The sequence below is a fragment of the Homo sapiens genome, chromosome 3 (assembly GCF_000001405.40).
Source record: "Homo sapiens chromosome 3, GRCh38.p14 Primary Assembly".
In the NCBI taxonomy this organism is placed as follows: domain Eukaryota; kingdom Metazoa; phylum Chordata; class Mammalia; order Primates; family Hominidae; genus Homo; species Homo sapiens.
In genome coordinates this window covers 186,629,774-187,162,243 of record NC_000003.12, presented here as the reverse complement: position 1 = coordinate 187,162,243, position 532,470 = coordinate 186,629,774, and the positions used below count along the sequence as shown (strand labels likewise).

Below are 532,470 nucleotides of genomic sequence, written 5' to 3'. Positions count from 1 at the left end.
AGCTTCATAAACCCACAAGCCCAAAAGAAGGAGGTAGCAGCTACAGGACTTCACTGTTTTTTTGGCTAGGGTGGCTGGAGGAGATGGCAGATCACAGCAGGGGAGAAAGTAAGAAAGGAAAACGGGGAGAGGAAAGTGGATGGAGAGGAAGGAAGAAAATATAATAGTGATAAATGGGCAAAAGGGAAGACGGAAGGAAGGAGGAAAGGAGGGTCAAAAAAAGGAGCACAAATAAGAGGGAATCTTTAGAAAAAATAAAGCAGAGACTCAGAGGGAGAAACAGAGGGAGAAAGAGTAATAAAAAGAAGAAGAGAAGCCAAGGAACAGTCAGAAACAAGAACAATAGGAAGAAATAAAGGGGAGAGAGAGCAAAAAAAAAAAAGAAAGGACAGAACTTCACTGTCCTTCTTGGCCAGGGTGGAAAGAGCAAGGAACAGAAGAGCAAGAAGAAAGCCACTAGGGGAAGCAGAGGTAGGAAGGGCAGGAATGGAGAAAGAAGAAAGCAAGAGACAGAGTCAGAAAGACTGAGAGACAAAGAGAGACTTGGGGAAGGGGGAGGGAGAGTCCTTGAGATAAGTGAGATAGAGTGGAATGAAGAAAGGAGAGAAGAAAAAAGACAGTCTAAGAATACCAGAAAGAACCAAAGGGAGAAAGGAAGAGAAAAGAAAGAGAGAAAAGGGCAGAGAGCATGAAATAGGAGGAGAGAATTCAGAATGTGGAGACAAAAGGCCAGGGAGAAACAGGAAGCTAGAGAAACAGAAGCACAGAGGGAGAATTTGAAAGGGAAAATTTCTTCCCTTAACTCTCTACCTACACACCTGGACATTATCCCCTCCCAAGGGACCTCTTAGGAGTCAGTTGCCTTGATGAACTAAAGGGGCTTGAAAAAGTGTAGATAACAGGAGTGGGTGTTAAGGAGAAGAAGGAAGCGGAATGGGAATAACAAACAGAAAAAAGAGAAGAGCAAATGAGAAAGGGTTGGGTTAGAAACAAGATGCAGGGGCTTTGTCCACCCGCTGTCTAATTGCGACCCTGTCTGAGCCTCACTTTTCTCATCCATTAAATGAAATGCTTACTTTACTAATTTTTTAGGACAATTAAACTCAAGAATGTACATAAAGCACCTGAAATGCCACACTCTCTTAATGATTCTTTTTATTTTGTGGGTTGTAGTTCTGATGCCAACAATGAACTAGGTTACAGGAAAACAGGATCTCATCTTACTCACCTTTATATACCCATCACCTAATACACACCCTGTTACATAGATACAGCTAATGTGTGTCAAATGAATTGAAAAAAGACAGAGAAGGGAAGATACAGAACTCTTAGAAACAAAGAAGAAAAGAGAAATGGAGATAAGGGAGACAAAGAAGAAAAGAAATTTTTTTTTTTAATGGAGGAAGAGGAATAATGTAGAAGAAAGAGAAAAAAGAAGCAAGGAACTTTGCTTTGGTGACAACCAGGCAGCTCAGTACAGAGCTCCCACTCACAGTGAAATCTGTAGTTCTATGGATCTCACCCTGATATAAAGCTGCCAGACTGACAGCAAAGCCACCTTTGCAAAATTATGACTGAGACAGTGAAAGAGATCTAACTTAACTGATTCGACTCCATCTTGCTTCTAACCTCCAAGCTGTCCTTGTTCATTCTTGGCTGTAGGCTGAACTAACTTTGAGAGAAACTTCGTTTATAATTTGTAGTTTAAAACAAAAATGATAACAGCTCTTTCCCAAAGCAGATCTCCTTCTTGCCTGGGGACCAGACTGCCTTTGTAGGACTAACATTAATCACAAGATTAGAAATTATGGTTTGGGAGTCATGCAGCTGGAGGCTACAAGATTCTGACCCTCCCTAAAGTGCTCCTAAGGTCAGTGCTTGAGATATTTTGCAGACCCTGCACGTGGTGGATCAGCTGGCCCCACCCTGATCAATAAACTGGCTCATCCAATCTTGTGGCCCCCATCAAGGAACTGACTCAGTGCAAGAAGACAGTTTCGACTGCCTATTATTTCATCCCTGACCAATCAGCTCTCCTGGCTCACTGGCTTCCCCTTACCTCCCAAGTTGTCCTTAAAAACTCTCCTCCCTGAATGTTCTAGGAGACTGATTTGAGTAATAATAAAAATCCAGTCTCCCACACAGCTGGCTCTGTGTGAATTACTCTTTCTCTATGGCAATTCCGCTGTCTTGAGAAATTGGCTCTGTCTAGGCAGCAGGCAAAGTGAACCCCTTGGGTAGTTACAACATGTCTGCCTGAGACCTGGATCTGCCGTAAGTGCCAAGGCAGGAGGCAACCCTGAGGAGGGTCACAGGGATGTGTGGAGGATTGAAGAGTAGCTCACAACCGTCTGTCACCTTTTGGGATGAAATTAAAACAAAACCCTCTGCCTAGCCTGACTTCTTCAAGCTCCATCTCATTTGAGCACCTATTCCCAGGCAGTAAGCTCTGTTTGTCAGAGCCACGCCATCATCCTGCTGAGCACTAGAGAGCTCAGCCCATGGCCACCTTTAGCAGAAGGTGAAGTTACGAAGTTAGTGAGGGCTCAGGAACCATCCCACCAAACAGAGAAGTTTGCCCCAAACTACAGAAGAACTAGACGGGATTGATTAATGAATGAATCAGCCAAACACTCCCCTTAACTCTTTGCCTACACACCTGGACATTATCCTCTCCCAGGTGACCTCTAAGGAGTCAGTTGCCTTGATGAACTAAAAATGGGGGCCTGGTATCAGAATCTATACCTTATGTTAGTAGATCTCTGGGTAAATAGTGAATTGGCTAAACGAGCTCATTAAAAGCAGTGAGCATGAAAAACGGGAGAAGTTTGGGCAGAAGAACTTGATAACCCAGTGACATCAGATGGGAAGGGGCCATTCTGAGTATAACATGCTGTTTGTCATGTGTCCTGGGAACAGGGTTGGGATGGAAACTAGAATGAAAATTAAAGAACGATTTTGCTAGATACCATGTGGAACACTGAGGCACAATATCATGGTCATGGTGCCCAGTGGCCAAATACAACACCCAAAAGAGAGGGATGTTCTCTCCCATAGAATGCCAAGGAGTTCTGTCATATGACAGCCCCACTGCATCATGGTCACCAATCCCAGTGGGAGTTGTGGCACCCAGGAGACCAGCAGCAATGCCCAGTGAGGCAAGGCGCTATCCAATGGGAAATGGTAGTTCCTGAGAACTACCATCAACAGCCAAAAAAGAATTTTGCAAAGGAGCAATCTCTTCAGGACAGGCAGATTGCAAGGCTTTGCTTCCAATATCACCATGTAAAGTGTCTCTGTGTGGTTTCATTTCAGGCATTCCTAGAAGGTAGGAAACATTGAAGTCCACTGTTGGGCAAAGACTCAGCGTACATCAAGTGTGTTTCTGATAACAGGGAATTTTTAGGTGGCTCACAAATGAGATGGGATCTAGTGAGACAATAAAAGATGTGATAATATGCATCACACAGGGAACAGGGAACCCAGGAAAAAGACATCCTTTACCTAGGCTATGAGATAATACCACTTATCTGACTAGAAGTGCTCACTGCTAGGACAAAGGCCAGAGAAGAGTCACCATACTAGATATTCAACAGGAAATGTGCAGTAAGATAAATATCTACTGCTATAGCTTATATGTTTTTGTCCCCCACTCGCCCCCAAAGTTATGCTGAAACCTAATCCTCACTGTAAGGATACGAGATGGGGCTTTTAGGAGGTGATTAGGTCATGAGGGTAGAGTCCTTATAAATGGGATTAGTGCTCTTATAAAAGAGAGTCCAGAGAGCTCATTTGCCCCTCCACCATGTGAGGATGTAGCAAGAAGATGCCATCTATGAACAAGGAAGTGAGCCCTTTCCAGACACCAGATTTGCTGGGGCCTTGACCTTGGACTTTCAGCCTGCAGAACTGTGGGGAATAAATTTTTATTTTTTATAAGCCTGTCTGTATTAGTCTGTTGTTGCACTGATATTAGGAACTACCTGAGACTGAGTTACTGATGAAGAAAAGAGGTTTAATTGACTCATAGTTCCATGGGCTGTACAGGAAGCATGGCTGGGGAAGCCTCAGGAAACTTACAATCATGGCAGAAGGTGAAGGGAAAACAGGCACAACTTCACATGGCAGAGCAGGAGAGAGAGAAAATGAAGGAGGAAGTGCTACATGCTTTGAAACAACCAGATCTTGTGAGAACTCGCTATCTCAAGAACAGCAAGGGGGAAGTCTGCCCCATGATCCAATCACCTCCTATGAGGCTCTTCCTCCAACACTGAGGATTACAATTCAACATGAGATTTGAGTGGGGACACAGACCCAAGCCATATCATTCCACCCCTGACCCTTCCCATAGCTCATGTCCTTTTCACATTTCAAAACAAAATCATGCCTTCCCAACAGTCCCCCAGAATCTTAACTCATTCCAGCATTAACTCAAAGGTCCAAGTCCAAAGTCTCATCTGAGACAAGGCAAGTCCCTTCCGCCTATAAGCCTGTAAAATCGAAAACAGTTGCAGTTCTTTTTGGCGACCCTATTTTTGAATGAGGTGAGGTTTTCCTGCATCAGATATTTATGGGAGTTTCATATTGAAGATGAGCCAGGCCTTAGTTTTAGGCAAGCAAAAATACTCCTTAGATTCTGAGTTTTAAGTATTAATTTTTACAGTGTAAAAAACAGTTGCAGTTCTTTTTGGCGACCCCATTTTTGAATGAGGTGAGGTTTTCCTGCATCAGACATTTATACTGTATATAAGAGACTCTTAAAACAAAGGGGTCGAAAACTTTGAAAGTAAAATGGTGGGCAAACATATATGTACTAGATAAGTGGAGGAAAAAAAGTGAAGAGAGGGATCATTCTCTTATATCAGATAAGATAAATTTAAGGAAAACAGTATCAAATGGGATGTCTCAAGAAGTGCTTTTATAGGCTGGGCACAGTGACTCACACCTGTAATCCCAGCACTTTGGGAGGCCGAGGCGGGCGGATCACCTGAGGTCAGGAGTTTGAGACCAGCCTGACCAAGATAGTGAAACCCCGTCTCTACTAAAAATACAAAATTAGATGTGCATGGTGGCACATGCCTGCAATCCCAGCTACTTGGTAGGCTGAGGCAGGAGAATTGCTTGAACCTGGGAGGCGGAGGTTGCAGTGAGCCGAGATCACGCTACTACACTCCAGCCTGGGTGGCAGAGTGAAAAAAAAAGTGCTTTAGAGTGTTAAAGTATACAAATAACAATTAAAAATGGTAATTATGAATATTTATGCATCAATATCAATATTCATAAACAAAAATTGCAAGAGTTATAAGAAAAAACAGATTAAAAATATTTTAGTAGAAAGAGGCTTCATCACTCTTAGTCCAAGAAATTCCAAGTAAACAAAAATGAATAAAGAAGGATACAGAGGACCTAAATAACATAATAACTTGTTGATGCATTTTATACCAAATTACACACCTTGAGGGGGAAAACTCACCTTTCTTCTAGGAAACCACGGAAGGGAACAGTCATGAAACTTGATCACTGCCAGACACAGTTGACCAAGCCTATAATCCCAGCACTTTGGGAGGCCAGCACGGATGGATCACTTAAGGCCAGGAGTTCAAGACCAGCCTGGCCAACATGGTGAAACCCCGTCCCTACTAAAAATACAAAAATTAGCCAGGAGTGGTGGTGCATGCATGTAGTCCCAGCTACTTGGGAGACTGAGGCAGGAGAATAACTTGAACCCGGAAGGCGGAGGTTGTAGTGAGTCGAGATCGTACCACTGCACTCCAGCCTGGACAGCAGAGTGAGACTCCCTCACACACACAAAAAAAGCTGATTACCTATTAGGCCACAAGAAAGCATCAATAATTTTTTAAGCAGAGAAATACTATTAATAGACAACTTTCTCTAATAATAAATATGAAAACTAGCAATATAAAGTTTTTAAAACAAAATTCTACCACCTGGAATTTTTTTTCCCATAAGTTATGGGGGTACAGGTGGTATTTGGTTGCATAAGTTCTTTAGTGGTGATTTGTGAGATTTTGATGCACCCATCTTCCGAGCTGTATACACTGCAGCATATTTGTAGTCTTTTATCCTTCGTCCCTCTTCCACTCTTCCCCTCAAGTCCCCAAAGTTCATTGTATCATTCTTACGCCTTTGCATCCTCATAGCTTAGCTCCCACATATCAGTGAGAACATACGATGTTTGGTTTTCCATTCCTGAGTTACTTCACTTAGAATAATAGTCCCCAATCTCATCTAGGTCACTGCAAATGCTGTTAATTCATTCCTTTTTATGGCTGCATAGTATTCCATCATATATATATATATATACCACAGTTTCTTTATCCACTCTTTGATTGATAGGCATTTGAGTTGGTTCCATGATTTTGCAATTGCGAATTGTGCTTCTATAAACATGAGTGTGCAAGTATCTTTTTCGAATAATGACTTCTTTTCCTCTGGATAGACACCCAGTAGTGGGATTGCTGGATCAAACTGTAGTTCCACTTTTAGTTCTTTAAGGAATCTCCACACTGTTTTCCATAGTGGCTCTACTAGTTTACATTCCCACTAGCAGTGTAGAAGTGTTCCCTGTTCACTGCATCCACGCCAACATCTACTGTTTTTTGATTTTTTGATTATGGCCATTCTTGCAGGAGTAAGATGGTATCACATTGTGATTTTGATTTGCATTTCCCTGATCATTAGTGATGTTGAGCATTTTTTCATATGTTTGTTGGACATTTGTACATCTTCTTTTGAGAATTGACTATTCATGTCCTTAGCCCACTTTTTTGGTGGGATTGTTTGTTTTTTTCTTACTGATTTGTTTGAGTTCATTGCAGATTCTTGTTATTAGTCTTTTGTCAGATGTATAGATTGTGAAGATTTTCTCCCACTCTGTGGGTTGTCTGTTTACTTTGCTGACTGTTCCTTTTGCCATGCAAAAGCTCTTTAGTTTAATTGGGTCCCAGCTATTTATCTTTGTTTTTATTGCATTTGCTTTTGGGTTCTTGGTCAGGAAATCCTTGCCTAAGCCAATGTCTAGAAGGGTTTTTCCAATGTTATCGTCTAGAATTTTTACACTTTCAGGTCTTAGGTTTAAGTCCTTAATCCATCTTGAGTTGATTTTTGTATAAGGTGAGAGATGAGGATCCAGTTTCATTCTCCTACATGCAGCTAGCCAATTATCCCAGCATCATTTGTTGAAAAGGAAGTCCTTTCCCCACTTTACATTTTTGTTTGCTTTGTCGAAGATCAGTTGGTTGGCTGTAAGTATTTGGGTTTATTTCTGGGTTCTCTATTCTGCTTCATTGGTCTATGTGCCTATTTTTATACCAGTACCATGCTATTTTGGTGACTATGGCCTTATAGTATAGTATGAAATCAGGTAATGTGATGCCTCCAGATTTCCTCTTTTTGCTTAGTCTTGCTTTGGCTATGCGGGCTCTTTTTTGGTTCCATATGGATTTTAGAACTGTTTTTTCTAATTCTGTGAAGAATGATGGTATTTTGATGATGAGTGCATTGAATTTGTAGATTGCTTTTGGCAGTATGGTCATTTTCACAATATTCATTCTACCCATCCATGAGCATGGGATATGTTTCCATTTGTTTGTGTCCTCTGTGATTTCTTTCAGCAGTGTTTCATAGTTTTCCTTGCAGAGGTCTTTCAATTCTTTTGTTAGGTATATTCCTAAGTATTTTGTTTAATAGCTATTGTAAAAGTGGTTGAGTTCTTGATTTGATTCTCTGCTTGGTCGCTGTTGATATGTAGAAGAGCTACTGATTTGTGTACATTAATCTTGTATCTGGAAACTTTGCTCAATTCATTTATCAGTTCTAGGAGCTTTCTGGAGGAGTCCTTAGGGTTCTCAAGGTAAACCATCATATCATCAGAAAACAATGACAGTTTGACTGCCTCTTTATCAATTTGGATGCCTTTTATTTCTTTCTCTTGTCTGATTGCTCTGGCTAGCACTTCCAGTACTATGCTGAAGAGGAGTGGTGAGAGTGGACATCCTTGTCTTGTTCCAGTTCTCAGAGGGAATGCTTTGAACTTTTCCCCATTCAGTATTATGTTTTCTGTGGTTTTGTCATAGATGGCTTTTATTACGTTAAGGTATGTCCTTTGTATGTCGATTTTGCTGAGAGTTTTAATCATAAAGGATGCTGGATTTTGTCAAATACTTTTTCTACATCTATTGAGATAATCACGTGATTTTTGTTTTTAATTCTGTTTATGTCATGTATCACATTTATTGACTTGCATACATTAAACCATCCCTGCATCCCTGGTGTGAAATCCACTTGATCATGGTGGATTATCTTTTTGATATGTTGTTTGCTTTGCTTAGCTAGTATTTTGTTAAGGATTTTAGCATCTATGTTCATCAAGGATATTGGTCTGTAGTTTCCTTTTTTGGTTATATTCTTTCCTGGTTTTGTTATTAGGGGTGATGCTGGATTCAGAGAATGAATAGGGAGGGTTCCTTCTTTCTCTCTCTCCTGGAACAGTTCAAAAGGATTGGTATCAATTCTTTGAATGTCTGGTAGAATTCTACTGTGAATCCATCTGGTTCTAACTTTTTTTGTTGGTAATATTGAAGTTACCATTTCAATCTCGCTGCTTGTTACTGGTCTGTTCTAGGTATCTAATTCTTCCTGATTTAAGCTAGGAGGGTTGTATTTTTCTAGAATTTATCTATCTATTCTAGGTTTTCTAGTTTATGTGCATAAAGGTGTTCATAGTAGCCTTGAATGATCTTTTGTATTTCAGTAGTGTCAGTTGTAATATCTTCTGTTTCATTTCTTAATAAGGTTATTTGGATTTTCTCTCTTCTTTTCTTGGTTAGCCTTGCTAACAGTCTATCAATTTTATTTATGTTTTCAAAGAACCGGCTTTTTGTTTCATTTATCTTTTGTATTTTCTTTTGTTCCAATTTCATTTAGTTCTGCTCTGATCTGGGTTATTTTCTTTCTTCTGCTGGGTTTGGGTTTGGTTTGTTCTTGTTTCTCTAGTTCCTTGAGGTGTGACCTTAGATTGCCTGTTTGTGCTCTTTCAGACTTTTTGATGTAGGCATTTAGGGCTATGAACTTTCCTCTTAACACCTCCTTTGCTGTAGCTTAGAGGTTTTGATAGGTTGTGTCATTATTGTCATTCAGATCAAATAATTTTTTAATTTCCATCTTGATTTCATTTCTGACCCAATGCTCATTCAGGAGCAGGTTATTTACTTTCCATGTATTTGCATGTTTTTGAAGGTTCCTTTTGGAGTTGATTTCAAGTTTTATTCCACTGTGGTGTGAGAGAGTGCTTGATATAATTTCAATTTTCTTACATTTATTGAGGCTCATTTTATGGCCTATCATATTCTCTATCTTGGAGAAAGTTCCATGCACTGTTGAATAGAATGTGTATTCTGTGGTTGTTCCGTATATATCTGTTAAGTCCATTTATTCCAAGGTATAGTTTAAATCCATGGTTTCTTTGTTGACTTTCTTGATGACCTGTCTAGTGCTGTCAGTGGAGTATTGAAGTCCCCCACTATTATTGTGTTGCTGTCTATCTCATTTCTTAGGTCTGCTAGTAATCATTTTATAAATTTGGGAGATCCAACGTTTGTTAGGTGCATATACATTTAGGATTGTGATATTTTCCTGTTGGACAAAGCCTTTTATCATTATGTAATTGTCCCTCTCTGTCTCTTTTAATCACTGTTGCTTTAAAATTTATTTCATCTGATATAAGAATAGCTACCTCTGCTCACTTTTGGTGTCCATGTGCATGAAATGCCTTCTTCCACCCCTTTACTTTAAGTTTATGTGAGTCCTTATGTGTTAGGTGAGTCTCCTGAAGGCAGCAGATAGTTTGTTGGTGAGTTCTTATCCACTCTGTGTTTCTGTATCTTTCAAGTGGAGCATTTAGGCCATTTACATTAAATGTTAGTATTGAAATGTGAGGTACCATTGCTTTCAACGTGCCCTTTGTTGCTGGTGTACTTTGGGGTTTTTCGGTTTTTGTTTTTGCTTTTTCACTTGTATTTTTGTCTTACAGGTCCTGTGTGATTTATGCTTTAACGAGGTTCTGTTTTGATGTGTTTCCAGGATTTGTTTCAAGATTTAGAGCTCCTCTTAGCAGTTCTTATAATGGTGGCTTGGTAATGGCAAATTCTCTCAGCATTTGTTTGTCTGAAAATGACTGTATCTTTCCTTCATATGTGATGCTTAGTTTCACCGAATACAAAATTCTTGGCTGATAATTATTATGTTTGAGGAGGCTGAAGATAGGTCCCCCATCCCTTCTAGCTTGTAGGGTTTCTGCAAAGAAATCTGCTGTTAATCTGATAGGTTTGCCTTTATAGGTTACCTGCATCTTCTGTCTCACAGCTCTTAAGATTCTTTCCTTCATCTTAACTTTGGATAACCTGATAACAATGTGCCTAGGCAAAGATCTTTTGCGATGAATTTACCAGGTGTTCTTTGTGCTTTTTGTATTTAGATGTCTAGGTCTGTCGCAAGGCCGGGGAAGTTTTCCTCAATTATTCCCCCCAATATGTTTTCCAGGCTTTTAGAATTCTCTTCTTCCTCAGGAGCACTGATTATTCTTAGGTTTCATCATTTAACATAACCCCAGACTTCTTGGAGGCTTTGTTCATATTTTCTTATTTTTTTTCTTTGTTGGATTGGGTTAATTTGAAGACTTTGTCCTCAGGCTCTGAATTTCTTTCTTCTGTTTGTTCAATTCTATTGCGGAGACTTTCCAGAGCATTTTGCATTTCTAAAAGTGTGACTAAAGTTTCCTGAATTTTTTTATTGTTTTTTCTTTAAGCTATCTATTTCCTTGAATATTTCTCCCTTCATTTCTTGTATCATTTTTTGGATTTCCTTGCATTGGGCTTCGCCTTTCTCTGATCCTTCCCTGATTAGCTTAATAACTAACCACCTGAATTGTTTTTCAGGTAAATCAGGGATTTCTTCTTGGTTTGGATCCATTGTTGATGAAGTAGTATGATTTTAGTGGGGGGTGTTGAAGGGCCTTGTTTTATCATATTACCTGGGTTGGTTTTCTGGTTCCTTCTCATTTGGATAGGCTCTTTCAGAGGGAAGGTCTAGGGCTGAAGCCTTTTGTTCAGTTTCTTTTGTCCCACAGGGTGTTCCCTTGACTCTCCCCTTTTTCCTATAGATGTGGCTTCCTGTGAGACAAACTGCAGTGATATTTGTCTGGGTCTAGCCACCCAGCGAGTCTACCCAGCTCTGGGCTGATGCAGGGGGTTGTCTGCACAGAGTCCTGTGATTTGAACTGTCTATGGTTCTCTCAGCCATGGATACAAGCTCCTGTTCCAGTGGAGGTGGCCGATGGTGCAATGGACTCCATGAGGGTCTTTAGCTTTGGTGGTTTAATGCTCTATTTTTGTGCTGGTTGGCCTCCTGCCAGGAGGTGGCGCTTTTCAGAAAGCATTAGCTGTAGCAGTGTGGAGAGAGACTGGCAGTGGGTGCAGCCCTAGAACACTCAAGGTTATATGCCCTTTGTCTTCTGCTGCCTGGGTGGGTAGGGAAGGACCATCAGGTGGGGGTGGGCCTAGGCATGTCTGAGTTCAGACTCTCCTTGGGTGGGTCTTGCTGAAGCTGCTGTGGGGAATTGAGGTGAGATTCCCAGGTCATTGGAGTTGTGTACCTAGGAGGATTATGGCTGCCTCTGCTAAGTCACACAGGTTGTCTGGGAAGTGGAGGAAAGCTGGTAGCCACAGGCCTCACCAGGCTCCCATGCAAACCAAAGGGCCAGTCTCACTCCTGCCGTGCTCCCCTCAACAGCTCTAAGTCTGTTTCCAGGTGGAGGACGAGATATGCTTGAAAACTTGCCCGAGGCTATCCGTCTCCCAGCTGCGAAAGAAAAGGGCTTCAGTTCTTCCCCTACCTGTGAAGTCTGCGCTCCAGATTCCCGCCCTCCCCTGAGTTCTGGCCAGGAGGCTTCTCACCCTGTTCAAGTTGTTACAAAATTCAGCTAGAGAATTCCTTCTTCCTGTGGAGTTTTATTCACTGGTCCTCTGGCCACCCTCCCTATGGTTCCCTGTGGTGCCAGGCAGGAATGGGCTGCTTGGGGACCCAGCAAGCTCCTGGGACCTTTCTGCTGCTTCCTCTACCCCTGTATTTTTGCTTGGCTCTCTAACTTGACTCAGCTCCAGGTAAAGTTGGAAACTTCTGCAAACAGATCTTCAGCTTCTCCAGTGGGGGTGTGTGTTCGGGAGAAGAGGGTCTCCCTTTCCCTCTTCTGCGGTACAGTATTTGGGGTGTCTCCCAGGTCCTACAGGAGCAGTTCGCTTTCTTCCGAGGGTCTGTAGGTCCTCTCGGGATTGCTGTTTCTTTCTTGCAGTTGATCTGGAGCTAAAATTCACAATGCAAGCCTCTGCATGCTGCTCTGTCCAGAACTTCAATCTAGTCCTGCCTCCCGTCCGCCATGATCCCCTCTACCTCCCACCTGGAAATTTTGATTTCACAATTTTTAAATAATTCTTGGATAAAATGGAAATTTATCAGAACCTGTGGGATATAACTATGGAAGTGTTCAGAGGAAATTCTATGGCCTAAATTCTTACATTAATAAACAAAACTAAAATAATTGAAGTAAGTATCCAATGTTAGAATTTAGAAAAAGAGCAATAAAAATAAATAGAAGGAAAGTAGAGGGATGGTATTAATAAAGAAAAAGGCAGATATTGAATAAATCCAAAATTTTTTTAAAAGTCAGAATTTTTTTTTTTTTTTTTTTTTTGAGACAGAGTCTTACTCTGTTGCCTAGGCTGGAGTCCGGTGGTACGATCTTGGCTCACTGAAACCTCTGCCTCCCAGCTTCAAGTGATTCTCCTGCTTCAGCCTCCGAGTAGCTGAGCTTACAGGCACCTGTCACTATGCCCAGCTAATTTTTGTATTTTTAGTAGCGATGGGGTTTCACCCTCTTGGTCAGTCTGTTCTCAAACTCCTGACCTCAGGCGATCCACCCACCTTGGCCTCCCAAAGTGCTGGGATTACAGGTGTGAGCCACCACACTCGGCCAAATGTCAGAATATTTTTAAAGGGTCCAAAAGTTGGTTCTTTGCTGGGCAGTGTTCAAAGCAATAAACTTGCTGTTTTTCTAATTTTTTTTTTTTTTTTTTTTGGTCAGAGTCTCGCTCTGTCACCCAGGCTGGAGTGCAGTGGCATGATCTTGGCTCACTGCAAGCTCTGCCTCCCAGTTTCACACCATTCTCCTACCTCAGGCCTGCCGAGTAGCTGGGACTACAGGCGCCCACGACCACACCCAGCTAGTTTTTTTCTTTGTATTTTTTAGTAGAGATGGGGTTTCACCCTGTTAGCCAGGATGGTCTCCATCTCCTGACCTTGTGATCCGCCTGCCTCGGCCTCCCAAAGTGCTGGGAGTACAGGCGTAAGCCACTGCGCCCGGCCTGTTTTTCTAATTTTTAAAGAAAAAATTTAATTATATAAATGAGATATAATAAACGAAACAATTACAGGTAGAGATTAACTTAACAAAACAATAAAATAATACTTTACTAAACCCTGTGCTACTAAATTTGAAAACCTGGATATAATATATAATGTTCTAATAAAACAATTTTATTAAAATATAACTTCCCAAAATTGGTCTAAATAGCTCAGTTACTATAAACTTACTTAAAACTTTTTAAAGACTTGTCTTCCCCAAAAGACTATGTCAAGACAGTTTCACATGGGACTCTTTTTCCTTTTTTGAGACAGGGTCTCAGTATGTTACCCAGGCTGGAGTGCAGGGGCATGGCATCCCTGCTCACTGCAGCCTCTGACCTCCCAGGCTCAGGTGATCCTCCCACCTCAGCCTCCCGAGTAGCTGTGTGTGCCACCACACCTGGCTAATTTTTGTGTTTTTTATAGAGATGAAGTTTTGCCATGTTGCCTAGACTGGTCTCAAACTCCTGGGCTCAAGCGATCCATCTGCCTGGGCCTCCCAATGTGCTGGGATTACAGTCATGAGCCACCATGCCCAGCTGGGACTATTTCTAAGCCTATAAAAAACAGATAATCTCAGCGGAGCACTGTAGCTCACTGTAATCCCAGCACTTTGGGAGACCCAGGCAGGCAGATCACTTGAGTTCGAGACCAGCCTGGCCAACATGGCAAAACTCTGTCTCTACTAAAAATAAAAAAATTAGCCAGGCGTGGTGGGCATGCCTGTGGTGCCAGCTACTCTGGAGGCTGAGGGAGGAGAATTGCTTAAACCTGGAGGTGGAGGTTGCAGTGAGCCGACATGGCGCCACTGTACCTCAGCCTGGGTGACAGAGCAACACTCTGTCTCAAAAACAAAAAACAAACAAACAAAAAAGACAGGTAGTCCCAATGCTATTTGGACTGTTCAAGAGCAGGTATCACAAATCCCCAGGCCACCAACCGGTACCCATCAGGGCCTGTTAGGAACTGGGCTGCACAGCAGGAGGTGAGCGGTGGGTGAGCAAGCAGTAAGGCCAGAGATCTGCCTGCTCTCAGATCAGTGGCAGCATTAGATTCTCGTAGGAGCACAAACCCTAGTGTGAACTGTGCACGTGAGGGATCAATGTTGCCCGCTCCTTATGGTAATCTAATGCCTGGTGATCTGAGGTGGAACAGTTTCATCCTGAAACCCTCCCCCCGCCCCCCAGCCTGTCTCCAGTCTGTAGAAAATTTGTCTTCCATGAAACCAGTTCATGGTGCCAAAAACGTTGGGGACTGCTGCTTTAGAACATAAAAAACAGAGTTTCCATTTTGGAACTACTTCTCCCAATAAAAGATTCTATAGAGAGAAACATATACAGGAAATAGTTATAAAATTCTGAAGAAAATATTAGCAAAGAATTATATTCAAAATCAATACTACATGACCAAACATGGTTTATTCTAGGAATAAAAGACTGGTTCAATATCAGGAAATCTGTTCGTATAAATTACTATATTAGATACTGATAGATAAGTATCATCTTAATTATCATTTCCTTAGATACTAAAAAGCCATTAGATAAAATTCAATACTTGTTCTGGATAAAAACCTTGAACTATAAAATATATATAATATATTTTAACTGTAAAATGATATATGCTTAATATGATAAAATATTTTTTCTCAATCCTCAAACTAGCATTTATATTAAATAAGGGTAGATTAGAAGCATCCTCATTAAAGTCAAAACTAAGACACAAATGTGTCTGTCATAGTACTAGATAACATTTCATCTTACAAGCGCACAAAAGCATATCAGGGTAACAATGGAAAAAATATAAGTTAAATATCTTATTCTATGCATAATTATGTTTTTAAAAGAACCAATGACAGAGTAAAATGTGTCCAAAAATAAACTGCAATCAAACTAACTTTCATTACTATGCATGAAAGCATCCTGTATGATAATACATGATAATGAAACTTTGCTGTTCACCTGTTTAAGGTTTTAAGGGATTAAAAGATGTTAGAAGTCTAATTGGTGCTGGAGCAATTGCATATCTGCAGGTGATATGATTTGGCTCCGTGTCCCCACCCAAATCTCATCTTGAATTGTAATCCTCATGTGTCAAGCAAGGGACCTGGTGGGAGGTGATTGGATCATGGGCAGTTTCCCCCATGCTGTTCTTGTGGCAGTGAGAGAGTTCTCTCAAGATCTGGTTGATAAGTGTGTGGCAATTTCCCCTGCACTCGCTCTCTCTCTCTCTCGTTCTCTCTCTCTCTCACTGTCTCTCACCTGCTGCCATGTAAGACAAGCCTTGCTTCCCCTTCACCTTCCACCATGATTGTAAGTGTCCTGAGGTCCCCCCAGCCATGCAGAATTGTGAGTCAATTAAATCTCCTTTCTTTATAAATTACCTAGTCTCAGGTAGTACTTTTACAGCAGTGTGAGAAAGAACTAATACAGAGAACTGGTACTGGGAGTGGGGCACTGCTATAAAAATAACCTGAAAATATGGAAGCAGCTTTGGAACTGGGTAACAGGCAGAGGTTAGAATAGTTTGGAGGCCTCAGAAGAAGACAGGGAAATAAGGGAAAGTTTGGAACTTCCTAGAGACTTGTTGAATGGTTTTGACCAAAATGCTGATAGTGAAATGGACAATGAATTCCAGGCTGAAGTGGTCTCAGATGGAGATGAGGAACTTGTTGGGAACTGGAGCAAATGTTACTGTTGCTATGCTTTAGCAAAGAGACTGGTGACATTTTGCTCCTGTCCTAGATCTGTGGAACTTTGAACTTGAAAGAGATGATTTAGGGTATCTGACAGAGGAAATTTCTAAGCAGCAAAGCATTCAAGAGTTGATCTGTCTTTTCCTGAAAGCATACAGTTATATGTGTTCACAAAGAGATGATTTGAATGGAACTTATATTTAAAAGGGAAGCAGAGCATAAAAGTTTGGAAAATTTGCAGCCTGACCATGAGGTAGAAAAGAAAAAGCCATTTTGTGGGGAGAAATTCAAGCCAGCTGCAGAAATTTGCATAAGTCACCAGGATCTGAATGTTCATAGCCAAGACAGTGGAGCAAATGTCTCCATTTCCATGTCACAGATCTTCAAGGCAGCCCCTCCCATCACAAGCCCAGAGGCCTAGGAGGGAAAAATTGTTTTGTGGGCCAAGCTCAGGACCCTGCTGCTCTGTGCAGCCTTACAACTTAGTGTCCTGTGTCCCAGCTGCTCCAGCTCCAGCTGGGACTAAAAGGGAGCAAGGTACAGTTTGGGCCATGTTTCAGAGGGTGCAGGCCCCAAGCCTTGCCAGCTTCCATGTGGTGTTGGGCTTGCGGGTGCACAGAAGACAAGAGTTGAGGCTGCCAAGTTGAAATCTTGGCAGCCTCTGCCTAGATTTCAGAGGATGTATGGAAACACCTGCATGTCCAGGCAGAAGCCTGCTTCAGGGGTGGAGCCCTCATGGAGAACCTCTACTAGGGCAATGCAGAGGGGAAATGTGGGGTTGGAGCCCCCACACAGAGTCCCCACTGGTGCACTGCCTAGTGCAGCTGTGAGAAGAGGGCCACCTCAGACCCCAGAATGATAGAGCCATCCACAGCTTGCACCTTGTGCCCGGAATAGCTGCAGACACTTAACACCAGCCCGTGAAAGCAGCCATGGGGGCTGTATCCTGCAGTGTCACAGAGGTGGAGCTGCCAAAGGCCTCGGGAGCCTATATTTTGCATCAGCATGACCTGGATGGGAAATATGGAGTTAAAGGAGATCATCATGAAGCTTTAAGATTTAATGACTGCCCTGTTTGGATTTTGGACTTGCATGGGGCCTGTAGCCCCTTTGTTTTGGACGATTTCTCCCATTTGGAATGGGAACATTTATCAAATACCTGTACCCCCATGTACCTTGGAAGTACTAACTTGCTTTTGATTTTACAGGCTTATTGGTGGAAGGGAGTTGCCTTGTCTCAGATGAGAGTTTGGACTTGGACTTTTGAGTTAATGATTGAATGAGTTAAGAATTTGGGGAACTGTTGGGAAGGCATGACTGGTTTTGAAATATGAAAAGAACATGAAATTTGGGAGGGGCCAGGGTGGAATGATATGGTCTGGGTCTGTGTCCCCACCCAAATCTCATCTTGAATTGTAATCCCCACACGTTGAGGGAGGGACCTGGTGGGAGGTGATTGGATCATGGGGGCAGTTTCCTCTACGCTGTTCTCATGATAGTGAGTGATTTCTCATGGGGGTGGTTTCTCCAATGCTGTTCTCATGATAGTAAGTGTTTTTACCTGAGATCTGGTTGTTTGATAAGTCTGGCAATTTCCCTGAGCTCTCTCTCTCTTGCCTGTCTTCACCTTGTGAAGAAGGTACTTGCTTTCCCTTTGCCCTCTGCTATGATTGTAAGTTTCCTGAGGCCTCCTCAGCCATGTGGAACTGTGAGTCAGTTAAACCTCCTTTCTTTATAAATTACCCAGTCTCAGGTAGTATCTTTATAGCAGTGTGAGAATAGACTAATAAAGCAGGCAAAAAAGTACTCATACCTTATATAACAATTAACTAAAAATGGATCACAGACTTAAATGTAAAATATCAAACTATAATACTTTTAGGAAAAAAAGAGAAAATCTTTAAGAGCTAGAGCTAGACAAAGAGTCTTAACACTAAAAACATCACTCGTAAGAGAAAAGTTGATAAATGTAACTTCACCCGTTAAAAACTTTTGCTCTGTGACAGACCCTGTTAAGAGAATGAAAAGACAAGCTACAGAATGGGAGAAAATATCTGTAAAACACATATCTGACAAAGGCCTAGCATTTTGAATATATAAAGAGCTCTCAAAATTCAATAGTAAAAGGAAACAAACATGGTAATGAAAAGAGATTTTACTGAAGAGGATACACAAGATTGCAAATTGGCAAATGAAAAAAGATGTTCTATATCATTAGCCATTAGGGAAATGCAAATTAAAACTACAATGATATATTGATATATACCTAGCAAGATTACTAAAACAAAGAAGTGACAACATCAAATTCTGGTGAGGATGCAAAGAATCACTCATAGTTTACTAGTGGGAAAAAAATGATATGGCCATTCTGGAAATCAGTTTGTCAGATTCTGAAAAATTAAGCATGCAACTACCATATGGCTTAGGAATTACACTTCTGGGCATTTGTCTCAAAGAAATAAAGACTCATGTTCACACAAAAACCTAGACACAAATTTTATAGCAACTTTATTCATAATTAGCCCAGATGTTCTTCAACTGATAATGGTTAAATACACTGTGGATATTATGGAATATTATTCAGCAATAAAAAGACACAAACTACTGATACAGGCAATAAACTGGATGAATCTCCAGAGAATTATGCTGAGCAAAAAAAAATGCCAATCCCAAAAGGTTACATGCTATAGTTCTCCTTTATATTGCGATCTTGAAAGGACAAGTTTATAAAAATGGAGAACTAATGGCATATGGGAGGAGTGGAAGCAGGTGGAAAGTTGCTGTGCCTATTAAAGAGCACCATGAGGGATTCTTATGGTGATGGAAGAGTTCTGTATCTTGACTGTAACAATGCCAATATCCTGATAGTAATATTATTGTAGAGTTTTGCAAGATTTTACCTTTTGGAGAAACTGGGCAAAGGGCACAAAGAATCTCTGAACTATTTCTCTTTCTTTCTTTTTTTAGAGACAGGGTCTCACTCTGCCAACCAAGCTGGAGTGCAGTGATGTGATTGTAGCTCACTGCTGCCTCAAATTCCTGGACTCAAGCCACCCTCCCGCCTCAGCCTCCCAAGTAGCTGGATTACAGATGCACACCACCATGCCTGGTTAACTTTCAATTTTTTGTAGATCAGGGTCTTGCTGTATGACCCAGACTGTCTTAAACTCCTGGGCTCAAGAGATCCTCCCACCTTGGCCCCCCAAAGCACTGGGTTTATAAGCATAAGCCACCACACTCAGCCCCTATACTACTTCTTACAACTGCAGGTAAATCTGCAATTATCTCAAAATGAAAAGGGTAAGTTTTAAAAGGCTGATTGCTATACTTTGGACGTTCGTCCCCCAAACTGCATATTGAAATTTGATCCCTAATGTTAGAGGTGGGGCCTGATGGGAAATATTTGGGTCCTGAGGTTTAAGGTGGATCCCTCGTGAATATATTAATGCCCTCTCTGGGGGATGGTGACTTCGCACTCTTAGTGCTTTCGTGATATGGTTTGGCTGTGCCCAACTCAAATCTCATCGTGAATTGTAGTTCCCATAATCCCCATGTTGTGGGAGGGACCCAGTGGGAGATAATTTAATCATGGGGCAGTTAACCCTCATGCTGTTCTTGTTATAGCGATTGAGTTCTCATGAGGTCTGATAGTTTTATATGGGGTTTTTCCCCCTTTTGCTCAGCACTTCTCCTTGCTGCTGCCATGTGAAGAAGAACATGTTTGCTCCCTCTTCCACCATGATTGTAAATTTTGTGTGGCCTCCCCAGCCATGGAGAACTGTGAGTCAACTAAACTGCTTTCCTTTACAAATTACCCAGTCTCCAGTATGTCTCTATTAGCAGTGTAAAAATGGACTAATACACCTTGAGAGCTGATATTTAAAAAGAGCCTCCCTCTCTACTCTCTCTTGCGTCTTTTGCCATGTGATCTCTGCACAAGTTGCTCCCCTTTCCCTTGCACCATGAGTGAAAGCAGTTTGAGGCTCTCACTAGATGTAGATGTGGGCACCATGCTTCTTATACAGCCTGTGGAACATGAGCCAGATAAATCTTTCTTCATAAATTATCCATCCTCAAGTGTTCGTTTATAGCAATGCAAATAGGCCAAAACAGTGATATAAAGATAAGGAGGTTTTTTGTTGTTGTTGTCTTCAAAGTTACTGACAAGGAATACAATGGGGTGTTAAGATTTGACACACACATTATTTCAGGAAAATAAATTTTAAAATCATATCCCAATGTCATTATTTGAGCATCAGCTGTAGTTGGGTAGTAAAGTGTAATATCAGGCTTTTGGCAACTAGTTGCATTGTTCATCAACAACATTAAGTCACCAAGCTTAAAACATCACAACAATGAATTTAATCAATGAACAATGAAATGTTATCAAGACCATTCACAAAATTAAAAGCAGGCCTGGCGTAGTGGCTCACCCCGTAATCCCAACACTTTGGGAGGCTGAGGCAGGTGGATGACCAAAGGTCAGGAGTTCGAGACGAGCCTGGCCAACATGGTGAATCCCTGTATCTACTAAAAATACAAAAATTAGCCAGGCATGTTGGCATGCACCTGTAATCCCAGCTACTTGGGAAGCTAAAGCATGAGAATTACTTGAACCTGGGAGGCGGAGGTTGCAGTGAGATTGTGCCACTGCACTCCAGTATGGGCGATAGAGACTCCTCAAAGAAAAAAAAAACAACTATATGAATTAAAGCTTACATTAACAACAAATAAGAGTTTGAATGTGTTATCCTGCATATGGAAATCAGATAGGTCTTTGAAGAAAAACTGCAACCTCCGCCTCCCAGGTTCAAGCGCTTCTCCTGCCTCAGCTTTCTGAGTAGCTAGGACTACAGGCACGTACCACCACGTTTGACTAATTTTTGTATTTTTAGTAGAAACAGGGTTTCATCATGTTGGCCAGGATAGTCTCGATCTCCTGACCTGGTGATCCACCCGCTTCGGCCTCCCAAAGTGCTGGGATTACAGGCGTGAGCCACTGCATCCGGCCAGAAAAACATTTTAAAATACTTTGTACACTATTTGAAATGACTATGGAATGCTTGTTTCAATCAATAAAAAAAAGAAATATGAAATGTGAAATGCTTGTTTCAATCAATAAAAAAAAGAAATGTGAAATGTAAAATTTAATAAAATTTAAATTTTAGATACATTTAAAATGTCAAAGTCCTCCTTAAGCTTCAAGAAAATAAAATCAATCTCCTTAAAATGAACAAATTATGATGAATTCGTCAAAAATATTTATATTGTGTTAACCTCATTTACCAAGACATTTCAAATTTACATCTTTGTGTCTGTTAAAGACAGATTTAGAAATACACTAATTTTATTCAAATACAGTTTTTAGTTATGATGATTAGATTTAAAGATATGTGTGATCGGTCAGTTTATGATTATGTAGAATAACATGTCAATATTTACAGGATAATGCAGGTAGGTAAGACACCTGTTCTACTATTGCATGATTTCATGATTTAACTGGTGTAATTAGGAAAGGTTTTAGATCTAATTCGAACTGTCATATCCACTTTTTTTTTTTTTTTTTTTTTTTTTTTTTTTTTTTTTTGAGATGCAGTCTCACTCTGTTGCCCAGGCTGGAGTACAGCTCATTGCAACCTCTGCCTCCAGGGTTCAACCGATTCTCGTGCCTCAGCCTCCTGAGCAGCTGGGATTACAGGCACCCGCCACCACGCCTGGCTAGTTTTTGTATTTTTGTAGAGACAGGGTTTCATCATGTTGGCCAGGCTGGTCTCGAACTCCTGACCTGAAGTAAACCACCCACCTTGGCCTCCCGAAATGCTGGGAAGATATACTTCTAATAACAGCATTTCCAACTACATTACTTGGTTGAAACAGTTGAAACTGCCATTGCAGTTGCAGTAAAGGTAACAAGAGGTAAACTTCTAATATGTAACAGGAGATTTGACTTTTCTCATATGTAACAGGAGATTTGACTTTTCATCTAGAATTAGAACCAAAATCGTTAAATTTGTATAGATATTTGCATTAGCAGAAATCCCATTTTGTTCATGTTGTTTTTAAATAAAGTGACTCGTTTAAAATTTAGTTGCATTTTAAAAATCTGTGTTATGGGAGTGGTAATACTGACTCCAGGCAGGGAAATGAGACAATTGTTAGAGACGCAGGGATGGAGCTGAGAGGTCCTCCTGGTCTCCAATGGCCCGGCGGTGGCTCGATGGGAGGGAGAGCGCCCCCTGGAGGCATTGGCGGTTCCTGGCTCGTGTGCTCGCGGGAACCCAAGCTGTGAGCCTCTGGCCCCGCCAGGGCGTACGAATCCTTTCCTCGTTTATCCAGTATTAAGTCACGCTGTGTGCTAAGTACCGTGGCCAGGCAGCAGCTAGACAACGCGCTGAGGTAAAATAGAGAACTAAGGAAGAATGGGGGACCCCAAAGTCAACTTGGTGACACATCACACGCAGGAGTCGGACCCACGGCTCCCCGAGCCACAGCTCAGTGGGGCGGGACCGCCCGGGCCTGGGCGGGGCCGGGGCGGGGCCTGTCACGGGGGAAATCACCGCCCTAGCATCCGGGGAAATCGCGGTCTTAGCATCCGGCGCGCGGCGGTTGAATTGCTGCGCCCAGCGAGGCAACCGCCTCCGAACGCCAGGTGGGGGCGAGGCGTCTCGGAGTCTCAGAGACACCAAGGCCCCTGCGACAAGGTGGCTGCAGCTAGGCCGGGGGCGTCAGGACGACGGAGCGGGTTCGGGTCGGTGACACGCAGACCTGAGGGAGCTGGGCCCGCCTTTTCCGCCCGCGCCCCAGGCCCTTGCAGATCGAGATTTGCGTCCTAGAGTGGGAAAAAAGCAGAGGCCAGGGCGCCGGTAAGTAAAGGTTCCTCCTCACCCGCCGCCAGGGCCCGGTCCGCCCAACGAGCAGGGCGGCGTGAGGGTCACGGGCTGGAAACAACAATGCCACAGCTCAAGCCGACTCCAACAGTAGTAGCGTTTTTGTTTGTTTGTTTGTTTGTTTGTTTTTTGAGACAGGGTCTCCCTCCGTCGCCCAGGCTGGAGTGCAGTGGTGTGATCTCGGCTCACTGCAACCTCCGCCTCCGGATTCAAGCGATTCTCCCGCCTTAGCCTCCTGAGTAGCTGGGGTTACAGGCGCGCGCCACCACACTCGGCTAATTTTTGTATTTTTAGTAAAGACGGGTTTCACCATATTGGTCACACCAGTCTCGAACTCCCGACCTCAGGTGATCCGCCCGCCTCGGCCTCCCAAAGTGCTGGGATTACAGGCGTGAGGCACTGCTCCTGGCCTACAGTAGTGGCTTCTGGAGGCCACTCAGGCACCCCCTGTTTCTAGCTTAGAGAAGGAGGAAATCGACAATAAAGTAGCCTTAAAGGGATCCATGTTCCGCCCTGCCACCTCTTCAGATGTCAGCGTTGTCCAACTAGTGTCCCTAGAATTACCCAGGATGTGAGTGGCACTGATTCATCAGTGGTTTAATCAGCAAAACCAAGTGTCTTACCTATCTGCCTCATCTGCTCACTGCCTCTTTCCAAGGCGTTCTCACAGGCGCAAACACTTTCTTTTCCTCCATTAATTCCAGTAGGTAAGATTTTGCAGTCTCCTTTAAGGTCCCCGTTTCTCAAAGATAGCCCAAGGAATCTCGCCACTTCCTTGCCTTTTACACATCTGGATTCATCCAGAGACATAAACCCTGACCAGGACTAGCTTCAAAAGGGTCCCACCCGTGCAGTCACATAGGGCTCAGAAGGGCCCTGTACTTACTTTCTTGCTCTGCTATGGCAATCTTGAAATTCTTAATTTTTAAACCAGCACCCGCCTCCCCTCCCCGCCACCTCCACAACATTTTCATTTTGCACTGGGCCTGGCCTTAATTCTCAATTTTCTCAAAGGCTGTCATGTAACTATATAAAAATATAGTTAAAAGAGTTTCTTCTCTAGACATGTCTTTAGTCACTAGGACATCAAGAGACAGGACGGATGCTTCTATTAACTGAGAGTTGTTGGAATCATAAAGGCTTTGTAATCCAATAGTCACCCTCCACGCCTTCTCAATTTCAGAACCTAAGAGAGTTTGCTTAGAGAAAGAACCTGAGAGGTTGTAAAGCTGAGCTGACCAAAGCTCATTGAATCACATGTAGCTATTCAGCACTTGAAATGTGGCTGGTCTGAAAAAAGATGTGCTACAAATGTTAAAACGCACACCAGCTTTTAAAGTCTCTTTTTTTCCTTTTTTTTTTTTTTTGAGACGGAGTATCCTTCTGTCGCTGGAGTGCAGTGGCGCAATCCTGGCTCACTGCAACTTCTGCTGCCTGGGTTCAAGTGATTCTCCCGTCTCAGCCTCCCGAGTAGCTGGGATTGTGGTAGCTGTGCCTGCCACCACACCCGGCTAATTTTTGTATTTTTAGTAAAGACGGGGTTTCACCATGTTGGCCATGGTTGGCCAGGCTGGTCTCGAATTCCTGACCTCAGATGATCTGCCCGCATCAGCCTCCCAAAGTGCTGGGATTGCAGGCGTGAGCCACCGCACCCGGCCAATTTTTCTTTTTCTTTTTTGAAGACGGAGTCTTACTCTGTTGCCCAGGCTGGAGTGCAGTGGTGCAACCTCGGCTCACTGCAGCCTCCGCCTCCCGGGTTCAGGTGATCCTCCTGCCTCACCTCCCCAAGTAGCTGGGACTACAGGCATGTGCCACCACGCTGTCTAATTATTTTGTATTTTTAGTAGAGACGGGGTTTCACCATGTTGGCCAGGCTGGTCTGGAACTCCTGACCTCAGGTGATCCTGAGCATTTTGGCCTCCCAAAATGCTGGGATTACAGGTGTGAGCCACTGCACCTGACACTTTTTTTTTTTTTTTTTTTTTTTTTTGAGGAAGAGTGTTGTTCTGTTGCCCAAGCTGGAGTGCATTGACTCAATCATGACTCACTACAACCTCATCTCCTCGGCTCAAGCCATCCTCTTGCTGCCTCAGCCTCCCGATCACAGGCATGCACCACCATGCCCAGCTAATTTTTAAATTTTTTTGTAGAGATGAGGTCTCACTATGAGAAACATACTCGGGCTGATCTCAAACTCCTGAGTTGAAGCAATCCTCTCGCCTCCCAAAATGTTAGGATTACAAGTGTGAGCCACTGCACTCAGCCTAAAGTCTCCTTTTTAATTTAAAATATTTTATCCACCTTTATATTAATTACATGCTTAAATGGTATTTTAAATAAATCAGATTAAATAAAATATATTCAAATTAATTTTACCTGTTCCTATTTATTTTTTAACATGACTCAGAAAATTTTAAATTGTAACTATATGTGGGGCTCACATTATATTTCTTTGGGAAAACACTATTACAAAAGTTTTGAGATATTGGAAACTTCTTATAATGTTCAGAAAAACTGCCTTCCCCACCACCCACCCCACCCAAAAAACTACTCACATTGACTCTTATCTCCCAGAAAATACCACTACCTACTCTTATCCTATGCGATCCATATCAAACAACCTTACTAACCCAGCTTAACTCAAAGGCCTTGGCAGTTAAAGAACCACAGCCTAATTACAGATGGTCTAGGGCTGCAGAGAAAGGCTCAAACTTCCCTCAGCTGTTGCATTAGAACCAACTCAGTTGCTGGCAGACCTATCTCTACTGCTTTGGCTGTTTGATTGTCCAGTTTTGCATAAGTGAACTGTAAAACTATAGAGAAAGGAAGAAAGATGTCATCAGGGAGGGTGGTCACCTCACCAACCTTCACTCCTAATTATATTGTTACAAACTCTGGCACTGCAGCATCCTTGGGCTGACTTCTTTTTGTCAGTCACACCACTTTAAAAAGTAATTAGCTTTAGTGAAGAAATTGCCGATGCTCTAGTCTGAAGTGTAGATAGGGACAGAAAATTACCTGTAAATTTAAGCTTTCACTTGAGCAGTCTCCATTAGTTATGGAATATAAAATGGGCAGACTCCAATATCTCGATCTTTAGTGTTTTGAATGGCTCTCAAAAGCAGTGTGATGAGGGAAGATGTTAGCTTTACATCAGTGTGTACTGGATGCAGTCCTAATCCAGTCCTCCTAGAGCCTCTAGTTCCATGGAAAGAGTTCTTAGTCTGTTAGTTCACATGAGTGCCAATTGTTCAAAAGAACCTGGCATCTCTCTTGCTCTGTCTCTCGCCATGCGGCATGCCTGCTCCTCCTACACCTTCTACCAAGAGTTAAAGCATCAGATGCCTAGCAGATGCTGGTGCCATGCTTGTACCACCTGCAAAACCATAAGCCAAATAAAACTCGTTATAAGTTGCCCAGCCTCAGGTATTCCTTTATAGCAAGGCAAAATGGATCAACACACTTGGTTTATGTCTTCCTTTGGAAAGATAAGGCTGTTTGTGAGCTACCTCACCCACGAGTGTGTTTTGCCTATTCACTGCTTACCCGTCTGTATTAGTCTTTCATGCTGCTGATAAAGACATACCCGAGACTGGGCAATTTACAAAAGAAGGAGGTTTATTGCGCTTACGGTACCACATGGCTGGGGAGGCCTCACAATTATGGCAGAAAGCAAGGAGGAGCAAGTCACATCTTACATGGATGACAGCAGGCAAACAGAGAGCTTGTGCAGGGAGACTTCCATTTTTAAAGCCATCAGAGCTCATGAGACTTATTCACTATCACAAGAACAGCACGGGAAAGACCCGCCCTCATGATTCAATCACCTCCCACTGGGTTCCTCCCACGACACGTGGGAGTTGTGGAAGTTACAATTCAAGATGAGATTTGGGTGGGGACACAGCCAAACGATATTACCGTCCCATCATGAGGCTCAGTCTCAGCTATGCTTCTGAACTGCTTTGCCTCAGGAGCCACAGTATTTGACAAAGCCTTAGAAGCTGGATCTCCACCCCAGTAGACACCTGCAGGTGACTGAAATGAGATTGCCCCATCAGGGTGGGAGGATCTACCATCACACAGCCATGTAATTTCTTAAGAATTTAAGAAAGCTTTAAGCGAAAAAGCCTTGGCAAGTTGAGTTGGGAAAGAATGTCTACCACTGGCTCAAATTACTGCCTTTCTGAGGCTTCCCTTTCACCCAACATGCAAAGGTCACTCTTACGTGCAACAGCACCTTTCAACTGATCAGGTCAGCACTGTGAGATAGAATTGAGGTGTGAACACCACAGAATGCAAAATATTTGGGAATCCCTGGAAGCATAACAGAGGTGGGAACTGGGAGTTGAAGCTCAAGCATTCCTCCTGGCACTGAGAAAGGCTTGGTCTTGTCCTGATCTCTGGCTTTTGGTAGTGAAGCCATTTGGGCCTGTAGTTTTGTTACAAGATTTTTAACTACACAATTCAACATTTTTAATAGACATAGAACTACTTAGGTTATGCACTTACATGAGCTTTGGTGGTACCCATCTCATAAGGAATCGGTCCATTTCCTTACAAGACTTCGATGACTAAGTTGACTTTATGGGCATACAATAATTTGTGATATTATTCTATCCATTTAATGTCCTGAGACCTGTAGCATTGTCCCCTTTTTCATTGCAGATGTTGGTAATTTGTGTCTTCTTTTTTTTTTTTTTTTTTTATCAGTCAGGCTAAAGTAGTTTGGGCACTACTGACATTTTGGGCTGGATAATTCTTTGTCGTATGAGGCTCACCTGTACGTTATAGGATGTTCAGCAGCATCCCTGGCCTCCACCCTCTAGATCTAGCAGCACTCCTCCAGTGGTGACAACCAAAAATATCTCCAGATACTGCCAAATGTCTCCAGAAAGGCAGAATTGCCCCTAGTTGTATACCACTGCTTTAGACTACTTTATCTCTGTTACTATGTTTTCTGTTTCAAGCATATTCATTTAATGTAAACATTTTTTTTCTCTGCTGAAATTCCCCTCTGGTCATTCATGTTGCTGTCTATTTTTTTCCACTAGAACCTTCAATATATATGATTAATATATTAATCAAATATATTTTAAGTTCCATCTCTCTTAGTTCTAACACTTAGGTTATCTGAGAGTGTGGTTCTGTTGATTACTTTCCCTCTTCACAATGAGTTGTTTTTTTCTTTTTCATGCTCATAATATTTTATCAAATGCCAAGCATCTTGTGTAGGACAGTAGGGGTTGAGATAATCTATGCCCCAAAATAAGCATGCTTTTTCTGCTAGGTCAGTAATGTGGGGTCTTGAATCAGCTTACTCAGTAGTTAAGCTGGGTTTGGGTTTTATTGGTCCATCTTCAGTACACTACCAGGTTCGATTTCCTCTAATATTACCTTTTGCTTAGGGTAGCGTGCTAGAGGGATTTTCTCAATATCCTATTTCATTCTCAGCTTGCAGCCTTCCCAATGAGCCTATACCACACAGGAGTCTCTCTCCATGCTTTTGCCTTTCACCCTGCTTGTTACTTGGTGCTTGCTATCTTGGTAGAGGACGCCAGAAGACTTGGTCATCCTGGTCCAACCTCAGTCTTGGGTAAGGAAAGGTCTGGGCAGATTTTTTGCCTTTTCCACAGTAAGAGCTTACTTCCCTGTATTAGTCTGTTTTCACACTGCTATAAAGAGCTACCCAAGACTGGGTAATGTATAAATTACCAGTTCCACATGGCTGGGGAGGCCTCAGGATACTTACAATCTGGCAGAAGGCAAAGGGGAAGCAAAGCACGTCTTAGATGGTGGCAGGAAAGAGAGTGAAGGGGGAAGTGCCACTTTTAAACCATCAGATCTCATGAGAACTCCCTCACTGTCACAAGAACAGCACGGGGGAAACCACCCACATGATCCAATCACCTCCTACCAGGTCCCTCCCTCAACAGGTGGGGATTACAATTTGAGATGAGATTTGGGTGGGGACACAAAGCCAAACCATATCTTCCCCTAATAGATCTTCACCACCGAGGAGGCTCTCTCTAGTCTCCTGCCTTGTCCCAAGTCTTTTCCATCAGTACCCAGTAGAGATCATGGAAGAGAGACTGAAAGTGGAAGCAAACTGTCTTTATGTCTGAGGCTCCCAGGGGTTTTATACTCTTATGCTGGTCCACACTTGACCTTTAGCAGTTCATTAACAATTTTAGCTGAATTCTTATCAGTGTATGAGGTACTTGATGTCTCTTCTTCAGTGCTCATGTCCCTTTGCTCCTTTGCCAGGTCAGTCTTTCCTTGGATTTCAAGCTACTTTATTGGTCTGTGACCTTAGGTGGGGTGACCAGTTGTTCCAGTTTGCCTGGATCTGAGGAATTTCCCAGGATATGGGACTTTTAGTTCTCATACTGGGAAAGTCCAGTTGGTCTTCCTAACCTCAGTCCTCTGAGTTTCAGGAAAAATTATTTCGTAGTTCTTCTGGTTGTTGGCATAGGAGCGATGCTCTTTCTAGGTTTCTACATCCTAGGCAGAAGACAAATTACTGAAATATTTATGCATGTTGAATATGGACAAAAGTGGCTCTTGAGATAGTGAGAAACCATAAACCATACGGGGGGAAACATCTGTTTCTTACTAAAGCAGGGAAGTTCTTGTGAAATATTCCCGAAAATAGAGAATAAGGAAAATCATTTCAGCATCTGCCATTCTTTTGTCTGTCAGCATCAGATTTACCTGATTACCTAAATGAACTCTCATTGAAGAGGTGGGTCCGCACCTATTCCTTCTACACCTGTAGTCAGCATTCAACCAGCACCAGACTTATACTTTACCCCCAGAAACTGAGCATCTTTCATAGATTTTTGAGCAAAACTTTTTTCAAAAAAAATCTGTATTCTCTCTTGTCAAAGGAAGATGGCTGAGTGTAGCAGTAATCTTTGAACATTAATATTGACCATCTCTGGGTGAATAAGCCTGTGTGTGACACATGCATGTATAATCTTGCTATCAGCTGCCTGGGGGCATATTTGGTTTATGTTACCATGGGCAATACCTCTGGTATTGTGTTATTTTATTTCAGATATTGTGGGAACCAGGAGTGTTTGTGACCCCTGCAACCATAACTAATGGTTATGTGGTAGGCAGCCTCAAGGAAATGCTCTGTATCTGGTGTGACGACGAAAGCGTTATCATGTGCTCAATTACTCTTCTGAGCATCCTTGAGTATCCAAGAAAAATATAACCTCTTGAGGAGCTTATAGTCTGTGTATGTGATATCTTCCTATTAAATAGTCAAGATAGTGACATTAGTACAGCAGAATCAACACAGAAATCTTAAAACTGGGAACATTTATAATTTCAACAACTGTAGGCTTTATACAGCTGTAGATATAAAAATAACAGCTAAGACCTGTATTGTGTTTGTTATGTGCCAAGCATTGTCCTAAATATTTTACACTCATTACTATGCTAAATCCTCACCTACATAAGCTTTATAACAACCTTATGATGTTAGATATTATTATCCACATATTACAGATTAGAAAAAAGGAACAACATGGCTAAGAAATGTGTTCAAGGTCACACTAACAGCTAGTGGTGGCAGTGAGACTTGAGCCTGTGCAGTTTGTTTCCACAGTTCTTTTGTTGTTGTTGTTGTTTTGTTTTGTTTTAAATGAGAAGGAGTCTCTCTCTGTCTCCCAGGCTGGAGTGCAGTGGCGTGATTTGGCTCACTGCAACCTCCGTCTCCTGAGTTCAAGCAATTCTTCTGCCTCAGCCTCCCAAGTAGCTGGGATTACAGGCACCAGGCACCATGCCTGGCTAATTTTTGTATTTTTAGTAGAGACAGGGTTTTACCATGTTGGTCAGGCTGGTCTTGAACTCCTGACCTGCCTCGGCCTCCCAAAATCAGGCAGGTGATGTGCCTGCCTCAGCCTCCCAAAATGCAGGCAGGTGATGTGCCTGCCTCAGCCTCCCAAAATGCTGGGATTAGAGGCATAAGCCACTGTGCCCGGCCCTCCAGAGTTCTTTTAACCACTGTGACAGTGGTCGCAAATACAGAAGAGATAAAATATTTCAACTTGCAGGATGATGTAGAGAAAGTGAGAGTTGTATATGTGAAAAAAGCCTTTTAAATACCACTTTGATTTTAGGTCATGTGCCAACCAAGGATGTAGAGAAAGCTGAAAGAGGACATGCTAAGGAAAGTAAGTTAGCAAGTGGTATAGTGATGCCCTGGGCTCATAAGTCAACAAACAGCATGAAATACAGAGACAGTTGTGCCCATCTGATACAAATGTCATGTGATGCAGATGACTCAGTAACAGCGGAAGTGCTACAAAAAGAAAAAAACTTGTAAGAACAGCCCTACCTCTGCATATAAAATACTTGAGTACTTTCAGTTTCAAAATTAAAGATTGCTCAGAAACCACCTGCCATACAGAAGATATTTAGGATGAAAATTTTTGTCAAATGATTGAGAATGTGTTAGGCCATTCTTACATTGCTGTAAGGAAATATCTGAGACTGGGTAATTTATAAAGAAGAGGTTTAATTGGCTTATGTTTCTACAGACTGTACAGGAAGCATAGCACTAGCATCTGCTCTGCTTCTGAGGAGGCCTCAGGGAGCTTTTACTCATGGCAGAAGGTGAAGTGGGAGCAGGCACGTCACATGGCAAAAGCAAGAGTGAGAGAGAGAGTTGGGGAAAGGGAAGTACCACACACTTTTAAATGACCAGACTCACAAGAACTCACTGTCACGACGGCAGCACCAAGCCACAAAGGATCCATTCCTACGACCCAAACACCTCCCACTAGGCCCCACCTCCAGCATTGGGGATTACAATTCAACATGAGATTTGGGTGGGGACAAATATCCAAACTATTAGATTGGTGCAAAAGTAATTGTGATTTAATACGTCAGAGAATAAAACCAATGAATGGAAAGTACAAAGAACTTTGCTTTGAAGGTGACATCGTGGATGTTATCAACTCATGTGAAGCAAAGTAGATTCACAAATGACTAGAATATCTCACAAATCCCAAGACTGGTTCTTGTAAGAGGATACATAGGAAAGACAGGACAGTCAACAAGAATATTCAAAGCATTTGGCAAGGGCTGTCTTGAAGGAGTAGGATGCTTTGAGAGTTCTATGATGGGTTTTTTAAGCCAACTGATTATTATAACAAAGTATATTAAAACTATGTATGAGATGAAGTATTTTAGCCTAGCCCAAGGGAAATCACTAATGTCCTCTCTATACCTACTGGGTGACCTAGATGATACAATACAGCTCTTATTAAGTGGCACTTATTTATATGTGAGCCTGATATTCTCACAAAGGCAAAAAAGAAAAAAAAAAAAAAAGGGTGGAGGGGAGGGTATAGTGGTGACCTGGGAGTAGGGAGGAAAACTCAGATTGTGTTGAAAAATATAATGCAGCAATTTTATAGATTGGTTTCTTAAGGTTAACTTTATAGTCCAAAAGGTATAGAGGGTTCATAATCCAGTACAATTTGTAGACATTAATGAAAAGGTACTACATATTTTGTGCTTTACTGTAGCATATTTTATCCTTAAGACCAGGTAAACACCATTTAATATAACAAGCTCAGCTAAGTCTTGGATAATTTAGAATTTTCTACTCAAAAGAACTGAGTGAGGATGTCCTTTTGTAGAACGAATTATGTGCTTAAGGTATTGTTGTCAATGAGGAGGAGGAGGAGCACTGCTCTCCTAAGATCAGCTCTATTCCGAGGCCATGTTTATGCTTTTGTTTAAAAAAGTGATTATTACTTTCTAAATCGAAGTGATCCCAGAGAAGACTGGGTTTGAGGCTTGGTGAAGGTTACATTATGAGTAAAGGACACAGAGGACATTGGATTGGCAGTGTTCAGTGTGTGTGGCTTTTCACGTCTCCCCAAATCCGCCTAGGAGATGTATTTAGACTACTAAAACCCGTTGTTCTACCTGCTCAGGAAGCGAGCTTATCAAACCTCTTTTATCCTGAGCTATATTATCTTGAAATTGCAGTGTATTAACTCACATGGTGCAAAAACTGCCTTTCACTTGTCTGACCATCTGGATCTAACATTCAATATTCAGAAACAATCCTTGCTAAGCTATCATCACTGTCTTGCCACATAGCCTGTAGTTGATATGATAATGATTAGGCATCATAACATATGGTCATTTTGCAACAGTGGAAGGAGAGGACGTTGTAAGGGATGGGTGCATACAGCTCTCTGCAAGCAAGAGGTACAATAGTGCTGAGCAAAGCAAGAGGTATAATAGGGTCTGGCTAGGTGTTACCACATAAATGGACGTTGGACGTATCATGATGTTTATAGGCATAACGAAACCCAACTGCATATGTTTTTGCCATAGCCTCAGTCAATAGCTTGCCACAGGGAAGCATTACACACAGACCTTGCCGTGGGGACTATTTGGTTGTTCAGATACCTGTCTGGTACATCACAAGGCATAGACAGCTACTGCCTAGCTGCCAGAATCAGTAACTATAATAACTGTTACAGGCCAGGCATGCTGGGACATAACCTGTAGTCCCAGCTATTCAGGAGACTGAGGCAGGAGGATTACTCGAGGCCAGGCATTTGAGGCTGCAGTGAACTAGGATCATGCTACTCTGCTCCAGCATGGACAACAGAATGAGACCCTGTCTCAAAAAAGAGAGAAAGAAATGTATATTAAAAAACTGTTATAATGGTTTCCTCACAGAGGAAAGGTGAGGAGGGCTTGTATAATAACTATGTTGATACCATGAATCAAAAAAATGGCAAATATTACTGTTTTTTGAAGTTTTTGGAAGAATCTAATCCCCCCAAAGAGCTTATTTTTCATAAACACAAGAAACAGGTGTACACATCCCACATTTTATTAATGTTGTTTGAGGATTTGTGAGTGGGAATTCAAAAGCAAGCACAGGCTGCACTGATCAGTTTAATATTACGTGTTTCAATTTTGTTGTCATTGCCTCTCTTTCTGCAAAAAGACTTCCCATATTTTCTCTTAAGGTTTTCACAAATTTCAGGCCAATTGATGAACATTATTTTCACCCACAGGTAAGGTTTAACTGAAAATAGTAGGATCTTACTGTTACCATTACACACTGGATATTTTCTTTTCAGATTTTATTTGGAGAGAAGCAAGCATCTTTGCCTCTTTGGAGTAGGAAATTCAGACTTGAAAAAGGTAGGATTTTCTTCCTCTTTCTTTCAACTTGTGAAAAAAAAGTGTAATTTTTAAAATTGGACACTTTGTTAAAAATTTAAGATAGTTTCTTTTTAGTTTTGTAGATATTTTTAAATTAGGGATGAAGGCTGTAGATAGTATATCTGAATTTTAAACAAGTGTTTTAAATATGGTTTTCAGAAACTTAGACTAAACTTTTCTCATCTTAATTTTCAAAGCTATTTAATTTTGTGAAAAATTACATTGCAAACTAAAGTGAAAGGAGTTATGTCTTGGAACTTCACAAACTTTTACATTTTATACTTTAGGCACTGATTATAAATGAAGGTGGTGGGATGATGGTAGACAGGATTTACGCCATGGCATTTGAACTGTATGATTGAATGGGAAAGGGAAACCAGTTATCTCACTATGCATTAAAATAGGCACTAAAGTGTAAATGTGTAGTTTAATAATGACACCTGTGTAATAACTACCCAGGCTAAGAAATAGAAAATTACCAGCGTTCTAGGAAATATACGCATATTGCTTCTAAGTAACAGCCCTTCTCCACACAGGTGACCACTATCTTTACCTGTATACTAAAATTCCTTTTTTCATACTAGTGGTTCTCAAAGTGTGGTGTGGCATCAGTATCATCTGGGAATTTGTTAGAAATGCAAATTCTTGGGTCCATTCTCTGATGTATTACATTTATATATTTTTTATGGGATGTATATTTATATGATAAAAATGTAAAGCAATGATTCTCAAACTTTAACATGCTTCAGAATGACCTGGATGGGCTTTTAAAACACAGATGCTGGGTCCTACCTAGAGTTTCTAATGATCTCTTTCTATTGTCTGTTTTAATCATTGATTCCAATTTTCTTATATGCTGGTTATGTTTGACCCTCTGCTAGTCATTGCACTTGAAATGTCATTTTGTGGAAATAATTGTCTGGCCTGTAATTAAGATACTTGGTCCCAAAGATCACACATATTTGCTTTTGTTGGGTACCTGCAGGTACCACAAGTTTGGGCCCACCTGTTCAAAGTTTGATATTTCCTGGACAACTCAGAGGAGTCTCAGCGCATTCACATTATTACAATTCTTGTTCACCTTCACTCTGAGATTTTGGATCCCAGATTGTTGTAGGAGAAGGTCTCCTGACAGACTCCCCAACTTATATGAACCCAGGGTTTTGTTTTCAATCTCCCCTGTACTCTGAAATGCTGTCAAAATGGAGGTCCTAATGTTCTGGGATTAGCAGTGCTTTCCATGAAAAAGTGGCTTCAGGCTTGTTTACTTCTCTTGATTCTTTGCTTCTCTTAACTTTTGGCCTGATAATTCCTTACTATTTTGTAATCTCTTTGAGGCTTTTTAAAATATTATTTGAAATATATTTTACCCAGTTTTTTAGTTGGTTTGTTTTCAGCTGGCAGACTGACCTAAATAACCTGGGCCACCATTACTAGAAATGGAAAATAAATTAATAAAGCACAGTATTTTTCAAAATACTGTGGTTTTTCAAAACATTAAAAAGCAATAGATGGGCCGGGCGTGGTGGCTCAAGCCTGTAATCCCAGCACTTTGGGAGGCCGAGGCGGGCAGATCGCCTGAGGTCAGGAGTTCAAGACCAGCCTGGCCAACATGGTGAAACCCCATCTCTACAAAAAATATAAAAAAATTAGCCGGGTGTAGTGGCAGGCGCCTGTAATCCCAGATACTCGGGAGGCTGAGGCAGGAGAATTGCTTGAACCCGGGAGGCAGAGGTTGCAGTGAGCTGAGATGGCGCCATTGCACTCCAGCCTGGGCAAAAAGAGTGAAACTCCATCTCAAAAAAAAAAAAAAGAAACCAATAGATGTTTATATTTTTGGGAACAGAAAGTTCTTATTTTTAGTCTACAAGTTTAATCAGACATGGGACACACAAGATGGTTTGGATACAAAAACTTTTTTGTTAAAAGATTCCCGGAGTTCCATATTTAAAAATATTTTATGACCTTTAACCTTATGACCTTAAATAGTAATATAACCTTTAACCACTCCGGAGTGCTCTGATATTTACTCAGTGGGTTCCAAGAAATGCTTCCCACAACTTCAGAAAGCCTCACAAAGTGCAGAGGTGTGCCTAATACAGATCCACTTCACGATTTGTGATAGTGATATCAAAACACTAGGGGCTCAGTCTAGGTCCCATTGCTTACCGCACAAAAAGAAGCAAGTATTGCCAGGGAAGACTTATTATTTTACAGTTGATGTCAACCAGAGAGACCAGAGCCAAACCTCAAATCCATCTCCTCGCTCCAGCCAAAGTTAGGGGTTTATATAGTGGGGAAGGAAGACAGGAGAGGCAAGGAAGAGGAGTTGATCAACAGGCAGCAGGTGGTCGAATGGGGGATCTAGTATCTCACTGTAACCACATGTGGAAAGACAGTGATTAGGGATGGGTAAGGAAGAGGTAGTGGTCAACAGGCAGCAGGTGCTTCTTCTTGTCTGAGTGCAGCGATTCAGAAAGCCACAAGATGCAGGAACTCTCCAGTTCTGAGCTACAAATAACAAAGGGTGCTTTTCACATCACATAGAGGCTTTCCAGCCATGACACTTCTTAAGTTACAAGGCAAGTTATGGCCAACCTCCAACCAACCCTTAGTTGATAACTTTTGTTTAAAACAACACATTGACCTTTAAACCAATATGATGCCACCATTATTTTCACACAACTTATCACTTAAAAATCAAAATATTGCTCTCACAAGTATAAAATTTCTTAGTATAAATTTCCATTTCTTATTATAAAATCCTACTTTATGAAAAGGTATGGAGAGCCAGGACCACCATGAAGCCCACTCAGTTTAACCACTTCCTTATAGACATATCGTATTGCATCCCATGTGTTTTGTTGTCTGGGATGTAGGTATTTGCCTTATTTAGTAGCACATGCTCCTCCTCCCTTCCCAGCTAGAATATGATCTAAAGACATGTGGTTTTAGACCACATTTATTATGGCTACCATTTCTTTGGCATTACTTTTACATAGCTGGTCATATATAATAGCTGTATCACTGATTGCTGAGGTTGCTCAGTCAACTGAACTTTGGAAATTATATAACAAATTCTGTTTCTGAGCCTAATAAGAATTTTGAGGAACCATTTAATGGCCCCAGTGGTCTAATTTAATGGCCTAATTTAAGTGGTCTAACCATTTAATAGCCCCAGTTATGCCCAAATAGCTGCCACTACTGTATTCCTCAGGCAGCCATTGGTGTGCACATGACCTCTATATCCAGTAAGTAGAAGAATGAGGAGTGGGCCTATACTTTTTGCCAAAATCCAGAGTCCAATTTTTGATATTCAGCATAGATGTTAAAGAATGGGACCCTTATGAGCACCTTGATTTTACAAGCACTAGTGCCTTGAACTCTCAGAATCATCTAGATATGGTTGAAGATTATGCTTAGGACAGCAAGGGGCAGGAAATGTATGTCTCGGGGTTTAGGGATATATCATCTTTCTTGAAGCGCCAGTTAAATGGCCAAGTATGATTGCATCTGATAGAGATTTAATAAATCTCATGAGCCTCCATCTCCACATGTGCTTTCTTTCAACTGCAGCAGGCCTTCCATTTATGATCACTTAATAAACTTCGCCTTTGCATAGGCTATCCAGTTTCTAGAATTTGCCCAGTTTTTTTACTTGGTACCATGATTTCCCATCTCTCAATTTTCTGGAATGAAGTGTGTATCTCCAGTACTTAGGATCTATATTATACTGTATTTGCAGCCTCTAGACTAATTAGATAACTTAGCATATAGCCAGAGGTATGTAATTCAATATTTTCTTGAGAAAATTGAACTCCTTGAGGTCCTCTGAATCACCTGAGATGTGTGGGGCAATTCCTAAGTGTAATCATTCCTTTTAAGGTAAAACTGCCCTCATAACCATTACTATTGTACTAGAATGAGGACTACTGACTTACTGGCTATAAGCTTATTTCAGTTGGCATTATAGCCAGTTCTTTCAGTTCTTTCACTGTCTCCAATGCAGATAGCAGATATCTCTTTGAGTTTCTTTTTAAAAGTTTCCATGAGAGTTAGTTCTAGCTAAGAGCTGTATGTCACTGGCATTGAGCTTTCAGGAAATACCTGGTCAGAGCTTCTAGCCCAAAGTGTCTCCAGAGGTGAGCACACTATCATCCTCTTCATTGGAAATGAATACTTGGAATAGTACAGTAAACTATTTGTCCTACTGTAGTTCTTTATCTTACTACAGTAGATTTTTCTTACAGAAGACTTTCAAACAAGATTGGCTTCAAGAACCCTAACCAGTACAACCAGGGTTCCCAAGGGAGAGGGTGTTAAGACTCTGGGTTTGTTGGCAACCCAGTCTAGTTCTTTCCCTGTATTCTTGAAGACTTTTTTTCTGAAGTGGTTGGAGCCAAATAGTCACTGATAGATTGTATAGAGGGAATTAATATACAAAGGGTAGAACAGGGTCTGCTAGATAGCTAGCTAAAGTCAGCATGTGGTCAATTTAAGATGAACTGTGATTGGTAGCTAAAAGTTCTTTGCTGCTAATGTATGGGAAGAAAATAAAAGGATTGGGCAGAAATAGTAGTGTACTTTCCCTATCTTTATCACCCATTTGGCATTTTCAGGCCTATTTGTTATTCTCGTAACCTGTAGACTCCTACAAGGATACTTGCGGCTTAGTTTTCAATGTTTTATATTTCATGAAACATTTGTATCTCAACCACACCCCACACTATACCCCAACTTAGTTGCCTACTCATCTGTTACTTGCACATAAAGTCTCCTGCTCCTGAAAGTTCCCAGTGGGAAGATGTACAAATCTGGGGACACTGGCCTCCCCACTAGGGCAGTTGTCTCAGAAGTGTCTGAAGTTTGGATATTAGGGTTGAAAGGCAGACAGTATAATTAGCACTCTTATTTCTTCTGGTATTTCCTTACCATGATATTTATGGGTTGCCCATCAATTTGGACTTTTTTTCCACCCCATTTTTCAATACCTAGACTAATAGGTATTTCTATTGAGAACTTCCTTTTTCTCTTTTTTAAATTTTCCTCTATTTTCTTTTGGTTATTTTGAGAGCTGAAATTCACAGAAGTATCCTAAATTATCTTTTCCAAAATTGTTATAGCAAAGACTGCTAGTTATCTACTCTGCTATTCATTCTTCTTCCTTTTTCTTTAGCAGAACCTGATTTGTGTGGGGTTAGGGGCATCATGTGCTCAGCTAAAAAACTATAGTGCCCATCCTTCATTACTGCTAAGGATGGCAGTGGAACACAGTTCTTGCCAATAAGGTGTAATCAAAGGTATTGAGAGAGATACCTAGTAAAGCTCCTTAAAAGCCGGTAGCCTCACAGCATGTACTCTTTTGCCTTTCTTTCTTTCTTTCTCTTCTTCCTGCCTGCATGTTAGGGGAGATGCCAGACATAGAATAAACATCTCACAACAGTGAGCCATAAGACAGAAACCAAGATAATAGCTTGGGTCACATCTGAAGAGACTGGGTTAGACACTGTGTGTGAACTCAGACAGTCAGAAACAGTCATACTTTTTGCACACTACCACTATCCCCATTATCTTAGAGTTAAAAAAAAATGCCTTTGTCATGACAGATCCATACTGTTTGTATATCTCCAACACTGTTTGCAGTAAGACTTTACTGCCATCATGTAATTACTCTCACAATCTGAGATGTAGACATTATTTTGCATCTGAATCATTAAAAATAACTACTGTGTCTCTGGCCCCAGGTTGATGTTCGTTAATTATGGAGGACCCAAGATCTTTAAATGGAGTGGTAGCATGCAATTCAGTAGATGGCAATGTGGTCAATTTTGATAATTAGATAAAAATATTAGTATGCACAGCCAGTGGCTTTTAAAATAGTAGTAACATGAAAGTACCGTGAGATAGTTTTACAGCAAATCGCATGTTTTAAATGTATACATTCATATTTTAAGTGTTGTGGGGATGAATTACTTGTTTTATAGGTTTCTATTTTCAACCATGTTTTCCTGTTCTGTACTATTTGCCATAGCAGGACACTGGAAAAGATTTAAGACCTCCAAATGTAAAGGGTTATTGAGAAAGAGTTGCCAAAAAAGGGTCACATATTAGTTAGATAAGTTGTAGTTACAAAATAATATCTACAATATCTCAATTTATAGAAAGACAATATTCTGCATGTACATCTGTCTTAACTGGAAGGCTCTTATAATATCAAGTTGTTAATATTGGGGCTTTTTCTAGCTAGATGGGATAATAGTTTTTTTTAGTGTTCTATTGCTTTAATTTTTCTGTAATGAACTGGTATTACCTGTTCGTAACTTTTTTAAAGTTGAAAATAATTCCTCTTGATGGACATTTAACAAGAGAAGCAGAAGTATGTTGCTGAGAAATGAGTAGCATCAAGTCAGGAACAGTAGGAACAAAGGGACTCCTGCCTTTGCTGCTGATCCACCAGAACAGCCATCAGACTCCTCAGACCGCTGCTGGCTCCTGAGCTGCTCCTGAGCTGCCTGTGGGATCCTGAGTGGCAATGAGCCCTCGCTGTGGCACTAAAGATCCTCTTTCTTGTCTTGTTATTTCTTCATGTTACCTTATCCTATCCTATGGTAATATTGTCTCTGTCTCTCTCTCCCTTTCTCCGCCATAGTGGTGTGTGGTTGACTCTGTTTCTCGCCATGTCTTCTCACAAGACTTTCACCATTAAGCGATTCCTGGCCAAGAAACAAAAGCAAAATCGTCCCATCCCCCAGTGGATTCAGATGAAACCTGGTAGTAAAATCAGGTACAACTCCAAAAGGAGGCATTGGAGAAGAACCAAGCTGGGTCTATAAGGAATTGCACATGAGATGGCACACATATTTATGCTGTATCAAGTTCACGATCATCTTACGATATCAAGCTGAAAATGTCACCACTACCTGGACAGTTGCACATGTTTTACTGGGAATATTTTTTTCTGTTTTTCTGTATGCTCTGTGCTAGTAGGGTGGATTCAGTAATAAATATGTGAAAGCTTTTGTTTCAAAAATGTCTCTGTCATCTTTAAAAACTGTCCCTTCATTTATTCGGTAAACATCAGGATCTGTGCTGTATGCCAAACCCCTGGGTAATGCTGAGGATAAATGCTGAGCCAAATAGACCTTCAGCCTGTGGTGAGAGGGATAGATGCTGCTCAGATCATGCAGATGTATAAATGGGACAAAATGAGATCAGGACTACAGAGGAAAATAAGATACAGAGAAGGTAGAGTTCCTGGGCAAGTGGGGAGACCCACTTTATGCCTTCAGTATGTGTTCAGAACTCAATATAAGTTAAGACCTATAGGAGGCACGAGTCAAGTAAGTGAAGATTGTCATAGGGAGAACAAGTATTTTAGGCAGAGGAAACAGCATGTTTGAAGGCCTTGAGCAGCAATGAGCACATTATGTCCTTAGGGAAGTGAAAGGAGCATAGAAAGGAGCTGGCTAGAGCGTAGAAAGCAGAGGGAATGACTCTAGGTGAGTTTGCAGAGCTAAGTAAAGGCCAAACCACAGAGGGCTTTATAAATCATTAGAACTTTGTGCCTTTTTCTCCTAAGCAATCAGCAACCATTGAAAGGTTTTGAACTGAAACCATACTTCAATCAGGTCAGTTTTCACACTGGCTGTATTATGGAAAATGGATTTGAAAAAGAGACAAGAATGGTATTGGATGGAACAGGAGGCCATTGATAAAGTGCAAATATCAGTGACCAGTAAAGGGCCAGTCACAGATTTTGTCATTTATATTGCTACTCTATTTAAATAGGACATTATGCAGAAGCAGTAGTAGGCCATGGTCTAGAATTTGTAACATTTCTAGCTAGCAGTCTCTGCCTGTCTTCTTCACTCTTCTCTACATGTGGGTTCTTGTGTTTGCCATAAACTTCTGGACAGCGGTCATGTCTGAGAGTTATGAACTAAGAGTTATGAGATAATCTTTTTGCTCTTCCCAAAGTATTGCAGCCACAGCTATTAAGAGAATTGAACAAGTAATGAGTGCTTATGATGTGCCAGGCACTATAGTGGGCACTGGCATATGGAGTGAGTAAAGACAGAGTCCCTACTTTCATGGAACTCATTAAACTGGGAGCAGATATTAAATCTTGCAAATAAGTAATTACAAACTGTGAAGTGACTGTGTCTACTTGCCTTGTCAGTTACTAAAAAAAATCTTAAGGAAATAATCTTCATGGATCCCAGTCCCACGGCTACCTTGTATGATCATGCAGTTTGGCTGTTAGACAAAGATGGCTGGCCAAGGGAGTTAATCAGGACTACAACTCTGCTAGAATTCCACTTGCCAAGCCGCACCATTGTGCAAAGCTACATCCGCCCAGAGGGAAGGATACATTTTTCTTTGTGCTAAGGTGTCATGTAGGTCAGCTTCATCTCTCCCTCTGATATCAGGAGTGAATTCCCTATTCTCAAAATTGAATGGGAGGCTTTGCCTCATAAATACGTAGCTGCCCTGAGCACAGAAGTGTATAGGAGGTGAAGGTCTAGGAATGAGTGTAATTTTATGCTTATAAAAAAATGGAGTACACTCAATTCTCCATATTCATGGTCCCGCATCTGCAAATTCAACCCACCACAGATTAAAAATGTCCAAAAATTATAATACAGTAATAAAAAATAATACACATAAAAATACAGTATAACAATGATTTATATACCATTTATATTTTATTAGGTCTTATAAGTAATCTAGAAATGATTTTAAATATACAGAAGAAGTGAATAGGTTATATGCAAATAAGTATGGCCATTTCATATAAAGGACTTGAGCATCTGTGGTTTTAGTATCTGTAGAAGTCCTAGAACCAATCCCTGGCAAATAACAAGTGATGACTGTACAAAGAAGGCCTCGGACATAGATACATTTTTAGTACATAGATAATTTTTTTAAGTGGGCCCTTCATCTTCAGGGATTAGATCAATGTTGTATAGACCTAAGACAACGTGTCCCAGTGGTGGAACAGTGGAGGAAAAATCTGGTCTGTGCATCACGAGATGGTTGTACTAGGGTTAAGAAAATTAAGGGAATCATACTGGGAAAGCTATGATGGAAGAGGAAGGAGGAGCCCATATATAAAATCGAGTATTGGTTTCTATTCTTTTCTTTTTTTTTTTTTTTTTGAGACAGTCTTGCTCTGTCGCCCAGGTTGGAGTGCAGTGATGTGATCCTAGCTCACTGCAGCCTTGAACTTCTGGGCTCAAATGATTCTCCCACCTCATCCTCCTGAGTAGCTAGGATAACAGGTGTGCACCACCATGCCCAGCTAATTTTTTACTTTTTATAGAGACAGGGCCTCACTGTGTTGCCCAGGCTGGTCTCCAACTCCTAGCCTCAAGCAGTCCTTCCACCTTGGCCTCTCAAAGTGCTGGAATTCCAGCCATGAGCCACCACACCCATCTTGGTTTCTGTATCTTGAGTCTAGTTAATTGAACAAGGCTTTACTCCCATAATCTTAAGATTCCTGACTCAATTTTGAAATAATGGAATCCCTGCTTGTGGGAGTGATCCTGTTTCTGGGAAGAATTCTTCCACAATAGAAACAAAAAGCAAAGGACTAGGATTCGGGTAGCTTGAAGTTATGGCTCTTCCCATCAGTTTTATGATGTTGGACAACTGGTAGAGAACCTCTCTGGGCCTTAATTATTGTATTTCACCTGGATATATCAGACAGCCGACTTCCTCACTGAGTTACAAGGCTTGAATGAGATTGAAAACAGCTTCATAAACTGAGGCAATAAAACAAGGTTTTCATAAAATGCTACTTTAGAGTGTCAGAGGTCTGACTCTGAGCTGAGTTGAGCTGGGTGGGTTGGCTGAACCTCTCTACCTTGGTATGGTCTGTTTCTGAGTGGGGGTTTGGGCTCATCTGTCTTTAGGCTGCACCAAGGGCTGTGACTACACGCTAGCATTGATGATTGAAAACATTTTAATAATTTGCCATAAATATCCAAGACAATAGGTAGTTTTCTGATTCTAATAGATTATGTTCTGAGCATAGGCCATCTGTCACCTAATGAAATCTGAGGTCAATTATAGAGAATTTTTCCTCCATTTGATGGGACCCATAAAATTTAGGTCACTCTCAAGCACCAGCACCAACCTTAACAGAGAGCACATATCAAAAGATACAGATGTCTTTTGTTTGCCACATATCATATGAGAAAATATACTTGAAATTGTAGGATGATGTAAATGGGTATGTTCAGTATAGGTCTACATTTGATCCAGCAATCCCACTACGGGGTATCTACCCAGAGGAAAAAAAGTCATTATACGAAAAAGATACCTGCACACACATGTTTATAGCAGCACATTTCGTAATTGCAAAAATGTGGAACCAACCCAAATGCCCATCAATCAATGAGTGGATGAAGAAACTGTTTTTTATAGATAGATAGATAGATAGATAGATAGATAGATAGATAGATAGATAGATGATAGATGGATGATGGAATACTACTCAGCCATAAAAAGGAATTAATTAATGGCATTCGCAGAAACCTGGATGAGATTGGAGACTATTATTCTAAGTGAAGTAACTCAGGAATGGAAAATCAAATATTGTATGTTCTCACTCATAAGTGGGAGCTAAGTATGAGGATGCAAAGGCATAAGAATGACACAATGGACTTTGGGACTCAGGGGGAAAGGGTGGGAAGGGAGTGAGGAATAAAAGACTACAAACTGGGTGCAGTGTATACTGCTTGGGTGATGGGTGAACCGAAAATCTCACAAATTACCACTAAAGAACTTAACTTATGTAACCAAACACCACCTGTTCCCCAATAACCTGTGGAATTAGAAAATTTTTAAAAAATGTATTAAATCCACTCTTTGGAACTCAGATAACATCTCCAGAACACCCCAGTGCTTTGTTCCCAACATCCTTTCTAAGTCTGCACCAAACAGCACAGGCACTCTCTTCTCCTCACGTATCTTCCTTGATCATCACTGAAACTCATGTAGAAGGATGAACTGGAGAGCCGAGTGCTGAAAACCCCTCACAGCTGTCTTCTCTTCTCACAGCCTTTCATCAGAATGGCATCACACTATCTAATTTTCCCCATCTGGTAGGTGAGAAACGGTATCTCAGTATAGTCTTAATTTGCATTCATTTGTTTGAGTGAGGTTGAACACCTTTTCATATGTGTAAGGGCCATTTTTATATCGTGTTTGTGTGTGTGTGGTCTGTTCATGTTTTAAGCCCATTTTCATGTCATATTTTTGGACTTTTTCCTCTCCATTTTTAAGAGTTCTTTATATATTAGGGATATTAGCCCTTTCTGATGTATGTTGCAAATTTTTTCTTCAAATTTCTCCGTTGTATTTTTACTTTGTTTATGGTATTTTCCCACACAAAAGGTTTTTTATGCAACAAAATTTATCAAATTGTTTTTACTATATCGAGATTCTGAGTCATAATTAGAAATCCTTTCTCTATACCCATTTTTTAAATGAATTTGCCTCACCTTTTCTTCCAGTATTTGTTTCTATGCATTAATGAAATTATTGTCTAGATATAAAAACCCCAAATATTCTATAAAATAGATCCTAGAACCAACAGGTGAGGTTAGCAAGTCACAATATATATGGCTAATATTCAAAACACAATTGAATTTCAGTATTATAAAAATAAATGATTGGAAATTAAAAATTTTAAAATACTACCATAGTACCATTTACAATACATCAAAAAACAAAATACTTAAGAATAAATCTAACAAAAATATGCAAAGGATTGTATGCTGAAAACTGCAAAACACTGCTGAAAGAAAGCAAAGCCTTAAATAAATGGAGAGATATACTGTATTCATAGATTGGAGAACTCAGTAGTGGTAAAATGTCATTTTTCTTCAAATTGACCTATAGATTTAACACAATTCCAATCAGAAACATAATAGGCTTTCCTGTAGAAATAAGTTGATTCTAAAATTTATGTGGAAATGCAAAGAATGTAGAATACCCGAAATAATTTTGAAAAAAGCAACAAATTTGGAGGGTTCATACTAACTGATTTTAGTTTTTTTAATTTTTAAAATTTTTTGTAGAGATGAGGTCTCCCTATGTTGCCCAGGTGGATCTCAAACTCCTGGGCTCAAGTGATCCTTCTGCCTTGGCCTCCCAAAATGCTAGAATTACAGACATGAGCCACCACACTGGGCCCTAACTGATTTTAACACTTATGGTAAAGCTATAGTAATTGAGCTAATGTAGGCTTGGTGAAGTAAGATAGACAAGTAGAATGAAGAAACAAGACAGGAAATTTAAAAAATAGATCGATGCATAGAGGATCAATGAACTTTTGACAAAGGTGCAAAGGCAATTCAGTGGACAAAGGATAGTCTTTACAACAAATTATGCACATCTACATGTTAAAAAAAAAACCCACCTTGATCCATATCTTGTACCATATACAAAAATAAACTCTAATGGGATCATAGACCTAAATGTAAAATCTAATGGTATAAAGCTTCTAGAAGACAGCATAAAAGAAATATTCTTAAGTTTGGGTGAGGCAGAGGTGTCTTAAATATGACAACAAAAACACAATTCATAAAATTAAAAACTTGATAAGTTGGACTTTATTAAATTTAAAATCATTTCTCTTTAAGACATTAAGAGAATGAAAAGTAACATCAGAAGCAGAATATTTGCTCTCTCTAGATATCTCTGTATACTACATATATCAAATAAGAGCCTTATATCCAGATTATAAAAAGAACTATCAAAGTTCAATAATAAGGAAACAACAATTTATAAAACAGGCAAAGAATTTGAACAGACGCTTCATCATAGATGATATGTAGTTGGCAAATAAGCACATTAAAAGAGGTTCATAGTGATATGCAATTAACATCATTTTTAGGATATACAAAATAAAGCTACAGTAAAATACCACTATTGACCTATAAGAATGAATAAACAAAAAAAAAAGCAAAAGAATACAGTTGACAATAGCAAGTGCTGTCAAGGATGCAAAGCAACTGAAATTCTCATACATTGCTGGTGGGAATAAAAAATAGGGAATAGTTTGGGCATTTTTAAAGTTAAACCTGTATTTACTCCTGGAAAGCTTTCTTCTTCTATTACAGTTCTGTTTTTGTTTTTTTAGGGACAGGGTCTCACCCTGTCACCCAGTTCAACAGTTCAATTATAGTTTTAAATGATAGTTACATTGTTTGCTATTTCTTCTTCATGTACTCCAGTTATACCAGTGTTGCTTTGGACTGTCTTCCCTGTCAATCACTTTCTTCCTGACCCATTTCACTTCTTTATTTCATTTCATTTTCTTGCTTGTTTGCCTTTGTTCAGTGCCCATATTAAATTTCCATCTGAGTACATTCTCCTTTGGGTGCTATAGCGAGGTGATGATGACCACGCCCACCCCCACACCCCAAAAATGTCTACTCAGAACCTGGGAATATGATCTTATTTGGAAAAAGGGTCTTTGCAGGTGTAATTAAGTATCTCAAGATAAAATCATCCTAGGTTTTCTGGTTGAGCCCTAATTCCAATTCCAAGTATCCTTAGAATAGAAGGAGAGAAGACACATAGAAACGATGGTAATGTGGGAAGGAAGGTGGAGATTAGAGTGACGCATCTATAAACCAAAGAACAACAAGGATTGCTGGCAGCCCCCAGAAGCTATGAAGGAGAGATAGAGCAGACCCTTCCCTCAGAGCCTCGGGAAGAAACAAGCCCTGCCAGCCCCTTGATTTGAGACCTCTGGCCTCCAGAACTGTGGGAAAATAAATTCCTATTGTTTCAAGCTCTCAGTTTATAGTAATCTGTTAAGATAGCCCTAGGAAACCAATATAAGTACCCTCTTAAAATTTATGTTTCAATCCTAAGATTATTTTTCTTTTTCTTTTATTTTCTTTCTGAGTTCAATCAACACACTGTTCATTACTTCCCATTTTTTTCTAAATCCATTTATATTTTAATTTCTGATTAAAGATAGTTTTTCAGGCCAGGCGCAGTGGCTCATGCCTGTAATCCCAGCACTCTGGGAGGCCAAGACAGGTGGATCACTTGAGGTTAGGAGTTTGAGACCAGTCTGGACAACATGGTGAAACCCCGTCTCTACTAAAAATACAAAAATTCCCTGGGTGTGATGGCGCCCACCTGTAATCCCAGCTACTTGGGAGGCTAAGGCAGGAGAATCTCTTGAACCTGGGAGGTTCAAAAAATAAATATAGTTCTAAAATTTATGTTTGAACCTGGGAGGTTCAAATATATACATATATACACACATATATACATATATATACATATATACACATATATGTATATATATGTATAGCTTTTCACATGTCTATACTTGTTTGAGGTTATTTGAGTCTGGAGTGTAGCATTGCAGTTTTCCTCTGCTTCATGGTCATTTTTGTATTTACCTCCCTTGGAGTGGTGGAAAATTTTTATCACTTGAGGTGTGTTGAGTCTCTTTCTTTAAGAAGCTTTGCATAGATTTATTCCATTTTTTGTAATTCTTTTTGTGGATGTGGGCTAATTTACAAGATTCTTCATTTAATGGTGCCCTCTTCTGTCAATGTGGTGAAGTACAGCTTCTTTAATGATTGTGTTTTGGTACTTGGGGGAGGAATAGTGTGTCTTCCAGGAGATATCCAAGCCTGTTATGCACACCAAAAAATATAAAGCTCTATCTTAAAGGCTTTACCTTTCAAATCCAGTATAGTTGAAATTTATTGTCTCTGAAGGAAGAACCTCCAAGAGCACACAACACGGTGTCCTTGCATTACTGTCAGGTGATAACTTCACATTTCCTTATATGGCATGTTTCCTCTGAGCCATCCATTCCCACCTTCACCCTGCTGCCTCCTCCCATGTGCCCTCTCTCTCTAAAAACCACGTTCTGGTATGTCCCACAAAAGCAAGGAGATGTAAACTAAGAAAGAAGCAGTGTGAGGGAAAAAGGAACAAGATTCACAGAGGAGCAAAGGAAATTCCTAAGATGATGATGAAATGAAGTTCTAGGAGAACACTTGTTTAATGTAGGGTTAGAGATCACCAGTTCAGGAGAGACAGCGCCCCCAGAGACTCCCCTCCAAAATGAAGCTTATAGGCCAGGCGTGGTGGCTCATGCCTGTAATCCCAGCACTTTGGGAGGCCAAAGCGGGCGGATCGCTTGAGGTCAGGAGTTCAAGACCAGCCCGGCCAATGTGACAAAACCCTGTCTCTACTGAAAATACAAAAATTAGCCAGGTGTGGTGGCACACACCTGTAGTCCCAGCGACTTAGGAGGCGGAGGTGGGAGAATTGCTTGAGGTAGGGAGGCAGAGGTTACAGTGAGCCAAGACCATGCCACTGCACTCCAGCCTGTGCGACAGAGTGAGATTCTGTCTCGAAAGAAAGAGAGAGAGAGAGAGGAAGGAAGGAAGGAAGGAAGGAAGGAAGGAAGGAAGAAGAAAAGAGAAGAGAAAAGAGAAAGAGAAAGGAAGGAAGGATTAAAAAGAAGCTTATAGAATATTTAATATTTATAAATAATTGTACCAACAAAAGTTTGACAGCTGTGTCAGAATTTGGGGATAAACTGGTGATATTACAAAAGAATACTAAGCAAACAAAAAAATGTAATCATTAACTCCAGGGTAGGGGGGTGGTTAAAGAAAAGGAAAGAGGCCAGGTGCAATAGCTCACACCTGTAATCCTAGCACTTTGGGAGGCTGAGGCAGGTGGATCATCTGAGGTCAGGAGTTCGAAACCAGCCTGACCAACATGGAGAAACCCTGTCTCTACTAAAAATACAAAATTAGCTGGGCATGGTGGCACATGCCTGTAATCCCAGCTACTCGGGAGGCTGAGGCAGGAGAATCGCTTGAACCACAGAGGCGGAGGTTGTGTTGAGCTGAGATCACGTCATTGCACTCCAGCCTGGGCAACAAGAGGGAAACTCTCTCTCAAAAAAAAAAAAAAAATGCAGGGGGCGGGGAAAGAAAATGTAACCATGAAACCCATACATAACTCAGCTGTAAATAACATTTACATAGTCAAAACATATAATCTTTGAATATTGACTTAACCAAATATGATGCTATTATAACTACATTAGGAGTGGGGTATAGAAGAATTGTGTGTGGATGAGGTGTGAATTGTAAGATGGCTAAATCTTTATCATCTATTGTAGTAAATAATATTTAAAGTCAAAAAACAAAAACATGGCAGTATAATCATATCCTTTAGGAAAATGAAAGTGAATACTATAATAAATGGCGAAGATTTGAAAGTGGTTCCCTCTGGGAACAGGAATGTATAGGTGAATGGGAGAGAAGAAATGGAGAATGGGTGCTTTCATTGTGATACTCAGGTGATGGTCTGAGGATCATGCAGAAGAAGTATTAATGTAGCATTCTCCTGACTTCCATATCAAATACAGGCACTCCTTGACTTAAGGTGGGATTAAGTCTGAACAAACTGATATTTTCAACTTATAATTGGTTTATCCTGATGTAGCCCCATTGTAAATTGAGAAGCATACTGAATGCTTATAACTTTTGCACCATCCTAACGTCAAAACCTCTGAAGTTGAACCATAGTAAATCGGGGACCATCTGCGTCTCCACTCACGCACACTACAGCTCCTTTGTAGGCCAATTCCCCTACACCGTCTCTACATCTTATATTCTAAGACTCAAATCAGGTCCCGTATTCTCCTGAATGTCTTCCCTGTTTGCTTGAACAAAACTGGTCTCTGAGCACTCATATTCATAATCTATTATACTTCTTTGGGCAGCTCATCAAATTCTCTTTCATAGTATTAGGTAAGAGTGATTTGGAACTTGCAGCAAATGCTAAGCCCTCAGAGGAGGCAGGGAAGTCATAAATGCTTGTTCAATTAAAGCAAACACATCCTGAGAGAGGATGCGGTGTCTTCAGAGCCCTTACTGGTGACCAGCACCCAATACATAGAAGAGAGGAAGGGATGGGAAGGAAAGAGTGGGGAATGGGATGGGGAGCAGGGAAATTAGGTAATGATGGTCAGCACTCACCCCTCCAGAAGACATTTCTTAGAGGAGGACTTGAAACAAATATGCAGGAGAGATTAGTGAGAAAGGGTAGATAGTTAGGATGTTTGTGTTTTTGTTCTATATTTTTTCTCCAGCCTAGGAAGCGTGCTAAGGAAAGTGTCAAAGAATCTCAACAGCAAGTACTGTGGTGATCAAATCCTGTTCCTCACACCCTTTTATGTTCTAGCCACTATTGACAACCCCACTAAACGTTAACTGCGATGCCGTTGGTAATAATTGGAGTCAACGTCCACTGACTCTAGATTAATCTACCTCAAGTCTGACCTCCAGGAAGCCTTCTTTGACCACTCCATCTCACACAGGATTGCTTGATTCCCTAAACTCAGCACGTTTCTTCCTGTATCACTTTGGAGTAGGCATAAGAGTGCCCTGGCCAGATCCCCTGAGATCCCTCTTCCCAGTTCTGTGCCTCCATCCTCTAGCTTCTACATGATCTGCAGCAGCAGTCAACATCTGTGACCTTCAGAGATCTTCTCCCAGGCACTAGGGCTGCCTGCCCCAGCTGAGAGCAGGAGGTGCCTGGGTGCTCTGTATCTAATTCTACCCCCTCTCCCCAGCTCCTTTGCTGTGAAACTAAATGAGGAGTCAATCATTACTCTCTACAAATTTGGGTTGAAACTGAGACTTCACCAAAAGTTGATGTCTTGTTTAGTCTCTTTTCCTCTCCTCTGCTGCTTCTCCCACTTCCTTACTGGTTTTTCCCTTAATAAATCACTAGCACCTGAATCCTTGACTCGGGATCTGACTCCAGGAGAGCCTATTTTAAGACAGTTGGCCCCAAAAGTGGTCTTAGGATGCACACTTTATGGATGAGATTCTGACCAGATGAAAATGACTTCATGTCTTGTGTTAATAGGCCCTGGCAGGCCATAGCAATGCCATTCCTAGAACTTTCACCTGTGGTTAACTAAGACAGGAAACAGAAGGGAATGCTCTGATTTGTTCAATATCTTCAGCGATTGAGAGATACAAAGGAAATCATTTATAGCTACTGCAGAACAATTTGACTATTGCTGAGTGTCCTCGATACACTGAAGGGAGAAAGGCCATGCCGTTCAAAGCATAAAATTATATACCATATGAAAAGCAGCTCCTGGCTAGGTAGGTATTAAGCTCCCATAGAGACAGAGCATCTCATCAAGTGACTCTAGGATCCGAGCTGCTTATCTTGAGCTGAGAACTTTCAGAACTACCAAGTCATAACGTTGGGCAGGCTCAGCAGCAATCTATCATGTGATAGAAGTGGTAGGTTCTAGATGCAGCTGCAGCAGATCCAGAGGGCACAGTAATCTGCATGAACAGGTGGCCCGAATCCCCATCACTCATCACCAATACAATGATACTTCTCCTTTGCTAACCCTTTGGCCTCGTGTGGGAGTTTCCTTTGACCAGCTATCAGAGGAGGAAAATTACCAGGTCTGATTCATGGATACCTTATTGAATATCTTGGTATGAACCAAAAATGGACTATTACTGAACTGTATCCCCCCTCCTGGGTGGCCCTAAAAGACAATGGTGAGAGAAGTTCTCTAAGTGGACAAAGTTTGGACGTTGCATCTGGTCACCTATGTTGTGTACAGTGGGAAGTGCTATATGGTAATGATATGTGTACAGGAGGCTCTCTATATCCACTGGTTCTACTCTGAAGATTCAACCAACTGCTAATATCAGAAATATTTGGAAAAAATGCAACAATAAATAAAACAAATTTTTTTTTTTTTTTTTTTTTTTTTTTGAGACGGAGTCTCGCTCTGTCGCCCAGGCTGGAGTGCAGTGGCGCAATCTCGGCTCACTGCAAGCTCCGCCTCTCGGGTTCACGCCATTCTCCTGCCTCAGCCTCCCGAGTAGCTGGGACTACAGGCGCCCGCCACTACGCCCGGCTAATTTTTTGTATTTTTAGTAGAGACGGGGTTTCACCGTGTTAGCCAGGATGGTCTCGATCTCCTGACCTCGTGATCCGCCCGCCTCGGCCTCCCAAAGTGCTGGGATTACAGGCGTGAGCCACCGCGCCCGGCCAACAAATTTTAAAAAATATATAGTATAAGAACATTTACATAGCATTTACATTGTGTTGAGTATTATAAGCAATCTAGAGATGATTTACTGTATACGGGATTGTGTGCGTAGGTTATATGTAAATACCATGTCATTTTATATAAGGGACTTGAACATCCACAGATTTTGGTATCCAAGGGGAATCCTGGCAACAATCCCCAGTGGATACCAAGGAATGACTGTATATAGCCTCATGGATAGTAGTGGCTGATTAACCAGGGGCCTAGAGGAAGAAAAATTGGAAAATCAGGAATAAATAGTCTGGAGATGAACATGTGGATTAACCTATGGAAGTGGTCTCAAAGTGTGAGCATCTTTATAGCACATATTTAAGGCCCACAAGTAAGCGTCTACCCAGAAGAGACATTAACCAGCTGAACAGAGTAGCTCTTCCAATGGATATGAGCTCACCTTGGTTCTTGGCCATCCCAATTTTTGTGCAATAGGCCCACGAACAGAGAAGCCAGGATACCAGAAACAAAGACACTATGTACAGACCCATGGGCTCCCTCTTAGCAAGGCAGATCTAACTACTGGCATTGCTGAATGTCTCAGCTGTCAGAAACAGAAGCTTACACTGGAGCCCAAATATGGTACTAACCCTCAAGTAAAACAACCAGTCACTTGGCAGCAAGTTGATTACATTGGACTCCATTCACTCTGGAAAGCCAAACATTTTCTTCCCATTGGGATTGTCACGTATTCCAGGAATGGGCTTGCCTTTCCTGCCCACGGGCCTCAAACAACATCACTATCTGATGAAGGGTTAAAGAGCATCTGATTAACCAGCAGGGCATACTATGTGACAATGCCTTGGATGTCTGGCCATGGGCACAAGACTGTGGAATCCACTCGTCCTACCACGTACTATATCATCCAGAGGCTGCTGGCCTAACAGTGTTAGGCAGAGTTGAGGTGCCAGCTTGGAGATGATAATCCTCTGAAGGTGGGGTCCTATGTTGTCAATAGATAGAATAATTGATTCCAGAATTCAAGTGGTGAGAGTAGAAAGTGGACCTACTTACCATCACTCCCACTTGGGGAATTTGTACTTCTTGTCTCCCCAAACTCAGCCACTGTGGGTCTCAGGTCCTGTTTCACAGATGAGGTGTACTTCCACCAGGGGACACATTAAGAATTTCATTTAAAAAGCTATGACTGATAACTGGTTGCTGCCACTATACCAGAAATAAAAGTCACCATACTAGCAGGAGAGTTGACCCTGACATCATGAGGACGTAGAATTGCGCTACCTAATGAAGGTGTGGAGGAATATGTTCAGAATTCAGGTGGTTCTCTGGGACATTTCTTGATATTCCCACGGCCAGCATTAAGTGGGAATGGGTAGTTACAGCAACCATGGCCTGATAAAAGCATGGTAGCCAGGGGCTCAGGCCTTTAAGGGTTGAAGGTCAGGGTCATGTCACCAAGAAAGCCACCTAAACTAGCAGAAGTGGTATCCAAGGGCAAGGGAAATCTAGAAAGGGTGGTAGAAGAAGAAAAGGACAAATAGATGGTACAATCTCAAGACAAACTGCAGTAGTGAGCACTCAGCTTATTCCATTAACCTATTTCTTAGAAGTTTCCCCCAGGATCTTTAACCAACCAGAATTTGGAAGATACTGTGATGAGATGGAGTGAGCTTAAGGATGGAGTGAGAGAAGCAAGCTCATCTGTGAAATACAAGAGGTGAACTATAGCAGTTATGTTGATACTCACCCTCCAGATCCTCTCAGACCTCTTCTATCAATTCCATGTACCCCAGCTTCTGCATGCTTTGTTGCAAATGGCTTAAACCCAAGATAATAAAAGGACTGATCTTGGGCATTGGAGCTGCCTACCCTAGTCCACCATTTCCACCACTTGACTGACATACCTAATAGGCATGGGATTTTTACATGTTTCCCAACCACAGGGAGACTCATGAGCCAATTATTGATGGGGGGAGCATTCAAATGCTCAGTTCCCTTGCTTCTAGGCAGGTAATCTCTATTAGTCAGGGTTCTCTAGAGGGACAGAACTAATAGGATAGATGTATATATAAGGGTAGTTTATTAAGGAGTATTAACTCACACAATCACAAGGTCCCACAATAGGCCATCTGCAAGCTAAGGAGCAAGGAAGCCTGTCCAAGTCCCAAAGCTGAAGAACTTGAAGTCCAATGTTCAAAGGCAGGAAGCATCTAGCATGGGAGAAAGATGTAGGCTGTGAGGCTAAGCAAGTCTAATCTCTCCATGTTCTTCTGCCTGGTTTTATTCTGGCCAAGCTGGCAGCTGATTAGATTGTGCCCACCCAGATTGAGGATGGGTCTGCCTTTCCCAGTCCACTGACTCAAATGTTAATCTCCTTTGACAACACCCTCACAGACAAACCCAGGAACAATATTTTTCATCCTTAAATCCAATCAAGTTGACACTCAGTATTAACCATCACAACATGCAAGGTATAATTTATACTCCAATATTCTCCATGGAATCGGGCTGAAGCTAGACCTTCCCCTGAAAGTACCCTTGTGCTGGCTTCTTCCTCTTTCCTATCTTGTATCCATTCCTTACTGATTCCTCTAGAGAGCAATTTCCTAATCAATCATGACCACCCAAATCCTTAACTCAGTGTCTGCTTTTGGGAGAACCTGATGTAAGACACACTCCCTTGTACTGTATGAAACTATCCTATGCCATTAATTTTGCAAGCTTGTATTGATACTTAGAACCAACAATGTTAACTTCACTCTTTTATGCACATATAATTTGACTTCTTACTACTCTGTAAACTCCTTTGAAAGCAAAGACCATGTCTCATTAATCTTAGTTTCCTCATCTGCACATGGTAATAATAGTATCGTCTCATAGTTCAACAGCTAACAACTTCTCCATAGTTGTTACAAGGATTAACAGTTAATATGTTAAGAGCATAGAAGTGTTCCTGGCAAGTGGCAAGTGATATATGAGAGTCTGTCACTAATGTTGTCATTGTTATTTTTGTAACTCCCTCACATGGCACCAAGACTAGGCACAGTGTATTTATGCTAGTATCTCTCAGTTGAATGAACAAGTGAATGGGTGGATGGACGGATGGCAGAACAAACGTATTAATTTTTAAAAGTTCTAAAAGAGGAGGGTGCAAAGAGATAGCTGCAAGATTGGGGCACTATATTCAAATACTTTAAAATGTACTTTATGTCTAGACTAGAGAATCTGTTATAACTGAAAGTTGCTGAATTAGGCAATAGTATAAAAAACTTCAATGTAAGGACAAATTTGGAAAGTGTTACACTTCATAAATTCCACAAAAAAGTGTGTTTCAAACTTGCTGAATCAAAACACAGGTTCCACTGTGTTATATAAAATAGCACATAACAAAGCATTTTCACTGATAGCTTGTTTCTAGTTTTTAGGGCTGGATATTCATATGTTAATACAAGGGCTCAATAGACTTGGAAATGTCACTGCTTAGATTCTACAAAAAGTGCGTTTGGGACCTGTTTCCTTAAAACGCAGGTTCAATTCTGTCCACTCTTGAGTAGTGGGCTGGTGTTGGTGTCCTTCCCGCTGGTAAACGTGAAGCACTGCTATGAGGCTTCTAGTGGCATTTACCGTGGTCTGGTGAGAAATAACTCACACAAGTGAAAGTGATGGAAAAAGAGGTGGAGATTACTAGCTGCTGGACAAGCGCAGCAGACAGTGAAGTCAGCTTCGTTACCGCAGGCCAAACCACTAACCCTTTCCTCTTCGTGAATACTGCCTGGGACATTATAATCTACCACAGTTGTATTATGTGATTGAAAAAGCAGCTACTCAGGGTTTCTCTGTATTTTGGCTTGCTCCTAGAATTCTCAGTGGAATACTACTTTATAACTCAGTGCTTCCCAGGGCCACACACTTTCCCTGTGCAGTATGTTCCAAGAATGGGATGTTCCACATTTGGAAAAGAAATACTCATATAAAGTCCTCACAGACATTTCTCTTTTGATTTCCTTCTACCATGATTTATGAAGCGGTCACAGCATTTGTCTCAACCTGAGCCGCAGAGTTGAACAGATTTTCAGCATTTTCAGAGGAGTATGCCTGTGCCTACCGACCAATCCTTTTCCATTCATGTAACCGGGTCTCTAGATATGCCTTTGCCAAGCGGTTTTCCGAGCTTCCTGATGAAGAACTTTATGGAACTTCTCCCCACCTGTTTTAAGGCTCCTTCAATCTCTCTTTGGCAAAATGGTAAAACAAACATCTGAGGAAGCACCAGTGAGTGCTTGGATCATGCCCGGCCCTGAGCCTTCAGTCCTGGCCCCTGTTTATTCAGCTGGGCAGGCTCACCCGTAGGCTTCCGCAGAGCAGAGATGTGGCCAGCAGTGACAAACATAAGACCTCATCACCACAGAAAGACAGGTCAGATCTCATGTCCGGGGGGAAAAAAAGTCACTTTTGTCACTAATGACTTTAAAAATTCACTTATTCAAGCAAGCACACTACACTGCAGCTCCCACTATCATCCTGACTGGCCTGTGTATGTGCGTGCACAAGGACTTCCCGGTCACAGGCCATTTTTGCTTCCCGAGGCATTGCTTTGACCTAGATCCTTCAGTTGGGGATCTAGCCCCCTGAAATGCCTACCCGAAAAGGACAGAGAGGGCCGGGTGCAGTGGCTCACACCTGTAATCCTAGCACTTTGGGAGGCCAAGGAGGGCAGATCATGAGGTCAGGAGATCGAGACCAGCCTGGCTAACACGGTGAAACCCCGTCTCTACTAAAAATACAAAAAATTAGCCAGGTGCGGTGGCGGACGCCTGTAGTCCCAGCTACTCGGGAGGCTGAGGCAGGAGAATGGCATGAACCCAGGAGGCAGAGCTTGAGTGAGCCGAGATCGCGCCACTGCACTCCAGCCTGGGCTACAGAGCGAGACTCTGTCTCAAAAAAAAAAGAAAAAGAAAAAGAAAAGGACAGAAAGGCACTGAACCTTTCATTATAACAGCCATCACTTTCCTCCTTTTCTGTCTTTCTTCTATGAGCACTAATGCCAGACACCAACCATTCTTGTGGCCTCTTCCTACTACCACGATGCTGCCACTGAAGCTGCAGACTTCTCATTGCCACACTGAGGTTTCAATATTTCATAGGTATTGCAGATAATCTGAACTCATGGGGTCTTCTCATATTTTCACTGTAGTCCTCTCTTCCTAGCCCACAAGACAGGGCCATAGAACAATCAGTGTTCCTATTCCCTTCTATTGTGGCCCCTTGAACTTAGGCCTCTGGTTCACCTAAGCTCTGCCCCCTCCCCTATGGACGATCAGGGAGCTCCTTACCAGTGGGGCCTGGGGCATGGAAGGCTGGAGGCAGTGAGGGATACAAGACTACATATTTGGTACAGTGTACACTGCTCAGGTGGCGGGTGGGGCACGGGGAGGCCCGTAGCGTCCCTATTTCCAGTCTCTGAGAGAGAGCCACATGTTTGAATGAACCCAGATTCTGCTGAAGTAAAACTCCTGTAACATATTTATTTCAAGTTTTAATGAAGAGATATTTCAATTTCTGGCCAAGATGGAGTAAAAGAGACTGGATTTACCCTCTTACATGAAACAAATAAAGAACATGAAAAAAATAACAATATTTAAAACATTGGAAATCAGGTAATAACGAATAGTGGATTCCTGAGGAACAGGAAGCAAACAAGTGGTATCCAAAGGGAACAAATTATTGCCAGGAAACTTAATTGCATCCCAGAACAAAGCTCAAGATATTGATAAAAATACAAAAATATCTAGCACCCCAAAAGAAAATACTTGCAATGTCTGGCATCCAATAAAAGATGACCAGTCATGCAAAGAAGCAGGAAAACGTTATCCATAGTTAGGAGTAAAATCAGCTAGAACTGACCCATAGATGATATACTTGATATAATTACTAGACAAAGACATAAAAATAGTTGTTAAAACTGTATTTTACATATTCAAGAAGCCAAAGGAAAGATCAAAACTATAATATCTCGGATAAAAACACTCTGGATGGGATTAATGGCAGACTTGATATTGCAGAGGAAAATATAAGTGAACTTGAAGACATGGCACTAGACACTACCCAAAATAAAATAGAAGAAAGAATAATTTAAACAATTTAGAAAGGACCAATGAGCTATGGAACAGCCTTAAGCAACCTAACATTCATGTTATTTGGTTCTCCAAAGGAGGGTGGGCATGGGGGTCCATACCTATAATCCCAGCACATTGGGAGGCTGAGGCAGGGGGATCACTTGAGGCCAGAGATTTGAGACCAGCCTGAGCAATAAAATAAAAATTTTCTTTGACGAGACAGGGTCTTCTATGTTGAGGGAGCCAGGCATGGTAGCATGCACCTGTGGTCCCAGCTACTCAGGAGGCTGAGGTTGGAGGATTGCTTGAGCCCAGCAGACTGAAGCTGCAGTGAGCTATGATCACACCACTGCACTCCAGCCTGGGTAACAGGAGAAGACTCTGTCTCAGAAAAAAAAAAAAAACAGATTTTTCAAATCTGATTAAAACTGTAAACATAGTTCCAAACAGCTCAAATAACCCTAAGCAGAAAAAAAAAAAACCCACAAAGAAAACTACAAGAAGGCATATCATACTCCCATTACTTAAAACTACTGATAAAGATTAAAAAATCTTAAAAGCAGTAAAAAAAAGACATTGAGAATGACATCAGCAAGAAGACAGAATAGGAATTTTCCAGCTCCATTTCTCCTCCCCCACCACACATACATACACAAATCCACTGGCAACTACTCACAGACAAAAACACCCTTGTGAATATTCCAGAACTTGAGAGTGAAGCTAAGACACCCCCTTATACCGCAGAACTGAGAACAGCCGCATGCCAAGAATAAGAGGAGTAGTTTCACTTTGGCCACATTGCTCCTCCCCCAAGCTGGCAACGTGCCACACATAGAGGATTCTCTGGGACCCATGGTTGTTACACAGGGAGGAGAGAGTTGGAGGTGAACATTCAGCTTTGCCACCATTCTGGGACCCTTCAGAGGAAGTGTTCTCTTGTCTCATCACACAGGAAGCACTGGGAGTATCAGCAGAGCTAGACATCTGAGATCACTTGGAGATAAAGAACAGATGTGGGGCTCACATCAACTAGTGCAGGAATCTTGGCAGCTGTCCTGCATTCAGGCCAGTGGAGGTGCACCACCAGAGAAGCTAGCCAACAGCGCTGCTCTGGACTAAGCACAGTCAACTGGTCTCTCAAATTCAGGTACCTGGCCAGCTTCCACAGCCAGTCCTGTTACCCTCCTTGAAATTTACCCAGGCTGGGAGATAGGGGCAGGGCAGTGATTATCTGTAAAGGGAGTATCTGGCCCCACCCAGCTCCATCAGCCAAAGAGCTAAAACACCAAGCCTCAGTGCTCTGCTTAAGGTTATCCTGGGATGAGAAGCAAGCTCAAGTTCACGCATATCTGTGAAGCATCGCCTCTGGCCCCGTCCACCCAGAGTAGTTAAGTAGTGATCCGAGAAGCCTTGCTCAGCCTCAGAGCCCAGCATGCAGTCCTGCCAAACTACAGATTCAAAACTGCAGTACTGGCCAACCAGAGAAGACAGCCTACAACACGGCCTGTCAAGGAGCAATCAAACAGCTCAGCCTTACTGCAGAGTCCAGCCACTGGTCTCATCAGACTGCGGAGCACAGCCAGCATTTCAGGTTTGTTTGTTTTTTTTAAAGGAGAACATTTTATTAATACTAGCTATTTCCAATAAATTCTCTGAATAATTGTAATGTTGTCTTTCTCTGTACTTCATGCCCTTAATATTACACTCATTTCTTTTATATATATGGTAAATTTAATTTCTCCTTTCTTAAAATTATTACTTTATTTCAGTAGCTTTTGGGGGTACAAGTGGTTTTTGGTTACATGGATGAATTCCACAGTGGTGAAGTCTGAGATTTTAGTGCACCTGTCACCCGAGCTGTGTACACAGTATCAAATATGTAGTCTTTTATCCCTCACTGCCCCGAACCTTCCCTGCCCCATGTCTCCAAAGTCCATTATATCACACTGTATATCTTTGTATCCTCATAGCTTAGCTACCACTTGTAAGTGAGAACATATGGTATTTGATTTTCCATTCCTGAGTAATTTCACTTAGAATAATGGCCTCTGGCCCCATCCAAGTTGCTTCAAAAGATATTATTTCATTCCTTTTTATGGCTGGGTAGTATTCCATATACCACATTTTCTTTATCTACTCATTGGTTGATGGGCACTTAGGCTGGTTCCATATCTTCACAATTGTGAATCGTGCTGCTATAAATATGTGTGTGTGTGTGTCCGTTTCATATAATGGCTTCTTTTCCTTTGTGTAGACACCCAGTAGTGGGATTGCTGGATTGAATGGTGAATCTGCTTTCAGTTTTTTTAAGGGCTCGCCATAGACGTTGTGCTAATTTACATTCCCACCAGCAGTGTAAAAGTGTTCCCTTTTCATCATATCCTCGTGAACATCCGTTTTTTTTTTATTTATTTTTTATTTTTTAATTATGGCCATTCTTGCCGGCGTAAGGTTGTATCTCATTGTGGTTTTAATTTGCATTTCCCTGATGATTAATGATGATGAGCATTTTTCATATGTTTGTATACTTCTTTTGAGAATTATCTACTCCTGCCCTTTTCCCACTTTTTGAAGGGATTATTTGGTCTTTTACTTGTGGATTTGTTTGAATTCCTTGTAGATTCTGGATACTAGTTCTTCATTGAATGTGTAGTTTGAAATATTTTCTCCCACTCTGTGGGTTGTCTGTTTGCTGATTATTTATTTTGCTGTGCAAAAGCTTTTTAGTTTAATCAGTTCCCATTTATTTATTTTTGTTTTTGTTGCATTTGCTTTTGGGGTCTGAGTCATGAATCCTTTGTGTATGCCAATGTCCAGAAGAGTTTGTCTAATGTTATTTTCTAGAATTGTTATGGTTTCAGGTCTTAGATTTAGGCCTTTGATCCATCTTGAGTTGGTTTTTGTATAAGGTGAGAGATGCAGATGGTTTCATTCTTCCACAGGTGGCTTGCCAGTTTTCCTAGCACCATTTATTGAATAGGATTTCCTTTCCCAAATTTGTGTTTTTGTATGCTTTGTTTAAGATCAGCTGGCTATAAATATGTGGTTTATTTCTGGGTTATCTGTCCTGTTCTATTGGTCTACCTGCCTATTTTTATACTAGTACCATGCTGTTTTGGTAAGTATAGCCTTGTAGTATAATTTCAAGTTGGAATATGATGCCTCCAGATTTTTTTTTTCTTAGTATTGCTTTGGCTATGTGGGCTCTTTTTTGGTTCCATGTGAATTTTAGTATTGCTTTTTTCTAGTTCTGTGAAAAGTGATTATGGCATTTTGATGGGAATTCCATTGAATCTGTAGTTTGCTTTGGGCAGTGTGGTCATTTTCACATTATTAATTCTTTCCATCCATAAACTTGAGGCATGTTCTCATTTGTTCGTGCCATCTGTGATTTCTTTCAGCAGGGTTTTGTAGTTTTCCTTGTAGAGATCTTTCACCTCCTTGGTTAACTATATTTCTAGGTATTTTACTTTTTTTTTGCAGCTTTGTAAAAGGGATTGAGTTCTTGATTTGATTCTCAGTTTGGTCGTTGTTGGTGTATAGCAGTGGTACTGATTTGTGTACAATGATTTTGTAACCTGAGGCTTTACTGCATTTGTTGATCAGATCTAGGAGGCTTTTGGATGAGTCATTAGGGTTTTGTATGTATACCATCATATCATCAGCAAACAGTGATAGTTTAACTTCCTCTTTTCCAAATTGGATGACTTTATTTCTTTCTCTTGCCTGATTGCTCTGGCTAGGACTTCCAGTACTATGTTGAACAGAAGTGGTTAAAGTGGGCATCCCTGTCTTGCTCCAGTACTCAGGGGGAATGCTTTCAACTTTCTCCCATTCAGTATGATGTTGGCTGTGGCTTTGTCATAGACGGTTTTTATTATTTTGAGGTAAGTCTCTTCTATGCCTAGTGTGTAGAGGGTTTTTATCATAAAATGATGCTGGATTTTATCAAATGCTTTTTCTGCATCTATTGAGATGATCATATAGCATTTGCTTTTAATTCTGTTTATGTGATTTATCACATTTATTGATTTGTGTATGTTAAACCATCCCTGCATCCTTGGGATGAAACTCACTTGATCGTGATATACTATCTGTCTGATGTGCTGTTGGATTCAGTTGGCTAGTATTTTGTTGAGGATTTGTGCATCTTTGTTCATCAGGGATATTTGTCTGTAGTTTTCTTTATTATGTCCTTTTCTAGTCTGGGTATTAGGGCGATACTGGCTTGATAGAATGATTTGGGGAGGATTCCCTCTTTCCCTATCTTTTGGAATAGTTTCAGTAGGATTGGTACCAATTCTTTGAATGTCTGGTAGAATTCAGCTGTGAAACTCTGTGGTCCTGGACCTTTTTTGTGTCAGCAATTTTTTTTATTACGGATTCAGTCCACTGCTTGTTATTGGTCTGTTCAGGATTTCTATTTCCTCCTGATTTAATCTAGGAAGGTTATATGTTTCCAGGAATTTATCCATTTCCTCTAGATTTTCTAGTTTGTGCACATAAAGCTGTTCATAGTTGTCTTGAATGATCTTTTGTATTTCTGTGGTATTCTGTGTAATGTCTCCAGTTTCATTTCTATTTGAGCTTACTTGGATCTTCTCTCTTCTTTTATTGGTTAATCACACTAACAGTCTACCAACTTTGTTTATCTTTTCAAAGAACCAGCTTTTTGTTTGATTTGTCTTTTGTATTTTTTATTGTTGTTGTTGTTGTTTCAATTTTGTTTAGTTCCACTTTGATCTTTATTTCTTTTCTTCTCCTGGCTTTGGGTTTAGTTTGATCCTGTTTCTCTTGTTCCCTGAGGTGTAAAATTTGGTTGTCAATTTGTGTTCTTTCAGACTTTTTGATGTAGGCGTTTAATGCTATGAACTTTCCTCTTAGCACTGCTTTTGCTGTATCCCAGAGGTTTTGATAACTTGTGTCGGTTATTATCATTCATTTCAAATAATTTTTAAATTTTCATCTTGATTTCATTATTAACACCAAAATCATTCAAGAGCAGATGATTTAATTTCCATGTATTTTATAGTTTTGAAGGTTCCTTTTGGAGTTGATTTCCAGTTTTATTCTACTGTGGTCTGAGAAGATACTTGACATGATTTCGATTTTCTTATATTTATTGAGACTTGTTTTGTGGCTTATGATACAGTCTATCTTGGAGAATGTTCCATGTTCTGATAAGAAGAATGTATATTCTCCAGTAGTTGAGTAGAATGTTCTGTAAATATCTGTTAAGTCCATTTGTTCTAGCATATAGTTGAAGTCCACTGCTTCTTTGTTAACTTTCTGTCTCAGTGATCTTTCTAGTGCTGTCAGTGGAGTATGGAAATTTCCCACTATTACTGTGTTGCTGTCTATCTCATTTCTTTGATTTAGTAGTGATTGTTTCATAAATCTTGGAACTCTGGTGTTAGGTGCATATAAATTTATGGTTGTAATATCTTCTTGTTGGACTGATCCTTTTATCATTATATAATGTTATTCTTTGTATTTTGTTTGCTTGTGTTTGGCTGTTGTTGCTTTAAAATCTGTTTTGTCTGATATAACAATAGCTACTCTGGCTTACTTTTGGTTTCCATTTGTGTGGAATATCTTTTTCCACTCCTTTACCCTGAGTTTACATGAATTTTTATGTGTTAGGTGAGTCTCTTGAAGACAGAAGATATCTAGTTTATGTTTTTTTTTAATCCATTCTGCCATTCTGTACCTTTTAAGTGGAGCATTTAGGCCATTTACATTCATACATTCATTACATTTTATAGGCCTTATAGTTTTATGCTTTCAGGAAGTTCTATTTTGGTGCATATCAAGCTTTTCTTTCACAATTTAAAACACCTTTTAGCATTTCTTGTAGTGCTGGTTTGGTAGTGGCAAATAACCCCAGCATTTGTTTGTCTGAAAAAGACTTTATTTTGCTCTAATTTATGAAGCTTAGTTTTGCTGGATACGAAACTCTTGACTGACAATTATTGTGTTTAAGGGGTCTAAAGATAGGACACCCAATCTCTTCTAGCTTGTAAGGTTTCTGCTGAGAAGTCTGTTATTAGCCTGATATGTTTTCCTTTATAGGTTACCTGATGCTTTTGTCTCACAGCTCTTAGAATTCTTTCCTTCATATTAACTTTAGATAGCCTGATCACTTTTTGCCTTGGTGATGATCTTTTTGCAATTAATTTCTCAGATGTTCTAGGAGCTTCCTGTACTTGGATATCTAAATCTCTAGCGAGGCCAGGAAACTTTTTCTCAATTATTACTTCAAATACGTTTTCCAAACTTTTATCCTTCTCTGTTCCCTCAGGAACAACAACTCTTCTTAGGTTTGGCCATTTTACGTAGTCCCATATTTCTTGGAGACTTTGTTCTTTTGATTCTTTATCTTTATCTGATTGGGCTAATTCAAAAGCCTTGTCTTCAAGCTCTGAAATTCTTTCTTCTATTGTTCTAGTTCATTGTTGAAACTTTCCACTGTATTTTTATTTCCCTAAGTGTGTCTTTCATTTCCAGATATTCTGATTAGTTTTTCCTTATATCTATCTCTCTGGAAAATTTCTCATCCACATCCTGTATTGATTTTTAAATTTCTTTATGTTGGTTTTCACCTTTCTCCAGTATCTCCTTGAGCAGCTTAATAATAAACCTTCTGAATTCCTTATCTGGTATTTCAAAGATTTCATCTTGCTTTGGATCCAGAGATGGGGAGCTAGTATGATCTTTTCAGGGCATTATAGAACCCCATTTTGTCATATTACCAGAATCTCTTTTCTGGTTCCTTCTCATTTGGGTAGACTATTTCTTGTAATTGTTCTTGAATTTATTTTTGGTTTCATTTTTTTTAATTTCTTTTTTTTTCTCTTAAGGATGTGACTTCAATATTTATAGTTTATTACAGCTGAATTTGGTTCTTGGTGCTTTTATGAGTGAAGATTCTGTAAGAATTCCTTGCTTATAGAGAGTCTTTGTGTGATGGCTGTCTCAGATGCTACTTGTAGTATGTATGTACTTGGTATAGGCAAGTTCATTGTCTCCTGTGGGATTGGAATGGTAGGGGTCTTTTGAAGCTTATCTCATTTCCCTGTGTTGTGCACTCATATTTATTTATTTTTTCTCCATTATTTTATTTACTGAGTTAATGGCTCAAGCTTCAGGACAGTAGGGGTGGAATTGTATCCCTGGGTAGGAACCGGTTGTAGCTAAAGCAAGTGGGTAAATGCAATACCCAATGGTGGGCAGAGATCCCAGCCTTGATTAAGGTTGCTTGGGGAGCTCCCAAATAGATGCACTGAGGTCTTATCAGAGTGAAGGTTGGGAGCTATCTCAGCTCCCCTGCCAGGCCAGCAGAAAAGCTATCCACCTCCCAGCCTCACACCTGTCCCAGTGTTCCAGCTATTCAGATTATACAGGCACTTCTTTTTGTCTGTAGGAATATTGGTGTTTCAAGTAGAGAGAAATTGTGAGTCTGCTTCTTGTGCAAGCCCAAACCTGGGGAATGCTCCTTCTGTGGGGATGCAGTTGCCCTGAAGTGTTCCAGGAAGGCTGTCTGTAGGTGAATCCACACAGAGTTCCCGTGAGAGAAGCCCCAGCTGTGTCTGCAGTGGTGGACAAGTGGGGAAAGAGGACCCTTTCTCTAAGACCTTTCATGAGCACCAAGCCTGTCTGACTGTTGGATAGAGACACAGATGTCCCCTGCTGAGTCCAGTACTGCAATTGTGTCTCTGCTGAAAGAAACTTTCCCACAGGAATGATCTGGGACTCAAGGCCTGTCACCCAGATTATTTTGTCCCACACGGTGTTCCCGTGATGTGGTACTCTCCCCCTTTTCCTAAGAGGAAGACCTCCTGAGAGTCAGACTATAGTGATTGCTATTACAGCCAGAAGTTTTGCTTGACGCCAGAACACAGTTAACAGCCCAGCCCAACTAGAGAACATGCAAGGTCTACCTGTCACCACCTACTGGCCCAACTAGAATCCTAGGCTATACTAAATAGTGAAGATCTGCACAGCCAAAGAATACCAGCAAAGACTGGAAAGTGTTTCTTCAAATGTGTAGGTACCAATGCAAAGACACAAGGATTACAAAAATGAGGGAAGTCTGGGCGCAGTGGCTCATGCCTGTAATCCCAGCACTTTGGGAGGCCAAGGCAGGTGGATTACCTGAGGTCAGGAGTTCAAGACCAGCCTGGCCAACATGGTGAAACTCCATCTCTACTAAAAATACAAAAATTAGCCGGGCATGGTGGTGCGTGCCTGTAATCCCAGCTACTTGGGAGGCTGAGGCAGGAGAATTGCTTGAACCTGGGAGGCAGAGGTAGCAGTGAGCTGAGATCATGCCACCGCACTCCAGCCTGGGCGACAGAGTGAGACTCCATCTAAAAAAAAAAAAAAAAAAAAAAAAATGAGGGAAATGCAACTAATAAAGTTCTAATAGTGGACTCTGAAGAAGTGGAGATTTATGACATGACTGATAAAGAATTCAGAAGTTCAGAGAACCACAAGAAAATACAGATGAAAAATTGAATGAAATTCTGGGAAACAATTCATGTACTAAATGTGAAGTTTGACAAAAATATAAACAATAAAAAACCCAAATAGAAATTATAAAGCTAAAGAATACAATAACTAAATTTCTGAAATTAATAGAAAGTGTCAATAGCAGGTCTTGACCAGCAGAAGAAGAATCAGTGAACCTGAATACAGGACATTTAAATTAGTCAGAGGAATGAAAAGAAAAAAAAGAAAGAAAAACAATGGAAAAGGCCTATGGTAATTATGGGACATTATCAAGAAAACAGATCTACGCATAATAGGAGTTCCCTAGGGAAAAGAAAAAGAAAAAGAACCAGAAAATTTATTTAAGATAATAATGGCTGAAAATTTCCCAAATCTAGGAAAAGATGACAATATCCAGGTACAGGAAGCTTAGAGATCACTTTTCAAATTTAACTCAAAGACAAGTTCACCAAGACACATCACATTCAAATTATCAAAAATTAAAGACAAAGAAAGAATACTGAAAGCAGCAAGAAATAAGAGGCATATCATACTGAACAGAGTCTCAATATAGCTATCAGTGAATTTCTAAGTAGAAACCTTGTAGTCTAGGAGACAGTGGGATGATACATTCAAAGTGCTGAAGGATAATAGACAACTGCCAATCAAGAATACTTTACCCAGCAAAGCTGTCCTTCAGAATAAGGGAGAAATAAAATTTTCCAAATGAAAGCTAAGGGAGTTTACCATCACCACTAGGCCCACTCTACAGGGATTGCTAAAGGGAGTTCTTTTTTTTTTTTTTTTTTTTTTTTTTTCTGAGACAGAGTCTTGCTCCATCACCCGGGCTGGAGTGCAGTGGCACAATCTCAGCTGACTGCAACCTCTGCCTCTAAAGGGAGTTCTTTAAGTGGAAACAAAAGACTACTAACTAATAATACACAACATATAAAATAAAAAACTTAATGGTAGAAGAAATACGTAGTCATATTCAGAATACACCAAAAATGTAAATAAAGGTTATGTGTAAAGCAATTTTATCTCTACTATGAGGGCTAAAATAAAACTACTAAAAATTGTAGCTACAATAGATTGTTAAGGGATACAAATTATAAGAAAAGGAAAATTTTGACATCAAAAGCACAAAAGGTAGGGAGAAGGAGTAAAGTGTAGAGCTTTTGCTTGCAATTATAATTGTTATCAGTTTAAAATAGCCTGTTTTAAGTTTAAGATGTTTTATATAAGTTTTATGGTAACCATAAAGCAAAAAACTATAATAGATGCATAAAATATAAAAATAAAGAATTAAAAACAGACCACCACTGAAAACCTTTAAACCACAAAAGGAGACAGCAAGAGAGGAAGAAAGAAACAGAGAATCTATAAAACAACCAGAAAACAAATTACAAAATGGCAGTAGCAAGTCCTTTACCTGTCACTAATTACTTTGAATGTAAATAAATTTAATTTTCCAATCAAAAGACATTGAGTGGCTGAATGCATAAAAACAATATTCAGGCCAGGCATGGTGGCTCATGTCTATAATCTCAACACTTTGGGAGGCCAAGGCAGGAGGATCACTTGAGCCCAAGGGTTCAAGACCAGCCTGGGCAACATGGTGAGATCTCATTTCTACAAAAAATAAACAAAATTAGCTAGACATGGTGGTGAATGCCTGTAGTCCCAGCTACTTGGAAGGCTGAGGTGGGAGGATTGCTTGAGCCCAGGAGGTCAAGGCTGCAGTGAGCTGAGATTGCACTACTTTACTCCAGCCTGGGCAACAGAGCAAAACTCTGTCTCAAATCAAACAAACAAACAAAATACCAATATTCAATCATATGCTGTCTACAGGAGACTCACCTCACTAGGACACACATAGACTGTACATGAAGGGACTGAAAAAGATATTCCATGCATATGGAAACCAAAAGAGAGCAGGGTTAGCTATACTTATATAAGGAAAAATAGACTGTAATTCAAAACCTATCAAAAGAGATCAAAAAGGCCATTATATAATGATAAAGGAGTCAATTCATCAAGAGGACATAACAATTGTAAATATATTCATCCAACATCAAAGCACCTAAATACATAAAGCAATTATTAAGTGATTTCAAAGAGGAGGTAGACTGCAATGCAATAATAGTACGGGTATTCATTTTTTATAACAGACCATCTAGTTAGAAAATCAACGAGGAAACACTGGACTTGAATTACACTTTAGAACAAATGTACCTAACAGACATATGCAGAACATTGCATCCAACAGAAACAGAATACACTTTCTTCTCAATGGAACATTCTCCAGGACCACGTTAGGCCACAAAACAAATCTTATCAAATTTAAGGCGATTCAAATCATAGCAAGTATCTTTTCCAATCACAATGCCATGAAACTGGAAATCAATAACAAGAGAAATCTCGGGAAATATTGGAAAATTCACAAATGTGGAAATTAGTATGTGGAAATTTTGTGGAATTTTTATGATTTTTATGTGTTTATAAGATTATGTCATCAGTGAAGAGAGAAAATTTCACTTCTTCCTTACCTATTCGATGCCTTTTATTTCTCTCCCTTGCCTGATTACAAGACCAGAGTCACAAAAGAAATAAAAAAGGAACGAAAAATGTACCTTGAGACAAAAATGAAAATATATCATATCAAAACTTACAGCATGCAGCAGAAGCAGTCCTAAGATGAAATTTTATAGCAATAAATACTTATATCAGAAAAAGAAAGATCTCAAATAAACAACCTAATATTACACCTCAAGGAACTAGAAAAAGAACAACGTTAGCAGAAAGAGAGAAATAACAAGAGCAGAAAGAGAAAAAAATAAATGAAATAGAGACTAGCAAAGTAATAGAAAAAATAGATAAAACTAAGTATTTGTTTTTTGAAAAGATAGATAAAAATGATAAACCCTTACTTAGATTAAGTGAAAAAATAGAGTGACTCAAATAAAATTAGAAATGAAAGTGGAGGCAATTGATAACACAGAAATACAAAAGATCGCGACAAATTACTTGGAATAATTATATGCCAAAAAAATTGGACAATCTAGATAAACAGATAAGTTCCTAGACACATTCTACCTACTAAAACTGAATCATGAAGAAATAGAAAATCTGAAGAGACCAGTAAAAAATAAGGAGATAAAATAAGCAAGAAATCAAAGAAAGGCTCAGAACCTAATAGCTTCACAGCTGAATCCTACCAATAACTGAAGAATAACTAATACCAAATTTTCTCAAACTATTCCACAAAATCAAGGAAGAGGGAATACTTCCAAACTGATTTTATGAGACAAGCATTTCCTTGATACCCAAATCAGACAAGAACACTACAAAAGAAAAATTTACAGGCCAATATTCCTGATGAACATATATACAAGAATCTTTAGCAAAATATTAGCAAAACAAATTCAACAATGCATTGAAGGAATCATTTGCCATGATTAAATGGGATTTATCCCTGAGATGCAAGGTGGTTAAAATATGAAAATCAATCAATGTGACTCATTACACTAACAAAATAAAGAATAAAAACCATATGGTCATCTCAACAGAGGCAGAAAAAGAATTTCACAAAATTCAACACCCTTTTGTAATAAAAACTCTCAACAGAATAGTTATAAAGAGAATGTACCTCAACATAATAAAAGCAATGTATGACAGACACATAGCTAACATACTCAGCAGTAAAAAGCTGAGAGCGTTTCCTCCAAGAACTGGAAAACAAGTATTCTCATTCTCACGACTTCTATTCAACATAGTATTGGAAGTCCTAGCTAGAGCAATTAGGCAAGAGAAAGAAACAAGGTCGGGTGCGGTGACTCCCCCCTGTAATCCCAGCACTTTGGGAGGCTGAGGTGGGCAGATCACGAGGTCAGGAGATCAAGACCATCCTGGTTAACACGGTGAAACCCCATCTCTACTAAAAGTACAAAAAATTAGCCGGGCATGGTGGCGGGCGCCTGTAGTCCCAGCTACTCGGGAGGCTGAGGCAGGAGAATGGTGTGAACCCGGGAGGCGGAGGTTGCAGTGAGCCGAGATTGCACCACTGCACTCCAGTCTGGGCAACACAGCAAGACTCCGTCTCAAAAAAAAATAAAATAAAATAAAATAAAATAAAAGGCATCCTAATAGGAAAGGAAGAAGTGAAACTGTCTCTCCTCATTGATGACATAATCTTATACATAGAAAATCCACCCAAAAAAATTCACAAAAAAACTGTTAGAACTGATCAACAAATTCAGCAAAGTTGCGGTATACAAATCCAACATACAAACATCAGTAATTTTTTATACACCAATAATGCATTACCTGGAAAGAATTAACGAGAGGAGCCACAGCAATACCCGGGTATAAATTTAACTAAGGAGGTAAAAGACTTGTATACTAAAAACTATAAAACACTGATGAAAGAAATTGAGGAAAACACCAATAAGTGGAAAGATATCTCATGTTCATAGATTAGAAGAATTAATATTGTTAAAATGTCCACACCACTCAAAGAAATCTATATCTTCAATAAAATCCCTATTAAAATTCTAATGCCATTTGTCACAAAAATAGAAAAGATAATTCTTAAATGTGTATGGAACTACAAAAGACCATGAGAAGCTGAAACAATCCTGAGTAAAAAGAATGAAGCTGGAGGCATCATAGTACCACACTTCAAAATATACTATAAGGCAATTGTGGTCAAAACAGCATGGTTCTGGCATGAAAACAGACTCATCAACCAATGGAACAGGTAGAAAGCCCAGAAATAAACCCACCTATTTATGGTCAATTGATTTTTGGAAAAGGTGCCAGGCACACAATGAGGAAAGGAAAGTCTATTCAATAAATGGCATTGGGAAATCTGGTTATCCACATGCAGAAGAATGAAATTAGACCTTTACCTTACACCAAGCACAAAAATCAACTCAAAATGCACTGAAGGCTCAAATGTAAGATCTGAAACTATAAAACTACTAGAACAAAACACAGGGAAAAACTCCTTAACATTGGTCTGGGCAAAGATTTTTTTTTATATGACCCTGAAAGCTCAGGCAACAAAACCAAAAATAGACAAATGAGATTGCATCAAACTTAAAAGCTTCTGCACAGCCAAAGAAACAATCTGCCAAGTTTAGAAGAGACAGCCCACACAGAATGAGAAAAAGTATTTGGAAACCGTACATTTGATAAGGGGTTAATACTCAAAATATATAATGAACTCAAACAACTCAATAGCAGGAAAACAAATAATCCATGGGCAAAAGACTTCAGCAGATACTTCTCAAAAAAAGGCATACAGATGGCCAGCAGGTTTACAAGAAAATACTCAGCATTACCACTCATCAGGAAAATGCAAATTAAAACCACAAGGAGATATCACCACACACCTGTTAGAATGGCTTTTATCAAAAAGATGAAACAAGCATTGGTGAAAATGTGGAGAAAAGAGAACATTTGTACACTGCTGATGTAAATGTAAGTTGGTACAGCCATTATGGAAAAAAGTATGGAAGTTCCTCAAAAAACTAAAAATAAAACTGCCATATAATCCAGCAATCCCACTTCTGGGAATATGTCCAAAGGAATTGAAATCAGTAGTCAAAGGGATATCTGCATTCCCATGTTTATTACAGAATTATTTACAATACCCAAGAGAGGAAATCAATCTAAGTGTCCATCAATAGATGAATGGATAAAGAAAATGCATATATACACAATAGAATGATGCTATTCAGCCTTTAAAAAGAATGGAATTTTGTCATTTGGGACAACGTGGATGCATCTAAAGAACATTATGCTAAGTGAAATAAGCCAAGCACAGAAAGATAAATACCACATGATCTCACTTATATGTGAAATCTTAAGAATGCTGAATTCACAAAAGTAGAAAATAGAAGGATGGTTACCAGATACTGGAGTCAGGGGAGTGAGAGAATGGGGAGTTACTACTGGTCAAAGGGTATGAAGTTTCAGCTAGACGGCAGGAACAAGATTTGAGATCTATTGGACACCAGGCTGGCTATATTCAATAATATGTTGTATATTTCAAAATAACTAAGAAAGTAAATTTCAAATGTATTGCCACAAAAAATGTCAAATAATTGAGGTGGTGAATATGTTAATTAGCTTGACTTAATCACTCCACATGTATGTGTATGTGTATACATCATATTGTATTCCATACATGTAATACAATTATGATTTGTCAATTAAAAATAATATAAGTAAAAGTAAATTTTTAAAAAGACACATTACGGTAGCCGCACGTGGTGGCGGGTGCCTGTGGTCCCAGCTACTCGGGAGGCTGAGGCAGGAGAATCACCTGAACCCGGGAGGCGGAGGTTGCAGTGAGGTGAGATCGTGCCACTGCACTCCAGCCTGGCGAAAGAGCGAGACTCCGTCTCAAAAAAAAAAAAAAAAAAAGACACATTACATACAGAGGAACAAAGAAAAGGATGGCAGCAGATTTTTCACCAGAAACAATGCAAGAAGAAACTGTCTTTTTTTGCAGATGAAATGACTACCTATTTAAAAAAAAAAAAGAAAAAACCAAAGAATTTACAAAAAAAGCCCCTAGAACTAAATTTAGCAAGATCACTAAACACAAAATCAAGATACAAAAGTCAACTGTATGTCTATATACTAGCTACAAACATTCAGACATTGAAATTAAAAACAAACATTTACAGCAGCATCAAAAATATGAAATACTTAGGGGGATAAATCTGACAAAAGATGTGCAAGACTCATAAACTAGAATCTACAAAGCATTTCTGAGAGAAATTAAAGAAAACCTAAATAAGTGCAGAAATATACTGCACTCACGAACTAGAAGACTTACTATTGTTAAGATGTCAATTTTTCCTGAATTGATCCATAGATTTAATGCAATCTCAGTCAAAATCTAGCAGGCTTTTTTTTGTAGATGCTGGCAAGCTATTTCTAAAACTTACGTGGAAATGTAAAAGGACCAAAGATACCCTCACCCTCCCAATTTTTGTTGTTGTTGTTGTTCTTTGATACAGGGTTTTGCTATGTTGCTCAAGATATCCTTGAACTTCCTGGGCTCAAGTGATCCTCCTGCCTCAGCCTCCCAAGTACCTGGAGCTACAGGCATGTACTACCGTGCCCGGCTATACCCCCCACCAAAAAAAATTTAAAGAAATTTAAAGCTACAATAATCATAACAGTGTGTAACTAGCATCCAGATAGGCAAATAGACCAATGGAACAGAGCAAAGTCCAGAAGTAAATCCACACATATACGGTCAATTGATTTTTTTTTTTTTTTTTTTTTTTTTTACAAAAGTGCAAAAGCTATTCAGTGGAGGCAGCATATTCTTTTCAACATGTTGTACTGGAACAATTGAATATCCATGTGCAAAAACCCCAACTTTCTTCCATACATTGCACCAATACAAAAAAAATTAGGATCATAGACCTAAATGTAACTAAAACTGTAACACTTTTAAAAGAAATCTTTATAACCTTGGGGTTAGGCCAAAACATCTTAGTTATGACACCAAAAACATGATCAATAGAAGATAAATTGGACTTCATCAAAATTTAAAATTTGTTTTTTAGAGGCATTTTTAAGAGAATGAAAAAAACAGACCACAGATTGAGAGAAAATGTTTACAAATCACAAGTCCTGATAAAAGACTTGTATCTAGAATATATAAATATAATATATAAATAATTTATATAAATTTATACATAAATATATAAATTCTTAAAAACTCAATAATATAACAATAAACAATCATTGTCCATTAAGAGATGGACAAATTATTTGAAAAGATTCTTCATCAAAGAAAATGGATAGGAAATAAGCACATGAAAAGATGATGAACATTATATGCCATTAGGGAAATGCAAATTAAAACCAAAATAAGATAACACACCGATTATGATGTCTAAAATTAAAAAGACTTAAACTAAGGTTAGCCATAATGTGGCAGAATTAAAATTTTTATGCACTGCCGGTGGAAATTTAAAATAGTACAACCACTTTAGGAAACAATATGGCAGTTTCTTTAAAAATTAACTAAATGCCTATAATATGACTCAACCATTTCACTCCTACAAGTCACCCAGCAGAAATAAAAGACTTGTATACAAATGGTCATAGCAACTTTATTTATAATATCCCCAAACTAGAAAACAATCCAAATGTTCAACAACAAAGATAACTGTTATACAAATATGGTATATCCACAAAGTGGAATACTACTCAGCAATAAGAGGAATAAGCTATTAATATACACTACAGTATGGATGAATCTCAAAACATTATGCTGAGTAAAAGAAGCTGGACAAAAAAAAAAAAAAAGAGTATGTGGGCCGGCACAATGGCTCATGCCTGAAATCCTAGCACTTTGAGAGGCCGAGGCAGGTGGATTGCTTCAGCTCAGGAGTTCAGGACCAGCCTGGGCAACATAATGAGACCCTTGTCTCTACAAAAAATACAAAAAGTATCCGGGCATAGTGGTGTGCACCTGTCATCCAGCCTGGGCAACATAATGAGACCCTTGTCTCTACAAAAAATACAAAAAGTATCCGGGCAGAGTGGTGTGCACCTGTCATCCCAGCTACTCAGGAGGCTGAGGTGGGAGGATTTCTTGAGCCCAGGAGGTGGAGGTTGCAGCGAACTGAGATTGCACCACTGCACTCCATCCTGAGCAACAGAGCCGGATCCTGTCTGAAAAAAAAAAAAAAAAAAAGTCTGTGATTTAAGTGATGGATTTGTAATGTTGTACTTGGCCAGTCTAAACTGTCCAAGAATTCTACTTCCTGTATGTTTCCTATCAGAGTTAGCAACAAGGGACTTTAGACGGTGGGAAAAAGGCAGCAGCTACTTTGAAGCAGCATCTGGGCCTACAGTTGCTCTACTACCTACCCTTGGATTCACCAGTTTTTCTGACTTTGGGACCATGTATGTGTTTAGTTCTGTGACAAAGCGCCCTGGCTTCTGCAGGATACCCTCATCACCAACATCAGAGGCAACAAGAATGGACAAGAGTTTCAGCCTGTCCTTGTGAGGCTCCAGCTCATGCTTCCCCATGCCAGCCCACTTGTGATCGTCTTGACTTTTTGCCCAGTAGACTTCCAGCTCTAGCATCAGACATGGAAACAGCCTTAAAGAGACTCCTTGACCAGCTGCCACAGTTGCATAAAGCCAATTTCCTGTAGCAGATTGATACATATATTTTACCCCCACCCTACTCTCTTTTGTTGAACCCTGACTGACATAGATACAGGGTCCATACTGTATGGTTGCATTTATATACAATTCTGAAAAATGCAAACTAATCTGTAGTGCAGAAAACAGAAAGTTCCTGGGAATAGGGAGGAGCAGGGAGGGATGGAAGGAAGGGGTTACAGGGGAATGAAGAAACAACCTTAATGGGTGATATGTTTACATTTTGATTGTGGTGATGGTTTCACAGTTGTATACATAAGCCAAAATTTATCAAATTGTGCAGTTTATTTTGTGCCAATCATACACACTGTTAAAATTTTTTTTTAGTGCAGAAAAGAATTGGCACACCCCCGACACTAATTTCCTAGTTTAAGCTGCCTGGAAATGAAATTCTAGGAATGTTTCGGGCTTTGTTGTGCCACCTCCACTATGCAGAGGAAGTTGTAAAAGATAAATAAATGACAGGAAGCTCTTTTAATTCACTCTTAAGAGAGACATAGCAAATTTTGGTCTAGAAAGAAATGTAACAAAGTGTGTTTTTATTTTCCTTTTATCTATACTACTATGTTTTCCCACAATAAACATGAAGTAATTTTGTAATTAAAATAAAAGGAAAATATGGCACATCCTCCGGATGTATTTTTCTTTCTCACTGAAAGTCCCTTTTATACGTTTAAAGAAATATGCTGGGTGTGGTGCCTCAAGCCTGTAATCCCAGCACTTTAGGAAGCTGAAGCGGGTGGATCATCTGAGCTCAGGAATTCAAGACCAGCCTGGGAAACATAGCAAAAATGTATTTTCTCTATCAAAAATACAAAAAAGTAGCCGGGCATGGTGGTGCATATCTGTAATATCAGCTACTTGAGAGGCTGAGGTGGGAGGATGGCTTGAGCCCAGGAGGTGGAGGTTGCAGTGAACCGAGTTTGCACCACTGCATTGCAGCCTGGGTGACAGAGTGAAACCCTGTCTCAAAAAAAAAACAAAAAAACAAAAAAATACAAAAAAAAAAGGAAATAAATAAGAGAAAATAGAATTTCACAGGATAAGCTTCCTAGAGTAAATGACTATTGTCTGTGACACAAGAATCTACAAAGGGTCTGTGAAGCTATGATATTATAACAGAAATGTGGAATACTCTCTGACCACTAAGACCCCATCAGTAAGGATTTGGTTATTTAATTATTTTATTAAACTTACCATTATTTTATTCCTCTGGAAGGCTGAGGTGATGTGTTCTGAGAAAGCAAGAGCATTTGCTTTAGAAACAAAGTGGGTTTATTGATGCATATTACCTTGGGCTTCTCACCGGCCCGCTTAGCACAGGACATGAAACACCTAGGGATGAAATGTTCTCTGTTGATTTTTTCTTTTCAATGTGAAATGTACAGTTTTTGAAGTCACAACGTTGGCACAATTAAGAAGTTTATCTGACAATAACAGAACCCAAGGAAATTGGTTAGTATTGTGTTTCTAGAATACTGTATCTTCCTGTTAGTTTAACAAACTTTCAACCAATCAATCATCAACATCTTTTTTTTTTTTTTTTTTTAGACAGAGTCTTGCTATATCACCCAGGCTGCAGTGAGTGGTGCCATCATAGCTCACTGCAGCCTCGACATCTCAGGCTCAAGTAATCCTCCCACCTCAGCCTCCTAAGTATCGGGACCACAGGAGGGCATCACCACACCCAACCCTTTTTTTATTTTTTGTAGAGACAGGGTTTCCCAATGTTGCCCAGGCTAGTCTTGAACTCCCGGCCTCAAGCCATCCTCCCTCCTTGGCATTACAGGCATGAGTCACCGCACCCGGCCCATCTTCATCTTCCAAAGACACTAAAGACAAATCAGACCAAAGCCCTGTCCCAAGGAGGCTCAACACATTACTTTACTGTAATGCAACGTATGCGGAGACAACCACAGAATGGAAAAGGGAAGCACAGGGGCACCTACCAAAGCTTTATTAGCGGGGAGGGGCTGCAGAATCAGGGAAAGCTTCTCAGAACACATGGTGCTCAATCTTAGTTGACTTTGCTTGGTGGTCCTTTCAAGCAGACAGACTTCTTCCAAGGCCTGGGCCTTTGGGACCAATCTACATAACTACATAGAATAATTTATGTTTTGCCTAACAAGAATCCAATTTCAAACTTTTGCTTTGCTAGCAGATGTTTGGCCTTCTCTGCTTCAGAGAAAGGGGAACTTCAGTCAAAGGCAAAAATAGAAGATCATCCTAGGCTTTTGAGTTTCCAAGGGCCCAGCCCTGGTATGATGGACATTTTAAGGAATTAAATTCAGAGTGATTTTAACTTCTATGCATGATTTTTGCCTTCTATGCTAATTTTTTAACCTTGCAACTGAATCAGAATGATTCCACTGTACAGTGTTTTAAAAGAAAAAAATGTTACCTCTAGAATTTTACACCCAGGCAATTCAACATTCATGTATTAAAAAGAGACATTCTCAGATATGCAAGGATTCATGTATCCTTGAAAAAATTATTTGAAGATGTACTACAACAGAGCGATAAATGAAGCAAATAAAGGGCATTAAGAATGGAGCTGTCAGTCAGGCGTGGTGGCTCATGCCTATAATCCCAGCACTTTGGGAGGCCAAGGCAGGTTGATCGTGAGGTCAGGAGTTCGAGACCAGCCTGGCCTACATGATGAAACCCCATCTCTACTAAAAATACAAAAAATTAGCCGGGTATGGTGGCGTGCACCTGTAGTCCCAGCTACTCAGGAGGCTGAGGCAGGAGAATCGCTTGACCCCGGGAGGCGGGAGCTGCAGTGAGCTGATATCACGCCACTGCACTCCAGCCTGGGTGACAGAGTGAGACTCTGTCTCAAAAAGAAAGAAAGAAAAAGAACGGAGCTTGGTAATCCCAGCTACTTGGGAGGCTGAGATAGAAGAATCACTTAAATCTGGGAGGTGGAGGTTGCAGTGAGCAAAGATAACACCACTGCACTCCAGCTTGGGCCACAGAGCAAGACCCTGTCTCAAAAAGAATGGAGCTGTCATGTATAAAAGGGTAAATGCTGAGTAATTAACCAATTTAAAATAGAAATGTGCCTTAAAAATACATTGTAATTTTGATTATAAAGCCGAATGATATTACCAAAAATTATTTTCCAAAGAACAATGATATTCTGAATCCAAAATTCTAATGTTAATAAAAACTAAGGATGGGTGATTAAAAAATAAAAGTGTGTCAAACTTCTTATCTTATAAAAATACAAGATACTGTTTCATTCCTGACTCTGATAAGAGAGGAAATATAGGTTAAAGTATATTGTAAAACATAAGGCAACAGAAAACTTGGTAGTTTGAAAGGCAGAATGAAATATAGGGTATAGGCTGGGTGCGGTGTCTCATGCATGCAATCCCAGCACTTTGGAAGGCCAAGGCAGGCGGATCACAATGTCAGGAGATCAAGACCATCCTGGCCAACATGGTGAAACTCCGTCTCTACTAAAAATACAAAACTTAGCTGGGCATGGTGGTGCGTGCCTGTAATCCCAGCTACTCAGGAGGCGAGGCAGGAGAATCGCTTGAACCAGGGAGTCGGAGGTTGCAGTGAACACAGATCGCGACAAGGACGCACTCCAGCCTGGTGACAGAGCGAGACTGTCTCAAAAAAAAAAAAAAAAAAGAAAAAAAAGAAAAAAGAAAAGAATGAAATATAGGATATATACTATACTAAGTTCTGATGATAATGAAGCCCTAGCTGCCATCTTGGCTGCAATCTTTGAGACCCCAAGCCAGAAGTAGCTAGCTAAATGACTCGTAAATTTCTGACTCATAGTAACTGTGTGAGAAAATAATGTTTATTGCTTGTTATGAGCTCAATTGTGTCCCGTCAGAATTCATATGCTGAAGTCCTAATCCGCAATCCTCAGCATGTGACTGTATTTGGAGGGATGGCCTTTAAAGAGGTGATTAATTTAAAATGAGGTCGTTAGGGTGGGTCCTAACGCAATTTGACTGGTCTCCTTCTAAGAGGAGGTTTGGACACAGAGACAACCAGGGATCATGTGTACAGAGGAGAAGCCGTATGAGGACACAGGAAGCGGGTGGCCATCTGCAAACCAACAAGAGAGGCCTCGGGAGAAACCAATCCTGATGACGATTTGACTTTGGACTTCCAGCCTCCAGATCTGCGAGAAAACAAATTTCTGTTGCTTAAGCCACACGGTCGGTGGCATTTTGTAATGGCAGCTTTAGCAAACTAATATACTTTTGTTTTAAGCTACTAAATTTTGAAGTCATTTGTTAGCCATATATAACGAATACAGATCTTCATATTGGAGGTCCTTATGACTAATTTGTATGGAGAAACAACACCAAAAAATAGCAAAATAATTAACCAGAGAAAGTAACAGAGTTCCCAGCAATCCTATAATGCTGCCTTCGGTTTCACCCCTGGTCTGTCTGTTTCTAATTCTGTAAGACTGTTCCAGAAGTTCCCCCAATATGATTCGGAGTCTCCCAGCCACAATTCCTGAGGGGAAAATAGTACCCAGCCCACCCCATGAACCCACTTTTCACCTCAGGATACAATCAGAGATGAGAACATGTGCTTATATATTTGGTATTTTGGAGAAAACAAATGTAAATAAACTGCATGCTCAACTCTAGGAACAAGTTGTGTGTAAACTGTAACCCATCCTTATGATAGAATATCATTCAACCATTACAAAGCCTGTTTTCAAAAAGTCCTTAATGATCCACAGGCATTTTTATAATGTATTTTTTAAATAAAAAGATGGGTTTTTATTTGTATAAAAATATTGTTTTTAAAGTAGGATTGGAAACTGCTGGTAGAGGTTACCTTTGGATCATGGATGTGGAAGATGATTCTTTTTCTCTTTTTAAAATTTTCTGTTCTTTTGACACTGAATATGTATTACTTTCATAATCAGAAGTTGCATTTTACTTAAAGAAAAAAGAATCTTGCCCATCCTCAAGACTCCCCAAATCTCCCCGTTAAAATGACTATCTCCTCTATAACACCATTATTTTACTTTACCTTGTATTATCACGTCTTCATATTTGGCATTTGCATACTATTTTTCTTCTAAGTAGTTATGGATGTGTGCCTAACAATAGCAGTGTTATCCAGGTTTAGCTTTCCAGAAAATAACACCACTAATCTCACATTAGTATGATAATACCTATCCACAGGCAGGGCAGGCCCATTCCTGTGGCCCTCCATTTCCTTGGGAGGCAGGTGCTGTGGGTTTTCATCCTGTTCCCAGTGCCAGGCACATGATGGCTGTTTAATGTGTATTCACTGGGTCAAAGAGAATTCCTCTTCCCATTATAAACTTGTTTTCTGATTAATCCTGAGAACACCTGGATGGGGACATCAATGCTTTGGGTGGTGGGATTTCAGGGGTACTGAGAAGGCCTTTTCCTCTCTCCTGAGCTGATGCCATTATCCCATCCCATAGCATGAGATTCCTGAGCGAGTGTTCCTGGCCTAAGTGAGAGTGGAAAGCGGTGTTAGAGCCACTTTCTGTCACATTACAACACATCCCAGAGGGCTGCGCCGGGGGTCATGAAGGAAGTGGAAACCAAGGACATCCAGAGGACAAGGACCTGGGACTAGAAAGGAGGTGGCAGTCTCTGAGTCCTGTGTGTCCTTTCTCCCCATCTTGCTCATGGCTCTAGAGGCCAGGCACTGGTATGGGTTCAGCACACTGCCAGGCCATGAAGCACTTTCTAAGAACAGTATCTAAGACACTGAAAGTCGGGCTTTGTCAGTGAGAACCCTACTAGTCGGGTGGGAGTGGAGGTTGCAGGTGCTTGGTATCTCTGTGGGCTCAGCCTTCATGGTATTCTCCCTGTGTGCATGCCTGTCTCCAAATTTCCACATTTCAAAAGGACACAAGTCATATTGGAGTAGGGGCCCAACCTATTCCAATATGACCTCATCATCGTCACTAATTACATCTGCAATGACCCTATTTCCAAATAAGGTCATAATCTGAGGTACTGGGGGTTAGGACTTCAGACATCCAAATCTTGGGGGGACACAATTCAACCTGTAACAAGGGGGTGGGCAGTTCACAGGAGAAAGGAATTATCCTCTCTCCCCTAACTCATGCTCCTTCTCAAGATTTGTGTCCAAACATTTTAAATCCTTTTAAGACATCATTCATTTAAGGATTTTAGAGTTTTGGAAACCGAGGGAAGGATCTTCCTTATGTTCTGCTTTCTGCCCGACTCCATCTCTTCTTTGATGCAACAGGTTAGTTATGTGAATCCAGGCAAGAACAAAAAATAAAAATAAAAAAATCAGTAAACCAGTGAATATTTCAAAGAGGTGATCCTTCCAGTAAAGTTCACATTTCTTTTCCTGGAGTACTGAGGAGTAAGTCTAAGGCTAGAGGAGCCAGTGGGTAAGGACTGGGGGGTTCAGGATCTCAGTTGTGTCCTCTTTGGAGATAAAAGTTGGCAATCAGCAGTTGTTCATTTAGCAAATAAGAAGAGAGAAGCAGCTTAAAGAAACACACACACATTTATTTTAAAATTTGACATAATCCTTGGGTAATTATTAGCATTTTTCAGAAGTTTCCGAGACTGATATCTCAACTCCAAACCAATAGCAATAGCTTATTTGATTGGTGGAAGGATTAGAGAGGGTCCCATGATCCAGATGAATAGATGGCTATCAAAGAAGACAGAACCCCATAGACACAGGCAGCATTAACTCATAATTTTTAAATTAACTGTCACAAATATGAAACATCTCACCAGACCAATGATAACGTCCATATCATAATTTGCATTTTACCAAAGTGTCCACATAGACAGCACAGAACTAAAAGTTCTGTAGACTTCAGAATCATATTTAAATTAATTTGATCCTTTATATTAATAATAATTAAAAACTAGATTCTACCCAGTGTCGTCCCAGTCTTCACACCAACATGTATGTCCTGCTGTCGGAATGCCACCTCCTCTGCACTCAGTGTCATGATTCGAAGATTAAAATCAGTGTGTCAAATCAGAACATAAACCAAGCCAGGAATTCATGGGCCCAGAGAGGGGTAAGGGGCTTGTCCTATACAGCAGTTAAGCAGCCCACGTGCTCCGCCCATTCCCAAGCAGAATCAGATTGGAGCTGCAGGCAGCGAGGAGGAGGGCGTGTTCTGTGTTGTCCACTGCTTTGCATGGTTTCTTGGGTGTTCCAAGGAGGACAGTTGTTGTCTCCCAATAAGACAGTTAATTCCCTGAGGACAGGACCTCTTCCACACTAGCCTCCGTCACAGCAGGGTGCATGCAGCCGAGGTGTGAGCACAGAGCAGGTCCCTACTAAAGGCAGGAAGGAAACCAGCATGAACTGAGCACCTACTACGTGCCAGGTACAGAGCCAGGACAGGTGCTTTCCTGTAATCCTCACAAAAGCAGTGAGATAGGATCATCATCCCCACTTTACAGGTGTGGAAACAGGCTCAAGGAAGAGCATTTGCCCAGAGTGGCACAGCTAGTCAGTAGGGGAGCATCAATTTGAAAATCCAGGCTTTCTCACTCCAGGGCCCTTTCTAGCTACATAAGCTGAGGGTTTGGCAGTAAATGAGGAGCCCAGCTCCGAGATGGTTAGTTTGGAGCCCAAACATTAGATCCCCTTGAGCACATGGGGCCAGCCTTGAGAGTGCAGAGCCCTGGGTCTAGGAATCCTGGCTCTACAGCATGACTTGGTGATCCTGTGCAAGTCTTTTAACCTCTCCACACCAGGGCTGCGCTGGTCCAGCAGGATTCCCTATCAGGGAGAGGGGACTTAGTAAAACCATCTGGAGAGCATGTCTGCAAACTACAGTGGGCCAGCCTCTGCCCAGAGAGCCTGAAGTTGCTCACTTGCAAGGAAGAGGTGCAGAGCATTGCAATCTGCTACCACACCTCTCACACCTGGTGAGAATCAGTTCTGATCTCCAAGGTTCTGACCTCTGAGAGTGACGTTAAGTCCAGAGAGCCACACCACTACACCCTGAGAGACCTTCAGCAAAAGGCCCGTGAGCTCAAAGAAATTGGGGTCAGGATGCTTTTAAAGCAAAAAATGCTTTAAAAAAAAAAAACAGATGGTGGTTAGGAGAAGATTTGGGGGTAGGTATTGAAAAGGAAGAATGGGACTGGTATGTAAACCCAGCTGACAGGACAGGGTCAGGCCAGGCAGAGCCTGGAGGAATCACGTTTTGTGGCTCTGGATTGCCTGGTATCTGTCGTGAGGCTGCACTTGCTACCTCAGACATGGGTAGGAGGTTTCCTAAAAAAATATCTTGAGTCTCTAAGTTCAGGTAGATCTTAGAAAATAAACATGGGAAGAAAGAAAAACACAATTCAAACGGCTCAGATGTAATCTGCTTGCCATGTTTCTTCTCTTCCTCTAAGACTCATCTGAATGCCCCCTGTGCTATAAAGCCTTCTCTGATCCACAAACACAGTTTTAAGTGCGTGGCCCTCCTGGGTGCACAGAGAGAGCAAGCCCATCTCTCTCCAAATCCCCAGTGCACTGAGCACACTGAATCCTACCTGCCTGTTCAGATGTCTGCCTCTCTCACTGAACCGTAGCAACTTGAGGATAGACACTGTATCCTTCTCTACCTTCCATCTCCACATGGAGAGGGAAAGTGGGCTAACCAAGACCCTTTAATCATAAGCACCCAGTCTAAGGACCAGCCCAACCAGCCAGAGTGATAGGAACACGTTCCAGGGGCATGGACCTCGGGAGCAACTTTTCTCTGGAGGCGCGGAGCATGTTTCCAATCCCCTGTACCACCTACTTGCCCCCCAGAGCCACCCTGCATTGGGCACAATTGTAATTTAAGAGAATTTCTTTAAAACGTGAAATCAATATTTAGATGCAGACTTCAAGCAATATAGAGCATTGGTTTGTGAGAATGGCATCATTCTGCTGGGAAAAACAAAGCCCAGCTTTGGCAGCCCTGATGGGAGAGATAGACCTTGCATCTACCAAGGTGGAAGGCGGGGAGGATGCTGTCTGGAAAGAATGCTAGATATGTGTGCATGTGTGTGGCAGGAGGCTCTGGGCTCATAAACTGTCTGGCTACAGGGAAGGCTGGACCTGATTTCCTGACCACAGGCTCTTGAAGTCCCCATGGTCTTGCTGACAGAGGCCCCTAGAGTAAAAGGAGCAGGCTGGAATTGTTCAGGAAAATGTTCTTCCCAGGCTGGGGTGGCCAAGAGACCATTCATTTAATGCCTGATGGAGAAGAGTGAGGAGCCTGTGCTTAGCAGTGAATGGTCCGGAAGCCAGGCAGTGTGGCTTTTCCAAGCAGGTAGATGTCCTCATCTGTGCCCTGGTTGAGATGCTTCACCAAATTCTTCTCATAGAGCAGCGGGTGGTAGGCACCCATCGTGCAGGCACTATCGAAGAACTTCTGGTAGTAGTAGCACACGTCAGTCTTGCGCTTGGATGGGAGGAACTCATAAATATCCACCTGGTCACACAGCGTCATCATGATGATGATACCTGGAGAGGGGAGCAGAGGTGAGTCATGCCTGACAACCCACCCCAGCACCCCAGAGCTCTGCCCAGTGGGTTCAGCAGCTCATGACCCCAAATTTGGAGAGCTTTCCCTCTGGAGTTTCTATTTATGACTGTGATTCCCAATCTAAGTTTCAGCAAGCCAAGCCCAGCAGTGTTCCTTAGGATGCAGGGCTGTGTGAGGGTTATACACCTTTGAATCCCCAGCACCTAGGCCAGGGCCTGGTGAATAATAGATCCTCCCTAAATGCTAGTAGATTAAATGACTCCATCAATCAGCCAATGAATGTATCCATGGAATAATTTATTTGGAGAAAGAGGACAAGATTACTGAGCTGATTGAGGAGACAGTGGCATCATGTGTAGTTAGCACTTTCTAGCACTGTGACATCCTGCAGAACCTCTTGGATGGTGCTATTTGGGAGCAGATTTTTCCTTATAGCATTTGCATGAAACAGTGTTGGGGAGGGAAGACTTTTCTTCCCTTAGCTGGGCAAAGGGACAGCTGGAACAGGAGCACTCCACAGTCTGAATGATGAGATGTAGAGAAAATCCAAGAAGGGGGCCCCTGGCCAGCATTGTTCCAATAAACTCTGCACAGCACTGTTACTGATCCTATCTTTATTTAAATACTTGATATTTCACTCATCATAATTTTTACATTAATTGTGTTTTCTGAAGATACTGTAGTGAAATATTATTTATCTTGATGACTGAGTTTTTAAGGGGTACGCCCTTAAATTGTACACCTGAGAAAAGTGCCTTGCTCCCCTCGTCTGAGGTGCAGCCCCGCTCCTCATTTTCCCACCTCCCTCCCCTGTTCATAGCTTCCCTTCCCTCCATCTTCCTCTGCCAAATTCTCCCCTCTCCAAAGCCTACCGAACACTACTTCCTCCATGAGGCTATAAGCAACTGTCCAGCTAGAAGGTGTCCTCTCTCCTATGACACCAGGTTGTCTCTCCCTTCTGGCACAAATTGAATATTGCCTCAGACATCTGATTGACCTCCCCAATAGATGCCCTCAGGAAAAAGGATTCTATCTGATTTCCCTCTGTATTTTAGATAGAACTTGGCATGGTCTACAAGCAGAGCAGAATCCTAGCAATTGTTTAGTGAACAAATGAACAAACGAATGACTGAATGAGACCCCAGAAAAAAAGCTCATCTCTTCTAGAAACAAACATGCAAGGTCTTTTCCCCGACATGAACTCACCAAGCATCCCAGAGGATGGGGGGTTTGGCTGAATCTCTTCTGGGGAGATTTCTTGAAGAATGTCCCATAGCTCCCAAGGCATCTGGGGCTTGAGGATGTAAAAGGGCTGATTGGGGTGCAGCTTACGATAAGTCTTGTAGTTGTTAAAGAAATTATAATCCGGATTCTGGTACCACTGAAAAAGAAAGAAGTGGTCCTCTCAAGGGAGAAATGGGCCAGTGAGCTGCTCCCCCCAGGAGTCATCTTCATCAGTGGACATGGGGAGGGGAAAGGATCAACAAGTGTTGCTCCTGAGGCACAGCCCTTTTCTTGCAGCAGACTACAGGTTTCTCTTCCAGCCGCAGGTTTCACTGGATAGCAGGGTGGGGCCTAGCCTATAGCCTGTGCTTTGGGGGAGAGTTGAGCTTGGCGACCCAAGATCAGCTTCAGGCTTCAGGATCAGAGTCCGGGAACACTCTCAGAGCTGAAAAGAGCCCCACGTACCATCTGGCCCCATCTCTCATTTTTAAAGGGGAGAAAACTAGAGCATAGGACATCTATGGGTTCAGAGTCCTTGTCCTGACCTAGGCAAATTTGAGTTCTAAGTGAGATCAGTGCAAAACTGTTGAAAGTCAGATAGTGAGGGTGCCAGGGGTCGCCAGAGCCTGTCAGGCATTGGTAGATCCAACTTAAGAGTTAAGTGTCCCAAGATTAGTGCTCTCTGCCCTTCTCAGGCCATGCTCCTGAGGCCACAGCAGCCTGCATCAGGGAGAGGTCAACTGACATGCATTAACAGTGAGAGGACTATTCCAGAGAGGTTAGAATCCAGCAGGCCTGCCACTCATGTCTCCTTCCCCGGAAAGAGCTGCTGTTGCAGATCTGCGCCTTCTGCTTAGTAAATCAAGTCCTGGAATGGGGGACTTTCATTCTCCACATTTCAATTTCCCCATCTGTAAAATGGGAACAACCACACTTCCATCTATCTCCTTAAATTGTTATGAGAGTGAAATGGGAAGAATTCTGGATATTGGAAGTGTGAAATAAAAGTGTGCTAATATTATTTACAGGAGTAACGGCAACTACTCTCGAGTTCTGCTGATGCTCATCACGAATAATTGCATTAATGAACAATCTACCCCAGATGCTGGGAACTCCAGCCACTATCCCAGTAAATACTATAACTGGGAGACAATACCTGGCAGTGCTGGCACGGCAAAGAGAGTAGCTGGTATAGGACAGGAATACTTCTGAATCTGCTAGTCCAGATGAAATGGGGTACCCTAAAACTCAAATACCCAGCCTTTAGGAATAGCCAATGTCAGCCATGACTTTAAAAACCTAGGAAATCAGGAAAATCTGTAGACAGACAGGAAACTCAACCCCTATTTCCCACGGACACCCACTTACCTTTGGGATATCTGAGTGGTATACAGATGGGTCCCATACAATTAGGATTCCTTCATTGTACAAACTGTCTTTGAGGAAGCGCTTCTCTGTGGTAACCAACTGCAGGAAGAAAGAGATAAGCTGTCGCTTGAACATTCATATGCAAATGTTTGACATGAAGTAATAGCTGACATAGCACAAGGTACAGCCTGAGGCCCCAGAGCCCCATGAGGCTTCTAAGTTCTGGTGCAGCACTTAACTTCGGTGAAAGAAAGGTAAAGATACCAGCCTGCACTGTGTTGACCTGAAAGGACATTTATCACAAGCCACTAGCCATAGAATAGAAAGGGTTCCATCCAGTCAGGCTTTGAGATTACGGGGGCAAGGGTACAGTGAAAATAGCACGGCATCCCAGCCTCCTGGAGTCACAGCTTGTGTGGTGGTCACAAGAGTGGAGTCTGAAGTCAGGGACTCATATAATCAAAATTATCTCTGGAATCCTTTCAATCACCTAGAGAGTCCAGTACACTACATACACATCCTGATGGAGACTGACATAGGCTCTCTCACGAAGTCCAACACAGCCAACACAGTCCAACACAGCCAACACAGTCCAACACATCTGTTCCAACACGGAACAGATGGCTGTGCTTGTGGTTGAGCACCAGATGAAATATTCAGTTTGTGTGCAGAGGCCAGAGTGCATGCAAAAATGCACACCTCCCAACAGGAGACCCTCACCGGGCTGGTGAGAAGCTCATGTGTGCCTCTGCTGGCTGAGGGAACCAGCAATGGCTGGTTATGGCCTCTCCCCACCACACTGGCTCCTGGGCTGGCCTGCACATGGGTAGTTATACCTGCCTTAAACATGAGTGTGACAACCTTGCTTGAAGAATTCTGCAAAATGTATTAAGAGCATTTTTTTTAAAGCACATTTATACTCTTTGACTCAATACTTCCATGTTTAGGAATCTATCCTAAGAAAAAATTCAAATTCTGGGGGAAAATAATGCATGTAAATGTTAATTATTTATCAAAATAAAGAAAAGTATTTGCAAAAGATACTGGTCTTGGATACAAAAGGATCCAGGATCAACTCTTGGCTTTGCCACTAACTTTCCTATGATCTTGAGCAAATAAGAGTAATCTTACTAGGCCCTCATTTTCTTTTTCTTTTTTTTTTTTTTTTTTTGAGGCGGAGTCTCAAAAAAAGGCGACACAGCCTGTGTCGCCCAGGCTGGAGTGCAGTGGCGTGATCTCGGCTCACTGCAGGCTCCGCCTCCCGGGTTCACGCCATTCTCCTGCCTCAGCCTCCAAGCAGTTGGGACTACAGACGCCCGCCACCACGCCCGGCTAATTTTTTGGGGGTTTTTTTGTATTTTTAGTAGAGACGGGGTTTCACCTTGTTAGCCAGGATGGTCTCGATCTCCTGACCTCGTGATCCGCCCACCTCAGCCTCCCAAAGTGCTGGGATTACAGGCATGAGCCACCGCGCCCGGCCGGCCCTCATTTTCTGATCGGTGAAATGGGAATAACACATTTGCTCTGCTCTCTCAAATATGAGCTGTCTTGCGGATCAAATGGAGATCATGAGTGAATGAGAAAGAAAAGTAGCCCCAAAGGCTTAAGAATGAAGGGAGCCATGTCCCTCTTAAGAAAGCCAGAATTAATATATGAAATCAGCTGTCAACATTCACCTTAAAAAGCAGGCGGGAGATGATGTTGCCCAGGTAAAAATTGAGAGGAATAAATGGCAGAAATCAAATCAAGAACTGACTGAAACGAAAGCAAGAATCATGACAATAATCCCTCTCCACCTCAGTCTACATCGCCAAGGCTGAGACCTAATCAATGTCACTGCAGTATCTGGAAAAAACTATGGCAAGAGAGACGGCCTGTGTGCAACCCAAAGAATAGCAAGCAATCTGCCACGAGCCTCTACAATCACTGAGCTATCCCCATGCCCATACCTTCCTACAGATGTAAGGAAGTTCCTGGAAGCCTGAAGAATATACTCTCATTTCCTCAATATATCTTTGAGACAAGAAATATTGGTGGTCGGTCTACCTTGGCTGGAGATTGTGCAGCTATACTGGGTGCTAAGGAGCCAAAGGAAAGACACAGTCCCTGCCCTCCAGGAGGTCACAGGGTAGTGGGAAAGGTGGACAATTGAACAATGGTTAACACGCTGTGATGGTGCAACAACAGAGGTAGTATGAGGATGGCCATAAAGTGAGCGAGTGTTGGGCCGGGTGCGGTGGCTCACACCTGTAATCCCAGCACTTTGGGAGGCCGAGGCGGGTGGATCACAAGGTCAAGAGATTGAGACCATCCTGGCCAACATGGTGAAACCCCGTCTCTACTGAAAATACAAACATTAGCCGGGCATGGTGGCGGGTGCCTGTAGTCCCAGCTACTCGGGAGGCTGAGGCAGGAGAATCACTTGAACCCAGGAGGCGGAGGTTGCCGTGAGCCAAGATTGCACCACTGCACTCCAGCCTGGCAACAGTGAGACTCCATCTCGAAAAAAAAAAAAAAAAAAAAGAGCAAGTGTTAGGGGGCAAAAAAGAAGATGCCAAGCAGAGACTGTAAGCATGAGAGAGGGGGTGTCTGAGACACGGGGAACCACGTGCAAACCCCTGAATGTGTGAGTGTGTGGCAGAGACTGCCAGATGTTACCCAGCATCCATTCGCTATTTCTTCCTTGACCACCAACACCTCTGGTTTTTACTTTTGCACATGGCAACCTAAAATAGACTCCCTGAAATAAAAAAATTTCATAGCCTCTCTTATAGATAAATATGGCTGGGTGACTAATTCTGGCCAATGGAATGTAAGCAAGTGTGGCTTCCAGGAACTATCCTTAGAGGCAAGGTTATGCCTTTCCTTGTTCCTTCTTCCTCCTGGCTGAAATGTGGATGTGATGGCTGGAGCTTGAGCAGTCATTTTGGACCATAAAGTGGAAGTCATATGCTGAGAACGGCAAACCCACAAAGTAGAAAGAACTTGGATTCTGACACTGGAACACCATATTAAGTTTGGAATGTCTACTTTTGGACTTCTTTTGCATGAGAGAGAAATGCATTTTTTGTTTTGTTAAGCTAGTGTGGGGGGATGTGTGTTCCTGTCTCTTGCAGGAACAACTAGTACAGTGTGTACCCTGTTTGGGAATTGCAAGTAGTTCAGTATGGCTAGGATACAGAGAAAGAGCTGGAAGAGATCAGAGAAATGTAGACAGAGGCCAAGCCAGGGAGCTTAGGATTTCTTCAGTAGGTTATGGGGACCAGGAAAGGGTTTTAAGTAAGGAAGATCTAAACATGCTAGAGTTCTGAATTAGTGTTTTTAGAAAAAAGAAGACCACAAAGAAGCTCCTGTTGTCACCTAAGAAATAATGGAGTAAAGAAAAGAAGTTACAATTGTCGGCTGTAGATGTGAAGACTAATTGAATGTTGAGAGTGAGGGAAAAAGGGGACCAAGGGGACTCCTGGACCTCAGGCCATTTCCTGCATAAGAACAGAGAAAAAGGAACAACTGGTATATGCCTGTGGGAGTAAGGTGGGGTGGAAATTTGAAGTTCAAGGATGAGGGCTGGGCTCACTTGAGGTCAGGAGTTCAAGACCAGCCTGGCCAACATGGCGAAACCCTGTCTCTACCAAAAATACAAAAATTAGCCAGGCGTGGTGGCAAGCACCTGTAATCCCAGCTACTTGGAAGGCTGAGGCAGGCGAATAGCTTGAACTCAGGAGGCAGAGGTTGCAGTGAGCCAAGATCGTGCCACTGCACTCTAGCCTGGCGACAGAGCGAGACTCCGTCTTGAGAAAAAAAAAAAAAAAGAAGAAGTTCAAGGATGAGACTACTGGCCAGGAGTTCCCTGGCTGACAGGCCATAAGAACTAAGAACAGAACCCACATCTTGTAACTTTTAAGTACTGTCCTCCTTCCACTGGGAACGTTGTAACTTAACAACAGCCCTTCAGGTCTATAGTCCAAGGGCAGAGCAGGCTTCCTGCTAGATGGGGATTTGTAAGATAGACGTGACTGAGCTGGTGACAGGGAGGCCTGAGGACAGAGGGCCAGTACTCCCTATCCTCATCCACCCTATTCCCCTGAAAACAGCTGTTATATTAAAAGCAAAGTGTCTTTTCTTTAGCTATGCTTCTTTCTATGCAGAGTACTGATGCCAGGTGATATATACATACTCATGAGGAATAGCAATAACTGGGATTTTTAAAAAATGTCTCCCCCTGCTATAGCCCCTTTCCAGCAATTTTGAGTATGCAAAGCAGGAGGCCAGCAACTCCTGGCTCCCTGAGACTTTCCCAGCTGTGGCTTCACCGTCCTCAGAAATTCCAAGAGATGCACGAAGCTTTCTTCTTTACAATATGTGAAAACAACAGACACCATTTAATGATGCTTACTACATGCTAGGTACTGTCATACCTCAACTCAGTTTATCTTCACAACAGCCCTAGGAAGTAAGTGTTAATATGTTCATTTTATGATTAAAGAAATAGAGATGCTAAATGCTAAGTAACTTGTCCAAATTACACAGTCAGTAAGTAAGAGAGTCTGAATTGGATTCTTAGGTCTAGCTCCAGAGACCACACTTCTTTTTTTTTTTTTTTTTTGAGATGGAGTCTCGCTCTGTTGCCCAGGCTGGAGTGCAGTGGCACGATCTTGGCTCACTGCAACCTCCGCCACCCAGGTTCAAGTGATTCTCCTGCCTCAGCCTCCCAAGTAGCTGGTACGACAGACATGTGCCACCACACCCAGCTAATTTTTTGTATTTTTAGTAGAGATGGGGTTTCACTGTGTTAGCCAGGATGGTCTTGATCTCCTGACCTCGTGATCCACCTGCCTCGGCCTCCCAAAGTGTTGGGATTACAGGCATGAGCCACCACACCCGGCCCAGAGACCACACTTCTAACCTATGTGCTATAATGCCTCACATAATGTGGGCAGGGTAGGGTACCACAGCTCTTGGGGAAGGACGTCAGAGAACACTGGATAGGAGTATGGAGTGTCAGGAGAATTTGCTTCTTGCCTGAGTTGTAGTATGTCACAGCTGGATGATACTCAAGGTATTAAATTCAGACCCATCATTTTCCAGATGGGTAAACTGAGGCCCAGAGAGACAAGAGAATTGTCTAAGGCTACGATGAGTTTGTGGCACAGTTAGAACCAGAGCCCAGAGGCAGGCTCCTAACAGATATTCTTTCTGCTCCAGCAGGACTACACCCATAAAACCATCAGACATTCAAATAAGCAAGCACACCATGAGGGTCAGGTCACCCTCAGTCTTCCTGTATCCAATGGAAAAACAGCCATTCACTTGAGCTACTTGAGATGAATGAGACAGTAATCCATGAAAATAGAAACAGGTGAAGATGAATGATAGTTTTATCCAGAGAAGAGAAACAGAAAGTGGCTGGGGCTGGGATCTGGTTGAGGGATAAGGGAGAAGCCAGCAAGCACTCCCCTCCTGGAACTTTACACATGGCTCTGAACTCACCCACATTAACACCATCTATATGAAGTTCAAAGATTTTCTACCAAAAAAAAAAAAAAAAAAAAAGGTTGCCTTGCCAGGTGCAGTGGCTCACACCTGTAATCCCAGCACTTTGGGAAGCTGAGGTGGGCAGATCACTTGAGGTCAGGAGTTCGAGATCACCCTGGCCAACATAGTAAAACCTCGTCTCTACTAAAAATACAAAAATTAGCCAGGCGTGGTGGCGGGCACCTGAAATCTCAGCTACTCAGAAGGCTGAGGCAGGAGAATCGCTTGAACCCCGGAGGCAGAGGTTGCAGTGAGCCAAGATCGCACCACTGCACTCCAGCCTGGGTGACAGAGACTCTGTCTCCAAAAAAAAAAAAAAAAAAAAAAAAAAGAAAGAAAGAAAGAAAAGAAGATTGCCTTAAAACTGGATGGGGAATTGGAAGCATGGGTTCCAGTCCTGCTCTGTGTCTAACTCACTCCATGGTATTAGATGGACCATGTCACATCTCCTGGCCTCAGGTGCCTTATTTAGACATAACCACCTTGTAAGGCCCTGCTGAGGGGACCAGCTGTTCCTGGAAGAATAAAGCTGTTCTCAAACGCCTGTACTTACCTGCAGGGGGAGTGTGACCTGGGTTTGGAGATCCTCTTAGGGGGCAGGGGAGGAGTTCATGCTGAGAATAAGTCATTGGCAGAGCAGCAGAGCCCTGGGGAACATCTGCCAGGAAAAGGCTACACCAGGGCATGGAGTGCTGCTGCTCAAGACACTGTTTAAAGTAACCTTCTCAGTTAGAAAGTAACAAATACTCACTGGGGACAGTTAGAAAATGCAAGAATAGAAACACACACACACACACACACACACACACACGCACGCACGCACATCTTCAGATATTACCACTGTGCATATTTTGGACTTTTTTCTTCTCAAATCTGTTTTCCCTCTGTTATAGACTGAATTGTGTGCCCCCAGAATTCCTATGTTGAAGCCCTAATCCCTAATGTGACTAATACCCTGTTTGGAAATAGGGCTGTGAGGGAGGTAATTAGGATTAAATGTGTCATGTGGTGGGGCCCTAATCCAATGGGGCCAGTGTCCTTACAACAAGAAGAGACCCGCAGAGCTCTCTCTTTCCACCACGCACAGAGGAAAAGCCATGTGAAGACACAGCCTGAAGGCATCCTTTCTCTGATTCGGAGAACTAGTGACTGAGACTGTGTCTGCTGGCCCAAATCAAGAAGCCCCAGAACTCATGATTGCCATCATGATTAAATTTTAGCTCCAATTATGATATTAATAGACTGTATGGCAGGGGTTCCATCAAAATCACCCAGCTCACCATCGCTGGTTTTAGACCCGTTGTTGATGGAAATCTCGCCCACCTCCCACCCGCCCTGCCAACCCATCCAGATACCTGTCTTTCAGTATCTTGAGAAGAAAAGTTGGAGCTTCCAGAAAGCTTTGGTGATTTAAAGTGCTGGTGGCAAACACCTAGAACCAAATCCCACCTCTGTCGCTTACTTTCTGGGCTCCTGTGAGCAACTTAAACTCTGGGAGCCTGAGTTCTGAGGTAAAATGGTGGTTGGTGGTCATACCTCACAGGGTTTGCCATGAAGATCAAATGAGAGAAGGCATGTAAGACCCTTAGATGGTATATATAATATATTTAACAAATGGCATCAACTATTATTTCAAGATAAGCCCCACTGAGTAATCTGGAAATGTCCTGGTTGCAGTCCAGTCAGTGTGGACTGTTGCTAGGCATATAGGAAGTAGGTCTTCTCTCTCCAGCTAGCACAAAAGCTTCCAAGGAAGCCACTGGGTCTTCTTGTCCCATTGTCTCCTCTCTCAGGCCCACAGGGTACAGGAGGTACTGAGTTGAGTCTCACAGAAACCTTCTTACTCTTATAGTCAAAACTGCATTTATTTAAAGACCTGTCCATTTACATATATCATTTTTCCTGTTGACTCTCATAGCCACACCTGGCACAGAAGTGTCACATGCCTGACTAGGTCTGCTGGCCTGAAACCTAACAGTATGACACCATTCTCTATAAAAAGCCACCTTCTCAATAAGAAAAGTGCCTTTTTTGTTTTGCATGCCTTCATCATGGCCAAGGGAGGGGAGCTGAACAAATGTGGGTCCAGATGGCTTTAGAAGAGAGCTGCTAAAGCCAGGCGCAGTGGCTCATGCCTGTAATCCCAGCACTTTGGGAGGCTGAGGCAGGTGGATCACCTGAGGTCAGGAGTTTGAGACTAGTCTGGCAAACATGGCAAAACCCTGTCTCTACTAAAAATACAAAAAATTAGCTGGGCATGGTGGTGCATGCCTGTAATCTCAGCTACTTGGGAGACCGAGGCAGGGGAATCACTTGAACCCAGGAGGCAGAGCAGGGAGCCGAGAGTGCACCACTGCACTCCAGCCTGAGCGCAAGAGCAAAACTCTGTCTCAAAAAAAAAAAAAAAGAAAAAGAAGAGAGCTGCTGTCAGGAGACCTCTCCGTCTGGGAAAAGAACAAGCCACTCAGAGGCAGAATTCTACCAAAGCAACAGCTATTCTCTCAGTGACTTCTGGGTGCCAGATGTTCTCCTTGTGGAGTGGGGGTGGGGACCCCGTTTACTAATCCACAGAAACAGACACAAAATAGTTAGGATAACTGACCAGGACAAAAGATAGAGAAGACAGACCACCAGCTTTTTAGGATATCAAGGTAAGAAAGGGCAATGATAGAAAGTGTCCATCACAGTTCAGTACCACCACAAGTGCTGTCATGGAGCGGCCAGGACTCGAGTACGAAAGGAACAGCCAGATACTTAGTGTTGCTTACAGGAGGTGAGAAAAGAGAGCTGACTTGCCTAAGAAGCAGCAGGAAAGGCTCTCTTGAGGGTGGGTAGTGTATCCCGGGAAGTGGGCCACCTTCCTCGCAGCCCTGGCACAATGGTGCACAGAGATCTAGAAGTGTAATGGGAAAAAAATCTGCTTCAGTAGAAAGCCATGCATTTTCTGAGCACACTCTTCCTCCCTGTCAGATTCTGATTCCACGGGAGCTATTTCGCAACCCTTTGTGAATTGTAGGCAACTAATACATGTGCCTACTGGGCAGGATGCTGCCCAGGAGAGTTTCAATTGATTTCTCCCCTCCCCCTGCCTTATCTCACAGAAAAACTAGTTCAACTCCTTTACTCCAAATTTGTGTTGCTTTGACTTTTCCTTTGAACCAGTTGTAATATCTGCCTGGTTCCATCATACGAGTAAAATAAAATCTTCATGATGAATTCATTTTTAATATCTGTATGAGAGTCATCATCTTACCTTTTTTTCCCTAAAAATTATCCTTTAACAGAAGTTTTGCCTCCCTTCTGCTAGATGCCTCTCAAGTGGTCTCAAGCTGACTCACCTTCCCTGTTGGGATTTGGGAAGGTGGAGTCATTCGCAAACAGGCAGAGGCAGACATTCAGGTTTCAGTAGTGCCCATCGCTACTATTTACAAAGCACTTGCTGCATACCAGCCTCTGGGTGACATGCTCCACACATAGTAACTCCTTTGATCCTAAAAAAAAACCCTGGATAGTAACTATTCATATTTCTGTGTTACAAGTAAGGGAAATGAGGCTCAGAAAGGTAAAGTAAAGCAACTTGCTGAAGTCACTCACACAGGAAGTGTTGGGGGAGGGATCTGATCAAAGCCTGCCTGACTCCAGTACTCTTAATTCCCAGGCAACCTTACTTTGGCCTTAAATACAGTTTCAAATCTTTGCAGGACTGGGGTTTCGTTCTTCACAGTGAGGAAGACTGAATCATCACGAAGAAGTGCTCAGAGAGTAGGTAGCCTCCGCAGTCCAAGAGAGTGCTCAGGGAGGGCTCCTCCCCTCTCCCCTCTCCTCTTTGCTGCTGCCTGCTCACCTCCAGATCCTACCATCCATGTATCAAACAGAGATTGGTTTCTCTCTAAATTCATTCTCTTCAACCTCAAAGTAGCCCAGCATGGCCTGGAAATCCTACTCCATTCATCAGGTTTACTGACGGTCCCACTCACCTCAATGACAATTATAAATCTCTTTGTTCAAACCTTCTCTACTAAAACCTCTTTCCCCCTCAGCCTCCTTCTGACTTGGCCTTGCATGCCACTTTGCAGAGAAAATAGAAGCCCTCTCATCCTTCTAATACTGACTGCCTCCAGCTACACCACTCGCACCTTCTTCCCTCTGACTCCCGCCTGCTGGGGTTCATCCTCCACTACGCTTTGGCTCCACCACCATCATGTTGTGGGTAACTAATCATTTTCTCCTCTTTTTAGTATATTCACTTTCTCCCTCTATCAACTGGTTTCTCCCTGTTGATTTAAAAGAAAGCTTTTAAAATATACATAACATAAAATTGACCATTTTAGCAACTTTAAGTATTCAGCTTAGTACATTCCTATTGTTGTGTAACTATCACCACCATCTCCAGAACTTTTTCAGCTTCCCAAAATGAATCACAGTATTCATTAAACAACAATTCCACATTCCTTTCTCCTCCTAGCCCTTGGCAAACATCATTCTACTTTGTTTCTACTCCAGGTGTTCCATATAAAGTGGAATCATACAGTGTTTGTACTTCTGTGACTGTCTCCCCTACTGACATTTTTTCCAATTTAAAAATTGTATTAAAATACATATAACATAACATTGACTATCTTAACCATTTTTAAGTGTACAGTTCAGTGATATTAAGTACATTTGTATTGTTGTGCAACTATCACCACAAACCATCTCCAAAACTTTTTCAGTCTTGCAAAATTGAAACTCTATACTCATTAAACAGTAACTCCCCATTCCCCCTCCCACCTCACATTCCCTGGCAACCACATTCATATAGTATTTTGTGTGTGTGTGTGTGTGTGTGTGTGTGTGTGACTGGCTTATTTCACTTGGCATAATGTCTTCAGGGTTCATCCATGTTGTAGCCAATCTCGGTATTTTCTTCCTTTTTTAGAATAATATTTTATTGTATGTATAAACCAGCTTTTGTGTATCCATTCAACATCAACAGACACTTGGGTTCCTTCTGCAGTCCAGCTATTGTGAATAAGAGTAGTCTGAATATGGGGGTATGAATATCTCTTCAAGACCCTTCTTTCAATTTCTGTACATATACGCCAATAAATAAGATTATTAGATTACACGGTAATTCCATTTTTAAGTTTTTGAGGCACTGCCGTACTGTTTTCCACAGTGGCTGACCATTTTCCATTCCCATCAACAGTGCCCACGGATTCCGATTTCTGATCATAGAAGCCACCCTAATGGGGGTGAGGTGGTGCTGTGTTGTATTCTTGGGTTGCATTTCCCTAGCAAAAAAGAGTTGAGTCTCTTTTCATGTGCTTACTAACCATTTGTATATCTTGGAGAAACGTCCATTCAAGTCCTTTGCCTATTTTTAAATTGGGTAATTTGATTTTTTTTATTGTTGTTTGAAGAGTGTTCTATATATTCTGTACATTAATCCCTTATCAGATAGATGACTTGCAAATATTTTCTCCTATTATGTGTGGTGTCTTTTTACTCTGTTGAGAGTATCTTTTGATATACAATTATTTTTAATTTTCATAAAGTCCAACTTGTATATTTTTTCCTTTGTTACGTATGTATGCCTTTGGTGTAATAATGACGAAATCATTGCCAAATCTGATGTCATAAAGTTTTTGCCCTATGTTGTCTTCTAAGAGTTTTATAGTTTTTGGTCTACATTTAGGTCATAGATCCATTTTGAGTTAATTTTTATTTTTGGTGTTAGGTAAGGGTCCAACTTTATTCTTTTGCATGTGGATAGCCAGTTTTCCCAGTATCATTTCTTAAAAAGACTGTCTTTTCCTCATTGAACGATCCTGACACACTCATCAAAAATCATTTACACATATATACAAGACTTTATTTCTGGACTTTTATTCTATTCCAATGGTTTATATGTTTGTCTTTGTACCTCACTCTCTCGATTATTGTAACATATGTATTTTTTGAAATCAAGAAGTGAGAGAACTCCAGCTTTATTCTTATTTTTCAGGATTGTTTGGTTAATCGGGGTCCCTTGAGGTTTCATATAAATTTTAGGATAGCTTTTTCTATTTCTGCAAAAAAAGAAATATCTTTTGGATTTTCACAACGATTGCATTAAATCTGCATATCATATTCGGTATTATTGACATCTTAACAATACTTTTTTCAATCTGTGAACATGGGATGTCTTCCAGGTTTTTGTGTCTCCTTTAATTTCTTTCAGAACTATTTTGTAGTTTTCATTGTATAAGTCTTTCAACTCCTTGGTTAAATTCATTCCTAAGTATTTTATGCTTTTTTATGCTATTCTATTGTAAATGGAATTGTTTTTTAAATTTCCTTTCTAGATCATTCATTGTTATTGCACATAATAGAAAAAATGAATATTTTTTGGGTGTTGACTTCGGATCCTGCTACTTTATTGAATTTGCTTATTTATTCAATATTTTATTGTACTGTACCCATCCTTCTTCCTGTGATGAGGAAGGGACAAAGTAAGATGTGTAAGATTTCATCCCACTACTCAGAACAACGTGTCATTTAAAACTTCTGAATTGCTTATTTCTGGAATTTTTCATTTAGTATTTCCAGCCTGCAGCTGACCACAAATAAATGAAACTGCAGAGAGTGAAACCATGGATAAGGGGCTGACTTCTAATTTCAACTTCTAGCTGCCAAGTTACACAAGAAAGAAACTGAGCTGCACCTTTGGCCCCTCTCCCTTTACTTCTCACATCTAATGCGACATTAAAACCTGTTGACTGCAAATCGCAAGCAGCCCTTAAATACATTCTTTTCTCACATTCACCTTCACCCCTACTCTTGTGCAAGCTATCAGCGTATCTAACCCAGACTACTTGTAAGACCTTCCTAACTATGTGTCTTCATCTACTGCAGCCCCTCTGCTCAGATGAAAGCCAGTGATGGTTACAAAATGCAAATCTGATCATGCCATAAAGAAGATGTCTCACCCTGCTGGGTGAGGTGGCTCACGCCTGTAATCCCAGCACTTTGGGAGGCTGAGGCAGGTGGATCACCTGAGGTCAGGAGTTTGAGACTAACCTGGCCAACACAGTGAAACCTCGTCTCTGCTAAAAATACAAAAATTAGTCGGGCATGGTTGTGGGCGCCTGTAATCCCAGCTACTCGGGAGGCTGAGGCAGGGGAATCGCTTGAACCCAGGAGGTGGTGTTTGCAGTGAGCTGAGATCGCGCCACTGCACTCCAGCCCGGGTGACAGGCCAACCCCCCTACCCCCACTGAAAAAAGAAGATGCCTCGGTGCAGCACCATGGCTTGACTCCTTCTTGCTTTCAGCCTTGTCTCTCACCACATAGTCCCACATATACTCACCTCTTCCTGAGTCCTTCCAGTCCCCCATTTCCTTCCACACAAAACTGTACCCATGCTGTTGCCTCTTCCTGAAAAGCTCTTATCCCACCCTTTTCAACATCCACACATTCCTTCTACACAGCCAAGTACCACCTACTTAGGGATTCTGACCTCCTTGAATAGCTCAAATCTCCCCTTTCAGGGCTCTCCTAGTACCTTGACCACTCTCTTCTCTAGTTCTTTTTTGCAAATTTATTTATTTGTAAAACTATTTGATTGCATCATAAGAACAGAGGCTGAGCCTGTTTTGCTCACAATTGTACCCTCCCCTACCAATGTCTGCAAATATCAATAGTAAGTGCAGTTAACGTTTATTGATACATGTGCCAGGTATTGTTCTAAGTGCTTTGCACAGATTTTTCTTATTTACACCTCACAACAACCCTGTAAGGGAATTATTCTCCCTTTTTTAGAGAGAAGTAACTTGATGATCCTTCAGCTAGTAAGAGACAGAGCTGGATTTCAACCCCAAGCAGGCTAACTATAGAGTTTATGTACTGACTGCCACAGTCTACTCAATACTGAATACATTTGTTGAATGAATGAATTAATTAAGAGTAAATGAACATCTCTCCTGGATATTTAGGTAGCATCTTATATAGAAGTGGAGATGAGGTTTTAGTGCTCCCTAAAGTGCTCTCCAGCTCCAGGGTTCCTGACTAGGCATGAGAAGGGAAAGGGACAAAGCTGGTCCTAACCCTCTGTCTGAATTTCCACACTTGCCAGAGCACAAGCAGCCATGAAGGTCCAGCCTCATCTCTCTCTACGGGGCAAGGCCAGCCAATTCTTCTACACCTCCACCTCCAACTTAGCCAGGGGTATCTGAATGTCTCCCTCATTTCCTATGATCACGCCACTGCACTCCAGCCTGATCACTAATAGGGGAGTGATCATTACACTACTCTTGGAGTGGTGTAACGCCTCCCTCATTTCCTGTTCTCCTCTGTCTTGCCAATTCCACTTTCTGGAGTGCCCGGCTATTGCTATTTCCCCAAGTCCTGCCCATCTTTCAAAGTCTAGCTCAACTGTCATTTGCCCCAGAGAGCTTCTTGCTAGCCAGTCCATTCCTTTCAATCCTATCTCTTCTAGTAACAATAAAAGTAGGCCAGGCACGATGGCTCACGCCTGTAATACTAACACTTCAGGAGGCCAAGGTGGGTGGTTACTTGAGGTCAGGAGTTCAAGACCAGTTGGGCCAACATGGTGAAACCCCATCTCTACTAAAGATACAAAAATTAGCTGGGTATGGTGGTGCATGCCTGTAATCCCAGCTACTCAGGAGGCTGAGGCAAGAGGATCGCTTGAACCCAGGAAAAGGAGGTTGCAGTAAGCCAAGATCACACCACTGCACTCCAGCCTGGGTGACAGAGCGAAACTCCATCTCAAATAATAATAATAATAATAATAATAAAAGTAATACCAAAAGCCAAAATATAAATTTGAACAACAAACAGGCATTGGAAGCACCTAGAGGTGACTAGAAGATGTGACGGTGATAGAAAGTGATTTTCTTAAAAAAAAATTAAAAGGTATTAGAGGAAGAACAAAAAAACAAGATGGTGACCACTTACAAATAAGTTAAGTTCCTCAATTTCTATCCCGTTATAAAAATATTCTTATGATGGTCAAATAGGAACAGCTCTGGTCTGCAGCTCCCAGCGCGATCGACAAACAAGACGGGTGATTTCTGCTTTTCCAACTGACGTACCTGGTTCATATCATTGGGACTGGTTGGACAGTGGGTGCAACCCATGGAGGACGAGCCAAAGCAGGGTGGGGCATCACCTCACCCAGGAAGCGCAAGGGGTCAGGGGACTTCCCTTTCCTAGCCAAGGGAAGTCGTGACAGACGGTACCTGAAAAAATGGGACACTCCCGCCCAAACACTGCGCTTTTCCAACTGTCTTAAAAAATGGCACACCAGGAGATTATATCCTGTGCCTGGCTCAGCGGGTCCCAGGACCACGGAGCCTTGCTCACTGCTAGTGCAGCAGTCTGAGATCGACCTGCAAGACAGCAGCCTGGCGGGGGAGGGGCGTCTGCCATTGCTGAGGCTTGAGTAGGTAAACAAAGCAGCCCTGGAAGCTCGAAGTAGGTGGAGCCCACTGCAGGTCAGCCAGGCCTGCTGCCTCTGTAGACTCCACCTCTGGGGGCAGGGCATAGCTGAATAAAAGGCAGCAGAAACTTCTGCAGACTTAAACGTCCCTGTCTGACAGCTCTGAAGAGAGCAGTGGTTCTCCCAGCACGGTGTTTGAACTCGGAGAACGGACAGATTGCCTCTTCAAGTGGGTCCCTGAGCCCCGTGTAGCCTAACTGGGAGGCACCTCCCAGTAGGGGCCGACTGACACCTCATACAGGCAGTTGCCCCACTGGGACAAAGCTTCCAGAGGAAGAATGAGGCAGCAATATTTGCTGTTCTGCAGCCTCTGCTGGTGATACCCAGGCAAACAGGGTCTGGAGTGGACCTCCAGCAAACTCCAACAGACCTGCAGCTGAGGGACCTGACTGTTAGAAGGAAAACTAACAAACAGAAAGGAATAGCATCAACATCACCAGAAAGGACATCCACACCAAAACCATCATCAAAAACCAAAGGTAGATAAAACTACAAAGATGGGGAGAAACCAGAGCAGAAAAGCTGAAAATTCTAAAAACCAGAGTGCCTCTTTGCCTCCAAAGGATCGCAGCTCCTCGCCAGCAACAGAACAAAGCTGGACGGAGAATGACTTTCACGAGCTGACAGAAGTAGGCTTCAGAAGGTCAGTAATAACAAACTTCTCCAAGCTAAAGGAGGATGTTCAAACCCATGGCAAGGAAGCTAAATACCTTGAAAAAAGATTAGATGAATGGCTAACTAGAATAAACAGTATAGAGAAGACCTTAAATGACCTGATGGAGCTGAAAACCATGGCTTAAGAACTACGAGATGCATGCACAAGCTTCAATAGCCAATGCGATCAAGTGGAAGAAAGGGTATCAGTGATTGAAGATCAAATCAATGAAATAAAACAAAAAGAGAAGTTTAGAGAAAAAAGAGTAAAAAGAAACAAACAAAGCCTCCAAGAAATATGGGACTATGTGAAAAGACCAAATCTACGTTTCACTGGTGTACCTGAAAGTGACAGGGAAAATGGATCCAAGTTGGAAAACACTCTTCAGGATATTACCCAGGAGAACTTCCCCAACCTAGTAAGGCAGGCCAACATTCAAATTCAGGAAATACAGAGAACACCACAAAGATACTCCTCGAGAAGAGCAACCCCAAGACACATAATTGTCAGATTCACCAAGGTTGAAATGAAGGAAAAAATATTAAGGGCAGCCAGAGAGAAACATCAGGTTACCCACAAAGGGAAGCCCATCAGACTAACAGCAGATCTCTCAGCAGAAACTCTACAAGCCAGAAGAGAGTAGGGGCCAAGATTCAACTTTCTTAAAGAAAAGAATTTTCAACCCAGAATTTCATGTCCAGCCAAACTAACCTTCATATGTGAAGGAGAAATAAAATCCTTTACAGACAAGCAAATGCTGAGAGATTTTGTCACCACCAGGCCTGCCTTACAAGAGCTCCTGAAGGAAGCACTAAACATGGAAAGGAATAACTGGTACCAGCCACTGCAAAAACATGCTACATTGTAAAAACCATCAATGCTAGGAATAAACTACATCAGCTAATGGGCAAAATAACCAGCTAACATCATAATGACAGGATCAAATGCACACATAATATTAACCTTAAATGTAAATGGGCTAAATGCCCCAGTTGAAAGATACAGGCTGGCAAATTGGATAGAGTCAAGACCCATCAGTGTGCTGTATTCAGGAGACCCATCTCACATGCAGAGACACACATAGGCTCAAAATAAAGGGATGGAGGAAGATCTACCAAGCAAATGGAAAGCAAAAAAAAGCAGGGGTTGCAATCCTAGTCTCTGATAAAACAGACTTTAAACCAACAAAGATCAAAAGAGATAAAGAAGGCCATTACATAATGGTAAAGGGATCGATTGAACAAGAAGAGCTAACTATCCTAAATAAATATGCACCCAATACAGGAGCATCCAGATTCATAAAGCAAGTCCTCAGAGACCTACAAAGAGACTTAGACTCCCACACAATAATAATAGGAGACTTCAACACCCCACTGTCAATATTAGACGGATCAACGAGACAGAAACTTAACAAGGATATCCAGGACTTGAACTCAGCTCTGCACCAAGCAGACCTAATAGACATCTACAGAACTCTCCACCCCAAATCAACAGAATATACATTTGTCTCAGCACCACATCGCACTTATTGTAAAACTGACCACATAGTTGGAAGTAAAGCACTCCTCAGCAAACATAAAAGAAGAGAAATCATAACAAACTGTCTCTCAGACCACAGCGCAATCAAATTAGAACTCGGGATTAAGAAACTCACTCAAAACTGCACAACTACATGGAAACTGAACAACCTGCTCCTGAATGACTACTGGGGACATAACGAAATGAAGGCAGAAATAAAGATGTTCTTTGAAACCAATGAGAACAAAGACACAACATACCAGAATGTCTGGGACACATTTAAAGCCATGTGTAGAGGGAAATTTATAGCACTAAATGCCCACAAGAGAAAGCAGAAAAGATCTAAAATCAACACCCTAACATCACAATTAAAAGAACTAGAGAAGCAAGAGTAAACAAATTCAAAAGCTAGCAGAAGGCAAGAAATAACTAAGATCAGAGCAGAACTGAAGGAGATAGAGACACAAAAAACTCTTCAAAAAAATCAATGAATCCAGGAGCTGTTTTTTTTTTTTTGAAAAGATCAACAAAATTGATAAACCGCTAGCAAGACTAATAAAGAAGAAAAGAGAGAAGAATCAAATAGACGCAATAAAAAACGATAAATTGGGATATCACCACTGATCCCACAGAAATACAAACTACCATCAGAGAATACTATAAACACCTCTATGCAAATAAACTAGAAAATCTAGAAGAAATGGATAAATTCCTGGACACATACACCCTCCCAAGACTAAACCAGGAAGAAGTTGAATCTCTGAATAGACCAATAACAGGCTCTGAAATTGAGGCAATAACTAATAGCCTAACCAACCAAAAAAAGTCCAGGACCAGACGGATTCACAGCCAAATTCTAGCAGAGGTACAAACCTCTTTGTATCAATCCTTCTGAAACTATTCCAATCAATACAAAAAGAGGGAATCCTCCCTAATTCATTTTATGAGGCAAGTATCATCCTGATACCAAAGTCTAGCAGAGACAAAACAAAAAAAGAGAATTTTAGGCCAATATCCCTGATGAACATCGATGCAAAAATCCTCAATAAAATACTGGCAAACCAAATCCAGCAGTGCATCAAAAAGCTTATCCACCACGATTAAGTCAGCTTCATCCCTGGAATGCAAGGCTGGTTCAACATATGCAAATCAGTAAACATAATCCATCACATAAACAGAACAATGACAAAAACCACATGATTATCTCAATAGATGCAGAAAAGACCTTCAACAAAATACAACAGCCCTTCATGCTAAAAACTCTCAATGAACTAGGTATTGATGGAATGTATCTCAAAATAATAAAAGCTATTTATGACAAACCCACAGCCAATATCATACTGAATGGGCAAAAACTGAAGCATTCCCTTTGAAAACTAGCACAAGACAGGGATGCCCTCTCTTACCACTCCTATTCAACATAGTGTTGGAAGTTCTGGCCAGGGCAATCAGGCAAGAGAAAGAAATAAAGGGTATTCAATTAGGAAAAGAGGAAGTCGAACTGTCCCTGTTTGCAGATGACATGATTGTATATTTAGAAAAACCCATCATCTCAGCTCAAAATCTCCTCAAGCTGATAAGCAACTTCAGCAAAGTCTCAGGATACAAAATCAATGTGCAAACATCACAAGCATTCCTATACACCAATAACAGACAAACAGAGAGCCAAATCATGAGTGAACTCTCATTCACAATTGCTACAAAGAGAATAAAATACCTAGGCATCCAACTTACAAGGGATGTGAAGGTCCTCTTCAACAAGAACTACAAACCACTGCTCAACAAAATAAAAGAGGACACAAACAAATGGAAGAACATTCCATGCTCATGGTTAGGAAGAATCAATACTGTGGAAAGGGCCATACTGCCCAAGGTAATTTATAGATTCAATGCCATCCCCATCAAGCTACCAATGACATTCTTCACAGAATTGGAAAAAACTACTTTAAAGTTCATATGCAACCAAAAAAGAGCCTGCATTGCCAAGACAATCCTAATCCAAAAGAACAAAGCTGGAGGCATCATGCTACTTGACTTCAAACTATACTATAAGGCTACAGTAACCGAAACAGCATGGTACTGGTACCAAAACAGATATATAGACGAATAGAACAGAACAGAGGCCTCAGAAATAATACCACACATCTACAACCATCTGATCTTTGACAAACCTGACAAAAACAAGAAATGGGGAAAGGATTCCCTATTTAATAAATGGTGCTGGGAAAACTGGCTAGCCATATGTAGAAAGCTGAAACTGGATCCCTTCCTTACACCTTACACAAAAATTAATTCAAGGTGGATTAAAGACTTAAATGTTAGACCTAAAACCATAAAAACCCTGGAAGAAAACCTAAACAATACCATTCAGGACATAGGCATGGGCAAGGACTTCATGACTAAAACACCAAAAGCAATGGCAACAAAAGCCAAAATAGACAAATGGGATCTAATTAAACTAAAGAGCTTCTGCACAGCAAAAGAAACGACCATCAGAGTGAACAGCCAACCTAAAGAATGGGAGAAAATTTTTGTAACCTATCCATCTGACAAAGGGCTAATATCCAGAATCCACAAAGAATGTAAACAAATTTACAAGAAAAAAACAAACAACCCCATCAAAAAGTGGGCAAAAGATATAAACAAACACTTCTCAAAAGAAGACATTTATGCAGCCAACAGGCACATGAAAAAATGCTCATCATCACTGGTCATCAGAGAAATGCAAATCAAAACCATAATGAGATACCATCTCACACCAGTTAGAATGGCGATCATTAAAAAGTCAGGAAACAACAGATGCTGGAGAGGATGTGGAGAAACAGGAATGCTTTTACACTGTGGGTGGGAGTGTAAACTAGTTCAACCATTGTGGAAGACAGTATGGCAATTCCTCAAGGATCTAGAACTAGAAATACCATTTGACTCAGCCATCCCATTACTGGGTATATACCCAAAGGATTATAAATCATGCTGCTATAAAGACACATGCACACGTATGCTTATTGTGGCAGTATTCACAATAGCAAAGACTTGGAACCAACCCAAAGGTCCATCAATGATAGACTGGATTAAGAAAATGTGGCATGTATACACCATGGAATACTATGCAGCCATAAAAAAGGATGAGTTCATGTCCTTTGTGGGGACATGGATGAAGCTGGAAACCATCATGCTGAGCAAACTATCACAAGGACAGAAAACCAAACACCGCATGTTCTCACTCACAGGTGGGAGTTGAACAATGAGAACACTTGGATACAGGGCAGGGAACATCACACCCTGGGGCCTGTTGTGGGGTTGGGGGCAAGGGGAGGGATAGCATTAGGAGAAATACCTAATGTAAATGACGAGTTGATGGGTGCAGCAAACCAACATGGCACATGTATATCTATGTAACAAATCTGCACATTGTGCACATGTACCCTAGAACTTAAAGTATAATTTTAAAAAAAAGTTTCTTAAGGTTGTGGGCTTCAAATAGAAAGTGGGCTATGCAGGAAGCAGCTTCTGCCTAGCTGGTGAGTTCCTGAAAGTAAGGAAGTGAAGAGACAGATATAGGGAAGTGGAGCCCTAGTAGAGAAGGAAAGAAACACACATTCCACAGACACTGCTGAAAAGGCATTTCTGATCTGTTCCAGGATCCACCCCATGCCCAGGACTCCTAGGGAAGTATGCAGACTAAATACTGACATAAAAACCCCCAGAGCACATATGTTTATTCAGAAAAAGGCAAATGTTGGTGGTTGTGAGATGGGCAGGTTGCAGCCCTATTGTGCAATTTTTGATATTTTCATATATATGTGTAATACAGTTTTTCCCACTAATAAAATATACTAACAGAACCCTGTGGCAAGAATATTTCTCAAGTCTCCCTTAGTATTGAGAAATCGGCATGTGCTACCTGAAAATACTCCGGGAACCTAATTATCCAGGGGAATTTATGAAATAGTACATGAATTCTAGTGCCATATTACACATAATTACATGGTGACACTGTCTTATAGTAGTTGTATAGCATTTTACGGTTCATAAAGTGCTCTCCTGTGTATTGTTTCATTCACTTTTCACAACACTCCCCACTCTCCCCTGGATGTTCTGCGCTCTGCTGTCCCTCATGTAAACCTCCAGGTATGACCTTGCAGCAGCAAGGACAGCTCAACTCTACTTTCCTGGGTACCAGACACCTCCATTAGCAGACACTAATACTAAAGGGTTTTTCTTTAAATAAACACATCATCAGGTTGGGTCATGGAATCATTGTCTTCTTCTCCAGTGAGGAATCAGGAACTCAGGAAGATCAAGAGACTTAATTGGCAGCCTAGATATGCTCCCAGTAGATACATTCCACATTAGAGCCCACACTGTGGTCCTTCTCTTACTCCATAGCTGCACAGAAGAAATTTTACCTGAGAGTTCATCAGGCGAATGGTAGTTTTTGTGCCCACATCTTGTTGGAAGTTGGCTGTGGGTGCCCCATTAAACCTCAGGACTGCGTCATGATCATCTATAAACCACAAAGAAACAGAAAAGAGGTGATGAGCACTGGCAATATGCAGAAAAAGAGAAAGACGAGAGGCGGGGGAGGGGGCAAGGGAATAATGCTTCCCCATCTTTACCCCATCATGATCCACAGGGCGAAATGGCAGTATTTGTGTGGTGCTCAGGTAAAGCTCCTAGGCAGAGATGACCACCTGTCTGCCAGCCACTGTAAGGGCTGAAGGGGGCCATACTGTGGCATTCCTGAAACCCATTCAAAGACATTCGCTTGTGCCTGGGCACACAGAAAAGTGAACAAAGCCAGTGTGCTACTTACAGTGGAGTAGCTACTCCAGTTATCAAAGCAGCAAACCAGATATTCTCTTGGTATCACCAGTAGATTATATTTCTATCTCTGTCAGAAAAATGAAAACACTACCATATGTTCAGTGTATCCCACAAGTGCAAAGGACCCCATTGCACTTTGAAAAGCATGCAGTGCTCAGCAAATGGACAGGATTTAACTATGGCATCCAAGACAACCCCCAGGCGTTCCATTTAGGAACCTGAGGCCCAGGGAAGAGTCACAGAACTGGTGTGGCAGAAATGGAAGAGGAGGTCAGAGAGCTAAACTAACTTCCTTCCTCTCTCTCTTTTCCTTCCTTCCTTCCTTCTTTTCCTTCCTTCCTTCCCTCCCTCCTTCCTTCCCTCCCTCCCTCTCTCTCTCTCTCTCTCTCTCTCTTTCTTTGTAAGCCATTGTCAGAAACAATGTACTAAATCCAGTCAAAATCAAACAGGCCATCTTGAAAAACCTAAAAGCTTCCTGGGCTAGCTCCTTGTCTTTGCAACTGTTTAAGCAGTGTTTGGAAGACTTGGAAAAGTTTCTCTACCCCACGTTGACCTATCTGATGAAGGAGGGAACTGAAGACTTTAAGGAGCCATCCAAATCCTGTGATCCTATGAGAACTTCTTTCAATCTTACTCGGTCAAGCAAGTTTGGGGCTCACCACTGAAATCTACACGGGATCTGGGGGTCAGCTGAATCCTCTATTGTCCTATTCAGGTTTGTTTTGGATCATTCTTTATCCACACAGGATTTGGGGAAGTGAGGGCATTTGACTGAACACAAGATGATTTAGAAAGAGGATATCCACAGAATTAAGGATGAAAGCCTCTCTCTTTATTTCAGTTCCAATGTATGTACTAAACCTCAGGAACACAGAAACATCATTCATGAAAACAACACAACCCTATCCTCAATCCTAGGGCAAAATTTCATCAAAATGGTTTGAAAATTATCTGAGAAGGGCACAGTCCAAACTGTTATCATCTTACAGGGCAGGTACACTGAAGTGCACATAGGGCAGGAGGTATATCTTTACACAACTCAGAATTACAACACATTTTGTCAGAATCAGTCACTGGTTCGAAAGGGATTAGTAGTAATTGCATGAGAAACACAGATCCATCAGAAACTTCAGTTAGTCAACTTTTCCATTTCACAGATGAATAAATTATTGGTGAGAATCCCAGTAGAAAAGAGATGAGAAGCTCCAATGGAGTAATTGAGAGATTCATAAAAGGACTACTTACCAAGTTGGGGTAGAGTTTAAAGAAATCAACACGGAATAGGCTAAAGCCCCAGGGTTGATGACTGCAGGGTGTCATTACCACCCCAGGTCTACTGTGGCCTGATGAGCGGAGACCCTGAGCTGAGGAGGGACACCTGTCGGGAGCTGTTGCCTTTAGGAGAGGAACACAGCTATTGCCAACCTCCGGGCAAGAAGGAGCCTGAGGGAGTCAATATCCCAACCTGGTTCTGCCCCTTCCCTTGGATCTCATAGAACTGAAGGGAAAAGGGACAGAGCAGGACCAAGACTGGGACGGCCTCCTGGCAGGATCTGAGACCTTCAGTCAAGAGAAAGATACAGCTTGAGTTTACTCTGCAAGGCGAAACATGGCGGAATAGGTGCCCTGACCTTAGTCTTCTTCTCAGCTTTAATGCCACTGCTTCTCCTGGCCAGTCCCAGAGAAAATCCAGAGAGTGAGAAATGCCAATTAACGCAGTTCAAAATTTTAATTTCTCAGCTGGGCGCAGTAGCTCACGCCTGTAATCCCAGTACTTTGGGAGGCCGAGGCGGGTGGATCACCTGAAGTCAGGAGTTCGACATCAGCCTGACCAACATGGTGAAACCCCATCTCTACTAAATATACAAAAATTAGCTGGGCGTGGTGGCACGCACCTGTAATCCTAGCTACTCTGGAGGCTGAGGCAGGAGAATCGCTTGAACCCAGGAGGCGGGGGTTAGCGTGAGCCGAGATTGTGCCACTGCACTCCAGCCTGGGCAACAGAACAAGACTCATTCTCAAAAAAAAAAAAAAAAAAAAAAAAAAAATTCAATTTCTCAGGGACAGAGCCAGATGGAAAAGGGTGAGAGTGGGATTTGGAGGTGCCACTGGAGAACATCCAGCACAGAAGGCTTAGGTTAGAACAGATGCTTGATGTTGACCATAAGAAAGGAGAATTGTTTTGTTCAGTCAACAAATACTGATTGAGCACCTACTCTATGCCAGGCACAGTTTTAGACACGGGAGACGACGCCTGTGAGCAACAAAGACAAGGTCCATGCCCTCAGAGATATTACATTCTACTGCACGGACATAGACAGTAAAGACGGACAACAACCTACATATAAGATAATTTCGGATTGTGACAAACACTGTGACACTAACAAGCTGAGCTGTGTGCCAGAGACACTGAGGGAATTTCCTTCATAGAGTGATGATTCAGGGAATGCCTTGGAGCTGAGACCCAAAGGATGGCCAGCCTTGGGAAGGGTTCAGAGAAGTCCACCAGTCAGAGGATGCAGCAAGTGTCAGGACCACAATGAGGGCAGGGACTTGACTGTAGACAAGGAGTGAGGGGAAGAAAAATCAAAGATACAGTTACAGAGGTTGGCAGGAACCAGATCATACACGGACATGGGGGCCCAGGTATGAAGTTTGGACGTGATTCTAAGAAAAAAGCCAATCAGGCTGGGCACGGTGGCTCACACCTGTAATCCCAGCACTTTGGGAGGCCAAGGTGGGCAGATCACGAGGTCAGGAGATCGAGACCATCCTGGCTAACACAGTGAAACCTCGTCTCTACTAAAAATACAAAAAAATTAGCCGAGTATGGTGGCAGGCGCCTGTAATCCCAGCTACTCGGGAGGCTGAGGTAGGAGAATGGTGTGAACCCAGGAGGTGGAGCTTGCAGTGAGCCAAGATCACGCCACTGCACTCCAGCCTGGGCAACAGAGCAAGACTCTGTCTCAAAAAAAAAAAAAAGAAAGGAAAAGAAAAAAGCCAATCAAAGGAGAAAACTTTTTTGAGGAGATGGATATTCTAATTACCCAATCTGATCATTGCGCATTGTATGCATGTACCAAAATATCACATGTACCCCATAAATATGTACAATTATTATATATCAAATTTTTAAAAAGAAAACTTTAAACTGACTTGGGTACTTAAAGAGAAAAAAATCCTGTTTGTCAAACCTCCCTGCTAATTGAAAGTTGAACTTTCAAACTCAAATAGGCCTCTAAGAAATCACCAAGAGAAATCCACAACTACTGAGATCCCAGCAAACAAGCCTAGCGAGGGGGAAAGGCTGCAGAAAAAAGAAACTACCACCTCTCTGTAACTTAGAATTAGAGCTCAGAAAAAGAGGCAAATTAGGAGAAGAAAAAATAAATGCATCACTGTATTCAGATTATACAATCACACGCTTAGAAAATTCAACAGAATCAGCTCAAGTTAGTAAATTCATAAATACATCAAAATCCACTGCCTCTAGGTGTAGTTAACTCTAAATAGCTAGAAATTATTATGAAAGAAATTTTATCACAATTTATCACCAAACGCTTTTATATTTTCAAGTTAGCCTAATACATCCTACAACCATTTATGGAAAATTACATTCTGAGTCCGGTTGAAGAAAACAGACATACTATAGATCAGAGTTAAAAAAAAAAAAAACTATGACTTGGCCGGGCGCGGTGGCTCACACCTGTAATCCCAGCACTTTGGGAGGCCGAGGTGGGCGGATCATGAGATCAGGAGATCGAGACCATCCTGGCTAACACGGTGAAACCCTGTCTCTACTAAAAATACAAAAAATTAGCCAGGCGTGGTGGCAGGCACCTGTAGTCCCAGCTACTCGGGAGGCTGAGGCAGGAGAATGGCATGAACCTGGGAGGCGGAGCTTGCAGTGAGCCGAGATCATGCCACTGCACTCCAGCCTGGGCAACAGAGCAAGACTCCGTCAAAAACAAAACAAAACACTATGACTTGAAGGACAAATCTGGTGCATCCCTCATTTTGTAAATAAAGTTTTGTTGGAACATAGCCAGGCCTGTTCATTTACTACTATCTATTGTTACTTCTGCAGTACAACAGCAGAGTTGAGTAGTTGTGACAGACATCATGGCCCTCAAAGCCAAAACTATTTACTATCCGGCCTTTTAAGAAAAGCTTGCTGACCCCTGATATAACTGATCATGTTCTCCAAGCTACTCAGTTCACAGGTGTCTTCTCAGTCCTTATTCTGCCCAAGAATATGTCCCACCTCTGCAGACTTTGATACCAACAGCCAACATCCCTCAAACTCCATCCCCCTTTGCCTTCCATTGTATGGTGCACACCTAGTTCTCCTCTAGCCGGTCTCTGACCCTTCTGACTTTTCCCTGTTCTTTTCTTTGTCCTTTAAATGTAAATCTTTTTCTAGATTTTCTAATTGGTCTTCTTCCCTGGATTATAACCATTATCTCACCTTGATACAAATGACTTGTAAATCTATCTCGATATCTGATCCTTCTCTAGAATTAAGTACTCAACAGCATAGATATCTACCCAGGGAAATCCACACACACTTCAGTCTCAGAACATCCAAAGTGGAATCTGCGTTCCTCTGGAAGCATGCTCCCCTTGGTAAGATACAGCCTGCTCCCAGGCTAGACATCCTGGCTCCTGCCTCTCACTCAAGATCATTTCCAGCTAGATAGTAAGTTCTGCCTCTTACTTCATGAGCCCTCTCAGGTAAGGTCCTTTCTCTTCATCACTGCTACCACAGCCTGGGCAGGCCTGGCACTTCTGACCTGGTTGTGGCAATAGTCCCTAATAATGGAGACATTATAGAGTACAAAACAGGGACTCATAGAGAAGTGAGAAGTCTCCCTTGTTCAAAAACCTCCTAGGGCTCTCCATGGCTTAAAGAATGAAACCTAAAGTCCTTATTGTGACTATCAACGTTCTCTAAGAGCTAATGCCTAGCTACCTTTCTGGCCTCGTTCCTCACCCATCTTCACCCACAAGGACCCACATGCCGTCCAAACAGGATTATTTGTGATGCCCAAACACACTTTTCCCCGTGCAGCCTTTGCTTCTTGCCTTTGCCTTAACTCAGAATACCCTTCTCTTTCTCTCTAGGACAGCTAATAGACAAGAATAGAAGAAAATTTTTAACATAATAAAAGAATAATCACACCGAATTTTATTATGAAGCTACAATTATTATGAGGCACAACAGCAGAGGTGCCAAGAGTGGGGTCTTTGAAGCAAGCACTCTGCTTTCAAACCTCAGTCTGCTATTAGCCAGTTGTGTGACCACTTGAGCCTCCGCATTTAGCTCTCCAGCAAAATGAGACCAATAATCTTATCAACCTCACAGGACTTCTGGGAGGATGAAAAGAGCAAGGCATGTTAGGAACTCAGCAGATGCATAATAAGCATCACTTGTATTGATGATAGTGTTTTAAAATTATGCTACTGTTTGACATGAAAATTCCAGCAAATCTAGGATACTTAACATGTATGAGTAAACTATCAAAAATAATTGAAAATGACTGAGCCCACCATTGGCTGGTTTGTGAGACTGCTGGAGGCAGAGTATGTTATTACACTCTCTCTGATAGAAAATCTTGCTATGGACAAAAAAAAAAAAGTCATAAAATGTCTCTTACTCGTGTCTTCTAGCCTCACTTCTGAGGATATTTCCCTGTTGAATGTCAATAGTGGTTACCTAAGTTATCTGCACAAAAACCTTGTCAGCAATGTTATTTGTAAAAGAAAACCATTTGAAATAATCTGATCCATCCAGTAGTTGGGAAGAGACTCAACAAATTCCAGATGCAGGAGGAAGTGTATGGGCCTGGCACGCTGCCTGCAACTCGGGCTTCAACAAAGGGCCTTTCCCTTCCCTTTCCCCTTTGTATTGTTGATGAATCCATGAATAAATAAAAGAATATATGAATGTCTTAAAATATTTGTTAGACAAAATGCCAAGAGGATATATACCCCATAACAGCAGAACATTCGAAGTCTAACATGCAATTTTGATTACATCTCAGGATCAAAGTCCTTCTGTGGAAATCCTTATTTTGAAGTTGAAACTGCAATCTATAGAAAAATATTATTTGTATTAATGTTTACTTAAATCACCCCAAATCTTTAAGGAGTGCATAAAATTAAAGCTGTAGTTCTAATTAACAGAGCTATCAGGCCCTGTCTCAAACTTCAGTACAATTTCAGCCAGGCACGCAATATTAACTTGACATGAAGAAGAAGGATCAGCTAATACCTAGGATATCCCAAACATTTGCTACATAAGCAGCAAAAATGGAGAAGAAAGAAACTTAGCTCCATTATGGATGAACAAAAACCAATCACATTTAGTTTCTTGAAAACAAAGTCCAAGAAAAACCAAAAATACAAAAGCAGAAGTTGAGGTGGGGCCGGCCAGCGGGGCAGCTGCCTATTTGGGGAGGTAGAAACTGTGATCTCACCATTTCTTTCTGCTCTAGAGAATCCAGTTTGGGCCTACTTTTCTTTGAGAGCCTGTGCTGGGTTTCAGACCATTTTTCCTGGCAGTCAAATGAAGGAAATAAAAAAGGAGACGTATGACCTCACCTGCTCCAGTACCTCCAGGCTGACAGAGGAGCAAAGCTTCCTGTGCTTTGCTTTCTTTAGCTGATTCATTTCAAATAATGGAAAACACATTCAGCATAAGAGAAATAAGGCTCTCTGTTACACAGGTTTACAAATATAGACAGACTTTCTATCTTGATTCACTACAAAGGGTTTCAAGAAAAGCAAATTAATATGTTGTGACCAGTGACTCTGAAACTTTTTTGGGTCACAGATCCCTTAGAGAATAAACTGCAGTCTACAAACTCCCTTCCTGGAAAAATGCACGGACACACTTATACGCATACACATACATTCTACACACCTAATCCACAGACAGTTTTGCACGCAATTGCAGGGATTCATGACCCTCTGAAGTTGGTCCATAGCCCCCAGTTAAGAATTACTGACCCAATTAAATCTTTTCAAAGAGAAAAGCTGAAAATTACCCAGGTTGTTGAGGCCAATAGAGTCCTCCACTAATCAGGAAAAACAACAGAATTTCAGAACCTGGAAATGATGTGCAGATCTATGCTTCAAGTCTTTTCAAAGGTCAATTGTAGGCTTTTGATTATTGGTAGCAGCGGAACTCTCTTTTTCAAATGAAATCTTCTACACAATTCCAATATTTAAAACAGATGAAAATAAAACTATTCTGTTCCCAACACAAAGAAACAATAAATGTTCAAGGTGATAGATATTCTAATTACCCTGATTGGATCATTACACATTGAATACACGTATCAAAATATCCCCATAAATATATCTAATTATTATATATCAACTAAAAATATTAGGAAACAATAATGAAGCTCTTCTAATTGATAAAAGATGCGGGGGCCTAGAGCGCCATCTGTTCAACTCCCTCTGTGTCACTTGTGACTCTGAAAAAAACACTGCCCTGGGCCCACTCCACTGGTCCGCTGAGCCACACTTGGGCCACTTGTCTCCCATACCATCAATATGCCCAGCCAGTCCCAATAAGCACTGCCATTCACAGAACAACCCCAGAACATACCGATTTCTCTGCCTAGTTGGGAGGACTTCAGAGATCCCGCTGACGACACAACAGCACACCTGCCCCAAGGCCCAGCCTTGGTCCTAATGCTCTCCTTGGGCAGATAACCCTCCCATTCAGAGGTATTGAAGGGAAAATCTGTGACCTCTACCATGGATACATTCACATGGTCCCGGAGGTGGCAGCGCAGGGCCTCTGCACTGAACTTGATGCCTGGTCCTGGCCCCTTGTAGGACACTTTGTACTTGTTCATGCTTAGGTAATTCTTCCAGATCTTTTGCAGCCTAGGGATAAGGTTTTTGGAAGAGCTGTCCTTGTTCCACACCTGGAAGGAGGCCTCTGGTTTGGCCTTGGCTAGGCCTCTGAGACTGCCGAGGGTCTGGCGGCCCCTGTGGGGGTCCTGGGTGCTGCTTGAGGATACAGACTGGGAATCAGACCCCATGGCCAATTTCCCCAGACTCTTTAACACCTGGAATTCCTTGGTTTGCAATTTAAAGGAATCATAGTAACTCCCTTTCTTCTTTTCCTTCCACACACAGATGACTGCAAACAGAAGAAAGACCAGGACGCAGCAGCTGAACTTTTTCTTCAGGTTGGTGTGAATCATAATGAAGATGTGTTCAGGGAAGTCACTTTGTTCTGAGCAGGAAAACAAGCCTAAAAAAAGTGAGACAAGGAAAAACAAATGATGTAAAGAAAAACCCAATGTGGCATGAGGCGGAGCGATGGACTGAGCAATAGATTTGAAATGAGGTGACTTGAATTCCAGCCCTGGTCTACCTCCTGGCCACCTCTGCAGCCTGTTAAGCAATTCTCGACAAAAGTCAGACTCAATTTGGGCTTTGAACGTGGACAGCAGTCCCTCTTCCTCTTCCACTCTTCCACTCCCTTCTTCCTCTTGAGCCATGAACACTTTATATGTCCTCCCATCATTACTTTTTCTATGCTGAATATTAGTTTCTGGTTGCCTTGGTCTACCTCTCTGACTGCACTCTGAGTTTCTTGAAGTCAGAAACCACATCTTGCAAATCACTCAGTTCCTAGGGCCTTGTAACATTTGTTAAATGAAGCCATGCATGCTTGAAAAAAAAATAGAATAAAAAAAAGCAGGCTGACTGTTTTACATCACCAGACCTAAACTTCCTAAAATAGTAAGTGGCCCAACACCCCTTCAAAATGGCCAGAAAAAGACTTCTCGTTATAGATGATGCCATAGATTTCTGATGTATCTCTCTAAGGGCTGCGATGCTGGACTCCTGCATGAGAAGATCGAGGGTTATCTCCACCACAGTTTTGTGCAGTGCCCTGCAAGAAGAGCACTGCTGAGACAGGAAGCTGACTCACCTCATGATAGAGGCTAGGAATTCTGGGTAAGATAGCAGACATGTAGCCAACTAAGGAAATGGAAACAAAAATTCATTAAGCACGCTAGATGTTATTTCACTTAACTTCACCATAACCAGGGCCACCATGAGACACAACTCTGGGGGCACCACGCATAGCATAGTCTAATACGAAGGGCATCTCCTAACCTGTACAGGGTTCACTTCAAAGGTGTTATAATCTCCATTTTATGGATTAGCAACCTGAGGCTCTAAGAAGTCAAGGGAAGTGCCCAAGCTCACAGAGCTGAGGAAATGGTTGCACTGAGGTTCAAATCGAAGTGGATTTGATTCCATAACCCATGTCCTTTCCAGTACAACATGCACAGAACTGCAAGAAGCTCTGGAAAATAGATTTCACTGAGCAAATAGAGACTGAATAGTCTCTTTATTTCTGAGTAAACACCTACTTTGTTTTCTCAGAATTTATTGTGTAACTGAATGGAAACTGGAAGCACTTTGAACTCAAATAATGTCTGTATCTTTTGGAAAACATTACATTCTTTCCCCAATCACTGGGTTTATTTACAATAATAAATCAAAGCAATCACCTCCGGGGTTTTGCTAACCCACTAGGGGTCTGAGGTCCCTTCCCATGGATCCCGCTCCTAAGGATATCAGGAAAAGGTAGTAGGAGTACTGGACTGGGTGTTCACAAAACCTGGGTTCTTATCCCCATTCTTGGTGACCTTGGGCAGGTCACTTAATATTTCTGCCCCTGAGTTTTTCAGAATAATTATCTCTGCCCTATGTGATTTGCAGAGTGTTGGGAGGGCAAAACAAGAGCATGGTATTCATTGGATTTGAACTAGATAAGCAAAAAGGCACAGAAGGTATTCTGAACAGAGACAGGAGAGCAGCAGCTCAGCCTGGGGGCCATGTGGAGGTGATACGGGTAGTGAAGACAGCAGTGTGAAGCCACAGCCATGACTCAGCAGCCCTGAGCTCCAGGCTCTTCCCTGGGAATTCTCCATGAACTGACATCCAGCTCATTCCTGGAATCCATTGGCAGTACCAACCAAAGCAGTGCTTCCACCATCCCAGACCTCAGGAACCAGTGACTCTGGGAACGATGGGCTCCTATCTTGGGCTGCTGAAGTTGTGGAAATGATTAAATGTACACAGTGGAAGAAGAATTCAGATAGAAGATCATGAAGTGAAGGGTGGAAGCTTGTTGTATTACCAGAAACTAAGGAATTCAATTTCCGCAGACACCCAACACAGGTAATCACATGACCATATGACAACTGAAGAAGAACTAGAGAAAAGAAGGAAAGTAGCATTTAAGGAGGGCCTACTACGTGGTAGTCACTTTCCTTGCAATATCTCATTGAACCTTTACTACAACACTATGATAGAGATATTGACAATCCTATTTTAGGAAATGGAAAAAACTGAGACTTAGCAAGGTTATAGGGTTTCTCCAATGTCAACAGCAAGTCAGTTCTAGAACCAGAATTCCAGCCCAGGTCTGTCTGACTCTAAAAGTTCATCATCTTTCCACCCAAGGACATGCATCTGTGATAAGGGACAGTGAGAAGTCAGTGTGATCAAGTCGGACTCAAGGTCACTAGAGAGGCAACTTCGTCTGTCAGACAGTCGCAGACAAGCCACCTTCACCATCAGTGCTGCACCTGCCATCCCTGCTGTGCACTGAGTGGTAACACTCAGGTACTTTCCGTATTGGTAAGGTTTTACAGACCTATTATACTCCCGTGAGATAAGCACAGCAGATTTTATGAGCTCCATTTATAGCTGAGTATAGTGAGGTTTGGAAATACAAATAATTTTCAAAGTTGCATGAGTGATTTGGAAATAGTGGACTTAGAACCTGACTTTCACATGTCTGAATGAAACAAGATGGCAGGAAGGGCCTGATTCACTGTCACAGGAGTGGAGGCTCAGGCAGCAGCTGCCCAGTACCTACTCTCCAAGGTGTGGTTTCCCAGGAAAGAAGAGTTCCTCCAAACAGCTGGGTCTAGCGACAGTCTTGCAACCATCAGACAGCCTCAGCCTTCACAGCCTGTGCTCTGTCATGGCCTCAGGGCACTCATCTGAAATCTCACATAAGGGCTCATGTGGTCCCTTGACACCACCCTTGGTTGAGGCTCCAAGTCCACCAGGTGGCTGGAGTTTCTGGTCACAGGCACTTATAACTGCAAGACCCTTTCTCATCTCTCAAATTGTCTGAAGAAGGCAGAGGCTGAAGAAACTTTCTCTAAATGGCGCAACCGAGGGAAAAGAGTAGCAAACTTTTCTCTACAAATGTTTTGGAAAAACACACTAAGCTTTGAATTTTCCAATTACACCAGACTGTGTTAAGCCTCCAGGTGTCTGCACTGCTGCACTCTTTCTCCTTGTCCATGTGCCTGCCAGCTCTGACAGCATCACCTTTCTGCTTCTGAAGGTCAGTGGAGGCCACCTCCCCTTCCGCACTATCCCTGCTCCCCTTTGCTGCCAGCCAGTGCTTTGTAATGCTTGCTTTTCATGCCTGACTTTGCTGCTCAAGGAAAACTCCTCCTGGTATCCTTTCTGAAACCCTAGTACCCAGCACAGTGCCTGGACCAGAGCGGATACTCAATGAAAGATTATTGAACTGATGCAATTGTATCAGAGAATCTTTACAATCATCACGAGGCTTCTAGAGGAAGAACACAGCGACTTGCATCATCACCTTCAAAGAACTGGCCAACACTGAACCGGCAGAAATCAATGCTCAAAGCAAGGAAATCCTGTCCCGACCCACCCGTCATGACATACTCAGTACCAGTTGCATTCGTGGCAGGTAGTAGGTACTCAGAATGGTTGACTGAAATACAGAATAACTTAAATCTTATATAGTTAATAGAAATGGACAAGCCATTTCTCTACACCCCCCAATGAAACCCACATTGAATCAGCAGTTAAAGAGGACTAAAAAATACATACAAAAAGAAAACAGCAAAGCTGGAGCCAGATACTGAGATCCTGAGATTCCCTGCCAGGACATCTGCCACACCAGCTTTTACTCAGGAATGTACCCCTTTGCTAGCCCATGCCTCTGTGTGTTCCTTACCTGCTTCTGGCTAATCCCCCAGGGGCGGCAGGCCCTTCAGGTCCTCAGGAATTAGCACTATTATCCATGGGAGGGAAGGTTTATTGGGTCTGCAGGCCAAGGCCCATTTTTCTCAGGATGATCAAAACTCATCTGCAAAGGCAAAAAATAAGAGACAGAAAGAGAGGAGGTGAGAGCTGTTTTCCAGCAGAGGCAGTGTTAAACATTAACAAGATGGAAAGGTGCTTATGCAGACCTAGGCTAGGTCTCAATCCAGGAAGCCTCCAGGGCTCAGGAAAAAGAGAGAGAGAAAAGCCTATTAAAGGTGCAATGCTCTGGATCTGTGAACAGCACAGATAGCCTAGAAATAGACTTGACACTAGCCGGGTGTGGTGGCTCACACCTGTAATCCCAGCACTTTGGGAGGCCGAGGCAGGCGGATCAGGATCATGAGGACAGGAGATCAAGACCATCTTGGCTAACACGGTGAAACTCCATCTCTACTAAAATACAAAAAAAAAATTAGCCAGGCATGATGGCGCACACCGGTAGTCCCAGCTACAAGGGAGGCTGAGGCAGGAGAATTGCTTGAACCCGGGAGGCGGAGGTTGCAGTGAGCCGAGATCACGCCACTGCACTCCAGCCTGGGCAACAGAGAGAGACTCTGTCTCAAAAGAAAAAAAAAAAAAAAAAAAAAGAAATAGACTTGACACCAGATAAGAATGGGCTAGAAAGCTAAAGCGGCCACCATGGACCAACCTGGGAAGAACAGGTTGTTTAATTGCTGGCTTGGAGGTAAACAGGGAGTAATTAGGTCCATCCTGAAATAAACTTCATACAGATTTTCAAAAAATTATTTATTTTCAAAGAATATTTAATAATATGTGAAAGTTCAATCAGTATAATTGTAACTGAAAAAATACGTTATAAAACGGTAAACACTATCCAAATTCAGAAAAAAAATACATTTAAAAAAACGTGAAAAAGTACTAGGAAAAAGTACTAGAAAAAAGTACACCCAGAATGGTAATAATAGATGTTTTCATCTTTTATAATTTTACATATATTCCAAAATTTCTAAAATGTACATCCATTATTCTTTGACTTTGAAAAAATGTACAAAAGTATAAAAATGTAATTTTAAAAAGCTAAAAATAAGCCAGGCGTGCATGCCTGTAGTCCCAGTTACTCAGGAGGTTGAGGAGGGAGGATCATTTGAGCCCAGGAGTTAGAGGCTGCAGTGAGCTATGAGCGCCACTGCACTCCAGCCTAGGTGACAGAGTGAACCTGTCTCTAAACAAACCAACAAAAAACAGCTAAAAATATAAATATATACCTGTCAGCTCTTTCTTCTTTTGATGCGATGTAGGAAAATAGCAAAGGAAAAGTTTAATACATTCAGTTGCAAGAAAATTTCAACATCTATACAATGAAAAATACTGTAACTACAATAAAAAGGAAAAGTCAAAATATAAAAAGGGTTAATATAATAAAAGTCTCCCAAAATAAAGAGGTAATCAACATGAACAGACTAATCACAAAATAAAAAGCACAATTAACAAGCATATAAAGTTATGGTTAATCATGAGAGAAACCCAAGAGGGGCAACTAGAATACTGAGAAACTAGTTTATAGAATTTACATTCGTCCGCAGTTTTCTACATGATAATACTCATTGCTGGACAGATTATAATTAAATCGATATATATTCAAAGGATCATATAAATTAATGTAACCTTTCTAGAATGTATTCAGGCCATAGAATTAAGAGCTTCTGACCATGGACCAGGCTACTGTACTTCTAGGAAATAAGAGTGAATAAATAAATAATTCATAAATAATTCAAAAGATTACATACTCCAGTTTCCCCACATGTAAAATGATTCTCTACATTACATAGTTCTGATGACAAATGAAAGAGGATTAATGAGATAAAGAATATGAGTTCTATAAAGCAATACGCACACAAAGAAGAAAAGGGTTTTTTTAAAAAATAATTTTAATTTATATGTTAGATTCAGGGGGTATGTATGCAGGCTTGTTACCTGGTATATTGCACAATGCTGAGGCTTGGGGTATGATTGATCCTGCCATGCAGGTACTGAATAATTCATTTTTTAGCTCTTTCCCCAGCCTTCCCCGTCTTGTAGTCCCCAGTGTTTATTATTGCCATCTTTATGTCTATCAGCATTCATTGTTTAGTTCCCACTTATAAGTGACAACATATGGCATTTGGTTTTCTGTTCCTGCATTATTAATTTGCTTAGGATAATGGCTTCCAGCTGCATCCATGTTGCTGCAAAGGGCATGGCTTTGTTCTTTTTCATGGCTGTGTACTATTCCACAGTGTATATGTACCATATTTTCTTTATCCAGTCCACCACTGATGGGCACCTAGGCTGATTCCATTCTTTGCTATTGTGAATAGTGCTGCAATAAACACACAAGTGCATGTCTCTTTTTGGTAGAAACATTTATTTCCTTTTGGATATATACCCAGTAATGTGATTGCTGAGTTGAATAGTAGTTCTGTTTTCAAGTTTTCTGAGAAATCTCCAAATTGCTTTTCATGGTGGCTGAACTAATTAACATTCTCAACAACAGTGTGTAGGTGTTCCCTTTTCCCTGCAGCCTCCCTAGCATCTGGTGTTTTTTGACTTAATAATAGCCATTCTGACTGACGTGAGGGGGTATCTCACTGTGCTTTTGTTTGCTTTTCTCTAATAATTAGTGATACTGAGCATTTTTCATGTTTGTTGGCAGCTTATATGCATCTTTTGAGAATTGTCTGTTCATATCTTTTGCTCACATTTTAATGTTGTTATTTGTTTTTTGCTTGTTCAATTGTTTAAGTTTCTTATAGATTCTGGATATTAGATCTTTGTCAGATGCATAGCTTGCAAATATTTTCTTCCATTCTGTAGGTTGTCTGTTTATTCTGTTGATAGTTTCTTTTGCTGCACAAAAGCTCTTTAGTTTAATTAGATCCCACTTGTCAATTTTTGTTTCTGTTGCAGTTGCTTTTAAGTACTTTGTCATAAATCCTTTCCCAAGGTTGATGTCCAGAATGGTGTTTCCTAGGTTTTCTTCCAGGATTCTTATAGTTTGAGGTCTCACATTTAAATCTTTAATTGATCTTGAGTTAATTTTTGTATATGGTATAAGGAAGGGATCTAGTTTCATTCTTCTGCATATGGCTAGCCAGTTATTCCAGCATCATTTATTGAATAGGGAGTTCTTTCCCCCGTTGCTTATTTTTGTTGACTGTGTTAAAGATCAGATGATTATAGGTATGTGGCTTTATTTCTGGGTTCACTATTCTGCTCCATTAGTCTATGTGTCTGTTTTGGTACCAGTACCATGCTGTTTTGGTTACTGTAGCCTTACAGTGCAGTTCTAAGTCAGGTACTGGAATGCCTCTGAGTTTGTTCTTTTTGCTTAGGATTGCTTTAGTTATTTGTACTCTTTTTTGGTTACACATGAATTTTAGGATAGGTTTTTTCTAGTTCTGTGAAAAATGACATTGGTAGTTTGATAGGAACAGTGTTGAATCTACAGATTGCTTTGGGCAGTGTGGCTGTTTTAATGATATTGATTCTTTTAATCCATGAACACGAAATGTTTTTCCATTAGTTTGTGTCATCCATGACTTCTTTCAGCAAAGTTTTGTAGTTCTCCTTGGAGAGATATTTCACTTATTTGATTAGATGTATTCCTAGGTATTTAAAATTTTGTTGCGACTATTATAAATGAGATTGTGTTGTTGATTTGACTCTCAGCTTGAAAATTACTGGTTATGGAAATGCCATGAATTTTTATACACTGGTTTTGTATCCTGAAACTTTGCTGAAGTTGTTTATTAGTTCCAGAAGCCTTTTGGCAGTGTCTTTATAGTTTTCTAGGTATAGAATCATATTGTCAGCAAAGAGAGACAGTTTGACTTCTTTTCCTATTTGGATGCCTTTTATTTCTTTTTCTTGTTTGATTGCTCTGGACAGCACTTCCAATACTATGTTGAATAGAAGTGGTGAGAGTGGGCATCCTTGTCTTGTTTCAGTTCTCAAGGAGAATGCTTCCAGTTTTTACCCATTCAGTATGATATTGGCTGTGGATTTGTTATAGATGATTCTTATTATTTTGAGGTATGTGCCTTTGATGCCTAGTTTCTTGAAGGCTTTTTTGATGAAAGGATTTTGGATTTTATCAAAATCTTTTTCTGCATCTATTGAGATGATCATATGGCTTTTGTTTTTAATTCTGTTTATGAGGTGAATCACATTTATTAATGTGTCTGTGTAGAACCAACCTTCCATCCCAGGAATGAAGCCTACTTGATCACAGTGAAATAATTTTTGATGTGCTGCTGGATTCGGTATGCTAGTGTTTTGTTGAGGATTTTTGCATTTATTTTCATCAGGGATATTGGCCTGCGGTTTTCTTTTTTTACTGTGTCTTTGCCAGGTTTTGGTATCAGGGTAATGCTGGCTTCATAGAATGAGTTAGAGAGGGATCTGTCTGCCTCACTTTTTTGGAATAATTTCAGTAGGACTGGTACCAGCTCTTTTTTGTATGTCTGATAGAATTTGGCTGTGAATTTATCTGGTCCAGGGCTTTTTTTGGTGGTAAGTTTTTTATTACTGACTCAATTTCAGAACTTGATATTGGTCTGTTCAGGTTTCAATTTCTTCCTGATTCAATCTTGAAAGATTGTGAGTTTCCAGGAATTTGTCCATTTCTTCTAGATTTTCTACTTTGTGTGAACAGAGGTATTAATAGTCTCCAAAGATCTTTCATATTTCTGTGGGATTAGTTGTAATGTCATATTTGTCATTTCTGGTTGTGATTATTTGTATCTTCTCTCTTTTCTTCTTTGTTAATCTAGCTAATGGTTTACCAAACTTGTTTATCCTTTCAAAGAACCAACTTTTGGTTCTGTTGATTCTTTGTATGGATTTTTGAGTCTCAATTTTGTTCAGTTTTGCTCTGGATTTTAGTTATTTTTTTCTTTTTCTGCCAGCTTTGGGGTAAATTTTTTTTCTAGTTCCTCTGGGTGCAATATTAGGTTGTTAATTTGAGATCTTTCTAACTTTTTGAAGTAGATGTTAAGCACTACAAACTTTCCTAATAACACTGCCAAAAATAAAAATTTTTAATGTCGAGCTTATTTATCAAGGTGAAAATCTGTTAACAACTAAGCATCCAGCAATAAGGAAATAAGAAAAGCATGGTATAGCCACCTGAAATAATTTATATAATTGTGTATGAATTTATATAGTAATAGGGGAGAAAATACTTAAAATCTTAAAATGAAAAAAGCAAAACAGAAAATGTTACCTGTATACTCAGATGGTGACTTAAAAGATATGTATATCCAACTGTCTAGAAAAAATGTAAATGGTTGAGACTTGAATACCATTGACGGATAAACTGATGAAAGATTAATTCTTATCAGTTTGAATTCCTTTATTATTTTATTCTTTGTTTTTGAGATGGTGTCTCTCTCTGTCGGCCCAGGCAGAAGTGGTGCAATCTTGGCTCACTGCAAGCTCCACCCCCGAGGTTCATGAGATTCTCCTGCCTCAGCCTCCCCAGTAGCTGGGTAATATAGGCACCGGCCACCACGCCCAGCTAATACTTGTTTTTAGTAGAGATGGGGTTTCACCATGTTGGCCAGGCTGGTCTTCAACTCCTGACCTCAGGTGATCTACCCACTTCGGCCTCCCAAAGTGCTAGGATTACAGGCGTGAGCCCCCACGCCTAGCCAACTTCCTTTATTATTTTTATTATGTTACTTGAATAATTAAGGCAAAACTCTTGGGGGCAATACTAAAAAATACACTTCAACCTTGTGTATCAACTTGGTGCACAATATTAACCTGGCTGCAAGGCCTGTCCTAGGAGATCTAGCATTAACAGAACTAAGAGGAAGCCATATGGACATACTTGACTTCACCCCATGAACCAAGAGAAAATCCTCTGTTGAAGGCTAGGAATTCAGGTTGGGAGAACCCCAGCTCTTCATGACCAGGAGGAAGGCAGGCAGGCAAACCCTAGGTATGACTACCAGGGAAAAAGTGAGAGGTGCCACTCTGCCCTGTGTCAAAACATTTGGGGCTCTCCTCATCAGCTCAAAGAAGGACGGTTTTCTGGGCAGCATCCTTGGAAGAGTCAGAAAATTTCTCTGATAGTTATCCCTCTGACATTTTCACAGCATGAATTTCCCTTGTGGCATGAGTGTTTGTAATTATGCAGGCATTCATTTAGTATTTGATTAGTCTGTCTCCTTCCACTAAAAATATAAGCTTCATAAATAGGAATCTTGTCAACCTTCTTCTCTATTATTTCCAGGGAGTATCTCTAGACACTAGATGAATGTCTAGCACTTAATAAGCTCTCAGTATGCATTTGTTGAATGAATAAATGGGTGACGGGTTCACAGCTCTTACTCCTGGCATCACTCATGGAAGAGGCTCTTTCTTAGCCCCCTGTAGAAAACACTGTGGGCAGTCACCAGACTTTTGGATGATACCTCTTGCCTGTGAATGCTGGTTTGCTGCCATCCTCCAGCTGGCAGCCAGAACATGAAACTTTTTGTTTGATACAGCCCACAGACAACAGAAAAGTACATCAATCCCAGCTCTTCCTCCCTTACATCAACTGCATCTGCTCAAAAAACCTTGCCCTCTAAGAAGATAAAAATCACTCTCCATTTTTGATTTTCAAAAATCAACCAATTGAAACAAAAGTGGTGCAACTATCTAGATTTATCATAGGTGATGAGGGCTTTCCAAAAATAGTCCCTGCTGCTGATGAGATAGCAGCACTACTGATCTTCAACCAGCTGTAGAAGTGATAACAGAACCCTCAACTCTCTGGGTGAGAAACTTTAGCAATCCTGGCAATAATAGCTACCATTTATTTAGCACTAGCTATGTGCCAAGCACTGACTATAGCTTAGGGATGAACAATACAAGCTTTGGAATCAGATTTATCAAGACAAGAGCCCAAACTGCCTTTCACCAGCTACCTGACTTTGAGCAAGTTACTCAACCCCTTAAGACCCAAGATTTAAGACATCTTTATCTATAAAATAGAAATAGTAATAATAACAAGTCCTACCTCATAGTGTGATTTACAGAATCAAGTAAAATAATCCACTCGGCCAGGTACTGTGGCTCATGCCTGTAATCCCAGCACCTTGGGAGGCTGAGGCAGGTGGATGACTTGAAGTCAGAAGCCCGTGACCAGCCTGACCAACATGGTGAAAACCCGTCTCTACTAAAAATACAAAACTAGCGGGGCGTGGTGACGTGTGTCTGTAATCTTAGTTACTCGGGAGGCTGATGTAGGAGAATCACTTGAACCCGGGAGGTGGAGGTTGCAGTGAGCCGAGATCACACCACTGCACTGCAGCCTGGGCAACAGAGCGAGACTCCATCTCAAAAAAAAAAAAAGATAATCCACTCAAAGGGATTACAACAGTCACCATCCCTTCCTCTGTGGATACCATTACTACCCCCATTTTTACAAACAGGGAAACTGAGACAGGGAAGATAAATAATTTGCCCAGATTAAGTAGAATGGCACTCTAAATGTCGAAGACTCTTTCATGCCTTTGCAGCTCTGCACAAGAAGTTCTTCAGCAAAGTGTGGTTTCCTGTGCTGTTCCCATGGGGCCATGCCCACTCAGCTTCCAACACCAGCTCAAGTGCTCCTTGACTCTCAAGCTTCCTTGGCCTCACAGAGATGATCAGCATAACTCCATGGTGCCTATTCTTCCCCTCATCAAACTATGTGACATTTATCTGTTTGCAGATCTGTCCCAACCAGATTGAGAGCTCCTGGGCCACAACTAGGAAATGTTCAGTCATGTCTGAATGCAAGAATGAAGCTAGCTCCTGACACCATCCCTCCCCACTGCCCACTGCCTTCAATTGCTACAGCCACTCCCTCCCACCTACCCACCCATCACCTTCAGTTGCCAGAATCACCTTGACGGCACCATCATTGCAAATGTTCATTTTGCCTGTTGGATACACTGAATGACAGGGAATTTACTACCGCCCCAGACCACACACAACTGTGTGAGTAGCTCTGCCTCTTAGAAATATATTAAAGTTAATGAAAATCAACTTCCCTGTAAAAATAAATCCAGTGTTGCAGCTGGGCACGGTGGCTCACACCTGTAATCCCAGCACTTTGGGAGGCCAAGGCGGGCAGATCACTTGAGGTTAGGAGTTCGAGACCAGCCTAGCCAACACGGTGAAACCTCATCTTTCCTAAAAATACAAAAATTAGCTGGGTGTGGTGGCGGGCGCCTGTAATCCCAGCTACTTGAGAGGCTGAGGCAGGAGGATCGCTTGAATCCGGGAGGCGGAGGTTGAAGTGAGCTGAGATTGCACCACTGCACTCCAGCCTGGACAACAGAGCAAGACTCTGTCTAAAAAATAAAATAAAAAATGAATAACTATAAACCCAGTGTTTTAAGCTCTACTCACTGGAGCCACATAGACTCAGATGGTGAACCTCTAACACTTGTTGCCTCTAGCAAGTGTTAGACTGAACCTCTAACACATGCTATTTGTCAGGCTCAAAGTGAAGAGCATCACATGCATCAATGCATGTCATCCTCACAGAGACCCTGTGCAGACAGCGCTACCTATGACCCCACTTACCTGGCTGCAGCCATCTTCTCCCCCACCCAAAATACCGTGCTTCGTTGCCTGAATATTTTAGCTCCAACACTGTTTCTATCATAACTCCTTGTGATATTAATATCCACTTTTAGGATATTCTAGTCCTCTGGCCTCACAGTCCTTTGATCTCCTCTACCCCAGTGATTGTGACCACGGCCACTCACTCCCAGAGTTGTATCTCTGATCTTGTTATTTCCCAACAATACCTTCCATAATCTTGAGTTCAGGCATCCCATCTCCAATTACCACTCCTGTCTATATGCAGCCTATTCCAACTAGTACCCCAACTCCAACAAGCTTCTGTGGTTAATCCTTCCACCTGTCACTGTTCCTCACTTTCCTCATATTCTTACTTCCCTTCCTACACAGCTTAAATTCCATGGTCAAAATCATTAAAATGAGTCCTTTGCCCTCTTTGATCACACATGATTGGCTAAAACTCAATCCTGGTTAAATCCAACCCTCTGTTCTGCTCCACACCAGCAAACATGCAACTGAGCATGGCTAGAGAAAATTGTACAACAATGCTTACTGATTTCACTTCAAGTTCGCGATCCCTAACTGCCAGGAGGTCCTTAATGCTTTTCAGAAATCACATGCTACTTGTCCAGTCTATTCATCTGGCACTCGCCCACTACTTGACTTCCTCCTTTCAATCTCCCTCTCCTGTGATGAATTTGCTACTTGTTCATGGAGAAAACAAAAGCTGCCAGATTAGAACTTCCTCAAACCCCCTAACAGAGCCCCCTTTATCTGCATTTATGTCCATATGCCTCATTACTATAGATGAACTGGCTATGTCCAACACTTGCAATAACCAACACTTGTCCACTAGATCCTACACATTATTGTTTACTTAAGAAAGTTGTTCTAGAAAACCTCACCCCTTTGTTTAATTGATAAGTATCCCTCTCTCAAAGATTACTCCCATCAACATATAGACACGCTGCTGCTCTTAAAAAGCAAAATCAAAACACCTCTCGTGAGTCAAGCAGCCGTGACCTGACCCTGATCAGTCTTTTAGCATCATTAACAGTGAGACATCTAGATAGTGTGTGCCTTCTGATGTGACGTGACATGAAGCACCTATGAAAAATTCTTTTTTTTTTTAGAGACAAGGTCTTGCTTTGTCACCCAGGCTGGAGTACACAGTGGCACAATCTCTGTTCACCGCAACCTCCACCTCCCAGGTTCAAGCGATTCTCCTGCCTCAGCCTCCCGAGTAGCTGGGATCACAGGCGTGCACCACCACGCCCTGCTAACCACCTATGAAAAATTCTTGCCCAAAATGTTTAATCTGTATATTATCAAGCTGTCATACACAATTCCAGTTTTTAGGAAATACAGAAGAAAGAAGAACAAGTCAAATAGCGCCAAAGGAAAATTATCAGACAAATCCAGAAGGTAGGACTTCCTATGGGACAACTGAACTGGTTTCATCAACAAGTAAATGGGAATAAAAAACAAATGGCTTCGCAGATATAATAATATGTAATACGTACACCTTGTCTGAATCTTGGTTTGATTCACCTTGGGGACAAATGGGGATATTGGAACATAGATTGGTTATTATATGGTATTAAGAAATTATTGTTAATTTTGTTAGGTGTATAAAAGTATTGTGGTTATATAAAGAAAAAGTCCTATGCATGTGAAGTAGTAAGAGATGAAATCTACTTTAAAAATCTACTTTAAAATACTCCAGCCAAAAAATAGATTCAGCAAATATGAAAATAATGCAATGTCATTTTTTGGATGTATTCAAATTAAGCTATGTAACAAGACTGATTTTCAAACTCCTTTCTTCTTAGACAGTGATATAGTTTGGGAGTGGGGAGAGTTTTAAAGAGCTTGAAGAAAAAAGTCACGATAGACAATTGTTTCTGTTTTACTCAAGGAATTAACTAAAAGATATATGACTTTAGAGAAGTCATATATTGAGCCACTTATTGCATGAGTTCTAAATAAACTCCACTTCCCTGCCCTGACCCTAAACCTCTTGACCTCATTTCTCTTCTTTAAAATGCCTTATTTCTCTTTCCTTTACAGTAAAACTCCTTGAAAGACAGTCCATAGTCTTGTTTGCAATAGCTATCTTCCCACTCTCACTTGAACCCACTCCAACCAGGCCTCCCCATCTCCATGAACCTGATCTTGTCAGAGTCACAAGGACCTCCACGATCTCCACATTGCTAACCAAATGGTCAATGTTCAGTCTTCATCTTATTCAGCTCATCAGCAGTCCATAACTTCCTCTTCCTTGATGCATATTCTTCACCTAGCTTCCAAAACCTATACTTCTCCTGGCTTTTCTCTGCCTTACCGGTAATGCCTTACTGGTCTCGTTGCTGGCTCCTTCTCTTCTGCCCCACTTTATGCACAGAAATGCCCTAGACCTGCCCTTTCTCTACCTATACTCACCCTCTACTGCTTGTGAGCATCTTGCGGTCAGCTCTCCACCTACCCAGCCCCCTGCAGTTTGAGCTCAATACCTGTTTGTTGAAGTGCACTGAGTCCGGAAAGTCGGTTCTGTCAGTGAGCTTCTACAGAAAGGAAGCCTTTGAAAATTTTTTTTGAGAAAAGAAGACGGGGCAAGAAGGGGGGCCGGAATAAAACACTGCACTCACTTCACTATTTACCCTCTTATCTGTTATCTGTAGAGAGGAGGCAACACTGAGGAGCACAGTGATTCTCAGACTTAGAGCACACCCAAATTATTAAAATCACTTGTTAAAATGCGGGTTCCTGAATTCTGTCTCAATCATTCTGATTCAAGTAGTCTGGGAGGTTGGGAGAATATTGGGGGGAAGTTGGAAATCTGCATTTAATAAGCACCCCAGGTAATTAATTCTCAGGCAAGTGGTGAGAAACAGGTCGCTGAGAACAGTGCTACTGAAAGTGAGATCTGCAGAGAAGTGCTAGGCTGAGAAAGCTTTTCAAGATGCAAGATGAGAAAAGTACAGAAATGGAGTGTAAGTGACTTTTACAGTAATTTTAAAGAGTAATTTTATGCCTGTTAGATCAATACTTTTTAAAATGGGGCTTGTATTTCAAATGTCCTTTTTCTCATTTCATGATTCTGGAATCCATGCTTTTTTATTTATTTGTTTATTTTATTTTTTATTTTTTATTTATTTATTTATTTTTTTGGAGACAGAGTCTCCCTCTGTCGCCCAGGCTGGAGTGCAGTGGTGAGATCTCGGCTCACTGCAAGCTCTGCCTCCAGGGTTCACTCCATTCTCCCGCCTCAGCCTCCCCAGTAGCTGGGACTACAGGTGCCCGCCACCATGCCTGGCTAATTTTGTTTTTGTGTTTTTAGTAGAGATGGGGTTTCACCGTGTTAGCCAGGATGGTCTCGATCTCCTGACCTCATGATCCACCCGCCTCGGCCTCCCAAAGTGCTGGGATTACAGGCGTGAGCCACCGCACCTGGCCCCATTTTTATTGTATTTTACGTAACTACTGATGTGAGAGGAATTGGGAAAAAAAATTTGGTTCTTCACCACCAATAGTTTGAGAAGCCTTGGCTTTGGAGAAACAGTTCACTCAGGCTCTAGTCTCAAAAAGCTAGATTGAAATCCTGGCTTTTGTACTGTAAGTTATCTTAGGCCAATTAGTCAGTTTCTGTGAACCTTGTGTCTTCATCTGCGAAGGATAACAATACTTAAAAGGTTGCCTCTGCAGGGCTGTGCTGACAATTTAATGATAGATTTTTATCACTTTATTTTAGCTAATAATTAATGAGCTTTTACTATGTGCTAAGTAATTTACAGGCAGTAAAGGTCCTGTAATTTGGTGAAGCTCATTTAATTCCTGCAGCAACAACAGTGCCCAAGGCGAGCACTGTTATCACCATGTGCTTCACAGAGTCCCCAGAGGAGCCTGCCCAGGCTGTCTGGCTCTACCACCCCAGCTCCTACCCACCGAGCTCTATCAAGCGGGAACCAACATGGGTCAAAACATTAATCATTTGTCAAAACATTTCTGACAAGTCACCGTTTTGCTCAAAAGCGCAGCAAAGGTCAGAAGCATGATATGCAACAAGAAACCGACTTGTAGCTGGTGAATCTGAGAAGACAGTGAAAGAAAGGAAGCCATGAGGGGCGCGCAGTGCCTGAGAGGCTGTGACTGTTGGCAAGTGTTTACCTGAGGACAGGCCCACCTGCATGGCTCATGGTGGGGAGGGGGAGATCCTGCCCAGAGCAAAGCCCTGAAGATAAAGGGCTTTCACTCCTGCCAAGGGTCTCTTACCAGAGATTACATCTTTTCCCAGCCAGGCAGCACTGATAATGAAGTCCTCAGAACATTTCCCTGAGTACATTTCCCCAGAGGTTTTCTAAGAGTCTGGAGAACAGAACTTTGTTGGGGGGTGTTGTGTCCCCACCATGAGGTCAGGCTGCGGTCCCTGACCAGAGCCAACCACTCGGAACTGATTAGGAGAGCTCTGAACTCCAGATTGACACAGCCATGGCAAAGGGAAATCATGAGCCATTTGCTACTGTCTTCACCCTTGCACCCCATGCACAGACAGACAGACTTGTATTCATAGAAATATCTGCCTTCCTATTTGACAGGTGCCTGGCAAAAAGTAGGCCTTTCGTGCCCCATGAATTCCCTTTCTGTATAATGCCCACTCCCCACTACACACCCCAGCCCCAGGAGGCATCTCCCACATGCTCACCACACAATTTGCACTCCGCTTGGTAAATCAGCATTAAGCAGAGGAGAGCGCAGGAAGGGCCTATATAGAGAGTGGAAAAAACACTTCACCCCTCCCCAGCAACACAGCTACCCACTCTTTCCTCCACATCCCTACACTACACCACACCCCTATGCTACAGAGAGCCAGACAAAGAAGAAAACGGGCCCGCCATCTCCTCAGAAAGAGGAACTGTCTCACCTCCTAATCTTTACTACACTGCTTCGATTTTTCTTGGAGTAATTTAAAGCAAACGCCAGACTTTGTATCAGTTTCCTGCTACCAGCTCTTCCCAACTGCGGATCCAACAAAAAATTAAGCCTTAATGTCCTAAGACCTCCATTGTATGCAACGCATCAACTAACTCCCATGGCATCGAGAATTACCTACGTACCACCCCTGGCAGAATCGTACCACCCCTGGGAGAATTGAGAACGTAGACCCTCAGATTCTCTACACTGTGAGACACACACACACAGACACACACACACACACACACACACACACACACGCACCAGGTTCTGCCAGAGAATATATGAATATAAATAATAATTCAATATGATCACAATGCCAATATCACCCAATATCCAACCCACCTTTAAATGTTTACCAATTCTCTCAATAATGTCTTTTACACTAACCTGCTCAAAAGGGGATCCAAACAAGGACAGGACATTTTGTTTGGATGACTGGATGATGTGCCATTTTCAATTCTCTCTTATCTAGAAGAGTTCCTCGCTCCCTTACTTCTTCTTTTCCACGGCATATATTTGTTGAAAAAATGAAGTCATTTCTCCTGTGGAGTGGCTTATGTTCTGAGCCTGGCTCACGGCTTCCTCAGGGTGTTGTTTAATGTTCTCCTCTCTGCTCTGTGTTTCCTTAAACTGAGTGTTAGATTTCAAGGCTTGTTGAGATTTGGTGGTTTCAAATTCAATGGTTCTCCCAGGCTTTTTTTGTTAAAATATATACACATATACTCTCTCTCTCTCTCTCTCTCTCTCTCTCTATATATATATATATATATACACATATATATGTGTATATATGTGTGTGTGTATATATATATAGAGTATATGTGTGTGTGTATATATATATATAAAACATTTAGGCTGGGCGCGGTGGCTCATGCCTGTAATCCCAGCACTTTGGGAGGCCGAGGCGGGCAGATCACGAGGTCAGGAGATCAAGACCATCTGGCTAACATGGTGAAACCCCCGTCTCTACTAAAAATACAAAAAATTAGCCAGGCGTGGAGGCATGCACCTGTAGTCCCAGCTACTCAGGAGGCTGAGGCAGGAGAATCACTTGAACCTGGAGGCGGAGATTGCAGTGAGCAGAGATCATGCCACTGTACTCCATCCTGGGTGACACAGCGAGACTTTGTCTCAAAAAACAAACAAACAAGCAAAACATGTATATATGTATATATATAAAACATATATATGTATATATATACCCAAAAGGATCTAAGTCCTGGTAGTCTAAGGGAGTTGGAGGTGAGGAAATGAATAGGGAAGGTTGAGTTCTTCTACTTTGTGGTGGCCCCGGGGCCTGTAAGAAAACTTACACCAATACTCATGCGATAGGTTCATTCTTTTTTTTTTTTTTAATTATTATTATACTTTAAGTTTTAGGGTACATGTGCACAACGTGCAGGTTTGTTACATATGTATACATGTGCCATGTTGGTGTGCTGCACCCATTAACTCATCATTTAGCATTAGGTATATCTCCTAATGCTATCCCTCCCCGTTCCCCCCACCCCACAACAGTCCCGGTGTGTGATGTTCCCCTTCCTGTGTCCATGTGTTCTCACTGTTCAATTCCCACCTATGAGTGAGAACATGTGGTGTTTGGCTTTTTGTCCTTGCCATAGTTTGCTGAGAATGATAGTTTCCAGCTTCATCCATGTCCCTACAAAGGACGTGAACTCATCATTTTTCATGGCTGCATAGTATTCCATGGTGTATATGTGCACATTTTCCTAATCCAGTCTATCATTGTTGGACATTTGGGTTGGTTCCAAGCTATAGGTTCATTCTTTCAGCAAATGCTGATTGCCTACTGTGAACCAGACTGCAGACACAGCAGTAGAGAAGCCAGCCAGAAATCCCTAACCCCTCCAGCACTCACCTTATAGTGAGGATAAATAAAGAGTCAAACAACATAAATCCGTGGTGCTTTGCAAGGAGATAACTGATATGCAGACAATTAGAGTAGGGAAGAGAAATAGGGACAGCTTGGAGTGGGTGAGGTGGAGATTTAAATCAGATGATCAGAGAAAGCCTCACTGAGAAGAAGACATTTGAGCAAGGGTTGGAAGGAGGTGTAAACCAAAAATAAAATCCTAAGCCCCCCACTAACCAACTGAATGGACTCCTTTTTGGCCATGGGCACCCCAGAGAAACCTGAAAAACTGAATTCCCAGCCATGACAGAAAGGAGGTTACACCCTCATCATACCCCTCCCTTTTGGGGTTTAGGTACAAGTGACCAGCATTAAGGTAAAATAGAGATTATAAGACTGACCAAACAGACCCTTTATGACAATAAGATACCAAACTATACACAATACCTAAGGCCATAAAAGGCAAAGATTAAGTCATACCCTAGAAACAATACAGTCTCATTAAATGGGTTTTTTAATTAACCCAGTAAAATGTGGCTTACTCTCCAACCTGACTCTGGTATAGTATCACATGACAGACAGCAGACTCTGAAGGAAATTAAAATATTTTGCCCCAAAATACATTTCTTTGACATATTTGGAAAAGGCTGCCAGACAGCCTTTGGACTGCAAAGCCATCTTTGGTGGGGGAAACGTGCATCTCCAGAGAATCGATATTAATGTCTCTTCCCTTGCTAGGCCTTTCCCAGATCTAGGAGAGATTCTAACTGAGAGTCAGACACCCAAAGGTCTGAGAAGAGACAATCACTATCTATTCACCCAGAGGGCTGCTATCTATGAGGCTCCAAGGACCTAGGCCCCCACAACCTCCTTATCTTACTCAGGCATTCCTTCCTACTGACTTCAAGTCACTAGACAATAACTTGACTCTCTCAGCTACTGTTAGCTAAAGAATCCCTAAAACGCACTTAAGACTTGTAAGGCCCCTCAGCCCTCCCCTAACCCTCTACCCCCCAAGTCCCTGTGTAGGGAAAACTCTCTGTAGCCATCTTTCCTCTGCTCTCACACCACAACAATCAACACAGAAGATGACTTATGTGACCATATGTGTGGGGGTCCCACCCCAACACCAAGCAGCGACACCAGCTTGGTGTCCTCTAATTCAGTTCCAACACTATCTACCTGGAAATAGTGTCAGATCCTACAGATTGAGGGCTTAGTGTCCAAGACATCCCCCCTCCACCAGTCACAAGTCCAGGCCTCCAGAACTTCTTTCTGACCAACCAGCTTCCATTGGGGTTCCCCTCTCCGTGGGTTCAATTAATTTGCTGGAGCGGCTCACAGAACTCAGGGAAACACCCTACTTACATTTACTGGTTTATCATCAAGGATGCTGCAGAGGATACAGATGAAGAGATGTGTAGAGCAAGGTATGGGAGAAGGGATGCAGAGCTTCCACGCCCTCCCTGGTTGTGCCGCCCTACAGGAACCTCCTCCTATTAAGCTATCAGAAAGTTCACCCAACCCTGTCCTCTTGGGTTTTTATAGAAGCTTCCTTGACGTCAGCATTTCTTCCCCCAGGGCATAGGGTAGGAACCTCTCATGGGAAGGTTTTTTTTTTTTTTTTTTTTTGAGACAGAGTCTCGCTCTGTCGCCCAGGTTGGAGTGCAGTAGCATGATCTTGATTCACTGCAACCTCTGCCTCCCGGGTTCAAGCAATTCTTCCTGCCTCAGCCTCCCGAGTAGCTGGGATTACAGGCGCCCACCATCACACCCGGCTAATTTTTCTATTTTTAGTAGAGACGGGGTTTCACCATGTTGGTCAGGCTGGTCTCGAACTCCTGACTTCAGGTGATCCACCCACCTCGGCCTCCCAAAGTGCTGGGATTACAGGCATGAACCACTATGCCTGGCCTCATGGGAGGGTTGTAAGGCCCACAGTCAGGCCAGAAAACATAAAAACCTTGCCTTGGGGCAGGTGAAAGGACGGCAGGAGAGAGACTGTTTCTTAGGGCCTGTCCCTGAAGTCTAAAAAGCCCAGCATTCTAGCAAGACTGTAGCAAGGGCTATGGGGCTATGCGCCAGGAAACATGCATGGAAACCAACACATAGTCCAGGCATGATGGCTCACGCCTGTATTCCCAGCACTTTGGGAGGCCAAGGCAGGTGGATCACGAGGTCAGGAGATCGAGACCATCCTGGCCAACATGGTGAAATCCCATCTCTACTAAAAATACAAAAATTAGCCGGGCGTGGTGGCATGCTCCTGTAATCCCAGCTACTCAGGAGGCTGAGGCAGGAGAATCACTTGAACCCAGGAGGCAGAGGCTCAGTGGGCAGAGATCACGCCATTGCACTCCAGCCTGGGTGACAGAGCGAGACTCCATCTCAAAAAAAAACAAAAAAAAAAACCACCAATACATATATCCTAACACCGCACCCTCCCCCACTTTGAGATGTCTCACATTTTTTGGACAGAACTACCAGTTACCTTCCATGTACTGATTTCCAGATATCCTTGCCTGTAATGCCTGTCTCCCTAAAATGTATAAAACCAGACTATGGCCCAACTGCCTCAGGGCCACTCACTCAAGGCTTCTTGGGTTTGTGTTTTCTCTAAGCTACAGTAACTCATATTGCCTCAGGATAAACTTCTTGAAAATATTTTACAGAATTTGGTTTTTCTGTTAACAGAGATGAAGGAGGCTACCATGCAGATTTCTGAGAAAAGAGGGTTGCAAGTAGAGGGAACAGCAAAATACCTACACAGGGGCAGCCAGATAATGTGGCGCCTTACACAGGTGTAGGGGTTTTGGCTTTCATCTGATTAAGACTTTGCCGATGTATGTTTCAAAGGCATCACCGGATGCTGCCTTAAGAATCAACTGTAATGAACAGCAGGTCTTATAGATGTTACCAAATTTAATTCTTACCACCACCCTGTGGGGTGGGGTATTAACAATCCTCTTTTTTAAATAAAGAAATTGAAACTCAGAGAGTTTAAGTCATTTGCTCAAGATGTCACTGTAAATGGTGAAACCACGGTGTGTTTTGTTTTTTGTTTGTTTGTTTGTTTTTGAGACAGAGTCTCGCTCTGTTACCAGGCTGGAGTGAAGCAGTGCAATCTCGGCTCACTGCAACCTCCACCTCCCAGGTTCAAGCAATTCTCTGCCTCAGCCTCCCGAGTAGCTGGGATTACAGGCACCCGCCACCACGCCCGGCTAATTTTTGTATTTTTAGTAGAGACGTGGTTTCACCATCTTGGCCAGGCTGGTCTTGAATTCCTGACCTCGTGATCCACCCGCCTCAGCCTGTCAAAGTGCTGGGATTACAGGCATAAGCCACCATGCCCGGCTGACCAGATTATTCTAACCAACAAACTGGTAGTGCTCTTCATCCTATGTCCCTCTACTCAGGCCCTTCCAAGGGCTACTGCGAGCCTCTCTGCTTTATCACACCAACTACAGTTGCTAATCACTGTATTGACCTTCTGGTGACACCTATTTACTCTGCCCTGATCTTCATCTCCTTAATCTTTAGTGCACAAACCTCACCCTCATCTGGACCTTAGAACCCAAACTTTCTGTTCTTAGACTTAGAGTGCTTGACACCCTGTTGCCCCCAGAGGGTGGCATAGTGCCTCCGAGAGGGGCTCCATGTGTCCTGGCTGCCAGAAACCCTCTCCCATGAAGGACTCCCATTTCTCTAAGAGCTTGGATTCTTAATGTGTGCCACCTGAGCTGCCACTTAATGCTGACCCTTCTTTCTCTTTCCTCATATCAGGGATAGCTGGCTGCCCCACAAGAAGTTTGCTCCTTCTGCCATATAGTTATTGCTGTAAATTACTGTCCAGAGAGGGATTGCATTTTACACACACACAAACACACACAGCATATAGATGGGATCATTTTACTAGTTATTGGCAAAGAAATGTGAGCAAAAATAACATACATCACTTCTGGGCCAAGATGGTTAAGACGTGAGTTTATTTGCTCTAGCAGCTAGCATTACCCTATAGAGCTACTCAATAGAGACTTCCTGAATATTTATTTCTATGGTTTAAAACCATCAACAGAATATTCAGCTATAGATTTTTCATATCTCCTCATCCCAACATTTCACAATCCCAGTGAAACAACAGAAGCACACCCTAATTTAATCAAAGCCAAGAGGTCCTAAATTCTTTCACATCAAATCATATCTCTTGTATTTTGTTTCCCCCGACACGATTCCAAGATTTTGAAAGATGTTGTCGACTAACTTTAATTTAAAATTTGAGTTATTTGTTATCAAATGAACAAAGATACTGTTGCCAATCAGAGGTTCTGAATGGCATGAGATTGCCACGACTACCACAGTCAGTTGATAAAAGTTTAGCATAAAACAAAGAAACTTGATTTTCTTGGCTGCGCAGGTTTGCCGTGGTGAACGTGCTTCTCCCATCTGGCTTTTCGAGATACTCAAGTGTCTGGTGGATCTCTGGAGGCCCTGGACAAGGGACTCTGGTTTGTGGAGCTTACTCCAATAATCGTAACTTTGTGATTACAGCCATAGACACAATTCTTGCTTAGCATGCCCCTGTGATGGCTAATACGGAGTGTCAACTTGATTGGATTGAAGGATGCAAAGTATTGATCCTGGGCGTGTCTGTGAGGGTGTTGCCAAAGGAGATTAACATTTGAGTCAGTGGGCTGGGGAAGGCAGACCCACCCTTAATCTGGGTGGGCACCATCTAATCTGCTGCCATTGTAGCCAGAATAAAAAGCAGGCAGAAGAATGTGAATAGACTAGACTTCCTTAGCCTTCCAGCCTACATCTTTCTCCTGTGCTGGATGCTTCCTGCCCTCGAACATCAGACTCCAAGTTCTTCAGCTGTGGGACTCGGACTGGCTTTCCTGCTCCTCAACCTGCAGATGGACTATGTGGGACCTCACATAGTTCCATGACCGTGTGAGTCAATACTCCTTAATAAACTCCCCTTTATAAATACATCTATCCTATTAGTTTTGTCCCTCTAGAGAACCCTGGCTAATTCACCTCCCAAAAATCAGGTTCTACTGGTTGGCTAGACACAGAAGGGTGCTTAGAAAAACCACCCCCAACAGCCCCTAACTAGGCAAAATTAAGGCACTCTATGTTTCTCCAGAAGAATCTGGTTTCATGTGTTTAGAAATCAGGAAAAAAACAATGTAAAATTACGATTTTTCTGGAGTATCAGATCAAACAGATACCAGCCTGCCTCTCCATCTCAGCACTCACCAGGCAAAGGCAGAGTAGCAGTTATGTTGGAAACCTGCCTCCCCCGGGACACAGCAGCAGAGCTGTCAAAGATGGGCAAGGAATCAGGCTGCCCGGAATTCTCACATGCTAAGTTGCAAAGGAGAACCAAATGGCAACAAAACAGGAACGATTTCTACTGAAATACCGAAGATAAGGATTTCCTCTGAAATCCTACTAACGTGGGTCTGATTATTCAAACTCCACTTTAACTCTGTCTTTAGTGAGGACAATGTCTACTAATGTCTTCTTAAATATCATGTCCTCCAGGAATTCCAGGGCTGGGGATCGCGCCAGGCGGCCGTTCTTTCCAACCATGTCCGTCGTGGTTTTCGTGTTATCAATCTGGGCAGGAGGAAGTCTGAGCCAGTGTTCCTTGACATTTTCTAATTGCCAGAATCACTGAAGTGCAACTACCTCTCCTTAAAGTCACCAAGGCAACAACTGTTTACCTCGCTCGTCTTAACAAACTGACGTCATTGCTAGAACCCGTCCAAGGCCAAATGGACCCCCTACAAAGAAAAAGGGGAAGGGAACATGGAGGAGAAAAAGGTTGTTCAAGTCTGTCCTGAGAGCTTCAAGGCCCTTGGTGTAACCCTCCCCTGCCCTCCCACCCCTAATCTCACAGCCATGAAGGTGAGTGGTGTAGGTGAAGGGAACCACTTAGAACATTGTTGCTCTATCTTACCTGGGCATTAATATCACCTAGGAAGCATTTTTAAAATATAGATGCCTGATATTACCCTCAGTAGCTTCTGATGTAATGGATCCAGACCAATAAACATCAGAATAGTTTGGAAGAATGTAAAAGTTCACAGAGGGTTTCCTTGGGCAGAATGGGAGAGGCCAGGCCTTTCCTGGGAAGGGAAGGGCAACACCAGTTCAGCCTAGGGTAGACATAGTTAATGAGTCAACACACGGCTCAAGCATTTAAAGTCCCCAGTTAACCCAGCCTCCTCCACAACCTAGGAAGTCTGTTGCCCAATAACAGCTCAGAGTTACTGAGGAAATGGCAGGGCCACAGCTTCAATCCAGGGCCCCAGGAATTTCAGGCTACACTGTCATCAACTCTGTCCTCCTGGACTCAAAGGGGATCGCCTGTTATGAAGAATTCACATTGATTAGTAGGCCAAAGTGAGTCAGTACTGCTGGAGAAAGAGCTAATCACCCTTGCATTGAGGTGGGCCTTTCACTTCTGTCTCCTCCCCACGTGGTGATCTTGTCTTGTCTTTGGTCACCAAATGAAGAGGCAGCAACACGGCTGCAGCTCAATCTCTTGGGCAAAGGGGCTGCTACCCTCTGAGCAATCCCAGGCCAAGGCCAGAACTCAACTTCTGCTCTTGGCCCACATCATTGCCTCCTGGGAGGCAGGGGCTGGTTCTCTGGGGGTTTTCACATTTGCTTCCTCCTTACCACACCTGAAGAACATTTTATATCTGCACTTTCTGGGTGCTTAATGGAGCATGTTGACCAACGTTTGGACATTTTTCTTTGGGGGACAGATCCACAGAAGTCATCACTCAATGGTTCATCTCAACCTCGAACTGCCTCCCGCATTACTCTTTCCCTTCACTTTAGGTCCCCAAAGGCAGCCCCAGATCCAGCCCATGTCCCTGGAGGAAGCTTCTCAGATCCTGCAGTGAGGAGTCCTCCACCAGTGTCGACTTCCACTCACACTCCTGACATGCACACACACTCTCCTGCACTCCCGCACTCTTCTCCAGGTGCTGCGTGTGGGAAACTTATTTTTCCAGTCAGAAAAATAAGATTATATCCCTTCTCTGTCTCCTTTTTAGCACTGCCAAGCACAGGATAGGCAAGTGGCGCTTGATGAATAGAATGTCTGGCTGGCATCCACCGCGGGGGCTTGTGGTGTGTGTTGGGGTGGAAGATGGTTATTTTGTAAACAAGAAAATGGTTTTAGACAGGAACTGAAATCATCAACAAGCATGAAGCACCTGCTGGGTCTGCGGCTCTGTACAGAAAGAAAGGAAGGATGAAAAGTGACTGTGATTGCCTCCTAGGGGGTTCCCACGTGCCAGGCACTGTGCCAGGTCTGGACATCCGACAGCTCATTCAATCTCACCACAGTCCTCCAAAGCCGGTACCGTGTTATCCTTTCCATCTCACAGATAAGAAACCTGAATCTCAAAGAAGTTAAAGGACTTCTGCTAGTAAATGGCAGGGCCAAGGTTTGAACCCAGAACTGTCTGAATCCAAGACTGTACTCTTTTATTTATTTTTATTTTTTTTTCCTGAGACAAGTTGTCACTGTGTCACCCAGGCTGGAATGCAGTGGCTCAATCACAGCTCACTGCAGCCTCGACCTCCCAGCCTCCACCAATCCTCCCACCTCAGCCTCCCAAGTAGCTGGGACTCCAGGCACACACCACGACACCCATCTAATTTTTGTAATTTTTTGTAGAAACAGGTTTCATCACATTGCCCAGGCTGGTCTTGAACCCCCTGGGCTCAACCAGTCCACCCACCTCGGCCTCCCAAAGTGCTGGGATTACAGGCGTGAGCTGCTGCACCCAGGAAAGACTGCACTCTTAATGCCTGTACTAAGATGATCATCTTGTTTGACCTGTGACTCTTTCAGCCAAAGCCATGCCCACCTAACCCTGGAATTTCAGTGATTTTCAGTGAATGTGCAAGGTCCCAAGCCCAGAGCACACTTAGGATGCTGGACACTTAGCATTTTATCTCATTGAATCCTCCAGCAGCCCTGGATCATTGCTAATATTATAGTTGACCCTTGGTATTTACAGAATCAACATTTGGGATTTTTACTTTTGAGAATAACTCCGAAGGTCCTAGACATGAAACAGCCTAAGTCTGCTAAGGAGTAATTATGAAGTGCGTGCAGTAAGAAGCACACAGGGGCCAGTCCCTTCGTACGCAAGAGAGTTCACACTCAGGCTGGAACCCAGTGTGCAGGGGATGCTGTACCCTCCATGTATTAGGAAGTGACAGAAATACCTGTTGGCTTGTGAATTATGGCTCCCAGAGAAACAAAATTGCTAGTCCATGTTAGGGAGAATTTACACTCAGTGATGAATTTCCTTTAACAAATTTAGAAATCCCTACTGCCTTTTATTCGTGGAATCAATAAGGAAGAAATCACTTAGATTTTCAGGTGTGCTTGATTGTATTTACGGTGTAAGGGGGAATTATGTGCTCTGGTGGCATGTGTGTGATTTTGTCATGTGTCAAGCAAGAACAAAATGCCTCCTCTTAGGCTACTGTACACAATAAATGAGATCCTGGCAACAATGACCATAAGGATGTTGATTTGAGAATTGGCAAAGATCTCAGGAAAAGTCACTCGAGAACATCAACATTTTGACACACTGTGTTAACATTTTATAGATGAAGGAACCGCAAATGGGAGAGGCCAGATGTCTTGCCCAGGAATGTATTGCAATCATGCCAGTGCCCTTCCCTCCCCACAACCCATAAGCAAGTCCTCAAAACAGTCCCAACTCCTGCATGCTGACCAAGCACAGAATGTGGACTTAGGAGGATGGAGATGTAAGAAGCAGGCCCAAAGAAGGAACAGAGCTGCCCCTGGGCTGCCTGCCCTCCCCACACCTCACCCCAGTGCTGGCCTGGGAAAGGCAGAGCTGTGAAGTTGCCTGTTTTGACCACATCCATCCAGGTCAATCAATTCAATCAAGAGGCTGGTAACTGGGAGCTCAAAACGGTGGGCCCAGAAAAAACTAAAGGGGACCAAAGACCAAGACTGAGAAGGCAAAAGACCCTCAGACAAGGCTCAGTTTGGAGGAATGGTGCTGAATTTCATTTGCACCAAGACTTGGAGTCAGACAAATCTAGATTTGGATCCCGGCTTTATTATTAATCAGCATGCAATTTTAGGCAAATTACATGACAGTCGGGGTCTCAGTTTCCTCATCTGTAAAATGTGTGCAAAAGCACCTACTTCACAGGACTGCAGTGAGGGTTAGAAGTAAGGATTGTGCAGTGCCTGGCACATGCCAGGTGCTTAATAAATGAGAGCTGGCAAACCTGTACCTGCCAGGAAGCAGGGGAGGAGGGTCAGAAGGCTGAGGCCCGGCTTGACCGCTGTTGGGTGTGAAAAGTCTTCATTTTCAAGGATGAGATGAAATTTTCCGGAGTGTCATGAATCAGTATTTATCTTTGGCTAAACACGAGACCTTGATGTTCATCTCAACAAAACCAGTATTTGCGGCCGGGTGCGGTGGCTCATGCCTGTAATCCCAGCACGTTGGGAGGCCAAGGTGGGAGGATCACCTGAGGTCGGGAGTCAGAGACCAGCCTGGCCAACATGGTCAAACCCCGTCTCTACTAAAAATACAAAAATTAGTCAGGCGTGGTGGCGCACATCTGTAATCCCAGCTACTCAGGAGGCTGAGGCACGAGAATAGCTTGAACCCAGGAGGTGGAAGTCGCAGTGAGCTGAGATTGCATCACTGCACTCCAGCCTGGGTGACAGAGGGTGACCCTGTCTCAAAAACAAAAACAAAACAAAACAATAGTTGCCACTTTTAGTGTTAGCTATTTCAAACACTGCTCCACAGCAAAGAGAATAGGAACGTGGGACCCTCGTGGGAGGCAGGGTCAAGGGTGTGTCACTGTGAAGACTGAACTAATAGAAAAAGCCTGAAACCAGGGCACAGATGTGAGGTCCTCCAGCTCTCCAACCAAATCACTGTGTGTCCTCAGAAAAGTCACTTATCTTCTCTGAGTCTCTGTTTCCTCATGTGAAAAAAGGGCTTAATAGTCCCTATTTCACAGAGTTATGGGAAAGCACAGGGGAAGTAATAGATGGGAGAAGGCTTTAAACTGTGCAGAGGAAATGTTTGTTATTTTAAGTCTCTCCAGACAGTGCTGTTATTTCATCACTTCTATAGAGCCATAAGAAATAAGGCTTACAGATTAAGTCAGCTCCCATTTTAAAGAGGAAAAAGAAACAGTGTTCAAGAAACACTTAAGACGCTAAAGGTCTCCTCCATTATGAATTGAAGTCTTCGTGACTGGTACAGAATCATTTTTGTGTGATCATCAAGATGAAAACACAACATTGTTAAATTCTCCCTGAGCCCTTCCACCTCACCCCTGCCAGCCCTCTGCAGCCCCTGCCTGGTGGAGAAGATTTGCTTTCATTTCCACAGAGCAGGTGCTCACGGCCTGACATAGGAAACGCTGGTAGACCCGACGACTCACAGTGAAGCCTGCTGACTTCCCTGGATTTCCCCTCCATTTGGAAAACAGGCCAAACTCACCGCACCTCCCACCCTCATGCTTAGACCTCTTGCACTGAATGTGCTCAGGGGAAGAAAACAGGAAATCACTGAGATGGTCCCAGAGAGAAATCACAGGCAGGCTGGCAGCCCTACGGCCTGGCACCCAGTCTTGATTTCAGGAGAAATGGCTCTGTGCCCGATCAGCAGCACCCTTGCTCAGGACTGAGAGAGTGTGGTGGGGTTTTCTGGCCTCATCTGTTAGCCTGGGCCCAGAAGCACTAATTGCTTGGTGTTCAAATAACCTTAAAAAGTGCAGCTGGGCGAGGTGGCTCTTGCCTGTAATCCCAGCACTTTGGGAGGCTGAGGTGGATGGATCACAAGGTCAGGAGTTCAAGACCAGCCTGACCAATATTGAAACCCCGTCTGTACTGGAAATATAAAAATGAGCTGGGTATGGTGGCGCACGCCTGTTATCCCAGCTACTCAGGAGGCTGAGGCAGGAGAATCACTTGAACCTGGGGGGCGGAGCTTGCAGTGAGCCGAGATCGTGCCACTGCACTCCAGCCTGGGAGACAGAGCAGGACCCTGTCTCAAAAAAAGAAAAAAAAAATGAAAAAAAATGCAGTAAATACAGACAAAGCACTCCCGCTTCTCTCTTGGTCTGCGAGCAGACAGTTTATTGAGAGCCACAGTTCCCGTTTCTGTTTTGGCTGCTCTCAACCTTCTGAAAGAGGTGGCAGATGTGTAGCAAGAGCACGACTAACATAGATGACCGGAGCCTGGGCAAACAGTGAGTGGGGAGGAAGATGTGAGTCCTGGGGAAAGGGCAATAAATTGAGGCAGAGACCATAGCTTGGCTAGGTTGCCCTGGAAAGAGAGCGTTCCAGGTCTGAATCCTGCTCCAGAGAGTAAGATGAGACAATGTCAAACAAACCCTCCCGAAATTCAACCCAGTCCTCCGAATCAAGTACTGCAAGGTGCATTTCCACTGAATCAAATAAATACCATTAGCAATTTGAATTAGTTCCCTAAGATGACCCAATTCCCTAACATGAATTTCCTGGCCTGTGATAGCTGCCTTCATGCCCAGCAGGGCATGGAAGATACAGAAATAAAATTTTACAGAAATAAAATAGGTAAAAAAGTTAAAAGGATAAATGGTTACAGGAGCCTGGAAGAATAAAAGGTAAAGAATTAATGACGCAGATACCAGCAGCAGTTCCTGCAAGGGGCCTTCCCTGTGTGAAGGAACCCAGCTCTGAGCTCCTTGCCGCCTCTGAAAAAGAGCAGGAGGTTGTTTCACATCCTGAGCCTCAGCTTCCCAAGGACAACAAAAGCTACCATTTTCAGAATGACCATTGCACCCCAGGCATTTTCTCTATAAATGTCTATTACTTCACAGTTCATGATTGCACTGATTTCTTCAGTAAAAAATCTGAGGGTCAGAAAAATAAAGGTACAAAATCAGTAACTAGTAAGTTGTAGAGCCAGGATTTGAATCTGGGATCTGTCTGTGTTTGCCTCTCATCTTCAAAGTGAAGAACGAGGAAGAGAAAATAAATCCTTTTTCTCCGGGCACGGTGGCTCACGCCTGTAATCCCAGCACTTTGGGAGGCCGAAGTGGGCGGATCACTTGAGGTCAGTAGTTCGAGACCGGCCTGGCCAACATGGTGAAACCCTATCCCTACTAAAAATACAAAAATTTGCCGGGCATGGTGGCATATGCCTGTAATCCCAGCTACTCAGGAGGCTGAGGCAAGCGAATCACTTGAACCTGGGAAGCAGAGGTCACACTGTTGTACTTGACCAAGTTAGAGAAAACGCCACACTTTGAGACGAATTAAGAGTCTGTTTATTTAGCCGGCGGCCAAGAGACAGCTAACGCTCAAAGTTCTCTCGGCCCCGAAGAAGGGGCTAGATTTTCTTTTATACTTTGGTTTAGAAAGGGGAGGGGGGTCTAGTTAAAACAATTTTACAGAAATAAAATAGGTAAAAAAGTTAAAAGGATGAATGGTTACAGGAAAGTAAACAGTTCCAGGTGCAGGGGCTTTAAGACTATTACAAGGTGATAGACGCGGGGCTTTGGGCGTTATCAATCAGACTAATTCCTGGGAATTGCAGATATTGCTCGCCACAGTATCTTATCAGTTAACTGCATTCTTGGATGTGCTGGGAGTCAGCTTGCACAAGTTAAGTCCCTGAGGAAGGGGCTGCCAGTGAAAGAGCCAAGATGGAGTCTGTCTGGCTCTCTTAGCTAAGGGAGAGTCAATTCAGGTGGAAACAAGGCTAGGTGATTAAAGGAAAAGGGAGAGTCTAAAAACAGGGTTAGTAAAAACAAGGTTGGGCATTACACCACCACTGCACTCCAGCCTGGACAACTCCATCTCAAAAAATAAATAAATCATTTTTCTTCTACTCTTGTCTCTGCCTCCTCCCTAAACGGGTGGGAACCAATTCAGTGACAGGCTGGGGATTCAATGTCACTGGAAATAAAAGAAATTCAATTAAAATAATAACATACACTTTCCCCCACCAAATTAATAGACTAAAAAATTACAATAGAGCTGACAAGGTCACTTTTAAGTAACTCATGGAAAAATAACATGGAACGTCTTCTCTGAAGGACAATTTGATTAAATATATCAAAGCATTAAAAATGACCATTCTCTTTTAACCCAGTAATTCCATCTCAAAAAAAGAAGTATTCAGAGAAGCAAAGACTGCAGTTTTATGTCAGCCCATGAATAACCTGAAATAACCTCAATTCCCAAGAGGACAATTTAACTTGTCCTCTTCCTTTAAAGAGGACAAGTTAAATATGTTATGAAATGTCCACACAAAGGGTTATAATTTTTTCTTTTTTTAGATGGAGTCTCGCTCTGTTGCCCAGGCTGGAGTGCAGTGGCGTGATCTCGGCTCACCGCAACCTCCGACTCCCGGGTTCAAGCGATTCTCCTGCCTCGGCCTCCTGAGTAGCTGGGATTACAGGTGCCCACCACCACGCCTGGCTAATTATTGTATTTTTTAGTAGAGACGGGGTTTCAGCATCTTGGCCAGGGTGGTCTTGAACTCCTGACCTCATGATCCACCCGCCTCAGCCTACCAAAGTGCTGGGATTATAGCCGTGAGTCACCATGCCCAGCCACAATGGGTCACGATTGAACAATTAAAAATAAATTCATAAACATTTCTTACAGTTTTTACTTTTAAAACATTTATTCACTTACTTATTTTTAGAGACCGGGTCTCACTCTGTCACCCAGGCTGGAGGACAGTGGCACAGTGATAGCTCACTGCAGCCTTGAGCTCCTGGGCTCAGGCCATCCTCCCTCCTCAGCCTCCCAAGTAGCTAGGACTACAGGCACACACCACCACACTCAGATAAAGTTTTAAAATAAAAAATTGCACTCATAGAAAACTATAGAAAGTAGCAATAATGAACCACCATGTATCCGTTACCTAGCATCAACAATTATCAATTCAGGGTCAATAATGTTTTATTCATAGCCACCTATCCCTAAGTATTTTAAGTAAATCCCAGACATATCATTCCATCCATAAACATGTAATTATGTACCTTTAAAAAAATACGACCATAGTACCATTAAAAATAATTTAAAAACTTAAAAGTTTTTTTAATTATTGACTTTTTAACAAAACAGGAAAATGCTCACAATATAGATTGAATAAATAAAGAATATTATAAAACTATATACTACATAATCTTAGTTGAAAGAAAAAGGGAGGAAGAAAGAGGGGAGGTAAGGAAGCAAAGAAGAAAAGAAGGGAGGGAGGGTGGGCAATTTCACAAATAGAATCAAAGCATTAAAAATGTCCATCTTCTTTTAATTCAGTAATTCTATCTCCAAAAAAGAATTATCAGAAATGCTGCCAAAGACTGTAGTTTGACTTCAGTCCATGCATAACCTGAAACAACCTCAAATCCCAACAAAAAGGAATATTTAAATATGTTATGAAATGTCCACATGAAAGGAAGAGACAGAGAGAGAAAAACCAAAAAAGAAAAAGAGAAACGCATATTCACAGAAAAAAAAGACTTAAAGGAAATAAATCTAAAATATCGCCAGTAGTTTGTAGTTACCCATGTCATGAGATTTATGTTTGTGTGTATTTTTATCAAGGGGAATGTATTAGATATTTATTATTTCTCCTGCTCTTCTTTTGTTCCTCAAGTTTTAACTTTTCCTCTAGTACAGCTTCCCTTCAGGTTGAAAAACTTCCATTAGTATTTCTTTAAGAGGAGAGCTCCTGGAAATGAAGCCTCTTGGTTTTCCATCACCTGAAAATATCTCTATTTTGCTTTCACTCCCAAAGAATATTTTTTCTGGATATAAAATTCTGGGTGGATAGTTTTTTTGTTCTTCCAGCATTCTAAAGACGGGGTTTCACTGTCTTCGTCTTTGGCCACCATGGTTTTGGATGAGAAATGGACAGTCATTCGAATAGGTTTCTTCCTTCCTTCCTTCCTTCCTTTCCTTTTCTCTTTTTTCTTTCTTTCTCTCTTTCTTGAGTCCTTCCTTTCTTCTCTTTTCTTCCTTCCCTTTTCTTACGTATAATGTGTCATATTTTAATGCTCTTAATGTTTTTTAATCCTTGGTTTTTAGAAGTTTTCTTATGAGGTGGCTGAGGAGTTGTTATTAAATGTATCCTGTTTGAAATTACTGAGATTCTTCAATTTGTGAAGATACGTTTTTCTTTAAATTTGAAACTATTTCAGCCACTCTTTCTCCAAATATTTTTTTCTGCACCAGTATTTTTCTTTTTACCTTCTGAGATGGAATGCCAATACCAAGAAGTTTCAGCCTTTTGACATTGTCCCACAGTACCATGAAAGGCTTTTCATTTTTCTCCAATTTTTTTTTGTTTCATAATGTATATTTCATTGTGTATACTTTCTATTGATCTACCTTCAGGTTCACTGACTCTTTTCTCTGTTATATTTATTCCGCTACTGGGCCCATATCATCTTTTCAGGTCTAAAATTTCTATCTGATTATTCTGCAGTTTCTAGTTCTCTGCTGAGAACTTCTATCTTTCCTAATTTCAAGAACTTTCTAATTTCAAGAGTGGAGAATGGTCATACCTACTTTATTTGTCTAATAATTTCACGATCTAAGTCATTTCAGTGTTACTGCCTATTGAACTGTCTTTTCCTTTGAGTACTGTTTAGATTTTCCAGGTTGTTTTGATATTGAGTAAATTTGAATTGTATCCTGGATTTTTTAATATGTTGTGAGACTCTGAATCCTGTTAAAAATCATCTGAAAAATGTTTGTTTGTTTGTTTGTTTTACCAGGAAATTAATCCACTTAGGTTCAGACTGAAAGTACTGTCTCACTTTTTATGAGTGTTAGCTCCAGTGTCAGATCAGTTTTCAAAGCTTTTGGTATGCCATTTGAGTCAATCTGTCACATGCTCCATTCAAGAGTTTGTCTGGGACTTGGGTGGTTGTTAATATCATAGTTAGATTCTCAAAACCTCTTCTGTGCCTCCTGGGTCTGTTCCATGCATGCACACCTTGTAGTGTGCCCAGGACTTTTGTCAGTCCAATTTGTGGATCCCTTTTTCCACCTCTCTCCTCTCAGGGATTTCCTCACACTCTCTGGCTTCCAGTGGCTTTTCCCCCCTGCTTCCTCTAGTTAGAAAGATGGAGTTATCTCGGACTCTTAGCTTTCCACACTGTTCTGCAAATCCATGTTCATCGTGAGTCATTGTTCAAGTTTTGAACCCAGTACTCTGCCTGCCTGCTATTACTTTTCAGAGTTTTCATGTGGTTTTTTGCATCCTATTCAGCTTTCTGTTGTAAACATTGGTAGAGATTGTGGTTGGATTATTTCATCTTGGCTGTACTAGCAACTCATCCTTCTCAGCAATTTACTTCTCATCCATGTTTCAAAACTCCACTAAAATACCACTTCCTTCTAAGAAGCCATCCTTTTTCTCCCAGCTAGAAAACTTTCCTCTTCCTCTCATTAGGGAAGAAAGGGATTTGGCAATCTTGAGAATAAAACTTAAAGCCAAATTTTTTTCACGATTCTCTTTGTTCAAACATCTGAGTCTAAGGAGATGACTGGAATGAAATCAAACTTAATCAAGAAGCACAATGGTGGTTAAAAGTGGACTTTGGGGCCAGATTGCCAAAATTCCAGCTCTGCTAATTGCTAGATGTGTGACCTTAGACAAATCACTTACTTCTTTTTACCTCAGTTTCCTCATCTATGAAATTAATAATAATAATACTTACCACATAGAATTATTATGAAGATTAAGTGAGTTAATAGTTGTAAAGCACCTAGAAAAATGCCACACTGTAGGTGATTACTATGAATCTCTCACAGGTTGCCGTAACTCTACAGATGAGAGAACCCTATGCAGGGAAAAGGGGAAAGGAGCACACAGGGAATTGGCTCTATTTTCACCTCTTCCTATGTCCTGAAAGTGACCATAATTTTTGTTTTGATAAATACTTGAAAAAGCCCAATTTGTGTTCTGTGTAGATCTGAGAAGTCATGTGGCAGAGTGGGGACATGATTACATGAGGTAGGTTAGATCTGGCTTCCAGACTGGCTCTCCTTTGGGTCTAGGTTTTATGTTCTAAATCAGACCACAGAGGTAGACTGGTCTATCTACAAGGAGCCGACGGAATGATCTCTGTAAGAGGCAAATGGAACTGGGCCATTTCTCAGTTTATCCTCCAATGGTTCCCTGAAACACAGATAAAATATAAATTCCTTAGGCTGTCCCAGAAGACTAGTGACTTTTGCTGCTGCTGCTATCTGTAACCTCATTTCCTGCCACTCCCCAACAGCCCTCACATTGCAGCCATACTGAACTCAGGTTGGCTCACCCCACTTGCACCACTTCCCTCATCCTCAAGGTCAGATATCCCCCCACCATCTTGTCAAAGATGCCTATGTCTCCTCTTCCATGCAAGTTACTGAAGGGCTTTCCCAGACTCCCCAGGACCCTGTTGGTCGGTCCTTCCCTTCTGTGTGCTCCCACAGCCCTCTGACCATATTCTAGTAGCACTTTCTGGTTGACAGTAATCAATTATTTTATAGGTCCCTCTCTCCCTCGATACACCAGTGTTTTTCAAAATACGTATTATTTTACATCAGTGGATCTCAAAAGCAATTTGGGCACAAGGACCAGGTTTTTAAAAAGAGAATAAACAAGATTTTAAAATATCAGAATCCACTGCATGTAATAAGAGAAAGTAGAGCTTCATGAAACTTTTGTCTCAAATAGATCATTAGAAAGATGGATGACAGATGCCGGGCGCCGTGGCTCATGCCTGTAATCCCAGCACTTTGGGAGGCCGAGGCGGGCAGATCACGAGGTCAGGAGATCGAGACCATCCTGGCTAACACGGTGAAACCCCATCTCTACTAAAAAATACAAAAGTTAGCCGGGCATGGTGGCGGGCACCTGTAGTCCCAGCTACCGGGGAGGCTGAGGCAAGAGAATGGCATGAACCCGGGAGGTGGAGCTTGCACTGAGCCGAGATCGCGCCACTGCACTCCAGCCTGGGCGAAACAGCGAAGACTCCGTCTCAAAAAAAAAAAAAAAAAAAAAAAGAAAAAGAAAAAGAAACATGGATGACAGATAATGAACCCCACAGACCCATGACCAGTTTCAGTATTATCAACTCATGGTCAGTCCTGTTTTGTGTATACCCCACTTACGCCTACATCCCTAGATTTTGAAACAAATCCTGAACTCATCATTTCATTAATAAATGTTTCAATATATAAAAACCTTAAAAAAGAAAGACCTAAAAAAAAAACTGCAATACCATAAAATGTACTTCTTATTGATGGTGGCAGTCAAAAACGTTTGTAAGACTTAGAAGCTCCTAGGGAGAGATGCCACCTCATTTATCTCTGCATTTTCATGCCCTGGCACTCAATAAGTGCTGAGTAATGAAAGGAAGAAGAGGAGAAAGAGAAAGGATAGAAGATAGAAAGGTTGTAAAAGGGAGAAGAAAGAAAGATGATTTCTTCTCTTTTAGCTTTGAATCATCTTGAAGTATTTTCAATCAATTTCTCTAAAGGAAAGAAACACCAATTTAGCTTCCTCATCAATAATTAATTCCTGAATAAGTAAGGTTTCTGTATTTGTTGTTTTCTCTCTGGGATGTCACATATGACTGTACAAGTTGTTCACTGCATAATGGCATCTGGTACTGGCTGAAAGGGCATCCTTTCTTAATAGCACGAAAGTGCCGTATAAGCTAACAGGACATCATTCTCGCTCCCGACTCTAGTGTATTACATATTGCTACCTTGGTCCACTCTGCTGTTTTCTTCCCTTCCTCCTACACTGCCTATGGAGGCTACAAGCAGGAGATTCTTCCTGGGCACCTGGAGGTATCTTCTCAGTAATGCTTATAAAAGGCCATCTTTCTATAGAAAAACTTTGGTATCAGAAGCAGGACCTCTCTCTTAGGAAAAGTCCTGGGCTCTGGGGCTGGCTCTGCCACTTGCTAGTCATAGGACTTTCAGATAGTCTCCCTGTGTTAGTCTGTTCTTCCATTGCTATAAATACCTGAGATTGGGTAATTTACAGAGAAAGGAGATTTAATTGGCTCACAGCTCTGCAGGCTGCACAAGCATGGTGCCAGCATCTGCTCACTTGCCGGGGAGGCCTCAGGGAGCTTTTAGTTATGGTGGAAGGTGAAGCAGAAGCAGGCACATCACATGGCGAAAGCAAAAGCAAGAGGCAGTGGTGGGGAAGGTGCTACACACTTTGAAACAACCAGATCTCATGAGAACTCACTGTTGTGAGGACAGCTCCAAGCCATGAAAGATCCACACCCATGACCCAAACACCTCCCAGCAGGCCCCACCTCCAGCACTGGGGGTTACATTTCAACATGAGATTTGGTGGGGACATATATTCAAACCACATCAATCCCTGAGGCCACATTTCCTTGTATGAAAGTAGAAATAATAGCTCTTCTGTCTCTTTCTAAGAACCCTTACGAGGACCAAAGGAAAAAAAAATGTTTTGGCAATAATAAAGTAGCATAGGGATGTAAGGAATATTTTATTAATGATGTATGGTTATGTCCAGAATGGTAGTTCCTAAACTTCACTGCTGTCTGACGGATTTTCAATTATCCTTCTCCTAAAAATTCTCCATTATAATTCTTCAAAAGCAAAATTTCACAAATCATTGGAAAATATATCTTATATACTGTTTACAGTAGCAAAGTATCCAATGCCAAGAAGCAAATTTAATTAAAGATAGGCAAGACTTTTTACTGAAAACTACAAAACACTAGTGAGAGCAATAAAAGATCTAAATAAATGGAGGATATATACCATGCTGATCAACTGAAAGATTCAATTTTGTTAAAATGTCAATTTTCCCCCAAATTGATGGTGATGGCTGATTTTATGTGTCAACTGGACTGCGCCACAGAGTACCCAGATATTTAGTCAAATATTCTGGGTGTTTCAATGAGGTTGTTTTGGATAAAATTAGCACTGGAATCAGCAGGCTGAGTACAGCAGATTGCCCCCTCTCTAACGGTGGGCCTTATCCAATCGGTTAAAGGCCTGAATACAGTAAAACAGGCTGACCTTCCCACAGGTAAGAGGGAGCTCCTCCTGTCTGACTGCCTTGAGCTGGGGCATTGTTTTTGCTGTTGTTGTTTTGGTTTGGTTTGGTTTTGGGGTTTTTTTCCCCCTGCCTTTGGACTCAAACTGAAAGGCCTTAGGCCAACTGGCATTTGCACTAGAACTACGCCATTGGCTTTCCCTGGTTCTCAGGCCTTTGGACTCAGACTGGAACTGCACCATTGCTGCTCCTGGGCCTCCACCTTGCCAGTCGCAGATCTTGGTAATTGTCAGTTTCCATAATTGCATAAGCCATTGTTTTATTTCTCTTACTAATGTTTTATATTCTTCAGTAAAATGTCTTGCCTATCTTTAATTAAACTTGCTTCTTGCATTTGATATTTTGCTACCGTAAATAGTATACAAAATATACTTTCTAATAATTTGTGAACCTGTGCTTTTAAAGAATTATAATGGAGAATTTTCTGGGTAAGGGTAATTATGCACACACACATACATGCTATTGATTCAGAATCATCTGAATCAAGGGACATTTCAGAACCCTTTCTGCTGATACGCCCAGAGTTGAGATTTTACCCAGAAACAGAAACAGACAAATCACACAACTTTCCTCACCCCAAATCCTAAGCAAAGGTAATTGGCACAGACAGGAATTGATGAGATGTTGGCAGAGAGGAGATGCTTAGCGGCAAGAAAGCCACAATGAACCTCCCAGCCAATGCCTCACAGAGTGCAAGGCCATGTAAAAAATGAGGGAAAGAAGTCCTTGGCATTTTCCAGACATAATGACTACATTGACTTTTCCTGAGGGAAAGTTGGACAGACCAGGGAGAGGAATGAGCTGTGCTCAAGGGTCTTTTGGGTCATTTCTTTGCATTTCCTAAAGAATATGTTTTTTACCTTATCATGTAGACAACTTTGATCTGTGCTGCTGAGCATAAAGAAACATTTGATAGCTTCCATAAACCTGACAGTTTGACACTAAGTGTGGGAGGGAAATCACTAAACTAATAAGTATATGAAATATCATCCCTTCTTTGTGGAATTATGAGCTCATTCATCTCCAAAACAAAATTACATTAAAAGCTTCAGACACACGAAAATGTTGATTTGCCTCCCATTTGTTTCAAGATGGCCTTAAACCTAGAATGTGGACTTAAAAATACACCATAACAGAAAATATGGTCAGATCTAACAGCTAATTACAACACCAATATAAGGCAACAAAGCTCTCTCTTTGGTAGAGTAGAAAATAAAGCTAAAAACATTGTTTGTTTGTTTTGTTTTTGGGTTTTTTTTTTTTTTTTGAGACAAAGTCTCACTCTGTTGTCCAGGCTGGAGTGCAGTGGCGTGATCTCGGCTCACTGCAACCTCCGCCTCCCGGGTTCAAGCAATTCTCCTGCCTCAGCCTCCTGAGTAGCTGGGATTACAGGCGCGCGCCACCACACCCGGCTAATTTTTGTATTTTTAGTAGAGACGGGGTTTCACCATGTTGACCAGGCTGGTCTCAAACTCCTGACCTCGTGATCTGCCCGCCTGGGCCTCCCAAAGTGCTGAGATTACAGGAGTGAGCCACTGAGCCCGGCCGTTTGTTTGTTTTTCATTACATATATGGTGGGCCCTTTATGTGCAGGACACTGTGTGAAATGCATTTTCTCACTTAAACCCCTAACATGATGCTGAAGTAGATGCCATAATCCCATTTTACAGATGAAGCTGAAGTCCAGAAAGGTCAGCCATTTGACCAAAGTGGGCCTCCAGAAAGCAATGGAAGTGAGATCCAAACCCAGGTTTACAACAGTTATTGAGCACTACTTATGTGCCAGGCACTGATCTCAGCACTTTTCAAGTATTAACAGATTTAATCCCCACTGCAATATTACAGGGAGACATTGCTGTCACCTGATTTTAGATGAAGAAATGAGGCAGAGAAAGGTAAAATAATTTGTCCAAAGTCACACATCCCTCTGATTCAATGCCTGAGACAGATCTATGTGCAGTGGAGGGTATGGAAAGTGACATGCAGGTCATCCCTTTCCTCGGGCTGTGGACATTTCAGAATGTCCAGGGTTCGGGTAGGAACACTGAGTTCTACCTCGCTTCTGTGCCACTGTGGGAAGTTGAGGCCAAACTTAGTGAAGCCACATGGCCAGCTTGAAACCTGTGGGTCTTCGGGTTTGGCTCTCACCATTCATCTGCAAAGAAAAGCTGTGTAACCCACCTTCTCCCGAGGAAGGCACCTTTCTGCCAACAATGGCCTCACCTGACACTCTGGTCAGTTACACAAGCACTGTTCTAAAAAGCATCTGGGGAAGTACGCACAAATGCATGGCCCATTTCTACTCCAGTTAAATTTAGCAAAACTTTGAGTAAATTTTCACACCCAATGCTGGTGATTAATAGCAAAACAGTTGTGCTCATGTATCACTCATGGCTGGGAAAACAGAAGTGAAACCTTACGAAAATACCTCAGAACAACCAACAATAGTTGAAAAACAGAAAAGAAACATAAATGTGTGGGTGCCTACTGTAGCATCAAATGTAATGCTGAGAAAATTTGGAACAACCTAAATATCTAGCCATAGGAACAAGCAAAATTGTGATCCAGAAGTCCATCGATTGCCTATGAAGCCATTAACAAAAGACATGCACTATAAAGATGAAAAACAATGTTTATAGAAACAAAATAAACTTTTTTTTGAGCCAGAGTCTCGATCTTGTCACCCAGGCTGGAGTGCAATGGCAAAATCTTGGCTCACTGCCACCTCGGCCTCCCGGGTTCAAGCGATTCTCCTGCCTCAGCCTCCCGAGTAGCTGGGATTACGGGCACCTCCACCAAGCCTAGCTAATTTTTTTTTTTTTTTTTTGTATTTTTAGTAGAGATGGGGTTTCACCATGTTGGCCAGGCTGGTCTCGAACTCCTAACCTCAGGTGATCCACCCACCTCAGCCTCCCAAAGTGCTGAGATTACAGACGTGAGCCACCACATCCGGCCCAAAATAAACTTTTGGTCAACACTAAAATTGTAATTCTATTAAAAGCTTGCTTTGCAAACAGACTATGATTACAAGTGACCATTGTTACAAGTGAACAGTAATGTGTCAGGAGGCAGGATACATTTTAAAAATGTATCTTGGCTGGGCACCATGACTCATGCTTATGAATCCCATCACTTTGAGAGGCCAAGGCAGGAAGAATGCTGGAGGCCAGAGGTTCAAGATCCGTCTGGCCAACATACTCTACAAAAATGTTCTTAAAATAGCTCAGTGTGATAGTGCACGCCTATAGTCCCAGCTACTCAGGAGGCTGAGACAGGAGGATCCCAAGCCCACAAGTTCAAGGCTGCAGTGAACTACAATAGCCACTCCAGCCTGGGCAACAGAGGAGGACTCTGTCTCTAAAAAAAATATAAATAAATAAAAGTGTATCTTTACTGCTGTCATAATGTTTGTGAGTAAAACAAGAAAAACAAGTTTAGCACCAAGTTTGTTGCCCCCAGAGCACGCACATGGCCCTCCTACTCCACTTACCCTCCATTAGAATATAGTAGTCTTGGCTGGACACGGTGGCTCATGACTGTAATCCCAGTGCTTTAGGAGGCCAAGACGGGAGGATCATGAGGTCAGGAGATCGAGACCATCCTGGCTAACACGGTGAAACCCCATCTCTACTAAAAATACAAAATTAGCCAGGCGCAGTGGTGCACTCCTGTAGTCCCAGCTACTCGGGAGGCTGAGGCAGGAGAATGGCCTGAACCAGGGAGGCGGAGCTTGCAGTGAGCCGAGATCGTGCCACTGCACTCCAGTCTGGGCTACGGAGTGAGACTCCGTCTCAAAAAAAAAAAAAAAAGAGATTATAGTAGTCTTCCTTCAAGGCGACAAATCCGGGCCTACTTCTTCCCCGGATGTCTTGCCTTAGCATAGGGGACAGAAACACATTTATTCAGCACCCATAATGGCCTGGCCCTGACATAGCTGAGCTGTTCCTATGCATTATCACCTTGAATGACACACACCTTCTACGAGGCGAGTGGTGTTAATGGTCCCACGGCCCTAGACAGAGGCTTACCGCCTAGTGAAAGGATTCCCTTAACTTTCGCATATGCATTTAAAAAGGAGGATTCCCTTTACTTCCCCAGGGCCAGCTGCCTCCACAAGAGCAAGTTTAACAATGGTTTGGAAATAAGATACCCCTGCATTGCCCCCGGGCCCCCTTCCTGGTCGGCTGGCAGTTGGCCACAGTGGGAAGAGGAGGGAGAGGCCAGGATCCAGTTCTGTTGCTTTCCAGCTTCGTGCCCCCCAGGCAAGTTACCTAACCTCTCTGGGCTTCATTTCCTCAACCATTAGATAGTTCTGTAATAAACTTTTCACGTGATTATTGAACTATATGAAATAATATACGTAAAATGCTTAGAACTGGGCTCCACAATGCAACAGCCACTAGCCAGATGTGGCTAGGCCAGATGAGACGTGCTGTAAGTGTAAAAATACACACTGAAGATTTCTTATGGAAAAAGGAATGTAGAAAGTATGATTCGTAATTTTATATTGATTACATGAGAAAGTAAGAGTATTTTGAATATATTGAGTTAAATAAAATACAGTTGATCCTTAAACAGCACAGTTCCATTTATATGCAGATTTTTTCAATAAAAGTTACACTAAGTGTGCCTGTCTCTCCTGCCTCCCCCTCGCCCTCCTTCTACCTCTGCCATTCCTGAAACAAACCCAATCCCTCCTCTTCCTCCTCCTCAGCCTGCTCAATGTGAAGATGATGAGGATGAAGACCTTTATGAGGATCCACTTCCACTTACTAAATAATAAATACATTTTCTCTTTCTTATGATTTTCCTAACATTCTTTTCCCTAGCTTACTTTATTACAAGAATACAGTATATAAAACACATAACATATAAAATATGTGTTCATCAGTTTTTTATGTTATCAGTAAGGCTTCTGGTTAACAGGATATTCGTATTAAGTTTAGGGACCGTCAAAAGTTATACGTGGATTTTCTTTCTTTTTCTTATTTTTCAGAGTCTACTTTCAGAAAATATACATGGACTTTCAACTGCACAGGGAGCTAGTGCCCTTAACCCCTGTGTAGTTCTATGTTGTTTAAATTAATTTCATCTGTTTCTTTTTACTTCCCGTATTTTTTAAACAATTAAATTTTATAAAAATAACAATAGAGACAGGGTGTTGCCCAGGCTGGTCTCTAACTCCTGGGCTCAAGTGATCCTCCTGCCTCAGCTTCCCAAAGTGCTGGAATTATAGGCACGAGCCACCATGCCCGGCCTCTTTTTGCTTTTTTAATGTGTCTATTACAAATCTGAAAACTACGTATGCAGCCCACACTTGTGGCTTGCTTTCTATTTCCATTAGATAGCACTGGCTGAGAACACAGTTCTGCACAATGTTAGTTCTTTATTTCTCCGTCCCCACTCACCAGTCAGCATTGTCTCAATATGGTCAGCACTGTCTAAAATCTTTTTTTTTTTTTCTTTTTGAGACAGAGTCTCACTCTGTCCTAGGCTGGAGCGCAATGATTCCGTTGCGGCTCACTGCAGCCTCGATCTCGCAGGCTCAAGTGATCCTCTCGCCTCAGCCTCCTGAGTAGCCGTGACTACTGGTGTGTGCTACCACACCTGGCTATTTTTTTTTATTTTTTGTAAAGACAGGGTCTTACTATGTTGCCCAGGCTGGGCTCAAACTCCTGGACTCAAGCAATCCTCCCACCTCAGCCTCTCAAAATGTTGGGAGGCATGAGCCACCGTGGCCAGCATAAAACCCTTAATCTTTAGGCTGGGTGAGTTCCTTCTCCTTTCCAGGCCTCAGTTTACCATCCTGAGACAGATGATGAAGAGCAGAATAGGAACTAGGCTTAGAAGACTGGGCTCCAGCCCTGATTCCACCATTACTAACTAGATGACCTTTAGCATGTCATTTCATCCCTCTGAGTGACAGTTTTGTCACTTACAAAACAGGGGGTGACACCCTGGTCATTGCATGAGATAACACGTATGACAGTGCTTGATAAATGCAAAGGACTATAGAGGTCAGGAGGAAGTAGCGTAACGTGCCCAGTGAGGAGGTTGGGCAGTCCTGCCTGCCTCCTCTGATAGTCCATGCCTCCCATATTATATTATTACTTAACTATTTTCCATGTCTCATGTCTCTAAAAACAAATCTCCCCAAGAATACATTTCTTCCTTCCCACCTGCCCGCCTCCAACACAGCCAAAGCACAGTGTACAGACAGAACCCCTCAAACCACCACACAGACCAAGTGTGCTGTGTGAGGTGGTCATGAACAAGCTCAAAGTGGAGATGGCCTTGGAAACAAACTGGCAATACAAGGTGGAAAGTGCAGGATACCAGTGTAGCAGGGACCCAAGCAGAGAGGGGCAAGAAGCGGGGGACACGTATGTAGTGGCCAACAGGAAGGACTCTAGAGTGCAGACATTTGCAAAACAGGAGAGCAGAAAGGTGTGCATGAGCCTGGAATTCTATAGCACGTCATGCAAAGAAAACATCAGGGTATGATGTACAGTGGGCCACCTATGAGATGAGCCCTGTCACCAGAGATACCTGGTTGGTAGGTCCTTCCACAGATGGAACGTCGTTGCCTTCTTGCCTTTGCTACTTCAGGTTCTCCAGCTCACCCATGATCCACTCAAGCAGGTGTGCCGTAAGTTCTTGGAGCTTAAGTACCACCTGCAGCAAATGCGTAACCCTCCGCTATTTGCACAGAGGCTTGTGAGAGAAGAAGCTCCTGTCTCACAGTATGCTGTTCCTATTTTTAGCCAGGAAACAACTCCTAACCACCTACACTCTATCTACCCCCTTCCAAGGCCACAAAGCATGAAAAGCACAAAGCTATGCCATCATGTAGGTAACAGAGCAGGCTTTTCTACATCATAACATGTTTCTTCCTAATTCCAAAATAAGATCCGGATTATTTCTAGTTAAGCTAAGCTGCAAACTCTTACTGTATCAAAAACACAATTGTCTATCTGAGTGGCCCAGGAAAAGCAAATACACAGAGTTTCTTGGGTGAAGATCTGAAGTCAAGGCTTCTACAGCTGACTAGTCCTTCAAATATTACTGCTATTCAATATACTGGTCCTTCAAATAGACTCTGTATTCAAATATTTAAAGAGAATAAAAGAATCTCAAATATCATATTTTTATTTAAAAAGACAAATGATCAGGAAGCAGGTGTTTGTGAGAGGAATGGTACATGCGATGGGAGTAAACACGCACCGATAATATGGCCACTGCACCTGTGGGCCTGTGTCTACCTATACAGAGACAGGGCAGCCACACACCTCACCCAAAGATTATATTTCAAATCAGTGTCCCCGCCCGTGGGAAGTTATTGATTAAAAGCATTTATTAAACAATCTTTTTTTTTTCTCAAGACAGAGTCTCAATCTGTCACCCAAGCTGGAGCACAGTGGCACAATCTCGGCTCACTGCAGCCTCTGCCTCCCGGGCTCAAGCTATTCTCCTGCCTCAGCCTCCCCAGTAGCTGGGATTACAGGCATAAGCCACCATACCCGGCTAATTTTTGTATGTTTAGTAGAGATGGGGTCTCGCCATGTTGGCCAGGTTGGTCTCGAACTCCTGACCTCAGGTGATCCACCCACCTCAGCCTCCCAAAGTGCTAGGATTACAGGAGTGAGCCGCCACCATGCACAGCCTGCATTTTAACAATTTCTTTATTTTTTTTTTATTTTATTATTATTTTTTTTTTGAGATGGTGTCTCACTCTGTCACCCAGGCTGGAGTGCAGTGGCGCAATCTTGGCTCACTGCAAGCTCCACCTCCCGGGTCCAAGCAATTCTCCTGCCTCAGCCTCCCAAGTAGCTGGGACCACAGGTACATGCCACCACACCCAGCTAATTTTTGATTTTTAGTAGAGTCGGGGCTTCACCATGTTGGCCAGGATGGTCTCAATCTCCTGACCTCATGATCCGCCTTCCTAGGCCTCCCAAAGTGCTGGGATTACAGGCGTGAGCCACCATGCCTGGCCCATTTTAACAATCTTAAAGGTCTTATCAATCTATTGCACTTGGATTTTATCTGGATCCTAATTTGAATACACAAACTATTTTAAAACTATACACACCCATATCTATATACATACACTCAAACACTAATATATACACATACACACATATATATATAATAATTGAGGAAAATTGAATATTGACTCCATATCTGGTATTAAGGAATACTTACTTACTTACTTATTTGAATGTGATAATAGTATCTTGTAGTTTTTATTTTTAAAGGGTCTCTTTTTTTTTTGTTTTTGAGAGGGAGTCTCACTCTGCTGCTCAGGCTGGAGTGTGCAGTGGCGTGATCTTGGCTCACTACAACCTCCGCCTCCTGGGTTCAAGCGATTCCCCTGCCTCAGCTTCCTAAGTAGCTGAGATTACAGGCGCCCACCATGCCTGGCTAAATTTTGTGTTTTTAGTAGAAACGGAGTTTCATCATGTTGGCCAGGCTGGTCTCAAACTCCTTGGCCGCCTTGGCCACCCAAAGTGCTGAGATTACAGGTGTGAGTCACTGCGCCCCGGCCTATTTTTAAAGGGTCTCTATCTTTTAAATATACATACTGAAATATCTACAGCAAAAATGAAAAAATAAACAGCTGAATTTGAAGTCAGTTAAAATAACATCTTATTTTGTATGACTATTCATGTGCAGTAAATGAAAGTTAAACAAACAAAAAGTCCCCCCACTTTGAATCACCTATGAAATACAGAATATATGGTCTGTTTATACAGCCCTGAACACTCATATAAAATTCACTCAGTGAATCTAACACAGCTGTGTTAGACTCCAGCCCTGAAAGGGATCAGGATGTGCACCAGAAGAAGTAATTGTCTTCAGTTTACTACCATGTTACACTAAAAAGACAAACATTTAAATACTGGGATCACACCTGGACCAACAAGCTGCTCACCCTACAGAGACTGAGAGAACTCGAATTCATGTCTCCCCACCTGCACTTGTGGGCTTTCAGCTGATCAAGAGGCTGTCAGAACTGTGGGCATTATTTCAATTACTCTCTCTTTCTCTCTCAATCTCTCCACTTTAAAAAAGTTGCTGAGTAGAGCTGAATCGACATATTTTTCTCCTCCAAGGTGAAGCTGTACTAGGCTTCTACTAGTTGATATTTAAGGATTGAAGACAATCTCATCCCAACACATAGAAATATGTGGAAGGCAAGGAGCCTGCCGAGTGCTTCAGGCCACAGAGACCCTCTCTGATGACGAAGTAGAGCCATGTCTACCTACATGCAGCAGCAGAGAGCCCACCATTCAATTGTTATTATGATGATGATTATTATCATTATCATCATTGTTATAAGTATCGCTTACATAACGTAATGTGCTAGGTTTTCTCTTTTATTGTAAATCTTCTGAGTAATGCTGTGGGTTGATTATTTTACAGGTGAAGAGGCTGAAGCTCAGAGGAATCAAATGATTTTCGAAAGACCACACAGCTAGAAAGTGACAAAACCAAAATTCAAATCTAGTTTCCCAGGCCCACCCTTTTCTTTTCTAGCATGCTGCTACTCCTGGTTGGAAAGAAGGGCTTTAAGGCACAGTTATTTACCTAGGCCTCTTAGTTTTCTAAAACATATAAATAAATAAATAAATAAATAAATAAATAAATAAATAAATAAATAAAACTCTGTCAAGTTATCTAACTGAGAAGCAGAGAAAAACTGCACCCCGTGATGCCAAGGGGTAGCTTCTGCAAATCTGCACCTCTGTTTAGTTTTGCTTCCAGCTTCTCTGGCCACCATTATGTCTTCCATCTCGCTAACACGCTTGAGAGAACAGGACAAGACATGCTTGACTTTTTTGTTTAGAATGAAAGACGTACAGGTGACCCTATGCCAAAAACGGGAAATCTTAACTCCATCGGGTCATTCTGGCCACTTAAGAACCAGACTGGATGTTTCTGAGAGTGAACTATCAAAGCATGTGCTCAGCCCAAGGGCCACCAAACAGGGCCCACCAGCAGTGTGCCCTCGAATTAGATTCCTTTAAGAACTTGTTATTTCAACTCCCCATGCAGGTGTTTATCGAGTACCTGCAAAGGCAGCCCCCACCCGAAGCTAAACGCACTAGGGACACAAACACTCAAGTCAGAGTTGCAGCCCACAGCTATGGCCAGGAGACAGAGGAGGGGAGTGATGGGAGGGAGCGGGGAACAGCTGTCCTCTGTCACAGGATCTAGCTGCCGTCAATCCAGGAAGAACTGCACGGGACAGGCAGTGTTAGGCAAGTTAGTAAACAGTTTGCCTCATAAACACTGACCAGCAGTGGAAAATATCTGACCTAGATAGATAGTGGACTGTGAGCACCTTAGGGGCAAGGACCACGTCTAATTTGCTTTTCTGTTCTCAAAAAAGTAGGCCTCAAATATTTGTTGTTGTTGTTTTTGAGACAGAGTCTCACTCTGTTGCCCAAGCTAGCGTACAGTGGTGAGATCTCAGCTCACTGCAACCTCTGCCTCCCAGGTTCAAGCGATTCTCCTGCCTCAGCCTCCGAGTAGCTGAGATTATGGGTGCCCGCCACCACATGCAGCTAATTTTTTTTGTATTTTTAGTAGAGACGGGGTTTCACCATGTTGGCCAGGCTGGTCTTGAACTCCTGACCTCAGATGATCCACCCGCCTTGGCCTCCCAAAGTGCTGGGATTACAGGCGGGAGCCACCGCGCCCGGCCATGTTTTATTTATTTATTTATTTATTTTTTAAGGTCATGATTGTATTAGTCCATTCTCACACTTCTGTGTGAGAACTGCCGGAGACTGGGTAATTTATAAAGGAAAGAGTTTTAATTGACTTGCAGTTCCACATGGCTTGGGAGGCCTCAGGAAACTTACAATCATGGTGCAAGGCAAAGGGGAAGCAAGGCACCTTCCTCACAAGGCAGCAGGAGGAAGTACCAAACACTTAAAATACCATCAGATCTTGTGAGAACTCACTCACTATCATGAGAACAGCATGGGGGAAACAGCCCCCATGATTCAATTCCCTCCACCTGGTCTCTCCCTTGACATATGGGGATTACAATTCAAGATGAGATTCTGGGTGGGACACAGCCAAACCATATCAATGGTCATGTACTACATTTAGAATTTTGGAAGGTATTTATGGCGGGATACTGAAACTGTTTTCACGTACCACAGCAGAGTCTGAAGGGCTCAGTTTGAAGAACTGGATTCCCAACCTCAGGATCGATTTGGCCATATGGGAGGTCAGCTGGAGATGAGGGAGACTGAAAATTGGAGATAACCCCAGAGATGACGGGCAGGTTACCCTCTGTCCTCAGATGGGAGGGGAGGTGGCTGGGGAAAGGATTCCAACTCTGAGTTCTATTGTGGGAAGGTGAGCAGAGTCAAGCTCTGTGGCTCAGTGGAACTTATTCCTGCCCACAAGCTCAACATCTCCACCTCTGCCCCCAGCAGTGGAGTTATGACAGCAAAGGAGACAAGGTGAATAGGGATCACCCCAGAGGATCAGTATGGGATGAGGCCAGCCGGTGAATCACCCACGCTCCCAAGGAACCCACGCCACAGGAACACACACCTCCAGGTGAGACTCGGAGAGGCCAGAGGAGATAAACCCTTGGGAGAGTGAGTGAAATGGCCTGTATCAGTCCATCCAGGGAGGAACCAGAGACACCCTTTGACTCAATGTGTGGAAAGAACCAGCAAGTCTGACATAAAAAGTGTATCAAATAAGAGGTCATTTAGTATCAGGAGCCAAAGCCTCCCTGATCCCCAGTGTGAGTTAGGAACCCTTCCCTGTGCTCCCACAGCACCCTGTACAGACCCCAAGACAGCGCCCCTCACAGTTTCTATGTCCGTTTCCTCTATTAGGGCATGACCTTTCAGAGAATTAGCAACCATCCTAGCCTTCTCTGAAGCCCAGGCACCTACCACACCGCTAGGCCCAGGTTAGGTCCTAAGAAATGCCTTTTGTATGCCCTGAACAAATGAATCATGAATGAGGCATCTCTGGGAGAACCACACTCCACCCAAGGGAAAATAAATACCTGGCCTGGCTGAAAAGTCAAATCACAGCAAGTCCAAAAGAAGGCAACTAGCCAGGTGCTATCTGTCTCTCCCACATCATAAAAGAAATGCTTCAGTGGAAAAATCCTGACCACATGAGAAAAAGAAAAAAGTCAGTTAGCTACCACCAAGCACAAAGGGTAGAAGCCTGGCAAGCTGATTCACGCCAATACTGTGAAACCCGGCCCAGCGGTCTGCAGACAGCCTGGAAGCAGGGGTGGAGGAGGTGGGGAGGCGGACAAGCATGAGAGGGAGTGAGGAGAACTTACTGGAACAAGCATCTAGGTCAGCTGCTCCTGGGTAATGCCAGAAGCTGGTTTATATCCTTTTTTTTTTTCTTTTTTGAGATGAAGTTTTGCTCTTGTTGACCAGGCCGGAGCGCAATGGTACGATCTCGGCTCACTGCAACCTCTGCCTCCCGGGTTCAAGCGATTCTCCTGCTTTCTACCTCCTGCTTTATTTTCTTTATTGAAATTTTTTAGAGGAAATCAAAAAAAAAAAAAAAAAGAACATCCTGTAGGAAGGGATTGGTCTAAGAGGGAGGGATGGGAGAAGGCGGCTGGGGTTGAGGTGAGGTAGAGAACTCTCCTCAGCCCCAGCCAAGGAATTCTTCACACCAAGTAGCTACCCACAGATGACTGAATATAGTCATCAAGTCTATCAATAGTCTATGCCTATCATCACAAATATTAACACCATGGACTGAACATGAACACATGCTAGTGCTGTGCTGCTGGGCAGTTTCTCTCGCTCTAATGATCATTAAGAATCTGGCAGGTGGAAATGAGTCACCTGCATTCAATAGATAGAGATGAGAAGCTTTAGGCCAAGCTTGGTGGCTCACACCTGTAATCCCAGCAATTTGGGAGGCCAAGGCGGGCAGATCACTTGAGGTCAGGAGTTCGAGACCAGCCTGGCCAATATGGTGAAACCCTGTCTCTACTGAAAATACAAAAATTAGCCAGGCATGGTGGAATGTGCCTGTAATCCCAGCCACTGGGGAGGCCAAGGCAGGAGAATCGCTTGAACCTGGGAAGCACAGGTTGCAGTGAGCTAAGATCGCACCACTGCACTCCAGCCAGGGCGACAGAGCAAGACGCAGTCAAGAACTAAGCCACTTGCCCAAGGTCATGGAGCTGGTACAGAGCTAGGATTCAAACCAACTCATCTAACTCCAAAGCTTGTGGCTACAGCACCCAGAGGAAAGACTGCCCCTACAGATAAGGGTGGATAAGGAAGGGTTCCTGTGAAGTAAGAGTGTTGACCGGGACCTTGCTGGAGCAGTGCTGGAAGGACATCCAGGAGGTCCACAGGGTCCCTGAGATCCCTTGGGAGAAGACATGCAAAATCAAATGCCCTCAGTTATTCTGCTATTTTTCAAATAGTAAATGCTACCTGGTGGGCACCTTGGAATACTAATTATCTTACATAAACTCAAATTGATATGTTCTCTATGCTGACAGCAAGTCAAATACACAAAGCTTTTAATCATTAGCTTTGCATCCAAAGCTCAAGCTTTCTGCCAGCTCCCACTAGCCTGCCAACAATGTTATCCAGGTTCCCTCGAACATGGTGCATAGGGCTTCATGCTCTGTGAGGTCTAGCAACACACCATCACAGCTAGAAAAGATCTTAGTGGACATCAGCCCAATCCTCTATCTGATGAATAAAAATCCCCCACTCAGTAGCAACAAAAAGTGGCCAGCCAGCATCTACTTCCACATCTGTAATAATGACAACCCTTCTTTCAAGACAGCCTGTCTGCAGAGAGCAAAATATTAATTAAGAAATGTTTTTATACGTTGGACTGAACTCTTCCCCATTCCCCTAAGTATCCATTTCCTGGTTCTAACAAACGTCTGTTCTTTTTTCCAAAAAACAACCTTTTAAGACTATGGCACTCTTCTAAACCTTCTCTTTTTCAAGCTAAATAGTCTCAGTCTTTGAATCATTCTTTAGATAATATGGTTTCTGAATCTCCTAACTTTTCTGTTTATTGTCCTCTGGGCCTATTTCCATTTGCCCCCCTCACTCTTAAAAGAATGACAATAAGCTCAGTTCCAGGTGTGACCCAATTACTGTAAAACAAGAGGAATGACTACACCTCTACGATGCAAATACTGAAAGTTTCTGGTTAGTTTTTAGTAGCTTCATGTTAATGATTCTCACTTAGTTGAAATCAGGTGCACTAGCCTTTTTTTGTTTTGTTTGGTTTGGTTTGGTTTGGTTTTTTGTTTTGACACAGGGTCTGGCTCTGGCTCTGTCGCCCAGGCTGAAGTGCAGTGGTGTGATCTCAGCTCACTGCAACCTCCACCTCTCGGACTCAAGCCATCCTTCCACCTTAGCCTCCCTAGTAGCTGGGAATACAGGCACACACCACCACCTCCAGCTAATTTTTGTAATTTTTGTAGAGATGGGATTTCACTATGTTGCCCAGGCTGGTCTCGAACTTCTGACCTCAAGTGATTCCCCCCACCTCAGCCTCCCAAAGTGCTGGGATTACAGAGTGTGAGCAACTGATAACCTCACTAACTTTTCTTACAAGTCCTAATCCTTAACCCCACCACCACCCGCCCCCACCACCACCCCCCCACCCCAAAACACACACACAGCCTGGCTTAACCATTGGTATTTGGAGCCTACAGCTAGGTCTTTACATTTATATTGGTGCAGCCTGTCTTTCCTCACTCAGTCCTTCCTGTAAGCTGTTAAATTTATAGGGAATCTCGATTCTGGCATATACAATAGCTTCTACCCCTCTCAGCTTCAAATTTTCCGTCAGTGTGATCAACAAGCCCTTTATGTGTTAATCTAAATCACAGGTTAGAGCTGAGGAAGCATTATCCCCATGACCAACACAAATTAGCACCCGTTAGAGACACTTCCAGAAGCCCTACGTGTAAACCAACTGAACCATCATCCAGTCCACATTTACCATGTCGTCTATGAGAACAGAAATCCTGTTACTGAGGATACAAAGATGTTCACTGTCTAATCGAAGAGTTTTAAGTTAATTACCACCACAACCAATGTCAATTAAAGTGTATGCTTCTGTATCATACAAAAATGCCTGACCACTGAGGAGATACTTGGGATGGTCTTTAACATATAGGCTATATGGCCATATATAAATTTTACTGTGCCGACACCACAAACAGGAACTAAAGCAGAGGTATGAGAAGCTAGGCATGACTGCCAACTGGAAAAGAGGTTACCTTACACCATGGGATATTATGCATACAGAAAAACTAAAGTGCTTTTAAATACGAGCCCCAATAACTCTGTGTCTCAAGTTCTAGCATAAGAAGCAGCAGCAGAAACATATTTATTTAATGATAATAATAATTCCCTTAAATATCATAGTTATCACTTGTTGAGTACTACCATGTGCTATGCATTTTCCATAGGTCAACTCAGTTACTGCCTGATACAGTTGGTTTATAATTATTCCTTTTGAAAATTTAAATTTTATTTCTCTCCCCCTAGGTTTCTCCCATCTCCGTAAGATCTTGAGGACCTTCAACAGCACTTCAGCAAAAAACATTTTCAGGTTTCCTCAGGTAATTCGTTCAACCAACCAACCATCCCTTAGATAAATAAATATTTCTCAAATTCTCCTAAGAATAAGACACTATGCTGGGTGCTGGGGAATCTGGCTGACTTTAAGCAACTACATTTCTTGGCTTTATTTCTTGTGGGCCGTGGGCTTCAATTTTCTCCCCCAAAGGCTTGTTGTATCCTCTCTCCCCATTGTTAGCTGTGGACCTTGGGTAGGTTACCTAAAACACTGATGTAATACCCTTCACTGGATAAGGAAGGTGGTAAGGTATGTATGTGCCTAGCGTAGTTCCAGGGACATAAGATACTTACTAACCTTAGGGGCTTTTCTTTCTTCTTTCTTTCTTCCTTTCTTTCCTTTCTTCCTTCCTTCCTTGCTTTCTTTCCTTTTCTTTCCTTCCCTCCCTCCCTCCCTCCCTGTCTCTCTTTCTCTTTCTTCCTCCCTCCCTCCCTTCCTTCTTTCTTTCCTTCCTTTCCTATGCAGTCTGCCTGACTTCTCTCAGAAATGGTAAGAGTAAAATAGAAGTTGATTGTTCTGTTTTCCCCCAGGACATCTGTGAACATTACATCATTTGCCACCATTAGGGAACTAAGCCTGTATTCACTGTATATCACTTTTTTTTAAAAGGAAAGAAAGAAAACCTTTGGTTCTGAGTATGTTTAGCAAGTCATGGTTCCTTGTTTTTCTTTTTCTCCTGACACTATTCTTTCTATAAAATCCAAAGGAAATGACCTTAGATCATTTAAATTCAAGTTTCAGAGAGGTGGCTCGACTTGCTATAAGATGCATCTGATTTGACATCAGGTTCTTCTGATCGCAAGTCTGGGGTCTTTCCGCCTCATTTGGCCAACTCTCTTGTCCCCTTGCTTCCCCAGACTCACCGTGATATTCCTTTACCTCCATCCAGAACTCAGATAACGTGTCACTCTAGTCACCCTGAAGATTTGCCTCTTGAAAACATAATCGCCGTGCAGTAAAGAGGAGACCAAAATAGAACCACATACAGCTGCCGAAAAGTGCTGAAGAATATGGCGCTAAGGAGAGAAAGACACCACTAGCCAAAGGCAAGTGGATCAAAAAGCAACCCCCTACATTGGACATTCTTGTTATTTTGTTGTGGTGGTGGTGGTGGTGGTGGTGGTCATTGTTGCTGTTGTTGATACAGGGACCTGTCTAAATTCTATAGTATTTAATACTGTATTCAACAAATATTTACTGTTGAATATTTATTGAATACAATATTCAACACTATGTGCCAGGCATGATAGAGGCCTGGACTGAGTAGCGACTCTTTGGTATGAACCAGATATAACTTGCACGATGTTTCACAAGCTGGTTTGGATGTTATTAGCTTAGTGTGTCATTTACCCCATCCCTACTCACACCCGAAACATGATATTTTGTGGAGCTAAAAAAAAATACCTCAAACAAATCACTTCCTCAAACGGCAACCTAATCTCTGCTTCCTTATGGCGGGGTCTCTTGACTTGCTTACACTTCCCCACTTTCTACTGGTTCCTCAAATAACTGAAGTCGGTTCACATCATTCCACTGAAACTGCCTTTCTAATTGCAAAATCTAAAGAGTCCTTTCCAATACTTATTTCAAACAGGCGTCTCTGGGTCTTTTTCAAACTCCCTCCCACTAATGCCTTTCAGGCATCCTCCCCAGCTTAGCCTCCCCTGGGACCAGCTTCCTGCCAGTCCTGAAATGCCCACATACACGGGGAAGATTCCTGCTTCCACATGACCAGCCCCCAGTGACATCTCCCTCAGACTCCAGACCTCGTCTTTTTTTCTTTTTCTTTTTTCTTTTTTTTTTTTTGAGACAGGGTCTCACTCTGCCACCCAGGCTGGAGCGCAGTGGCGCAATCTCGGCTCACTGCAACGTCCACCTCTGAGGCTCAAGCAATCGTCCCTCCTCAGCTTCCTGAGTAGCTGGGACTATAGGCATGCTCCACCAGGACCAGCTAATTTTTTTTTTTTTTTTTTACTTTTTGAAGAGACGGGGTTTCGCCATGTTTCCCAGGCTAATCTCGAACTTCTGAGCTCAAGATGCACCCACCTTGACTTCCCAAAGTGCTGGGAGTGCCTAGCCTCAGATCATATCCTTTCAAAAACTTTTAGAGACCTGCACAAAAGCTTTATATTCTACGCTTACTCACTTTAAAAAAAAATGTATTAAACATTTGCTAAGTGCTAAGTATAATTCTTAGTGCATAGGATACTACAGTGAATAACCCAGATGAAGATCAACACCCTTAGAGTTTTACATACTAGCAGAGGGAGACACTAAGAGCCGTAAATATAACAAATTAAAAAAATTATTTGGTATCTTAAAAGATGCTAAGTGCTTAGAGAACAAAGTAGAGTACAAGAAAGGGGGGATAGGGCCAGGCTCAGTGGCTCACGTCTGCAATCCCAACACTTTGGGAGGCTGAGGTGGGCGGATCACTTGAGGTCAGGAGTTCGAGACCAGCCTGACCAACAAGGTGAAACCCTATCTCTACTAAAAATACAAAAATTAGCCATGTGTCATGGTGGGCACCTGTAATCCCAGCTGCTCAGGAGGCTGAGGCAGGAGAATCACTTGAATCCAGGAGGTGGAGGTTGCAGTGAGCCGAGAACGTGCCACTGCACTTCAGCCTGGGTGACAGAGCGAGACCCTATCTCAGAAAGAAAGAAAAGAGAGAGACAGAGAAAGAGAGAAAGAAAGGACGGAAGGAAGGACGGAAGGAAGGAAGGAAGGAAGGAGGGAGGGAGGGAGGGAGGGAAGGAAGGAAGGAAGGAAGGATGGAAGGAAGGAAGGAAGGGAGGAAGGGAAGGAAGGAAGGAGGGAGGGAGGGAGGGAGGGAGGGAAGGAAGGAAGGAAGGGAGGAAGGGAAGGAAAGAAAGGGGAGATCGGAAGTACTGGGTTGAGGTAGGTTTCCATTTTCCAAAGGGCAGTCAGAGGAGAACTCACTGAGAAGGGGACATTTGAACAAAGAGTTGCAGATAGTGGAGGAATGAGTCCCACAATATCTGGGGAAGCGTGTTTGCGGCAAGGCTCAAGGCAGGAGTGCACTGGTGTGCACTGGTTGGAAGGAAAGGATCAAGGAAGAGGGTACATGGAGACGGGGTCCGGGAGGAACAAACAACGATGTCGGGGAGGTGGAGGAGTCTGGGCAGGGCCTTTGAGGTCTTGGCAAGAACTCTGGCTTTTAGCAAATAAAATAGGAGCTGCTGCAGGAGGCTGAGCAGAGGAACAACCAGATCTGACTTAATATGCCAGAATTGCTCAGGCTGCCATGTGGGAACAGGAATAGGGGGCAGGGATAGTAGTAAGGAGACAGCAGCAGTCCCAGTGAGCGATGCTCATGGCTTAGACCAGCTGGTTGCAGTGGAGGCAGAGAAGTGGGTATATTTTAGACGTGCTTTGAAAATCATGCCCGATATTTTAGATGTGAGTGTGAGAGAGAGAAGAGTCAAGGATGATTCCAAGGGTTGGAGCCCAAGCAACTAGACGGATGGTGCTACTTTAATGGAAAAAGAGGAGACAAAGGAAGAGCAGACCTGGGGGCAGAGGAAATCTGGAGTTCAGCTTTGGATATTCTGAGTTTGAGATGAGACTGTCAAACAGAGCGTAAAGTAGGAAGCCTGATAGGAAAGTCTAGAGGTCAGGGAGAAGGTGTGAGCTGGAGATCCATATTTGGGAGTTATCAGCATGAGAGCTTTTCGGATGTTCTTGATCAGCTAGTGGAATTTTTCTCCACCCAGCTGCATGACTGTTTACTCTGGAGCAAGGATTCCTGGGCGTAAACCTAACTCCTCCACTCCTCAAAGGTCTGATCTTGGACAGGCTACTCAACTGCTCTCAGTGTCTGTATCCCCAAAAGTGCCTACTTCTTTTATTATGAGGAAAAAATGAGGCAATTCGTGTTAATTACCTTGCACATAGTAATAAGCACTCCCTATATAATAACCATTATAATCCCCTCCCTTCCTCTCTCCACCTCTTACTACCTTGCTAAGCTTGGTATCTTCAACTTCCCTTTTTTCTCACCTCATATTCAACTCATCCCTCACCCTGAGTGCCCCTGGATCACTGTCCACGCCAGTGCCTCACTGCCCCTAGAGCAATCCTATAAACAGTGTTGATTCCAACTGAATAGGTCGCAAGCTTCTATTTTCTACTCTCAGAATATTTCTTAAATCTGCCTCCCTCTCTTTGTTTTCTCATTATTTCCCATCTGAGTTCCCAATAAGTTTTACTTAAATCTCAATTATATTCTAATCAAATTAAAATGTCATTTTAATGTGCCTACATGTCTGTCTTCCCTTAAAACCGTAAGCATTTCAACTGCCAAGTAATAATTATCACTGTATCCCTAGCACCTTTATGTCCAGTGCCCAAACCGTGGTAACTATCCAGTAAATATTTGGTGAATGAATGGAAACATTTTATTGGCTAATTATTACCTGCTAGACACTCTGTGAAATTAAAATACAACCATCACTACCATATAAACTACAATTCCTGCCCACAAAGAGTTTTGAGAGACAAACTTAGCGTACCTGAGACAGAAAACAAAGCAGCCAAATAAATGTAATTAGATTACTATTAAAAAGAGAGAATTGGGGCTGGGCGCGGTGGCTCATGCCTGTAATCCCAGCACTTCGGGAGGACGAGGTGGCTGGATCACCTGAGGTCAGGAGTTCAAGACCAGCCTGGCCAAAATGGTGAAACCCCGTCTCTACTAAAAATAAAAAAATTAGCTGGGCATGGTGGCGGGCGACTGTAATCCCAGCTACTTGGGAGGCTGAAGCAGGAGAAACACTTGAACCCGGGTAGCGGAGATTGCAGTGAGCCGAGATCACACCATTGCACTGCAGCCTGGGCAACAAGAGCGAAACTCCTTCTCGAAGAAATAAGACAGAGAGAATTACACACAGACACTTTTCAATTTACGATGTGATGCCATTATATCTGGATAAACCCATCCTAGTTAAACTTAGGGTATGTTCCCTTTGGTCTCAAGCTCAAGGTTGATTAAATGATACACGGTACATGCTCCCTTCCTCTCACTTCCTGTACTCAGTTGTCATCGCTCCTCAAAAGTAGTCAAATTCCTGGCCCTCAATATCTTTGCCATACTGCCCCATAGTTGAAGATACATATTCCCCCTAACTGTCTGCCATGATTCTTGGCATTACTGGGTCTTCACTGAGAGTCACGAGCAACCAACAATCTATCTTACTAAGAAATGACTTGACTAAGGTCATGCTTATCCACATGGAAAAAGGTTAGGAATGATGTGATGTTAGATGGGAATGTAGGGATCTGCCACCCTTTGATGCAATTTGTACATAGCTTTGCTCTGTATCACCAGTCAGGGTAACCAATCTCTAAATTTCTTCCTCACCAAAAAAGGAAGGACTTCCTATTATTCTAATGAGGCAAAATGGTATAAGCATAATAAGTGTTCATTTGTGAGCTACACAGACCTAGGTTTGAAGTCCAACTCCACTGCTAACCTAGGGAAATCTAGTTGAATTTTCTAGGCCCGTTTATTCATTTGTGAAACAATACCAGTGTGACCTGTATCATAGCGTGACTGCTATCATAGAGTTGTTAGGAGAATTAAATGAGAAAATAGATGTAAAGCACCCAGCACACAATCACTGTGCACAGTGGCAGCTATTATTATGGATTCTAACTCCCAGATAATCATGGGTCTTAGTAAAGGAGGTATTCAAGGGTGGTCATTCAGAGGGTTTCCTTCAGCTTTAAGCAGTGTTTTATAAAGTGCTCTTAGTCTGTAAGAAAGCTTCTGCTGAGTTTTGTCATCAAAGCTGAGGTTGGAAATAGGTCAATGGACCAGGATAAGGGTTGAGTCTTTCTCCCAGCTCTGATGGAACAATATTTCCTGACTGCCTTCAGTAATTTATATGCCCAAAAATGGACCTTGAGAATTCAAAAATAAGATAAGACTTGGAATGCTAATAAGAGATAACAAGACATCATCAGTCTCCCTGAGGAAAATGAAGTGCCTTAGTGTATTGGTGGCATGACAGCGGATCTAGATGCTCTGAAGCTACAGAGAAGACTTCATGCAGGTTACCCACGGTACAAGGCAGTAGTGATGGCCCTCAAATATCTGCTGTCTTCTACCTCTGCCATCCCTCTGTTAAAGCAAATAAGAAGGAGGCCGTTAGCCTGAGGTTGTCTCCATAACCAGAGCTTCTACATAAGCAAACCAAAATCCAAATCAATGTAAACAGTAAAATGTAACTAGAGGCTTCACCAATCAGAAACCACCAACTAACCTCTAACTAGGGTCTTCCCACTCTAATAAAATATATTTTCTTAGCCTTCTTTCCACGTTCAGCCTACAAAAGCTCACTGTCCTCACTGCGGCAGCAGAGCTCTCTGAACCTCTTCTGGTTCTGAGTGCTGTCCAATTCACACATGGTTCTTTGCTCAGATGAACTTTGCTACATTTATTTTCTCTAAAGTTTTTCTTTTAACACCTCCTGCCTTCTTCCTTGCTTTGCATAGCTGCTCTACTCCACCTCTTCTAGAATATTAACACACCCAAAGCCCTCCTCAGTGCACAAATGTCCTCTGCAGCTGCATGTATACAGCAGACACTGACTGAGGAATGGGTCCCTGAAGAACAGCTCAGCCATCACACCCAACACGTGATGGCACTGATTGCTTGACCACTAGTGACAGGGACCTATAAAGGCACACATCCCACTTGCAGATAGTTTTGAGTTTAGAGTATTAGAGTATAGATTCATTGATCCAGAATCTATTTCCCCTTGACTTCTATCTTTTTTTTTTTTTTTTTGAGATGGAGTCTCTGTCACCCAGGCTGGTGTGCAGTGGGGTGATCCTCACTGCAACCTCCACCTCCCAGGTTCAAGTGATTTTCCTGCCTCAGCCTCCCTAATAGCTGGGACTACAGGCACTTGCCACCTTGCCTGGCTAATTTTTTTTTTTTTTTTTTTTTTGTAATTTTAGTAGAGAATGGGTTTCACCATGTTGGCCAGGATGGTCTCGATCTCTTGATCTCGTGATCCACCTGCCTTGGCTTCCAAAAGTCCTGGGATTACAGGCGTGAGCCACCGCGCCCATCCGACCTCTATCTTTAAAATCTAGTGTCAGGACTAATAAGCTTTTTAAAGACGTATATTCTTTCACAATAAGCTGTCCTTTCAATTCATTTATATTATAATACTAACAGCTAACATTTCTTGAGGGCCAACCATGAGCCACAACTTACAGGCAGGAAGGCACAATATAGCGTTTCTTAAACTTGCCAGATCCTAGTATCATCCAGGGTGCCCGCTGCATCCACTGCTCCCCAGGCTCCACCCCAGCTGGGCTGAATCTGAATCTGAGACAGGGCCTGGGAATTGCTCTTTTAACAAGAGTCTCAGGTGATTCTTAGGATCAGGCAAATTGTAGACCAATGGCACAATGGTTAAGGTGTGACATATCAGGATCCATGATCTGATTCCATCATCGTTTGTTTTATGGCTTCAGGCAACTTACTTAACCTCTCTGAACCTCAGTTACGTATCTGGAATTTCAGAATGATGACAGCATCTGCCTGTAGGGTATACGGAGGAATAAATGAGATAATGGTCATCAACCACTTAGCATAATGCCTGGCACATAGTAAGCTCTCAACAGTATCACCAACATCACTGACCTGATTGGTGCTATAAAAGCTGCATCCCTATTATTTTTGCTCAGTGCTACACAATTAGCAATTAAAGTGCCCGAGACCAGGATTTAAACTCATACCTGACCATCTCCGAAGCATTAAGCACCTACACAGCAACTTCTCGGAAGCCTTGGCAGCAGGGGAAGGAGAAATTAAACAGGCAGGGGGCCCGGTGGCATAGAACAACCCACATATTCAGGTACTGGCTCCAAATTCATGTTTGAATTCAGCTCACGTTGCATTCTTAGGAGCAGCTATTACGCAGATGCTACAGCCAGAAGGATGCCCCCGAGCACTATGTATTAAGGAAGGAAAGTTTGTCTTGGACTTCCTCCTGTCTCTGTTTCGACTCCTCTTCTACCCCTACCCTCCTTTGGGGACCATCCAAAATCCCCACTTTTTCTCCAGGTCTGCCCAAGGAGTTCCTCTCTTGGGAAGCAGATCAGGCACAGAGTTTGAGTCTGGCCTGGAGAACAGGGAAGACCTAAGCTTCACTTCCCAACTGTAAGGCCTCCCACTGTTACTTCACCCCTGGGACCTTCTCTCAATAGGTCCTAGGCTCATTTGCAGTAATGCTCCAGGCAGAGTGCATAGCTCACTGGTCAACTAATCAATAACGCTAGGCCTCAGGGTATCACCTCTCCTTTCTCTGAATTCCCCCAACCTAACCTAACATTTCAGTTAAAGTGGGGCCACCTGTGACTCACACTTTATATACAGTTTGTTTTACAATGAGCCCTCATTCATTTGTTCACACAAATATGCCCCAAATACAGATGATACAGAAATAAATAGGGCCCAGCTCCTGCTGCTGAGGTCTTAGAGAAAAGACCATAAACTAGTGGGTGGAAAATCATGTAAAGCATTAAAAACTAAGGGCCGAGGAGGTGGTGCCAACTCTACTAGAGGAAGTCAGAAGTCAGAAAAGGTAAAGTTCATCCTGGGTTTTGAAGTTTGAACAGGAGTTCACCAAGCAGAGCAAGGCATGCCCAACAGAGAATAGCAGTGCAAAGGCTCAGTCATGAAAGTGGCCCATTGTGTTCAGGGATGGGGAGAAGCTGTGAGGTGGGACAGGGTATAAGGGCTGCAGTGATGAGAAATGGTCTTCGACAGGACATCTGCTCCAGACAGAGGTATTTCTAGTCCCAATTTATCCTGCAAGCAACTGGGACTGGTGGAGGTTTTCTAAGCAAGCAAATAACATTATTAGATTGTTTTCTCTAAACTCCGTGGTGTGCTCCCAGCACTAAAAAGGAGCTTTGATGGAGCACGAAGAGGTGAAGAGGGGCCATTTCCGTGAATAAAGGAAAGGGTGCCAGAGACCATCTTTTCTGGCTCCTGGTCTGGCCTGCAGCCCCACCATCCACCCAGCTAACCCCTGGCTCAGCAGATAGTGAACTCTGGTCAAGTCCCTCCTGGAACACCAGGCTCCAGAAGCTGTTAACAGAGTAACGTGGAGAGAGAGGAGTGGGAACCAACTGCACAGATAAACTGAGGAGGAGTCAGAGAAATATGATGTGTCTAGTGGCTCACAGCATCCTGAAAGGGGCAGGAGCTTCCAGCTAGATAGACTATGTTCAAATTCCACCTCTACCTTTACTACCTGGCATAACCTTGGGTAATTCCCTTAACCTCTCTGAGACTGTTTTTTCTTTTTTCTTTTATTTTTATTTTGACACGGAGTCTCGCTCTGTCACCCAGGCTGGAGTGCAGTGGCATGATCTCAGCTCACTGCAACCTCTGCCTCCTGGGTTCAAGCGATTCTCTAGCCTCAGCCTCCCAAGTAGCTGGGATTACAGGTGTGCGCCACCACGCCTGGCTAATTTTTGTATTTTTAGTAAAGATGGGGTTTCACCATGGCCAGGCTGGTCTCGAACTCCTGACCTCAGGTGATCCTCCCACCTTGGCCTCCCAAAGTGCTGGGATTACAGGCATGAGCCACCACGCCCGGCCGAGACTGTTTTCTTATCTATTAAATGGCAATAACAAGTCCCATTCACTTCAAAGGCTTGTACTGAAAATTAAAACTATTTCAAGTGATGAGGATAGTGACCACTACAAGGAATAATGGCTCTCTAAATATTATTAAACTGATTATTAATATCTTCATTTTTATTTTATGTGTCTTTTATATGATGTGATAAAATCCCTCAGGCTAAAAGATCTTCAAATACAGCAGGCCCCTGGAGGCACGGGATGGAATTAGCCCTCCTGAGGCGCTCAGAGGACGGCTGTGTCTCCTGCGTGAGACTGATCAGTTCCTTCCAAGTTGCCTTCCGCCCTCCTTGGCTGCCTGCAGTTTCTGTAGGATCATATTTCCCACCTGACCCAGTGGGCCCAGGAGAGCTGTGGGCCTTGTAGCTCTGAGCTTTTCAGAGGTCTCACATGACAACCTGGCAGGGTGCAGCTGTTCCCGGCAAGGGCATTAATAATACAGGCCTTCTTCCGCAAACTCTGGCCAACAGTCTAAAATGACAAGTGAAAACACTGAGTCCAAATTCTCCCTGGGGCTTAGGGCAGAGGAAGCCAAAATAGCTCGCCTTTATCAGGGCTAAATCGTGGAACTAAATCAGGGTTCTGCTAGCGGTGGTGGCTAAGGGAAACCGCTGGTGATAAAAGCAAAGAAATGGGGGAGAAGCCGTGGGGGAGGGAGCCACAGTCACACTCCTTACAGAATAAACTATCTCGCCTAGGGGCAGTTTCAGCAGAAGGCTTCAGAGACCCCCGGAAGCAGACAGAAAGAAGTCCACATGCCTTGCTGGCTGAGGAGCAAATCGGGTCATGAATTTCATCTCAGCAATAGCCAATAAACACAGCAGCTGCTATACCCAGCCCTGAGACATCTAGCACAGGAGACTTTATAAAGAACAAGCCGATCTCCTCTGGCAAGCAAGCCACAAATGGAGAAGGTCTTGGCAGGATTTTTGTGTCCTTTATTCATATGGTATCAGCACCTAAAACAGTGCCTGGCATTAAAGCACTAGGTAAATATGAGTGACTGAAGAAATACATGCGTGGGGAGAGAATATAAACCAGCAGCACCAGTTAGTAACTATACAAAGGTAAGCAAGCCATTCAGTCTCTAGGAGCCTCTATTTCTTCATCAGGAAAATAGGGTAATGACACCTACTTTGAAAGGGTCTTATAAGAATTAAGGCCGGGCACAGTGGCTCATGCCTGTAATCTCAGCACTTTGGGAAGCCAAACTAGGTGGATCACTTGAGGTCAGGAGTTTGAGGCCAGCCTGGCTAACATGGTGAAACCCTGTCTCTACCAAAAATGTAAAAAATAGCCGGGTGTGGGGGCACATGCCTGTAGTTCCAGCTACTTGGGAGGCTGAAGCAGGAGAAGCGCTTGAACCCGGGAGATGGAGGTTGCAGTGAGCCGAGATAGTGCCACTGCATTCCAGCCTAGGCAACAGAGCAAGACGCTATCTCAAATAAAAAAAAAAAGAATGAAATAAAATGATGTATGTAAACACCTCTAAAACAATGCTTGGTAGAAGTAGGCACTCAGTAAATGGACTTCAATCTTCAGCTACAAATTTGACCTCAATCCTCAGCTATAAATCAGACCTCAACTATCAACTCTCTGTTTCCAATTCTTACGGAGGAGGGGAAGGTTGGGGGAGGTGAATAAAAGGAGAGCGTAAACCAACTGAAGATGAGAAATCAAAGGAAAGCAAAGGAAAGACCCACAAGGTCACACCTCACTGGATGACCTTGGACAAGTCAGGTACTTTGCTGGGTCTCAGAGTTCTCTGTGGTAGGATGCAGGGAGGTGAGTTTGATCTGTGGTCTTGAAACTGTGTGCAGGAACTCTAGCGAGCCCGTGGAGACCCTGAGGGGCTGTCTTGGGGTGGGGAAGAAGGAGACCAGTGGGTCCCGAGCAGTTGCAGGCAGTTTCCTATGGGAGGCTGGGAGGCTGTCCTCAGAAGAAACAGTCCCACACTTGGTCCAGTTTGTTGTAAACTAATGCTTTCTCCGAGGTCCCCAGTTCCTCCCAGGGCCAGGATTGGGATGAGGTAAGGGAGGTCTCACCCTAGTCCCAATCGTGAGTCCCCCAGACCTCCTTCAGTGCCAGCCTCACTCACTTCTGTGGCGTTTGGCACAGCCAGCCACCCTCTCTGGAAGTCTCTCTCCACTGCCTGCCCTGGCACTGCCTTTCATGGGTACAGTGTTCTGTTTCTCTCCATCTCTTTCGCTGGATCCTCTCCTTCCTCCTGGGCAAGAGAAGTAGAACAAGAGGGAAGAAGTGGATGGGAGAGTACAAAGAGGCCATGGAAGAACACACTGTGGGGAAGTTCAGTTGTGGACAGGCAGAGGGAGACTGGTTGAACAGCAAAAGGCAGATGGCCAGGCAGGTACGAACCTCAGGGACAGAGAAGAATCACTCCCCATCACCTGGCAGAACTTTCTCTCCCCTGCACTTCTTCTTTCCTTGCCTCAATGCCCCTGTCCAAGTCAAGTCCACATCATCTAATACTAGGACCCTCACAACAGTCTCCCAACCCATCCCTTGCTTATCTTCTCACAAAAGATTAATCTCCTGAAGTCCAGCTCTGAATCATTAAGCTCCTCCTCAGACACTGAAATTGCATCTTCCATGTTTACTCCATTAAGTGCAAATGCCTCTCAGTCTAGTATACAAGGCCATACTCCCACTCACTCCCCAGCCTCCAAGCAACACCCACCGTGCACACAGGCACCCGCTTCCCTGGATTCACCCTGGCCACCGGCCCTGACGTTGCCTGCACTCCTTTCCTCCCTCAGCGCACCCTCGCCCCAATTTCACCTGTCAAATCTTTGCACTGTAAACAGCAGACCCACGCTCCTCTTTTCCAAGATCCTGCATCCAGGCCTGCCAAAGCCCAGAGCTATTTGTAGATGTTGGCGAGGACACGTCTCTCTGTCTGCTCAGTCAATAATTCACTGCAATACCAGGTATTGCAAAAGAAGGCCTTTGCCTTGCCTTCCAATAAGAGTTACAGGGTAGAAAGCAGAAACCTGCCCTGCAGCTGCCATGAACCCCACCTGAGCAGGCAAGTTAGGCTACACTTGACAGTGGAAGCTCATCAGCCACAGTGAAGCAGCCCCCACCACTTGTTTATTTATTTATTTCCCTTTGCACCCAACCCTGCTGTGGGCGCCCCCCCCCCAACCAGGCTCTCAGTAAATACTAATTGAATTAATTAATTAATTAATGAGATCTTCCTGCTGGGAGCACAGAACTAATCCCATAAAAACAAAAATAATTCTCCTGTCTTTTGCATCTAAAGCTGACCCCACTAATGACGGAAATGTTCTATAACTGGATTGTGGTGACAACTGCACAGCTCAGTAAGTTTACTAAAAAAAATCACTGAATTGTATACTTAACATGGGTTGATTTCATGGAATATAAACTGTACCTCAATAAAGTTGTCTTTAAATATCTGTATGATGATCAAAACCACCATGGTCCATGGTGGCTCACTGTTCGGCTGAGTGATAAAGTGAGTTATGAGCTAACCCAAAAATAAACAACAGAAAAGATGCTCCGGGTCTGTAAGGTGTGGGATCCAAGCTCAGTCGGTTCCTGCAGTATCGGCAGCACCTGTGGATGGTTGGATATGGGTAATCTCAAGGAACGGTCTAGGCTGTTGGAGGCGGGGTGAGGGCCCTGGGGTGGCCAGGCGCCTGGTCAGCCTATAGTCAGGATATAGCATAAAGTGGACTGATCCTACTGAATCTTCCACACTGGCCTCTCCAGTGGCCCAAAGCTAGAGAGTCAAACCCCAGGATGAAATCACTTTCCCGAGGAAGTATCTATCCACTGGCTTCCCAGGCTGTGGTTCATTCACGCAACACCACAGAGCTTCCTCCACAGCAACCCCCACAATTCACGGTTTCACATTTGATTGTGTTACTATTTAATTAGCATTTGTCTCTCTCTCTTTAGCTCACATGCTACAGGAGGTCAAGCGCCATGGCTCATGTGTTCACAGTGCCCAGCACAGAGGCAAGCACACAGTAGGTGTTCATTTAAAAAGTCGATTGAATGCTGAATGAGTGAATGGACACTCTTCGCTGACTGAACTTGGGTAAGGCACATGTCCCGTTTTCTTTCAGTGCAGCACTGCCCTACAGCTGGGTGTTCATGAAGAGGGCCTCCAGGAGAGGAGGAGAGGCAAAGAGTTAGGAGAGGGAGCCAACACTCCCTAAGACACTTCTCCACTTTGCCCTCACAACAATCTACAAACCAGCTATTATTATTGCTCTGTCTACAGGTGAGGCAACTGAGGCATTGCAATTGGAACTCAGATCTGTCAGGCTAGAAACCTCTCTTTCCCAGACACCCCTGATGGGCAAGGGTGAGATGAAGTGGATGGGAGTCTCTACAATGCAGTCAAGGTTACTGCTGCACAGGCAGGGGGTTGAAAATCTGAGGGCCAGTGCAATCATGTGCTATCCTCCAAGGTCCAGTCCCCTGTGTCATCCTCCTCCTGCCTCTTCCTGCAGTATATGTGAGCCAGCCCTGAGTGCACAGGAGACTCAGAAAACAGAAGAGGGCCGGGCGCAGTGGCTCACGCCTGTAATCCCAGCAGTTTGGAAGGCCAAGACGGGCAGATCACGTGAGGTCAGGAGTTCAAGACCAGCCTGACTAACATGGTGAAACCCTGTCTCTACTAAAAATATAAAAATTAGCTGGGCATGATGGCGGGCGCCTGCAATCCCAGCTACTCAGGAGGCTGAGGTGGGAGAATCACTTGAACCCAGGAGGCGGAGGTTGCAGTGAGCTGAGATTGTACCATTGCACTCCAGCCTGGACAACAAGAGCAAAACTCCATCTCAAAAATAAAAATAATGAATAAATAAATAGAAGGGTATCTTCCCAGCGGTGATCCAGAGCCTGAGCCCACTCACAACTGGGGAGCCCATGGCCAATGCAGGTCTCCAAAGACCTCTCCATTCCCCCTGGAAATACACTCACTTCTCAATACTCCATTTCCCATCTCAACATCCCAAACTGCTCCTGTCCCAGAGAAAGCTCATGGCAAATCCTCCTCTTCTTCCCACATGCTCCTAAGGGGAGACACCAAGGTGTTTGCCCAGCTATAGGGCAGTGCTACACTGAAATCAAACAGGGAGTATGTGCCTTACCCCAGTTCGTCAGTGAAGAGTGCCCACTCACTCATTCAGCATTCAATCAACTTTTTTAAATAAACACCTACTATGTGCATGCTTCTGTGCTGGGCACTGTGAACACATGAGCCGTGTTATGTGGCGTCATGTGTGTGCCACATGAGGTTCTATCCACCCTAGTGCAGGTAATGTACACATAGTAACAAGCAGTGGCCGGGCATGGTGGCTCACGCCTGTAATCCCAACACTTTGGGAGGCCGGGGCGGGCAGATCACAGGAGGTCAGGAGTTTGAGACCAGCCTGGTCAACATGGCAAAACCCTGTCTCTACTAAAAACACAAAAAATTAGCTGGGTGTGGTGGCCCGTGCCTGTAGTCCCAGCTACTTGGGAGGCTGAGACATGAGAATCACTTGAACCCGGGAGGTGGAGGTTGCAGTGAGATGACATCCCTCCCAGGCGCACTCCAGCCTGGGTGTCAGAGTGAGACCCTGTCTCAAAAAAAAAAAAAGAAAGTAAGAAAGTAGCAGGTAGCATAGCATAATGACTAAGAGGACAGACCTGGGTGTCCTACTCCCCAGGTTCAAATTCCAACTTACTAGCTATGAGACCTCTCTATGCCTGTTTCCTCATTTATAAAATGGAGTTATAAATTGTACCCAATTCTTAGGGTTGTCATGGGGATTAAGTGAATTAATATACATAAAACACTTAGAGCCTGGTCCATAAGAAGTGCAATATCATCATTCACTGTCATTGTTCGTTTCTTTCCCCAGTGCATTGAAGTTGCCTCTCCATCTGTAAGAGGAAAGAGTAGAAGATGCTGAGCTAGGGAAGGCTTGAGGCCATGGCAGCTGCCCTTGGCACTGTATGATCTCTAAACACTGAGAAAACAGTCCTCCTGGGCCAACTCTAGAGGTTTCTTCAACTAGGCTGCCAGTAAGTAGAGATGTTGGCACGCTGGCACCAGGGAGGAACAGGGTGGAAAGCACAGTGAAAAATCAGCACTTACAGGATGTTTGCTCATCTGTGAACAAAAACAATCCTCCCTGGAAAAATACACAGCTCTATAAAATATCACTTTTCATGGGCTACCCAGGACAATGACTAAAGATTTCCTATAACTGGTGAACTGGGCTGAAGAACAAGGAAGTCAGATTCCTGGGGCAGCTCTGAAAATGATGGGAGGGGGTTTGTCAGCACCAAATCTTCTTGCTTCCAACACTTAAGGAGTACAGGCTGTGGTCTAGATTCAGACAGCCAGACTGGGGGAGCAGAAAGAGAGGCACACAACCAGCTGTTAGGGAAACACAAATTAAGACCACAATAAGATATCACTACACATCTATTAAAACAGCTAACGTTGGGGGGGCACAGTGGCTCACGCCTATAATCCCAGCACTTCAGGAGGCCGAGGCACGTGGATCACCTGAGATCAGGAGTTCGAGACCAGACTGGCCACTGGCCAACATGGCAAAACCCCGTCTCTACTAAAGATACAAAAAAATTAGCCAGGCATGGTGGCGCACACCTGTAATCCCAGCTACTCAGGAGGCTGAGGCAGAAGAATCGCTTGAACCCGGGAGGTGGAGGTTGCAGTGAGCCAAGATAGCACCACTGCACTCCAGGCTGGGTGACAAGAGTGAAACTCCGTGTCCAAAAACAAGGGAACAGCTAAAGTTGAGAAAAAGTGACAACACCAAATGCTGGCAAGCATGTGGAGGAAGTGGATTATGTTGCTGGTGGGCATGTAAAGTGATACAGCCCCTCTAGGAAATGGTTTGGCCGTTTCTTCAAAAACAAAATAATATGCTCACCATGCAACTTAGCAATTGAACTCCTCGGCATTTATATCAGAGAAGCAAAAATTTATGTCCACACAAAAATCAGAACACAATTGTTCATAGCAGCTTAACTTGTAATAGCCAAAAACTGAAATTAAGCAAAATGCCCTTCCATAGGCAAACAATTAAACTGTGATACATGCATACCATGGAATACTATTCGGTAATTTAACAAAAAGAGCAAACTATTGATAAATTCAACAATTTTAGTAGACCTGAAGGGCATTATGATGAGTGCAAAAAAGCCAACCTCAAAAGGTTGTATATTGTATGATCCTATTTAGAGAATATTCTCCAAAGGCAAAATTATAGAAGTGAAAAACAGAGGTGGGGGCAGGGTGACAAAAAAGGGTCAGCACAAGGAAGACCTTTTTGATGATAAAATAGTTCTGTATCCACCGGGCGCAGTGGCTCACATCTATAATCCCAGCACTTTGGGAGGCTGAGGCAGGCGGAGCATGAGATCAGGAGACAGAGACCATCCTGGCTAACACAGTGAAACCTTGTCTCCACTAAAAATACAAAAAAAAAAAAAAATTTGCCGGGCGTGGTGGCAGGCACCTGTAAACCCAGCTACTTGGGAGGCTGAGGCAGGAGAACTGCTTGAACCTGGGAGGCGGTGGTTGCAGTGAGCTGAGATCGCGCCACTGCACTCCAGCCTGGGTGACAGAGTGCAACTCTGTCTTAAAAAAAAAAAAAAAAAGAAAAAGAAAAGAAAAAGAAATAGTTCTCTATCTTGATTCTAGGGATGCCTATACTAACCTACACACAAGAGAAAATGACACAAACTATACACATGTTGTACCAATCTCAGATGGCTGGTTTTGATATTGTACTATAATTATGTAAGAAGAAACAAGAAACTAAAGGAAGGATGCATCAGGAGTCTCTGTACTATCTTTTCAACTTCCTGTGCATCTACAATCGTTTCCAAATAAAAAGTTAAATAAAAAGAAAAGGCACCCAGCCAGTAAGAAAACTGGGATTCCAGTTCAGACTCTTCGCTCCAAAATCCTGGTGTTCCAACCAGGTCAAATTATTCATAGTACTGTGTGTACCACGACGTTTCCTGTTTCCATGCCTTGGCACATACGAACTTCTACTGAGGCTACCCTTCCCTCGCCTAGATAACTTTTCATTTCCTTTAAGATCCAATTCATATAGCTTCTCCTTAAGGAAGCTTCCTTGACTCCCCATCCTGAGATCACCGCTCTTCCTCTGCACTTCCTGTGCACAGCACTTATTCAACTGAATTGCAATAATTAGCTTACTTGCTTCCATCTCCTGTCATGTACAAGCCACAGAATTGGAGAACAATTTTGCAAAGCATATCCAATAAAGGACTTATCTGTAGAATATATAAGGAAACCTTACAACTCAATCATAAGAAGACAAACAACCCAATTTTCTTTAAATGGGTAAAAAAATCTAAACATTTCACCAGAGGAGCCATCCAGGTGGCAAACAAAGCACATAAAAATGAAGCTCAATATCATTAGTGTTTACGGGAATGCACAAAAAAACACAATGAGATATCACCATACACCTATTAAAATGAAAAAGATGGGCTGCGCGCTGTGGCTCACGCCTGTAATCCCAGCACTTTGTGGGGCTGAGGCGGGCAGATCACTTGAGGTCAGGAGTTCAACACCAGCCTGGCTAACATGGTGAAACCCCGTCTCTACTAAAAATACAAAAATAGGCCAGGCATGGTGGCCAGGTGCCTGTAATCCCAGCTACTCAGGAGGCTGAGGCAGGAGAATCGCTTGAACCCCGGAGGCAGAGGTTGCAGTGAGCTGAGATTGCGCCACTGCATTCCAGCCTGGCCCACAGAGTGAGAATCTGTCTCAAAAAAAAAAAAAAAAAAGAAAAAGAGAAGAAAGAAAAAAAGAAAAAGAAAAAGATAGATCATACCAAGTGTTGGCAAGGAAGTGAAGTGCCTGGAATTCTAGTACACAGCTGGTGGTGATATAAAATGGTACCCGTGCTCTAGGCAACAGTTTGGCAGCTTCTTTAAAAGTTAAACAAACGCCCACCACATGACCCAGCCACTCTACTCTTAGGAGATTACTCATGAGAAATAAATACTTATGTCCCCACAACATTTTTTTCCACAAATGATTCTAATGGCTTTATTTTAATAGTCCAAAATTTGAAACAACCTAAATGTGTGTCAACAAGTAAATGGATAAATAAATTGTGGTATATCCACAACTAGGACTACTGATACACACAACATTGATGAACAGCAAAATAATTACGCTGAATGAAAAAAAAATGCATGCTGTATAATTCCATTTACATAAAGCTCCAGAAAATGCAAACGAACCTATAGTGTGAGAAAGCAGCTTAGTCCAGTGGTTGCCTGAGGATGGAGGGCAGGAGATGGAAGGGGGCAGGAAGGAGGGATAAAGCTCGGAAGGACACTTTTAGGGGTAATCGTTATGTTCATTAGCTTAATTGTGGGGATAGTTTCATGACCGTATACATATGTCAAAACTCACCAAGTTGTACAATTTAAGTATGTGCAGGGTTTTGTCTGTCAATTACACCTCAATAAGGGTATATAAAACAAGATTAATGGGTACCATCTAATAGGCATCTACTTTGTGGGGAAAAAACTTTATATAAATAATTATTCATCTTCACTCAAGGTAGGTATTATTCGGCCCATTTTACAGATGATGAAACTGGATCAGAAAGCCGGGAGGTCATGCAGCTATGGTCAGGTCAGGCTCAGACCCAAGTCAAATGGCTTCAAAGCTGGGCCACTTTTCTCCGTACTGTGATGCCTTTCTACAGTGGCAAATTCCCAACCTGAAGCCACAGGCCATAACTCCCCGGCCTAAGCAAGACCTCAAAGAAGGCTCCAAATGAGAATGAGGGGCTGGGGCTGCAGGAGATCTCTGGCATCACTAAAATGACACCCTCTCTCTCTTGGATTGCCACTGCCACAAATACCTCCAACAGCCAAAGCCAGCCCATCCCGGGCCAGATGGGCTAAGGCAGGAAGTGGGCTGTGCCGGCTCCCCAGGACACCCTGGCCTCTACTGCCACGGTGGTTTTGTGTCAAGGACCTGACCAGACAGTCAGCAGAACAGACTCCAATTCCTCTCATGCTGCAAATAACATCCTTCCCCTTTCTGGGCCTCCATTTCCTTAAGTGAAAGACGTGATGGCTAACGATCAAGCCTTCCAAGGAGCTCTTTCGGCTGTAATTCATGTTCTGAGTGCCCTGCTGAGCCAAAGCTGAAGGCAGGGCACCACCTCCACGTAGCAGTGCCTCCCCAAATCACTCCCTCTGCCACTCTGCCTCCTCCCCTCAGCCCTGTCCCTCAGTAGGTATCTTCCAAAGACCCTGACTCCCTCCCCCATCTGCTGGTTTGTTCCCCAGTTAGCAAGTTAGGTACTTAAAACTCTGTGTTCGGGCCAGGCGCAGTCGCTCACACTTGTAATCCCGGCACTTTGGGAGACTGAGTCATGTGGATCACCTGAGGTCAGGAGCTCGAGACCAGCCTGGCCAACATGGCAAAACCCCGTCTCTACTAAAAATACAAAAATTAGCTGGGTGTGGTGGCAGGCGCCTGTAATCTCAGCTACTTGGGAGGCTGAAGTAGGAGACTCGCTTGAACCCAGGAGGCGGAGGTTGCAGTGAGCTGAGATTGCGCCACCGCACTCCAGCCTGGGCAACAGAGCAAGACACCGTCTAAAAAACAAACGAACAAACAAAAAAACACCTCTTCAGGAGTCTGGAAACCCTGGACACACAGCTACTTGAGACATAATTTCTCCTTTAGAGTTCTTGAAGGAAAGGCTGGACATGAGTGGTGACAGAACGGACGGAAAAAGAAGGTACTAAACAGCCTTGAAGTATGGAAGCTCCTCCTCTTGTCCCTGTCAGATCTGTATGTCCAAGTGTGGGCCAGAGTTTCTTGCCCAAACAAGCTGAGATATTTGGCAGGGCACATAGTAGGCTTTCAGTAAGTATCTGTGGAACTGAATTAAATCCCCCTAGCCAGAGGAATAATCTCTTCCCGAGTTGCAGAGGAAACGCAAGCATATCTGTCTTTGTGCGCTCCCCGGGAAACAGTTCTGAGAGTCCAGGGACTGACACGCCTGTTGCTTCTAACTGGCGGGGAGATCTGGGGGCCCAGCACCACTGGGCCTCACCTCCTGGGGCATCAGCTGAATGAGAGGACTACACTATAGCACTCTATAAATGCTCCCAGCTCTGGTGCTATCTTACACTACAAGGAAGAGACCTTGGGGTTTGAAAGGAACAGTGTAGCATTTTGCAAAGCTCCAAGCACTTTGAGCTGCAGCTGTTCACAGAGCTTCCGAGATGGAATGATATTCCCCGACGGGAGAGACTCTGTGTGTGGGAACTGCATTTTGGAACTACCACGTGGGCAAGTGCTTGCCATAAAGAGCACTCACTAGCTTTGAGAAGCTGTGGAGGTCACAGACAGCCTTAGTGTATCTCTTTTGCTTATGAGCTGTGAAATCTTGCAGAAGTCTCTTTACCTCTGTGAGACCCAATTTCCACATCCGTGACATGGGATAGATACCTTGTTAGCTCATTGCAGAATTAAATAAGATAATGTAGACAGATTACAAAACACTGTGCCGGGAACCATCATGAGCTCAATCAACAGCCTCTTCCCTTCCTTCCCTTTGTCATAAATAGATCTAAAGATTCTCAGAATAAGATCTCAGTTAGGTCGGGCACGATGGCTCACACCTGTAATCCCAGCACGTTGGGAGGCCTAGGCAGGCGGATTACCTGAGGTCAGGAGTTCAAGACCAGCCTGACCAACATGGTAAAACCCCGTCTCTACTAAAAATACAAAATAATTAGCCAGCGTGGTGGCCCATGCCTAGAATCCCAGCTACTCGGGAGGCTGAGGCAGGAGAATCACTTAAACCTGGGAGGCGGAGGTTGCAGTGAGCTGAGATCGCACCACTGTACTGCAGCCTGCGCAACAGAGCGACACTCTGTCCCGAAAAAATAAAAAATAAGATCTTAGTTGATTTTGCTGACCAGAAAACCAGGCCTCTGATGGCCTTAAGTCCAAACACACTAGAGAGGCACCTCAGGAAGTACACTGGGACTTCAGATACAGGGGAAGGACGAGGAAGAGAAGAGGCAGGGCTGGCACCTGGAGACCACCCACCACGTTCCCTGCCAGTTATATGTAAGCTCTGTGAGGAGGCGGCCTCCTGAGCAGTGCTCCATCCTCCACCCCTCCACCTGAGCTCCCTTCCTCCCAGGAGTACGTACTTTCGCCTCAGTCACTGGTAATCACCAGCTCAGTGGCCTGAGGTTCTTAAAATGAGGGTGTGGGACCAGATGGACTCTGTAGACCTTACCACCTTTATAATTTTCTGAACCTACAATTCTACAAGGATAAACTGGTGCTTAACGGATGTCCCACCCGCTCCCTATCCCTCCTTTGGGACACAGGAAGAGATTCAGGAAGCAGAGGGAGGGGGACAGAGGCTGGGACTTCATTATGCTAATTTATTAGCTCTAATCTGCTGCAACAGCAGGGCTTTGAAGAAAGAGGCTTTTGTTGCAATTTCACATTTGGCAGGAAGTCCCCCACACCCGCATTAGAGATTATGAGTCAAAAACTCTGATTTCAGTTCTGGCTCTTATGTCCTGCATTGCTGAGGCTCCCTTTTCACACTTCTCTGACCAACTTCGTGACTTTTCCGGGAAGGAAATGTGCCCCAGATGTTGGCCAGTAAATGGTGGGTTTTCATCTGCCTTTATAAAAGGGTGTCAGTAATCCGAAGGCTCCCCAAGGAGCAAGAGCCAAAGGGGGAAATGCAGCCAACTTCTACCACTAAACCAAAGGTTGCCCAGTCAACTAAGCCCCTCTCTACAGGGGCAGGGAGGCTCACTGTACGCAAAACATTTCTGTTTTCATTATTTTATGGGACCCTCACGATTGTTGTATGAAATAATGACGGAAATCTCACTTTCATTTATTCACGCAACTCATGTTACTGGGCACCTACCGTTCACAGGTGAGGAAATGAAGGAATGCATAGGGGAGGTGATTTGCCGGATGCCCCACAGCCTGGGGTAGGGTAAGCCCTGAAACCAGCAGCTTGCTTATCTAATCGGAATTTCCAAAACAAAAAAGCCCTGGGTTGTAGCACTTGCCCATTTCCATGGCATAAGTTTCCCCATCGTGGTCAGTTTCAAGCCACCCATTGTTTTTAATCGTTTTTAACAAGCAGTTTGCAAAATTCTTGAATATATAAAAATTGGGAAACAGAGTTTCCAGATTAGGGACAAGTTCTCCTTCTGCCTCACCTTTCTACCTCCACACAGGAAAAATCAACATCCTGTGGAAGCTTAAAGAGTAACCTTAATAGAATACCACCTGGAGGATTGTTAACAGGGGCAGGGTTTCAGATATATTGTATTTTCTTCCACAACAGAATTTTTCCAATCATTCTATGAGCACCTATTACCTTTATAATCAGAACATATCTAGGTAATTAAAATCAATTTTTAGTGAGCTTCCCAGAATGTTTTGGAATAACCTCTCTGCATAATGTTTCACTCTGTCACCCTTGGGTTGAAAGAGAGAGAGCGTGGCACGCGCGTGTGTGTGTGCGTGTGTGTGTGTTTCCCAAGAGCTCCCTTGCAGAGCAGAGGAGGTATACTTAAGCATTCACCTGAATCCGGTGCAGTCTTACCTGGAGGATAAATGTATTCCCTTGGGAATTCAAATTTCACCAGCAACTGAGAAAATACAACTCCCATCAAGATTCCAAAGACCTGCTCTGACAAAGCAGAAGCCTCTTTGGCCACCAATTGACCTTGCCTCCCAACGGGCTGAGGCTGAAGCAGATGGTTTGACTGAACCAGAAACAACTAACTGCTCCTTCTTTCCTGAGAAGGCCCTCTGCCTCCTGCCCCTGCAAAAAAGGCATTGTGTCCTCTCTTCCTCAGGCTGGGCTTCAGGGGGTCTTACCTCAGCACGGGGATGGACACCTGGCACCAGGGCTTGGGACAGGCTCAAGGGGGCCAGTCCATTTCAGCTGGGCTCCATGACATTCACCACTTCTCCCTGGACTGCTGGTTGCAGGGCTCTGCGCAACTGGCTCTCCCCTTGCCTGCAGAGGGTTAAAAAACAACAACAAAGCAAAGTTTCACCAGAAGCACATACGTTAATACATTCAGGAGGAAAGAGTCTTTGCTCCTCCCACTGCCAGCTCCGGGGCAGCCAGCCTCCTTTCCAGGACCTAAACGAGCTACATGTTCACCCAGACTCATCCCTCTGGGGTTGTACAATTTGAGAGTAAGTTGCAGATTGGGCAAAGCAAACTCTGCTACAGTCGTGGAATCCTTGTGCTACTCACTACTTGTGGTAAGAAAAAGCAAGGGTTAGAAAGCTACAGATCGGGCCCAAGTCTCGTGTTTAGAGAAGGCCTGCGGACAATGGATTTCAATCAACAACTACATCAAGCTTGTTCACAGTCTCCTTTGACCTATAGTATGTTGTTTATGCTGTTACAAATGTGAATTCATGCCTGTAACCCCAGCTACTTGGGAGGCTGAGGCAGGAGCATCGCTTGAACCCGGGAGGCGGAGGTTGCAGTGAGCCAAGATCGTGCCACTGCACTCCAGCCTGGACAACAAGAGCGAAACTCCGTCTCAAAAAAAAAGTTTTTTTTAAAGTGAATTTAATTTCTAATTCATTTTGGAAGCATTTTTAACTGATCCTAAATTTTCAACCCATATATTATTATAGTTGCCTGAATAGAGGGCATTTGTTTTTAAAGTAATTGTGTTTCCTTGTGTCAGAAAAAGTATGTTCAATCTATAAATTTTAGAAAATATAATTAAATGAAAAAGACAAAATGTACCCATTCTTTCTTCATCCAAGATAACTACAGATAACATACTCTACCTGTTTCTTGTTTTTATTTTTCAGATTTTTTATAAAGATGTAATAAAGCTAGGCATGGTTTAGTAAGTGCCGTGTCAGTAAGTAATCTCCAGCAGCATCATTTTAATGGCTGCATAATATATACGTACCCAAGGATCTCCAATGAGCCATGTATAGTGCCCCACAGAGCTGTACCATAAATTGTACCCAACCCTCCAAGCCTGGACACTTAAGTCATCTTCAGCCTTTTGTTTTGTTTTTGGCTAATGGCAAATAGTGTTTGAAACAAAATCTTCCAGGGAGTCCCATGATTATTTTCTTTGGACACAGTCTTAGGAATAAAACTGTGCTGGGTCAAAGAGCTTCCAAATTCTTCAGGCTTCTGAACAGTCTTAGCATGCTACCTTCAGGACTACTGGTACCATAGAAACTGCTCCCAGCAATGGAGAAATGTGCCCATTCCCCTAACACTCCTCTCTCCCCCAAGCCCCTCCCTCACCCACATATCCTCGTTCACCTGGTGTAACCATTTCTAGTGGAAATGAAGGTGCAGTTCTCCAAGTCTGACTTTTCATTTTTCATGCTCACACTCAGCTCAGCCCCAGCCTAAGATAAGACCCATTATGCTAAATGAACTCTGCTAATCAAGCTTGGGAAAGAGGGGTACATGAATGACAATTCGTAAGGAGAGAAAGAGAAACCCGTGGAGGGACAGGGGAGTGATAGATACACAAGGACGGTGTCCAGGGGAAAGAAACCCTTAGATACAAAGAGAAACAAGAGTCATCCCATGAGACGGGAGATGCTGATAGACAGAACTGAAGCTGAAGTGAGCCATGCGATGGGTGGTAACGTCAAGACCTCACAAAGATTCAGGACAGAACAGGGCGAACAACAAAGGCATCTGGTGAGACGGAAAAAGAACAAGTTGCTTGAGGCTTCGGGCACTTTGCTGCTGTTTGTAATTAATGCCAACAAAACACCAGGAGCCAGGGTCACTGTGGGGAAATGAGAGCAGTCAGGGAAGAGGTCTTTACAGGCAAACAGCTGAGCTAGTGGTCAGCTAGGAGCCACCCACAAGGAGCCCTCCTGGGGGAACAAGAGCAAAGTGCTCCTGGGGTGGAGGTAGAGTGGGCACTGCTGGGCTGACTGCTCTGCCTCCTTAACAGGAAGGAAGACTCCACTCTCCATCTCTCCCTAGCCAGCTCTTGTATCCTTCCTTTCACTCCAGGCCAAACTTTCAGTGAGAGATGGAGAATTCACCTACACAGATAACTAGGTTTCTCAGCCCTGTGACCCAGGCAAAAGCCTTGGGGACCTGTCTCATGCCCCTTTCCAGCTGACCAGCCTCATGCCCTGTCACTCTCATGCACCCTACACTCCAGCCATAGCAATCTGCAGCTTCATGAGGGAATGGGGGATTCCTTTTGTGCTTCTTAAGTCCTTTGGAAAATGGTTTGCAGATCTCCAATATTTAGGCAAGTCATTCTACCTGCCCACCCTGCCCCTACCCCACTTGCTCATTCATCTGGACTTCCCCTGATGGACAAAGGGTAGAACTCTGACTTAAAGACAATTCGTCCATACATAAGGAAGCTGGGCCAATCTGACACTCTTTCAAAACTGCAACTGTGAAAAAAGACTCTAGTCAGCTGGTGGTAGACCCTAGAGTGAAGGGAAAGGTAGTGGTGGAACCATGACAAGCAAATGCCATGCACAAGATCAAGTGATGGGGCCGGGCGCAGTGGCTCATGCCAGTAATCCCAGCACTTTGGGAGGCCAAGGCGGGAGGATCATCTGAGGTCAGGAGTTCAAGACCAGCTTGGTCAACATGGTGAAACCCTGTCTCTACTAAAAACACAAAAATTAGCCAGGCATGGTGGCGTGCACCTGTAATCCCAGTTTCTAGGAAGCCAAGGCAGGAGAGCTGCTTGAACCCAGGAGGTGGAATTTGCAAATTTGCAGTGAGCCGAGATCAATCACTGCACTCCAGCCTGAGTGACAGAGTGAGACTCTATCTAAAAAAAAAAAAAAAAAAAGATCAAATGATGGAGCTACAGGGACTCTATGGAAGGAGAGGAAGCTGGCCTACAAAGAGAGCAGGGCAGAGGCCCTGGGAGAGGTAGACAGGACACCATGCAGGCCCAGGACAGCAGGTATGTAGTGAGTCTAGTGGCCGCGGGCCACTAGGGTTGGCAGGTACCATCTCAAAATAAAAAAGATTTAAAAAATTTAAAAAAAAAACAGAAAACAAAACGAAACAAAAATCTACTGACAGGACCACGCTAGATTGCTAAAGTGTAGTTGGATGACTCTTCTATCTTAAATTCTAAAGTTTTTTTTTTCTATTAAGTAGATTATATAACTTCCTCCTATCACCATACTCAGCACTGCAGATTCAGCTGATCATAGGGTCCCCAAGCCTCCTATCTACTCACGTGCTTCCTGGCCATTTTAATATAGTTTCCACTTAATTCATAACGCTCTGTAATCTGTCACCACAAGTTCTGCTCTCTGACCTCCCTCCTATCCCACAAGGGTCACTGGGCCTAACACCCAGATTTGGTCTCTCTACTTTCCTCTCGAGGCCCAGCCAGCCAAGATTGTGCTCAACTCCTTCCTTCTCCTCAGGGCCTGTTCTCTGTTTTATCTCTTGGGGCAGCCCTTACTGCACTGTCCCCCAACTCTAGAGCCCCTGGCAGCAGCTCAGCCAATCCCCTTTCTCCTCTGCCCTTAGACCCAGAAGCATCTAGATGACACAGAAGATGATTCTAAGGAAGAGGGTGGCTAAATGAGAGGCTGCCTTGGGCGCAGTGACTCCTTCTTGCCTCCAGCAAGTGTTTCCTTCAAGTAAGTGTACCATGTGTGAGGCACCAACCACAGACCCAGAACCAGGATTTGGAGAGCTCACCAGGAACCAAGGAACCCAAAGAAGTTCATAAATTGAGCCAAGAATTTCATGGCCCAGCCCCTCAAAGCAGAACCATTGCTCGAGTGCTCTGTGTTGACTCAGAGGAGGGGTTCACCTGTCACAGCAGTAAGGCTGTGGCCCCAAGCCCCTGGCTTCAAGGAGCCATCCCCACTCAGCACCCAGGAGCCTCAGCGTGAGATAACCCTTTTAACCCTGGAGCCATTCTTCCACATTGTCTGAGATGTGAGCAATGGTTTTGATTATGTTTGAATATGGAAGTGAAATAAGCTAAGAGCTTTTATTGATCCTTGTGCATAAAACATTCCAGGATCTGGGTCTCCACAAATCTGCTGAACACAGCAGTCAAATCAGAAGACACTGCACCCAAAACACAGTAAGAACGTCTGCTAAGATAAGGAGACTTTCCGGATTATTTCTGTCCCCCTCTTCCTCTCCCAGGGCTCACATCCCTTCTTGATGGTTCATATGGGGAGCCCAGATCCAACATTACGGGGCTCCTGTCCTAGACCTAATAATATTCACCATAAATGTTCCTTTATTTTTAATTTCAATTTTTTTTTGTTAGCAACTACTGTGTGCCAGGTGCTTTATGTACTAAGTTATTCATTTATTCTTCACACAAGCCTATGAAGCGAGGAGTGTCTTCTCCATTTTCAGATGAGGTGACAAGAGCTTTGGTGACAGCACGGGCACAAAGCAGGTAAGTGACTAAGCCAGAGTTCCACACACAAAGCTGCCTCCCAGAGCTGCCTCCCAGGGGCTTTTCTTTATCTTCCCTTTAGTGCTAGGCCAAGAGATTCCAGCAAAGAGCTGAAACTAAGTATGAGTTGCACACTGAGTACATGGGTGAGCTCTGACAAAAAGAGAAAAGGTGTCTGCATTTAGAGAACCAGAAAAGGGAAGCTCTTCTGCCATTGCCATATGCAAAATTTCCAAAGGAGGGTACCTCTGCACATTTATTTGATTGTGTTGTTAATATGTTCTCTACAGCAAACAATCATTCAGCTTTGATTGGGTGCCTATTTTAGGTGCCAATCTGGATACAGGGGGAGACACTGAGCCCTTTTTAACTTATTTTATTTTATTTATTTATTTATTTATTTATTTAATTTTTTTTTTTTTTTGAGATGGAGTCTCGCTCTGTCACCCTGACTGGAGTGCAGTGGCACAATCTCTGCTCACCGCAACCTCCGCCTCCCACGTTCAAGCGATTCTCCTGCCTCAGCCTCCCGAGTAGCTGGGATTACAGGTGCATGCCACCACACCTGGCTAATTTTTGATATTTTTGGTAGAGACAGGGTTTCACCATGTTGGCCAGGCTGGTCTCGAACTCCTGACCTCAAGTGATCCACCAGCCTTGGCCTCCCAAATTAGTGGGATTACAGGCATGAGCCACAGCACCCGGCACATTGAGCCCTTTTTTAAATCAAAGCAACACACACCAATGATTTTTAAGGTCCAGTGGTACTGCAAGGCTGTAAGGAGAAACAGCAGGCCCTGCCCCACCCCTCCATATCCCTAATTCTGTCTTTCAACTCCTGTATCTATTTCCAGAGTCATCTCAGTGTATCTAAATAGCACGCTTATATGGCTCTGGATTTTTTTCAATATTAGATATTATTCACTAACTTCCTATTATAGAAAATAAGGATTTAGCTCCTTACCACCATTCTATATACCACCTCTCCTGTCCCACATTCTCCCAATAGTTATACCATTTTTTATTAAGTCAACACTAATAGCTATATTATTAAGTTACATTATTTTGTCAAGTAATTATTAAGTTACATTATTATAACCAGATAAATTATTATTCATAGCTGAGCCATGTGTGGTGTTACAATTAATTCCTTTCATGTATATTTCTTAGTTGCCATTTGTAGAGTCCATTATTACCTCATTTGTTTGTCTGCTTAACTTTCTATGTACTTGTCACGAATTCAGCCCTCAACATTCCAACAAAACTATAAAACTCATCACAGTACACTAAATATACCATTATGTACTAATCTTTTTTTTTTTTTTAATTCTTAAAAATCTCCCTTCTGGAACCTTCCATTCTCCTCCTTCAACCTGAAGTGGTTGCTTTCTGTGCTTAAAGGAAGATCCCATTTATTCTTAGTTTACTGTCTAGTTTTGGAGAAACAAATGCATCATAGATTCCTCAAAAAAGGCTGTGTGGGAGATAAAATCATTGAGACTTCTCATACCTGAAAATGCCATTATTCCACCCTCATATTTGATTAATAATTTGTCAGGATATAATTTCTCAGTTGGAAATACTAGCCTCTCAGAATTTAAGGAATGGCTTCATTGTCTCCTAGCTTCTGTAGAGATAGATGATGTCAATCATATTTCTATTGTTATATATAATCCATTTGGTTGGGGGGAGGATTTTCTCCTGTCAAGAAGCTTTTCTTCTGGTGTATGTCTTTTTTTCAAGTCACAGCCCCAGGTACTCAAGTGGGCCTTTCAATGTCCTTTCAATGTTCTCAAAGTTTTTCTTGTATTATTTCTTTAATAAATTTTCCCTTTCATTGTCTCTATTCTCTTTTTCTGCGAGTCTTACTATTCTGATGTTGGGCTTCTTAGAATAATCCTTCTTATTTTTCTTTTCTTTTCTTTTAGGCGGGAGGGACAGGGTCCCACTCTGTTGCCCAGGCTGGAGTGCAGTGGTACAACCTCAGCTCACTGCAACCTCAACCTCCTTGGCTCAAGTGATCCTCCCATCTCAGCCTCCCAAGTTGCTGGAACTATAGGCGTGCACCACCATGTCTGGCTAATTTTTGTATTTTTGAGTAGAGGTGGGGTTTTGCCATGTGGCCAGGCTGGTCTCAAACTCTTGGGTTCAAATGATCCACTCACCTTGGCCTCCCAAAGTTCTGGGAATACAGGCATGAGCCACCGCGCCCAGCACATTTTCTTTCTTTCTTTGACTTTCTGCAAGGTTCTGTAAGTTTTCTTCAATTCTATATTCCAAACCCTCTACTGATTTATTCTTCTATCACACTTTTAATTTCCAAAAGTTCTTTCTTAGTCTCTGAAACTCCTCTTTGTTGCACATTGCTTTTATTTTATTAATGCAACATATTCTCTTATCTCTCTTAGACTAGTAATTACAGGTTTTGTGAAGTTTTCTTCTGCTCCCTATATTTTCTCTATTTCTTGTGAGTTTCTAGTGCTGTTGTTGTCTCTTTTAATTTCTGCCTTTCATGTTTCAAACTTTTCTCAAATATCTGGTGATCGTTAGCTGTCTTTTTAAATTGAAAAGTGAGACACTAAAAACTGACCGGATGTTCTGTGTGCATGATCAGTGCTTCTGAACTGGTGGATCTTACGGGAGGGTGATTGTGAGTCAGCTGTAAATTTTGTTTGGAACACCCTAAATATCAATATCTATAGGCTTTTTCTCTTGGGCTCTTAAGTTTATGCAGAAAGACTCCTCTAGCCTCATGACTAGGGAAAGCAGAATTTGACTCTAGTATCCAGCACTGTGTGACAGAAGCAGAAAAAGTGCTGGGAGCAGCGAGAGGCCTCGCTGGTGAGCATGTGGACTTTCCCTCATTCCCTCTGGTATAGAACTGCATTTCACACATGCCCCTCTTAGCCTGGCCTGCTGTGCCTGATCTTAATCGGGTCTTAAAACTGAGCATGTTCCTGGAAAGAGCCTTAAAGGAAATACTAATTTACCAGGAAGAAAAAAAAACAAACACAAACATTTTACAGGCATAGATTTATAAATAGCCTCACATCAGTCCAAATCAGGTTTTGCCACCAAATGGGTTAAGAATAAAGCTTGACTTTCACAAATTTTTGGACTTGAAAGTTGCAGATAAGGGCTTGTTTGTGTATGCATTTCCCACACCTCCAGTCACACTTGCGACATTTTTCACAGGGATTTTTCTCACTCTGTGGGACCGGCTGCTTGCAACAAGACATGAAAAAAATGAGGCAGTTGAGATGTGGGTGCAGGGGGAAGGCCAGGCTCCACAGAGAGACGATCTAACGACACAGTCACTTGGCAGGTTTGAGTCCTAGTTCTACACTAGCAAGCTGTGTTACTCTGAAAAAGTTGTTTAACCTCTCTGCGCCTCAAAAATCACAAGCATTCCTATACACCAGCAAAACACAAGCAGAGAGCGAAATCATGAATGAACTCCCATCCACAATTGCTACAAAGAGAATAAAATACCTTGGAATACCCCTAACAAGGGAAGTGAAGGACCTCTTCAAGGAGAACTACAAACCACTGCTCAAGGAAATAAGAGAGGACACAGGCCGGGCATGGTGGCTCACGCCTGTAATCCCAGCACTTTGGGAGGCTGAGGTGGGTGGATCACAAGGTCAAGAGATCAAGACCATCCTGGCCAACCTGGTGAAATCCCATCTCTACTAAAAATACAAAAATTAGCTGGGCATGGTGGCACGCACCTGTAGTCCCAACTACTCAGGAGGCTGAGGCAAGAGAATCGCTTGAACCCGGGAGGTGGAGGTTGCAATAAGCCAAGATCACACCACTGCACTCCAGCCTGGGTGACAAGAGTGACACTCCATCTCAAAAGAAAAGAAAAAAAAAAGAGAAGACACAAACAAATGGAAAAACATTCCGTGCTTGTGGATAGGAAGAATCAATATCATGAAAATGGCCATACCACCCAAAATAATTAATAGATTAAATGCTATTCCCATTAAACTACCATTGACATTCTTCACAGAATTAGAAAAAAAACTACTTTAAAATTCACATGGAACCAAAAAAGAGTCCATATAGCCAAGACAATCCTAAGCAAAAAGAACAAAGCTGGAGGCATCCAGCCACCTGAGTTCAAACTATACTACAACGCTACAGTAACCAAAACAGCATGGTACTAGTACAGAAACAGACACACAGACCAATGGGACAGCACAGAGATCTCAGAAATAAGACCACACATCTATAACCATCTGATCTTTGCCACACCTGACAAAAACTAGCAATGGGAAAAGGATTCCCTATTTAATAAATGGTGCTGGGAAAATTGGCTATCCATACACAGCAAATTGAAACTGGACCCATTCCTTATACCTTACCCAAAAATTAACTCAAGATGGATTAAAGACTTAAATGTAAAACCCAAAACTATAAAAACCCTAGAAGAAAATGTAGGCAATACCATTCAGGACATCAGCACAGGCAAAGATTTCAGGACAAAATCATCAAAAGCAATTACAACAAAAGCAGAAATTGACAAATGGGATCTGATTAAACTAAAGAGCTTCTGCACAACAAAAGAAACTATCATTAGAGTGAACAGACAGCCTACAGAACGGGAGAAAATTTTTGCAATCTAATCTATCCATTTGACAAAGCTCTAATATCCAGAATCTACAAGGAATTTAAACAAATTTGCAAGAAAAAAAAAACCCATTAAAAAGTGGGCAAAGGACATAAACAGACATTTCTCAAAATAAGACATTTATGTGGCCAACAAACATATGAAAAAATGCTCAACACCATGCATCATTAGAAAAATGCAAATCAAAACCACAAAAAGATACTATCTCATGCCAGTCAGAATGGCAATTAGTAAAGCCGTGAAACAACAGATGTTGGTGAGGCTATGAAGAAATAAGATCGCTTTTACACTGTTGGTGGGAATGTAAATTAGTTCAACCATTGTGGAAGACAGTGTGGTGAGTCCTCAAAGATCTAGAACCAGAAATACCATGTAACCCAGCAATCCCATTACTGAGTATATACTCAAAGGAATATAAATCCTTCTATTATAAAGATACATGCACGCATATGTTCATCGCAGCACTATTCACAATAGCAAAGATATGGAATCAACCCAAACGTCCATCAGTGATACACTGGATAAAGAAAATGTGGTACATATACACCACGGAATACTATGCAGCCATAAAAAGGAAAGAGATCATGTCCTTTGCAGGGACATGGATGGAGCTGGAAGCCATTATCCTCAGCAAACTAACACAGGAAGAGAAAATCAAACACCATATGTTCTCACTTATAAGTGGGAGCTAAACAATAAGAACACATGGACACAGGGAGGGGAACAACACACACTGGGGCCTGTCAGGGGGCCTGGGGGAGGGAGAGCATCAGGATAAATAGCTAATGCATGTGGGGCTTAATACCTAGGTGATGGGTTGATAGGGGCAGCAAACCACCATGGCACATGTTTACCTATGTAACAAACCTGCACATCCTACACATGTATCCTGGAACTTAAAATAAAATAAAATTAAAAAAAAAAAAAAAACCTCTCTGTGTCTCAGTTTCTTCATGTATAAATTTTGGGTTATTCCAACTAATTTTGAAATGTCATTGTGAGGATTTTGTTAAATTCAGCCAACAAATGTGGATTATGCCTATGATACCTGAGGCATTGCTCTGGGTCCTAAAGAAATAGCTGTGAGCAAAAGAGATAACATCCTTGCCCTCATGGAAGCAAGTTCCTAGTGAGAAAAGACACAGGGTAGTAACTCAGATGGCCACCTACGCTATTGAACAGCAACAAGGAAGGATAAAAGGGAGAGAGCCAAGTCGGTGGGAGGAGACAGGCAGGAGATTATAATCTTATATAAGGCTGTCAAATGGCCTGTTTGACAAGGTGACATCTAAATAGAAACCTGAAGAAGAGACGAAAACAATAGGATACATGAAGGAAGGTGTCCTGCCTGGAGGAAGCAGTGGAAAGGCTCTGAGACCAAAGTGTGCTTTATATCTGAGGAGTAGGCTCAGTGAGGTGAAGCAGAATGAAGCGGTGGAAAAGAGCAGGAGATGAAGTCTGCAGGGTCTGAAGGCTGGGTCACACAGAATCCTGTAGGCCTTTCTAAGCTCTGAGTAAAAGAGGAAGCCTTTCCTGGTTTTTGAGCGGAAGAATGACACATCACTACAGCTTTTAAAATGATCACTCTGGTTACTGTTTTGAGAACATACCACAGGAGCAAGACTACAAGCAGGAGGCTCAGTTGTGAAACGATTCTAAGAGAAAGAACAGGTCTTCTGTCCTGGACCAACATGAATTTGATGAATTAAGTAGTTGTTTCTTAATTTATTGTGAAAGCACAGCTGACATGGTTTGCTAACAGAGTGGGTGCAGCATGAGAGAAAGAGAATTTAGAATGACTCCAGAGTTTAAGCCCTAAAAGATGGAAAGATGAAATTGTTGTCCACTGAAATGAGGATGGCTCTTTTAGGGAGAAAAGCAGCAGTTCGATTTTGGGCTTGTCATATTTGAGATGTATATTAGATGTCTAAGGAAACTTGTCAAGTAGATGGTTGAATATCTGAGCATGGAACTCAGGGGAAAGGTGTGGGTTGGAAATATAAATTGAGGGTTGTCAGGAAATTGATGATATGAGATGGCCAGGGCATGAGGAGACAGAGAAGAGGCCAAGTCCAAGGGCCACTCCCAGAGGCACTCCACAGTGACCAAGTGAAAATGAGCCAACAGAGAAGCGCTTGAACCCGGGAGGCGGAGGTTGCAGTGAGCTGAGATCGCGCCACTGCACTCCAGCCTGGGTAAGAGAGTGAGACTCCATCTCAATAAAAATAAAAAAAGAAAAGAAAAGAAAAGAAAATGAGCCAAGAAAAGGAACTGAGAAGGAGAACCTAGTGAGAGAAGAGGAAAAGCAAAGACAGTGATGTTCCAGAAGCCAAGAGAAGAAACTATTTCAAGGAGGATGGAATGGTCAATTGTATCAAAAGTTGCTGATCAGTCAAGATAGGGACTGAGATCTGACCACTGGATTTGGCAAGAGAGGATACTGGTGAGCCTGACCGGTATGGTTTTGGTGGTGTGATGGGTACAAAAGACTGATCATGTTGAGTTTAAATGAGAATGAGAGAAGAGGGAGTGCAGGGTGCAAATGCAGACAACTCTCTCCAGGAGCATAAAAATTGGCACACCCCCTCCCTTTTCACCTCCTGCCGTGAGTAAAAGCTTCCTGAAGCCTCACCAGAAGATGATGTGGGTGCCATGCCTGTACAGCCTGCAGAATCATGAGCCAAATAAACCTCTTTTCTTTATAAATTACTCAGTCTCAGGTTTTCCTTTATAGCAAGGCAACATGGACTCATACAGTAGTACCCTTATAAAAGAGGCTCTGGAGAACTAGTGAGCCCTGTTAGCACATGAGGACACGGTGAAAAAGCACCATCCATAAATTAGGAAGCAAGCTCTCACCAGACGCCGAATCTGCTGGTGCCTTCAACTTGGACTTCCCAGCCTCCAGAACTATGAGCAATACATTTCTTTTGTTTATAAACCACCCTGTTTACGGTATTTTGTTATCACAGCCTGAATGGACTAAGACAAAAGGTATGAAAGTTTTCCTCCGACTGCCATTATTTTTTCAGGTAAGTTTAAAACAAGGTATCAACTGAGAGTATGGATAGGGAAGGTGTTAGAGACTTGAAGAGAGAGAAAAAGGTGCGAAACAGTCATCTAGATGACAGAGGAATGGTCATGCTTCTCAACTATCATTCATTGGAATTAACAGCACAGGTTAACAAAGAGATACTGGTGCCCAGGTCAACCTCACAAAGACTTTGATTTCGTTAGTTTGAGAGGAATTCAGGCAGCAATACGTGTTATAATTCCCACCAGTAACACTAATGACAGCCAGGGTTGAGAACCAATGGACCAACAAAATGAAGCGACATGGCCTACAACACCAATGTCCCCTTAAGAGTCATGGCCAAGAATTACGGCCTGGCGCAGTGGCTCATGCCTGTAATCCCAGCACTTTGGGAGGCCGATGTGGGCGGATTGCCTGAGGTCAGGAGTTCGAGACCAGCCTGACCAACATGGTGAAACCCTATCTCTACTAAAAATACAAAAAATGAGCGGGTCACGTTGGCAGGTGCCTGAAGCTGAGGCAGGAGAATCGCTTGAACCCAGGAGGCAGAGGCTGCACGCAGTGAACCGAGATCACGCCATAGCACTGCAGCCTGGGGGACAAAAACAAAACTCTGTCTCAAAAAAAATAAACAAAAAAGAATTAGAGTGGGACCATTCAGGATGACACTATGCTTTTCTACAGTCACACTCAGATTTGTGGAGTAGGTATGGTGTTCAAAGAGCTGGATTTAGCCAGGGCTAAATGAGATACTTGTAAAGCATATAGCATGCCCAGACATGGTAAGAGTTCAGTAAATGAAAGCTTCTACGTTTGTTTTTATCACCACCTAGGTGACACACAACATGCATGCAGCAAATAAAATCCTGTTTTTATCTCATCCAAATGATTCACCCAATCATATCATATCACAGAACTTTAGAGTCATTTGTGAATAACTAAAACCACAAATGTATATCCTTAACTATCAAGGTGGTCTTCTCCGGTTCTTTTTATTTGACACTGAGCACTGCATAAAGGGTCAGTGGACTTCCCAGAAATCACAGAAGTCACAGGTCACCCCTCCTCCCACCTACCTGCTGTCTGAATTTGATAACAACCGCTTTGTACCATTTTGTGAAGCCCCTCCATCCACATGACCTGGAGCCTGCACTTTAGTGAGCTCTGCCTTTGCAGTTCCTGCCTGGTAATCTGTCCCACTCCCTCTGAGGAGGCCCACTCCTGCTCCTAGCCCTAAGCCTGGAGCCCAGATACCTATGGAGAGATCACTGGGATGACAAGTGCCACCTCAACACCCTCTCCCCCAGTCAGGCCTGGCTGGATTCCTGCCCATGTAAAACCACCTGCTGGAAAATGACTGCAGACTCTATCCTGACCCAAACTGAGTAGGATCAAATGCCAGCAGAGAGGGGGAAGCCCGAGGGCTCACCTGTCCAGGGAGCCTCCACTGTTAGCTCTGCCCTCCCTTATGAGTGGATCCAATGCTGCCCCCGCCCCAACTGCCTGGCAGATTCTTCTTCATTCTTTTAAAGCCTTTGAGGATATCATCTCTTTTTCTGGCCTTCTCTGCCCCTGCCTCCAGCTCCCTCCACAGCTTGTGCAACTTGCTTTCCTTTGTGCCCCCTTCCACAGGCCTGGCTCTCCTCCTAGATGGAGAGCTCCTCCAGGGAGAGGCTGTATCTCATTTCTCTTTCTATTCACAGCCCCTAGCAAAGTGGCCCATCAGGTGGACAATAACTGAGAATAACCGTTCACATGTGCTGTGATATTGAAAATAACCACGATTTATTGGTCTCCAACCATGTGCCCAAAACTAGGTTAGGCACTACCTCTAGGACTCACACCAATGCTACAAGGCAGAAAGGATGAATATAGACTAAGACAGGAAACTGAGGACCAGAGAGGCCAAGCTGCCAAGCTTGCACACCTGAGAAGTGGCATATCTGGAATTTAAACCCAAGTCTGTCTGGCTACAAAGCATGTGGTTTTTTTTCCGAATGATAAGGTCTTTCTGAGGAAGGTGACATTGCAAACGGTAGTTAACAGGGAAGGCAGTGAGTTGCCTCCAAGCCCTCCTACTGTGAGTCACTGGATCTGGCTGGGGAGACAAGGGCAGGACTCTTCAAGTACAGAAGGATTCCCTGTGAGACGCCTTTGGTTCATCTCCTCCTGGCCAGTTTTTTCCCCTCATCCAAATTTGCAGCCCAGAATAAGATGTTCATTGTGAAAAGCAAAAAAGGAGCCGTCACAAGCCCTCTGGCAGGAATCATCTTCTGGGGATTCATTCCTCACACTGTCAGCCACCACCTCCAGCTCAGGCCCAAGGCCAGCCTCCTCCCAGAACCAGCACTGTGCAGTCCACAAAGGCAATCCCTGAGGCAGACTCTTAGGTAACTGATAACTCAGCCTGGCTGCCACGTCACAGCTCCCTAGCTGCCTTCTTCCCTCTCTCACCTGGAACAAATTCCTATGACCCTGGTTCCCAAAATAAGACAAGAAGAACAAGGTCCCAAGCTTGACTCTCCTCCAGGGCTCAGATCCATGAACCATCCCAGAGAATTTTCCCTCTTTCACCCGCCTGCTTGGCTTTTATTTCCAAGGCTAGAATTGGCAGGTAGGAAAAATGACTCTCTGGTGGAGCAGGAGGGCCCACTACAGCCTCACGGGCTTCCCACCACGGGCTACTGCAAATTCACTGCCTGCTGTCACACCTTGATCTTACCGAGAGAACACCCACTCAACTCACTGGTGGCTGGATGTGTTCTTACCTCAGTGGACAAACAGGAGCATCGCGGGAGCTGAGCTCATTCCATGAGGACTCCTAAGGGCTGGGCAGGATACTGGGCCCAGGGCTGTGCAGAGAAACCAGTCATCATCCCCACCATCCAGGATGTCAAGGTCTAACATAGCAAATTTCACATAGCATAGTGAGCATGGCACAAGAGATCGGAGGTCTTCTCTCTCCTTTGTGGGCCATGAATTTGAGGGGGCTCCTCCGGAACTGAGGCTGGCTGGAGCTGAGGCTGAGCCAAAGGTGTTGGTATAGCAGAGAGACCAGTGAGATAAGGAAGAAACGGATCTCTTCAGCGATATGGAATAGCCTGGGTCTCTCTCCAACGACCACATACACACACAGACACACACACACACACACACACACACACACACACACACACACTAGAGTTTCTGAACCCCCAAGAGCATACCAGGCCCCAGCCCACACCCTACAACCATCCTGATCCTTCCCGGAGCAAACGTCAGGTGCCTCCAGCCACACTAGCTCAGAGCAGAGGTCTGGCTGCCCGCCCAGTTTGATAAGTGTTGTCAGAAGCCCAATTTCTTTGAGGTCAGGGCCTTGCTTTGTCCTCATCGGTACTTCTGGAGAATAAAGCTGGCCACCGAAGTCCCCTGACAACCCTATCCTTCCTGGTCCCTCTTTCAGACCACTGGCGTCTACCAGACATGGCAGGGCCTGCCGGCGTGGCAGCTCCAACATTCATTCCTGTAGCTTGGCACGTCTGGAACAGCCTCCTCCACCCTCACCAAGCTGTTGACAGCCATCCCGACGCAACTCTGGCCCAGAAATTCCCCAGCAACCAGGAAGGCAGGCAAGAGCGGATTCTCACCCAGGCAGGGAGAGAGCCAGACACACTCCCTGCCTCCTCCCTCCCTCACTCTCTGCTGCCTTTCATTACAGCCTCCAGCTGGTTAACTGAGTCAGGGAAGCAGTTTCTTGCCTGTTGACCAGGTTGTTTGTGTCAACCCTGTAGGGGCTGTGTCTATGACTGTGAACATTTTCACAGACACCTGTGGGTGCTTGAACAGATGTATGCTCTCAGCAGAGCAAGGGGTGTGTCCGCAATAACAAACCCTTCTGTGTGCCTCTTTCAAACTGTCTCATCCTTAACGTCTATGATCTAATTTGAACATAAAAACTAATCTCAGGCTAGGCAGTGGCACAATTATTATCCCCTTCTATAGGCAAGGAAATTAGGGTTCTGATTAAGTAGCCTGGGGCCACACGGCTGCTGGATGGTGGAGTCTGGACCATCATGTAGGCTCTTATATTTACCTAAAAATTTACCTACAAAATTTACATCTAAACCATGTTTTATTTTATAGGTAAATGTAAATAATAATAAATACCAATCTAAACATAAACGTAAATGTATAAAATAGACTTACTTATAAAATATTTACCTATACAATTATTTTTACATTTTGTGTTTCATAAAGGTGGCTGATTCCGGTCTCTGTGCACCACAAATCATAGCACAATAGAAAAACCATGGGCATGGCTGTGCAGGCAGCACAGGGAGCTCAAATCAGTCTCACCACCATGCGCCTCTGGGCAGATAAACATCACTATTTTTTAATGCTCACCTTCTCTGTACCATTGCACTTTTCGTGTATGTGCTGCTGAAGCAAGCACAGATCTCTCACCCTTAACTTCAGTTCCCTCATGTGTACAGTAGAGATAATTGTACCTGTGCTATAGGGTTGTTGGGCAACCTAGAGATATCTACGTGTAGTATCTAGTGTGCTGTGCACACTGTATTAACAGCAGCCATGTTTTCCTTCATCCTTGCTTCTCCAACCACGAACCACCAACAAACTGCTCCCAGTAACCCCAGACATGCCAACGCCCCTTCATCCCCAGGCCTGTGTTCCTGCTGCCCCCAGGCCAGAAAGGTCCTTTCTCCCATTCTCCACCTATCAAAACTCCATCGGTCTCCTGGGTGAAACCTTTTCCATTGTCGTGTGGGCCCCAATCCCCAGCTGTCCATCTGATTGATAACGTATTTTGTTCTGCCTAGAGTGAGGTGTTTGCATAACTGACTCTCAAATCCCCCACAGTGTTCATCCATCTGTATCTCCGTTCCCACTCTTCACTCCCCAGGAACCAGTTTTTAATGGTGCCTTTCAGAATAGCTTCAGTGGTCTGATTTAAGTAAGACTAGTTCATTATTTATAAAATGTCAATCAATATGCAAAACTATATAGAGCTAAAAATCACCCAAGAGCCCTCTATCCAGGAAAAAATAAATGAATTAGTATCATTCCTCAAGTCTCTATATCTGTATATGGATAGAAGTGTGAAAGATGGAAGAAAGCATGCGTGAAAGGATAGATGGGGATTGCTTTACACAATAGCTGTTTTGGGTCAGGAGCAGTGGCTCAGACCTGTAATCCCAACACTTTCGGAGGCCGGCGGGAGGATCACTTGAACCCGGGAGATCGAGTCTACAGTGAGCAGTGACCGCGCCACTGCACTCCAGCCTAGGTGACAGAATGAGACACTGTCTCAAAAAATAATAATAATAAGTTTTTTAAAAGTAAAATAAAATAGCTAATTTTATTATTTTATTTTATAAGGAAAAGGAACACTTTTTTTTTTTGAAATGGAATCTCACTCTGTCGCCCAGGCTAGAGTGGCACGACCTCAGCTCACTGCAACCTCCGCTTCCTGGGTTCAAGCCACTCTTCTGCCTCAGCCCCACCGAGCAGCCGAGATTACAGGCGCCCGCCACCATGCCCAGTACAAAATAATTTTTGTATTTTTCGTAGAGACGGGGTTTCACCATGTTGGTTAGGCTGGGCTCGAACTCCTGACCTCAGGTGATCCACCCGCTTGGCCTCCCAAAGTGCTGGGATTACAGGCATGAGCCACCGCGCCCGGCCAGAAAAGGTACCCTTCTTTTTTTTTTTTTTTTTTTTGACGGAGTCTTGCTCTGTCACCCAAGCTGGAGTGCAGTGGCGCGATCTCGGCTCACTGCAAGCTCCGCCTCCCAGGTTCACACCATTCTCCTGCCTCAGCCTCCCAAGTAGCTGAGACTGCAGGTGCCCACCACCACGCCTGGCTAATTTTTTTGTATTTTTTTTTGGTAGAGACAGGGTTTCACTGTGTTAGCCAGGATGGTCTCGATCTCCTGATCTCGTGATCCACCCGCCTTGGCCTCCCAAAGTGCTGAGATTACAGGCATGAGCCACCGTGCCCAGCCGGAAAAGGTACACTTCTAATTAAAGTTAGCACTTAACATCTCCTCACGTCTCCCCTAACCCCCTATTTCTGGTATATTCTTTCTACTTCCTCACATTCTGTTCCTTAGTCCTCACTGCCCATCCCTGCCCCTGCTTAGCTTTGCTTCTCTATTTGAACGGATTAAGAGTTCACCAATTGACCTTCCACTATGCCTTCTAAGTATGTTTGTCGATTAATCTTTTTCTTCCTCAAGTGGGTTTCCTGAGAAGGCCTCTTCAGTGCTAGATTCCCTAAATTCTTGCAAGTGTGAGGATGTCTGCCTGACATACTTGCAAAGTAATTTGAGTGTAAAATTCTTCAGTCCCATTGCCTTTGCCCCAGAACTCTGTAAACAATTTTTTTTTTTTTTTTTTAAATAGAGACAGGGTCTTGCTCTTTCACCCAGCCCAGAGCACAGTGGCACAATCATAGCTCACTGCAGCCCCGAGCTCCTGGGCAAGGGATCCTCCCACATCAGTCTTCCAAGTAGCTAGGACTACAGGCATGCACTACCACACCCAGCTGATGATTTTCATTAGGGTCTCGCTATGTTGCCCAAGCTGGTCTCAAACTTCTGGCCTCAAGCGATCCGCAGGCTTCTGCCTCCCAAAGTGCTAGGATTTTAGGCATGAGCCACCTCACCTGGCCTCTGTAAACCTGTTCAGTCATGTCTGAGACCAACATGACTTCCCTTAAAGCAGATACTAGTTGATCCCAATATCCAGGTTTTCCTTTCAGTAGTAGAAAGCTTTCCCCAAAACTGAGTTTTAAGAAGGCATATGGCCTCTCAGCTGGAGACTTTTTCCCAGAGTTACTTACAGCCAGGTGTGTCTATCTATGTGACTAAGTCTTGGCCAATGGAATATGAGCAAAAGCGACGAGTGCCTCCGCAGACTCTCCAATTACCCTTTTGAAGGCCCACCTTTGTATGATCTTTAGATCTCTGATTTAAGTGCGTTATCTTTTTTCTCAGCATAGGCTGTGATTTTCCTCAAGCCTTCCTTCTCTGTTAGCAATTTCATTTTCAACAGATTCTGTTATGTTTCCTGGTAACTTTTTCTGTAATGACATTGTTTTTATCCCCAATGTCTTCCTTGGCTCTGTAATTACCTTTTTTATTTCATTGAGTAGTTTCATCATCTTGTCTTTGGGATCCAATTAATTAGTTTTCAATAATCTTGATTTTGCATGAATGAATTCCCCATACTGCCTCTCCTACCCGAGAGCCAACTCTAACCCAGGAATTATCTTGGAGGATGGGGAGAATAGGCAAAAGATGTCCCATTCACCATTAAGTGAGACAATAATTTTGCTCATATGTTATGCCCTCCACCTTCCCAACTCCTACTCATCCTTAAAGGGACAGCTCAAGGCCCATTACCCCACGTTCCTCCAGCCAGCTGTGATTGTTCCTGTTCCAGTCCCCAAAGTGTTTCTCCAAACTAAAGGATTCGCAGGCACTACCTGGGCTCACAAATAAACCTGGATCTTTTGAGAAACGAGATGAATCTTCTCCCTCTTCACACGTGGTTGGGCACATAAAGATTTTATTTGAAGACTTCTGGATTACTGATTGGCTGGATAAAAAGGAAGGTGAACCCTAGAACCAAGACTCAGAAAACCTGTCAACATCAGACCCACTAGTCCCAATTTAACAAAAAGTTGGGTAACACCATGAGGCAGGTTGAAAGAAGAGGATTCGGCAAGGGATGTTGTCCTTGAAACATTAAAAGAGAGGGAACAATCGTCTTAGCCAGCAAGCCAGACTTTCACAGCCTGCCTCTGCAGGCACTGAAGTGGAGGCTGAGACATGGGCTCTGGAGGCAAGCAGGCCTATGTTCAAGACCACGCAACTCAACACACTCACGGTCTGACTTTGAGCAAGTCACTGAATCTCCTTCAACCTTTGTTTCCTCGCCTATTAATCTGAGATAATAGGCCGGGCATGGTGGCTCATGCCTGTAATCCCAGCACTTTGGGAGGCTGAGGCGGGCGGATCACGAGGTCAGGAGTTTGAGACCAGCCTGACCAACATGGTGAAACCCCATGTCTACTAAAAATACAAAAATTAGCCAGGCATGGTAGTGTGTACCTGTAATCCCAGCTACTCAGGAGGCTGAGACAGGGGAATGGCTTGAACCCGGGAGGCGGAGGTTGCAGTGAGCCGAGATCGCACCACTGCACTCCAGCCTGAGCAAGAGCGAGACTCCGTCTAAAAATAAATAAATAAAATAAAATAAAAAATTGAGATAATAATAGTGTATGCAGTGTTATGAAAATTCTATTAAATAACACATGTAATGGTTCCAGCCTCAAGTCCCGCCACTTCATGCCTCATGCATTTCTCTCCAGGAATATCAACCTGCTAGTGTTTCCCTGACATATACAATGAGCCATTTCTCACCCTCAAATCTTTGCTCCTGCAGCCTTCCCCTGCCTCAAAAATGCTCATTTCCCAGAGGCTAACAGCTACTACTTTCTAAGACACAGCTTGTGTGTTGCCTCTTCCAGAAATCTTTCCCAAACTTACTGGATCTTCTTCCCATCATCTGTGCACACCCAAATCATAATATTTATCACACTATATTGTAATTAATATGTGCATATCTGCCTTCAACTAAGCTCTGGAAGCAACAGACTATGGGGATTATTTGGATCTATGTTCTAAAAATGAGCACTGCAGTCCCGGCACAGTGGCTCACACCTGTGATCCCAGCACTTTGGGAGGCCGAGGTCGGTGGATCACCTGAGGTGAGCAGTTTGAGACCAGCCTGGCCAACACGGCGAAACCTCATCTCTACTAAAAATACAAAAATTAGCTGGGCGTAGTGGTGGGCACCTGAAACTTTAGATGAGTTTCTAGCCCTTTCTGAAGCTTGGTTTTCTTATTTGCAAAATGGAGCTAATGATACCGACACAGCAGATCTTCCTGTGATGATTGGATGAGAGAACACACAACATGCCTAATCAGGGCCAGGCACACAGCAAAAGCCCAGAAGATGGTAAATTTTGCCACGTTTCCTTCACCAGACTTGGTTAAGACTTAAGTCAAAACATTCTTCTTCACTTGCAGGAAAGAAAGGGATCAGCCTTAAACACGGTGGGTGCCCTCGATTCCAGCACAGAGGACCATCGAGAGGTTGTAAAGGGTACAGCATTCCTAAAATTAAAGCTGGAAGCTCGGCACTGTACTAAGGAAAACTCCATCAACCAACAGACGGATGCAGATTTACAAAGACTGCAATGAAAAAACTTACAACCATCCTCCTGGGACATGCAGTTCTTTTCCAGGTGCCAGATTTCCTGATCATCTAAAGTGTACGTAAGGTATTTATTCCTGTGGAAATAATTTAAGAATACAAGGTCAAAGGGAGCTGAAGCCAAGGACAGAACAGGGAGAGAGTTGCCAAGATCCAAGGGAAACAAGGCTTAAGCCTCCTTTGATGGCTTCCATCTTATTCCACCTTTTCAGAGCAGGTGAAAACTACTTCACTACATTGTCTATAACTTGTCCCACCCCTTTAGTTCTAGTTTGCACCTTTCTGCTTCTTGCCCCATAGTCACAGACTCTCAAAGCTGCAGGGGGCCTAAGTGGCCATTGAGGTCAACCCCTCTGCAATGCAGAAGTCCTCTGATGGCAAACAAGTTTACTTGCAACTTTTTTTTTTTTTTTGAGACGGAGTCTTGCTCTGTCGCCTAGGATGGAGTGCAGTGGCATGATCTCGGCTCACTGCAAGCTCGGCCTCCTGGGTTCACGCCATTGTCCTGCCTCCGCCTCCCGAGTAGCTGGGACTACAGCCACCCACAACCACGCCGGGCTAATTTTTTGTATTTTTAGTAGAGACGGGGTTTCACTGTGTTAGCTAGGATGGTCTCTATCTCCTGACCTCATGATCCGCCTGCCTCGGCCTCCCAAAGTGCTGGGATTACAGGCATGAGCCACCGTGCCCAGCCTACTTGCAACTTTTGCTTGGATCACTTTATAACACGGCAGTGGCTTCCTTGTAACACAGCTTGTTCCATTGTTGGGTAGCTCCGTTAAGTCAGTTCTTCCTTATTTGTTTTCCTGCAACTCTTTCCCCTCCTCACCCCCCGCCCATCTTGCTTCTCCCGTCTGCAGCAGCCACTCAGTGTGACTGTAATGAAGTGTGATTTCTTCCGCATGAAAAGGATGCCTCTTATTTTTATCTCTTGCAGACTAGAAAGTCCTAGTTTCCACATTTATTCCACCTCCGATATGTTGTCCTAAGCCACTGTCATCCAAGTAGCCAATTTCTGGGTGTGCATCATTTTATCACTCTCTGGAGGGGACCCAGGGAAGCATAACACTCCAGGTAGGTTTGAACAACCAGACAAAGTACAATATAACTGTAACAATTCCTCCTCCAGAGCCCGAGATCAAACACTCCTTTTCTTCAGTTCTCTCTCCTCCCTCCCTACCACTTAAGTGCCAGTTCTCCCACGAGGTCCTGTTCCTGACCCTGAGACCAGAAACAAACTTGGAAGGCCCAAGGATGGTGGGAAGGGGAGGGGAACGTGATGACGCAGCTCAGTGTTTGCACTTGAAGCTGAGGACACCAAACCAGGCAGGCTATCTCCAAAAATAACCTTCCATGCAAACAGCCTCTTGGTAGCTTCCTGAGAGCCCTTCAATTCAGCTTTCCAGAGTGCAGACCCCAGTGTTTCTGTGCCCACTCTCTCACCATCCTTTCCAGAACTTGATGGACTAGGTTCATTTAACCCACTGACATTTACAACCATCTCTCCATATGTTTGAGGTCTAAAAACACTTAGAAATATATTTTTATGGGAATACATAAATGTCCATCAACAGAAGATTGGTAAGGTAAACACATTCAAAATATAGAATGCAATGCAGCTATGAAAAAAAAAAAAAAAAACACTGACATGGGAAGACCTCCAATACACACAGTAAAATGAACAAGGCAAGTTTGTAAATGGACTAGTATAATGCCAGGAATGTCCGATCTTTTGGCTTCCCTGGGCCCACACTGGAAGAATTATCTTGGGCCACACATAAAATACACTAACACTAATGATAGCTGATGAGATTAAAGAAAAAAGAAAAACACAAAAAAACGCATAATTTTTAAAGAAAGTTTACGAATTTGTGTTGGGCCGCATTCAAAGCCATCCTGGGCTACATGCGGCCCCCACGCCACGGGTTGAACAAGTTTGATTGTAATCCATCTACTGAGTTTTAAAAATGTATTTGCATATAGCCACAAATACATATATAAATGTGTACAAAGGGGTTAGAAGGACAGACATCAAACTGCAAACAGTAGTCATTGCAAAGAGAAGTGGAATGAGGGAGGAATGGCATAAGCTGAGGGGTTAATTTTTTACCCCATTTGAATACTCTAAAAAAAAAACCATTTCATTTATTATTTATGTGAAGAAGCCTCCCAGTCTTACATGTATGTTTCATTTGATAATCTCAGAGCTGGAAGGGGCTGCACAGGGCTGAGAGTTGATTCTCTGAGGTGGCATACCCAGGGTGGCATGCATTTGTCCAAGGTCACAGAGCTAGCCACCAACAGCCAGAGACCACAAGTCACAGTCCAGGTCTTGAAATAATGGGTGTCCCAGTGGATTAAGGAGAGGACTTTGACTTGATTACTAAATCGGATCGACTTTCCTATTTTATTTGAGTCAAAAATTCCTACTTGGGTGTAACAGCAAGTTAGAGGAGACCAAGAATCATCAAAGTCAGAGGTAGAAAAGGGACCCTGTCTTCCCATAGATGGGGTGTGAGAGAGGGCCTGCTACCAAGGACTGGGACCTTCTCTAGGTCCCCCATCCTCATCCATAAAGCAGAGGGAAGGGGCTAACTAACAGAGGGGATGGGAGATTTGCAAGCATGGGGCGTTGTGTGTGTCAGGTGCTCATCTGAGCTACCACCACATCTTCGGCATGAGAGACCGGCAGCAACGCTCCCTGAATGCATTCTGGTGAGGCTGCAGGTGGCAGTCAGGGACCTAAACTGCATATGGAGGCTGCCTCTCAGGAAGGGAAGGCTGGGCTCGAGTCTGATTTAGGTCCAACTCATATTGAGCCACTTGAGCTGTCACATGGGTTATCTCATTTAATACTCACAAAATGTTTACAAATATGCTCCAAGAAATTCAAAAGTCACTTTCTAAAAGCATAAATCCATTAAGGGGTGGGGCCCTTATTTGAAATCAGGTTTCCTGACTCCGAATTCAGTGCTCCTTCCACCCTGTCTATTTGTGACACAGCAAGGCCTCCTTACTTGGGCAGTAAAGCTTAAGAAGTGCCCAGGTTGGAAGCTGGGCACAGTGGCTTATGCCTGTAATCCCAGCACTTTGGGAGGCCAAGGCAGGAGGATCGGTTGAGCCCAGGAGTTCAAGCCTGGGCAACACGGTGAGACACCCATCTCTACAAAAAAAATAAATAAAATTAACTGGGTGTGGTGGTGCATGCCTGTAGTCCCAGCTACTCGGAGGCTGAGGCAGGAGGATCGCTTGTGCCTGGGAGGTCAGAGACTGCAGCAAGTCATGATCATCCCACTGCACTCCAGCCTGGGTGACAGTGCGAGACCCTGTCTCAAAAAAGAAAAAAAAAAAAAAAAGGTCCCAGGTTGACTTTCTGTCTCTCTCCTCACTCCCAATCCTCCCTAAAGGTCCTAGGTTGACTTTCTGTCTCTCTCCTGACTCCCAATCCTCCCTACACACACATACACACACACAGTCCCATGACTGCGACAGCAGAGGCAGGCTCTTAGCCAGCACAACTCAGTGCCTCAAATATGTATCATGTGACTGAAATAGCTATGGCTCGGCTGATAAGATGTCTGGGATGTACTTGCACGTAATCTGGGGTTGACCATGGGGTTACGGATCAGCCATGCGTTTCAGTCATAGTTGAAGCCAAGGGATATGATATAGGGTTCCTTACACTCTTCTTTGTGCTTTTGTATGTTTGAAATTTTCCCTAATAAAAAAGACCTTTTATTCTTTTTTTATGCATCATGTGAACGATCATTTTTCTCTCTCAACTTGTCACTTGGTGGGGGTTTCCATTTTAATTAACTTTCTGCTTCCCTCAGCACAGAAAACCAAACAATGGCCTGCTGTCATGGTAAGAAAAAATATCAGGAGCAAAAGTGTGCGGCTTGTGAAAACCTCAGTTATAACAATAACAGCTATTACTTAACTGAATGCTTCTTGTATACCTGGCACTGTACTGAGCCTTTCACCCACGATTTCATCTAATGCTCATAATCACCCTATGAGATAAGGTCTGTTATCCCCATTTTACAGAGAAGGAAATTGAAGCTTAGTAAGCTTAAGTAGCTTGTCCAAGTCTACATAGGCGATACATAGTGGGCAAGAAAGCAAATCCCGACTTGCTTGCGCTGTTAGTTTTTCCCATTCCCACAATATATATTTAGCTACTTTAAGACTTTATAGGTAATTGAACTAAATCCATGAAGTTTTAAAAATGGTCATACCCTTTAAAGTATAACCCAGTAATTTCAACTTTAGGACTACCCTATGGGAATCATCTGGAAAATGAACAGAGATTTCTTCATGAATATTTTATTTTATTTCATTTCATTTCATTTTGAGACAGTCTTGCTCTGTCACCCAGTCTGCAGTGCAGTGGTGCGATCTCAGCTCACTGCAACCTCCGCCTACTGGGTTCCAGCAATTCTCCCACCTCAGCCTCCTGAGTAACTGGGATTATAGGCACCCGCCACCACGCCTGGCTGTTTTTTTGTATTTTTGGTAGAGACAGGGTTTCACCATGTTGGCCAGGCTGGTCTCGAACTCCTGATCTCAGGTGATCTGCCTGCATCAGCCTCCCAAAGTGCTGGGATTACAGGAGTGAGCCACCACTCCTGGCTCTTCACAGATATTTTAATCACAGTGTCAATTACAATAAGAGAAAGTTAGATGTGGTTGGCTGTCCAGTGTGGCCTCATGCAGGAGGCCATTCCCACTGCTCCAGTCATTGGTGACTCCCTCCTCAAGGTCGCACGGCATCCTGCACTAATCTCTTGTTACCCCTGCCTCCTCCTTTGAACTATGAGCTTCTAAAAAACTAAGCTCTTCTTATTTGTCTTTGGTTTAGAGTGGGCACTCAAATATGTGGTGAATAAATTAATAAGTGACCTTGGAGTTGCTCATTTAACATATGCAGACGTTGAAGACTGGGGTATTAAAGTTAAGTTTTTGAAGGTCACAAGGGCAGACTGGAACTCAAGGCCATGTGCAGGCCTCTTCTCTCCCCACTGTACTGTCAGTACCTGTAGACTTCTAAAGAACCGACGGGTGATGGCTGAACACCTGAGGCAATGGTGGGAAAGGCAGAGGCAGTTGGAGGCTCCTGAAATTTTATAGGCCCTCACTGAAATGATCAGATCCCAGGGGCCCACACATCCTTGGAGACGCCGAACAGCTGATATGGGTGACGAATGAAAGAATACAGCTTTAATGCAATGTTAACCATGAAATGTATATATGGGAAGGTTAAGCAAGAAGGCAAGAGACATAACTGCACATACAGTATGTTCTCAACCATTTACAAAAAATATATCCATTTAAAAAAAAAAGAAGAAGGAAAATTGCCAACTGTTAAGAGGGGTTGCCTTTGGATAGCGGAATTTTTTTCTGTTTCTCTATGTTTTTTTGTACAGTACTTTCCAAATTATCCTCAATGGTCAAGCTTTTTCTTTTTTTTTTTTTTTTTTTTTTTGAGACAGTCTTGCTCTGTCACCCAGGCTGGAGTACAGTAATACAATCTTGGCTCACTGCAACCTCCGCCTCCAGGGTTCAAACGATTCTCCTGCCTCAGCCTCCAAAGTAGCTAAGATTACAGGCACCTGCCCACCATGTCCGGCTGATTTTTGTGTTTTTAGTAGAGATGGGGTTTCACGATGTTGGCCAGGCTGGTCTTGAACTCCTGACCTCAGGTGATCCAGCTGCTTCAGCCTCCCAAAGTGCTGAAATTACAGGCATGAGCCGCTGTGCCCAGCCCCTAGCTTTATTTTTATAATCAGAATAAATAAAATTTAAATCACTACATTGATTCTGAAGGCTAACCTGACCTTTCTGGTGTAATAATTACTTAGAAAATCATCTCAGTATTTTAATATGGTGAAACTGTACTGCTCAATGCTACTGTTACATATAAGCCTATCAAAAATACATCTATAGGAGTCAGACTGCCATCGTATAGTTTTCTGCAGACAAGCAAGAAAAAATTCATTTGCCTCTAATTCAGTTCTTATGGAACAAATCACTGATACTACATCAGAGCAACTAATTCCCTGTCTAAATTCTCAGGAATCTAATGGTCCAGAACAATTACTGTGAATTTCATTAATGAATTATTCCTGTATATTTTTAATGCAACCATGTCCTCATATTTATGGAGGGCCAGATTTTCTCTGAAGCCTTCCCTCTTGTATTCTGTCATTTACCACCTGCTCTTCCCTTTATTCATGAAGAGAAGGGGACCCCAGAGGTCAATACTGAGACAAATTAGATCAATTTTCTCTGAGCTCCTGAGGGCAATTTCTAAGGGAGAGCCAAAAGTGTTTTAAGCAAGGGTGGTGGAGCTAGGCTGGACTTCCCTCGGACAAAGAATGGGTGGGTCTCCATGCTCTTTGTAATCCCAGGCTAAGCACAAGACCCCCTCCACTCCCACCACCTGTTTGTCGGTAAATACAGAATACATAAATAGAATGACTTGAGATATTACTCACTTATGTGTGAAGGTTCTGGGTTTTTTTCTTTTTTTTTTTACTAGTTCTAGTCACCTTAGAGTCACACAAACTTCACAACTGCTCAAAGCCTCCCTTGATAGTTTGGCAGGCCTTGCTTTACACCTCTTTGTGACAGGTGAGGTCTTCTAATCTGAGCACATGAGCTTACCCTACGGGGTCATTCTCCCACTAACATTCCCTACCACTTTAAAAGCTGGTCTCACACCAGTCAGAATGGATATTATCAGAAAGTCAAAAAGTAACAGATGCTGGCAAGGTTGCAAAGAAAAGGCAATGCTGATACACTGTTGGTGGGAGTGTAAATTAGTTCAACCATTGTAGAAAGCAGTGTGGGGATTGCTCGAAAAACTAAAAATAGAACTACCATTGACCCAGCAATCCCATTACTGAGTAAATACCCGAAGGAATATAAATTGTTCTACCATAAAGACACATGCGCGCATATGTTCACTGCAGCACTATTCACAACAGCAAAGATCTAAATACCCATCAACAGTAGCCTAGATAAAGAAAATGTGGTACATATATATATATACTATGGAATACTATGCAGCCATAAAAAAGAATGAGATCATATCCTCTGCAGGAACAGGGATGGAGCTGGAGGTCATTATCTTTAGCAAACTAATGCAGGAGCAGAAAATCAATACCACATGTTCTTACTTATAAGTGGGAGCTAAATAATGAGAACACGTGGACACAAAGAGGGGAAACGACAGACACCAGGGCCTTCTTGAAGGGTGGAGGGTGGGAGGAGGAAACGGAGCAGGGAAAATCATTACTGGGTACTAGGTTTAGTACCTGAGTGACTAAATACTCTGTACACCAAACCCCCGTGACACAAGTTTACCTGTATAACAAACCTGCACATGTACCTCTGAACCCAAAATAAAAGTTTAAAAAAAATAAAATTTTTGATCGAGACCATCCTGGCTAACAAGGTGAAACCCCGTCTTTACTAAACATACAAAAATTAGCCGGGCGTGGTGGCGGGCACCTGTAGTCCCAGCTACTCGGGAGGCTGAGGCAGGAGAATGGCGTGAACCCGGGAGGCGGAGCTTGCAGTGAGCCGAGATTGCACCACTGCACTCCAGCCTGGGTGACAGAGCGAGACGCCATCTGAAAAAATAAATAAATAAATAAATACATAAATAAATAAAATTTTTTAAAAGCTGGTAAGCACTCAAGCCTGCCAAGAGGTCTGACCAGTCATAAGAATGCATCATGTGACTTAATGCCCTCAACAACCCCAGGAGATTCATACGCCTTACTCCCCTCACTTTACACAACGCAGAGGCAGCCTGCTGGTTTTCTGTTGTTGTTGTTTTGTTTTATTTTCTGTTTTTGAGACAGGGTCTCGCTATGTCCCCAGGCTGGAGTACAGTGGTGAGATCGCGGCTCACTGCAACCTCCACCTCCCAGGCTCCAGCGATTCTCCTGTCTCAGCCTCCCAGGTAGCTGGGACCACAGGAGTACGCCACCATGCCCAGCTAATTTTGTTCTTTTATTTTTTGTAGAGATGGCGGTGGGGGAGGTAGTCTCACTATGTTGCTCAGGCTGGTCTCAAACTCCTGAGCTCAAGGAATTCGAACTCTTCCCTCCTCGGCCTCCTGAAGTGCTGTGATTACTGGAGTGAGCCACCACACCTGGCCCAGCCTGCTGGTTTTAAAGTAATACTAGAGACAGGAAGATGACCCCAAACCCCTCCTATGGCCTGAGCATCTTCCGCTCCGCTGGAACAGCCTGTGCAGAGACTGGGCAAGGAGAACCCTCACTGTACAAAGAAGGAAACTGGAGCCCAAGAGGTTAAGTAGCATGAACAGCTAAGTGGCGCCTCTCTCTTCTGTCTTCTCACTGCCTCTTGCCTTATGATTTCATACAAAGCAGCCCCTAAATGGGGAAGCACAAGACAGAGACATGGAGGAACCCAGCACAAGAGTAAAGTGAACCGTTCAGCAAACACTAAAGAAAGCTGATCCCCAGAGATAATTGCACTATTCAGCATACCTACTACTGGGATCCCTGGCTTTGCTTAATAACCAAACCTATTTAAATCCATAAGGAATTGGTTCTCTGACTTAAAGGGTGTTGTTATAACAACCATAACTTTGGCTTTTCTCTGGAGTACCAACAACTACTGGTTTGATGCAACCATTTCCCTTTTACGCAAAAAGGTGCACTAAAAGTAGACCACGCATTGTTGTGTATCATTAGGCAAGCAATTTCTCTTCTCTAGGCCTCACTTTTCCCATCTGGAAAGTAAAAGGGTCCAGTCACATGATTTCTGAAGTTCCTTACAGGGTCAGCGTCCTGGTGAGAAAACTATACTGCAGTGCCAAGAGGAATTGATGTAGGATTTTTCTTCTTGGTCCTCGGGCCAGCAATGCCCCACCTGTGCTCGCTCGGCCATGCAGGTGTGTCCCAGCTCACTGTATTATAGCTTGTACCCGCGTTCGGTGGTTCCGAGCTCGTGCACCACACCAAAGGATAATGAGGATACACTGGACATTGAAGGGAGAGGAAGGCAGATAAGAATTTTATTGAGTGTTGAAAACAGCTTTCAGCAGAGAGGGGACACCGGGTTGGTCCCCTACCTGAAGACGGAAAAGTTCCCCAATGTGGCTGGGTCAGGGGCCTTTTATGGACTCAGAATAGGGAGTGCATGCTGACCGGTTTGTGAGTATGCAAAAAAGATGAAAGCAAAGACACCACTCAAAGGTGGGCACGGCAGCGTAGAAAACCAATTAGGAAAAAGTGGGTATATGTAAAACAGGCGAAATGTAGGAATCAATTAGGGGAAAGCACGCCAAACAAGTTCTCACTCTGGTCTGAGGATTTAACTCGTAGCTTGGCTTTCAGGCTTTAAACTGTCTTTGGCCTGGAGGTGGGGGTTTCACCGGGTACCTGACCCTATCTGCCTAGGCATCCAGCTGCCTCCTGTTGCTACCAGAATCACATTGAAAGTGAAACACGCTGGAAACTCTAAGGAAAAGAAACAAGTGTAACTAGGAGATAACAGGCACAGTGCAAAACAACATGTTAACTTTGGGGAAATCCGGCTTCTCAGTGTTTTTTTGGTTTTCCTACTTCTCTGCCAAATACAAAAATAAGCAGCTACTTCCATGGGACTCTCGTTAAAAAAAAAGTAACTTTAATAAGATCAGTGAAAACAATGCTTTGTTCTCCCACAAGTGGCTCAGGAGTAGCTTGCTAAGACACACTTTCTTCCCCGTGGGGCTGATGTCAACAGCCCATGCTTTTGCCCAAACAAAGGCCTCCTGGCACAAGGATGAGAGGCAAAACATCTGAGTCTCCGTAGCTGGCCTTATTCCAATTTGAGGGGAAGGGGCAGCCAGGAGAGAAAAATAACTAAGCTTTTGAAAGGCTTGAAGGAGAGTAAGGAATTACTAAATCTATTTTTTCTCAACAGAATAAAGAATTCTTGAAAGGGATAATGGAAGGGTGCAGCTTTCTATTTGAATTACTCTTTGTTTCACCCTATTCTGCCTAAGGCCACTGCCTTTTAGGCCAATCACAGAATCCCGGTTTTGCCTTTAGTTGCCCGCTGAGCGATGCAGTGGGAGTTGGGAGACCCACACTCAAGTGTTCTCTCTGTGGCCCGTTTCACCCGGTTTAAACTTGGACAAGTGGCTGAACTCTCCGGCCTCAGCTTCCTGCCTGTAAAATGAGAAGGCTCCCTAGATGCTCTCTAGACCTTTTCAATAACAGCGGAATAGGATTGGAGGCTCTCCAGTTCCCCCCCCGGGGACAGGTTAATCTTCAGCCACACTAGCCAAGGTGAGGCAGCAGCCCGCCCGCTCAGCAGGCACACACTGGGGCGGCGGCGCCTCCATTCCTGCTCACACTGCACGCCCACAACCTGCACCAACACCATCGCCTCAGAGACCAATTCACCGCGAAACCATCTCCCCGCTGCAGATCGTGTCCGATTAACATCTGCAAAGCTGAGCTGAGCATATGTAAGCAAAGAAAAAGCAAAACAAACAAGAGTTCTCTTTTTCCGGACCTCGGAATTTCTTTCAAATAAACTCAGAACTGAAAATTGTACGTCCCCAGCTAGAATACGAGGTCTCGGCTGGCCTTGCTTGCGAAAATGCATTAACAAGCCAAAAGGGGCTAGTGACATCTGGGGTGTCTGGGCACACGGACACGGGCCTCAGAGGCAAAGAGCAAGACCGCACTGGGCGACTCGTACATTCTTCCCGCAGGCTGAGGAGGCGACCAAAATATCCCCACAGAGGCAATCGCCGGAGTGCGGGGACAATAGTGCACCCAGCACTCTCTTTTTTTGAGGGGCACCCTTAGACCCTTAACCCAACCCACATCTCTAAGAGACCTCCAGGAGGTGAAGGTGAGGGGTGGTCCACTTCACCCAAAAGAATGCGCCACGGCCGGGGACCGACTCAGCCTGGAGTAACCTTTTTGTAGCTGCTTTCTTGTTTTGGTTTCCCTTTTTAAGTCTGGCAGTTTAGTCTGATGCCCAAGCGGTACCTTTTAAATGTCTCTCTCGCCCTCTTCCAGCAAGTGGCGCCTCTAGAGCCACTCCCTCCCCCGAGGCTGAGACAATGGCCCGGCACCGCAGGGCGGCCCCTAAGGGTATGCAGTGCGTCCAGCTCTCCGGGCAGGGCGCACGTGCGTTTGTTATGGTGCCTGTGCCCCCTCCGCTGCCGCGGGCCTCAATTTGTCGATCCGTAAACCCAGACTCTGCAAGGCGCAATGCCCCCACGCCACCCCACCCCATACTGACGGTGCCGTGGAGAAATCCGTGTTCCCCGGGGCTGTGCGCACGTGGGTTTGTTGTGGATCCGCAGGCTCGCGGAGCCAGAGAGAAGCCAGGGTGGCCCTTTGGCCCTGACAAAAATGCACACACCCCCAACCAAAAGGCGGCCAGCCCCGGAGCCAAGGCAGCTGAGGCGGAGCTGGAGAGAGATTCCCTGCGCCCTACGCGCGCCGCGGGCCCCGCGCCTCCGCTATCCTCCCGCGCCCCTTTGCATCACACTCCTCCCGGGATAGCCCGGGCCGCGCCGCCGCCCACCGCACCCCCTACTCACTCGCTGCACTCTCGGCCGCGGAGGCTGCGGTTGCTCAGCACGCTCGGTGGCGGCCGCCCGCTCCGCGCCCACGCCGGTCGGTATCGGCTCCCTTTGTTAACGCCGGGCAGTGCCCCAGGCGTCTTCCCCAGCCCGGCCCTGCCCAGGACTCCCCTCCCCCAGGTGACTCCAGAAAACGCGCTCGGCAAGGGCAGGATCGCCCGGGAGCTGGGGACCCCACTAGGGAGTCTCGAAAGAGGGGTCCGCTGGGGAAGAACGGGGGACAGAAGACGCACAGTGGAAGGGACTGGAGAAGGAAGGAAGAAGAGCGCGGCGGAGGGGCGGGAAGGAAGCGAGTCGCCTCCGTATGCAAATAGAGTTGCGAAGACTGGGTCGGTCTCCGCCCCCACTCCACCTCTCGCCACCGGCCACACCGCGCCCCAAACCGGCCTGGAGGTCGCTAGCGAGCGGGCTTGGGGTTAAAGACTCTTGATGAAGGCACTGGGTGATGCTAGAATCCTGCCTGCTCTCAAGGAGGGTGGATCGAGGGCCGAGTGGGAGGGGCCACGCGGCTGCGCAAGGACCCCTAAATGCCTCTTCCCCGCTTGGCCGCGAGGGGTCAATCCAGCAGTGTCCGGCTTTTGGTCCTAACATGCGGGTGCTGTACACCCGGTCTCTGCTACCGGCTGACTGCGAGACCCTGAGGAAGTCGCTTAACCTCTCCGAAGACTCGTGTTGCTCTTATCTAGAATAGGAAAGAACAAAATCTTTCACTGCGTTTGGCATTAACCTCCTAACATTGAGGCATGACTCCTACTGGGCGCTCTCAAATGGCAAATACAGAAGGAGAGGAGCGTCCTCGAACCCCTGCACCCAGAGGCTTCCACCCCAAGCTGCAGGCTGAAAGACTGAAGCCTCAGCCTGGATGGTGAAGGGAGCGAGGTTCTTTCTTTTCACCCGGACGACGGTGGGGCTGCTGGGGAAGGAAAGAGGATTAACCAAGCTGCGTACTGACCATCCCCGATAGCCCCAAGGCGATTTCCCTAAGAAAGAAAAACTGCCCAACAGGAGGGCGGAAGGGGCCTTTAAGGCCTCCAGTCCAGCCTCCCATAGCCCAAAGAGAGGATGTGACTACCAGAGGCAATAGTCATATCCCAGTTGTCTACTGAGTGCACACTAGGCACCAGGCTGTGTGCTGGGTGGGAAAGGGGAAAGGAAGGAGATACTGGAAGGTTTGGGGGTCCTCTGGGAACACAAAGTCCAGTGCACACTTAAAGTGCCTGAAGCCCAGGCCCAGAGTTCTGTCTCCAAATGAGGTGCCTACCCCACATCACCAACCTTGGAAAGGGAAGTTACATCCGCACCCTGTCCCCAGCACCCTTCTTCCAAACACTGCTTCCTCCCTGTCCTGATCCTGGCTCCCTTCTGCTGATACTGTCATTCCCTTCCCTGCTGCCCCTGAGGCATTTTTGCTCAGTACAAAGAGCTCCAATTGAAGGGAGTGCCAGCCAGAGTGAATTCAAATCTTTATGACCAACTCGCTGTGCCTTCTTGGGTGAGTTCCACATCCTGTGAGCCTCCCTTTCCTCTTCTGCAAAATGGAGATATTAAGGAAAGCGTTGTTTTCAGGATCCTGTGAAATGACCTACGTGAAACACGTAGCTTAGTGTTTGGCATATAGAAGGTGCTCCTGACAGTAAAATGTATGTATGCGTGAATGAATAGAAGCAGCCAAGTTCAGAAGACTATTTCTGGAAGGATGCTACATTGAAGATTTTAGGCCCTATTCGAAAAAGGGAAAAAAAAAAAGGAGGCTATTAAAAGATTCTGTGCAGTAGCATGACATGCATCTTTGTATTTTACAAGGATTCCTCTGGCACCACACTGGAAAATAGATGGCAGAAGCAGAGAATGCAAGAGACTAGATTGGAAGCTGACATCAATGGAGATATAATAAGAGCCTGAACTGTGTCAGTGACTGTAACAAGACAGAAGAAAAGGACATCTAAATAATAGCTACCATTTGGAGATCTGACATGGTTTGGCTCTGTGTCCCCACCCAAAAATCTCATCTTGAATTGTAATCCACATGTGTCAGGGGAGGGACCTCCTGGGAGGTGATTGGATCGTGGGGGGCGGTTTCCCCCATGATGTTTTTGTGATAGGGAGCTCTCACGGGATCTGGTTGTTTGATAAGTGTCTGGCATTTCCCCTGCATTCTCTCTCTCACCTGCCGCCATGTAAGATGTGCCCTGCTTCCCCTTCACCTTCCACCATGATTATAAGTTTCCTGAGGCCTCCCCAGCCATATGGAACTGTGAGTCAATTAAACCTCTTTTGTTTATAAATTACCCAGTCTCAGGTAATTTATAATTTTCTCAGTAGTGTGACAATGGACTAATACAGGATTCAAAGCACCTTATTTATTACATTGTCTCTCCTTTTCATCAGATAAGTAATGGTCTTAGTCCTATTTTATGGATTAGGAAACTGAAGTCATCTAGGAAGTGAAGAGAGAATTTGACACATTCTTCCACTTTCTTTGAAAGCTTTAATCATCTCCTTCATCATCACCCATATGTCAACATTACTTAAGAACTAAGAACAGCCTGGTGCGGTGGTTCACGCCTGTAATCCCAGCACTTTGGGAGGCCTAGGCGGGCGGATCATGAGGTCAGGAGACCAAGACCATCTTGGCTAGCACAGTGGAACCTTGTCTCTACTAAAAACACAAAACAAATTAACCGGGGCTGGGCGTGGTGGCTCACGCCTGTAATCCCAGCACCTTGGGAGGCCGAGGCGGGCGGATCACAGGTCAGGAGATCAAGACCATCCTGGCTAACATGGTGAAACTCCATCTCTACTAAAAATACAAAAACAAAATTAGGCGGGCACGCGATGACGGGCGCCTGTAGTCCCAGCCACTCAGGAGGCTGAGGCCGGAGAATGGTGTGAACCCAGGAGGCGGAGCTTACAGTGAGCCGAGATCACGCCACTGCACTCCACAAAAGCAGAAGGCGCTCTTTCAGAGGTTGTCCAGTCCCCACTCCGCAGTTCTCTTTTGCAGAGAACTGGAAAACCAAATTAAGGAGAAAACAAGGGAAAAGGTTATCTCAACACTGAGATAAGCACAGATGATATGACACGTGCAAAAATTTCCTGGGCGTCTGAGACAGATGAGTGGGCAAGCAAGGGTGCTCCTGGTAAAATTCCAGGATGGGGGCCATTGTGGAGCAGCCTCCACCAAGGTTCTCTCTTATCACTTAGGACCCTCTGACCTATAAGTGAGAGGCAGAGGCTGGGGCATTACTTTGGAGATGATCCTGTCCTCCCAGTCTATACATGTGAGGCTTCTCCTCCCATTTTCTCTGGGGTCCCTGCCTTGACAGGTTGGTTTTGGTTTTTTTGAGAAGTACAGATACCCACTTTCCCTCTGGACAGTATCTCAGTTCTGGGCCCTCCACCCACAGCTTCCTGCTATGGTCTGCATGTTGTATCCCCCCAAAATTCGTACAATGAATTCCTAACCCCCAAGATGATGGTATTTGGAGGTGGGGCATCTGGAGGAGGTGATTAGGTTATGAGGGCAGAGCCCTCACAAATGGAACTAGCGCCCTTATAAAAGAGACCCGGACCAGGCATGGTGGCTCACACCTGTAATCCCAGCATTTTGGGAGATTGAGACGGGCAGATCACCTGAGGTCGGGAGTTCGAGACTAGCCTGGTCAACATGGTGAAACTTCATCTCTACTAAAAATACAAAAAATTAGTTGGGCGTGGTGGCAGTCACCTGTAGTCCCAGGTACTCGGGAGGCTGAGGCAGGAGAATTGCTTGAACCCGGAAGGCAGAGGTTGCAGTGAGCCAAGATCACGCCACTGCACTCCAGCCTGGGCAAACAGAGCAAGACTCTCTCTCAAAAATAAGTAAATAAATAAATAAATATTAAAAAGTAAAATAAAAGAGACTCCAGAGAGCTAGCTAGCCCCTTCCAACATGTGAGGCTGCAGCTAGAAGGTACCACTTATGACCAGGAGACTGAGCCTTCTCTGAACACCAAGTCTGCCATTATTTTAATGTTGGACTTACCAGCCTCTAAAACCATAAGCAATAAACTCCTGTTGTTTACAAGCCACCCGATTTATGGTGTTTTTGTTATAGCAGCCCAAACAGACTAACACATTCCCCATCCCTCCCCCAACCCTTGACCTCAACCTTAGCCAATATATAATATTTTTAGGTAATGCATTGCTCAGTCATCATTTCAGACATCTTACGGATTAATACACATAATTTTCATTTACAACAATCCACTTGCAAATAATATGTTCATAACACTCTTGAATTGGAGGTGATGTTTCATGAGGGGAAAAAAAAAAGACAATAAGCAGTTGAAAATTTCCTCCCAAATCTTTCTTCCCCACCCACTACAGATGTTCATCAAGTTCCTTAAATAAACCTCACAGCTCTCCTCTTCATATCACGTCTCCTCTTCAGTACATGTTGTCTAATATGAGGATAGGTTCGGGGCCTAAAAGAACTGTGGTTTGCCTGTGCCCACCATGTTGGCTTTCAGTGCTGCCAGCCTTATGGATGATTTTATATATATATATATATATATATATATATATATATATATATATATATATATATATGTTCACAGCTAGTCTACTAAGTCTGTAGAACTCAAGTTTAAAAGTAGAAAGAAAATAGCAGCATGCTCAGCCCCCTTGCCGTGTGATGCCCTGTGCCACTATAGAACTCTGCAGACTCCCCACTTGCATGAAAGCTCTCACCAGATACAGTCCATTGACCTTGGACTCCTCAGCCTCCATAACTATAAGAAATGACTTCCTTTTCTTTATTAAAAGAGAGAGAGAGAGAATAACAGCATCTCTAATTTAAGCACACAGGGATGGCTCCTGCTGATTGCTGTGAGGCAGACCTGCACAGATGGGCTGATAAAGCAGAGTGGGGGCAGAGAAGAAGAGTGCTAGAATGCAGGGGCTGGAAACTAGAAACAGGTCTCATGAAAGGATCACAGCCACAAGACTGGGAGGATGGCTGGCCCCACAGCCCCAAGTACAGCAAGAAGTGACTTGCTGGCTCCAGAAACCTCAGAGTAGAACATGGGCATGGCGAGATCAGGATAGGTCAGAGAAATAGACATATACGTATCATGTGGGCACATGAGTAGTTAGGCTGCCCTTCACCCAATTATCTTCTGTGTCCAACCCCATCCTAAGTCCCTGGGAAGATACGAGGAGAAACCAAGACTCTGTTCCCAAATCACATGTGTTTTAGCAAAATATCTCAGTTCGTAATAATGATTTTCATGTATTGAACATCTACTCATAAGCTATGCCCAGGAGACCAGATACACTGATAATGGCAGGGAATACAAGAGCTCGGGGACTCTGAGGAAGCAAAGATGCTTATAATAAATTCTCTCAAAAAGATTCAGGAAATTGGCTTCTCTTGGGAGACTTCTATCAGAACCAAAGTAGAAATTGCCTCCTATGTATTAATGATCTAAGGATGACAGTTAGAATAAATCGTAGGGATAGTCAATGTTTTGTGCAAGAGGTTACACAGGTCAATGAAAGTTCTTTGCAGTTAATTTCTTTGAGTGGAGGAGGATCAGTGTTTGCTGCCTGGTGGTGATCTGTCCCGAGCCTGCGTCCGTAAGGTCTCATGTTTTTAATAGTGTTTTTTCTGATGTTACAGTTAACATTTGCTTTAGAAAATTCAGAAAAGTCAGACAAAGTTAAAGAAGCAAGGAGGAAAAATTGTCAGCCCATCAACCACAAACAGAATTGAACCATTTGGCCTGTTTTCTTCCTGGGCATTTTTCTGCAACTTTCTATAGTTAAAATTATAATGTATGTACAGTGATATCCGGCTTTTCTCCCCCATTTAAATATGTCATAAGCATTTCCTATGTGTATTTAACAATAAATGTAGTCATTCAGTTTAGCCCTTATTACATGCAAAGCAAGCATTCTTCAGCAAATTATTAGTGGTTTATTGTACTAATGGTTGGCTATACAAGAGACAGTTTCGTGGTTGAGAGGATTCTCAAGTCAGGTTTGAATCCTGACTCTTCTACCTCCTAGCTTGGTGACTTTGGACAAATTACTTAACTTCTCTGGCTCTGTTTCCTTAACTGTAAAGTAAGGATAATAGTATCTGCCCCATAAAGTTATTTTAACTAATACATGGGCCGGGCATGGTGGTTCATACCTGTAATCCCACCACTTTGGGAGGCTGAGACAGATGGATCAACTGAGGTCAGGAGTTCAAGACCAGCCTGGCCAACATGGCGAAACCCCGTCTCTACTAAAAAGTACAAAAATTAGCCAGGCATGGTGGTGGGCACCTATAATCCCAGCTACTCAGGAGGCTGAGGCAGGGAGAATTGCTTGAACCTGGGAGGTGGAGGTTACAGTGAGCTGAGATCACGCCATTGCACTCTAGCCTGGTCAACAGAGAGAGACTCTGTCTCAAAAAAAATAAATTAATTAATAACAAGAAAAGTGCTTAAAGCAATACCTGGCACAGTAAGCACAGAATAAGCGGTAGCTATTAACAATATGTGAATGCGTCGTAAATTATTCAACCATTCTCCTACAGCTGGAAATTAAGGTTGTTTTTGGTCACGCCTGTAATCTCAGCACGTGGGGAGGCAGAGGCTGGTGGATCCTGAGGTCAAGAGTTCGAGACCAGCCTGGCCAACATAGTGAAACCTTGTCTCTACTAAAAATACAAAAAATTAGCCAGGCATGGTGGCGGGCGCCTGTATCACAACAAGCTAATTTTTTGTGTTTTTTGTAGAGACGGGGTTTCAACATGCTGCCCAAGCTGGTCTCGAATTTCTGATCTCAAGTCATCTGCCCGCTTCACCCTCCCAAAGTACTGCGATTACAGGCATGGGCCGTGGCACACAGCCAGTGAAGCTGATTTCTTTTTTTTTTTTTTTTTTAGATGGAGTCTCGCTCTGTCTCTCAGGTTGGAGTGCAGTGGTGCGATCCTGGCTCACTGCAACCTCCGCCTCCTAGGTTCAAGCAATTCTCTTGCCTCAGCCTCCCGAGTAGCTGGGATTACAGGCACCCGCCACCACACCCAGCTAATTTTTGTATTTTAGTAGAGACAGGGTTTCACCATGTGGGCCAGGCTGGTCTTGAACTCCTGACCTCAGGTGATCCGCCCACCTCAGCCTCCCAAAGTGCTGGATTACAGGCATGAGCCACGGCACCCACCCAGTGATGCTGAATTCTTAACCAAAATATATGACTAGTTACAGCAAGTGACGGCCAGCGCTGAGTCCTGGTGACTTGAACATTCAGTTAAAAGGATTACCCCATCACTGACTGTGTTTTACTCACATGTGTTTTCTACATCTCACCCCAAGGAGAGCCAATATTTTATGAGAGAGGCCACATAACACACAGCACACCAGTTTAGGAGACAGCAGGCCTGCATTCCACATTAAACTCTCACAACCAGCCTGCAGACCTCAGCTAAGGCACTTGCCCTTTCTTGTTCTCAGTTTACTACTTTATGAACAAGGGCAGTTGGACAAAATAAGTTGTTTTCAAGCCTGGCTGAACTTTGGAGTCACCTGCTGAAATTGTTTATAGTATAAATGCTCATTCTCCTCCCCAGGATATAATGGTTCTGGGGTCAGACGCTGGGTATCTATAATTGTTAACAAATTTCCCAGGCAAGGCTGATGAGCTGCAGGGTTTACAGACAAGTCCACTGGGTTACCTCTAAGGCTCTTTCTAGCTTCTCACAAAGAAATTCCTCCAAAGGGAAAAAGCCACCAACCATGCCTGAACATGTTCGTGCTCCTTCACCAAGGGAGCTTTCTCTGCTGGTGCTGCCCTGAGTGAGGAACCCTTTGCCAAGGGACTGTGGGCTTTAGACAGCAGAGGCGTGGTTACAGCCTCAGCAACAGTCTCATTGATTATCATCACCGGTAGTTAATTAAACACAAATAGCTGGGCAATAACCTTTGGAAAAAGCCACATTTCTTATCATTAAGCTATTTCCTGCTCTTCCGATTGTAGGTGCTTCAGGAGCCACAGCTTAAAGTGCAGACATGGCCAAGTCCAAGAACCACACCACACACAACCAGTCCCAAAAATGGCACAGAAATGGTATCAAGAAAGCCTGATCACAAAGATACGAATCTCTTAAGGGGGTCGACCCCAAGTTCCTGAGGAACATGTGCTTTGCCAAGAAGCACAACAAGAAGAGCCTAAAGAAGATGCAGGCCAACAGTGCCGAGGCCATGAGTGCACATGCCGAGGCTATCAGGGCCCTTGTGAAGCCCAAGGAGGCTAAGCCCAAGATCCCAAAGGATGTCAGCCACAAGCTCAATCGACTTGCCTACATTCCCCACCCCAAGCTTGGGAAGCGTGCTCGTGCCCGCGTTGCCAAGGGGCTCAGGCTGTGCCGGCCAAAGGCCAAGGCCAAGGACCAAACCAAGGTCCAGGCTGCAGCTCCAGCTTCAACTCCAGCTCAGGCTCCCAAAGGTGCTCAGGCCCCTACAAAGGCTTCAGAGTAGATATCTCTGTCTGCCAACATGAGGACAGAAGGACTGGTGCAACCGCCCCCCTCCCCCAGCCCCCGCCGGCTGCCATCTGCACGGGGCTGGGGTCCTTCTGTGCTATTTGCACAAATAAACCTGAAGCAGGAAAACAAAAAGTTATTGCCTAAAGTTTAAACACCTCCCTACGAAACTACATTAATTTTCTAGTCCCTCTTTGTACAGGGCTCAAGGTTAAACTTTGACAGCTCGCTATTAGAAACCTGAGTGCACATGTGTATTGATTCTGTTTCTTGAAGGAAAAGAAAAAAGAGGAAAAAAAAAATCCCTGAGCGTACAGCCTCAGCATCCTCCTGGCAGGAGCTGATGGAGGAGGTGGTGATTTGGATTAACCTGTAACCAGCTCTGCTGAGGTCTAAGTGTTCGGACAATAACATGTGCATTTGGGAAGCACTGAAATGGTTCAGTGCAGGAAATAGCCCCTGAACAGTGCAGCCTTATCCATTACAGTCTTACTTGGTGATATCATAAAGCACTCAGCTGTCCAGTTCAATTACCAAGCAGGCAGTCTATAATGATAATAAGAGCCTGCACTTCTCTAACCAGACAGGCTCAGACAAGGCCATGACGTGGAGGCCCCAGAACTTCATCCAGGAGGCAGGGACTCCAGCTCAGGCCCACTGAGGTGGAAGATTTGTGTGTGTCTGTGACTGTCTGGGGGAATGTAAGCACAGGCACTTGTATTAACCATATATATGATTATATTCAAAGGGTTGGATCCAATCTGCTTGGGGTCCCAACCCATCAGCTGGGCTGTAATTCTACAGACCGGGTTCCTCTGTGACGCTTTTCTCAAACTTACAGGAAGGATCGTTATTAGGAAACTCATTTTCTTCCCCAGAATAGATGCAGAGGTCTTCAGTCCACATTCAGAGTGGACTATTGAAGAGGTATTTTGTTGCAGAATCTGGGACTTCTCTGGTGGTTGGGTTAAGCTGAAAGGGGTACAATACACCTGCTTGATTCATCTACTCACTTTAATATGCATTACACATTTAGAGGACTTGCGAGGTGCATTCCTATACATTTTTTGATTGATCCTTATTTTACTGAGAAATCAACTGAGGTCTAGAAAGTACAATAACTTGCCAAAGATCACCTAGCTAATAAGCGGCAGCAGTTGGACTAGAGCCCAAATCTTCTGATTCTGTTGTAAATGCTAATAAGGGGCCAGAGGGTAGCCCAGAAAAATGTATAAAGAACAAAAGACTTGAGAAAAAGCAGAAATTTCAGTGGCTTGTCCTTCATAATGAGGCCCCTGAGAGGAATCAGGACCTGCTCATTATTTTCTGACTTTTCATACTGCTCAGGGATCATTAGCCTGGGTTTTCAGCCTGTCTTTTCAAAGTGCCAAGAAAAATGTGTAAAGTGATAAGTGGAGATTATAGAGAATGGCCAGAAGTCTGGGGAGAAGAAGGAAGACACTCATTTGAGATGGCTTTGTGTGAATCTGGACTTATGATAACACATTTCCTTCACCGCAGTGGTTTTGACATAGAGGGTTGAGGTAGTTTTACTGCTTCAAAGATCTCATGAGCTAGAAGAAATTGTAATTTCCATTGATTACTGAGGTGAAATAGAGCGTGGTTGAGATTTGTATCTGGATATTCCAGAATGATCTAAGAGATAATAATGACTTCCTCAAATTACTGAAGCAGGAGCTGAAATGGTTATGATATTTAATCCTCATAAAGATCCTGGGAGGTGTGCGTCATTAACCGCATTTGGAAATGAGATTACTAAGGCTTAGGAAGTTTGAATAACTGGCCAAAGGCTTGTAATTGCAAAGCTGGAAATTGAACTAGGATGTGTATGACTTCAAAGCCACTCTTTAACCAATAGGCTCATCTGTTTTTCATTGGAGGCAAAGTGAGGAGAGGATGACCTGACTGTCTCCTCACTGTCTCTACCACTAGGACTCGCTTCTTCATTGCTCTGAAAAGCCTCCTTCATCTCTCTCTGCCTTCAAGCCATCCTCTAAGGTCTGGTTCAATCCTAAGCTCCTCCTGGAAGCCTGGCATCCACATTGATCTCTTCCTTCTCTGAAGTCTTGTAGACACATGCAGAAATTCCTGGGACTGTACCTTTTGTTTTCTCATGTATTTGATATATAGCTAAATGGAATTTGGTTTTTGTTTTTTATTTTTTATTTTTATTTATTTATTTATTTATTTAGAGACAGAGTTTCCCTCTTGTTGCCCAGGCTAGAGTGCTTTGGTGTGATCTTAGCTCACCACAAACTCCACCTCCCGGGTTGAAGCAATTCTCCTGCCTCAGCCTCCTGAGTAGCTGGGATTACAGGCATGCGCCACCATGCCCGGCTAATTTTGTATTTTTAGTAGAGCCGGGGTTTCTCCATGTTGGTCAGGCTGGTCTCGAACTCCCAACCTCAGGTGATCCACCCGCCTCGGCCTCCCAAAGTGCTGGGGTTACAAGCGTGAGCCACCGCGCCTGGCCTGGAATTTGGTTTTTAATACCGTTTCAAATAAATACGCATTAGGTGTTTCATGGAAACACACTTTGTTTTACATAAATAAGTCCACAAATCAGGACAAAATTTTCTTTATCAGATTTAGAGTTGTAAATTAAATCAGATTGGAACCTTCCCTCCTCACTAGCCATTCCCCAAACTTTGGCCAAGGACCACAGAGGTAGGGAGGGAAGGAAGTGTCTCTCCTAACTCCATTCATGGCCAGGAAATAGGCTTGCTCTTCTTAGTTGACATTTCCATCTCTAATCCCCTCCAAGGTCTTTAATAAAACTCCAAAATGGGCCAGGCACGGTGACTCACGTCTGTTATCCCAGCATTTTGGGAGATCAAGGCGGGCAGATCATGAGGTCAGGGGTTCGAGACCAACCTGGCCAACATGGTGAAACCCCGTCTCTACTAAAAATACAAAAAAAATTAGCCGAGCGTGGTGGCGGGCACCTGTAATGCCAGCTACTCAGGAGGCTGAGGCAGGAGAATCACTTGAACCCGGGAGGCAGAGGTTGCAGTGAGCCTAGATCGCACCACTGCACTCCAGCCTGGGAGACAGAGTGAGACTCCATCTCAAAAAAAAAACAAAAAAAAACAAAAAAAAACTCCAAAAAGGCCATGTCTCTGCAGTGTGCCTCTCCATCGGCTGCTGACAGTTCATTCCTTAGGTAACTAATGAGACCACAGCTAACTCAGTGCTGTGGTGATGCTTCAGGAGTTCTTTGGGGCCAAGCAGAATGGAGTTTGCTTCCTGTCTTGCTTTTTACCAGCCAGATAGCTTTTAAAAAGGCCCTTAGCTTCTCTGAATCTGTGAAATGGAGGCACTGCATTCCTCGAAGGATCACAGCAAAGATCAGCAATAATGCTGGTGTGTGCGGTGGCAGGCTGTATATCAACTACATACACAAAAGGAGAAAGGTATTATAATTATTAGATGTGAAACCAATCAGAAGGAGGTGAACAATTAACTTTTTTTAACCCTAGGACCAATGCAGAAAACCCAGATGCCTAGGGCCTGGCATAGGAAGCCTCCTCCTCCTCTTCTTCCTTTCTTTTTTGTTCCTCTTTCATCCTTTAATCTCATTCAAAACAAAACACCTGCCTGGGCGCGGTGGCTCACGCCTGTAATCCCAGAACTTTGGGAGGCAGGGGCAGGCGGATCACTTGAAGTCAGGAGTTCAAGACCAGCCTGGCCAACATGGTGAAACCCCATCTCTACTAAATATACAAAAATTAGCCGGGCGTGGTGGCAGGCATCTATAGTCCCAGCTACTCAGGAGGCTGAGGCAGGAGAATTGCTTGAACCCGGGAGATGGAGATTACAGTGAGCTGAGATCGAACCACTGCACTCCAGCCTGGGCAACAGAGCGAGACTCTGTCTCAAAAAAAAAAAAAAAAAAAAATCATTGTAACTGTGATTACCTACTTTATGAAACAAATATGTAGCAGTGAGAAAGTTAGCACTGCTTTTTAGCCTCTAAAAGATTTCCACTCACATCTGTGCATACTGAAAAAGAAGCAGTGTGGAGACAGCTTTCTCATGTTTAACCCAGAAATTACAGGCCATGGACCAGATCAAAGATCTCAGGGCCACAGGAGGGTCTTATGTTAGTGTTTCCTCTTTACCATGTGAGAAAAACCTAAGGTATTACTGGAAGATCTTACTACACTCTCAGAATGTCAAAGACGATCTCATTTCCCTCATGAAGAAACAGACACCAGACTGACAGAAGCAAACCCTAGTCTCCAGGCACTCATCTCTTTCTGCTACCTCCCAGCCGTCAGTTTGAGGGCCTTACTGAGTAGCCCTTGTGCACTAAGTGTATGCTTTATGGGGGTGGAAGGCAGAAGGGGACCATATCCCAGCCCTGCAGGAGTACACAGAATGGAAGAATAAGAGGTACTCACAGACCGTCATCAGGAAGTGGCTCAAGACCCTTTATGATCCAGACTCAGCAGGGCAGCTCAGGCTGTGAGTTCATTCCAGAGGACAGAAGTGTATTTGCTCTGTCTACTTTATTCCCTAGAATAGTCCAGCTGAGGCAGTATTCATAAATGTTAATACAGTTAATGGACTCAGAGCCACAGTGGGTGGTGTTAAATCCCAGCTCACCCAACGAACAGCTGAGCAATCTTTGATAAATTACTTATGCTTCAGTTTTCCTATAGGTAAAGCATGGATAGTATTGTAAAAATGAAATGATGTAATCCATGTAAAGTGCTTTAAAAGGGGCCATCATTGAGTAAGTACTCGATAGGCTTAGCCATAATCATTGTACTAACCAATCACTTTAGAAAAGAAATTAATATTTGATAAACATATACATATACATATTTGATATGCCGTAAAATAATATTTGAGGAAAAAATGAATGAATTGGAGTCAGAGAAGGAAGGGATTCTTGCAGGCTGAAATTCTCAGGGTAGGTTTTTTAGCAGAGGCCAGATCTGAGCCTGGCATTTAAGGAGATGTAGGATCTAAGCAGGATGAAAGAAGAGAAGAAAAAATGTTCTAATTTCAGAAGGTCTTTTACACATAGACTCATGTTTAAAGATGTTTATTAAAGTGTTATTTTATTAGTGAAATATTAAAAACTGCCTAAATAGCCACTGGGACCATTAAGTACAATTTGATGAATCCATAAATGAATTTCTTTGAATCCATTAAAAGATATTCAAACAATACTTAATGACAAATATGCTGAGATTATAATACTAAATTACCCCAAAAATCCCACATTATAGGCAGTATAATTTCAATTAAGTAAAAAAAAAAGTCCATTCCGATACGTAAAAGAAGAAAGGAAATACATATGCCAAAATACTAGAAGGAAAGAATATAAGTAACTTTGTTTCTTCTTTAAATCTTTCTTAATTTTTCAAATTGTCTACAAAGAGCATATATTATTTTACCAATTTTGTTTGTTTGTCATTGTGGTAAGGCATATGTAACATAAAATTTACCATTTTAAACATGTTACTTAATATTTTCGAAAGTCTTTTTGTATCTTTATCCAGCTAAGAAGACTCCCAGGCTCAGGGAGCTTGCTCAACTTACTGTTCTCTTGGAGTAGCCCTGGCAGGTGCTGTGAATGGAAGCACAGCCACTGATAGTGCCTAAATGCTGGACCCCTTCACCCTGGTAAATACCATTATGGTTTTGGAGCATGCAACCACCTGCTGAGGGTTGGCATTTCAGCCCTCTGGTGTGGGTAATAGTTCCTTCCTGAAGTCAGGGAGTTATGAGCTTGTCACGCTTGGAGAATGAACACCTCCTCCATCCCCAAACCTATCCATTCTGTCTCTGCTACTGCCCCACCCAAATGCAGCTTTCAGACATTTCCTCCAATGCTCAGGAAACAAGGGAGTTCCACGCAGGCTCCAGAATCCCCCCAAAATTCCTCTGTGCCTTCTGGAAAGTGTACAAAGCTGGGATGTGGAGACTCTTCCCCCAGTTCTGCAGGATCGTCCTCGTGCTGCGGCTTGTGTCATGAATCACCGCACAAATTAAAGAGAACACGTTGTGTAACAGAGCCTGGCCAGAGGGAAGAGCTACCTGGCCACAGGCCTGTGTGTCTGTTACATGCCCAGCTCCAATGGGGAAATGCCACCCTTGAAGCAGCTTCTCAGTTTCCTGTAGTTAGTTTCACCATTGCTTGTATCCATTCTCTTCCTTCTCTATTTTCATGTATCTAATTCATTTATCCAACAATCATTATTTATCTCTTGCTACATACTCGGCACCATGTTAGGGATGAGATACTGACACTGAAGATAACGGTAATAATCTTATTAACTGCCAAGCTCTGGGCTAAAAAGTTTTACCCGCACTATCTTATCTAAACCTTTAAACACACTCCACAAAAAACTCTTTTGCTTATTTTATAGATTATAAAGCTGAGGCTCTAGAAGAAGAAACCACTTGCACAAGAAAACTTCTGGATAAAGATGGCAAAATGACTCTAGATGACATAATCTCTCTCCTCCCAACATTTAACACAATGAACAGCAAAAGTAAAAGCAACAGAAAAAAAGTACCATCAATTTCCGCTTTTGGTATGGACAAATAAGCATCTACCAGATCCTGGTTTCCTACAGATAATACATATAAACTTTGGATGAAATAAACAAAGAAACAAACAAAAACAAAAAGCCTGAAGGCACTAAAGAGTAAACAGAAGCAGACAGAATCCGGGGGGAGTCAAAACTTGGATAAGTGAAATGGCAAGGGGTGAGTTTCCTATTTTTATAGTTTTGTAGCCTGAGCACAGGCTGAGGTTGGTACTATGTGGGATAGCTAAAACTCTAATACAGCATGCTAGAAAGCAGGAGGTGGGAGGATACTAGAAAGAAATGAGCCAGAGTAAGAAAGACCTGGATCCTGTGTATAAACTCTGATCAAGATTTGGGCAGATTCCTGAACCACACTCACATAAGGCATGCTCAAATCAGCCTACCTAATGGTAGTGAAAATGACCCAAGAGATAGAGTTTTGCAGTTTGAGCTCAGCTAAGTTAAGTGCTTGCTAAAACAAAACACCAGCATTCTCAGAAGAACATAATAGGACGTAGAATCTCCAGAACATCAAATTTATAATGCCTAAATATACTCGAAAATCACATACCATGCACAGAGCCAGAAAATATGATCCAAAGTTAAGAGAAAAAACAGCACAGAGCCAGAGAATATGATCCAGGATTAAGAGAAAAAACAATCAACTTGGGCCAACCCCAAGCAGCAGATAAGAACTCTCAAGCAGGTATTACAACTCATCTCAGCAAAGTAAAGGAAAGTATACTTTAATGAATGAAAGGCAGGAAATCTCAAACAAGAAATAGAAACTATGTAAAAAAGAACCAATGGAAACTTAAAACTGACAAATGCAATATTTTAAATTAAAAATTCACTGGATGGACTTGATTTAAAAAAAGAGAGAGAGAATTTTATAGCCATAGAAATTGTCCAATCTGATGACAAAAAAAGTTGAAAACATTGAACAGGGTCTCAGGGACCTGTAGTACAATATAAAAATACCTGCATACAGGTAATTGAATTCCAGAAGTAGAAGAGAGAATGAGACCAGAAAAAAAATTTTGAAGAACAAATGGCTTAAATGTTCCCCAATGTGTTGAAAGACATACATTTATAAATTAAAGTTCAGTGAACCCCAGGCAGCATACATGTAAATAAAGACACATATAGGCCTATCATAGTCAAACTGTTGAAAACTAAAGAGAGAATTTTGAAAGCAACCAGAGAAAAAAATGATACCTCACATAGTGGAGGAGTCATTTGAATCACTTCTGAATCCTCATGAGAAAATATGGAGGGCTAGGCACAGTGGCTCACGCCTGTAATCCCAGCACTCTGCGAAGCCGAGGCAGGTGGATTACCTGAGGACAGGAGTTTGAGACCAGCCTGGCCAACATAGTGAAACTTCATCTCTACTAAAAATACAAAAATTAGCCAGGCATGGTGGCACGCAGCTGTAGTCCCAGCTACTCGATAGGCTGAGGCAGGAAAATTGCTTGAACCCAGGAGGCGGAGGTTGCAGTGAGCCGAGATTGCACCACTGCGCTCCAGCTTGAGCAACAGAGAGAGACTCTGAAAAAAAAAAAAAAGAAAGAAAGATAGAGGAGGAGGGAGAGAGAGAGAAAGAGAGAGAGAAAAGAAAGAAGAGAGAAAGAAAGAAGAAAGAAAAGAGAAAGAAAGAAAGAAAGAAAGAAAGAAAGAAAGAAAGAAAGAGAAAGAAAGAAAGAAAGGGAAAGAAAGAAAGAGAAAAGAAAAGAGAAAATATGGAGACCAGAAGATAGTGGACCATCTTTAAAGTGTTTGCAGGGAGAGAAGGAAAGAACACCTGGCAATCTAGAATTCTATATTCGTTGAAAATATCCTTCCAAAATGACATTGCAAAAAATCTACCAGCAGCAAGGAAAGAGATTCAAGCTTATGCCTTAGCTGTCAAAAAGAAGTTGTCAGAGGAAGAAATATAAAGTTCTGGTGTGGTGACACAGGGATCATAATTTCATACTTACCTTTTCTAGAAGTAGTGTGAAGGGAAGTAGATACAATGGCAATATTTCTAATAATTTTTAGGAATCGCTCTCCCTGTTTCAATCTGCAGAGAATCTGACTGAGAGGATGAAAAGGAAGCTTGAAGAAAAGTCAAGACAAAATGCTTAGAAGCAGAAGCCACTACATACCACCATAGAAATTGCAGAACAGCCAGGGCCTGACAGCTTCCAGAGCATGTGCTGGCTTAGGGAAGGCACACAGGAGCGGGGTACAAAATTGGACATCTTAATGAGATCTCAGAAAGTGTCATGCCCAGGTCCTCTAGCAAGGGCTGTGCGCAGCTCCATGCCTTCCCTATGCCCTCAAATTACGGAAATGTAGACAGCAAGCAGCCCCTGTAGTCCTGATGGAAAGACTACTGGGTTTTTTTTTGTTTTTTTTTTTTGAGACGGAGTCTCGCTCTGTCGCCCAGGCTGGAGTGCAGTGGCGGGATCTCGGCTCACTGCAAGCTCCGCCTCCCGGGTTCACGCCATTCTCCTGCCTCAGCCTCCCAAGTAGCTGGGACTACAGGCGCGCGCCACTACGCCCGGCTAATTTTTTTTGTGTGTTTTTAGTAGAGACGGGGTTTCACCGTTTTAGCCAGGATGGTCTCGATCTCCTGACCTCGTGATCCGCCCGCCTCGGCCTCCCAAAGTGCTGGGATTACAGGCGTGAGCCACCGCGCCCGGCGACTACTGGGTTTTACACATGATAGAAGGGCTTCAAGGAGAAGTCACCCACATATAACCAAATAATGGAACGAGATTACCAAACCGTCTGTGTCAATCACGGGCTAGATAACAAAAAGAAACAGGGCAGAAGCTATGAAAGCATTCGATATAGAGAAAAGTAATCCAATCTGGAAGAAAACGTAGCCCAAGCCAAGGAACAGTGCAATACTCATTGTGAATTTATCACTCTTCAGACATATATCACATTCTAATAAAGTATACGATTTTAACAAAATAAGAACACAAAGACAAAAGGATAAAATAACAGCATAAGATTAAAAGGGAGATTAAAGTACTAAAGAAACAAGTTGTGTAGCAAAATCCCAATTTACATCTAACAAATAACCTAGAAAAATAACCAAGTAACACAATAGAACCAACCGAGCATCAAATTATTTTTGTGGAAGGAAGGCTTGGTATAATCATAATGAAAATAGAAAGAAAGGATAAGGAATTTAAGACATGTAAAGAATAGATGATAAAAACCACCTAACATAACAACTACTACTGTCCTGGAAATAAGAGTTACAACAATTAACTAGGGAAATTATCTAGAAATGTAATACAGGAAAATCTCTCCAAAGTGATTCTGTTTTTCACTCAAGAAGATGCATTGTTTTCCAACAATATTGGTTGAAAAAAGATATTTAGGCGTATGCCTGTTAAAGTTGAAGGCAAAAAAAAAAATTCTTTAAATATTCAGAAAGAAAAATCCAGTCACCTCTCAGGGTTTTTTAAAAAATCAGATTTTTCTCTAAAGAGCAGTGCAATGTGGCCGGGTTTGGTGGCTCACGCCTGTAATCCCAGCACTTTGGGAGGCCGACGCGGGTGGATCACGAGGTCAGGAGATCGAGACCATCCTGGCTAACACCGTGAAACCCCGTCTCTACTAAAAATACAAAAAATTAGCCAGGCGTGGTGGCGGGCGCCTGTAGTCCCAGCTACTCAGGAGGCTGAGGCAGGAGAATGGCGTGAACCCGGAAGGCAGAGCTTGCACTGAGCCGAGATCGCACCACTGCACTCCAGCCTGGGCAACAGAGCGAGACTAAATTAGACGGCTAATTTTTTGTATTTTTAGTAGAGACGGGGTTTCACCGTGTTAGCCAGGATGGTCTCGATCTCCTGACTTCGTGATACACCCACCTCAGCCTCCCAAAGTGCTGGGATTACAGGCATGAGCCACCACGCTCAGCCTAGTTTCTATTTCTTTAAATTAACTGTGTGAAGCCAATCAAACTGCCTGTGTAGGTTAATATATAGCCTGCTGGACCCAGGGTGGGGCCCTGCTTAAAGGGTTTAAAAGAGTAGCCAATATCCCAATATCTCTCATGGTAAAGAAACATTACCTGAATCTCAGCAATCCTTTTTTCACTTTTTTTTTTCTTTTTTTGAGACGGAGTCTTGCTCTGTCGCCCAGGCTGGAGTGTAGTGGTGCATTCTCGGCTCACTGCCACCTCCACCTCCCAGGCTCAAGTATTTCTGCTGCCACAACCTCCCGAGTAGCTGGAATTATGGGAGCATGCCACCACGCCTGGCTAATTTTTGTAATTTAGTAGAGTTGGAGTTTTGCCATGTTGGCCAGGCTGGTTTCGAACTCCTGATCCACCTGTCTCGGCCTCCCAAACTGCTGGGATTACAGGTGTGTGTGCCACTGCGTCAGGACCTCTTTTTTCACTTTTAAACAACAGAATATAGAATATAATCCTAGGTTATTAGTTTTGAATTTATTTATGTATCATTCTAACATACAAATCCACTTGGAAATATCTATAAGCATGCTCACAAATTTTAATTTTATTTCTAAATGGTGGGATATGGAGGTAATTTATTGTTTTCTTCTTTCTACTTTTCTGGATATCATGTTATCACTTTGGTTAAAAAACAAAAAAAGCCCAACAACCATTTTTTTGAGCAAGAGAAATGGGAAACTTGTTTAAATTCGCATAGATTGAAGCTGGGATGGGAACTCGTATCTTCCAAACTTTAAAAACTACGAACCTGGCCGGGCATGGTGGCTCATACGTGTAATCCCAACACTTTGAGAGGCCGAGACAGGTGGATCACTTGAGGTCAGGAATTCAAGACCAGCCAGGCCAACATGGTGAAACCCTGTCTCTACTAAAAATACAAAAATTAGCTGGGCATGGTGGCACATGCTGTAATCCTAGCTACTTGGGAAGCTGAGTCAGGAGAATCGCTTGAGCCCAGGAGGTGGAGGTTGCAGTGAGTCGAGATCACACCACTGCACTCTAGCCTGGTTACAGAATGAGACTCACTCTCAAAAAACAAATAAATAGGCTGGATGCGGTGGCTTACACTGGTAATCCCAGCACTTTGGGAGGTCAGGGCGGGAGGATCACCTGAGGTCAGGAATTCGAGACCAGCCTGACCAACATGGAGAAACCCCATCTCTACTAAAAATACAAAATTAGCTGAGCGTGGTAGCACATGCCTGTAATCCCAGCTATTCAGGAGGCTGAGGCAGGAGAATTGCTTGAACCCGGGAGGCGAAGTTTGCAGTGAGCTGAGATCGCACCATCGCACTCCAGCCTGGGAGACAAGAGTGAAACTCCATCTCAAAAATAAATAAATAAATAAATAAATAGAAAGAAAAAGAAAAACTATGAACCTTACTGCTCTCTTACCTCCCATACCCTGAGGTTAAGGAACTTGAAGACTTAATATGATTAATAAATTAATATGCCAGAAATTACGATGCATTTAAAGTGCTTGACACAGTGTCCAGCAAGTAGTGCATAGATGTTCGCTGTTATAATAATGGTAATTATCTTTATTTAATACTATAATATGATATTAAAAATGTTATGATAGGCCAGGCGCAATGGCTCATGCCTGTAATCCCAGCACTTCGGGAGGCCGAGGCGGGTGGATCACCTGAGGTCAGGAGTTCAAGACCAGCCTGGCCAACATGGGGAAACCTCGCCTCTACTGAAAATGAAAAAAAAATTGGTGCTGGCAAGATGGCCGAATAGGAAAAGCTCCGGTCTGCAGCTCCCAGTGAGATCATGCAGAAGGCAGGAGATTTCTTCATTTCCAACTGAGGTACCCAGTTCATCTCACAGGGACTGGTTGGATAGTGGGTGCAGCCCACGAAGAGCGAGCCAAAGCAGGGTGGGGTGTAGCCTCACCCAGGAAGCACAGGAAGCACAAGCGGTCGGGGGATTTGCCTCCCCTAGCCAAGGGAAGCCGTGAGGGACTGTGCCGTGGCCAACAGAGCACTCTGGCCCAGATACTGTGCTTTTCACATGGTCTTTGCAACCTGCAGACCAGGAGATTCCCTCCAGTTGCCCATGCCACCAGGGCCCTGGATTTCAAGCACAAAACCGGGTGGCCGTTTGGGCAGACATTGAGCTAGCTACAGGAGTTGTTTTTTCATACCCCAGAGGCACCTGGAATGCCAGCGAGACAGAACCGTTCACTCCCCTGGAAAGGGGGCTGAAGCCTGGGAACCAAGTGTTCTAGCTCAGAGGGTCCCACCCCCACGGAGCCCAGCAAGCTAAGATCCACTGGCTTGAGATTCTCGCTGCCAGCGCAGCAGTCTGAAGTTGACCTGGGACATTCAAGCTTCGTCGGGGGAGGAGCATCCGCCATTGCTGAGGCTTGGGTAGGTGGTTTTACCCTCACAGTGTAAACAAAACCGCCAGGAAGTTCAAACTGGGTGGAGCCCACCGCAGCTCAGCAGGGCCACTGTAGCCAGACTGCCTCTCTAGATTCCTCCTCTCTGGGCAGCACATCTCTGAAAAAAAGGCAGCAGCCCCAGTCAGGGACTTACAGATAAAACCCCCATCTCCCTGGGACAGAGCACCTGAGGGAAAGGGCAGCTGTGGGTGCAGCTTCAGCAGACTCAAACGTCCCTGCCTGATGGCTCTGAAGAGAGCAGTGGACCTCCCAGCACAGCGTTCGAGCTCTGATAAGGGTCATACTGCCTCCTCAAGTGGGTCCCTGACCCCTGTGTATCCTGACTGGAAGACACCTCCCAGTAGGGGCCGACAGACACCTCATACAGGAGAGCTCTGGCTGGCATCTGGCAGGTGTCCCTCTGGGACAAAGCTTCCAGAGGAAGAAACAGGCAGCAATCTGCTGTTCTGCAGCCTCTGCTGGTGATATCCAGGCAAACAGGGTCTGGTGTGGACCTCCAGCAAACTCCAGCAGACCTGCAGCAGAGGGGCCTGACTGTTAGGAGGAAAACTAACAAACAGAAAAGAATAGCATCAACATCAACAAAGAGGATGTCCACACAAAAACCCCATCCGAAGGTCACCAACATCCAAGACCAAAGGTAGATAAATCCATGAAGATGGGGATAAACCAGCACAAAAAGGCTGAAAATTCCAAAAACCAGAATGCCTATTCTCCTCCAAAGGATCACAACTCTTTGCCAGCAAGGGAACAAATCTGGACGGAGAATGGGTTTGACGAATTGACAGAAGTAGGCTTTAGAAGATGGGTAATAACAAATTCCTCCGAGTTAAAGGAGCATGTTCTAATCCAATGCAAGGAAGCTAAGAACCTTGAAAAAAGGTTAGATGAATTGCTAACTAGAATAACTAGTTTATAGAAGAACATAAATGACCTGATGGAGCTAAAAAACACAGCACCAGAACTTCGTGAAGCATACACAAGTATCAATAGCCTAATCAATCAAGCAGAAGAAAGGATATCACAGATTGAAGATGAACTTAATGAAATAAAGTGAGAAGACAAGATTTGTTATAATTATCATTATTTAATACTATAGTATTTTCAAAGAATGAAAAGAAACAAACAAAGCCTCCAAGAAATATGGGACTATGTGAAAAGACCAAATCTACGTTTCATTGGTGTACCTGAAAGTGATGGGGAGAATGGAACCAAGTTGGAACACACTCTTCAGGATATTATGCAGGAGAACTTCCCCAACCTAGCAAGGCAGGCCAACATTCAAATTCAGGTAATACAGAGAACACCATAAAGATACTCCTCCAGAAGAGCAACCCCAAGACACACAATCGTCAAATTCACCAAGGTTGACATGAAGGAAAAAATGTTAAGGCAGCCAGAGAGAAAGGTCGGCTTACCCACAAAGGGAAAACCATCAGACTAACAGCGGATCTCTCAGCAGAAACCCTACAAGCCAGAAGAGAATGGGGGCCAATATTCAACATTCTTGAAGAATTTTCAACCAAGAATTTCATATCCAGCCAAACTGAGCTTCATAAGTGAAGAAGTAAAATCCTTTTCAGACAAGCAAATGCTGAGAGATTTTGTCACCACCAGGCCTGCCTTACAAGAGCTCCTGAAGGAAGCACTAAATGTGGAAAGGAACAACCGGTACCAGCCACTGCAAAAACATACCAAATTGTAAAGACCATCGACACTATGAAGAAACTGCACCAACTAACAGGCAAAATAACCAGCTAGCACCATAATGACAGAATTAAATTTACACATAACAATATTAACCTTAAATGTAAACGGGCTAAATGCCCCGATTAAAAGACACAGACTGGCAAATTGGATAAAGAGTCAAGATCCATCAATGGTGCTGTATTCAGGAGACCCATCTCATGTGCAGAGACACACATAGGCTCAAAAGAAAGGGATGGAAGAATATTTACCAAGCAAATGGAAAGCAAAAAAAAGCAGGGGTTGAAGTCCTAGTCTCTGATAAAACAGACTTTAAACCAACAAAGATCAAAAGAGACAATGAAGGGTATTACACAATCGTAAAGAAATCAATGCAACAAGAAGGGCTAACTACGCTAAATATATATGCACCCAATACGGGAGCACCCAGATTCATAAAGCAAGTTCTTAGAGACCTACAAAGAAACTTAGACTCCCACACAATAATAATGGGAGACTTTAACACTCCACTGTCAATATTAGACAGATCAATGAGACAAAATTAACAAGGATATTCAGGACTTGAACTCAGCTCTGGAACAATAGACCTAATAGATATCTACAGAACTCTCCACCCAAAATAAACAGAATATACATTCTTCTCAGCACCACATCACACTTATTCTAAAATTGACCACATAATTGAAAGTAAAGCACTCCTCAGCAAATGCAAAAGAACGGAAGTCGTAACAGTCTCTCGGACCACAGTGCAATCAAATTAAAACTCAGGATTAAGAAACTCACTAAAAACCACACAACTACATGGAAACTGAACAACCTGCTCCTGAATGACTACTGGGTAAATAATGAAATTAAGGCAGAAATAAAGATGTACTTTGAAACCAATGAGAACAAACACACAACATACCAGAATCTCTGGGACACATTTAAAGCAGTGTTTAAAGGGAAATTTATAGCACTAAATGCCCACAAGAGAAAGCAGGAACGATCTAAACTTTACACCCTAACATCACAATTAAAATAACTAGAGAAGCAAGGGCAAACAAATTCAACAGCTAGCAGAAGACAAGAAATAGCTAAGATCAGAGCAGAACTGAAGGAGATAAAGACACAAAAACACCTTCAAAAAAATAAATGAATCCAGAAGCTGGTTTTTTGAAAAGATCAACAAAACAGATAGACTGCTAGCCAGACTAATAAAGAAGAAAAGAGAGAAGAATCAAACAGAAGCAATAAAAAATGATAAAGGGGATATCACCACTGATCCCACAGAAATACAAGCTACCATCAGAGAATACTATAAACACCACTGTGCAAATAAACTAGAAAATCTAGAAGAAATGGATAAATTCCTGGACACATACACCCTTTCAAGACTAAACCAGGAAGAAGTCGAGTCCCTGAATAGACCAATAACAGGCTCTGAAATTGAGGCAGTAATTAATAATCTACCAACCAAAAAAAATCCAGAATCAGACGGATTCACAGCCGAATTCTACCAGAGGTACAACGAGGAGCTGGTACCATTCCTTTTGAAATGATTCCAAACAATAGAAAAAGAGGGAATCCTCCCTAACTCATTTTATGAGGCCAGCATCATCCTGATACCAAAACTTGGCAGAGACACAACAAAAAAAAAGAACATTACAGGCCAATATTCCTGATGAACATCCATGCGAAAATCCTCAATAAAATACTGGCAAACCAAACCCAACAGCACATCAAAAAGCTTATCCACCAAGATCAAGTTGGCTTCATCCCTGGGATGCGAGGCTGTTTAAACATATGCAAATCAATAAACGTACTCCATCACATAAACAGAACCAATGACAAAAACCACATGATTATCTCAATAGATGCAGAAAAGGCCTTCGATAAAATACAATAGCCTTTCAGGCTAAAAACTCTCAATAAACTTGGTATTGATGGAACGTATTTCAAAATAATAAGAGCTATTTATGACAAACCCACAGCCAATATCATACTGAATGGGGAAAAACTGGAAGCATTCCCTTTGAAAACCGGCACAAGACAAGCATGCCCTCTCTTACCACTCCTATTCAACATAATATTGGAAGTTCTGGCCAGGGCAATTGGACAAGAGAAAGAAATAAAGTGTATTCAATTAGGAAATGAAGAAGTCAAATTGTCTCTGTTTGCAGATGACATGATTGTATATTTAGAAAACCCCATTATCTCAGCCCAATATCTCCTTAAGCTGATAAGCAACTTCAGCAAAGTCTCAGGATACAAAATCAATGTACAAAAATCACAAGCATTCGTATACACCAATAACAGACAAACAGAGAGCCATTCACAATTGCTACAAAAAGAATAAAATACCTAGGAATCCAACTTACAAGGGATGTGAAGGACCTCTTCAAGGAGAACTACAAATCACTGCTCAATGAAATAAGAGAGGACACAAACAAATGGAAGAACATTCCATGCTCATGGATAAGAAGAATCAATATCGTTAAAAAGGCCATACTGCCCAAAGTAATTTATAGATTCAGTGCTGTCCCCATCAAGCTACCATTGACTTTCTTCAAAAAATTGGAAAAAAACTAGTATGAATTTCATATGAAACTAAAAAAGAGCCCACATTGCCAAGACAATCCTAAGCAAAAAGAACAAAGCTGGAGGCATCACATTACCTGACTTCAAACTATACTACAAGGCTACAGTAACCAAAACAGCATGGTACTGATACCAAAACAGATATATAGACTAATGGAACAGAACAGAGGCCTCAGAGATAATACCACACATCTACAAGCATCTGATCTTTGACAAACCTGACAAAAACAAGCAATGGAGAAAGGATTCCCTATTTCATAAATGGTGTTGGGAAAACTGGCTAGCCACATGCAGAAAACTGAAACTGGATCCCTTCCTTACACCTTATACAAAAATTAAGTCAAGATGAATTAAAGACTTAAACATAAGACCTAAAACCATAAAAACCCTAGAAGAAAACCTAGGCAATACCATTCAGGACATAGGCATGGGCAAAGACTTCATGACTAAAACACCAAAAGCAATGGCAACAAAAGCCAAAATTAACAAATGGGATCTAATTAAACTAAACAGCTTCTGCACAGCAGAAGAAACTATCATCAGAGTGAACAGGCAACCTACAGAATGGGAGAAAATTTTTGCAATCTATCCATCTGACAAAGGGCTAATATCCAGAATCTACAACGAACTTTAACAAATTTACAAGAATAAAACAACCCCATCAAAAAGTGGGCAAAGGATATGAACAGACACTCCTCAAAAGAAGACATTTATGCAGCCAACAAACATATGAAGAAAAGCTCATCATCACTGGTCATTTGAGAAATGCAAATCAAAAGCACAGTGAGATACCATCTCATGCCAGTTAGAATGGCAATCATTAAAAAGTCAGGAAACAACAGATGCTGGGGAGGATGTGGAGAAATAGGAATGCTTTTACATTGTTGATGGGAGTGTAAATTAATTCAACCATTGTGGAAGACAGTGTGGTGGTTCCTCAAGGATTTAGAATTAGAAATACTAATTGACCCAGCAATCCCATTACTGAGTATACACCCAAAGGATTAAAAATAATTCTACTATGAAGACATACGCACATGTATGTTTATTGTGGCACTGTTCACAATAGCAAAGATTTGGAACCAACCCAAATGCCCATCAATGATCGACTGGATAAAGAAGATGTGGCACATATACACCATGGAATACTATGCAGCCATAAAAAAGGATGAGTTCTTGTCCTTTGCAGGGACATGGATGAAGCTGGAAACCATCATTCTCAGCAACCTAACACAAGAACAGAAAACCAAACACCACATGTTCTCACTCATAAGTGGTAGCTGAACAATCAGAACACATGGACACAGGGAGGGGAACATCACATACTGAGACCTGCCAGGGGTTGCAGGGAGTAAAGGAGGGATAGCATTAGGAGAAATACTTAACGTAGATTATGGGTTGATGGGTGTAGCAAACCACCATGGCACATGTATACCTATGTAACAAACCTGCACATTCTGCACATGTACCCCAGAACGTAAAGTATAATAATTTTAAAAAATAGAAAAAAAATAGCTGGACATGGTAGTGTGCACCTGTAGTCCCAGCTACTTGGGAGGATGGGGCTGGAGATTTGCTTGAACCTGGGAGGTGGAGTTTGCAGTGAGCCAAGATCGTGCCACTGCACTCCCGTCCAGGCAACAGAGCAAGACTCTGTCTCAAAAAAAAAAAAAAAAAATGCTATAATAGAACTAAGCACACGATGTCATGGAAATATAGAGAAGGAAAATCTGCTAATCCTTTTGATGAACCAGGAAGATGATCCAGGGTGTCTTCCTGGAGGAGATAACAGACGCTGACTTTTAAAAGTAAGTAAAGATTTAGCCAGATAAAAAGTGAGGAGATGAGGATATTCCTGGCAGGGAGAACAGCATGATAGATTAAGAGAACTGGTCTGGCTGAATTGGAAGACATGTGGAGAATATGGCTGGAGAACAGGTGGAAAACATAAGTCATTGCTAGATGAAGAGTTTACATCATATGTCCTATGCTAAGGAGTTTAGACCTTAAAGCCAGTGGGAACTCACTGAAGGGTATTAAGCAGAAGAATGTCCCACTGATACTTTTCTGAACGCTCACTCTGGCTGTGTGGAAGACTGATAGAAGGGGACAGCTTTGGAGAGAGAGAGAACTGGTTATGGTGATGATTACTGTAACAGTCTTCCTAAGAACTCATGAGTCCTAAGGCAGAGGTAGAGTTGGTGGAGAGTTCTTTAGGACCGTGGTTATCAAAATATGGTCTACAGACACTTTCAGGGGGTCCATGAGGTCACAACTATTTTCACAATTACAGTAAGATCATATTTGGGTTTTTCACTGTGTTGACATTTGCACTAATAGTGCAAAAGAAATAATGGGTAAAACTGTTAGTGTCTTAGTACAATGAGGCACTAAAGTCCACTAGTAGTCTTGCGTGCTTCACCACCATCAACTCACAGGGAAAAAAAAGTTTTTTAAATATCCTTTATGAAGCAATAAATATTATTAATTTTTATTAAGTCTTTACCTTTGAGTACATATCCTTTTTTTTCTATCATTCCTGAATCACCAGCCTCCTTTTTTTTTTTTTAGGTAGGGTTTTTGCTCGATTGCTCAGGCTGGAATGCAGTGGCGTGATCTCAGCTCCCTGCAGCTTTGACTTCCTGGGCTCAAGCAATTCTCCCACCTCAACCTTCCTGGTAGTTGGGACCACAGGCATGCACCACCAGGCCCAGCTAATTTTTGTTTGTTTGTTTTGTAAAGACAGGGTCTCACTCTGTTGCCCAGATTGGTCTCAAACTCCTGGGCTCAAGTAATCTGCCTGCCTCAGCCTCTCAAAATGCTGGGATTACAGGCATGAGCCACTGTGCCCACAACCTTTTAATACTCTGTGTGATGCGATATACGAAGGATATACAAAGCATTTTAGTTGCAGAGTAAAATATGATGATTGTCCCAAGGAAGAGCGCTTTTGTAGTTAAGTTATGAACTGAACTAACCGTTTTATTTTTTTATGGAACATGAAAAAAACTTTTATATTAAAAGTTTTACCATACTTTTAACTTCTAGTATGGTAAATATGATTTCACCTGAAAGAAAATTACTAGTATAAACTAGGGTTATCAGACTTGCATATTTGGGAGACGTTTTCTTAAAAGTCAATAAAGTGAACCTCTCACTTCAAGAATAACAAATTTTTCTAGTTTTTATTTTAGTGTTTGTTACTAGTTGTATTTTTTGCCAATGATGAAAACTAAGTTTTCAGGTAAAAATTAGAATTTTGGAAGACTTGTACCCACCCCTGTGAATCTGACAGGTTCCCAATTCTTGAACATTTTTCTGATGACACTAATGGGTGTTGTGGGTTGAATTGTGGCTCCAAAAAAGACATGTTGAAGTCCTAATTTTTTATATCTATGATTGTGACCTTGGCAAACAGGGTTTTCAGATACACTTGAGTTACCATGAGGTCATACTGGATTAGAGGAGGCCCCAAATTCAATGAACTGGTGTTATGAGTATAAATTTGGATACAGAAATGTAGCCACACCCAAGGAAGTAGGCCTGTGAAAACAGAGGCAGAAACTGATGTAATGCAGCTACAAGCCAAGAAATACCAAGGACTTCACACCACCACCAGAAACTCAGAGAGGGGCATGAAAGGATTCTCCTTTAGCCCTTTAAGGAGGAAACCACCCTGCCAACATCTTGATCTCAGACTTCCAGCCTTCAGAAATGTGACAGAATAGATTTCTGTTATTATAAAAAACTACACAATTTGTGGTACTCTGTTACGGCAGCCCTACAAAGCAATACAGTGGTGCAAACATCAAATGTGATTACTTGATATTTAGAGGGAAATGGGTCAATGTCAGGAAGGTATACATGACTCAGTGAATAAAATTTTCAAAGCCCAGCACACAATGTCACAAGGTCATGCATTAAGGGGTAAAAGATTCATTCAAAGTATAAAATAACCCAGTAGATTTTAATATAACAGAGTACAAAAAATTCACTGATATGATTTCAGAATCTACTTTACAGCTAACCTTTAAGAAACTACCACTTGTTGAGCTTTGGTGTAGCAACAAAAGAAGTATCTACAATTACCTAAAAATGATGTTAAAACTCCCCTACCTTTTCCATCTACTTACCTGTTTGAGGATGAATTTTTCTCTGTATACTTCAAACAAAATCATTGCATTTTGGTTGCAACTGAATATATTGCAAGAGAAGCAGATATTGTAATTCAGCTCCTTCTGTTAAGCGACATTAAGAGATTTACAAAAATGTAAAGCAGTGCAACTCTTCTTATTTTTTTTGTTTTGGAAAATAGTTTTCTAATAGAAATGTTAGTGTTAATGTGTCAATGTGTGATTCTTGTAAATATGTGGTGGGCTTATTAGTTATGTCAATATGTGATGGGTTTATTATTTTAAATAAATATATATATATATTTTTTAACAACTGGTAATCAATTTATTAAAATAGTTGACTTAAGCATCTGCAATGGTGACTTCCACCTCAACTCCTGGCTCAGTACTGATGGAAGTAATCTGCTTAACAATCTCAGAAGGACTGTGCAAGTCAAAGAGTCGCTTGTGAATTCTCATCTGGAAACGATCCCACGTCTTAGAACCTTCACCACAAGGAGTTTTTCTTGTAGTGATTCTCAAAGTCTTGGAAGGCATTCGAACTCCTCCTTTCACTTTGAGATTCTTTGCTTTTGCGCCTCTGATCAAGTCAGCACCCACCTTTTCCAAGGATTTTACGCTGCGGCTTGTTAGGGTGATTCGAATTCGGTGAATTGCCACCTCCGGCTCCACGGGTGCTTTTCCGGTATCCTTAAAAGCCATGGCTGCTGCGCGGCTTCATGACCGACTTGTTCCTCGGCGGCGAGAGCGAACAGCGGTGAGTCAGGAGCAGGAGCATGCGGACCAGAAATCCTCGCACCTACGACCGCGTCTTCCTCTTAAAGAAATATTTTTAAATTTTTTATTTTAGCTTCTAGTATGGTAAATATCTATAAATATGGCTCATTTACATAGAGTCTCTTTGAGATACCAATGATTTTTAAGAGTGTAAAAGGATTCAGAGACCAAAGTTTGAGACTCACTAGTTTAAAAGGTAGAAATAATGGCTGGGTGTGGTGGCTCACACCTGTAATGCCAACATTTTGAGAGGCTGAGGTGGGAGGATCACTTGAGGCCAGGAGTTTGAGATAGCCTGGGCAACATAGCAAGATCACCAGATCACCACACACAGATTTTTTTTCTTAATTAGCCAAGCCTGGTGGCACACACCTGTAGTCCTAGCTACTCTGGAGGCTGAGGCAAGAGGGTCACTTGAGTTTTGGAGTTCAAGGCTGCAGTGAACTGTGACACCACCACTGCACTACAGCCTGGGTGACACAGACCAAGACCCTATCTCTGAGAAAAAAAAATGTAGAAATAAAAGAATTTGGCAAGTGATCGGTGGGGTTGGGAGAGAGAGAAGGCTTGTTCCAGTCTTAGGAATTATTCTCCTGATTGGGTTATGTCAAAAAGAACTGGCTTTATGGGAGATGATATGTTCAACCTTGGAAATGATCAGTTTAGGTTGCCTGAAGGACACTCTGGTAGAGCCAACCATTAGCCAAAGATCTATGGGTTTGGAGTGTGGCTGTCTGAACATATCAAATTCACATAGCTGCAGTAACTAATGCCCCAGTCAAGGAGACAATTACTAAGGTAGAGAATCAAGTGAGAAGAGTGCTCAGAATGGAGTCCAGGGTTATATCAATATGGAGGCATAGCAAGAAAGCTGGCTAGAAACCAATCTATGGGTCTGAAAAAGAGTACTCAGTGGGAAGAGAAACCCCACAGGGAGTGATGTCACACAAACCAAATAAGGCAGAATTTTCAAGAAGGGAGGGGTCAATATCAGCAAATATTGCAAAGATACCAACTGTGTCATTACTGCCTGGCTGGCAGCAGTTTTAGAGGTGGTAAGAGACGTCATGCAGGGAGCAGGTATGGTCTGCTCTTTAAATAACAAGCTTGAATTGGACAGACATTCATTATTTTTTTATTTTTTTATTTTGAGACAGCTGATGCCCAAGCTGGAGTGCAGTGGCGCAATCTCAGCTCACTGCAACCTTTGCCTCCCTGGTTCAAGCAATTCTCATGGCTCAGCCTCCCAGGTATCTGGGATAACAGGCGTGTGCCACCACACCCAGCTAAATTTTGTGTGTGTGTATATATACACACATATAATATATACACATAAGTATATACATATACAAAAATAATACATATAAATATAATATATATTATATATATTTAGTAGAGACAGGGTTTCACTATGTTAGCCAGGCTGGTCTCAAACTCGACCACAGGTGATCTGCCTGCCTTGGCCTCCCCAGGTGCTGGGATTACAGGTGTGAGCCACCGCTCCCGGCCACACATCAATAATTTAAACACTGCCTGGCAAGTGGAAAGTGTTCAGCCAACTGGTGTTACTGCTGAGATCGAAGGGAAGGGAGAAATGCTGGCATCCCTAGCCCATCCAAGTTCCTAGTTGGAGGGACACAGTGTAGCTGGCTCCTGCCTGACATGCCACCCTTTTCTGGAGTAGATATGAGAAGCAGGTGGTCCTGCTGGGGTGTAAGGAAGATGGCAGCATTCTAAAGTATAATGATGGGGCACAAACACAAAATCGTTTTCTTTTTGAGTTACTGTCTTCAGCCACCCTCTTTCAGATCCCGCTTTCTAGTTTATTAAAAGGTAGTTTAAAATCTCAGACTCAGCCAGGCATGGTGGCTCATGCCTGTAATCCCAACACTTTGGGAGGCTGAGGCGGGCGGATCACGAGGTCAAGAAATCAAGACCATCCTGGCCAACATGGTGAAACCCTGTCTCTAGTAAAAATACAAAAATTATCTGGGCGTGGTGGTGCGTGCCTGTAGTCCCAGCTACTTGGGAGGCTGAGGCAAGACAATCGCATGAACCCAGGAGGTGGAGGTTGCAGTGAGCTGAAATCACGCCACTGCACTCCAGCCTGGACAACAGAGTGAGAGACTCTGTCTCAAAAAAAAAAAAACAAAAAAACCCTTCAAACTCACTTATCAAGATTGGAGCTGGAATTCTGATGACAACCAGCACTTCCTGTGAGGGGTGGACAAGAGAGAAGGGCATGGGGTGAATGTCACTCTCTAACCAGCCATTGTCGTGATCCTCTCTGTGGTCTCTGTGACCCTCTGGCTAACACAGCCTGGCCTCCTTGCCCTCGGGGTAGCAGGCATTTAGGTGTTGGGTCCGCCATGGGCTCAGATGAGAGCACTTCTGGGTGCTCCCAGATGGGAAGTCCACCTGTTACACCCAAACGAGTTAGAGAAAACGCCACACTTTGAGACGAATTAAGAGTCCTTTATTTAAGCTGGCGGCCAAAGAGACGGCTAATGCTCAAAATTCTCTTGGCCCCGAGGAAGGGGCTTGATTAACTTTTATACCTTGGTTTAGGAAAGGGAGGGAACTCAAATGCAATAATTCTACAGAAGTAAAAACATGCAAGAATCAAAAGAAGCAAATGGTTACAGAGAGATAAACAATTTAAAAGACAAATGATTACAAAAAGCAACGGTACCAGGTGCAGGGCTCTAAATCCTTCATTAGAGTTAGATATAGATGCTATGCCGGACACGAACTCAAGGCTTTATGTTGTTATCTCTTTGAGAAAAATCCTGGGAACTTCATACATGGTTTGTTCCAGTACCTTATCAGTTAACTGGGCTCCTATGAAATGCTGAGGATCTGCTTACACAGGTTAACTCCTTGAGGAAGGGGGTTGGGTATGGAGCACTTAATGTCTTGTAAATCAAAAGGTCAAATGGAGTTTATCCGGCTTTCCCAGCCAGGGAGAGTCTATTCATATGGGAAACATGGCTGGGAATTAAGGAGACAAAAAAAGGGAAAATTTAAAGTAGCGAGCTAGAGTAAAAAACAAGGTTAGGCATTGCACACCTCTGCTATCTTCCCGCCTCCACTGCTCCCAACCCAATAGTCTGCCCCTCTGCTGAGTGGCCTGGCCCAGAGCACAGCCCTCCAGTGTGAAATGCGGCAGACCATGTCCTCAGGATACTCTGCTGTCTGCCTTTGCCATCTCCATCACTCTACCAGCCTCCATTCTCCCCAGACTTGGGATGTGGTGGGGGGTGTTTGTGGTGGTTGGTAGGGCATCAGGGCTGCTCTGCTAACTCTTAAAAAGCCCCAGGAAGGTGGTTGTGCCTAAGTTGGCAGCGCTCTTTAGTAGGGAGAGTACTGTTGCCTACTGTTTTCAGCTGTTGGCTCTGGTGCGTGCAGTAACAGGAAAAGCCCCCCTCAGACCATTAAGTGGCAATGGTGAGAAATGGGAAAGGGGCTGACTGAGTCCAGAGCTGCAAGAGATAAGCTTACAGCAAACCAAGGCCAGATCTCAAGGCAATGATAATTCAAGTTAAGTCATTTGGGCCTGATCCTGAGGTTTAAGGGGAGTCTTTGAAAGGTTTTATGGAAGAGAATGACATAATCAGATATGGGTTTCAGAAAGATCAGTCTGGTGAAAGACAAGAAGAATTAGAAGACTACAAAATGATTCAGGAGAAATACGGTAAGGGCCTACATCGGGATATGATGGGGAACAGAACAGAATCACAGTTAAGATGCACATTGCCTTTGACAGGCCCCCTGGAGCTGAGCACCACCGGCCCTTCTGTGTACAGCACTGTGCTTTGCCCACCAGCTAGAACATCTCTTCCTCAAACGGGGCCCCAGAGCTGATGTGGGTTAGACTTGGCCAGAGAGACCTCTTCTTTCTATATCTGCAGCTGGGCCTACTCTCTATCGCCTAACCCACTGTCACAGGGTGGGTTTTCCAGCAGACATTAAAAAGGAGTTTGGGGATACAATATGCTTATTAAGGATCAGCACCTCTGAAAGGAAAGGGAAGAAGCAGGATCAGGCCCAGGAACAAGTTGAACTGTGATGCGGGCCTGACAAAATGCTCAGGAGCCCCTAGTAGAGGTGGGGAGTGAGGATTGCTTGTCAGCATCTAAGATTAGGTCCCCACTTCATTCGGCAACCAGATGCAGGCTGCCCCAGGAGGGGGCATGACTGTGTGTGGGGCCACTTTACAGCTGAGGCAGAGCACAAATCAACTGAGTCCTGGAGACCCTGCAGCTGAGCCCTGGAGTCCCTGCAGCTGGGTGGCAAGCCCTCCCTTCTAGGGGAATACAGACAAGGCATCTTACTTCTGTCCTGCTCTCGCCTCTGGGCCTCTGGTCAGGCCTGCTCCCCGAGCCTGCCTCACCCACCTCTGCAGCACCTACGGCTCAGGGAGCTTTGCCAGAAGGGCTTTGGAGAAGGAAGCAGGAAGAACCTTAGTCTTTGGAAATGCTATTTATCTGTAATTGTAATCCCAGGCATCCATAATTAGGAGGGTAAGTTTACTTCTGAAGAAATTGTGTCATGCCTTCCCTGCTAAAACATACTTGGGGATTTCCTGCTCTTATAGATTGTATCTGACTCCCTTTCTGCATCAAATAACGTAAAATCAAGAATGCTAATCCTCAAGACTTGGGCCTACTTAATTGCAACAGGAACACGCCCTTAAGACACAGATCACTCAGGCTTTTGTTTGTGGCTTAAGAATGCCTTTAAGCAGTTTTCCGCCCTGGGTGGGCCAGGTGTTCCTTGCCCTCATTCCCGTAAACCTGCAACCTTCCAGCTTGGGTGTTATGGCCATTATGGACATGTTGCGTTTTATTTATGACCAGTTTTGGGGCCAGTTTATGGCCAGATTTTGGGGGGCTTGCTCCCAACACCTGACCTAGAACCAGATTCTTGAAGAAGTGTCTAGGTTGGGCGCGGTAACTCACGCCTGTAATCCCAGCACTTTGGGAGGCTGAGATGGGCGGATCACCTGAGGTCAGGAGTTCGAGACCAGCCTGGCTAACATGGTGAAACACCATCACTACTAAAAATACAAAAATTACCCGGGCACGGCAGCGGGTGCCTGTAATTCCAGCTACTTCGGAGGCTGAGGCAGGAGAATCGCTTGAACCTGGGAGGCGGAGGTTGCGGTGAGCTGAGATCGTGCCATTGCACTCCAGCCTGGGCAATGAGTGAAACTCCATCTCAAAAAAAAAAATCTGATTCTGCCATGAACTTTATCTGAGATGAGCACAGCTCTTAGTTAGCCACCCCAGTCATTAAATTCCTCTGAAAAGGAGAAAGCAGTTTTTATTTTTAGAAAGGTGGCTAGGCAGGCAGTTAGAGGCTGAGACAGACGAGGATGAAGGGACAGAGGATCTTCCCAAACGGTAGTTTCTGACCTCAGTGTGTAATAGAAAGGCATAAATTGTGGTCCGGTGACAGGGTTCACGCCTGTAATCCCAGCACTTTGCGATACCAAGGCGGGTGGATCACTTGAGGCCAGGAGTTAAAGACCAGCCTGGCCAACAGGGCGAAACTCCATCTCTACTGAAAATACAAAACTTAGCTGGGCTTGGTGGCACACTCCTGTGGTCCCAGCTACTTGGGAGGCTGAGGCAGAAGAATCGCTTGAACCCGAGAGGAGGAGGTTGCAGTGAGCCAAGATTGAGCCATTGCACTCCAGCCTGGGGGACAAGAGCAAGACTCTGCCTCAAAAAAAAAAAAAAAATGAAGAAGACATTATAGGATACAGACACACACAGAGGGAAGACCATGTGAAGATACCATGTGAAGATACAGGGAGAAGACAGTCATCAACATGCCAAGGAAAGAGACCTCAGAAGAAACCAACCAACCCTGCTGACAACTCAGTCTCAAATTTCTTTCATCCAGAATTGTGAGAAATAAATTTCTCTTCTTGAAGGGGTGGGTTGCCCCTCCACACCTGTGGGTGTTTCTCGTAAGGTGGAACGAGAGACTTGGAAAAGAAAAAGACACAGAGACAAAGTATAGAGAAAGAAATAAGGGGGCCCAGGGAACCAGCGTTCAGCATATGGAGGATCCCGCCAGCCTCTGAGTTCCCTTAGTATTTATTGATCATTCGTGGGTGTTTCTCCGAGAGGGGGATGTGTCAGGGTCACAAGACAATAGTGGGGAGAGGGTTAGCAGACAAACACGTGAACAAAGGTCTTTGCATCATAGACAAGGTAAAGGATTAAGTGCTGTGCTTTAGATATGCATACACATAAACATCTCAATGCTTTACAAAGCAGTATTGCTGCCCGCATGTCCCACCTCCAGCCCTAAGGCGGTTTTTCCCTATCTCAGTAGATAGAACGTACAATCGGGTTTTATACCAAGACATTCCATTGCCCAGGGACAGGCAGGAGACAGATGCCTTCCTCTTGTCTCAACTGCAAGAGGCATGCCTTCTTCTTATACTAATCCTCCTCAGCACAGACCCTTTACGGGTGTCAGGCTGGGGGATGGTCAGGTCTTTCCCTTCCCACGAGGCCATATTTCAGACTATCACATGGGGAGAAACCTTGGACAATACCTGGCTTTCCTAGGCAGAGGTCCCTGCGGCCTTCGGCAGTTTTTGTGTCCCTGGGTACTTGAGATTAGGGAGTGGTGATGACTCTTAAGGAGCATGCTGCCTTCAAGCATCTGTTTAACAAAGCACATCTTGCACCGCCCTTAATCCATTTAACTCTGAGTTGACACAGCACATGTTTCAGAGAGCACGGGGTTGGGGGTAAGGTTATAGATTAACAGAATCTCAAGGCAGAAGAATTTTTCTTAGTACATAACAAAATGGAGTCTCCCATGTCTACTTCTTTCTACACAGACACAGTGACAATCTGATCTCTCTTGCTTTTCCCCACATCTTCTTAAGCCACACAGTCTGTAGTATTTTGTTATAGCAACCCCAGCTAACTAGGGCTTCAGGAGTGTGTATCTTCAACCAAAGACATATGTAAGTGTGTATCTTATACTATACACTTATGTATACACTTATGTATATCTTTGGATGAAACATATATATCCCTTTATATTCACAACTTTTAACATATTATAAATACTATTATGCACTTTGCGTTTTTTCATTTTAAGCTGCATCTTAGAGATCATTCCAAATCAGTACACCTAAAGCACCTTTACTTTTTTAAAAGACTACAGCATATTCCATTGTGTGGATGTTTGGTAATTTATTTGACCTCTCTTTATTTATTTATTTATTTATTTTATTTTACTTTTTATTGTTTTTAGAGACGGAGTCTCGCACTGTTGCCCAGGCTGGAGTGCAGTGGCGCGATCTTGGCTCACTGCAAGCTCTGCCTCCCAGGTTCACACCATTCTCCTGCCTCAGCCTCCTACCCTCAGTAGCTGGGATTACAGGCGCCCGCCACCACGCCAGGCTAATTTTTTTTTGTATTTTCAGTAGAGACGGGGTTTCACCGTGTTAGCCAGGATGGTCTCAATCTCCTGACCTCGTGATCTGCCTGCCTCGGCCTCCCGAAGTGCTGGGATTACCGGCATGAGCCACCGTGCCCAGCCTTGACCCCTCTTTATTAATGAATTTCAAGTTGTTTACAAAATTTGCTATTACAAAGAAAAATGCTCCAGTGAGTAACTTTGCATACATGTCATTTCATAGATGTGTATGCATATGAGTAAGATATTAAATTCTCAGTAGAACTGCTTGGCTAAAAATAAACAGATTTAAAATTTTGACAAATATTGCCAAATTGCCTTTCAAAAACTTTATACCAATTTACCCTCCCACCAGCAAATACTTCTGGTTTTGTTTTTGTTTTTGTTTGAGGCAAGATCTTGCTTTGTCACCCAGGCTGAAGGGCAGTGGCACAATCTTGGCTCACTGTAGCCTTGACTTCACAAACTCAAGCAATCCTCCTACCTCAGCCTCCTGAGTAGCTGGGAATACAAGCGTGTGCCACCACACTCTGCTAATCTTTGTATTTTTTGTAGAAACGGGTTTTGTCATGTTGCCCAGGCTGGTCTCAAACTCCTGAGCTCAAGAGATCCACCCACCTCAGTCTCCCAAAGTGCTGGGATTACAGGCATGAGCCACCGCACCTGTCCAAATGTTTCTGTTTCTCCATAACATTACCAATATGTTGCTTCATAAAACTTGTTTATTATTAACAATATAGTTGATGAAAAATAGTATCTTGTACTTAAGGTTGAGTGACTTTCCACATGTTTAAGTTTTTTTATCTAACTTGATGATTGAAATTTTGGCATTTTTCGTCTTCCACCCTGCATGGAATTCTGGGTAGCATAACCACTAACCTGGCCCTAGCTGTCTGTTACTCTGTAGTATTTGATGTTTTATCTTCCTGCTAAACACAGTATTGACTATTTTTTTTTTTTTTTGAGACAGAGTCTCGCTCTGTTGCCCAGGCTGGAGTGCAGTGGCACAATGGCTCACTGCAACCTCCACCTCCCAGGTTCAAGCGATTCTTTTGCCTCAGCCTCCCGAGTAGTTGGGACTACAGGCGTGCACCACCATGCCCAGCTAACTTTTGTATTTTTAGTAGAGACAGGGTTTCACCATATTGGTCAGGCTGGTCTCGAACTCCTGACCTCGTGATCTGCCCACCTCACCCTCCCAAAGTGCTGGGATTACAGGCGTGAGCCACCGCACCCAGCCTCAGTATTGACTATTCTTTAATACTACAGTGTGCTTCTTCTGGCTTCTCCACAGTTAAAATCATAATCACCATGGTTGTCATTGAGAAAGTCACAGTCTAGCACATTTAGCAGATGTATACATAAAATTTGCAATTTTGTATCTACCTGGTGGAGCCCAGGAAGGTTTTAAAGTGGAGGTGATACTTGAAGTATGGATGAAAGTGAGCCAGATAAGAAGCCACTCTAGGCAGGTAAAAAGGCATAAAATTCACAACATTCATACTGGGGATATGAAGTAGTCTGGTAGGACATTGAATGGAAAGTGGGAAAGAATGTGGTTGGACAGCCCCAGCCTCCTTATAAAGGTCTGTAAATGGCAGTGATCACACCTACTTCTGGCATATAAGCCCAGGCTTTGCTCCAGCACCCACAGGTATGACCCACCCTTACTCCTCTCTGGACTTCCCTCTCTTCAAGCAATATGCTCTCACAAAGAGAGATAAGACAAAGCAAAATGACTTTAAAATACCTTTATTGATTTTTCTGATTATAACAGAAAACATTGTATAGAAAAGTCAAGCAATACAGAACACTATGAAAAAATTTAAAAGAACAAAATACTAACCCCCAGAAGTAACCACTGCAAATATTTTGTTAGTAGTCTTTGCAGAGTTCTCCCTAAACATACACCCTAAACATTACACACACACATAAAATGTTAATTATATGTATTCATATACTATATATAAATTACATAGTATCTAAAGGTTTTATGTAAATGATAATATTTTTCACTAAAAAATACTTCATAGAAATTTTTCAAGCCTATGAATATAGAACTGCATTATTGTCTACTGCCTCCTGACTACTGCCTACATAGCATTTCATTCTAAAGGTACTAGAATTCATTGGCTAATTCTCTATTATGGACATTTAAGCTGTTATACAAACATTGCTACAATGGACAACCTTGTATATTTATGTATAACATCAAGGTTATTATATTTTTGGTGTTATGACATGTTTTAATTGATCAGGTGACTGTTGAACTGACCCCAAGCTGGCCAGGTCTTCCTGAGAAAGAACAACTTCTATTCATTGCCTCTTAGACTCCATTCCTCTCGCCATCTTGGTACAAGTTTCAATTTAAGAAGTTTTATTCCAGATTGGGTGCTGTGGCTCACACCTGTAATCCCAGCACTTTGGGAAGCCGAGGCAGGTGGGTCACTTGAGGTCAGGAGTTCAAGACCAGCCTGACCAACGTGGTGAAACCCCATCTCTACTAAAAATACAAAAATTAGCCGGGTGTGGTGGCACATGCCTGTAGTCCCAGCTACTTGGGAGGCTGACGTAGGAGAATCAATCGCCTGAACCCGGGAGGTGGAGGTTGCAGTGAGCTGAGATTGTGCCATTGCACTCCAGCCTGGGCGACAGAGCGAGACTGTGTCTCAAAAAAAAAAAAAGAAGGAGAGGGAGAAGGAGAAGAGGAAGAGGAAGAGGAGGAACAAGAAGAAGAAGGAAGAGAAGGAGAAGGAGAGGAAGAGGAAGAGGAGGAAGAAGAAGAAGAAGGAGGAGAAGGAAAAGGAGAAGGAGAAGAGGAAGAAGAAGGAGAGGGAGAGGGAGAGGAAGAGGAAGAGGAAGAAGAGGAAGAAGAAGAAGAAGAGGAAGAAGAAGAAGAAGAAGAAGAAGAAGAAGATTATTCCTCACATCTTCCTCAACCTCAAGCCTCCCAGATTTGTCCTATGCAGAGTGGGCAGCATCTCCCTCTTGGTGAGTGACAATGGAGATGTCAATGAGATGATCATTGGTATGTTTTCCTTCCCTCTTGTTTTGTGATGTTTTTGTGATGAAGTCAGGATCTGAAGGATTCTCCCTGGGCTCTTAGAAACATGGACTTATTATTGTGACCCCCCAAGGACTTGGGCTGCCCTCTAGGTTTGGCGTATGTTAGGAAATAGCCCCTTTTATCTGCTACTCCACAAAAGTGACTATAGTATGTCCATTCAGGTTACTTTGCTGTACTGTAGATTCTTGTCATTGGAGAAGATAACATTGAATGTTTCATCTGGTCACTGAGGATGTCAGATCTATTCAGTGTCACCAGTAGCTGACATTTTGTGCGTGCCAAGAACTACCCCTGTAGATCCTACTATAAGTCAGTCCTCCAATTTAAGCCTCACCTTTTCATTTATAAAATGAGATGGTTGGACAAGAAAATTTCTGAAGTCCCTACAGCACTTGAGGCTGTAATAATGAATGGACTAAGCTGAATGGATGAATGAGCATATTACTTAAGGACACTTTTCTTATGATTTAACTGGAAATCAGAGATATAAATTGGCGAAAAGTTCAGCAATTTATCACCTCAATAACAGCTCAGGACCACAGTGAAAAAAGTGTCCCAAGGATATTATGAGTAAATATAACAATAAGCACAGTAAGAGGCGACTTTAAGGAGGTAGATATTGAAGCAGGCAGAGGTGGCCAGGGAAGGGAGGCCTCATTGAATTTACAAAAAAGAAATCTTACCCTGAATCCTGTCTCTCGTTACATCTGCAAGGTGTCAGGTTTCCTGTACTCTATTCTTTAGTACCCTGTCCCTAAATCACCCTGTACATGTTTGAATTGTCAGTCTCTTTTCACCCTTCCCCCTGCTCGAAGACTCTTCATTCCAACCCCTCCCCTCTGCCCATAACTGGGTTAGAATTCACGTTCATACACAGCCGCAATGATATAAATAGAAGTAATAAAGGTTCCAAGGAGGAACTGGCAATGTCAACATCTGACTGGAAGAGATAAGGGTCTAATGGGGAGCTTGTAGGCACTGGCGCAGTCCTGTGGGGGAGAGAGCATGGTGGTGCATATTCACGTTGATGGCACCATACTTCATATTAAAAACAAAGAGTACTCTTAGAAACAAAGCCCTCAAGAAGGAGCATTTAGGACAAAACAATAAATTACCAAAGGGGATGGAATTCTGATTCTCATGAATTCTTCTATATATGTATATATACATAAATATGTATATATGCAAAGAAATATATATATGTGCAAAGAAATATATATGTATATATATTCCTAAATAACTCACAGGGTATTATGCTATGTATGATCTATAATCTTTCAGGATTTGCTCTTTTCATTTAATATTATATTGCTAAGATTCATTTATGTTACTGCATGTCACTACAGTTCATTCATTTTGACTCCTGTATAATATTTAATTGCATGAATTTCACTAAGTTTATGTTGTTCCTTATCCCACTGAGGGATATTTTGATTCTTCAGATGTCTGCTATTGTGAGGAATGCTGCTATGAACATTCATATACATCTTATATCTCCTGTTGTTCATGGGCAACTATCTTGGGCATTCACCTTCAAAAGGAGCTTCTGTGTCATATAGAGTGTGTAAATGTTCAACTTTAGGAGGTAATGGTCATGACAAACCGTTTTCCAAAGTGACTGCACAAATTTATATTTTCACTAGCAGTGTGTGAAAGATCCTGAGGCTCTACACCTCTTCTCCCATGTTCATTATTACACTTTAAAATTGTTGCCAAGCAAATGATCAGGGACTAATTTTTACTTTCAAGTTATTGGTTCAAGGACTACCTGTGGGGAAAAGCAAGAGAGATCAGATTGTCACTGTGTCTGTGTAGAAAGAAGTAGACATGGGAGACTCCATTTTGTTATGTACTAAGAAAAATTCTTCTGCCTTGAGATTCTGTGACCTTACCCCCAACCCCGTGCTCTCTGAAACATGTGCTGTGTCAAACTCAGGGTTAAATGGATTAAGGGCGGTGCAAGATGTGCTTTGTTAAACAGATGCTTGAAGGCAGCATGCTCGTTAAGAGTCATCACCACTCCCTAATCTCAAGTACCCAGGGACACAAAAACTGCGGAAGGCCGCAGGGACCTCTGCCTAAGAAAGCCAGGTATTGTCCAAGGTTTCTCCCCGTGTGATAGTCTGAAATATGGCCTCGTGGGAAGGGAAAGACCTGACCCTCCCCCAGCCCGACACCCGTAAAGGGTCTGTGCTGAGGAGGATTAGTATAAGAGGAAGGCATGCCTCTTGCAGTTGAGACAAGAGGAAGGCATCTGTCTCCTGCCCGTCCCTGGGCAATGGAATGTCTCGGTATAAAACCTGATTGTATGTTCCATCTACTGAGATAGGGAAAAACCGCCTTAGGGCTGGAGGTGGGACATGCGGGCAGCAATACTGCTTTGTAAAGCATTGAGATGTTTATGTGTATGCATATCTAAAAGCACAGCACTTAATCCTTTACCTTGTCTATGATGCAAAGACCTTTGTTCACGTGTTTGTCTGCTGACCCCCTCCCCACTATTGTCTTGTGACCCTGACACATCCCCCTCTCAGAGAAACACCCACGAATGATGAATAAATACTAAGGGAACTCAGAGGCTGGCAGGATCCTCCATATGCTGAACGCTGGTTCCCCGGGTCCCCTTATTTCTTTCTCTATACTTTGTCTCTGTGTCTTTTTCTTTTCCAAGTCTCTCGTTCCACCTTAAGAGAAACACCCACAGGTGTGGAGGGGCAACCCACCCCTTCAACTACCCACCCTGGGAAGCGGGAACCCACACCCTTGATCCCCAGGAGTACTGGGCTTGTGTTGCAAATGCTCAGGAGACTCTTTTTTTTCCTTTACCCAGACACAGGCTGAAACAAATGAGTTGCTTTGTTTTTTTTCTAGGATGAGGGTGGGAAGAGCATTGCTTTCTAGTCCACTCTTATTATGTTCTGAATTCTCACTTCATCAGGGCACAAGTTCCTTACTCCTTGCATTGTAATGTGTTAAAAGCCATGCCCCTGGGTTGCTGAGACCAAGGCCCCAAGACAGCCTTAGCCCGAGCCCATAATGATTGCTCCAGTTACCTCTCTCTCTATTTTTGGCCCCTGGTGATTTTCTTCACTTTTCTGTTAGTTCAGGTGTGCATTTAAAAGAATGTGGACGATATTTTATTCAACTCTTTCAGAGGTTTTGAAGAGGGAACTACTTTAGGTTGTCTAGTATGATGTCATTCCCTTGTTTCAAAGCTGCCAGGGCACATATTCCCCAGAATGCAGGAATTCCTGGAGGTTTGTTCTGCATCCCCACACTGAGGGGTTTCTGTGCTGGGTTGGTTGCTCTGTATCTGGCCTCTGTCTTATGGGGAGGGAATCTGCTCCACAGACAGCCCCATGAGTCGTGCTCAAGTTCATTCTTACCATGCTCAGGACAGTGACCCTGGGACCCAGTCTATGTCCACTCCTCATCAGTAATAGGAGCCCCTTACCCACCCGGACCTTTCTGATTTGAGGACTGGGTCAATAATCGTCCATAATGATTGCAACTGGAAGTTACTAATTTATTCTATGCTAGTGGGTCAATAAGGAATGGCTGTGGTCTGAGAAACTATGTGTTTCTCAGGGTGGGGGAACAGGAATTCATATGGAATTGCAAGGGACCCCAAAGAGTCAAAACAATTTTAAAGAAGAACAAAGTTGAAGGACTCATTTTCTAATTTCACAACTTACTACCAAGTTTCAGTATCAAGACAGAGTATCACTGACAAAAGGATAGACATATAGATCAATGGAATAGAACTGAGAGTCTAGAAATAGATCTCACATTTAGAGTCAATTGATTTTTAGCAGAAGTGCTAAGACAATTCAATAAATGGTGCTGAAACAATTGGATATGTACATCCAAAAGAATGAAGTTGGACTCTTACCTTATACCACACACAAAAGTTAACTCAAAATGGATTAAAGACCTAAACAGTCTCCCTCTCCCATTAAAGACCTAAACAGTCTGCCTCTGCCTCTGCCTCTGCCCCTGCCCCTGCCCCTGCCCCTGCCCCTGCCTCTGCCTCTCCCCACGGTCTCCCTCTCCCTCTCTTTCCACGGTCTCCCTCTGATGCCTAGCTGAGGCTGGACTGGACTGCTGCCATCTCGGCTCACTGCAACCTCCCTGCCTGATTCTCCTGCCTCAGCCTGCCGAGTGCCTGCGATTGCAGGCACGCGCCGCCACACCTGACTGGTTTTCGTATTTTTTTGGTGGAGACGGGGTTTCGCTGTTGGCCGGGCTGGTCTCCAGCTCCTGACCGCGAGTGATCCGCCAGCCTCGGCCTCCTGAGGTGCCAGGATTGCAGACGGAGTCTTGTTCACTCAGTGCTCAATGTTGCCCAGGCTGGAGTACAGTGGCGTGATCTCGGCTCGCTACAACCTCCACCTCCCAGCCACCTGCCTTGGCCTCCCAAAGTGCCGAGATTGCAGCCTCTGCCCAGCTGCCACGCCGTCTGGGAAGTGAGGAGCGTCTCTGCCTGGCCGCCCATCCTCTGGGATGTGAGGAGCCCCTCTGCCCCGCCGCCCCATCTGGGAGGTGAGGAGCGTCTCTGCCCGGCCGCCCCGTCTGAGAAGTGAGGAGCCCCTCCGCCCAGCAGCCACCCCGTCTGGGAAGTGAGGAGCGTCTCCGCCCGGCAGCCGCCCCGTCCGGGAGGGAGGTGGGGGTCAGCCCCCCACCCGGCCAGCCGCCCCGTCCGGGAGGTGAGGGGCGCCTCTGCCCGGCCGCCCCTACTGGGAAGTGAGGAGCCCCTCTGTCCGGCCACCACCCCGTCTGGGAGGTGAACCCAACAGCCCATTGAGAACGGGCCATGATGACAATGGCGGTTTTGTGGAATAGAAAAGGGGGAAAGGTGGGGAAAAGATTGAGAAATCGGATGGTTGCTGTGTCTGTGTAGAAAGAAGTAGACATGGGAGACTTTTCACTTTGTTCTGTACTAAGAAAAATTCTTCTGCCTTGGGATCCTGTTGATCTGTGGCCTTACCCCCAACCCTGTGCTCTCTGAAACATGTGCTGTGTCCACTCAGGGTTAAATGGATTAAGGGCGGTGCAAGATGTGCTTTGTTAAACAGATGCTTGAAGGCAGCATGCTCGTTAAGAGTCATCACCACTCCCTAGGAAAACCAGAGACCTTTGTTCTCTTGTTTATCTGCTGACCTTCCCTCCACTATTGTCCTATGACCCTGCCAAATCCCCCTCTGCAAGAAACACCCAAGAATGATCAATTAAAAAATAAAATAAAATAAAATAAAAGACCTAAACATAAGAGGTGAAACCATAAAACTCTTAGCAGGCTGGGAGTGGTGGCTGAAGCCTTGTAATCCCAGCACTTTAGGAGGTCAAGATGGGCAGATGGCTTGAGCCGAAGAGTTTGAGACCAGCCTGGGCAACGTGGCAAAACCCTGTCTCTACAAAAAATACAAAAATTAGCCTGGCGTGGTGATACACACCTGTAGTCCCAGCTACTAGGGAGGCTGAGGCAAGAGGATTGCTTGAGCCTGGGAAGACAAGGCTGCAGTGATCCGTGATCAAGCCATTGCACTCCAGCCTGGGAGACAGAGAGAGACTCTGTCTTGAAAACTAACTAAATAAACAAATAAAAGCAAGAATCTAAATTGGCACTTCTGCAAAGAAGATACACAAATGGTCAGTAACCACAAAAATAATGCTCAACATCATTAGTTCTCAAGGAACTGCAAATCAAAACCACAATCAGATATCACTTCACACCCACTAGGATGGTTATAATTTAAAAGACAGATAAGAGCAAATGTTGATGAGAATGTAGAGAAACTGAAACTCTCATGCACTGATGCCAGGAAGGTAAAATGGTACAATGCCTGGGTGACAGAGTGGAGAATCTGTCTCAAAGAAAAAGAAAAATCTTGAAATCGTGTCTTGTGACTTTGGAAAACAGCCTGGTAGTTCTTCGAAATGTTAAACATAGTTACCATTCCTAGGTGTATGTATACCCAGAGAAATGAAAATATATGCATACACAAAAACTTGTACACAAATGCTCTTAGCAGCATTATTCATAATAGTCCCAAAGTGAAAACAACCCAAATGTCCATCAACTAATGAATGGACAAATGTAATGTAGTACAGTAGTGCTTCTTCTCATCCGCAGTTTCACCTTCTGCAGTTTCAGTTACATACAGTCAATTGCATTGGGAAAATGTGAAATGAAAAACTCCAGAAATAAACAATTTATGAGTTTTAAATTGTGCAGGCCAGGTGCAGTGGCTCACTCCTGTAATCCCAGCATTTTGGGAAGCCAAGACAGGCAGATCACTTGAGGCCCAGAGTTCAAAACCAGCTTAGCCAACTTGGTGAAACCTCATCTCTACAAAATATACAAAAAGTAGCCAGGCATGGTGGCGCATGCCTGTGGTCCCAGCTGCTTGCGGGGCTGAGGCGGGAGGATTGCTTGAACCTGGGAGGCAGAGGTTGCAGTGAGCAGAGACTGAGCCACTGTGCTCCAGCCTGGGTGACAGAGTGGAAACGCTGTCTCAAAAAAAAAAAAAAAAAGTTTGAAACTGTGTCTTGTTCTGAGTAGCATGATAAAATCTTATGTCATCCCACTCCATCCTTCCCAGGAAGTGAATCATCCCTTTGTCCTGTGCATCTATGTTCTCTATAACACCATTAGTCACTTAGTAACTATCAGATTGACAGTTACAGTATCACAGTTCTTGTATTCAAGTCACCCATATTTTTCTTGATAATGGCCCTAAAGCACAAAAGCAGTGATGCTGGCATATTTTTATGAATTGTTCTATTTAGTTATTGCTGTTGTTAATATCTTACTGAGCCTAATTTATTTTTATTTCTATTTTTATCTTATAATTTATAAATTAAACTTTATCCTAAGTATCTATATATAGAAAAAAACATAGTATATATAGGATTTGGTGCTATCTGTGGTTTCAAGCATTCCCTGGAGAACTCGGAACATATGCCCCCCAGATAAGAGGAAACTACTGTGTATCCACATAAGGGAGTATTAAGCAATTGAAAGAAATAAAGTACTGGTAAATGCTATAACATGGATGAACCTTCAAAACATTATACTAAGTGAAAGAAGCCAGTCGTGAAACATCATAGTGTAATGCATTACATGAAATGTCCAGGCTAGGCAATCTATAGGAACAGAAACTAGATTAGTAAAAGCTAAGACTGGAGGATTTCAGAGGAAATGAGGAGTAGCTGCTGATAGGTATGAGGTTTCCTTTGGGGATGATAAAATTCGTCTAAAATTGGTTGTACTGATGGTTTCACAATTCTGTGAAACCCAAAAAGCATTGACTGGCAGGAGAGGGGATTCCTTTAAACGGGTGAATTGTGTGGTATGTAAACTATATTTCAATAAAGCTCTTACAAGAAAAAAAAAAGATGGCTATGACATGATTCTTGCTTTGGAAGAGCACGACTCAGACATTTTGAATCCTCTGCATTCCTATAAAAATTTCTGAATTGTTTTAGTGTCTTCCAATAAAAGAGGAAACAGCGGGTACAGAAGAGAATCAATAGAAACATCCACTAAAATATAAAAAGGATTACAAAATAAAAGAGTTTCACCAACACTCCAGGCAACGGGGCTAGAGATTAACATCAGCTCTATTTATACTGTTTGCGCATAATTGCATATGGTTACACATGCTTAAGTTGACTAAAAATTACATCTAGGCCGGGCACGATGGCTCACATCTGTAATCCCAGCACTTTGGGAGGCTGAGGTGGGCAGATCACTTGAGGTCAGGAGTTCGACGCCAGCCTGGCCAACATGGTGAAACCCCATCACTACAAAAATACAAAAACTGGCTGGGTGCGGTGGCTCATGCCTGTAATCCTGGCACTTTGGGAGGCCGAGGCTGGCGGATCACGAGGTCAGTAGTTCGAGACCAGCCTGACCAACATGGTGAAACCCCGTCTCTACTAAAAGTACAAAAATTAGCCAGGTACGGTGGCACATGCCTGTAATCCCAGCTACTCAGGAGGCTGAAGTAGGAGAATCACCTGAACCTGGGAGGCAGAGGTTGCAGTGAGCCAAGACTGCACCACTGCACTCCAGCCTGGTGACAGAGCGAGACTCCATCTCAAAAAAAAAAAAAAAAATTATCTGGGTGTGGTTGCGTGCATCTGTAATTCCAGCTACTGGGAGGCGGAGGCACAAGAATTGCTTGAACCCAGGAGGCGGAGGTTGCAGTAAGCTGAGATCGCGCCACTAGACTCCAGCCTGGGTGATGGATACTCTGACTCAAAAAAATTTAAAAAAATTATAAAAAATTACATCCAGGTCAGTGATTCTCAAACCTTGGTGTGCTTACCTGAAGAGCTTTTAAAAACACATATTGCTGGGCTCCACCCCAAAAACTTCTGATTCGATAGGTTTGGGATAGATCCCAAATTATTTGCATTTCTACAAAGTTCCCACGCTGATGCTGCTGGTCTGAGAACCGCTTGGAAAACTACTGGCTCAGATCTTTTCAAGATGTCATTCTCAGCTCATCTTCATCTCATTAGGTTAAAGAAGTCCTCTAGATGTTGGGAAAGTCAAGACGCACGAGACAGGCTTCCTGACAATGGTAGCTAACGCTCTGGCACTCAGAGAGGGCAAATCAGATGCACCAGGGCCTCTTCTACTTGTTAAAACTACATCTTACACCATGTTGCTTCCTATTATAACAGTAGCTGTTGCAATTTTGTTCATTCTGCCTCATATTGCAACAAAGAAGATTCTGGAGTAGCTTTTTTCTGTTGGCGCTTATTGAGAGTGGAGGAAAATAATGAAAGCCATCGCCCCTAATCACAAGGCATCAAAGCTGTTTTTAGGGGCATGTTTCTCAGCAAGATTTCCTCGAAGAGAAACCAAGGGCTTGGTCATCACTAGAACTTCACCTCTGAAATCTTACCTCACATCTGCAAATCATTCTCTCTCTCACTCACTCTCACTGTACCTTCTTTTTCTCTTTGCATTTCTGTTATGTTTGTTTCCTCCTTTCTACCAATCTGTTGAATCTGTGTAGGCCTCCGTGGCTGTACCCATTGTTGAATACCTAAGCTATTTTCACAGGCCTCCTAGGATCCAGCACCCTACCTGTCCAATGCTAAATTAGTGCTATAACCACCACTTTTCCAGTCCTACACCCGAGCCCTTTGTTTTACCCTCTCAATCTTCTGCCAGACTAGAGAGGGACAGTCATCATGCTGCAGGTTTAGAGTAGAATTGAAACCAACTTGTCTTTTTTAAGCCCATATTTACTCCTATTGCAAGAGATACTTGGTGCTGCCAATTCCTGAAACTTTTGTGTGTTTTGGGAAACATATATAGTACTTCTTTGCATTTTCCCTGCCAGCTTAAGAGTAACTTTTTCAGTCTGCTAAATCATTATCATTAGTTATGCCTGCAAGTTGTTATTGCCCCTGTCTACCCTCTTCTTCATTTGCTTTTGTGCAAACATTTATGCTTTTTAAAAAAATTTGCTGTTGTTTTAGTGGAGTTTGGAGAAACAGCAGAGGCAAATACATGTGTTAATTTCAGCATCTTTATCAAAAGCCTTGCATGTTTCCTCCTAGAGAGAGAGAGTGTGTGTGTGTGTGTAATGATTGTGAGATTCATCAGACTGATGTTTGTGGCTTTAGGCCATTCAATATTACTATTTTACAGTATCCTATTGTTTGACTATATAAAACTTTATTCATTCCTTTTTTGATGCACATTTGGGTTGTTTCCAAGTTTTGCTCTTACAAAACAATCTGCTATAAAAATTATTGTGTGTGTCTCCTTGTACACCTGCGTGAGAGTTTCTCTTAAAATGGTGGAAGATAGAATGGATTGTAAACTATAAGCCTCTTCAGCTCTGGCAGATAATATGAAATGGATTTCCAAAGTGATTTGATCAACTTACACTCCTACCAGCAATTAATAATGACTTTACACTTATGTTAACCCTTGGTATTATCAGATTTTTAAAATTTTTGCCAATCTAGTGGGTTTAAAAGGAACAAATGATCATTGGTGGATGCAAAAACTATTGCTTGTAAATTGCAAAAAGAAAAATGGACCACTACAATGGAGAGATCTGTCTGTCACCACCTTAGCTGAGTGACCAAATTTGACATCACTAACAATAAGACTATCTGGCATTATGGGTCCCCTGATGTAATGCAATATTAATTATCATGGATTTACCTATAGAATAATTCTTGTCAGAAATTATAACCCGAATTAATCAAGCTCCAGGAGAAGCTTCCACTTTACAAGAAGGTAAATGGGATCAAGTAGCAAGGTGACTGTTACTATGAGGAAACAGACAAAGCCAGAATACAGGACTTTCCATATCCGCTGTGATGACTTTAGAAAATCAGTATCATAAAGGAGGAAGGTAACTGTGTTAGATTAAATGAGACTAAAAGGACAAAACAAAACACACTTTTTGATTAAATCCTAATTGGGATAGAAGAGAAATTTGGCGACTGGGAAAGTTTGAGCATTGGGCAGATAAAAGATAATATTAATGAATTATTGTTAATTTATACAGGTATAAAAATGTAATAGATATTGATAAATTTAATAATTATAATAAATATAATTATAAATTTAATAGTTTTCTCCAGGGTATGTGTATATTGTTAAAATTGTACATTGTAAAAATTTCACCATATTTGCTTTAATAATGGTTAAATCTAGATAATGCAGAATGGATATAAAGAGAATAATTGTATGGTTCTATTTTTATGTCTTTTTGAAATTTTTAATTACATATCATAATATTAGAAAAATGTATATCAGGCTGGATGCGGTGGCTCATGCCTGTAATCCCAGCACTTTGGGAGGCCAAGGCAGGCGGATCACCTGAGGTCAGGAGTTCTAGACCTGCCTGGCCAACGTGGTGAAACCCTGTCTCTACTAAAATACAAAAATTAGCCAGGCATGGCAGTATGTGCCTATAATCCCAGCTGCTCAGGAGGCTGAGGCAGGAGAATCACTTGAACCCAGGAGGCAGAGGTTGCAGTGAGCCAAGATTGCGCCAGTGCACTCTAGCCTAGCCGACAGAGCCAGACTCCGTCTCAGAAAAAAAAAAAAAGAAAAAGAAAAATATATCTCATTTTTTTTTATTGTGGTAAAACATACATAACACAAAATTTAGCATTTTAACCACTCTTAAGTTTTCAGTGGCATTAAGTACACTCACATTGTTGTGTACTTCATTGTGTTTTTAATCGAGTTTATTGAAGTGTAATTTACATACAATAAAATACACACGTTTTAAGCATATGAGGCAATAAGCTTTGAAAAGTGTAAATTCCCATGTAACCATCTCTGCATCGAAATAAAGATTTCCACCTGTAATCCCAGCACTTTGGGAGGCCGAGATGGGCAGATCACGAGGTCAAGAGATGGAGACCATCCTGACCAACATGGTGAAACCCCATCTCTACTAAAAATACAAAATTAGCTGGGCATGGTGGCACATGCCTGTAGTCCCAGCTACTCAGGAGGCTGAGGCAGGAGAATCGCTTGAACCCAGGAGGCAGAGGTTGCAGTGAGCCGAAATCATGCCACCGCGCTCCAACCTGGGCGACAGAGGGAGACTCCGTCTCAAAAAAATAAATAGATAGATAGATGATAGATAGATAGATAGATAGATAGATAGATAGATAGATAGATAGATCTATCTCCGGCCTGGTGTGGTGGCTCATGCCTGTAATCACAGAACTTTGGGAGGCCAAGGTGGGTGGATCACAAGGTCAAGAGTTCGAGACCAGGCCAATATGATGAAACCCCATCTCTACTAAAAATACAAAAAAATTAGCCAGGCGTGGTGGCGCATACCTGTAATCCCAGCTACTCAGGAGGCTGAGGAAAGAGAATTGGTTGAATCCGGGAGGTGGAGGTTTCAGTGAGCCAAGATGGCACCACTGCACTCCAGCCTGGGCCACAGAGCAAGACTCTGTCTCAAAAAAATATAGATAGATAGATTTCCTTCATGTTCTTTTACAGCCAATTTCTCCTCACCACCACCACCACCACCACCTTATGTAACAACCACTGATCTTATTTCTATCATCATACATTTATTCTGCACAATCTACACCTGTATATATAAAGGGAATCATACAGTACTTAAAATTCTGAATTCAGCTTTCTTTCACTCAATGTAACATTTTTTTGATTATACTATACTATTTCAAATATCAGAAATGTCTTTTTAATTGCTGAGTGGGTGAATACACAACAATTTGTTTACTATTTGCCTGTAGATGAAGTTTTGGGTTGTTTTTAGAGGCCATTACGAGTGGTGAATAAATCCACTATGAATATTCATGTACAACTTTTTAACAGACAGATGTTTTCATTTCTCCAGTTTGGGTGGTAAATGTAAAACTTTATAAGGAACTATCAAACTGCTTTTCTATAGTGGTTGGCTATTTTACATATCTAACAACAAAGTAAGAGAGTTCCAGTGGCTCCACGTTTTCACCAATACTTGGCATGGTCAGACTTTTTAATTTTAGTCATTCTAGTGCTTATGGACGGGTATTCATCATCTTAATTTACATTTTCCTAATGATTCATGATTTTCAACGTATTTTTATTAACTCATTGGACATTCATATATCTTCATGTTTCTCTTTTTAAAAATATGGTTATTTGTCTTTTCATTATTGAGTTATAAGTGTTCTAATTTGTAGGTCTAATTCTGAGTTCTCTATTCTTATCTATTGATCTATGTGGCTGTTCTCTGCCAATACCATGCACTCTTGATTTCTGTAGCGTAAGTCTCCGAACTTGATTCTTTTTTTTCTCAAAATTGTTTTGGCTGTTCTAGGTCTTTTGCATTTCCAAATAAATTTTAGAATGAGCTTGTGAAATCCTACCAAAAAAGACTGGTGGGATTTGGACAGGGATTAAATTGAATCTATAGATCAATTTGGAGAGAATTGATATCTTAGTAATATTGAAACTTTCTGTCCATAAACATGATATATTTTCATTTACTTTGATTTTTTTAAAATATCAGTGTGTTTTATAGTTTTCAATGTAGATTCTTTAAATAGTTTGATGTTACTATAAATTTTTTAGATAGTATCTTATTGTGGTTTTAGTTTTAATTTCCTAAATTACTTATAAGAATAGCCATCTTTTCCCCGTCTCTACTAAAAATACAAAAAATTAGCCGGGCGAGGTGGCGGGCGCCTGTAGTCCCAGCTACTCGGGAGGCTGAGGCAGGAGAATGGCGTGAACTCCAGGGGGCGGAGCCTGCAGTGAGCCGAGATTGCGCCACTGCACTCCAGCCTGGGCGACAGCGAGACTCCGTCTCAAAAAAAAAAAAAAAAAAAAGAATAGCCATCTTTTTGTATATTAATGACCAATCATGTATCTTTTGATACTTTTATTTAATTTTTATATGACTGGTTTTTAATTCTTTATGTCTCCTGAATGTTTTTACCAGTGATATGTGGTGCAAATAACTTTCCCCCTATTCGTGGCTTGTCTCTTTCACTTTCTTGAAGATTATTTTCTGATTAACAGAAGTTTTTCATGTTACTGCATCAAGATATATAAATATTTTCCTCTATTGTTTATATCTTTTGAGTCATGTTTATAAAATATTTTCTTACCTTCATGTTTTCTTTTAAAGTTTTAGCCAAACCTGGTGGCATGTACCTGTAGTTGCAGCTAGTCGGGAAGCTGAGGCAGGAGGATCACTCATGCCCAGGATTTGAGGCTGTAGTGAGCTACAGTTGTACCACTGTACTCCAGCCTGGGCAACAGAGCAAGACCCTATCTCTAAAATATAAATAAATAAAATTTTAAAGTTTTTATTTAATATTTAAGTCTTTAACTTTCTTGGAATTAACTTCTTTGTATGGAGCAAGAAAGGAATTCAATTTCATGATTTAAAAAATCTTTAGAGTCAGTAATGCCAGCATCAGTAATTAAATTATCTATAATTTTCCCACTGATCTGTTAAGCAACCTTCATTATGAATTATTTTACATGAACATATGGAATAAAATTCTCATATATTCACCGATTCATGTCTGGTTCTATTTATTTTTTTGTCCATGAACTAAACTTCATTGTTTTAATTACTATGGCTTTGTAATAAGTCTCATTATCCAGAAGGACAAACTCTCTATCCATGTTCTTTATTTAGAAAAATTTGGCTTTTCTCAGCCCTCTCATCCTTCATAAAAATGTTAGAATCAGCCTGGAAAATGCCATGAAAACTTTGCTGGGATTTAATTAAAATTGTATTGACTGTACGGATTAACTTGGAGGGACAGAAATGACCTACTTATACTAATGAGGTTTTTTGTCCATGAACTGTGTCTCATTTTCAAACTCATCTTTTGATCTCCATCAAGCAACCCAATAGCTGGCCCAGAAAAGAAAGAAAAGGAGACATAGATGATTTGGGAGACCATCAAAACCATTTTTAAAATTCTTTTTCTTTAGTCAAAACCAGTTTAAACAAAACAAAGTTTTTTTTTTTTTTTTTTTCAACTTTCTTTTTTTTTTTTTTTTTTTTTTATTGATCATTCTTGGGTGTTTCTCGCAGAGGGGTGTTTGGCAGGGTCACAGGACAATAGTGGAGGGAAGGTCAGCAGATAAGTGAACAAAGGTCTCTGGTTTTCCTAGGCAGAGGACCCTGCGGCCTTCCGCAGTGTTTGTGTCCCTGGGTACTTGAGATTAGGGAGTGGTGATGACTCTTAACGAGCATGCTGCCTTCAAGCATCTGTTTAACAAAGCACATCTTGCACCACCCTTAATCCATTCAACCCTGAGTGGACACAGCACATGTTTCAGAGAGCACAGGGTTGGGGGTAAGGTCACAGATCAACAGGATCCCAAGGCAGAAGAATTTTTCTTAGTACAGAACAAAATGAAAAGTCTCTCATGTCTACCTCTTTCTACTCAGACATGGCAACCATCCGATTTCTCAATCTTTTCCCCACCTTTCCCCCCTTTCCATTCCACAAAACCGCCATTGTCATCATGGCCCGTTCTCAATGAGCTGTTGAGTACACCTCCCAGACGGGGTGGTGGCCGGGCAGAGGGGCTCCTCACTTCCCAGTAGGGGCGGCCGGGGAGAGGCACCCCTCACCTCCTGGACGCGGCAGCTGGCCGGGTGGGGGGCTGACCTCCCCGCCTCCCTCCTGGATGGGGCGGCTGGCCAGGTGGGGGGCTGACCCCCCCACCTCCCTCCCGGATGGGGTGGCTGGCCGGGCAGAGGGGCTCCTCTCTTCCCAGTAGGGGCGGCCGGGCAGAGGCGCCCGTCACCTCTCGGACGGGGCGGCTGGCTGGGCAGAGGGGCTCCTCACTTCCCAGTAGGGGCGGCCAGACAGAGGCGCCCCTCACCTCCCGGACGGGGCGGCTGGCCGGGCGGGGGGCTGACCTCCCCGCCTCCCTCCCGGACGGGGCGGCTGGCCGGGCAGAGGGGCTCCTCTCTTCCCAGTAGGGGCGGCCGGGCAGAGGCGCCCCTCACCTCCCGGATGGGGCGGCTGGCGGGGCGGGGGGCTGACCCCCCCACATCCTTCCCGGACGGGGCGGCTGGCCGGGCGGGGGGCTGACCCCCACCTCCCTCCCAGATGGGGTGGCTGCCGGGCGGAGACGCTCCTCACTTCTCAGAGGGGGTGGCTGCCTGGCGGAGGGTCTCCTCACTTCTCAGACGGGGCGGCCGGGCAGAGGCGCTCCCCACATCTCAGACGATGGGCGGCCTGGCAGAGACGCTCCTCACTTCCTAGATGGGATGGCGGCCTGGCAGAGACGCTCCTCACTTCCTAGATGGGATGGCGGCCGGGCAGAGACGCTCCTCACTTTCCAGACTGGGCCGCCAGGCAGAGGGGCTCCTCACATCCCAGACGATGGGCGGCCAGGCAGAGACGCTCCTCACTTCCCAGACGGGGTGGCGGCCGGGCAGAGGCTGCAATCTCGGCACTTTGGGGGGCCAAGGCAGGCAGCTGGGAAGTGGAGGTTGTAGAGAGCCGAGATCACGCCACTGCACTCCAGCCTGGGCACCATTGAGCACTGAGTGAACGCGACTCCGTCTGCCATCCCGGCACCTTGGGAGGCCGAGGCTGGCGGATCACTTGAGGTTAGGAGCTGGAGACCAGCCCGGCCAACACAGCAAAACCCCGTCTCCACCAAAAAAATACGAAAACCAGTCAGGCGTGGCGGCGCGCGCCTGCAATCGCAGGCACTCGGCAGGCTGAGGCAGGAGAATCAGGCAGGGAGGTTGCAGTGAGCCGAGATGGCAGCAGTACAGTCCAGCTTTGGCTCGGCATCGGGGGAGACCGTGGAAAGAGAGGGAGAGGGAGAGGGAGAGGGAGAGGGAGAGGAGGGAGAGGGAGAGGAGGGAGAGCAACAAAACAAAGTTTTTGTTCAATGTGTTTAATAATCAAGAAAACTGACAGAATCACTTTTATTTCTATTGTTACAGAAAAGGGTCCAAGTAAAGTGTTCATCTTAACCCCGTGAAAAATTTAGTTTTACAGATTTTAATACATTGCAGTCTTAAGAAAAGATTAGGCCAGGCGCCGTGGCTCACACTTGTAATTCCAGCACTTTTGGAGGCCGAGGCGGGCAGATCACAAGGTCAGGAGATCGAGACCATCTTGGCTAACACGGTGAAACTCAGTCTCTACTAAAAATACAAAAAATTAGCCGGGCGTGGTGGCGGGCGCCTGTAGTCCCAGCTACTCAGGAGACTGAGGCAGGAGAATGGCGTGGACCCGGGAGGCAGAGGTTGCAGTGAGCCGAGATCGCACCACTGCACTCCAGCCTGGGCGACAGAGCGAGACTCCGTCTCAAAAAAGAAAAGAAAACATTAGTAAACTTACTGTTTAACATTTACATAAACTAACACAGTTTGAATTCATCATAAGTTCTCCTAGGAGACACCAGTTTATGATATATAATATAAACCATGTATTTATTTTATTTTAGAGACAGAGTCTCACTCTGGTTGAAGTGCAGTGGTGTGATCCTAACTCACTGCAGTCTCAAACTCCTGGGCTCAAAAGATCTTCCCACATCAGCCTCCCAAGTAGCTGGGGGTGGCATGTGCCACTGTGTTTAGCAAATAATGTGAACAATGTAACGAAAACATTTTTTGAAAAAGATATTTGGCATATCAAAAACTAAGCTATTGTTATGGTCTGAATGTATCCCCCAAATTTATGTGTTGGAAACTCAATCCCCAATGCAACAGTGTGGAGAGGTAGGGTCTTTTGGAAGGTATTTAAGTCATGAGGGCTCTTCCCTAATGAATTAATGAATGCCGTTATTAAGAAAAGCTTGTTGGAGCAGGTTTCCTCTCTTCTGCTCTTCTGCCATGTGAGGACATCGCGTTCCTCCCGTCTGAAGGATGGAGCACGCAAGGCGCCATCTTGCAGGCAGAAACCAGCCCCTCACCAAATGCCAGCACCGTGATCTTGGACTATTCTTTATAAATTACTCAGTCTCAGGTATTCTACTTAGCAGCATAAAATGGACTAAGACAGCTATCAAAGTTATGATCACTAGAAGAAAACTCTTCCCCTGATAAAATTGTCAGTGGCTCAAGGAAAAAAATTGCCAGTCATATAAAGAAAGTAGTAGAAATGTATTCACTGTGAAGCATTTTTATCCTGCAACCTTGGATATAAGCACTATACTAATTAGAAGTTATCTGACGCTCTTAAATGACAAATGTTTATTTCTAATCTTAGTTAACTTTCATGGAGATCTTTTTGCCTATCAGTGTCTCCTATCATGACACACAGCCCTGAGCAGAAGGAAGGGATAGCAGGCTGTGTGTCCTGGATATGGCACCCCCTTCTAATTCTTGAACTTTCCATACCCCAGACAAATTGTAGGACTTCACCTTGTCTCTCCATGGCTGGCCTTACTAATTTATCCTGCTTGATTTCATGTTTGATTTATGGAAGATTTTGCTCAGAAACAGGAAATCATTAGGAAAGTGCTGATTTTGGGGAAAAACAGGGGTAAGAAAAGGATGTTTACCCAATCAAGGAGGAAGCCAGACTCAGTGATAAGCTGACAAAGGGAAGTGGTACGTCTGGATAATCTGCCTGACTGCTGTATGCACTTCCTGCCCCTTTCTGAGAAACCCTAATTGACCTGAACATTTGCTTGGATAGGCTGAAAAGTAAATCAGAAATATCATCATAATTGGAGAACCAGGTTCTTACTGGTTGTGATCAACCCCTGAAAGGTCTTCATCAAAAGGCTTCCACCGGCCTCAGAAGACACTTTCATAAGGCTTGTAGTTATATAAATTCTAAGTACCTCACCCCGACTATTCATAACATCATCCCTCAACCTACAGAGAGCCCTTTGCTAAGATAACTCGCAGAACAGCATGAAAATCTAAGATGACAAAATAAATGAACTAAAAAGCACTAATTCTCAATACAAACGTAGCATCCAGAGGGCACATTTAATAAAGTGGACTTCCTAAGAGAAAGCACTCTTCCCGTAATTTCAATTGTTCAAATGTGAGGGAGGTCACAGAGGATTTTCCTGAATGGACTGACATATCCACCACTTTCTCAAGAGCACAGCCCCCATCTGATAGGATAGAGGTATGTGGCAAACTCTGTGTCTGTTTATTCTCTGAGCGTAGCGGCCAAGTCTCCCACCTCCACCTGACACACACTCATACTTTCACCTGGCTCATACCCACATTCCAATGGAATTAAACAGTGGTCTATCATTTTATATCCTAACTGTATAATTCTAACACAGAAATTTCTCCAGGATTGAGTCTTCAATTCAATTACCACTGCTTTTGTCTTCCTTTACTGGGACCAATAACAAATATCTTCCAATTATCAGTAACTCCAGCAGGTGACCTTGACATAATGTCAATCTGGTCATATTTTGCTCCTGCTTAAAAGTTCTTTGTTGGCCTCCGTCATGGAAAGATGAAGTCCAGATACTTTCTACCCTATCTGCTTTGCTTGGCCACACTCAACTTTATCTCTGACCTTTTGTCTTGCATATTTTTTTTCTCAGCCACACTGAACTTCTCACCTTGCCTTATCAACTTATTTATGTTTTGTTTGTTTTTTGACATTGCATCTGCTCTTCACTATAAATGGAATATCTTCCTTTATTCCTCAGTTTAGCAAGACCTAGTTCAAATGTCATCCCCAACACAAAGACCTCCTGACATTTCCATCACCCTAAACCATCCCCCCTCTTAACTCCTGTATCCTATTTTATAAATTTTTATTAAGTTAAAAGGAAATTATGAGTTTATACGTCTAGGTTCTCTAGACAAGATGGAGGAAAAGGCAGGGTATAATGGTAGCTTCTTTTGCTGTAGCTGAGAAATCATGCCATACCACTTAGAGAGATCTTTTTTGCTTTTATTTTTTTCTTTTTAATTTTATTTAACAGAGTGTCAGGCAAGCGTCACTTGGAAATACCTCAAATCTCTATCACACCTGAGTTCCGCTCAGTATCCTTTCTTTTTATTACTGAAGAAAATGGGCATGCTAATGCCTCGACTGTGTCATACTTTCCAGTTTCCAGAGAAAACACTAATTGAAAGCAGTTTGGCATGCAGACATTACAGCATTTATAGCAATGATACAGCATTGTTTCATTCCTCACAGAATCATCCATCATGAAATTATTCTGAGAGAAAGTTTTCCAGGGTGGGAAAGCAACTCAGTCAAACTTTTTCTTCAGCTGAATACCAGAATTCATTCTTTCTATTTTATGGCTGTGATTTTTGTCATGAATTAGGAAGACAGTAAGGTCTTTGTCTTTAAGGCTGAGATTTAATGTATTCATATTTACTGAAAGGTGCCTGCCAAGTAAGCAACACTAGGAGTCAGATAATATCTTGTTTCCAATAAGTGAAAAGGAATGTGTGAATCTGAGAAAGAGCTGCTACTTCAACTCTTAACACTGATTTGCCTTTGCCAAACCTCAGCCAGTTAACAGATGTGTGTGTGCAGCAGTGGAATATTCAGGAAGTTTTCTACAAGCTCAAATTATACGAAATAGTTGACCTTTTGTAGGTCTGGATTTTATAATTTACTCTGTTAATAACATCATACAAACACATTCATGAGTCTGTGAGGCATTCTCTCCATCTCCCTTTTCCAGTTGTGACTAACACTGAGCCAGTTGGCTCAGAGTGGAGATGTCCAAGTCATTTGGGCTCTGACACCATTTTTCAAAGTACTCAGACATTTTGCTCCAACTATATACACATTGCCAACAAGTCTCATTTCTAGGCATAAACATTGCTCAAATAAATGACAGTGACATCCATATAAGGAAACATTATGCATCCACATACAAATCACATTTGAAAGACAACACATTTGAAAATTATATTTTGTGGTGTAGAAAAGCATTCAAATCATTTGAAAAGGCGGGCCAAACAATAGATGTTCAGGATGATTCCAATTTAAAAAAAAAAAAATTTGTAGAGACGAGGTCTCCCTGTTTCGCCCAGACTGGTGTCAAACTCCTGAACTCAAGAGACCCTCCCACCTCCCAAATCGCTGGGATTACAGGCATGAGATTCCAATTTTTTAACAAATATATTGTGTAATCCAAGTTTACCATTCCTTTGAAAGGATCTGTTTTGTCTAAGAAGAATAATGGGACCGGGCGTGGTGGCTCATGCCTGTAATCCCAACACTTTGGGAGGCCAAAGTAGGGGGATCAACTGAGGTCAGGAGTTCGAGACCAGCCTGGCCAGCACGGTGAAACCCTGTCTCTACTAAAAATACAAAAATTAGCCGAGCGTGGTGGCACATGCCTGTAGTCCCAGCAACTTGGGAGGCTGAGGCAGGAAAATCGCTTGAACCCAGGAGGTGGATGTTGCAGTGAGCCGAGATCATGCCACTGCACTGTAGCCTGGGCAACAGAGCCAGACTGCATCTCAAAAAAAAAAAAAAAAAGGACAGGCCCCCGCGGTGGCTCACACCTGTAATCCCAGCATTTTGGTAGGCCGAGGTGGGCGGATCACCTGAGGTCAGGAGTTCAAGACCAGCCTGGCTAACCTGGAGAAACCCTGTCTCTACTAAAAATATAAAATTGGCCAGGTGTGGTGGTGGGCACCTGTAATCCCAGCTACTCAGGAGGCTGAGGCAGGAGACTCACTTGATCCTGGGAGGCAGAGGTTGCAGTGAACCGAGATCACACCATTGCACTCCAGCCTGGGCGACAGGAGTGAAACTCCATCTCAAAAAAAAAAAAAAAAAGAATAATGGAAAAGCAAAAGTTCTGTCTTAGGCCAGGCGTGGTGGCTCACACCTGTAATCACAGCACTTTGGGAGGCTGAGGCGGGTGGATCACGAGGTCAGGTGATCGAGACCATCCTGGCTAACACGGTGAAACCCTGTCTCTACTAAAAACACAAAAAGTTAGCCGGGCGTGGTGGCGGGCGCCTGTAGTCCCAGCTACTCGGGAGGCTGAGGCAGGAGAATGGCGTGAACCCAGGAGGCCGAAATTGTGCCACTGCACTCGAGCCTGGGCAACAGAGCAAGACTCCACCTCAAAAAAAAAAAAAAAAAAAAAAGAAGTTCTGTCTTAGGTCACCCCAAGTGACTTGCACTTACCTCTTGTAAGGGCAGTGGTTCTGCTGCAACTTTTCCCAGCTCAGCCACAGGCTACCTCCTCCCTAGCAACCACTCCTGAACCTAGTCCTCACAATTTACAGCTTCCTCTCCATGAACACTAGAGGTTGACCTAGGGCAAGCCTCACCTTGCTTGCTTGTCTTGTTCCTTTCTTATCCTTAACACCGTCACAAAAACAAACAAACAAACAAAACCCTGTGTCAAAGGACTCCCCTGGTCAAGGAATTTTTAGTACCTCCCGCATTCAGGTTTGCTGATTGCCTTGTAATTTTGGCCATTTTTTATAAAGCCTTGAAATTTAAAGTTTTATGTCGTCACATCTATTTATGTTTCTTCTTTTGCTTCTTCTCTTATTTTAAACTTAGAAGGTCTCCCCTCTGATCTAGAGACTCAGTAGCCATTTTTATATACTTTTAGAGTGGTTTTTTATGGGTTCATTTTTCACCCTTAATTTAACTACTTGATCTATTTGCAATATTTTTCTTTTTTTTTTTTTTTTTTTTTTTTTTTGATTTTTTAAGAAGTCAATTTTTTAAATTGGGAAACCAACATAATAAATCTAAACTTATTGAAAAATGAAATCAGTAACTAATCTTCTCTGTTTCATTCCAACTTTAGTATATATGCTTCCAAAGTAAGAACTCATTTACGATTTTTTTTTTTTTTTTTTTTTACAGCTATCACGGGTGATTTTAATTTTCAACTTTAGGCTTCCATTTTCAAATTCCACAATGAACACATAAGGTGGAGTTCTGGTTTCAACACACACACACACACACACACACACACACACACACTCCTGCCTCCTAGTGGGCAGAGATTTTTGTTCACAAAGAATCTTCTGCCAAATGCCTCCGAGGTACACGTAGGTCTTGGGGAGCCCATGGGCCAACTGTTTTGTGGGCACTCCTGTCTTCGGTAGGCAGGTTCTTCAGAGCTTTGAGACCTCCACAACCTTGCGCTGCTCTCCTGGGGCAGCCTTCATGCAGGGGTGTCCTGAGGACTTCCCAGGGCACCCAACTTCAGCACTGTCATCCAGTGTGCGTTTCACGGAACTTTTTTTCCCAGGAGAAATAACTTTATTTGAACTGAGAGCTGGAGAATGAGACAAGGACTTGAGACAGCATGAGTAGAGGTGAGGTTCCAAAACGGCAGTCAGAGCTCATCCACCAAACAGACTCCACTTTCCCAGCAACCTTGCAGTTAGTGCCACCAACAAAAGGTCCACTGGGAAATATATTTGCCACAAAATTACCCAAGTATGCCAACATTACAAAAAAGATACAGATTTTTCATCGTAATTAAATTTCCACAAAACCCCCAAATCACAAGTGTTTTGTTTTTTTTTTTGAGACGGAGTTTTGCTTTTTTCGCCCAGGCTGTAGTGCAGTGGCACAATCTCGGCTCACAGCAACCTCTGCCTCCCAGGTTCAAGCAATTCTCCTGCCTCAGTCTCCCAAGTAGCCGGGACTACAGGCGCCCAAAACCACATTGTGGGGAAAAGAAAGAGAGATCAGACTGTTACTGTGTCTGTGTAGAAAGAAGTAGACATAGGAGACTCCACTCTGCTCCCCACTAAGAAAAATTCTTCTGCCCCGAGATGCTGCCAATCTGTAACCCTTCCCCCAACCCTGTGCTCCCCGAAACATGCGCTGTGTCAACTCAGGGCCAAATGGATCAAGGGCTGTGCAGGGTGTGCTTTGTTAAACAAATGCTTGAAGGCAGCATGCTTGTTAAGAGTCATCACCACTCCCCAATCTCAAACCACTCCCCAATCTCAAGTACCCAGAGACACAAAACACTGCAGAAGGCCGCAGGGACCTCTGCCCAGGAAAGCCAGGCACCGTCCAAGGTTTCTCCCCATGTGAGAGTCTGAAATATGGCCTTGTGGGAAGGGAAAGACCTGACCGTCCCCCAGCCCGACACCCGACACCCGTAAAAGGTCTGTGCTGAGGAGGATTAGTAAAAGAGGAAGGAACGCCTTTTTGCAGTTGAGATAAGAGGAAGGCTTCTGTCTCCTGCTCATCCCTGGGCAATGGAATGTCTGGGTGTAAAGCTGATTGTATATTCCATCTACTGAGATAGGAGAAAACCGCCTTAGGGCTGGAGGTGGGACATGCTGGCAGCAATACTGTTCCTTAAGGCAATGAGATGTTTATGTATATGCACATCAAAAGCACAGCACTTTTTTCTTTACCTTGTTTATGGTGCAGAGACATTTGTTCACGTGTTTACCTTCCGACCTCCCCACCATTATCCTATTATCCTGTCACGCCCGATAATGAGCAATAAATACTAAGGGAACGCAGCAGCCGGGGCTGGCGTGGATCCTCCATATGCTGAATGCCTGTCCCCTGGGCCCCTTTTTTTTTTTTTTTTTTTTTTTTTTTTTTTATTGATCATTCTTGGGTGTTTCTCGCAGAGGGGGATTTGGCAGGGTCATAGGACAATAGTGGAGGGAAGGTCAGCAGATAAACAAGTGAACAAAGGTCTCTGGTTTTCCTAGGCAGAGGACCCCGCGGCCCTCCGCAGTGTCTGTGTCCCTGGGTACTTAAGATTAGGGAGTGGTGATGACTCTCAACCAGCACGCTGCATCTGTTTAACAAAGCATCTGTTTAACAAAGCACATCCTGCACCGCCCCCAATCCACTTAACCCTGAGTGGACACAGCACATGCTTCAGAGAGCACAGGGTTGGGGATAAGGTCACAGATCAACAGGATCCCAAGGCAGAAGAATTTCTCTTAGTACAGAACAAAATGAAAAGTCTCCCATGTCCACTTCCATCCACACAGACCCGGCAACCATCCGATTTCTCAATTTTTTCCCCACCCTTCCCGCCTTTCTATTCCACAAAACCGCCATTGTCATCATGGCCCATCCCCAATGAGCCGCTGGGCACACCTCCCAGACGGGGTCGTGGCCGGGCAGAGGGGCTCCTCACTTCCCAGTAGGGGCGGCCGGGCAGAAGCGCCCCTCACCTCCCGGATGGGGCGGCTGGCCGGGCGGGGGGCTGACCCCCCCACTACCCTCCCGGACGGGGCGGCTGGCCAGGCAGAGGGGCTCCTCACTTCCCAGTAGGGGCGGCCGGGCAGAGGCGCCCCTCACCTCCTGGATAGGGCGGCTGGCCGGGCGGGGGGCTGTCCCCCCCACCTCCCTCCCGGACGGGGCGGCTGGCCGGGCAGAGGGGTCCTCACTTCCCAGTAGGGGCGGCCAGGCAGAGGCGCCCCTCACCTCCCGGACAGGGCGGCCGGCCGGAAGGGGGGCTGACCCCCCCACCTCCCTCCCGGACGGGGCGGCTGGCCGACCCCCCCCCCCCGCCTCTCTCCCGGACGGGGCGGCTGGCCGGGCAGAGGGGCTCCTCACTTCCCAGTAGGGGTGGCCGGGCAGAGGCGCCCCTCACCTCCCGGACGGGGCGGCTGGCCAGGCGGGGGGCTGACCCCCCCTCCCCCCTCCCGGACGGGGCGGCTGGCCGGGCGGGGGGCTGACCCCCCCACCTCCCTCCCGGACGGGGCGGCTGGCCGGGCAGAGGGGCTCCTCACTTCCCAGTAGGGGCGGCCGGGCAGAGGAGCCCCTCACCTCCCGGACGGGGTGGCTGCCGGGCGGAGACGCTCCTCACTTCCCAGACGGGGTGGTTGCCGGACGGAGGGGCTCCTCACTTCTCAGACGGGGCGGTTGCCAGGCAGAGGGTTTCCTCACTTCTCAGACGGAGCGGCGGGGCAGAGACGCTCCTCACCTCCCAGACAGGGTTGCGGCCCAGCAGAGGCGCTCCTCACATCCCAGACAGGGCGGTGGGGCAGAGGTGCTCCCCACATCTCAGACGATGGGCGGCCGGGCAGAGACGCTCCTCACTTCCTAGATGGGATGGCAGCCGGGAAGAGGCGCTCCTCGCTTCCTAGATGGGATGGCGGCCGGGCAGAGACGCTCCTCACTTTCCAGACTGGGCAGCCAGGCAGAGGGGCTCCTCATATCCCAGACGATGGGTGGCCAAGCAGAGACGCTCCTCACTTCCCAGACGGGGTGGCGGCCGGGCAGAGGCTGCACTCTCGGCTCTTTGGGAGGCCAAGGCAGGCGGCTGGGAGGTGGTTGTAGCGAGCCGAGATCACGCCGCTGCACTCCAGCCTGGACACCACTGAGCACTGAGTGAACGAGACTTCATCTGCAATCCCGGCACCTCGGGAGGCCGAGGCTGGCGGATCACTCGCGGTTAGGAGCTGGAGAGCAGCCCGGCCAACACAGCGAAACCCCGTCTCCACCAAAAAAAAACCGAAAACCAGTCAGGCGTGGCAGCGCGCGCCTGCAATCGCAGGCACTCGGCAGGCTGAGGCAGGAGAATCAGGCAGGGAGGTTGCAGTGAGCCGAGATGGCAGCAGTACCGTCCAGCTTTGGCTCGGCATCAGAGGGAGACGGAGAGGGAGAGGGAGAGGGAGAGGGAGAGGGAGAGGGAGAGGGAGAGGGAGAGGGAGAGGGAGAGGGAGAGGGAGAGGGAGAGGGAGAGGGAGAGGGAGAGGGAGAGGGAGAGGGAGAGGGAGAGGGAGAGGGAGAGGGAGAGGGAGAGGGAGAGGGAGAGGGAGAGGGAGAGGGAGAGGGAGAGGGAGAGGGAGAGGGAGAGGGAGAGGGAGAGGGAGAGGGAGAGGGAGAGGGAGAGGGAGAGGGAGAGGGAGAGGGAGAGGGAGAGGGAGAGGGAGAGGGAGAGGGAGAGGGAGAGGGAGAGGGAGAGGGAGAGGGAGAGGGACTATTTGCAATATTTTTCAAGTATATATGAGGAAGAGGCCAAGAGTGTTCCTTTTTTTCTAAATAACTAAAGTGCATAAATCTTTTATCACATATTAAAGTTCCACATATCTTAGGGTCTAATTCTGGTCACTCTTATCTTTCATTAACCTGTCTGTCTATTCTTATGCTAGGGATACTCTGTTTTGGGGGGGCGCGGTGGGGGTTTGAAATAGAGTCTCACTCTGTTGCTCAGGCTGGAGTGCGGCAGCACATTCTCAGCTCACTGCAGCCTCCACTTCCCAGGTTCAAGCAATTGTCCTGCCTCGGCCTCCTGAGTAGCTGGGACTACAGGCATGTCCACCAAGCCCGGCTAATTTTTGTGTTTTTAGTAGAGACAGGGTTTCACCATGTTGGCCAGGCTGGTCTCGAACTCCTGACTTCAAGTGATCCACCCACCTCGGCCTCCCTAAGTGCTGAAATTACAGGCTTGAGCCACCGCGCCTGAGCCAGGATACTCTGTTTTAACTGCTATGATTTTGTAATATGTTTTCAGTACCTAGCAAGGTTAGCTGCCTATCCCACCTAAATTACTGTTTTTAAAAATCTTATACAGTCTCACCTGTGTGCTCTTTCAAATGACCATCAAAAAAGAAAAACATTAACACCCCTGAAAATTCACCAGAAGCAAAATTAAGAAAAGGGTGTAATGACAAGTCACAGACTTCAAAACATGGCTATTGAGGAAGGAAACAAAAGATTCTGCCAGAGCATGGCAAGGCTTCTAATATCACTGTAGCCTCCCACCCACCAAGACTATACTAAAAAGAAGAGGATTGGACAAATTCCTGTGAGTTCTCCTCAACCTGGGGCAAAGAAGACTCAACAGGTAAGTAAGTATCCCAAGGAAAAGTCTAGAAAAAACCTGTCAGAGTACAGACTCCTGTCAGAGTACAAACTAGCATATCTCAAGATCTCTGTGGAAGAGCTGATGGTTCCTAGGGGTTACTAGGAACCTGTGGACCTAGAGGTATTCCACCATGGGAATAGGATGCATGGCCAACGAGATGGGTTAATTTGTGGTACCAAACATTTAACAGCATTTTAGAAGAGAGAGTAAAAGCCAGGTTACCCAACAAAGGCTGCACAATCCCCAGAGTCTGCTTCTATTCTCTCTTCCCTCCGTCTCAGAAAAGTGGAAAGAAAATGAGATTTCAGCTCTTGCTCTGTGGCTGGGAGGTGAGACATGCAAGTATCAGAGATGGCAGTCATGCTCACTGTATCAGAGCAAACAAAGTCTAGAAAGACCCACGTTCAACACAAGCAAGCTGGATCAGCCAGGTATACTACAGAAAAGCAACAAAAAAAAGAAATGAACAACATGCCAAGAACCCAGTCTGGGAAATATATATATATGTAATATATATATATATATATAAATATATTTGCTATACATACATTATCTATATTTGCTATATATATGTATATATATACCAAAATTTAGAAAAACCCACAAAACTCTCCATGAATTCCTGTTTTTGGAAGACTGTGATAAGAACATGAATAAAATAAAACAAGAGGAAGTTCAAAGATAAGAGGACAAATCAACGGAATTTCCCAGAACATTGTTAAAGTTAGAATGGTGAAAGCAAGCACCCTTGTTTTGTACCAATTTTAATGGGGATTTATTTAGTGTTTTGCTATTAATTATAATGTTGGATATTATTTACAATTTGTTATTCTTTATCATACCAGGGAAATAACATTCTATCTTTAAGTTATAGTTTTTTTTGTTTGTTTTGTTTTGTTTTGTTTTGAGATGGAGTCTCACTCTGTTGCCCAGGCTGGAGTACAATGGCACTATCTTGTCTCACGGCAACCTCCGCCTCCCAGGTTCCAGTGATTCTCCTGCCTCAGCCTCCTGAGTAGCTGGGATTACAGGCGCCAGCCACCATGCCCGGCTAGTTTTTGTGTTTTTAGTAGAGACGGGATTTCACCATGTTGCCCAGGCTGGTCTCAAACTCCTGATCTCAGGTAATCCATTGGCCTCGGCCTCCCAAAGTGCTGGGATTACAGGCATGAGCCACCGTGCCTGGCCTTAAGTTATAGAATTTTTTAGATAAAGAAAGGTTGAGCATTGACTTAAGCTATTTCAGCTGGCATGAACAAACTATTTTGGAAGGCCCTTATTTTCTAGCACCACACTACAAAGAACCTCAGTGCAGTCCTCAGAACTTGCCCACGTGAAAGATGAGTGAGACATTTCATCATATTTTCTTTAAACAACCGGACTTTCTGCCACATAACAAATTGAATGACTCATTTTACAAAGGCAAGTTCTTCCATTACCGGTATTTACAGGATTGCTAACATTAAGGCTACAGGTTGTATAACTCTATCCCCCAATGTCTTGAAACTATAAAGAAAAAAAGTCCAATGAAATTGGGGTTTATTTTTCATAACAGCATAGCTTTTGGTATCAGGCAGCTCTGGCTATGAATCTTTGCTCTACAATTTACTAGCTGCAGCTTTGAGCCAGTTAATTATCTTCTCTAAGCTTCAGTTTTCTTATCTAACAATGGGGTCAATGATATTTAATGTACAAGATGTTGTAAAGAGTAAATAAAATAATGTATTTCAAGCAGCTACTTCAAAATGATAATTATATTATTATTTCTATTTTTAAGATTATGATGTACCCAGTATAAAATAGACAATAAATATTTACTGAATAAATCAATGATCTTTGTAAAGAATTCAAAGATGAAATACAAAGTCTCTGTCCACAAGGGATTTCTAAGCTAGGAGGTTAATTGCTAATAAAATACATGTAAGTGAAGCTAGGGTTTTAGGTGTAATCTTATGGGTGCCTAATGACTTGACTCTATTATCCTGTTGCCAAGTTTTCTTCCTAACTGAGCCTGAGCTTGGTGCCTGGGCACAGTCACAGTTTAATTTCCAACCCTGTGTACTTTTTATTTTTATTTACTTGTTTTTTTGAGGCAGAGTCTTTCTCTGTTGCCCAGGCCGAAGTGCAGTGGCACTATCTTGGCTCACTGCAACTTCTGTCTCCCAGGTCAAGTGATTCTCCTGCCTCAGCCTCTCAAGTAGCTGGGATTACAGGTGCACGCCACCACAACCAGCTGATTTTTGTATTTTTAGTTTCACCATGTTGGTCAGGCAGGTCTCGAACTCCTGACCTCAAGTGATCTGCCCACCTTGGTCTCCCAAAGTGCTGGGATTACAGGCATGAGCCACTGCGCTCAGCCCCCTGTGTACTTTCTAGATGTACATAAAATAAATACAAGCTAACTCACATTAAAAGGAGAGATGGCATAAAAATACAGGAACTGGTGTCTTACGGCCCCCGTGGGTTGGGATATAGTTAAATCTCAGGAAGGACTGAACCAAAAAGTAGAAAGCATCCAAGATCTCTCTCTCTCTCTCTCTCTCTCTGACTTTCAATTCTGTTTCTCTCAAAGCCTCTACCTTTCTCACAGCTGGGCCTCTTCTTGTTCTACACTGCAGGGCAGAAGGACCCATGAGTCCTGAATCTGCATGTTTTACATCCATCCTAATTCGTATTCCTGGAGGAATCTGGTCGGCCCAGTATCTTAGCCCATTTTGTGCTGCTATAGCAGAATACCACAGACTGGGCAATTTATAAAGAACAGAAATTTGTTGGCTCACAGTTCTGAGGGTGAGAAAATCCAGTGGCTCAGACCTATAATCTCAGCACTTTGGGAAGCCAAGGCAGGAGGATTACTTGAGCCCAGAAGTTTGAGACCAGCCTGGGCAACATAGCAACACTCAAATCTCAAAAATAAAAATAAAAAATGTCTGCAGAAAATGTCCTAAATTTGCTGAAAGACCTATATTTATAGATTCAAGAAGTTTAATGAACCCTAAAATGGGTGAAAGTTGAAAACACCCAGACACATCATAATCAAACTATTGAAAATCAGAGGTAAAGAAAGCATCTTGAAAGCAGCTGGAAGAAAAAATTATAAATTACACATAAGGGAAAACTATGACTGCAGGTTTCTCATCTGAAACCATAGAGCCTTTGAGATAAAGAGAAAAAAAAATATATATATATATACACACACACCATGGGTCCCAGAAGACAGAAACATCTTTAATGCACTGAAAAAAATAAACTAAATAAAATAAAATGCTAGAAGAAAGAACTGTCAACTGAGAATTCTATATCCAGTAAAAATATATTTCAGGAATGTAGAAAAGATGAAGGCATTCTCAGATGAAGAAAAACTAAGAGAATTCATCATCAACAGACTTGCTTTAAAATAAATGCTCAATAAAGTTTTTCAGGTTGAGGAGAAATTACACCAGAGAGAAACACAGAACATTAGAAATTAATAAAGAACAAAGGAAATGATGAATATCTGAATATGTATTTTTCTCCTCTTAAATTCTTTAAAATATATATATGACTGACGAATGCAAAAATCATAACATTGCCTATAATGTTTCAGTGTATATAGATGTAATATATATGACAACTACAACATAAAAGAAAGTGGATAGAGGTACTAATATGATTATAAGCCTTCTACGGTTTACTGCAAGTGGCAAAATATTAACTTTATGCACACTGTGAAAAGTTAAGTACATTGTAATCCCTCAAGCAACCACTAAAAAATACCACAAAGAGATATAGGCAAATACCCAATAAATAAATTAAGATAAAATATTATGAAATATTTAAACAATCCAAAAGAATTCTGGAAAGAGAATAAAACAGAAGTGGTGAACAGCAAACAAATAAAACAGTCATCCATCTTAAATTCAACAATTTTATTAAATATAAATTGTCTAAACACCAATTAAAAGACAGATATTTTTAGACTGGATAAAAATTATACCCAACTACATGCAGTCTGTAAGAAACACATTTTAAATACAATAATATAGATATATTTAAAGTAACATGATGGAAAAAGATATACCACAAAAACACTAATCAAAAGAAAGTTGACCAGGTGTGATGGCTCATGCCTGTAATCCCAGCACTTTGGGAGGCCGAGGCGGGTGGATCACAAAGTCAGGAGTTTGAAACCAACCTGACGAATGTGGTGAAACCCCGTCTCTACGAAAAATACAAAAATTAGCTGGGCGCAGTGGCATGAGCCTGTAGTTCCAGCTACTTGGGAGGCTGAGGCAGGAGAATTGCTCATGGTAGAGGTAGCAGTGAGCCAAGATCACACCACTGAACTCCAGCCAGGGCCACAGAACGAGAGTCTGTCAAAAAAAGAGAGAGAGAGAGAGAGAGAAAGAAAAGGAGGAAGGAAGGAAGGAAAGAGAGAGAGAGAGAAAGAAAGGAAGGAAGAAAGAAAGGAAGGAAGAAAGAAAAGGAAGTTGAGTGCGTATGTTATTTTTAGACAAAGTAGACTTCAGAACACAGAAAATTATCACAGATAAAGAAGGACATTACATAATGATAAGAGAGTAAATGCACCAATAAGACATAATACTAAACATGTATATATCTAATAATAGAGCGCTAAAATATATGAAGCAAAAGCTGACAGAACTAAAGAGAATTGGACAAATCCACAATTGTACTTCAAAGCATCACAGGACCATTAATCCTGAAATCTTGACCTCAGTTTCTCTCAGGCCTCTTTTGGCCTCAGTTGACTCTCTCTGTGCCTCTGGTTCCACAAAGGAATAACCCTGCCCCAGAGAGTTTAGGGTAACTGTGAAAGCGTGTTCTGTAAGGAGCCCACCCCAACCAGATGTGAGACTGTGAGCATAGCCAGACTTTAGCTACTTGTTGAAATTTTAGAGAAAATCAATAGGAATTTTCCAGCTATGTCTCTCTGGGAAACTCATGAAAGCTCAAACACAGCATTAAGAGTTTGTTGTGGACAGGTATTATTTTGCATCTATCATCCACTCTCCTATTTCTGATAACAGTGTCCCAATTTTGCTTTAGGGAAAATACCTCTACATACCCCTAACTTAAGCTGCAATTAAGTCAATATGAATATTTCATCCTCCTGACTCAGTGATTGGTCAGAAACAGGCACACAACTCAGCCAGAGCAATGAGATGCAAGGTTACACTTGCTGGGGCATCTGGGAAAGAGAGCTTCCTCTCTCCTCTTTGGGCATCACCAGAAAACATGATGTCCATTTAGCCAGATGGTGTGGCTTGGGGATACGAGAGCTGGGCAGGCCACAGTCTTTTTGATATCGGGAGGGAAACCCTAGAACTATACTGTGTAGCACCTGAGGGTAAAGCCTACACTGCGGAAGGCAGAACAGAAGGACATACAGAAAAGGGTCTTGATTGTTTTGAGCTTTGGTTCAAACCTTATCTAAAGACAGAACAACTCTGGTAATTTCTATTATGCAAAGGAATAAATGTTTCCATTTTTCCTTTATTTTTCTTGCTTACAGTAGTTTGCATAATATTTTGGGTTTTCTGTTGTGAATGACATTCACAACACAGAGTTCTGACTAACACAAGGCTTACTCTCACCTCTTCATCCCTCTCTAAACCTCATATCTATCTTTCTCAAAAAATAACAACAAAAATGGAGGCGGGCAGATCACAAGGTCAGGAGTTCGAGACCAGCCTGGCCAATATGGTGAAACCCTGTCTTTACTAAAAATACAAAAATTAGCCTGGCATGGTGGTAGGCACCTGTGGTCCCAGCTACTCGGGAGGCTGAGGCAGAAGAATCGCTTGAACCTGGGAGGCAAAGGTTGCAGTAAGCCGAGATCATGCCACTGCACTCTAGCCTGGCAACAGAGGGAAACTCCATCTTAAAAACAACAACAACAACAAAAAGACAAAGCTTTATATGTGGAAAAAATAATACCTTAATGATTAGCAATACACATATAAGAGAGAATTGTTCAGAATTTAAAACTGTAAGCAAAAAGATAGTTTTTTAAATTTATATATTGATAGAGAATGCTATTTACTCTGTTTTTGCTAAAATCTTTGAAGAACATCACTGGAGTTATTGTCTCCTGAGAGAATGTTTACCACCATCAACTACCTCAACCTGTAATTCTTAAAGAACAATAATAAATTCAGGAGGCCCAGTCTTCCCTGACCCTGTTGGTACTCAAGGAGACAATGGCTTCAGAATTCCTCCATGGGTTTTGCATTTCAGGCTCAAGCTACCTTCTTGATGAAAAATTCTGGACGTGTTCTGAAAATCACAGTCATCCCTAACTTCAGTGGAAAAGATTCATATTGTCCAGCTGAACAAGGATTGATACTTAAAACCAGGGATTTCCTAAAATGAAAATGTTTCTGTGGATAAAACTGATTACATGCAGAGACTGGAATGGAGTTAATTCTGGGTAGATATGGGATTCAAGAGATTGGTCTTCATGAGGCATTTATCAAGGATCTGCAAGGGATTTAGAGGTGACGGAAGCACAGTCCTTCCTGGGCAGTTGCCTCTAGCCTGGTGGGAGGTGTTCCTCACACCCAGGACTCTCATCCATGGCAAAATAAAAAGTGAGATATCGACTGGGCATGGTGGCTCATGCCTGTAATCCCAGCACTTTGGGAGGTCGAGGCGGGTGGATCACCTAGGCCAGGAGTTCGAGACCAGCCTGGCCAACATGACGAAACCCCATTTCTACTAAAAATACAAAAATTAGCCATGTGTGGTGGAATGCACCTGAAGTCTCAGCTACTCGGGAGGCTGAGGCACAATAATTGCTTGGACCCAGGAGAAGGAGGCTGCAGTGAGCCGAGGTCGTGTCACTGTACTCCAGCCTGGGTGACAGAGTGAGACTCCATCTCAAAAAAAAAAAAAGTGGATATCACATCAGAGAAGCTCCTGGCCAGGTGGCCTTGAGGAACAGGGATGAGTTCGGCACTTAGAGATGGAGTTGGCTTTCCCCGTTGGAGGGAAAGGCATGAGAAGGGACATAGGTAAGAGGAAGTAGAGTAGTGCAGGGGCCATTGAGTAGTAGTCCTTCCAAGACAGGACGTCATCATAGAACCACTTTCTCTGAGGAAGCTCTGCTTGGGGGAGGTTTTAATTCATGAGGAAGGCAAATTCAATGGCTCTCAGGTGAGGTGGGAAACAGACACCTACCAACACTCCAAAGAGAACATGTACCTCTATAAAAGGGCACAGTCTAGTGAACAAAGTCCACAGCTCTGGGTTTGATTTCTAGCACTGTCACTTAATACTGTGTGACCTTAGACATTCACTTAACTCTCTCAGCCTCAGGATACAATCTGTAAAAACAGGAGAATGCTTGTTCCCTGTGCCTTATAGGATTGATATGAGCATCAGGAGAGACAGTGGGCACAAAATAGCACTGTCAACTACTTCTTTCTAGTCAGTTATCTGGTCATGTTTGTGAAGCTCCCCAGGACTGGGAACATAGCATATGATTTTTTTAAAGTTACTCGATGAATGAATGAATAAATGAATGAGTAAATGAATGAATAATATCTAAAGGCCTCCAACTAAATAATAATCAACTTCCTAACCGTACTGAAAGCCTTTAATTGACTTTGGGGCTGTTTGGCCTGGAGGAGGCTCTGAGTTAGTGGTGATCAGTTGGTGTCATGGTAGAGAAGAAAGCCTGTGAAGGTGGAGTCATTGTCATTATCAGCATAGAGTCCATTACGCTCTCCTTCCCCATACACCTGGAGCCAGACTTGGTCGCCCACCTCCAGATGCAGGAGCACAGAGCCGGAGGCCTGGTCCACATTATTTTCCTGGTACTGATCATAGGTGAAGAGCATAGCCTTGTCCTTCTTGAAGAGGCTGACCTTCACATCCTTCATATAGACTGTGATGTGGTAGGCAAAGTAGTACAGCCCAGGAATGTTGCAGTGGAATTTACCAGTGGAGCCATCATAGTGGTTTTGCTGATTGTAGAAGATCTTGGTAAAGCGAATGGGCATGTTGGGGATAGTAACGTAAGTCTCCAATCCCACACTGAATGCTGAGCGGTATACATAGGCACCTTCTCCAGGTTCTCCTTTCCTGCCTTGGATTCCCGGAAAGCCTCGGGGACCTTCAGCCCCGGGTACTCCGGTTTCACCGATGTCTCCCTTAGGACCAATAAGACCTAAGGAATGAGAAGACCTCAGTGACTACAAAGAACAGAACTCCTGCCTAGGTTGGTTACAGCCTAAATTACCATCCCTGTGGCTCCCACTCACAACCTTCTTGACTTATAGATCAAGAAACCAATAAGAGCTCCCAAAAGGAGAGAGGTGTTACCTCCTCCTTCTATATCTCCCACAGACATGGAGGCTCCCATAATTTCAACTCTATCTTTATCTCCTATAGGTCTCTATCATAGACCCTCCACCCTGCCAGCCCTTTATGTGCTGGCACCATCAACCCTGGTTTTGCAATTCTACCCCCTCCATCTAGGATGTCTCTCCTCCTCTATTCTGCCTACCCATCATTCAAGGCCTAGCTGAAGCTCTGCCTCCTCCTTGAAGCCTTCATTCTTCATCAGGTCCACGGTGAGTATATTTTCTCTATGCTCCATACTTTGAATACTTGTTCACATTCAGTTTGACATTTTTAGAGTAGACTTTCTTGTAGTAACCACCAACAGAGCCTTGCACATTAGACATCTTACCTAGATCAAGAGTTCCCCAAAGGCAGGACTGAGCCTTTCAGGGGGTGTGCAGTAAATGTGGTTGAATGCCACTGGGTGAAATGGAAGTTAAGCAGACAGAAAGAGGAATCAGAATATGAATGTACTGGGAATAGGGATGAGGGTGAAGATGGGAAAGGGGATGGAAAAGGAGCTGCAGATGCAGCAAAGCCAAAGTCTTGGTTATAGAGGCACCATCTACACTCATCCTTGGAAGACCAACCCCAAATCACTTCAGGTTGCTTATGGTTAACATAAAAAAGCTTTGCTTTCTCCCTGTGTCTAGGCCTTAGTTAATAATGAATGCCTTCATATAGTTTATATCAGTGTAGGAGGTCTGTGATGAAAGAGGCCAGAAACATTCTTACCTGGATCTCCTTTCTCACCCTTCTCACCAGGGGTGCCATCTCTGCCATCACGGCCTGGGGCCCCATTATGGCCCGGATGCCCTGGGATGCCCGCCATCCAACCTGTGCAGGCCCCCTTGGGCAGGGGAAGCAGGACTCCGGGCCCTTGAGTCGTGGTTTCCTGGTCATGACCGGGCAGAGCTAATAGCAGTAGAACAGCTCCCAGCAACAGCATCCTGAGCCCTGGAATCCACATGTGCACTGTCAGCCATGGAGAGACAGACCCCACACACACACCCAGTTGGGACCTACAAAGGACTCCGTCCATCTCAGCAGAGTCTACTTCTAGGAGCTGCTTTCTAAGTATTCAACTTTTCCAGGAAGACTTTTCTGAATATTGCAGCCCACCTTGATCTCTTTCTGCCCTGAAATCTGTAATACTTAGCATTATTCCCTGTGTGTAGTCTCCTTTCCTCACCAAGATTATGAATTCAGTGATTGCACAGATGACACTCCTCTAATTTTCCCATGTCTGAGCACAGGACCAAGCACAGGGAAAGCTCCAAGAGTCGACTTGCCAAGAATCCATCCTTGGGTTTCCCAAGTACGATGACACAGATTGCTCCATTCAATGCTAACCAGCTTCTCTCCTCTGGCTCCTTTCTTCTTTTTCTTTCCCCCCTTCTCTCTCATTTTCTGTGTCTATTCCTCCTTCTTACTCTCTCATTCTCTTTCTTCCTCTACCCCTCTCCTGGGGCACATGTTTGACTATTGGGTATATTACATTTGCACACATGCACACACACAAACACACACAGAGAAAAAGAGAGAGAGAGGGAGGGAGAGACTCACCTTGTGTTAAGCAGACAACGAGAGACACATCATCCCATGAACATATCCCCTGGCCCTTTGTTTGCCTGAGCCATCTTTAGCTGCCCCTCCTCCCCTGTCTAATCTCTATTCAGCTTTCAGGACCCAGTTTGGATGTCATCTGTTTCAAGAAGTCCTCCTTGTTCTCCATCTCACTCCTTGGCTGGTTCTTTCCCCTCTGTGTTTCTCCAGTGCCCTGGTAATATGGTTTGGGTCTGTGTCCCCACCCAAATAGCACGTCGACATGTGTTGGAGAAGGGGCCTGGTAGGAGGTGACTGAATCATGGAGGCAGACTTATCCCTTGCTGTTCTCATGATAGTAGGTGAATTCTCACAAGATCTGGTTGAAAGTGTGTAGCACTTCCCCTATATTCTCTCTCTCTCTCTTTCTCTCTCTCTCTCCTGCTGCTGTGTGATGTGCTTGCTTCCCCTTCGCTCTTTCTTCCACCATGATTGTAAGTTTTCTGAGGCCTCCCCAGCCATGCTTCCTGTACAGCCTGTGGAACTGTGAGTCAATTAAACCTCTTTTCTTTATAAATTACCCAGTCTCAAGTAGTTTTTTACAGCAGTGTGAGAATGGATTTATACACCTGGCTTAGCTCTATCATTGCACTCTGCTGTAATTTCTGTTTTGCTCACCCATTTCTCCATTAAACAGCAAGTACCAGGGGACAAAGACTAACACACTAATAGCAGAGTAGGGACTAAATAAGCACTTTTATAATGAGGAAAAGAAATCATGAGAGAGCCAGAGAAAGGAAGGGAAGGAGGAAGGAAAAGAAGAAAGGAAGATAAAAAGGAAGAGTGGAAGAGGGAAGGAAGGAGGGAGGGGGAATGTATTTGAAATATGTATTCTGGAGCCCTAGCAAAGAGCTCAAGTGGCACAGGTAGTCAAAAGCCTCCCTGTCTCAAAATCATTCTTTGATATCCCCCTCCCAGAAAAGGGCCCAATACAGGTATAGGGACTTTTATCCCCTCTCAGATTCTGCCTCCGATCTTAGGGGGATCTTAGGCCTCCACCTCAGATTGCTGAGGTCTTAGTCTTCCCACTCTCACCAAGGAGTTGGGAGAAAGCATCTCACAGAGAGAAATAGGTCCTAGGATCCTGGATTAGAGGCATCACTAAGACCCTCTGTGGGTTAATGTGGTTAATCCCAAGAATCTGATTCTAAACAAAGTGTAGTCCATGTACTTTATTTTACCTTAAAAATTCACTATTTTTCATCAGTTTGCTTGTCTCTTCTAGATTATATGAAGTCTCCAGAATTAGGTTTGTCTTCAGGACAACTGAAGGTTTGTTGAAGACAAACCTACTCCTCTGTGAGGGATGGAAGAAAGACCGTGATTGGCAATCTCACCCCAAAAACATGGGCCTGGTATCTGGAATCCCACTCCTATGCCCCATTACCTGGGGTTCTATACTACCCTCTTCACGTGGCACATCCAACTCATCTTTCATCTTTATCATATATATGAGATAAATTTTGTATATACATATAAACTATATGTATATATTACATATATAGTTCATTAAAAATAATAGTTATATAGTTCTTTGGACATGACAGAAAAGAAAACAATACTCAACTCCAAGAATGTCTCTGTTTATTTTTAAACATAGTGGAATCATACTTTATGTAAAACTTTATTCCTTTATTTTGTCTTTGGCATTTTCTAGTTTTTATAATGACTATTTTTAACGTCTCAGAGTGAGTGCTAGTCTAGTAAGTGGATATAATCAATATATATTTGACCATTTATATTTCATCAAACTTTTAGCATATTTTCATTTTAAAATATTATTTTATATTCTGTAAGAAATTATACTTTGATTTTTAAATAATATTTTAAATATCCTTAGGCATGTAGCTTTCCCCAAGATTATTATTCTGTTATGACAGATTCCCAGAAGTAAATTACTGGACCAAAAGGTATGCACATTTTTAAGTCTCCTGATACATATCCCCACATGGCAGCATATGTTATACTGCCAACCAGTAGTACATCATTAGTGTGTGTATAAAAGGGCATACCTTAACTACCCTCATCAGCTTTGGGTATTATAAAAAACATTTGTGTGTTGTCAGTTTAGTGAGCAAAGGAAATAATGGTACCTCACTGCTCTAGTTTGCTTTTTTTTTTTTTTTTTTTTGAGAGAGAGGATTTCACACTGTCACCCAGGCTGTAGTGCAGTGGCACAATCTCGGCTCACTACAGCCTCCACCTCCCAGGTTCAAGCGATTCTCATGCCTTAGCCTCCCAAGTAGCTGAGATTACAGGCATGCACCACCACACGCAGCTAATTTTTGCATTTTTTAGTAGAGACGGGGTTTCACCATGTTGGCCAGGCTAGTCTCAAACTCCTGACCTCAGGTGATCCGCCCGCCTTGGGCTCCCAAAGTCCTGGGATTAAAAGCATGAGCCACCACGCCCAGTCCTTGCCTCTAAGTGTTAAACAGTTCTTATTCATGCTAAGATTTAGTAAGTATTCAATTTTCTTCTGTTTTTTTCTATTGTTTGATATAGTTAAAATTTCACTTTTTAATGTAGCTCTGATTTTTTGTTTTGATGTAAGCTGTGACCTAAGGTACTCAAATGATTTCTCCCCACTTGAAGACTAGCTGTTACAACACCTTTAATTGCATTAATTTTTTCTCTCACTATAGATCTGATGCATCATTTATCAAATATCAGGTTCTAATATGATCTTATAAGTAAAGTAACCATTGATAATGAAATGGCAGACAGAGAGAAGAGAGACAGAAACAGCAACAGAAACAGGTGCAATCAGACTCAGGTGCTGCCCCTTTAGGTGTCATGAGTCTTTATTTAAGACCCACTACCATCATTTATATGTACATTTGTCGCCCTCTACTGAATTTGAAGAATTCAGGAGAGTGTTCTCAATAGCTTCTGGAAATAAAATGAGAAACAGCTTAGGTTTGACTAGTCTCAAGATAAGAAAAAAGAGGTGAGCTACATGAGAAGCCAAGGGGAGACCAGCAAAGCCCCTTTTGCATTTTAGGAGAATTCTTGTTCTGAGACTTTACAGATTTCATGCATCTTTAAACTTCCTCACTGCTTGTCACCTCCACCCTTTCTTATTATGGCTTTGGCAATAAAACTCCTGAGAAGAACTTTGAGCTCCATGCATGTTTTTCTCCAGAAATGGGAAGAATCTGTGAGGCTCCATCCTTTTCTGCTGGGAAACAGGAGGAGAGAATCCAGAATATGTGAAAGCCCCAGAGATAAAGGGTGACGGGGGGCTTACCCCAAACCTTGGAGAGAGGGCAAACTCAGGGGTCTCTGGAGTTTTCTGGCTCCTCCCCCTTTGTCAAAAATAAAGATCTCTTTCTCCTACCCTAAGGGAACACTGTTTGTCCCCAAACTTCAGTATTATGGACAGATTTCTCCACTAATAGGTGCGATCAGCCTGGGTTCCATGACAGTGGCACGGGGTAGAGGTGCCAAAAATACAAGAGTGTGATTAGCACAGGAGCCTCAGAAGTTTCCAAGACCAAGAACGGACTCTGATTGTAAAAGAAAGTTGCATTCCAACTTAATTCTGGGTGGGAAACCAGCAATTAATAACAATTGAAGGTCAGTGCAAACGTGCCTAATTTTCAAAAAAATTTTCAAAATTATTTGTGTTCTTTTTTATTTTACTTATTTATTTATCTGGAGATGGAGTCTTGCTCTGTCGCTAGCATCTTGCGCTCTCCAAGTCTCAGGAGACACATTAGAGTCAAAAGCAGGGCTTTGGGAAGATTAGGTAAAATAAGTTTTGAAAATGCCACATGAAAATGATACTCCAAGGAACCCTCACCCATGTCAGCGTTCTCATGTTCCTCATCTCACATAATCCCGTTTAGCGGATTAGGAAGCTGAGTCTGAGAAGCTCCGTGTCATGCTTTCGGAGGCACCGTGATGCGATGGAAAGCTCACCGATTTGGAAGTCAGAACAGAGTCTCTCAGGGATCGTTTCCTTAATCTCTCAGTTTCCTCATCTCTAAAGTGGGGGTCATATATATAAAACGACAAACATATAAAAATACCTATTTTTTTAGATATTGCCATTGTTACACTTTGCTTGTTACCCTTCCTTCCTTCCTTCCTTCTTTCCTTCCTTCCTTCTTTCCTTCCTTCCTTCTTTCCTTCCTTCCTTCCTTCCTTCTTTCCTTCCTTCCTTCCTTCTTTCCTTCCTTCCTTCCTTCCTTCCTTCTTTTCTCTCTCTCTTTTTTTTTTGTTTCTGAAGTGGAGTCTCGCTTTGTGGCCCAGGCTGGAGTGCAATGGCACCATCTTGGCTCACTGCAACCTCCGCCTCCTGGGTTCAACTGATGCTCCTGCCTCACCCTCCCAAGTAGCTGGGATCACAGGAATCCACGACCACACCTGGCTAATTTTTTGTATTTTTAGTAGAGATGGGATTTCACCATGTTGGCCGGGCTGGTCTCAAACTCCTGACCTCAAGTGATCCGCCCGCCTCGGCCTCCCAAAGTGCTGGGATTACAGGCATGAGCCACTGCGCCCGGCCTGTTACACTGTATTTCTATCAGAAAAAAATTATTACTAAGTAATAGTGAGTACTATGATCTAAAACTCAATTATGCCTAAAAAGAAAACTTTTACAAGGATCAACAAGCTAAATCTCAAGTGTCACAATTCTTTGCCTTTGTAAAATGCTATTTGTTGTGTCCCTGTGGGCTTAGCATGGCACTAAAAGTTCCTAAGTCTCAACTCTGGTTATGTGTCATTTAGTGACTCAGGAATCTGCTTAATTGTTTTTGGTCACAAAGCTTTTGGCAACGAAGGAGTGATGAAGCTAAGCGCACCCTTGAAGTGTCATAAAAAAAAATGAGGTAGTATGATCAGCTGTACAGTTAGAGCAATAAAAAGTCCAGGCAGACCTTCTGATTCACCATAATCAATTTAAGATTTCTTAATGTTTCTTTCCTGGCAGCATACAAAAAGGCAAAATTAATAAATAACATAGTTGTTGTATAACAAATTTTGTTACTTTTTATAAAACAAAGGGATCTATTTTATCTGTATTAAAATTAAAAATTTTGTGGACTTTAAAAAATTTTTAAAATGCTATTTATAAAACCCTTTTCTCACCTAGTGTCTCATTCGATTCTCACAATCATTTTGAGAGACAGGATAGGGTAGAATAGGGAGCACGGGCTCTACGGTCTTGGTGCTTAGGCACAAATCATTTGTTCTGACCTGTAATGCGTTTCAGTGTTCTGTTTGTTGGAAGATCAAATGGTGTAGTCTGTGTAAAATGCTTAGAATGGTGTCTGGCACATGTCAGTGCTCAGTAAATGTTAGTGATGAGTGTATGCATTTTAGAGATGAGGAAAGGGGACTTCAGAAAGGTTAAGTGGCTTTCCAAGATCCCAGAGCTACACAGAGAGGAGTCGGAAATTAAACTCTGATCTTCAGAACCCAATAACAGACTCTTAGACATAGTCCAGGAGGAGAAAAGTATCGTGGTCACACATCCTGCCTTTCAATATGCCACCCCATGGGGTGAGGGATACAAGAAAAAAGTAGCATAAAAAGACTTCCACTGTAATCCCAGCACTGGCTTTCCTGGCAAACCTCGCACAGGCATGGATTCATCTGCTTTTAAAATTATACCAGGGGATGACCGTGATGTTCTCAGGATCCTAAAGGGCCATACTGTGATCATTTATCTTCATGTTAAAGTGTATGAGAAATTTCACTTTGACCTACTGGAATTTCAGTTGCAACAGCAGAATCCTGTGAAATGCAAGGACAGGGTCCCCTCTGGGACTGGCAGGAGGCAGAGCCGTGTGGGGGAAAGAGATCACCAAACCTGGTGCCAACTCTTCCAGCAGAAAAGGGCATTAAAGCACACAAAATTGGCCAGGCACGGTAGCTCACACCTGTCATCTCAGCACTTTGGGAGGCTGAGATGGGTGGGTCACATGAAGTCAGGAGTTCAAGACCAGCCTGGCCAATATGGCAAAACCCCGTCTCTACTGAAAATACAAAAAAATTAGCTGGGGGTGGTGGTGCCTGCCTGTAATCCCAGGTACTCAGGAGGCTGAGACATAAGAATTGCTTGAGCCTGGGAGGCGGAATTTGCATTGAGCTGCACTCCAACCTGGGTGACAGAGCAAGACTCTGTCTCAAAAAAAAAAAAGTATACAAAATCCTCAAATGTCAGAGCCAAAAGGAGCCCCAGAAATCACCTCACCCCTGCCTTGCTTTTACAAATGGGAAGGCTGAGGGGAAGGAGTAGGAATGCACTTATTAGAACCTTATAGAAGCCAGTTCCCATGCTAGATTTTACACGTTATTTATCTTCATCTTTACAATAACTCCATGAAGGAAGGAAATGAGCCCAACTTCAGAGATGAGGAAACTGACAGATTAAGGAGATGATCCCTCAGAGACTCTGTTCTGACTTCCTAACGAGTGAGCCTTCCATCACATCACGGTGCCTCCGAAAAAGCACTACACGGAGCTTCTCAGACTCAGCTTCCTAATCCGCGAAATGTGATCATGTGAGATGAGGAACATGAGAACACTGACACTGGCGCGAGTTCTTTGGAGTGTAATTTTCATAAGGCATTTTCAAAATTTATTTTACTTAATCTTCCCATAGCCCTGCTTTTGACTCTAACGTGTAGGAGAACCTGAGACTTGGAGAGGGAACGATGCTAGCTAATTCAACCACTGGATTGAATTATATCAAACTCCCATTTTTAAAAGTCAAAATGGGCCGGGCGCAGTGGCTCATGCCTGTAATCCCAGCACTTTGGGAGGCTGAGGTGGGTGGATTACCTGATGTCAGGAGTTTCAGACCAGCCTGGACAACATGGTGAAATCCCGTCTCTACCAAAAATACAAAAATTAGTCAGGCGTGGTAGCGGGCACCTGTAATTCCAGCTACTTGGGAGGCTGAGGCAGGAGAATCACTTGAATCCATGAGGCAGAGGTTGCAGTGAGCTGAGATCGCGCCACTGCACTCCAGCCTAGGTGACAAGTGTGAAACTCTGTCTCAAAAAAAATAAAAATAAAAATAAATAAAAGTCAAAGTGTAGAATATTGGCAGTTTCACACGGTGCAACCCAATAATAAATGGCATAACCAGGAATCAACTCAGCTTTGCCTAGCTCCCAGGAGCTTTGCCCGAAAGCCTTCACTCAGCCCTGGGAGAGCTGTCAATATCTCCATGCCCAACACACACACATACCCGCACCCATACACACACCTCCACCTATGCACGCGCACACCCACACACCACATCCACACATCCACATACGTACGCACCACCCCCCCCCACACATACACACCCATCCAAATGAGTGTGCGCGCGCGCACACACACACTCACACACATACATACTGTCAAGGAACTAATAAAACAGAGCATCCCACGCACCACCACATTTTTAGGATAAGTCTCTCTCCACATGATTGAATTTCTGATTGAAATTCCTGATTGAAAGTATCTCTCCAAAAGACATCACCTCTTGACTTTAGCCGTATGTCTGGGACCACCGGTCCACTGGCTTGACAAGGAGTAGGTGGAAAGTTTGTCCCTACAGCCACCTTAAAAAGAGCAAGCATATAATCCCAGCCTTTTGGGAGGCTGAGGTGGGAGGACTGCTGAGCCCAGGAGTTTGAGGCCCCCCAGCCAATATAGTGAGACCTCATCTCTACAAAAAATTTTTAAAAATTAGCCAGGCATGGTTGCACACACCTGTAGTCCCAGCTACTCAGGAGGCTAAGATGGGAGGGTCACTTGAGCCTGGGAAATCGAGGCTGCAGTGAGCTGTGATTGCACCACTGCACTCCAGCCTGGGTGATAGAGTGAGACCCTGTCCCCAAAAAAGACAAGGAGCCAGTCTTGTGTCTATTTTTTTTTTTTTTTTTTTGAGATGGAGTTTTGCTTTTTTTGCCCAGGCTGGAGTGCAATGCTGTGATCTCAGCTTAAGACTCCTCGGCCAGGCGCAGTGGCTCACACCTGTAATACCAGCACTTTGGGAGGCCGAGGCAGGTGGAATATGAGGTCAAGAGATCGAGACCATCCTGGCCAATATGGTGAACCCCATCTCTACTAAAAATATAAAAATTAGCTGGGCGTGGTGGCGCATGCCTGTAGTCTCAGCTACTTGGGAGACTGAGGCAGGAGAATCGCTTGAACCTGGGAGGCGGAGGTTGCAGTGAGCTGAGATTGTGCCAAAAAAAGACTCCTCAAGACTTAAGGAAGAGTGGCAGCAGGGACTGCTGAGGAAGCTGCCGGGCTCCCTGTGTACCACTGGCCTTCATGAACAAAGCTGACACCATCATGCTCCTTCGGACATATTCTGCTAGCATAAAGGGACCCCCATCTCCCCAACCGAATTAGGCAGAGCTGGCCTTCCTTCTAGCGGAGTTCCTAGGAGTGAGTTGGTGCCACCCCTTGTGAGGCTTGATCCAAAAACCAGAACCTCTCCAGACCAGGGATCCATGTCCTCTAACACAAGAGGGGCAGACCTAACCTCTAAAATCCCTCCCACTCTAACCTTCAGCATCCACAGCTCAAAACAACCAGGATGCCTCAGAAACAGCACTCACTGGGGCGAGCAGGATTAGGCTTCAGAAAAACCAGGTAGATCCAGTTTCTTCTGTCAGAAAATGTTTTTTTTTAATTACAATTTTTCATAAGTTGCCACTATATGCCAGGCTTTTCTCATTTTATCTCATTAGAGCCTCTTTTTCTTTTCTTTCTTTTTTTTTTTTTTTTGACACAAAGTCTCGCTCTGTCACCCAGGCTGGAATGCAGTGGCAACAATCTCGGCTCACTGCAACCTCTGCCTCCCAGGTTCAGACAATTCTCCTGCCTCAGCCTCCCGAGAAGCTGGGATTACAGGCACCTGCCATCACGCCCAACTAATTTTTGTATTTTTGGTAGAGGCGGGGTTTCACCATGTTGGTCAGGCTAGTCTGGAACTCCTGACCTCAGGTGATCCACCCGCCTCGGTCTCCCAAATTGCTGGGATTACAGGTGTGAGCCACCATGGCTGGCCTCATTAGAACCTCTTGATTACCTTGTAAGATATCCCTATACCTACATATATCCCCAAATCCATAGACAACAACCATGTCACACTCATTGTATCTTGTGAACCCAATCCACTGTCTAGCCCATAGAATTTGCTCAGTAAATATTTGCTGAGTAGAATAAAGTGGCAGAGCTGGATTCCTAATTCCAGTCTGAAGTCAGTGCTCAGCTTGACTTTTCTGAAGCTGCCTTCATATATGCTTCTTCCTTTGCCCTACCTGGTCAAGCTAAGAGGCAATGTATTCCCTTATCCCCCTTAATCGAATTGGACTTCATCTGTGGACAGACCCTTCCACCTTACTGACCCTAACTTTTTCTCAATAGGTATCCTGCTACAGAGCGAACTGGGCAAAATTCAGAATGGTTCCATGCATCTTAGAAGGAATGTCTGAAATAACCCTTTCTCTCTTGGGGCTGTGGGAGAACGGAGGAAGAAGCCCAGTGCATATCTGCCTCCACCAGTGCTGCTCTGACCAGAGTATCCACCTGTATCCACTCCCACACTACTACGGACGGGAGAGCCTGGGTGATCCCAGCCAGAGGCTATGCATGCATCCCCCACCCAGCCTGGAACTTCACAGAATTGCTCTTACCCTCTGGTATGGAATCAGAACCACAGACTGCAGTCAGAATGGAAGTGAGGAGGAGATGGCCCAGCCTCAACAGCCTGGTACTCACGGGGGCAGGCAGTCCCCACCTCACAATTGTCATTTCCCATTGGCCAACTCAGTGAGGGCCAGAGGCCGGTGGGCAGGCACATGTCCCTGGCAGTTGCCCACAGCCTGCACCCTAGGGAACCTGGTACAACCCAGCTTGGGCTTCGGAAGCCAAGTGGAGCTTCAGTCAAAGCACTTGTGTTTCCAGGCCTTGACCCTTATTTTGCCTCCTACAACAGCAACAGAAGATGGGGCAAAAGTCAAAACCACAGCAGGAAAACAAGATTTTTTTCCTGCATCTGACGGAGAAACTTCCTAATGTAAATGAATTAATTGCTCAGTGGTCCAGGAGGTCTCCCCCTCCCATAGATTTGCCCTAATAAGTCAGGGACGCCAATTATCACACCACAGTCTTGCTCACTGTGCATGATTAAGTCTGAGACTGTGTACGTTCAGACAGTGAGTGCTTCAGAAGGGAGCACTGTCAGAGGGGTCTGCAATCAGGTAAGAAATAGAGCACATCCTCCACTCTCTGACCTGGACCCTGGATTTAGGAAAGACCTTGCACATGAATTCTGAGAACTGGGGTGTGGGGAAGTTCCTGGAGTGGTGTGGGGCTTGGCAAGTTAAAAAGGCCCTGAATTCTTAAAGCTTGTGGCCTCGAATCGTAATTTGAATCTAATATAATAGAAAACTTACATAAAATGTGATATTGGAATACCATCTTTCAAGATTTTTTGGTTCCAAAATTTCGGATAACATTTTGACAGCTACCTTGGTATGTGTGTGTGTGTGTTTGTGAGAGAGAGAGAGCCTGTTTTTCCAGTTCCTTAAGCATATATATGCCTATTCTGTCTCTTGTGGAACCCAGCTCTGGCCTAGAAGCAGCCTGGAGAACTGGAAGCTGCCACCCACTTAGGTGTTCCTAGAAAGTTTAGGCTTGAAGTGGCAACATTCAACACCTTGGACTTTCTTGGCACGCTCATGTTTTGTTTTTGAAGGGCAGGATCTGAGCCGGTTCTTGCAAGCCACACATTCTGATGAATTAAATTACGACCCCAGCAAGGGCTTAGGATGCCAGCACCAACTTCAACAAGACATCCAAAACAGAATTTTCTCAGACAGAGGCAGGGCAAGTGTCTGCCTGCCCCCCAGATATCATCTCCACAGTCCACACAGAGCCTAAAAATCTACCAGTAAAGTCAAGTCCACCATTAAAGTAAAGATCTGATGTAAAGCCTCAGCTTCCTGCTAATGTCCAAATATTTCAAGAGAAGTCACATTAGGCCGTTGAGATGAGAGACATGAGAGACTTTCCAAGGTCCCCCGGCTTAAATAAGTGGCCCATGAAAATGAGGTTCCATATAGTTTAGCAGGCTGATTGAACCAAGAAGACAACAAAAAGAAATAGAAGCAACTCTCAATTATATCACTGTTTGATTTTTGTTATGGTGTTTTCCTATTTATTTTTGGTTTATGTTACTGTCTGTTGCTATTTAATAGAACATAAACTTCAGGTCAGGTGCAGTGGCTCAGGCCTGTAATCCCAGTACTTTGGAAGGCCAAGACAGGCATATCACCTGAGATCAGGAGTTTGAGACCAGTCTGGCCAACATGGTGAAACCCCATCTCTACTAAAAATGCAGAAATAGCCGGGCGTGGTGGCACATACCTGTAGTCCCAGCTACTTGGGAGGCTGAGACAAGAGAATCACTTGAACCCAGGAGGTGGAGGTTGCAGTGAGCCAAGAGCACCATTGCGCTCTAGCCTGGGTGACAAGAGTGAAACTCTGTCTCAAAAAAAAAAAAAAAAGTAAACTTCAGGAGAGCAGAGATTTTGCCTATTCAAAGTTGTATCCCTTAGTTCCTAGAATAGAACCTGGCACAAAGTAGGCAATAATAAATGTTGAATTAATGAATAAATGAATGATCATATTCAACTTTCCTTTGGAGATAACTATTATTGTCTTTCATTTTACAAATAATGAATCTAGAGTTCAATGAGGGTAAATAATTTGTTCAAGGCACAAGTCTAGGATTTGAACCAGATCTGTCTAACTAAAAATCCCTATGCTTTCTAATTCCTCATGCCCTTCACCCCTCTTGATGGAGTGTGAGGCCTCAAGGTTGATGTATGTGCTTCAGGGTAGTTTCAGGGCTGGCATAAAAAGTATTTTCTTTGGCCGGGCACAGTAGCTCATGCCTGTAATCCCAGCATTTTGGGAGGCTGAGGCGGGCAGATCACTTGAGGTCAGGAGTCTGAGACCAGCCTGACGAAGATGGTGAAACCCCGTCTCCACTAAAAATACAAAAAAGTTAGCCGGGCGTGGTGGCAGGCACCTGCAATCCCAGCTACTCGGGGGTCTGAGGGAGGAGAATCGTTTGAACCCAGGAGGCGGAGGTTGCAGCGAGCCGAGATCGCACCATTGCACTCCAGCCTGGGCAACAGAGCGAGAATCCATCTCAAAAAAAAAAAAGTATTTTCTTCTAACTTTATAAGAATGCAGCTGGTTAGAGAAAGCTGTAGCTATTGCACAAGGTGGAATAACTTTAGCCCCACAATCACACCAAGACTGTGCTGGGCCTGGCTGTCAGTCAGTGACATTGTGAAAGCCTAGCATTTTGCGAGGCCTCAGGGCAATCTGCCACCCACCACAAAGGCCGTCATGTGGAAAGAGCCAGTTCTGTGGCATACTGGTTTAAAGACTGTAATTGAAAAACATTCAATCAGAAATGCCTTGAGGCTAGTCTTTTTCCCAGGACAGAACTATTACTACTTAGACCGAAATAACCAAATAAATGCGATCATTTCCTCCAGGGTACCGTAGCTACAGGTCAAGCCCCTGTTAGCATGTGAGTTGGGATACTGAAACAGGCCAAATCACTTAATTTATCTTAAATATGTTTAAGCATGGCCATATATTTTTGCTTAATTATGATTTTTAAAAATAATCTTAACTGAAGTAACCAAGCATAAGCACTGTATTTTGAAAAATAAAGATTGGAGCAAGATGGTAGAGTGAGCACGCCCTGCAGCAATGTACGCCATCCCCAAACCCCTAGAAATGGCAAGAAAGGAGAACATTTCTTTATCTTTTTTTCTTTTTTTTTTTTTTTGAGATGGAGTTTCACTCTTGTTGCCCAGGCTGGAGTACTATGGCATGATCTCAGTTCACCGCAACCTCTGCCTCTCAGGTTCAAGCGATTATCCTGCCTTAGCCTCCCGAGTAGCTGGGATTATGGGCATGTGCCACCACGCCCCGCTAATTTTGTATTTTTAGTAGAGACAGGGTTTCCCCATGTTGGTCAGGCTGGTCTCGAACTCCCGACCTCAGGTGATCCACCCCCTCGGCCTCCCAAAGTGCTGGAATGACAGGCGTGAGCCACCGCGCCTGGCCAGGAGAACATTTCTTTATCTCTTCTGAAGGTATGGCTACGGCTGTACTTCTGAAGTATCTCAGATGATAATTTAAGTATCTGGTTTGCTACTGCATGATTTGGACTGTCACCTCCTGCCACCGACCAGAAGGCCATCATGATTCAAGCGCAGTCAATGCAGGTAGGCAACCCTGAATTCATACTTTTTAAAGCCTGTGTCCTTGGACTACCCCCAATACTAAAAAATTGTACTAGTCAAGGTACAATAATTTTAGAAAGGCTGGAGAAGCAAAGGGAGATGATATTGCCTAAAGACCAGGAATCGGTGACTGCTCCTGGACCATAGCCTATGAGCCTGCGCTTACTGCATGTCTTGCTAGCTGCTCCACCATTGCCACTGAACAGGAGCCACTGTCACCGCCACTGCCAAGGGCGCTCACTGAAACACAACAGCTCCTCCCTTCTTCCCCACTTCAGTCTTTTCACGGTTGTCTCCCATGTGCACAAGCTAACTGGTACCCATCTGGCAAAGGAATGTAGGATGTGTCATTTCAGGCATCAAGCTCCAGGAATACAAAAGGGATTATGGAGAGGTGAATGGAGGGCTAAGTACTAACAGACATGATCTGGCATAGGTCACAATGTCAAAAAAGAAAAAGTGACACCCAAGGTAACAAAGCTAATAGAAAAAAGGGTGAAGCTTAAGAATAACTATAATTATTATATCAGAAAGATGTCATAGGAATGAGCATACATGAAAATAATTAACGTCTAGTCTGCCCACAGTAGGAAGTGAAAATAAATTTCTGTCTTTTTGTCACTAAGTTCATGGTGATTTGCTATGGCAATCTTAGGAAACCAATACAAGGATCTAGGGCCAGTGAAGAGTTCTTACATATGACAACAAAAGCACAATCCACTAAAGAAAAAAATGAAAAGTGAGATTTCAACAAAACTAAAACTTTTGCTCTGTGAAACATCCTGTTAAGAGGAGGAAAAGGCAATATATGAATTAGAGGAATGTATTTGCAAACCATATTTGAGACAAGAGATTTGGATCTAGATTGTATAAAGAAATCTCAAAACTAAATGGTAAAAAAAAATTCAATTAGAAAATGGACAAAGGACATGAACAATTATTTCACCAAGTAGGAAACACAAATGACAAACAAGCACATGCAAAGATGTTCAGCATTATTAACCATTACGGAAACGCAAATTAAAATCACCATGAGATATCACTACATGCCTACTAGAATGGCTAAAATTAAAAACAGGAATACTATAATGGTACATACATGTAGATGCATACAATTGTCAAAACCCACAGAATGTACAACACTAGGCCAGGCACAGTGGCTTATGCCTATAATTACAGCACTTTGGGAGGCTGAGGCAGGCAGATCAGCTGAGGTCAGGAGTTGGAGACCAGCCCGGCCAACATGGTGAAACCCCATCTCTACTAAAAATACAAAATTGGCCAGGTGTGGTGGCACGCACTTGTAATCCCAGCTACTTGGGAGGCTGAGGCAGGAGAATCACTTGAACCCAGGAGGCAAAGGTTGTAGTGAGCCGAGATTGTGCCATTGCGCTTGGCCTGGGCAAAAAAGAGAGAAACTCCATCTCATTAAAAAAAAAAGAGAGAGAGAGAGAGAATGTACAACAGTAAGTTAATCCTAATACAAACTATGGACTTTAGATGATTAAAAAGAACAAAAAGATGTGGAGAATAGAGAACACAAACTATTTTGAATTAAAAATAGTGAGAATGGCCAGGCACAGTGGTGCACGCCTGTAACCCCAGCACTTTGGGAGGCAGAGGCAGGTGGATCGCTTGAGGTCAGGAGTTTGAGACCAGCCTGGGCAACATGGCGGAACTCCACCTCTACTAAGAATACAAAAAAAATTACCCATGAGTGGTAGCACTCACCTGTAGCCCCAGCTACTCAGGTTGCTGAGATGTGAGGATCGCTTAAGCCTGGGAGGCAGGGGTTGCAGTGAGCCGAGATAGTGCCACTACACTCCAGCCTAGGCAACTGAGCAAGACCCTGCCTCAAAAAAAAAAAAAAAAAAAAAAAAAAAAAAAAAAAAAAAAAAGTGAAAATACTAAATTTGGGAAAGAATGCGTAAAAATAGATTACTCATACTTTGCTGGTGGGAATGGAAAATAATGCAGCCACTCTGAAAAGTAGTTTGGCAGTTTCTTTAAAGATTAAATAGCAGTAACACTTCTGGGCATTTATCCCAAAGAACTAAAAACTATGTCCATATAGCCAGGCTCGGTGGCACATGCCTGTAATCCCATCACTTTGGGAGGCCATGGCGGGCAAATCACCTGAGGCCGGGAGTTCGAGACCAGCCTGGCCAACATGGTGAAACTCTGTCTCTACTAAAAATAGAAAAACTACCCAGGTGTGGTGGTGCATGCCTGTAATCCCAGCTACTTGGGAGGCTGAGGCAGGAGAATTGCTTGAACCTGGGAGGCGGAGGTTGCAGTGAGCCGAGATCACGCCACTGCACTCCAGCCTGGGCGACAGAGTGAAACTCCATCTCAAAAAAAAAAAAAAAAAAAAAAAAAACTATGTCCGTACAAAAACCCGACATAAAAATCTGAACATCCCTGTACATATATGTCTTTGCTCATTTGTAAGTAAATATTTAGGATAAATTTCTAGAAGTGGAATTGCAGGGTAAAGAGATATGCACATCTTAAATTGTACTTATTGTAAACTGAATCTCAAGAATCCAGTATTGATTTATATTTCTCCCAATGTAGGATGAGAGTGCCCATTTCTCTATATCCTCAACAATACTCAATTCTGTCAAATTTAAATATCTGGTATTCTAATAGATTGTGTTAAAAGTGCCTTATTTTTATTTGTATTTCTTCTATTATATGTGATTAAATGTATCATATATTTATTGATTATTTGTATTTTTTCCTGGAATTGTGTGTTTCTTCCCTTGTCCATTTTCCTTATTGAATTATTCTTATTAATTTTGAAAATCTTTTTATTAACACATAATGTACATATTTTTGGGATACATGTAATAATTTGACACATTCATATAATGTGTAAAGATCTAAGGAGGTCGGGTACAGTGACTAACGCTTGTCATCCCAGCACTTTGGGAGGCCGAGGTGGGTGTATCACCTGAGATCAGGAGTTCAAGACCAGTCTGACCAACATGGTGAAACCCCATCTCTGCTAAAAATACAAAAATTGGCCAGGCATGGCTGTGGGCCCCTGTAATCCCAGCTACTTGGGAGGCTGAGACAGGAGAATCACTGGAACCCAGGAGGCGGAGGTTGCAGTGAGCCAAGATTGCGCCATTGCACTTCAGCCTGGGTGACAGAATGAGACTCTGTCTGGAAAAAAAAAAAGTAATTAGGGTATTCATCACCGGCAATATTTATCTTTTTTAATGCTAGGAACATTTGAATTGTTCTCTTCTAGCTATTTTGACAGGTACAATAGATTATCTTGAACTATAGTCACCCTACTGATCTATCAAACACTTAGGTCTTATGCTTCTACCTAACTCTATATTTGTACCCATTTCAACCTCTCATTGAATTATTCTTATTAATTTTTAAAAGCTCATTGTATACCAAAGAAATTAATTCTTTGTTATATGTTTTGAAAATTTATCTATCTTTTCACTTTAAAAAATGTTTCATATAAAAATTTTGGCTTGCTATGCAGCCTAACTTATTAACAGTTTACTTTTTGTCTTCTGGGTCTCATGTTTGGTCTGAAAAGACTCCTCCCATTCCAAGGGGTTTTTTTGTTTTTGTTTTTTTCAACTTTTATTTTAGATTCAGGGGTGGTACATGTGCAGGTTTGTTACAAGGGTATATTGCATGATGCTGAAATTTGCATACGATTGAACCCATCACTCAAGTACTGAGCATAGTACCCAATAGGTAGTTTTTCAATCCCTGTCCCCCTCCCTTCTCTTGTAGTCTCCAGTGTCTATTGTTTCCATTTCATGTCCATGTGTACTCACTTGGCTCCCACTTATAAATGAGAACATGTGGCATTTGCTTTTCTGTTTCTGCATTAGTTTACTTAGGATAATGGTCCCTAGCTGCATCCATGTTGCTGCAAAGGCCATGATTTCATTCTTTCTTCTGACTGTATAGTATTCCATGGTGTATATGTACCACATTTTCTTTATCCACTCCTCTGTTGATTAACACCTTGGTTGATTCCATGTATTTGCTATTGCGAATAATATTGCGATGAACATACAGGTGCATGTGTCTTTTTGATAGAACAATTTATTTTCCTTTGGATATATATCTAGTAATGGAATTGTTGGTTTGAATGATATATATATTTTTAGTTCTTTGAGAAATCTCCTGCTTTCCACAGTAGCTAAATGAATTTACATTCTCACCAACAGTGCATAAGCAATCCCTTTTCTCTGCAGCACTGCCAACATCTGTTATTTTTAATAATAGCCATTTTGACTGGTGTGTGATGATACTTCACTGTGGTTTTGACTTGCTTTTCTCTGATGATTAGTGATGATAAGCATTTTTTCATATGATTGTTTGCCACTTGGATGTCTTCTTTTGAGGACTGCCCAAAAAGTAAGCAAAGGCCATAAATGGGGTTATTTGTTTTTTGCTTGTTGATTTAAGTTCCTTATAGATTCTGAATATTAGACCTTTGTCAGATACATAGTTTGTGCATATTTTCTTCCATTCTGTAGGTTGTCTGCTTACTTTGTTGATAGTTTCTTTTGCTGTGCAGTCAAGGTTACTTTTTAAAATATGTTTTCTTTTTCAGCAGTAAAGCTCAAATAAATGTTTTCTTCTAGAGTGTCCATGATTTCTTTTTCTTTTAATTATTTTATTTTACCAAACTTTAATTATTTTCTTTGGCAAACAAAATAGAATTAATCAAAGGCTGTTTATTCAAAACTTACTGTTATAAGGGAGTCAGCTGCCATCATTTTCATTATAGTAGAGGTTGGAAGGGGTTTGAAAGGAGAGTAAGTTTTTTTGTCTTATTGTTTGTTTGTTTGTTTTGAGATGGAGTCTCACTCTTGCCCAGGCTGGAGTGCAGTAGCACGATCTCAGCTCACTGCAAGCTCCGCTTCCCAGGTTGAAGCGATTCTCCTGCCTCAGCCTCCTGAGCAGCTGGGACTACAGGCACCTGCCACTACTCCCAGCTAATTTTTGTATTTTTAGTAAAGACGGGGTTTTACCATGTTTGCCAGGCTGGTCTCGAACTCCTGACCTCAGGTGATCCACCCGCCTTAGCTTCCCAAAGTGCTGGGATTATAGGCGTGAGCCACTGCGCCAGCCTAGAAGAGTAAGTTTTACAGACTAAAAGGAGGAAGACTTAAGCCAATCTTTGGTGAGTGTTCTTTCATGGTGACATATTCTAGTTCCAATCGGGTAAAAGATACTTGGAAGGGAAGGAGTCTTTCTGGTTGGCTTTAAAGTGTATGTAGTAGTCTTTGATTGCTTCACAATCTATTGGTACATAAGGTGGGGGCTTTCCAGGCTGCATGACAACTGAAAGACAATCTGGTTCTCAGCTTTGGAGTCTTGCATAAGCAATTCCTTCTTCAAGAGGGAATTAAAGGGAAATCTAGCTATATATATATATATATATATATATATATATATATATATATATATATTCTTAGTTAGTGGACTCAACACCCTCCTTTTTAATGTATATTTATCTTTTTGGTTCTATTTTTTAAATGACTTTTTCATATACCCATTTTTCAAATGCATTGGGATCTCTTTCAGGATTCTCTACTCTGTTCATTATATGTGTTAATCCCTCACCAAGAATATGTATGTTCTTGGCAAATGAAAGGAACATCATGCAAAGCTATCAGATAATTTGGGATAGCTTTACAAAGCTATCTGAACGTTTATCCATTAATAAAGCTTGATACTAGAGTAAATATATAATTAGGGGATTCTGTTTTGTAGGACTTTCCACTCTCATATTGACATAGAGCCTGGCACACAGGAGGACTCCATATATGTTGGCTGAACACAGTCAGTCAGTCCTCACTTAATGTCATCAATAGGTTCTTGGAAACTTGGACTTCAAGCAAAATTATGTAAGCAGGTCCTCAAATAACGTTACTCAGTTACAACATTGATGAGAAATTTCAAAATTGATTTCATTATACATGATTTCACTTAAAATTGCAGTTTCCAAGAACCTGCTGATAACATTAAGTGAGGACTTACTGTACAGAAATACTAGTGTGGTAATGGGAACTCTGGACTAGGAGTTGGAAGACCTGGCTTCTAGCCCCTGCTCTGTTGCAGGCTGGTGGGACAACTATGATACACATTAACAGACTTGTAGCTGTCAGAAATAATGTAGAAATGGCCTCCCCATTAGGGACCACAATTCCTACCCCTCCTTGAAGGGAGGAGTGACCACATGATTAAGTTTTCACTAATGGAATGTGAGAGAAAGTGATGTGTGCCACTTGCAGGTTGAGTCTTAAAATATTGCACATGTAATCCTCAGTCCCCTTCCCCTATCTGTGACCACAGATACGACTGTAAGTCAGTTTTGACCATGCAGATAAAGACATTGTTCTAGGGCATGATGGAAAACCCAGATAGAAGAATCTTGGGGACCTTGAATAACTGTGTGGAGCAAGCGGTCTTCCTACTGAATTCAAAGAGTCTGGGAAATGATGGGGTTAGCAAAAGTATGCAGATTTCCTTCCTATAGAATTTCTTTGAGCCTGGATAAATTTTTTTTTTCCTATAGAACAACTTGAGGGAGAAAACTGCTGATCTCTTGTATTCTCTTGCTTGTTCTGAAAAACTCTGGAAATGCTGATTTGGATGATTTCTACTTCCTTTAAATATTGCATACTGCACAGCTAGTGTTTAGTTTGTATTCACAACACCACCAAATGTGCAGAATCAAAGGTGCCTTTAATCCCACCATTCCATCCAAAGCATGTTACCTGAGTCCCTTTGGGGGACAATAGCAAAATTATAACACTATAGAGGACATGAAGAATTTTTCCAAAAGTTTTAGGAGACTATAATCTCATTGTTCTGTATTCTTTCTCATCTAAACAAGTGAAAAGATGACCAAAGTTTTACCCACAGAAGAGTCATTCGTTTATTTTCTTACTTTCAAGGGACTTTAAGAATGTACCACAACAACAATCCATTTCACAACTATTTCCTGAGCAGCTACAGTGAACAAGGACCTGAAGAAGAAGACACAATATCCACTGGACTGGAATGGAAAGACAGACTAGACAGAGTAGATATGCTCCACAGCACCTGGGACAGCACCCCAGAAACATCCAGCAATGACTGGTATTGGAATGGCTCCTCTGGTCACCCACCTGCCATGTAAGATTTGCAGAGGGTTCCTCCTGTGAAGCGTGGGAGGTTTGGGCACTTCGCAACCTGCCAGCACCATCCAGTATGGACATTTTCATAGATCCAGAAAAGGGCTGAGGTCCAAAAGATTGAGAGTGCTTCGGGCTGTGTTTCCATAGTGAGTGGCTGGCTATTCAGTGGTCAAATGCGTTTGAGAGGAACCAAGTGATGTGCTTCCCAAGGCAAGTGTCCAGAACCCAGGAGACTCCTCTGTTCAGCAATGGCATGAAACATCTGAGGTTCTTACATATTCTCGCACAGAAATGGATTCCCATAGAGAAACGGATATATTGTTATAGGATAATCAGAGATGCTGTTGTAGCCCATTTGAGCTGCTATAAGAAAATACCATGAACTGGGTGGCTTATAAACAACAGAAACTGGCCGGACGCACTGGCTCATGCCTGTAATTCCAGCACTTTGGGAGGCCGAGACGGGTGGACTACTTGAGGTCAGGAGTTCAAGACCAGCCTGGCCAACATGGTGAAACCCCCTCTCTACTAAAAATACAAAAATTAGCCTGGCGTGGCGGCGCGCACCTGTAATCCCAGCTAATTGGGAAACTGAGGCATGAGAATCACTTGAACCCAGGAGTCAGAGGTTGTAGTGAGCCGAGATCACACCACTGCACTCCAGCCTGGGCAATAGAGCGAGACTCAGTCTCAGAAAAACAACAACAACAACAGAAACTTATTGCTTACAGTTCTGGAGGCTGGGAAGTCCAAGATCAAGACACCAGTAGCGAAGGCCTTCTTTCCGGTCCATAGGTGGTGCTTCCTCACTGTGCCCTTACACAGTGGAAGGGGCAAGGAAGTCTCTCCTCCTTTATAAGGATAATAATCCCATTCATGAAGGCTCTGCCCTCATGACCCGATCGCCTCCCTATGTCCCCACCTTCTAACACCATCATCACCCTGGGGGTTAGGATTTCAACAAGTGAATTTGGCGGGGACATAAACATTTAGACCATAGCAGAGGCTAAAGCAGAGAAGTCTGCTGAAGAACTTTTTAATGCATTGTAATGCGTTCAGTGTGTTAAGTTAGTCACATACACACACACACACAGACACACACACCCCAAGACGGAATGCATAGGTGTGTATTATTAAAAGTGTGAAAATACACCACCGCAGATTGTGTAGGACCATTTTTTTTTTTGGACCTGGTAGACATGTCCATTGCTGTTAGTGCAGCAAAGGGCTCTGTGTGCTTTTAAAAATTCCAGTCTGTTACATTCACAAACCTGGGTTGGATCTACAGCAGGTTCCCCCTTTGGGAAAGGCATCCTCATGACCTTACAATGGTTGCTGAATATAGTTGGAGGCAGTCATGGTTGGTGATGCCCGGAGCCCACTCCTCACCATGCTGGTCTGCAGAACTTATGCAGCCATTCCCACAAGCTGGTCTCCTCTGCTCTGCTCTTCTCCACCTCCTTTTTCAGCTGAAGTCTCCTGTGTTTCACAGCTTGCTGGTATCAACCCTCCTTCATCTCTACATATGTTTAAGAAGCAGGAGTGAAAAGGCGAAGGAAGGAGGGACTCATCTTCAATAGACAAATGAAAATAAGGGTGGGAGAAGGAGAAAGTTGGGAAGGCGCTTAAGATATCCAGAAATGTCAACTGTGTTAGGAGAAACATGGGACTCCTGAGGTTGCTCCCTACTATCTTGCAGACTTGCTGCAGGAACAAATGAGGCAGGATGTGTCAAGCACCAGGGTCAGCCCTTAAGCTTAGTGCCTTTCTGAACCCTGCAACCCTGCAGCCCCCATCAACTCGTCCTACCTGCCATGCACAGCTCCTCCGTGCCCCTGTACCTGAGCTCATGCTATTCCCTCCGCCAGGGTGCCCTTCTCATCCTCCACCAGGAGAAGACACTTGCCTGTAAGACCCAGTTCCAGTGTCACCCCTTCCTGACTGTATCAGGAAGAGTCAGTGATGGTGTTCTGTGCTCCCAGAGAATTTGCCACATCGTGTTGTGATTCTGTTTCCACATCTGTCTCCCCCACTGGACTGAATGCTTCACTCATCTTCATACCTCCCTGGTCTCTACCTGGTGCCAGACCCGTCCTCAGGGAAGGAGAGTGCTCAGGAAATAGGTATTGAATAAAGGGAATGTGTACATACATACATACGTACATACATATGTACATACATATGTAAACTTTCTGATGGTCAAATGGAAAAATGTGGGCTGAAGGATAATACAGGTAGAAGAACCTAAGATTACAGATTATTGATTTGGGAGGAACTTTATTTTATTATGCAAACAGTCTACAACTTCAAAACATGAAAGGCACTGTGTTGTTAGGAAGGGCAGTGGGAGAGGGTGGCCCCACAAAACAGCATAAAGTTCTAAAGAATTTGAAAGAGGAACACTCTGCAGGACACTGTTCCAAGGACCCCTCCCTAAGAGTCTGTCCCTTATTGGGAGGAACTTTATTTTATTGTGCAAACAATTAAAAAAACAGTTTACAACTTCAAAGCAAGAAAGGCACTGTGTTGTTAGGAAGGGCAGTGGGAGAGGGTGGCCCCACAAAACAGCGTAAAGTTCTAAAGAATTTGAAAGAGGAACGCTCTGCAGGATACTGTCCCAAGGACCCCTCCCTAAGAGTCTGTCCCTTATTGGGAGGAACTTTATTTTATTGTGCAAACAATTAAAAAAACAGTTTACAACTTCAAAGCAAGAAAGGCACTGTGTTGTTAGGAAAGGGAGTGGGACAGGGTGGCCCCACAAAACAGCGTAAAATTCTAAAGAATTTGAAAGAGGAACGCTCTGCAGGATACTGTTCCAAGGACCCCTCCCTAAGAGTCTGTTCCTTAGGCTCTGCCCGTTTTTGGCCACTTTGTCAAAGGGCTTCTTTGTGAACAAAGTGAGACATGTTATTTTTGTTTTCTTAAATTCTAAAGTGATCCTCTCAAGTCTCCTGGGAGAGACTCCTGTGAGGTGTTCGTGACCCACTCCATTCCAGAAACAAGACCAGGAGACTGAAGATTCTGCCAGATCCCACATGTAGTGAAAAAATGAAATCACCCCTAACCATTCCAAAACTGACTGAATCCTAACGGAGCTCTACGTAACTCCAAAGCAAGTGTGCTGGGATGGTCCTCAGCTTTTACATCCCCCTGCCCCCCACCCCCACCCCCGCCCCTGCTCTGTGGTGCAGGGTCACGATGGGCTCCTTCCTGTGCTCCTGGGTTCCTGTCAGCGTTCTAGCAACAGGTCTCCACTCTGAGAATGACAGGTGGTGTCAGTAGCAGCAGTTGGTTCCAGCTTGTCATTTTCCCAGCACTCCCATAACCAGCCTGATGATGCCCATTCAGAGACACCAGCACGAGCTGGCCATGTCCCCTCCCGAGTTCTGCATCCAGCTCCCAGACCCCAGGCTCTGAGCAGTGTCTCCTCCGCAAAGAACAACCCCAGCCCTGGGGCCATCTTCAGACTTCTGAGTTTTGATCATTCCAACTTCTTTTTGTTCCCTTAGCTCTTGAGGTAGTAGCTGCTTCTTGCAGTTGAAATCTCCATGATATCTCAATATCATCCTTTTTTTTTTTTTTTTTGCCTTTTTAGTTCTCCAATAGTTGTGTGACAATTCCTTATATTAAATTTTCTGTTAAAATAATTGGTGTGGGGTCTATTTCAGTGATTGGACCCTGACTGACAGCAATGTTAAACCTAAGAAATTCTGAAAGTAAATACACCTTAAAACTAAGTAAGTAAAAATTAAAAACAGAAAAGTTAATTTGCAACTTATGAAAAGAAAACATGACAAGTCTGAAGATAACTAAAAAACTAAACAGATGCAAACCTCTGACGAAAATTCTGAAAATCGGCAGGCCGCAGTGGCTCACACCTGTAATCCCAGCACTTTGGGAGGCCGAGGCGGGCGGATTACCTGAGGTCAGGAGTTCGATACCAGCCTGACCAAGATGGTGAAACCCCCATCTATACTAAAAATACAAAAATCAGCCGGGCGTGGTGCCACATGCCTGTAATCCCAGCTTCTCGGGAGGCTGAGGCAGGAGAATTGCAGGAACCTGTGAGGCGGAGGATGCAGTGAGCAGAGATTGCGCCATCGCACTCCAGCCCGGGTAACTGGAAAACTAATTTTTAAACTAACAAATCCAAACGTAAATCTCTCAGCAGTTACCTTGGAACCACCCCCTCTGAATTAACCTGTCAGGTGCTAAGTGGCTTGCACACCCGGTCCACTGCCAGGCTGGGCAGCCGGCGCTGGCGGGTGGGAGCAGCCCCGAGCCAGCTCCGGCTCCTCCTAGGCTCGGCCGAGCCTTAGGAGGCGTGGCCTCCGCGAGCGTCTGCCTCCGCCCGCCGCGCTCGCGCAGGCGCACTAGGGGTCCCCGTCCCGCGAGGTCCTTCGCCGGGCGGCGGGAGCTAGACGAGCACGCAGGGCACCCCTCGGGCTCCCGGGAGGCGGCCCTGGGCGTCCCCTTTCTGCCGCCGCCGCGGCCCCGGCTGCTTTCTGCGTAGCTGGGCAGGGCCCGGGCCCCCACATCGCCTCTCTCGGGAATGCGGGCGCTCTGGAGCCGGGGAGCCGGGGCGACCGCAGGGAGGGCAGCTCTCCGGGGTGGAGGTCCTCGGGCGCCGCGCCCTCGCCTGGAAACCAGCCGTCGCCCCCGCAGGAGTCAGCCGGCGTGGACGCCCCAGCACGCTCCTTCTTGGTGCTGCCGGTCGCCCTGCAATTCCGAGAAGAAAGTCAGAGACGCCGTGGCCCACAGAGGCGCTTAGTTTTCCTCGCTCACACTCACGTTGCTTCCTCATCGCGTTCTTCTTTTTCTCCCTGGGTGCTTTCTCTCCTCTCCAGGAAAGCGGATTTGGAGGAACAGGTTTCGTGACTGTCATCCAACTGGAAAAGGCCCCGCGAGCTGGAAGGGGGGGCGGGGGGGGGGACGGGTGCACCCTCAGAGTTATTGCTGGAGGCTGTGGCCAGGCCGGGCAATGTGGTGACTTCCGCTGGCAGGCTGAGGCCCACCCCAGCCCTCCCACCTGGGCCACGGGGCTCTCAGCGGGAGCCCCAGTTATGACCGGACACCAGCGCACCGCCAAGGAGACAGCCACGTGGGGACATGCCGGGCTAGCAGGGTCAGAGCCACTTTGAGGACTAGTGACCTCGGTTCCCTGGCTTAACCAGGTCCTTATGGGTGAGAATCCTGAAGAGGGGGAGAGGGATGGAGGCGAGGGACAGTAGGCAGGAGGAGCTGATGAATAGGAAGGAGGAAGAAGATGAAATAAACAAGAAAGAAAGAAATTACGTTCAGAGCGCTGCTCACCTTTTCCATGTCTTCTGCACCTTCATAGCCTTCAAAGGTGTCCATGGAGCTAAACTCCCTGCTGGAGCAGCCTTGGGGAAAGAAAGGAAAGGATGGGGCCTCTCTGGGGTGGGAGGACAGCCCCTCTGCCCATGGCAGGGTGTAGCAGGCAGTGCCTGTTGCAGGCGGGGTCCTCCCCATCTCTAACTCCTGCTCTCCCAGGGCCTGCACTCCGCTGGGCTGTGAAGGGAGTCTGATTTTTTCAGGCTCTTTCCAGCGCTGAAATGCCTTAATTCACTGAGAAGAAGCGTCCACATGCTTTTCATGGCCCTACCTCCCTGTTCGTCCAAGAAAACAGTCGTCTTTTTTGCTTGCCTGTCTTCTAACCATGCCTCCGTCCCTTCTTCCTCCCCTGTCTATTTCCCACCCTCCTCCCCTTCTTGCCTCCTTTTCTTTCCCGTAATTAATGTCCATTTCCCATCTCCCTGGCAGCCTCTGCCAAGTGTCACTGCTCCCCATAAGGGAAAATAAGAGGAACAAGCAAGTGCATCCATCCCTGCCTCTCTCCGCAGTGAACTGATAAACCCATCAGTCTTGCCCGTGGTGCACCTGTTACATCCCCGGGAGGTGTTGGACACTGTGGGGAACAGCAGCCACCGCCAAATACTCAGCAACTGCCCTGTGCCTGGTGGGATGGTAGGCGTTTGTCAAAGTTTAAGCCTCACAACCCTGTAAGGGTCTCAGCCCCCTTTACAGTTGGGGAAACAGACAGCAATGGTCACTTGGCCAAGTCCTCTTGGCCTGTGGCAGGGCAGCTGGCTTCTCCAGCCCTGCTGCTCTTTACCCTCGCTCTGAGTGAGATGCGGTTTCTGCGCCACACGGCTCACAAGCCAGGGTAGGGAGCCGAGCATCTGCATAAAGCTCCCAGCACAGGGCAGCCCCAGACTGAGGCTCGGCTGAGTAATCCACGCGGCGGGAGCCGTGCTAGGAAAGTGTCTGCTCAGGCGAGAATTCAGGGAGGTTTGGGCAGGCCTTGAGGGGCGGACAGGACTGGAGAGGGAGGGCCTTCTGGGCAGAGGCATGGCGGGAGGGCTGTAGGCGGCAGTGGAGGGAGCTGCAGTTATCTGGGTGAGCAGGCAGCGGACAAGTGACGTCTCCCGGCCTGCTGCCCCAGGCCCCCCACAAGCCGCGTTCTGGGGCCGTGGCCTCCCCAGAGCAGATCAGTGGGGGCTGTGTGAGCAACACTGGGGGCAGCTGGGCAGCGCCTCCCTGGAGGCCCCTCTGAAATCCCGCCGGATGCTGGCAGGCTCCAAGGGGGCTGGACACCATCTTCTCAGGTTGAAGCAAGTCCTGGTTGAGTTCCTAGTCCAGGAGGTGGGATGGGTGAGGGGTGGAGGGCAGAGGAGAAACTGCGTCAGGGATGTGTCCGCCACCTTCATCCTCCAGACGGGACTTGGGAGCGGCTGCAGGAAACCCTGAGAGATTCCTCTTTAGGGAAGTCATCCAGCCCTGGGGTCCCCTTATGCCGGGAGCAGTGAGGACAGAAGAATGACCATCTATCTTGCTGAAAGCTCTGTGAGGGAGGAACGGAAGAACGGAGGGAGCTACGACCTTGACCATCCCCTGAGTGTCCATGGCCTCTGTGCTCCGGATGATGCCGGGGCTGCCAGGGACCACAGAGCCACCCACTGGGAGGCTGGGGGTTGGCCTGGCTCAGGGGCGTTCGTCAGCCATAGACACCCACAGCATGTGGTGGGCAGGGCTGGGAGGTGACACAGGAACTGAAAAACCTGAGAAGCTCCAGCCACTCCGCAGGGTAAGTGCCACCTGGGGTAAAATGATTAGCTGGTTCCAGCCCCTCCGCAGGGTAAGTGGCACCTGGGGTAAAATGACTGCCTGGAGCTGGCAGCTGCTTTCTCTGCTCTCCCCAGGGCCCTGCAGGGAAGCGTGGAAAGGCGGCACAGGGCTGGACCCAGAGGAGCTCTCAGATGCTGGACTGGACTGTTTCAGGGGTCATCTAGCCCATTCCCCGCCTCCAGGCGAGGATTTGCTTGAGCCTGGAAAGATGAAGGATCCTCCCAGTGCCGTCAAGCCCCGGATTCCACCTCCCTGTAGGTGGACTGCCAGCGCAGGCCCTGACAACGCAGAGAAAGACACAGGACCCAGCTGGGCCAGTGACAGCAGGAGCTCCTGGTGCCACAGGTGAGGGTGGGGACGCCTGGAGCACCATGGGGGTCCTGGTTTAGTCTACAGCAGGGTCTTAAAATAGGATGTAAGTGTTACATCTTGACACAGTGTACACATGCTGACACATATTAAAACAAATTTTACACAGCAGTATTATCCTGAGTATGAGTGACGCCTTTTAAGGAGTTTATATTCTATTAATTCCCTTTTTAAAATGCTGGTCCACATCCACTGAATTGATTTTATGACCTACTAATAATGTGTTATAACCCACAATTAGAAAGGCACCGTTCTAGGGCAGGGCAGAGGGAGACAGAAAAGAAAGAGAAGCAGAAAGGAAATAATAAGGACAAAGGGAAGGAAGAACAAAGTGAGGTCAGAGTGGAGGAGGGTGTTTTGTGGGAGGTCACACAAATGCCTGCCATGATGTCCCTTCAGCCCTCTCCTAACACAAACCACATCCCACTCTGTGTCTGCCCTTAAGTCTTTTCCATTGGACCCTGGGTTTATATTTTATTAATATAAAAGAATATATTTTTGGTGGAAGGGATATATAATAGAATATATATAATATATAGAGATAAGATAAATAGAATATATATAATATATAGAGATAAGATATATATAATAGAATATATAATATGTATAGATAAGATACATATAATAGAATATATATAATATATATAGATAAGATATATATAATAGAATATATGTTTGGTGGAAGGGCTATCTTTTTCACCTCTGTAAACCCACAGCTTCTAGCAGAAGAATTAGAATCAGGCAAAAAGCTTAGAGAACACCCCACCCCTAAGTCAAAAAAATTCTCATTTTGCAGGAATGGAAACTGTGACTCATAATAGCCAGCTAGTCAATGATTATTCCCCCCAGTCCCTGGCGCATCAAGATTTGCTGGTAGGTGGTCATAAGCATCATTTTTTTATTTCTAAAGTGAAGACAATGATATCTACTTTGGAGATTTAGTGGAAGGATTAGCAAAATGTACATCAAGAACAGTGTCTGGCCAAGGCAGGGTGTCTCACGCTTGTAATCCCAGCACTTTGGGAGGCTGAGATGGGTGGATCACCTGAGGTTAGGAGTTCGAGACCAGCCTGGCCAACATGGTGAAACCCTGTCTGCACTAAAAAAAAATACAAAAATTAGCTTGGCATGGTGGCGGGCACCTATAAACCTAGCTACTTGGGAGGCTGAGACAGGAGAATCGCTTGGACCTGGGAGGTAGAGGTTGCAGTGTGTCGAGATTGTGCCATTGCACTCCAGCCTGGGGGATAGAGCGAGACTCCATCTCAAAAAAAAAAAAAAAGAACAGTGTCTAGTACACCATAGAAACTCAATAAATAACATTTGCTAGTAATACGAGTAATAACCAGCCAGATGTGTTGGCTCACACCTGTAATCCCAACACTTTGGGAGGTCAAGGCAAGAGGATCTCTTGAGCCCAGGAGTTTGAGACCAGCCTGGGCAACATAGGGAGACCCCGTCTCTAAAAAAAACTTTAAAAATTAGCCGGGTGTGGTGGCCTGTGCTGTAATCCCAGCACATTGGGAGGCCGAGGCAGGAGGATTGCTTGAGTCTGGGAGGTCAAGGCTGCAGTGAGCCGAAATCATGTCATCGCGCTCAGCCTGGGCGACAGAGCAAGACCCTGTTTCAAAAAAAGAGTAACAGCCTCAGAATAGCACCAGTCACTTCAGGTATGCTACTGTTACTAACTTTTCAGGGAGTTTTGGCTGCAGATGTCTTCATCCTAGGCAATGGAAATCATCATAAATACCTAGATAATGTCCATAGAAATCAAAACAAAGCAAACATGCATACATACACCAGCAAAAAACAAATTCAAGCACACAGGCCTTAACAAATACCTTGGTTACATCAACTTTTTTGTTTGTTTGTTTTTGAGACGAAGTCTCACTGTGTCAACAGGCTGGAGTGCAGTGGCATGATCTCAGCTCACAGCAACCTCTGCCTCCCAGGTTCAAGTGATTCTCTTGCCTCAGCCTCCCAAGTAGCTGGGACTACAGGCACACACCACCATGCCCAGCTAATTTTTGTATTTTTAGTGGAGACGGGGTTTTACCATGTTGACCAGGATAGTCTCAATCTCTTGACCTTGTGATCCGCCTGCCTCAGCCTCTGAAAGTGCTGGGATTACAGGCTTGAGCCACCATGCCCGGATACATCAACATTTTAAGTGAGTGTACATTTTTGAAAAATGAATGGAATGATCTTACTCACCCACTGATTTTGCTCAGTATTTTGGGAAAGATATAATCCTCAGAGACTCTGGGCTTCTCCCAGTCTATGTGCCAAAATAAACGTAAAGAGTATGTGTAGAAATGGATAATATAAACGGGAAAGGGAGGGGCAGGAAAATTTATGATAATAAGAGCTCAAGAACGTTCTCTCTTTCCTCTGCAGATCTTTGAAATTCATAGTTTATAAATATAAATGTTTTGGGAAATTTAGTTTTACTGCTTAGTGTTTAGAATACTGTGTGGTTTTTCTTTACAAAGTGAATCTATTAACGAGCAAATTTAGTAGATAATTTAAATTATGCTAATCAGAAAACACAGCCTGGTGCTGCGGCTCATGCCTGTAATCCCAGTGACCAGGAAGGTTGAAGTGGGAGGATGGCTTCAGCCCAGGAGCTCCAGGCTGTTGAGCTATGATCACACTGCTTGCACTCCAGCCTAGGTAACAGAGCAAGACCCCAACTTTAAAAAACAAAAAACAAAAGAACACACTTTTTTGTAAATTAAAGATGGAAGTATTTTGGTCTAAATTTGTCTTTTCCCTTCCACTAGATGGCAGAATGGAGCCACTCTAGATAGTGCTACCAAGTTGGCAGCTCTTCCAACATTTTAAATGGTCAAACTGTATTTTTGTTTTGGTTCCCTCTCTCGTTTAATGAAAAAGAAAGGTAAACATTGCATATGCAAATTTCAGGACCATTTCACTTTGACTGAAAAAGCTGGAGCTGCCTTAAAGAAACTTCTTGGGCCAGGCGCCGTGGCTCACGCCTGTAATCCCAGCACTTTGGGAGGCCGAGGTGGGCGGATCACGAGGTCAGGAGATCGAGGCCATCCTGGCTAACACGGTGAAACCCCGTCTCTACTAAAAATACAAAAAATTAGCCAGGCGTGATGGTGGGCGCCTGTAGTCCCAGCTACTTGGGAGGCTGAGGCAGGAGAATGGCGTGAACCCATGAGGCGGAGGTTGCAGTGAGCCGAGATTGGGCCACTGCACTCTAGCCTGGGTGACAGAGCGAGACTCCGTCTCAAAAAATAAAAAAAAGTAAAAATACAGAAAAGAAACTTCTTGGCCGGGCGTGGTGGCTCACGCCTGTAATCCCAGCACTTTGGGAAGCCGAGGTGGGCAGATCAGGGGGTCAGGAGATCGAGACCATCCTGGCTAACACAGGGAAACCCCGTCTCTACTAAAAAAATACCAAAAATTAGCCGGGCGTGGTGGTGGGCACCTGTAGTCTCAGCTGCTTGGGAGGCTGAGGCAGGAGAATGGTGTGAACCCGGGAGGCGGAGCTTGCAGTGAGCCGAGATCTCACCACTGCACTCCAGCCTGGGCGACAGAGCGAGACTCCGTCTCGAGAAAAAAAAAAAAGAAAGAAAGAAAGAAAAAAAGAAACTTCTTATTCACTGTCTGAGGGGCTGAGTTCGGGCTTTATCCTTTAGAGAAAACTTGGCCAGTACCATTGTCCTAACATTAGTGAAACTTTACTCTGAGCCAGGTGCTGTGCTTCTCCCATCTCATTTACTCTTCATACGGAGACTAGAAGGTGTCACCTCCATTTTTTAAAACAAAAGATTAAATATTTGGCCAGGCGCAGTGGTTCACACCTGTAATCCCAACCCTTTGGGAGGCCAAGGCAGGCAGATAGCTTGAGGCCAGGAGTTCAAGACCAGCCTAGGCAACATGGCAAAACCCCATCTCTACAAAAAATTAGCCAGGCATAGTGGCACACACCCGTGGCCCCAGCTACTCAGGAGGTTGAGGTGAGAGGACCACCTGAGCCTGGGAGGCAGACGTTGCAGTGAGCGGAAATCATGCCACTGCACTCCACCTTGGGTGACAGAGAAAGACCCTGTCTCTAAATAAATAAATAAATAGTATTTAAGGCACTGAAATAAGGTAACTTATCCAAAAGGACAAAGCTGGTCTTTCTTGAACCTGGATCTGCAGGGTATCAAGCACTTCACCACCATGCTACTGCTGCTGCCTCGTGAGTGGTGAACTGCATGGCTAATTTCTGCCTAATCTGCCCCACTAGCAAACTAGGTCTCATGAAAGGAGGAGTCTCAAGATTAATCTAGGTTACTGGGCTACATCCGGACCTTTTGCAAAGTTTTGCTCTGTGAACCAGAGTTTAAACTTGTACATTTAGACTGGTGTATCTCTGAAGTGTGTATTTCTTTTCCAAACCAATGTAGGGCCAAAAGGAATCAGAGTTGCTAATAATCACTGAGAGAGAATTAGTATCTTTCTTTTTTTGTTTTGTCTTGTTTTTGAGATGGAGTATTGCTCTGTCACCAGGCTGGAGTGCAGTGGTGCTATCTCGGCTCACTGAAACCTCCGCTTCCCGGGTTCAAGCGATTCCCCTGCCTCGGCCTCCCGAGTAGCTGGGACTACAGGTGCGCACCACCATGCCTGGCTAAGTTCTTGTATTTTAGTAGAGATGGGGTTTCATCATGTTGGCCAGGATGGTCTCGATCTCCTGACCTCGTGATCTGCCTGCCTTGGCCTCCCAAAGTGCTGGGATTACAGGTATGAGCTACCGTGCCCAGCCAAGTATCTTTCTTATAAAAATAAAAAATACCAGCTGGGCGTGGTGGCTCGCACCTGTAATCCCAGCACTTTGGGAGGCTGAGGCAGGCAGATCACTTGAGCTCAGGAGTTTTAGACCAGCCTAGGCAACATGGCAAAACCCTGTCTTTACTAAAAATACAGAATTTAGCTGGGCATGGTGTAATCCCAGCTGCTTGGGTGGCTGAGGCAGGAGAGTCACTTGAACCTGAGAGGCAGAGGCTGCAGTGAGCCAAGATCGTGCCACTGCACTCCAGCCTGGGTGACAGAGTGAGCCCTTTCTCAAAAAGAAAAAAAACTTAAATTAAAAAAAAATTAAAAATACCTTGTAGTAAGCTTAGAAAATCAGTAATCTGCATGAACTCTCAAAATGTTTTGCTGAGGCAGGAGGATTGCATGAGCTCAGGAGTTCAAGGCTGCAAGGCCCTATGATTGTATCACTGCACTCCAGCCTGGGCAACAGAGTAAGACCCTGTCTCTAAAATGTGTGTGTGCCTGTGTGCGTGTGTAGTGTCTACCCAAGCCAGCAATTTTTGCATGTTTCACACAGAGACTTATTTCAGGCTGAAAGGAAAAAAAAAAATCAGCACTCAAATGAAAAACAATTTTAACTTATTTTATATATACACCTATTTGAGTAAGCAAGTATTAAAGGAACTAGGCCACCACACACATAAAATGCTGTTACCACGTATTTACATATATATATTTGCTCTTCTTTTCTCTTTCATACATTCAGAAAAAGTTGCTTCAGTCCCTGGCTCACTTGGTCCTGGCATCCTCTCCCACTTCTCCAGCCCATCCTACTGAGTTCCCTGCATACTTTGATTAGGGTCCAACCAAGTTTTAACAGCCAGCTCTGTTCATATTGAGTTAAGCAGTATCAGTATGCCCACCAAATTCTCCAGTCTTCTATGTGTTGCAAAAAGAAGAGAAATGAGCCCAAACTGTGTAAGTTTGTGGAGGAAAACTCACACATTCCCGGGACAGTGATCATATTCTTCGTTCGCGTGTTGTCTCAGGTCTACAAAGAAAGCCATCTGTGAGCTCAGCCTCCAGGGGCTCCGCATTGCCTACAACAGCACAAAAGCCAAACCCTTCAGCCCAATATTTGAGGCCTACCTGCCCCCAGTCTTATTTCCTTCCACCCTATCCCTGACTCTCCCAGGCTAGGCTCCAGATCATCACTGAATGTGCTCACTTCGAAGCAGCTCTGTGATTTTCAAGGTTCCTGGGCTCACCTTTTACTCCCGATGTGACTGCCACGTGTTGCCCCGTTGCTAGGATGGGACAGTGGCCTTGATTTCTGCCAGGACTGAGGCTTTGCCTTGTTTCCCACCCACCCCGCTGCCTGCCCCTGCACTCTTCTGGGTGGGGCCTGATCTTTCCCCGCAGTCTCCCTACACCTCCCGATCACAGATAGTCATGCCACAGCTGAGGAGCTTGTCCTAAACCTCAGTACCTGCCTCTCTCCTCAGCTTCTTGTGCTGCTGTGTCTCACCCATCAGTGACGCTCTTCTCTTCCCTGCCCAAGCCCTAGCTGACTCCATCATCTGGTACAATGTCCTCTTCTGCCTGGTTATCTCTGAAAGGCCCTCTCTCTACATCCCTCATTGGCTCCCAGTGTCCTTCCTCTCACCCATGGCCCTGAGGTCCCTGTATGCTTTGCCCAGTGTATAGGGTTATTATGCTTAACAATTCCCAAAGGTTGATAGGTATTGTAGGGTGGTGTAAGAATGAACTGAGGTGATAATATTTATATGTTAGAGCTTTGTAAAGTGCTAGACAGATGTGAGGTACTGATATTTCCCAGTATTCCTGATCTTGGAATCATGGACACCACCCTCCCACCATTGCCTGGATACCCCTGAGACTGCATTCTGCTCCTAGAGTCTCATCCCCTTTTAGGCACTGGCTCCTGCTCCCTCACCATCCACTGTAGATCCCTGCTGAATTCTTAGAGCCCTCGCTGTTTGCATCACTCACCATGACATATCATCAGACCCTGCTAGTGCACCAGGCACAGGAGACTCCGCTCTGCTGTCAACAAGCTGTATGAAATTGACCCCCCGCCTGCATTTCTGTAAAAGGAAGGGACTGGGACAATACCTCTGGGCCTTTTAGTTACAATGATTTACATACAGTAGCCCCCTCTTACCCGCAGTTCACTTTCTGCAGTTTTAATTACCCTCAGTGAACCGCAGTTCAAAAGTGTTAAATGCGGCTGGGCGCGTTGGCTCATGCCTGTAATTCCAGCACTCTGGGAGGCCGAAGCGGGTGGATCACCTGAGGTCAGGAGTTCAAGACCAGCCTGGCCAACATGGTGAAACCCCATCTCTACTAAAAATACAAAAATTAGCCTGGTGTGGTAGTGCGTGCCTGTAATTCCAGCTTCTAGGGAGGCTGAGGCAGGAGAATTGCATGAACTTGTGAGGAGGACGTTGCAGTGAACCAAGATCACGCCATTGCACTCCAGCCTGGGCAACAGAGCGAAACTCCATCTCAAAACAAGCAAACAAACAAACAAAAAATATTAACTGGACAGTACAGTACAGTAAGATATTTTGAGAGAGAGGCCACATTCACTGAACTTTTATTACAGGATGTTGTTATGATTGTTCTGTTTTATCATTATTGTTGTTAATCTGTTACTGTGCCTAATTTCTAAATTAAACTTTATCAGAGGTATGTACGTACAGGAAACAACATAGTATATGCAGTGTTCAGTGCTAGCCGTGGTTTCAGCATCCACTGTGGGTCTTGGAACACATCCCCCACAGAAAAGGGGGGACTACCATATATCGATTTTTTTTTTCCTCTTCATCTAAACTTCATGCTTTTGATTTCTACCCACAACCTAGAACACAATGCCAGGCTCACATGGGACCCTGTAAATGAGGTTCTCTATTGGTAAGTGAATAGTGGATTTGTCCAACTGATAATAGTTTGGACATTCGTCCCTGCCCAAATCTTATGTTGAAATGTAATCGCCAGTGTCGGAGGTTGGGCCAGGTGGGAAGTGTCTGGGTCATGGGGGCGGATTCCTCATGGCTTGGTGCCGTCCTCACAATAGTGAGTGAGTTCTCACAAAATCTAATTGTGTGGCACCTCCCCCACAACCCAACCCCCTTGCTGCTGCTTTCGCCACGTGAGATGCCAGCTCTCCCTTTGCCTTCTGCCGTGAGTAAAATCTCCCTGAGGCTTCTCCAGAAGTGAAACAAATCTTGGTGCCATGCTTCCTGTATAGCCTGCAGAACCGTGAGCCAATTCACCTCTTTTCTTTATAAATTACTCCGTCTCAGCTATTTCTTTATAGCAATGCAAGCATATCACCTACTGATATGGTAAGGTGATTTTTTTTTTTTTTTTTTTGAGACGCAGTCTCACTCTGTAGCCCAGGCTGGAGTGCAGTGGCGATCTCGGCTCACTGCAAGCTCCACCTCCTGGGTTCACGCCATTCTCCTGCCTCAGCCTCCCAAGTATCTGGGACTACAGGCACCTGCCATCACGCCTGGCTAATTTTTGTATTTTTAGTAGAGACAGGGTTTCACCATGTTAGCCAGGATGGTCTCTATCTCCTGGTAAGGTGATTTTTCAACACACCTACTGATATGGTAAGGTGATTTTTCCATTTGCATGTACCTAATTTATATTTTCATTTTCCATCTCATAACAACTGAATTGTTTTCTGGGAGAAATTTAGTTAGAATATTGAATCGTGTTGTGAAAGGCCACTCTCTTAGTCCATTTTGTGCTGCTATAAGAGAATACTTGAGACCGGGCAATTTATAATGAACATAAATGTATTGGTTCACAGTTCTGGAGGCTGGAAAGTTCAGGATCAAGGAACCAGCATCTTTCAAGGGCCTTCTTGCTTAGTCATCACAGGATGGAAGGGGGAAGGGGAAATGTGCAAGAGCAAAACCACTCCCCAAAGCCCATTTTATTGCAGCATTACTCCATTCAGGAGGGCACAGCCCTCATGATCTAAACACCTCCCACTAAGCCCTACCTCCCAACACTGTTGCATTGGGAATTAAGTTTCAACATGAGTTTTGGAGGGGACAAAAACATTTAAACCATAGTAACCACTAACCCAAAACCTCCACATTGCATAAATACAGATTCCCAGACACCAAACCTACAGATTCTGATTCATTATTTCTAGGCGGGGACTGGAAATCTGCACTTGTGACAAGCCCCATAAGTGATTCTGTTGCCGTGGCCCTAAACCATTCTTTGAGAAACACTAGGAAGTAAGGATTTTTTAAAACAATCCAGAGAGCAGAATTTTGTTTTTGGAGGAAACAACTAAAATTTTATTTCTCTCTGTGGAAAAGGTTGGTTGATCTCGTTGAGGGGTGATGCCACAGGGGGAGAGGAGTGGTCATCACTGGCTTCTGTATATGTTAGGAATTTCAGCAGTGAAAGTTCTTTTTTTTTTTTTTTGAGATGCTCTGTTGCCCAGGCTAGAGTTCAGTGGCACGATCTAGGCTCACTGTGACGTCTATCTCCCGGGTTCATGTAATTCTCTTGCCTCAGCTTCCCCAGTGGCTGGGATTACAGGCGTGTGCTACCACGCCCAGCTAATTTTTTTTTTTTTTTTTTTTTTTGAGATGGAGTTTCTCTCTTGTTGCCCAGGCCGGAGGGCAATAACACGATCTCAGCTCACCACAACCTTTGCCTCCCAGGTTCAAGCGATTCTCCTGCCTCAGCCTTCCGAGTAGCTGGGATTACAGGTGTATGCCACCACGCCTGGCTAATTTTGTATTTTTAGTAGGGACAGGGTTTCTCCATGTTGGTCAGGCTGGTCTCGAACACCCAACCTCAGGTGATCCACCCGCCTCGGCCTTCCAAAGTGCTGGGATTACAGGCGTGAGCCACTGTGCCTGACCATATTTTTGGATTTTTAGTAGAGACAGGGTTTCACCATGTTGGCCAGGCTGGTCTCAAACTCCTGACCTCAAGTGATCCACCCACCTCAGCCTCTCAAAGTTCTGGGATTACAGGTGTGAGTCACCGTGCTCGGCTAGCAGTGAAAGTTCTAACATATACAGTCTAACCTTCTGTCAGGTTAGACTATCAGTAGTGCAGTAGCTATAACAATTCATGCTGTTGGATTCATGTATAGTGTCCATCTTTGCCACCATGACTACCGTGTTCATCAACTTATTATGCCAACACTAGGGCAGCTGAGGGAAGAAGGTGGCTGAGAATAACTGGAAAAGCCATTCTGTTTCATTGCTTGATGAGTGCCTCCCCCATAGGAAATGCTGTCTGCTGGGTGTTAACATATGTTACAAAGATGTTCACATTCCATTCCCGCTGCCTTAGTACACTTGCCACGCATCTCTTCCCCAGACACCTTCATCCCTGATCTTCCAATCTTCCTCCTTTCAAGTCCCTGACCAACTGGCCAAGTTACTTACGCTGACCATGAGTCTTCTGTATGACCTTGCCTCAGGCCCCTTCTCTGCCTTCACAAAGTGGATGAACAGATGCCCTGTGTGCTGCTCTGTCATTAGGAGGACACTCCTTCACTGCTGTCCCTGAGGTCTACCCTTAAGTGAAGCTGTAGCACAGCAGCTGCCCATTTTTGTCTGATACCTACGTACCAACGGACCCATCCACGAACCAGGCTTAGCCTTTTTCTCCTCTGTCAGCTGGTCATAGGAATCCTCCACGTATTCTGCGCCAGGCAGACTCTAGAGTGGCTCCCATGGTCCCTACCTCCAGGTGTTCACACTTGTGGATAATCACCTCCCCTTCGGTGCTGGTGGAGTGGAGAAGAGGGTGAAATGATGGGGGATGAGGGGAGATATGTGCTGTCTTACAAGGCAGAAGCTTGTACATATATCCTTAAGAGAGGAGCATCAGCACTTAACAGAGAGGAATGGGCTACTTCTGTAGATCAATAGCATTCAGAGGAATCTGGAAATTTAAGATTTTCAAATGCATTGACCCAGATGGCCCCATTTCAAGTCTCAGCGTCTCAGTTTTTTTTTTTTTTTTTCCCAACAGGGTCCTGAACTTGGTGTGGTAGATTTACTGGAGTTGAGAATTTAACCTTCTCTCAAACCCTGCCACTAATATAATTGATTTTTGGGGTCTGGCTCACAGATTGTTTTCCCCTCTGGCTGCAGGATATGTGAATAATTTTATATGCTGCCAAATAGACCTTCTGGCTTTTTTTTTTTTTTTTTTTTTTTTTTTTTTTTTTTTTGAGATGGAGTTTTTCTCTTGTCGCCCAGGCTGGAGTGCAATGGCATGATCTCGACTCACTACATCCTCCGCCTCCCAGGTTCTGGTGATTCTCGTGCCTCAGCCTCCTGAGTAGCTGGGATTATAGGCGCACGCCACCACACCCGGCTAATTTTTGTATTTTTAGTAGAGACAGGGTTTTGCCATGTTGGCCAGGGTGGTCTCAAACTCCTGACCTCAGGTGATCTGCCCACCTCAGCCTCCCAAAGTGCTGGGATTACAAGCGTAAGCCACTGCTCCCGGCCAGACCCTCTGGCTTTCATCCTTGGTCTCACTGGCAATTGGTGACACTCGACCCTTCATTATCTTTAAGGAATTAGTAACATCCCCCCCAGCCATGTCCACCCAATTCCAAAGTTCTTATAATTACTCTTTCTTACAACCCCTGAGATATTACATCTGCTATGCATTTCCTTCTCCTGGCACCCCATTCCAGTTTGCCACTGATGAACATTTTAACAATTGCCATAGGATGCCGGGGGCCGTGGGAGCTCCACCACCACCAGTGATGGGGTTTCTGTTACCAACAGGTTGGGAGGGGATACAGCTTCAAAATCCCGTCTCAGAGCCTTTTTCAAGGACCCCTTCTGGGTTGGATTCCTTAGGAAACAGATTTTGCGATTTGCCTGCAGGCTTTTAATGGTGTGGTACTCTAAGAATCAACACATGAGAGGGATGAGGGAGGCAGGACTGGGCAGAAGTTGTATTGTGATGCAGGTGCAACGAAGATCTGGAGCTTGAATAACGCATAAGAACTGTGCCACCTTAAGACAAAGGGCTAAACCTTTATACCCCTCTGTCGTTGTCCATTTTGTCGCTATAACAGACTGTCAGGCCGGGTAATTTATTAAGAAAAGAGATTTCTTGCTCCCTCTCCCTCTCTCTCTCCCTCTCCATCTCCCTCTCCCTCTCCCCACGGTCTCCCTCTCCCTCTCTTTCCACGGTCTCCCTCTGATGCCGAGCTGAAGCTGGACTGTACTGCTGCCATCTCGGCTCACTGCAACCTCCCTGCCTGATTCTCCTGCCTCAGCTTGCCGAGTGCCTGCGATTGTAGGCGCACGCCACCACGCCTGACTGGTTTTCGTATTTTTTTGGTGGAGACGGGGTTTCGCTGTGTTGGCCGGGCTGGTCTCCAGCTCCTAACCGCGAGTGATCCACCAGCCTCGGTCTCCTGAGGTGCTGGGATGGCAGATGGAGTCTCGTTCACTCAGTGCTCAATGGTGCCCAGACTGGAGTACAGTGGCGTGATCTCGGCTCGCTACAACCTCCACCTCCCAGCCACCTGCCTTGGCCTCCCAAAGTGCCGAGATTGCAGCTTCTGCCTGGCTGCCACCCCGTCTGGGAAGTGAGGAGCGTCTCTGCCTGGCCGCCCATCGTCTGGGATGTGAGGAGCCCCTCTGCCTGGCTGCCCAGTCTGGGAAGTGAGGAGCGTCTCTGCCCAGCCGCCATCCCATCTAGGAAGGGAGGAGCGTCTCTGCCCAGCTGCCCATCGTCTGAGATGTGGGGAGCGCCTCTGCCCCGCCGCCCCGTCTGGGATGTGAGGAGCGCCTCTGCCCGGCCGCGACCCTGTCTGGGAGGTGAGGAGCGTCTCCACCTGGCAGCCACCCCGTCCGGGAGGGAGGTGGGGGTCAGCCCCCACCAGGCCAGCCGCCCCGTCCGGGAGGGAGGTGGGGGGGTCAGCCCCCCGCCCGGCCAGCCGCCCCGTCTGGGAGGGAGGTGGGGGGGTCAGCCCCCCACCCGGCCAGCCGCCCCGTCCGGGAGGTGAGGGGCGCCTCTGCCCGGCCGCCCCTACTGGGAAGTGAGGAGCCCCTCTGCCCGGCCAGCCGCCCTGTCCGGGAGGGAGGTTGGGGTGGGGGGGTCAGCCCTCCGCCCGGCCTGCCGCCCCGTCCGGGAGGTGAGGGGCGCCTCTGCCCGGCCACCCCTACTGGGAAGTGAGGAGCCCCTCTGCCCGGCCACCACCCCGTCTGGGAGGTGTGCCCAGCGGCTCATTGAGAACGGGCCATGATGACAGTGGCGGTTTTGTGGAATAGAAAGGGGGAAAAGGTGGGGAAAAGATTGAGAAATCAGATGGTTGCCGTGTCTGTCTAGAAAGAAGTAGACATGGGAGACTTTTCATTTTGTTCTGTACTAAGAAAAATTCTTCTGCCTTGGGATCCTGTTGATCTGTGACCTTACCCCCAACCCTGTGCTCTCTGAAACATGTGCTGTATCCACTCAGGGTTGAATGGATTAAGGGCGGTGCAAGATGTGCTTTGTTAGACAGATGCTTGAAGGCAGCATGCTCGTTAAGAGTCATCACCACTCCCTAATCTCAAGTACCCAGGGACACAAACACTGCGGAAGGCCGCAGGGTCCTCTGCCTAGGAAAACCAGAGACCTTTGTTCACTTGTTTATCTGCTGACCTTCCCTCCACTATTGTCCTATGACCCTGCCAAATCCCCCTCTGCGAGAAACACCCAAGAATGATCAATAAAAAATGAAAAAAAAAAGAAAAAAAAGAAAAGAGATTTCTTTAGCTCACAATTCTGGTAGCTGCAAAGTCCAAGAGCATGGCGCCAGGCTGTTCAGCTTCTGGTGAGGGCCTCATGCTGCCTTATGACATGGAGGAGAAGCAGAAAGGTGAGCAGGCACGTGCTGAGTGAGGGGACCAAGGAGGCTGACCCACTTCATAACAACTTGCTCTCTCAGGAGCTAATCCATTTCCATAAGAACGAATACAATCTCCCAGGAACAAGAACTCACTCACTATCTTGAGAATGACACCAGTCTATTCATGAGGGATCCACCCCAGTGAGCCAAACACCTCACACTAGGCCCCACCTCCACACTGGCAATTAAACTTCAACATGAGTTTGGGCGGGAACAAACCACATCCAAACTGTAGCATCCTCCTAGACTAGCCCTTGGAGGTGGGCTGCCTCCACAAAAGGAATGCAATTTTTGATAAAGTGGTTTTGTTGGCTGAAGACAGTTGCTGGACAGGGACTCATTCAAGAGTTGGCCAGCAACCCTCCCAGCAGCTGGGGGAGTGAGTATCTCAGTCCTGAAAGGTAGCATACCAGAGCATCCACTACACCTGCATTTTCTGATTTTTTTTTCTATTTATTTGTTATTTTTCTAGAGATGGGGTCTCAGCTGTGTTGCCCAGACTGGTCTCAAACTCCTGGGCTCAAGTGATCTTCTCACCTTGGCCTATCAAAGTGCTAGGGTTATAGGCATGAACTACTGCACTCAGCCTGCATTTTCTGATTTCAAAATGACACTATCATCCACTATCTGATCTTTTCCACTCCTGACAGCTCTCTTTTTTCATTTGCTACCCAAGTCTTTTCCTTTCCTAGTGACCTTATAAAATATCATCCAGGCCAGGCACAGTGGCTCACGCCTGTAATCCCAGCACTTTAGGAGGCTGAGGCGGGAGAATCACTTGAGGTCAGGAGTTTGAGACCAGCCTGAACAACGTGGTAAAACCCTGTCTCCACTAAAAATACAAAAGTTAGCCACGTTTGGCAGCATGTGTCTGTAATCAAGTGGCTGAGGCACGAGAATCACTTGAATCCAAAAGGTGGAGGTTGCAGTGACCTGAGTTAGTGCCACCGCACTCCAGCCTAAGCAACAGGGTGAGACTGTGTCTCAAAAAATTTAAAAAAAAACATAATCCAGGGCCAGAGGCAGTGGCTAACACCTGTATTCCCAGCACTTTGGGAGGCTGAGGTGGGAGGATCCCTTGAGCCAAGGAGTTCAAGACTAAACATAGGGAGATCTCGTGCTCTCTCTCTCTCTCTTTCTCTCTCTCTCTCTCTCTCTATATATATATATACACACACACACACACACACACACACACACACACACATCATGCAGGTACAGTTTTGTATCATCTGTTTCAAAGGGCAACGCACTAAATAAAGCTGTACTCAACTTTTGAAAGCCCTCTTTTAAGATTAAAAAACTTCACAGGGTCCAGGCACGGTGGCTCACACCTGTAATCCCAGCACTTTGGGAGGCCAAGGTGGGTGGATGCCGAGGTGGGCAATCACGAGGTCAGGAGTTCGAGACCAGCCTGGCAAACATGGTGAAACCCCATCTCTAAAAAAAAAAATACAAAAATTAGCTGGGTGCAGTGGTGCACACCTGTAGTCCCAGCTACTTGGGAGGCTGAGGCAGGAGAATCACTTGAACCTGGGAAGCGGAGGTTGCAGTGAGCCAAGATTGAGCCATTGCACTCCAGCCTGGGTGACAGAGTGAGACTCCGTCTCAAAAAAGAAAAAACAGAAATAAAACAAAACAAAAAAACTTTACAAATCTCCACATAATAGTATCATAGTAGTAACTGAATGAATGCCCATTACAATAAATAATAAAAGCTATTATAAACTTGTTAAACTGGTTTAATCATGTGAACACCCACATATGTATGACACAAAAAAAGATAAGTATTTATATAAGGACATTTCTTGTTCTGGTGAGAGAGACAATGCTTGGTGTGCACACAAGTTCTTCAACTACCTGGATTAGGATGCTGCCTATAATTGTGTACAATAACGGAGTAGTCAGCTGAGGGGCAAGTGGAGATAGAAATCCAGCCCAATCTCTTATCACCAAGTTTTTCATCCCACCAAGGGCTGAATGTACCTGCAGAAAGGTGGCATTTTTTTAAAATCAATTGCCAAAACAAGATACCACTCAGGTCTCTCTTTTCTATTTAACATTAAGGCACCTCTATGCCAGCCCTGAACCTGCCCAGTGACTGATCACAAGCTTTGAGTCTGGAGTCAGTCCAAGATGTGGATTATGGCTTTGCCACTTACTTGCTATTAACCTTTGTTGTAGTCTGAATGTTTGTCCCCACACCCCCAAATTATAGTTATTGAAATTATAACTCCCAAGGTGATGGTATCAGGAGGTGGGGCCTTTGGGAGGTGACTGGTTCAATAGAGTGGAACCCTCATGAATGGGAGAAATGCCTTCATAAAGGAGATGGCTGGAGAAAACTAGTTAGCCCTTTCCACCAAGTGAGGTTACAGCAGTAAGACAGCTGTCAATGAGGGAGTGAACCCTCACCAGCCACTGAATCTTATGGTGCCTTGATCTTGGACTTCCCAGCCACTAAAACTGTGAGAAATAAATTTATGATGTTTATAAGCCACCCAATCTATGGCTTATAAACATAGCAGCCAAAATGGACAAAGACCACTTATCCATCAGCTTGTCTGTTTTTTTGTTTGTTTGTTTTTGAGACGGAGTCTCGCTCTGTCACCAGGCTGGAATGCAATGGCGTGATCTCAGCTCACTGCAACCTCCACCTACCGTGTTCAAGCGATTCTCCTGCCTCAGCCTCCCAAGTAGGTGGGATTACAGGCACCTGCCATCATACCTGGCTAATTTTTGTATTTTTGTAGAGATGGAGTTTAACCATGTTGGCCAGGCTGGTCTTGAACTCCCGACCTCAGGTGATCCGCCCACCTCGGCCTCCCAAAGTGCTGTGATTACAGGCATGAGCCACCGTGCCCAGCCCAACTTGTCTGTTAAATGAGATCATAACATCCCCCTCTCTGTGGTTGTGCTGTTCCTTCAGGTAGCAAATGGATACCATCTATTTTCATAGATCTTGTTTTATCAACTGTATTGTGGTATAATTTACATACAATAAAATATACAAGCATTAAGTATACAGTTTGATAAGTTATGGTAATGTAAACCGGTGACCAGATAGATAACCTGTGTGTTTTTTATACTGTCCAGAGATTGTATCAGACTCTGTGGAAATTACAAAGTAGCATAAAGCATCCTTACTTTGGTTAAACCCTTGATTGGGTTAGGCCTGGGATGTAAGTTCTCACAGCCCCCTACTTCCTCTGCATAACCACACATCACATTGTCTGTCACTCTCCTAGTCTGTAAAGCTACTTGAGGGCATCTCGAGCGTTTTCCCTGCTGTATCTGCAGGCATCTAACACAGTGCGTGGACATTCTGTAAGCATTTGTTGCAAGATAAATGAAAAAAACGTACAAAGTTAACAATGGATATCATGCTGAGTTTGTGCCAAACAAAACAGTCATTTGAAGAAGACCCGGAACAACCTTATGGGTTAGTAATTAGTAAAGACCAGTAGAGAAGGTGGCCTTTGAGAAGGGTCAGGTTTCAATAGGATTAAGGAGCATTTCAGAGCTAAACCAAGTACTTGGAAGAGATAAAAGCAGTGGGCTCAGGCACCAGCCTAGCCCACTGTGCATGAAGCTTGGTGGGGCTAAACATGATTATCAGTCCTTTAACTTTTATTGAACGCCTTCACTTCCAGATTTCTAAGTGGGGCTCAGGAATTATAATAGATGTCCACAGCTGCATGGTCTTCTCTCTCCACAACACGCAGACACTATTAGAAGTAAAAGCCACGTGTCCTCAAGAGGGCAAGGCAAAGCATCTTCAGATGTCTCTGCCCTTAAAGCACACGCGTTCTGCTCTGCGACGAAGCAGGACAAGGAGGACAGGGACCTGCACCTCCGGAGGCCCGCACCTACGAAGATAGCGGGCTCGGGACCTTCGGTGGACCGGCAGGGTTCCAGAGGCCCGCGCGCCGCCGCCCCGCCCTCATTGCTGAGCCTGCCAGGTAAGCAGCCCCAGCGCCGTGCCCGCGCGACCTCTACTCCTTCCGGGAGGGTCGCGCTCACGTCTGAAGTGGGAGCAATGCACCGGGACAGGGACACCTCCTAGGCCATGCCTGTTCCAGTCCAGTTCTGCCTGAAAGTCCGGCTGGCTCATCACCTGCCTAAATAAAACCGTATACGGGCAAACTCCCTCCGCAAGCAGCGCGCCCCAGCACCGGAAGTGACGCGTTACGTGCCCGCGTATTCCTACCGGCGTATTCCCGCCCTGCTTTTCGCCCGCCGTTCCGTGGCGGGAACTGAGGCGACTGTGGGGACATCAGTGATCGTAAGTCTCCTGGGCCCGTTATTCTCAGATTAGGTGACGGAGCTAAGACTTCGAGACCATCTCGTCCTTTTTGTATCGCGGAAACCTGAGGAACGAGCCGGCGGCGGTGACCTGCACGAGAAGCCAGGCTAACTGGTAACCTGCTGGAGGAACTGCAAGCCCGCTTCGCCTTCCCCACTCCTGCCCTTGATGCCCCTTGTGAGGTCTTCCACCTCCTTCGGGGCCCCAGCCTAGTGGCCCTTTCATGCCCTGGCCGCGCCCTTTGGTGAAATGGTGGTTCCGGACAGCATCTTGCAGGCCCCGGCTTTGGGCTGTATTAATGTTTAACAGCCCGAGGCAGGGATGGACTAATCCAGTAACGTTATAAAAACCTTGGCTGCTAACAGATATTAAAAATTTATTTTATTGAGCATATCCCCATATGCCAAGCAAGGAACTATGTATTTGCATACATTCTTTTATTTAACTCAGTTGTCCTGTGGAATAGGCCTTAGCTCCTTTAACAGAAAAGGAAACCGGGTATCATAGATGGTAATTCATTCACCAAATATTACGGAGCATCTACCATGTACCAGGCACTGTTCTAGGCACCAGGGCATGTAGCAGTGAAAAAAATAGAATTAACCGGGGACTTTTCAGGCGAGCTAATGATGCTTTTTATCCCTGAAAACAGCCTGGAAGAATGTTTACCTGCATGTTAGAAATAGTTACCTTCTGGGTGGGATTTTGTATTACTTTTTTAAATCTCTCATGCTTTTATGCATTGTTTTGATTTCTTCAAGTGAGTGTGTTATGAGAAAAACAGCTGTTTCTATTTTAACAACAGAGTCCCCCACCTTCCCTTCCCCACAGAAAGTCTCTGAAGGTAGGTAAGCATTGACTCTGCCATGAAAATAGGTCCCTGGCCAGGCGAGATGGCTCACACCTGTAATCCCAGCACTTTGGGAGGCCGGGGCAGGAGGATTACTTGAGCCCAGGAGTTCCAGACCAGCCTAGGCAACATGGTGAAACCCTGTCTCTACCAAAAATTTAAAAAATTAGCCGGGGGTGGTGGCACGCACCTGTAGTCCTAGCTACTGGGGAGGCTGAAGTGGGAAGATGACAGGAGCCTGGGATGTCAAGGCTGCAGTGAACCATGATTCCGCCACTGCACTCCATCCTAGGCAAAAGAGTGAGACCCTGTCTCAAAAACAACAACAACAAAAAAAGGTCTTTGAGTTCTGACCCAAGGAAAGGAGTGAAGGTTCTCATTTGTGGTGCAAGCAGAGCACCTTTAATTGCCGAAGAGTCCATTTCAGGGTCTGAGCTAGAGCTAGGCCCATGACTGTGAAAGAAACCATGGAGGCCCATGTGGTTTGGTCATTAGCAACATCATATTTATCAATGCATTTGGAACTCATTAAACATTTTTGTGACATATGATCTTTGTTCTATAACTCCTGCACTAGAAATAGATTCTAAGTTCGTTAGGGACTTTGACCACTTTTCTGTTCTTGTAGCCCTCAGTACAGTGCATTCAGAGTGTCCTAGGTCATGGGGTGATGTCCTTTATTATGTAACATCTTTGCACAAGGCTAAGTTTATTTTCGGGCTGTACTTTCTCATAATGGTTCCCCACCACCACCCCCGCTTTCCTATGGTGCTGATTCGCAATAAAAGTTTCAATAAAAGCTTTTTTTTTCTGTCTTGCACCTGACCAGGGTGAAGTACCATGCAAGCATTTCTTAAAGGTACATCCATCAGTACTAAACCCCCGCTGACCAAGGATCGAGGAGTAGCTGCCAGTGCGGGAAGTAGCGGAGAGAACAAGAAAGCCAAACCCGTTCCCTGGGTGGAAAAATAGTAAGAACACTTGTGTCTTTGTTAAAATAATTCATAAATTATCTCTCTAACCAGTACTGATCACTTTTTTTTTTTTTTAACTTATGGAGGAATGCTTTGTTCTGTTTAGAAGTTGTCTTTGAAAAAAAATCACCCACTTATATAAGTCATAGAACCCTGGAACTAAAGTTACCTGAGAATAATCTAGTTTAACTCCCTTATTTTGTAGATAAACTGAGATCTCTACAAGCAGAGGCTTCCATTTTAGGGGCTGGGATACAGAAGTGAAGAAAACAAAAGTTTCTGTAAACTGGCTATAAATACTAGGTCAGGAGTTCTACTTAAATCCAAATATGTAATCTGTTCCTCCTTCTTCTCATTACAATAGGTGGAAAGTATTATTATTATTATTACTATTTTTGAGACGGAGTCTCACTCTGTTGCCCAGGCTGGCGTGCAGTGGCATGGTCTCGACTCACTGCAACCTCCACCTCCTGGGTTCAGGTGATTATCCTGCCTCAGCCTCCCAAATAGTAGGGATTACAGGTGCCCACCACCACACCTGGCTAATTTTTTGTATTTTTAGTAGAGACGGGGTTTCACCATGTTGGTCAGGTCGATCGCAAACTCCTGACCTCAAGTGATCCACCTGCCTTGGCTTCCCAAAGTGCTGGGATTACATGCATGAGCCACCGCGCCCAGCCCTGGAAATTCAGTTTTGGTTAGCTCATACATTTTTGTCCAAACAACACTTGAATTAGCATTTAAATTGTCAGTCACCACCTGGCATGGTGGCTCATGCCTATAATCCTGTATGTAATCCCAGCAATTTGGGAGGCCAAGGTGGGAGGATCACTTGAGGCCAGGAGTTCCAGACCAGCCTGGCCAACATGTCGAAACCCCCTCTTTACTGGGAAAAAAAAAAAAAAAAAATTAGCCAGGCATGTTGGCGGGCACCTGTAATCCCAGCTACTTGGGAGGCTGAGGCACGAGAATCACTTGAACCTGGGAGGCAGAAATTGCAGTGAGCTGAGATCACACCACTGCATTCCAGCCTGGGTGACAGAACGAGACTCTGTCTCAAATAAATAAATAAAATTGTCAGTCATCTAAGTGATATTACCACAAGTAATTGTAACTATTGGTTGAATGTAGCCTCGGTAATTACCAATGTTTACAGATTACTTATAGGCCGAGTAAGGCCCTCATATGTTTTTTGTGTTTTTGTTTTTTGCTTGCCTTTTTGTTTGTTTGTTTTTTTGGGACAGATTCTCACTTTGTCACCCAGGCTGGAGTGCAGTGGCGCAATGTCAGCTCACTGCAACCTCTGCCTCCCAGGTTCAAGTGATTCTCCTGCCTCAGCCTCCCGAGTAGCTGGGATTACAGACATGCCCCACCACACTCAGCTAATTTTTGTATTTTTAATAGAGACAAGGTTTCATCGTGTTGACCAGGCTGGTCTTCAACTCCTGATCTCAGGTGATCTGCCTGCCTTGGCCTCCCAAAGTGCTGGGATTACAGGCGTGAGTCACTGCGCCCAGCCCCTTATATGTTTTGTTTGGCACCAATAAACCTCATGAAAATCTAGATTTTTTTAATTATGTGGAGGAGGGTCTGGATTTTCAGCTTCTCAGGAGATCAGGCAACACTGGGGGCAGGTTCTCACATGACAGGAGTTATATGGACTTGTGTACTGCTTCTCCTTTTGGAAAGGTCGTGTGTTCCTCAATTTGCCATGGTCCCTACTATATCTTGCATCACACTCTGCCTTCCTCACTCTTGTTATCTGCTTAATCTCTGCAGGTATTTGAATATGAGTCCCTGCTTTATAACATATACTGGATTCCCAAGAGAAGACATTAAAAAAAAAAATCATAATTCCTACCTAGTGTTAACCTGATTTATCGAAAAGTATGGATCAAAGAACTTTTGATTAGTTAACTAAGCACAAAGCCTAAGCTTAGAGTTGGAAGTGTAACTTTGTTCTAGCTTCTCTTAAAAATCACTGTTGTAAGATGAAAATTATATATGATACTTCATATTGGTTCAGCTTGTTGTTTTTGTTAGCCCTCAATGAATTGAATAGGTCTTCATTTTTTTATGCAGTTAGATGATGGAAAAAATTGGCATTAACCAGTTAACACATACTAAGTATATATGTAACTACATTAACCAAAATAGTTACCTATACTAAGGTTACTAAATGGTTTTCCCTTTTCATCTTAAGATTCATGATCTTATTTTGTCAAAGTGGAACAATGCTTTTTTTTTTTCTTTTGAGACAGAGTCTTGCTCTGTCGCCCAGGCTGAAGTGCAGTGGTGCGATCTTGGCTCACTGCAACTTCTGCCTCCTGGGTTCAAATGGGACTACAGGCATGTGCCACCACGCCCACCTAATTTTTTTTGTATTTTTAATACAGACGGGGTTTCACCATGTTGACCAGGCTGGTCTCAAACTCCTGATCTCAGGTGATCTGCCTCCCAAAGTGCTGGGATTACAGGCGTGAGCCACCGCATCCGGCCAATAATAATGCTTTCTAAGCAGGTGTTCACTTTAATTTTTTTTTTTTTTTTTTTTTTGAGATAAAGTTTCGCTCTTGTGACCCAGGTTGGAGTGCAATGATACGATCTCGGCTCACCACAACCTCTGCCTCCAGGGTTCAAGCGCTTCTCCTTCCTCAGCCTCCCGAGTAGCTGGCATTACAGGCATGCACCACCATGCCCGGCTAATTTTATATTTTTAGTAGAGACAGTGTTTCTCCGTGTTGGTCAGGCTGGTCTTGAACTCCTGACCTCAGGTGATCCACCTGCTTCAGCCTCCCTAAGTGTTGGGATTAGTGTGAGCCATCGCACCCAGCCCCACTTTAATTTCTTTTTTTTTTTTTTTTTTTTTGAGACAGAGTCTCCCTCTGTCACCCAGGCTGGAGTGCAGTGGTGCGATCTCAGCTCACTGCAAGCTCTGCCTCCCAGGTTCGTGCCGTTCTCCTGCCTCAGCCTCCCAAGTAGCTGGGACTACAGGCGCTCACCACCACGCCTGGCTAATTTTTTGTGTTTTTAGTAGAGACGGGGTTTCACTGTGTTAGCCAGGATGGTCTTAATCCCCCACTTTAATTTCTAATTAGTGTTTGTAGCATATAAAATAAAATCCTTTTTCTTTAATTTTTGTGGGTATAACAGATTCGAGCAATGCAGAAAGGAAGTAAAACATTATTTCACTCTTTCAGAATGTGTTTGGTTACGGTAAAAACAAGTGGGGTTTCCACCTATTTCCGATTATGAAAAAGTTTCTCATTTCATTGCTGATGTTTAAGAATGGTCATTGGTATTTTAGTAGAAGGAACACTTGAGAGTTTTCTGTGGCTACTATAATATACTAAATAACCTCTTTCCTCCTTCTCACCCCGCAAGTCGCCCAAAATGTGTGGATGAAGTTGCTTTCCAGGAAGAAGTGGTTGCAGTGCTGAAAAAATCTTTAGAAGGAGCAGATGTGAGTTGCAAATGGTGTTTAATGTCATTGGGATATTTAAGACTTAATTTATTCACCCTCTTTCTTCCTTTATAACTTCTAGCCCTCGTTAAATATCTTGCTCTGTGTACAGTAGGTCCTTGATAACTATTTGTACAATGATAATTAGTTCAAATATTTATTGAGCATCTCCTATTTAATCTTACATAGCAGTGTTACCTAGTATTCAAGTAAAAGTCATAGTAATTAAGACAAACTATGAAACATAGACATAGAACAAGACATAAAACATAGAACAAGACAAACTATGCCCCTTTTTTCATGGGTTTTTATTGGTAAGGAAAGATAGAATAAACAAGTAAACCAATAAATAATTATAGGTAGTAATATGTGCTATAAAGAAGAGCCAGAGATTCCTCTAAAGTATAATTGCTTACTAACTTTAGGATTTGGATTGACCTATAATACAAAAAAAAAATCGAGCTTTGAATTCTGCTTATAGCTCTCTCTTCTGCTGTGATCTGGGGGATAAAGTATCCATGGATAACTTGCATTGTAAATTATTCTGAGATAAGATAAACCCATGTGAAAAATTAGCAACTTAAAGTTGTGTTATGATGAATGCCCAAAGTGCTTTAACAGCTCAGTAAAGTGCTGAAGTGGGATGTGGTTTTTGCTTTAGTTTCAAGATTTGCTTCCTTCCTCTCAATCTGGCTGCTTTTAATTAGAAGTTCTTTTGGGTTTTGCTGCCATCATTCCCTTGCTGAAATTATATTACTACAGTACACATTTTGAAAGAAGTTAAATTTATAAAACTATTTAGAATCTTTTTCTTTACCAGTATGTGTTTTGATTTGACTCGCATACTCTTATACCTTTTTGGCCGGCCACAGTGGCTCACGCCTGTAATCCTAGCGTTTCGGGAGGCTGAGATGGGAAGATCACTTGAGGTCAGGAGTTCAAGACCAGCCTGGCCAACATGGTGAAACCCCATCTCTACCAAAAATTAGAAAAAGTAGCCAGGCGTGGTGGCACACACCTGTAGTCCCAGCTACTCAGGAGGCTAAAGCGGGAGAATCATTTGAACCTGGGAGGCGGAGGGGTTGCAGTGAGCCAAGATTGTGCCACTGTACTCCAGCCTGGGTGACAGAGTGAGACTCTGGTCTCAAAAATAAATAAATAAATAAGTAATAAAAAATAAATAACACAAATACTCTTATACCTTTTAATTTTATAATAGTATAGCATTTTATTTTTTGGTATATTCTGCTTGCATATCTTGGTAACAGTATATACCATTTTAATTGCAGTTGCATAGTAATTACACAGATTGCAGGACAATATCTAATTTAATTACTAGTATCTTCAGCAAATGTAGTGAGATTAAGATCCAGTTCTTTTGTTTTTTTGTTTTTTTTTGTAATTGAGACAGAGTCTTGCTCTGTCACGCAGGCTGGAGTGCAGTGGCGTGATACCAGCTCACTGCAACCTCCGCCTCCCAGGCTCAAGTGATCCTCCCACCTCAGCCTCCCAAGTAGCTGGGACTACAGGCATGCACCACCACACACAGCTCATTTTTGTATTTTTAGTAGAGATGGTGTTTAGCCATGTCAAGTGACCTGCCCGCTTTGGCCACCTAAAATGCTGGGATTACAGGCATGAGCCATCATGCCCAGCCTAAGATCTAGTTCTTGACTTTATGCCACGTAATTTATGAGGCTGAAGTAAGAACTTCAGTTTAATATTTTGTGCACCTTTTCAGACTAAGTTTTGTAAAGAGGTGAAATAGTTTTTTTAATTCAAAAGAGTAAAGGAAAACAATTCATTCAATTTATTTTGAAAGGTTTTAAAGAATTATAAGAAGATAATTTTTTCAGAAATTGATTTTAAGAACTGGTATTCCACATACAGTTCTTGAATGTACTACATATATTAGACTAGTGTATAATTAAGGTTTAATAATTTTACCCTGTTTCAAAGAATTTAAATTATTGTATCTGATAGTTAACCTGGATGAATCGTTACATTGTTAAGGGATGCACAGATCAAAATAATAGTTGTAGACCTTAATTACTAAGAAGCCTGGGAGGTTTTTAAGTTATGAATCTCATAGTTTGTTCTGTAAGCTATATGTTATGAATGTAACAGTAATAGTCTTCTAATTAACATATTTGTCTATGTATTGGTTTATTCATTCATTTGGCCAACATTGACTACTGTAGTAGATGCTAGAATACAGATGTGAATAGAACAAATAAGGTTCTTGGTCTTTTAATGAAGTAGACAGGCATTTTACAATTAAGCCCCACAGTGAAATAACAATAAACCAATGCAAAATGCAACAAACACTAATGAGAGAATAGGAGAGGAGACCTACTTTAGACTGAATGGTTTCTGATTTGTAATGCATTAGGAGTTGGCCAGGCAGAAAGAAGAGGATCAGACTCCAGGTCATGGGAGCAACATATGTTCGGGCCAGAAAGTGCCAAGCTGTTAGAAGCCATTGTAAGCTAGAGCCTGGAAGGTGAAGGAGGTGGTAGGCAGATCATGGAAGTCCTTTAGGCCATGGTAAAAAGCTGAGGGTTTTTTGGTTTGTTTTTGTTTTTCTAAGTGGAATAGTTTTAAGTAGCAAGCAGAGTGGTATCTGATTTAGGTGAAGAATGAATGGACAGGAAGAGGGAGGGTTAGGCAAGAGTGGAAACAAACTCTAATGCCTAGTTTCCTGTGTACACTGATTTCCTTATGTGACAGGACATACTGAAGATTGCACAGTATCATAACAGAGCTCATTAGAATTTAGTTGACTTATTAATTTTCACCACGGATCAGTCGACTGCTTGATAGGAGCCAAACTAGCTAGATACAAGGTATAAAAGAAGGTAGCTAGTGATTTAATTTTATCCTTTCCTCTTCTAATGAATTCTCCCTGATACATGCAAGCATCCTTACAGAGTGCATAATCATGATGTGGAGCAGTGCCTAGTACTTAATATATATCTAGTTTTGGATTTTTTGTTAATATTTCTGTTCTTGGTACTTCTGCTCATCCAAAGCCCTAATTATGTCTTTTTTAGTCCTTTTTCCTCAGTTTTGGCCAAATCCCATTACTCTTTTGGTCTGCTTCCCCTTTGAAGCAGCTGACATTTTGTGTAATATAAAATCTTACCTAATCTTGAGCATAGAGGTGGGATAGGAAACTGAGATTCCCTTTAGAAATAAAAGGTTTCTCATTCCAGCTTTGAAAATTTCACCTAAGTGGATTAGCTATAGAGCAAGCATAAATATTGGTTCAGCTTAAGAGATTAAAAAGACACTTGGGGAAAAAAGTGGTAGTATATGAAAAAGCAGGATTTAAATCTGTCAGTACTATGATATCAGTTATATTAAGAAAACTTTATACTTAGAAATTACGTGCCCTATTAGAGAAGTCATTGCACTATTCCACAGACATTTTTTTCGATCTTCCTTTTCATCTATTTGTGCCAGAATACCATTTATTAAAAATAAAATTTAATTTCTACAGCTTCCTAATCTCTTGTTTTACGGACCACCTGGAACTGGAAAAACATCCACTATTTTGGCAGCAGCTAGAGAACTCTTTGGGTACGTTGAAATCAGTCTGTTTTTCTTTTTTTAAAGATTTGACACCAAAATTCTCTGATATTGCTTTTTTTCCTCTAAAAATTTGCGTTTCGTTTTCTGTAGGATAGTTTTCTATTTCTGATTTTTAAAAATCCCATGAGCCATTTTGTTCCTCCCTCACTCCCCTGAAGAAATCAGCTTGCCTGCGTCTTTTGTGACCTTCATTGTGAATCTTGTTCAAGTGTGGGGAGCCTATGATTTTTTCCATCACTTTCTTTAAATTTTCCATTATAACTTTGGAGTCCAGAGGGCCCAACTTAATGTCCAGTTGTGCTGATAGTTTTATCACCCTCTTAATGATTGTGTTCACATCTGTGTGGCTACATGATAGAATCTGCTGTTTCTGATGGCACTATTTGCACCATCCATTCTTGAGTCCTGCTCTGGACTTCCTAGGCTCTGACTCTGGAGTGGCCAGTCCAGCTCCTTGCCTCAGGTCTCCTGAGCACAAGTGATGGTTGATGTAGTGTGATTCCAGGTACACCAGAAAATCTTCCTGTGAGTCACCTTCTTATGTTCCTCTTCCTAGATTGACCATCTTGGCTTAACCAGCCATTCTAGAGGAGCCCTTTACCTAGAGTTAAAAGATGTGTAGTGGGCTGGGTCTGATATACATGAAACATGCACCAACATAACAAAGGCTGTTTTGAGTTTATCCAGAATTAATATCAGACATACAACTGATAGAAATATCTGAAATCCTACATATGAAAATAGGCTGGGTGTGGTGGCTCACATCTGTAATCCCAGCACTTTGGGAGGCCGAGGCAGGTGGATCACCTGGGGTGAGGAGTTCGAAACCAGCCTGGCCAACATGGTGAAACCCCATCTCTACTAAAAATACAAAAATTTGCCAGGCATGGTGGCATGCACCTGTAGTCCCAGCTACTCGGCAGGCTGAGGCAGGAGAATCACTTGAACCTGGGAGGCAGAGGTTGCAGTGAGCCGAGATCACGCCACTGCACTCCAGCCTGGGTGACAGAGCGAGACTCCGTCTCAAAAAAAAAAAGACGCCACTGAAATCACCAAATGTGTAAGGATTATTAGTTATGTCAAAATGTAAAAGACAAAGGGAGAAGCTGCTATGTGCCTAATATTTTATTTGACAGCAATTTTTTATTCTCAGTAAAATTATAGAAGAACTTTTTTGATTATTCCACAACTCAATCAGATAGAACCAATCTGAATCAGCCTTAACAGTTGTTTATTATTACTTAGAGTAGGTCAGTCCAGATTATACAACTTTTTCTATATCCTTTATGAAATAATGTTTGTCTTTAAAGAACTTACTTTAACAGTGAATTTCATATTTAATATTGTGGCTTTAAAATAGAAAATAGATGCATGTAAATGTTTATGTCCATAAACATGCTTAGGATACCATGCTGATTAGGAAAAATAGAGATGAAACTAAATCACAACTCTTGTTTTTTATTTAAATGTGTGTGTGTGTGTGTGTGTGTGTGTGTAAAAGACTAGAGGGAAGTTTCAAAAACAGTGCTTTGACAGTGTGCCCACTTTTTTCTTTTGATTTCTCAAATTTCTCTACAGTAAGCATATATTACTTTTAGTAATTTTTATTAAAACTCACTTTAAAAACCTGCTCATGTTTTAATCCATTAATTTTCCTTAATCCAGTAGGTTTCCTTATAGCAAACTACCCTGTGGAATTTATTTATTTATTTGTTTATTTATTTATTTTTGAGACAGTGTCTCGCTCTATTGCCCAGGCTGGAGTGCAGTGGTGCGATCTCGGCTCACTGCAACCTCCACATCCCGGGTTCAAGCAATCCTCCTGCCTCAGCCTCCTGAGTAGCTGGCACTACAGGTGCCTGTAACCACGCCCAGCTAATTTTTGTATTTTTAGTAGAGACAGGGTTTCACCACGTTGGTCAGGCTGGTCTCGAACTCCTGACCTCGTGATCCACCCGCCTCGGCCTCCCAAAGTGCTGGGATTACAGGCATGAGCCACCACATCCGGCCGGAAATAATTTAAAATGTGCTATATTATAACATTATTTAAAATTACAGTATTTAAAACTATCTAGATGTCTAACAATAGAAGAATGTGAAGTAAATGATGGTACAGTCATAGGATGGAATATCATATGACTATTAAAATGTTATTTACAGTGGTTTTGATAATATGCCAAGATACTTATTATAAATGCAAAGTGGAAAATCGATTTAAAATTTTATATGTGGGGCCAGGTGTGGTGCCTCACACCTGTAATCCCAACATTTTGGGAGGCCAAGGTGGAAGGATCACCTGAGACCAGCCTGGCCACATAATGAGTCCCTGCCTCTACAAAAAGTAAACAAAATTAGCCAGGTGTGATGGCATGTGCCTATAGTCCCAGCTAGTTGGGAAGCTAAGGTGGGAGGATCATTTGAGCCCAGGAGTTCAAGGCTGCAGTGAGCCATCATCATGCCACTGTTCTCCAGCCTGAGTGACAGAGCAAGACCTTGTCTCCAAAAAAATAAAAAGAAAAGAAATTGTATATGTTATGTAATGTCTACATTTTTTTAAATGCATGGAAAAAAGCCAAAATGTTAACTGCAGCACTCTGCTGAAGCGAGAATGCAAAAGTGATTGTGTGCCTTCTATCCATGTTGTTTACTAGGTGGATTTTAAACGTCTGCAAAGTGTGCAAATGTTAAAATGTGATTTAAGCCTACTTGTGCTCTATGTTTCATATTTGTTTCATTTTGAGATAGGCCTGAACTTTTCCGATTAAGAGTTCTTGAGTTAAATGCATCTGATGAACGTGGAATACAAGTAGTTCGAGAGAAAGTGAAAAATTTTGCTCAATTAACTGTGTCAGGAAGTCGCTCAGAGTAAGTAAATTTGCCCTCCCTCCTCCATAGCATGTATTATTTTAAATATGTATTTCTGCCATCGCTCCTCAGCCTTTTGGCTAAGATCAAGTGTATTTCTGCCAAATTGTCAACTTTTCATGTTAGAAGACTATCCTGCCTGAGGTAAACAGGGATTTAATCAACTACTTATGCTCCTTAGGTGGCAAAGGTCCAGGATTACATTGGTGGTACCTAGACATATGTGTAAATTTTACATGAGCACATTTCAAAATTTGTGAAAGTGAATGACTAATTTTTGATATGCACCTTAAATTGATGGTGCAGTCAGTCACAACCGCTATAGCACCTAATGTATTTTTATGTGAAATGAAGACTGGGAGGTGGACTAAAAGACTCTGAGATCCCTTCTACCATTAATACTTGAAATCTGTTTTCTTGGTATAATTTTCATACAATTATGTTAATGCCACTTTTGGTGGGAGAAAAACTTTAATGGCAGATTACCAAAAATCAATGTACAGAAGGTAATAACCCGCAACGTGGGAGAAAATATTTACAAATCATATACCTAAAAAGGTACTTATATCTAGAACATATGAAGAACTTTAAAAACTCAGTAATAAAAACAAATAACCCAATTAAAAAATGGGCAAAGGCCGGGCGCAGTGGTTCACACCTGTAATCCCAGCACTTTGGGAGGCCGAGGCAGGTGGATCACAAGGTCAGGAGATCGAGACCATCCTGGCGAACATGGTGAAACCCCATCTCTACTAAAAATACAAAAAATTAGCTGGGTGTGGTGGCGGGCGCCTGTAGTCCCAGCTACTCGGGAGGCTGAGGCAGGAGTATGGCGTGAACCCAGGAGGCAGAGCTTGCAGTGAGCCAAGATCGCACCACTGCACTCCAGCCTGGGCGACAGAGCAAGACTCTATCTCAAAAAAAAAAAAAAGGCAAAGGATCTGCATAGACATTTCGTGCATGTGTAATAAGCACATTAAAAGATGCTCATCAACATCATTATCCATTTGGGAAATGAAAATCAAAGCCACATTGAAATACCACGTAACTCCCACTAGGATGGCTATGATAAAAAATACAGAAAATAACTAGCATTGACAAGGATGTGGAGAAATGGTAAACCGCATACATTGCTGGTTGGAATGTAAAATGGTACAGCCTCTTGGAAGACATGTCTGCTCAAAAACATGTACACAAATGTTCACAGCAGCATTATTCTTAATAGCCAAAACATGGAAACAGCCCAAATGTCCAACCGATTAATGGATGAATAAATGTGGTGTATCTATTTGCCATAGTATTTGACAATACAAAGGAATGACGCAAACACATGCTACAATATGGATGAACCTTTAAAATATGTTAAGTGGAAGAAGTCAGCCACAAAAGACTGCATATTATATGTTCCATTCATATCATGTCCAGAATAGGCAAATCTATAGAGATGAAAGTAGACTAATGATTGCCTAGAGCTGGGAATGACTGGGGGAAGAAGAGTGACTCCTAATAGGTACAAAGTTTCTTTTAGGAGTGATAAAAATGTTCTAAAATTAGATTGTGGTAATGGTTGCACAACTTTGTGAACATACAGAAAAACACTGAATTGTACATTTTAAATGGGTGAATTGTATGGTACGTGTATCTTTCAACAAAGCTGTTAAAACCAATATACATATTAATGTTCAACTCTTATGTGTTTCTCTGAATCAGTGGGAAGCCGTGTCCGCCTTTTAAGATTGTGATTCTGGATGAAGCAGATTCTATGACCTCAGCTGCTCAGGCAGCTTTAAGACGTACCATGGAGAAGGAGTCGAAAACCACCCGATTCTGTCTTATCTGTAACTATGTCAGTCGGTATGTATATTGCCCTGAAGACAGATGCTAGGCAGCCTTATTTTCATAACCCAATTAGGGAAAGGAAATTTAGGATTTTCAAGGCTACATTAATTTTTCCTCCATCAAATCTTGATTTGTTCTTGATAAAAATGAGTTCTTTTGGGGAAATTCTTTCTTTAGACACCAACTTGGTTTTTCTCATCTTCCACAGAATAATTGAACCCCTGACCTCTAGATGTTCAAAATTCCGCTTCAAGCCTCTGTCAGATAAAATTCAACAGCAGCGATTACTAGACATTGCCAAGAAGGAAAATGTCAAAATTAGTGATGAGGTAATTACTAATTATTACAATTATTAGAGTTACTAATTCCTTTGATGAATGCATATAAAGAGGCCCTGAAAGATTTAAATGTGTGTTGCCTCAATCCTGATGCCAGTTCTTCAGACAAACTTAAGCTAAAGGGGCAACAATTGAAATGTGTAGGAATTACAAGGTTTAGCTTTTCTATTACTTTTTGAGTTAATTATCTTTTAATATATCAGAGACCCGAAACTGAGGTGGATTTCATACATATAATGCAAATTCTGCAACATAAATCTCTGCATGATGACAAGATTTTAGTCTTCTAGCTAATACTTCAGTACTTCCCTAAAATTGATAGAAACATAAGGCCCTTATTCATTATAACAGAATTTAACCATAATTTGAATTTGCTTTACGTGAGCAAGAAAATGGGATAAATATGGAACATTTTTTCATCTCTGCAAATTTATTTCAGAAGCAAGAGATCTCTATCCTTCCATTGTACCCGGCCCCTAGACTGATCATATTTTCTCCCAAAACAGAAATGTTTTTTCTCATTAACTCTAGACTAAAACAGGGTTTTTCACTTTTATTAAACATTTTAAAATTAAAGTTATAAATCCTTAATTGGCCATCATAGGTTAAAAACAACTCTTTTCTCTTCAGGGAATAGCTTATCTTGTTAAAGTGTCAGAAGGAGACTTAAGAAAAGCCATTACATTTCTTCAAAGCGCTACTCGATTAACAGGTGGAAAGGAGATCACAGAGAAAGTGATTACAGACATTGCCGGGGTAAGAGTACTGGATATTCTGAATTTCTTTTTAGTTGGCTTTTTTGTGGCTTTTAGGAAATTTTCATCCAACAAATACTGGGTGTTTAGCAAGTGCCAAGTACTGCACTAGGAAGTATAAGGGAATAACCTGGGAGTATCAGAGTGTTTGAGGTGAGGAGATAGCACTGACTTTTCAGTTTGTCAGGCATGTAACAGACATTTCAGGAAAGAAAAGGACACTTTCAGTTGTTAGTTTTTTTGTTTTTTTTTTTTTGAGACAGAGTCTTGCTGTGTCGCCCAGGCTGGAGTGCAGTGACGCAATACCGACTCACTGCAACCTCCACCTCCCGCCTCACCCTCCCAATTAGCTGGGATTACAGGCACCTGCCACCATGCCCAGCTAATTTGTATATTTTTAGTAGAGACGGGGTTTCACGATGTTGGTTGACCAGGCTGGTATGGAACTCCTGACCTCAGGTGATCCGCCCCCCGCTTAGCCTTCCAAAGTGCTGGGATTATAGGTGGGAGCCACCGCACCCAGCCTTCAGTTTTTAGATTTTATAAGAGATGCCTTTGGCAGTTAAATCAATTTTAGCAGATGTTCTTATACATGAAAACTATTTTGCCAGTTGTATATAAACAAAAGGCATATCCAACTTACAGTAATCATTTATTAAAGAGAATGGAGTACCCCACTTGTCTTTGGATACTCCCATGTAAAAACTCACTTCAGAATCACTACTACTTAACAACTTTTGTTTCTGTGACATTTTTCACCTGCACGGTAGGCCTTCCATATGACAAGACTGGTACCACTAATCCTCTTTGTTTCTATGACGTTTTTCACCTTCACGGTAGGCCTTCCATATGACAAGACTGGTACCACTAATCCTCTTTAATTTTCTGGATATTGTGGACTTTTTAAACCAATCTCATTAGTGGCATCTTTACATGGAGACATTGAGAGAAAGGGCACTTCCCCTTTAAAGAAATCAGTCTTTTTGATTGATCTTGGCCACTGTTCTGAGGAATCGTTATAGCCGCTAGGGGAAAACTTAATCTTCATCCACTGACCAGAACAAGCTATAATCCATGTGTGCCCAAACTTGGAAGTTCACAAAGCCATTAAAGGGCTTTAAAAGCACAGTTGTTAGCACCTTGGTTGCTTAGTGGTGACTGGAGTTACTCTGGCCCTTTCCGTTCTCCCAAAGCCTTCCCAGGAAAGTATGGAACTTAGGTGTGGAACAGAAATGACTGGGGGCACGGGGGCCAGTTGGCAGAGTGTATGTCTAGTCTCACCTAGAAACATCTTTAATACCGAACATTCAATTACCTAGGTAATACCAGCTGAGAAAATTGATGGAGTATTTGCTGCCTGTCAGAGTGGCTCTTTTGACAAACTAGAAGCTGTGGTCAAGGTAAAGTCAGCTTACTAACTTTGGGGAAAGGAATATTAAGTCATCATACCAAAAGTTTTTTTTATTATAGGATTTAATAGATGAGGGTCATGCAGCAACTCAGCTCGTCAATCAACTCCATGATGTGGTTGTAGAAAATAACTTATCTGATAAACAGAAGTCTATTATCACAGAAAAACTTGCCGTAAGTAGGTACTTTGCACATGTCAATGGAACATTTAACTACCTGAAGGATGCTAATTTCTTAAATTTTTCTCGTAGGAAGTTGACAAATGCCTAGCAGATGGTGCTGATGAACATTTGCAACTCATCAGCCTTTGTGCAACTGTGATGCAGCAGTTATCTCAGAATTGTTAACGTGAATATATCTGGATGGGGGGTTTTGTAAATAATGAAGTTGTAATAAAAATAAAATGACCAAAAGCACCTTTAAAGTGAATATACAATTTATTTAACATTCAAACTTCATTAAGACATGTGCAATATGGCAATTTTACTGGGGATTAAACCCTACCTAGGATTGCTTGCTGGGGCTTAGCAACAGGGTCCAGTTCACACTTAGCACTAATTAAATACTTTATTGAATAAATACAATACCAAACAAAATGCATTCAAATGCTTTCTAAAAAAATTTTAAAGGCCTTTCTACTCAGGCTAATGACAAACACAATAAAGGCAGATATGCTAGTTTAACATAATTGGCTGATTTTATACAGCACTTATATCTTTTAGTCCACAAGTATATTATTAAATGATAGAGAACATCTAATACAACCATTTCTACAGAACTAGGAAATAAATTTCTAAGAAAGAAAGATTTTACAGACCCCATCTTTTATACCCACCCCAACAGTCTAACTCTAAAGAGGATAAAGCCAATGACTTTCCTCACAAGAGCTCACGACTAACGTCGCTTTGCTATCAAAATCTGTATTTCTGATCCGTTATGAGCATTGAGACAAGATTCAAATATTCCCAAAGAAAGAAGCACAATGCACGTTGTGATCGCCTATTCAGCAACAGCGAGCACTGCATCCAAAACTCTCATCCCAGGAATTAAATAAGGTCAGCCACATTCATGGGCATCTCCTCCACTGTAGTATTGTAGAAAGTCTCAATGTCACGAAGAATCCTCTTGTCTTCTTCAGTAACAAAGTTTATAGCCACACCTTTCCTCCCAAATCGACCCCCTCTGCCAATTCTGTGTAAGAAAAAGAATCAGAACGTTACTTCTCACATAATGTATAAACTACTGAACATGACGATCCACTTGTTAACCACCAGCTGCTGTTTACTTATCAAGGTTATAGTTCGTGCTTCTAACTGGAGCACTAGCTGCTAATGCATATCTAGAGAAAAAAATCTTCCTTTGCAGTTAGTGCCAAAAGGATTCAAGGCTTGTCTGGCTGCAAAATGAGATTTTTATCAGGCATCTTGAGCATTATTATAAAGCAGATGACAGTATCGTGTTTGGGGTAGTGAAATTAAAGCCCATACCAAAGTGGGCCAGCCAAGAGCAGGTGTCAGCCTGGGACAGATGTGAACACCAGGAATAAAAGAGCAGTTATGTAATCCATTTCGACGCACTTCTGGAACTGTAAACTGTAAACAAATGCTGCAAAGGTTAACTATTTTCTAAAACTTACTTTTTTCCAGTGGGAAAACAAATATTTGGTATGGTAACCCAAACTTATCACTGCTTTTTTGCTCAGTTTCACACGTTGTAACTCAAATTACTCTAAACGTGTTTAACTGCCAAACAGCTACCTGCATGTTAGAAACCAGACAATACAAACCACCTAATAAGAAAGGTTCCCTAATAGAAATACTAATACAAAAAAATGCCTTAGCTGGAGCAACTTAAAAATCAAATAATCATGACAAAAGAAAAACAAATATAAATACCGACTCGCTCTTTATTCAAACAGTGTGCTGTTTCGCTTATGATTCCACGTCCTAAATTACGTCAACGCCGTTTCTGAGTGCCATCTCGTCACCAACTGCTGCTATCGACTCCTGTATTTTTTAAAAAGTCTTTTTTTACATCATATAACAAAGTACAATTCAATTTATTTAGGGATAAAGCCACTATAACTAAACCAGGGTTCACTCAAATTGCTACCAGGCGACACCAAGAAAATCCCAACTATAGAAAAAATCACCAAGAAAAACACATGGACACAAGAACATCACTAAAAGCTCAAGCATAAGGTAAGACCAACAATTGTGGAAAAAAACCCTATGTCCACAATCTGGGCAATGTTTACAAGTTTTCCCACTTTGTTCTCATCAACCTTCCCTAGTACAAATTTAATTACATCATCTTACTGAACACTACTGACTTTACTGAATCTATTCCTTGATTTGATGTTACCTTTCATACAAATCACAGTAGAAAAACGTATGAATTTTTTTCAATACAGCCAAGATGCTGGCTTCTCACCTGTGAATATAGTTTTCACGATTGGTAGGTAGATCATAATTTATAACCAAAGACACTTGTTGCACATCAATCCCGCGAGCCTGAAACACAATGGCATGTTTTAAAAATTGATTCAAAAAAACTTGACACCTGTCATGTAGGCCACAAAATAGTAGCGAACTATACTAAGTGGTATAGCCCACTGTGGAGTGTGGTCTTTTACTCTTCCAAATAGCCCAAGTTGGCAAAGGTTACTTAAAAACCTGCCCCCCAAAAAGCTAACTTTTGGTAGATTTTTAAAAAGCATTAAGAGACTTACCAACAAGTCAGTAGTGATCAGAACACGACTTGACCCTGACCGGAATTCCCTCATGATAACATCTCTCTCCTTCTGGTCCATGTCACCATGCTGCAAATTAATAAACCTTAATTCAAGAATCACCAGTCAGGTCGGTATTTAATTTTAATCAACATGTATGAGACCAAGCGTCCCTGGCTGCTACAGGAGAATAGCAGACAGGTATAGTTAAGAAACAACTTTATTTTAAGCAGGGGGAACGACAACACAGCACTTAGCAGCTATATTGTAGTCTGAATCCTGCTTTAGTGGAAATCCAGACATTTTAGAACACCTCTTACCAGAGCAGAAACTGTGAAGTCTCTGGCATGCATCTTCTCAGTCAGCCAGTCCACCTTGCGCCTCGTATTGAGAAAAATAACAGCCTGTGTAATGGTCAGTGTCTCGTACAAGTCACAAAGTGTATCCAACTTCCATTCCTGTAATGTTTAGAAGTTAAAGTTAACAGTCATTTAGTTTTTCCAACTCTTCAGTTAAAAATTCATTCTGGGCCAGCCACAGTGCTAATGCCTGTAATCCCAGCCCTTTGGGATCCTAGCACTTAGAGCCCAGAGTTCCAACCAGACCAGGGTTTCAAGAAAGTGAAACTGTCTCTACCCAAAATACCAAAATTGGCCAGTCTTAGCCAGTCTCATAACCCAGTCTCAAAACGTAGAAATTATAAAAATTAACTTCATTCTGTTAGGTCTAATGAGATATTGCACCAAATCTTAAGACAAAGGACATTGGACATTAAGAAAGAGGTCCACCCCAGTCTTTACAATCTAGTGCTGTTACTTTTCTTCTTGTGTGTACTCTGCTAGCATTATTGCAAAAACCAAGACATGGTCCTAGTGTCTGCAATTTTAGCACAGTGCTTATACAAGAAGGTAAAATAATGTCTAACAATCAGACAGTTACCTCTCTCTCAACATTAATATAAAACTGTTTGATTCCTTCAAGGGTCAATTCTTCCTTTTTCACCAGAATTCGAATTGGATCTCTCATGAATTTTTTGGTCACTTCCAACACATCAGTTGGCATTGTGGCAGAAAGCAACACAACCTTAAAAAGAGAAAATTATGTTGTAGCACAACTTACACATTAATACCCAAAGGAAAATGTCTGAAGCCAAGCGTCTCTGTCTTACTACGGAATGAAGGTAGACAGAGTTATGCATCAAGTGCTTTAAGCAGGGGGAACGACAACAAAACACATCAGTTGTATTGTAACAGTACCTGCATTAAATAAACCCCATCTCTACCTTTAAGAGGGGGGTGAAGTAATGCTTACCTGAATACTTGTGTTTAGTTTTTGGAAAATCTCATAGATTTGATCCTTAAAACCACGGCTCAACATTTCATCTGCTTCATCCAAAACAAACATTTTGATCCATTTTGGAGCTGTTAGAAACAAAGTCATACTGTCATTTCTAGATCTACTCAGTGATACAATTTGACTTTTCAACTATGTTAACAGTTTTAAAAAAAATACTCTCTTAAAGACAATACTTACAAAGGTATCTTCTGTTTAACATATCAAACACTCTCCCGGGTGTACCAACAACAATATGTGGTGCTTCAGCCTGCAGTTTTTGCATTTCATTTCGAACATTTGTTCCACCAATGCAGGCATGACAAGTGGCTCCCATATAGTCTCCAAGTGCCAGAATTACCTTTTGGATCTAAAACCCAAGCCTTAATTATTATTCCGCAGAACTCCAGGATCAATGACTAATTTTTAAAGCATAAAGGCAAATATAATCTGGTCTGCCAACAGCTTTTATGCATGCACAGCACAAAACTACTTCCAAGCTTAAAATGCAGACGACCTAACTGCTGCAAGGTAAAATTCCCTTAATGTCTTTCTTATGCCTTGTCAAACTTGGGATGCTGCTGCTCCACGCATCAGCTAGACAATCCAAGAATAACGTTTCCTACATTATTCTTCACTGTAGGTAGGGAGTACGTAGTGAAATTTATGTTCTGTAATTACAGCTAGGGCAAATGATTTTTTTCCCCCAGAGGGTATTGTGCCTTATATAATCCTGACCTCAATAAAGCCTACAGCTTTATTAGGAAGGTTTACTTCAAAGCCAATATAGCAGTGAGCTTTGAAAACATAGCATGCAACAGATGCATCACGAACTACGGAGACAGTCAAATGGTAACATGTCACTGCAGTTTTCATGTTGCACAACTGCATTCAAACTTAAAAAATGGGGACAGATCTAGTACATCCAAGAGAGCGCTTCGGATTCTCAATCTATTAGTATACAACCCTACAAACCATACCTGCATACCCAGTTCTTTTAAAACTTTCAACAAAAACTCCCTGCATGCATGGACAATTAAAAGGAGGGATCTGGTAGGACCAATTTATACTAAGTTTTAAATTCTTCACAGTTGTGAAACCTGAAACCTATGCAACACGCAAGCAGTTTTTTTGAACTACACTATCAATACCTGTTGAGCCAGTTCTCTGGTGGGGGCCAATACTAGTGCTTGGGTCTCCTTGAACTCAATCTCCAACTGTTGCAGGATGGAAATAGCAAATGTGGCTGTCTTGCCAGTACCTGACTGAGCTTGAGCAATCACATCATACCCTAAAAAAAGTAGGATACACATTTACCGATCCCACATCAAATTGTCACTTCTACTTCACACCATGTATTCCATTTGGAACATTATGCCCAAATAATCAAGTGATCAGCAATGAGTATTCTCTTCATTTCAGGTCAGTCCCGAAAGATGATTGCCATCATTTCACTTTAAGGAATACAAACAGGTGCTAGTCCCCCAGAGGTTACTTTCCCTTTTATGGTTCATGTCTATGTAGAACAATTTCCTAAAAATGCCAGTTTCTTTTACCTTTAATACAGGGAATAATAGCTCTCTGCTGAATAGCGGAAGGCTTCTCAAAACCGTAAGCATAGATGCCACGAAGGAGAGACTCCTTTAAATTCATATCATCAAAGTTATCAACAATCTCATTCCAGTTGCTCTGTAAGTTAGAAAAAATAATGCACGCATAAATGAGATGAACACACTCACCTTTCCAAAGCTTCAAGATCCACAACCGTTTCTTACCTCGATGACACCATCGGGGTCCATTCCCTCTGGGCCGCCATGTTCTCTGCTGACAAGAATACTGCAGTCAGACACCCCTTCCAGGCCACCTCAACTGCACCTTAAGCGCATAGCCCTTTGCAACCCGTCTCAGCACGTTAGCCTCCCCTGCACAAGCTAAAGCAGCAGCCTCAGGGCGAATATCCACACTGTGCGCCTTCCCTAAAGGTTGGGGCCTGCGGATGCCCGGAAAGGCAGCCCCCCAGGCCCGAGCGCATGGCGATCCCGTTTCAACTGCGGAGCGTCTCGCGAGAGCTCGGAGCGCCGAACTCCGCCCCCAACAATGCGCAAGCCGGGTGATTGACGCGGGCGGAGCGGCCTGGCGAGGGCGATGCCAACGGTTCACCGGCACCGGTCCTGTCCCGTCGCCTCCGCGCCGTGGCCGAGTGGAGACCGCTGCCTCCAACCCTTCCCCAAGTAAAGCCTAGGACCCTCCCCCAACTCGTGTGGATGACCGAAAATAAAGCTTCGGGTCCTGGTTACAGTGTACCGAACTCGGACTGCGCCACGGCTTTTTACTCCATGTTTCCCGTGCTCTACACTGGGAAGGAAAGCAGCCGAAGTTTCGTAATGTCTTAGAGAGGAAAAACGCCCTTTAGCCACTGCTTTCGCACCACCGTCCTATCTCCCCACAATCCGGGCCCTACCCATCATGGAAGCTTCTGGAAGGGCACAGGAGTGCTGTACCCTAAGAAAACGTCCATTAATTTAGAGTTTTTGCCTCCGTGCCATCCACTATCATCTCCCCTGGCGCCCTATGACCTTCACTACAGACCGCGACCGCCAACAGACTGCATACCTGTTATAATCCGCGGAGCCACCAGACATGATCCGAAAAACCACTCAGCGCCCGACTGAAAAGACAGCGGCGCCCAACCACCCGTTTTTTATAGGCTCGTGGCCGGAACCCGTTTCTTGCGGAGGAATTTTCTCGCCGTGCTTCGGTCAGCTACAAAATTGTGATCCTGGGGTCGTTACCTCGGATAAAATCCTAAGCAAGTTGGTAGAAAAACCCAAATGTGGTAATTTCTCGATATTACAGGGTCGCTGGAAATCCTAGGGCCCGGGGTTGGGTTGGGACTCTTTACCTCGCGGCGGAAGAATATAGCTGCGGAGTTAGTTAAACCTCGCTTTCCCCGCCCGCCCTGCTCCTACGGGGTTTCCGCGTCCCTGACGCAGAGGCGGGCCGGGGGAGCCGCGCCGGAGCCGGAGGCGGAAACCGGAGATGCTGTTCGTCGGGCGGCCGGGGCTTCCCGCGGGTGACAGGTCCCGGCTCGCGGCTCGCTGCCGGCACTCAGGTGCGGGAGGGGAACTCGGTTATTCCGCTTGCTCCCACCGCTGTTTAATTCCACAATGAAGACCTGCCTGGCATTTAGCCCGACCGTTAACATCCATTCAGATCTTGGAAACGTAAAATTCCTGCTAGGGAAAATGTCGGCCACCCAGCGAGTCCCGGGAAGTCCGGTTTACCGGTACATTTTGCAGCGCGAGAAGGAAAAATGGAGTGTCATTTGCAGATGTCTCTGGAGTGGCCAATTCTATTCTCATATCATTTCCGGTCTCTCGCTTTCTTTTTAAGAGTGTTACTGATTTTAACCTAACAGGTGTGAGGAATGCCTGAAAAAAATCATAAACTTTTGCAAATGGATAGAAACTAAGCAGTAATTTTCCTTGGAACGCACGAATTTAAATGGACGCTTTGGCAGATACAGCTCTGTGCCGCTTTGGGACTACATCGGTTTTGATTCCGTCTATATTGGTCATTTTTTAAAGGCTGTAGACTTTGCCGATATATAGTGAAATGTTGATTTATTGAAATTCAGAGCAATAATATCCTTGCTGCGTAAACTGCACGGGTCTTTAAGCTCCAGACGTTTTCAATTAGCCCCATCTCAGGTCTCTCGACAAAAACAAAAAACAATATATGTAGTCATTTAACTTTAAAATACAACCCTACCCATGGTGCAAAATATCATCGAGACTATCAGGGTAACATTTTCTCATATTTCAGAAGGCCAACTTAAAGAATCATTACTGGGAAAGCTGACTCAATTTTCTATATTATAGAAGATATTCGGTTCTAAATACTACTTTTTTAATACAAAAATTATTTATTTATTTGAAAATTCTTATCGTGCCAGGAACTAGGACAAAGATTAAGAATACCAAGATGGCAAAGTGGGCCAGGCCCTCAGTCCAGTGGTACTGCTCCTCATTCATCCCTCTGTAATGTTCGAAATCCAGATTTGAGGTGATGCCAGATATTTTCTGAGAATGATGGTCGTCAGACATCCTTGTTGTCTCATCCAAAATCTACTAAAAATATCCTGAGATCTAAGAAATTGAAAAAATACTAAATCGAAAAAGTGACCAACCGTTTGGTTTCACTTGAGCCTTAGGGTGAAAACAATTGATCATAGGGTGATACCAATCAACAATTAACACTTAATCGTTGGTTGTTTTCTTTAGGATTAGCACTACACTAGATGGTGTAGGATTTTCAAGTCTCTTAAGAGGAAATAAAGGCTAAACTCTATGGTATAGGTTTACAAGTGCTAAGTAAGTTTCAAGGTAAGAAAACTTCAAATACAGTCAAAATCCACACCCACACTGCCTGTAACCTTACAGTGTATTCCTAATAAATGCAGTGATTACCACATTTGCGTGTGCTTACTAAATAGTAAATAACATTTGTAACTAATAAATGAATTAAAGATCAAAACGTATACTTTAACAAAGTTTTGCATATCAACACAGAGCGTGCTCTTTTAAATTTAAGTGATTCTGCTTACCTGGAATCTGAAATAAGATAGCCTTCTCAGTGAACTATAAATGCTTCTTTGTCAACCTTTAGTGTTTGAAATCATTTATACTGCAAATAATCCTAAAAGTCAGATTATTTCCCTATCTAAGCCAACTAAGGTAGTTTAGTTTTGCTCTTCAAGAGCCTCAGCTGACAATTCTAAAGCTATCTAGCAACCAGAGAAGCAAAGAATTAGTACAAATCTGTCAGTGCTACATGGAAAAACAATAACAAAACCTTAAAAGAATATGCTTTCAGACGGGCGCGGTGGCTCATGCCTGTAATCGCAGCACTTTGGGATGCCAAGATGGGCAGATCACGAGGTCAGGAGATCAAGACCATCCTGGCCAACATGACGAAACCCTGTCTCTACTAAAAGTACAAAAATTAGCTGGGTGTGGTGGTGTGCGCCTGTAGTCCCAGCTACTCCGGAGGCTGAGGCAGGAGAATCGCTTGAACACGGGAGGCGGAGATTGCACTCCAGCCTGGGTGACAGAGCAAGACTCTGTCTAAAAATAAATAAATAATAAAAAATATGCTTTGTGTTGATAGTGACATCTTCCTATAAAAAGTACCATGTACTCTCATCATTCAGGGCGCATTTGTATGCCATCTTGAGATTCTTACATTATTTTGAACCCATCAGTTGATTTTAAGTGATAGCTGCACATTTAAAGCGGTGTCTAGATAATCTATTGATATATAGACATTTGTTAAGGTATGTGTTTTGGATCTAATTATTACGTATTAATGTTGTTATTTAGTAATAATAAAGTATAAAGCACAAAGTATATAGTACATGCTGTCCTTACATCTGTAATTTCAGTGTTTAAAAATAACTGGGCCAGGCCCGGCGGCTCACGCCTGTAATCCCAGCACTTTGGGAAGCTAAGCCAGGTGGATCACGAGGTCAGCAGATTGAGACCATCCTTGCTAACATGGTGAAAGCCCATCTCTACTAAAAATATAAAAAATTAGCTGGGTGTGGTGGCATGTACCTGTAGTCCCAGCTACTCAGGAGGCTGAGGCATGAGAATCACTTGAACCCGGGAGGTGGAGATTGCAGTGAACAGAGATCGCGCCACTGCATTCCAGCCTGGATGACAGAGTAAGACTCCACCTTAAAAAAAAACAAAAAAACAAAAAAAAAACACTGCCCAGAGCTGGATAGAGATGGTGGTGCTACTCACCTCTTTTTCTTTTTCTTTTCCTTTTTTTCTTTTTTGGCAAACCCAGGATAATCTCTGTAACCTCTTTTTATTACACAGTTTCTGAGGAAATTAGAGGCTAGGTTCTGCTTGCCTGTGACCCCTGACGCAATTTGGAGGGTTGAACTTACTGCCATGTTCTTACACTATAACTTAAAAAACATTTGTGGTTGGGCATGGTGGCTCACGCCTGTGATCCCAGCACTTTGGGAGGCTGAGGCAAGCCGAACAATTGAGATTAGGAGTTCCAGACCAGCCTGGCGAACACGGAGAAATCCAGTCTCTACTAAAAATAAAAAAATTAGGCTAGGCATGGTGGCTCATGCCTAATCCCAACACTTTGGGAGGCCGAGGCGGGCGGGTCACTTGAGGTCAGGAGTTCGTGACCAGTCTGGCCAACCTGGTGAAACTCCCTTTCTACTAAAAATACAAAAATCAGTCTGATGTGGTAGTGTGCTCCTGTAATCCCAGCTACTCAGGAGGCTGAGGCAGGAGAATTGCTTGAACCTGGGAGGCGGAGGTTGCAGTGAGCCAAGATCACGCCACTGCACTCTAGCCCGGGCGACAGAGCAAGACTCCGTCTCGGTGGGGATAAAATACAAAAATTAGCCGGTTGTGTTGGCGCACACCTGTAATCCCAGCTACTCAGGCAGGAGAATTGCTTGAATTCGGGAGGCGGAGGTTGCAGTGAGCTGAGATCCCGCCACTGCACTCCAACCTAGGCGATGGAGAAAGATTATGTCTCAAAATAATAATGATAATAATTTGCATCAAGATAGGTAAAGATATTAACAGAGTTGAAGAAAATGGAGAAAACTGAGGAGGACCACGGAAGGACTTTTAAACTAGCTAAGAACTAGTTTTGAATCCGCTGATCCAAGGTTATTAAACTCTTTTGTGTAGCCAAGATACAGAAGTTTTTCTACCTTTATAGAGGAAGACTAAAATACAAGTACATTGCTGTACTTCAGATCAGGTGATCAGAAACTGTGGTATGCATAAAAATCAATGGGAACATCTATTTGAAATGCAGATACTTGTGGACTCTGCCCTCTCACCCAGATTCACTGGATCTGAACTGAGGTGGAGCCGGCTTCTGATTTTGAAAAATTAAGGCTGGGAGCAGTGGCTCATGCCTATTATCCCAGCACTCTGGGAGGCTGAGGTGGGCGGATCACTTGAGATCAGTAGTTTGAGACAAGCCAGGCCAACACGGTGAAACCCCATCTCTATCAAAAATACAAAAATTAGCTGGGCATGGTGGCGCACACCTGTGGTCCCAGCTACAGGGGAGGCTGAGGCAGGAAAGCAGGAGAATCACTTGAATCTGGGAGGCAGAGGGTGCACTGGCATGATCATGGCACTCCAGCCTGGGCGACATCTTTATTTTACCTCAAAGATTCACTATTTTGGCCAGGCATGGTGACCCACAGCTGTAACCCCAGCACTTTGGAAGGCCAAGGCCAGTGGATCACCTGAGGTCGGGAGTTTGACACCAGCCTGGCCAACGTGGTGAAACCCTTTCTCTACTAAAAATACAAAAAATTAGCCAGGCATGGTGGTGGGCGCCTGTAATCCCAGGTACTCGGAAGGTTGAGGCAGGAGAATTGCTTGAACTCAGGAGGTGGAGGTTGCAATGAGCCAAGATTGCGCCACCACACTCCAGCCTGGGTGACAGAGCAAGACTGTCTCAAAAAAAAAAAATCACTGTTTTTCATCAGTTTGCACATCTCTTCGAGATTACATGAAGTCTCCAGGATCAGGTTTGTCTTCAGGACAAACCTACACCTCTGTGAAGGATGGAAGAAAGACCATGATTGGCAATCTCACCCCAGAAATGTGGGCCTGGTATCTGGAATCCCACTCCTGTGCCCCATTACCTGGGGCTCTATACTACCCTCTTCATGTGACACAACCAACTCATCTTTCATGTTTGTTTGTTTTCTTTTTGAGACAGAGTTTCGCTCTCGTTGCCCAAGCTGGAGTGCAGTGGTGCAATCTCGGCTCACTGCAGTCTCTGCCTCCCGGGTTCAAGCGATTCTCCTGCCTCAGCCTCCCGAGTAGTGGGATTACAGGCATCCACCACCACGCCCGGCTAATTTTGTATTTTTAGTACAGACGGGGTTTCTCCATGTTGGTCAGACTGGTCTCGAACTCCCAACCTCAGGTGATCCGCCCGCCTCTGCCTCCCAAAGTGCTGGGATTACAGGTGTGAGCCACCATGCCTGGCCAGGAATTTATCTCTTTTAATTCTTATAACGTTGCCCGGCCTCATCTTTCATCTTTATCATATAAATGAGATAAAGTTTATATATACATATATATAAACTATATATTTATATATACGTATATATAAACTATATATACATATATAAACTATATATACGTATATATAAACTATATATACGTATATATAAACTATATATGTATAAACTATATATGTATATATAAACTATATATATACATATATTCCTATATAGTTCATTAAAAATAATAGTTATATCGTTTTTTGGAAATGACAGAAAACAATCACCAACCCCAAGAATGTCTGTTTGTTTTTAAACATAATGGAAATCATACTTTAGGTAAAAATTTTTTCCTCTATTTTTTCTTTTTTTTTTTCTTTTTTTGTTTGTTTGTTTTTGTTTTTTGAGACAGAATCTCTCTCTGTTGCCCAGGGTGGAGTGCAAATGGTGCGATTTGGCTCACTGCAACCTCCACCTTCCAGATTCAAGTGGTTCTCCTGTTTCAGTCTCCTGAGTAGCTGGGATTACAGGTGCATGCCACCACACCCAGCTAATTTTTGTATTTTAGAAGAGACAGGGTTTTGCCATGTTGGCCAGGCCGGTCTTGAATTCCTGACTTCAGGTGATCCACCCGTCTCGGCTCCGCAAAGTGCCGGGATTACAGGCTGAGCCACCGCACCCGGCCCTTCATTATTTTAATAGGAAAAAAAACTATTAAAATAATAAAACTATAAACGACTTCAATGGCTGTCAAAAGAAGATTGGTTAGTAAATTGTATGCCGTGTGTATTAGTCATTACAAACAGTGAGGTCTACTTCTACTTCTGGAGAGATGGAGTAGGCAAAATTTTTCCTGTTCCTCCTACTAAGTGCAACTGAAAACCCTGGACATTATATATAAAGCAAACACAAGAAGACTCTGGGAGGTGGGGAAAAGAAGGCAGACAGGTAGGAACCTCAAGATACACATGATAGTGAATTCCCTGGGTTTTCTTCCTCCTTCACACATCCTGAGTTGAAACTGAAGAAGCGGCCGGACGCGGTGGCTCACGCCTGTAATCCCAGCACTTCGGGAGGCCGAGGCGGGCGGATCACGAGGTCAGGAGATCAAGCCCATCCTGGCTAACATGGTGAAACCCCTGTCTCTACTAAAAATACAAAAAATTAGCCGGGCGTGGTGGCGGGCACCTGTAGTCCCAGTTACTTGGGAGTCTGAGGCAGGAGAATGGCGTGAACCCTGGAGGCGGAGCTTGCAGTGAGCTGAGATCGTGCCACTGCACTCCAGCCTGGGCGACAGAGCGAGACTCCACCTCAAAAAAAAAAAAAAAAAAAAACAAAACAAAACAAAACTGAAGAAGCTAGCAACCCAGAAAAGCCAACCGGCATAGACTAGAAAAGCTCCAGCAAAAGGCTGCTTTCTCTACCCAGGACAGAGGCATTCTAGGAAGATAGAAAAGTTGTAGACAGTAATTCCATTATTTCAGCCAAATACCACAGAAGCAGCTGTGGTCCTACCCACACCCATGCCAGCAAAAGCCAACTGGGGAGCCCACGATTCTACCCTTGGGAGGCTGTAATGAGGTTCTCTGACAACCTCCACCCCCAGACCCCCGCCACTACCACCACCACATTGTCAGAGGAGACCACGGAGCAGCTTCAACTTCCAGGCCCACTGGGCAGGAAGAAAGGTGATCCTTCAGATCCCACTAAGGTGGTGTTATACAAGGCCCGCTGGGAAATCAGGACTTGATCGCACAGTCGTCATGAGGCCACCTCATTGTAGTGTCGGTGGAGACCACATGAGGAACTCCAGCCCCCACCCAGCAGTAACAAGGATCATCCCCTCTGGTGTGTGTGAGAAATCTGGACTTCTACCTCCTGCTGGCAGTAGGAAGGCTGTGCTGTCCTTCCCCGGCCAGAGCGGCATCAGAGAAAGCCAGCCAGAGCCAGAGATTGAAGTAAGATCTAATGAGCATGTGAAAAATGCTCAGCATCCCTAATCACTAGAGGAATGCAAATCAAAACCGCAGTGAGATACCACTTCACACCCATTAAGATGACTATTATTATTTTAAATAGAGAACGGGGTGGGAAGGCTTGGGAGGCGAGTCTCAATTGTTGCTTAGGCTGGTCGTGAACTCCTAGGCTTAAGCAATCCTCCTGCCTCCGCCTCCCAAAGTGCTGGGATTACAGGTGTGAGCCAGCACGGCTGACCAAAATGACTATTAATTTTTTAAAAAAATAGAAAATAACAATTGTTGGTGTGGATGTGGAAAACCAAAATCCTTGTACATTGCTAGTAGAAATGTAAAATGGTGTAGCCACTGTGAACAGTATGGCAGTTACTCCAAAAATTAAAGAATTATCATATGATCCACCAATTCCACTTCTGAGTATATACCTAAAATAATTGATAGCAGGGATGCAAACAGATTATTTGTACACCAGTGTTCATAGCAGCATTATTCACAATAGCCAAAAGGTGACAGCAACCCAAGCATCCATTGACGGATCAGTAGATAAAACAAGTGTGGCTGGGCGTGGTGGTTCACGCCTGTAATTCCAGCACTCTGGGAGGCTGAGACATGAAGATCAGTTGAGTTCAGAAGTTTGAGACCAGCCTGGGCAATATAGGGAGACCCCATCTCTACAAAAAAATCAAGTAATTAGCCAGGTGTGGTGGCATGTGCTTGTGGTCCCAGCTACTCGGGGAAGGCTGAGGCAGGAGGCTTGCTTGAGCCTGGGAGATGAAGGCAGCAGTAAGCCATGATCACGCCACTGCACTCCAGCCCGGGGGCAACAGAACAAGACCCTGTCTCCAAAAAACAAACAACACAAAAAATCAAATTGTGCTTTATACATCAATGGAATATTATTCAGCCTTAAAAAGGAATGAAATTCCGATCCATGCTACAGTACGAATGCACCTTTGAAGACATTATGCTAAGTGAAATAAACCAGACACAGAAGGACACGTAGTATATGAGTCCACTTATATGAGCATAGAAACAGAAAGTAGGAGGGTTATCAGGGCCTGGGGGAGGGGAGAATGAGGAGTTACTGTTTAATGTGAACAGAGTTCCAATTTGGGGAAAAAGGTTTGCAGATGAATAGCCGTCATGGTTGTATCACATCATGAATATGCACAATGCTACTGAAGTATACGCTTAAAAATGGTTAAAATGGTACTTTTTATGTTATTCCTATTTTACCAAAATAAAAATATATTCCTAGCCAGATAATCTAGTTAGAATGAAGTTAATCCATTAGAATGTTTTGTTTTCCCACCTAATTGTAGTTGTTAGTCTACTGATTTAAAAAACAGGCCAGATACGGTGGCTCATGCCTGTAATCCCAACACTTTGGGAGGCCGAGGCGGGTGGATCACTTGAGGTCAGGAGCTTGAGACCAGCCTGGCCAACATGGTGAAACCCCATCTCCACTAAAAATACAAAAATTATCCGGGTGTGGTGTCACGCGCCTATAATCCCAGCTACTCAGGAGGCTGAGGCAGGAGAATCACTTGAACCCAGGAGGCGGAGGTTGCAGTGAGTTGAGGTCGCGCCATTGCACTCCAGACTAGGCAACAGAGCGAGACTCCGTCTCAAAAAAAAACAAAAAAAAGAAAGAAAGAAAGAAAGAAAAATACAGAGAGGAAAAAAAGATCTTGAGTCACATAACAATACAGAAGTTTCCAGATTTCAATAGAAAATCACTTAAGCCGGCCAGGCGCGGTGGCTCACGCCTGTAATCCCAGCACTTTGGGAGGCCGAGGCGGGCGGATCACAAGGTCAGGAGATCGAGACCATCCTGGCTAACACGGTGAAACCCCGTCTCTACTAAAAATACAAAAAATTAGCCAGTGCATGGCGGCGGGCACCTGTAGTCCCAGCTGCTGGGGAGGCTGAGGCAGGAGAATGACGTGAGCCTGGGAGGCGGAGCTTGCAGTGAGCCCGGATTGCGCCACTGCACTCCAGCCTGAGGGACAGGGCGAGACTCCGTCTCAAAAAAAAAAAAAAAAAAAATCACTTAAGCCAAAAATCGTGACCGGGCGCGGTGGCTCACACCTGTAATCCCAGCCCTTTGGGAAACCAAAGTGGGAGGATCACCTGAGGTCAGGAGTTCAAGACCAGCCTAGCCAACATGGTGAAACCCCATCTCCACAAAAATAGCAAAAAAATTAGCCGGGCATGATGGCAGGTGCCTGTAATCCCAGCTACTCGGGAGGCTGAGGTGGGAGAATCGCTTGAACACGGGAGGTGGAGGTTCCAGTGAGCAGAGATTGTGCCATTGCACTCCAGCCTGGGTGACAAAGGGAGACTCCGTCTCAAAAAAAAAAAAAAAAAATCATGAAGATCTCAAACTGAATGAAAAAGACAATGGATGCCAACTCTGAGATGATAGGAATGTTGGAATTATTATACTGGTCAAGGTTGTAAAGCAGCCATGACGAAAATGCTTTGGTGACCAATTATGAGCATGCTTGAGACAAATGAAAAAATAAAAAGGAAAAATTGATAAATTGGACTTATCCTTAAAACCCGTTGCTCTCTTCTTCCTTCCTCCTCCTTCTCCATCTTGTCCTTTTCCTTCTCCTTCTCCCAATGGCAAGTAGATTATATTGGCCTTGGGCTGGGACACTCGGGGGGAACCCACACCCATGGTGTGTGTGTGGGGGCAGGACGAAATTGAAGCTATCTGATGGTCACTTGCAGCATGACAGGTTCTGGCTGTGTTGGATGACGAGTTGCTGAGGGCCTGGTTGGTTGGTAGCTGCAAAACCTAGACGTTCCTGCTGGCTGCATCTTCGCGGGGAGCTGGGATTAGGCAAGGAGTCTAGGGCCTGGATGCAGAACCTGGGCATGCATGGGGGTCAGGGAGGATGGACCAGGGAAACCTGTGTGCTGGTTAGCATGGTCTATCTGCGGTTTCAAAGACAGAGCAGCACCAGAAGAGGAACCCTGTCTGGGTGTGCTGAAAGTGGCCCAGCAGAACATAAGGTTGTGGCTGGGACATGAATGCACCCCAGGGAGCACTGAACTGCTCTGAGCTGCCGACTAGGGCCATAGGCTAGCTATGTGGGCCCATATTGAGGTAGGGGCTGAGCAGTCCCAGCGGCACCGCCCAGGCTGCCTGCTCTGGGGTCCCTGCAAAAGCCGCCGCTGAGCCCACGGACTTCCGGGTCGTAAGCACGTGGGGCCTGAACATCTGCTTGGCTGGGTCAGCTGCTATGACAATGCCCGGGCGATCGTGCCCTCCAGCGCTGCCTGCATGCCGAGGAGGAAGCGAGTCCCCACGTGAATAATCGGGCTCCGCCGGCTCACAGCGGATGTCAGAAGGTCAGGTCGCTCTGCTCCTTTCGCCTCCGTTTTTCTTCCTCATGGAAACTTTCTTCAGCTGCAGAAAAAGCTGGTCCTTTTCTTTCTGCCTGGCCCACAGCTTCTCCTGCAAAGTCAAAATTTGTTCCTTCGGTCTCCTCTGGTGACATTCTCTCTTCCATCTCCTTTCTCTTCCTTCGTCTGCTCTTCCTCCATCTTCTCGCCATCACCTTATCCGCCGCCTCCTCTTCCCTCTCGCCCCGCAGCCTGCGCTCCCGCCGGGGGCGCTCCGGACACACTGTCTGCGCGACCCCCCACGGGACCCGGCCCCCAGGCCAGCTCTGCCCGCCGCCCACAAGGGCTGGGGGCACCCGCCGCCAGCCCAGCTGGCAGCTATGGCTCCTCCGAGCGCACAGGAAAACCTCGGCTTTTGAAAGACCCTGTTAAGATAAGGATGAAAAGATAAGCTATAGAGGAGAAAATATGTGCAAACCACGTATCTGGCAAAGTACTGGTATCTAGAATAGATAAAAACTCGCAAAAAACTCAACAGTAAAAAACAACAGTTTTGGCCAGGCGCGGTGGCTCATGCCTGTAATCCCAGCAGTTTGGGAGGCCGAGGCGGGCAGATTGCCTGAGGCTGGGAGTTCGAGACCAGCCTGGCCAGCATGGTGACATCCCGTCTGTAATAAAAATATAAACATTAGCCGGGCGTCGCGGCAGACTCCTGTAATCCCAGCTACTCGGGAAGCCGAGGCAGGAGAATCTCTTGAACCCGGGAGACGGAGGTTGCAATGAGCCCAGATCAAGCCACTGCACTCCTGCCTGGACAACAGAGCAAGACTCCGTCTCAAAAACAAAAGCAAAAACAAAACAGTCCTAATACAGCATGAACAAAAGATTTGAAAAACATTCTGTGCTCACTTCCACAGCACATGTATTAAAAAAATCGGAACAATACAGAGATTAGCACGGGCCCTGCGCAAAGATGACATGCAAATTCATGAAGTGTTGCATATTTTTAAAACATTAAACAAAATTTAAAAAAGAAAACAAACATTTCACTGAGGAGGATATACAGATGGCAAACAAGCATACAAAAAGATGTTTAACACTATTAGCCATTTGAGAAATGCAAATAAAAACCACAATGAAATATCGTTGTACACCTAATTAGAATGGCTAAAATAACAAAGTGACAACAACAAATTCTGACAAGTATGCAGAGAAACTGGATCTCTCATCCTCTGCTGATGGAAATGTAAAGTGAGGTGTAGCCACCTGGAAAGCAGTAGTAGTTTCTTTTCTTTTCTTTCTTTTTTTTTTTGATACGGAGTCTCGCTCTTTCACCCAGGCTGGAGTGCAGTTTCATGGTCTCGGCTCACTGCAACCTCTGACTCCCAGGCTCAAGAGATTCTCCTGCCTCAGCCTCCCGAGAAGCTGGGATTACAGGAACCCGCCACCATGCCTGACTAATTTTTGTATTTTTATTAGAGACGAGTTTCACCATGTTGGCCAGGCTGGTCTCAAACTCCTGACCTCAGGTGATCCGCCCGCCTTGGCCTCCCAAAGTGCTGGGATTACAGGCGTGAGCCACTACGCCTGGTTGCAGCAATAGTTTCTTAAAAAGCTAAACAGGTAACCACCACCATACCATGTGATCCAGCAATTTCACTCTTGGGCATTTAGCTGAGAGAAATGAAGACTTATGTTCACACAAAGACTCTGATATGAATGTTCAGAGCAGCTTTATTTATAATAGGCAGAAACTGAAAACAATCCAGATGTCTTTCAATGGATGAATGGGTAAACTGTGATATATTCATACTGTGGAATACTACTTGGTAATAAAAAGAAAGGGTCTATTTATTATTACATATCACAACCTGTATGAATCTCCAGATTATTATGCTGAATTTTAAATCAATGCTAAAAAGCTACCCCTTGGCCAGGCGCGGTGGCTCACGCCTGTAATCCCAGCACTTTGGGAGGCCTAGGCAGGTGGATCACTTGAGGTCAAGAGTTCGAGACCAGCCTGGCCAACATGGGGAAAGCCCATTTCTACTAAAAATACAAAAATTAGCTGGGCATGGTGGCGCATGACTGTAATCCCAGCTACTCGGGAGGCTGAGGCAGGAGAATTGCTTGAACCCAGGAGGTGGAGGTTGCAGTGAGCTGAGATCATACCACTGCACTCCAGCCGGGTGATAGAGTGAGACTCTGTCTCAAATAAATGAATAAATAAATAAATAAATAAATAGTTACCTCCTGCATGATATAACATTTTTGAAAAGACAAAATTATAGAAACAGAAAACACAAGTGGTTGTCAGGGGTTAAGGAGAGAATGGGGGCAGGAGACAGATGAACTGTGGCTATTAAAGGGCAACATGGGCCAGGCCCAGTGGCTCACACCTGTAATCCCAACGCTTTTGGAGGCTGAGGCAGGTGGATCACCTGAGGTCAGGAGTTTGAGACCAGCCTGGCCAACATGGTGAAACCTGGTCTCTTGCAAAATATAATGATCTTTGAGCATTTACAATATGTAAACATCTGTCTCAAATAAATAAATAAATAGTTACCTCCTGCAAGATATAACATTTTTGAAAAGACAAAATTATAGAAATAGAAAACAGTAGTGATTGTCAGGGGTTAAAAAATATAAAAATTAGCTGGGCATGGTGATGTGCACCTGTAATTCCACCTACTTGGGAGGCTGAGGCAGGAGAGTCACTTGAACCCAGGAGGGGGAGTTTGCAGGGAGCTGAGATTACACCACTGCACTCCAGCCTGGGCGACAGAGCAAGACTCCATCTCAAAAAAATAATAATAATAAATAATAAATAAAAGTTAAGAAATAAAAATTTAAAAATAAATTATCTGGGTATAGTAGTGCACGCCTGTAGTCCCAGCTTCTCGGGAAGCCGAGGTGGGAGGATTGATTGAATCCAGGAGTCCGAGGCTGCAGTAAGCTGTGATTGTGCCACTGCACTCCAGCCTGGGTGACAGAGTGAGTCTCTGTCTCCAACAAAATAAAATAAAGAGAGAGAATGATTGTTAAATGTAATATGGCCTCCTAGAGTGAATACTGGTACAATAGAATTGCCAGAGGCGTTCTAACCAGACAGACTCCATCTTGAGTGAGGGCTAGGAAAATGAAGCTGGAACTTGCTGGGCTGCTGTACCAGAAAGGTATTCCTAGCCTCTAGATGTTTAGTAAGGGAACAAATTGATAATGTTTACTAAACAGACCCAGACTTGGGAGTGTCCTGATATCCCAATATCTTGAGAACAAAGGCATTCCTAATTTTGCTTTAAAGATAATAATATCGATTCTTGCAAAATACAGTAATTAAGAAAATTAATCCTTTATCACAAACCCTTGAGCACAGCACATCTTCCCATGATCTTTTTTTATTCTATATATACAAGTATTGTACCTAGGGTGGATGCGTTCTTCCTGTTACTTTCGGGAACGTTCTACTCTGTCTATGGAATAGCTGTACTTTCACTACTTTACTTTCTTAATGAACTTGCTTCTACTTTGCACTGTGAACTCACCCTGAAATCTTTCTTGTGCGAGATCCAAGAATCCTCTCTTGGGGTCTGGATCGGGACCCCCTTCCTGTAACAAAATGACATTAGTGAAAAATAACAATAACAATGAAGTCTCTAGATCTCTGTGTACCAATATGCAAAGATGTTTATATATTGTAACTTCTCAAAGATCATTATATTTTGCAAGGTCCTTTGTGTGAAAAAATGGAGGGGTAAGCCGGGTGCAGTGGCTCACGCCTATAATCCCAGCACTTTGGGAGGCTGAGGCAGGTGGATCACCTGAGCTCAGGAATTCGAGACCAGCCTGTTAACATGGCAAAACCCTGTCTCTACTAAAAATACAAAAATGAGCCGGACATGGTGGCACACACCTGTAATCCCAGCTACTCAGGAGGCTGAGGTAGGAGAATCGCTTGAACCCGGGAGGCGGAGGATGCAGTGAGCCGAGATTGTGCCACTACAGTTCAGCCTGGGAGACAGAGCTAGACTTTGTCTCAAAAATAGTAATAATTTAAAAAATGGATGGATAAGCAGGTCATGGTGGCTCACATCTATAATCCCAGCACTTTGAGAGGCCGAGGTGGGAGGATTGCTTCAGCTCAGGAGTTTGAGACCAGCCTGGGCAACATAGTAAGACCCCATCTCTATATTTAAAAAAAAAATGGATGGGTACATGCGTAGGTTTATGCAGAGAAACATGTATTATACATAATTATTTCAATCAAACTTTTCTAGAAGGAAATAGTGATTTCCTCTAATAGGGAGTGCAAATGGGAAACAGACAGGAAAACCTTACTTTTTTTTGAGGCAGACTCACTCTGTCACTCAGGTTGGAGTGCATTGGCACGCTCTTGGCTCACTGCAATCTCTGCCTCCCAGGTTCCAGCTATTCTCCTGCCTCAGCCTCCCAAGTAGCTGGAATTACAAGCATGTGCCACCATGCCTGGCTGATTTTTGTATTTTTAGTAGAGACAGGGTTTCACAATGTTAGCCAGGCTGGTCTTGAACTCCTGACCTCAGGTGAGCCGCCCCCACTTGGCCTCCCAAAATGCTGAGATTACAGATGTGAGCCACCGCACCAGGCCAGAAAACTTACTTTTTGCTTGACACACTACTGTTCAGTTTATGTTTTTTTAGTACCATGAGCATATATTAGAACTATAATTTTTTTTTTTTTTTTTTTTTAGATGGGGTCGCCCTCTGTTGCCAGGCTGAAGTACAGTGGCTCAATCATAGCTCACTGCAACCTCAAATTCCTGGGCTCAAACCATCCTTCCACCATAGCTTCCCAAGTAGCTGGGACTACAGGCAGGTGCCACCATGCCCAGTGATTTTTTAATTTTTATTTTTGTAGAGATAGGGCCTTGCTCTGTCACCCAGGTTGGTCTTGAACTCTTGGCTTCAAGTAATCCTCTCACCTCAGCCTCCCAAAGTGCTGGGATTACAGGCATGAGCCACTGGACCCAGTGACATTTATAATTTTTAAAACTATAATTACAATGCTGTCATTATTTAGGTTCGAGCAAATCTAATTGTGTCTTCCTTATTTTTTATTTTTATTTTTATTTTTTGAGATGGAGTCTTGCTTTGTCGCCAGGCTGGAGTGCAGTGGCACAATCCTGGCTCACTGCAACCTCTGCCTCCCAGGTTCAAGCGATTCTCCTGCCTCAGCCTCCCGAGTAGCTGGGATTACAGGCGTGCGCCACTACCCCCAGCTAATTTTTTTGGTACTTTTAATAGAGACAGGGTTTCACCATGTTGGCCAGGATGGTCTTGATCTCTTGACCTTGTGATCCGCCCGCCTCAGCCTCCCAAAGTGCTGGGATTACAGGCGTGAGCCACCACGCCCGGCCTGCGTCTTCCTTAAAACAAAAGATATGTTAGGGCATGATTGTTTTTTATTATGGGAGTATTTCCTTTATCAAATGACTAATAATAGGTTTATTTAAAAATGCCTTATATTGTGATTTAATTTGTAAAAGTGTGCCACTTTCTCCACCTTTTTTTATTCATCTCTAAAAATTTACTTATCCTGGCAGGGCACGGTGGCTCTCGCGTGTAATCCCAGCAATTTGGGAGGCCGAGGCGGGTGGATCACTAGGTCAAGAGATCGAGACCATCCTGGCCAACATGGTGAAACCCCGTCTCTACTAAAAATACAAAAAAAATTAGCTTGGCATGGTGGCGCGTGCCTGTAGTTCCAGCTACTCAGGAGGCTGAGGCAGGAGAATTGCTTGAACCCAGGAGGCGGGGGTTGCGGTGAGCTGAGATGGCACCACTGTGCTCCAGCCTGGGCGACAGAGACTCCATCTAAAAAAAAAAAAAAATTTTACTTATCCCGCCTGGGTGCGGTGTGCAGTGGCTCACGCTTGTAGTCCAAACTTCTCAGGAGGGTGAGGTGGGTGTATAACTTGAGCCCAGGAGGCAGAGGCTGCAGTGAGCCGAGATCTGGGTGGATAACTTGAGCCCAGGAGGTAGAGGCTGCAGTGAGCTGAGATCGCGCCACTGCACTTTGGCTTGGGTGACAGAGCGAGACCATGTCTCCAAAAAGAAAAAGAAAATCTGCATTATCCTTTTAAGATCAGCTCAAACACCTCCTCCTCCAGTATGAATAACCCTAGAAACAGAGTGGTTTCTTTCCTTTGGACTCCCATAGCCATTCTTTCTGCTGCTTTTATGATATGTTCTAGCATATTTAGTAATGTGTTTCATCTCTTCTACTAAATTGTATCCACCTTGAGAGGGTAGATTATGTTTTATTAATCTTTGTATCTCCCACAATATAAAGCCCAGTGCCTTGGTGCTTGTATTAGTTTTCTGTTGCTGCTGTAACTAAAACTGCCAAGTTAGTGACTTAAAAACAACACAAATTTAGTATCGTTTTTTTTTTTTGAGATGGAGTTTTACTCTGTCGCCCAGGCTGGAGTGCAGTGGCGTGATCTCAGCTCACTGCAACCTCTGCCTTCCTGGTTCAAGCGATTCTTCTGCCTCAGCCTCCCAAGTAGCTGGGATTACAGGTGCCCGCCAGCACGGCCAGCTAATTTTTGTATTTTTAGTAGAGACGGGGTTTCACCATGTTGGTCAGGCTAGTCTCAAACTCCTGACCTCAGGTGATCCACCCGCCTCAGCCTCCCAAAGTGCTGGGATTACAGGCATGAGCCACTGCGCCTGGCCGCAAATTTAGTATCTTACAGCTCTGGAGGTTAAAAATCTGAAATGGTCTCCTTGAAGTCTGGATATTTAGTTAAAAAAAAAATCAAAAATCTGAAATGGGTCTCACAGAGCTAAAATCAAGCAGTAGGCAGAGATGTGTTCCTTCTGGAGGCTCCAGGGCAGGCCTTTTTCATTATCTGGAGACTGCCTACATTCCTTGGCTCATAGCCACATCACTCTGACCTCTCCTTTCATCATTGTCACACCTTCTTTGACTCTGACCCTCCTGCCTTCCTCTTTTTTTTTTTTTTTGGAGACAGAATCTCGCTCTGTCGCCCAGGCTGGAGTGCAGTGGTGCGATCTCGGCTCACTGCAAGCTCCGCCTCCTGGGTTCACGCCATTCTCCTGCCTCAGCTTCCCAAGTAGCCAGGACTACAGGCACCCACCACCACTCCCGGCTAATTTTTTGTATTTTTAGTAGAGACGGGGTTTCTCCGTGTTAGCCGGGCTGGTCTCAATCTCCTGACCTCATGATCCGCCTGCCTCGGTCTACCAATGTCCTGCCTCCCTCTTATAAGGACTTTGTGATTCCAATGGGCCCACCTGAATAATCCAAGATAATCTCTCCATCTCAAGATTTTTTTTTTTTTTTTTTGAGACGGGGTCTCACTCTGTTACCCAGGCTGGAGTGCACTGTCACCGTCTCTGCTCACTGCAACCTCCGCCTCCTACTACATTAAGGAACCAAGCTCAGAGTGACAGAATAGTTCCTCCTATTTACTCCCACATTCATTGTTTTGTATTGTTACTTCTGCTGATATTATTTGTAGACTTTGTATGGTGTTTGCCCAAATTCAAAGCTGAGCCTATATCATGGGTTGGTAAGGGTGCCCTTTAAATGTAGTCCCTGCATCTAAGCCTGAGGCGCAGTCAACTCAGAAGCAAAGCAGCAGTTTACAGACCTTATTTTTTTGGTATAAATCCAGTCATTCTTCAGTTATTCAGGCTTCATAATTTTTGCTATACCTGAGTACTCTTTGACATATTTACCTAATTTTTCTTTTCCTTTTTCTTTTTTTTTTTTTAAGAGATGAGGTCTTGCTGTGTTACCCAGGCTGGTCTCAAACTCCTGGCCTCAAGCAATCCTCGCAGTTCAGCCTCCCAAAGTGCTGGGATGCCTAGTTTTTCTTAACAAATTTTTGTAACTATAGGTTACAATTCGCATTTACTTAGCTTCAGTGAAATCACAGGTTAAATTTGTTATATTTTTTCCAGTGCTGATTAAAATAATCACATAACTACCAAAATAAGTACTCCATCTGAAATCTTCTGACTGTTTGGGATATGCTGGTACTGACAGATTGTAGCCTACTGGAATCTGTAGTCATTAGCCAAATCATGGCAGAGGCAAATGTAGATTTTTTTTTTTTTGAGACAGAGCGTAGCTCTGTCTCCTAGGCTAGAGTGCAATGGCACGATCTCGGCTCACTGCAACCTCCACCTCCCGGGTTCAAGCAATTCTCGTGCCTCAGCCTCCCAAGTAGCTGAGATTACAGGCACCCACCACCATGCCTGGCTAATTTTTTGTATTTTTAGTGGAGACAGAGTTTCGCCATGTTAGCCAGGCTGGTCTCAAACTCCCGACCTCAGGTGATCTGCCTGCCTCGGCCTCCCAAAGTGTTGGGATTACAGGCGTGAGCCACCTCACCCAGCTAGATCTTGTTTTCAATGTAAAATTCTAAATAGTGGGACGGCTGAAGTCTGTGACTAGCCCCATAAGTATTTTCAGTTGTTGCTGGTGACGATTATTTTTGATTAACTACTAGGATTTGGGGGAAAAAATATCTCCTAGAACCACCACTATGCCACTTTCCTGCCTGTCCCCATTGAAACACTTGAAGTGATGCCTAAGTCGCTGGTACTTTCTGATACTACCTCCTAGAAGGTCTTTGAGTCTTCCCTAAAGAGAGAAAAGAGTCAAGGGGTAGTGCCCTTTCATTTTTATTTTCCTTTAAAATTTTGGGCTTAGCCTTGATCTCAATGAAAGAAACTATAAATTACAATATCATTTAATATGCTTTGTAAGAAAGCTATTATGTCAAGTACTTCAAATTTTCAAAGTATTCACCATTACTTTGTTATCCTCCACTGCACTCCAGCCTGGGCGACAGAGTGAGACCCTGTCTCAAAAAACAAAATACAATAAAACAGAATAAAATAAATAAGAAGAAGGGGTGAGGAATATGTACAGTCTGGTGATATCAGGATTAAAGGAAACGGATTGGTGAAGAAAACCTTCATTACAACTTATCAGGCTTGTGATTTTTTTTCTTTCAACATCTTATTTTTTAGTTTCCGAAATACAAATCAAAATACATTTTTGTTACATATCATTTTAACAAGCTTAACATTCTTTTCAATACAAGATGACTCAATATAGGTATTTTTAAAAAGCCATGCATTTTATTTTAGAGTAAACAGCTCATCACAAAAATACGTGGGTACATGGGCTATTGTTGTTTACTATTTCAGAGCACACCCTCCAACTTAACATTTGGTCCACTAAAATATGTAAATGTCCGTCTGGGCACGGTGGCTCACTCCTGTAATCCCAGCACTTTGGGAGACCAAGGCAGGTGGATCACCTGAAGTCAGGAGTTCAAGACCAGACTGGCCAACATGGTGAAACCCCGTCTCTACTAAAAATACAAAAGAGAATTAGCCAGGCATGGTGGCACACGCCTGTAGTCCCAGCTACCCAGGAGGATGAGGCAGGAGAATCACTTGAACCCAGGAGGCAGAGGTTGCAGTGAGCTGAGATCATGCCGTTGCACTCCAGCCTGGATGACAAGAGTGAAACTCTGTCTGAAAAAAAAAAAAAAAAAAGAAAAAGAAATGTTCCTCCTATCACAAAAATAAATTAAATCTCATGGCTGAACAAAACAGAAATGTGGCTGGGCATGGTGGCTCACATCTGTAATTCCAGCACTTTGGGAGGCCGAGGCTGGCAGATCACCAGGTCAGGAGTTCAAGACCAGCCTGACCAACGTGGTGAAAAACCCTCTCTACTAAAAATACAAAAATTAGCCAGGCGTGGTGGCATGTGCCTATAATTCCAGCTACTCAAGAAGCTGAGCAAGATAATTGCTTGAACCCGGGAGGCAGAGGTTGCAGTGAGCCGAGATTGCACCACTGCCCTCCTGCCTGGGTGACAGAGCGAGACTCCGTCTCAAAAAAAAAAAAAAAAAAAAAACAAACAAACAACAACAACAACAATTTTTAGGCTGGGCGCGGTGGCTCATACCTGTAATCCCAGCACTTTGGAAGGCCGAGGCGGGCGGATCACCTGAGGTCAGGAGTTCGAGACCAGCCTGACCAATGTGATGAAACCCCGTCTCTTCTAAAAATACAAAAATTAGCCAGGCGTGGTGGCATGCGTCTGTTATCCTGACTACTCAGGAGGCTGAGACAGGAGAATTGCTTGAACCCAGGAGGCAGAAGTTGCAATGAGCCGAGATCGTGCCATTGCACTCTAGCCTGGGCAACAAAAGTGAAAATCCATCTCAAAAACAAAACAAAACAAAACAAAAACAAACAAACAAACAAAAAACCAGAAATGTTGGCATAGGCCTGAGGAAGCTTGAAAAACAAGTTAGGATGTTTTAACTATATGGAGGCACATTACAGAATCCACATAGAAACATCTGGTAGAACAACTGGCTTATTTCTATTGGAGTGGTTCTGTTTCAGAAAGGGATATAAGGTACATGGGAGGGTGCTGAAAACTCACAACAGCCACAGAATTAGTTATTCAAAATTGACCAGAATTCAATATACAAGAATATATGACAGCAGTAGAACAATCTCAACAGTTATTTGATGCCTGGAAAGCAAAGCTGTAAGCTTAGAACAAGTAACTCAGCAGGAACAACGGTCAACATGTTTATACGACTTTGAAGGTGAGAAAACTTTATCATTCATAGATGATGTATTGTGCACAAGTACATTAGTTTCCAGGACACTGGGAACAACAACACAACATAAAAAGTAAGAATAGGGCCGGGCACGGTGGCTCATGCCTGTAATCCCAGCACTTTGGGAGGCCAAGGCGGCCGGATCACTTGAGGTCAGGAGTTTGAGACCAGCCTGGCCAAGATGGTGAAAGCCCGTCTCTACTGAAAATACAAAAAGTAGCCGGGCATGGTGGCACATGCCTGTAATCCCAGCTACTCAGAGGGCTGAGGCAGGAGAATTGCTTGAACCCGGGAGGCAGAGGTTGCAGTGAGCCAAGATCACACCATTGCACTCCAGCCTGGGTGATGGAGCGAGACTCCGTCTCAAAAAAAAAAAAAAAAAGGTAAGAATAAATCCAAGCTGTTTAACCTTCCACCATTCACTTGAGTATTAAACGTAGGCAACCTCTGGCCGCTTGCAGGGGTGTCTTTTCTTCTTTATTCTCAATGTGAATACTTGCTCCTTGGGACACTTGCTCCTTCTTCCACTCTCTCCTCATCACAGGCTAAGTGTAGAGGAGTGTTACCCTCAGTGTCTTGGATGTTCGTGGATGTTCTGTAGTATAGAAGGATAGGAATCATCTTCAAGTTACCCTTGGCTGCTGCCCGGTGCATTGCTGTAGCCTCACAATGGTCCTCAGCATGTGGATCAACCCCGCCTTCTAGTAACTTGACAACAATCTCATTCCTGTTTTTGGAAGCTGTATAATGTAGGGGAGTACAGCCATTTTGACTGACAGCATTTACTTGAGCACATTTTCCCAGAAGGGCTTTTACAATCTCATCCCGCCCAGCGGAAGCCACAGTATGAAGAGGAGACCAACCTGTATCGCCTTTGTCACTCACTGGCACTCCAAGTTGCAACAAAAATTCAACAATTTCTGCATGTCTGGCTGAGCATGCCCAGTGCAATGCAGTTCTGCTGTTCTAGTCAGTTCTACTAGACAGGAATTTATCGGCCAGAATACTCTCCTTCAACTCTTCCAGCTTCCTCTGTAGGCCAGGTTGCAGACCATTAGGTTAGACACACCTGTAAATCCCAGCTACTCGGGAGACTGAATCGCTTGAACCTTGAACCTGGGAGGCGGAGGTTGCAGTCAGCCGAGATTGTGCCATTGCACTCCATCCTGGACAACAAGAGCAAAACTCCATCTCAAAAAAAAAAAAAAAGAAAAAAAAAAAGAACACCTCCATTTTGCTTTCCCAGGAACTTGTGATATTATTTTTTATATGTGTGTGTGTGTGTGTGTGTGTGTGTGTGTGTGTGTTTTATTTATTTATTTTTAGAGATGAGGGCTCACTATGTTACCCAGGCTGGTCTAGAACTCCTGAGCTCAAGTGATCCTACCACTTCAGCCTCCCAAAGTGCTATGGGATTATAGTCATGAGCCACAGCACCTGGCCAATATATGTGTTTTCATCCATGGTTCGTGACTCATAACTCCCATAGCCCATGTCACAGTAAACAGAATCTCTCTCTTTGACCTTCTCTTGCCCTTCTTTCACCTGCCTGATGCAGGATTCTAATCTAATTGTGACTCATAAAACTCTCCATTCCAGAGGAAGTTCTGCCTCATTACCTGGAGGTAAGAATGCTGCACTGAAGAGCCAAGAAGAATCTGAACAGACAGGACTTGCTGGGTTTAGATCATTCCCTTTTTGTCCAATCACATTTCAACATGGTTGTCCATGCTTCAGTCATGCCTGTCCAAGAAGTCTTCATAAAAGGCCCAAGAGGACAGGGTTCAGGGAGTTTTGGAGACCTGAACACATGGAGGCTGACAGGAAGGTGAATAAGAACTCATTCAACAGCCAGGCGCCGTGGCTCATGCCTGTAATCCCAGCACTTTCGGAGGCCCAGGCGGGTGGATCACCTGAGGTGGGGGTTCGAGACCAGCCTGACCAACATGGAGAAACCCCGCCTCTACTAAAAATACAAAATTAGCTGGGCGTGGTGGCGGGCGCCTGTAAATCCCAGCTACTTGGGAGACTGAGGCAGGAGAATCGCTTGAACCTGGGAGGCGGAGGTTGCAGTGAGCCGAGATTGTGACATTGCACTCCATCCTGGACAACAAGAGCAAAACTCCATCTCAAAAAAAAAAAAGAAAAAAAAAAGAACTCATTCAACCAACTCCTCGGGCACAGAAGTTCCTGGGCTCGGGACCCTTCCAGACCTCTCACTATGTATCTATGTATCTCTCTCTCTTCATCTGTTTATTCATACTTTTAAAAATATCCTTTATAATAAGCCAGTAAACGTAAGTGTTTCCTTGAGTTGTGTGAGCCACTTTAGCAAATTAATCAAACCCAAAGAGGAGTTTGTGGGAACCCCAACCTGAAGCCTGTTGGTCAGAAATTCCCGAGGCATAGACTTGTGAATGGTGAGAAGGGGCGGGGCAGACTTGCGGGACTGAGCCCTCAACCTGTGGTTTCTGAGGCTATGCAGGATGATAACGTCAGAATTGAATTAAACTGGAAGACACTCAGCTGGTGTCCTCTGCTTGGTGTGTGAGGGGACATCTCCACATGTCTGGTGACAGAAGTCTTTTGTGTTGATTGTTGTAGTGAGACATTAGAGAAAAAAAGTTTTTTTTGTTTTTGTTTTTTGCTTGTTTGTTTTCTAACACAAGGCTCTGTCTCTTATTATATATAATAAGAAACACCGAAACTTCTACTGAGACGTTCCCTCTGCCCTCCGGGCTTAAGTGATCCTCCCACATCAGCCTCCCAAGTAGTTGGGATTACAGGCACACGCCACCATGCCCGGTCTTTTTTGTTTTGTTTTGTTTTTGAAGACAGGGTCTCACTCTGTGGCCTAGGCTGGAGTGCAGTGGCATGATCGTGGTTCACTGTAGCCTCAACCTCCTGGGCTCAAGCCATCCTCCTGCCTCAGCACCCCTGCCCTCAACCCCCAGTAGCTGGGACTACAGGTGTGCACTACCACACCCAGCTAATTTTGGTATTTTGTCTAGAGACAGGGTTTTGCCACATTGTCCAGGCTGGTCTCAAACTCCTGGTCTCAAGCTGCCTGGCCCAGGGTGCTTCTAATATGAACACAGCTCAAAACTTAGTTTTGGGACAAGGTGGTGCTGTGATAAACTCAGCTGGCAAACTCCCAGGGAGCAGAAAGCAAAGGAGATGCTCCTTGGCTGAACTCCCTCATTCCAGAATAAGTAAAAGGCAAAAGATCCTCTGGAGTTCTTCAACGGGAACTTCGTGATTTTCCTGCCTTCTCGAATTTTGAATTAACTGTTGAATCTGTTAGACTCACTGAAGTAGATATTGAAAGGAAAATCTACTGAAAGTGAACTAAGTATGGCCGGGCACGGCAACTCACGCCTGTAATCCCAGCACTTTGGGAGGCCGAGGTGGGCGGATCACCTGAGGTAAGGAGTTCAAGACCAGCCTGACCAACATGGAGAAACACTGTCTCTACCAAAAATACAAAAAATTAGCCGGGCATGGTGGCACATGCCTGTAATCCCAGCTACTCAGGAGGCTGAGGCAGGAGAATTGCTTAAACCCAGGAAGCGGAGGTTGCGGTGAGCCAAGATCACGCCATTGTACTCCAGCCTGGGCAACAAGAGCGGAACCCCATCTCAAAAAAATTAAAAAAAATAAAGTGAACTAAGTAGGCCAGGCGCAGTGGCTCACGCCTATAATCTCAGCACTTTGGGAGTCCGAGGCAGGTGGATCACTGGAGGCCAGGAGTTCGAGACCAGCCTGGCCAACATAGCGAAGCCCTGGCTCTACTAAAAATACAAAAAAGTTAGCCAGGTGTGGTGGCAGGCGCTTGTAATCCTAGCTACTCTGGAGGCTGAGGTACAAGAATTGCTTGAATCCGGGAGTTGGAGGTTGCAGTGAACCGAGATTGCAGCACTGCACTCCACCTTGGGCAACAGAGTGAAACCCTGTTTCAAAAAAAAAGAAAGTGAACCTAGTGATGTTCCAAGTTTCAAAAGCAGAGTCAGGGCATGCATTTCTATAAGTATATGGGAATTTAGATTAATCAGATCTAAGTCTGATAAAATAGAGGTACGCAATCTCTATCTGATCTCTCAGTTGTGTTTGTAGACAGTGAGGAATCATTAGGAATGGATGTACACGCTGAGGCATAATTACTAAATATGCCTGCGGGACACCTATTTTCCAACTTTGGCTGCTTTCCTTGCAGTGCCCTTGGTTCTTATAGGGCCTGGAAGGTGTTGGATTGTACGGAGATTAAAGGATTTATTCAAGATAGTTGTTTAAGTGCTCTGCTGGCGTGAACTGAGATGTGAGTTCCCCAGGGCAATCCTGTCGGCTAATTAGTGGGAATTGAGGTTTCAGGGCTTCCCAGGGAACTCTGAATAGTGTGTGGATCTAGGTGGATTTTGAGGCTCCCCAGGGCTCCCATGGCCCTACCTTGGCTTCTCCTTGCCCCTCCTCTTCAAACGGGATTTCGTCTCTATGGATTACAGTCTTGATTTTTGGTTAAAATCAGAAGATTGCTCTTTAGCTTCTACTCTCTCCTGAAAGCTCACTAAAGTACAGTAAAAAGTGTTATTAAAAAAGACTTAAAGTCTGGGCGCGGTGGCTCGTATCTGTAATCCCGGCACTTTGGGAGGCTGAGGCAGGCGGATGCCTTGAGCCCAGGAGTTTGAAACTAGCCTAGGCAACATGACGAAACCCTGCCTCTACAAAAAAATACAAAAAATGAGTTGGGTGTGGTATTGCAGGTGGGAAGATCATCTGAGCCCGGAGAGGTGGAGGCTGCTGTCAGTCAAGATCATGCCACTGCTCTCCAGCCTGGATGACAGAAAAACCCTGTCTCAAAAAAAAAAAAAAAAGTACTTAAACACTAAAGAAAATTGGAAAAGAGACAACAGCCCACAAAGTTGCTTAAATTGGAAAGCAAATGGGAAAATGATGACAAAATTAGCAGACGGGAGAAAGCTTAGTCCTAAAAGGGAAGTGAGGAAAGCTGATAAGCAACCTCATCTAAGCTGCGGAAAGACCCCAAAGACAAGGAACTGGCGGCACCATGTGCCTTTGGACATGGGGACGTGAGAGTAAAACATGGACGCTGGTTGAAAATCTGTTGAAAACGCAGTGGAACTTCAGGAATTTCTTCCCCTGCCACAGGTAATTAGGCAGCTTTCCCTCCTCCACTCTGGCTAGAGGTTTATTCTCCAAAAATAGTGAATAAAAAGACCTCTGGATTGAGGCCCTCATGAAGGTACACCTGACATTTGATGGTCATGTAGAGAAATGTTTTCTTCCGTGTCATACTGTTAGACTTGGGAAGGGCCATGTGTGTTCTCAAAAGCCTACCTAGTATCCCATAAAGAGGTTTTTGCTATGCCATAGTGATTCACTTCTCTGTTCTCTTTGCTACTATTGTTGACACCAAACTGAGAATTCTGTTTCGGTCATATTAAGCCTGACATTCAAACAGGGATGTTAAGTGGGAGTTATATAAAGTTGTATATATAAGCCTGCAACAGGGGTTGGGCATTAGAAATCAGGTTGGAAGATCTCAGTATGGGAGTCATTGACATATATATGGCACTAAAAATCACTGGACTGGATGGCATTACCTAGAGAATGAGCATAGAATTATGAGACTCAATAGAGGGCTGAGTCCAGAAATATTCAACATTTATTTTTATTTAATTTTTTTGAGATGGAATTTCACTCTTGTTGCCCAGGCTGGAGTGCATTGGCAAGGTCTTGGCTCACTGCAACCTCCGCCTCCCGGGTTCAAGCAATTCTCTTGCTTCAGCCTCCCGAGTAGTTGAGATTACAGGTGCCCACGACCATGCCCGGCTAATTTTTGTATTTTTAGTAGAGACGGGGTTTCACCATGTTGTCCAGGCTGGTCTCAAACTCCTGACCTCAGGTGATCCACCCATCTCGGCCTCCCAAAGTGCAAGGATTACAGGCATGAGCCACTGCGCCCAGCCATATTCGACATTTAAAGATCAGCAAAGGAGTATGAGTCCGCAGAGAAGACTGAGGAGAGGTAGGAAAAAGAAGAGAGTGCGACAAACCAAGAGAATATGGAGTTTCAAGGAGGGATTTCTTGAAGGTGTAAATGCTGACGAAAGATTAATATGACTACTAAGAAATGACCACTGGATTTGCAAGATGGATGCTATTGGTAATGTTGACTAGAACAAATTCAGTGGTAGGGATGAAAGCTTGATTAGTGTGGGTTAAAGAGAAAATGTGGAATTAAGGCTATGTGTAGTGAATTCATATGACCTGATAACATTCACAAATACTAGATAAATTATGACACAATTTTTCTTTTTCAGAGATAGGGTCTCGGCCTGTTGCCCAGGTTGGAGTGCAGTGGTGCAATCGTAGCTCACCACAGCCTCAAACTCCTGGGCTCAAGCTATAGTCTCACCTTAGTCTCCTGAGTAGCTAGGACTACAGGCATGTGCCACCACACCTGGCTAATTTTTTAAGAAATGGGGATCTTGCTATATTGCCTAGGCTGGTCTTGAATTCCTCATCTCAAGCAATCCTCCTGTCTCAGCCTCCTGAGTTGCTGGGATTACAGATGTGAGCCACTGAACATGGTGAACACAAATTATTTTAAATTCATAGCTGAGCTTGCAAGGGAAAAGGACTATCTGCAGATATATCAAATGAGGAGGAAAGTGAAGACCAGTAAGGATATAAGTTGACTCTGACTACTATAAGCCAAAAGGTATCTGAGACAGGCCTCGATCAATTTAGAAAGTTTATTTTGCCAAGGTTAAGGATGCACCCGTGACACAGCCTCAGGACGTCCTGACAACAGGTGCCCCAAGGTGGTTGGGGCACAGTTTGGCTTTATACATTTTAGGGAGGCATGAGACATGTCAGATGTACATTGTAAGATGTACATTGGTTCAGTCCAGAAAGGCGGGACAACTCGAAGCAGGGAGGAGGTTTCCAGGTCGTAGGTAGATAAGAGACAAATGGTTTCTTTTGAGTTTCTGAGTAGTCTTTCACTGAATGCACAATTTACAGGAATCATCACTTATGTCTTAGTCTGGCTTAATGAAACAGCAGGGCACAGGGAGCAATCAGATATGCATTTGTCTCATGTAAGCAGAGCGATGACTTTGAGTTCAGCCTGTACTTTGTCCACAGGGAATTTCCTGGTGGGCAGATTGTGAGGGAGGTATGTAGCTTTTTAAACTCTTTGTAGCTATCTTATTTAGGAATAGAATGGGAGGCAGGTTTGCTCTACGCAGTTCCCAGCTTGACTTTGATTTTGGGGATATTTATTTTCCTTCCAAACTACCTAAGGGTTGAATTGGCTTTAGTAATCTAGGGGCTTCATTAAAATATATATATATATGTATATATATATATTTATACATATATATTTATGTATACATAAATATATGAGACAGTCTCGCTTTGTCGCCCAAGCTGAAGTGCAGTGGCACAATCTCGGCTCACTGCAACCTTTGCCTTGCAGGTTCAAGCAATTGTCCTGCCTCAACCTCCCGAGTAGCTGAGATTACAGGCATGCGCCCTCACGCCTGGCTAATTTTTGTATTTTTAGTAGAGACGGGGTTTCACCATGGTGGCCAGGCTGGTCTCAAACTCCTGATCTCAAGTGATCCACCCTCCTTGGCCTCCCAAAGTGCTGGGATTACAGGCATGAGTCACTATGCCTGGCCTAAAAAATACTTTTTATTTTGGAATAACTGTAAGTTTGCAGAAAAATTGCCAGGTAGTACACAGAGTTTCTCCATATTCCTCTCACCCATGTTCCCTCACTGTTAACATCTCAGAGTTTAGTTTCTCCTAGGGGTTTAGAGTTTGAATTTTTTTTACCTATGTGGTACCCCAAACTCTAATATGAGAACTTACAGAAATGTGTACAAGCCCAGTGACGTTCCAAGACTCTCGGCAAGTGTCAACAGAGAACAGACGTGCCAAGACTCTTTCTCACAGTGAATTCTCTCAGGAAAAACCAAGCCCTGCTACCGATGAACTTATACTCCAGACATACATGGAAACGACTTACCATGCCTGCGAGTCAGCACCAACAACAAACAGCCAGGTTCATGGTTGTGAATTTCGGATAATGGAAAGACTATCTAAAAGAGAACATGAAAGGAACACATTTAAAATGACTAAAATACGCCGGGCACAGTGGCTCATGCCTCTAATCCCAGCACTTTGGGAGGCTGAGGCAGGAGGATTTCTTGAGCTCAGAAGTTCGAGACCAGCCTGAGCAATATAGCAAAACCCCATCTCAATTAAAAAAAAAAAAAGACTAAGACATAGAAGAATTGAATCCCTAAAATAACAATAATATACTGCACAAAAAAGAAAAATTGGGCCAGGCGCAGTGGCTCCACGCCTGTAATCCCAACGCTTTGAGAGTCCAAGGTGGGCAGATCACCTGAGGTTGGGCGTTCAAGACCAGCCTGACCAACATGGAGAAACCCCATCTCTACTAAAAATACAAAATTAGCCGGGTGTGGTGGCGCACGCCTCTAATCTCAGCTACTCAGGAGGCTGAGGCAGGAGAATCGCTTGAACCCAGGAGGCAGAGCTTGCAGTGAGCCAAGATAGCGCCACTGCACTCCAGCCTGGGGGACAGAGCGAGACTCCAACTGAAAAAAGAAAAGGAAAGAAAAGAAAACTCTTAGACACACTGAAATTACACAGAAACCCTGTAAGAACAAGAAAAAGAAAGGAGGGAAATGCATTCATTAAGAAGAGAAACACATTCTCCCAGCGGCCATGGGCTTCCCATTAAGACCTTCACCTGCGCATTTATCCTCTGGGAGGCAGCAGTTCCCTGCAAAGGAGGAAAGGTAAACTTGGGAAGGGGGTTCTGCGTGGAGTCCCTCCATTTCCTATTTTACTAGCAATGAGGAAAAGCACTCTACCAGCGCTCCAAGTTCACAAAGAATCCTTACTCACTCGAACAAGATTAAAAATGTAAGTTGAATCACCTCTCAAATGCAGAAACACCTATTCAGAGAGTAAACACTGTTGGTTCCTCTTGAGTCAGCTACTAATGACTCACAGATGAGTCTCCACCTATGTTATGGATCCACACTTCATGACGGCAGCCACAGGACAGCACAATAATAGCAATGACAAATACCATACTGACTGACTTTTCTTACCCACTGCAGTTTTCCGGCAGTGCATCATTATTAAAAGGCATTCACATATTTATAATTATAAAATAATTTATAAGAGTCAAATCTAAAGACTTAAAAAAGATCACAATATATATCAAGTGAAAAATAGAGATTACATATTGTATTTACAGCCTGATTCTGTTTTTGGAATACATGCATACACTTGGAGAAAACATTTCTGGAAAGTCATAACCAAAATTTCTTTTTTTTTTTAATTTAGTTTTTAAATTTTTAAATTTTTTTTTTTTTTTGAGATGGAGTTTCACTCTTGGTGCCCAGGCTGGAGTGCAATGGCATGATCTCCACTCACTGCAACCTCCGCCTTCCAGGTTCAAACGATTCTCATGCCTCAGCCTCCTGAGTAGCTAGGATTATAGGCGCTCACCACCACACCCGGCTAATTTTTGTATTTTTAGTAGAAATACGGTTTCACCATTTTGGCCAGGCTGGTCTTGAACTCCTGACCTCAGTTGATCCACATGCCTCAGCCTCCCGAAGTGCTGGGATTACAGGCGTGAGCCACCACGCCTGGCCTTGTTTATTTATTTATTTAAATTAGAGGTGAGGTCTCACTGTGTTGCCCAGGCTGGTGTTGAACTCTTGAGCTCAAGCGATCTTCTCACCTCAGCCTCCCAAAGTGCTAGGATTATAGCCATGAGCCACCACACCCAGCCCAAAATTTCAACAGTAGTTTTCTTTGGCCAGTGAGATTACAATAGTTTTTATTTCCTTCTTTGCATTATTTTGTATTTTCTAAATTTTCCACATTAAACACTAAAGTATATAATATAAACCAGCATATGAAAAGAAAGAATACACGTATCAGGAAACGTGGAGAAAAATTAATCATGGATTTTAACACTGAAATGAATAAATATGGATAGCCTCCGCCCTACATTTTCCTAGCTCTTATCTGTGAATATTTATAGAGCATGATAACTAGCATACAGTTGTTTTCAGACGGATAAAATTTCAGGACCAAGCAGTCTATGTTCGAAAAAGAACTAAATGCTGTAAATGAGCATATGCTCATTATTCTTTCAGTGCAACTCCGAGCAAATGTCAGTGCTCCTATTTTTCTCCTTTTCCTCCTGGTCCCGTGTTAGGTTTCTACAACTAAAGCAGCCATCAGGTTCTAGATTGCCTCATTCTACAATTCTAGGCTCTTGGAGGAAGGTGGGCCACAGTGATCCTCTCGTCCTGCCCTCCTACCCAGCTCAGAAATCTTTCCTAGTATACCTCTAACTTCCTCCCTCTCCTTCGGCATTCCCAGAGGTGTGGAGCTCAGTATTTAAATGCTTTTCCTCCTTTCCCCGCCTGGAGAACTTCTACTCATCATTCAATATTCAAATCAGGGGCAGTTCAGGGGCTGTGTTTCTGTGAGGCCCATGTGGTGCTGACATCTGATGGTTATAAGCATGGATTCTGTTGTCAGAGATACCTGGGTTCAGTCCCACCTCCCCTACTAACACCTGCTTATGTGAATTTTTGTTGTTGTTGTTGTTGTTTTTGAGATGGAGTCTTGCTCTGTCACCCAGGCTGGAGTGCAGTGGCACGATCTCGGCTCACTGCAACCTCCGCCTCCCAGGTTCAAGCGATTCTCCTGCCTCAGCCTTTTGAGTAGCTGGGACTACAAGGCACCCGCCATCATGCCCGGCTAATTTTTTTGTATTTTTAGTAGAGACGGGGTTTCACCGTGTTAGCCAGGATGGTCTCGATCTCCTGATCTCATGATCTGCCCGCCTCAGCCTCCCAAAGTCCTGGGATTACAGGCATGAAACCACTGCGCCTGGGCGGTTTTTTTTTGTTTTTTTTTTTTGAAATAGGGTATTGCTCTGTCACCCAGGCTGGAGCGTAGTAGTGCAATCAAGGCTCACTATTGCCTCAACCTCCTGGGCTCAAGCAGTCTTCTCACTTCAGCTTCCTGAGTAGCAGGGACTACAGGCACACACCTGTACTATACTGTACATCACGCCTGGTTAATTTTTTTTTCTTTTTGAGACAGGGTCTCACTCTGTTGCCCACACCTTAGTGCAGTGACACGCTCTTGGCTCACTGCAACCTCTGCCTCCCAGGCTCAAGTGATCCTCCCACCTCAGCCTCCCAAGTAGCTGGGACCACAGGCACGCACCACCATGCCTGGCTAATTTTTTGTATTTTTTAGTAGAAATGGGTTAAAAAAAAAAAAAAAACTCGACCATTTTTTAGTAGAGATGTTGCCCAGGCTTGTCTCGAACTCCTGAGTTCAGACGATCTACCTGCCTTGGCCTCCCAAAGTACTGGGATTACAGGCGTGAACCACTGTGCCCAACCAGCACCTGGCTAGTTAATTTTTTTTTGTTTTTGTAGAGACAGGGTCTCCCTATATTGCCCAGGCTGGTCTTGAACTCCTGAGCTCAAGCGATCCTTCCACCTTGTCCTCCCAAAATACTGGGATTACAGGTGTGACCCACTGTGCTGGCCTTATATGATCTTAGCCAGTTTATCTCACTTCTCTGAGCCTCAGTTTTCTCACCTGTAAAATGGGTTTCATAAATGTCATAATATGTATTAGATCTTCAAGTGGTGTCTGTTACATAGCAAGCAAGCAAATAATATTAACTACTCCTATTTGTCATATCAGTGGTTTCAATGCTGACCTGCACATTAAAATTACCTTTAATAGGTCTGGGCTGATGCTTCTAGCAAGGTATTTTTTAAAGTTAGGCAAGTGATTCCAATGAGTAGCCAGGGTTGAGAACTACTGCGCTTGACCAGTAGCTCTGAAAGTATGCAACCCAGACCAATAGCACCAACATCTCCTGGGAAGCTGTCAGAAATACCAATTCTAGGGCCCCACCACAGACCTGCTGAATGAGAAACTCTGAAAATGGGCTCCAGCTATTGGGGTTTTAATAAGTTTTCTTTTTTTCTTTTTTTTTTTTTGAGACAGAGTTTTGCTCTTGTTGTCCAGGCTGGAGTGCAGTTAGCAATCTCCGCTTACTGCAACCTCCGGCTCCCAGGTTCAAGCAATTCTCCTACCTCAGCCTCCCTAGTAGCTGGAATTACAGGCATGCACCACCACGCCCAGCTAATTTTTGTATTTTTAGTAGAGATGGGGTTTCACCATGTTGGTCAGGCTGGTCTTGAACTCCTGACCTCAGGTAATCCACCTGCCTCAGCCTCCCAAAGTGCTGAGATTACAGGCGTGAGCCACCGAACCCGGCCGGTTTTCGTAAGTTTTCTAGAAGATTCTGGTGCTAAAATTTGTGAAGAGCTGCACTAGATTGTAAGCTGAGCAAAGGCGTGAACTGTCTGGTTTTTCCTTTTCATTTTTGTTTCTTTTCAGAGACAGGGTCTTGCTCTGTCACCCAGGCTGGAGTGCAGTGGCATAATCATGGCTCATTGCAGCCTTGTACTCCAGAGCTCAAGCAGTCTTCTCTTCTCAGCCTGCTGAGTAGCTAGGAGTATAGGCACATGCCACCACATCTGGGTTTGTTGTTGTTGTTGTTGTTATTTTTTGTAGAGATGGGATCTTGCTATGTTGCGCAGGCTGGTCTTGAACTCCTGGCCTCAAGTGATCCTCCTGCCTTGGCATCCCAAAGTGCTGGGATTACAGCTGCGAGTCACTGCACCCGGCTTGTGTTGTTAATGCTGCATTCCTAGGGCTAAACGCTGTGTTGTGAACAAATTCAGTTTAACTCAATTCAACTCAAGAAATATTTATTGAGCACTAATTTTTTGTTAGGCCTTGTGCCTGGGCCCTAGGAATATGATGCTGTGTGAGATAGGTCTTTGCCCTCTTAGCTTCTTCCAGCTTTTCAGACTTGATTCTTCCTTCTCTATGCTTTCATTGCAGCTTAAACACACCTCTACTATTGGAATTTTTATGCTGATTTATATATTTTTTAATGTGTCTGTGCTTCTCTCTAAAGTGTGACATTGAGGACAGGAACAGCCTTTAATCATTTTCTTTCTTTTTTTTTTTTGAGATGGAGTTTTGCTCAGTTGCCCAGGCCGGAGTGCAATGGCGCAATCTCAGCTCACTGCAACCTCTGCCTCCTGGGCCTCCCGGGTTCAAGCGATTCTCCCGCCTCAGCCTCCTGAGTAGCTAGGATTACAGGCACCCGCCATCATGCCCAGCTAATTTTTGTATTTTTAGTACAGACGGGGTTTCACCATGTTGGCCAGGCTGGTCTTGAACTCCTGACCTCAGGTGATCCACCCACCTTGGCCTCCTAAAGTGCTGGGATTACAGGCGTGACCTACCTCACCTGGCCAGCCTTTATTTTCTTAGAAGATGCTCAGATGCAGTCGCATTGCCGGGCCTGGCTGTGCATTTGAAAGCAATAGAATGTGTTCTCCTAATATACCTCTGAAACTGGTCCAATTGTCCCATAGAACTGATATTTATGGCTTCTTTTGAATAAACATAGAAACTGATCCTCCCAGTCTTGAAACTTGAGGAAGTTACATTTGTCTTTGCTCAGTTTCTTTCTCAGGCATCCAACCATCAGGCTTCCTAGATAGTGTCAATAAACTGAAACTTACCAGATCACTGCATCTAGGCAATAAGACATCAGACTCCTCACCTACCATGGTTGCCTAAGTGGCTACCTGCTTCCTGTTGAACAGCTCCTCTTCCTTACCCCTCCCTAATTCCTGTTTTCCTGTATGTAGTTACATTTCTTCCCTGCTATATAATCCCCTAATTTTAGCCAGTCAGGGAGATGGATTTGAGACTGATCTCCCATCTCCTTGGCTGCAGCACCCAATTAAAGCCTTCTTAACTGGCAACACTCGTGTCAGTGATTGGCTTTCTGTGTGGCAAGCAGCAGAGCCTAGACCTAACCCTTGGTGTTTTGGTAACAAATTGATAGGGTGAAAAAAAAGGCTGGTGCATCAGTCAAGGTTTCATCAAGGAAGCAGAACCACTGTGAATCCTATGGCATAGGAGATTTATCTAAATCTAATGCCATTGTGGGAGGAGCTAGGAAAATAAGGTCCAGGGAAAGGGAGTTGGAGGATCTGAAGAAGGTTATTCATTAGCCTTCCAAAAGCATTGGTGCTCCTGGACAAGTCAGAGCTTTTAGGGAAAACTGGACAGGTACATATAGCTGCCAAGGGACTGCACAGGGGAGTTAGTGGAGAAATCTTTGGAAGACTCTTGCCCTGTTAGGTGTACTATGGCTATAGGTTAGCACGGCCAGCAGTGGAGGAAATGTTGAGTGCCAAGGAGGGGCGAGGGAGAACAGGCTGGAACCCTTCGGCATCCCTGCATCCATCTCTCACTGCAGCTTTTCTTTTTCTTTTTCTTTTTCTTTTTTTTTTTTTTTTGAGATGGAGTCTTGCTCTGTCATCCAGGCTGGAGTGCACTGGCACGACCTTGGCTCACTGCAACCTCCGCCTCCCGGGTTCAAGCGATTCTCTTGCCTCAGCCTCCCAAGTAGCTGGGATTACAGGTGCCTGTCACCATGCCTGGCTAATTTTTGTGCTTTTTAGCAGAGACGGGGTTTTGCCATGTTGGCTAGGCTGGTCTCGAACTCCTGACCTCAAGTGATCCAGCCGCCTCAGCCTCCCAAAGTGCTGGGATTACAGGCATGAGCCACCATGCCCGGCCCTATTCTTACTTTGTATGTTGTATGTACTTTGTATGAATTGCTCCACCTCCCAGCTTGAAGCAATTCTCCTGACTCAGCCTCCCGAGTAGCTGGGATTACAGGCATCCGCCACCACACACCCAGCTACTTTTTGTATTTTTTGGTAAAGTCGGGATTTTGCCATGTTGGCCAGGCTGGTTTCGAACACCTGACCTCAGATGATCCGCCTGCCTCGGCCTGCCAAAATGCTGGGATTACAGGCGTGAGCCACCGTGCCTGGCCAAGAATTTATCTCTTTTAATTCTCATAACACCCCATGAGGTAAGTACATTATTAAAGTAATATTTTGCATGGGGAAACTGGGACTTTGAGAATTTAAACTGGGAAGTTAAGCAAATTGGCAGTTTTTAGACTCAGGCTGTAACTACAGAACTCTGGTTTTTAACCACCTCACTATACTGCCTCAAATGTGATACACTGGGCAATACCTCAAAGTTTTGCAAAAGACAGAATGGTGTTCAAATGGAAATTCTTATGAAATAAAAGATGAAAGTATAACTTAAATAATTTTTTGTTGTTGTTTTTTGAGATGGAGTATCACTCTTGTTGTCCAGGCTGGAGCGCAATGGTGCGATCTTGGCTCACCGCAATCTCTGCCTCCCGGGTTCAAGCAATTCTCCTGCCTCAGCCTCCGAGTAGCTGGGATTACAGGCATGTGCCACCACACTCGGATAATTTTATATTTTTAGCAGAGACGAGGTTTCTCCATGTTAGTCAGGCTGGTCTCGAACTCCCAAGCTCAGGAGATCCACCCGCCTCAGCCTCCCAAAGTGCTGGGATTACAGGTGTGAGCCACTACACCCAGCCAACCTTAAATAATTTAACATAGCATTTTTGCAAGATGTTGAAGTGGCATTTTGGCTTTTGATCATCTATCTTAATATAGAGAGAGAGACACTGGGCTTCTGGAAGAGTGAGTTTTAAAATATAGCTGCTGGATCCTCTCAAATCTTCTCAGAGGAGCCTTGGGAGTCTGGGCTTTCCCGCGAGGTGAATGTACAGAGTATGAGCAGAAGGGGAGCATGGGCGCCAGACAGACTGGGGTGAGGCCGAAAAGCATGTGTCTTTCTGTGAGTTAACTCCTTTGGAACCAGGCTTAGAAGCAGGAAGTGGAGAGTGGAGTAAAAAGCCAATAGGGGCCTCCTGTTTGAGGAACTAGGCGTAGACAATGTGAGGAATGTGCGTTGGACTCGACGACAGGAAATGCCTGCCCTGAAGAGAAGCACGGAGCGATGTAGCTGTGTGGCCCCAGAGCCAGGGCCAGACACTTGGGGTGTGACTTTGGCTTGGTAGTTAGGTCTTTTTTTTTTTTTTTTTTTTTTTTATTTGAGGCAGAGTCTTACTCTGTTGCCCAGGCTGGAGTGCAGTGGCATGATCTCGGCTCCCTGCAATCTCCACCTCCCGGGTTCAAGCGATTCTCGTGTCTCAGCCTCCCCAGTAGCTGGGATTACAGGCTCCCACCGCCACACCAAGCTAATTTTTTTTTTAATTATTTTTTAGTAGAGACGGGGTTTCGCCATGTTGGCCAGGCTGGTCTCGCACTCCTGACCTCAAGTGATCCGCCTGCCTTGGCCTCCCAAAGTGCTGGGATTACAGACGTGAAGCCACTGCGCCCGGCTGGTATAGATATTTAAAAAATAAGAAAGTTAGTTTCTGGGTCACGGGAAACTCATGTTTATGTTACCTAACAAAGGCCTGAAGTGGAAATACTTCATGTTGTTGAGTAAGCTGAGAGGTATAGGCTTTATATATCAGCCCTTATTTTTCTGCTAAAACATGATTGTCAGGAAATACCCAGAACAGAACCCTGACTCCATTCTCTTCCCATTCTGATCCACCCTACCCAGAACCTTCAGAATCATCTATCTCAAACTCCCTCTGAGTATGGCAAAGACTGTAGAAGGAACTCTACTGCATATTTCAGCCTAGACTCCCAGCTGGGCTTCATACTACCTTTCACAGCTGATCCCTCTACCTAGTCAACTTCTTCCAGTCACATTGGTTGCATTCACTCACTGTTGCACAAAAGACTGCAGCCTGGATCAAATCTTTGTTCCGTATGCTTTCATCTTGACTTGCCAATGGGATTGCAAGATCTTTGAGGGAAAGGATTTATGTCTTTTAAAATTTCTTTCTTTTCCTCTCAGGACCTCATGCGAAGCATATGGTAAATAGTTAGTGACTGCTGCTTAACTCAGTTTATCCTGACCAATACACAGAACAGCACCAGCCACAATTAGGTATTTAATAAGGATATTTTGGATTGAGACAAGGATCCTCTCAGAGTCAGACATTGTCTTGGCATGCCTTTTTTTTTTTTTAATTTATTGGGTCTCTGTGACTGTAGTCAGTGACTTGGTGTGTCTTTTGTAATGACAACATTAATAATAAAGCCTTCAGATGACATGGTGTAATGGAGTTCAAAAGGTCTAAGTCTGAATGCCAGCCCTGCCACTTATTAACTATATGACCCTGGGCAGGGCACTGTGAACTACAGTTTCCTTGTAAAAGAATGATGTTCATGGGGGCCTTAGAGTGGTTGTGAGGATTAAGTTATATGCCAAAAGTAAATTATCTAGCATAGCAAATGGCTGTAATAGGTGTTCGATAAATGTTTTTTTTCTTTTGAGACTGAATTTCATTTTGTCACCCAGCCTGGAATGCAGTGGTGCAATCTCAGCTCACTGCAACCTCCACCTCTCAGGCTCAAGTGATTCTCCTGCCTCAGCCTCTGGAGTAGCTGGGATTACAGGTGCGTGCCACCACGCCCGGCTAATTTTGTATTTTTATTAGACATGGAGTTTCGCCATGTGGCCAGGCTGGTCTCGAACTCCTGACGCCAGGTCATCCACCCACCTCGGCCTCCCAAAGTGCTGGGATTACAGGCGTGAGCCACCATGCCCAACCCAATAAGTGTTTTTATTACAGAAAATTTAAAATCTCCGTCACTTTTTACTTTATTGATTTTCAATTTGCTTCTTTACCTGGATCAGAAAGATAATTTCAAATTGTTTGGAGGTTGAGTATTTTCTGATAGTGAGAAGTTGGTAGACATTCTATTAACAGAGATGATTTTAAAAATATTTTTGGTAATTAACTGGACCATAAGAAAACAATACTAAACAAGCCAAATTACTCTTAGCTAAGGCTTGGAAATCTGGAGAAAGAGGAAGAAGAGAAGGAGAGAGTCCTTAGATTACTGGTAGAAGCATGACCTACTAACTCTTCTTTTAGCACCCGTGGTGGTAAGGAAGTCCCGCCTAAGGACTTCTGCCTTGGCTAGGGAATGTTCCAGTGTTGGGTTATGAGCCTCCATGGCAGAGCCACAGCACTGACTCTCTGACCAGCTGGAATTTGCTGCAGAATGGGTAGGGCTGAAAGGAGACCACTGTGAATTAGAGTTAGAACATCAAGACTGATCTTTATTTCACCCAGAGGCAGAGTGATAAAATGGCATTCTTCTCTATTTAAATTCTATCCCATCTTTCTTCTTGTCCTTCCTCTCAAGGTTGCTGGCAGAGGTGGTTGGGGCTATGTGCCTGGAGTGAAGATTCTGCCCATTGGTCAAGAGACCTCCCTCTCAGATGCTGGCTCTGCCCCTGCCTTTGGGGGTCGACCCTTGTACTCGCAGGACCTTAGGTGACTCTGTAAGTATAGTAAAACGCAGTTAATATGATGTTATCATTCAATCATTTTTAAAAAGTGGAGCAACCAGTTGACAAGGTAAGACTTTTTCCTGACATCTGTGGTTGTTTATTTAAAAGAACAGACAATATTTAAAATGAAAGACAAACTCAGAGGTTCAAATGCATCCAATAACTTGAAGCAGCAGTGACATATACATCCAAAGATGATTGTAGCTATTTAAAGCCATATCTTGTTTTTCTAGGCAAAAGTACAACATTGGTTATAAAGCATATACCTTCTTTGCACTATAGGGCAATGAAAGGCAATCCTATTATTCTGCTTCTCAAAAATCAATGGTCTTCAAAGTCATAGCAAAAAGACTATAAAGTGAGACTAGAGAGTAATTTCCTCATAAAATTTCGGAACAAACTTTGCATCACATTCCATAATATTCCCTTGTCAATTATTTAAAAAGTTTTATTAGCAAGCCTGCTTCTATATTGCTCCCTCTGCTTTTCATCCTTATCATTAAGCTCGGAGCTTCTGTAAACTAAGAATTACTCAATCTAGGCTCAGCAAAAATAAACAGAATACTTCTATATGAAAGCCTGTTGCAAAGAGTAGTTAATGAGTAAACAGAAATTTTTGACTTATGAGAAACACTCTCACTCAGAAAGGGCAGTGGGAGTATTTATTTGATATAACTAGCCCATTTTGGGAATAGAAAGTCAATTAATTTATGTCCCCCCTTTCCTCCCTTTGGCCAACCTGTCTTCTTTCTTGTTACTTTGAAATCTGGAAGTTTTTCTTATTATTTCTTTTTTTTTCTTTTTTTCTGAGACAGAATCTTGCTCTGATGCCCAGGCTGGAGCGCAGTGGCACGATCTCGGCTCACTGCAACCTCCGCCTCCCGGGTTCAAGCAATTCTCCAGCCTCAGCCTCCTTATTATTTCTATTCCATTAATAAGTTCAGCATTTAATCTCTTGACTTCCCTTATTTTCACACACATTCAAATACCAAGTGCCACAGTTTATTAAGAATGACAAGAATCTTTGTATGCAAATTCATGACATATGTTGTAAGGTACATATTTGTTATCAGAGAAGCCAATTGCAGCAGGCCATACGGCACATTAGTTTGTCTGTTTACTGTGCTAGTTTAGAAAACTTGGGAAGAAGATTCAGAAAAGAGTTAGAATTGTGGCACACAATTTTATGCAGTCCGTGGAGACTGATGGTGTCTCCACTGGGAGTCTCACCACTTCTCTTTAGACTGTTCCGAAGCTGCATGGTTTTTGGTGCATTATATCAGGATATTTTCATCTGGACAATGGAGAGAGGGATATTGATACTTTAATAAAGTATGAAAGAAATACCCATAGCCACTTAAATTAAGAAAGGCCATCAGTGAGATCGAAATAATAAGATTCTTTCATTTGTGTGGTTGGATTAATTTCACTAACTGACTTCCAGGGGCGTCCAGGACATTTTGGGGAGGTCGTGTCTGGAAAATCTGATATTGGGTTAAATGAAAGGCCATTTGGGTCTATCTGGATATCAGGGATCCAATCGTCATCACTCTGTATGGGAGCTGGTGATATAGGAGGCATCATAGTTGCAATGAGATCAGAGTCCTGAAAGTCAGAAAAGGTAACTGTTACACCTGGCTTGGCTAGGGAAGGGATGGGTGTTGGCCCTTCTGTCTTCTCTTGTGTCTGTGCAGAAGGTGTAGTACTGTCTTCAGAAGAGCTTGCCAAATGCTCTGTTTTCCAACCATTGTGCTTTCCATTCTTTTTGCCTTTATTTTTATGTTTTCCGTGGCCATGACCATGCTTATGCTTATGTCCATGGTCAAGGACATGGCCCCCTTGGTGTTCAAGATCATCATCAAGTTTGAACTTATGTCCATGACCAAGACCATGCTGTTGTTCGTGTCCATGGCCAAGGCCATGTCCTCTTTGGTGCCCATGCCCTTGGTCACGTTCATGTTTATGGCCATGGCCAAGATTATGTTTTCTTTGTTTTTCATGGCCCCAGTCATGTCTACGAGTATGCCCTTGTTCTTTTCCTGAATCCCGCTCTTCATCTTGTGCAGGTGCCATGGAAGTGTGGGGTGGACTTACAGTTGTTTCTTCTTTTATTTCCCCTATTCGTGATGATCGGAAAGGTGAAAAACCTGGAGGCCTTTTCATCAGTGAGATCTAAACAGAAAATATTAAGATGAATGTATTACTGCAAAAATCATGCTATTGATGATAGAAAAAAACACTGAGATCTGGCAATGTTATCTTAGTTTACAATGGGGGAGGTGTTTGCCAGATTTTAAATGCTATATTAACATTCCAGAAAGGATGAATAATTTTTTTTGTCTTTTGATTGATCTTAAAATTTGTGGACATTAATTATTGTTGTTAATAATACCATAAAATAGCCAGGCATGGTGGCTCACACCTGTAATCTCAGCACTTTGGGAGACCAAGGCGAGCAGATCACTTGAGGTCAGGAGTTTGAGACCAGCCTGGCCAACATGCTGAAACCCCATCTCTACTAAAAATACAAAAATTAGCTGGGCATGGTGGCACATGCCTGTAATCCCAGCTACTCAGGAGGCTGAGGCAGGAGAATTGCTTGAACCCAGGACGTGGAGGTTGCAGTGAGCTGAGATGGCGCCACTGCACTCCAGCCTAGGCGACAGTGACTCTGTCAAAAAAAACAAAAAACAAACAACAACAACAACAAAAAAAAAACAAAAAAACCCAGCCAAACAACAACAAAAAAAACTGTAAAATAAGCTGGAGTGTTTTTGCTTCATCTGGATGGTTGAACTAGCTAATCTCTAGGGTAGCTTCTGAGCCTATGTTTTTACTGAGCACAGTATTTAATTATTGATACTACTGTTATTACCACCATCACTGCTTTTATCCTAAAAGGCCCTAAGTGGCTTTATGAACTGAATATATAGGGAGCATGTATCCATGATCACTTTGTTGTGCTGAAGCACATTAGGACATATTCGCAAGCTTGAAATGCAACCTGAGGACAATGTTTGTGTTACACCATCTACATACCTACACATGACAAAAGACCAAATCAGAAAAGAGGGAAAAGAGGTAACCTGCTTCAAATATGTCGATCTGTGGATTAATTCTACCTACACTTTTGCTACCTGTGAGAATGTGTTAATTGGAAGCAGTGTCTGGTGATGCAAAGAACATGGTCATTGGAGTCCGGCCAGACCCTACTGGTAATCAGCATCGTGATGGAAAGGGTAGACTCTGAATTGACCAAGATTTGAATCCAAGTGCCATCAGCTTCACTTTTCCTTTCTGTAAAATAGAAATAATAACAGCACCTGCCTCACAGAGTTATAAGGAGGACTCGAAAATGTGGGTGAAACCTTCAGTATAGTGCCTGGGACAGAGGAAGCATTTGATAATGTCATTATTCACTCAGGACCTCAGAGTCTTTCTAATTTTTAGTGTCTCATCCTTGACAATAGGGAAAGTGTTACTACCTCCCAGAGTTCTTTTAAGACTTAAAAAAGAAAGATGACATCAACGAATGCTTTTCAAACTTGATTCATGCATATGAATCCCCTGGGGATCTGGTTAAAATTCGGTAGCTGTGAAGTGGGGTTTGCGAGTCTGAATTTTTCTTTTCTTTTTTTTTTTTTGAGACAAAGTTTCGCTCTTTGTTGCCCAGGCTGGAGTGCAGTGGCAGGATCTCGGCTCACTGCAACCTCCACCTCCTGGGTTCAAGGGATTCTCCTGCCTCAGCCCCCTGAGTAGCTGGGATTACAGGCGCCACCACACCCAGCTAATTGTTGTATTTTCAGTAGAGACAGGGTTTCACCATGTTGGCCAGGCTAGTCTCAAACTCCTGACCTCAGGTGATCTGCCTGCTTCAGCCTCCCAAAGTGCTGGGATAACAGGCGTGAGCCACCGCGCCCAGCCATGCATTTTTCACATGGTCCTTGCATGTCAGCAGAATGCAGTGGAGTGCTGTATCTGGCCTCAGGTACACCTGGCATAGCCAATGTTGCTCCCCCACAGCAGGACTGCAGTGCACTAGGAGAGAGTCTATAGAAGCTTCACTGAGACACTGACAATGTGTGAGAAGTGATCAGGAGGATTGTTACTCTTCTTTCTAGCCATTAAACAGAGATCAGCACAGAAGTGTGAGAGTTACTCCCCATTTAAAAAAGATAGCTCCCCAATTCATTTCAGTAATGGTTCATTTTCAGCCCCCAAATATGGATTTTCAGAATGAGCAGAACTGACCCCACGCTGACTGTAATTAGAATCATACCATTCCCAGTGGTTGACAGTTGACAGTAGGGTAAATTTTTTTCTCCCAGGGTACCACATAAACTTCAGCGTTGCAATCTAGGCTTTGCTATCCATGAAAACAGAAGTCGAAAGAGAGACAGTGTTATTCACGAGACATTTAAACAAATGATTCTAAAAACATCAAATAGGCTTCCAGTGAAAAAGTAGACAGGTGCATGACTACTCACGCCAAGTTTTTTGGTCTCACAGCTTTCGGTCAACTCTTCATTACTTTCCTTGGAACATGTGGTTTCCCTGGCCACGAAGTCAATAAAATATTTCTTGCCAGCCACCACCTGAAAAATTAATTAGTACAAAGTAAACGCTTAAAAATATTTGCATAATAAATCATTTATCTTTAAGAAATGTTAAGGGAGAATCTTGAAATTTTAATTGACCAACTTAGAGAGTTACATACAAAAAAGTACACGTTTGGCATTAAAGCTTGGCATGCATATTTAAAATATTTGGCTATCGGTTGGTCCCATTTCCTTTTCTAAGTGGGGGAAGAAATAAGCAAGCTATAATTTTCTTTATTTTTTTTTTTTGAGATGGAGTTTCGCTCTTGTTGCCCAGGCTGGAGTGCAGTGGCACGATCTCGGCTCACCACAACCTCCGCCTCCTGGATTCAAGCAATTCTCCTGCCTCAGCCTCCTGAGTAGCTGGGATTACAGTTGCCCACCTCCACGCCTGGCTAATTTTATATTTTTAGTAGAGATGGGGTTTCTCCATGTTGGTCAGGCTGGTCTCGAACTCCCGACCTCAGGTGATCCACCTGCCTCGGCCTCCCAAAGTGCTGGGATTACAGGCATGAGCCACCATGCCTGGCCTATAATTTTTATTTATTTATGTATTTATTTGAGTTTTATTGTCCAACAGCTGTTAAATTCACTAGTAATTCAAGGGCTCAAGTTGTAATATCTAATAATCTAACAGGAATAGGAAGAAAAACTTAAAATGTTTTTAAATATGCCTTATTGTCCTGCCAAATCTTGAATTGGTGAAATACTGAGTTAGTACTACTATAGAAATTATGTGGATTAAATTTTGTAATTAGAAAAATTATTTGGGGTTTTTATTGTTCTCTTACTATTTTTAATATTAAGAAATTATTTTAGGCTGGGCGTGGTGGTTCATGCCTGCAATTCCAGCACTTTGGGAGGCTGAGGCGGGTGGATCACTTAAGGCCAGCTGTTCAAGACCAATCTGACCAACGTGGTGAAACCCCACCTCTACTAAAAATATAAAAATTAGATGGGCTTTGTGATGCACACCTGTAATTTGACAGCTATTTGACAGGCTGAGGCAGGGGAGTTACCTGAACCCAGGAGGCGGAGGTTGCAGTGAGCTGAGGTCATGCCACTGCACTCCAGCCTGGGTGACAGAGTGAGACTCTGTCTCAAAAAGAAAAAAAAATTATTTTAATCTCTAGCAACAGTTTTAATCACTACTCAACACTATCTTCCATTAAATATTTTGTGGCCCAATTTCTCAACCAAATTATTTAGTATTAAATCATAGTATTTAAATGTGTTGGCCGGGAATAGTGGCTCCTGCCTGTAATTCCAGCACTTTGGGGGCCTGAGGCGGGCAGATCACCTGAGGTCAGGGGTTCGAGACCGTCCTGGCTAACATATAATGAATCCCTGTCTCTATTAAAAATACTAAAAATTAGCCGGACATGGTTGCAAGCATCTCTAATCCCGGCTACTTGGGAGGCTGAGGCAGGAGAATCGCTTGAACCTGGGTGGCAGAGGTTACAGTGAGCCAAGATCACGCCACTACACTCAAGCCTGGGTGACAGAGTGAGACTCTGTTTCGGGAAACAAAACAAAACAAAAACAAACAAACAAAAAACAACTAAACAAATAAATAAATATTCACCAAAACCCAGGATGAGGAAGGCCTTTCTTAGGTGAAAAGCAGAGGAAAGAAATCTGAAGGAAGGGGAAAATACTAAAACTTGACTAGAGAAAAATGAAAACTGCTTCTGAAAAATCACAATAAGCAAAGTAGAAAGGCAAGCTGGGAAAACTATGATATAGAATCAATGTCTGTATGAATATAAAGCCCAACACTAAAAATGGACAAAAGCCATGAGCAGGTATTTCAGAGAAGTTAAAACGGTCATTAAGCCTAAAAAAAAGTTTAACTTCATTAATAAACAAAAACATGCACATTAAAAAAGCAATGAGACATCATTGTTAGCCTTCCATGCAGGCAAAGATGAAAACAAAAATTGATGATACGTGGCATTGGCCAGGCATAGGAATCAAGCAGCCTCAGTCACTGCTGGTAGGAAGAGAATTCAAATTAAGATCCTCAACTGGTGTCTTTTTTCTTTTATTTTTTGAGACGGAGTCTCACTCTGTCACCCAGGCTGGAGTGCAGTGACACACACTGCAACCTCCGCCTCCTAAATTCAAGTGATTCTCCTGCCTCAGCGCCCCCAAGTAGCTGAGATTACGGGCAAGTGTCACCACACCTGGCTAATTTTTGTGTTTTTTGTAGAGATGAGGTTTCACCATGTTGGCTGGGCTGGTCCCAAACTCCTGACCTCAGGTGATCCGCCCGCCTCGGCCCCCCAAAGTGCTGGGATTACAGGCATGAGCTACCACGCCTGGCCTCAACTGGTGTCTTATACCCAGGTGATGTGAATGTAAATTGGCATCATTGCAAATATTTGGTGATTCTGGCAATTTGCATCAAGTCTTATATATCTACATATTATTTGACATTCCTAGGACTTTGTCAAAGGAAAAATTTCTGCATGTGCACACACAGATCTTGGAAGTTTATTCATCTCAGCAGAGGCAGACAGGAGCATCAACAGCCTTGGGGACAGCAGCAGTGGTGGTAGGGCAAAATAAAACTTATATGAAACTGTAATCACTAATGTGTGAAAATGGAAGATTCAGGAAGTGTTTCATATCTGAAATATGAACCCAACGTGGAATCAACATGCATCCAAACAGGACTAAATGTGCAAACCCAAGGCAAGATTAAAACTATAAATATTTAGCAATTTGGCAAATTGGTCATTTTGGAGACTAGCTTTTAGCAAATTCATCATATGTTTAATTGATTTCCAGTAAATTGGCTGCTTCCATCAAGGCTGCCTTGGGTGACTATGTCCAAGCAACCAAATTGCTCTCTTTAAATGCAAAAATTAGTAAAGATTTATCTCTCTAAAGTAAGTTTGAAATTCTTGCAATATTCAGATTGACTTGGCAGCTATCTGATGGGTTACCTCTTTGTGTCCCCCTGACATCCTTAATGTAGACACATATGCATACTAGAATGTTGATTCATTAATCCACAGAGAAAACTGTAACTACTAAGAAGACTAGATATTCATGCTTGAGAATGAGTGGTTCTGTTTTTGATGGCAAACCTCTGACATACAATACATGGTGGCCTATTCCTACAACATTCAGAATAAAGAATAAGGGAGCTGGGTGCATTGGTGTGCGCCTGTAATCCCAGCTACTTGGGAGGTTGAGATGGGCACATTGCTTGCTCCCAGGAGTTCGAGTCCAGCCTGGGCATCATAGTGAGACCCCCATCTCTCTCTCTTTTTGTTTGCTCTGTTGCCCAAAGGGTCTTGTTCTATCACCTAGGCTAGAGTGCAGTGGCACGATCACAGCTCACTGCAGTCTCGACCTCCCAGTCTCAAGCAATCCTCCTACTTCAGCTTCCCAAAGTAGTTGGGACTACAAGCACATACCACCATACCCAGCTAATTTTTTAATTCTTTTTTTTTTTTATTATTTTTTGAGATGGAGTTTCACTCTTGTCACCCAGGCTGGAGTGCAATGGCATGATCTTTGCTCACTGCAACCTCCGCCTCCCGAGTTTAAGTGATTCTCCTGCCTCAGCCTCCCGAGTAGCTGGGATTATAGGCACCCACCACCACACCCAGCTGATTTTTGTATTTTTAGTAGAGATGGTTTTTCACCATGTTGGTCAGGCTGGTCTCGAACTCCTGACCTCAGGTGATCCACCTGCCTCGGCCTCCCAAAGTGCTGGGATTACAGGCATGAGCCACCACGCCTGGCCTTTAATTCTTTTTTTGTAGAGACAGGGTCTTGCTATGTTGCTCCAGCTGGTCTCGCTCCTGGGCTCAAGTGATCCTCCTGTCTCTGCCTCCCAAAGTACTGGGATCACAGGCATGAGCTACCATGTCTGGCCCGCGTCTCTCTTAAAAAACAACAACGAAAAAAGAATAAAATAATTTCACAAGAAAGCAGAAATATAAAGTGAGAAGTTAAAGCTGAAAAAAGCATGAATAGCATAGATTGGCGTCCCTTTCAAGTAAACCTAACGTGGTCATATGGCAATGAAATCAGAGAGAGAGGGTGGTTGTGTCTGGGATAGAAACAAGTGCTCAAGTAGCAGAGAGATCAAAGTATCAGTTTTGATTTACTTTAATCTAGTTTGTTTACTTTTTTTCAGTTACAAAAGTAATACAGAAAATTAGAAAGATTAAAGTAGTGTTATTCCATCACCTAAAAATCACCACTATGACTATGAGGCATTCGTTTTTTTGTTTGTTTCCAGGTGGAGTCTGACTCTGTCGCCCAGGCTGAAGTGCAGTGGCACAATCTCGGCTCACTGCAACCTCCGCCTCCCGGGTCCAAGCCATTCTTGTGCCTTAGCCTCCTGAGTAGCTGGGATTGAAGGTGTGCACCACTACACCCTGCTAATTTTGGAATTTTTATTAGGTTGGTGCAAAAGTAATTGTGATTTTGCCATTACTTTGGCAAAAACCACAACTACTTTTGCACCAACCTAATATTATAGATGGGGTTTCACCATGTTGCCCAGGCTGGTCTCAAACTCCTGACCTCAAGCAATCCACCCACTTCGGCCTCCCAAAGTGCTGGGATTACAGGCGTGAGCCACTTTTTTTTCCCACATTATTTTCTGTACTTTAAAATAACACAACTGATAACATCATGTATATTCAATTTTATGCCTCCTTTTTTTCACTGAATATTATAACACAAGACATTCCCCATATCAAGAGCTCCGCACAAAGATGCTTTTAAGTTGCTGCTTAACACTCTATTCTGAGGATATGCCAGACATGATCTAATCATTCTCATATTAATCATTTTGACAGTTTACTATTTTTGCTGTTATACTTAAAACTGCAGTGAATATCATTGTATATAAAGACTCCTACTTTAGATTCCTAGAAATTCAATTCTGAGCCAAAAGTATGAACTTTTTAGTGAGAATTTTTTCACCAGATTATGAGGATTATGTTGGCTTGCTGTAACAATTTGGCTCTATTTTGATTATTTTTATTTAGCTTGTATTTAGGGAAGCCAATTTTTAGTCTCTAAAATAGGGGTCTGTCCATAATGACATCAGTCAGAGACTATTGGAGTTGCTAGACATGTAGGCTCTTCTCTTTTTTTGAGAAGGAGTTTTGCTCTTGTTGCCCAGGCTGGAGTGCAATGACACGGTCTCGGCTCATTGCAACCTCCGCCTCCCGGGTTCAAGTGATTCTCCTGCCTCAGCCTTCCGAGTAGCTGGGATTACAGGCATGTACCACCATACCTGGCTAGTTTTGTATTTTTAGTAGAGATGAGGTTTCTCTATGTTGGTCAGGCTGGTCTCGAACTCCTGACCTCAGGTGATCTGCCTGCCTCAGCCTCCCAAAGTGCTGGGATTATAGGCATGAGGCACTCTGCCCGGCAAAATGTAGGCTCTTCTAATACAGTCACTCATTTTACAGACGGGGCCACAAAGGCTTAGAACGTTTGAATGACCACCCAGAGTGATCTGGGATGTGAGCGGCAGATGCTATGGTGGAACTGAGTCTCCTGACTCCCAGAAGACACTCCTGTCAGTCTTCTATTGATAGGGCATGAAAGGAGAGATGAATCCCCAGAGGGTACATTTGCAGGAGAGCGGGATCCCAGGCAGAGAGAACAGTAGGTGAAAGACATGGAGGCAAGAAAGCGTGGAGCCTTGGCAATGATGGATTGACTGATATGGCTGAGCCCAAGACATTATGTGATGTTATAATGAGAGATGAGTCCAGAAAGACATAGCGTAAGTCTTCCTGGCCCTAGCCCTGAATTTTATTAATTATATCATGGTTGCTATTGTATTTATTTATTTATTTATTTATTTATTTAGACAGAGTCTCGCTCTGTTGCCAGGCTGGAGTGCAGTGGCGCAATCTCGGCTCACTGCAACCTCTGCCTCCCAGGTTCAAGCGATTCTCCTGCCTCAGCCTCTGGAGTAGCTGGGACTACAGGTGTGCACCACCACACCCGGCTAATTTTTGTATTTTTAGTAGAGACAGGGTTTCACCATGTTGGCCAGGATGGTCTTGATCTCTTGACCTTGTGATCCACCCGCCTTGGCCTCCCAAAGTGCTGGTATTGCAGGTGTGAGCCACCGCGCCCAGCTGCTATTGTATTTATATAGCATTTTAGAGTTTGAAAAAGTGATTTGACATATATTAACTTATTTGATCCTCACCTCAGTCCTTTACATATAGAAAACAGAGAGAATGTTGTAAAATACTTGTCCGGGATGAAGCATACAGGGAGATTGGCACTTAATTTACCAAATCTAATGCACCAAATCACATTATCAAATGTATGGTTTCCCAATCCAGAGCCAAGATCAGTGGCAAAATTAGTCAGCAATTTGCACATAGACTATAGTGTTACTGCTTTTGTAGTATAGTTTACACACCTGTACTCTTGCTTTTTTCACATTGTCAATCTTGAAATAGAAAGTTGCGTTATTCTCTGCATTAAGCTTTGTGATGGTGTGAGTCAGTGTCTCCTCCAGCTCTGGGCTGTTGGTGGGTATATCTCTGGGGCAGCCCACGCAAATCTTGGTAGGTGGTTGTACAAAATCCTTCCCTGAAAGGATCAGGTTTTAAGTCAACATGTACACTGAAGTAGCAGCCTGGCCTAGCATCCCTCCTGCACAAGAACCAGCATCCACATGTATAAGGGGCTACATGGGAGCCCAGGCCCAGTAGTGAGTGGGGGAAGGTTGTCTGTCTGACTTTCACTTCCTGCCTCTCTTCTTTTCTCCTCCTCAGAGCACAGTGTACTTAGGGAAACATTTTCAATAGGAAAGTGCGAGTAACTCCAACAAAACGCTACACTTTTCCTGAATTTTTGCATTTTTGATGGAAACTGTAAAAAGCAATGCTTAATTTAAAGGAGTGACTCTCATGAGAAAAGTTTAAGTGCTATGGTTCTGATGAACAGGCAGCTTCAGACTACTCATGGAACGCATACAAACGTTTTCCAACTATGAGAAAAGCACACCCTTGTTATAAGAAACACTGACCTGACCACAAACTCACACTATCTCCATTTCTTCCCATTATAACATGCAGGAAAAAACCACCTTAATTGAAAGGGTTTTGTTCTGAGTGCTTAGAAATAAAATACAGGTCTCTTCAACTTACAACATCTGACTTAAGGACAACTTACAGAGAAGAGAGACCAGATGGCATTGTACCCAAAGGCCAACTTTGCCCAGGGGTCATACATTTCCCTTCTGTCTTCATAAACCATTCTGACAAGAACAGTCTGAGCTGCAGCACAACTGGGCAGCGAAGGGGTACAGTGTTCTCATCAAGGGGTGCATCTGTGTCTGCAGGTTACACAGACTTTGGAGTATATCACGGGAACCAAAACCCAACTTATAGGAAAAGACTCAGCCAGTTGTCTGGGACCACTATTCCTCTATTGCGGTGCCAACATGTGTTATTCCTTACCTGGATAAATGTCACAGTTCTGTGAGAAGGAAGCAATTCGTAGCTGAATATCGATGTATGCATTATCTGTACATTCACCGGTATCCTGGTTTTTAAAAAGCATATAAGTGCTCAGTTAAAAACATTTTTTAGAGTCTTAAAAGTAAACAACTAGTAAAATTGAAGAATAGGACGTGTACTTTCCAAATCATTGCATAGAAAAAAAAGAAAGAAGCAAAACATAGTCTTACTGCAAAAGAGATACTAAGGTAATAGTATCAATAGCATCAACAAATACATGCATATACATGAGCACATGGAAAGCAGGAAGATCTAGTACAGAAATAACAGCCATGTAAGTAAAAAGGTAAATTTCTAAAAAAATAAGGTAAGACTTTCACACTGTTAAAACACCAAATCAATGTATTACAGTTTCAAGAATCATCTTATGATAAAAACAATGTATAAAGCTTAAAAATAACAGATGAACAAAGCTACGTGAGACAAATATAAACGTAGCAGGAACTACAGTATTAGTAATATTGGACAAAGTAAAATTCACGAGAACAAAACACTCATTCCTAAAGGTAGTAAAAATGATCATTTTATTTTTCAAAAGCATAGACCAGAAGGCATGGAATCAAAATACCTAAAGTAGAAAAAATTACACGTGAATAGAAATGGATAGAAATAATATGGTGGGAAAATTTAGTATGCAATTACAAATCTAAGACAGGGCAAGTGAATAAAAAATAAACAAGAACATAGAAGATTTGAATAACATATTAAAGATTTATTTAAATGGTATTTTCATATGCTACATATGATTTTAAATGATACTTTCATAAGTATCATACTAATTTGTATGTATTTGTGTGTGTGTATATATATATGTGTATATATATATGTGTATATATATATGTGTGTGTGTGTGTATATATATATATATATATATATATATATATATTTTTTTTTTTTTTTTTTTTTTTTTTTTTGTGATGGAGTCTCTCTTTGTCGCCAAGGCTGGAGTGCAGTGGCGCAATCTCAGCTCACTGCAACCTCTGCCTCCTGGATTCAAGTGATTCTCCTGCCTCAGCCTCCCAAGTGTCTGGGATTACAGGCGTCTGCCACCACACCCGGCTAATTTTTTTGTATTTTTAGTAGAGATGAGGTTTTGCCATGTTGGCCAGGCTGATCTCGAACTCCTGATCTCAAGTGATCCACCCACCAAAATGCTGGGATTACAGGCATGAGCTACCGTGCCCGGCCAGTATCATACAAATATTTTTAATTGTTTTTACACCAGGTCACAAAAAGATCCAATACATTTTACAAAGCAGAAACAATACAGGGTATGTTCTTTCACCTCAGCACCAAAAAGAAAAAATAATCTCTAAAAATTCATAACATGTTTAAACAAACAAAAACAATATACTTGGAAATATAAACATGCTTGCCAATAAAGTTAGGGTCTTTCTTGGATAAGGAAAAAAAAAACAAAATAACAAAAATGAGAATTCCATATAATGTTATTAGAACAGCATTCTAAGTTAATTTTTGACTCGACATGATTTCATAATTTAAAAACAGAGGGAGAAAAACAAATAGAACAAACAAATAGAACAAACAAATAGAAAGACCTATGCCTAGGTCTCCAGAAGTGAGGGGAAAAAAGAATAATAAACAAACATAGCCAGGTGCTGTGTGATAAGTCACTTTGGGAGGCTGAGGCAGGCGGATCACCTGAGGTTGGGAGTTCGAGACCAGCCTGACCAACATGGAGAAACCTCATCTCTACTAAAAATACAAAACTAGCCGGCCGTGGTGGCACATGCCTGTAATCCCAGCTACTCGGGAAGCTGAGGCAGGAGAATCACTTGAACCCGGGAGGCGGAGGTTGCAGTGAGCCAAGATCGCGCTATTGCACTCCAGCCTGGGCAACAAGACCAAAACTCAGTCTCAAAAAAAAAAAGAAAAGCCTACATTACATTTCTAGCAACTCCAATAGTCTCTGACTGAATTTGCCTATTCTAGGTGTTTTATATAAGTGGAATCATACAATATTTTTTGTGTGTGTCTGGCTTATTTCACTTAACATAATATTTTCAAGCTTCATCCACATTGTAGCATGTATCAGAATTTCATTCTTTTTAAAGGGTGAACAGTGTTTCATTGTGTATATATAATAGCACATTTTGTTTATCCATTCACCTATTGATAGACACTTGGGTTGTTTTGACTTTCTGGCTATTATGAATTTTGCTGCTATAGAAATTCATGTATAAACACGTGTTTGAATATGCATTTCCAGTTCTTTTGGGCATATACCTAAGAGTGCAACTTCTGGGTCACATAGTAATTCTATAGTTAAGTTTTTCAGAAATTGCCAAATTATTTTCTATAATGGCTGCAGCATTTTACAGTCCTACCAGCAATGTACAAAAGTTCTAATTTCTCCATGCCCTTTCTAATACTTGTTATTTTATGAACAAAAAGAGGTTCTTTATATATTCTGCATGTTAAACTCTTATCAGATACATGATTTGCAAATATTTTCTCTCATTCTGTGGGTTGTATTTTTACTCTCTTGATAGTGTCCTTTTTACTTTTTTCTCCAATTATAAAATAAATGCATGCTCAATTAGAAAACTCGGGAAATATCAAAAACTTCCAAAAAATATAAAGAATCAGAAAAAGCGGCCGGATGCAGTGGCTTACACCTGTAATACCAGCACTTTGGAAGGCCAAGGTGGGTGGATCACCTGAGATCAAGAATTCGAAAACAGCCTGGCCAACGTGGCAAAACCCCCATCTGTACCCAAAATACAAAAATTAGCCTGGCGTTGCAGCGGGCGCCTGTAATCCCAGCTACTCAGGGAGGCTGAGGCATGAGAATTGCTTAAACCTGGGAGGCAGAGGTTGCAGTGAGCCGAGATCGCACCACTGCACTCCAGCCAAGGTGACAGAGCAAGACCTCTTCTCAAAAAAGAAAAAGCACCCACAATTCCAACTGAAAGTTAACTACATTCTATATTTTGTCATAATTTGTTTTCCATCACTTTTTGTATTTACATTTATTTTACATATTTAAATAAATCCGTATGTATAGTTTTGTATCCCACTTTTTTTGTTTTTTACTTAACATTGTAACCGTTTTACTATGTCACTAAAAACTAAAAATTTTTGATAGCTGTATCATATTCTACTGTATGGATATACTGTAATTTACTTAACCATTCTGTAATGTTGCATAAACTATTTGTTTACAATATTTTTCTATTAAAAAACAACTGACATTAACATCTTATGGTCTGGATTTCCCATATAAATGAATTAGAAGCAGAATTACTAGATCAAAGGACTTGCAGCATTTCCTTGGCTAAAGCACAGTCTTCTGCTCAAATGCAAACATCCCTGGGCACATATCATGTCTTCGCCATCTTAACATTCGCTAGCTACTACTACCTTGAGATATACCATTTTAATATAATTTTGGTTCAGATAACAAGATACGATGCTAAGAAGGACCACTAAGGGCTAGAGACTCAGGGTCTGTTTATTAAAGATAAAGGTAGGGAAGGGAAGATGAGAAAACAAACAGAGAAAAGTTTGACATGAAGAATAACCCTGGGTAGAGCAAGGGAACACCATATGGGCATTGAGCACCTGGGGAAGAAAAGGAAATGGGAAAGTGTGGAGACATAACAAAGATACAGTTGACCGTTCAAGCATTTTATCTATTCGTAGTCCCTGGTTATGCTCTGTAAATACTTATTGCTGGCCAGGCACGGTGGCTCATGCCTGTAATACCAGCACTTTAGGAGGCCAAGGTGGGCGGATCACCTGAGGTCAGGAGTTCGAGACCACTCTGGCTAACACGGTAAAACCCTGTCTCTACTATAAATACAAAAATTAGCCATGCGTGGTGGTTGGCGCCTGTAGTCCTAGCTACTTGGGAGGCTGAGGCAGGAGAATAGCTTGAACATGCGAGGTGGAGGCTGCAGTGAGATGAGATCACACCACTGTGCTCCAGCCTGGGGAACAGATTGAGATCCTGTCTCAAAAAATAAATAAAATAAAATAAAGTTATAAAAAAATACTTATTGCTAGCTGTGCAGATTCTTTGGCCAGTTAGGTAAGGCAGCTTGACCAGTGACGTGAGCTTTAGTCTTCCCAAGTAAATGTGAATATGAATTGCTGAATGTCATCTAAACTTTTCGTGACAGTCTTCCCACCCAGCTTGATAGTTACCACAAAATGTAAACAAAATGCTAAGAACTTTATCATTAAATTTTTGCCTACTTACACCATTCCAAAGGGACTTGCAGTCTGGAGTTAAGAACAGAAAATTCTCTTTGGAACAATTCGTTTGCACAATTGAGTAGGTAATTCGAAAGTTCAATCCAGCCACCACCTGAAACAATTTCAGATTGAATATTTAAAGGGCAGTTTAAACATTATTCGCTGTGGGATATGAATGTTATGAGGAGTTTAGAAAACAGTGTGGCAATATAATAAGTGCCCAAGAAATATAAAATATTATTATTACTAGGCAAAAAAATGCTGAATAAACATTGAGCACCTTAAGAGTCTCATATCTCTCACACAAACACACACACACACACACACATACACCGCTAGCCATCTGAAAATGACAAGCAATATATATATTTTTCTATTTTTCAGCCAGTTTTGGAACATGGATTTCCTTAAGTGAATCCTAACAATATTTCCTCTGCCAGGCTGCAGAGAGAAATGTTTACTGAATTTCATAAAATAATAATGCCCTTCTAGACGGATAAAGAAAACTTTAGAGGGGAGTGGTCTTTACTGTTGGGTCCTCAGGCTCCCAGGTTACCAAGTAGTAAGATTTCTTCTACTTTATTCTGGGCCTCTCCCACCCTGATAGCACTATACGGACATAATTGAGTAAAGCATGCTCGCATGAAAGCAAGTTGTAAGGTTTATTAAATGCAGAGAATGTTACTAACCAAAGGGAATCACTCATAATAAGAGGCTGAAATACAAGAGACCCAGTCAACTATCAGAAAAGTCTGGGAGGGGCGGGCGTGGTGGCTCATGCCTGTAATCCCAGCACTTTGGGAGGCCGAGACGGGAGGAACACCTGAGGTCAGGAATTTAAGACCAGCCTGGCCGACATGGGGAAACCTTGTCTCTACCAAAAATACAAAAATTAGCCGGGCGTGGTGGTGGGTGCCTGTAATCCCAGTTACTTGGGATACTGAGGCAGGAGATCTCTTAAACTTGGGAGGTGGAAGTTGCAGTGAACCAAGATGGCACCACTGCACTCCAGCCTCCAGCCTGGGCAACAGAACAAGACTCTTCCTCAAAAAACAAAAAAAAAAAAAAAAAAAAGAAGAAAAGTCTGGGTGTACTGAATCATTAAGAAGATTTGTAGCTGAGTGCAGTGGCTCAGGCCTGTAATCCCAGCACTTTGCGAGGCCGAGGTGGGAGGATGACTTGAGGTTGGGAGTTTGAGACCACCCGCTTGGCCACCATGGTGAAACCTCGTCTCTACTAAAAATACAAAAATTAGCAAGACATGGTGATGAGCGCCTGTAATCCCAGTTCCTTGGGAGGCTGAGGCAGGAGAATTGCTTGAACCTGGGAGGCAGAGGTTGCAGTGAGCCAAGATCGCGCCACTGCTCCAGCCTAGGCAACAGAGCGAGACTGTCAAAAAAAAAAAATTACGGATATATACTTTTTTTTTTCTGATGATATGGGAACTGTAACTTAGTGGGTACCCAGAAAGCCATGCCGACCATTTTAGACACAATTTAATATTTTGGAGCTGTGTTTAAGTCATGATGGCTAGGTGATAATATAGTTTTCTTAAAATCCTAAGGCCAGGAGATTGAGACCATCCTGGCTAACATGGTGAAACCCCGCCTCTACTAAAAATAATAATAATAAAAAAAATTAGCCAGTGTGGTGGCGGGCGCCTGTAGTCCCAGCTACTCAGGAGGCTGAGGCAGGAGAATGGCCTGAACCCAGGAGGCGGAGCTTGCAGTGAGCCGAGATCGCGCCACTGCACTCCAGCCTGGGCGACAGAGAGAGACTCTGTCTCAAAAAAAAAAAAAAAAAAATCCTAAGGCCGGTATGACTTTTCCTTTTCACTGTCTCTAGGAAGAGCCTGTAATGACGATTACCCATTTGTTAAAATCAAACATCAAAGGAAGGGGGTCTGATTCGACATCTTTTCTCACTTTACATATTGCACTATCCGACTCACTTTGACTAAGGAGAAAGCTCTTCGCTTCCTGTGCTAGTCACATGAAAACACCACCAGCCATGCAATCATACATTTTAAATGTAAAGATCTAACAAATTTTAGTAATACTGTGCTACTTAGAGAATTAAAGAACAAACCTGTCTTTGGGCCCGTTTTACTTCATTAAGCATGAAGAGGGAGGAATGTTGAGTGTTGTTGTTAAAGTACTGAATGCCGTGTCTCAGAATGGGCTCCAGGTCTGGGCTCTGCGTTGATATAGGATGCACACAGCCGAGGCAGTCGTACTGGGCTGTCACCACAGGGCCCTCGGCTTAACAAAGAGCAGACAAAAACACAGCATTAATGATCGCAATCAGCATTCGCATACACTGCCCTAAACAAAGAAGAGGCTGGGCGTGGTGGCTCATGCCTGTAAACCCAGCACTTTGGGAGGCTGAGGCGGGCAGATCGCCTGAGGTCAGGAGTTCGAGACCAGCCTGACTAACATGGTGAAACCCCATCTCTCCTAAAAATACAAAATTACAAAATTTAAAATACAAAAATTAGCTGAATGTGATAGTCCCAGCTACTCGGGGGGCTGAGGCTGAGGCAGGAGAATCACTTGAACTCAGGAGACGGAGGTTGCAGTGAGCCGAGATCATGCGACTGCACTCCAGCCTGGGCGACAGAGCAAGACTGTGTCTCAAAAGAAAAAAAAAAAGAAAGAAAAACAATATTTGCAAACCATGCATCCCACAAGGGACTAACATCCAGCATATACAAGGAATTCAATCAACTCACCAATAAAAAAACCAAGTAATCCCATTAAAAAGTGGGCAAATGATCTCAGTAGGCATTTCTCAAAAGACGACATACAAATGGCCAACAGATATGTGAAAAAATGCCCAGTATCACTAAGCATTAGGGAAATGCAAATCAAAACCATTATGAGATGAGATATCATCTTACCCCAGTTAGAATGGCTATTATTAAAAAGAGTTTGTATTAAATTATCAAGTAATGTTCATAACAGATAGCCCTAACCTACTGGTCAATAGAGGCAAAGTCCATAAAAAGGGAACGTAGCTGCAGAGTGAGTGGCACACCTGGAGGGACCCCCTGGGAGCCTGGACTTCTTCACCACAGAGCTCTCGCTGCCTGCCATGTAAGCGGTAAACACAGCCAGGAGGATATGGAGAAAAGAGAACTCTAATGCACTGTTGGTAAGAATGTAAATTAGTGCAACCACTATGGAAAATAGTGCGGAGATTCCTCAAAAAATGAAAACACCAAATACCATATATCCAGTAGTCCAGCTACTGGGCATCTACCCAGAGGAAAGTAAATCAGCCTATCAAAGGGGTACTTCCACTCCCAGGTTTGTTGCAGCAGTATTCACAATAGCAAAGATATGAAATCAACTTAAATGTCCATCAAAAGGTGAATGAATAAAGAAAATGTGGGGGACCAGGCACAGTGGCTCACACCTGTAATCCCAGCACTTTGGGAGGCCGAGGCGGGTGGATCACCTGAGGTCAGGAGTTCGAGACCAGCCTGGCCAACATGGTGAAACCCCATCTCTACTAAAAACACAAAAATTATCCGGGCGTGGTGGCGATGCCCATAATCCCAGCTATTCAGGAGGCTGAGGCTGAGGCTGGAGAATTGCTTGAACCCGGGAGGTTGCAGTGAGCCTAGATCGTGCCACTGCACCCCAGCCTGGGCGACAGTGCGAGACTCTGTCTCAAAATGAAAAAAAAAAAGAAAGAAATTGTGGTATATACTCACAATGAAATAGTATTTGGCCGTAAACAAAGAATTGAAATCATATCATTTAAAGCCACATGGACAGAACTAGAGGTCGTTAAGTGAAACAACTCAAGCACAGAAAGACAAACTTCACATTGTTCTCACTCACATGTGGAAGCTAAAACCATCACATGGAGATAGAGAAGAGAAGAGAATGACAGATACCAGAGGCTGAGCGGGGTAAGCGGGTAGAAGGGGGAAATGAAGAGGTTGGTGAATAGGTACTGAATTATAGTTAGATAGAAGAAATACGTTCTAATGTTACATAGCAGACTAGAGTGTCTATAGTTAGCAACAATATATTGTATATTTCAAAGTAGCTAAAAGAGAGGACTTGAAATATTACCAATTCATAGAAATGATAACTATTCCAGGTGATGGATACCCCAAATACCCTGACTTAATCATTACACGTTCAATGCATGTAAAAAACACTCACATGTACCTCATAAATATGTAAAATATTATGTATCAGTAAAAGAAAAAAAGAAAAAGAAGATAATACATGTAAGGTGCTTTGAGTCATGGCTGGGACATAAGGACTCAATATATCTTAGCTATTACTTTTATCCTGATTGTTGCTAATATGTTATTATGATTAATATGTTAGTATGTTATTATGATTGTACCTCCAGGCATATCATCTCATTTCAGCCTCACAACAGTCCTGTGAAGTGGGAAGTACTCTTACCTCCCTTTTCTAGACAAGGAAAAGGAGAGGCAAGAAGGCAAGGAGCTCTGAAAGATTCCAGGCCAGGTCTGCCCTCAAAGCCTATGCGCTCCTCAATCTGGGATGCTGCCTGCAATGGAGGGCAGGTCTTATGTCTTCTGGTCCTTCTGTTGAGCCCTTGCACACACTGGGTACAATGCAGCACACGGGAAGAGTTGGGATAGTCCTAAGGGGATGATGGTCACAAGCCTGGCTCAACCTCCGGGCTCTGCCGCTCCACCCAATGCTCCCTAACTCTGCAAATGGCTTTACTACTGCCACCCTCTGGGAGCAAGCAGAGCCTGGTCAAGATTGTGTTCCTGGCTCACAGAAATGGTTAATTTCCCACCAGGGCAGTGCCAGAGGATAAACCAGCCACCTGGAGTAATCTGGCAGGTCTGGGTAGCCACGGAGAATTTCGTACTGCTCCTCTTCCCCACGGTTGCCGTGCATTCTCCAGTGGCCTAAAAAGAAAAGAAAGAGATCATTTATCTTAATCTTTCAGATGGGAAAGTCTACCTAATACTGTTGCTAAATGTGGCTTTCCTTAAAAAGCAAAACAAAACAAAACTTGTGAAGATTTTACCAAAAGAGTTTTGAGACATGAGAATAAATTTTTTTAATAGCCTAATGATTACTTTATATAAGCCACTGATATTCATGAGATGCTGGAGGAAAGACAGTGTAAATGATGAGGTTTTAAAGCTTGAGTCTTTGTTTTGAGCCCTGGAGGGTATTTCTTTTTTCTTTTGTTTCCTATTTTTTTTTTTTTTTTTTTTTTTTGAGACAGAGTGTTGCTTTTGTTACCCAGGCTGGAGTGCAACAGTGCGATCTCTCGGTTCACTGCAACCTCTGCCTCCCAGATTCAAGTGATTCTGCTGCCTCAGCCTCCCAAGTAGCTGGGATTACATGCACGTGCCACCACACCCAGCTAATTTTGTATTTTTGGTAGAGACAGGGTTTCACTACGTTGGTCAGGCTGGTCTCAAACTCCTGACCTCAAATGATCCAATCACCTCGGCCTCCCAAAGTGTTACGATTACAGGTGTGAGCCACTGCACCTGGCTGAGCTCTGGAGCTATTTCTTTCTAACCAAGATGGACGCAGAGGTCTAGAACCAGCCTGCTAAACACTCCTCTTATCTACCACTCAACTTCAGTGAGTTAATACTGTTCACATAAACTTCAGTTTAACTTAATAGAAAGGGCAAGGACCTTGGCATCAAAATGTTATTCAGTTCCAGCCTTGTCACTTGCTAGCTGTTAACTCTGTCATGTCCCCTTGACTCTTGGAGTCTCAGTTTACCCGTCTTGTAGAAGATGGGATACATCTATCTCTTAGAGTTGTTGTGAACAGTATGTGTGCAAACACACACAAAATGCCTACTAGAGGCCCGCCACACAGCAGGCACTTAATAATAGGCAGCTGTTTAATTGTTATTGTTGAACAGTGTTTTTGTTTTGTTTTGTCTTTTCATTCTTCAGTCATATCCATTGGATTCTAAGTGACAGATACTATTCCATCAGGATAAAGCACACCTCCCTTTGTCCACACAGCCCCTAGAAGCAGGCAGTACAGAGCACAGCAGCTACTTATCCCCACCTTACAGATGAGATGACTGAGAAGGGAGAACCAGCACTGCAAAATCCTAGACTCCTGACTTGGAGTTCAGTACTCTTTGGTAATGGCAGATGACTGGCAGTCATCTTTTATGTTCTGACATAAAAGAAGGGAATCAATCCATGAAAAGAGAGGCTTGCTTCTGAGGCAGATACTGTCTGAAATCTTTCTTAATTAAAGCAAAACAACCATGGCTGGGCGTGGTGGCTCACGCCTGTAATCCCAGCACTTTGAGAGGCTGAGGCAGGCAGATCACCAGGTCAGGAGATTGAGACCATCCTGGCTAACACGGTGAAACCCGGTCTCTACTAAAAACACAAAAAATTAGCCAGGCGTGGTGGTGGGTGCCTGTAGTCCCAGCTACTCAGGAGGCTGAGGCAGGACAATGGCGTGAACCTGGAAGGCAGAGCTTGCAGTGAGCCGAGATCGCGCCACTGCACTCCAGCCTGAGCGACAGAGCGAGACTCTGGCTCAAAAAAAAAAAAAAAAAAAAAAAGCAAAACAACAACCAGCTATGGTGTGCCAGGCCTATATGTTAGGCATTTGGTTAAGATAGCCATTGTTATCAAAGTTATTTGCATAATTCATCTGATTTCATCCTCCAACAACCTGATGAGGTCAATATTATCTCCCATATACAGCAGAAAGTGCCAGTTCTGAGAGGTCACAGCTCCCCCGCTATCACACAGCTAATGGAAGGCAGAGTCAAGATTTGCACTTAACGTTGTGCAATGGAAGCACCCACCCCCTCCCCTCGCCAGCTCTTTGGCTTGGCCCAAATGTCAATTTGTTATCTCTCTGGAGTCTGAGCCACATGTTCTGGCTGGACACTAGAGCCCCCTTCTCATGGAAAGGCTTTCTCCATGTTTAACTGCTGGCTTCTCCATGATTTTTCTGTCTATACAAGAACACAGATATAAAGCATCTGACTTTTCTACACATTGGAATGTTTATTTGCATTTCTCATAAACAGGCTCACCAGTAGCCATCATTTCTGCATCAGTAAAAAAATCTGGCAGGGTCAACGGAGAAAACAGAAGGCCCAAGAATGGCCAATACACTTACTGCTTTTGCAGCATCCTTGTACTCACAGTCCTGCCAGGTTTTGCCACTTTGAACAGGACAATCCCCCTCCTTGATTTCGTACTTGAAGGAATAAAACGTGTCAGAGCCAACCTGAAAAGCAGCCAAAGATACTTAGGGTTCATCCAACTGACCCAACAGCAAATAATTCTAGTGGGTTCCGGTAAAGTTAGGAATATTGATCTTTGACTTGAGAGCAAAGCATTCACTTAAAATATATTTATATTTCTATCATAAACATTTATGTGAAAGAATGTTTATAATATATTCACAATGTACTTTTAAAGGTTACAAAGCAGTATGCATAGTATTAGCCCATTTTTGTCAAAACTGGTTTATATATAAATCTATGTCTTTTAAAAGTCTGGAAAGATACACAGCAAGCTGTTAAAATGTTTGTCTGTCAGTGGTGAGATTATAATTATCTTTCACTTTCTTCTTCAAGCAAACATTTCTTTTTTTTTTTTTTGAGATGGAGTCTCGCTCTGTCGCCCAGGCTGGAGTGCAGTGGCGTGATCTCGGCTCACTGCAAGCTCTGCCTCCCGGGTTCACGCCATTCTCCTGCCTCAGCCTCCAGAGTAGCTGGGACTACAGGCGCCCTCCACCACGCCTGGCTACTTTTTTGTATTTTTTAGTAGAGACTGAGTTTCACCATGGTCTCGATCTCCTGACTTCGTGATCCCCCCGCCTTGGCCTCCCAAAGTGCTGGGATTACAGGCATGAGCCACCGCGCCCGGCCCAAGCAAACATTTCTAAGTGGTCTTTTTCCCCTAATGAACGTATATGACTTTTACAAATTAGAAAAAGCAAACAAGAAAACCTTAAACAAATGTTAACAGTTATCTCTGTATGGTGGAATTAATTATGGGTGATTTTAGTACTTTTATTTGGTTTATTTTGTTTCCTACTTTTTCTTTTTTAAACAGCTTTATTGAGATATAATTTACATGCCATAAAATTTACCCACTAAAGGCATACAATTTAATGTTTTTTAGTATATTTACAACCATACCCACAATCTATTGGGTACCACACCACCAATAAACTGTTGCTTGAGATCACCATGAAGCAGAATTTCTCACATGACTGTACTAGATTATGAAAGAAAATGGCTCGATTTTACTTTCAGAAAAAATAACATGTCCACTGTGTTTATTTTCCTTTATCCCCATGTTGTCACATGGCTAGTTTTTTTTTTTCTGCTAAAGTAACCAATTGCTTGACATTCCCAGAGATATAGTCTTTTATAGTGAAATTTGTTTAAACATACTCTTGAAAGATTGGTATTTCTTTGAACCATGCATCCTGCCAGGATTTGTCTCCTGCTGGAGTGCATCATTGCAATAATATCAAAAACTAACTAAAACGTTGCTGTTAAACCCAGTACATTCAGCCATACAGACTTCTGTCTAATTCCGTAGAATCACATTAACCTCATTCCTCACTCCTCTTAGACATGCCCCATGAAGTACCCCCTCCCATTAAAGGTTTGGAGTTCTATAGTTTTTAGCCTAGGGCCAGAGACCCAGTGAATTCTTTTGCTGCAGTCTAACTAAATTCCTAAATTCTCCCTCTCTACTTGGTCCTGTTGAGATTTCTCCATCTACTTTTGTTTCATTTCACCCTAGATTCTACTTCTCTGATCATCCAGGAAGCCAACCTGCCTGAGGACGAGTCATACTCTGTCCTCCCACCCCAGGCCAGAGAGTGGTATCTGTCTTTCCACAAGTTGTAAGCTTCTACCTTTGATGATCACATATTTGGTAGTGCGTGATGGTGGTGGGTGGTGGGTGGCGGTGGTGGTGGGTGGTGAGGGGTGGTAGTGGTGGTGGGTGGTGGTGGGTGGTGGTGGTGGTGGGTGGTGGGTGGTGGTGGGTGGTGGTGGTGGTGGGTGGTGGGTGGTAGGTGGTGGGTGATGGTGGTGGGTGGTGGGTGGTGGGTGGTGGTGGGTGGTGGGTGATGGTGGTGGGTGGTGGGTGGTGGTGGTTGGGTGGTGGTGGTGGATGGTGGTGGTGGTGGGTGATGGTGGTGGGTGGTGGGTGGCGGTGGTGGTGGGTGGTGAGGGGTGGTAGTGGTGGTGGGTGGTGGTTGGTGGTGGTGGATGGTGGTGGTTGGTGGTGGTGGGTGGTGGGTGGTGGGTGATGGTGGTGGGTGATGGTGGCGAGTGGTGGTGGGTGGTGGGTGATGGTGGTGGGTGGTGGTGGGTGATGATGGTGGGTGGTGGTGGGTGGTGGGTGGTGGGTGATGGTGGTGGGTGGTGGTGGGTGGTGGGTGGTGGTGGATGGTGGTGGTGGTGGTGGGTGGTGGTGGTGGTTGTGGTGGTGGTGGTGGGTGATGGTGGTGGGTGGTGGGTGGTGGTGGTGGGTGCTGGTGGTGGTATGTGTGTGTGTGTGTGAGGCCTGGACTCCTAGTGATAGTACAAATCCCAAGTGACTTCAAGGTTAAACACAATTCACTCACCGTCTTAGTGGCTTCAGTTATGCGGTACAATACAAACTGGTTGTTACTTTGGTTTTGACTGTTATATTTCTTCAGAGCAGCATCCACAGCTTTAAATAAATCCTTGTCATTGCAGTCAATTTCCTCGGACTGTGATTCCTGGGTTAAACTTAGTAGCAGCCTGGAGCAGAGGAAAAGGATGGTAATTAGTTTCATGATCTAACAATCTCCCTCTAGGAGCTGAGGGATGGTTTCACCAAGAATCAAGAGCCAACTGGGATACTGAATTTGACAATCTCCAGCCTCTTGTTTCTTCTGTCCTCCTCTCTGCCTCAGAACTCAGGGCACTGGTTGGATTCCTGCTGCCAGACGCTAGTTGCCTTGTTCCCAAAGGTTAAATGGCTCTGCTGGGTTATCCAAACATATTTACAGCTAGAACATTGCAACACTGGGGTTGTTAACCTGCTCATTTGCATTTGAAAATCACGTGGCAGCACAGTGCATATTTCCAGGTGATTATACAACTTTATGTAGCAAATCAGAGCAGAATCTGATGAAGGAGGGGAAACAAGTGCCTACTAACTCGGTTATTCCCCTGTGACTTTTGCAAAGCCATTTTTGAAGGTCACTACATGGGTAAACAATGCAAGAATGAGTACAATGTGCAGACACATTTCATACAAAGTTTCTTTGCAGGATACCTACCTGCATAGAAGCAGACTGCTGTTAATTCTATTACATGCCTAAGAAGCTCATGCACAGGGGCATCCAGTGAGTTCCAGGAGTCCCATGCAGGACATTGGCACAACTGAAAATAAAATATGGGCGTCCTATCTGCTCTCTGGACAGGCCAGCCTTTCTCTGCTCAGTTGCATTAGTTCTGTAAAAGAAAATTGCTCCCAGGGTGGAGATAGAGGAAAAGCATAGGAAGGGATGGGTTGAGTGAAGCCCTGGATTCCCTATGCTTGCTTCTTTCTGGTTTGGTGTTGTTGGTTTGGCACAGAAAAAGATAGCCCCAAATATGGCTCTTTGGCATGCCGAGTACTTTGAACTGAAAGACATTAAAAAGGCTGCAAAAGCAAAGTCTCTTTCTTGCTTTCTCCTGCCCGTCTTTCTCCTGCTCCACTTCTCTCAAGGCAGGCCACAGAAGCTAGAATTTCTCTTCCCCAAGGCGGGTCATAGAACCCTTCTCCCTCAAAGCCAGCAATAAAACTTTATTATTCTTATTTTCCTCACATCAACACAGAGTGGGGAAACTATATTACAGAATGGTCCCCACCTGTAGACCAACATTGGAAAACTACAGTTGATAATCTCAGCAGAAGTGTGAGGCTTGATGGTATCAACATCCTTACTCCAGTAAAAATTGGCCAGGCACGGTGGCTCACACCTGTAATCCCAGCACTTTGGGAGGCTGAGATGGGTGGATCACCTGAGGTCGGGAGTTCGAGACCAGCCTGACCAACATGGAGAAACCCCATCTCCACTAAAAATACAAAATTAGCCGGGCGTAGTGGCACATGCCTGTAATCCTAGTTGCTCGGGAAGCTGAGGCAGGAGAATTGCTGGAACCCGGGAGGTGGAGATTGCAGTGAGCTGAGATTGCGCCATTGCAATCCAGCCTGGGCAACAAGAGCAAAACTCTGTCCAAAAAAAAAAAAAAAAAAAAAAAATTCGGCCTATTCACTCTGCTCCTTGTTCAGACTTTATTTTTTTAAAAAGTCTGTAGAGCCATGTTCATGAGGACAAACCTAATTTTTCTTTTTCTTTCTTTTTTCCTTTTTTTTTTTTTGACACAGGACATAGATGTTTGGACTATTTTCAATCTTTTTGTTTCTGATAAAAAATTATGTAAAGAAAATCTTTGTGCTCACCTATAAAATAGAACAAAGATTTCTTGGAGAGATGTAAAACATGGTTTTGCATCTTATTTTATATACACTTATAAATTTCAGGTTAAATTTATTCTTAGATTCTATGCCTAATTTTTTTTTTTTTTTTTTTTTTTGAGACAGAGTCTTGCTCTGTGGCCTAGGCTGCGGTGCAGTGGTGCAATCTCAGCTCATTGCACTTCCCGGGTTAAAGCAATTCTTCTGCCTCAGCCTCCCAAGTAGCTGGGATTACAGGGGACTGCCACTACGCCCAGCTAATTTTTGTATTTTTAGAAGAGACGAGGTTTCACCATGTTGGCCAGGCTGGTCTCGAACTCCTGACCTCTAGTGATCTGCCTGCCTTGGCTTCCCAAAGTGCTAGAATTACAGGTGTGAGCCACCGCACCCAGATGCTATGTCTAATATTAAAAGCTAGCAATGACTGAGCCTCAGCACTGGCGTCCTAACTACAAGGAGCACCTTTAAATTCATTCAAGGTTGATTGAATTGGATATGACTTTACTTTTCTGCCAAATCGTATTCCTCCCTAATTCTTGGAAAAGTTTTCATACTTTTTATGTGATACTAGCAATTGCACTCCCTTCCCCAGGAGTGTTGTATCTCTTCCCCTACTCCTCCCTCACACACACAGACACACACACACCCAGAGCCATAAGAACCAAAGACACTATGTGTGTGCAAATACCACTTAGTCTGGTACTGCTCATAACAAAGCCTACTTAGAAAACCAACCTGAGGGTTGAAGACTTCACAGTTTATGACATCATAGGACAAATCTGCTCTGCAGAATCCAAAGACGTTCAAAGAGGAGAGAAGCGTGTGTGTGTGTGTGTGTGTGTGTGTGTGTGTCTGTGTGTGTGTATGCATATGGGGAACTGAAGATGCCCAGCCAGAGTTGTGAGCTTCCAGTCTTTCAGCAAAGGAAGAAGAGCTTTAGAAAAATCAGAGTAATATGATCAGATCGCCCCACCAGTGGCTCAACAATCTGTCCTCGTGTACACTTTGAAGAAAGCACAGGTGGTGAAGTGTCTCATTTCAAGTTGTTGTGGTTTTCTGCCATGGAGGAAAGTGTTGAAAAAAAAGGGAACTATACAGCATAAAGATGGGTTTTCACAGATCCTGTCAAGGTAAGTGTCTGCTGGCTCTACCCTAAGTACAAGGGCTACAACTGGCTGGCACTCCTGTGCTCTAGAGGCCCCTAAACCCAGCTGTGAAAGGTGAACTAAGACAGGAGGATGGCTGTCTGCTAGACATGAGCAGGCACCAGCACTGGGCTTCCCCATGGGTGGTGGTGAGGAAAACCATACCATTGCTGCCTTGCCCTTAGGCCAACCCTTCTGCCCTGGAGACCTGAGTTGCCTGTGCTTCAACACCATTCTTCATTCTGCCTTTCACAAAATGTACCACCTAAGTGATAAGGTGAATATCATTTCACTGAAAACGTTCAAATGATATGAATATAAGAAGAGTGTGAAAAATCACCCATCCTGCACCCCAGCTTCTTCTCAGAGGTGCCACTGTCATTCATTTTATATGCTTCTCCTTCTAGCCTTCTATTCACTTCATGGCTTGTATACATTGCAGTCTATTTAATTTTGCATTTTCTTTCTTTCTTTCTTTCTTTCTTTCTTTCTTTCTTTCTTTCTTTGTTTCTTTCCTTCTTTTCTTTCTTTCTTTTTCTTTTTCTTTTCTTTCTGTTTTGATGGAATCTCACTCTGTGGCCCAAGCTGGAGTGCAGTGGCATAATCTCGGCTCATTGCAACCTTCACCTCTGGGGCTCAAGCGATTCTTCTGCCTCAGCCTCCCAAGTATTTGGGACTACAGGTGCGTGCCACCACACCTGGTTAATTTTTTGTATTTTTAGTAGAGACGGGGTTTCACCATGTTGCCCTGGATGGTCTCAAACTCCTGACCTCAGGCGATCCACCCACCTCGGCCTCCCAAAGTGCTGGGATTACAGGCATGAGCCACTATGCCCGGCCTAACTTTGCATTTTCTAAATGCATGACAAACATCAACCAACTGGCAGTATCTCTCATGTCTATTCCTCATTCTCATTGCCCTAATTCCCACTGCCTGGGTCTGGCCCTCATTCCCGCATACATAAAATAACTTCCAAGTTCATGTCCCTGTCGCCTGCCTGAGATTCCCCAGGCACCCTGGGGCCTCTCCCACTCACCCACTCTGTATGCTAGCTCTCAGAGGTAGCTCTGTGCTGAAGCACGCTGTGCTATAACCTGGAGCAGAGTCTGGAATGGGAGTAAGGTCACTGAATGGAATTCTAAGTTCCAGCACTCCTGTTCTCTACAACTTGCAGTGCTCCCTCTCTGATACATTAAGAAGGGTACATTGCTTTGTAGCACTCCTGTGGTACTCTGTAGTGCTCCTGGTCTGTCCTCCTGATTTCAGTTGTTTCACCAAAGAGGGAGTAGTTTATTTTGGGAGAGAGAAGGGAGGCTTCATGTCTTTCCATAATGTCTTCAGCCACTCAAATCCACTCCAGGTAAGCAAAGAATCGAAGTGAAAACAGTAGCCTTGTTTTGCCTTAAGATGAGCCCACAGGCTCATCTCCCAAATAATGACAGCTCCAGAGCCCACACAGAACTTCTGGAACCCCCTGCTTATATTCAATTATTCCCCAACACCCTTCTTTCTGATTCCCTACCCACCTAGAAGTAGTGGTGCCAGGAATTCACCAGGAATGCCTTTACCCAGACCCTCTTCCTATGCAAATCCTACCCATGCATCACTACACAGCTGAAGCCTCTTCCCATGCAATCCTAATAGATCCGCCTTCATTACGTAGCCCCAGTACGTTTACCACTCCTGTGTTCGCTTGAATATTGTTGGGACCCAGAATACGATGTTCCAAACTGTGGTGCCTTGATATGCTGAGTCCTTTGAACTGAAGGAAACCAAAAGGGCCTCAGAAGCGAGATCTGTTTGACCTTCTCCCACTCTACTTTCTCCTGCTCTCCTTTCTCCCTTAAGGCACCATAGAAACTAGAATTCTTCTTCCCCCAGGCAGGTCCCAGAAAGTGAAATACCTCTGCCCCCAAACAGCCATAAAACCTAAAATATAGCTCTACCTTCCCCCCTGGGCCTTTCTTTGTAGGAGCTGGCCATAAAGAAATTCCAGGATATACCCTGTCTGATAATAGGTCCTCAGATCCATATTCCAGAGGGATTGGGCCCTATACCCAGAAGCAAGAATTGCCACACAGAGGGGCCATGGAGAACTCAAACTGAAGGCCTCGCTGGGTTTCCCCTGACCGTCTATTACTATGGGATCTTTCCCTATTAATCCAATCACATTTTATACTGTTGTACAGTCTTCGTCGACTTAAGCCTAACAACGAACAGTGTCACTTGTGTGTTTGGGTCTTCATCCTGAAGACTTCCATGCTATAAAAACTTGGATTAAATGAATATGCTATGCTTTCCCTTGTTAACCCTTTTTGTTGTTGTAAGACCCTTATAAGGGTCGCATCTGTAAGGAAAGGCATCACACCTTTTTGCCCCTACGGTGGATATCGTGGTTTGCATTCACAAAACCTAAGCAAACTTTTAAATAAATTTAGACTATTCAGAGAGAGGAGTTTTAAAGGTAGGTTACAGACATGGGTTTGTCCTTAGCAAATGTGTATCTTCAAGGTTTGAAAACATAAAGTTTGAAGTTTTGTTGTGTTAGGATGTCTAACTTGCCAGTTGATTCTCCCTGGAGTCCCTGGAGAAGGGTCAGTGGGAGCAAATGGGGCCCTTGTAGGGGTGGGGCAGGAACATGAGCTCGGCAGTAAGTCCAACCTGGATTCCAATCTAGCTCTGCCACTTACCTATGTGATCCCAAGCAAGGCAGGGTCGCATAACCTTTCTGAGCCTTAGGTTTCTCACCTGTAAATGGTAGAAAATCATAATATTTTAACGGTGTTTTTGAGAAGTGAATGAGGTAATATTAATATATGTGCAGGGCGTGGTGATTATTTCTTATAAACTATCTCCAAAGCTAGGGAAAGGTGTCTAAGAATCCCTGCCTGACTGAAATAGCTTCAGGTTCATAGTCATGGGAGAAGGTAGATTGTAATGGGGAATTGTGTGGAAAACATGAAGAGTGGAAGAGATTTTGTGAAGTTCTGAGACAGAGAGGAAGGAAAAGTAGAGATGCAGTAGCTGAACACTGGGAGGATGGGGAAATGCATGAGGGAGCACTGTCCAGGGGGAAGTGGACAGGAGTGGTCGAGGCTGACCAGAATGTGTGTTTCCAGTGAAGGCTCACAAACAGGCCAGGCGCGGTGGTTCACACCTGTAATCCCAGCACTTTGGGAGGCAGAGACAGGCGAATCACTTGGGGTCAGGAGTATGAGACTAGCCTTGCCAACATGGCGAAACCTCATGTCTACTAAAAATACAATAATTAGCTGGGCATGGTGGCAGGTGCCTGTAATCACAGCTACTTGGGAAGCTGAGGCAGGAGAATCTCTTGAACCCAGGAAGGGGGAGGTTGCAGTGAGCCGAGATCGTACCACTGCACTCCAGGCTGGGCGACGAGCTGGAAACTCCATCTCAAAACAATAACAACAAAAGAAACAGGCCCGGGCAGCGTCTGCCGGCAGTGTCATCAAGAAGACAGCATGTGGCTGTGGCAGAGGCCTATCAAGGTTCTAATTCCAGTCCCACATTTTCTGACTGTAAGATCCTAAGTAAGTAATTCGACCTTTTTGGTTCTCCTCTTTCTTCCCTAAGAAATGGTGATGGTACAGCCCATTTTCCTTGCCTATGTCCCTTTCCTCCTTGGAGTACAGGTAGACTTCATTTCCCCATCTCCCTTGCATTAGGTGTGGCCATATGACTGAGTTCTAGCCAGTGAAATGTGAGCATGAATCATGCATGCGCCTTCCAGACCCGGCCCACAGAAACCACCTTCATGATCCTCCACTCTCTCCCCATGTGGGCTGGATGCAGAGGATCCAAGAGACAATTCTGAGGCCAAGGGGAAGGCAGAGCCACAGACAAAAGGGGCCTGGCATCCCGAATCACCATGCAGATGGCCACCTGCTGATAACCCGTATTGACCTGTAACATGACAGAGAAATCACATTCTCCATCATTAGGCCACTGAGTTTGTTTGTTCCAGCAACTGACCTATTTTGATACAATGATATTTTCTGTATAAGGGACTTGTTGGTAAAGATGAAATTACAAAACAGAAAAATCTTCAGAGTCATAATAAATGTTTACTGCACCAGGTCATTAAATAAACGTTTCTTGAACCCCTCGTGTTTGGGAGGCGCTTTAGTGAACAAACCAGACAACGTCTGTGCTATTATGTGGATGAAGAAAAAGAGGGAACCGGTAAGCATTTCTCTCCTGTAGGACGTAGAGAGTGGTGGTGCCACTGACAGCAAGGGTGATGGTGGGAAGTGGGAGAACTTTTCCAGAGAAGAGTGAGGCGACTGGGCTTTAGACATTTGAGGAGGCAGTCACATTCCCTCTGTGAACATCACCTGTGAAAGTCTACAGAGTATTTGCAAAGATTCATAGCCTTTTTAGCCATGATGACATAAAAAGTCTAGAAAGGCAAGGACACATGGTGTATCGTCTAAAGCCTCTAGTAGAATGTGTGATCTCAGGGTGGGAATGGTTTCTTTCTTTCTTTTTTTTTTTGAGATGGAGTCTCGCTCTGTCGCCCAGGCTGGAGTGCAGTGGCGCGATCTCGGCTCACTGAAGTTCTGCCTCCCGGGTTCACATCATTCTGCTGCCTCAGCCTCCCGAGTAGCTGGGACTACAGGCGCCCGCTACCACACCTGGCTAATTTTTTTTGTTTTTAGTACAGACGGGGTTTCACTGTGTTAGCCAGGATGGTCTCGATCTCCTGACCTCGTGATCCGCCCGCCTCAGCCTCCCAATGTGCTGGGATTACGGGCGTGAGCCACCGCGCCCGGCCCGGGAATGGTTTCTTATCCCATTATTCCCCTGCAGTATCAGGTGTGCATGTGAAGAATGCATTTAATTGAAATGAATTGAGAGCTTCAACTCCTCTGTATTCAAGGTAGTATTGTAATTAATTCAAGCAATGTTCATGAAAGTACTTTGTAAATTATTGAACCCTATTCCAGTGCTTCTGCAGGAGGATACATTCCGAGTTATTAACCTCTGTATCTTTTGTCCTCCCTGGTTCTCATCTTTCTCTTCTCCCCATTCAAGCAGCTGACCTGGTGTCCATGCCTCCAGGAGGAATGTGATTCTTCAGGGCCACATGCAGCTACATCTGCCAGCGTGGCCACACTGGTTGTTTATGGATGGTGGCTGTTCTGATTCGTTGTTTTATCTGGACTGATTGGTCAGTGCTTGTTTCATATTGGTTATGCAATACTTTGAGTATCACCATTGTAGTTGGAAGGTGTAGAGAATCTGAATTCTTTTTTCTTGTTTCAAATGATTGAGCTCTGATTTGAGAAGGAAAAGGAAAGACGATTTCAGCATGGAAAAATAGTCTTCTGGCCCTAAAAATAAATAAAGTGAACTTGCCTGAAACTAGAAAGAGAGCCCTTAGCTGAGGAAGAAGATATAAGAAGAGCAGCGGGGCCTGGGGTCTTTGAAGCAGAGGACACCTCTGCCCTGCTTTCTGGGCCTGTAGCCAGAAAGGCAGCAAGAAGCCAGGGAGAGAATAGTCACATGCCTTATCTTAGCAGTCATGTCCATTGCTAGTTACAGACACTCCTGCATCCACACTTTGCTACAGAAGTAGCAGATAAACCAGACTCAGAGTGATGTGAACAGGGTGGTGACTATCCCTTAGCAGGGGCGACTGTTGGGCTAATGATCAAGGATCAGACCTCCTTCTGGTGGTCACTACCGAGACAGCTTGGCACTGTGTGAGATTCTAGAACTGTGGCCCAACCTTGTGTGGAAAATAGCAGGGTAGGGCAAGGGTACCCCAAGAAGGACTGGGGCTAAATTTCCCACTAGGCCAGTAGGATTGCAACATGAAATTGAAATAAATTTGTTCAGAACATAAAGTGATATTTCTTGTGAACATGAATTTACGATCATGATTTATGCCAGCAAACTTCTTTGCAATTTATAGCCAGAGGTTTGTTTGCTTCATGATTGAATTTAGAACTTATTTTTCCAAGAGGAAATTTATGTAACTAGAAATAATCACTAGGAGAGAATTTGCATCACTTTTGTAATAATAATAATCATCATCTTCATCACTATCATCGTCCATCCTTTAAGTACCATACCTTCTTGGTATGCCCAGATGTAGCCCAAGCAGTAATAGAGACTGTAGAATTAGAGTCATGAGGGTGATTTTGGGTCCTGTTTGTGCCAGAAGGGGTGTGATGACCTGTTGACCAAGAAGGGGGCAATTGTGAAGGAGCTCTTTTGTTGAAGTGGAGGTCTGTCCGAGTGATCTTTTTCATCTGGGCGAGGTGGGAATCCAAGTTCTTGTGGCTTGTGGGGATAATGGTGATCTCGGGACCCGTGGGGTTTAAATGGAAGCTTAGCAGTAGGAGAATGCTCATGTCCACCAGAGTGAAAAGGTTAGCCCAAATGTGAAAAAAGGATAGCCCAAATGGGGTTTACACCATTGATGATTCTATATTCCTGGTTATGGAACACAGAAAAGTGAATATCATCATGTAACACGCAATGAGAACTTAGACATTTAACTGGGTTTAGACCAATGGCGCCCAGATCTTGGGTTCCACAAATGAATTTGAAAAGTAGAATTTAAAAAACGGTTCTGAAATTGTCATCTAACCCAGTTGATATTTAAAATATAAACAACTGTCATCTTCCATCATCATTTCACAAAAGGGTCAGAAATACAACTTCAGAGTAAAAGATAGTCCTACAGATGGATAAATGTTAGATATAAAAAACATTGTTATCAGCTGGATATGGTGGCTCATGCCTGTAATCCCAGCACTTTGGGAGGCCCAGGTGGGCAGATCACTTGAGCTCAGGAGTTCGAGACCAGCCTGGGCAACACGACGAAACCCCATCTCTATGGAAAAAAAAAGAAACATTATTATCCTTATTTTTCTCATTTTAACAGACAGTGGTGAAACTATATTATGGCCTGGAACCCATGTGTGGGACCAACACTGGGGAACTAGTGCCTTATCATTGATTTTTTTTTTTTTTTTTGAGAGGGAGTCTTGCTCTGTCACCTAGGCTGGAGTCAGTGGTGCGATCTCGGCTCACTGCAAGCTCCGCCTCCTGGGTTCACACCATTCTCCTCTCAGCCTCCGGAGTAGCTGGGACTTCAGGCGTCCACCACCATGCCCAGCTAATTTTTTGTATTTTTAGTAGAGATGGGGTTTCACCGTGTTAGCCAGGATGGTCTGGATCTCCTGACCTCGTGATCCTCCCGCCTCGGCCTCCCAAAGTGCTAGGATTACAGGCGTGAGCCACTGCGCCCGGCCTTATAATTGATATTCTTGATAGAGGTCTGAGGCTTGACGGTATGGACATCCCTTACTCCCCAAGGCTGAACACTTAACCTCTTCCCCCTCTTCCTTGTTTAGAGTTTAATTTTTAAAAATATCTACAGAGTCATGTTCATGGTGACAACCCTGCCCTTTGTTTCTCTTTCTTTCTTTTTTTAATTTGGGATGTGGATGTTTGGAGTATTTTCAGTTTTGTTTCTGATATAAAAAATTCCATGAAGCAAATCTTTGTACTCATGTAAAAAATAGAACTAAGATTTCTGGGACAGATGTAAAATATAGTTTTGCATCTTATTTATATACATTTATATAATAAATTTGAGGCTAATTTATTCTCCTTAGATTCTGTGCCTAATAATAAAAGCTAGGAATGACTAAGTCTCAGCGCTGGAGTCCTGACTGCAAGGAGCATTTTCAAATTCATTCAAGGTTGATTGAATTGGACATGATTTTACTTTTCTTCCAAATCTTGTTTCTCCCCAATTCTTGGAAAAGTATTTGTACTTTTCATGTGATAATAGCAATTGCACTCCTTTCCCCAGTATGGGGCATGCTCTGTATCTCTTGTCTTTCTCTTTCTCTCTCTTTCACACACAATCTCTCTTACAAAGCCATAAGAACCAATTACACTATGTGTGTGCAAATTCACTTAGTCTGGCACTGCTCATGACAAAGTTGCTTAGACAACCCACCTGAGGGTTGAAGACTTTGCAGATTACGACAAGATCTTTTGGGCTTTTCAAGTCCAAGGCTCCTGCATCGTAGGACAAATATACTCTGCAGACTCCATAAACTTTCAAAGGAGAGATAAACCTGTTAGTGTGTGTGTGTGTATGTGTGGTGTATATGTGCGCACATGGGGAAGTGAAGATGCCCAGCCAGAGGTGTGAACTTCCAGACATTCAGGAAAGGAAGAAGAGCTTTAGAAAAAATAAGAGTAATATGATCAGATATCTACATCAGCTGTTCAGCAATCTTTCCTCGTTAACACTTTGGGGAAAGTGCAGGTGGTGAAGGGTATCACTCAAGTTGCTGTGGTTTTGTCATGAGCAGGCACCAGCACTGGGCTTCCCCATGGGTTGTGGTGAGGAAAACCACATCATTGCTGCCTTGCCTTTAGGCCAACCCTTCTGCCCTGGAGACCTGAGTTGCCTGTGCCTAGAAACAATGAAGAATGTTATTGAAGAGGGATTTTTGCAACTTCAGCTAGTCCCTTGGAGGAAAGTGTTGGACAGGAGGGCACCCATATAGCATAAAGATGGGTTTTCATGGACACTGTCAAGGCAAGTGTCTGTTGGCTCCACCGTAAACACAAGGGCTACAACTGGCTGGCACTCCTGTGCTCCAGAGGCCCCAACCCCAGCTGTGAAAGATCGACTAGGTCAAGAGGACAGCTGTCTGCTAGAAGAAACTGCTAAGCATTGAGGTTCTGAGTACAGTTTGGGAATCAGAGAGACCTATGTTAATCCTGGCTTCTCCATTTCCTAGTTGTGAGTTTGGGAAAGTTACACAAAATTTCTGAAAGCCAGCCATTGTAAAATGGGGATAATAATATGTACTCACAGGTGTAGGAAGGCTCTATTATTATTATTATTATTATTATTATTATTATTGAGACAGAATCTCACTCTGTCACTGAGGCTGGAGTGCAGTGGTGAGATCTCAGTTCACTGCAACCTCTGCCTCCTGGGTTCAAGCGATTATCCTACCTCAGCCTCCCAAGTTCCTGGGACTACAGGAGCCTGCCACCATGCCCTGCTAATTTTTGTATTTTTTGGTAGAGACAGGGTTTCACCGTGTTGGCCAGGCTGGTCTTGAACTCCTGCCTCAAGTGATCCGCCTGCCTTTGTCTCCCAAAGTGCCGGGATTACAGGCGTCATGCCCGGCATTGGAGGGCTCAGTTAAATGAGAGTGTGCTGTAAAACATTTAGCCCCCAGCCTCTTCTCCGGCTTCCATGGTTCACGACTGGGCTTACATTACCCACACCAAACTCAGGAAGAGTTAGTTGGGGATGGGGATAGGGGAAGGAGGTGTCTTTTCTGGTGGCCTCTAAGCAGAATTCTACAACTGGTTCAGGTTGATAATTTCCACAGCCTGAAAAGTAACTAATATATGATTCCTTCCTTCCAGCTATGAACAATATGTTGTCAAGCCTCAGAAAAATCCTCAATGTGAAATCAGAATTAAAATTCTGTGTCCTAAAACTTTCTAGATAATTGCCCTTTGTTAAGTGTTTAAAACTCTAGGCCACCTTTTCCCAAGGAAATGGAGGCAGACACTTGCTTTTCCTTGTCAGTGGCATTATCTTGAGGTTCTAAAATGGCAGTAGTATATGTGACAGTGTTTTGTAAACTGTAGGTCACCATGCAAATACCAGTTATTATTAGCAACAATTTCCTGCAGGTACATGGGTATCAATTTGTAAATAATCAGGTGAAAAATCCCACAGGACTATGCATGAAAAGAAATGGATTTTAATCTCAGCTTGGTTGTGAATGTTGGCAAGACCCTTCATTAGTTGAGCATCAGTTACCTCCTCATTTATCAAATGGGATCTTTGTGGGTGTCAATCAGTTGGAATGAATAAAAATACTTGCTGTGTAGGGTCTTAATAAAAGCTGGTTATAAACATAGGAAAAAAGCTCAATATCACTAATCGTTAAAGAAATGCAAATCAAAACCACAATGAGATACCATCTCATGCCAGTCAGAATGGCAATTATTAAAAAGTCAAGAAATAACAGATGCTGGCAAGACTGTGGAGAAATAGGAACACTTTTACACTGTTGGTGGGAATGTAAATTAGTTCAACCATTGTGGAAGACAGTGTTGTGATTCCTCAAAGACTTAGAACCAGAAATACCATTTGATCCAGCAATCCCATTACTGGATATATATTCAAAGGAATATAAATCCTTCTATTATAAAGATGCATGCACACATATATTCATTGGAGCACTATTCACAATAGCAGAGACATGGAGTCAACCCAAATGCCCATCAGTGATAGACTGGATAAAGAAAATATGGTACATATATACCATGGAATACTATGCGGCCATAGAAAGGAACAAGATTGTGTCCTTTGCAGGGACATGGATGGAGCTGGAAGCCATTATCCTCAGCAAACTAACACAGGAACAGAAAACCAAATGCCACATGTTCTCACTTATAAGTGGGAGCTGAACAATGAGAACACATGGACAAAGGGAGGGGAATATCACACACTGGGGCCTCTAGGGGGGTGTGGGGGAAGGGAGAGCATCAGGAAAAATAGCTAATGCGTGCTGGACTTAATACTTAGGTGATGGGTTGATAGGTAAAGCAAATCACAGTGGCACACATTTACCTGTGTAACCTGCATATCCTGCACATGTACCCAGAACTTAAAATTAAAAAAAAAAATAAATAAAAGCTGGTTATTATTTTTAGCTAAGTCTTTAATCTGATTCATATGATATATGAAATTATATGAAAATTATATGATTTTATAATATACATGATATATACCTAAACTTAAAACTGAGTTTTTTTTTTTTAATTCTTTCCTTAGAAGGGAGGAAGCATGATTCACATAACTTCTGTGGCCTCAGGTTTCCCATCTGCAAACGGGATAAAAATAGTATCTATCTCAGTATCTCAGCTGATCACGGTGGCTCATGCCTGTAATCCCAGCACTTTGGGAGGCCAAGGTGGGTGGATCAAAAGGTCAGGAGTTCAAGACTATCCTGGCCAACACGGTGAAACCTCGTCTCTACTAAGAAAAAAAAAAGATTAGCTGGGCATGGTGGTGGTGGCACACGCCTGTAATCCCAGCTACTCAGGAGGCTGAGGCAGGAGAATTGCTTGAACCCGAGTGGCGGAGGTTGCAGTGAGCTGAGATTGCGCCATTGCATCCAGCCTGGGTGACAGAGCAAGACTCCGTCTCAAAAAAAAAAAAAGTATCTATCTTACAGGGTGGTGGGAGGGCTAATAATTTACCATATATGTAAAGCACTTATAAGAATGCCTGGCAGATAATAAGTGCTCCAAGATAATTATTTGGCTGAGACATTTTTTACACTCACATTGGGGTGTCTGGGAAAATGGTGCCTGGAGCAGTTCCTCACAGAGAAGTCCACATAGTAATTGGCTCATTTCTCTCCTCTCTAGAACAGGTGGGAACAAAACAGTTTCAGGAACAAAACAGTTTTCAGTTTTCAGTGAAAAGGAAAAAATAAAGCAGCAGATACCTACCATCCAACATATTGGAAAGCACTAGGAGGATTCAAAACCACCAATATGTGCATTTTTCTTATGGATTCTGCCTTCTAAAAATATATATCACCTAAGTGATAAGGTGAATACCATTTCATTGAAAAGGTTCAAATAATACGAACACAATGAAGCAGGGTGTGAAAAAAACCTTCCTGCACCCCAACTTCTACTTTTCAGAGATTTCACTCATTCAGTTAATGTGTTTTTCCTTCTAGACTTTTCCTAGATATGTAGCACATATACAGGTAGACCTAAGTAATTAATATAAATGGGTTCATTTTCTAAATATTGTTCTGTAACCTTTTCCCATAACAATATGTCTTGAAACTCTTTCAAATGCACATGAGTTCAAATATTCTTTGAGCAACTTTACTGTCCTCATTTCTTATATGCATCACAATTGATTTACTGTTGCATTTTCTGAATGCATGACAAACATCAACCAGCTGCTCTGAAAACAGTTCTGGGTGGGAGCAATTGAGTCCCTGTAGAGTGAGCAGGGAACTGTCTAATTCCACCCACACCACTGGGTGTGGTGAGGTTTCTCTGAGCCTCAGTTTTCTATCATAGTGCAAGGAGGTTAATATTGGATGATTTTTAATGACATATGCTCTTGTCTTTCTCTATTTCCTCTTTGGATTGTCCTTCCTTTCTAACAGATATTCACTGCCCCTACACCCTCCAAAAGATTAAAAGACTTGGAGGAGAGCAGTTCTTCCAGGATAGCAGTATCTGCTGCCTGCTGACTCTTATTCCTCCAAATGCTACAATGGGGGCCTCAGATGAAAAGGCAGCTGGTCCAGTGAGGCAGGTGGAGAGGGGGTGTCGTTCAGTTCCTGCTGCCAGGTTGGAGCCTGGGCCCTCAGACTCCAGCTGGATATTAGTGGAGACTCAACACTCTTGCAGTTCTCTGGACTTGGTCCACTCCGAAAGAGGGAAAGTCATCATTCTCTCCTTTGTACTTCACAAGGGCTTTGTTGGCTTGTTTTCTGTAGAGCTCGGTATCCTTGAGGGAATCTAAGAGGACGGGACTATCCTTGGTATTGGCCAATGCTGAAGAGACTAGAGAAAGAAAATGGCAGTGTCGCAGTTAAGGTTTGAAAATGGCAACGGGGACTCAGTGGAAGGAAGGACAATAACTTTCATTTTACAGATAGACAAATGGAAGGTTGGGGGATGTAAGTGACTTCTTCAAGATGAATCAGCCAACCAGCAACAGAACTGAACTGCTGATCCTTCCTTCCTTTCCTATGATGCCCGAGTCTCAGTTGTTACCCCTACTCATGATGCCTCCACCACTGCCACTCATCAAGTGCTAATATTTTAAAGAAGTCCTCCTGTGTTTGCCAAGGAGGAAGAGACATTATCAACATAAAGGTTTGCACAGAGAGCGGAGAAGATACAGCTCAACCTTTCTTTAAGGCAACCTCCTTCAGCAGTAGCTTGCCTACTGAATTTTTATATATAGAATCATGGTGAAATTTGCCATTAAACAAATTCTGTGATAATTCTTTTTGAATAAGTAAAGAAAAAGAGCATGGAAATTAGCGTCAACACTGTTAGTATAGAGTCCTATCTTCATTGAGCCTTGGCTGTGCTCCCAAGGGCAAGTCATTAAACCTCTTCCAGTCACAATTATTTTATCTCTTAAGTTGACAGTATCATAATCTATATTTTATTGCCTTGTTGGGACATTAAATGAGGTAACAGGCATCATTGTTTTGTAAACTGTAGAGTAATTCATGGCATTTAAATGTTGACATCAATACTTACTGAGTGCTAAGAATAATCTGCAAAGTGTGCTACATAGAGCATGTTATTTAATTCTTTTTTATTGCATGTTATTTAATTCTAAAAGAATTCAAAAAGCTAATGTTGTTGCTATCTTATTTTGCAAGTGATAAAAGTTTAAAAAGTTTAAGTAACTTCTGCCTTGTGTAATTTTACATAACTCCTAAGTGATGAGGTTCAGATTCAAACTAAAGCAAGGCTGGCTCCAGAGCCTATTTCTCTGTGTTGCTATCCTACCAGTCATAAATCTCTATTTTTAAGCCTTGAATTCCTTTAGAGGAAGGTGTACCAGTACCAGGGGAACCTGTCTCCCTTCTGTTCTCTGGAGGGTCAGTAATGAAGTCCATGAGGGCAGGGACCCTTTCTTTCATGTACATCATGGCATTATGAGACGAATACCACTGTATGATTGAGTTTGTATTAATCAAGAATCGATTAGCAATTTAACAGATTACCATACCACAACTTGTGGTGCAGTCAAAGTTACTCTGAGATCCTGAGATTCATGGGAATGTCTTGTAGCCATTACCTTACATTGTCTGATCACCTGAAAGAAAGAGGCTCTTGAGGCCGGGCGTGGTGGCTCACGCCTGTAAGTCCAGCACTTTTGGAGGCCAAGGTGGGCAGATCAGTGGAGGTCAGGAGTTTGAGACCAGCCTGGCCAACATGGTGAAACCCCGTCTCTGCTAAAAATACAAAAATTAGCCAGGCGTGGTAGCATGGCCTGTAATCCCTGTTACTCTGGGGGCTGAGGCAGGAGAACTGATTGAGCCCAGGAGGTGGAGGTTGCAGTGAGCTGATATCGGACCACTGCACTCCAGCCGGGGTGACATAGCAAAACTCCATCTCCAAAAAATCTAAAAACAAAAAATAAAAAGAGGCTCTTGAGGCCTTGCTGAGTCATTGTGTCCTGCCTTCCTCAGGTCAGATATGACAGAGCAAAAAGAAGCAACATCCTCCTACTGTCCATTTAAAATGCATTTGGGGTTTCCTTCATCAAAGCTTGTCTCAAAACCTGCCTTTTTCTTAGTCAGTCTGTGTGCTGTATCCTGTTGGCACCAAAAATTCTCAGGAGAACCAGAGAGAAACTATTTAAAGCATCATGGCCATACCCCAAACATTTTCAAGGGAAAAAGTGGTGAAACTCCTAGGAGTGTGAACCTCTCATTTTCTGGAAATGAAGTCTTGAATCTTTGCTTATTCATCTTCATGTTCTCCAGCTGTATCAGAGAGCCTGGCGTTTGAGTACCCACCTCCCACATGCACAGTGAAACCCTCTTCCTCAGTGTATGTGCAAGGCACAGAAGGAGACCCGAGCCCTCACATGTCCCCTCATAATTCGCAACATATCCCTTTGGCCATTCCTGAAAACAGGACCAGTGTTCATAGGACACAATTACAAGTTCATAGATTCTTTTTTTTTTTTTTTGGCTTAAAAGATATCATCAATCTTTTATTTAACTAAGCACTGCCCTTCATTTTGAAGGAAATGATAAATTCAAGTTGGAACTTCCTTCTCAAGAAGTGATATAAGAATGTAATATTGATTTAACATACAACCTTCCACAAAAATAAAGTTTATACAATTCACTGGGAAATAAAATGCATGTGGAATTTTATCCTGTTTGTTAACATAATTCTTCAGGAATCAGGAGTATTATAGCCAAGAACAAAACAACCTAATGAAAAGCTGAATGAATCAGTTTATTGTTACTCTGATTTAAAAAACATTTCACAAGTAAGAGGTAGCTTTCCAAACATATCCATTTGATGATCATGATCACAACTAGATTTTATTCTAATTTATAAAACAAAAAATGATTAGACAAGCACATGATATCAAGAGTCTTCAACCTAGTGGATTCCATTTCATTAAGCAAAAAAAAAAAAAAAAGAAAGAAAGAAAACAAGTAGCCCTTAAATTTTCTTAGCTCTCTATAGCATACATTATATAAAATTAAAGTTTTGCTTCCAAAAATATGTCTCCATGTTGTCGTGATGTTGTCCAGTACTATTAGGGCCAAAACACCAAAGACATGAGAAGTTTAACCACTGACTTGTCACTTTTCATAAAAACTAAACATTTCCTTATAGGTCTGGAGTAAAATCTTCTAGGCATTTTAGTGCTAAAAGTCATTTCAAATTAAGTGTGAAATAAAAGCTACAAAAAGTATGAGTTCTTTCAATACAAAAAGCTGTGTAGCTGAAGTTGTGGGCTCGTTTGACATACATAAGCAGTTTCAGTAAAATATTTGCTCAGGTAAGGAAATAGAATTTGTCTGCTGTCATTTAGCATACGTTCCAGTCCATGTCCTGCTTATACCTTCCAGACCTTCTAAAGAACATTAGAATCGATATTTCTAAAGTCTTATTCCTGCTCCCTCTGTCGGATTCTTATAGACGGTCAGGAGCAGAAGGCCTTAGAGTCCATGAACTCCAAACCCCTCTTCTTATTTTACAATAAAAAACACTGACGTGAAGGGGTGTTATTAGGTGATTTGCCCAAGGACTTACAGCTGGTCATGCTGTTTCATGGGCCCACAGCCCTGCTGAGGTATCTCAAATTGGGTTCCTAGGAATGACTCTCAATAGTATTATTCAAGGTCAATATCATCTTCATGAATCTCAAGGCAAAAGCTGCCCTTTCTCTTCTGCTGTGTTAGCTCAGGCATTGGCTGCCCTGAGTGAGAAGAGCAGATGGAAAGTAAAAACGATAGGAGCAGGGCAAAGGTGCCCTGTCACTTAGCATATCAGATGGACATCTGAAAACAGCTGGCTCACAGTCATTCCAGTGTTTCCTGGATAGGACCGAATAATCAGATTCTTGCACATCTAAGACTAATACACATGTGATGGTTAGTACTGAGTGTGAACTTGATTGGATGAAGGATGTAAAGTATTGATCCTGGGTATGTCTGAGAGGCTGTTGCCAAAGGAGATTAACATTTGAGTTACTGGGCTGGGGAAGGCAGACCCACCCTTAATCTGGTGGGCACCATCTAATCAGCTGCCAGCAAATATAAAGCAGGCAGAAAAACATGAAAAGGCGAGACTGGCCTAGCCTCCTAGCCTATATCCTCCTCCTGTGCTGGATGCTTTTGCCCTCGAACATCGGACTCCAAATTCTTCCATTTTGAAACCTGGACTGGCTCTCCTTCCTCCTCAGACTTGCAGACAGCCTATTGTGGGACCTTGTGATTGTGTAAGTTAATATTTAATAAACTCCTATATATATATATATATATATATATATATATATCCTATTAGTTCTGTCCCTCTAGAGAACACTGACTAATAAAACACAGCTGCAGTTTCCCGAAAAATGCCAAAAGCGATACGTGAATAGCATGCGGCAGTCCAGAGGTTTTTTTCTTTTTTTTAAATAGAAGTAATATCTACCTTTATATCTTACACAGAATTCTCACTGCTCTCCACATCTTTTCAGATGTCCTACCTTTATGTCATTTGATGAGTTAATTTGAATAAATAGCTTCAATGAGTTATTTCCAAATCTTCTTTTTATGTGGTCATGATGTTTCTTCTGCCCTTGAGCTTTAAGAAGCTATCACTAAATGGCAGTGGTGGTTTGGTGGAGGTGTTGAAGTGTTGAAGGGACACGCCGAGAAGTATAAGCGATGACAGCTTCATCAGGGCCTCCAGTCTGTTCTTGTAGTTGTGCGCTCTTGCCCAGGTCTATTCCTGAACATGAATTCCCTGCTTTGATGTCACTTTGCCCAAAGCTCAACCCTCTCTCTTCTCTTACAAACCAGCTGCCTCTCCACTTCCCTTGTCTTTGTCAGTGGCACCATTAATTACATATTGCCTTAGACTGGGGTAAAACATGTAAACCTACGAGATGTCTTACTTTTCCTTGCTTTTGTTATCCAGTACCAGGCCCTGAATGGTCTTTCTTGGCAAATGTCTCTCTTGTCTATTCCTCATTCTCATTGCTTTAATACCCACTGCCCAGGTTTGGCCTTCATTCTCTCACACCAGCATACATAAAATAGCTTCCTAGTTCATGTCCCTGTCTCTTGCCTCAGTTTCCCCAGGCACACTGAGTTCTCTCCACACCCACCCACTCTCTATGCTAGCTCTTAGAGGTAGCTCTGTGCTGATGTATCCTGTGCCTTAACATGTGACAATGAGCCTGGAGTGGGACTAATGGTCACTGAATTGCTGGTTGAATCCTAAATTCCTGCACACCTGTTTTCTACAATCTACAGTGCCCCCTCTCTGATACTTTAAGAAGGGTAGAAGGGTAAATTGCTCTGTTTGTCCTCTGTAGTACTCCTGGTCTGTCCTTCTGGTTTCAGTTGTTCCACCAAAGGGAGGGTAGCTTATTTTGGGATAGAAGAGGGAGGCTTCAGTTCTCTCCCTAATGTCCATCAGCCCCTCAAATCCACTTCAGGTAGGCAAATAATCTAAAAGTGAAGACAGTAAGCTTGCTTTCCCTGAAGATAAGCCCGGTCTCTCCTCCCATCTGATGGCAGCTCCAGAGCCAACATAGATGCAGCCCCTCTGTGTATATTCAATGGCTCTCTAGCACCCTTCTTCCTGATTCTCTACCCATCTAGAAGTGGTGTGCTATGAATTCACCAGGAATGCCTTTATGCGGGCTCTCTTCCTATGCAAATCCTTCCCTTGCATCACTACCCAGCTGAAGCCTCCTCCCACACAATCCTAATAGATCCTCCTTCATTAAATTGCCCCAGTACATTTACCACTCCTGTGTTCACTTGAATATTTTAGGGCTCAGAACAGGATACCCCACAGTATGTTGCCTTGGCATGCTGAGCCCATTGAACTGAAAGAAACCAAAAGGAAGCCAAATCTGGCCTCAGAGGCAAGATCTGTCTGACCTGCTCCCACTCTTTGTTCTCCTACTCTCCTGTCTCCCCCAAGGCAAACCATAGAAACTAGAATTCCTCTTCCCAAAGGCAAGTCACAGAAAAGGGAATCCCTCTGCCCCAAAGCGGTCATAAAACCTAAAATATGACTCTCACCTTTCATCCAGGCCTTTCTGTGTAGGAGCTGGCCATAAAATAAATCCTCTAACCTACTCTGTCTGATAGCAGGTCCTAAGATCTGCATGACAGATGGGTCCTGCTCCATACCTGGGTGCAGGAAATGCTGCACAGAGGGGCCATGGAGAACTGCAACAGAAGGCCTATGGGGTTTCCCTGATAGTCTATTACTATTGGATCTTTTCTTTTTTGTTGGATCACGCTGCTGTCCAGTCTTCATGGAATCTAAGCTTAGCAATGGACAGTTGTCCCTTGGGTCTTTGGGCCTTCATTCTAAAGGCTCTCATGTTATGGAAACTTGGATTAAATAAATATGCTCTGCTTTCTCTTGCTCACCTGTCATTTGTTGTAGGTAAGTCAGCTGTGACCCTGAGGATGGGTGAGGAAGGGCATTGCACCTTTTGCCTCTACAGTGGATATGGTGTTTTGCATTCATCAAGCCTAAGCAAACTTTTTCATAAAGTTAGACTATATGGAGAGAGGAGTTTTAAAGGTAGGTTAGAGACATGTGTTTTCCTGTAGTAAATGTGTGTCTTCAAGTTTTACAAACATAAAGGTTGACTTTTTGTTGTTATTAGGATATCCAACTTGCTAATTGATTCTCCCTAGAGTCCCTGGAGAAGGGTCAGTGGGAGTCAGTGGTGCCCTTGTAGGGGTGGGGCAGGAACATGAACTTGGCAGTAAGTCCAACCTGGATTCCAGTCTAGCTCTGCTACTTACCTATGTGATCCCAAGCAAGACAGGGTCACATAACCTTTCTGAGCCTTAGGTTTGTCACCTGTAAATGTTGGAAAATCATGATATCGTAACAGGGTATTTTTTAGAAGTGAACGAGGTAATATATGTGCAGGAGCTGGTGATTAGTTCTTATAAACCATCTCTAATACTAGGGAAAGGTGTCTAAGAATCCCTGCCTGACTGAAATAGCTTCAGGTTCATAGTCATGGGAGAAAGTAGATTGTAATGGTGAGATGTGTGGAAAACATGTAGAGTGGAAGAGATTTTATGAAGTTCTGAGCAGAGAAGAAGAAAGAGAATCAGAGATGGAGAAGTTGAACACTGGGAGGATGGGGAAATGCATGAGGGAGCACTGTCCAGGGGGAAGTAGACAGAAATGGTCCAGGCTGACCAGCAAGTGTGCTTCCCATGAAGACTCAGAAACAGGCCTGGGCATTGTCGGCTGGCAGTGTCATCAAGAAGACAGCATGTGGCTTTGGAGGAAGCCAATCAAAGTTCTAATCCCAGTCCCACATTTTCTGACTATAAGAGCCTAAGCAAGTAATTCAACCTCTTTTGTTCTCCTCTTTCTTCCCTAAGAAATGGTGATCGTGCAGCCCCTTTTCCCTACCTATGCCCTTTCCTCCTTGGAATACAGGTAGATTTCATTTCCCCATCTCCCTTGCATTAGGTGTGACCATATGACTAAGTTCTAGCCAGTGAAATGTGAGCATGAATCATGCATGCGCCTTCCAGGCCTGGCCCACAGAAACCACTTTCATGATCCTCCACTCCCTCCCCATGTGGGCTGGATGCAGAGGACCCAAGAGTCAATTCTGAGGCCTAGGGGAGGGCAGAGCCACAGACAAAAGGAGCCTGGCATCCCGAATCACCATGTAGATGGCCGCCTGCTGATAACCCATATTGACCTGTAACATGACAGAGAAATCACATTCTCCATCATTAGGCCACAGAGTTTGTTTGTTCCAGCAACTGACCTATTCTGATACAATGATGTTTTCTGTATAAGGGACTTTTTAGTAAAGATGAAATTACAAAACAGAAAAATCTTCACAGTCACAATAAATGTTTACTGTACCAGCTCATTAAACAAACATTTATTGTATCCCTAGTATGTGGGAGTCACTTTAGTGAACAAAGCAAAGTCTGTGCTGTCATAGAATTTATTGGGGATAAAGAAAAAGAGAGAATCAATAAATATTTCTAGCCTGTAGGATTTAAAGAATGGTCGTGCCACTGACAGCAAAGGTGATGGTAAGAAGTGGGAAAAATTTTCCAGGGAAGAGCGAGGAGTTTGGGCTTTAGACATTTGAAGAGACACTCCTATTATATTCTGTCTGTGAACATCACCTGTGAAAATTTATGGAATAATGGCAAACAAGATACATAGACTTTTTAGCCATGATGACATAAAATGTCTAGAAAAACAATGATCCATAGTGTATTGTGCAAAACCTCTAGTACAGAACGTATGCTCCTAGTGTGGGAATGGTTTCTTATCCACGGATAAGTTTGGGTGTGTATGGGAAGAATGCACTTAATTGAAATGAATTGAGAGCTTCAACTCCTCTGCATTCCAGGTAATATTGTCATTAACTCAAGCAATGTTTATGAAAGTACTTTGTAAATTATTAAACTCTACTCCAGTGCTTGTGCGGGAAGATATATTCTGAGTTATTAACCTCTGTATCTTTTGTCCTCCCTGGGTCTCACCTTTTTCTCCCCAGGACTCACCTTTCTCTCTTCCTCATTCAAGCAGCTGACCTGGTGTCCATGCCTCCAGGAGGAATGTGATTCTGCAGGGCCACATTCAGCTGCATCTGCCGGTGTGGTGACACTGGTTGTTTATGGATGGCGGCTGTTCTGATCGGTTGTTGTTTCTGGTCTGATTGGTCAGTGCTTGTTTCACATTGGTTATGCAATACTTTGAATATCACCATTGCAGTTGGAAGGTATAGAGAATCTGAATTCTTTTAGCTTGTTTCAAATGATCGAGCCCTGATTTGAGACAGAAAAAGAAAGAAGATTACGGAGTGAAAAAAAGAGTCTTCTGGCCCTATAAATAAATAAAGTGAACTTACCTGAGACTAGAGAGTCCTTAGCTGAGGGAGAAGATAGAAGAAGAACAGTGGGTTGAGGGGTCTCTGAGGCAGAGGACACCTCTGCCCTGCTTTCTGGGCACGCAGCCAGGAAGGCTGCAAGATCCCAGGGAGAGAGTAGCCATGTGCTATAGCTTGGCAGTCATGTCCATTGCTAGGGTACAGACACTCCTGCATTTACAGTTTGCTACAGAAGTAGCAGATAAACTGGATTCAAAGAGTGATGTGAACAGTGTCCTGACTATCCCTCAGCAGGGACAACTGTTGGACCAATGATCAAGGATCTGACCTCCTGATTCCACTACCTGAACCACTTGGCAACTGTGTGAGATCCTAGAACTGTGGCCCAACTGTGGAAAGTAGCAGGGCAGAGCAAGGGAATTCCAAAAAGGACTGGGGTTAAATTTCCTGTTAGCCCAATAGGATGGCAACCTGAGATAGAAATTAATTTGTTCTGAACATAAAGCGACATTTCTTGTGCACCTGAATTTATGGTCATGATTCATGCTAGCAAGCTTCTTTGCAATTTATAGCCAGAGGTTTGTTTGCTTCATGATTGAATTTAACTTATTTTTCCTAAAGGAAATTTAGATGACTAGAAACAATCACTAGGAGAGAATTTAGGTCACTTTAATAATAGTTTAAGCACCATATTTTCTTGCTATGCCCAGGTATAGCCCAAGCGGTAACAGAGACTCTAGAATTAGCATTCAGTCCAGGAAAGAAGGAAATTCTGAGGGGTATAGATTTCCTAAAGTGATGTAGTGGCGAGTGACAGAATTGACTACTAATTGGCAGCACTGAGCTCTTTCCTCTCCTTTCCATTTGATCTATTATCTCAGGCCATCACCACCCCCATCCATATTTTGCTTCATCCTGAGTATGCAAGTAAGGTGAAAGGAACAGTGATTTTCATGAGTGTTGGTCATTTAATTTATTATTCTAATTCAAACTATTATACATTTTTCCCCATCAAAAGAATTGCATTTTGTTTGGGAAATGTATGTCCAAAAGCCTTGAATGCTTCTGGAAACTCACTCTTGAACTTCCCTGGACATGATTCAGAGGCAGATTGAGGGAGGGCAGAATGTCTGGCTTTAGAGGGTTGTTATCATGCAGCAATGGGAAGCTGGGAAAATTGGCTTCAGGAAGTGGTAGCTTCTCACCTTTCCTTACGGGAGGGAGTCCGTACACAGATGCAGTTTGCAATGGAAGGGACAGTGTCCTTTACCTTGACCTCGTCCTTCTGAGTGCCCAGGTGGTGGGCCGTGGCAATGGCAATGGTGACCTTGGGGACCTTGGCTATAGGGTGGTGGGTTACAGGGTCCATCGTCAAAGCAATCACGGCCATGGTGGTGGTGTGCATAGGAACAGGGTCCTTGGAGATGGTGTCCATGGGGATGATGGTCATGAGGATGAAGCTCACTGGAGTTATGATTATGGGAGTAACTTTGTGTTCCAATCATGTTAGAAGAAACATGGTTGCATCTGGACCCTGAGGGGCAATAGTGGAGGAGCCCCCCCTTGAAGTGGTTAATGTCTGAGTCACCTTTTTCATCTACTGGAAGTGGGCATCGTGTTCATGTGGCTTCTCAGGATGACGATGATCTCTGGATCCTTGGGGCTTGGCAAGGATCCTTACATGGAGGCTTGGCAATCGGAGAATGTTCACGCCCACCAGGATGGAGCGGATAGGTCAAATGGGGTTGCACGCAATTCATGATCGTACATGTCTGATGAAGGACACAGAAAAATAAATATTATCATGTAACACACAATGAGAAGCTAGACATTCAACTTCTAAGAGAAGTTAGACATTGGATTTAGACCAATGGCACTCAGATTTTGGATTCCACACATGAATTTGAAAAGTAGGATAAAAAAAAGGGTTCTAAAGTTGTTATCTAGCCCAATTGATATTTAAAACATAAACAACAACTATCACCTACCACCATCACTGTTTCACAAAATGAGTGATAAAAGATAACAAAGGTGAGGAAAACCATAGAAACCTCAGAAGCCCATGTGAGAGTAAAGAATAGTCCTTAGATGGAATAAATGCTAGATACAAAAATATTACAGGAGGGAGTCGCTACACAGATCCAGTTTGTCTGCAATGTCTGAAAATCCTTGTTTTTCCATTTCAATACAGAGTGGCAAAAGTATATTATGTAATGTCAACCATCCGTAGACCAACACTGGAAAACTGGAAAACTGGTAATTTCTAGTTAATATTTTCGACAGAGGTCTGAGAATGTTGATGGTATCAACATTTCTTACTCCTCAAGGCTGAACACTTAACCTCTTCCATCTCCTCCTTGTTCAGAGTGTAATGTTTAAAAATCTGTGGAGCCATGTTCATAGTGACTTTCCTGCCCTTTCTTTCTTTTCTTTTCTTTTTTTTTTTAAACTTGGGATATAAATATTTGAATTATTTTCAGTTTTGTTTCTGATATAAAAAATTCCGTGAAACAGATCTTTGTACTCATGTAAAAAATAGAACTAAGATTTCTGGGACAGATGTAAAATATAGTTTTGCATCTTATTTTATATACATTTATATAATAAATTTGAGCCTAATTTATTCCCCTTACATTCTGTGCCTAATAATAAAAGCTAGGAATGACTAAGTCTCAGCACTGGAGTCCTGACTACAAGGAGCATTTTCAAATTCATTCAGGTTGATCGAATTGGACATGATTTTACTTTTGTGCCAAATCTTATTTCTCCCCAATTCTTGGAAATGTTTTTATACTTTTGTGTGATATTAGCATTTGCACTCTTTTCTAAATATTGTTCTGTAAATTTTCCTATAAAAATATGTCTTGAAACTCTTTCAAATGCACATGAGTTCAAATTTTCTTTGAGCAACTTTACTGTCCTCATTTCTTATATGCAACACAATTGATTTACTGTTGCATTTTCTGAATGCATGACAAACATCAACCAGCTGCTCTGAAAACAGTTCTGGGTGGGAGCACTTGAGTCCTTGTAGAGTGAGCAGGGAACTGTCTAATTCCAGCCACACCACTGGGTGTGGTGAGGTTTCTCTGAGCCTCAGTTTTCTATCATAGTGCAAGGAGGTTAATATTGGATGATTTTTAATGACACAACCCTCATATGCTCTTGTCTTTCTCTATTTCCTCTTTGGGTTTTCCTTCCTCTCTAACAGATACACACTGCCCCGACATCCTCCAAAAAATGTAAAAAATTGCGGGAGAGCAGTTCTTCCCGGAGAGCGGTACCTGCTGCCTGGCTTTCATTCCTCCAAATGCTACAATGGGGGCCTCAGATGAAAAGGCAGCTGGTCCAGTGAGGCAGGTGGAGAGGGGGTGTCGTTCAGTTCCTGCTGCCAGGTTGGAGCCTGGGCCCTCAGACTCCAGCTGGATATTAGTGGAGACTCAACACTCTTGCAGTTCTCTGCACTTGGTCCACTCCGAAAGAGGGAAAGTCATCATTCTCTCCTTTATACTTCACAAGGGCTTTGTTGGCTTGTTTTCTGTAGAGCTCGGTATCCTTGAGGGAATCTAAGAGGACGGGACTATCCTTGGTATTGGCCAATGCTGAAGAGACTAGAGAAAGAAAATGGCAGTGTCGCAGTTAAGGTTTGAAAATGGCAATGGGGGCTCAGTGGAAGGAAGGACAATAACTTTCATTTTACAGATAGACAAATGGAAGGTTGGGGGATGTAAGTGACTTCTTCAAGATGAATCAGCCAACCAGCAACAGAACTGAACTGCTGATCCTTCCTTCCTTTCCTATGATGCCCGAGTCTCAGTTGTTACCCCTACTCGTGATGCCTCCACCACTGCCACTCATCAAGTGCTAATATTTTAAAGAAGTCCTCCTGTGTTTGTCAAAAGGGAGAAGGTATCATTAACATAAAATTTTGCCCAGAGACAGGAGAAGATACACAGTCTTTCTTTAAAACAACCTCCTTCAGCAGTAGCTTGCCTATTGAATTTTTGTAAATAGAATCATAGTGAAATTTGCCATTAAAAATTCTGTGATAATTCTTTTTTTAAAAAGTTAAAAAAAAAAAAAGAGCATGGAAATTAGTGTCAACACTGTTGGTATAGAGTCTTATCTTCATCGCACCTTGGCTGTGTTCCTGAGGGCAAATCATTAAACCTCTTCCAATCACAATTATTTATTTCATAAGTTGACAGTATCATAATCTACATTTTATTACCTTGTTGGGAGATTAAATGAGATAACAGGTATCATTGCTTTGTAAATTGTAGAGCTATTCATGACATTTAAACATTGATGTCAATATTTATTGAGTGCTAAGAATAATCTGCAAAGTGTGCTACATGGAGCATCTTATTCAATTCTAACAAGAATCCTGAAAGCTAATGCTGTTACTATCCTCATTTTACAAGTGATAAAAGGTTAAAAAGTTTAAGTAACTGCCCTCTTGTGTAATCTTACACAGCTACTAAGTGATGAGGTTCATACTCAAACTAAAGCAAGTCTGACCCAAGCCTATGTCTCTGTAATGATGTCTGTAATGATGTTCTCCTACCTCTCATAAATCTCTATTTTTTTTTTTTGAGATGGGGTTTCACTCTTATTGCCCAAGTTGGAGTGCAATGGTGCAATCTTGGCTCACTGCAACCTCTGCCTCCCGGGTTCGAGCAATTCTCTTGCCTCAGCCTCCCAAGTAGCTGGGATTACAGACATGCGCCACCACGCCTGGCTAATTTTGTATTTTTAGTAGAGACGGGATTTCTCCATGTTGGTCAGGCTGGTCTTGAACTCCCGACCTCAGGTGATCTGCCAGCCTCGGCCTCCCAAAGTGTTGGGAGTACAGGTGTGAGCCACCGCGCCCAGCCAAATCTCTAATTTTATGTACTGAATTTTCTTAAAGGAAGGTGTACCAGTACCAGGGAAACCTGTCTCCCTTCTACCATCTGAAGAGTGAGTAATGGAGTCCACGAGGGCAGGGACCCTTTCTTTCATGTACTTTATGGCATTATGTGATGAATACCACTGTATGATTGAATTTGTATTAATCAAGAATTAATTAGCAATTTGACAAATTACCATACCAGAACTTGTGGTGCAGTTAAAGTCAATCATTCTGAGATCCTGAGATTCATGGGAATGTCTTGTAGCTATTACCTTACATTGTCCGATCACCTGTAAGAAAGAAGCTCTTGAGGCCTTGCTGAGTCATTGCATCCTGCCTTCCTCAGGTCAGATATGAGAGAGCAAAAGGAAGCAACATCCTCCTACTGTCCATTTAAAATGCATTTGGGGCTTCCTTCATCAAAGCTTGTCTCAAAACCTGCGTTTTCTTAGTCAGTTTCTGTGTGCTGCTTCCTGTTGGCACCAAAAATCCTCAGGAGAACCAGAGAGAAACTATTTAAAGCATCATGGCCATACCCCAAACATTTTCAAGGGAAAAAGTGGTGAAACTCCTAGGATTGTGAACCTCTCATTTTCTGGAAATGAAGTCTTGAATATTTGCTTGTTCATCTTCATCTTCTCCACTTGTGTCAGAGAGCCTGGCATTTGAGTACCCACCTCCCACACACGCAATGAAACGCTCTTCCTCAGTGTATGAGGAAAGCACAGAAGCAGACCCGAGTCCTCACGTGTCCCCTCATAATTTGCAACATGTCGCTTTGACCATTCCTGAAAATAGGACCAGTGTTCCTAGGACACAATTATAAGTTCATAGATTCTTATACTCATAGATGATCAGGAGCGGAAGACCTTAGAGTCCATGAACTCCAAACCCCTCTTCTTATTTTACAATCAAAAACCCTGACGAGGAGGGATGTTATTAGGTGATTTGGCCGAGGACTCACAGCTGGTCATGCTCTTTGATGGGACCACAGCCCTGCTGAGATATCTTGAACTGGGTTCCCAAGAACGACTCTCAAGGTTATCACTCAAAGTCAACATCATCTTCATGAATCTCAAGGGAAAAGTTGCCCTTTCTCTTCTGCTATGTTCGCCCAGGCATTGGCTGCCCCGAGTGAATGGAGTAGACGGAAAGTAAGAATGAATAGAACAGTGCGATGGTGCCCTATTTACTTAGCATATCAGATGAACGCCTGGAAACAGCAGGCTCACAGTCATTCCAGTGTTTCCTGGATAGGACCCGGCAGTCAGATTCTTGAACATCTAAGGCTAAATAATACACAGTTGCATTTTCCTGGGGAATGCAAAAAGCAACACGTGAGTAGCATGTGGCAGTCCAGTTTTCTTCTTTTCTTTTTTTTTTCTTTTTCTTTCTTTTTTTTTTTTTTTGAGATGGAGTCTCACTTTGTCGCCAGACTGGAGTGCAATGGCGCGATCTCAGCTCATTGCAACCTCCACCTCCTGGGTTCAAGCGATTCTTGTGCCTCAACCTCCCAAGTAGCTGGGATTACAAGCACGTGCCAACACTCCTAGCTAATTTTTGTATTTTTTAGTAGAGATGGGTTTTCACCATGTTGGCCAGGATGGTCTTGATCTCCTGACCTCATGATCTGCCCGCCTTGGCCTCCCAATTCTTTTTTTTTTTTTTTTAATAAAGGTAATGTCCATGTTTATATCTTACACAGAATTCTCACGGCTCTCCACATATTTGCAGATGTCCTACCTTTGTGTCATTTGATGTGTTAATTTGAATAAATAGCTTCCATGAGTTATTTCCAAATCTTCTTTTTATGTGGTCATGATGTTTCTTCTGCCCTTGAGCTTTAAGAAGCTATCACTAAATGGCAGTGGTGGTTTGGTGGAAGTGTTGAAGGGACACACTGAGAAGTATAAGTGATGACGGCCTCATCAGGGCCTCCAGTTTGTTCTTGCAGTTGTGTCCTCTCACCCTGATCTATCACTGATCGTGGATTTCCTGCTTTGATGTCACCTTGCCCAAAGCTAAATCCTCTCTCTTCTCTTACAAACCAGCTGCCTCTCCACTTCCCTTGTCTTTGTCAGTGGCACCACTAACAACATATTGCCTTAGACTCTGGGTTAAAAAGTGTAAGGCTATAATATGTCTTCCTTGTCCTTGCTTTTGCTATCCAGTACCAGACCCTGTATAGACTTCTTGGCAATGTCTCTCTTGTCTATTCTTCATGTTCATTGCTCTGAATCCCACTGCCTGTGTCTGGCCCTCATTCTCTCACACCTGCATACATAAAATAGCTTCCTAGTTCATTTCCCTGTCTCTTGACTCAGTTTCCCCAGGCACATTGGGTTGCCTCCCCACCCACCCACTCTCTGCACTAGCTCTCAGAAGCAGCTCTGTGCTGGTGCATCCCGTGCCCTAACATGTGTCAACGAGCCTGGAATGGGACTAATGGTCACTGAATTACTGGATGAATCCTAAACTCCTGCACTCTTGTTTTCTACAACCTTCAATGCCCCCCTCTCTGATACTTTAAGAAGGGTAGAAGGGTGAATTGCTCTGCTTGCCCTCTGTAGTACTCCTGGTCTGTCCTCCTGATTTCAATTGTTCCACCAAAGGGAGGGTAGCTTATTTCAGGATGGAGGAGGGAGGCTTCTCTCCATAATGTCCATCAGCCCCTCAAATCCACTTCAGGTAGGCAAATAACCTAAGTGAAGACAGTAAGCTTGCTTTGCCTGAATATAAGTCCACAGTCTCTCCTCCCATGTGATGGCAGCTCCAGAGCCCACATAGACCTTCTGCAATCCCTTGGTGTGTATTCAATGGCTCGTAACACCCCTCTTCCTGATTCCCTGCCCTCCTAGAAGTGGTGTGCCATGAATTCACCAGAAATGCCTTTACCCAGACCCTCTTCCTATTGCATTTCCTACCATGCATCACTGCCTGGCTGATATGGTTTGATTCTGTCCCCACTCGAATCTCACCTTGAATTCTTATGTGTTATGGGAGGGACCAGGTGGGAGGTGATTGAATCATGGGGGCTCTCTTTCCCATGCTATTCTTATGATAGTGAATAAATCTCATGAGATCTGATGGTTTTCAAAAGGGGAGTTTCCCTGCACAAGCTCTCTTCTTTTGTCTGCCACCATGTGAGATGTGCCCTTCACCTTCCACCATCATTGTGAGTTCTTCCCAGCCACGTGTAACTGTAAGTTCAATAAGCCTCTTTAATTTTGTAAGTTGTCTAGTCTCAGGTATGTCTTTATCAGCAGCATGAAAACAGATCAATACAGTAAATTGGTACCAGTAGAGTGGGGCAGTGCTGAAAAGATACCCAAAAATGTGGAAGTGAATTTAGTACTGGGTAACAGGCAGAGGTTGGAACAGTTTGGAGGGCTCAGAAGAAAACAGAAAAATGTGGGAAAGTTTGAACCTTCCTAGAGACTTGTTGAATGGCTTTGCCCAAAATGCTGATAGCGATATGGACAGTAAAGTCCAGGCTGAGGTGGTCTCAGATGGAAATGAAGAACTTGTTGGGAACTGGAGCAAAGGTGACCGTTGTTATGTTTTAGCAAAGAGACTGGTGGCATTTTTCCCCTGCCCTAGAGATTTGTGGAACTTTGAACTTGAGAGAGGTGATTTAGGGCATTGGGTAGAAGAAATTTCTTTTTAAAAAATTTTTATTTTACTTTAAGTTCTGGGATTCATGGGCAGAATGTGCAGGTTTGTTACATAGGTATACATGTGCCATGGTGGTTTGCTGTACCAATCAACCCGTCACCTAGGTTTTAAGCCCCGCATGCATTAGTTATTTGTCTTAATGCTCTCCCTCCTCTTGCCTCCCGCCTCCCAACAGGACCCACTGTGTGATGTTCCCCACCCTGTGTCCATGTGTTCTCATTGTTCAACTTCCACTTATGAGTGAGAACATGCGGTGTTTGGTTTTCTGTTCTTGTGTTAGTTTGCTGAGAATGATGGGTTCTGGCGAAAGAAATTTCTAAGCAGCAAAGCATTCAAGAGGCTGGAGTGCAATGGCATGATCTCTGCTCACTGCAACCTCTGCCTCCTGGGTTCAGATGATTTTCCAGCCTCAGCCTCTGGAGTAGCTGGGATTGCAGGTGCCTGTCACTGCACCCAGATCATTTTTGTATTTTTAGTAGAGACGGGGTTTCACCATGTTGGCCAGGCTGCTCTCAAACTCCTGACCTCTGGTGATCCGCCCGCCTTGGCCTCCCAAAGTGCTGGGATTACAGGCATCAGCCACCGTGCCTGGCCAGCATTTAGTACTGTAAGGGAAGCAGAGCATAAAAGTTTGGAAAATTTGCAGCTTGACAATGCAATAGAAAAGAAAATTCCGTTTTCTGAGGAGAAATCCAAGCCAGCTGCAGAGCCAAATGTTAATCCCCAAGACAATGGGGAAAATGTCTCCAGGGCATTTCAAAGGTCTTCACAGCAGCCCCTCCCATCACAGATCTGGAGGCCTAGGAGGAGAAAGTGTTTTCCTGGGCCAGGCCCAGGTTCCCCATGCTGTGTGCAGCCTAGGGACTTGATACTTTGCATCCCAGCCACTCCGGCTATTGCTGAAAGGGGGCCAATGTAGAGCTTGGGCTGTGGTTTCAGAGGGTGGAAGCCTCAAGCCTCGGCAGCTTCCATGTGATGTTGAGCTTGTGAGTACACAGAAGTCAAGAATTGGGGTTTGGGAACTGCAACCTAGATTTCAGACAATGTAAGGAAATGCCTGGATGTCCAGGCAGAAATTTGCTGCAGGGGCAGGGCTCTCATGGAGAACCTCTTCTAGGGCAATGTCGAAGGGAAATATGGGGTCAGAGCCCCCACACAGAGTCCCTACTGGGACACCACTTAGTGGAGCTGCGAGAAGACAGCCACCATCCTAAAGACCCCAGAATGGTAGATCCACAGACAGCTTGCACCGTGTGGCTGGAAAAACCACAGACACTCAATGCCAGCTGATGAAAGCAGCTGGGAGGGAGGCTGTACCCTGTAAAGCCACAGGGGCAGAGCTGCCCAAGACCATGGGAACCCACCTCTTGCATCAGCATGACCTGGATGTGAGATATGGAGTCAAAGATCATGGAGCTTTAAGATTTGACTGCCCTGTTGGATTTTGGACTTGCATGGTGCCTGTAGCCCCTTTGTTTTGGCCAATCTCTCCCATTTGGAATGAGTGTATTTACCCAATGCCTGTAACCCCATTGTATCTAGGAAGTAACTAACTTGCTTTTGATTTTACAGGCTCATAGGCAGAAGGGACTTGCCTTGTCTCAGATGAGACTTTGGACTTTGAACTTTTGAGTTAATGCTGAAATAAGTTAAGACTTTGGGGGACTGTTGGGAAGGCGTGATTGGTTTTGAAATGTGAGGACATGAGATGTGGGGAAAGCCAGGAGCAGAATGATATGGTTTGGTTCTGTTTCAACCCACATCTCATCTTGAATTCCCATGTGTTGTGGGAGGGACCCAGTGGGAAGTGATTGAATCATGGAGGCAGGTCTTTCCTGTGCTATCCTCATGATAGTGAATAAGTCTCATGAGATATGATGATTTTAAAAAGGGGAGTCTCCCTGCACAAGCTCTCTTCTCTTGTCTGCTGTCATGTAAGGCATGCCTTTCATCTTCCACCATGATTGTGAGGTCCTTCTAGCCACGTGGAACTGTAAGTCAATAAACCTCTTCCTTCTGTAAATTGCCCAGTCACAGATCTGTCCTTATCAGCAGTGTGAAAACAGACTAATACATTGGCTGAAGGCTTCTCCCACGCAATCCGACTAGATCTCCCTTCATTAGATGGTTCCAGTACATTTACCACTCCTGTGTTCACTTGAATATTTTAGGGCTCAAAAAAGGATACCCCACAGTATTGTGCCTTGGCATGCTGCGCCCCTTGAACTGAAGGAAACCAAAAGGACCTCAGAAGCAAGAACTGTCTGACCTGCTCCCACTCTTTGTCCTCCTACTCCCCTTTCTCTCCCAAGGCAAGCCATAGAAACTAGAATTCCTCTTCCAACAGGCAGGTCAGAGAAAGAGGAATCTCTCTGTCTCAAAGCAGCCATGAAACCTAAAATATGACTCTCACCTTTCATCCAGGCCTTTCTGTGTAGGAGCTGGCCATAAAATAAATTCTCTAATCTACTCTGTCTGCTAGTAGGTCCTAAGATCTGCATGCCAATTGGGTCCTGCACCATAACTGGGAGCAAGAAATGCCACAGAGAGGCCAATGGAGAACTCCAACTGAAGGCCTTGTGGGGTTTCCCCGATAGTCTATTACTATCATATCTTTTCTTTTTTGTTGGATCACGCTGCTGTCCAGTCTTCATGGAATCTAAGCTTAGCAATGGGCAGTTGTCCCTTGGGTCTTTGGGCCTTCATTCTGAAGGCTCTCATGTTATAGAAACTTGGATTAAATAAATATGCTCTGCTTTCTCTTGCCCACCTGTCGTTTGTTGTAGGTAAGTCAGCTGTGACCCTGAGGATGGGTGAGGAAGGGCATTGCACTTTTTGCCCCTACAGTGGATATGGTGTTTTGCATTCACCAAGCCTAAGCAACCTTTTTCATAATGTTAGACTATTCGGAGAGAGGAATTTTAAAGGTAGGTTAGAGACATGTGTTTTCCTGTAGTAAACGTGTATCTTCAAGTCTTACAAGCATAAAAGATTGAAGTTCTGTTGCTGTTAGGATCTCTTGCCAATCTAACTTGCCAACTGATTCTCCCTGGAGTCCCTGGAGAAGAAGGGGCAATAGGAGCCAGTGGGGCTATTGTAGGGGTGGGGCAGGAACATGAACTTGGCAGTAAGTCCAACCTGGATTCTAATGTAGTTCTGCCTACTTACCTAGGTGATCCCAAGGAAGACAGGGTCACATAAATGTTCTGAGGCTTAGGTTTCTCACCTGTAATGGTGGAAAATCATGATATCTTAACAGGGTGTTTCTGAGGAGTGAATGAGGTAATTATTCACTCCTGTGAATAATTCACTCCTGTGCAGGACCTGGTGATTAGTTCTTTTAAGCTATCTCTAATACTAGGGAAAGGTGTCTAAGAATCCCTGCCTGACTGAAATAGGTTCAAGTGCATAGTCATGGGAGAAGGCAGATTTTAATGGGGAGTTGTGTGGAAAATATGAAAAATGGAAGAGATTTTGTGAAGTTCTTAGGTTGAGAGGAAGGAGGAGAAGCAGAAATGTGGAAGCTGAACACTGGGAGGATGAAGAAATGCATAAGGGAGCACTGTCCAGGGGGAAGTAGACCAGAATGGTAGCGGCTGACCAGCAAGCGTTTCCAGTGAAGACTCAGAAACAGGCCTGGGCACCATCACCGGCAGTGTCATAAAGAAGACAGCATGTGGCTTTGGCGGAGGCCAATCAAGGTTCTAATTCCAGTCCCACATTTACTGACTGCGAGATCCTAAGCAAGTAATTCAGCCTCTTTGGTTCTCTTCTTTCCCTAAGAAATGGTTGATTGTACAGCCTGTTTTCCCTACCTAGGTCCCTTTCCTCCTTGGAGTACAGGCAGACTTCATTTCCCCATCTCCCTTGCATTAGGTGTGGCCATATGACTGAGTTCTAGGCAGTGAAATGTGAGCATGAATCATGCATGCACCTTCCAGGCCTGGGCCACAGAAACCACCTTCATGATCCTCCACTCTCTCCCCATGTGGGCTGGATGCAGAGGATCCAAGAGACAATTCTGAGGTCAAGGGGAGAGCAGAGCCCCCAGACAAAAGGAGCCTGGTACCCTGAATCACCATTTGGATGGCCATCTGCTGATAACCCATATTGACCTGTAACATGAAAGAGAAATCAAATTCTCCATCATTAGGCCACTTGAGTTTGTTCCAGCAACTGGCCTATTCTGATACAATGACATTTTCTGCATGAGAGAGCTGTTGGTAAAGATTAAATTACAAAATATATTAAACAACTTAATTTTAAGTTTTATTATTTATTTATTTATTTATTTGGAGACAGAGTCTTTCTCTGTTGCCCAAGTTGAAGTGCGGTCATGGAATCTTGGCTCACTGCAACCTCCGCCTCCCGGGTTCAAGTATTTCTCCCACCTCAGCCTCCATGCCCAGGTAATTTTTGTATTTTTTGGTAGAGATGGGGTTTCACCGTGTTGGCCAGTGATCCACTTGTTTCAGCCTCCCAAAGTGCTGGGATTATAGGCGTGAGCCACTGTGATCAGCCGTATCTTCAGACTCATAGTAAATGTTTAATGTACCTGCTTATTATACAAACATTTCTTAAACCCTTATTGTGTGGCAAGTGCTTTAATGAACAAAGCAGACAAAGTGTTTTCTGTTATAGCATAAATTGGGGATGAAGAAAAAGGGAAAATCAATAAATATTTCTAGCCTGAAGGATTTTAAGAATGGTATTGCCACTGACAGAAAGGCTGATGTTAGGAAGTGGGAGAGCTTTTCTGGAGAAGAATGAAGAGTTTGGGCTTTAGACATTTGAAGAGGCATTAATTATGTTGCCTCTGTGAATGTCACCTTTGAAAGTTTATGAAATATTTGTAAACAGATACTGATACACTTTTTAGCTGGGATGACATAAGAAAAGCAGCCGGGAGCGGTGGCTCACGCCTGTAATCCCAGCACTTTGGCAGGCTGAGGCAGGTGGATCATAAAGTCAGGAGTTCGAGACCAGCCTGGACAATATGGTGAAACCCTGTCTCTACTAAAAGTACAAAAATTAGCCGGGTGTGTTGGCGCAAGCCTATAGTCCCAGCTGCTCGGGAGGCTGAGGCAGGGGAATCACTTGAACCCAGGAGGTGGAGGTTACAGTGAGCTGAGATCACGCCACTGCACCCCAGCCTGGGCGACAGAGCAAGACTCTGTGAAAACAAACAAACAAACAAACAAAAAGAAGTCTAGAAAAGCATGGTGTATTGTCTAAAACCTCTAGTAGAACGTACCATCCCGAGGTGGGAATGGTTTCTTATCCCATTATTCCCTCGCAGTGTCGGGTGTGCATAGGAAGAATGCCCTTAACTGAAGTGAATTGAGAGCTTCAACTCCTCTGTATTCCAAGGAATATTTTCATTAACTCAAGCAAAGTTTATGAAAGTACTTTGTAAATTATTGAATCCTACTCCAGTGCTTCTGTGGGAGGATACATTCTGAGTTATTAACCTCTGTATCTTTTGCCCTCCATGGGTCTCACCTTTCTCCTCTCCCTGTTCAAGCAGCTGACCTGGTGTCCATGCCTCCAGGAGGAATGTGATTCTGCAGGGCCACATTCAGCTGCACCTGCCAGTGTGGTCACGCTGGTTGTTTATGGATGGTGACTGTTCTGATAGGTTGTTGTTTCTGGTCTGATTGGTCAGTGCTTGGGTCATGTTGATTATGAAATACTTTGAGTATCACTATTGCAGTTGGAAGATAGACAGAATCTGAATTCTTTTAGTTTGTTTCAAATGATTGAGTCCTGATTTGAGGAGGAAAAAGAAAGAGGAGTATAGTGTGGAAAAAGTCTTCTGGCCCTAAAAATAAATAAAGTGAACTTACCTGAGACTAGCAAGAGAGTCGTTAGCTGAGGGAGAAGGTATAGGGAGAAGAGTGAGGTAAGGGGTCTCTGAGGCAGAGGAGATCTCTGCCCTGCTTTCTGGGCATGCAGCTGGGAAGACAGCAAGATCCCAGGGAGAGAGCAGCCATATGCCATACCTTGGCAGTCATGTCCATGGCTAGTGTACAGACATTCCTGCACCCCCAGTTTTCTACAGAAGTAGCAGATAAATCAGACTGAAAGAGTGATGTGAACAGGGTTGTGACTATCCCTGAGCAGGATGGCTATCACTCATGATGATGATCATTGGTCCAACAGTCACCCTGGCTGAGGGATAGTCACTATCCTGCTTCCTACCACCTGGACAGCTTGGCATGGTGTGAGATCCTAGAACTGTGGCCCAACTTTGTGTGGAAAGTAGCAGGGCAGGGAAAGGGGACTCCAAGAAGGACTGGGGTTAAATTTCCACTAAGCCAGTAGGATGGCATCCTCAAATAGAAATTAATTTGTTCTGAGCATAAAGTGACATTTCTTATGCACCTGAATTTATGGTCATGATTCATGTTAGCAAGCTTCTTTGCAATTTATAGCCAGAGGTTTGTTTGCTTCAATACTGAATTTAGAACTTATTTTTCCAAAAGAAAATTTAGATGCCTAGTAATAATCACGAGGAGAGAATTTAGGTCACTTTAATAATAATAAATAGGGGGAGGGTGGGAAGCAGGAGAGCATTCGGAAAAAGAACTAGAGCATGCTGGGCTTAATACCTAGGTGATGGGTTGATAGGTGCAGCAAAGCACCATGGCATGCTTTTACCTATATAACAAACCTGCACACCCTGCACATGTGCCCTGGAACTTAGAAAATAAAATGAAATAAATGATAACAATAGTTTCAATACCATACTTTATTAGTATGCCCAGGTATAGCCCAAGCAGTAACAGAGACTCTAGAATTAGAGTTAAGTCCAGGAAAGAAGGAGATTCTGAGTGGCATAGATTTGTCTCAAGTGATGTAGTGGTGAGTGACAGAATTAACTACTAATAGGCAGCACTGAGTTCTTTCCTCTCCTTTCCATTTGATCTCTCTTCTCAGGCCATCTCTTTTCCCATTCACATTTTGCTGCATCTTCAGTATGAAAGTAGGTTGAAAAGAACTGTAATTTTCACAATTACTGGTCATTTTATTTATGTTTCTAATTCAATGTATTATTCATTTTCCTCTTCAAAGGAATCACATTTTATTTTGGAAATGTATGTGTAAAAAACATGGAAACTTGTGGAAACCCACTCTTGAACTTCCCTGGACATGATTCAGAGACTGATTGAGGAAAGGGCTGATTGTCTGGCTTTAGAGGATGTTTGTGGTGCGGCAATGGGAAGCTGGGAAAATTGGCCTCAGGAAGTGGCAGCACCTCACCTTTTCTTAGAGGAGGGAGTCGGTACACAGATCCAATTTGTCTGCAATGGAAGGGACGGGGTCCTTTACCTGGGCCTCGCCTTCTTAAGTGCCCAGGTGGTGGGCCGTGGCCATGGCAACAGTGACCTTGGTTATGGGGTGGTGGGTCACAAGGTCCATAGTCTTGGAAATCATGGCAGTGGGGATGGTGTCCATGGGGATGGTGTCCATGGGGGTGGTGTCCATGAGGATGGTGTCCATGGGGGTGGTGTCCATGGGGATGCTGTCTATGGGTATCATGTTCATGAGGATGGTGTGCATGGGGATGGTGTCCGTGGGGATGCTGTTCATGGGAATGATGCTTATGGGGATGGAGGTCACTGGAATTATTATTATGAGAATGTCTTTGGGCCCCATTTGTGCCAAAAGTGGCATGTTGACAACTTGAGCAGGACATGGGCAATAGTGGAGGAGGGCCTTGTGGAAGTGGGGGTCCATGTGAGTGATCTCTTTCATCTGGAGGAGGTGGGGGTCCATGTTCGTGTGGCTTGTGGGGATGATGATGATCTCTAGATCCATGGGGCTTGAATGGAGGCTTGGTGGTAGAAGAACGCTCATGCCCACCCCAGTGGAAGGGATGTCCCAAATGAGGCGGTACACCATTGATGTTCTCATGTTCCTGGAAAAGGTCACAGAAAAGTGCCTATCATCATGTAACATAAAAGAAGATGTTAGATACTTGACTTGATTTACACCAATGGCTCCCAGATCATAGATTCCACAAATCAATTTAAAAAGTATTACGAAAAAAGATTCTCAAATTGTTATCTAGCCCAGTTGATATTTAAAATATTAACAATAACTATCATTTACCACCATCATTGTTTCACAAAAGAAACTATTTTTTTTTTCTGAGACTGAGTCTCGCTCTGTCACCCAGTCTGGAGTGCAGTGGTGCGATCTCTGCTCATTGCAACATCCACCTCTCAGGTTCAAGCAATTCTCCTGCCTCAGCCTCCCAAGTAGCTGGGACTACACGCCCAAGCCACCATGCCCACCTAATTTTTTTTTTTCTTTTTTTGAGACATAGTCTTACTCTGTTGCCCAGACTCCTAATTTTTGTATTTTTAGTAGAGACAGGTTTCACCATGTTGAACTCCTTGTTTCAAGTAATCCACCCATCTCAGCTTCCCAAAGTGCTGGGATTACAGGCATGAGCCACCATGCCCAGCCTGGAATGAAATTTTGATTTAAAAAAAAAAGAAAGAGCCAGAAACACAATATCAGAGTAAAGGATTGTCCTTTAGATGGATAAATGTTAGATATAAAAAACTTCATTATCCTTATTTTTTTTTCATTTTTACTACACAGAGTGGTGAAACAATATTATGACCTGGCACCCATCTGTAGACCAACACTGGAAAACTAGTGCCTTATAACTGATATTCTTAACTGAGGCTTGATGGTATCAACATCCCTTACTCCTAAAGGCTGAACACTTGACCTCTTCTCTCTCTTCCTTGTTCAGAGTTTAATTTTTTAAAAAATAGCTACAGAGGCCGGGCACGGTGGCTCATGTCTGTAATCCCAGAACTTTGGGAGGCTGAGGCAGGTGGATCACCTAAGGTCAGGAGTTTGAGACCAACCTGACCAACATGGAGAAACCCCTTCTCTACTAAAAATGCAAAATTAGCCAGGTATGGTGGCGCATGCCTGTAATCCTAGCTACTCAGGAGGCTGAGGCAGGAGAATCGCTTGAACCCAGGAGGCAGAGGTTGTGGTGAGCCGAGATGGCACCATTGTATTCCAGCCTGGGCAATAAGAGCAAAACTCCTTCTCAAAAAAAAAAAAAAAAAAAAAGACAGAGCCATGTTCATGGTGACAATCCTGCCCTTTGTTCCTTTTTCTTTTTTTTAACTTGGGATTGGATGTTTGGATTATTTTAAGTTTTGTTTCTGATATGAAAAATTTCGTGAAGCAAATCTTTGTACTCATGTAAAAAATAGACCAAAGATTTCTGAGACAGATGCAAAATATGGTTTTGCATCTTATTTTATATACATTTACATAATAAATTTGAGGCTGATATATTCCTCTTAGATTCTATGCCCAATAATATAAGCTTAGGAATGACTAAGTCTCAGCACTAGAGTCCCGACTACAAAGAGCATTTTCAAATTCCTTCAAGTTTGGTTGAATTGGACATGATTTTAATTTTCTGCCAATTGTTACCCCTCTTCAATTCTTGGAAAAGTTTTCATACTTTTTGTGTAATCTGGCAATTGCACTCCTTTCCCCAGTTGTGGGATACTCTCTGTATCTTTTTTCTTGCATGTCTGTCTGTCTCTCTCTTTCTCTCTCTCCCTGTCTCCCTCTCTCTGTCTCTGTCTCTGTCTCTCTCTCTCTCTCTCTCTCTCACACACACACACACACACACACACCCACTCATAGAGCTTTAGGAAGCAACAACACTATTTGTGTACGTATGTCACTTAATCTGGCACTGCCATGACAAAGTCTGCTTAGACAACCCACCTGAGGGTCGAAGACTTCACAGTTTATGACAAGGTTTTTCGGGCTTTCCAAGTCCAAGGCTTCTACATCATAGAACAAATCTGCTCTGCAGAATCCAAAGACCTACAAAGGAATGAGGAGCTGTTAGTGTGTGTGTCCAGGTGGTGTGAAGATGACCAGCCAGAGTTAGCTTCCAGACATTCAGAAAAGGAAGAAGTGCTTTAGAAAAATCAGGGTAATATGATCAGATATTCCCACCAGTCGTTCAGCAATCTTTCCTTGTTAACACTTTGGGGAAAGTGCAGGTGGTGAAGGGTATCACTAAAGTTGCTGTGGTTTTTTTCATGAGCAGGCACCAGCACTGGGCTTCCCCATGGGTGATGGAAATGATGAGGAAAACCACATCATTGCTGCCTTGCCTTTAGGCCAACCCTTCTGCACTGGAGACCTCAGTTGCCTGTGCCTAGGACAATGAGGAATGGTGTCAAAGAGGGATTTTTACAACTTCAGCTGGTCCCTTGGAGGAAAGTGTTGGACAGGAGGGCATCTGTATAGCATAAAGATGGGTTTTCATGGACATTGTCAAGGCAAGTGTCTGCTGACTCCACCCAAGTGCCAGGGCTACAACTGGCTGCCACTCCTGTGCTCCAGATGCTCCTAAACCCACCTGTGAAAGATCGACTAGGACAAGAGGACGGCTGTCTGCTAGAAGAAATTGCTAAGCATTGAGGTTCTGAGTACAGTTTGGGAATCAGAGAGACCTATGTTAATCCTGGCTTCTCCATTTCCTAGTTGTCTGAGTTTGGGAAAGTTACAAAAGATTTCTGAAAGTCAGCCATTGTAAAATGGGGATAATACTATGTACTCACAGGTTGTGGGAGGGATTAATTAAACAAGAGGATGCTGTAAAACACTTACCCCTGAGCCTCCTCTTCAGCTCTGGTGCTTCAACTCTGGGTTTACATTATCCACACCAAGATCATGAAGGGTTTGTTGGCCATAGGAGTAGGGGAGGGAGGTGTCTTTTCTGGTGGGCGCTAAGAAGGTTTCTAGACCTGGTTCAGTGTGGACATTAGAAGAGCTAACAAAGGTACTAATGGATGGTTTCTCCCTTTTGACCAGGGAGAATGTGTTGTTAAACCTCAGAAAAATCCTGGACTTGGCATCATAATTAAAATTCCATTTCCTAACACTCTCTAGCTAAGTGCCTTTAGGTAAGTGGTTTTAATTTCAGGTCCCCTTGTCACAGGAAATGTAGGCAGATACTTGCTTTTCCTTGTCAGCAGGATTTTCATGAGGCTCTCCTGGCAATAACAGATGTGGAGGTGTTTCTTTAACTGTAGGTCACCATGCAAATGCCAGGTGGTATTAATAATGTCTTCTGGCAGGTACATGGGAATCTATTTGTAAATGATTAGAGGAAAAATCCCACTGGACTTTGTATGAGAATAACTAAGTTTTAATCTCAGCTTGGTTGTGAACATCGGCAAGACCTTTCCTTTGCTGATTTTCAGTTACCTCCTCATTTGTCAAGTGGGATTCCTGTGAGTGTGATGATGTGGAATTAATAAAACCACTTGGCGTAGGGTCTTAGTACGAACTGCTATAGTTCTAACTAAGCCTTTAATCCTAATCAGTTAGAAACTTAGTTTTAAGTTTAGGTATATATCATGTATATTATAAAATCATGTTCTTATGGTTCGCTTATGTTCTCTGTGCCTCAGTTCCCCTATCTGCTAATTTGGGATTAAAAATGGTATCTATCTCATATGGTAGTGTGAGGGTTAATAAGTTATCATAGGCTGGGCATGGTGGCTTGCGCCTGTAACCCCAGCACTTTGATTTGTAATCCCAGCCGAAGTGGGTGGACACCTGAGATAAGGAGTTTGAGACCAACCTGATCAACATGGTGAAACCCCATCTCTACTAAAAATACAAAAATTAGCTGGGCGTGGTGGTGCATGCCTGTAATCCCAGTTACTCCGGAGGCTGAGGCAGGAGAATCGCCTGAACCCGGGAGGCGGAGGTTGCAGTGAGCCGACACTGTGCCATTGCACTCCAACCTGGGCAACAAGAGCGAAACTCCATCTCAAAAACAAAACAAAACAATAAGTTATCTGATGTGTAAATCACTTAGAAGAGTGCCTGGCAGGTACTAAGTGCTTCCCAGATGATACTTTGTATTTCACAGACATTTCTTCCTCCTTCTCCTCCTCCTCATTTTCTCCTTCTCATTCCTCTTCTCCTTCTTCTCCTTCCTCTCCTTCTCCTTCTCCTTCTCCTTCTTCTCTTTCTTTTTTCTCTGTGACTCTAGTCAACGATCACAGACATTTCTTATACTCACATTGGGGTGTCTGGGGAAATGGTGTCTGGGGCAGTTCCGCACAGAGAAGTCCACGAAGTAACCAGTTCCTTCCCCTCCTCTCTAGAACAGATGGGATCAAAATAGTTTCAAGAACAGACAAAGAAAAAGGAAAAAAAAGCAGTAGATAACTACCATTCAATATTTTTTAAGGCAGTATGAGAATTCAAAATCACCAGTATGTGTCATTTTTTAAAATGGTTTCTGCCTTTTAAAAATGTATCACCTAAGTGATAAGGTGAATACCAGTTCACTGAAAAGGTTCAAATAATAAATATATGATAAAGTAGAGTGTGAAAAATCACCTCTCCTGCACTCCAACTTCTTCCCAGAGTTTTCATTCTCATTTATTTGATGTGTTTCCTCTTCGAGTGTTTTCCTAGATGTGTTACACATACACAGGGAGATCTAAGTGTTTCATATAAATGGGTCCATAGTCTAAGTACTGTTCTATAACCTGCATTTTCCTATACCAATATGTTTTCAAACTCCAGTGCGCATGGGTCCAAACATTCTTTGAGCAACTGCATGGTACTCATTTCCTTACTTGTATGCAACACAATCTATTTAACGCTGCATTTTCTGAATGCATAGCAAATGTCAACCAGTTGCTCTACAAGACAGCTCTGGGTGAAAGTACTTGGGTCCTTGTAGAGAGAGCAGGGAACCATCTAACTATAGGCACATTACTGGGTGTGGTGAGGTAATTTCTCTGAACTTCAGTTTTCCATCATAGTACAAGAATGTTAGTATTGGATGATTTGCAATGACACAACCCTCATATGTTCTTGTCTTTCCCTGTTTCCTCTTTAGATTTTCTCCCTACTCTGTCAGATGTCTACTCCCCTACCCATCCTTCAAAAAAAAAAAAAAGTGTTTGAGGAAAGCAATTTTTTTGTATTTTTTAAATACCTGCTGCCTGTCTTTTATGGCCTCAAAAGTGACAAATTAAAAGGCAGCTAGTCAATTGAGGCAGGTGGAGAGGGTATGCCATTCAGTTCCTGCTGCCAGGTTGGAGCCTGGGCCTTCAGACTCCAACCGAACCTTAGTGGAGACTCACCACTCTTGCAACTCTCTCGATTCGGTCCACTCTGAAAGAGGCAAAGTCATCATTCTCCTCTTTGTACTTCTCAAGGGCTTTGTTGGCTTGTTTTCTGTAGCGCTCAGTATCCTCAAAGAAATCTATGAGGACCGGACTATCTTTGGTATTGGCCAGTGCTGAAGAGACTGGAGAAAGAAGATAGCAGTGTCACAGTAAAGGGCTGGAAATGTTAATGGTGGCTTGGTGGCAAGAATGACAATAACTTTCATTTTAAGGATGGGCAAATTGAGGGTGGGAAGAGCTGAGTAACTGCTTCAAGATCAATCAGCCATTTGGCAACCGAACTAAACTGCTGATTCTTCCTTCGAGTCTTTCTGATCCCCATGTCTATGTTGTGACCCCTACTCATGATGCCTTCACCAGTACCACTGATAAAGTGCTAACATATATATATAAATATGACAACTATGACATTCGTTAATATATAAATATATATTATCTATTATATAATATCTATTATATATTTATATATTATATAATATATCATATGTTTTTATATTATATAATCATATATTTAGGTATTAATATGATATATATATTAACATATATATTAAATAATAGAGATGGGGTTGAGTCACATTGCCCAGGCTAGTCTCAAACTCCTGGGCTCAAGCAACCCTCTGGCCTCAACCTCCCAAAGTGCTGGGATTATAGATGTGAGCCACCGCACCAGGCCACTAATATTTTAATAAGTTCTTCCTGTTGTTGCCAAGGGGGAAGACAGAGCATTAACATAGAGTTTTGCCCAGAGAGAGGAGAAGATACAGATCATCCTTTCTTCAATGCAAACTCCTGTGGCAGTATCTTGCATTTTTGTATATAATATCATATTTGGATTTGCTATTTTAAAAAGGAATCCTGTGATAATTCTATTTGAAAATGTAAATTAAAAGGGTATGGAGGCTGGGCGTGGTGGCTCACACCTGTAATCCCAGCACTTTGGGAGGTCAAGGTGGGCAGATCACCTGAGGTCAAGAGTTTGAGGCCAGCCTGACCAACATGGAGAAACTCCATCTCTACTAAAAATACAAAATTTGTTGGATGTGGTGGCATATGCCTGTAATCCTAGCTACTTGGGAGGCTGAGACAGGAGAATTGCTTGAACCCGGGAGGTGGAGGTTGCAGTGACCCGAGATCACACTATTGCACTCCAGCCTGGGTAGCAAGAGCGACACTCTGTCTCAAAAATAAAAATAAATAAATAAAAAAGCTGTGGAATTTAGAGTTAATACTCCTGGGATTGTGTCACATCTTCACAATATCTTGGCTTTGTTCTTGAGGCCAAGTCATTTAACTTCTTTGAGCATCAATTATTTTGTCTTAAATAGAAAGTGTCATAACCTTTACTTCATAGTCCCAAGACTTTACTTCCTCCCAAGACTATACAACTGGCAGATGATGACTCAAGCTAAAGCAAGCCTGACTCCAAAGCCTATATCTATAATGAGGCTAACCTACCTCTCCTAAATCTCTATTTTTATGTGTTGAATTTCTTTAAAAGAAGGTGTACCAGTACCAGGGAAATTTGTCTCAATTCTATTCTCTGGAGAATGAATAATAATGGAGTCTATGAAGGCTTTTCTTTCATGTACATCATAGATATACATGAATACATCTGAATATATATGAATACATATGTACATAGATGAGACAAATACCACTGTATGATTGAATTTGTATTAATCAAGAATTAATTAGCAATTTAACAGATTACCATACCAGAACTTGTGGTGCAGTTAAAGTCAATCACTCTGAGGTCCTGAGATTCATGGGAATGTCTTGTAGCTATTACCTTACATTGTCCGATCACCTGTAAGAAAGAGGCTCTTGAGGACTTGCTGAGTCATTGCATCCTGCCTTCCTCAGGTCAGATATGAAAGAGCAAAAAGGTGATGCAACATCCTCCTACTGTTCATTTAAAAATGCATTTCTTTCATCAAAGCTTGTCTCAAACCCTGCATTTTCTTAGTCAGTTTCTGTGTGCTGCATCCTGTTGGCACTCAAAATCCTCAGGAGAACCAGCGAGAAACTATTTAAAGCATCATGGCCATACCCCAAACATTTTCAAGGGAAAAAGTGGTGAAAGTTCCAGGAGTGTGAACCTCTCATTTTCTGGAAATGAAATCTTGAATCTCTGCTTATTCATCTTCATGTTCTCCACCTGTGTCAGAGAGCCTGGCATGTCAATACCCACCTCCCACATGCAAAGCCAGATCTTATTCCTCAGTGTATATCCTAGGTGCTGAGCAAGACCCAATTCCTCACTGCAAGTAATTACTTTGGCCATTCCTGAAAATAGGACCATTGTTCATAGGACACAATTACAAGTTCATAGATTCTGATACCTGTAGACTGTCAAGAGTGGAAGGCCCTTAGAGTCCATGAATTCCTAAACCCACTTCTTATTTTACAGTCAAAAAACACCAAAGTGGAGGGATGTTATTAGATGATTTACCCAAGGACCCACAGCTGGTTATGCTCTTTGATGGGACCACACACCCTGCTGAGTTGTCTTGAACTGGGTTCCCAGGAAAGACTCTCAAGAGTATTGCTCAAGGTTAACATCATCTTCATGAATCTCAAGGCAAAAGCTGCCCTTTCTCTTCTACTGTGTTAGCCCAGGCATTGGCTGAGTGAACAGAGTAGATGGAAAATAAGAATGAAAAGAGCAGAGTGAAGGTGCCCTCTTTACTTACTATTTCAGATGGACGTCTGGAATCAGGTGGCTCACAGTCATTCCAGTATTTCCTGGATAGGACCGAACAGTCCGATTCTTGCACATCTAAGACTAAGTAATATACAGTTGTATTTTCCTGAGGAATGCCAAAAGCAACATGTGAGTAGCACATGGAAACCTAGCGGGTTTTTTTTTATGTATTAAAGCTATATATTTATTACTTAAACAGAATTCCTGTTCCTCTCACTGTCTTTGCAGATGCTCTACCTTTGCGTCATTTGATCTATTGATTCCAATACATAGCTTCAATGAGTTATTTCCAAATCTTTTTAAGTGGTCCTGATTTGTCTTCTGCCCATAAACTTGAAGAAGCTATCACTAAACGGCAGTGGTGGTTTAGCGGAGGCATCATCACCTACGCATGCCTGGAAGTATAAGTCATGACGACCTCATCAGGGCCTCCAATCTGTCCTTGTAGTTGTGTCCTCTTGCCCAGCTCTATTACTGATCATGGGATTTTCTGCTTTGATGTTGCTTTGCCCAAAGCTAAATCCTCTCTCTTCTCTTACAAACTAGCTGCCCTCTCCACTTCCCTCGTCTTTGTCAGTGGCACCACTAACAACATATTGCCTTAGACTCTGGGGTAAAACATGTAAACCTACGAGATGTTTTCCTTGTCCTTGCTTTTGCTATCCAGTACCAGGCCCTGAATGGTCTTTCTTGGCAACGTCTCTCATGTCTATTCCTCAGTCTCATTGCCCTGACTCCCACTAACCCAGGTCTGACCCTTGTTCTTTCATTCCTGAATACATAAATAGCTTTCTACTTCATGTCCCTGTCTCTTGCCTCAGTTTCCCCAGGCACATCAGGACCCCTCCCCATCCACCCGCTCTCTATGCTAGCTCTCAGAGGCAGCTCTGTGCTGATGCATCCTATGCCCTAACATGTGTTGATGAGCCTGGCATGGGACTAATGGTCACTGAATTACTGGTTGAATCCTAAACTCCTGCACACCTGTTCTCTGCAACCCACAGTGCCTCCCTCTGTGATACTTTCAGAAGGGTAAATTGTCCTCTGTAGTACTCCTTGTCTGGCCTCCCTAATTTCAGTTTTTCCATCAGAGGGAGAGTAGGTTATTTGGGGAGCTTAGAGGCAGGCTTCATGTCTCTCTATAATGTCTATCGGCTCCTCTAGTCCAGTTTAGGTAGGCGTGTAATCTAAGCGAAGACAGTAAGCTTGTTTCACCTCAAGACAAGCCCACAGGCTTGGCTCCTACCTGATGCCTGCTCCAGAGCCCACATGGAACTTCTGGAACCCACCTGCTTATATTCAATGGCTCCCTAACACCCTTCTTCCTGATTCCATACCCACCTAGAAGTGGTGGTGCCAGGAATTCACCAGGAACACATTTACCCAGACCTGTTCAAATCCTACCCATGCATCATTACACAGCAGAAGCCTCCTCCCATCCAGTCTTACTAGATCTCCCCTCATTAAATTGCTCCAGTACATTTACCACTCCTTTGGTCACTTGGCTATTGTTGGGGCTCAGAACATGGTATCTCAAAGTATGGTACTTTTGGCGTGCTGAGTCCTTTGAACTGAAGAAAATGGGAAGGGCCTCAGAAGCCAGATCTGTCTGACCTTCTGCCCTTTGTTCTCCTACTCTGCTTTCTCCCCCAAGGCAAGCCATAGAAACTAAAATTTCTCTTCTCCAGGACAGTCACAGATGGTAGAATCCCTCTCCCCGAAAGCATCCATAAATCCTAAAATATGAATCTAACCTTCCCCCTGTGTCTTTCTTTGTAGGAGCTGGCCATAAAGACATTCTCTGACCTACTCTGTTTGATAGTAGGTCCTCAGATCCGCATTCCAAAGGGATCCTGTCCCATACTTGGGAGCAAGAAATGCCACACAGAGAGGCCATGAAGAACTCAAACAGAGAGGCCTTGCTGGGTCCTTCTTTCAGTCTATGACTCTTAGATTACAGCCTTTTGTCCCATCACACTTCTGCATTCTGCACAGCCTTTGTGAATTCTAAGTATGCAAGTGGCCAGTTTCTTTGGATATCTGAGTCTTCATTTATGAAGACTCCAGTGTCAGGTAAACCTTGGATTAAATAAATTTGTATGTTTTCTTCTTCTTCTTTTTTTTTTTTGAGATGGAGTCTAGCTTTGTTGCCCAGGCTGGAGTGCAGTGGCATGATCTCGACTCACTGCAACCTCTGCCTCCCGAGTTCAAGCGATTCTTCTGCCTCAACCCCCTGAGTAGCTGGGATTACAGGCGTGCACCACCATGCCCAGCTAGTTTTTGTATTTTTAGTAGAGACAGGGTTTCACCATGTTGGCCAGGCTGGTCTTGAACTCCTGACCTCATGATCCGTCCGCCTTGGCCTCCCAAAGTGCTGGGATTACAGGCGTGAGCCACCGCGCCTGGCCTTGTCTACCAGTTTTATTTCAGGCTCAGTTAGGAGCCTTAGGAGGGTTGAGAAAACTTTTCCTTCTCTCTAGTTTATCCTAGTAACTTACACTGTTTGCCTGTATGTGCCAGTGTATTATTATTTCCTGGAGGCCAAGGCCCATAGCTTATTCTAATGTTTCTCTGGCAGTCCTTAGCATGTAACTGGGCTCAGCATAAATGCTTATATGTACCCACAAATCGAATCATAGTTGCGGGTACACTAATAACAAATATTAGTTTGAAGGAAAAAAGAACAATTTAGAGCAGCCGCAGAAGCCAAACAAAAAACTCTGACCAAAGCCATTCATTGTGCAAAGCAGTAAGCCTAGGGGGTAGAGTCACATTTGCCCCCGTGAGTAATCTCCCAACTCAGCTCTGCCATTGGCAATTCCTCACCACTCTGTCCAAGTGGGCATCAGCAATCCGCAGCAATTGGAAAAGGTAGCCATCCCGTCGCCTTTTATTGATCAGGTCTAGAGCTTTCTCAGCCTCCGGCTCAACAGCACTGCAGTCAGTGGGACTCACGGCACACGAATACTGCAATGTGATCAAAAGCAGTGCTGCAATGAGTGCCTTCATTTTGTTAAACCATCCCTTGCTATGATCTGCCACTGCAGAGAATTTTATACAGACTTTCTGAAACACACGCAATTGATTAAACAAAACCTTGATACATTTTTGTTGTGTAACTGAGGGTGTTCACCTTGACCCTGGGTTCAAATAACCATCAACAAGCTGTAAATGATTAGTGGGTCCTGGGGGCAGAAAGCTGAGAAATGCTGATGAGTGGGTGGAACTGTGATCTGCACAAATCTGGATTTTTCTAGTAGATAGCAGATCTAAAGTACGTCTTTGAATATAAGCAGTGCCTATGTTGGTGTAGGGGGTGGGGCTAGGGGTAATTTTCCTCCATCTGCCTGCCTGTCTCAGCTGGAAATCTCCATCATCAGTCAGTGGACTGATGGATCATGGCACTAAAACTCCTCAGTAGAAGGCAGCTGCATTATCTAAGCGGGGGAACATGTTAAACAGGTACCATTATAAAAGGAATGACTTCAGGTAAAATAGAACAATGAAGAGGCTGTCGTTTTGAAGTCAAATCTGAATTTCTCACCTGGCTCTATTACTTTCTTACTGTGTAATGCTGGGTAAGCAACAAAACTTCTCTGATAGTTCCCTCATTTACGAAATATGGATTGATACCTCTTGGCAGGCTTGTGTGATAATTAAATAAGAAATCAGGCTGGGTGCGGTGGCTCATGCCTGTAATCCCAGCACTTTGGGAGGCCAAGGCAGGCTGATCACAAGGTCAGGAGATTGAGACCAGCCTGGCCAACATGGTGAAACCCTGTCTCTACTAAAAATACAAAAAATTAGCTGGGCATGGTGGCACATGCCTGTAATCGCCGCTACTTGGGAGGCTGAGGCAGGAGAATCACTTGAACCCGGGAGGCGGAGATTGCAGTGAGCTGAGATCGCGCCACTGCACTCCAGCTCGGGCGACAGTGTGAGATTCCATCTAAAAAAGAAAGAAAGAAAAAAAGAAAGCAACCAGTATAATTCTTGGCATAGAGTAGATGCTGAATAAGTGATGCTATTTATTATTAGTGTGCCTGCAAAGAAGTTGGGGACACCTCATGCCACCCCAATTCCCTGCAAAAAGAATTGATTCACGTGGAAGAGGATGGTGGTGAGAGTAAGAGTCAAATAGTTGGATGCCCATCCCACTGTTAGAAGGGATCAGCAGGGGGGGACTGGGCTATGATACAGCTGACCCCCTACCTTCACACTTCAGAAGAAACCCGTATACCTATATGCAACCCTCAGACCAGCAGAGCCAGCAGCATCAGAAGGGACCAGAGGGAATCAGCCTAGGTTCCGTCCTCACTGCCAAGAAACAGCCAGTTAGGCAGCATCTCCATTCCTCCCTGTTCTATCCGCAGTGAGTGTCTGTGAGAGTCTGCAGTCATGTCTCTCAGACTCGGCTTCATGTTAGAATCACCCCAGGAGCTTTAAAAAGTCCTGATGTCAAGGACTCCTCCAGGACAATTTAATCAGAATCTCTGGGAGTGGACTTTGGTATTGGTAGTTTTTAAACTCCTAGGTAATCCAGTGTGTGCAGTCAAGGTTGAGAATTACTGGGATTCTAGAGTGAACTGAAGAGAGGGAAAGGATTTGAAGACAGAAAGAAAAGGGAGGTGTATGAAAAGTAGATCTCATTTCCACAAGTCACAGGGTTAATGAGTGCAACAGGTTTTGAATAATGTTTGCAATTGAACTTTTAATGTCAGTAACCCTGGCTTTTAAATACCCAATGGGACCAGTCCAGTGCAACAGAAAATGACAGGAATGTATGGAATCTGGTCAAGGTGTTAAGAGGCTCCAACCCAGTGGGGAAGGGGAAAGCTATTGATTAAAACAAAAACTATTTTGAGTTTTTGTTATTATGAGTTGAGCTCCTTAATGAAGTTTTTCTATTATGGCTATATTGGCTGCACCCTAAATGGGGTGTCCTGGGTGAACCAAATGCTGGTGTAGGGAAAGGAATGGGAATGTTGAGGGGATGGGAAGAGGCATCAAGAACAGGAATATAATTTTCCTACAGTGCTGTTCTGCTGAGACTACAGAGTACCTCAGGGAGTCATGCATCCTCTTCCTGTTGCTTTACTGAATCTTAAAGAGTGATACAGTACTAATGATGCCATTCTAGCAACTGGAGCAGCTTCAGGGGAGAGAGCACATTAAGGGTGCTGGGATGGTAATGGTTGGGAGGAAGCTGAATGGTAGTAAGAGAGACATTCTGTCCTGAGAACTCTGATCCAGTAAGTGATATTTGGCTTTGGGGATGGTTCCTATTAGCATTATGGGAACTAGAGAGTGGCCTCAGATGGAAGTGCTGACTTTACACAGATGGTATCTTTCATGCGCGTCCGTGTGAAGAGACCACCAAACAGGCTTTGTGTGAGCAATAAAGCTTTTAATCACCTGGGTGCCGGCGGGCTGAGTCCAAAAAGACAGTCAGAGAAGGGAGATGGGGTGGGGACGTTTTATCGGATTTGGGTAGGTAAAGGAAAAAGGGGGGTTGTTCTCTGGCAGGCAGGAGTAGGGGTCACAAGGTGCTCAGTAGGGGAGCTTTTAAGCCAGGATGAGCCAGGAGAAAGAATTTCACAAGATAATGCCATCAGTTAAGGCAGGAACAGGCCATTTTCATTTCTTTTGTAGTGGAATGTCATCAGTTAAGGCAGGAACCGGCCATCTGGATGTGCATGTGCAGGTCACAGGGGATATGATGGCTTAGCTTGGGCTCAGAGGCCTGACATTCCTGTCTTCTTATATTAATAAGAAAAATAAAATGAAATAGTGGTAAAGTGTTGGGATGGCAAAAATTTTGGGGGATGGTATGGAGAGATAATGGGCGATGTTTCTCAGGGCTGCTTCGAGTGGGATTAGGGGCGGCGTGGGAACCTAGAGTGGGAGAGATTAAGCTGAAGGAAGATTTTGTGGTAAGGGGTGATATTGTGGGACTGTTAGAGGAAACATTTGTCATTTAGAATTATTGATGATTGCCTGGATATGGTTTTGTATGAACTGAGAAACTAAATGGAATAAGAGAAGGAGAAAAACAGGTATTAAAGGTCTAAGAATTGGGAAGACCTAGGACATCTAATTAGAGTGCCTAAGGAGATTCAGCGTAGTCCTGCCAGCAAAGATTATTTATTTACTTCAAGAATGGCAGTTTGGGGATACCACCAGGAGATATCAGCTGTGATGGCTTGGAGAAACAGTGTAAACTGGCAGTGTAAACAAGAGCAGGACATGTATGAGTAGTTGAGAACAGTGAATAGGAGTATGACTAGAGAGAAGATAGTAGGGATGACAAGTTTTTTGGGGCACAGTCTAAGTTGGTCTGGTGTCTGGAATGAGACTGGGGCTTAATAAAAAGGAGCCTCTATACAGGAGCTCAAATGGGCTGTACCTTGTAGCATTCTGAGGACAGGCCTGACTTCTGAGAAAAGAAAGAGGTAAAAGTTTTTCTAGCCCTTTTTAAGTTGGTGGCTGAGGTTTTAAAAGACAATTAGTCCATTCTACTTTTCCTGAAGACTGAGGACTGTAAGGGATATAAAGGTTTCATTGAATACTAAGAGCCTGAAAAACTGCTTGGCTGATTTGACTAATAAAGGCCGGTCTGCTATCGGACTGTATAGAGGTGGGAAGGCCAAACCGAGTAATTGTGTCTGACAGAAGGGAAGAAATGACTGTGTTGGCCTTCTTAGACCCTGTGGGAAAGGCCTCTACCTATCCAGTGAAAGTGTCTACCTAGACCAAGAGGTATTTTAGTTATCTGACTCGGGGCATGTTGAGTAAAGCTAATTTGCCAGTCCTGGGTGGGGGCAAATCTCTGAGCTTGATGTGTAGGGAAGGGAGGGGGCCTGAATAATCCCTGAGGAGTAGTAGAATAGCAGATGGAACACTGAGAAGTTATTTCCTTGAGGATACATTTCCACGATGGAAAGGAAATGAGAGGTTCTAAGAGGCGGGCTAGTGGCTTGTACCATAGCATAGCCTGCCTTTGCTGGTGTGTGGCGATTAGGCCTGGTGGAACTGCCATCAATAAATCAAGCGTGATCAGGGTGAGGAACAGGAAAGGAGAAAATATGGGGAAATGGGGTGAATGTCAGGTGGATCAGAGAGATACAGTCATGGGGGTCAGGTGTGGTATCAGGAATAATGTGGGAGGCCGGATTGACGTCCGGGCCAGGAACAATGGTAATTGTGGGACTTAACAAAGAACGAGTACAGCTGAAGGAGCCGGGGAACAGAAAGCATATGCGTCAGGTATGAGGAAGAAAATCGGTTTTGGAAGTTACGAGAAATGTAGAGAGTGAGTTGAGCATAGTTTGTGATTTTTAGGGCCTCTAAAAGTATTAAAGCAGCGGCAGCTGCTGCATGCAGACAGGAGGGCTAGGCTAAAACAGTAAGGTCAAGTTGTTTGGACAGAAAGGCTACAGGGTGCGGTCCCGGCTCTTGTGTAAGAATTCTGACCGAACTAACCATGCCTAGGAAGGAAAGGAGTTGTTGTTTTGTAAGGGATTGAGGTTTGGGAGATTAATCGGTCACGATCAGCAGGGAAAGCATGTGTGTTTTTATGAGAATTATGCCGAGATAGGTAAGAGATGAGGATGAAATTTGGGCTTGATTGAACTAATGCGGGCTGTCTGTGAAGCCTTGCGGCAGTACAGCCCAGGTGATTTGCTGAGCCTAATGGGTGTCAGGGTTAGTCTAAGTGAAAACAAAGAGAGGCTGGGATGAAGGGTGCAAAGGAATAGTAAAGAAAGCATGTTTGAGATCCAGAACAGAATAATGGATTGTAGAGGGAGGTATTGAGGATAGGAGAGTATATGGGTTTAGCACCATGGGGTGGCTAGGCAAAACAATTTGGTTGATAAGGCGCAGATTCTGAACTAACCTGTAAGCCTTGTCTGGTTTTAGGACAGGTAAAATGGGGGAATGGTAAGAAGAGTTTATAGGCTTTAAAAGGCCTTGCTGTAACAGGCGAGTGATAACAGGCTTTAATCTTTTCAAAGCATGCTGCGGGATGGGATATTGGCATTGATTGGGGTAAGGGTGATTAGGTTTTAATGGGATGGTAAGGGGTGCATGATCGGTCGCTAAGGAGGGAGTAGAGGTGTCTTATACTTATGGGTTACGGTGGGGAGATACAAGGGGAGGATGTGAAGGAGGCTTTGAACTGGGGGAAAAGGCGGCAATGAGGTGTGGCTGTAGCCCAGGAATAGTCAGGGAAGCAGATAATTTAGTTAAAGTGTCTCGGCCTAATAAGGGAACTGGGCAGGTGGGGGTAACTAAAAGGAGTGATTAAAAGAGTACTGTCTAAGTTGGCACCAGAGTTGGGGAGTTTTAAGAGGTTTAGAAGCCTGGCTGCCAATACCTACAACAGTTATGAAGGCAAAGGAAACAGGCCTTTGGAAAGAAGGTAATGTGGAGTGGGTAGCCTCCGTATTGATTAAGACGGGGACGGACTTACTTTCTACTCTGAGAGTTACTTCAAGCTTGGCGTCCGTGATGGCCTACGGGGCTTCCAAGGCGATCGGGCAGCGTCAGTCTTCAGCTGCTAAGCTGAGAAAATGTGAGAAGGAGTCAGTCAGAGAGCCTTGGGCCGGAGTTCCAGGGGCTCTGGGAGTGGCTGCCAGGTGAGTTGAAGAGTCTGATTTTCAGTGGAGTCCTACACAGATGGGATACGGCTGAGGAGGAATCCTGGGCTGTGGGCATTCCTTGGCCTAGTGGCTAGATTTCTGGCACTTGAAGCAAGATCCTGATGCAGGAAGTCCTGTAGGAATGCTTGACTGCTGCGGCTTAGGCGTGTGCGGCTGAGGCATTTTGAAGTTCTCCTATGCTGGAGGTGTGGCTGGGTCTCGTCTCACAGCAGAGGCAAGTAATTGTAACTCAGAAACGCGTTGCCGTCTGGATGCTTCTTCTCTATTATTGTACACCTTGAAGGCAAGATTGATTAATTCCTGTTGTGGGGTTTGAGGGCTAGATTCTAATTTTTGAAGTTTTTTCTTAATGTCAGGAGTGGATTGGATGATAAAATGCATGTTAAGAATAAGGCGGCCTTCTGGCCCTTCTGGGTCTAGGGCGGTATAGCGTCCAAAGGTTGCTGCTAAGCCGGCCATGAACTGGGCTGGGTTTTCGTCTCTACCTTGGGTAGTCTCTTCAAGCTTGTCATAATTAACAGCTTTGTAAGCTGCCTTTTTAAGCCTTTCAAGTAGGCAGGAATCATGTAATCTCACCTAGCTATACCTGGGGAATTTGTCTGATAGTTCCATTGGGGATCTTCTCGGGGAACTGCTCTAATGCCTTCCTGGAGGTCTGGCTCGTGAAGCCGGCGGTTATCAGCGTGAGATTGGGCTAGAGAAAAAACTCTTTCCCGTTCATCTGGGGAGAGGGTAGAAGTTAGGATGACATTTCAGTCACTCCAGGTTAACTTGTAGGACAGAGTTAGATATCAGAATTCCTGTATACATTTAGTGGGGTCTGATGAGAAAGAGCCTAAACACTGACTGATCTGAGAGAGGCGTGATAGAGAAAAAGGTACATGTACCCTGACTATGCCTTCAGCTCTAGCCACCTCTCTAAGAGGAAACTGTTGGGCAGGTGGGGAAGAACTAGTCACAGAACTAAACTGTATGCCGGAACGGCTGTGAGGAGGGGAGATGGTAGAAGGATTATAGGGTGGAGGAGCAGAGGCTGAGGAAGAATTGGGACTTAGCTCGGCCTGGTGACAAGCAGCCTGGGGAGGAGGGGAAAGGTCAGATGGGTCTGTAGAAAAGGAAGACTGGAAAGACTCAGCAACGCTTGGGGTTGGGACTGAGGGGACAGGCGGGAGGGAAAGAAGGAAGATTTGGGACGAGTTGCATTGGGAACAGAGACCAGGGAGGGACCGATATGTAAAAGAATGCCTGGACATCAGGCACCTCAGACCGTTTGCCTATTTTACGACAAGAATTATTTAGATCTTATAGGATGGAAAAATTGAAAGTGTTGTTTTCTGGCTATTTGGAAGTACTGTCGAGTTTGTATTGGGGTCAAGCGGCATTGCAGAAGAAAATAAGACGCTTAGATTTTAGGTCAGGTGAGAGTTGAAGAGGTTTTAAGCTCTTGAGAACACAGGCTAAGGAAGAAGAAGGAGGAATGGAAGGTGGAAGCTTGCCCATAGTGAAGGAGGCAAGCCCAGAGAAAAGAGAGTAGAGACATGGAGAAGGGTTGGGGGGTTCTTGCCCTCCAGAAAAGCAGAGAAGGGGTCAGGGCACGGAAATAAGGGGTTGAGGCGCAGAGATAAGAGGTCGGGGCACGGAAATAAGGGATCGGGGCACAGAAATAAGAGGTTGGGGCATGGAAATAAGGGATCGGGGTGCAGAGATAAGAGGTCGGGGTTCCTGCCCCTCCCCTAGAAAAGCGGGACTTGCCGCTAAGGGTGAAAGACCAAGGCAGGTGTCCTTGCGTGGTCTGACACCTCTGAAACCTGAGTGAATAATCAGAGAGGCATCCCCACAATGATTAAACACCAAGGGAAGGCTGCCTTTCTTAGTCCACGACCGGCATTGGAGTTTTGGGTCCATGGATAAAACATGTCTCCTTTGTCTCTACCAGAAAATGAAAGGAATTGAAATTAAGAGAAGGGAGAGATTGAAGTGTGGCACCAAGATTGAACAGAGAAAGAGGTTGAGGGATAGTGAGGGAGGTTGGAGAAGAGTGTAAAAAGAGGCTGTTCACGGGATTTGAAATTGGTGAGATGTTTCTTGGGCTGGTCAGCCTGAGGACCTGAGATCGTAGGTGGATCTTTCTCACGGAGCAAAGAACAGGAGGACTAGGGATTGATCTCCCAAGGGAGTTCCCCTGATCCGAGTCACGGCAGCAAATTTCATGTGTGTCCGTGTGAAGAGACCACCAAACAGGCTTTGTCTGAGCAATAAATCTTTTAATCACCTGGGTGCAGGTGGGCTGAGTCCAAAAAGAGTCAGTGAAGGGAGATGGGGTGGGGCCATTTTATAGGATTTAGGTACGTAAAGGAAAAAGAGGGGTTGTTCTCTGGCAGGCAGGAGTAGGGGTCACAAGGTGCTCAGTAGGGGAGCTTTTGAGCCAAGATGAGCCAGGAGAAGGAATTTCACAAGATAATGCTATCAGTTAAGGCAGGAACAGGCCATTTTCATTTCTTTTGTAGTGGAATGTCATCAGTTAAGCCAGGAACCGGCCATCTGGATGTGTATGTGCAGGTCTCAGGGGATATGATGGCTTAGCTTAGGCTCAGAGGCCTGACACTATCTGGGCAGACTGGGCAGGTAGAATCTTCATCTTTACCTTTTCTTTTCTTTCTTTTTTTTTTTTTGAGACAAAGTCTCACCTGCTCTGTTGCCTAGGTTGTTGTATAGTGGTGCCATCTCAGCTCACTGCTGTAACCTCCACCTCCCAGTTTCAAGCAATTCTTCTGTCTCATCCTCCTGAGTACTGGGACTACAGGTGCCCACCACCACGCCTGGCTAAAATTTGTACTTTTAGTAGAGACAAGGTTTCACCATATTGGTCAGGCTGATCTCGAACCCCTGACCTCAGGTGATCCACCCGCCTCAGCCTCCCATAGTGGTGTGATTATAGGAATGAGCCACTGCGCCCTGCCGTCTTCACATTTTCATTCTGCATTTAGGTTATTTCTGTGTGTCCTGACCATTGTATCAGAAAAAAGAGTTAGCTAACAGAATTTTTATTCTTTAAACCTTTTTGACTCATAATAGAACACATGCTTTTTGCAAAAAATATGGAAAATACGAAAAGCATAAAGAAAATTCACCTCTAATTCTACAACCATAAGGAAAACCAACTATTTATAATGCATAATTGCTTCATACACTTTTTGCTATTTGAATATATGTAATATATATGTTTTGCATCATTAGAATTATTCTGTACATACAGGTGTTTCTTTCCCTCCACTGTAGTTGAGCATGTATTTACTTATAACCTCTATTTTTTTCAGGTATTAATAGAAACCATATAAGCTTTATAAATGTTTTTGTGTTTTTATAGGATTTTAAAATTTTGTTATTTTAAGTATACAGTTTTTAGTCATAAACACAATCCCTGCACAAAGTAAAAAAGCAAACAATATTTTAGAATATTGTAAAATAAAAATTAAGTCTCTTTCCTCCATTCTTTACCTCCCAAACTCTTTCCCAAGAGAAGGACTTTTAAAAATCCCTTGTTATATATGGCTTAAATATTGTATTTTCCCTTAAGGTTATACCATGAGGACTTTCTCAGATCATTAAATATTCTTCAGAAAGATTATTTTTGAGGTTACATAATATTGGATGTTATGTACGTGTTAATGTATTCAACATTCCCCAATTTTTGGCCATGTATATTGTTTCCAATTATTTGTTCTTATAAGTAATGCTACAGTGGACCTCTTTGTAAATCTCTGACTATGTCTTTGAGAATCACTAGACTGGTTGACAGAATTTTATGACATTTAATTTTTTTGTAATAGGAGTCACTTTTTAAAGAAAATGCAGTTTTTATCAGGCTTAATGTATCCATTTTGTTAATTTACTTTAAAAATGGGCTTTAATTTTTAGAGCAGTTTTAGGTTGACAGTACAGCTGAGTGGCGAGTATAGAGTTCCTATGTAGTCCCTACATCTGCCCCTCACGCTCACAGCCTCCCCTGCTATAAACCTCTGAACACTAGCAGCACATTTGTTACAACCGATGAACTTACACTGACACATAGTTATAACCTAAAGTCCATGGCTTACATCAGCATGCATCCTTGATGTTGTACATCTATGGGTTTTGACAAATGTATAATGAAATGTATCCACCATTGTAGTAGCATACAGAATAGTTTCACTGACTAAAAATCCTCTGTGCTCCACATAGTCCATCCCTGTCTCCTTGCTAACCACTGGCAACCAGTGATCTTTTTACTGTCTTCATAATTTTGCCTTTTCCAAATGTCATATAGTTGGAACCATACAGTAGTTAATCTTTTCAGATTGGTTTCTTTCACTCAGTAATATGTATTTAAGTTTCCTCCATGTCTTTTTGTGGCTCGATATTCATATTCCTTTTTCGTGCCAAATAATATTCCATTGTCAGGATTTACTTATCCACTCACCTGGTGAAGGACAGTTTGTTGCTTCCAAATTTTAGCAATTATGAGCAGATGTGCTGTGAATATTCATGTGTGGGTTTTTCTATGGACATAAGTTTTCAGATCATTTGGGTAAATACCAAGGAGTGTGACTACTGGAGCATATGATAAGAGTATGTTAAGTTTTGAAAGTAACTGCCAAACTGTCTTCCAAAGTGGCTGTACCATTTGCATTCCCAGCAGCAATGAATGAGAAGTTCCTTTTGCTCCATATCCTTGCTACCATTTAGTATTGTCAGTGTTCTGGATTTTGGCCATTCTGACGGATATGTAGTGATATCTCGTTGTTATAATTTGCATTTCTTTGATGACATATGAAGTTCACTGAAGTTCAGAATTTCAGATGTTCACTTACCTTTTTTTTTTTTTTGGTGAGGTTTAAATCTTTTGCCCATTTTTATTTTTATTTTTTTTAACTTCTATCTTAAGTTAATGGGTACATGTGCACATTTGTTATATAGGTAAACTCATGTCGCAGGGGTTTGTAGTACAGATTATTTGTCAGGCAAGTACTAAGCCTACTACCAAACAGTCATTTTCTTCTGACCCTCTCCCTCCTCCCACCCTCCACCCTTGAGTAGGTCCCAGTGTGTGTTGTTTCCCTCTATGTGTCCATGTGTTCTCATTATTTAGCTCCCACTTATAAGTGAGAGCATGCGATATTTGGTTTTCTGTTCCTGCATTAGTTTGCTAAGGATAATAACCTTCAGCTCCATCCATGTTCCTGCGAAAGACACGATCTCATTTTTTTTAAATGTTTTGCCCATTTTTAAATTGGGTTGCTCATTTTCCTATTGTTGAATATGTTCTTTTTAAACATTCAGCTGAGGTAACTCTTAATATTGTATAACTAGAAATACTCAGCTCCTGAAATTTTGTCGTAGAAGATTAGTGTTAGCAATTTGCAAACTACTGATGACTTGAACACAACAGCCTCAGATCAGTAATAAATGCAGCATTTTGCAACTATTGACAAGGATGCAGATTAGCTTGTCTGCACTGAGTCTGCAGAGTAAGAAAAAAAGATCAAGGACTGAAAGCCAGAGAAACAGCATCTAAGAGATGAGCCAGAGAAGAGGAGCCCAAGGTGGGATATGAGGGGGAGTGGTCAGAAAGCTAGAAGAAAAACCTGGAGGCTGTGGGACACAATCTCCTTGAAAAAATCTGAAGAGCAAGCAAAGTCAGCATTGCCAGATGCTTGAAAGTGTAAGTAAAAGTGAACAGAAATTTTTTTTTTAATTTAAAATAAAAGATTGTTAGGGAACACCAAGTCAGTGGGTTATGGGAAAAGAGATAGATTCACATTACTGTGACCTAAGGAATGAAGAGGTGGTGGGGAAGTGGCAAGCATGGGAACAATCTAGTTTTTCACGAATTAAGCCATGGAAAGACAAAGGAGGTGGTAGATAGAAGGAGAAACAAAGTCTGAGGCCCTTCCCCATCCTTTTACCAGTAGAGAAGGGCCTTATAGAACACCCCTTGGGAAACCCCAGCTAAGGCTCCTAATGGTTTCTCTCTGTTTGCCTCAGGCCCATCCTTTGATTTTCTCTGCCTGGTCTTGTCTCCCAGGCTGGCTCCAGGGAATTGAATAACCCAGGCTCTCCCTGCTGGCTAGTTTACCATTGAGTTCAAAGAGCCATTGGGAGGAGGAGATTGGAAGGAAACAGGAAGGGAGGGAGAGGGGAGGGTGCTTATTCCCTGCTCCTTCTCGTTCCAGCACCGGGTTCTGCAGGGGCTGCATCCCTCCACCAGGGCGGCTTCTGCAGGGCGGCTTCTCCACAGGATAGTTCCAACAGAGCGGGGAAGCTAGCCACTCCTGCTCCTGCTCAGCCTCGGGTGGCAAAGGCTGTCCAGGTGCCTCAGCATCCCTTGGCCTTCCCTTAGCCTGGGCAACAAGCCTTCACTAAAGGTCCCTTCACTGAAGTCTTTTTCTTTTTTTGAGATGGCGTCTAGCTCTGTTACCCATGCTGGTGGCGAACAGTGGCATTATCTCAGCTCACTGCAGCCTCCACCTCCCAGGTTCAAGCGATTCTCCTGCCTCAGCCTCCCGAGTGACTGGGATTACAGATATGTACCACCATGCCCGGCTAATTTTTGTATTTTTAGTAGAGACAGGGTTTCACCATGTTGGCCAGGCTGGTCTCAAACTCCTGACCTCCGGTGATCTGGCCGCCTCAGCCTCCCAAAGTGCTGGGATTACAAGCATGAGCCAGCACGCTGAGCCAACTGAAGTCTTTTTAGTTGAGCCACCTGAGTACAATTCTGCTTCTTTCAGACCCTGACCAACACGGTGTAAGACCCCACATGACACCCCCACATAATCACTTCCTTCTTATGAGAAGCAGATAAGAGGAACAGAGTGTGAACATTGTCTACGTCTCTTATGCAAATTATGCTGAGGCCTGTGTGCCTCTTCTAACAGCCACCAAGATAGAGGACAATAGCTGCATCTGCAAATTCTCTGTCAAAATGTCCAAAGTCTTATCTGCTGTGCATGTGTGCGTGTGCACATAGGTATCACTGAATGAGGGGAAATTGGCCCTGCAGTGTTTGAAAGAAGGAAAACGTAGACTGTAATTGAATGCTGTGATGAGCCCTCCTCTAACTGTCCTAGAGAAATTGTAACAGTGATGAGAACTGTCACGGTCTGCTGCTCCCACAGTGTCTAGCACAGGCCACATGTGCACTTCCCTTCTATGTGCCTCCAGCTCTAAGTGAATTACCCCACTGTTGAGACCTGGAGACTTCCAGACAGATGAAAAGAGGTAGAGGGTTGGAAATGGTATGGGCCCTACGCAGCTAATACCTGTCCTGGAATTAAAGGGAATTTAGGGACTGAAACTGTGCTGGGCATTAGTTGCTCACGCCTCCCGGTGTTAGGGAAAGTATCTTTACTCATGCAATGCTTTCATGCTGAGATTTCAGCACATATATACTGCTGAAAAGATAAGTATCTTTATAAGTGAGTGGCTGAAGACATAAGAGAGGCATCTCTCCATGGTATGAGACTGCTCAGTTTAGGAGGTGATGCAGCTCAGGGTACAAGGCAGTGTACAGGGTAGAGTGCAGCCCAAGCCGAGGGCTCAGTCTCATTATTTCCAATCCCAGTCAACATGCTGAGACCAAGAAGAGTCAAAAAGGCGTCCTTCACTAGCCACTCTACGTGTGCACGCTCTGTCTCTGTCCATCGTCCCCATCGCCTCCCATGTCATGCGGCGCACCATACCCCTACAGAAGACTCTGTGTGATTCTCATGGCGGAAGGACAAGAGGGCTGGCATTCTGGGCTGGCCCTGGGCACTCAGCAGTGCGTGCTTTTTCTTTGGGGAAAGGCAGGACCACCAGCTTCTCCTCCATAGGCTCCAGGAAGAGGAAGGAAATATCCAGGGTTTCTCCCTGGGGATTCGTGGTTAGGTCCAGATGCACAGGAAAGGCCTCCTGAGGGCCCTTTTCCTGGGAATTTTTATCATCCAAGTCAGGAAGATATTGGACAGATCCTCTTGGCCCAGCTTTGGAGGGGGAGTCTGTTGGGGGGGTGTTTTTCTGCTGGGATTCTTCCACCTTGGGAAGGTTTGTAGGTTTCTGGTTAACAGCAGAGTTTTCACTTCCAGTGGCTGGAGCCTGGAATGAGAACATTTTTGAATGTAGAGTTCCACAGGGAAAGTCCTCCCATGCCTAGTACCAGCCTAAGCTGATCTGTGCCTTTCTGTTGGAACATTTCAAAGGGAGACTAGGTAGAGGGATGGGCCTCCTGGTGAAAGGGTTAAAAAACAAAACAGATAAGGGCCAGGGGGAACCAGGACCTGTAGAAGCTTGACTGTGAGACTGTAAGTCTCACAATTTCAGAGCTGAATAATGGCCCAGAGAGGTTCAATGACTCACTCGAAGTCTCCAGCAAGCTCTCTTTCTGTTCCCAGTAGTGGAAGCAGCAGGTGCCTTTCCTTGCTTGTTTATTCTGCACCAGGCCTTGTACAGCACCCTTCATTCAGGTCCTTTCACTTGCTTCTCACAGGGATCTGAATGATGCAGTGTCGCAATCCCATTTTATAAATGAGGCAACCAAAACTCGAACAGGTAAGTGTGTGCCTGTTACACAGCTCACAGGTACCAGAGCAAAACTGGATCCCAAGTGTCCTGTTTCAACTGCTTCAAATATACCAGGCACAAATACACCTCAAATATAAACTGCCTCTCAAATATACCAGGCTACCTTATAATAAGTGCGCAATAAACACTTCTGGAAAGGGATTGAATATTTTCATGGAAATAACTTCTCCCTGTGGCTTGAGGTAAGGTTTCTTTGGGACGCTGAATTTAATGTCTCAGAGGCTTGAATCACATCCAAGCCAGCAGTTCCCTGTTTCTGAATTTGTCTTGCTTATTCTGCAGGACCATATTGCGACTGAAACAAGGCATAACAGGTCTTTGACTGGCTATCCTGTGGATGTGGACTCAGGCTAGCCTGCGCAAAGTGGTGAGCAAGGTGGTTGGGAAAATCAAAGGAGGGGGTAAGGTAGTGGCAGGTAACTATCGATAATCTGCTCTTCTTCACAGAAAGACAGGCAATTAGATTGAAAAATACCTGTGATTCAAAGAAGTCACAAGTCACAGAGACAAACTTTTCCCAGTGTGTTCGAGTCAGAGAACCTTTGCAAAGACCAACAGGCTAAAAGAGAAAATACAATGTCATGTGAGTATTACCAGTGATCACAGATGGAAATCAACTAGCTTTCTACTTGTGTAGATACACAGCCAATCAACATTTTTATGCTTCTACTATGTAACAGGTAGACTCTGAGTCAATTCTTTCTAGATCACCCCTACCAAGAAATCATCCAAATTAGGCTAAATTGCCTCCAATAATGAGAAACTCAGTATTTCTTGAGGAATGAAACTCTGTTTGTTAAAAAAATTCTTTGTGTTGAGTGGAAAGTTATGTCCATACAACTTCTACCTCTTGGCCTTAGTTCTACCCTTGGGTCAATTAGAAAACGTGTTTTCATCTTTTATATAGCAGCCCTTTAAGTGCGTTCCACCTGACATTTCTCTTCTCAGACAAAACCACTCTCAGCTCCTTAAATTTCTCTTTACTTAAAAGTAAAGTAGCTTTGTTTCCTTATTACAAATGTAATAGTTAGAATATAGATAAACAAAAGAAAATAAAGACCTGTAAATTGCATGAAATATATTTGTTACCTGCAGTGATTTGATTTCCTTCCTTCCAGTCTTTTTTTCTATGCATATACATTTTTCTTCTACAAAATAGAGTCATATTATATATATATTACTTTATAACTCTATTTTGTCACTTAACAATATATTGTAAAAACCCTCTTATGGCATTGAATGATCTTCTAGGGTTTTTAAAATAATGGCTACATAGTATTCCTCTGTGATGTTTAACAAGCTCTCTTTTGTTGGACAGCTAGATTGAATCTAATTTTTCTGTTGTTTAAACATTGAAGCTATATCTTTTCATGTATTCCTAGTTACTTCCTTAGAATAAATTCCTAGAAGAGGAATTTTAGAGTCATACTGTATGTACATTTTCAAGCATAAATAGAATGTTATAATAAAATGTTGCCTCAATTTCTAAAGAAGAGCTCTTAAGTATATCCACATAAAATTTACTAAATTTATCTAAAAATAAACTAAAAATAGAACTACCATTTGATCCAGCAATCCCACAGCTGGTGATTTACCCCCCCCCCCCACCCCCGCCAACAAAGAAACTACTATAAGAAAAAGACAACTGCACTTGTATATTTATCACAGCACTATTCATAATAGCAAATATGTGAAGCCGATGTTGTGTCCATCAATGGATGGTTAGATTAAAATGTGATGTGCATGTGTGTGTGTGCACACACACACACACCCATGGAATACCACTCAGCTATAAAAAAGAATAATACCATGTCCGTTGCATCAACATGGATGGAACTGGAGGCCGTTATTCTAAGTGAAATGACTCAGAAACAGAAAGCCAAAAACCACATGTTCTCACTTAAAAGTGGAAGCTAAAGAAAGGGTATACATGGACACAAAGTGGAGTAACAGACACTGAAGACTCCAAAAGGTGAGAGGGTGGTGAGGGATGAAATATCATCCTGAGCTGGGCGCAGTGGCTCACGCCTGTAATCCCAGCACTTTTGGAGGCTGAGGCAGGAGGATCACTTGAGGTTAGGAGTTCGAGACCAGCCTGGTCAACAGGGTGAAACCCTGTCTCTACCAAAAATACAAAAATTAGCCAGGTGAGGTGGCAGGTGCCTGTAGTCCCAGATACTTGGGTTGTTGAGGCAGGAGAATCGCTTGAACCCAGGAGGTGGAGGTTTGCAGGAAGCTGAGATTGCGCCACTGTACTCCAGCCTGGGCGACAGAGCAAAATTCTGTCTCAAAAAGAGAAAAAAAAACAAAAAACAAAAACCACCCTGAATACAATGTACACTATTTGGGTGATGGATACACTAAAAGCCCAGACTTCACCGCTATGCAATATATTAATGTAAGAAAACTGCACTTGTATCCCTAAATCTACAAAAAGAAAAAAAGTGTCTAAACAGATTGCCTAAATATTACTTTGTCACTCAGCTCCAGAGCATATGAAAAAAAGACTAGAAATTCCTTAAAGTGGGAAAAGCCATTAAAGTATGAAGTGTCTGGGGAATGGTGCTTCAGCCTTTTCCTTCTCTTCATCACCAAGTCACAAAGAGGAGGGGCTCTCAGAGAACCTTCTGGAGAAACTGCAGGTACTTGCACCAAGGAGATCTGGCCACTCCCACCCTAGCTAGGATTTGCTGAGCTACCAAAGTTCATAGGCCTACCTGGCGCTGACACTGGAGTGGATCACAAAGGGACTTTATAAGTGTGCTGAACATGTGAGCCCTAGAGGCTGGGAACACATGTGGCATCCAGATTTAAAAGGGAGAAGTAAAAAGCTATCTCTTTTCAGGTGACATGATCATATAGAAAATCCTAAGAAATCCACTAGCAAACTATTAAAACTAATAAATGAGTTCATCAAGGTTATAATATATAAGATCAATATAAAAAATCAATCGTCTTTCTACACACTTTCAATGAACAATCCAAAAATGAAATTAAGAAGACAGTTTCATTACATAAGCATCAAAGAGAACAAAATATTTGAAGAGTAAATTGACCAAAATAAATGAAAGTTTTGTACACTGAAAACTACAAAACTTTGTTGAAAGAAATTAAATGAGTTCTAAACAAATGGAAAGATACCACATATTCATGGAATTGAAAACTTAATATTGTTAAGATGACAGTACTTTCAACGTTGATGTACAGATTCAATGCAATCAAATGTATCAAATTTCCAACTGCCTTTTTAAAAATAGAAATTGACAAACTGGTCCTAAAATCAGCATGAGAATTCAAGGCATCCAGGATACCCAAAGCAATCTTGAACAAGAAGAACAAAATAGGAGGATTTAAATGTTCCAATCTCAAAACTTACTACAAAGTTATATAGTATTCAAGACAGTGTTATACCAGTATAAGCTTAGAAGTGTAGATCAATGGAATAAAATTGAGATTAAAGAAATAAACTCTTACATTTATGATCAATTGATCTTCAAGAAGTATGCCAAGGCAACTACATGGGGGAAAGAATAGTCTTTTTAACAAATAGTGCTGGAAACAGTGGAAGTTCACATGCAAAAGAATGAAGTTGAACTCCCTGCCTCACACCGTGTACAAAAACTCAAAATGTGTCATAGGCCTACATATAGGGGCTTATTTCTTTACTTTCAATTTTATTCTATTGATCTACATATCATTCTTATACCACCAAGACACTGTCTTAAGTACTGTACCTTTGTAGTAAGTTTTGAGTTTGGGAAGTATGTCTTCCTATTTTTTTGTTGTTGTTGTTGTTCAAGATTATTTTGGCATTCTGGATCCCTTGCATTTTTACACATGTAAATCTTGGTGATTATGGATTAGGCAATGGTTTCTTAGATATGACATTAAAAGCATATTCAAAATAAGAAAAAATATATATAAATAGAACTTCATCAAAATTTAAAACTTCTGTATTTCAAAGAACGTTGTCAAGAAAGTGAATAGACAACCCAGAGAATGACAGAAAAATACTTAAAAATATATATCTGATAAGGACATTGTATCTAGAATATGTAAAGACTCTTATTATTCAACAATGAAAAGATAAGCAACTGGATTTTAGGTAGGCAAATGATTTATGTAGACATTTTTCCAAAGAAAACATACTAATGGATAATAAACACATTAAAAGACGCTCAGCATCATTAGTTATTAGGAAAATGCAAATAAAAATCATGATGAGGTACCAATTCATGCCCAGTAGGATGGCTATAACCAAAAGAAAGATCATAATAGGTGTTGGCAAAGATGTGGAGAAATTGAAACCCTCATACATTGCTGATGGGATTGCAAAACTGATGCATTCACAGTGGAAAACAGTATAGCAGTGAAAGGGTTAAACATGGAGCATTTTTTTGTTGTTTTTCATATGACAAAAACTCCACTCTGAGGTATATACTCGAGAGAAATGGAAACATATGTGTACATAAAAACTTGTACACTTGTTCATAGCAGGAAACAACTCAAATGTTTATCAACTGATAGATGGATAAACAATAAACAATATCTATGCAATAAAATATTATTTGCATAATAAATTATGCAAAGAGGTAAAACTACATTTATTTATAGATGGAGAAGCTTTGAGAACACTATGCTAAGTGAAAGAAGCCAGATACAAAAGACCATATGCTGTATGATTCTATTTATATGAAATGTCCAGAATAGGCAAAGCCATAGAAACAGAAAGTAGGTAAGTGGTTTCCAGGGGCTTGGTAAGGTGGCAATGGGGAATGACTGTTAGTGGGCATGAGGTTTCTTCTGAGGCTGATGAAAATATCCTAAAATAAGAAAGTGGTGATGGTGGCACAACTCTGTGAACATACTAAAAACTACTGAACTGTACACCTTAAATGGATGAATTTTACAACGTATGAATTATTTCTTAATAAAGCTGTTACTGTAAGTAAATGAGAGGAAAAGTATTTTGGTGCATTTTGCCCAGTTGCACTCCAACACATTGTGCCAAGTTAAATTCCCACCAGGTGTATTTCAGATGACTTCAAGGCATACTTTCCCTCTTGGATGCCTCTTTGAATGAAGGCCTATTTGACTTTGTCCTTCTTAAAGAGTGGTCCAAGGAATGGAACACCATGCTATATTACAAACGTAATTGGATTGTGTTAGACTGAAGCAGGGCCATTACCCATCACTGAGATGTCTATATTTTACAGCTCTATATAATCACTTTTGCAACTACTGATGAAAGTTGCACTTACAATTGAATGCAGTCTGGATCTGTCTAATCTCTAACTAGTCAGATGCTCCTTGAGGGGAAGAAAAGCATCTCATGCCTTATGACACCTCATATGTAATTTATGCTCCACAAACACTTAGAGATGATCTGTGAACACTCAAATTATGAAGACATTCAGGAAAACTCACCACAGAGTCGGAGGACTGAAGTGAACAGCTGCTGGCCTGGGATTTAGTACATGGTGATTCTTTAATTAAGTATTCCACAAAGTAAGAAGGGCCGACCACCCACTGTTATGAGACAAGAGTTGAGACATAAAAATCAAACATTTCTGCCTAGGGAAAAGACTCAGGTTTGGCAGCGTTATATCTACAGAAACAATATGTCACCAGAGGCATTGTCAAGGCACATATCTGTTGTTCCGCAAATCCCCACACTGATCAAACCATGTACCATGATTTAGTTATTAAGAAAACATAATCTCACACCTTTCTTCTCTTCTTTAAGATTTGAGGCTGGGCACGGTGGCTTACGCCTGTAATCCCAGCACTTTGGGAGGCCGAGGCGGGCGGATCACGAGGTCAGGAGATCAAGACCATCCTGGCCAACATAGTGAAACCCCATCTCTACTAAAAATACAAAAATTAGCTGGGCATGGTGGCGCATGCCTGTAATCCCAGCTACTCGGGAGGCAGAGGCAGGAGAATCCCTTGAACCAGGGAGTTGGAGGTTGCAGTGAGCCAAGATCGCGCCACAGCACTCTATCCTAGCGATAGAGTGAGACTCCGTCTCAAAAAAAAAAAAAAAAAAAAAAAAGATTTGAATGGGCCCTAAACACCTTCTTTTGATTTGTTTATTTTTCCTCATGTAGAATTGTCTTTTAGATTTTTCTGCTTATGAAAGAAATATCGGCCAGGTATAGTGGTTCATGCCTGTAATCCTGGCACTTTGGGAGGCCAAGGCGGGTGGATTGTTTTGAGTCCAGGAGTTTGAGACCAGCCTGTGCAACATAGTGAGACCCAATCTCTACAAAAAATATAAAATTAGCCAGGTGTGGTGGTATGCACCTGGAGTCTCAGCTACTTGAGAGGCTGAGGTAGGAGGACTACTTGAGTCCACCCTGGGTGACAGAGTGTCTCTGTCTCAAAAAATAAAAAGAAAGAATGAAATAGAGAAAGAAGGAAAGAAATCAACATAATCTAAATACAAATGAGCCTTCATTTTCCCTAATCCATAAAATTCAACACCCACTCTGGTCTTAAAATAGAGTAAAAGTTATGTTGTAAAATGGTCCACGATCAGTCACATTTGAGAATACAGCAGTGAGTGGTGAACGTATGGATAATCCCCCAAGGAGACTAGGAGTTCATTTCTGTTCTTGCCTTAAGGTTAGGGAAGCAAAATCAAGCCGCCTGACTCTTGTAGAAATGCCATGGAATCACTTAGAAAGTGAAACATGATAGAATGGGCATCAGGTCTATCAAAGTGGGGAAAGTAGAGAAAGGTATTTTGGTTCTAATCAAAATGAGTGCCTTGACATTTTCCTCCCAGCTTAGGAACCTACAGCAACAGTTATGAGACACACTGTGTAACTGGCTTGGGCAGTTTTAGCCTTACCTGGCTAGAAGCCCTGGTGACTTTGAAGAGAGAATACTGCTTGGATGTGTTCTCATTGTTGTATTTCGCAAGAGACTCGGTGGCAGCCTCCAGCACTTGGTGATTGGAAGAGTCAGTGGGTATGGAGCTTGGGCAGTCAGGGCACGTCATGTAAATCTTTTTTTTTGAAACTGTTGATGCCAATAACATAAGTTTTTAAATGCTATTAATTTTCAATAAATCATATGACTGTAAAGAGGCAAGGATGGGGTGAGGAAGTTACCTCTGGAATATACCCCTGGAATAGAAGTTAGCTGTCAGCAGTGTTTTCTGTAATGACCATGTATTACTTTCACAATTAAAAAAGAGACCAGAACAAAGCAAAGTTTTCACCTCACACACATTTACTCTGAGAATTTTGTTCAAAGACACATAATATAGTATATTAAAATAGGACCTTTTCCTCCAACTAGTTCACTATCTTTTCTCATTATTGACCCTGTAAAGTAGACTGTCTTCAGAGATTGGGATTTCATTACCGCAATATCTTATTTACCTTTCAGTTCCTAACACCGAACATCATATCTGATACATAGGCAGTGCTTAGTAAATGCTTGTAGAATGAATGGATAAGTGAATGGCATAGTAGAAGGCAGAAGCGCACCCCGTTTGGTTAGAAATGCAAGTGAGATCTGTCAAAGGATACAAAATTACAGCTAGATAGGGGGATAAATTCTAGTGTTCTGGACCACTGTAGGATGACTACAGTTAACAATAAGATAAAATTTCAAATAGCTAGAAGGGTATTGAATGTTCCCGACACAAGGAAGTGATAAAGGTTTGAGATGATGGATATACTAATAACCTAATCCGATCACAATACAGTATATATATGGAAATATCACTATATATGCCATAAATAGGTATAACTATTATTTATCAATAAAAAATAAGACTAAATATTTTTTTAAGAAGAAAAATGCAAGTGAGCCAGAAAACAAAATGGGTCAAGTCACTGTGTGACTGAGTAGAATGATCACATTAAGTACAGTCAGATTTCTGTTTGGGAGGAGCTGAGGTCAATAAGCCTAGTGTGAAAGTCAAGGTACAGAATTTATCTTGAAGCTGCTTTTGCAGAGCAAACACATTGTTTTTAGAAATTTTGTGTTTATCTGCATGCACTTGGGGACTGGTGGAGATAATGGGGGACTTCCAGCTACAGCTTGTCACTCCTGAATCATCACCACCTGTCACTTCCTGACCTCCCATAGCTCTGATACTTATGACTTCCATTTAAGTCCTGAGACTGTTTACTACTTGCTGTTCTGTGAATCTTGCCTTCACAACCAGGAACCTTAAACTGTGCCTAACAAAATGTTTGCTCGCTTGCCTTGTTATTCAAAGCAACCAGCAGCATTCTTATCTCCTGGAGCTTATTAGAGATGCAGGATCTCAGGTCCTGACCAAGACCTGTGGAATCAGAATCTACACTTGCACAGGATCCACCAGGGGAGCGACACGCACGTAGTTGTTCGACAGGGGACCAAATTCTGTTTTCCTGCACTGTGGATGCTCTCTTTCCAAAGACCTTCCCTTGAAAAAAGGAAGGTCCCAAATGAATGCATGTGCATATTTCAAGTGTCATTAAGTTTCAGCCTCATTTCTAGTCCAATTATTTACTTAACAACATTATTGACACCTTCTACTTGGTGGGAACTGAGGAAGGGTGCAGCAGGAGGAGGAAAGGAGAAACTATTCTACATGATGTAAGATATGCGACCCTCAAATCAAGGCAGTGCATTATGTGTTCCCTGAGTAGTTTAGACAAAATTTTATAGGAATGCAGATTACAAAAGCACCATTCCTTTCTAGAATAGAGAACACTGTGGAAGAAGTGGTGTTGGTCCTTAAAGAATAGGTGTGTCCCAAGGTCAGAGGTCATCAGGGGAGGGCATGCTCAGCAGAGGGAGAGGCACAAGCAAGACACAGAGACTGGAAATTGCAGTGCATGTTCAGAAAACAGGGTGGCATCCAGTAGAATGGAGTGAAGAGTTGGTGTAGTCTGGGAAATAATGGCAGAGATAGCAAGAAAGGAAGCCTGAGGGAACAGTCATAGAAATTATACCATTTATGTCAGACTGAAAATGTAAGATCTGATGCAGCATATAAATGTAGAGGTAGTTTAGTAAGATTAATTGTGGGAAGAGGAGCAGTATAGTATGAATTTCAGTAAGGAGGTAAGTACTGGAAATATTAAGAAACTGGCATTAAGAATAAACAGAAAATAAGAATGAGAGATACCCTATACATTCTTGGCAAAGACCTGGTTAAGTACTCTTTTCCATCCTTTATTAAAACTAACAAAATCGTAGTGATTTCTTACCTGGGCGAAGAGTACAGTTATAAGCAGCTAAATAGAGAACTCTACTTGGGTTGTTCATATAAAATATTGCTTTGCATTGACCATAAACCTGAAACCAACAAATGCATTTTATGACATAGCGAATGCAACTATGAGCTTTTAAAATACCTCCAAAATTAAAGTCAGACATTTTCTTTTAAAGTAGTTAGAAACTTAAGATCAAATTCTGTGGTTTTGGCTGGGAGGAACTGCAGTTGATGATCAAACTGTTTAACCTTTCCCTAGGACACAGCTAGAATATGTTTCCAAGCCTCCCCAACACGTGTGACTGTGTATAATTGAGTTCTAACCACAGGAAGGTGAGCAGAAGTGAGGTGTAACCATTTCCAGATCTGGCTCATAAGGGTCTCCCACGTTCTCACTGTCCTCTATGCTCTTTCTCTGTGCACAGCTTGATGCAGATGAGCAGGTAACCATGGAAGTCGTGAGCTGAGGCTGCAGAGTCTAGAGCCAGAGTGTGGAATAAACTTGGGTCTCAAATCACCCCTGGAGCAAAGCACCCATCTAATCAGGAACTTCTACTTTCAACTTTACATGCGTGAGAAATGAACTTCTATCATGTTAGAGTGAGTATACAGTTTTTGTGTCTGTGTTTTAGTAGCTAGTGTCACCATAACAAATATAATTCACAACAGGATATTCACTTTTCAAAATCAAGTTGGGTACAGTTTGACCAATTGGCTACATGATTAGGAAAATATCTTGATCAAATAGTTTTCTTCTAAACACTTACATCACTATTCTGTACTCACACTGTAAAGTTTTATATCAATTACTGAAAATCATCCCAGGATAATTAAGAATGAAATGAAATGGATTATCTATTTTCAAGTCTCTTCTATGATCATCTTTAGAAGATTAATTCTGAGGCCCTTTATTATGCTCTGTGGTTTCAGGAAATCCTTACACGGCGCCCTTGAGAGCTTTCATACTGCAAGTCATCCATTTTCCTCCCCTCAAACCTGGCATCGGAGTTTATTGAAACAAAGCAAAATAAAACAAATAGACAAAGCTCTACCTCCATCACTTCTGCAGTCTACATTAACCCCACGTCCAGAATATTCACACCTCAGGTCTTTTTCTCACAATTGAAACACTGGTTCAGAGCCTAACGGAAGGTCTTGGAGGTAAAAACACAACTTGGGGCAACTTTTCCATTCTGTTCTGCATGACCCCAATGGGACTTCTCAGAAACCCCTCTCATGAATTAAACTTTGTTCTGTCTAGAGCATTAGAATAAGCTTATGGGCACCTGCCAGGAGATTATAAAGTGGGCCATTTAAAAGATGACAGATATTGAGCACCCTTGACCCTGTAGAAAGAGTGTACCTACTTGCTTTCCCTAGGGCCCTTAATGGTTTATAAAAACAAGCACTCACTGATTCAAAAAATATCCTCATTCCACAGTCTTGCCATGCCTTCTTTCTGAGCACATGGCAGTCAGTCTCTAGCACATCCAGTGTAAGATAGAACAGAGATCCCAGGCCACCCTGTGGGAAGGGGTAGAGAAATGCAATACATTTCACAGGAAGTAGAAACCTAGAAAGACCACACAAAAAAACCCCTGCTTTATGGCAAAGCCAAAGAATATTTGTGAAGATTCCCCGTAAACCATTAAATCTGACACAAGTGTCAGAGTAGGATCACTGTTAACACTTGTTTTTACTAACAATAAGTGCGTTGTTGCTGACCCTGGCAGAGGAGAACAGAGAGTTCTCGGCAGGGCTTCCAATACAGAAAACACCTGCCAGGGTGTCTCTGGGTTCCCTCACCCTGGCCAGTCTCTCCAGCTTGCCCACATCCCTGCCCCAGAGTGGGAACTGTCCCTACTTGCCCGTCTGTATTCCTGGGCGTCGTTCACTCGGTTGAGTCTCAGCACATAGCCATCCTTTCTGTCTTTGTTAATATCCCGCAGGGCAAAGCCTGCAACTGCCAGCACATCTGAGTCATTGCAGCCCCGGGAGAGCAGAGCCGAGGGGTTGAGGGCCAGCTGGGGTGGAGACATTGCTCCGCAGCACAGGACTAGGATGCAGAGTGCCAGGGGAAGGAGCAGACCCATTCTGTGGAGAACAAGGCCCAGGATGGGTCAGTTTGTGGAGCTGCAGGGACTGGCTGGCTTGTAAGGCTCTTTAAGGCAGACTTGAGCGGTTTTGTTACAACTGGAAGGGCTAACCAAGTTCACCTTGAATTCTGAACTTGGATTTTCCTAAGTCAGTACTTTGGATAGCATTTCCCAATGATTCTAACCTTAGACCCTTGAGCAACCTCATATCCACCTGTACATACAAATGAATTTAAGTTTCCCAACTGTTTCCTGAGAAATCATAACATTTGTTCAAGGCTCTTATGATTAGATTCTGATTTGCAGGTCCCCTCCTGAATAGGAATATGGAGGACTGTCCCATTCTCCCCCTCTCCCCTAACACCTTTGCTGTGGAGGTCTCCTTGGCCACTCTAATAGTTATCTTATGTCCCAGTGGTGCTTGGTGAATTCAGACTTCCTGGCTGACACTCTGTGTGCAAAGCCCTTGTTAGATCAGGGAGGTAGTTGAACCCCACAGTCATCTGCCAGAAGCACAGTTGAGATTCCTTAAGCACTTTGGCCATCTGGGTGGAAAATGTTCTACTTATCATCATTTAAGTTATTTTTAAACAATGACTTTACTTAAGGGGAAAAAGTCAAAGAGATATAAAAAGTTCTCACATTGTATTTCAAGCCTATTCTTCCTTTTATGCATATGTATGGAAGCAAGCTCATTAAGAGACTAAAGCCCCATACTCTTGCTAAAAGAAAGATACTGAAGGGCAGGTGGGTGGCAACACATTGGTTGGGACTCTTGCCTTCTTTTTTTTTTTTTTTTTTTAGCTTCTATTTGTGATTCAGAAAGGTTCTACTTATTGGGACCATACAAAAGACAATTATCTTTTAAAAACTGTATTTCAACAAAAAACACATATCAGCAGTAGTTTGTCATGAGAGAAAAGAGACAAAATGGGAAAGAAGCCTCTAGAAGAGGTTATCATGAAGGGCATTCTATAAAGCCCTAGTCCATGAGGTGAGTAACCACCCCCTAACTCTCTCCCTACTCCTAGCCCTTCTCTTCCTTCCTGTCCCTGTCCAAGGATTCTGCATTCAAATAAGTTTAGGAACTGCTGAATCCTTCTGTGTGCTTGCTGGTACACAGTGGTGGCTATTGTGTAATGCTGAGAGGATTATCCTATCCTGATGAGGGCTCCACCCTCATGAATGGAATATGCCATTATCTTGAAAGTGAGTTCCTGATAAAAGGATGTGTTTGGTCCCCTTCTCTCTTCCTTTCACCTGTGTGATGCCTTCCACCATGTTATGATGTAGCATGAAGGCTCTCAGCAGGTATAGCCCCTCGATCTTAGACTTCCCAGCCCCCCAAACCATGAGCCAAAGTAATTTCTGTTCATTATAAATTCCCTGGTCTCTGATATTCTGTTATAACTACATAAAACTAACTGAGGCACAGCCCTAATTAATTTCTGGAGAGAAATAGTTTTTGAGGATTGATTGAAAAACCCAAATCTAAAGATCCCAGCTCTGTGGATGTGGGCTGTAGGCATTGTTTTCAAATAGGAACGATACTAGCAAAATGGGTACAGAAACCAGACATTCAGATTCTGGGGCACAACAAAGGTTTAGCTTCAGCCAGTGAGGAGACAAACATTCATTGAGCTTGAGCAACGTACAGAAAGAGGTTGAGAAGGATCTGGGGCCTGAGGATGCAGAACAAAGAGGAGGAGAATGGTCTGGGACCTGAGGAATATATTAGACTTATATAGGTGAAGGCCATGAGTGCAACTAAAATAAAAGGCAGGACTCAAACAGATAAAAAGATCCAATAACATGGAAATCGTGCACCACCACTTATGCACCTGGGTTTCAACCCAGTCTCAAACAACCTGAGCTGGCCTTCTCCTAGGCTGTGGAGTATGGGAGCCCTGGGAGAGGAAGCAGGGGAAGAGTCCAGCCTTTGGTGTCAGGCAGTCTTGGGTTTAAATTCCACCTCTTCCACTGCACGGTAAGAGGGCCTGTGACACTGGGTGTGCCACACAGCATTTTGTTTCCTTATTCATAAAACAATGGCACTCCCAGCATATGTATACATGCACAGTTGCACCTGCCTGTAGAAAGAGAATAGAGTTCCTCTTTCCCTAGAAGCCCAACCCAGGTACACTTGTGTTTGGTTCCCATCACATATGGGAACAACTTTAGTATCAGCATGGAAGTTAAATTTCTGCTCAGGAGTGAAGAACAAGGCTGTGGAGATAGATCAATCTAGGTTTTGTTGAATCCAGTGTGTCTAATAGAAATACAATGCAAGTTACATATTTAATTTTAAAATTTCTGGTATCTGCATTCGAAAAGTAAAAAGAAACAGATGATATTAATTTTAACAATATTTTGCTTAACCTGTCAATCCAAAATATTATAATTTCAATATGTGATTAACATAAAAATTATGAAAGGCACAGTTTACATTCTTTGTTTCACACTATGGCATACCCCAATTTGGAGTAGCCACAGTTAAGACGCTCAAGAGTTGCATGTGGGTACCTTATCAGACAGCCCAGGTCTAGCTCTTGGGAGCCTCAGGCTCCTCCCATGTAAAAGGAAGGTAGCAGGATTCTCCATCTCCTGAGGTTGCAATATGGACTTATCACAGGGGAAGTATGCAAAGGTGCTTAGCACAGCCCTGGTGCACAGGACGTCCAGAGACAATGTCCAAGGACAGCTGTCAGTGCTGTGACTGTACCCTGTGGTCCTCACTTTGTCTCCCACGGTGCAGATTCTTATGTGACTCTGCCAGTGGCCTTTTTCTGGTTACACTTGAATGGATGCATCGCCAGGTGAACCAGGTTGGGAGAAACAAGGCTGATTTTCCCTGAGTGAGGAGGGAGAGGCAGGGGGCTCCCTGGCCTGCCCACCTCCTGACACAGGTGTGATCCAGGGCAGTGACTTAGGATTATTGATTTGAGAACAGGGAGAGATCAGACAGGTGAGACATTGTTGGCTGCAGAGCTGAGAGAGACACAGCACACGTGATTAGGCATCTGGGGAATTAGAAATCTAGGTACCAAGTCTTGGCCTAAGGGGACAGGATGTGTACTTAGCAAAACTGGACGGCAGCCATGGCTCCAAAATACCAGGTGGGAGCTGCCTGGTACATGATGGTCTCTACAGCTAGTTGCTGTGTTTCTCTCTCTCTTCCCTTTCCTCCCTTTATCTTTTCTTCCTTCCACAAACACTGAATGAACATCTCCTCCAACCACTGCCAAAGCCCGGCACTATATATGAAACTGATATTTCTCAGTGTGTGCCCAGCCCTGTGCTAAACACTCTGTGTTCCTTCTCTCATGTAAGCCCATGACCAACCGAGGCCTGTAGGTGCCACTATTATTCCCATTGTACAGATAAGGAGGCTGAGGAACAGAAAGGTTACATTGCCTGCCTGAGGTCTTACAGCCAGGGTTTGCATCCAACCTATGTGGCTTCAGAGAAGAAGGCATGGTTCTTGCCCTCAAGGAGTGGATGCTAGGAACGCACCAAGGGGAGAAACTAGTTCTACTGGGGAAGTCAAGACAGGCTTCCTAGAGGGGGTAACATTCACTCTGGAGCTTGAAGGAAGAACAGAGTATGCCTGAGGCACAAGGCAGGGAGCGTATTTAACAGAGCGTTCACTTTTCCTGCAGGAGCTGTAAAGGCGAAAACTGTAAATCACGTCGTTTACTTTCTATGTCCTTGCAACTTTCGCAGCTGTCTCCTCTGTCATTGGGATAGTATTTGCTGCTCCCAAACCACCTGCTAGCCTCAGGGCTACCTTGTGGCAGTTTCTCCTTGACTCCTTCCTGAAGTATCCTATGTTTGGAATCTCCCTCTTCCTCTTACTTTTATCAGCCATATTTAGACAATGTGTGGAAAAAAATCAAAATGTTTAGAGAACACTTTTCGGAATCAAAAATATTCTTAGGGCAAATCTGCCTTATAGCATCAAAAGTGGGATTTCCTCCACAAATCCCTATGGCGGTATGGCTAAGAGCACAGGGGTTCAAATCCCAGCTCCGCCACTCATCAGGTCTGTCCAAGGATGTGTTTCTCACATTCTCTGAGGCTACAGCTAATCCACAGGATGGACGTGAAGACCAGGGGAGATTTTATACACTAAGTGCCTGGCATGCAGTTTGCCCTTAGTACCTCACCAAAGAAATTCTAAAAGATAAGAAGGGGGCAGGTAGGATCTTCAAGCCATATCTCATACTCACAGTTGTGCTGGTTTATGAAAAGATGTCAAGGATGCTGTAGGCGCAGTCCTCTCAGGGAAGCAGCTCCCGAGCCAGGGCCTCAGCTTTGCCAGTCACACCTTCAGGGTTCCTGAGGACCCAGAGTTGTTCAGGCCTGGGGGTGAGTATACTGACCCTATGCATAGGCAACTGATACATAAGCCAGCAGCCGGTTTGTTAATTTGTACTGGAGACTGATGCCTCTCCTAGTGGCTCTCCAGCAGGGCTGGACAAATGCTGACAAGTTCTTCCTCTCTGATTGTCCTTTTATATCTGGCGAACAGATTGCATTGTCACTTCAGAACACCTGGTAACAATACAGGTGGTTAGCTGGATTCCAGTGCCAGGCATACACCCTAAATCCTGAATTGAAGGCAGGGTGATAGGCAGAAGGCTAAGCTTTAATTAGGTACAGTCTTTTTTCGCAGGAGCTGCCCTACACTTTGCACAGACCTGGGCTCTTCCCAGATTACCTCATCAACATCTTTACAAGCCAACTCAGAGAGTGCAGCAACCCTGTAGATGGACTGCTTCACCCAGTGCTGCTGGTTCTTATGGCTGTCACTCCCAATGGGTAGTTTTATTGCCAAATTCCATCATAAGCAGTACTACCCATACCCTGACCAAAGAAGGAAAGGGGAATTAACACGACCACCTGCCTACTGAATGCCAGGCGCTGTGCTAAATGTGAGGTACGTACATTTCATCCCATGAGGCTTTGTTGGGAGGTATAGGCTTTTGTTGCTTATGATAGAATGCCAATTGCTAAACATAGAAGAGATGATAGTTAGAAAAATCACCATTCTGCAATCATCATTGTAGTAACAAATCCAGGCAAGAATCATCAATATATGTTAAAACTAGGGAGTAAATATTTGAAATGGGAGAGGTTATCTACATAGTCTCTGAGTATCTCCCCACAGATTACTTAATAACTGTAAAGGGAGAAATTATAATTATATACCAAAGGAACCTGGAAGACATCACCTTAACCAAATAATCAAAATCAACATCACCAATAACAAGCCAGACAGATACCATGTGTTTCCTGATGCGATGCACTGAGAAGGACACAACATCACTTTTATGGTATTCCAGAGGGGACAGGTAACCTACGCTAATTATGAGGAAAGACAAGACAAACCCAATTGAAGGGCATTCTGCAAGACAACTAGCTTGTACTCTTCCAAAATGTCAATTCATGAGAGATAAAGGCTGGAGAAATGTTCTAGATTGAAGGAGACTAAAGAGACTACATAACTAAATGAACATGTGATCAGTTTGATTCTGGATTGGCTCTTGAGATAAGAAGTTAAAATTCCTCTAAAGAACATCATGGGGTAGTTGGCAGATTTTGTATATGGAATGCAAATTATGTAATAATGTATACATGTTAACTTCTGTGAATTTGATAGCTATATGGTGATTATGTAAGAGAAAGTTAGACCCTGAGATACTTAGGGATAAAGAGAAAAGTGCATGATATCTGCAACTCATCAAAGAATCATAAAGTGTTAGAGGTTGAAGAGTCCCTAGGGAGTCAGTAGGCCAAACCCTACTTTCTTGAAATGATGTAACCAAAATCCTGAGAAATTGAATTACCTGCCTAAGACCACACATCCAGCCAGGAGTTGAGCCCAAGACTCTCTGGCCAGGTGTTTACAGTGAGTGCATGATATTGGTTGCTGTTGTTTATCATGGGTCAATACTCAGACAAATACATTGTTATCCATTAACTACAAGCCAATATACACCCCCGTGGCTTCGACCCAGCTTCTGCTAACGCAAAGGTCCCTGACCTCTGGTGGGCTTACATCAGAGGACAATGACCCTGGGAACTGATTTATTTTCACCCTTCTCAGTGCTGACCATGGCCTCAGAGGTGGGTGCTCTCAGGAGAGCCCTCTGCTGTGTGCTGTAGTGGAAAGGGCTGGAGCTTATAGTTGGGTAGATCCGCTAGATGAGATCTGTTACTAGCCGTGTGACTTCAGGCACAACTACCATTTATTTTCTCTGGCACTCAGTTTTCTCATCAGTAAAAATGGAGACAACATGCATATTTATGGGACTAAATGAGATCATGTATGTGATATATGCCCATCCAACAGTAAGTCTTCGTAATTGGTCATTGTTTTCTTCTTTCTTTTGGTCCAAAAGTATTTATGACTATGAATGGAGCTGGGTGGAGGGCTTAGAGAACTCAATACAAGTTATTTAAACTTTTTTTCTCATTAGAAGAATATTACCAAAGTGATATGCACCTTACAGAAAATTAAAAAGCAAATAAAAAGACAAAAATATCTGACCATACTGTTAATAGTTGATGGATGTCCTTCCAGACTTTCCTGTATGCATATGTCACATGCATTTTTATACAAAAATACTGTAGTAGTATACTTACTATATAGTAACTTGCTTTTAAAATCCAACAATAGATCCTGACCATCTTGACATATAAAATAACCCACTTCTGCAGTTTAATTTTTAATTATTGCACAATAGTCTGTTGACAGGTGAGTCAGTTCTTCAAGCCAACTGTCTTTGATAGACAGGTAGATTGTTTCCAATTCTCTGCTATTATAAACAATGTTGCAATTAACATTCTTGTGAGTAGATCTTTGTTCATATCCTTAATAATTTGCTTAGTACAAATGCCTCAAATGGAATCACTGGGTCAAGGGCAATAATTAATGATAAAGCTTCTGATATAATTTGCCATATTAGGCCTGGTACAATGGTTCATGCCGGTGCTTTGGGAGCCCAAGGTGGGTGGGTCACTTGAGGCCAGGAGTTTAAGACCAGCCTGGGCACCACAGCAATACCTCATTTCTATAAAAAATGTTTTAAAAATTAGCTGAGCTTGACGGCATGTATCTATGGTCCCAGCTACTCAGAGGCTGAGGTGGTAGGATCACTTGAGCCCAGGAGTTTGAGCACTTAGTGAGCTATCATTGTGCCACTGCACTCCAGCCTGGGTGACAGGGCAAGACCGTGTCTCAAAAAAAAAATTAAGTAATAATTATAATAATTTGCCATATTGCTCTCCAGAAATATTATAACAATAGCCTTCACACCAGCAGTGGATAAAGCATTAGGAAATGATCTTCATTTGAATGTTCCAAGCACAGTAAACAAAAACTTATCTTGAAAGAGTAGAGAGGCCAGGAGAGGTGGCTTACGCCTGTAATCCCAGCACTTTGGGAGGCCAAGGTGGGCAGATCATGAGGTCAGGAGTTTGAGACTAGTCTGGCCAATATGGTGAAACCACATCCCTACTAAAAATACAAAAATTAGCCGTGTGTGGTGGCGCGTGCCTATAGTCCCAGCTACTTGGTAGGCGGAGGCAGGAGAATAGCTTGAACCTGCAAGGCGGAGATTGCAGTGAACCAAGATCATGCCACTGCCTTCCAGCCTGGGCAACAGAGTGGGAGTCCATCTCAAAAATAACATAAAATAAAATAAAATAAAATAAATTAAAAAAAGGCAGAGAGAGGCTGTGAAGCTTGACTTTCTGGGCTCCTCCATGGACTGGTGGATCAGGAGTTTAGGGGGTAAGAAGAAAGTTCCTTCATTCAAGTAATGTCGTAAGTTCTTCTCCAGTGAGTGAAGTAACTGCTCTGTGATAGGCACTATGCTAGTTGTTGGGGATAAAAAATTAAAAAGCTAGCTGGCACAGTGGCTCATGCTTGTAATCCCAGCAATTTGTGGGGCTGAGTTGGGAGGATTGTTTTAACCCAGGAGTTCTAGGTCAGCCTGGGCAAAATAGCAAGACCCCATCTCTTAAAAAATTTTTAAAAATTGGCCAGGCATGATGGCATGCACCTGTAGACCCAGCTACTCGGGAGGCTGAGGCAGGAGTATCACTTGAGCACAGGATGTCAAAGCTGCAGTGGGCCGTGATTGTGCCACTGCACTCCAGCCTGGTGACAGAGCGAGACCTTGTCTCAAAAAGATAATAAATAAATAAATGAATAAATAAGTGCCTAGTTTTCAATCCTCTGCATTGTAACAATTGAAGAATCCTTTGCTCGAGTGTAAGATAACAGACACCACAGGGCTGCCAAGGACTGGTCAGTGACAACAGGGAGGACAGCCTCCCTGATGAGAACATGGCAACACTCTTTGATATGAAATCTCGCATGATATTTGAGATATCTGGCTTGTAATGTAAAATTTGTGACAATTATTGCCTTCTATATGTTTTAGCAGGTAACAACATAATTGTTCAAGTGTTCTTTTTTCTGGAGTTAAGATAGTTAATTTTGAGTAAACCAGGCCCCAAATATTATGGGTAAATTTTTTTCTACTGTAATTCTTTATAGCTTGATATTATGTGTGTGTGCACGTGTGTGTGTGTGTGTGTGTGTGTGTGTGTGTGTGTGTGTGAGAGAGAGAGCTAGAAAGTGGAAGGGAAGAGGTGAGAAGAGGCATGGCGAGGGAATGACAAGATTAAGCGTGGAATAGTAGTGAGGCAAAAGCCTGAGAGTCTTCTGTGCTGTAATGATTTGCATAGCATACTAAAAGTACTGGGGAATCACTGAAGGTTTTAAGAACTAGATTCTCAGAAAGATCATTCCAGGTAGCAGCGATGAAAGGCCCCAGCTTCTTCAGGATACCCTTATCACCAAGGCCATAGGCAACAAAAACAGATGTGGGTGACGGTCCATCCTTGTAGGGTCTCAGCTCATGCTTGTGGGTTCCAATCTGCTGTCAATTCCCCCTACGTCATATCCATCTTCTCTTTCTGAACACCTGCCCTGCGGACTTCAGGCTCCAGCATCAGATACAGAGACAGGCTTACAGGGACTGTTTATCCAGCCCCCACAATTGCATAAGCCCTGTGGACTTCAGGCTCCAGCATCAGATACAGAGACAGCCTTACAGGGACTGTTTATCCAGCCCCCACAATTGCATAAGCCAGTTCCCTATAATACCTCCCTGGTTATGCTAAACCTGGTTGAACCCTGAGTGGTACAGTTGTGAATGAGAAAATCCTGTCAGAGGAGACACTGCTGAAAAGATGGAAGTGACAGTGGGAACAGAGAGGAAGGACTGGATCCGAGATATAATGAGGATGTAGGAAATCAAGACCTGGTGACTCATAAAATATGGCAGCAAGAAAGGGTGAGGGATCAAGAATGACTCCAGAGTTTTCAGGTTATTTGACCGAGTCAAAGAGTTGAGCTACCATTACAGGAATAGAGCAGATTTGGAAGGGGGAGGGGATGGGGACCTGAGTTTGAGGCTGTTAAATTTGAAGAATCTGAGCGATCTCTAAGTGGAGACTCATAATATGTGTTGGGTATACGGACTCAAGGTTTAAAGGGGATGAGCAAGATCATCATTAGCCAGAGGTGGAGGCTAAAATCTTGGGAGAGGGTGAGCTCATTCTGGGAGGGCAGGTAAGGCAATGAGATGAGAATGAGGTGGAGCTCTGAGAAAACTAATATTTAAGGAGGAAGCAGAGGAAGAGGAGCTAAAAGAAAAAGAGTCTGAGATTGAAAGGCTGCAGAGAAGAAAGACAGGCTCCATAGACCAGGAAGGATTGCATTCAAAAAGGAAAGGCGTGGTCAGAGGGTCAGATGCCATGGAGAGCTTGAATAAAAAAGGGCTAAACATGTATCCATTTGATCCAGAAGTTCCCCCGTGATCTTTGTTGGTAGCAGTTTCAGAGGAGTGGTGGGGATAGAAGCCAGATTACTGTGAAAAAAAAAATGAATAGGAGTTCAGGAAGTGGAGACAAGCAAGTATAGACCATTGTTCATAAAATCTTGTTTATAAATAGAAGGAAAACAAACATTAAAGAGAAGAATACAAGGTTGAGGAAAGACCTTTAAAAAAATAAATAGAAGGCCAGGAGCAGTGGTTCACACCTGTAATCCCAGCAGTCTGGGAGGCCAAGGCAGGCAGATCATTTGAGGTCAGGAGTTGAAGACCAGCCTGGCCAACATGGCTAAACCCCATCTCTACTAAAAATACAAAAAACCCCACAAAAATTAGCTGGGTGTGCTGGTGCACACCTGTAATCCAAGCTACTTGGGAGGCTGAGACAGGAGAATCGCTTGAACCCAGGAGACAGAGGTTGCAGTGAGCTGAGATGGCACCACTGCACTCCAGCCTGGGCGACAGAGTGAGACTCTGTCTCAAAATAAAAAATAAGCTGGGTGTGGTGGTTCACGCCTGTAATCCTAGCATTTTGGGAGGCTGAGGTGGGTGGATTCGCTGAGCTCAGGAGTTGGAGACCAGCCTGGGCAACATGGTGAAACCCCATTTCTACTAAAATACAAAAAACTAGCTGGGCGTGGTGGTGCATGCCTGTAATTCCAGCTACTAGGGAGGCTAAGGCAGGAGAATTGCTTGAACCAGGGAGGTAGAGGCTGCAGTGAGCCGAGATCACACCATTGCACTCCAGCCTGGGCGACAGAGCAAGACTCTCA

At 43.3% G+C, this 532,470-nt stretch overlaps 8 protein-coding genes, 4 long non-coding RNA genes, 6 other non-coding genes and 9 pseudogenes across 35 annotated transcripts, besides 101 other annotated features; 9 read left to right on the top strand and 18 right to left on the bottom strand.

Moving 5' to 3' along the window:
• Window positions 22,608-22,837: a silencer, noted in NCBI's record as "silent region_14994". NCBI's record gives its function as "represses an Ori minimal core promoter by ATAC-STARR-seq in GM12878 lymphoblastoid cells {active_cell/tissue: GM12878}" and the evidence as "EXISTENCE:reporter gene assay evidence [ECO:0000049][PMID:35858748]".
• RPL39L (ribosomal protein L39 like) lies at window positions 22,748-41,296 on the top strand. Its single transcript, NM_052969.3, has 3 exons — window positions 22,748-23,031; window positions 34,182-34,245; window positions 40,916-41,296. The coding sequence occupies exon 3, from the start codon at window positions 40,944-40,946 to the stop codon at window positions 41,097-41,099; it is 156 nt and encodes a 51-aa protein (NP_443201.1). The 5' UTR covers window positions 22,748-23,031; window positions 34,182-34,245; window positions 40,916-40,943; the 3' UTR covers window positions 41,100-41,296.
• Window positions 22,878-23,027: an enhancer, noted in NCBI's record as "active region_20968". NCBI's record gives its function as "activates an Ori minimal core promoter by ATAC-STARR-seq in GM12878 lymphoblastoid cells {active_cell/tissue: GM12878}" and the evidence as "EXISTENCE:reporter gene assay evidence [ECO:0000049][PMID:35858748]".
• Window positions 23,036-23,542: an enhancer, noted in NCBI's record as "H3K27ac hESC enhancer chr3:186856490-186856996 (GRCh37/hg19 assembly coordinates)". NCBI's record gives its function as "activates a minimal SCP1, AML or CMV promoter by ChIP-STARR-seq in primed H9 embryonic stem cells {active_cell/tissue: H9 hESC(primed)}" and the evidence as "EXISTENCE:reporter gene assay evidence [ECO:0000049][PMID:30033119]".
• Window positions 23,068-23,167: an enhancer, noted in NCBI's record as "active region_20967". NCBI's record gives its function as "activates an Ori minimal core promoter by ATAC-STARR-seq in GM12878 lymphoblastoid cells {active_cell/tissue: GM12878}" and the evidence as "EXISTENCE:reporter gene assay evidence [ECO:0000049][PMID:35858748]".
• Window positions 24,732-25,232: an enhancer, noted in NCBI's record as "H3K4me1 hESC enhancer chr3:186854800-186855300 (GRCh37/hg19 assembly coordinates)". NCBI's record gives its function as "activates a minimal SCP1, AML or CMV promoter by ChIP-STARR-seq in primed H9 embryonic stem cells {active_cell/tissue: H9 hESC(primed)}" and the evidence as "EXISTENCE:reporter gene assay evidence [ECO:0000049][PMID:30033119]".
• Window positions 31,206-31,395: an enhancer, noted in NCBI's record as "active region_20966". NCBI's record gives its function as "activates an Ori minimal core promoter by ATAC-STARR-seq in GM12878 lymphoblastoid cells {active_cell/tissue: GM12878}" and the evidence as "EXISTENCE:reporter gene assay evidence [ECO:0000049][PMID:35858748]".
• Window positions 40,895-41,290, top strand: RPL39P19 (ribosomal protein L39 pseudogene 19; annotated as a pseudogene).
• Window positions 60,274-60,323: an enhancer, noted in NCBI's record as "active region_20965". NCBI's record gives its function as "activates an Ori minimal core promoter by ATAC-STARR-seq in GM12878 lymphoblastoid cells {active_cell/tissue: GM12878}" and the evidence as "EXISTENCE:reporter gene assay evidence [ECO:0000049][PMID:35858748]".
• Window positions 82,806-82,915: an enhancer, noted in NCBI's record as "active region_20964". NCBI's record gives its function as "activates an Ori minimal core promoter by ATAC-STARR-seq in GM12878 lymphoblastoid cells {active_cell/tissue: GM12878}" and the evidence as "EXISTENCE:reporter gene assay evidence [ECO:0000049][PMID:35858748]".
• ST6GAL1 (ST6 beta-galactoside alpha-2,6-sialyltransferase 1) lies at window positions 83,691-231,718 on the bottom strand. Of its 4 annotated transcripts, NM_173216.2 has the most exons (8): window positions 231,410-231,718; window positions 198,318-198,459; window positions 123,371-123,502; window positions 118,934-119,590; window positions 110,898-110,995; window positions 89,297-89,395; window positions 87,911-88,085; window positions 83,691-86,682 (listed from the first exon to the last, which is right to left on the bottom strand). In NM_173216.2, exons 4-8 carry the CDS (start codon window positions 119,538-119,540, stop codon window positions 86,441-86,443), a joined length of 1,221 nt encoding a protein of 406 aa, NP_775323.1. In that variant the 5' UTR covers window positions 119,541-119,590; window positions 123,371-123,502; window positions 198,318-198,459; window positions 231,410-231,718; the 3' UTR covers window positions 83,691-86,440. The 4 variants fall into 4 exon arrangements, with proteins under 4 accessions (NP_775323.1, NP_775324.1, NP_003023.1 ...); NM_173217.2 differs by lacking the exon at window positions 118,934-119,590; NM_003032.3 differs by lacking the exons at window positions 198,318-198,459; window positions 231,410-231,718 and adding an exon at window positions 140,240-140,389.
• Window positions 89,177-90,136: an enhancer, noted in NCBI's record as "NANOG-H3K27ac-H3K4me1 hESC enhancer chr3:186789896-186790855 (GRCh37/hg19 assembly coordinates)". NCBI's record gives its function as "activates a minimal SCP1, AML or CMV promoter by ChIP-STARR-seq in primed H9 embryonic stem cells {active_cell/tissue: H9 hESC(primed)}" and the evidence as "EXISTENCE:reporter gene assay evidence [ECO:0000049][PMID:30033119]".
• Window positions 95,434-95,483: a silencer, noted in NCBI's record as "silent region_14993". NCBI's record gives its function as "represses an Ori minimal core promoter by ATAC-STARR-seq in GM12878 lymphoblastoid cells {active_cell/tissue: GM12878}" and the evidence as "EXISTENCE:reporter gene assay evidence [ECO:0000049][PMID:35858748]".
• Window positions 96,431-96,610: an enhancer, noted in NCBI's record as "active region_20963". NCBI's record gives its function as "activates an Ori minimal core promoter by ATAC-STARR-seq in GM12878 lymphoblastoid cells {active_cell/tissue: GM12878}" and the evidence as "EXISTENCE:reporter gene assay evidence [ECO:0000049][PMID:35858748]".
• Window positions 117,601-117,710: an enhancer, noted in NCBI's record as "active region_20962". NCBI's record gives its function as "activates an Ori minimal core promoter by ATAC-STARR-seq in GM12878 lymphoblastoid cells {active_cell/tissue: GM12878}" and the evidence as "EXISTENCE:reporter gene assay evidence [ECO:0000049][PMID:35858748]".
• Window positions 117,821-118,090: an enhancer, noted in NCBI's record as "active region_20961". NCBI's record gives its function as "activates an Ori minimal core promoter by ATAC-STARR-seq in GM12878 lymphoblastoid cells {active_cell/tissue: GM12878}" and the evidence as "EXISTENCE:reporter gene assay evidence [ECO:0000049][PMID:35858748]".
• Window positions 120,341-120,410: an enhancer, noted in NCBI's record as "active region_20960". NCBI's record gives its function as "activates an Ori minimal core promoter by ATAC-STARR-seq in GM12878 lymphoblastoid cells {active_cell/tissue: GM12878}" and the evidence as "EXISTENCE:reporter gene assay evidence [ECO:0000049][PMID:35858748]".
• Window positions 123,489-123,948: a promoter, noted in NCBI's record as "SmaI/BclI promoter fragment". NCBI's record gives the evidence for it as "EXISTENCE:reporter gene assay evidence [ECO:0000049][PMID:7893756]".
• Window positions 123,505-123,685: a promoter, noted in NCBI's record as "156P1 promoter fragment". NCBI's record gives the evidence for it as "EXISTENCE:reporter gene assay evidence [ECO:0000049][PMID:12878221]".
• Window positions 123,516-123,524: a transcriptional cis regulatory region, noted in NCBI's record as "Inr(3)". NCBI's record gives its function as "contributes to promoter activity" and the evidence as "EXISTENCE:deletion mutation evidence [ECO:0005510][PMID:22581331]".
• Window positions 123,537-123,544: a transcriptional cis regulatory region, noted in NCBI's record as "Inr(2)". NCBI's record gives its function as "contributes to promoter activity" and the evidence as "EXISTENCE:deletion mutation evidence [ECO:0005510][PMID:22581331]".
• Window positions 123,567-123,580: a transcriptional cis regulatory region, noted in NCBI's record as "HNF1 site". NCBI's record gives its function as "important for promoter activity" and the evidence as "EXISTENCE:site-directed mutagenesis evidence [ECO:0005528][PMID:12878221]".
• Window positions 123,581-123,588: a transcriptional cis regulatory region, noted in NCBI's record as "Inr(1)". NCBI's record gives its function as "contributes to promoter activity" and the evidence as "EXISTENCE:deletion mutation evidence [ECO:0005510][PMID:22581331]".
• Window positions 136,054-136,383: an enhancer, noted in NCBI's record as "active region_20959". NCBI's record gives its function as "activates an Ori minimal core promoter by ATAC-STARR-seq in GM12878 lymphoblastoid cells {active_cell/tissue: GM12878}" and the evidence as "EXISTENCE:reporter gene assay evidence [ECO:0000049][PMID:35858748]".
• Window positions 137,937-138,026: a silencer, noted in NCBI's record as "silent region_14992". NCBI's record gives its function as "represses an Ori minimal core promoter by ATAC-STARR-seq in GM12878 lymphoblastoid cells {active_cell/tissue: GM12878}" and the evidence as "EXISTENCE:reporter gene assay evidence [ECO:0000049][PMID:35858748]".
• Window positions 139,993-140,262: an enhancer, noted in NCBI's record as "active region_20958". NCBI's record gives its function as "activates an Ori minimal core promoter by ATAC-STARR-seq in GM12878 lymphoblastoid cells {active_cell/tissue: GM12878}" and the evidence as "EXISTENCE:reporter gene assay evidence [ECO:0000049][PMID:35858748]".
• Window positions 140,265-140,358: a transcriptional cis regulatory region, noted in NCBI's record as "+32 to +125". NCBI's record gives its function as "contributes to promoter activity" and the evidence as "EXISTENCE:reporter gene assay evidence [ECO:0000049][PMID:10460832]".
• Window positions 140,265-140,842: a promoter, noted in NCBI's record as "P2(-453); -453 to +125". NCBI's record gives the evidence for it as "EXISTENCE:reporter gene assay evidence [ECO:0000049][PMID:10460832]".
• Window positions 140,277-140,440: a mobile genetic element.
• Window positions 140,503-140,786: a mobile genetic element.
• Window positions 146,202-146,331: an enhancer, noted in NCBI's record as "active region_20957". NCBI's record gives its function as "activates an Ori minimal core promoter by ATAC-STARR-seq in GM12878 lymphoblastoid cells {active_cell/tissue: GM12878}" and the evidence as "EXISTENCE:reporter gene assay evidence [ECO:0000049][PMID:35858748]".
• Window positions 146,362-146,411: an enhancer, noted in NCBI's record as "active region_20956". NCBI's record gives its function as "activates an Ori minimal core promoter by ATAC-STARR-seq in GM12878 lymphoblastoid cells {active_cell/tissue: GM12878}" and the evidence as "EXISTENCE:reporter gene assay evidence [ECO:0000049][PMID:35858748]".
• Window positions 149,383-149,502: an enhancer, noted in NCBI's record as "active region_20955". NCBI's record gives its function as "activates an Ori minimal core promoter by ATAC-STARR-seq in GM12878 lymphoblastoid cells {active_cell/tissue: GM12878}" and the evidence as "EXISTENCE:reporter gene assay evidence [ECO:0000049][PMID:35858748]".
• Window positions 161,015-161,134: an enhancer, noted in NCBI's record as "active region_20954". NCBI's record gives its function as "activates an Ori minimal core promoter by ATAC-STARR-seq in GM12878 lymphoblastoid cells {active_cell/tissue: GM12878}" and the evidence as "EXISTENCE:reporter gene assay evidence [ECO:0000049][PMID:35858748]".
• Window positions 161,275-161,324: an enhancer, noted in NCBI's record as "active region_20953". NCBI's record gives its function as "activates an Ori minimal core promoter by ATAC-STARR-seq in GM12878 lymphoblastoid cells {active_cell/tissue: GM12878}" and the evidence as "EXISTENCE:reporter gene assay evidence [ECO:0000049][PMID:35858748]".
• Window positions 161,335-161,554: an enhancer, noted in NCBI's record as "active region_20952". NCBI's record gives its function as "activates an Ori minimal core promoter by ATAC-STARR-seq in GM12878 lymphoblastoid cells {active_cell/tissue: GM12878}" and the evidence as "EXISTENCE:reporter gene assay evidence [ECO:0000049][PMID:35858748]".
• Window positions 162,093-162,983: an enhancer, noted in NCBI's record as "OCT4-NANOG-H3K27ac hESC enhancer chr3:186717049-186717939 (GRCh37/hg19 assembly coordinates)". NCBI's record gives its function as "activates a minimal SCP1, AML or CMV promoter by ChIP-STARR-seq in naive H9 embryonic stem cells {active_cell/tissue: H9 hESC(naive)}" and the evidence as "EXISTENCE:reporter gene assay evidence [ECO:0000049][PMID:30033119]".
• Window positions 162,984-163,874: an enhancer, noted in NCBI's record as "OCT4-NANOG-H3K27ac hESC enhancer chr3:186716158-186717048 (GRCh37/hg19 assembly coordinates)". NCBI's record gives its function as "activates a minimal SCP1, AML or CMV promoter by ChIP-STARR-seq in naive H9 embryonic stem cells {active_cell/tissue: H9 hESC(naive)}" and the evidence as "EXISTENCE:reporter gene assay evidence [ECO:0000049][PMID:30033119]".
• Window positions 164,458-164,567: an enhancer, noted in NCBI's record as "active region_20951". NCBI's record gives its function as "activates an Ori minimal core promoter by ATAC-STARR-seq in GM12878 lymphoblastoid cells {active_cell/tissue: GM12878}" and the evidence as "EXISTENCE:reporter gene assay evidence [ECO:0000049][PMID:35858748]".
• Window positions 164,918-164,997: a silencer, noted in NCBI's record as "silent region_14991". NCBI's record gives its function as "represses an Ori minimal core promoter by ATAC-STARR-seq in GM12878 lymphoblastoid cells {active_cell/tissue: GM12878}" and the evidence as "EXISTENCE:reporter gene assay evidence [ECO:0000049][PMID:35858748]".
• Window positions 165,328-165,807: an enhancer, noted in NCBI's record as "active region_20950". NCBI's record gives its function as "activates an Ori minimal core promoter by ATAC-STARR-seq in GM12878 lymphoblastoid cells {active_cell/tissue: GM12878}" and the evidence as "EXISTENCE:reporter gene assay evidence [ECO:0000049][PMID:35858748]".
• Window positions 165,328-165,923: a biological region, named in NCBI's record as "Sharpr-MPRA regulatory region 4195".
• Window positions 165,629-165,923: a silencer, noted in NCBI's record as "tiled region #4195; HepG2 Repressive non-DNase unmatched - State 23:Low". NCBI's record gives its function as "represses a minimal TATA promoter and a strong SV40 promoter by Sharpr-MPRA in HepG2 cells {active_cell/tissue: HepG2}" and the evidence as "EXISTENCE:reporter gene assay evidence [ECO:0000049][PMID:27701403]".
• LOC124906314 (uncharacterized) lies at window positions 167,292-178,947 on the top strand. Its single transcript, XR_007096208.1, has 3 exons — window positions 167,292-170,604; window positions 174,573-174,646; window positions 175,553-178,947. It is a non-coding gene; the product is annotated as an uncharacterized LOC124906314 (long non-coding RNA).
• Window positions 171,109-171,403: a silencer, noted in NCBI's record as "tiled region #11729; HepG2 Repressive DNase matched - State 23:Low". NCBI's record gives its function as "represses a minimal TATA promoter and a strong SV40 promoter by Sharpr-MPRA in HepG2 cells {active_cell/tissue: HepG2}" and the evidence as "EXISTENCE:reporter gene assay evidence [ECO:0000049][PMID:27701403]".
• Window positions 176,034-176,163: an enhancer, noted in NCBI's record as "active region_20949". NCBI's record gives its function as "activates an Ori minimal core promoter by ATAC-STARR-seq in GM12878 lymphoblastoid cells {active_cell/tissue: GM12878}" and the evidence as "EXISTENCE:reporter gene assay evidence [ECO:0000049][PMID:35858748]".
• Window positions 185,864-186,745: an enhancer, noted in NCBI's record as "H3K27ac-H3K4me1 hESC enhancer chr3:186693287-186694168 (GRCh37/hg19 assembly coordinates)". NCBI's record gives its function as "activates a minimal SCP1, AML or CMV promoter by ChIP-STARR-seq in naive H9 embryonic stem cells {active_cell/tissue: H9 hESC(naive)}" and the evidence as "EXISTENCE:reporter gene assay evidence [ECO:0000049][PMID:30033119]".
• Window positions 197,812-198,391: an enhancer, noted in NCBI's record as "H3K27ac-H3K4me1 hESC enhancer chr3:186681641-186682220 (GRCh37/hg19 assembly coordinates)". NCBI's record gives its function as "activates a minimal SCP1, AML or CMV promoter by ChIP-STARR-seq in primed H9 embryonic stem cells {active_cell/tissue: H9 hESC(primed)}" and the evidence as "EXISTENCE:reporter gene assay evidence [ECO:0000049][PMID:30033119]".
• Window positions 203,121-203,170: an enhancer, noted in NCBI's record as "active region_20948". NCBI's record gives its function as "activates an Ori minimal core promoter by ATAC-STARR-seq in GM12878 lymphoblastoid cells {active_cell/tissue: GM12878}" and the evidence as "EXISTENCE:reporter gene assay evidence [ECO:0000049][PMID:35858748]".
• Window positions 204,964-205,464: an enhancer, noted in NCBI's record as "H3K4me1 hESC enhancer chr3:186674568-186675068 (GRCh37/hg19 assembly coordinates)". NCBI's record gives its function as "activates a minimal SCP1, AML or CMV promoter by ChIP-STARR-seq in naive H9 embryonic stem cells {active_cell/tissue: H9 hESC(naive)}" and the evidence as "EXISTENCE:reporter gene assay evidence [ECO:0000049][PMID:30033119]".
• Window positions 205,961-206,203: a silencer, noted in NCBI's record as "fragment chr3:186673829-186674071 (GRCh37/hg19 assembly coordinates)". NCBI's record gives its function as "represses an EF-1alpha promoter that drives an FKBP-Casp9 reporter gene in an ReSE screen in phorbol 12-myristate 13-acetate-treated (for megakaryocytic differentiation) K562 erythroleukemia cells {active_cell/tissue: K562(+PMA)}" and the evidence as "EXISTENCE:reporter gene assay evidence [ECO:0000049][PMID:32094911]".
• Window positions 220,320-220,821: an enhancer, noted in NCBI's record as "H3K4me1 hESC enhancer chr3:186659211-186659712 (GRCh37/hg19 assembly coordinates)". NCBI's record gives its function as "activates a minimal SCP1, AML or CMV promoter by ChIP-STARR-seq in naive H9 embryonic stem cells {active_cell/tissue: H9 hESC(naive)}" and the evidence as "EXISTENCE:reporter gene assay evidence [ECO:0000049][PMID:30033119]".
• Window positions 229,272-229,331: an enhancer, noted in NCBI's record as "active region_20947". NCBI's record gives its function as "activates an Ori minimal core promoter by ATAC-STARR-seq in GM12878 lymphoblastoid cells {active_cell/tissue: GM12878}" and the evidence as "EXISTENCE:reporter gene assay evidence [ECO:0000049][PMID:35858748]".
• Window positions 229,352-229,401: an enhancer, noted in NCBI's record as "active region_20946". NCBI's record gives its function as "activates an Ori minimal core promoter by ATAC-STARR-seq in GM12878 lymphoblastoid cells {active_cell/tissue: GM12878}" and the evidence as "EXISTENCE:reporter gene assay evidence [ECO:0000049][PMID:35858748]".
• Window positions 231,298-231,487: a silencer, noted in NCBI's record as "silent region_14990". NCBI's record gives its function as "represses an Ori minimal core promoter by ATAC-STARR-seq in GM12878 lymphoblastoid cells {active_cell/tissue: GM12878}" and the evidence as "EXISTENCE:reporter gene assay evidence [ECO:0000049][PMID:35858748]".
• Window positions 231,495-232,103: an enhancer, noted in NCBI's record as "H3K27ac hESC enhancer chr3:186647930-186648538 (GRCh37/hg19 assembly coordinates)". NCBI's record gives its function as "activates a minimal SCP1, AML or CMV promoter by ChIP-STARR-seq in naive H9 embryonic stem cells {active_cell/tissue: H9 hESC(naive)}" and the evidence as "EXISTENCE:reporter gene assay evidence [ECO:0000049][PMID:30033119]".
• Window positions 231,728-231,807: a silencer, noted in NCBI's record as "silent region_14989". NCBI's record gives its function as "represses an Ori minimal core promoter by ATAC-STARR-seq in GM12878 lymphoblastoid cells {active_cell/tissue: GM12878}" and the evidence as "EXISTENCE:reporter gene assay evidence [ECO:0000049][PMID:35858748]".
• Window positions 239,444-240,089, top strand: RPL29P9 (ribosomal protein L29 pseudogene 9; annotated as a pseudogene).
• Window positions 251,921-252,615: an enhancer, noted in NCBI's record as "H3K27ac-H3K4me1 hESC enhancer chr3:186627418-186628112 (GRCh37/hg19 assembly coordinates)". NCBI's record gives its function as "activates a minimal SCP1, AML or CMV promoter by ChIP-STARR-seq in primed H9 embryonic stem cells {active_cell/tissue: H9 hESC(primed)}" and the evidence as "EXISTENCE:reporter gene assay evidence [ECO:0000049][PMID:30033119]".
• Window positions 252,616-253,311: an enhancer, noted in NCBI's record as "H3K27ac-H3K4me1 hESC enhancer chr3:186626722-186627417 (GRCh37/hg19 assembly coordinates)". NCBI's record gives its function as "activates a minimal SCP1, AML or CMV promoter by ChIP-STARR-seq in primed H9 embryonic stem cells {active_cell/tissue: H9 hESC(primed)}" and the evidence as "EXISTENCE:reporter gene assay evidence [ECO:0000049][PMID:30033119]".
• Window positions 252,634-252,683: an enhancer, noted in NCBI's record as "active region_20945". NCBI's record gives its function as "activates an Ori minimal core promoter by ATAC-STARR-seq in GM12878 lymphoblastoid cells {active_cell/tissue: GM12878}" and the evidence as "EXISTENCE:reporter gene assay evidence [ECO:0000049][PMID:35858748]".
• Window positions 252,754-252,853: an enhancer, noted in NCBI's record as "active region_20944". NCBI's record gives its function as "activates an Ori minimal core promoter by ATAC-STARR-seq in GM12878 lymphoblastoid cells {active_cell/tissue: GM12878}" and the evidence as "EXISTENCE:reporter gene assay evidence [ECO:0000049][PMID:35858748]".
• RPS20P14 (ribosomal protein S20 pseudogene 14) lies at window positions 261,651-262,168 on the bottom strand (annotated as a pseudogene).
• Window positions 263,795-264,315: an enhancer, noted in NCBI's record as "H3K27ac hESC enhancer chr3:186615718-186616238 (GRCh37/hg19 assembly coordinates)". NCBI's record gives its function as "activates a minimal SCP1, AML or CMV promoter by ChIP-STARR-seq in primed H9 embryonic stem cells {active_cell/tissue: H9 hESC(primed)}" and the evidence as "EXISTENCE:reporter gene assay evidence [ECO:0000049][PMID:30033119]".
• Window positions 264,316-264,835: an enhancer, noted in NCBI's record as "NANOG-H3K27ac hESC enhancer chr3:186615198-186615717 (GRCh37/hg19 assembly coordinates)". NCBI's record gives its function as "activates a minimal SCP1, AML or CMV promoter by ChIP-STARR-seq in primed H9 embryonic stem cells {active_cell/tissue: H9 hESC(primed)}" and the evidence as "EXISTENCE:reporter gene assay evidence [ECO:0000049][PMID:30033119]".
• Window positions 264,836-265,356: an enhancer, noted in NCBI's record as "NANOG-H3K27ac-H3K4me1 hESC enhancer chr3:186614677-186615197 (GRCh37/hg19 assembly coordinates)". NCBI's record gives its function as "activates a minimal SCP1, AML or CMV promoter by ChIP-STARR-seq in primed H9 embryonic stem cells {active_cell/tissue: H9 hESC(primed)}" and the evidence as "EXISTENCE:reporter gene assay evidence [ECO:0000049][PMID:30033119]".
• Window positions 266,919-267,439: an enhancer, noted in NCBI's record as "NANOG-H3K27ac hESC enhancer chr3:186612594-186613114 (GRCh37/hg19 assembly coordinates)". NCBI's record gives its function as "activates a minimal SCP1, AML or CMV promoter by ChIP-STARR-seq in primed H9 embryonic stem cells {active_cell/tissue: H9 hESC(primed)}" and the evidence as "EXISTENCE:reporter gene assay evidence [ECO:0000049][PMID:30033119]".
• Window positions 268,481-269,000: an enhancer, noted in NCBI's record as "OCT4-NANOG-H3K27ac hESC enhancer chr3:186611033-186611552 (GRCh37/hg19 assembly coordinates)". NCBI's record gives its function as "activates a minimal SCP1, AML or CMV promoter by ChIP-STARR-seq in primed H9 embryonic stem cells {active_cell/tissue: H9 hESC(primed)}" and the evidence as "EXISTENCE:reporter gene assay evidence [ECO:0000049][PMID:30033119]".
• Window positions 273,808-274,770: an enhancer, noted in NCBI's record as "OCT4-NANOG-H3K27ac hESC enhancer chr3:186605263-186606225 (GRCh37/hg19 assembly coordinates)". NCBI's record gives its function as "activates a minimal SCP1, AML or CMV promoter by ChIP-STARR-seq in naive H9 embryonic stem cells {active_cell/tissue: H9 hESC(naive)}" and the evidence as "EXISTENCE:reporter gene assay evidence [ECO:0000049][PMID:30033119]".
• Window positions 274,771-275,734: an enhancer, noted in NCBI's record as "OCT4-NANOG-H3K27ac hESC enhancer chr3:186604299-186605262 (GRCh37/hg19 assembly coordinates)". NCBI's record gives its function as "activates a minimal SCP1, AML or CMV promoter by ChIP-STARR-seq in naive H9 embryonic stem cells {active_cell/tissue: H9 hESC(naive)}" and the evidence as "EXISTENCE:reporter gene assay evidence [ECO:0000049][PMID:30033119]".
• Window positions 281,186-281,686: an enhancer, noted in NCBI's record as "H3K27ac hESC enhancer chr3:186598347-186598847 (GRCh37/hg19 assembly coordinates)". NCBI's record gives its function as "activates a minimal SCP1, AML or CMV promoter by ChIP-STARR-seq in naive H9 embryonic stem cells {active_cell/tissue: H9 hESC(naive)}" and the evidence as "EXISTENCE:reporter gene assay evidence [ECO:0000049][PMID:30033119]".
• Window positions 281,687-282,187: an enhancer, noted in NCBI's record as "H3K27ac hESC enhancer chr3:186597846-186598346 (GRCh37/hg19 assembly coordinates)". NCBI's record gives its function as "activates a minimal SCP1, AML or CMV promoter by ChIP-STARR-seq in naive H9 embryonic stem cells {active_cell/tissue: H9 hESC(naive)}" and the evidence as "EXISTENCE:reporter gene assay evidence [ECO:0000049][PMID:30033119]".
• Window positions 287,124-288,112: an enhancer, noted in NCBI's record as "NANOG-H3K27ac-H3K4me1 hESC enhancer chr3:186591921-186592909 (GRCh37/hg19 assembly coordinates)". NCBI's record gives its function as "activates a minimal SCP1, AML or CMV promoter by ChIP-STARR-seq in primed H9 embryonic stem cells {active_cell/tissue: H9 hESC(primed)}" and the evidence as "EXISTENCE:reporter gene assay evidence [ECO:0000049][PMID:30033119]".
• Window positions 290,344-290,947: a transcriptional cis regulatory region, noted in NCBI's record as "candidate enhancer chr3.5443 targeted for multiplex CRISPR interference". NCBI's record gives its function as "positively regulates ST6GAL1 gene expression in K562 cells {active_cell/tissue: K562}" and the evidence as "EXISTENCE:mutant phenotype evidence [ECO:0000015][PMID:30612741]".
• Window positions 293,076-293,873: an enhancer, noted in NCBI's record as "H3K27ac-H3K4me1 hESC enhancer chr3:186586160-186586957 (GRCh37/hg19 assembly coordinates)". NCBI's record gives its function as "activates a minimal SCP1, AML or CMV promoter by ChIP-STARR-seq in primed H9 embryonic stem cells {active_cell/tissue: H9 hESC(primed)}" and the evidence as "EXISTENCE:reporter gene assay evidence [ECO:0000049][PMID:30033119]".
• Window positions 296,653-297,302: an enhancer, noted in NCBI's record as "OCT4-NANOG-H3K27ac-H3K4me1 hESC enhancer chr3:186582731-186583380 (GRCh37/hg19 assembly coordinates)". NCBI's record gives its function as "activates a minimal SCP1, AML or CMV promoter by ChIP-STARR-seq in naive H9 embryonic stem cells {active_cell/tissue: H9 hESC(naive)}" and the evidence as "EXISTENCE:reporter gene assay evidence [ECO:0000049][PMID:30033119]".
• ADIPOQ-AS1 (ADIPOQ antisense RNA 1) lies at window positions 300,876-310,358 on the top strand. The gene is made up of 4 exons (NR_046662.2): window positions 300,876-301,011; window positions 306,128-308,111; window positions 308,372-308,466; window positions 309,002-310,358. It is a non-coding gene; the product is annotated as an ADIPOQ antisense RNA 1 (long non-coding RNA).
• Window positions 301,070-301,364: an enhancer, noted in NCBI's record as "tiled region #6282; HepG2 Activating non-DNase unmatched - State 6:EnhF, and K562 Activating DNase unmatched - State 6:EnhF". NCBI's record gives its function as "activates a minimal TATA promoter and a strong SV40 promoter by Sharpr-MPRA in HepG2 and K562 cells {active_cell/tissue: HepG2 | K562}" and the evidence as "EXISTENCE:reporter gene assay evidence [ECO:0000049][PMID:27701403]".
• ADIPOQ (adiponectin, C1Q and collagen domain containing) lies at window positions 303,781-319,534 on the bottom strand. Of its 2 annotated transcripts, NM_001177800.2 has the most exons (4): window positions 319,495-319,534; window positions 316,637-316,687; window positions 308,972-309,193; window positions 303,781-308,060 (listed from the first exon to the last, which is right to left on the bottom strand). In NM_001177800.2, the coding sequence occupies exons 3-4, from the start codon at window positions 309,183-309,185 to the stop codon at window positions 307,540-307,542; spliced, it is 735 nt and encodes a 244-aa protein (NP_001171271.1). In that variant the 5' UTR covers window positions 309,186-309,193; window positions 316,637-316,687; window positions 319,495-319,534; the 3' UTR covers window positions 303,781-307,539. The 2 variants fall into 2 exon arrangements, with proteins under 2 accessions (NP_001171271.1, NP_004788.1); NM_004797.4 differs by lacking the exon at window positions 316,637-316,687.
• Window positions 309,194-319,494: an enhancer, noted in NCBI's record as "adiponectin intronic enhancer". NCBI's record gives its function as "enhancer in adipocyte cells" and the evidence as "EXISTENCE:reporter gene assay evidence [ECO:0000049][PMID:15919796]".
• Window positions 309,194-322,234: a biological region, named in NCBI's record as "adiponectin enhancer region". NCBI's record gives its function as "regulatory_interactions: ADIPOQ".
• Window positions 309,563-309,581: a protein binding site, noted in NCBI's record as "9935/9953 nt fragment from PMID:15919796". NCBI's record gives the evidence for it as "EXISTENCE:protein binding evidence [ECO:0000024][PMID:15919796]".
• Window positions 311,576-311,594: a protein binding site, noted in NCBI's record as "7922/7940 nt fragment from PMID:15919796". NCBI's record gives the evidence for it as "EXISTENCE:protein binding evidence [ECO:0000024][PMID:15919796]".
• Window positions 311,626-311,644: a protein binding site, noted in NCBI's record as "7872/7890 nt fragment from PMID:15919796". NCBI's record gives the evidence for it as "EXISTENCE:protein binding evidence [ECO:0000024][PMID:15919796]".
• Window positions 312,928-312,946: a protein binding site, noted in NCBI's record as "6570/6588 nt fragment from PMID:15919796". NCBI's record gives the evidence for it as "EXISTENCE:protein binding evidence [ECO:0000024][PMID:15919796]".
• Window positions 313,520-316,338: a silencer, noted in NCBI's record as "repressive element; +3175 to +5993 nt fragment from PMID:15919796". NCBI's record gives the evidence for it as "EXISTENCE:reporter gene assay evidence [ECO:0000049][PMID:15919796]".
• Window positions 313,585-313,603: a protein binding site, noted in NCBI's record as "5913/5931 nt fragment from PMID:15919796". NCBI's record gives the evidence for it as "EXISTENCE:protein binding evidence [ECO:0000024][PMID:15919796]".
• Window positions 316,404-316,424: a protein binding site, noted in NCBI's record as "3089/3109 nt fragment from PMID:15919796". NCBI's record gives the evidence for it as "EXISTENCE:protein binding evidence [ECO:0000024][PMID:15919796]".
• Window positions 316,404-316,451: an enhancer, noted in NCBI's record as "core enhancer element". NCBI's record gives its function as "required for full activity of intronic enhancer" and the evidence as "EXISTENCE:reporter gene assay evidence [ECO:0000049][PMID:15919796]".
• Window positions 316,425-316,437: a protein binding site, noted in NCBI's record as "3076/3096 nt fragment from PMID:15919796". NCBI's record gives the evidence for it as "EXISTENCE:protein binding evidence [ECO:0000024][PMID:15919796]".
• Window positions 316,431-316,451: a protein binding site, noted in NCBI's record as "3062/3082 nt fragment from PMID:15919796". NCBI's record gives the evidence for it as "EXISTENCE:protein binding evidence [ECO:0000024][PMID:15919796]".
• Window positions 319,512-320,210: a promoter, noted in NCBI's record as "-676 to +41 nt fragment from PMID:15850785, sufficient for basal transcriptional activity". NCBI's record gives its function as "ADIPOQ, adiponectin, C1Q and collagen domain containing (GeneID:9370) promoter" and the evidence as "EXISTENCE:reporter gene assay evidence [ECO:0000049][PMID:15850785]".
• Window positions 319,764-319,772: a protein binding site. NCBI's record gives its function as "LRH-responsive element (LRH-RE); required for full adiponectin promoter function" and the evidence as "EXISTENCE:protein binding evidence [ECO:0000024][PMID:12829629]".
• Window positions 319,809-319,820: a protein binding site. NCBI's record gives its function as "PPAR-responsive element (PPRE); required for full adiponectin promoter function" and the evidence as "EXISTENCE:protein binding evidence [ECO:0000024][PMID:12829629]".
• Window positions 320,083-320,110: a transcriptional cis regulatory region, noted in NCBI's record as "distal enhancer response element". NCBI's record gives its function as "needed for full activation by distal enhancer" and the evidence as "EXISTENCE:reporter gene assay evidence [ECO:0000049][PMID:18931025]".
• Window positions 322,077-322,234: an enhancer, noted in NCBI's record as "adiponectin distal enhancer". NCBI's record gives its function as "enhancer in adipocyte cells" and the evidence as "EXISTENCE:reporter gene assay evidence [ECO:0000049][PMID:18931025]".
• Window positions 322,087-322,094: a protein binding site, noted in NCBI's record as "CCAAT box 2". NCBI's record gives its function as "required for transcriptional activation" and the evidence as "EXISTENCE:protein binding evidence [ECO:0000024][PMID:18931025]".
• Window positions 322,161-322,167: a protein binding site, noted in NCBI's record as "CCAAT box 1". NCBI's record gives its function as "required for transcriptional activation" and the evidence as "EXISTENCE:protein binding evidence [ECO:0000024][PMID:18931025]".
• Window positions 334,651-334,890: a silencer, noted in NCBI's record as "silent region_14988". NCBI's record gives its function as "represses an Ori minimal core promoter by ATAC-STARR-seq in GM12878 lymphoblastoid cells {active_cell/tissue: GM12878}" and the evidence as "EXISTENCE:reporter gene assay evidence [ECO:0000049][PMID:35858748]".
• MCF2L2P1 (MCF2L2 pseudogene 1) lies at window positions 334,907-335,695 on the bottom strand (annotated as a pseudogene).
• On the top strand, window positions 336,723-351,364 carry LINC02043 (long intergenic non-protein coding RNA 2043). The gene is made up of 4 exons (NR_125409.1): window positions 336,723-336,937; window positions 337,532-337,802; window positions 338,623-338,699; window positions 350,096-351,364. It is a non-coding gene; the product is annotated as a long intergenic non-protein coding RNA 2043 (long non-coding RNA).
• Window positions 350,415-350,517: a silencer, noted in NCBI's record as "fragment chr3:186529516-186529618 (GRCh37/hg19 assembly coordinates)". NCBI's record gives its function as "represses an EF-1alpha promoter that drives an FKBP-Casp9 reporter gene in an ReSE screen in HepG2 liver carcinoma cells {active_cell/tissue: HepG2}" and the evidence as "EXISTENCE:reporter gene assay evidence [ECO:0000049][PMID:32094911]".
• Window positions 354,983-355,594: an enhancer, noted in NCBI's record as "NANOG-H3K27ac-H3K4me1 hESC enhancer chr3:186524439-186525050 (GRCh37/hg19 assembly coordinates)". NCBI's record gives its function as "activates a minimal SCP1, AML or CMV promoter by ChIP-STARR-seq in primed H9 embryonic stem cells {active_cell/tissue: H9 hESC(primed)}" and the evidence as "EXISTENCE:reporter gene assay evidence [ECO:0000049][PMID:30033119]".
• Window positions 355,595-356,206: an enhancer, noted in NCBI's record as "NANOG-H3K27ac-H3K4me1 hESC enhancer chr3:186523827-186524438 (GRCh37/hg19 assembly coordinates)". NCBI's record gives its function as "activates a minimal SCP1, AML or CMV promoter by ChIP-STARR-seq in primed H9 embryonic stem cells {active_cell/tissue: H9 hESC(primed)}" and the evidence as "EXISTENCE:reporter gene assay evidence [ECO:0000049][PMID:30033119]".
• RFC4 (replication factor C subunit 4) lies at window positions 355,762-372,344 on the top strand. 2 transcript variants are annotated; one of them, NM_181573.3, is made up of 11 exons: window positions 355,762-355,819; window positions 357,520-357,661; window positions 361,049-361,127; window positions 364,630-364,709; window positions 367,467-367,586; window positions 369,297-369,440; window positions 369,634-369,754; window positions 370,394-370,519; window positions 371,838-371,918; window positions 371,989-372,102; window positions 372,180-372,344. In NM_181573.3, exons 2-11 carry the CDS (start codon window positions 357,531-357,533, stop codon window positions 372,273-372,275), a joined length of 1,092 nt encoding a protein of 363 aa, NP_853551.1. In that variant the 5' UTR covers window positions 355,762-355,819; window positions 357,520-357,530; the 3' UTR covers window positions 372,276-372,344. The 2 variants fall into 2 exon arrangements, with proteins under 2 accessions (NP_853551.1, NP_002907.1); NM_002916.5 differs by having other exon boundaries at window positions 355,762-355,954.
• A 2-nt stretch (window positions 372,345-372,346) lies between these two features.
• Window positions 372,347-378,667, bottom strand: EIF4A2 (eukaryotic translation initiation factor 4A2). The gene is made up of 11 exons (NM_001967.4): window positions 378,605-378,667; window positions 377,767-377,812; window positions 377,548-377,680; window positions 377,143-377,282; window positions 376,193-376,361; window positions 375,971-376,080; window positions 375,599-375,742; window positions 374,980-375,117; window positions 374,660-374,749; window positions 374,362-374,441; window positions 372,347-373,119 (listed from the first exon to the last, which is right to left on the bottom strand). Exons 1-11 carry the CDS (start codon window positions 378,631-378,633, stop codon window positions 372,975-372,977), a joined length of 1,224 nt encoding a protein of 407 aa, NP_001958.2. The 5' UTR covers window positions 378,634-378,667; the 3' UTR covers window positions 372,347-372,974.
• Window positions 374,495-374,631, bottom strand: SNORA4 (small nucleolar RNA, H/ACA box 4). Its single transcript, NR_002588.1, has one exon. It is a non-coding gene; the product is annotated as a small nucleolar RNA, H/ACA box 4 (small nucleolar RNA).
• SNORA63 (small nucleolar RNA, H/ACA box 63) lies at window positions 374,811-374,945 on the bottom strand. Its single transcript, NR_002586.1, has one exon. It is a non-coding gene; the product is annotated as a small nucleolar RNA, H/ACA box 63 (small nucleolar RNA).
• Window positions 375,392-375,568, bottom strand: SNORA81 (small nucleolar RNA, H/ACA box 81). Its single transcript, NR_002989.2, has one exon. It is a non-coding gene; the product is annotated as a small nucleolar RNA, H/ACA box 81 (small nucleolar RNA).
• On the bottom strand, window positions 375,467-375,572 carry MIR1248 (microRNA 1248). The gene has a single exon (NR_031650.1). It is a non-coding gene; the product is annotated as a microRNA 1248 (primary transcript).
• SNORA63B (small nucleolar RNA, H/ACA box 63B) lies at window positions 375,797-375,921 on the bottom strand. Its single transcript, NR_145766.1, has one exon. It is a non-coding gene; the product is annotated as a small nucleolar RNA, H/ACA box 63B (small nucleolar RNA).
• SNORD2 (small nucleolar RNA, C/D box 2) lies at window positions 377,379-377,448 on the bottom strand. The gene has a single exon (NR_002587.1). It is a non-coding gene; the product is annotated as a small nucleolar RNA, C/D box 2 (small nucleolar RNA).
• Window positions 377,762-377,991: an enhancer, noted in NCBI's record as "active region_20943". NCBI's record gives its function as "activates an Ori minimal core promoter by ATAC-STARR-seq in GM12878 lymphoblastoid cells {active_cell/tissue: GM12878}" and the evidence as "EXISTENCE:reporter gene assay evidence [ECO:0000049][PMID:35858748]".
• Window positions 384,650-384,851: a silencer, noted in NCBI's record as "fragment chr3:186495182-186495383 (GRCh37/hg19 assembly coordinates)". NCBI's record gives its function as "represses an EF-1alpha promoter that drives an FKBP-Casp9 reporter gene in an ReSE screen in K562 erythroleukemia cells {active_cell/tissue: K562}" and the evidence as "EXISTENCE:reporter gene assay evidence [ECO:0000049][PMID:32094911]".
• Window positions 385,591-386,425: an enhancer, noted in NCBI's record as "OCT4-NANOG-H3K27ac-H3K4me1 hESC enhancer chr3:186493608-186494442 (GRCh37/hg19 assembly coordinates)". NCBI's record gives its function as "activates a minimal SCP1, AML or CMV promoter by ChIP-STARR-seq in naive and primed H9 embryonic stem cells {active_cell/tissue: H9 hESC(naive and primed)}" and the evidence as "EXISTENCE:reporter gene assay evidence [ECO:0000049][PMID:30033119]".
• GPS2P2 (G protein pathway suppressor 2 pseudogene 2) lies at window positions 388,665-389,632 on the bottom strand (annotated as a pseudogene).
• Window positions 390,297-390,403, top strand: RNU6-1105P (RNA, U6 small nuclear 1105, pseudogene; annotated as a pseudogene).
• PSMD10P2 (proteasome 26S subunit, non-ATPase, 10 pseudogene 2) lies at window positions 398,419-401,133 on the bottom strand (annotated as a pseudogene).
• On the bottom strand, window positions 417,834-444,885 carry KNG1 (kininogen 1). 3 transcript variants are annotated; one of them, NM_000893.4, is made up of 11 exons: window positions 444,507-444,885; window positions 442,029-442,139; window positions 439,723-439,807; window positions 436,984-437,156; window positions 434,900-435,007; window positions 430,615-430,699; window positions 429,570-429,742; window positions 423,038-423,145; window positions 422,830-422,916; window positions 420,645-420,722; window positions 417,834-418,539 (listed from the first exon to the last, which is right to left on the bottom strand). In NM_000893.4, exons 1-11 carry the CDS (start codon window positions 444,699-444,701, stop codon window positions 418,459-418,461), a joined length of 1,284 nt encoding a protein of 427 aa, NP_000884.1. In that variant the 5' UTR covers window positions 444,702-444,885; the 3' UTR covers window positions 417,834-418,458. The 3 variants fall into 3 exon arrangements, with proteins under 3 accessions (NP_000884.1, NP_001095886.1, NP_001159923.1); NM_001102416.3 differs by having other exon boundaries at window positions 417,834-420,722; NM_001166451.2 differs by lacking the exon at window positions 434,900-435,007.
• Window positions 436,872-437,435: an enhancer, noted in NCBI's record as "NANOG hESC enhancer chr3:186442598-186443161 (GRCh37/hg19 assembly coordinates)". NCBI's record gives its function as "activates a minimal SCP1, AML or CMV promoter by ChIP-STARR-seq in naive H9 embryonic stem cells {active_cell/tissue: H9 hESC(naive)}" and the evidence as "EXISTENCE:reporter gene assay evidence [ECO:0000049][PMID:30033119]".
• HRGP2 (HRG pseudogene 2) lies at window positions 453,670-463,724 on the bottom strand (annotated as a pseudogene).
• Window positions 469,541-474,916, bottom strand: HRGP1 (HRG pseudogene 1; annotated as a pseudogene).
• Window positions 484,010-496,230, bottom strand: HRG (histidine rich glycoprotein). Of its 2 annotated transcripts, none has more exons than XM_005247415.5 (7): window positions 496,030-496,230; window positions 493,193-493,309; window positions 492,216-492,306; window positions 490,455-490,621; window positions 489,377-489,457; window positions 487,054-487,155; window positions 484,010-485,221 (listed from the first exon to the last, which is right to left on the bottom strand). In XM_005247415.5, the coding sequence occupies exons 1-7, from the start codon at window positions 496,210-496,212 to the stop codon at window positions 484,361-484,363; spliced, it is 1,602 nt and encodes a 533-aa protein (XP_005247472.1). In that variant the 5' UTR covers window positions 496,213-496,230; the 3' UTR covers window positions 484,010-484,360. The 2 variants fall into 2 exon arrangements, with proteins under 2 accessions (XP_005247472.1, NP_000403.1); NM_000412.5 differs by having other exon boundaries at window positions 484,010-485,197.
• Window positions 492,109-493,308: an enhancer, noted in NCBI's record as "BRD4-independent group 4 enhancer chr3:186386725-186387924 (GRCh37/hg19 assembly coordinates)". NCBI's record gives its function as "activates an origin of replication core promoter dependent on BRD2, P300/CBP, MED14 and CDK7 cofactors, and independent of BRD4, by STARR-seq in HCT116 cells {active_cell/tissue: HCT116}" and the evidence as "EXISTENCE:reporter gene assay evidence [ECO:0000049][PMID:35650434]".
• HRG-AS1 (HRG and FETUB antisense RNA 1) lies at window positions 496,610-520,735 on the top strand. Of its 2 annotated transcripts, none has more exons than NR_187317.1 (3): window positions 496,610-496,665; window positions 520,116-520,290; window positions 520,621-520,735. It is a non-coding gene; the product is annotated as an HRG and FETUB antisense RNA 1 (long non-coding RNA). The 2 variants fall into 2 exon arrangements; NR_187318.1 differs by lacking the exon at window positions 496,610-496,665 and adding an exon at window positions 498,337-498,455.
• Window positions 498,415-499,095: an enhancer, noted in NCBI's record as "OCT4-NANOG-H3K4me1 hESC enhancer chr3:186380938-186381618 (GRCh37/hg19 assembly coordinates)". NCBI's record gives its function as "activates a minimal SCP1, AML or CMV promoter by ChIP-STARR-seq in primed H9 embryonic stem cells {active_cell/tissue: H9 hESC(primed)}" and the evidence as "EXISTENCE:reporter gene assay evidence [ECO:0000049][PMID:30033119]".
• Window positions 504,098-504,617: an enhancer, noted in NCBI's record as "OCT4-NANOG hESC enhancer chr3:186375416-186375935 (GRCh37/hg19 assembly coordinates)". NCBI's record gives its function as "activates a minimal SCP1, AML or CMV promoter by ChIP-STARR-seq in naive H9 embryonic stem cells {active_cell/tissue: H9 hESC(naive)}" and the evidence as "EXISTENCE:reporter gene assay evidence [ECO:0000049][PMID:30033119]".
• On the bottom strand, window positions 509,103-526,275 carry FETUB (fetuin B). 9 transcript variants are annotated; one of them, NM_001375587.2, is made up of 8 exons: window positions 526,016-526,275; window positions 521,559-521,784; window positions 521,104-521,214; window positions 519,686-519,773; window positions 517,324-517,493; window positions 515,895-515,996; window positions 510,943-511,026; window positions 509,103-509,981 (listed from the first exon to the last, which is right to left on the bottom strand). In NM_001375587.2, exons 2-8 carry the CDS (start codon window positions 521,781-521,783, stop codon window positions 509,613-509,615), a joined length of 1,149 nt encoding a protein of 382 aa, NP_001362516.1. In that variant the 5' UTR covers window position 521,784; window positions 526,016-526,275; the 3' UTR covers window positions 509,103-509,612. The 9 variants fall into 9 exon arrangements, with proteins under 9 accessions (NP_001362516.1, NP_001362517.1, NP_055190.2 ...); NM_001375588.2 differs by lacking the exon at window positions 526,016-526,275 and having other exon boundaries at window positions 521,555-521,845; NM_014375.3 differs by lacking the exon at window positions 526,016-526,275 and having other exon boundaries at window positions 521,559-521,845.
• Window positions 526,276-532,470: the final 6,195 nt, after the last annotated feature.

What these genes read in the sequence shown, in the direction of transcription:
- EIF4A2 (NM_001967.4), bottom strand. Translation starts at nt 378,633, where the DNA reads ATGTCTGGTGGCTCCGCGGATTATAACAG. An exon ending in ACCCCGATGGTGTCATCGAG is followed by an intron (nt 377,681 to 377,766) that starts GTAAGAAACGGT and finishes TCTAACTTACAG; the next exon opens with AGCAACTGGAATGAGATTGT. An exon ending in AACTAAACACAAGTATTCAG is followed by an intron (nt 375,743 to 375,970) that starts GTAAGCATTACT and finishes TCTCTTTTTAAG; the next exon opens with GTTGTGTTGCTTTCTGCCAC.
- FETUB (NM_001375587.2), bottom strand. Translation starts at nt 521,783, where the DNA reads ATGGGTCTGCTCCTTCCCCTGGCACTCTGCATCCTAGTCCTGTGCTGC. An exon ending in TCACCAGGGCTTCTAGCCAG is followed by an intron (nt 515,997 to 517,323) that starts GTAAGGCTAAAA and finishes GTCTCATAACAG; the next exon opens with TGGGTGGTCGGCCCTTCTTA. An exon ending in TTCAGTCCTCCGACTCTGTG is followed by an intron (nt 511,027 to 515,894) that starts GTGAGTTTTCCT and finishes TTTCTCTTTTAG; the next exon opens with CCTGTTGGTCTTTGCAAAGG.
- HRG (XM_005247415.5), bottom strand. Translation starts at nt 496,212, where the DNA reads ATGAAGGCACTCATTGCAGCACTGCTTTTGATCACATTGCAGTATTCG. An exon ending in ATGCCCACTTGGACAGAGTG is followed by an intron (nt 493,310 to 496,029) that starts GTGAGGAATTGC and finishes GGCATTCCTCAG; the next exon opens with GAAAATACAACTGTATATTA. An exon ending in TAACTGCACCACAAGTTCTG is followed by an intron (nt 490,622 to 492,215) that starts GTATGGTAATCT and finishes TTCTTTCTCCAG; the next exon opens with TCTCTTCAGCACTGGCCAAT.
- RFC4 (NM_181573.3), top strand. Translation starts at nt 357,531, where the DNA reads ATGCAAGCATTTCTTAAAGGTACATCCATCAGTACTAAACCCCCGCTG. An exon ending in AATCTTTAGAAGGAGCAGAT is followed by an intron (nt 361,128 to 364,629) that starts GTGAGTTGCAAA and finishes TAATTTCTACAG; the next exon opens with CTTCCTAATCTCTTGTTTTA. An exon ending in GTGTCAGGAAGTCGCTCAGA is followed by an intron (nt 367,587 to 369,296) that starts GTAAGTAAATTT and finishes TCTCTGAATCAG; the next exon opens with TGGGAAGCCGTGTCCGCCTT.
- ST6GAL1 (NM_173216.2), bottom strand. Translation starts at nt 119,540, where the DNA reads ATGATTCACACCAACCTGAAGAAAAAGTTCAGCTGCTGCGTCCTGGTC. An exon ending in CCAACTAGGCAGAGAAATCG is followed by an intron (nt 110,996 to 118,933) that starts GTATGTTCTGGG and finishes TGTGGTTTATAG; the next exon opens with ATGATCATGACGCAGTCCTG. An exon ending in ACCACTCAGATATCCCAAAG is followed by an intron (nt 88,086 to 89,296) that starts GTAAGTGGGTGT and finishes TTTCTTTTTCAG; the next exon opens with TGGTACCAGAATCCGGATTA.
- RPL39L (NM_052969.3), top strand. Translation starts at nt 40,944, where the DNA reads ATGTCTTCTCACAAGACTTTCACCATTAAGCGATTCCTGGCCAAGAAA.
- ADIPOQ (NM_001177800.2), bottom strand. Translation starts at nt 309,185, where the DNA reads ATGCTGTTGCTGGGAGCTGTTCTACTGCTATTAGCTCTGCCCGGTCAT. An exon ending in GGGTGAGAAAGGAGATCCAG is followed by an intron (nt 308,061 to 308,971) that starts GTAAGAATGTTT and finishes CTCATTCCTTAG; the next exon opens with GTCTTATTGGTCCTAAGGGA.
- KNG1 (NM_001102416.3), bottom strand. Translation starts at nt 444,701, where the DNA reads ATGAAACTAATTACCATCCTTTTCCTCTGCTCCAGGCTGCTACTAAGT. An exon ending in GTGAGACCAAAAAACTTGGC is followed by an intron (nt 422,917 to 423,037) that starts GTGAGTAGTCAT and finishes TTTCATGGATAG; the next exon opens with CAAAGCCTAGATTGCAACGC. An exon ending in ACTGTCAACCACTGGGAATG is followed by an intron (nt 420,723 to 422,829) that starts GTATGATTCTAA and finishes TTTTCTGTTTAG; the next exon opens with ATCTCACTGATGAAAAGGCC.